The sequence below is a fragment of the Emydura macquarii genome, unplaced genomic scaffold, assembly GCF_026122565.2.
Source record: "Emydura macquarii macquarii isolate MOO-44397 ecotype Brisbane River unplaced genomic scaffold, CSIRO-AGI_Emac_v2 contig_431, whole genome shotgun sequence".
NCBI lineage: Eukaryota > Metazoa > Chordata > Testudines > Chelidae > Emydura > Emydura macquarii.
In genome coordinates this window covers 4,105,218-4,566,372 of record NW_027130568.1, presented here as the reverse complement: position 1 = coordinate 4,566,372, position 461,155 = coordinate 4,105,218, and the positions used below count along the sequence as shown (strand labels likewise).

Here is a 461,155-nt window from a genome sequence, read left to right as displayed (position 1 = left end):
GTGATGGGGCATGTGTCACCCCACACCAGCCCTGAAGGAGTTAAGGTGGTTCAGGTGGGGCCAGTTAACTTTATGGGCTGCACCTGGGGGAAGAGTCAGGCTTGACAAATAAGCACAAATTGAAAACAAAGCTCAGCTGGGTAGAAGCAGGCTATGTTTGTATAAAGCCAGAAAATTGAAAGCAGAATGGGGCTGCAGAGTGTCGGCAGTCACTCTCTGGGCACAGAGAGGTGGATATGCAGAAACCCTGGGATCCGATCCGATCCCATCCCTGATGGAAGGGGTTCAGCCAGAGGAGTTGGGGGGAAGAAGCCCAGGGAAAGAGCAGCAAAGGTTGACTGTGCAGCCCTTGGCTGCTGCGAATAGGGTCCCTGGTCTGGAACCTGGAATAGCAGGAGGGCCTGGGTTCCCCTATCAACCACTGGGAAGTGGCACAGACTGGCAATTGGCATGGAGGACTGCCTGGGCCAGTGTAGAGATGGTTGGTCTTTGATACCTCGGAAGGGGAAGACCAGATAGTGACCTGCTGGAGGGCTGAGCCACAAAGAGGAAGTGCTGTGAAGTCTGGGAGAAGGGACTACCACAGTGACAGAATGACCAATGGAAAGGGGCACCAAACCAAGCAAGAGCTAATCCTCAGACCCAGCCATGAGGAGACCTCCCCAGTGGGCCATGAAACCTTCTACATAAGTATAACACATCTAGTAAAATACCACTTTAAAATATTTTTAAATGTTAACAATGGCAACGAATTACACCACGGTACGGAAATATTATAGTTTTAGAGTGCTATAACAAACTTCTTATACCTATAAGTTACAAGCTTCTGAAAACATCCAATGTCATAAAAAAAATAAATTGTCCATACTGAACAAGCCTTAGTTAGCCAACTAAGATGACACAGTTGCCTCTGACAAAGTAAGTAATTAGTGTGTGTAACTAAACTCTTGTTGGCAAGGTCACATCACCTTCCATGATGAAAGCAGTAAATCTCTGCATTATACATATCGTGTGTGTGTGTGTGCGCACATACTAATGCTGCTTCCTATCAGTGTAGTGTCTGAGTCTATACCATGTAAAATTGATAGGAATAGCATAGTGGACTCTATGGATGTCTCTGGGTTTTCTCAGGGAGTAAAAACTGACTTTTTTTTATGTTTGGGATGGGGGGGGAGGGGTATTTTGTTCTGTGGGGTTTTTGTGTGTTTTCATGCATGATGGGGGTGTTAGGCTGCTAGAAGGAGGTGTCAATGATGTCATTCTAAGTCCCCTCTATGTCAGTGTTCACAGTTGGGTATTCCTGTGCCCATGGCAACTGGAGGCAGACCAGATCTTTGCTCTGAGCCTGGGCCCCTCAGGAAGACCTCCCCAGAAATCTCTGCCTCCAAGCGGCCCATGCGGCAGACCCCAGGTCTCCCACTGGAGCAGAGCTTGCAGAGGATTTCTAAAAGATTTTTAACTAAATGTGTCTGTTTCTTTGTTGCCTTAATTTTTTCTCCTCAAAATGACTAGACTAAAAAAAAAAAATCCTTTTGGTTTTCTGAGAAAGATTTGAAGGGCTGCAGACTCTTCTCCCTTCCTCCTCAGAAATGGCAGACAGATAGAGAAACTTTGCTCTAGTCAGGGTCAACACCGAGACAGTTAAGTTCCGTTCACTGAGACCAGGCCAGAATCAGTGTCATGGAACAGGAAGTAAGGTTTTTTTGTTTTGTTTCATTTAATAGTGCAAACCTATTGTAAGGATAATAGTAAATCTAGCATGTCCCCTAGACATGGGATTCCTATTCCCACAGCTTGTAAACCCAGCCGGAAAGTTTCACTGGAGTCTCCTGAATCTCTGGGAAGAGGACTCCCCATAGCAACCAGGAAGAAATTCCTGCTCCCAGCCATCATGCAACCAAAATCTGTGCTGAGATGGTTGAAAATACTACAAAGCCTCTTCCTACAAGCTGTTTCCCATGGGCAACCAGGTCTCAGTGATCAAGAAGGTGCCAGCTCCTGCAATCTCTGATACCAATGAGTCATTTGTTCAGCGTGGTCAGTTCCCACTCAAGCTGGCTCCAGCAACAGGGAGCATGGTGTAAAATGTCTCCGTTTCCCTGAGAGATGGACCTACCCCCCTCTCCTCCCAGGCTTCAGGAGTTCCAGAGAAGGTTATAAAGTGGCTACTATTTTCCTAAGGGAGACATGCAGGGTACGTGCCTGCAGACTGTCTTTACAATCTCCCTGATAATGCACTCTGCCCCTCATAGAGCCCATCCACCTTTCGCTCTGGTGTTTGACCCAGTGACTGGTGATGGATATTTCTCACAAGCAGCTCTTAAAGGGGCAGCACAAAGAAATAAGCCCTCTCTTGAGAGACCCCTCCCCTGTATTTCTCTGAAGAGAAGAAGAAATCTCTAAAGCTGAAGCTTAGGTTGAGATAACTTAGACGCTCCACTAAACTTCCCAAAATTACATGATCCATAACTTCACATGTTTGTTTTCAGAAAACAGTATGCCAGAAAAACCTCAACAACCTGTAATTCTTTCTCATCTAGTTTATGATAGTATGATTAAGTTGGAGCTCCCTGTCAAGACCTTCTTGAAGACTTTTTTGTTCTTATTACTCTGCCTAAAATTAAGCCTGCCGTGGTCTCCTCAATATAGGGGATAGTTACCTCAGCTGAAGGAATATTCTGCCAAAGGCAGAGACAGAAGATCATAATTCAGGCAAATCTTCAATACAGCAACTCAGCCCTAAGCGTGTTGAATATAATCAGATGAATATACTAGTGGGAAATACTGAAATACATCATTACTGCATTATTGTTCCAGAACTTCAGAATATGAAAATAAATATCCTGGACTTCTACTGAAGATATGCTCAGGGAGAGTGATCCAAAGAAAGCTTTAGTTTCTGCTACAAGAAGAAGCATTTTCAGTACAAAGAATTTTAACTTGTACACGGGTATTCACAAATGCCACATCATCCCTCCCTTCAAGTGAAAGGAATGCATGTCTTCACTTGCCTTGTTATGCTATGCAGAGCACATCAGCCATTGTTAAAAATCTTCAGAAATATGGCTTTGAGCAAGCAAGTAGACGGGCTAATTGCAGCCCCTCACAAAACCAGCATCTAAATTGTTACCCAAGACCACATTTATTTCAGAAGAGAGACGGAAGTAGCATGGTAACATAAGCTGGCTTTTTTTGCAATTCTGTGGTTGCAGTTTTGCTGAAAGCAATCTATTTTGCAGGTGCACAACAGCCATGCCACCAGGCGAAGGTTTACTACAGACCTTAACTATCCTTGCCATAGATGAATGCTCTGAAATTACAAAGTAGCAGGTGCCCTTATCCCGTACAAACACAAATTAGAGGGCAGAATAGAAACTTGTGAAATAGTATTGATTCTGGTGATGTGGCATCTACAAGCAAACAGGAGCATTATCTCATCAGATTTGAAACTTGTGGCTCATTTGCCAGCTTGAGTACAAACTTTTAAAACACCAAGAGCCTGGTTTTGAACACTGTGTGTAGTCCCATTGCAAGACAGAAGCCTACCTATGCTAGGGATTGATAAATTGACATTTTTGTGCACTATTATTGGATTTAATTCAATTAATAGTGGCTAGGTTGGGAGGCAGTTAGGCATAGAGGACACTCACGTTAATTTTTTTAATAAAAAAAACCATGTATATGCATAGTATGGTAGAGCTAGTTGGGAAGTGATTTTTTTTCCCCTGCAAAACATAACAATTTTTAAATTTTTGCTCCAGGAAAACCCTAAAATTATTGTCAAGACTGCTGCAAAAGGTTTGAGTTGACTAGCTCTTTATAATTTTTATATAGTTAACTTCCAAAGCTGAAAAATACTATAAATCTGGGGAGTTCTTCCTGAGTGGTCATCCTAAGCATAGGCTCAGAGCAAAGACCTGATCGGCTTGTAGTTGCCGTGGTGACAGGGAATACTTCCTGTTGTGAAGACTGAAGAAAAAGTCACAGGTAAGACAGAATTTCCCTTATTTGGTCTGGTGGACAGGTGGTCGTGAAGCATCTTTAAAGATGGTCAGACTCTGGTTTCACTTCATCTCCACTGCAAATTCAATCCGTGGCTGGATCTCCTCAGCTGTGAATGCTTTGTCCCTAGCTCTCACGTGCTTCATCCTAGACTTTGTCAACTATATTCTCAGAAGGGTGCAACTGTCTGCTATTTAAATTCAGTCTTTAATGTAACTGGATCTTGGTTGATTAATTGTTTTGAAGATTAAGACTAAGGTCTTAAATTGGCATCTGTAGCTGACGAGGAGTTAGTAGAGACTTGAGGCTTTGAGAGCCTGTGGTGCTCCTAGCAACCTAACCCATGGAGGAGACAGGCAGCTGAAGACCACGTATGGTCTTCATGTTCAGTTTCAGAGACAGTGAATGATGGAGGAAGGATTTAGCAAATCTCCCTATTTCCTTAACCAAAAATATGAAATATTTGTTACTTTGCTTTCTTTGTTCATAAAGCCAATACTCCTCCTTAAAGACACAGATGACTTTTAGATTGTAAACTGTCTGGGGCATAGAATGTCACTTACTGCATGTTTATACAATTCCTAGCACAATGAGACCATGAGATTGGCCTCTCGGCTCTACCTCAATGTAAACGTATAATAGACGTCCAACTTCTGACAATGGATCTCAAGCACCACTATTCGATCTCATTGGAGAAATGTCTGATGATGAGGAAACTCATTTTGCTACCCTCAGTACATAGCCCAAAGCTCCATTAAGAAGTCTCTGCCAATGCACATTTTATTATGTATGGATCCAAAGGGCACAATATGGGTAATTAGTGATCTATTTACAGAATTCATATTATCCAATGAGAGACATCCAGGATGCCTACTATCTCTGGCATTGTGCCCTCACAATGGGGCCCATTGCATAAATGCTGTTGGGAGAAAGGATATTGAAAAAGTGATGCTACAATATATAGATTTTAAAACAGTTCTTTTTGCAGGTTACTCCTGATGTATTCCAGCATCAGATATCATTCTTATGGCATGTTTTCCATTTGTAAAGTAATTGGAATTCTCCCTGTTTTAAAATGACACATCCAAACCCAAAATTCTCTTTTCCATATGGAAAATGCCCAAGGACAAGAGTTAACAGTTGTTCTTCCAATGGGTAAAATCCCGTGTTTTATACCTTTTGCGCGTAAGTGCCACTGCCTAGAATCTCTTTACAGATTAAACCATTGTAAATATATTAACGTTTCACAGGACTTCAGATGTTTCAAGCATTCAATTCTGAGGATATGTTTCCTATTCAACATTCTTTCTAATTCTATTCCTGAAGTTTTCAGAAGCACATTTAATTTCCTGTGGGGCAAGGGAAAAAAGGCAGAGAAGATCTTGTCTTGATCCCAGGGAGAAGTGAAGGATGGCTCTTTCAGACACTAAAATACACTATATTGCTACTCAAGTTAGAACCGTTACTTCCTGATGATAAATACTCTTTCAATATTGCTGATTAGAGGTGGTCAAGAAACTGTTTTTCCCATGAAAAAGTTTTGATGAAAATGAATGTTTTATTTTCATCTGAAAATACTTGGGTATTTTTTTAAAAAAACAAAATCCCCAAACATTCAAAGAAAAGTTTCAAAAAAATGAAGTTATCAGTTTCCAATGCCAAAATTACCTTTTCTGGTTTATGCTTTTTCAAAAGAAAAACTCCACAGGTTTCAACAAAAACAGACACATGCCATGAGAACATCCATGTCAACTAAAAACCTATTTTCTGTTGAAAATAATTCATCTGGAAAACTTTTGACCAGCTCTGCTACTAGGTAGAAATGGGAAATAACTTCTGCTTCCCTCTCTGGCAAGGAAATATGCTGCATTCTTACCTTGCTCTCAACTGGTGCACTACAGAATTCAAGCTTTTTATTTCAATTATGTTACAGATCTGGTCGAAAGATGTTTTTTTAAAAAGTGCTCAAAATAAAGGGGGTGGGTGCAGGAAAACAACTTTCAGCTCAGTCTTATGCTAAATAACCCAGGCTGCTTGTTTGCATTGAGTTAATATTCATGCTCTATTGAGTTCTTTAGCTGATTTGGAATCTCTTTTCCAATTTTAAAAAATTCCATAATCCTCTGAAATTTTCATTTCTGGGTCTATTCTTTTTACCGGAATGGTATTTCTGATGTTAATTTCAGTAAAGGATAAGAGGTAAGTTGAGAACAACCTGTAAGAGTTTTATTTATGTGACAAAAAATGTTATAGTCTTACTGATGTAAGCAAACCCACTCAGGCCCTTAGTAATTGTGTATAGATTGACCCTTTGGAAAATTTTCAGTCCTTCATCCTCTTTTGTTTTTGGGGAAAAAATAGGTCAAACACATGGTGACAAAGCTAAAGTTTTTTTAATATGTTGCACAAAAATATGTATCTATTGGTGAAGATGGAAAGCAAATGTTAGCGTGTTCTATAACGACAATATGTTCCTGTGATTTTATTCTTCCATTAGTTCACTTTAGATAGTTACATGCCAAAATGCCAAATTAACAGCTTCTATTAACCAGATAGATAACTTTAATACGTACAATGAGTTTCAGGGCAGTAGCCGTGTTAGTCTGTTTTTACCAAAATAGCGAGAGTCCTGTGGTACCTTAAAGACTAACACATTTATTTGGGCAAAGCTTTTGTGGGCAGAAACCCACTTCATCGGATGCATGATTCATGCAATATGTATCAAATCTGAAGATCTACTTTGAGTTGCTCCTACTGCTACTTCTGATACTGGCAGTCAGAAATCCATTTATAGACCTGATCGCTTCCTTCAAAGACATACTACCCTTCTTTGTATAGAAGGCAGTTGGCCAGATTTCATGGCTTTCCTAACTTCCCCTCTTACTTAATATAAAAGAGCCTAAGTCTTCTGCTTAGTTGGCCTAACATTCTACTAAAATGGCTGACAGACCAATATGAAAAAATCTATTGGCTGTCTCAGGTAAAAACGTGTGTGTAACTTAACCCTGTAACACATAGCATTTTCCACATAGAGAATTTTAAGTACTGGGGAGAGTTTCTAAGGAACAGCCCTTATCCCACAAAGCCTTCAATGATAAACACCAAACAAAATGGTTTCCTTTGTTACCAGCAAACCCAGGAAATGTATTTAATTATAATATTTTTTCTCTGCTTAAGGTAGGACCTATAATTTCAGCAGGCTGCCCCAGAATTAGTAGGGAAGATGTCTGCAGTCTGTGCACGCTCACTCTCTAAAATTAGGTGTGGCCCTTGGGCTACTGACAGATTGCCAGTGCAACCCTCATCAGGACAAGATTTGGGCTCTCTTGGGCTACCATCTTTGTACTAACTAGCAATGGAAGTTTTGAGGTTGCTGTTTCTATTCTGAAAATATTTCACTCCACATTCTTGTATTTTGTTTGCATCTATTTTCTTCCTTACATAGTCTTAAAATATCCATCTAAATAAATAAGGTAGTCTTAATTTAATAAGTGATTTTTTTTTAGCAGTTAACATAACATTAAATCTAGAGTAGTTCTTCCACTTGGCAGTATGTAAAATCAAGACAAAGTATGCTATAAAATATGTCCTTGAACAAATAGTCCATTTGAATCACTGCAAACCACCATCAAGATTTCTGTGCAAGTGTAATAAATAGCTCCATGGATAAATTGGCGCCAGATAAAGCATGGAAAATATTTGGTCTTCAGTTGTGATAAGTATCAAGGTTTCTTGCTCTGGATGTTGTTTTAGAAAGGGAGGTTGCAAATGCTCTCAGCTTTTTGAAAATAACAGTATAGTCTGCAACTTCTAGAGTAAAACTCCAAAAATGTAAGAAATAACGAAAGGTCTGTGTGTGTCACCCATGTTACTGCAAAACCACAGATCAGCAGTTAACCTGTCAGCTTCTTGAAAACCCTCAGTAGCAATAGCCCCTGCTAGCTTCTCATTTGCAATAAAATGATGTGAGTGCTGCTCATATCTGGGGGTGGGAGGGATATTTTACAATTAAAGGTAACTTTAAAAATATGGGGACGATACTCATTCTATTCAACAAAACAGCAAATAACACAGGAGAATCTTGGTCTGTGTGACTGAATGTAGATATATCAACAAGTATTGCAGGTCAGTTTTGTATTTACAGTTGATACTTATAAGTATGCTCAAAGGCCCCAGCCAGATCAAGAACCTGTTGTGCTGATCAACTGCTGTCCTTAAGAATTTTCAGTCTTAGGCCCCAAACTTGTGATCAGATTCACCCAGTCTGAATTGTGGGATCCTAGTGCAGGGTCAAGGTCCATGAAGACAAGTGATGTATAAGAATAGCCATACTGGTCAGACCAGTGGTCTATCTAGTCTATGCTGTCTTCTGACAGGGTCTGGTGCCAGATGCTTTAGAGGAAATGAACAGAACAGGACAACCATCGAATGATCTGTCCTCTGTCATCCAGTCTCAGCAGTCAGAGGTTTACACTCACCCAGGGAATGGGGTTGCATCCCTGGCCACCTTGGCGAATAGCCATTGATGGACCTATTCTGCATGAACTTCTTTAGTTCTTTTTTTGAACCCAGTAATACATTTGGCCTTCACAACATCCCTTGGCAATAAGTTCCGCAGAATGACTGTGTGTTGTATGAAGAAGTACTTCCTTATGTTTGCTTTAAACCTGTTGCCTATTAATTTCATTGGGTGACTCCTGGTTCATCTGTTATGTCAATAGATCCCTAACATTTTTTCTCCAACCATTCACGATTTGACAGACCTCTGTCATATCACTCTTTCGCCTTCCCCCCCATCTCTTTTTTATAAGCTGAACAGTCCCAGTCTTTTTAATTGCACCTCATATGGAAGTTGTTCCATAACCCTAATCATTTTTGTTGCCCTTCTCTGTACTTATTTCTGATTCTAATATATCCTTTTTGAGATGGGGTGACCATAACTGCATGCAGAATTCAGAGTGTGATTGGCCATGGATTTATATAGTGGCATTATGGTATTTTCTTTCCTATTATCTCTCCCGTTCCTAATTGTTCCTAACGTTCTGTTAGCTTTTTTGACTGCTGCTACACAATGAGCAGATCTTTTCAGTGAACTATCCACCAAGACTCCAAGTTCTCTGAGTGGTAACAGCTAATTTAGACCTCATCTATTTGTATGTATACTTGGGATTTTTTTTCCAATGTGCATTTTGTTTAATTTAATTTGCCATTTTGTTGCCAAATCACCTAGTTTTGTGAGATACCATTGTACCTCTTTGCAGTCAGCTTTGGACTTAATATCCTGAGTAAATTTGTATCATCTGGAGACTTTGCCACCTCACTGTTCATCCTTTTTTCCAGATCATTTTTGAATATATTGAACAGCACTGGTCCCAGTACAGTCCCTTGGGGGACCTTGGTATTTACCTCTCCCCACTGTATGAAGGATGGAGGGAGGGGAATGAAGTCAAATACTAAAGATGGTAAAACAAAATCCATAAACAATTGACAGAAAAGGCCTTTTCAACCAATGGAAAATTTTGAGAACTTTGTTTTTTGTCAAACTTTTGGGATTTTATTAAAAAACAAAATCTTCTTGGCCTTCAACAAAAATGAAAACATTTTGTTTATAAAAGTGTTTTGCATAAAGAAAAAAATAATTTCCTGACCAGCTCTCTCAAATATATATCTGTACTTTGTATTGTTAAAAAGAACTAATATGTGTGTCCCCTGTGCCCAACGCCCAACCTAACCACTATTGACTGGCTTGACTGAAATAATAATTTGTGCACAAGAAGTATTAATCCTGTAATACTTAGATTGCTATCCTGCAATGGGACCGTTCACATGTGTTGCTGATCTAAAGACCAGGGCCTCGGAGCTTTAAAAGTTTGTGCGCAGGCTGAAAAATGATCTGGAAGTGTGAGGGATTGATGACAGAATGCTCCTGCTTGCTTGTGGATACAGCATCAATAGAATCAATGTGACTCTGAAGTTTCCACCCTGCTTTTTAATCTGTAGTTTGCATAAATTCATAGTATCTGCTACTGTGTAACATCAGAGCATAAAGTCTGTGGCAAGGATAGTAAAGGTCTGTAGCAAATGTTTGTAGGCCCTGTGGTATGGCTGTTGTGCACCTGCAAAAGATATTGTTTTCAGCAAAACGGCAGCCACAGAATTGCAGAATAGTGCCCTGTCTATGGTATTATACCACAAATCTTTCAAGGGTCTGGCTCAGTTATAACAGAAATTATTGTTTTAAATTAGTTAAATGCTCCATAAAAACTTGGAAGATTTGAAATAAACTTACTTTAGGGCCTTTGTAATTTCATTTCTTAATATGCCAAGAAAACGTGTGTTTGCTTATATCGTACCACTTTAAAAAAACCTATATAATGACACAAAACTATACAGTATTCACATTCATTCCCCCCTTCCCCACCGAAATGACAAATCCTGCTGCTTCTCAGAAAATGTCTCACACAACTGGTGGGTTACTGTGGTCTGGTGTTATAAATCAGGCAACCTGCAAACTTCTCTGCAAAAGCCGAATTAATATGCAAGGACAAGTGGAGTTGCTCAGTATTAAGTCATTGGAGCATGGAAGGACTAGCCAGGAGTCCTTTCAGGACCAATGTTCTAGGATTTTAGTTAGTTAGTTTAGTGTGTTTGTGTATGTGTGAGTATGACAGTTACTGGGTCCAAAAGAACAATAATTTCAAGCAAGTGTTGCTTGTAAAAGGACATAGTCAACTTAAAAATCACACTTTTGTCTGAAGTCTATTATTACACATGACACCTATGTTTATTATAGAGGGAAAAGTTTTCTTTTTTCTGTTTATTTTGTCCATTTGATAGTCAATTTCATTGTTTCCCTTGTATAGTCAGTTTCTCCAGTTATTCATGGGGTCTTTCATGCAGCAACATGACAAAAAAAAATGTTTTTGTTGTGCCACAAAAACTGGCAGAGAGGCTCAGCTGTGAGTATAGTTTGAGAAATTACTCTGAACTAATTTTTTGGAAATCTGACTGTTTCTAATGGTAGAAATCCTGTAAATTGTGTGAACGAAAAATAAGCGACTGTGGATTTTTTATCCATTAGTATTCTATATTGTTCCTAGTTTGTATGCAATTGACATAGTTTTACATTGTGGTTTTTATCATTGCAATTAGTACACTGAGCACTATGCATCCATAACAAATAAAACAGCAACTGTTTCAGAGACCAATTCAAAGTCCATTGAAATAAATGGAAAGACCTCCATTGAAATCAATGGGCATTGGACCAGACCCTAACAGAATACATCACCACTGTACAGATGGTATTATTAATTAAGTGTAGGACGTACATAGGGAATTAAGGGGAAAATGTAATTACTCAGAACAGAGACCCCAGGAACACAGTTTTGTGCCCCTAATCCTATTCTAGTTCAGCAATGACTCAAAGAGAAGAATGTCACATACTGTACTGCCAAAATACACCTTACAGTTCCTTGGATTTTCCTTCCCTGTCTCCAGATAAATACTGATCATGCCAGTCCTGACTTAAATGCTAAGATCTGAGATCACAGCCTAAAGTGGAAATAGTAGGGCTGACAAAGAAGTTTGTGCACCTGTCTGAGGGTTTGAAATAGGGCTGCAGCCATCAGGAACTGAAGGTGGGTGGAAGGAGAGAAAGACTTAACAGAATAACGTTCATACAATGTGATTGTTGAGATTATCATGTTTACTTGTGGTAAATGTCTGAGATGCAAGTTCATACTAACAGTACTAGAAGGAACTTGGAAAGGAAATTATTTAAGGTGTTATAGTTTGGGTGAATTGTTTTGTTTGTATCGTTGATTTCCTTATCTTTATTTGTGTGTTTGCCCATGACCTGCTGTATTCCGTTGCTACATTCTGGAAAGTTTTTAGTTGAACCCATCACTAGGAATAATAATTGCATGGCACATGACAGTGATGTCATCCTGAGGACAGAGGTCTGACTGCTGGTTTAAACTAGCATTAAACAGTTCCCTGAAATGACCTATGCTCATTACGACTGGCATGACTGAGACAAAGCCCCCTTCTGAGTTAGGCATGAATGATTTCTTTGTGACAGATTAATTTACTGTAACTTGTCTACAGCTTCCCACACTTTACGGAAGTGCATTTAAAAGAAAAATTTTAGACCTGGTCTACATGCACATTTCATACCATTATACCAATTTCAGCAATAACAATTTTTTACCAGTATAAATTATACTGGAGCAAGCCCTAGTATAGACACTTTTATACTAATATAAAGGTGCCTTATATGAGCATAGCTTACTCCCCTTCCCATATGGGAATGAGCCGTAACTGATGGAAGCATCTTCATACCAATATACTTGCAACAATACTAATAGATTGTACTGCTTTAATTACATTGACATAAAGTGGTACAACTTTTGTGTGTAGATAACCCCTTAGTTTTTTCCACTGAGAATAAAAGGAATAGAAGTATGTCTTGTTAGGCTGTTTTGGTTTGGTTTTTTTCTGCTGCTTAAATGTCCTCTTTCCACCATCCTGCACAGTTACAGTAATGGCTTGTTGCTGGGTTTAGCCAGCACTTTGCTATCTTTTCTTCTGATTTCTAGAGAAATAACAATCTGATTTAGAGCGACAGATAATCAATTTGACCGAGTTGAGTGAAATGTTACATAGGCTAGAATGTTTAGTAGAGCTACACTCAGGTTCTAGCAATGATTTACTTTGTGTAGAGTTTACCCATCTGTAAAATTGGGCTAACTACCTGCCTCACAGTGGCATTATGAAGCTTAATTTGTTGGCTATGTGCTTTGAAATCCTCAGATAAAACATCTGATGTACATGCAGATTATTGCTGCTGCTCTATTGTGTAGTCAACGAATTTTACTGCTACTACATTTGGAAAAAGCTCAGTAGTTCATGAGTCAAAAAAGAAAATGTGTACTTGGGAGACTTTGGAGATACATTAGTTAACACAAGAAAATACTAATAGTAACACTATTTGATCAGTGTAAAAGGAATTTAATTAGGGATGATTTAGACACATCAATACATCAAACTTAACTTTTTTCAAACACAGTAGAAGGGACTGATGAAACCTGAAAAGTCAATGTTTCTCTCCTCAAAATTAGTTACTTTTCACATTGCTAAAATCATGCCCAAAAGATCCCCTTGTTCCATTTTAAACTGCTTGGGAGACTGACTGGCTTATACAAAGAATAGGTAATATGTGTCATGATATCTGTATCTGTGTTCACCTAAGTTACTGTTCACCAATTTGGTAAATTAATTCAATTCGCACATACTGCGAATCATTTTTAAATTGCTCCAGAAGCAGCAAAACTTCTAATTCAATGACAATTGGCCATGTGTGTTTCAGACATATATGAAAAGGCAATTGATGCAGTGGTTGGGAAAAAGTCTATAGCGCCTCACCCATATCTTATCAGTCACCATCTTATCAGTCACCATCAACCACCATGTGTAACATAAAAAGAGCCAACACAAAGGCCTCAGTAATGCTAGGAAACGGGAAGAAAAATTGTTATAACAATACCACTGTAGTTGCAGTGTATGTTGTTTTGTGTTTAGAGAAATATGCACATAATAAAACCTAAATGCTTGGCATCTAATTCTCTTGTTGCAAAATAAATTGAAATGGATGCAACCAGCAACACTAAGGGGTTAAAGAATAAATAGACTTCTGACTACAGCTAGCCCAATTCAGGTATTAACTTTGCACAAGCTAAGAAAAGTTGAGCCAAGCTAGAGTTTGGATGGTTTCAAAGAAAACCTCACTAGCTGCAGGAAGTAGGAGGGATGATTGGCTAAATGGATGATCTTCCCTTGTTTTTAGAATGAAACCAAAGGCCCAGCATTGTACTAGGGTTACTGTGCTGTTGGAGGTGTCATCTTTGGAATGAGACACCGAACCAAAATCCTGACCACTACTGGTCATTAAAGATACCATGACAGTTTGTTTGTAAGAGTTAAGAATGTTAGCTCATTTGGGCAATCAAGAGCAGCGGTTCTCAACTAGGAGTCTGTGGTCCCCTGGAGAGGGGGCTGTGAACTGGTTTCAGGGGGCTGTGAGGCCTCACAATGGGAGCCTGGCTCCTCCATGGGGCTGAAACCGGGAGCAGAGCCTCAGTGCTCTGCCCCCACATATCTAAAACCCCACCTCACCAGCCTGGAGCCCTGTGGCTGTAGCCCACCTGGTGGTTGAAGTCTGGAGCCCTGAGGCCTCTCCCCACCCTGAGACCTCCCCCACACACCTGGTGACTGAAGCCAGGAGCCCCAAGGTACTCCACCCCACATTAGGCCCTGGAGTTTTTATAGCATGCTGGGGTGGGGTGTAGGACTCTGAAAGAAAAAGTTTGAGAACCCTCATTCAAGAGGACTATTCACATGGGCAAAGTTACACCTGTGTATCAGTATTTCTAAGAACAGACCCTTTGTCATTTCACCTCGTTGGCTGTGTAGATCTTTTCACACAGGACAAATTAATAATGTCCAAAAATAGGAAAACATGATTGTAAAAGCAGAAATAATGACTTGGGGCTAGGTAGTAGGTCGGATACCTGAAACTTTTACCTCACTTTATAAAATTGACAATATATTTCAAAATTCCTGGTGTCCTTTTAAGGTAAAATAACTTTTTGATTATTGGCTCCAGTGTTCTGAAAATTTGCTTTGTGCTGAATCTTGGTACATGATTTTTGTCTCAGACAGAATTAAGGCAAATTTTGAAAATAAAAGGAGTAGTGAGGCTTTCTGGATGTATATCCGTACTAACAACTTAAATAGAAGAGTATTTGAAAAGCCATTCTTGAGCTTGTACAATATTTGACAGGCATTTACTTCCTCATGTGGACCATCTGTATTGTTTTTAAAAAGCTCTAAGAGGGCAAGCTTTTTGAGGAATATTTTAATGTAGTAAATAGGCCTATGAACTCACAATAATTGAATTTTTAAAAGTATGTCTTAATAGGCTGACTTGCAGTGCTTCTATAATGGCTGCTGTAATTAAGTCTGCAGACTATTAAGGGAGAACATCAGTGAATAGAAAATAGTTGCAGAATGAATGCTAGATAAATGCCAAGACAAAGCCATGGCATTTCTTTTCAAATCAGGAGATGTTAATCCAGTGATGGGGACTGATTCATCGCTGCTTTATTATATACGCCATTGATTTCTTTGGAGTCACACTAGCATGAAAAAGGAGGAAGATGATGGTGAATAAGGCATGAGTTTTTGGTACAATTACTTTTCTATTAAATCAAATGATGGCTGCAGATTCCTTCATTCTTTCTCTGAGTCAGTTTGTTTACAGCTGCCCATGGTACCATTCTTGAAAAGTTCCACTATTGTGATGCTTTGGCTTTGAGAGACCAGACTTCTGTACAAATGGCATCTTGTTCTGCCAGCTTTATTCTTTCTTTGGGAGGGGCTTGTGGAATCCTCTCTCCAGGACTCAAATGGACGCTTCCTGCATGGCAAGCTGGCTGTGAATGGAAGTGGAACCTGCTGCCAAGCACTGAAATTCCAGTTCTGTTTCAAACAGCAGTAAGTCAAAGCCTGCTATGGAACTTTGAGTGCATGGTATCAGGGTCCATACAGTGATTTAGTGCCTGGCAGGTTAGTGTGTTGTATGCGCCAGCTTGCTGTGCACTACGTCTTTGTATAGACAAGACTAGAGTAAGCTGGATGAGAATCTTTGCACAGGAAAGTAGAGGAGGAAATAGATCCCCCTTTTCAGGCTACAGTCTAATGTTTTTGGCTGTTCTATGGCCACTTAGGGATGACTGGAGAGGATCCATATAGCACTTTGGGAAGGTGCTTTTAGATACCATTGTGCTGGGTGTGGTGTAAGTAGGCAGCCCGCCAGAGACTCTACTAGTGGAAACAGGGACTGCTGCACTGGGGTGAGGAGGTAAAATGGACCCACCTGGAGCCATTCCTCCTCCAGCTACTTCCTTGGACTCAGGCAATGCTCCCCTCCCCTCACCATGTGGCCTGGGGGGAGAACTGCAGAGAACAGACAGACTCCAGCCATTAGGAGTAGCCAAAGCAGGGACCTTTGGACCACTGGACATGCCAGGCAAAACTGTTGAAATTTCTGACTTTCTCTTGCTTGTGCTGATTGCTCCCTCCCGCCTCAGCCTCCCCACTCCCCAAGTCTCTTCACTTCAAGCTTCATTTCACACCTGCCCTCTTTCCCTCCCCTTGTCCCCCTTTCAGCCCCTTCCCTTTTCTCTCTGTTTAGCTGATCCCCTCCCAACTAAACCCACCAAAGTAAATAAATAATCATGAAACTAACATGACATTTGCTGCCATCACATGGTTCATTCTGTTTGTGTGTTACACTCCCTCTCTCACCCTGTCTGTCTGTCTGTCTCTATTTAGAGACAATAGTGTCTCATGGTTTCCTCGTACTCCCCTGTCTGTCTCCATCTATTGTCTCTTGTCTTAGATTGTGAACTCTTTGGGGCAGAGACTGTCTTTTTCATCTGTGTGTGTACAATGCCGAGCACTACGGGGTGCTGGCCATGACTGGGTGCCTCTGTAATACAAATAAATAAGAACATGAATAAAATCCTTTGGATTTCCTCTACACTCCAGTTTATGGTCACACACAAACCCTTAGCGCAGCTAAGGGTGTGCCTGTACTGTGCAGAGCGGGTAGCTGCCTTCTAAAGGGGTGTCCGAATCATTCCTCACACTTTCTGTTCCAGGGCTATGCCACACCTACAGAGGTGGTGCAGGATTTTGTTGGGTTATTTTAGCTGGGTAGTTCATTTATGTTGGGTTTTTGCTGTGGTTTTGAAATGTATTCCTATTGGTGCATTTTAATTATTTGACATCACTTAGAGATCTGGCTGGGCGCCTTTTATAAAATTTGCAATTAAAAGAGTTCAAAAGGCGATTTATCTAAATACCCAGCTGTGATAGGGCCGTTTCCCACACTAGCTGTGAAAGGGTTAACTGGATCCAGAGAGCAATTAGTGCACCCACTTGCATTTGGACGGTGAGCCAGTCCCAGTTTAGTATTAACCCCAGCTGAGTGGAGCCTAAAGGAAGGACTTTAGGACAGTAGAAAAGGAGGGAGGAGGCCTGGGGAGAGAGTAGGCCTTGGGATTGTCTCCTGATAGGGGTGCTCTGGCAAAGGGCCAGGGGGCAGGAATGAACACACTGACCATCTGGGGAGAGGCAGATAGGTGCTGGAGCTCCAGGAAGAAAGTTCAGGGAGGCGTCGCTCTGCATAAGAGCAGGAAAAAAAACTCTGCAGGGTGAAAAGCCTGTAGAGGAGTGAGACCAAGAAGGGGCAAACCAAGGTAGGAACTAGTCCAGAGAGGCAGCAAGGAGCCTTAGGGAGCAGATCTTCGCTGCTCATTACAGAATCTCTGGACTGAATCCCAAAGCAGAGGAGTAGTCTTTGTTTCCCTACTGGTGACTGAGGAAGATGGCAGGAAAGCCCAGGGCTGTAAGGACTATTGAACCCAGAGTCAGACTGAAGACCTGGCATGAAATCATTGAATTATTATTCAGGGGCATGATAAGTGACCTGGCCCATGGGCCAAATCAGGAGAAAGAAGCAGGTTGCCACAGGTCTGTAGCGGCTACTGGCAGGAAATACCGGAGGAAGAGAGCCTGCTATATCATGCTCAGCTAGGTAGACGGTGCATTAGACATTGAGTCACTCTTCTACACCAGCCTTTTGAGCCAAGCCAGGTATCTGAAAATCTAAACACAGTTTTGTTTCTGCTTTACACGTTACTACCATGGTACACTGGAGTTAGTTCAGTAAGCCATTTTTGGATATGCATCAGACAGAATAGCTACTTTACTCAAAGATCATAGGAAGAATATATGAACTAAAAGAAAATTCTGTTATCAGGTTTTTAAATTGTCCCATATTCTTCTGCTTTTGCAACCTCTCAGCAGTTGGGGTACATAAAGAACTTGAAACAACAGTTTCCAAAAGACATCCTTTTCCTCCACACATCCTAGACGAGGGCATTCTGGTGTAGATGGTAGATAAGTCAGAGTTAGCATCAATGAGAAACATGTTAAGGCTGCTGAACCTTATGACCTCTCGCTGTGTGATGCTATGGCCTGACTCTGCTTGAAGCACTTTTAAAAAGCTATTGAGGGCTTAGGTCACACACATTAATTTGAAATATATGTAAGAAATACACTCCCTTGGAGATATGTCTAAATTGATAGAATCCTAATTCAGTCTGGCCTCATCCTTAATTTGTCCTAAGCAAAAAGGTATCCAACTTGAACAGCCCGTGCAGGAAGGATGTACATTCAGGCTACAGTTAAGAACATGAGAGAGCAATGACACAGTAAGCCTATGCCAACGATAGAGAAGCAGATGACACTCATTTGTTAAAGGTGACTTTAAATACTTCTTTAATGGCCATGCATTATTATGGAGAAATGACTGCTAAAGAACATACAGTAGAATCAGGAAAAAAAAAAGTGTGGGGAGAAGGAAACAGAGGAAAAAATGGCCATGTGTAAAAAGCTTTGTCTTGGGAGGAGAGAGGCTTTTAGTACTAATTCTGATACAGATTTTCTATGGGACCTTCAAATCTTTCTACATCATTTTTTCCTTTAGTAAAATGAAGATAACACCTTGCTCACAAGGTATGGTAAGCATTATCGTTCATAAAAAAATAACAAAAATAAGAACTGAATGGGGGAAAGAAGCTAAATTAAGAACACCTATATAAAACCAGCTGTTGAAACGACATCAATAAGTGAAACTGTGGCAGACTCAAATGTTACATAACAGCTGTCTTGGTGAGGTCATTTTTTGCTATAAATGTTCTTCAAATACTTCCTCCACTGTAAAATGCCAGTTATTCTCAGGTAGATCTACATAGGTGTCCACCATAGATATAATAGGCCTTACAACAGTCACCCACATCACACAATTACTTCCTGTTCTAAATGTAGAGGAAAACTACACTATTTCAGATATCCCTATATGGCAAATGCTAACTTTGTAATGGTGACCATTGTCTGATTAAAATGGACTTAGATGAACCATGGCTAGTGAAATCCTATACCCGAGTCTCTAAGTTATCACTTAAAATATTTAGTCTCTTTAAATATTTAATTTTCTGAGTCTTTTTCTGATTATCTTCTTATGATTAATTATTTCTCTGAGTTCCTTCAATTTGTCTTTGGGAAATACGATAAAGGAGAGGCCAAGACAATTTCCATTTTTACTTTAAGCTAATGCAAGGTTACCCTCAATTTCTTTTCACAGCGCCTATTCTTCCCATTTCATAACCCTAAATAAAAACAAGCTCTGCCCAAATTTCACGGTTAATTGCATCATGGGCATAATTTTTCTTGCTATGAAACTGGCATACAAAAATCACTGGGATAATGGCTTTTAAAAAACCAAAATGAACAGCCTTCATTCTATAGCAAAGTAGTCAGTAATGCTAGCTCTGTATGACTGCTTTGTTCAATATAGTTTTAATGCTTTCTGCAGTGGTGCTTCTACCACATCCATGGCTGAGATTATTCCACAGACTGCTAAATCTCACTGTTAGGAAATTCATCCTGCTAAATTTTCCCTTTGTTCAGCCACAAGCAATTAATCATAGTTAGTCCATTTTAGAAAACCCATAAAATGAGCTTCCTGCATCTCAACATTTCAGTGACATCTGTGCACACATTGCTTTGTATCCTTCTGTCACCAACAATCTGTAATTTCCTGACACATTTGAGTACCCAAGTGATACTGGGAATCAGCATTTGCAGTTAATGTTGCCTAGCACCAGAAATGTAAAAATAAAATGTGTTATCTGTCTTTCTAAGAGTTATCACTAATGGCCTTTTCTCGAGCATGAGCATATGGTTTAAGAAAATCTCGCCACACTCAGCTGATTTGACACGACTTTATTAAACTGATTTTTGTTCCCCATGGTTTGTTGAAATGCTAAAGAACTCCTGTGCAATGGATCATTAAGTTGTCAGTATTGTAACTACAGTGTATTAATTCCATCAGTTGCTCTGAACTGCGTTTATAGAAAGCCATGGATACATAATACCCTTGCCAATAGTGAATGTTCATGTTTTTTGATGTAAGGGAAACTGTACAGTGTGTTTTCATTTTAAATTATATTATTTTTATAGTGTTGACTCTCAAATAAATTATTTTGATTAAATGTATAGGACTAACTTGAAGATGTAAAGTGCTCTCTAGATTTCATTCTCCCTCCTTCCCTGGTTATAGGCAAGGTCAAATTGGATTCCATTTCTTCCTCTTTGAGTCATCCTTCCCACTATTCCGCTAAAATATTATTGTATTTAATGCATAACTTTCTACCCTCTCTCTTTAGAGTAATATATGGCATTAACATATCCTTTCCTTCGAGGTTAATGAATACACACTAAAGATTTTTATCCATTATGCTAGTGAGTCAGGCATGCTTGCTAGATTAATCCAATATTTTTAGGCTTTATTGATTCAGTTGGATTAGATGTGGGAAAGGAAAAAAGCAAATTAAATTATTGTGTCTTTAGCCTTCTGCAGCAGTGAGACATCCTGCTTAAAAAAAAAATGTAGAATGGTAGACCATACGAGAAGCAATTTCCCTGGTGGGGAGGTTATTTACAGCAGGAAACCTATCATTCATAAGGAAATAGATGCATTTATTTGTTCTTAATTGACCCACTGTTTCTACTTCACTGAGCCTACCTTACTTGGAAAGTTCAGGTAAACCCAGGGAAAATGAAAAATGATTTTTTTTCCCTCGCTTTTTTATTTAAGACAACACAATTAAAACATTTATTTGTAGTGAATATTACTGTCCCTTTTCACACCGTGGTTAGTCATATTTCAGGACCTTAGAGATGTTCCAGCTGGAAGTAGAAATTGACAGAGTCTGATATTTTCTTTGATACAATTTTATTTATTTACAAGGAATGTACAAAGTCCTGCCTCTCCAAATGCAGGAGAAACCAAGAACAAAAAAAAAATCAGAGGTTTTTTTGCATACAGTCCCCAAGCTTCTTTAGCCAGCTGGCCCAGAAGCACTCTATCTCCCTTTTTACAAGGTCACACTGTGCTCACAGACTACAGCATGGGTTTCTTGGTTTTTTTTGCTTCAGTCCTTATCTGTTCTTGGTTTCTGTGTGTTCTTTCACCTTCCCTGCCCCACTTCCCTGATCGCAATACCCAGTGGAACTCCCCTGCCCACTTGGTGCTAGTTTCTGGTCTGGCTGTCTTAAGCCTTGTTTTAGGTGTGACCCCCTTAGGTTTTAGAGACAGTTATCTTAAATGAATGGCATGCAATCACAGAAGTGTAGAACTGGATGGGACCTCAGTAGGTTATCTAAGCCAGTCCCCTGCACTCAAGGCAGGACTATGTAATAACTACCATTCCTGACATGTCTATCTGACCTTTTCTTAAAAACTCCAGGGATAGAGATTCCACAAACTCCCTAGGCAATATGTTCCAGTGCTTAATTACTCTGACAGTTAGGAATATTTCTTAACATCCAACTTTAACCTCCCTTGCTTCTTGTCCTATCTGCAGACGTTAACAAGAACAATTTTCTCCCGCCTCCTTGTAACAACTTTTTATGTACTTGAAAACTGTTATCAGGCCCCCCCTCAGTCTTCTCTTCTCGAGGCTAAACAAATCCAATTATTTCTATCTTTCTTCATACGTCATGTTTTCTAGATCTTTAATCATTTTTGTTGCTCTCCTCTGGACTTTCTCCAGTTTGTCCACATCTTTCCTGAAATGTGGCACCCAGAACTAGACACAATACTCCAGCTGTGAGGCCTTATCAGCATGGAGTAGAGCAAAAGAATTACTTCTCCTGTCTTGCTTACAGTACTCCTGCTAATACATCCCAGAATAATGTTTTTTTGGCAAGTGTTATGCTGTTGACTCTGATTTAGTTTGTGATCGATTATAACACCTAGATCCCTTTCTGCAGCAGTCTTTCCTGGGCAGTCATTTCCCATTTGGTATGTGTGCAATTGGATTGTTCCTTTCTAAGTGCAGTACTTTGCATTTCTCCTTCCTTATTGAATTTCATCCTATTTACTTCAGTCTGTTTCTCCAGTTTGTCCACATCATTTTGAAGTTTTAATCCTAAACTCCAAAGCACTTGCAATCTCTCCCAGCTTGGCATCATCCACAAACTTTATAAGTTTGTGTTCACACAGTAGTTTCAATGAAGTTTTATCTCAACACAGAACAAGGTTTCACCCATCTCAGATCAATATTCTAGGGCCAATTCTGTTTTTGTTGAGTCCTATGTACAAATAAGCCCGAAAGCTAAAGATCTTAACATGTGGATCTGACTGTCTATAAACAGCCGTACAATTCTTCGCACTTACATAGCAAATGCCAAAACAGGGGCTTATTACAGACATTTATGTGACATGCTTCAAAATAACTCTGTGCATTAGGTGTTCTGTATTTTGCAGGCTGGGAAACAGATGCACATGGAGATAAAGTGACTTGCCCAAGATCACACAGGAAGTGAGTCAGAGCCAAAAATATAACCCAGGTCATATGACTTTCCAATGTGTGCATTCACTGCAAGACCCTACTTCCTCCTCTTAAAAAAAACAAATTACCAAGTACATTTAATGTTGGAGGTATGGTCGTGGGGTAAAAGCTTTAAAATAATATATCCATAACTCTGGCTACTTTGGGGAAAATTTCATAATTTTTTTGCACCAGCAAAGAGAAAACTCTAGAAAATGCTGAGTAACCGATGCAGCTTATTAACAGAAACGTATTTCTTTTTAGCCTGTTATATTAGAATGAAAGTACAGGACAGGTTTGTTTATTGTGCAGTTCAAAAAAACCCACTGCTTTATTTTTCCATGCATAATGTGCCCGTTGAAAACCTCTGAGAACACTTATTATTAAAACACCACCACAGGTTGGGCAACTGATGTTAGATAATACAACAAAAAACTCCATTTCCAAATCCTTTCTCCTCCTTCATGCTCCTAAAGAAAAAAAAAAGCTTGAGATTTATGTGCATACTTAACTTAAAGCATGTGAATACTCCCACTGACTCTAAAGTAAGCAAGTACATAAATCAATGCAGGATTGAGGACCTAAATTAATGGGGTTTTTTAAAATGAACACTTCAATGTTTACAAACTTAGACTCTGAATAAACATGAGAAGCAAATTCCAGAGATGATGGCCCAGTACTGAGAATGACCAGTATCCAGGTTTGTTTACTTAAGCTTAATTCATAGCATTAATGTAGTTCACATAGGGCTAGATTCTGATATCTATATTGAATTTTGGGTAGCACTTTTCCTGTGAATGCTTGCACCATAGTCAGTGGGACTATTTCATGGAGTAAGGTATTGGAATCTGGCCACAAATGAAGTGTCATTTTATCAGCAAGTGTTGAAAGAGTGGTTCTACATATTTCAGACATATTTTTTCCACACCCTTGTCACATGCCCCCTGCTAAGGATGAGAGTTTGTGTGTACACATTTTACTAATTCGTATCTCCAGTTCACTCAGAAATTATTTAGCTTGATGCAGGAGTTACTTGGGTGAAATTCTGTGGCCTGTGCAATGCAGGAAGGCAGACACACTCTAGATGATGATGATCCTTTCTGGGTTTAAAATGTGTGAATCTATAATATTATGAAGAGAATGAGGGACAGAATAGAACTCTGAAGCATTGCACACTGGACAGCCCTTGCGTTACCTGAGCAACCCAAAGCTACTCTTTGGATTGTCTTAGAAAAGAGTGAAACCAACCAAGCACATGTGGTCAATCTCTGCAAAGGTCTGAAGACCTGTCAGCAATACCTTGAGATAAGTGATATCAAAGGCAGCTAGAAGAATCAGCATGGATCCATCAGCCTTTTGCATGGAGAGATCAGCAACCAACAAGACTAGTGCAAGTCTAATGCCTTGTCCAGGAAAAATAAGACTGAGAGGTGTCAAGAAAATATGAAGATTCTACCTATTATCAGAATTGCTTCACTATAATCTGCAGAGGTTGAATATTTTCTCTAGTCATCTTTTCCCCCTGACTGAGAAGTGCACCTCTTTCAGATAACTTATGGCTGACTCTCCAACTCCCAGTTGCTCTTCTTGACCCCCATGTCAGCTTATTTCCAGGTGTTTCTCTGCAGAGGCAGGGTCCCAGCATGGGAAGGCAGAAGGGAAGTCAGACATTAGAGACTGGGGAGAAGGAGGCTGCCCACCTGTACTTGACAACCAGCTATCAATGGTAGTGGCTTTAACTACCTAGTTTGCAAAAAAGCTCTAATGAGTGAGGGCTGGGTGGATGTCTTGGGGATACAGGGAGACAGAGATAGGCACTAGAATCATGGAGATGAAAAAAAGAGAGAGAGTCCTTGCTTCATTTAAACATATTCCTATTTGATTTTGCCAAAACTATTTTTATTTTATGAGTAAAATTTGGAGCATGAACTATCTGCCAGAAACCATATCAACCTTCAGGTTATGGGGGATATCTTGCTTTGATTTTTGTGTAATTCTCATCACTGAGTTTGATCTATGTGCATTTACTTAATGCAGAAAATATCTGCTATTTTCCTTTAGGACAAATCTATCCTTTTATATGTTATCTGACATTTGAGGTCTTCTGTTCCCAGAGAACAAATATCTAACACTTACAAAAGTCCAGTCTTCCAAAGGTGTGGAAACTGTTTCCCCCCCCTGTGATAAAGATAAAATTTATATATGAAGAATCTATATCCTTCTAATGAGCGGAAAAACAGCATACACTAAGGTAAGATATAGTTTCCTGATTCAGGTCCTCATTATTTCACTTTAATTTTATTTTTTAGTGTCTATACTATAATAAGACTCTGTATAACCCAGCAACTGCAATATATACCTTGCAAATCAACATTTTGTAAGTGTTATGCAATATGTTTCAAAACAGAATAATTTTTAACACATGTAAATAGAAAACTCCTAGTGATATTATTTAAAAATATCCTTTCTATAGAATTTGTAAGCCAGTTTATCCATTCTACAGAAATTGACAACATTTTCTATTAAAGTCTCCAAGTTTTAGAGCACATCTTTGTTTTCCTGAGGGGTGAGAAACTGGAAGGATTTCTCTAGGAGAGCATAAAGATTGAAATAAGTTTTTAGCAGCTGGGTTGTAATATATACTAAATATTAGGTGAAGTGAGGCTCCTGAAGCTATCTGTTTAATTGTATTTCTAAAATGCGCTGTAAAGTGCCTAGAGCAAAGGATGGAAGTTCCTTTTTCATGGAACGAGTGTATAAATTGAAGGTAAATAATTTCTATTGCAACCTATTAGTCCTAGCCTCACTATTGTCTGTAAAATTCTCTTAATGGTTGATGTGAAACCACCTGTTTACAATTGATTTTTGAGACTAGTTAAATTAATCTGCTCATTTTAGTTTTCAATAGTTCGTGTTACGAAAATGCAATATTTGTGAGTGAGCAAAATCCCTCTAAGTAAAGGATATGGTTCTTGAGCTTTTTGCCATCATTCTCCCCTTTGATAAAAGCAAATGAGCTCCATCCTCACCTTCCCTTGTGTCAGTGACATTATTAATATAGACCAACTGTTAATGGAATATTACAATAGAAAAGTATTCTTTTTACAATAGTGACACTTTTTCCATGAGGGTCTGTCTTTGTCGGCTTTTGAGGTGTTGTTCAATACCACTATAACAGAAAGTCTACATCTTCTAGGCATTTGCCATCTACCCATGCTATACCAGTATTTGTGTTGCTAATACTTCATTATCCAATCTTCGGCAATGCCAAACAGCAGAGATAGAGTGTAGCCCTGTTTTTCACAAGTGTCCATGTTGAATCACTCTGTTTTTGTTAACTCTTATAGCATACTCCGCCGCTCTGAGCATAACTTTGATGATGTTTGTGACTAGCTAGAATTCCATAAGACTAAAACACATTCCACAATATATGCCTATGCAGGCTGTCAAACACATTTTGAAAATCAATTAAATTGATAAGGGGGCCTGACATCCTAGACATTATTCTGTGATTGTCCTTAGTGAAAATATCTGATCTACACAGGCTCTCTTGGGCCTGAATCCAACTTGTTCTTCTCTAAGCTTAGCATGCACTGCTTCTTTCATCTTGTGTAGTACACACTACAGAAGACTCTCCCTACAAAAAGTATTAGTGGGACTTCTTTGCAGTTGTTACAGTCAGTAAGATCACCCTTTTGGGTTTTCTGACAATTTTTCCATGTTTCCACTGGTCAGGAGGGGTCTCTTTTTTCCCAGAATTCACTAACCTCTGCTGGTTTAATAGGGTGGTAGTGTTGTCAAGTACTTTTAGCATTTTTGCTGTGATTTGATCATCTTCTGATACTTTGTTGCTTTTTAGCTTCTTGACTGCACACTGTATGTTTAATATCTCTATTGAACCAATGTTGATATCAAGTTGACCAGGCTTGCGTGTTTCATTTAACTCTGGTGCCGAGGTAGGGCTGAGTGTTGAAATCATCTTAGACTGCCCATCTGTTGTTCTTCATTTTCCTATCTTTACTTTTTATTGGCTCATTTTCTGTTTTGAAGTTTCCACACAGGGTGTTAGTCCCTTAGTAAATGACAATGATTTCCCATCATAGCTTTTCACTGCTTTGTCTGCTTTCTTGTACTCCTCCTTTGCTTTTTGTGATATTTCATTGGTCTTAGCATTCAGGAGTTTTCCTTTTGGTGCTTTTCTTTCTTCAATAAGACACCATGTCTCTTGGTTTATCCAGTTGTCACTCATATTTATGTTGATATCCAACTTCATCTGCTTCATCTTGAATCATGTTGTCTCTGAGCATTGACTGGACCACAAAAAAAAAAAAAAAAAAAAAAAAAAAAGGGTCAATGTCTCACCCTCTTCCGCTTCTGGCAGTGCCTCAGATCAGCGAAGAGATCTGAGAAACCACCAACTAGCTGCTCATATCCAACCCTTCCTTCTAATCTAGTGTAGATCTTTGGGGCATATATTCTGGGTGCCAACACGCAGAACTTTCACGTGAAGCAGTCAAGTGGAACCAACCAGTGTGAGGAAACAAGGTCACTCAAGAGAAACCTTAAGAACCTTCAGAAGGGAGGGCCGAAAAGTCAATTTAAGAACATAACAGTCACACTGGTTCAGACCAATGGTCCATCTAGCCCAGTATAAGGGTTAATCTTGTCTGCTGATAGTGGCCAATGGTAGGTGCTTGAGAAGGAATGCACAGAAAAGGTAATTGTCAAGTGTTCCATCCCCTGTCATCCACTCCCAACTTCTAAAAGTCAGAGGCAAGGGACACTCAGGGCATGAGGTTGCATCCCTGACCATCTTGGATAATAGCCATTGATGGACCAATCTAATTCTTTTTTGAACCCTGTTATAGTTTTGACATTCACAGCATCCCCTGGCAATGAGTTCCAGAGGTTGACTGACTTGTGTGTGAAGAAATACTTCGTTTGTTTTAAACCTGACTACTAGCATAGTGCATAGGCAATTAAAGAATTTCTTCTCTTCGTGTTTGTTGGTGTTTTGATTAATTTTGTTCTTATTGATTTTGTTTTATGTGGTTTCTCATTTATTCTCCCTTTTCACCCTCCTCTTTTGTTCTTGTTTAATGCCTCCAGATTAGTCTAGCCAGCCTGTTCCCTAGAAGATTGTTCCCCTTTATTGACATGGAGGTCGTCCAAACTGTGCCGCCCCTTCTCCCCATGGAAGGTGGACCAATGTTCCATAAAACTAAAGCCTTATATCTTACACTACTTACCTAGCCAGTGTTTAATTCCAGAATCTTTTGCTTTCTGTCTTCCTTCACTCTCAAGATAGGAAAGATCTCCAGAAAGATCATCTGGACATTCTTCTTCTTCAGCACCCTTTTGAATTCCCTGAAGTTGTCTATAATCTGTGAAGCAATGTCATTAGTGCCTATATACACCATCATCAGTGGATTCTTGCCCACCAACTTCAGAAGCCTATCCAGTCTTGCAGTCAAATCTCATGCCTTAGCTCCAGGAAGACAACACACCATCCCATTGTCTGCCAGTCCCTTGCAGAATGTTCTTTCCATTCTTCTGAGTATCAAGTCCCCAGCAAGGATAGTTTGTCTTCCTTGGATGACTGGATCTCTTCATGGGCACCTTTGATTATCCTGCAATTTGGGCTATACAGCCATCCACAGCATGTCCCATACAGGTCTCCATTCTATTTGACCAGCTGCATCTTCAGAGATATCTTCTGCAGTTTCCACACTGAGGACATAACAGTTGGGTACTTATAGCTGTATGGAATTACTCCTAGGGATCTTCTCTCTGTTGGTCACAGCCTGCCCATCCTTCATCTATCTCCAGACATGTAGAAAGCCATCTGGCCCTCTTGCCTCCAAACCTCCTCTCTCGTTTTCACACTCTAGTTGCTTGGTGGCCAGTTCCTTTTTTTTTAGTTTTTTGTAATCTGGGGTGGTGAAGCTCCCGGAGTCTGGTTGTCCAAGAATGCCTTAACCTCTCTGGTGCTCCATGGTGTCTGTACTTGTCCTTCCAGACATAAATCTTTTCTTCTAGCACAGCCACCAGGTTGCATTTCATACAGAGGAAATCCCTTGTGGCTTCTAGAAGGAAAGAAAACATTGCAGATCTGTTGTTCATCACAACCACTGTTCTATTGCTGGACATCACAGCATTAAGTGTAGAACCATTCCTAGAACAAAAGCTCCTGTTTGCTATTCCTGTTCACTTGGTCATGAGTCCACCTGACAACTGACTTTGACTGTTTACCTCACTGCTTACCACTGCTTACTGCAAAGAACTACTCACCAAGTTCGTCTACCTCCAAACACAAGATCCACAGCCATGCTCTCTAACTCCCATTTGCCACTCTAGTTTGCTGTTATGGTCAAGATTGTGTCCTTTTTGGCAAGTTGGAAATAAATTAGACTTTGGCATAAGAAGGATAATTTTTAATGCCAATAGAACAAATCGCAACCCAGCTTCCCAATTCTATTTAGGTTCTTACATCACACCCTCACTGTGGAATCTGAATGTGATGAGGCCACTTGCTAGCCTGTAGTATTAAAGTCAAGTCCCAATCTTTAAATGAGATACAGAATGGGCATTTCAAATAAACAGGTATTGCCCTTTCTCTGCTTTTCCAAAGATTATTGAGTAGAAAACAGGTCTTGAATCACAGTGGCTTCCCCCATCTATTGACCCATTCTGTGACTGGTGCACTTACTCTAGAAGGTAGTCTGTGGCATTGCTTTCCAGTTTAAACAACTGTAGAATGAAACAATGCAACCATGGACATTCAGTTTTCTTTCTTTCTATACAATAGGAATTTTATTAGCCTGCACAGATGAAAACTAAGAATCCCTACATCACCCAGTCAGCATCATAATCATCTATATTTTTAAAGTTCTGTTGGGGTTGGGAAGCTTCTGTTCCAATAAATTTTGACAGACATTTAGTGCATCTGATGTGAACAGCTGAACTATCCTGTGAACCTGTTTGCCTATAGATGGGGCTATTTTTATATGTGAAAGTAAAAGCACATTGAGACATGTGAAAGAGACATTTCAAAAGTAAAGACTTCAGGGATAGCATCAGTTGATTAGGAAATAGCATATTATATCAGAAGTCTGAATAAAGCTGTATCACATACTAATCTACTCTAGCGGTTCTCAGAGATGGACTATCTTGCTTGCCTCATTGTTGTACTCCAGTTATTTGAAAGTAAGATTGCTTTCTTTTTCTTTAACAAAATATGCTCTCTTTTTTCTTTCATGACAGATATATATAATCAGAATTCACCATCATTTCTGTGTGGCTTAAATAGTTTTTCTGGATGCCTTAAAAATCAAGTTATAAATAATCACACCCATAAAGATTTTGCTGGGCTTGTTCTTGTGCAGCCAGACTTTTCAGTCTAAATTATTTTGCTTTATCTTAGAATGTTAGTTAGCTAGTTGTAGTTTCAAAGTTTAATATAATCAACGCTAAGGCTCTGTATATGTATGTGTTTCAGCCACAGCGGAAGAAAGATTTGTGGATGCAACTGTAAAACTCACCAGTAATATGAATCTGGAATGCATACATCCAAAGACAGCCAATATAACCCAGATGTCCTGGGTTAAGAGAAATGCAACTGGCAAAGAAACAATTGCTGTCTTCCACCCATTGTACGGTGTGCATATTGAAAACAAATATAAAGACAGAGTTCACTTTGTAAATGCTTTCTCAAAAGACAAGACCCTAAACTTCATCAAGACCTTTGAAACAGACCTGGGCCTTTATGTCTGCTCTATAACTTTCCTGGATGGAATTTGGGAAAAGGTGATACAGGTTATCAAATCGGGTAAGTGATACCTTTGCTGTTTTATAAATTGCTGGTAAACATAAAATGCAAATGTATGCAAACTTAGGAAAGATCTTGGTTTTCCTTTTAGTAGCAGAATTTGGCGGATGATTCAGTTACTCTACTATGTGGAAATGGAGTCATTTGGAGATTGCTGATACTGTTTCAGAAAATAATTACATTGCCAGGAGCTGAAGTTAGGGGTAAATGGAACATATTGCTAAGAAAAGCTGAATTCTTGAGGGAAGACATCACAGCACTGATACAAATTTATTTAATTGCCATGACAAGGTTTTAGCATTGACTGGGTTTTAGAGAATACTGCTCATTGCAACAATCAGTGAGCCATTTCCATTGGAAAACAATATCTCATGGCATTGCAACCTCATTACATGTATGAAATTAGCCCTTGCCACCACTGTAGATTCTATTGTACTGTTCTGGTACACGCTTTTTGTTCAACACTACCTGACCATCAGTCCCTCTGGCCCCGACTTGGATTCATTCCTCTAGAAGCTCTTCAGAAACAGAATGACAGAGTAATTCGCCATTTAGGAGGGAAGAAACTACAAAAGGGAGGATGTTAGGAAAGGGTAAAGAGCAAACCAAAAACTCTTCTCCCCAAACGGCTGTTGTTTAAAGTTGGAGAGAGGAGGAAGTCATGGCCATGTTAATGAATGTCTGTACAGGAGAAAGAAGGGGCATGTGTAGCTTCACCTGTCCCTGTGGTCGCTGACTATTCTTGCTGTTGCTTTCTCTCCTTTCCCCTATGGGAGAGGAAAACTGGATGATCTTTTCTCTCTCACTGTCCCTGGTGGTGGGAGCAACAAGGCAGTTGTTTCTTTGGCCTTTCTGCCAAGACTACCAGCAGTGAGGCCAATTATGATGTGGATATCTATCTGCTAGGGACTGGATTACAACCATGAATTCATTTGGTGCTGGCTACTGAACAGCCTTCAGAAGATCATACGTTTTGGTCACTACTCAGCCTGGCCTACATTTGAACTGCTGATCAGTTAAAGACTGTATCCTATTTCAGGCACTGATAAAATTTGATTCTGTTCATATCTCCATTTTTTTTTTTATAATTCCCTTTCAGGAAATGATGAACTGAAAGGAGAATTTAACCTCTAACAGTTGAAAGCCTAGCAGTTGCTGATGGGACACATCCTTTTTTAATTCAATCTTTCCTTTCCTGCACTTTGTCCTCTACCCTTCATTTATTTCAGTATCATTATAAATCCTGGTTTAAACTGCACTTGTAGTCAGAGTTGGCTGTATAGAAATTATATTTTGGGGTTCCATATTCTCCCATGGTGAATATTCTTCTGTATTAATCCCAGGTGAAATATGAGAGAAGATTTTTCTGACTGCCAGTCTCAGCCTGGGATCTAAAATCCAATCTGCGTTCTCTCTGCCTCTTGCCTTTCCTCCAGAAATGAAGATTTTGCAATTGGGTTTAATTGGGTTTTATTGAGATGGAATCCAGGTCATTCTACCCTCGCTATCTTAGCTCCATCAACAGTAAAAATTTCTCTTTGTCAGCATAGTGACCATATGTGGGGAATGAGAAGATGCTGTTTTTACATAGTTACTTTCCTGACTAAAGCAACACTTTTAAAACCTGCTCATTCTGTTTCTTTCAGCCCTGCCCCAAAAGCTGTTTTAGCTAGAGAAGAAACTCTGGGATGGAAGTGACTGTACCTGTTATGTAGCCATCAGTCATTCTACCAGTTGAGGGGAGCATTTTTTTCCTGAAGCAGCTATGGGGATTGTGTTAGTAGTTTGCCTACAGCAGCTCAGGCTTCATTAGCTATACCTCAGACATGTGACAGGCAGTCACTGATAAATCCAGGGTGGAGTTCCATACCTCCCCTCACCAATGGTTTCCTTCAGTGACATCCCTGATTAGCTGCTCTCTTGTTCAAATGTCTCTTGTTAGATTTGGGGTCTTTGCTGTACTTTTAAAAAGATTGAAATGCAAAGTTAACAGGTTCAGGAGGGAAAGAAAACTCTTCCCTGCTTGAAGGATAAGAGGGAAGATTGCCCAAGGCCTCAGGGCAGAAAGGCACCAAATGCTCATTTGAGCCTTTGAAAATCTTCCCTATAGCCACAGAATTTTTAATATGGTTCATATCACTTCGCTCAGAGATTATTTCTGAAGGTTAAAACAAACAAGTAGGTCTCCTAAAAATAGTACATTTTAGAATTTTAAAAGTGGTTTTAAATAATGTCTGATTGATACATTTGACTTTGCAAATCCCACGTTTTAATTAATTGAAACACAGGAGGTTTAAAGAGAATTGTAATGGAAACCTCAGAGCAGTGAAGGAAAGTTTGTGGTCTCTACTCTTTCCTTTGGTGAAATGTGAATATGAAAATATGAGTGATGACACCAGGAAACACCTGAACATTTTGTTTATTGACTTTCTGCTATACTATCTGTAGAGTTTAGGAAGTGGTTTTTACATGCCATCTATCCTAGTGTTTCATTTATCAAGTTGTGAAATACAGGTATGTAAACCTGATCCTACCACATTAGTTAGCAGTGCCTACTTACAGATAGACCAATGGGCCAGTGGCTAATATCTGTATTTAGTTCTTGCATCCCACACAGTCTGACCCAACATCTCTAAGAAATTAAAAACCAAAACCAAAACCGGAGGTCTAGCTGAGACTAGCTTGACTTACATCCTGATGGACTAAAGTGTAGTATTTTGGCACACAAGAGTAAAAGTCTCTTCCTTGTAACTTTTCAATTGTCTCCAAGCATGGGTCCAGCTGGCACTGCTTAAAATGGCTAACGTGCCCTAAAACAAGAACAAGCGCCACGTGAGTCCAGGAGGGTTTTCAGTTTGTGATGGTGAGGCATGGAATTAATGAATTTGGGAGACCCTTCACTTTATATAGCACAGTGTCCAGGACCTGACTTGGAAAGAAAATAGTGGAGCTTTTGGTTAAGGGGTGACTTCTTACAGTCTGCAAGTACTTACACGGGAAACAAATATTTGACAATGGGCTCTTCAGTTTAATAGAGACAAGTATAACATGATCCAATGGCAGGAAGTTGAAGTTAGTCAAATTCAGATTGCAATTCAGGTTTAAATTTTTGAGAGTGATTAACCATTGGAACAATTTACCAAGGCTCATTACTAGATGATCACACCTCTCTGGCTTTGGAATCTATGAATAGGTCCAGCTACTTAAGCTTCCAATACATTGTGCAGATGTTCAAAACATGATCAGAGGTGCCTTCACTTGGCTCCTTAGGCTTGGCTCTCCCTCAGTGGTATTCAAATATACACCCCTGGATAGTGCCAGATTAAAGCACAGGCAAAAATCATGGTGTGCCTAAGAGACTGGCCACACAAGCTGTGTGATGATGTCAGAATCTAAGTTTTCATTTGAAAAAAAATTGGTTTCTGGGCTTTGGGTTGCGAAAAGAAGTTTGAAAACTTGAACAGATACAGTGACATCTGCCTGAGTCTGTAGACAGGGTCCAGCAGAAGGAGGACCAGCAGTCGTTAGTCAGAGAGAGAGCCACCTGGTCTCACACCAGGTTAGGCCCTGACTGCTTTGGCAGAAGGGAAGGGTGCATGGACAGTCAGTGGGGAGTCCTGACTGGCTATGTGGAATCACCCCCTTAGGAAGGCTCAGATGTCCCAATAGTTTCCACTTCATAGCCAAGAGAGTTTAAAACTTACTCTAAAACTAAAACAAAAACAAACATGGCTATCTCAAGAGAAAAAGGACAAGGTTGATGACCCTTTGTGACACCTCCGAGTTAGGCTAGATTTGGTCAGAGCTCATTCTTGACAGTGATGTCCCATAATATCTTAAAAGTTAGAAGTGGAAGAGACCTATAGGTCATTTGCTCCATTCCTCTGACATTTCAGGATTGTTCCCAGCTCTGTATTTTTCAGTGCCTTGGACAGTCTAATTTAAAATTCCTCAAGAAACAAGGCTGCCATTTCATTCCAGTTTCCCTTGGGAAATTAGTCCCCATTGTAATATCCCCTTTGCATATTTCATCACACTATAAAGCCCAGTTAAAATTGCAGTCGCTGTCATAGGTATCTATCTAAAAATGAAATGAGGTTCTGTATGCTCAGTGTTAGGGAATTTCCCCACCCTGACTTTAGCACTTAAAAAAATTCTTCAGATATTCTTTTAAAACTGCCAAGAGAGTGAGAATAAATTTCACGTAGAAATAACTTTTTTCATTTATAAAATTGAGCCCTGGGAACAAACAATCATATGAATTATTTGTTTCCCTAAAGGTGTATATAAACATGATCATTATATCCATTGGTCTAAATGAAATGAACTGCCTTACCATTGCAGATGATGCCTTATAACTTTACTCTGCTATTTGCATTAAGCACTTAACTAAAAATAGGACATTAAAAAGATGTCTATCACAGTCACATCACAGAACATTTGTCAATTTTTGTGTAGTTCTACTAACACTAATCAGTACAGTAGTAAGTGACTGTAAGTGACATTCTGCTTCTTTTAAGTCCGAGGCAAAGCTCCTATTGATTTCCATGGAACCAGGATTTCACCATATGCATATACAGTCCTGGAGTTAATGAAAGCAGCATGATTTGGCAATTAGATCACTGAAATATAATTCAGGAGACCTAAATTTTATTCCCAGCTCTGCCGCTGACCAACTGGATATGATCTTGGGCAAGTCACTTCCCCTCTCTTTCAGTTTCACAACTCTGTGTTTCAGTTTTTCCTGACTTTTAATATGGAGGTATTCACACTTGCCTTCTTTTCTAAAGTGTTTTGAGATCTATGGATGAAAAGTGCTATATGGGTGCTAAGTATTATTATAATTCCACTTGCCTTGCTTTGTGTCCTGCAGGGTAAATTCCATTAGTAAGTAATGGAGTACCTATAGAAAAACATCTGTTATTAAGGCAGTATTCTTTTATACATAAATCTGGTCAAAATATCTGAGAAGGGTCATTTTAGAAATTTAGCAGACATTTGAGACTGGTGTTTGTTTTTTTTTTGTTTTGTTTTTTTTTGAGTGACAGTGGTTTTATAAGTTAAGATTATTAAAATTTGTACTTTACTGGCTTTTAATACACTTTACTTTCCCAAAAGGGCTGGTTTCTTTATTCAGTGGGCAATTTTGAAGCTATTTAATACATTATCTGCAGACTTTATGAACCCTACTTCTATTTGTTGGCAATGGCAGATCTGGGTTTTTGCAATACGTTACATCTTTATGAAATACAGTGAATTGAATGATATCTAATGTTTTACCCAAAGAAAATATTTGACATTTTTGTTTCTCTTGCATAGTCAGGTGTATTTTCAATCATTTTGTTAGGCATCCTCTACACACAAAACTGCATAGATTAAACTAAAGGCGTGGGTTTTTTTATACTAATTTTATTTAAACTAGTATAACTTTGTGTATGTGTACTCTTTGATCAGTGTAATCCTTGCTTATATCAATTTAACTTGCAGTCTAGCTAAACTATATAGCTAATTTTAAACCAATACAAGGATGTCCACACAGGTCTTTTAACTAGTTTATCTAAATCAGATTTGAAACTTATATTAAACTGGCACAACTTCTATGTATAGATAAGCCCTAAGTGTCTTGAATCATTCTTTATGGGGGAAAAAATATCAAAACTACTCCATTCAGGCAATTCTCAGTCACCATAGGGCATCATGTAATTTCCAGATTAGTAGGATTGAAAGAAGAGTGTTCCCCTGAAGCTGTAGACATAATTAGAATCACACATAGCTTAAGTTATATTTGAATATTGTGAAAAACTGTTAGTGAAACACTAGCTCAGGGCTAACCTAACAGTAATGGATATGGATTCCTTTCCTTGCCATTATCTCTACCATTGTTGGTGGAGCTGTGAATGTTTTTATAAAATATTTTTCTGTTGGAAAATGCTGATTCATTGGAACTGAAACTTTTCATGGAAAAATATCAATCCTCCCCAAAATTTTAATATATCATCAGGAAGGTTTTTCAGGTCCAGGATTGGAAGGTATGGGAATGGGCTGAGGAGGGAATGAGAGAGATAGAGAGAGAGAGACCTGTCCTAAAATAGCCAGTTAGCATTAGGGCACTTACCTGGAATGTGATGGCAATGTTGTTTTAGACTTAATTTTAGTAAGTGGTGAGGACATTATGGAAGAGCTGGTTGTAGAAAATAACCTTGAGTCACCAATGTGATATAGTTGTGAAAAAGGCAAGTGTGAGGCAAGGTATTTCTGGTAATACCTTTGTACAAAGCACTGGTAAGCCTCATCTGGAACACTGTGTATGGTTCTGATCACCCATGTTCAAGAAAGATGAATTCAAATGGGAACAGAGAAGGGCTACTGGAATGATCAGTGCAATAGAGTGCCGGTTTTACAAGGGGAGACTAAAAGAGCTTCGCTTGTTTATAGTTTGGCAAAAAACAAAGGCTGAGAAGGGGATATTATTGCTCTCTGTACATATATTGGGGATGGAGGTAAAGGACAATCTCAAAGACAATATTTTCACAATGACAAATGCATATAAACTGGCCATGAGTACCTTCAGGCTGGAAATTAGAAGGTCACTAACCATGAGAGGAGAGAGGTTCTGGAACTGCGTCCCAATAAGGTTAGTGAGGGTAAACAGCCTAGATAGTTTTAAGATGGAGCGTAATAAATTTTATGACTGGGATGACATAACGGGGTTGTTTATGATAGCAGGAGACTGAACTCAATGACCCAGGAAGCCCCGTCCAGGTCTGTGTGCCTATGGATGTGGACGACTCGGGTTCACGTCCCTGCTCTACCTGATTTGGAGTGAAAACAAATATCAAAGGCTTATTTTTTTGTGTGTGAATCCTTGTTTTTCCAGTCAGCCCTATCTGGTACTCTGTAGAGGCCTCGAGTCCGATTGTCCGCTGTCTTGCATCTTGGATAGTACTTTAACACCAGACCAAAGAGAGTACAAGTGGGGTAAATTGCTACCGTTCTGATTTGGTATCATTTTACATCCACTTTGCACTGGTATAAATGATTATGCAAGATTCAAGGCAGGATCCTAGAGGTTTGTCACCGGGTAAATATGACAACAAGTGGCTAATTTATTGATTGTCCCTATTCACTTTAGTTGTATTTGCTGAAATACATATGCACCAAATAAATATAACTAGAGGTAGTTTTAGTGTAAACATCAAGTATGTTGTTTAGATATGTGAGTAGAGCATCTCTAAATGGACAAAATAGTGAACACCTAGCCTATTACTGCAGAGATCCTGATAGTACATTGGCTTTATTTGATTTGATTATACAGGGTATTGTGAACACTAGAGTTTTCAAAAGAAAATGTTTGCCAGCTCTGTGTCATTTTTGTGATAGAGTGTCTTGCTGTGATCTGAGTGTATAACAAGCAATTTAGAGAAGTTCTTTAATGGCTTTTTTAGTAGTATTCCTATCTTGTGTGAACCACAACCACTTCCTACAACCTTTAAAAACCACAGAGAAAGCTCCCTTTGCAATTGGATTAAGATGCCAAAAATGAGCTGAACATGGCGAGATATTGTTTTGGACTTTCTGCACTGTACAGCTTTGCATTCTGTTCATGTTTGGAAGGTTTTCTTTATGAACATAATGGCTAGAAATTTAGATTCTGCAGATGCTGCTGAATTTCATTGGGAGAATGCACTTTGACTGCAGTCAGGGCTATGACTCATTGCTGGACTTTCTGAAGTCAATAGTTGTGCTGGTAAGGGTTATGAAATCTGGGAGATCTGCACTTGTAAAATGTAACTCAAGATGTCAGACTGATTTTTGTAAAATATTGTTAAATACATAAAAAAGCTTAACAAAATCCTCATCCAAAATGCATCATTTAGCTAAAGTTTAGGTTGTAAACACCTACCAGTACCCAAAGGAAAGAAAACCTTAGATCATTTATTCTGTTGGGTTTTTTTTTTAATTTAAAGTCAGGAAATTCTAAGACAAAGATAAACTAAAAAAAAAATCAATAAAATCAAGCATCTGAAATTATGGAAAATAGACAGTTAAGATACCACAAACAATCATTTGTGTGTCACTATACCTTTGCCCACCCACCACTCAAAATGATGAGATAATCCTGCCTACACTTTATATCTTCCATTTGAAGTATGAGGCACCTACTCCCACTCTGTCACCTGGAACACAACATACTAGTGTTCACACGAAACAACTCTTACATTTGCACTGCCTACACAACTGCAGACTGTCCTCTAATTCATCCTTTCTTGAGAAACAGCAACACCAACATCTTGCTTCTTGTGCTACACATACACACAAAGACCTGTCCAATGTCTCATTGCTTTTCTCATACAGTTGCCATCCTGGACATGTTACAGTTGTTGAATCCTCTACATCTAATCTACCCTTCTACACCTAAACTTTTTATATTATATTTATATAATTATATAATATAATATTATTATAAGTATGGTATCTAAAAGAGCACAAAACCCCAGAACAAAAAATATTTTTTCTCTCTCTAATCCTTCAGGTAAAAAAAACATGTATTTGTGTGCTTTATTATTTATTTTAAGGGTATTTATTTTTGTGGGAGGAATGGGTTCTATCATCTGATCTGAGTGACAGCTGGCTTCAGTTTAGCCTGATCACTCCTGGCAGCCTAATACCGAGAATGTTCTATTCCCGGTGTTGCATCATCCCTGTGAAGAGCAAGGTGTTCTCTGAGGTACTGCTTAAACAGGTTCCAGTGCAACAAGTTTTTGGTAGATTAGGACCATGACTTTTTAAATTCTTTTCAGAAGAGTCCTGGGATCCTCTGGCATTCAGAAAGCAAAGGTGCATGATGCTTATGTCAGACTTGTTTGCTAACAATGTGAGTTCAGCCCTTTTGTAGCGATTGACTCTAAACTCAGGTCAGAGTAAGTTAGAATAGTTCTGCCTGGAGATGATGAAAACAGGAATGACTGTGGCACAGCCTCCTGGCCAAGACAGAGTGAAAAAAAGAGTAGCTATTCATTGGCATGGTGGCAGCTGCCAGAATGTCCTCGGGGGTCAGGCTCACTACAGGTGCAGACACCTGGCTTGCCTTTTGTCATGTGCTTTGCTCTTTACACAGCAAACCTGATAAGACAGGACTATATGGGCATAGTGGAAATCAAGGAACCATATTTACTGAATATAAGCAATATTTGGTGCCTCGCTACCTATACACACGGCTGCTCTGGTTGGATTCTTACGGCTTCTAAAACATAGAAAACAGGGTTAACATCATTGGAGGTATAGCATTCTATTCCTACATACTACACTTTTCATCCATGTATATCTGTAAGAAGGTTGGCCGTCCCTCCCCGTCAGTCTTGGAGGGAGACCACACCTCCTCACTACCCTGCCTCGGCAGGGTCAGTCTCAGCTCGGGGCGGGGGAACAGTCTCTGAGCTGTAACTAGTTCAAAAAGGCCCTGGGCGGGGCAGCAAACAATCTAGCTCCCCAGACGTGGCTGCAAACAGTTCAAAGGCCCCCAGGTGGGGCAGCAATCAGTTCAAAGGCCCCCAGGGTGGTCAGGGAAGGGGGAGGGGGACGCATCATTTCCAATTATGTTAAATATTTTTTGTAATGGCAGCTGAAATCAAGATGTCTGCATTTATTCCTCTTTGTGTATGAATCCTACTGTTATTTTCTGGAGCTCTTGAATACTGTGGTTTGCACAATTCACTATTGTGCAGTGAGGGAGGCTACCTTCATATCCAGGCTTTTTATTTTCACTTCCAATTTGGAAATCACTGTGCTGGAGTCTTTCCTGAAAAGCTCTGTGGCACTCAGAATGGGACATCTTTTTCTAATTATGAGGACAACATTGCAAACTTTTTATTAGAAGGATCAGAGTGGGAACAATGTCCCAGATGCTTGTGCCCAGCTGGAAAGAAAATGTCCTACTATAAATGATGGAAATAGGCAATCACTTTAGAAAACATATGAAAGGGCAAGATTGCAAATATGACAATATCTTGGTAGATTCCTTAATTAGATCAGTTCTTCACTCTAGCTGTAATAGTTGTGCATCTACTATGGAAGATGGTAGATGATATTTTCACTTTTTTAAATGAAAATGTAAAGTGTAAGGTATAGTGTTGGAGAACTTTACATGATCATACACATAGTATAGGGAAATTGCCATTCGGAAATGTGAAGGTTTTCAGCCCTGAGGTTGTCCGTCTCTAGGTAGACAAGAAATGACAATTGCAACTGGAGAAAGGAGTGGCAAGATTGCCTAGGTGATAAAAAGTCAGATAGTTCCACTTTTTAAAACTGATTTTTTTTAAAAATAACTCAATATTTATTAATGAGGAGCAAAGCACATGTTCTCATTAGAAGATAGGTTGAAAGAAGGGGAATTTGACAACATTTATGATGAAATGCTCAAGCTGCTATATATATTGGCAAGGAAATTTCAATACTTTCCTTATTTGTTTTATTTTTTAAAAACATGTTAGGATAGGAAGAAAATGAAAGTAATATCCAAATATTTATTTTATCAAAAATAACCAAGTTAATGCAATATTAAGTATTTAAGTACACAAAAGTCTGTAAATAATCAATTTAAGGTCCACAACCATCTTTACTCTATTCTTCCTGTGTCTGTATAATAATAGGGTCTCTTATTACAAGGTTGTATACTGCTGGTGACTGTTGCATATTATTGGGCAACTAGTATAATATGAAGAAATAGCACTTTTCATAAAGTCATAGATGTAAAGACCAGAAAGGATCATCTAGTCTGACTTTAAGTATCATGCTGATCATGAAGACTTCCCTGAATTTATTCCTGTTTGAACCATATGTCTTTTAGAAAACACATCCACTCTTGATTATCTCAGCAAGTTGTTCCAAAGGCTAATTACCCTCATTGTTAAAATTTTGCACCTTATAGTCTGAATTTGTCTAGCTTCAGCTTCCAGCCATTGGGTTTTGTTATACCCTTGCCCACTAGATTAAAGAGCTCTCTCTCATCATATTTATATTCCCCATTAATGTACTTATATGGACTCTGAACACATCATTCCATGATCTCCTTTTTGATAAGATATATAAATTAAGCTGCTTGAGTTTTTGATTATATGGCATATTTTCCAATCTTTAGTCATTCTTGTGGCTTTTCTCTGAACTGTCTCCAGTTTTCAGCATCCTTGTTGACGTATGTACACCAGGACTGGACGCAATAATTCCAGTAGTGGTTGCAACAGTGTCAAATATATAGGCAATATAATTGCTTTACTCCTGCTTGATATTCCTATGTTTATACAACCAAGGATCACATGAATCCTTTGGCTATATCTTTGAAGTAGGGGCTCAAGTTGAGCTGATTTTGACCATGACCCCCTTTTCAGAGTCACTGCTTCCCAGGATAGAGTCCCTAGCCTATAAGTTGGGCCTGCATTCTTTGTTCCTAGATATATGCCTTTGCATTTTCATATTAAAATGCATATTGTTTGCTTGTGGTCAGTTTACCAAGCAATTCAGATTGCTCTGTATCAGTTACCTGTTCTCTTCATTACTTACCACTACCCCAGTCTGTGTGCCACATTTAAACTTTATCAGTGATGATTGTATTTTCTTTTAGGTCTTTGAGACACATGTTAAATAGCTGAGGGCCGAGAAATGATCCTTCCAGGACACCTCTAGAAATGCATCCCTTGATTGTCCATTTACAATTACATTTTGAGATTTATCATTAGCCAATTTTTAATCTACTGAATATGATTTTGTATTATTTTGTTTACTTCACTCTCCCCAAATGTATGTTAATGATACCAAGCACATGCAGATGCTTGAGAAATGGACCTTGGGACAGTTTCTGCAGTGAACACAGATAATATGGGATCCAATTCTTCAGTCCTTACTATCAGTGGGAATTGAGTGCACTTAACACCTTGAACAGCTCCTTTTACAGTTTCCTAATTTCCAACCTCTTTCAGCATGAAATGTCTCCAAACAAGACATGGATACCTATTCTCATTTAGGAATTACATAATACAAAAATCAATGTTAAAAACCAAACTGTTCTTGGACATGCTGAATGCCAAGAACATTGAAAATTGTTCTAAAGAAGAGGAACGTTTTTCTTGCCAGGTTTATTTATAAACAGCTAATTATTTCACTCCAAAAATTACATCTGGGCTAAGAAATTTAAAAGAAGTTATTTTTAAAAATCCTTTTTGTTGAAGAAATTTGTGCAGTTGAGAAGCCAGTTTCTTGAGCTGTGACAGTATCTAAATTAGTTCATTTGGGGAGTTACTGACCTTTCACAGGACAGTCAAATATTTAGGTTGTTCTCAGTGGGTGGTATGACGTGGTCTGGGATTTTTTGAGGGGCATAGGTGTTGTGGTTGGAAGAATTTCAGTTTATTAACTGGTATACTGTCTGTAATCTAACTGATGAATATAGATTTAGAAATTTAGAGAGTTGAGGGTTTTTTAGAACATGTGCGGAGAGGTCACAACAGGCAAGTTTTTATTAATCTGGAAAAGAAAAATGTATGTGACTGAAAATAGACTTTTAGGAAGAAAGTTGCATCTCAATCTTAACTTGAGTGTTCCTATAACTTTGTTGTGATTGAAGATTTATTGAAAAATATGGGAAAGTGGGTAACACATTAAAAATAAACGTGAAAATATCTTCGTATCCTGCATTATGGAGGTGCTATATATAATATAGTGTGTGAATGTGTGTATATATGTAATGTGTTACCTTTCAATATTTTAAAATGACCAGAGGTCTTCAAACATCCTTCTGCTCTAAGAAAATTTAATTAGTGTTAACACATGGTATTAGTATGTAAACAGTGATACTTCTTTGAATAGATTGTTCCTCTTAAATGTAATTGTATCAATTATAAACAGTTTTTTGCTTTCCTTTTAACAGATGCTTTTGAGGTACTTGGAACACCAACCATTCATGTTATTACTGAACCAGGGGAAAATGTGACCTTTAAATGTCCTTACAATGTTGGAGGCTCGGTGCAGCAAGTGTTATGGGAAAGGATTAAAGCAGATCGGATGGATACTATAGTCCTGTGTAACTTGTCAGAAGGGAAATCCTATGGATCAGATTACCAGAGGCATGCAATGATAGAATGCGCTACTGCGGAGAGCAACATTCTTGTCATTCAAAATGTTACAGCTTCTGACTCTGGAATTTACCGCTGTCGTTACAGTGAAGCTACTGGTGGAAAGAAAACCCATGTGATGAGTTTGACTGTCACTAGTGGTAAGTGGAGAAGTGAAGTGGTAGACAGTTTCATAGATGGGAACTTTGTGATATGTTAATGTTTTTACTTATATATATTTACCTATATACCTACATATAAATATTGCTAAATAAGTTTCTTACATCACTTTCAAGCTAGCAATATGTCACAAAGAGTGGAAAGTGGTGGTTATTGTGGCTTCCACAACGCTGGGCTGACTTTGAGCCTGGCTGGTCTCTCAGTGTTACTTTACAGCTGTCTCAGGAGATCCAGAGACTGTGTGGGAGGGTGAGAGGATAGTTTGGAACAGGGGAGAGTAGTGAGGAAGAGCTGCCTAAGGTTGGAAAGGAGAGGCTCCAGCTTCATTGAAACTGCACCCTGGGAATTCCCCTAGGTTTATGCCCTAGAGTGCACTACAGTGGGTTCCAGAAGCATGATGCACTCGGGGTTGTAAATATCTGGGATGCTCCCAGAGTGTAGTTTGTCTGGAACTGCAGCATATCAAAAATGACTGCCACAATATGCTTATTAGAGACTTGGTTTACATATATATGTTTTGCATATGAATAGAGTGTTCATACCATCACTATTTTAAACTTCCAGTGTATGCTTGCTGAAGACTACTCATTATCCTAGGAGTGGTCTAAGCACACAGAGCTGATACCCCTACATTGCCCTAATGTGACCTAGCCCTGTCAGGATGAAAAGATAGTTTGGTCACCCTAGCTTCAATACTAATTGTGCTGTTGTTATGGGAATATGGACATGATCACACCTAGTAAACAAGATAGACTATAAAAATAATGTCTTCTAGACCATTGAAGAATTGTTGTGTGATATCAGCCAGGCCTGGCTTTTCACTGGCAATCTGATGGGAAATGCTCCATATTCCATTATCAATGCCCAGGGCCATCCAGTCCACAAAGTGCTTTGCATCACAAAAGGCCTACGCATTGGGATCTCGCTGTCTTGTCTCAGAACTATATAATACAGATGACACGTGCACAGCAAAAATTCAAAATAGGAATTCCTTTGTTTTAAGGACTACTCAATTTTCATAGTCTTTTCATGCTCAGAAAATCCACTATCCACTGAATTTACAGCCAGGAGAGAACACAGTGCCAAGTGTTAACTATGATGTACATGAGATTAAAGACAGTACATGTGGGAATATGGAAACATTTTGTACTGATGGGTTGTAACAGCCTCTTTCTTCCTAGCAGGAAATTTAGCCATTGTGAAAAATGTGACATTCTCCTGGGTATATGTGGACCAACTCACTTTTTATTGCATTTTCCATTCCTCATGATACCTCAGAGCGCCTTTGATGGTCCATTCTAAATAATCATGCTGCAGTTTTGATTTCTACTTTAAATATTCTTTGAAAGAGCGAAGACTCATTTTAGGTTGTTTAGAGTGTGTTTTGAAAGTATAACTCCTCTTGTGCCTTCTAAATTCCAGCTGCTCCAAGTACAAGCCCTCCTGGACTCTGTGGGCACATTTGGGGTGACTAGCCCATGCTAACAGCTGCAGTATGCTACTATTTTTAGTGTGCTAGTTCAATGAGCACTAACATGAGTATGTCTACCTGAGCTGGGAATCCCACCTCTCCCAGCTCAAAGTGTTAGACATAGCCTAGTTTACAATGAAGATGTTTTTTGTAACTGGCAATACAGCAAGCTTATCCTTCAATTTGTGAGCCAAGCTAGGTGCTTTATGGCTTGCACATCCCCAATAGTAAAGATTTTGTAACTGACAATTAGTTGTTAAATCTTTTCTGATGCCTGAGCTAGAACAAAATAAATCCAGCTTATTTTCCTATAGCTGTGTTAATGCTGCAGTGTACAAAAGGAGTAAAATTAGAGAAACAGCTAGGACTGTGGATATACACCTAGATCTGCTGAATTAAACAGTTGTCATTTTAGCTAATCACTTTAGTCACAAAAAGCACATTGTAAGAGGTTTTCATGCCACAAATCCTTCTGTCCTTCTCCTTTGGTTATCAGGTTATTTGTAGACACTTTGGAAGATTGGATAATGTTGATTTGGGGCTTAAGTATTTATGCATAGAGTTAATTATCAAATCATCACTTGAACAATACTGTCCGGATAAGAATACCTTTAAAACACAGGGCAAAGTATTTGTATCAGTGAACTAGTTTAGGTCTCACTTTGGGTATTTCTCCATTGCAGCTGGGAGCGTGCTCCCAATGAGTAAACAGAAACGCTCTAGGTCTACTTGAACTAGTGTGCTAAAGGGAGCAATGTAGCTGCAGATAGTATGGGCGGCCTGCACTACCCCTGGCTACGCTGTTCTTTTTAGTACGTTCGCTCTTGTGTATACGTCCACCTGCACTGGGAAGTCCACTCCCAGCTGCACTGCAATGGAGACTAACCCTTAAGAAGGTGGCTACTCTCTTGAAAGAGAGAGCCACTCCCCCAAACTGTTTCCATTTGCCTGGCTCCCATTTTTGGAGTATTTATTAAACTGAATAATATTGCACCATGAAATTGTAGCATGTGTATTGTATCATATCTTCTCCTGGAAACTCGGTTTAACCACAGCAACACATACAAGTTTCAGTGATGGTTGATCTCACGAAGACGTAAAACCGCTTGTATTTTTTTTTTTGGTATTATTTTTCAAAGCGTGAAATCTAAAAGTTCAAATTGGGTGCAGTTGACAGCAGCAATGTGCCATGGAATCTCTGCCTCTACCATTCAAAAGGACTGTAGGACATTTGTTAGGATATGAATCTATTGTAGGGTACAGGAAATGTAGGATGCTCATGTTAAATATCTTATTTTAACTCTAGATGGCTCACAAGGCATCTTTAAATTGGAAAAGTTGCTGCCAGTTTTTTGTTTTCTATAATTGTTAGAGTGTTTTAATTTCACAAATCTTTGAACTCATTATGTCTAATTACAACTTAAGGTATTTGCAGTCGATGTCATTGCAGCACTAAATAATTTTAAACTAATGAATTAAATCTCTCGGTCTCCTATAAATCATATTGCCACAATGTCTTGCTAAAGATGATCATGTCGTGAAATTAGATACTGGCAATAGTTATCCTTTTAATACCTCCATTAATATGAACTTGCTTTTAATAAGACCTGCAGTTAATGTCATTCGCCTGTCACTGACTGTGGCCTAAACATCTAAATTCTATGTAACAACTCTGCATCCAGCTAAAAGGTACTTTCCATCTGAGCACAAATAAATGTCCAGTCACTGACTAGCCTGTCTGTGTCTTATTCCCTTTGTAAAAAGAAAATTCTGTTAGTAAAAAAAAGACAAACAATGCAATTTATACAACATGACACGTGAATTTACTGAAATTAGTTCTGGAATCTCCTTTGAATCTCTAACCTTTAATTACACTTTGGCATTTATCAAATTACTCTGCATGATCTAAAAATACTTAAATGCTGTCAAGACTCCGGCGGGCTCAGGTTGCTGGGCCAGTAAGAGGAGAAAATCAGGGAGGCAATGGGTTGGATCAGGGCCCGTGAGCACAGCCTGTCCTTCCCATGTTGTCCATACCCTATAGGAAACACCTCCCTTCCCCTGCCTGCTCACCCTGTGTTGCTGCTAGATCCTGCCCTCTGCCTCACTCTGGAAGCAATGGGGTGGGGAGGAAGGGAGGTGCAATCACTATAGCAACAATAGCTCAGGTACAGGATAAAAATCAACCTGCAGCCAAGAGTGGCTGCTGGGGAATGTTAGATGGGTGGGAAACAGGAGGCAAGTCCTTCAATCAGCGGGGGCCTTCTTGTTACTCTTCTGGTATTGGGTGGGGAGGTGCTAGTAGTAGGAGTTCACCTTCTGCAGCAGGCTGTGTGAGGGAGGGAGGGAGGGAGTGGGAGGCAAGGCTATTGTAGAAAGAGAAGAGTGAAGAGATATGAACTGAGTGGAATTAGTTCCTCTCCCTCACCTTAGAATCCTAGATGAATGGGTGTGTCTGTAGGACTTTTAGGAGCTAACAAAACCCCTTTCCCTAATCATGAGTATGCATATAGTGCTTTTTTTCCCCTCTCTCTCTCTCATTTGCACACTAAGCTGTTCCAGCTGTGTGTTAGCATATTGTATGTACCTCCAGCAAGGCATATAACAGGTTACAACAAGCTCCTTATAGTGCAATTCTCTCATTTAGTCACAATCCATTGCAACTGTCTAGCCTATCAGTGTTTCCTTCTCAAAACAACAGTCAGCGTGCTGAGGGTTGAAAGACTTCACCCATAAAATTTCCTGAATCCCATGAAGAAAATGTCAATGCAACAAAACTGTTTTTTTGTCCAACACTTAAGGGAAACGGGCCTGGCCTTTACAACAGATGTAATAGTCTCCCATCAGCTAAGTGACTTTCATGAGAAGACAGGAGTTAGAGACAAGTGACAAGTCTGACTTGTAGACATTGTTTGTGACATCTTGAAAGGTCATTAGTTACAGTAGGGTTTGGTATATTTACAAAAACAAAAGCAGCAAGGGGGCATAATTCACTTCATCTGAGAAAAGGCAAAAGGGCTTCTAGGCATTATTTTTGCTTCTAATGCAAAATCTATAGGTTTGTCTTATCCAAATTTAGCCAATAAGCTGGTAATTACCATGTTCAAACTCTCATAAATCAGAGATGAGACCAACCGGATAACACTGGAGCCAAAACTCCAAGTTTTTGAGGGGAGTTTTCTGATTTGAATTCCCCTTACAGAGATGGGATTCAGTTCAGAAGTGTAGAGATTGATCCAGATCTACCCTTTCCTGAACGGTGAGGGGATTTGTATTTGATGTTCTGGTGCAAATAATATTAAAATGCTCTATTTTAGCTAAGCACCTAATATGTAAACATGTTTGATCTTCTCTCTTAAAGGGCAATCTTTTATTTGTTTGTTTCTGTAATTGCCTGTGTATATTTAGACAATCCTTATGATGTAAAGACTGATTAATGCTGTATAATACCTTGGAAGGAATACACCATTTCTTCTTCTCTTTTGTCATTATAAGAATGTGACAACCAAACTCAGGCTCAAAACACAAGCCAGGGGCTTTTATATGTGCTTACAATATGAAAATCTCCAGCTCTTATAGTCAGTCAGAATGCTGTAATGTCCCGTGTCTCTTCAGCAATATAAACATTTGAGTTTTCTTTCTTTCCTGTAGAATAATATTGAAATTAAAGCATGGGGTCTTTGTGTGGCTAGTATTTGCTCTGCAGTTTCCTGAGTGCACATTAGCATTAAAGAGAAGTTAATGAACAAGTTACACCCTCTATCCATGGTAGCCATTAACCACTGTCAACTTATTTTGTCCTCCTCCAAATCTCTCCTAAGGATTCATCTCTGCTATGATGCCCACAGAACACAGCCCTCTGGTAATGGTTAAGCAGGTGGCAAATTGTTATTACTGCTACTGATTGGCTTGTGTCAGGGCATTTAGCTAGTCCCTGGTTAAACACACTCATATTATTGCTACCTTCCCCATCATCTGCCTGCTTGTCTGTTTCTTGTCTGTTTGTCTCTTACTTTGTGTCTGTAGGGTGCCTAGGACAAGTAGGACCTACCCTGGTTTAGTCATCTAGGGTCAGTAATGCAAATAATAAATTCTAATGACAAAATGATGTATGGCAAGGGTTCTCAAGCTCGTCAGTAACATGGGCCAGACCTTAACAGAGAGTTTCTCTCATTATCCACTCTCCTGCCATTTTCAATTACTTAATGCCTCTGTGGCAATTACAGCAATTGCGTACATGGAAAAAAATATTAGGAAAGCTCTTCAGCTGTCTTTTAATGCATTGTAACAGATGGAAACAAGGAGGAGAGACAACACTATGTGATCAACCATGGTTTCCTGGATCACTGTTTGAGAACAGATGTTATATAGTAGAATAGAACAGTCAGTATATGAAAAGTTCCCATTTTTGACAAACAAGGCATTTACCTTTCTCACCCCATGTCCTCTTTAGTGTTCATTACTTTCATTTCTGTATCACATCAGAATTTGATGACAGTAACCTTGTTCATTTACTTTGTGCTAGAGCCTACTCTTTATGTGCACCAAGGTAAAAGAAGTAGAAGAAATGTGGCAAACAGCTAGCTCCTCCCTAGCAGGTCTCACACTTCAACCCCTTGTAGCGGGCCAGCAAGTCCCCAGTAACCCTGTCTCCCCTTGGTGGTACCTTGCTCCAGCTTCCTTCTGCTGGCTGGGGTCAGGGGTTTTCTCCTGCTGTAGCGGCAGAGAGGCACTGTCTCCTGGCCAGGGGGGTTTCCCCTCCAGCCTTCTGACAGCTTCCTCCTCCTGTGCTTCTTCCCCCTCCATTTAGGGAAGACAGGGTTTAAGTACACCTGGAGTAGCCCTTCATTGGTCCAGGTGTCTCTAATTGCCCTGCAATCATCTCTCCCCTGCTTGCAGGAGAAAGGGTTTTTGGCTTTCTAGGGCTCACACTCTGGCCCTGGTATGCCCTTTTGAGGCCCCCTGGCCTCATTTTATCACAGAAAGTATAAGGGAGCATTTTCTTCCTATGCAAATAGCTCTCACCACTCAGGTGGGCTGGGTGGTATGCCTCTTAGCACACTGACTGGAACATTGTGGATCCTGGCGTCTGATGTGTAGGAGGTGAGACTAGCTGGCTAATGTATATGCTGCTATTAATAGCTAGTGTTATTTGGGTGTGTATCTAGCTCCTGCTCATAGAAGCAGGAAGTCATGCGCTGTGGTGGGCTGCACAAAAGCTGCTTAGAAGTTTTGTGGTTTAACATTTTTTTTCCTCCTCCTGCTAATCAAAATCAGTATCAAGGAGAGAGAAAATCTTCTCAATATAACTATTGTGTGTTGTAAACAGTACCGAAGAGGGATGGTTGTAGGCCTGAAGTACTGGACTGAGATTCAAGATATTTAGGTTCTGTTCCTGGCTCTGCCACAGAATTTTTGGGTGGCCTTGGGCAAGTCACTTCCGTTTTCCCATCTTTAAAATGGGGATAATCGCTTCTTGTCCATCAGAAGTGTTGTGAAAATATATTGATTAATATTTGTGCTGCTCAGATGAAGGCAACTATATAAATAGATTGTGTTCAGAGCAGTCCCAGCATTGGAGGAGTACAAATGTGTCTTAAAGACATCTTTGTCCCCTCTAGTTGGCCATTCTGAGTGCTCCTTGGCTACTTTTGGGGATGGTCCAGTAATTTTTTTTGAGAAACAAAATCCAAACATTTCAAGGCAAGCAAAGTCTAATGTAATTTGACTTGTTTAAATGCTTCCCACCTTGGTTATGGGTCTCAGAAAGTGTCTTTGTTTAACTAGTATAACAGATGAATAGGTTCTCCAAAGTTTCTTCAAACAAAAGCCTCAGGATATGGAATTTGTCATAGGTTAAGAGGACACGTTGTGGAAATGCTTGTTAAAACAGTTTCCCCTATAGTTAGCATAGGAAATAACTGGTATGATTGCGTAGTAGTATCTGTTGGCAAACACTGACAATGTAATGGTCACTATCACAACATTTTGGGACTCTGAAGAGATGACAAACCTATTGGTTATTTTGAGTCATGAGGCCCAGGGGCTGAGCATTCAGAGATTGTTGGACTGCTTGCTTAGGATAATCTCTGTAGAATAAAATCATAGGCCATCTCTGGTTCTGCAATAACTTTCACATGACTGGCATGCAATATTTTTATTGTTTCTACCTCAAGAGATCTTGTCCGTGTTATCAGACTCTGATTTCCTCAATGAGGTAAAAAATGAGGCGTGTGATGCATGATTTAGTCCCTATCTCTGTATTGTGCTCTCTCATCTTTTGTTATATCAACGTAAACTCTGCTGAGAGCCCCAGTTTAGGGAAGCAAAGGTAACAGTGAAGAGTTGTTCTTGAGGCTTGAGGGGAGGGATGGAGGACCTGTCTCATTTTCCCCTTTAGTTTTTACTGAATATGTTTTTATCCATTAACTGTTCATTTGAACCTTAGTGGGGCACCAAGAATTCCTGCTTCTTCAAACTATTGATTATCTTTATTATCATTATCTTCTAGCAACTTTGGATCATCACTGGAATATTTTGCTCATTGCTGGAGGGGCTGCTGCTTCATTATTACTACTGGTAACCATACTGATCATCAGCATCACAGTTGTTCATCGTAGAAAGTAAGTAGAGTAACGAATCCATTTCCTTAACTACACTAAGTAGCTCTAAAAGTCTCAAGGACCTCATATTAGATAGTCTCCAGTTGATATAACTGTTAATTTTCTAACATCCTCTCATCGACTCATAGACTTTAAGGTCAGAAGGGACCATTATGATCATCTAGTCTGACCTTCTGCACAATGCAGGCCACGGAATCTCATCCACCCACTCCTGTAATAGACCCCTAACCTATGACTGAGTTATTGAAGTTCTCAAGGTACAGAAAATTCACCAGCAAGTGACCTATGCCCCACACTGCAGAGGAAGATGAAACCCACCCCCAGGGTCTCCACCAATCTGTCTTGGGGGAAATTCCTTCTCAACCCTAAATATGGCAAACAGCTAAACCCTGAGCATGTGGGCAAAACTCATCAGCCAAACACCCAGAAAGAATTCTCTGTAGTAACTCGGAACCCACCCTCATCTAACATCCCATCACAGACCATTGGGCATATTTACTGATAATAGTCAAAGATCGGTTCATTTCCAAATTAGGCTGTCCCATCATACCATCCCCTCCATAAATTTATCAAGCTCAGTCTTGAAGTCAGCTAGGTTTTTTGCTCCCACTGTTCCCCTTGGAAGGCTGTTCCAGAATTTCACTCCTCTGATGGTTAGAAACTTTTGTCTAATTTCAAATCTAAACTTCCTCATGGCCAGTTTATATCCATTAGTTCTTAAGTCCTCTTTAGAACTGGTTTTAAAAAATGGGGTGTGGAAATGTATCAATTCCTTAAAATTCACCCCTTTGATTTAAAATCTGAAATGTCAAAACTTGGAAAATAATGATGCTATAACTGGCTGAAAAAAAATGTGACTGTTTCAAGATTCTTTTTTTCAATTTTTAATTTCAAATTTTGAAAAATTTCAGCAAGTTCTAATCTTCATGCTTCTTTGAAATGTTTATATGGCATAAACCACAACTGGCACACTCTGTGATTACATGTTAAGGGATTAGGTTCTGAATTTGTCATTCCGCATGTGAATGGCCACACCAAATTTACTGTATCACCTATTGAACGACTAAAAGAGGTTACACCTAGATTTTATGTTTTTGGTTTTTGTTGAAGTGGCAAAAACAACAGCAACAACAAAATAATACCCACCCCCTCCAAAAAAAGCATTTTTAGAAAAAAGGTGGTTTTAGCTAATTGACAAATATGTCTTTACATTCACCTGAAAAGTAGTGAGTTGTTTTTTTAATGCATTTATCATTTGTTATGCTCCAACTTTGTGCTCCACCTTATATGAGACAAAGTCAGTCTCTGCCCCAATGAGATTATAGTCTATGAATCAGATACATAAATACCAAACTGTCCAGAGGAGAGACTGTTTGGAGTTGTTCTTTCTTTCGGTTTGAGTAAGAAGGTTAAACCAGCCCCCCCATTATCTCTCTGATTTCTAGTTCTACCTGGGAAGCAAAATCCCAAGATTTTTAGATGGCCTTTTTTGGGTATTATTTTTGTACTAATATTTTAACGGGTCTGTGGTGTTAGAATTACTCTGCTAACCTATTTAAATGTGTGTTCCACTGTAACATTCCTGATGCATGTGTGTCACCAGAAGGAAGAGGAGGAGGATCATGATGGCTGTATCAAAAGCCCTGTACTCTACTCAGATCCGGGTAAGACTGGCCAAAGAATTACTTGTTTTTTGCAGGAATTTTTCAATGTCTTTCTTTTTTGAGAAATTTAAATATGATCACATGAAAACAGTACTTTCTGCAGTTCATGATTTAAATTATACTCTTACCACTGGTGCATTTTTTCACCATCTCCCTGAAATATGCTTAAATTTGTAAAAGACAGCATGGCCTAGTGGTCTGAGCCCTGATCCAGGCACCAAGCATTCCTGAGTTCTAATTCTTCCTATTGGCCAGTCATGCATCCACCATTTTCAAGTCAGTGGGAACCGCAGGTGCTCAGCAATTCTCAAAATCAGGCCTTGTATTTAGTGTTCTAAATATGGATCTATGGGCTTGACCTTGAGCTCCCAAGTTTGAAAATTTGATTTTAATACTTTTTCTGATTTTTTCTCCCTTGAATAAAAATGGATTGCTAGCTTAAGAAGAATGTTGCAAGGGTTAGTTAATATTTGTTGAGGACATTGACAGTGTTAAACATCAAAGTGCTAACTATTTTGGTAGTAATCATTCTGTGATATAAGATGGTCAATATGGTCACAAAGAATTTACCTTTGGGCTTGAAAGGTATTTATCTTTGGGCTTTACCCATCATTCCTCCATATGCTGCATGAACGTTCAATTTTGGAAACTAAAGATAACATTGGTTCATTCTATCATTTTATACCTCTTGCGTTTGTCTTAAAAGTAATACCTACACATAGTGCATATATATGCAGGACTTCTGCTGTGGGAGAAGTGTAACAGGAGCACTTAGGTGCTATGTTTGGGGGTGAGATGAGATGTGAGTTGTTCAGCTGGGACCACAGAGATCATGCTACTGATTTGAGAACAGATTTTTCTGTTTGATTATTGATTAAAGTTTTTTTTTTATTACCCTTTATTTTCAAATCTTAATATCTATAAAGAAGAAAAGTTAGTTGTTTTCCAAACTCTCTAGTATTTGCGAAGTTGATCTATGATTTGTTTTTTTGCTTTTGGTTCATAAGCATATGTAACAATAAGGAAAAAGCTCTTTTTAATTTACTAGGAGTTGTGATGCTTGGTATAGAGATAATGTTTTTCTCATTGGTTCCCCTAAGCTTCTATATGTAAAATAGAAGCAAAAATGTTACCATGTGTGTGATACAAATAGCCTGACTACACAATATCTTGTTGTTCATTTATTCTAATTTTGTAGGAAAGATACACAGTTTTCAGAGGTTTCCCTCATTGTGTTCTTTGGGGGTGGGACCCAAACTAATACGTAAGACTTTTTAGAAATGTATTTTCCTTATAGTAATATAATACATTTATATATAATAATAATAATGATAATATAATCTTTATAGAGCCCTAAGGGTGCTAAGGTGAGGGATTGGGTGCCAACTTAATTCTGCTCCTGCCTTTCCTCTCCTTCCTTCTTCATTGACCTCAGTCCTGACTCCTGAGGCCACCTTTGCCATCTTCTTCCCTGAGTACTCTGTAACCTTTCTCAATGGGTATGGTAGTCTCTGACTTCTCCTCCCAGTCACCAGTTTGTACATGGAGCTACTCCAAGTTGCATGGTAGAGATTTCTTTAAACCCCATCTGCACGCCTAGTCTTGGCTGCATCCCTTCTATATAATATTGACTAGAAGAAGGGTGAAGCAGGTTGTAATGGGAATACAAGCCTCAGGGAAACCACTGCACTCAGAAATCCTCCCTTCTTCTGTGACAATGAGCCCTAATGGGCCCTGTCCCCTGTGCTGATCTGTAGGAACTACCTAGTTCATAAAGCAATTAATGCACGAGGAAACGCTAGTGTTCTAAGATTGGAGGAACTTTGCAGTTGTTTTCACCTGTCATCTACTGTATCCCATTTGAAATTATTCAAAAAGTATTTCTCAAATACGTCTCACAGACTAGTTTCGCCTGCTACTTAATCCTGTAATGGAGGGTTAATAACCCTGTGTTTGTGACGAAAAAGTTTGAAGTTTTTTGGTTTGTTTTTTGTCTTGGATATGAGTGAGCCTTAGCAACTCCATCTGCTCATTTCTTTTTACCACTTACCACTTTAAATACTCTGAGCCAGATCCTCAGCTGGGTGTAAATCTGTGGAGCTCCATTGAAGTTGGTGGGCCTATACTGATTTACACTGCATAAGAGGGGATTTTGGAGAGGAGTCTCAAGTGTGGTGTAGAAAGAATGGCTGAAAGTACATTTGGCAGCTAGAAATGACCGAATGAAGGTGATTTGCATTGGAGAAGGGCAGGCATGTATGTTGGGATGGCTTGCCAGATAGAAGGGGAGAATAAAACATGCTTCTCCTTACATCTCTTTGTTCATTGCTATCCTTCATCCCTTCCATTTTAAGCTTGCTCTCCAGTCCTCCAACCCTTCTTCCACTCCATTTCTCAAGTCATGGTGTAGCAGGTGAGGAGGTGGAACCACCACAAGAGCACCCTGTCAGTCTCCATCTTGTTTCAAAATTATGTGATCAGTCAGAACCACTTTGCAATCAGGATAATCTGTAGCTGGGCATCCTATTTAGCTGCTTCCATCTGAATGATTTCTTAGCTTATACACAAAGAGCAGTTCCACCTGTCTTTTAATCAATTCTGTTTAGTTTAATAATAATAAAAATACTGATGTCACTATCTTTGTTGCCTGCTAGACACCAAAAGAGTTTAAGATTAATAGCAACTCACAGGAGTATGGTGAACATAAATATTTAAATTATTGTGAGGTACTCATATATTACAATAATGAAGGCCATATAAGTACATAAGATAGCGTCTGAGAACATACTTTGAACTATAGATGCAGCTCTTTTCTCAGAGATCTACAGGAAAATTAAGAGGAGCCATTCTCAGGGGGAAATAACCTGCCTATTACCTTAAGAAAACAGAGCCTTTAAGGTTGAACTGATTTGAATAGAAGCTGACATCCAAAATGTGGCATTTTTGATGTTTATAATAGACCAGTCAAATATTTGTGAATTATTTTCCAGTTCTGCTTGCCTATGCACTTCCAGAGAGGACTGGGCTAAAATACCGTAAGATAAGTTGTGTTCCTTGCTTGAATGGGAACAAGATTAATTGCCTTTTATTGCTATATGGGATCAGAGTACTTCGCATGGACAAATAAAAAATATATATGCTGCTCAGAATCTACACATAGAAACACAACATACTGGAGATCTTGAGAGAAATCCTGGCATGAAATTTCCAGGCCTGTTTGGTAGACCTATGGGGGCTCCTCCAAACTTTTGTATTAATTTATGTTTTAAGGAATATATTTGAATATTTCCCCCAAAATAAATGTGTGTCTGAAAATTTTAATGATGAGAAAATTTACTAAAACTTCTTAAAGTTCTAATGTTTTGAGAAAACTGCAGAACTTTTTGAAATGTTCAGAATATTAAAAATACCAATTTGTTTCTGCTTTCCCCTACTATCTCTGTTCTTTCCAAATGTAACTTCACTAGTGCATTATCTTCTAGTGCTGTGCGTGAACTCTGGGCTCAGTGCTATTTACATGCTCATCTCAGCCTCAAGTCAAAAGTACTAAACAGCTTCTCTTCATTTTTCTGACATTCCTATCACTATTATACTGAAGGCATCCAAAGCCCAAAGATTAACTAAAGTGTCCCTTTCTACTGACCCACTGATTTGCAGTTCACTGGTGACATATTTTTAAAATTGCTTTATATTCTTCTAGCCCTCTAACAGTTATGGAAGATCCAACTTTCGTGGCACACCAAACATCAGAAGAGAAGTGTCAGCATCTGAGCAGAAGGATGAGATTTATGTCAACTACAGAGATGTCTCACGCAAACCTAAGAGGAGAACATGAGTTTCCTTCTTTTGTCTGAATGAAGTAACCAAAGTACAAGTACAGACCAAATGTCTTAGACTTTATTCTCTTTGTATCAGCTTGACCTCTATATTTTTAGTCTCATCAGCTAAGTGACTTTGATTTATCAGTGCAGGAAGAGATTATTTGTTTGTCTATAATTTACATCTTCCAAGACTCTAACTACATTTTAAGCAATCCATTTTGTCAGGGAGGAAAGAAATAAATTGTGGGGCCCAATTCAAGCCCATGTCAGTGGAGTTGCATCTGCTTATACCAAGTCTGAATTTGTTTCTGAAAGTTTATATGAACGAGTGAGTAAGGCAGTGAGACAATGTGTTCTTTTCTGTCTAGATCCAGGTATTTAACATCTCCAGTGGCACTCACATTCAAAGCTTTATAGAGTGGTAGCAGAATGAAACTATTTTTGCCTATTAGTGACATAATACCTGCAGTGAAGTGCAATTCAGCTGATGAGATCAAATACGTCAGGCTTTCTGCTGCCTAGAATAAGAAGGGTTCACAGGAGCTTACCCTCCCTCCATCTGCATGGCCACACAAGATGTTCAAGCAGTCACTCAGGTCCTCATGGTTTGAGGAGAGTCTGGCCTTGAGGTACATCAGGTGAAAACAAACCACAAAGACTCAGTCACTGGCAGGTTATATTTAATAATAATTTATTATCAGGTTTGGTTGCACCAAAAAAAAAAAAAAATAAATAAAATAAAATAAATGAGAACAAGGAGGATACATGAATAAATGAGGCAAAGCAGAAGAGAAGCATGATTAAGAACACTTACAAAATGATACGTATACATACACATACATATATGTGTACATATTCTGCAGGAACCTACAGGAGAAAACGCACAAAAATAGAAAGAAAGAAAACCAGAAGGCAGACCTGAGCATTAGGGTCTACGCATCCTGTTGGCCCTTTAGACGAGTGCTTTTAGTGGAATGTCTCTAGGAGTGTGCAGGACAGTCACTTTAACATGAGAGAGGAATCCAGGTAAGTGAGTGCTATCATGGAGACTAATAGTCGCATATGACTGCATACTATAATGCCTCAACATACGGTATACTGTATGTCAGGCTGATTAGTTATTTCTGCTTGGCCTGGTACTCCCTTTCTCTTTTAACATTAGTGAAAGTGTTCTTGAACTTCAATATTTCTAGAAAGAGGGAAAAAAGCGATATCATTTTTCCTAAACATTAGTTACAGTCCCACTTAGTCTGGCTGGTTAAGAGCATTGACAGGAGCCTGAAAACTAAAAGCACATTTTACTTAACCTCCAACAGATGACTGTTTTCATGTGAATGAGAAAACAGTGATCCAGATTTTTCTGTTCATTATGTGGAGATGGGTGTTCCAAGCTACTGGAGAGATCACAGCATTGTGCAGTTTCCCTACTCGTCAGCTAAACTGAAGAAGTGCTGTAAGACTAAAAAAATCATTCAAAACCTTGCACTGAAGAGTTTCACCGTTCACCATTTTGAACACCGTTAGAAAAACATCTCTCTTTTTTTTGGATCTGTGTACTCTGTAACAAATACCTATACACATTACAATGGGTGCTTTTTTCCCTCATCTACTGAAGGATTTAGGAAATGATAGCACATGAACCATGACATTGATGAGAATACACAGAAATGTATTATTAATCAGTTGGGGTTTGTTTGTTTGTTTTTTACCTGAGTTATCAAATGTCTTACCAGATCATTGTAAATTGTGCACAGTATTAAAAGGAGAACCCTGTATCCGTGGGCCTTTTCCCTAATCTAGATCTGGTGATCCCATTTATATTCAAATGCCAAGCAGCTAATATAATTAATTCCATTAGATTTAAGTTTCCTAATCAGAGCTCTCGATGTTTCCAGATACATAAACCACAAAGTTGGTCATGCCCACCTATTTTTTAGAGGCAGAGTCTTTACTTGTAGTGCATCCATACTAGTTTATATACACTAGAGAGTTGTTTCTACTGAGGGTGAAAAGAGGGTTTGGTTTTGTTTGAGGCTTAAATAGTTATTGTTTCAATCTAATTTGGTTTGTTTCTGGTAAGTGTCCTTGATGTTTCCTTGACATAGTATCTGAGGTCACTATAACATTTCTGTGTATATTTTTCCAAAATTGTATATTTTCCAGGTTTAAAAATCTATACTGTACATCTTGGCATTTTATTGAATCTATTTTAATTCAGATTCCATAGATGTTTTGCTTCGATGAAGACAGTACACGGGGAAAATTGTGTCAACACATTCACACGTAGCATAATAAAAGTAATATATTACTCCTTTCTGATAAACAGACCAAGCAAGAGCTTAATTTTGTACTTTGTAATTATCATAAAGCCATCTCAGTGAACAGCAGCTGAACCCATGATGAAACCATTTAAAAAAAAAATGAAGTAACCTTGTTAATGTCCCAAAAGGGCAGCAAACTCAGTAAGTTACAAACATGTCTTACAACTCAAGAGCCTGGCTTTGAGATATATGCACACATTGTCATTAATAAATCAACATTGCCAATGGATAGTTTCTTTTCTAAGTATAGGGGAAAATGTGGATACCACTGTGGGGCAACTTTGGCCTGTGCTGATATTTTTTAATGACGATCACTCTAGGTGACGCTTCCAAGCACGGCAGCAGAGGAATGGTCTTTTAAACCTCTTAAATGTATAATGCGTGTTGATGGAGGGACTGTCTATGTCAAAATTTGCATTGTTTTAAATGAGTGTTCTGGGTACCCAAGATGAAGTCAGACAGTTCATAGGATGCTAGTTATGAGTTAGATGTTCAAATTCAGAATTTCACATACGAATGATAAAAAGGCCAAATTACATCCTTCACAAATGTAAGAAATGCAGTTCCTTTTGCAGGTGCTTATTTCCTCCAGAGCAAAATTACCCAACTGAACTTTGCAATCTTTTTTGAACAGTAAAATAGCAATGATGAAAATAATGATTGAAATATGTGTGAGTGCTCTCTACCGCTTGCCCATACAATGTCATACAAAGATAACAATAAGCCCCAAACAGCAGCCAGATTATGGCATTTACTGAAGGCTGTAATGGCATTACCTATTTAAAACCAAACAAACAAAGCTAGGATCCAAAACATTACTTAAATGAAGCTTACAGGATAAAGCATATTTTCATTAAACAAAAGAGATGTTTAATTAGTTAATCTTTAATTAAGGGAAATGGCCCTCATAGCCAGAAACTGGACATGTACTGATGTAAGCTTTTAAGACAGGGAAAAGATGGCTTTACTTCAGTGACACATTACATGTGCTGTGGATGATGGTATGCATGCATGTTGTGTGTAAAGAGAAAGAGCCATTTAAATGCTTGGTTTATGCTTAAAAGAAAAATCATGTGATTTATGGTATTGTCAAAGCTTTTAATCTTAGACATGCATCTCTTGAAAAACTGAATCCTCCAATGTAAATTAATATCTGAAAATGGCCTATTCTGGCAGTACTTCACTATGTCGAGGCAGACATCTTCCTGCTTCATGAACAATAGAAAGAGGCTCAAACTCCCTCTGTAAGGTGCTTTGGGTATATAGCAGGGAGTTGGAATGCGATATTGCAATATTTCCTTTAGCTTTCTTTATTCTTAAAAAAGAGCTTATGTATTTTAAAGACAATAAATATTCTGTATCCTTCCAAGGCCTCCATCATAACTTCCCACTTTCTGTTTCTCTTGGCTATGCCTTTCTCTCCATCCCAGAAGAGCACATATAATCTGCTAATCATGGGAGGTCTGAAGCAATGTCTGGAGGGGTTGTTGAGGAGAGGAGGGAACTCGTGTGTGTGTGTGTTGGGTTGTGATTTCAAAACTCAGGCAGGGAACCTTGGATTTGGGGAAAGATCTGGGATGAGCTGTGAAAAGAAAGTGTTTCAAATAACTGATCCTAGGGTGAATATTATTTGTAGTCTTTCTGGAAACCAAGGGCCTGATTTTTTCTCTATCTACTCTACACCCCGAAGCTCCATTTTACTCACTGGGCTAAGCTATTGTCATGTAGCGATGCTCCACTGAAGTCCAATGAGTGAAACTGATAGACACCAGCCCAGCTATCATCTAGTTACTCCTAAATTACACAGGCGTAAGCGAGAGGAAACTGAGCCTCTAAATGCCTCCACTAAATTCAGTCGAGTTGTATTTGCTTATACCAGAGTTGCAATTAGTTGTAAATGCTTTGTTTCTCCAGTTAAATCTGTTTGCTCCTGTCTTTAATGATCATCAGGTAGCAAGATGACTCTCTCCATTTCTGAGAAATTTTATTTTAAAACGATTATCTTATTCTGAAATTAACACCACTTAGCTATTGACAATTATTAAATTTTAGAAATATGTATGCTTCATTTTACGTGTTTTATGTCTAATTGGTCACCAACCCGAATAGTTCAGGTTCCCACCCTAAGCCCTGGTCTTAGAATTATTTAGGTGATGAGTAAAATTTTCAGAAACGCCTAAATGACTAAGGCTACTAAATCCTGTTTTTCAAAAGTGGCTTAGGCATTTAAAAGCATAAATACCACTGACTTGCTATGAAACTGAAGTGTCTAAGGACCAGATTTACTAAGCTATCTAGGCACCCACAGGTTAGGCACCTAGTGGGATTTTCAAAAGCACCAAAGCAGTACATGCCTAGCTCCCATTAGAATCAGTAGGTGATAGATGCCTAATGAGCTTTGATCCTTTTGAAAATGCCATGAGTTGCTGACCTGTGCTTTTAGGCACCTAAATACCATTGAAAATCTGGCCGTTACGTACTTCTGAAAATGGAACATGGGCTCCTAAATCCCTCGGGTGCTTTTGAAAATGTTACCTGGTGTCTTAATCAGTACTCAGAAGAAAGCAGCTCAGGCATCTATCTCCCTCAAGCCGAGATATATCTGGAAAAATTTAGATAGCTCATCAACACTGAAAAATATGGCCCATGGGGTAAGTAAAACCTGCCACACTTTGCTGAAACACATGGCCCATGGCTGTTTGATGACTTCCTAATTTTGAAGGCTCTGAACAAAATGTTGTATTGAATATTTCTAAAATCTAATAACCATCCTCCGGGCTCACAGAACTGAGTTGAATTCTATTATAGAGTGAATGATGTAGTTACCATGGCACCCTGACTTCTGCTAGCAATGTGTCTAATACAAAGATGCATTCTGAACACAGTAACTTTTCCATCATGTGGGATACGCCAACAAACAAACAAAAACAGCTTTACCTTAATTAACAAGATAAGTTTACGCTAATATCAGTGGCATAATATTCCCTTATTCATTGGCTTGGCAGAATTCAATTTTTATTTTTTATAATTTTTTATACATAATAGCAGTATTTATTTTTAAGTGCTTTTATTTTTAATCAATTTAAATTTTCATTCTTGTATTAAATGATGGGGGTTGGGGGCACCATCACATGTCAAAGTATACAAAACATTTATCCTTAAATCAAAATCTAAGAAGTTCTCAAAAAGCACTGGTTGTACTGTGCCTAGCTATAAATTTTGCTATCAGCAATGGAAATATTTTTGGTCAGTGTGTGTGTATGGTGAAATCAACTTTTATGGACATTTACCAATTAAAAAATAATTCTTTCTAGCCTATCTATACTTTATATAGGAAATAAATGGAACACTAGAAATACTGAGGTAAGTTATCTAAGGCAATTGGCCAAGTCGTAGCAGGCACCCACATACCATAACTCACCTCAAGCCTGACACACTCATTGTCCCAACTCACTGTTGTCATAATTTAATTTGTATCTAAAAAGTTGTCCATGTAAGATTGATATCTAAACCCGTAACATGCTGGTCATTAATATTATTGCATGATTTATGTATGGGTGGTGTATTATAGATGTGTGCTGGAAATATGGTCTTAAAATGTGTTTGGCCAGCAGTGCATAAGCCCAGCCTGGCCTAGACAAAGGACTGTTGTTTCGTTGCCACTGTAAATTGAGCAAGGTGAGGACAGAAACAATAGAAGTACATTTACCTATAAAGTAAATGCAGGTGAAGGAAATGACCACTTAACAATCACAAAGGGAGATGGATGCTGAATCCACAGGAAACCTTCCTGGCTCCTAAAACTGAAGCAATGGACTTTGACAAATATAGCCAGAAACAGAAAGCCACTTTGGCATCCATCACCTGTGAGACACAAGAGGCCAGAGCTCTTGAAATCTTGCTCCTTCAACCAAGGGGGACTGAAGGCTCTGGGAACTTATAAGTGAGAAACCTGCTTAGACAAAGATTGTAATTTGCTAACGTCAAGTGTTAGTCACTAGAAAGCATGTTTTGTTTGTAACATTTCATATCTATTTCACTCGTACTTGAAATCATCTAAAATTTAATAAACTAATGCTTGTTTTATTACAAAACCATCTCAGTGCTGTTATGTTAAAGCGAAGTGTGGGTTCTCTCCAGCTAACCAAACAGGGTGATGTGTGCTCTGTCTCTTTTAGGAGGCAGTAAGAGCGTCGAGTGAGAGGGACTGAACACTGGAGAAAGACATTTCTGGGGAACTCAGGAACTGGGGTTTATTGATTGCCAATCCGAACCTTGCCCTGCAGATAACAGAGTTCTGAAGAGTTTGCTGGCAAGCTGCTGTGCTGGGATGCTGACAAATAGCTTAGCAGCACCAAAGCTCACTCTTGCTGAGGCAGCGCAGTAACACAGTGCTTCACAGCAAGACATGACAAGTTGACATAGTGTCCGCTTTTCCCAGAAAAAAGCAAGCTTCCAAGTGATTTTAAAACATTTTAAACATTTGTCAATATTTTATTTAATTAGACTGTTACAGCAACTCCTCTGATAAAAACCTTAAATAATTTATAATATTAAATAACCTAAGTTAAGTGTATGCAGTGGTATTGCAGCCATGTTGGTCCCAGAATATAAGCAAGACAAGGTCAGTGAGGTAATATCTTTTACCAAAAGCTTGTGTGTGTCACCAACAGAAGGTGGTCCAATAAACAATATTACCTCACCCACTTTGTGTGGCTAATGATTTAAGTGATCAGTAGCATATTAGCCATGCTAAGTTACAGTCAAAGTACATTTTGCCACATTTTTCTTGTATTTGTTAATGACTAGTGTATATATCAGTTCTGCTTAAGTGTACACTATGCCAACACAATTTTTTTTTCACAACTAAAAGAAGGTATTCAAGAAAATAAATATTTTAAGGGTTATACTATATTCTGCAGAAGATGTAAAAACCTCCATAATTGTGCACTAATATATCATATAGCAAATTTCTCACTGGACTCCTTCTGGGTATCATTTTATGGCCAGAAGCATGAGAACTGAGAGTCCTTGTGTTTTCTTTCTTATAACTGCAGACACTGTCCTTATTCATATCAATGTTTAATCCTTTGCTGAAATGTTCCAAGTTGTTTGCTTCAATAAAATCTTGCAGCAGTGCATTGCACCAGTTGAACACTCTATACATGAGTTTCTTTCATCTAGATTAAATACTGCATTTTAATTGGAGCCCTGATGTTTTTATTTACCCTTTTCCACAATACAAAAACATCTGACTGATCCTCTCCGTACCAATTATTGCTCCATAGGAACTTGAGCCTATGACTTGAGGGGCCAATCTCAGCTGCCATTGAAGCCAGTGGAAGTTGAGTGCTTTGGTGAGGGCTGGGTGCCTTCAGTTTCCACCGGCTTCAATAGGAGCTGAGGGTGCCTGGCCCCTTGCAGGATCCAGTCCTAGATCAGAATCTCCTAAAGAATACTAATCCTTTTAAATCTCACTTTGTTTTGACTCCTCACCCCATTCCATGCTTGTAATCTTTTTTGTTGCCCTTCCCTGAGGGCTCTCTTTTTACTATGCCATTTTGGATATGACAGGACCAGAGGTAAATGCAGGATTGAAGGTGAGGGCATACCATTTGTTACTATGTCATTATACTATTTTTCTGTATTCCCTGTTTTTCTTACTACAGTCTAAAAAAGTGCAATGCAACTATTACAAAAAGCACCTCCAGAACATAGATGCTTGCTGGCATCCTCTGCCCTCTAAGGAAGCTCAAAATACTTTCATATTAATGTCACAAGGATAGCTTTATTTTGTACCATGTTCTGTTCTTGCTACAAGAGCAGTCATGACAAGAGATGTGTAACTGCCATCTTTGTTCTCATTATTGATGTACAATTGTCAAGAGACTGGATTAATTGTATGCAGTTTTTCTATGCCTGCTGCAGTCTTTGTTAGAATATAAAAATATATATTGAGAACAAGAATACATCCTACATTAACAATGCGGGATAACTTTGCTCAGAACTAAAATTGTTACATGGAAAAATCCTCTGTGAAATGTATCAATTCCCCTGACAATCGTAAGATTATAACAAAAGAAAGATGCAAATCTATTCATTTTCATGACACTTCCTACACATAAAGATAAGGGGGAAATGGTGAAAACGTAACTCTTCTTAGTGCTGTTCAGAATGAAGTGTGAGATTTTGAAAAGGGTTTGAACTCCTTCTCTTAAGGAGAAAAACCTTTTTTCAGTTACACTTTGTAATCCCCCATTAAGATCAAATGAACTGTAACTTTTGTAACTCAAGACAAAAGTTGTCCAATAGGGTCAAAGATAAAAGGAAAAATTGTGCTTCATCTATAACAATGTTGTTCTCTTCTTTATTTTTAAATTACTGTTTTTATTTAAAATGTCTAAACTCTTTTCAATTAATTTAACATTTTCATTAGATCTTCTCTAAAAATCTACCAAATATAGGGAACGAACTGCAGAAAAAGCTAAAGATAGATGTCTTATGACAAAACTTCCACTGACATCTATGGAGCCAGGATTTCACCCTCGAAGCATAAAGGTAGATTCCCAAACCCATATTTAGGCACCTAAACAAGTGGTTTCATTTTAAAATTACTGAGTACCATTGCCTCCCATTGACTCCATTGTCTTGTGAGTGTCTTGCCTTGTACACAAACTCATTTTAATGTTACAGCAGGACATTCAATATACAGCCATGGAATATTCAACTACCATTCTTCTTCCTCTGGGCTTCTTAGTATTCATTTTATTTCCTCACTCACGTTTCAACTATCAGACACCTTTCTTCATAAAGTCAAGAAGAACTATGCTTGATTTCAGGAGCTCGCCTTTACCTCCAGAAAGCTTATATACTGCATCAAATCTTAACCAGTTCACTTGTAAAAGCTGTGTTGATGCAATAATGTATAGCACAGCTACCTTCCACTTGTAAAATATAGGCTGACTCCTTAGACTTTTGGGTGGGGGAGAATGTGAGAAGCTAGTATTTGTTTGTTGTGCTGTAAGTTGTTATAGAAAGAAAGTGTCACTAAATAGGTTGATGTACTAAAAGGAGCCATTCATTTCTGGAGGAGTGCTGCCTCCCTCTAATCTTTAATCAAACAATGTCTTTTTGTGCTACCCCATCCCCTATTCTATTCTTCTTCTTATCTTGTGTAAAGGCCATTTCCCCACCAAGCAATTATCTCTGAAAATGTGGAAAAGTTAAAAACGGATATAGAGACAAACAGTAACCATTTCCTTCACTAATCTTCGGAAGAAATAGTTGCATTTGAACAATCTTGGTTTTTACTCCAGTCCAAAGTGTAGCAACTATGAGATTTGATCATGGAAACAAAGCCTTCAGGTTGCTAGTAAAAATCTAGCCTAGATTGCTGGTGGCCAAGCTCCAAGCTCCTATATGACGTTGGCCCAGAGTTTCAGTGATTTTCTAATACAAAGATAATGTCACCAGCATTCTTGGCACTAATTAGCACCTTTGTTAGTAGTTATAATGGAGGCCTAGGACTGAATGAGCATGATGTCTGACCTCTACTATACACAGGTGACCACTACAGTTCAATGTTGAGATTGAGTACTACCCCTGCTACATCTAGTCAGCAGATAAAGGACTTTACAAAGGCAATCAATTCAGCACGTTTCACAAGCAATTACATTTCACTTAAAAAAAATCCAAGTCTGGCTACAGTTTACCAAACTGATAACTAAACAGGATATTTGTGAGCTGTTAATATTGTAAGCCATAGTAGTGAAATTATTGCTATAGAGTACTTTCAGATGTTTAATCCCAACACCACCCATAAAATGGGATATGCTTAATAGGGAGGAACTCCTGCAAAGCATAGATAAAACAGTATGGTTTTTGTTTTACTTTTGTTTTACAATTCCTTTTTATTTGTATGGGGTCAAATGAAAGATTTTGCCACAAACGTCATGTTAGACCTTTGCTAGAATGAAACAGAAAGTTTTCCTAACAAATTTGATTTCTGCATTTATTTTACCAACAAATTTTACCATAAGCTTTTTCCTGTTGCCTTACCTCCCCCACCACTCACAGGCATAATTTTAGAAGACAGCATGCAGACGGGGAACTGCGATCAAAACAGAAAAAAGCCCAAACATTTATACAATTTTTCTACAAACAAGATTCAAAATTCCAGATTTCAAGGTATTTATTTATCTTTGAACGTGGGCAGGCACAACTGATTCATAGTGGTGTACTCAGAGCCAAATAAAAGCAAAAACTATCATCATGTATTTACTTCAAAACTGGGTGGGAACTGACAACTCTGAGGAAACTACGCTACTTTAGAAGCATATTTCATTATTTATCACTGGTCTCCACTTCGTTTTCCCTTATCTGCACTAAGTGAATTTTATAACTTAGAAACATTAGCATGTGGCAATCTAGAATGTTAATAGTTAAGATGTTCTAGTAATTAGGTGCAGCTAGGCCGTGCATCATTTGTATATAATGACTAATGTATACCCTGGGTATCTACTTTAGAAAGGTTTAAATCACAGCTAATTAGATATATTCATGTTACGAGAACTAAAGTAAAAATGACAGACTTCAGTTACATATAAGCTTGTAGCATGCTATTTATTAGAATTTCATGTTCATTAATTGCACGTGAATACCACTGAAGACATTTTGTTGGCCTCTTGCTCTACACAGCCCAGTAGCTGAAATTAGAGTTCATTTACCTTGCTTCGGGAGTGGATTTTTATCCGTGCATTTTGCACAAGAATGGAGCTGAGACTTGAATAAGGATCCTTTTGGTCCTGAAGCCTCTTATGGACCCTGATGGTCTCTAGACAGCAGCTCAACTACATGCCAAAAAGGTGTCTCCTTTTGGCAGAATCCCACTAGGAGTTGTATAAAGCTTGTTTCAGTGGGTAGCCACTCATTTCATAGAGCAGGCATATGTCAGGAGCCACAGTAATTCTATGAAGGGTGTGTTTGTGATATGGTGATCAGCGAGCACCAGTCATTACCGGTTATTGTAGGAAAAATGACACACCCAAACCTCTTTAGTGGTATCACCTGCAGTTCTGGGGTGACACACATAGCCAGTCTACTCATCTGTTTTTGAAAATCCCGTGTCTGTTTTTCTCTTAATGATTCTTTGCAGGACATTGCAAATGCTGCTTTGTCTGTCTCTAGCTTCCTTTAAGATTTAGTTCACTGCCTGAAAAATCAGGTTTCCTAAAGGTTTAAATTAAGTTAATTTTGGACCTAGTTTCCATCCTTTCTCTTTTATTTTAGTTTTGCACCTGAAGGTGCAAGGAGTGGTTCAAGAGTTTATAAAAGTATGGGTGGTTTGGAAATTATTCCTGCACTGTTCTTCCAGTGTTATGGAAGTGAAAGCAGTTAGGAAGATTCTTATAAGGGGCTACTTTTTTTTTTTTTTTTTTTTTTTGCGCCGGGGAGGGGGAAGGGGGACAGGGTATAGCATCTGCACTTACAATGGTTAGGGTAAAATAACACAAATTATCATACAGATTATCATACATCACCAGCTGGGGTCAGAAAGCAATTTCGTCCATAGAACACTATCACGTATTATGGAAATTTTATGCTTTCATCAGAAGCATCTGCTGTTGGCCACCCTCAGCAGTATGATTCTGAAATATATAGACTTGTGGACTGTATGACAATTCGAATGTGTTCATTTTCATTGTTCACCCTGCCATCTCCCTGGTTTTGGGACCATGAAGTATGTATAAATAGGAAGTGACCACTGTTGACATCACTGAGGAACACAGGGAATGAGAATCTGAATCTGAGGTCATAAAACATACCAGAACATTTAGATCAAGAAATATGAAGGAAAGTTACATACACTGTCTCTTACACATCTTTCTCTTTGTGGGCAAGCTGTAGCCTTTGCAGTTACAAAGAAGTAAAAATATTAGGCCAGATCTTCACGTGATGTAACTCTGACATAGCTCCTTTGAACAATGGACTGACATCCAATTATACCAGCTGAGTATCTAGTCCTTTGTATCAAAATTCGCATGTAACTTCTGCAAATCGGAATATTTTCCTACAAGCAAAATGTCAACTGCACATGAAGTTTTATTGATGGGTGTCATATCATGGGTGCAGTTTGCTGACAGTGTGGGATAGTGTATTTCCATGGTGGTGTTAGCCCACTGGCATATGCTATAGTGGGAGCTTTTCTATTTGTGAATGTGGTGGGGGGAGAGGTCCAATGAAGAATGAGAAAAGAGAGACAAAGAAAGAGAAGACAACTTTGATAGAATGAATCCGTTGCATTCTGTAACAAACAGATCACAAACCTTTTCATTCAGCAGCTGTTCACTGAGGTGTATAACCTTGCAGCCTGTTAGCCTGTAAAATGTTTGGAGGAAAGCCAAACATACTGTATCAATAAATGTTTAGCCAAAGCAGACATGTCTTTTGTATCTTTTTCTAAAAAAAAGCAACAGCATTTTTTCCAGTTAAATTACAATAGGTAAAACTGTTCATGTAATTGGAAAAAGAATCTACTGTTCCTTTCCTTGTTACACTTCCTCTGCCAGTCTTGACAACTAATGACAAGAATTCTTCTGGTAATTGTGGCAATCGATTCCAAAAAGAGAATGGACTGCACAGTCTGCTCACACAATACACAGCAAGCAGATTTTTCTTCCCCCAATTTCAAGAATTTCAGAGCATCACATGCTGCACATAAATAATTGATGACCCTTATGAAAAATTAAATATTCAGGACAGCTCAAACTCATTCCCCAGACCTATACTTGTGCTTTCCACATTATCCTTAACTGATTTGAAATAAACGTAGCAGGTGTTTTTTAAATGCCTTTCAAACCTGGAAAGGCCTAATTTAGAATTTCTCCATGTCTTTCCAAAGGTAAGTGATTAATTGATCCATAACCATACACAAAATACAAGGTGGCTGAAACAAAAATCTAGGAAAGAAACTGAGAAAACCAAAGTAACGATGACCAGAAGGGCAAGAATAGAGCTAGGCTGCTAGACACTAGCAGAGAATCTAGTTCATAAAGCAGAATAGGAGATTGACGTCTGAGAATTCAGCCCAGATTTGTTTGGTGGAAGAATAGTTTTCCCTCGCTTTTTAAAGATATACATGTCATTGACATTGACATTGACACTTGACATTGCTATTTAGATATTTTGCAGGTGAGAAGACTTTTTAGGGCTCTAAGAGCTGGATTCTGTCTTTCAGATATTTATGTACAGCTCTGAATGGCATTCATGGGCAGAATCTGGCCTAAGCAATTTAAAACGAGAGTTATACTAGGTAATAATCTTACTTTTAATGCACCAAATTTTATTTCCCAAGATGTTACTAAACATTCTCTTGCTACCCCCAATGTATATGTTTATTTAAACATGGTAGCTATGGGAGCCTGATTAAAAAGATATTCACACCTTTTCGTAACTGCAACTTTGCTTATTTCTAAGGATAACATCTATACAGTTTAACATACAACACTTTCCCAGTACCAACTGGAACCAGTGGGCAGTCACTAAGATAGAAAAAAGGTGGGCACTGTCATCGGGAATGGAGATGGGCAAACTTGACCAGGGTGTTGCGTGACAAGTCTAATGTTGAGTGTGTCATCAGGTTCCAGCCCCAGAACAGGCGGTGTCCTGTGATGCAGAAACCGCCGCTTCACACTAACAGGATTTCATTGGATTCAATCACTTTCTTACAACTGGAAATCTTGTTGGTTGGTTGTTTTTACATATGAACCAAAGCAAATAAATAAATAAAAGACTTAGCCTGTGCCTCAGGGAAGTTGCATTGCAGTTTTTAATCTTCACGGTGACCAGACTGGAGCTGGTCAGCTTCAGTTTTCATTATAATTTGTCTTTCGTGGATTCTGAGGGCGCAAGTGACTTCCAGACCCTTCTGGCAGGTTCCAGGCTAGATTGTCTCTCTGGTCATCTGTTCTGTGTGTGTCATTGGATGAGGCTGGAGCTGTAGCTGAATCCATAGCTGCTAGACAGTGACAGGGACTGCTGGTGCTCCTGGCCCTGCTCTGAGGTGTAGCTGGGAAACGTCTGTGCACGAGACACCTTTGTTGAACTGAGACGGTGACCTGGAAAGGAGGCAGAGAACAGTGTATTATAAATCAACTTACTGCGCTTCAAAACCAACTGAGCTGATAATTGCCTCTGAATCAATGTAATTTAAAGAGGTAGGTTCTCCAATACATTTTTTGGTGTGGCCCCTTTATTTTCAGACTAGTAAGCCTCTGAGACAGGGGTGGGGAACCTCCGGCCCGCGGGCCGGATCCGGCCCGCGAAAGAATTTGATCCAGCCCGCAGGCGGGCGGGCGGGAAGTGCGCGCCGCCGAAACCCTGCCGCCGTCTGCTCATTTTCGGCGGCGGCGGGAGCTCAGAGGTGGTTACTGGGCCACGGCACCCCGCGGACACTGTAAAACCGCGCCGCCGAAAAGACGGAAACGGCGGCGGCATTTCGGCGGCGGGGGGTGGAGTCGGCGGCGGCGCGGTTCCGTGGGGGGTCGGGCAGTTCCCGCCGCCGAAACCCTGCCGCCGTTTGCGCCTTTTCGGCGGCGGCGGGGGGAATTCGGCGGCGGAATCGGCGACATGGCCCGCGAATGGAGGTAGCAATATCAAAATGGCCCTTGGCAGGGAAAAGGTTCCCCACCCCTGCTCTAAGATATTAGTCACAGCTCTTTCTGAACTGGCAAATCCTCTATAAAAACAAGTGCATCAGTCCCATACTATATTTGGGCCCTTCTGGCCAAAGAACATTCTTTCATACATAGAAAAGAAAGAACGAAGCAAGGTTGTAGCTGCATTTTTTGTTCTCTTCCTTTATTTCCTCCATGGATCAAGTTCACAAACAGTGATTCATATTAATTCATTTTTACTCCCTTGTTCTTGGGCTTTTCAGCAAGCATCGCGTCCAACTGCCCCCACAACCCACATGATTTGATCCTGCACTGTTTTTGGTGTTTGCATACATAATGATTACTTGTGTGAGTAATTTCAGGAGCAGGCTGTTATGGGACCGATTGACAATAAAAGGGACATCCTTGCTTTTCCCACATTAAATGACTTTTTGTTTTATTCACTAACAAACAATAAAACATATGCCATTTGTCACACTGACAATTAACACTGTCAGGCTCTGAAGTGCTCTTCTAGGAAAAAGGATACATAAGTCTCCTAGTTCATTTGGAAGCTGTAGAGAGCTTTTACCAAAACAGAATTCAATCAGCTAAATCCTTCAGTGGATGTTGAATTATTCGCTATTGCTAAGTATCATCCACACCCACCTTCCCTTTTATGCACTATGCTCCCCCCTGACCTTTTTTATCCCCTTTATTTCCTTCTCTCACTTCCAAATTGTTCCTTCTTTCATGCTGCCCCTTGTGCTTGGAACCGTCACTCTCCCACTTCTTGTCCGCCTTCTTTCTTACTTACAATCTCTCCTTAACATCCATCTCTTCCATAAATTCTTCCTCACCACAAATTCTTATGTCCTCTCCCTTAAACTGCTGTTTATACATCTTAGGTGTATAGTGTCTTCATTGTGTTAGACTGTAAACTCTTCAGAGCAGGAGTCAGGTCTTAGTCTATATTTTGTGGAATATCATGAACTTTTATGATGCTTTATAAATGCTCAGTGATAATTAACTGAGTTAATAATTAAGAACTAATGGCCACCCTTCCTCACACAAGTAAACCCATTGGTTTCAATGGGACTACGCGCATACTCCATGCAAAGGTTGCCATGAGCATAGTCTGTTTGCATGCTAAAGTTACATGTAGAAGACATGAAGGTTGGATAGAAACCAGCATTGTGCATTTGTACTTCAGAATTAATCTGGCGTGGAACATGCTCCATGTGTTAGAACACTGCCCTGTGCATTAGCATACCTAAATTCTCAGCTATGCTATTTATTTGCAGTGTGACCTTCCCCTAATTACTCTGAGTTATGGGAAACTTTGTCCAAAGTCACATAGCAAGCCTGTGACAGAATAGGGAACAGAACTCAGATTAACTGGTTCCCTATTCTATAGTTTTAGCTACCTCCGATGGAAAGGTTTGAGACATAATTAATGATCTACCATTGATAAAACTCTTAGAAACTTAGAATAAAGAATAATTAGTGTGAATTATCATCAATCTTTTTCACCTTCGGAATCCACATTCAAGACTGGAACTGAAGTGAGATTGGAAAATGCTTATTATAATGTAATTAGTAGATTTAGTATATATGAGAAGGTAAAAGAATAATTCCCTTAGTCAAAGCCAAAATTAAAACTTTGTATGGAATGAAAGAAAACTATTTAACAAGTGAACAGCTTGATGGTCTCACACTGAAGAATCCAAGATAACTAGCAGTTTTCTAGAATGACTGAAGCCTGAATTAGTAAAGCTGGGATAGAAATTTGCAGCTGATCAGGAATTGAGACACATCTGCAAAACTTTGCCATAATGGCTGTCTTTTGAAAAGTCTGGCTATGGCCACTGCTATAAGTCTATTGCTTCATTAAAAAGTACAGGTTACCAAACGGCAAGGAAATGAGCAACAATATCAAGAGAGAGGAAACAAACAAAACAACCAATCAATCCAGCAACACTAGAGACAATAGAACTACAGCCTGCTTTCCCAGCGGCAACTTAATGATCACAAAATCCCTTTTATAGCATGCACAGCAGACTGCATTCAGTCTGTATAGCTTTAATCACTGGGTTAAATTAACATTAGCTATCAAAATCCTGACTGAGATGCCAAGTCTAAATGTCTTTCTGCTTCAAGGAGTCTTTGCATTAAACTGCATTAAAATGTAAGCTGGCAGTGAGGTCTGAACAGCAAGGTAAATCTATTGAAAATGCACAAACAGACTTAGATATTGTGGCGGCTGATAACAGTCAATTCTGAAAAGCTTTACTCATACAAGAGATTCAGTTGCTTACAGAGCTTTATATTTATCTGGGTTTTGCATCATAATAATCTGTTCTTTTTTAACTTAACCCAAACCTATCTCTGGAGCTGTCACATGCTCTTATGGTTTTTTTTCAAAGCTGACAGTGTCCTTTTTGAAGATGTAAAGGCTTGTCCTGTACTCACTTGGAAGCTGGCATAATACAGTCTGTAATGGCGCCTACTGGACTCAATGCAGAAGTTTTATTGGGTCTGCAAAACTATTTTATGTATTATGTTCGTGAGCAACACAGAGAGAGGAATAAAGCTAATTAAAAAATATTCAACGTGTCACTTGTTCTTTTCCATTCTTTGCAATGAATTTTGCTATTTGCAATAGTAGGCTCTCAGAAAAAAGACTAGATGGTACACAAGGAAATTCATCCAAATGGGAATGATTATTTTTTGCAGTCTTATACAGCATATTTTGAAATGTATGTGAGCATGTACCTAAAAACCAGACCTAGCCCCCTTTTTGCATTCTCTTTAATGGTCCTATTGTACCTTTGTTCATATGTTTTGGTCTCTGACCTTCCTTTGTATAAACCATGCAAAAGGAAAAGAATAGTCCTGCAGCTCGCCAGGAGTTAGCAGCAACTGGTCTTTCTTTTTCACAGAAAAGAACTGAAGCCTGTTTTCTCCCATCTGTTTACTCTGTGGACTTCACATGGATATTCCAAATCCATTCGGATGTTTCCTCACCAGTTTCGCTGAAAAATTCCTATCTCACTGGAATTCCATGAACAGGTTGGCGATTAATTCTGCATAAGAGTAAAATTCACTTTCGTAGGATTAGCAAAACAGCTTGTGGCAGTCCATACATTGTGTGAGAGACATTTCAGTCTGATAAATGATTTTAAAGTTTAAGAATTTTTTTAAATGATATTTAACTGCCATTTGTAAAACTTAATATGCGTTAAATGACAAATCTTGCACATCCCCTCCACAATGTGTTAAGTTCTATTGCAGTGGAAATAATGTGATTCCACTTCTACACAAGCCCTCTTCTACCCTTCCAAAACTTATGCATTGCATATTCCAGACTTAGCAGTGTCCCTGGTGCTTTCGGATGAGCAGAAGTTGGGCCGGGAAGAAAGAAGCACCTTACAGAGATTCTCTGGTTGTTCCTGTGCAGGGCACTAGGGCCATATGAAGCCTATTCCAGGCTTTTAAGATGGATTTAAGGCTGTGGAGCTGGTCTTGTCCTACTACGTCACCTAAAGGGAAAGACTCCTACCCCCCTCTACCTTTCATAGACTTCTCTAGTGCTGAGCCAGGTGACTGGGCAGAGAAATTAGATTTAGACAAAAATATTCTGTAAATACTAATCTTTTGGGCCACGTTCTGCACTTTGCATCACATAAGGAAATCTACAGGAGGAAAAGGTTTCCCTCATGGAGGACCTGTGCTTCTGGATTTGCTCTGGAACCCACTCTCCCTGCTTCTAGTTCCATTCTAGCCATGTTGCCAGAGCCTCCTTGGTTCACCTTTTTGTTAGGCCCCTTTTCCAGGGGAGAGAGGACTATAGTGCACAGAGGCTCCACTCAAACATGAATACAGACTGCAGCTACATTCACTTTTCAGTGGATTCCCCACCAAGCAGGGGGTGAGGTAGGGCAAGACAGGAGAACAATGCACACAGTGCATGTATCTTCCCAACCCATCACCTTCTGTCACATGACCCAGCAAAGGGCTATCCAGCTGGGGGATTGTTTTTGCAGAAGTGCCTCTTCCACCACTGCTAGATTTTGAATGGTAGAGGGAAATCCATGTGCAAATAATTCAAGAAACACAACTGAGGCCTCAGTCACTCTTTCATAGAGCAATAGAATCCCAAACTACCCTGTGGTAAAGTTTAAACCGACAAAGAAAAAGCACCACCAGTCAGTCAAAGAGCAGTCAAATGATACAGACAAGCCTGCTTATGTATAAATGGAGGATGCTGAATCCTGATGTAAGAGGAACAAGTAGTTTTGAGTGAAATCAAGCTCAGTCTACACTAGGAAACTGAACTATAACTGACAAGTTGTCAGGAATGGTTCCTCTTGACTCTGTGCTGAAAACAGTTCAACTGCTAGAGCAGACGGGACAAAAATAATTTCCCACACCATTGGAGAAGACATGATTAAGGTTCTATAAAGAGGTACCCATTGCTGACAAATGTCAGCACTAGGTCAATTCCCTAGTGTAGGTGAAGCCTTCGTGCTCCTGGTCTCCACACATGAACTGTTATTGATCATGAACATCCTATTCTAAACATATAAGTTCCTTTATCAGGGATATATATAGCTCTATGAACCATATCCCTGTACACTAGTAGGAAATATGTTCTGAGTCCTGAATGGGCTCAGCTCTCCCCCTCTCTTGAGAGAGCTAGCTGATCCAGTACCCTGCAAGTCACCTTAAACAGATCACATCTCCTGTTTAACAAGTCAAAGCAGAAAACAGTGTGGATGACGGGCCAAACAGCAAATGTGAGTAACTGGTACTCACTGAGGGCATCACTTGATAGACTCTGAACTCAAGGACCCATCTTTATCCTGATTGATGAATTAAAAAAAATAGCACCCTGCTTAACAGTCAATAATAATGGGAAAAAATAGTTAAAGATGGTTTAGTCTATAATTTTATAAATCTAAACTCCATCAAGGATAAGCAGAACAGGAAAGGCATGAAATGGGGTAAATGGAAATAAGTGAGCAGAGTGATTTGTGATAAGAAAGTGCCTTTCAAATTGAAAAGTAAGTTCTATAAAGTGGTAATTAAGCCTGCGCTTTTGTATGACTTACCACTGGGCACTGAGGAAGAGACAGGCACCTCTCTTGAATAAAATAGAAATGAAAAAGTTTAGATGGATGTTTGGAGTTACAGGGATGGGCCATGTTTGGAACAAAGAAAGTAGAGGAAGTCTGAAAGTGGAGCTAGTTATAGAAAAGCTTGATGGAAAACAGGCTTAGATAATCTGGATAAGAGAATAGAAGATCAGAAGAGCATATAGAAACATGGGTGTTAAAAAGCAGGAGATAAGAGAAGGGTTGGAAGATCCAAAACTAGATGGATGGATGTTATTTATACAATGGATTTGTTTATCTGTGGAGTTTGAGGAACTGCTTCAAGACAGACTGCAGAGGAGAAGAAAGACTTAAAGAGCAGACTCCATATAGATGGGATTAAGACAAAAGGAAAAACTCCATCAGAGATGATTTGGCCGTAGCTGTGAGACTGGCCAATAGTCTTTGAGCTTTCAATGACTCAAACAACCTTTATACAATAGAAAACAAAGACTACACACTGTATGTATGCTGGTTACTTAAAGAAGCCTCAGACATTTTTAACACAAGACTATAATTATGGAGACTCCTGTAGTAATTTAATAGTTAAGACTGTATCCAGCTGTTCAGTTAAAGCAGGATCTAAATAAATTCAGTAAGCATGGACACACAAATATGTATCATAACTCAGAACTGGCGCTAGCAGGTGACCAGAATTACCATTCCATGAAAAATTCCAACATTTCTATTGGTTTTTGTTCTGAATCACAATGAAAAAACAAAATTTTGAAATTTCTCCCATAACAGAAATTCCCCCAAAATTAATTTGACCATTTAATCTTTTACCTTCTATACCATTTAAATATTTCATATTGAGTTTGATTCATTTCCTTTTTACTTTAATATGTATTACACATACATAATATTAATATAACATAAAAGTCAAAATGCAATTAATCATGTTTCAACATTGTCCAAATGAAACATTTAGACTTTTTCCTATCAAAAATTTTGTCAAAATCCACACTTGCTGCTAAAAACTTCAATTTCAATTAAGCTACATTTTTTGATGAAAACCTGTTCCATTGAAAACAAAAATGACCAACTCTACTTAAAAACAAAATTATACTACCTGCTCTAATAAAAAATAAATACTATTATAGAGAGTTACAAGTAAGTACATTTTAGTGGTTTAAGAAGTTGAAGGAGATAAATAGAGCTTCTTTTGAAATGTTAGGTTCATATCTATCATTTCTTTCGATATCTGTGACTTACAACTGTATCATTTCCTAGTGAGGTATCCATCCCTCCAAAGAATGATTAAAATAGATTCATCTAGTGCAGAGGTTTACAGCTGTATGCATCAAAACGCTAACATTTTAAGTTTTCATATATTTGTTCTTTTGCTCCAACTGAACTCTAGAGCAGAGCAAGAGGCACCTTCCCAGCCATGTTTCTCAAATGATGCACAGAAAAATATATGTATCAACTGACCCTCATTGTCAGTGATGTCAACCATTTTGGCCCCAAACAATTATTTTCCTCACAAATTTGGTGTCCCTTCCATTTTATTGTTGAAAATTATCAGAAACGAAGAATTTTGAAATTGAATATATAGAGTTATTTACAGAAAATAAATGAAATCCAAAGTGTTTTAAGCTTCCTTTATGAATAATATTTGCATATACCACATTCTGACTAACTGCCACACACTGAGTCCCACATTGGCAGGTTAAGAGATTATATAGGTAAACTCTGTCTACTGCATATTTCAGCAGCTCTGTACTTTCAGGGCTCTTTTCTTATATATTTTACCATGTGCACAAGACTGACACAGTTCTGCTAAAGTCAGCAGCAGAATTGTTCCACAAACCACTTGATCCATCCACATCAGGGAAGTTTGTGAGAGACTTATCAAAAGTATAATACTTTTCTGTTTTAGGACAGGAAATAATGTTACTCACATCACTTCTCATCTTCCCCCCTGGTTCATGATCACAGGATGCAATGAAGCTTTAGTCCATAACTAATAAGCATACATGATTCATAAAGATAACTTTAATGTCAGTTGGCAAAGCAGGCCAAAATTAGATTTCTCCTAATCTTAATTGGGTTGGGACAGAAGCAGTTTGCTGCAGTGTCATACGTCATGACATGGTTCTTACACGTTACACTCTTTTAGAGGAAAAACAAAAAAAGCCAGCAACAGCTGTTTCCTAATGATAGATCTGATGGCTAGACAGATAGATAATCACAGCTGCTTCAACGAGGTTAGAAGTGCATACAGTGGTCTGAGTTTAAACGGAAAATAAAAGTGATCTCAACATCTCAATTTATAGCCCTGCCTCCTTTAAGCAATAACTTCCTAAATTTTTACTGACTGTGTTGATAAGCAATGCACTTGAGTTACTTTAGCTCTACGTAAAGACATTTTTGTTTGCAACTTTCCTTAGGTTTTATTTTTTTAAATGAGTGATAAAAGGAAGTCCCTATCCTCGTGCTCTTGCCCATCCCCTGTACTCCAGCTCCACAACCTATGACTCCTAAAAAAGGTCCCTTCTCTAGAGGTCTCATCCACACATGACTGCCTGTGACTCCTTCCTTACCTCCTTCTCCTTTTCAGGTCCCTCATCCCCTGAAGTTTTCTTCTTATCCTCTGGCCCCTTGCATCATCCACTCCATGTCCCCTCAATACCTCCCTTTTATGTTCCTTGCTTCCAATTAGGGAAACCAGATGTCCTGATTTATAAGGACAGTCTCAATATTCAGGCCTTTGTTTCAGGGTTTTGTTTCATTATCCCCCACCCCTGTCCTAATTTTTCACACTTGCTATCTGGTCACCCTACTTCCAATTCCATTTTTAAATATTTAAAAATTGGCTAGAGGCACACAACTAGCGGCTAGGTTGCAGTCCCTTAAACATACTGTGTGGTTCATGACAGGGACTAGAGCTGCTTGTGTATTGGGATAGCATCAAACAAAATAGTGGCCCATGTGACCCGTCCGTGCCTAGGATAGCCACCTGAAAATGCCAAGGTCAGAGCAGGCTGCAAAAGGAGAGCAGATTCTCCCAGCACTGCTGGGTGACACTAAAGTCAGACTTCCCAACCAGCCACAAACAGTGCTTCTGATTCCCCACACTGGTTATCAAGAAGCCAAAACAAAATATACACAGACCCCTTTACTGCATTTCAGTCTCCGGCTCCCAATCAGCCACTAGGTCTAGTAAAGAGATCAGTTATTTAAAACTCTATGCTCTTTACCAAAAAAAGGTTTCTCCTGACCCCAAAGGGTCAGCTACATCACCAGATCAATATAAGTTTGGATCTTACCCAAAATACCACCAGCCAATCCTTTAGTAACTAAAACTAAAGGTTTATTATAAAAGGAAAGAAACAAACTATAAGATAAATGTTAAAGGATTTAAGCAATCAGACAAATACAATTGATTAGAAAGTCCATATATATCAGGTTTCTAATAGAATTGTGGAGTTTGCAGGCTTGTATAGTCCCTCTGGTGTACATCTAGTACCTGGCTGGGTCTCAGTCCTTTGTTTCACAGCTTCAGTTCAGTTGTAGATGAGTTGATCCAGAGGTAGGCTGAAGACCGAAGACAAATGGATGGGGTGCAGCTGCCTTTTATGTCCTTTGGCCTTTGCCATGCTGCTTGTGGACATTTACAGGAATAAGATGGAGTCCAGGGTCACATGATTGACTGGTGACTCATCAGGTATATCCCTGCCTTCTCCCCCTGGGCCCCTTGTACCTGTGAATTTCCTTAAAGGGCCATTAAGCAGGCTAGTGCTGCAGCCATCCTGTCTGGGGTGTCGCCCAGAAACACAGTACAATATGAAATACAGATAAAAACATATCCATAACTTCCATTGCACACACAACACATGAACATAAACATTATCATCTTACTTAGCACATTATAGCCTTTCTAAGGGTACCTGACATGGCATATCTCACTTGAATTACTATGATTCTGATGTATTGATGTTAAAAATATGATAAATGCCCGCCCACCCCCCAATCCAGCCAGCGTGACAGTCCAGTCCTGATCAGGGCCTCTAAGTGCTGCCATAATAGAAATAATAAAAGAGGATAATTACCGGTGGGACTGGTAGCACTGCCTATGATAAAGGTTAATTGATACTTCTCCATCTCAGTTCCCAGTACGTAAAATGGGGGCTACCACCACTCATTTCAAAGGAAGGTGTTGGAAAACAAATTCATTAATGTTTGTGAAGCACCTTAGGATAAGCACCAGAGAAAAGCCTATGAGAAAATTCATAATTCTGTCTTCAGGGCAAGGTTTGAATAAATGCAATAAATGAGGGCCAAAGATTGATTAATGAGGAAAAAACAAACTACTGAATAGCTGCTTATTAAATGAACACCACCTATCCACAAAGGCCAGGGTCCTATGGAAAAATAACATGTGCTCATGTCGTTAAATCATATCATATGCATATACAAAAGGGGTTCAACTTAAGGTTGCCCAGACAACCTTAAATCTGGTATTTCCTAATTCTGAAGTGCTTGATTTCGCAAGTTTAATAATGTTCTTTTTAATGCAATAAAAATAGCCATAGATGTCTAACTACCAAACTATGTGCTTTATGATGCAAACGAAAATTGTAACATTTGCATGCACAAGTGCTGATGAGCACAGAGTTTCAGGTATTAAAGCCAGTTAATTATTTTTATTATTAATATTTATATTTTACATTGTCATGCTCAGGAATAAAGCTCCGTGGTGGTAGGCGCTACAGAAAAATATGGCTGTTGAAAACTAAGTGCATCAGCTTGTGCATGCTCAAAACTAGAAACGTGTATCAACCAAAGCACAATACAATAAAGCCTACTTTTCTTGAGAAATTCATTGTCAAGTTCTCACACGCTAAATAGAGCAGTTCAGAAAGCAATGGCATCGTGACAGCCAATGGGGAATTTATGTGCATAGTGTTGCAGGGAAGTTGGAAACACAGTAAGTTAATGGATGCTTGAAGAATAAGGTGTGTGTCAGAGCATGGGAGGGGAGAGACAGCTGTTGCTTTTTATTTTCACACATAATTCTCATAACGCTGTAAAAGTGGACCTTTGGCCAGAAAAGTTCACAAAACTGGTAACAGCTTTTAACCTAGATTTATATTCTCTAAAGACATTTTCCATTATCAGTGAAAGCTCCTTCTATTTATTTCAGGTAAGGCCCATAGATTGTGATAATGTTGTTGTTTTGATGAGGAGTGTGTCTCCAGAGGTGCTTCAAGCTGTATATTTTTGGCAGCATCATTGTAAAGAATTATGACAAAAACAAAAAGGCACGGTAGCCACAGTCTTAATTTCCACTGGGCAAAATGAAACACTAAATTGTTATTGCTGCTGATTTTAGAGCTCCTTTTAGAGCTTTTGTTAAGAAGAAATAAAGAATCCTCTTTTCTTAATCTGAATACAGAAGATGGTCCACAAACACACTTACAGCAACTCCAAGTCACCTTAAATGGCTATTATTGTATCAGTTCATTCCAAAGGACGCTTTCATTTGGAGCAGAAAATAAAGAATTGTGCTCACACTACTTAGCTGACATTGGTTAAAATTCTGCCTACAGCTCAATATTGAACATACAATATCTTTTATTAAACTGTTGATGAGAAACCACGTTTATCTTTTCTATCGATCATTGAATAGGAAAACTAAAACAAAGTTTCATAATAGGGTAAACTGTTAAAAAGTAAATCAGTTATTTTGCTGTAAGGAGTATGTTTATGTTCATGTATTCTCTCATGTGTTCTTTAAAAGCTCACCTCTGGGTTTGATCCAAAATGAAGTTAATACGAGTCTCCATTAAGTTCAATGGGCATTAGAATGGACCGTGCAGTAATAAGCATAATAAATGTCTATTTATTTTAATGGGAATGGAAAGCATTCTCCACTTTATAGGATTGGGCCATTATTTTTTTATCTTAAGAGTTAATGGATTTGTCATCAGTTCTCCCCCCAAAAGGGAAAAGATTTAATATGCTCTGGCAGAGAGGATTGCATGATCCACCTTTGACAGCTAGTTCAGGATGAAAAAAACTACAAAAGGACCAGTAGACACTGATGTCTTGGCCAACTCTTGATATAGAATTTCTCATCATTCAGGCAGGCACGGGACCAATTTTATCAGTGTTGAGATTATAAGCACATTCAAGAGACTTTGCTTTCTATATCTCATGAAAATAAGAAACCTAAAAAGAGAGGGTTACTCACCTTGTACAGTAACTGAGGTTCTTTGAGATGTGTCCCCCTGTGGGTGCTCCACTTTTTGTTGTTGTGTTCCTCGTCCTTGATCTGAGATCTTTATAACAGTACTTGTCTGGGTCGCACATGTCATGCACAGTTCCTGTCTCATGGAGCCATTGGTATGTGCTCTGGCGCATGCACTACCTGACTCCCTCAGTTTCTTCTCTACTGTAGAGTCCTGTGCTAGAACTCCGGAGTAGAGGGGAGGAGGGTGGATAGTGGAGCACCCACAGGGGGACACATCTCAAAGAACCTCAGTTACTGCACAAGGTGAGTTACCTTCTCTTCTTCAAGTGATGTCTCTGTGGGTGCTCCATTTTAGGTGACTACAGAGCAATGCCCCCCATTTGCTGGAGGGACTTTGGTGTTAGTTGTTTGGAAAGATGAAAGTACTGTTAGTCCTAGTGCAGCATCCCTAGTAAATGCATGTTCAATTGCATAATGCCTGTGAAAGTATGTAGTGAGGCCCATGCATATGTCCGTGATAGGAACATTATTAAGGAATGCTACAGAAGTGGATATTGCTCTTGTTGAGTGTGCTCTAGTTCCTGAGGGAGTTTGTAAGTTTTTCTGTTTATAGCATAGTTGGATGCATGCTGTTATCCATTTGGATAACCTTTTACTAGTTTTGGCTTTGCCTTTTGTGCGTTCCACCACCGAAACAAAAAGCTTATCTGATTTTCCAAATGTATTTGTTCTCTCTAAGTAGAATGCTATTGTCCGTCTAACATCCAGAGTGTGGAGTGCTGCTTTCTGTGCATTAGTATGCAGTTTTGGATAAAAGGGAGGTAAATGAATAGGTTGGTTAATATGGAAGTCTGACACTATTTTTGTAAGAACTTTGGGTGAGATCTAAGAGTGATCTTATCTTTATGAAATATCGTGTATGTGGGTGGGCCATGAGTGCGCTAATCTCCCCTACACGCCAGGCTGATGTGATGGCTACTAAGAATGATACTTTCATAGACATATGGAGAAGTGAACATGTTGCTAAGTGTTCAAATGGCATCCTAGTAATGGCCTTCAGTACTAGGTTTAGGTCCCATGGTGTTGTGGGGACACGTATGACTGGGAATACTATTTGTAGTGCTGCCAGGAATCGTTTTACTGAATATCATTGTGTGATTAATTTTGTTGTGGAAGACCTAATTGCTGCTAGATGAACCTTTAAGGAGCTAATTGATAGGCCTGAATTTTTTAGTTCTAGGATATATTCTAGGATAACTGGAATGGATGAGGATGCCACCACCATTTGTCTATCTCTGCACCAGGAGTCAAATCTGTGCCACTTGTGAAGGTAAATTTTCCTAATTGGTTTTCTACTATTTAGTAGTATCTGTTTAATCTGTTCCAAGCATTCTAACTCATTTAAGCAGAAGCAGTTAGGAACCATGCCGTTAGATGTAGCTTCTGTATCTCGGGGTGATAAATCCGACCACCACCCTGGGACAGGAGACTGTATCTTAGAGGAAGCATGATTGGTTTGTATGTTGATATATTTAGCAGGTCTGAGAACCATGTCTGTCTGGGCCAAGCTGGTGGTGTTATTATCACAGTCACCTTGTCTACCCTGATTTTGTGGATGGTCTTGGGATGTGTGAGAATGTGTACAGGAGCTCCTTGAGTAGAAAAGCATCGCCCATCTAGTCTGGTCCCAGTCCTGCCCTCGAGCAGAAACGACTGCATTTGCGGTTTTGTTTTGTGGTAAAAAGGTTGACAGATGGATGGACCCACTGACGAAAAATGTTTTTCAGGAATTTTTTTGTTCAGCTCCCAATCGTGAGTCCAGCTAATGTGTCTGTTGAGGCTGTCTGCAGTAGTGTTCTGGCTCCCAGGTAGGTATGCCACCGATATGCAGATGATGTGCTCTATGCACCACTTCCATAGTTTTATTGATTCGCTGTATAGGGAATGGGATCTTGCTCCTCCCTGACGGTTGATATAAAACATGCACACTATGCTGTCTGCCATTATCTTTATTGACCTATCTCTTATGAACTGCATAAAATGATGGCAGGCATTGCGCATTGCCCTGAGCTCTAATATGTTTATGTGCATATTGGTTTTGATTTTTGACCATCTCCCCTGTATTGTATGGTTGTGCAGATGTGCTCCCCACTCTAGGAATGACGCATCTGTGGTAATCATGATTGATGGTTGAGGCTGTGAGAATTGGATTCCTGTCATCATATTGTTCTCGTGTCCACCAGTAGGGAATCTTTTACCTTGTTTGGCATCATCAACGCTTTGTTTAGACTGCATCTGAGTGGTCTGTAGACCGAAGCAAACTATCCCTGAAGGCATTGCATATGTAGTCAGGCATACTGGACCACAACGTCCCAGGAGCTGAAAGGCAATGCATGCTGTTACTGTTGGACTGTTTCTTACTAGCAATACTTGGTCTGTAATAGTTTTGAATCTGGACAGTGGTAATGATGCCCAGGCTATTATTGAGTTCAGGTCTGCTCCTATGAACTCCAACTGATATGATGGGTTGAAAGTGGACTCTTCTTTGTTTATCTTGAGTCCTAGTTTTTGGAACAGTGTTATGGTTTATCCTGTAGCTTGTCTGGCTAGGGTTTGACTGGGTGCCTTTATTAGACAGTCATCTAGGTATGGGAAGATTGTGATTCCCTGTCTCCTCAGATGTGCCACAATGACTGCGAGCACTTTGGAGAAGACCTTTGGTGCCATAGAGAGACCAAATGGCAGCACCTTATATTGGTAATGGGTGCCAGACCCGGTAAATCTTAGGAAACATCTGTGTGTAGGGTGTATAGGGATATGGAAATGAGTATCTTGAAGATCGAGGGCTCAGAACCAGTTCCCTCTCTGTAGTGCCAGTATTATGGTGGATAATGTTACCATCTTGAATTTTTGTCACCTCACGAATTTGTTTATTGCCCTCAGATCTACTATGGGTTCCATCCTCTGTTCTTTTTCTGTAGTACAAAGTAATGGGAATAGAACTCCTTCCATCTATGTTGCAATGGTACATGCTCTATTGCTCCTAGTTGTAGGACATGATCTATTTCTTGATGGAATATTTGCATGTGAAATGGGTCCCTGAAGAGGGACGGGGAAAGGTTTTGTGTAGGTGAAATGGATGTGAATGGGATGGTGTATCCCAACTCGATTTCTAACATCCATTTGTCTGATGCTATTGATGTCCAATTCTGATGAAATTTTCAGAGACAGAATTCGAAGTGTGTGGTCAATGATGGTGGCACTGTTTGATGAGTCAGATCTCTCAGATTCTCAACCAAATTCTCAAAACTGTTGTTTTGACGATGTTTGAGAGGTTGAAGGTGCTTGTAGAGCTTATCTGCGTCTTTGTGTTCTTTGTTTCCCTCTTTGTGGTTCGTATTGCCTATACTGGGAATGGAAAGGATATCTGCAGGAATATGGTTGAAATCTGTGTTCTTTTCTCTTTGTTGCAGGCATGTAAATGCGGAGGGTTCATAGCATCGCTCATGAATCCTAAATAGAATGAAATACCTCATTTGTCTTTTCTGCAAACAGCTGGACCTTGTCGAATAGGAGGTCTTCTATTTTTGTTTGTAATTCCCTGGGAAGGCCCACTGAGTGTAACCACGATGCCCTGCATATAATGATGGCTGTGGCTGTTGTTCTGGCTGCAGTATCGGCTACATCTAATGAGGCCTGTAGCGATGTTCTAGCTATAAGTTGTCCTTCGTTGATGAATGACTTGAACTGTTCTCTCTTGCTCTCCGGGACATCACTGATAAACTCCAATATCTTCTCATAGATATTATAATCATAGTTGGAGAGAAGTGCTGCATAATTGGATACCCTCATTAGTAAGGTGGATGATGAATAAACCTTTCTGCCTAATACATCTAATCTCTTCCAATCTTTGTCCTGTGGTGTTGATCTGTAATTTGTCTGTTTACCCCTCTGGTTTACAGCATCGATACCAAGGGAATTTGGGGGTGGATAAGTAAAGAGGAATTCCATTCCCTTGGCAGGGATATAGTACTTTCTGTTGTTTCTTTTATTGATAGGTGGGATGGTGGCTGGTGTTTGCCATATGGTGTTAGCTGGCTCCATCAGTGCTTCGTCCATTGGAAGCACATGCTTTGATGATGTTGCAGTATGAAGTATCCTCAGCAATTTATGATGTGATTCCCTAACCTCTTCCAGGGGAATTTCTAGATTTTCTGCCACTCTCTTGAAGAGGTCACAGAATTGCTTGGATTCCTCTACAGATGTGGGATTACTGCTTCATCCAGGAAGGATGGGGAGTTGTGTTTGGGAGGAGAGGTTTCTTGTTCCCCACTCATATCCCCTATCTATGCGTCTTCTGCAGCTCGTGCTTAGGTGGATAGGGGTGAACATCTAGAAGATCTTGCCCTGCTTGTATGAGGATTGGGTGGTCTATTGTATGCCTTGGAATAGCCTGACCACACATCCCAGTTATGCCATTGCATGTTATATGGCATAGGAGGTCTGAACGATGGCAGACTGTATCAGGGAAATGTCTTGATTGCCCTGCGAGGCGCGTATCCAGGTGCCTCTGATGATGGTCTGGTGGGGGAGGAGTGCTCTGACGTAAACTGAGCTTCCTCTATGTCACTATCTTCTCCAGTGAAAGAGCATACTGGTGAGAAATGCTTTACCGTGAGCAAAATGAAATGGGGAGTCTTGCATACAACTGTAGGTGACTGAGGAGACAATGCTACTATAGTCTCTGTTTGCTGACAGTGGTGTTGCTTGTCCTTTTCTTTCAAGGATGGTGCTGTGTCTCGCATCGGCACTGTATTGGTGGTTGGCGCCAACAATGGTATCTTGGCAATTGCTGGTGCTGTCAGTAATTCTGGTGCAACGTGTGTGTTGTGACCTTTACTGGCATCATGAGCTTTTTGGATGCCAGACTCAGCGCCGGGGCATCTGGCAGTGCCATGGCTGGTGCTGTTGACTGTTGGTCCAACGACCTCTGCACCATATCCTTTTTTGGTGCCATGCCGAAGGAGGACCATTTTTCTTTGTCTCTTGACTCCGCACCTGGACTTTTTGAGTACTTGGGTATTACAACCCATGTTGTACCTAAGGAACCCATCACCTGCTTGGTTCTATGTGAGGGGGCTGTTGACAGCCTTTTGGGTGAACACCTTTTCTTTGGTGTAGTTGCAGTTGGAAATGTGAGGCTTTCTTTCTGGGAGTGTGTTCCTTTCCTGAAGCTGCGTTGTCTGGTCTCAGGATCAGAGGAAGGTCTGAGGGACTTCTCCATTAATATGAGTTTCAACATCAGGTCCCTATCTCCGCTGGCCCTGACCTTAAGGTTTTTACGAGTGTACTTCTGTGGCACATGTGTTTCTCCCAGGTAGTGTACACATTGTGAGTTATCCATCCGACACTGGGATGGCATCTCTACATGAGGCGCACCTTTTAAAACCTGGTGAACCTGGCATGCCCTATATTTCTAATCTATTCTATCCTATCTACTCAGGGAAAGAGGGAAGAAAATCAACAGGTCTTTTGTTGGGAGGAAAGTAGGTAGGATAACTACTGATTAAACTAAGGTAATTCTGACTAAACTAAACTATTTTTTAATCTATTCTTGGTAGGATGAGTGAAAAACTGTAGCTGCTGAGATTGTTCCATCTTGGACTGTGGATGGTTGAGAAGGAACTGAGGGGATTGGGCATGGCCCAGACAAGTACTGCTGTAAAGATCTCCATTCAAGGACATGGGATGTGACAACACCTAAAGTGGAGCACCCACAGGGACATCACTCAAAGAAGAACAGCCATTTATAGCCTTCCAACAAGGATTCTGGCTTTTTAACTGTCCAGAGAGGATATTAACCACAAGCAAGAATCATGTAGAATACAGCAGACATGAACAGTGACCATGGGCTGATTTTAATATACATCAAGATGTGATTATTTCATTTCCCCCCTTGCTGCAAAGGATAGCCAACACGTATGTCAGAAGGTAGGTCACTGATTTTAGCCATCTGCTTCAAAACAGTGTTTTTAAATTCTTGCTCTATCACTGCATTTAAACAATATTCTATCCTTCACATTTTCCCTGATCAAGGAATGATCCTTCCCCCAAAAGAAGTAGGTCTGATCCCAACTGAAGTTAAAGCAAACTCTGACAAAAATAAAATAGGCATATAACAAATCAACAGTAAGGAAAGAGAACCATTAAAAAAATCAGTGTACTATTGGAATGACCTGGAAAACAGGGAAGGACATAAGAGTAATAAAACAAGAAACAAAAGCAAAGGCGATGGCTGACTGCACTGCTTTCGCTACTCAACTATAGCAAGAAATCATTATACGAATCAATTTATTGTTGATTTCACACTAAACAGATTTATAAGACAATTTTCTTTTACATTCTGGAAAATTACCTCTACCAAAGTACTTTCAAACAGGTAGCTTATATCTTGATTTACTGGTCTGTAGTCTTTTACTGGTCATTTTCCCGTCTCTCAAAATGTAATATATAGTAATTTTCAATGCTTAACTAAATAGGCCATTGAAAGAACTGTATCAATTGTCACATTTTTTTAAAGCATATACATGGATTTCTGCTCTTCATTTCATTCCAAAGTACACTTTAACAGAATTACAAAGCAGAGATAACTTACATAGTTTTGAGGATATATAAGAGTCTACTGGTAAATATTTACTGAATTTTAAATCACTTTGACATATGCCCCTTGGAATTGCTATCCCAGAAAACACTTTGTATGTGATAAAGGCCTGTATGCAATGCACTGACACTACAGATGGTAAAGTGACATAGTGATGTGTTTAATATTACAGGGCCTTAAAAAAAATACAGAGACAAAAAGTGACATTCTTTGAAAATATAAAGATAGATATAAAGATGGAAAGTAGAGCATCTCTTGAAAATAGAAAGTTAATAAAAACTGATTGTTTACAGATGTTAAAGCTTTTTATCTGTTATACATTGCTGATCTTTCCTGGCATAACAGTGTTTGTATAATAAATACTCTACTCTATGTACAGGATTTATAACTTACTGTAAGAAATTGTTCCAAGAAAAACTTGCCACACAAAGTCTGAGGCCAGGGAGAAAATTTGGTGCAGACAATTGGAGAGAATATGATTTTCATCAAGTTTTTGTATAACTGAAATATGGGTTTGATTTACAAAAATAAAAATTGGCAACCAAGTAACGTAGTTTACACACTTTTGATACCGGGGACGCTGGGGACAGTGACACGTAGGCCTTGCCCACTCTACATACATTACCTATGGCTGACTAGTAGTGTAGACAAGGCTATACACACACATTACTGTGAGGCCTATAAAACAGAAAGCAGTCTCTGAAACTATCTGGCTCTCTCAAGCTCTGCAGGCCTCCCTGACTATACAACAGCAGCAGAAGTTGTTTTCTGTTCTGTGCATACACCCTTTGCCTTGGAGGTGTTTATCCAACAACTGCACCTTTCAAGTATACACCTGCTTTAGGACAAAGTTATGGCCCAACTGTGTGTGACTCCCATAAAAACCAATAGAAATTTTGATCCTTCGGCTCTTGTCACAAATTATTCCAGTGAGGGGAAGACTGTAGCATCAGTACTTGTGGTATATGACATAGTTTTATGGGAGAATTTTGGCTCTCCTAGAATCAGTCTGGCAAATTATCAATGATGATGGATCAATTTACTATCAGATAAAGCACAAGATGGGGGTACTAGTTGGTGTCTGCTATAAACCATCAAATCACAGTAGGGAACACGATGACCATTTTCTTATGCATCTATCTACAATGTGTAGGAAACAAAGCTGTTTGATCATGGAGGATTTCCATTTGAGTGACATATGCATGGAGATCTCATGCTCCCAGTAATAAAACTGAAATGGAATTTCTAAACCTAATAAATGACAATTTCTTAACTCAAAAATTTTTGCAGGGGAATTCTATATTAGATCTTGTCCTAACAGATAGATAGAAACTGATCACAGAACTAAAAATTAATGGTAGCTTAGGTACAAGTGCTCAGGACTTGATCACATTTATAATGTGCAAGCAGAATAAAATTAAGACCAGTAACATATATATTTGGTGCTTTAATAAGGCCAATTTCAATAAGGGTGAAAACAATTATGACACAGATCTTCTGGGAGGAAGAATTTAATCAGAAAAATGAGAACGATAATCATTTAAGAACACTTTATTAGATGCTCCAAAAGCCACAATCCCACAATCGAGGAAGAAAGGTGTGCTGGCTAAAAAAACTGACCTAGTTTAGAGATGATGTGAAGGGAGCTGTAAAAAAAAAAAAAATTATATATATAACAAATAGAAGAAAGGGGAAGTTCATAGTCATTAATATAAATGAGAAATTAAGAATTGTAGAAAATTGATATGGGAATCCAAGGGACACAAAGAGAAATCTACGGTGAGCAGAGCTAAGGACAATAAGGAGTTTTAAAAAAATATTAGGAACAAAAAGAATCCTGACAATGGTATTGATCCATTACTAGATAGAAATGGCAGAATTGTCTAGAATAATGCAGAAAAGGCAGAAGTGTGAAATAGAATATTTCTGTTCTATACTTGGGGAAAAAATAGATGGTATATTCTCGTCATATGGTGATAACACTCTTTCCCTTCCACTAGCATCTCTGCAGGATGTTAAACAGTAGTTACTGAAGTCTGACATTTTAAAAGAGTCTTAAAAGAGCTAGTGTTGCAGCTCACTGGATGGTTGCTGATTGTCAATAAGGTTTGGACACTGGGAAAATTACAGAAGACAAGAAGAAAGCTAAAGTGGTGCCAATTTTTAAAAAGGGTAAACAGGATGACCCAGGTAATTATAGGCCTGTGAGCTCACATCGATCCCAGGTAAGATAATGGAGAGGCTGATACAGGATTTGATTAATAAAGAACTAAAGGAGAGTCATGTAATTAATGCAAGTCAACGTAGGTTTATGGAAAATAGATCATGTCAAACTAACTTGATATCTTTTTTGGATGAGATTACAAGTTTGGTTGATAAAGGTAACACTTTTGACATAATATACTTAAACTTCTGAAAGGTGTTTGCCTCAGTACAGCATAACATTTTGATTAAAAAACTAGAATGATGTTAAATCAACTTGGCACATATTAAATGGATTAAAAACTTGCTAAAAGATAGGTCTTAAAATGTAACTGCAAACAGGAAATCATCACTGAGTATTTCCAGTAGGGTCCTGCAGGAATTGGTTCTTGATCCTATGCTATTTAACTTTTTTATCAATGACCTAGAAGAAAACATAAAATCATCACTGACAAAGTTTGCAGATGACATAAAAATGGAGGGAGTGGTAAATAATGAAGAGGACAGGTCACTGATTCAGAGTTATCTGGATCACTTGATAAACTGGATTCAAGCCAAAAATGTGTGTTTTAATACAGCTAAATGTTTTTCCTTAGGAATAAAGAAAGTAGGCCATACTTACAGGATGGGGAAATCTATCCTGGGAAGCAGTGACTTTAAAGATTTGAGGGTCATGGTGGATAATCAGTTGAACATGAACATCCAGTATGACCTTGTGGCCAAAAGAGCCAATGTGATCCTGGGTTCATAAAAAAAGGAATTCCAAGTAGGAGCAGAGATCTGTATTTGGCACTTGTGCAACCACTGTTGGAATACTACGTCAAGTCTGGTACTCATAATTCAAGAAGGATGTTGAGAAATTGGAGAAGGGTCAGAGAAGTGCATAAGAATGATTAAAGGATCAGAAAACATGCCATAGTGATAGGCTCATGGAGCTCAATCAGCTTAACAAAGAGAAGATTAAGGGGTGACTTGACTACAGTCTATATGTACCTGCAGGGGAACAAATATTTAATAATGGACTCTTTAATTTAGTGGAGCAAGGAATAATACTATTCCATGGCTGGAAGATCAAGATACACAAATTCAGACTGGATATAAGGTGTACATTTTTAATGGTGAGATTATTAATCATTGGAACAAGTTACCAAGGATTGTGGTGGATTACTGACAATTTTTAAATCAAGATTGAATGTTTTTCTAAAAGATAGGAATTAGGAATTATTTTGTGGAAATTCTGTTGCCTGTGATATACAGGAGGCCTGACTGGATGATCATAATGGTTCCTTCTGGCCTTAGAATCTATGAGTCTAATATTCACCACCAATAAACTCAATTTTAAAATTAAGTGATAGCAGTAGCTACAGTCAGGCATGGAGTCCATTTCTCAATAGAAATACCTTTACAAGAGCACCTCATCCTGGACTGAGCAATCCCCCCTGATACATAGCTGTGCTAAATTGTGCCACAGTAGCTGTGTGTTTGTATACATTGATTCTACAACAACACTTAGCTGTCCTCAAAATACTTAATCCTAAATGTCTGGAATTCTACTGGAATTTTTGATGAGATTGGACAAAATTAATAGTTTAGAAACGTGTTGCAGTATGAAGTTAAATCTGCATGGAATCTAATTCCTGAATGAGCTTGTCATTCAAACAATGATGTGATAATCCCATCATACTGCAGTTTCTGCTGTACAGTTCTTATGTCTATTTTTATGGTAGTTTTTGTATCACTGATATCACATTTTGAGGGATCATCGATATCACATAATGAGGGAGCTAAGCACAAAGATATTGATAAAAAGAAATGAGCTCTACTGCGGCAGACTACATAAAAGTAGTCACAGTATGTATTTGTTTGGGAACTTAATTGTTTTCCAGGAAGTAGGTGCAGGCAGGTAACATTTTGCTGATAATTGCATTTGAATAGACAAAGCATTATAAATGGGAAACAAATGTATGCCTATGTAACATTGCAATACTTTTGCATCATTTGGCTCTTTTCCTCCCATCATTACTCTCCCTTTTGATTCATTTTTTTCTTTAAAATATCTTTTCCCCTGGAGTCCCCATCTCTCTCTCTCTCTCTCATTACTGCCCATCCTTCCCCTTTTTCCCCAATACTGACTTGGTCCTGCAAAATGTTGATCATGTTTGCCCTGGTCCAGCAAAGCACATGCCTAACTTCAGTACAGCTTCTCACGTGGTTAAAGTTAAATATATGCTTAGGTGCTTTGTTGAACTAGGACTAGGGTACTCAACAGCTCGTGGGATTGAATCCTAGGGGGTTGAATTTGAAAGGTAATGAGCAGCACCTCTTCTGAGGATCATCATCTTCAGTTTAAGTTCATGAGAGCTGAAGATGCTCAGCACCTCTCAGAACCAGGCCATTCCCCCACTGCCAGCACTTTGGGGATGGGTTCCTGGAGCACAGGAATATTCTGTCTAGAATCCGAATGGCTTCTTCATTTGTTTTTTTATATAAAAACCCTAGAGTATTATATAAGAATTGTCTGAAATACAAAGAGTGTTATGTTGTATCAGGGACAGTCACTTTAGTATTGAACTACTTATTTTTCCCCATAAGGGACAGAATACCTGCTAGAGTCATAATACTTCCTTGAAAAGTGTTGTCCTGAGCAGACACGCAACACTCTATGCAAAAAACACCTGTTCTTTCTGTTCATATATCACACTACACTATTTGTTTGCTTCGCTAGGACACAGCCAGAAAAGTATCTCAGATTCCACTATGGTAAGTGTGGTATAAATAAGGGGGGGAAAACCTAGACAAATAGGGAGAGGAAATTTATTAATAAATCCCATTCCCAGGACAGTATTAACATCACTGATGGACCAGTGAAATGCCAAGGAAAGGGGTGTGACCTAAACAACTTATGTCAAAAGGATTTAGGCGTCTAAATCCGGGTTGGAGGTAGGTGCTTATCTCCATTCAGGATTCACAACTGTGAACCTTCTCCTGCAGTTAGGCAACTAAGCCCTTTCTTCCAAAAAAACTGGAGGACAGAAGATGCCTCCGCTTATAACCATTAGCCCAGTACTTAGAGCACTCAACCAGGATGTGGGATAAACAGATTCGGATCCCACCTCTGACTGATTTGGAACAGGGTTTTAAACCCACATCTTTGGATGGTGCTTTAAACATTGGGCTCTGGAATATCTGATGGGGGACGATTGTCTGTTGAATCTGTTCCACTTCATATAAATTATTAAACAGTCATTGGAACAGTGAGTTGGGTTAATCAATGGGATACAGAGTCATTTTTATGCTATCTCTGGCCTAATGTCTAATTATTTATACAAAGTGGAAAAATTTCAACAGGCCAGCTTGAAAGAAAGTCACTGCAGAATATGCCCCAGTCCAGTGATTAGGACTCTTTTCAGAGAAGTAGCAGATTTGGGTTCAAATTCCTGCTCGGAATCAGAGAGGGGGGATTTGAACCTAGGTTTTCCAAATCCCAGATGAGTACCCTAGCTACTGGGCTAAAGATTATTGGGGATCTGGAACCCTTCACCTCCTCCTGTTGTGTTTTGTGTAAGGCCCGCTCTGCTGGGCAGCCTCTCAGCATGCCTACTCAGGCCCCACAGGTGAGATGGTGGAGGGAAACGCGTAGTTTGAGGATGCCACCGGGATAGGCAGCAGGACGTGGCAGCTGTGCATATGCTCACTGAAAGATTTGTATGGAACCACAGATGCTTAGGAACTTTAGGTGCCTTCAGAGGTAGGTGGCAGTTGAGCCAGGGTTTGAGTATTTACATTTTGGATTAAGGTGATCAAAATGGCAGATAGATGCTTAAATCCCACTGCAGATTTAGCCCAGAGTTTTCTATTGCAATTACTGCCAGATAAAGGTTTGCAATATTTGAAACAATGTCCTTTTCACCTGCTAAGTCAGACCTTGCTGTCTTTTATACTCCATATATCATCCTGCTGGCATTTCCTGCAATCAGAATGTCAGAGAAGGTGGTAACTTGTACATACATTTCCTTCTTAATGGTATATTTAAAACAATATTTGTTTCAATGTTATCAGGTTTGCATTGCGCTTTATTAATGGGAAGCTTTCCGAAGTGTGTGTAAAATACCTCTTTAATTTTTTTCTTTGAATTCTTATCGATGGGTGACAATGATAACTCAATTTCAGCAGTGTAATTTTTTATACAGCTCTTTCCTTCCCCCTCATAGTGATAATGTTACTAATTCATGTTGATTTTTTAATGCAACATCTCAAAAATTTGCCCGTTTCTCTCTGCCAAAACCCTGTCCAGGTCCTAATGATTAATTGCAACTTTAGGCACTTCAACCTTTTCATGTGGCCTTACGGATGCTGCCTCACTCTGTCCCCAGTATTGTTGCTACAGAAATAATCACTGTTCTAACTATGCTTAAGTTTTCTTCAGATACTTCTACTTACTTGCTCAGACCACCTAGATTATCTTTAATATCTTTGCCCTGCCACAACCTAGCTTCTGCCTACCTCTCTTCCATCTTTCTGCTACCCTCCGCATTATGCATGGGGAGAGGAAAGGTTCTAGGCAGTGACAGAGAGAGAGGTGGATTAACTATAGGGACAAATACTGTTGTTACTGTTGTAACTTTAGGAACAAATTTCCAGTTTTCTAATAAACTTCTTGTTCAGAGTTAGAAGAAAGCTGCTCTCTCTTTGTTTCTCTATCATGTCACATGACACATGCCCTCCTCCCATGCTCATGTCCAGGTTTTCTTCCAGATATGTCATCCTTTCTCTAACCTAAGCTATCACTACAATCTGAAAAATAAACCACTTCTCCTTGAAGAAGCTCATAAATCTTCTTCTGGGCAACAATTCCACTCCTGCCAAGGTATTAACTAATTTCACTCTTTGAAAAGATATGCCAAAAATAAACAAAGCCAAAATATCCATATGCATTTAAAAAAAAAAGGGGGGGGCGGGGGGTGGCGGGAGAAGAGCTATCAACATACAGGGCTAAATTCACCATGCAGCTGTATGACTTTTCATTGCTCCCCTTCCTTCTCTTTGGTTTTGTATACTATCAATTTAAATTGTAAATTTTTTGGGAAAGTAAGCTTGTATTCTTGCCTATGATGTGCCTACTGTTTTGCTGGCACTAAAATTAATAACGTGAAATAAAATAAAATAATAATAATAATTAATAATGAAATTGCTTCATACAGAGACCTAAAACCCCAGTTTCCTTTAGGGAACTCCTGAAGCACCTCTCAGTTTCTCCTTTAATAAACCATTATGGAGGAAATGATCTGTGGCTTGGCCTTCCAAATGTTGCACCATTTTAAAAAACTGATTTAGTTAAGCTAGTACAAACTCCTGTGTGGACACTCTTAAATCGATTTAGCTTGCATTGATATATCTTAAGTTAACAATGTATTGACTTAGAGTAAATCCATATAAACCAAGTTTAAATTGAATTAAGAATGTTCACATACAGAGTTTTGAACCTGTTGAACTAAAATGATTGAAAAACACACCTTTGATTAAATGAGTGCAATTCTGTTTATAATCTGGGGCATAGATCAGGAATCTAGAATTTCCAGATGGAAAATATATATAGGTTATGGATATTAAGAATGACCACAATTCATGACAACAAATTTTGGAAGGGACATTAAGCCTTGTGCTTTCAGTGTTTACGTCAATCTCTAACTGCTGGAAACCACGATCAGATCTATGAGAAAGGAGATTATTCTATATCTGTTACTGCAGGTATTTATACTGTCATCTGAAGCATCTGGTACTAGTCATTGTCAAGGACAAGATACTGCACTAGATGGACTTTGGATCTGATGCAAGCAGTTCCTCTGTTTCTTCCTAAAGCTCTGCTATTCGGAGGCCATTGGATGGAGTGGTCACACTGGAAAGGTTTTGATAAATTTAGTTTAATAGCCTTGAATTGGCTCTTCCCTTTCAAAAACAATTTTAAGGGTGGAAGGAGATTTTCAAAGGCACATAGAACATTTAGGTGCCAACTCCCATTGAAAGTAGGAAACTTTTTTGAAAATACCAGCCTCTCTCTCTATAGTACACATGTTCAGGACTAGAACAGGTGTCTTGGTTACCTACTTACTCAAAAGCAATTTTCTTCTAATTTTACAGCAATACTGAGTGTAGTCGTACAGTATAAAAAATAAGGCATTTCCCCCATCCCCCAAAAATTATTTTCTTGTATGATTTATTATTGTGGGATATCAAAGTTTATTCATTTAGGTTAGTTAAGTTTAATAAGAATGAAGTAGTTGCCTAAAATTTCCAAAAAGCACTAAGGGAAACTAATTCACTTTTCAGAACTCTATAAATAGTTTGTTTTAGCTGCAAAAGTCCTTAATTACCACTAGGAAATCAAAAATAATGGACAGATTTATTGAGGGTTGTAAATTATGTTTTTTTTCTTTTCCCCGAAGGGACTTCTGCTGTGAACTAACTGTCTCATTTTCACCAGATGCCTGTAAAGCTGGATGAAACCAGATGATGGTAGGAGACCCTTAGAAACATCTCTTGTGAGAAAAAGAGAGAAGAAAAGCTTAAATTAAAATACCTCTCCTTTCGCCCCCGCCACAAACTACCTACATATCTGTTCTGGAATGTTAATCCCAGCCCTGTAAACATCTCTCTTATGTTTACCAGTCTCCTGCCACTCCTGTTTCTCTGCTCATTCAGTCCCTTTCTTTGTTAGCATTGCCTTTGTGACCAGTACTGTCACAGAAAATACAATAATTCTGCAGCAGCCATCCTTCCATAGCTCTATTTAATCCCAGGTGGCTGGAGCTGCATCCTTATGCAAAACATTATAGTCTGGCAAATCAAATGAACAATCTGCTAAACACACTGGCAGGCTGATCTCTGAAACTGTCTTCTCAAAGGGTAAATTAGTTTTGTCCTTTCACCATGCCTGTTAGTTATGTATTCCTAGCAAGAGCTACATAATTACCAAAAAATATAGTGTGAATCTTTCACACAGCCCAGGTGACTTTCCAGGAAAACAACAAGGGATAGTATTTAGAGTGAGCCAGACGCACAAGATAGTTATCCCACATACGAACATTTGGGAAAAGGACAGCATTAAGTTCATTTTTACTGCTTACAAATTAAAGGGATCAATCTTTCCATTGTGGAAATGAATGAACATTTTGCTATTGGCTTTGATAGGAAAAGGAAAGGAACCCTACAAAGACTGTCCTTTAATATTACTGCAATATCAGATGTGTTTTGTGTACAGATAGAAGATGACAAAGTGGGCAAGAGAATTTGTGAGGATGACTGAAGGCTAATTAAAAAAGATGAGTGTTAAGGAGAAAGTCAGAAGGGAGCAAGAGGGAAGCTTGAAAAAAAGAGATGGAGACAGGAGTGGGAGAAAGAGAGCAAGGTTACAGTGAGACAAGAGGAATTGGCAAAGTATAACAAAATTTAGAAATATTTGGAGACAGATTTGTATGCTTCAGTAGTGTAAAGGGAATGCCGCTGTCCTTGACATGCCACTTCCCATCCTTAGCCCCACTTCACATTTTGGGGATGGAAGGGGAATGGCCAGACCACTCTGTGCTCCAGCTACTCTTGGAGCAAACCAATGGCAGCAATAGAGCAGATGGGGAAGTTAGATGAGCCCCATGAGCACTGGTTTCCAGAGCATTCCAGAAGCAGAGATATATAAAAGAGGGAATAGAGAAAGCCCTTGCCCTTATGCAGCTACCATGAACTCCATTCTGTGCTGCATCTCCTGGGAGGCAGAGCATAGAATCTGACCTTTAGACTTTTGTCTGAAACTAGAATCTGTTGTTGTGTAGGTGTTCACAATACATGAGACAATATTCTTAAGTTACAGCACCACTTCTTCATAAATATTACAAACACAGAGGGAATTTTCAAAGCACAAGCAAACTTTGGGTTCATTGGTACAGCTGAAGAGGAAGAAAATAAACTTCAGAATTTAAGTGACTTCTCAGATAGATGAAACTGGGAGTATAGTTATAGAGAGCTGGAGATCAACTGTGATTTAAAAGGACACTACAGTCCAATTTTAGCTCAGATGACTTTGAAATTTTAGCTCAGATGACTCTGTAGCTGATGGAAAAAAGGTGACCAAACACTTCTACAAAAATGGCAGCCTGCAATTATGCAGTACACAGGTTATTGGCTAGATTTTTGTACACAAAAGACAAACCAAATTTAACTTATCTGCTGTTTTAAGAGCACAATGAAAATTGTGAAATGAAAAAAAATAGTAGCAAAATAATTCCCTAAAGTAAAGATGAACAAAAAACTTTACCCACTGCTTTTAATTTGTCTTCTTAAAGTGGCATTCCCTTGTAAATAAGACTATTTAAAAAAATAAGACAGCAATTATGATGGCTTCTCTTTACTATTATTTAAAAGTCAAATGGTGTTGAGGATGAAGCTGTTTTGAGAGGTTCTGGTGTGATAATTGGGCCTATAAATTTACCCTAATTGTGAGTTGAACTGTAAAAAGTGAAGTTCATAAGATCTCACAATAACCTATAACAACAAATAAAGGTATGAAAGGGAGACAGACTGAATTAGTCTAATCAAAAAAGCCTAACAATATAACTTAAGGAATGTGTTGGTTAATAAGAAAAGTATAGAACCAGAAATCAGGGAACCAAAACTGATGTGTCTGAAACTCGGTGGACAAAATAATGGGGGGATGGGCTATTCTGCCCACAACTCCCTTTTGGAGTTCTTAAAGAAAGTGACGTTGGGAGAAAAACTGGCTCCTGAAGCGAGCTTCACCATCATGGCTGCCACCCCAACCATCTCCTGGGACCCCAGGCCTTCATCATCTTGATCATGAGAGATGTCCTGACTAGGCACCCTCCATCGGCTAAATCCCAAATACCACCTAAGGTGAAATGAGATTGGACTTTAACAAAAACAGCACTAGCCCATCTCAACTAACTTCTTTTCTTTTCCTCAAAAGAACAGTTATTACCATCTTTGATACCATCTCTTGAGTGTCAAAGGGTTTTTTTTCCTTTCTAAAAATTCTCCTCACCTAAAGGCAAATGAAACAAGGGATGTTGTTAATATGAAAGTCTTATTTAATATTTTACATTTCAAATGCTCTAACCACTTTCCCTTGTTTTCTGTATCTTTAATAAAAGGTTAAAAGGATTTTGAATGATGTGTTTGCCATGGTGCTGAGCAGGCTGAGATCTCTGTATACCAAATCCGAAGCCTTGTTCAACACTGATTAATGTTGGACAGTGACTAGGTTATGCTAATACCTTTAACTCTTTGTATCCATATATTCCATCTTACTACAACAGTTTTTTATTGAGTGTGCCTCAGGCGGGAACAGCTGAAGTTTGAGATAATTCTGATAGAATGGGCATGCTATTAATGACAAAATAACAATGATTTATACCACTGAAAGAACAACATCTAGAATTTATTGTGTTGTAGCTCACACCAATGATGACTGAATCATCCTTATTACTCAGGACACTGATTCTGCATGCTAAAAATCACCATATGTGTACCCCCTGACTGCAGCTTACCGTCAAACTAGTCCCTTTTATATAGTCTTCAATTTACCGACATTTCTTGACTTCTGAATCATGAGACCATTGTAAATACTCAGTAAGGATGATTTTGTTTTTACTATAATAGGTTCTGTTTTATTTAGTGAATGTAAGCATGGGGCTGTGGGTAATATTTTGAAGAAGGCTATGCGTTGTTCCCTCCATCTATTTTGACAGATCTTTAGTTGAATGAAACCTGGGAGTAGGAGCTTTGGAAACTGCAATTACATCCCTGGTAGACTCTGACATTTTGGGTGATGTCAATCCAATCCAATTTTGGCACAGATGACTTTGAAAATATTGTATCTGATGAAAAAGGTGATCAAATGCTTCTACATTAAGGCAAAATAACAGACTGCAAATAAGTAGCACACAATTTGTTGGCTTCAGGTATTCATCACAAAAGGCACACCAAACTTAAATGAACATGTCTACCATTTCAAGAGCATGCTGAGGACAATCACAGGATTGAATGGGACTCTCTGTGGACCTAAGGGGTTTGTCCTCACAGTTCTCTTTCATGGACTGGAGTCTTGGTTGATAGCCAGAAATTGAATTTCAAAAACATTTTGTGATGTAGGTGACATTCAGGATTACTGGGAGTGGCACTGTGAGAGTGTGCTTCTCTTAGGGTGACCAACTTTTCAAAAGGCAAAAGTGGGAAACATGCAGGTGTCCCATCCCCTCTGTGGCTCCTCCCCTGCTCCTCCTCTTCCCATGAGGTCCCATTCCCTGGCCAGGCCAGAAGCTGGTCTGTGGTAAGAACATCCCAGGGAGCCCCAGCCACTGTGGGGAGCTCAGGACCCTCCACCTGCCCTGGGCGGAGGCCTGGGGGCCCGAGAGCAGCCCCTGGCTTGTATCTTCCCCACTTGGAGGGATGAGAAGGAGCAAGGGATGGGACCTTATGGAAAAGGGGGGGCTAAGGCCCACCTCACCCCCCCACCAGGAAGAGGCTGGTGCTGCCCCTGAGCCTCGGTGGGTGTGGAGTAGTCTGCAGTGAATCTGGGACAAATGCTGTCCCGGAGTCATTCCACTTGGGACTGGGACTTGAATTCTGCATTTCAGGAATGTCCTGCCTGATCAGGATAGGTGGTCAACTTAGCTTCACCGCTGCAAAAGTATTTCCCAGAAAACACTTGCAAAACTCTGTAGTGGCAGTGTGTGACTTAGGCAGCTATACAAAGAAAACACATTTCTGAAGAAGGAAGTGGTTGGTCAGTCACATAGGTAATGGTCAACAGATAAAGAAGACAGTCATCGTGCACATTCAAACCACACTATTAGCACTAAACAGTTTTTGTGATAGTTAAACTAAGAAGAAGTAACAGCAAGGAGCATGCTGAGACAAGAACAGTGGTTCTGGCTTTTGCCAGCCAGGGATTTTTTGTTTTGCCTTAAAAATGAATTTTCTCTTCAAAAACAGTAGGGATGTGTCACAGTGTGCCATGTTTCACTCTTTTCCTTCCCCCAGATGGCAGAGAATTCTAATTTACTTATTTAGAAAAACCCACAAAACAATCTCACTTCTTCCACACATGCTCTTCAGCACAATATGTGACATACATAAGAGAGAGTTGCAAGCAGCTATTGTGTTTAAGCAGCAGTGATTCTGCATGAGACAGGGAGCTCCATTCTATTATTTTTATTTTGCAAAAGATGAGAATAACAATAAAAGACAAGTACTGTTCCTTTAGCTACACACACGGCAAACACAATAGCTCCTCCTTTCCTCGAAATGCAGTGCAATCTTAGGAGCATTTGGCTCTCATCATTCTGCCCTGATGGAGAATCTCTCTTTTCACATGGCTTTTCATCAGATCTGCCTTTATAGTTCTTTTAATAACACTGCCTTTTGCCTAACAGGAATCTAAGTTCTCCTGCAAATTATGAAATTGGTGAGCAGGAATTCAGCTCTGATATGGCACAGGGACAGGTGAGAGAAAACAAGGAGGCTTGTGCCTACCTTAGCCTGACCTGGGGTCCCACAAGATTGTCCTACTAGGAGATTGGGGGAATGTGATTTCCAAAATTTTGATCATCCTGGCAGAAACATTTATAAATGCTAAGGTATTATTATTAGATGTGGTCATAGCAATGCAGAGGGGCTCCTTCCTTGCTCCCTGATCATCAGTAGGATAGTAAGAAGCAGACGCTGGCTATGCTTTGCCCCGCCATGAGGAAGGGGAGCCCCGGGGGTCTCAGTATTCCAAGGAGTAAGCACAATTCTGCTATGCGACCTGCCACCTCTCTTGTTCTCTGCCTTTCCCCCAGCTGCTGCTACTGAGGCTTAGTACACACTTACCGGGAAATTCGGTGGCAGTTGATGGGAATTATGCAAGCTACACAGAGTAGCTTGTGTAACTCCCGTCGACTTCCTAGCTTCCCTTTAGTGTGCCGCCTCCACTGTGCTGTGCCTTTTGAGGAGGTGGTTTAATTGAATCAACTTCCGGATCGATTGAGCGGGTCTTCAGTGCCGCTCAACCGATCCAGATAGATTGATCTGACGGTGGCGAATTTGCCGCTATCAATGTGTACATACCCTGAGTGTGTCTTTTCATTTGTATAGCAATCGTTGTCTTTAAATTAAATAACAATAAGGGCTACACTTGCTGCACTGCTGTAGTGCTTAGTGAAGAGGCTACCTACGTTGATGGGAGAGATTCTCCTATCGGCGTAGGTATTCCACCTCTCAGAGGCAGTAACTATGTTGACAGGAGAAGGCCTCCCAATGACATAGTGTTCTCTACACCAGGAGTTCATTGGTATAAATATGTTGCTCAGGGGTGTGGATTTTCCATAAGTTTGTAGTGTAGAGCACGGTTAAGTATATGTATGTGAAAGGGATGTGTGTGATGTGGAGGACAGCATTGATGATTGCAAGTAAAGTGTTTGGAATATTTGTTAATAATGATGTTTATTTGGAATCTGGCCCCTTTATTGGCTATCAGATTTTGATTTCTGCCCGTGTATTCAGTGCTTACAGTTATTTGTGGAATAGTTTTGACAATCATTTCCAGCTTGTTGATGATTTGTGAATTGTTTACACTGGTATTATTATTTATCATATTCCTGATTCAGCAAAGTATTTAAACATGCAATATCTTTAATCATATGAATAATCCCATTCCTTTCTGGCATAGTATTTAATCATATGCTTAACCTTAAGCAAGTGCTTAAGCCCCATTGACTTCAACAGCAAAAAAAGGTCATAGTTTGTGCTTTGCTGAATCAAAGCCAATCTGGTTTGCGCAACTGGTTATCTAACAAATAGGGCACTTTTCTGCTTCCTGATTGCATGAGTTTTATAAGAGATCAATAATAAATGACAAAGAATGAACAACATACTTTCATTTTGAATTTTGGATCAATAATCATTCATGACAAAATTCACGAATCTTGGAATTTGTGCACGTTTTCACAAACAACCAGAGATCATCCAAACATTGATGAATAAAGAACTCAGCACTTGTATTAGGGAGTGTTTTTTCTTTTATGATTTAACCAACTCTATTTTTGAACTGTATTAACAGTGGCCAACCTATCACATTAGGAATTTTCCATTAAAAGTTGAGTGCTATTGTTAATTAATGAATAATTTACCATTTAGTATTCAAACCCTTTCTGGTATATTTTGGCTTTGTTTTATATCGCTTTTGTTTCCTTAGTATTTTTTTCCTGAACATTTTTGTAAGGTTAGTTTTATTTCATAGTTCAAACATCCAAATAATTTGTGAGGAAGCTTGACTCTTCTGGCATTGCATGTCCCTAAAATGGAGTCCCCTACATTTAGCAGAGAAGTCAGCGAAAGAGGGATGTTTTATAATGTATATACTAAATATTTTTGAGGAAAATGAAGAGAGTTATATAAAAGCATAGTAAGCTGTGACACACTGTTAACCATTTTATTATATGCTATATGTCTTGCTGAGCCTCTCTGGCAGTTTTCCTACTTGTATAGATCCTAAATAAATCCAAATTCTTTCCTGGTGTTTTGTGATTTTATTTCGGCTGGAGCATTGTTGTTACTTTAAACATTTTAATATCTTATCTCCATTCATCACAGCTGGTGCCATGTCACACGGCTTAGAAAAATGTCTCAGGGTCTCATGCCAATCTAGTTACCTGCTGAAAACTGTGAATTTAAATGAACTATCTTGCAGTGCTGGTGTATGCCTCACTGGAGTTTGTTTCATACACCAATGAGTTGCATCATTTGGAAAGAAACACCTGGATGAGAATGACCTAGTCAAATTAAAATAAAAGGTATTAAGTTCAAGCAATTTTGAATAGATTTTTATGCATTTTAACTATTACAGGGCAGATCTTCAGATGGTGTAAATTGTCATAGCTATACTGATGTCAGTGGAGCTATAACAATTTATACCAGTGGAGGATTTGCCCCTTATTTCTGTGTTCAGATCTCTAATGAAGAGGCCTAACTTTTCTTCCTAGCATTAATTCTTTTAAAAACATAATGGTATCACAGAGTGTGAGTAGCCTAAGGTTGACTCATCACTCTGTGCACTTTGTAAGTGTCCCCACATGGGCAAAATTGACAAGATAATTGATTAAGCACCAAGTGATTAACCAATTAAAAAGGTGATTCAGCTCCTCAGCTCAGGACAGTTAAAAGACAGACAGGAAGAGATAGGATGGGAGTGGAGGAAGGAAGAGGAAGGGTTAGAAAAGTCTGGGATGTCAGAGAAGCAAGCTCTCTTTCTTTTCACCCTCTCTCAGGGGTGAAGGTAAAAGCTGGCGGGGGAAGCACCTGTATAGCACATTGTAAATAAAGCATAAATGTTGAACTATGCAAGAGAGTGGTAGGACTGCTGGCAGCAAGGAATGCAGGGTGAGGGAATCGTACTCTGTGACAAATGGGCTCTTTACATTTCCAATTCTGCTTTGCTTTTTAGCAAATTGAATTTTATTGCTAAATACTTAGCCAAAATCCATGTGCTGGCTGAAATTCTGTTTACTAGGTTAAGTGTCTATAGTTCATCAAGAACACAAACAGGTTTGCTGCAGTAGAATACCACTGATGCACACCTGCAAAATCTGCTCTCTAGCATGTTTCAGATATCTATCAAGCTTTTTCCATTTGCCCTACTTTCCCAAAAGCCACTAACTTGCTGTTGTGATGCTTAACCCTGCCGCTAAATTCATGAGCTAAAATTCATGGTTTAAGTTGATTACACTTTTATATCCACTTCCTGGTTTGTTTAAACTTAAACTGGACCATTCAGACAAAGTCTGTAGCTTACAAAGGACAACTGGAGCCAATCTTACACTTCTTCCACTGTTAATTATTGGAGAAATTCTGACTTTTTTGCCCCTTGCTATTTATAAATTATATTAAAATGGAGAATTTAAGTACTGAGCCAGCCACAATTGCCACTACCATTAGGTTTCTGACATTTACAAACACTCCCTCACACCGAAGGCCTGATTTTGGTCTCACACCAGTTTTTTGGCACTGTAACCTCACATCATTGAGTTACTTCCAAACTGTACTTGAGTAAATGGATACTGACCTTTGAAGGGAAAACTAGTTCAAAAGCAACTGATACAAAAAATACATTCCACAGCAGTGACATTGATTGTTTGCAATCAGAACCTCATTTACCAAAAGCATATTGGCTGTTTTGCTGCAGTCATACATGACTCACCTCTAAGTGTACTCAAATCACTGGTACAGAGCAGCATGACAGTGAAGTGTAGCGGCAAACTCTGCTTAATCCAATAATTGGGACTCTGGCCACAACTTCACAAAGCAGCCAGTTTTCCTTACACTGTCCACTGCTCAGATAATTGGTCTGACATTTCATTTCTCTCTTCTCTGAGAGACACACTCAGGCAGAAAACCCATTCTTCTAGAATATGCCTCCGGCCCGCAGTAACAGGGCGATTATGGTTCTTGCTTCAGTGGCTGGCACCTTTTCCAGTACAATCAAGGGCTACTTTCCACTGCTTATTGCTTTAAGGAGAAATAAAGCATGAATAAAACACAGTGTTGCTTCCCCAATGCATAAATATTGTCAGGTAACTGAATGCAGGTAAAAGCAGCTCCTCAATATGTCATTTAATTAGGTGTGAGGTCCATGCTATTGCTCCTTTTGCAAAATCTGACATCTAAAAATATTGTTTGCAAGTTATATGCCACCAGCATTAAATCATTTCAGATAACAGACTGCTGGCACCAATAGATTAACATAGAGCTTGCAAGTTTCAAAATGCAGTTGCATTGTCTCCCCCCACTCTCTTTCCCTATCTCCTCCTTTCTTTTGGACCCAGGAATAGGACATCTTAAAACCACAACACAGTTCAGTTACAAATAATGCTTAATAACTAGAGCCTTTTAAATTTATAATCTTTCTTTCCATTTACCAGAAATCTGGTCTTTGAGAATCTTTTCAAGGGACCATAGGATTTCTGTTAGAAGTTAAGGTATCGATTGTGGCATATTAGCAAATACCATTCTGATCTTATAAAGAGTTGTGTCACAAAAATATTTGTGTTATATGAGACTGGAATATTACTTTTGTTGCAATACAGATTGGCTCAGACAGAGCAATAAAGCAGGTGACTCAACGACAGCAAAAAACTAACCTTTTCTATCACTGCTAACATCATATAGCCTCCATCAACTGAAGCATCACAACCTCATTATGAAAGTCTGGTAATAACCTGACCGATTTTACAGTCAAGAAATCATAACTGCAATATAATGCAATGCAATAATGAGAAACTGCTAAAGATTATTAACTTTGTGGCAGAGCCATTACAGTTATTTTTCTGGACAAATAACATCCGAAAAAAACAACAGCCTCAAGAGACTGTGATCATGGTTTCCTGCTATAAGTTAATATACATTCTAAGCTGCAAAGAAAAGTTATAATCACCAGGGGGCAATCTAGCACTGCCAGGTATGTTCATGGCAAAGGTCCATTCGATACATATTTGCACACACACGTGTGTCAGTTACAGTGATATTTTTCAAGCTTATAAATACAACAAATATGACAACTCAGTTATTTGAAAGTTTAACAACTTTTGCATCTCAAAATCAAAGGGGAACCCTATGGAAAGTGTTTTGTTAGGTGTGGGTGGTGTGGGTATGGTTTTTTTCTTTTTTTAAATGTTTAAAGACTTTATTTTCTGTATTGTTTTGCTGATATCTCTTAGGACAGATGGTCTAAAAAAGACATCCTTCCATTTAGGCTTCTGCTGAACTGAATTTATCAGATAGTGAACAATCAAGACATACGCCAGTTGGGTCTGAGCTGCAATTCGTCAAACTACAGAGGTGAAAGTCTTTTCAACACTGAGGACATTACTGGCACCCTACCGGATGAAAGAATGAGTTTCCTGCAGTTTTACAGCAGTCTCCCAAAGAAGGACAGCAATATCTGAGCTTCTTGCTTGGAAAAACTATGGTGAATAGTAGATTTTGAAAGACCATTGTCTTGGAGCTTAAAGAGACAGCCAGCCAATTTCAGAGTGAAATTGAGTGCCTGACTCAGATTTATGAACTAATTTTACAAAACCTGTACTTACGTAAGTAAACCCATTGAAAATAGCAAGGGTTTAAAGATCAGGTCCTAAAGAGTCTTTTCTAATTTCAGATATAATAACTGATACACAAATCCCACCTATTGTTACATTTCAAAAGGAACTTGTATGGCAATATGTGTATGTGCAGAAGGGCAGTATGTGAATTTTTAAAGCAAGCAGTGATGCATCCTTTCAGAGGTAACATTTAGAATAAAGCCCCAAGGAGTCTATTACAGCTCTAAGAGTTGAGACCAGGGCTGGGAAGGGGTTAGGAAGAGGAAGAATCATCTGAACAGGGGCCCCTGGCAACATTAATCTGCTCAATGGCAGGGCAGATATACAGCTTTATGGGAGCTGGTTAGGTGATGGATACAAATATGGCAGTTGCTAGATTTGTTTTAGAGGTGCAGCCTGTGACTGTAGGACATAATGGCCTACTGTAATGTAGACGTTGAGTATTCACTTTAACGTGCCATATTTGTGGTAAGTTTATGTTAATGGGATTTAATAAGTAGCCTTTGAAGCTGCTTGTCTTTGAGCTTTGATAGAGCAAAATAACCTTTCACACAGTTCTCCAGTTTCTCAGACAGTATGACAGTTCTATAGTTTTTTAAAGTTAGAGGACAATGGGTCATGTGTTATGACCAGGAAAGTGGCTAGGTCCTAATGGTCAAGAAGCCATTCAATATCCCTGGCAGTTGATCCAGATAAGGAGAGTTGAAACAATTTTGATGGAATCATCATCTCCTGTTATTTTCCTACTACTGCTTTATAAGGAAAAACACAGACTTGTGGATGTGACAACCAACCAGTCCCCTAGGAAGAAGGGACCCAAGAGTTGACGAAAGGTCAGACTTGCCTCACTCAATCAGGGTTGAAAAATGTGGTTGGGATATGAAACTTGTGTTCCCCTGATTCAATCAGAAGATGACCAGGGAAGTCTTGTGGGATGATGCCAACCAGAGTTTCAACCTTAAACAGCCAGGTAAATGATGAAGAAGTGTGCTCCTCCCAAAGTCACCACCACAACGAGACAGCTGATAGATGCTACAAGGTAGCATATAAGTGTTTTTTATATTTGTAAAAATGCCTGCTCTGAACCTGTGAACTCAGATGGGAAAAGTGGCTCCCCTCCCCTTGCTCATCCCGGAAGACTATCAAAGTGAAGTTGGCCATCTTAGGACAAACGATTTGTTAATTGCCCCTCTACCCTGGGAGAAGTATTCATACATTTGAATGCTGGAACAGAGAAATAAAAATAGCTAACCAAGATTTTTCATCTCTTTGCTGTTTGGACTCTCACAAGGGCTAGATCTAAGTAACAAAAAGCAGAGATCCCTAGGGTCAACTTGGATTAAACCCTAAACAGACATTCATTAATAATAGATTATTACATTTGTCAGCATACTAAACACCCTCCTGAGCGACATAAGTTTTGACGGCATAAGTGCTTTTGTAGCCATTTTATGTTGATGGCATCTAGATGAGCGGCGGCTCTCTCACGGACATAGTGCTGTCTACACAAGCGCTTGTGCCGGCAAAATTTATGTAGTTCAGGGCTGTGTTTTTTTTCACACTGCTGAACGCCAAAAGTTTTGCCGGCATAAATGCTAATGTAGATAAGGCCTAGTAACTCATTCAATCATTGGTATTATATTGATTTTGTGATTTATTATGCTAACAATGATTTGACCAATTGTTGTTAACTGGTTAACTAACAGACCTTAAAAACCTCTAGGGATGGAGATTCCATCAGCTCTCTCGGTAACCCATTCCAGTGCTTCACCACCCTCCTATTGAAATAGTTTTTCCTAATATCTAACCTAGACCTCCACCACTGCAACTTGAGACCGTTGCTCCTTGTTCTGTCATCTACTACCACTGAGAACAGCCTAGCTCCATCCTCCCTGGAACCCCCTTTCAGGTAATTGAAGGCTCCTATCAAATACCCCCCTCATTCTTCTCTTCTGCAGACTAAATAAGACCAGTTCCTTAGCCTCTTCTCATAAGTCATGTGCCCCAGCCCCCTAATCATTTTTGTTGCCCTCTGCTAGACACTCTCCAATTTTTCCCCATCCTTTCTGTAGTGGGAGGGCCCAAAACTGGACACAGTACTCCAGATGGGACCTCATCAGTGCAGAAGAGAGGGGAATAATCACTTCCCTCGATCTGATGGCAACACTCCTACTAATGCAGCCCAAAATGCCATTAGCCTTCTTGGTAACAAGGGCATACCATTGACTCATATCCAGTTCTTGTCCACTGTAACCCCCAATACCTGGTCTGCAGAACTGTTATAATCCCCAGTCTGTAACAGTGCTTGGGATTCTTCTGTCCTAAGTGCAGGACTCTGAACTTGTCCTTGGTGAACTCATCAGATTTCTTTTGGCCCAATCCTCCAATTTGTCCCGGTCACTCTGTATCCTATTCCTACCCTCCAACATACCTACCACTCCACCCAGCTTAGTGTCATCTGGAAACTTGCTGAGGGTGCAATCCACCCCAGCATCTAGATCATTAATGAAGATGTTGAACAAAACCAGCCTCAGGACTGACAGACTTCCGGGGCACTCCGCTTGATACCAGATGCCAACTAGACATTGAGCCATTCATCGCTATCCAATAAGCTTGATGATCTAGTCATCTTTCTATCCACCTTATAGTCCATTCATCCAATCCATACTTCTTCAACTTACTGGCAAGAATAACTGACTGTGATACCATTAAAAGAAGTCTCTCTCTGACTTCAAATCTAATTGATGGCTGAATTTTGCACCTTCTTCATGCTCATGCTCCAAAAAGTCATTTACTTAACAAGATGAACAGTCAAGAACTACTGAACTTTGATAGACATCTAAAGAACCATGCTCAAATAGTCTCAGGATTGAGTGTTATTGGAAATGATAGGTTTAAGTTCTCTATGCTGTTAGTCACTGATTCAGTATAGCGTGGAGTTTTACAGAACTAAGGGCTTGAATGTAATTAAATGATGTCTTCCAGTCTAAAATCACTTTTATATTTCTGGTGTAGTTAAATGTATTGGGTCCAATCTACACAAAATGAGATAAGAGATGTATTTTATGTTGTATGGCTATTTTAAAAAAACATTTATTATCATAATACAGATGAAGCAGGCCAGTCACTTTGAGACCAATTGTTGAGGTCCCACTTAAGTCACTGGTTCCTCAAGTCCTTCATTGGATCCAATTCCAATTCTATAAATCACAATTTCTCTTACTTTTAGAGCTAGGCAACAGTTATTTTTGCCTATACCTGGCCTGGAAAAGCATCTTTTAGGTCACTGGAAATATGGTGCCATATCTCACATTAGTTTTAAAGAAACAAGATAAAAATGTAATCAGGAATGGGGTATACAACATTATATTGTGGCAAATCATTTTTCTAATTAAATTATTTTCAGAAGGATCATTAAGGATCTGGAAACTCTCTAACAAAGTATACATGTGAATCAATTTACTCACCACTGACATGTAGTCATCTGCAGAATGCAACAAGGCAGCTGTTTAACAGTGCATAATAACATTACACAATAATTAAGGGCAGAAAGAAGAATATAATACCTAGCCACGGGATCAAGTATCATTAGTTTGGTTTTGGCATAAATTCAGTTCATTTAGATTCATGGCCTGTAGAGTTTAGATTATTTTATACTTTCCAAGTTTCCCCTTTACTTGTGACATGATAAAGCAAAAATAATAGTGCCTTATTATTAATTATTATTATTATTATTAGCTATTATTAGCTATTATTCTAGAATCAAGGAGCAGAGGAAGAGGAAGTTAAGTTAAATCGGAAGTCACAAACCTCATATTTAACATTACTAAGGAAAATGTTTTATAGGAACAGGCAAAAAAAAAAAAAAAAAAAAGTGCGCTCCCAGCATTGACAAAATGCAGATGGGCCTCTATGGTAAGTCAGTTCAAAGCACTGCCCACCTTCATGTAAAAATATGTGGCCAATCATTTCCCATCAGTGGGAAAAAGGCACTTTTTCTGGATCTGATATCCAACATGGTCTTAAACTAAAGCAGAACTTAAAAATTCCATGACACTTTTCACAAGAGCTGAGTTGTTAATATTAGTGTCCTAACACAATTCTAGTGTGGCTATTTATATTCTGTCCAGCAGTCAATTAGATAGATGTATAAAGATGGGCCAAATCTCACATTTGTATGCATTGTTAGTTTGGGAGTCTTTTACCTACATATTCTTTAGCACAGTTCTGCTTTATCTCTGACAGTTGACATGAGTGCTTTTAAGAAGTATTATGATTGCAATTTACCCCTTTTGATTACAAAATGGCACACTGCCTCTGTGCCAAATTTACAAATGATCAATTAGAGCCTCATTTGGCATCTTTTTAACTGCTGCCTGTTAAATGCATTGTTTTGATAGATCACAGTTAGACATTACTTTGATGTTAGAACCTGCACTTACTCATTAGCCATTAATTGACTGGGAACACTGGAAAAAACAACCATTTGTATCATGAAAGTGATCTTTCATGCAAAGATTTCTGAGAGAAGCTTATTGGTCTGAGATGGTCTACACTGGTGTTGGCCAAAGTATGAGAAAAACGGATCTTGCAGAACACATTTATGGAATAAATTGATTTATCGTGTACTTTTTACTGCCTTCCCTGCCCTCTGTCCAATATCCTGAAATCCTAAACTACTGTGAGATTTTACAAAACCATCCCTACTGGAGAAACACTTCTTTCTTATCCACACAAATAAGAAATTTCCCCCCACCCTTCCCTGTTACTCAGGCCTAAGGCTTAGGATGGCCAAGTTTCAGTCCTGAGCCAGTAGCAGCTTCTCTCTGCGTATAGACTGATTGTAAACTCTTCAGGGCAAGGAACACATTTTCTCGCATTTCTGTACAGCATTACATGCAGAATTGAGGCATAAAAATATAATAATGAATGTATCCCAAAATATTCTTTAATGTGATCCATGGTTGCCTGATGTTCTATGATACTATAAGGCCCTTGGAGACTACAAGTCCCAGCAGCATGCGCCACATCTCGATCCACAGAGACAGGTACTTAGCTAATCTGCTCCTTTTTATAGAAATTACATATGTCTCTTGGGATCCTGGAAAGTTGGCAATGTGGCTATCACTTGGGTAAAATTTGGTTGCCTCTGCTCTAAGCAGTTGTTTCAGCCATTTCACAAGTATAATAAGATTATATCATCAAGCCAAATATTATCAGCACATTTACTCAATGTTTATAACCAAAACCTCAGACATCTTGATGTTGAGTTATGATTTTATAATACTTATGGGTATATTATATCATCTCATTGCAATTTTACTATTTTCAGGATGACAGAATTTCCCATAAAGTGAAATAATGCACCAATTTCTTAAATAGATGTTCAATATGTGAAGAAAAAACACACTTGATTTGGAAAAAAAACCTAAGCATTAAAACCATTATTGGCAGCATCTGAACATTAGTATTTCGGGTTCACTCACCCTTTTTTCTGAGCCTTTCATCCCTGTAGTTTATATTACTCTGATAAAGTAGCTGAATGTGCTGTGGAAAAGATCTTTACCAGCATCCAAAACCTATTATTGTTCCATGCCTCTACATTTGATTGCAGCACACATTCATGCTTTTCAGCCTATGTAGTGATAGAATTATTATTCTATTTATTATAGTTATCCTGAGAGGGGATAATCACAGTATGACACAGGATAATATATCTCAAAAACTGATGATGATATATTCTAAAATTCAGTTCAAATGTCTTTTTCATTATTGTTAGTTACTTTTAATTTTTAACTTATTATAGAAAGAAGCTTCTTTTCTATGCAAAGTTAAAGGTTATTAGCACAGGTGAAAATGAAAACAATTAGAAAAAATACTCAGGACAAAACTGATTAATAAATACTTTGGTGTTCTTCGTGCACTGAAATCTCTGAACAAAAACTAATCTTTTCTGAAATGATCAGTAATGAGGTAATTTGGTCTCAGACTCCATTAGTTATTCTTGTTTGATGTTAGCGTGAGTCCTTGGCATGTTACATGTACTCTTGAAAAGAGCAAAGCTGTTCTCATAACAAAGGACTACTAACAAAAGACCAAACACTGATCCAAAAATTGGCCCAGGATTATTGCTGCTAACAGAAATCCAGTGATAAAGAACATATATCAACATGAACATAATCAAGGAGTTGAATAAATAAAGTTAAAAGATATTACTAACAGTGTTTTGTCTCCCTCTTTTAAGCAAATAGGAAAAGAAAATGATGAAAATGTAGTTCTTGCCAAACATAATGTGGGAAGTTAGTTACTATATGTATGCCTTGTGGGAAAATAACATTATAAAACAGATCAATGTAACATAGGAGACAACCAGTTTTGCATGTATTAAGCTACCTTGGAAAGAGTTAAAATGTCTTTATAGTTTATGAAAGTCATTATATTTGTAAAAAAATACCAAAGGTAAGTTGCCCAATTGTCTGCTATCAGTACAATGAGCTGTTTTATAGATGAAAGATTAAAATATACTTTAGAAATGGAGCTTATTAATTTCTTAGCCTTTCTATAAATATTATTGATGACTGTTTAATTCTTGGGTTGTGTTTCCAGATCATGCTTTTCAAAAGGATATAACAAGCCAATATTATCCTTGGAGAGCTACTTATATCTATAGTGCACATAAGATCAGGGACTCACAATTAAGAATATTTACAAATAAAATTTTAACTCAAAATTATTGGCCCAAATCCATTGCTGGTCATTGATGTTTAAGACCTGTTACTAGCAGATGGCTGTTTGATGGCCTCTGTGAAAAATTCAATTCTTATTGGATATCTGTCCACATTATAAAAAACAAAACAAAGCATCACAAATGGCATCCTTGAATTTGTTTTTGCATAGATGCCAAGAACTGAATGGACACGACGACTAAACTACTCTCAAACCTTGAGGTACTCTCTTCATGTTACAAACTGGGAAAAACACCTATATTCTTAATCTCCTCCAAGAATTACATAATCTTATTCAGAATACCTTTTTTGATGTCAGATTGAGAGGCCTATAATTATGTAGGTCATTCCATTTACCCTTATTAAAAACTGGCACAACATTAGATTCCTTTAGTTCCTTTGGAACTTACCTAAGTGCACCAAAATTTATTGAAAATCAGTATTAAAGGTCCTCCTCCAGCTCTTTTAAACTTCTTAGATACAAGTTATCTGGACCTGTCTGACTTTAGTAGCTTCTGTGTAACATCCCCCAGAGATACTAGTGGAATGGAAAGTGTGTTATCATACCATATGAGGAGACTATATCATATTTCCCCCCTAATTACAGAACAGAAATATTTACTAAAGCACTAAGTATATATATTACTGGTCTGGTTTTGCTTCTGCTTGCTCATTACAGATGTGATCAAATTATGTTCACTTGAACCTAACCAACCATTAACTTTTAATTCTGTGATCAGTTCTTCATCTGTTAAGACAAGGTCTAATAAAGAATTCTCCAGTATTGGCTGCAACACATAATTAGGAAGTTATCCTCTATAATGTTTAGAAATTCCAAATATGTTTTAGTACTGGCAGCAGGAGACCTGCTGCATATGGCATTCAAATTGAAGTCTCCCAGGATCATGCAGTTTTTTTCCTACCATTATGGTAAGGTGTGTGAGGAGTTGGTCATCCTGTTCCCTAGTGTGATCTGGTGCAGGCACCAACTAATACCCCACCTTGTGCTTTATCTGTTAGGACACTGATCCATATTAATTCAGGATCATTTTCTTCTGAGTTATTAGCAATTTTTGACCCAGAGCACCACTCCCCATCCCATTTTGACCACTTAATCCTTCTTAAATATAACCACTGATTATACTTCTTGATATTATACTATATACACTGATTATAACTTCTTGATTATAACCACTGATTTTAACATTCCAGTTGTGTGAATCATCCCACTTGGTTTCAGTAATATCAACTAGATAAAATTTATACTCATAAATGAGCAATTCTAATTCCTCTTGCTTGTTATCCAGGCTCCTAGCATTGATGTACAGGCAATTCAAGAATTTCTTCTCCATGTCCTCTGGTTCTTTGATTAATTTTATTCTCAACATCTTGATTTTGTTCTGAGTGCACCTATCTTCCTCCTTTTTACCCTCTTCTTTTGCTGTTAGTTTAATCCCATCTTGACTACTCTAGCCAGACTGTTCCTGAAGAGATTGGTTCCCCTTCTACTAAGGCAGAGGCCATCCAAACTATACAGCCTCTCTCCCCATAAAAGTTGGACCAATGATCCACAAAACCCAAACCCTACACCATTTAACTGTCTAGTGATTCACTTCCAGAATCTTCTGCCTTCTGTCATCCTTAGATCATGGTACAGGAAGAATCTCAGGGAAGATTACTTGAACATTCTTCTTCTTCAGCATGCTTCCAAGTTCCCTGAAGTCATCTAATATCTGTGCCCATAACGTAGCAACATTAGTGCCAATATGAACCATCACCATCACATCCTTTTTCATCAGTTTCAGAAACCTATCCAATCTTAGGATGATGGATCATGTTTTGGCTCTGGGAAGGCAGCACACCAGCCTGCTGTCCACCTGTCCCTTGCAGAATGTTCATTTGATTCATCTGAATACTGAATATCCAACAAGGATTGTCTGTTTTCCTTGGATGGTTGGAGAACTCTTTGCAGGCAAGCTTGATTTTCTTACAGGTTGGGCTGAGATGCTATCCACATGTCTGTACTGTATATCCCTCCATTCTTTTGGACCTGCTGGAGCCTGAGAGGTAGGTTCAATAGTTTCCAGCTCCATTCTTCCTTGAATGTGGTGTACTGATGTTTCCCAAACCTGGCTGTCTAGAAGCTCCCCAGCTTCTCTGATTCTCAGTAGTGTCTCAACTTGCCTCTCCAATTCAAGATGATTTTCCTCCAACACAGCAACCAACTTGCATAGGAAATCCCTTCTGGCCTCAGGCAGGAGAGAGAACATGGCATATCCATTGCAGATCACCACCACTGTTCCATCGCTGGCCATCTTGACACCAAATACAATGTTGAGCCTGGAAGGAAAGCCTCTCACACTCCCTCCAGAACTCTCCTGCTAGCTGCTTCTGTTTGCAGCTCTCAAGTTCACCCAAGCAAGTGACTTTTTATACCAAGTCTTCCCTGCTTAGCTCAGCTCAGCTCAGCTCCACCCCTCATCACCAGAGAGTGATTAACCACTGACGGACTTCAAACAGCTGGGCTGATTGAAGCTCCAAGGGTTAATTTCAGTTATTTCTATCATAAAATGTTATATTTTTTTGTCATACAAAGCTTTTGCTTTCATCTTTTGGATTGTTGTAAATACATTTAGTATTTTCAAAGGTTTTAGAAAACTCTTTATTATATTAAATAATCTAAATAATCTATCTTCTATAGGTCATACAGATGACATTTTGTGTAGATCTGCTACAATAATATCAGAGTTTGAAATTTTTCAGCATCAGTTACTATCAGAGGCACGCACAAGGGGGGCTAGCAGGGACACAGGCTCCCCCATCAATCATTGGGGGCACAGAACTCCTCCTCAGGGCTATGGGGGCAAGACTGGTGGGAAGAGAGTGCTCTGGCCCCGGGGCTGCAGGGTGTCACAGGAGAGAGTGAGCTCCTGCCGGGATCGGGGCCGGGGCAGGAAAGGGTGGGGGTTACAGAACATGCCCCTCCAAAAAGGGGTCACATTTAAATTTTTGCGCATGCCTCTGGTTACTACAAAGCAAGCCTGGGAGACAATTTATTGATCCATTGAGATCAATAGTCGAAGAGAGGTGAGATTAATTCATTTCCTTCTTGCTTCTAAAATACGGCACTAAAGGCCAGAACTAAACATCTTTTTCCTATTAGCCACGTAAATAATTTCATTAAGGGCTCAAAAGAAGCTTGAATTCTGCAAACGGGTCACTGGTGTGTATGGAAGCAATACTGATACGTTTTTAAAAAGCAAATAATCTTTACAAGATAAAGGTCTTCTGAAAAGAACTGAGAGCTGTCAAGCTTTTCAATTATTGCCATTTTGTGAGGGTTTGACTCCCTAGCCTTTTGGTACCCCTGCTGCAGCTGGATTTTCACATGGCACTGCAGTGTCCCATTCATAGCCCTTTTCTGCCATTAAACAAGAAATTTAACCATATGTAATTGAAGTTCCTCTGGCTGGAACAGAGCTGGGACTACACAGCCTCTTCTCCACAAATGATGATCAGATACAGAAACTCCAGTGTGCTCCATGGTCAGCTGGGAAGATGTGATGTGAGCTCTCCAGGCTGACCAAGCAGAAAATGGAATTAAAAAAATTCCCAGGACTTTAAAGGAGGAGGGGCGGATGGCTTCAGGGCAGCAGAGTTCAAACAGATGGACAGAGGGGTCAGGATGGGCATTGTGGGGCACTTTGGAGGCCATTTACCATGACAGAACCAAGTGTGGTTTCTACACTGATGCTTTGTTGCTAAAAGTTTGGCGCAAAAAGCTCCACACCTCTCCTTGAGGTGGTTTTATTTTGTCACAAAATCAGGGGAGTTGGGTCGGTGGGGGAGGAACTGCAGCATGTACACCATCCCTGTTTTGGTGCAAAAAGCTGACTTTGGTCAACAAGTCTCTAGTGTAGACCAAGCCATAGGGACAGACACTTAGCTGTTGTGAGTCATCATAGCTACATTAACTTTGCTAAATATATACAACAGCTGGGGATCTAGTACATAGGGTTTGGTTTTACAAATTACATTTCAAACACTCACTGAAAAATACTTAATGTTTACTACCAGTCTTGATAAATAATGCAACCTGAAGTCTTGGTTATAGTATCACTAAGCAGAGCACCTTCCAGCTGATCAGCTCAGTTCTCATAAACAGCCTGAGATAGTAAACAATTGCATCTCAAGTCTGTACTGTTTGCTTGTTATAACAATGCACTTAGGGCAAAAAATGGCAGTAACTAAGAAGTTTTATAACTGGTTCTTATTCCATACATCAAAGGGAGCACAAGCAAACTACCATGGCAACTTTTAAAACAAGGACCTGTTACTCCTAAGGTTTGTATTAATTTCCATGCACTGAGTACTCTTTCTGTAAAAAGAAAGCAGATAAATACACATTTTCAAATAAGTATTCAGATGAAGACACACAACCGCTGAGCTTACATTGAATAACAATTATTCAACAGAATGGACTTTTTTCCCTGCCATCTCTCTATATTCTTGATCACAATGACACTCAGAACAAATCTTACTCGCAAGACTAGGATGGTTGCACTGTTTACCTTCCTAATGGCAAAGTCCTGTCAAAGGTACTTATATTTCAAATATTATCAGTTAAAAGGTGCCAAATTATAGTTCTCTTTCACTGTGGGCACTCAGATCGGGAAACTTGCTTATAATCATTGTGACTGAAGTTGTTCATTGCCACTAGGAATCGGACTCATGACACAATGGGGCAAGAAATGCGGCCTTTGCAGCTTCATGAAACACTGCACTAAGTATGTAACAAATACTTTGGAAGTGACAGAATTTTTCAGCTCTTTGCAATGCCAAATTATCAGTTTTGTTTCAAAGCACAGAATGACACACATCCCAAGCAAAACAGAAACCTATCTGCAAGGTAAAGGAAATGTTACAGATATTAGACTATTTAATGAGGATTAAATGAGAAATAATTATTTGGGGGTTTAAATAAACAAACAGTATGTATGGAAGCATATAGAATATAGTATACAAATAATAAGAACTGAAATATGACCAACCATGTTTATGATAAGGTGCACATGTTTCTGATGTGTTCTGTGAAATATGAATCTTTTTAGCATGAATGAACACAGAGGGCCAGACAGTGGAATAACACCAATTAGAACAGCTCAGGATCTGGCCCTCATTTGATCATGCCACATTACTGAGAAAAGTCACATTTAATGCTCACCATGAAGCGTCAGTAAAGGGGCACTTACGGTCAGTGAAAAATGAAAACTGATTGGGAGACTGAATCAGGTATTGGGAAGATTTTAAAATTGTATATACTATGCAACAGATCAGGTCTGACACCTGTAAAGTTTTGTTGGAGATGTCAGAATTATGTAAGTAATGTTATCAACATGCTTTGGGATTGTAAAGTCAGCAAGAATATTCTGAAAAGGTGATGGGGAGTTGTTAAGACTTTACAGCTAATCCTACTGTATTTTAAGTCAGTGGCTCTCAACCTTTCCAAACTACTGTATGCCTTTCCAGAGCCTGATTTGTCTTGAGTACCCCCCCCCAAGTTTTACCTCACTTAAAAATCTACTTGCTTACAAAATCAGACATAAAAAGACAAAAATGTCACAGCACATTATTACTGCAAAATTCCTTACTTTACCATTTTTACCATATAATTATAAAATAAATCAATTGGAATATAAATATTGTACATACATTTCAGTGTATAGTATATATAGCAGTATGAAAAAGTCATTTTCTGTATGAAATTGTAGTTTGTCCTGACTTCTGTAGTGCTTTTTTCATGTAGCTTGTTGTAAAACTGGGCAAATATCTAGATGAGTTGATGCGCCTACTGGAAGACCTCTGAGTACCCCCAGGGATGTGCATACCCCTGATTGAGAACCACTGAATTAAATGATACTTTTGATCAGAAGAACTTTTAACTGAGGAAGGCAATCTGGATGCGAGTTGGATTAAGATGGCAGACAAAATAACTAAGAATCTGAAAATACAGTGCACCACCAAGTGAAGCAGAATGCCTGGTGGCTAGCCTTACTCATGGTATTTCTTGAAAGAGCTATTTTGAAAATATAGAATAGGGGAGAGTTAAGCTATGTCTGCACTTGGAGTTGGAGGTTGATTCCCAGCATGCATAGATATGCTCATTCTATCAAGCCAGCACACTGAAAAAGTAGTGTAATACCAGTAGCACAGCGAGAGGTAATAGGCAAAGTAGGCTAGCCATCCGAAGTATAAACCTGCCCAGACCCCTTGGTTATGTACTCAGGGTGGCTAGCCCACGCTGCCACTCACTGCCGCCCATGCTACCATGGCTATGCTATTATTTTTAGTGCCCTGGCTTGATAATAGCAGGAGTATGTTTACTTAAACTGGGAATCACATCCCCAGTGCAAGGGCAGACATAGTCTTAGTATACATGAAAACTATTTTTGAGTTACATCAATGAATTTGGAACAAATACATGAAAATATGTAATACTGTTTTTGTCAAAATGATTGTTATGCAGTGAAGGTTTATTCCTAACATGCACATCCCACCTTCAATTCACATTTTATTTTGTTCTGCATTATATGATTTGATTTTGTTTTTTGTGGGGGCTTACAGAATGAGATAATAATGGGTTGGAAAGTATCTGGGGGATGACTAATAAATATCTCTTATTTGTTGTTAACAACCTTGCAAAAACTCAATGTTGAGAAAAGAGCTGAAACAATCAAACATGTCATTCTTGAAAACACTTTTTGGTTTTGGAGGAAGAAAACAAGCACATGCACACTCATTTATATACTGAAAAAATATTATGCACTTATTTTCAATAAAATTCTACTAAAGAAAAGATACCATTTGCCTCTCTAAAAGCCATGGATTCACGCAGTCATGTCAAGTAACTGCCAATCCATATTCACTGTGTGTCTATTCCTACCTGGTTGTCTAAGGACAGCATGATGCTGCTAGGTGAGAGACTCAATGACATTTGTGGATTTCACCACTTGCCCCTTGTGTCTCTGAAAGCTGGGAATGCTGTGTGAATGGTTAGAAGGTGAGTCATATTTCACCTTTAGTAGTGACATCTGTTTACTCTTCTAGGGTCAGCACAGACATCATCCAAAGCAAGCTCTGTCTATCACTTCTGAATGGAAAAAAATATAGCAGCAGGTCAATGTGCAGGGAGGTACAAGCATTAGAGATCTCACTGCCTAAAGCTGTTTCCAGGGAGATAAGGGGATCATCAGTCCCCAACTGCCTAAGACTGAATACTGCATTACTGATAGTGAAATGGCATGGACCCCACTCTGTGGGTATTAACCTAGACTGCAACAATGTGGGTTTGGGGCAATTTCATGCTGGGTAATGATATGGGAAAAGGGCTGTTTCCATGTGACTGTGATGGTATTCTCTGAGTTCTTTGCCTCCACTGCAGCTGCAATATTAAACATCATTCCCCTTCACTTAAGGGTTCTGTCACCCAAAACAGTCAAGAGAATACATACTTATTAGGGAAAAGGCACCTACATCTGTATATAAAAATCATACAAAGAGACGCATACATATCAAAATAAAGATCAACTTCCATCAACAAAGGCTCTGAACCAGGTGTTTCATTGAACACATGATCAAAAGCGCCAAATATTATTAATATTGAAAAAATATATGAACATGATATACCATAAAATGGACAGATTCTCTGCTTGTGTATATCTGCATAAATCCCTTTAAATCAAATGAGCGATGTCAATTTGTATCAGCTGGAGATCTGGCTCTTTCTGTATGAACAACAACACTTTTCTCTCTTATCTGGTTGAGAGAGAAACTCTCATATCTTTTGTGGTTCTAATCATTTAATAAGCAAGATGAGCAAGCAACCTACAGGTATGACAGTGCCGCCATTTAAATGCCATGAGCATTTTTCTCCTCTCACAACAGTATTAACTGGTGTAATTACATTCAAGTCAATGGAGTTACTTCTGATTTCATCAGTGTAACGAAGAGGAGAATCATGCCATAGAGAATGACTGCTTAAATACTATTTCTATTTAAGATTTTAATATACTGTAACCACCATTGCAAAAATTATGGCCCAGATCTTCAGCTTTGCATGAGGATCACTGCGTGATGTGGGTACTTGGCATATAAAAAAAGGTGACTTTAAGCCACCTTTACATTATCCTGGTCCTGGGATATCTATGTGTGAGTCCAATCCTCCTGCATAAATTAGAGGAGCCTGAGGGCTAACAGACACAAAGGTCACCCAGGGATCACTGGGGCACAGAGAATCTCCAGACACATCCCCTTTTCTCTAGAAAATATTCCCTGCAGGGGGGAAAGTGGTGTGCAAAGCATTATGTTGTCTCTGAGTCACTAGAGAATCCTGCTGTACTGGGAGAGGTACGTCCTGTGGTTGTGCTTTAGAGTCCCTGGGCATCAGTGGTGAAGTGCAAAGCAGCTACATTATAATTGAGACTCGCACATAGGTATACAGTGCACCCTCAGTGCTTATCCTCACTAAAAGATATTAGGTAACTTCAGGTTTTCTTCAACAATATATGGTTAAAGAAAAACAAAGATCCTCAGAAACAGATGCATGAGCAAGCAGAACAATAGATTGACACTTAGACCAAAATGCACATACTTGATCAAATAAATGTGTTTCTATTAAGGCATGAAAAGGATGAAAAGCTGCTGATCTACTTCACAGAATTAAATACCTAATCTGATGAATGGAGAGTAATGAGACCGTTGACAAGACCGAATGAAATATATTTCCATTTCCTAACCCAAAACAGGTCATCTTACCCATGGTAAAATGGCTGTAACATCAAAAGCTTGGTAATGATAGGACTGTCATCTCACAAATAAAAGTCCTGCAAAACTGCTGAGACACTTATGAAGAACATAATGGCAGTAATGGAGAAAACAAGCGGTCAAAGCCTGTCAGTAATCATCCAATCAAACGCACATTGCATGTACACTAATTATGATGAGAGCATGCTTTTTCAAATTAAAGTTCATGCTTTGGCATTTATGTAAACAGGCTTTGAATTTCGTTTTCAGCACCCACATTGTTAATGATCATTCTCAGAGGCTGAGATCTGGGTAGATGATGAGCAGAAATAGAAAAGCATATTGTACCTGCATCCCTGGTTTGATATCATCAGTCCGTGACCAAGAAACCAGGAAATCTGACGACTCTCCCATAAGACATCCTAATACAGCACACAGAAATCTTATTGAAAAACAAGCATCATTTGTTTTTATTAAAAAATGTAGGCACATTTATGGAAACAGGGCTGCCATTCTGTCACATGTACGTATGTGTTCAGGAAGAAAATATTGCATTATTTTGATCTATTTCAATACACATGCAGAAAAGTAGCAAAATGAGGCAAATATATAGATATGCTTGACAGTGTTTTCTTTAATTTCCATGGAAGGTCATCATAACTATTCATGGAAACATTAGAACTTCTCTTACATTAGCATAAGGTAATGTAAAATTTGTAGGGTAAAATTGGTGATATCATTAAATTAATGTAATACAAGCACAATGAGCAATGTGAGCATGGAGGATATCATTATTTTCTTAAGAAACCACAACCAGCCACAGAAAAAGTATATAAAAACACACTAATTACAGATGTGGTAAAAAAATCAGCTCTGATTAATCAGTCCTGGTTTCTTGATCGATTTGGATTGGTTATAGGGTGGTCAGTCGTGAGCTGGCTATGCACCTGCACAGAGGAATAAAGAGGCCCCTCACTCAGCTGTACAGCTATCTGCCCTGCCAAACCCTGCAGAGAGTGGAAGGAAAGCAGACAGTGGCATACTGCTTCTTCGTCTATCTGCATGGGGAGTGGACAGTCAGAAGCAGGCAGTGAGTGGAGCCTGGGCTCCACCCCACAAATGCAATAGTGGAAGTACACTGGTCTAGTAAAAGAGCTGATACAGATTAATTCCCCCAGCAAGGGAAAACCTGGCACCCAACTGTGACTCTTCGAATCACAGTCTAGTTCCTACCCCTGCTCCTGGGGCAATGTAACTATGCACGGTCCCTTACGTGGGCTGGATTGAAAGGTGGAAATCCGGCCCACTGTTAGTAAAACGACCGTATTTGATGAGACAATAGACTTTTCCTGTGAACATATCCATCCTTGCTATGTTACTTATCATATGCACTACTTGACAAAATATCATCAAAATGCAATCTCCAATTTCCACCGTACTCGAGAGAGATAGACAAAAGCATTTAAAAATCAAACTCAAATGATTAAAAAACCAACTCAACCCAACCCATACCATACCAAAAACAGTAAAAACATTTCCAATTTCACCAACTTCTCCAGCCTGAGTCCTTCGCTTCCTTCAATCAGCAGTTTCTTTCTCTACAGAGCATCCAACTCAAAAAAGCTTGTCCCACCAAAAGTCACTAAGTTCAATTCAAGATGTCTTAAGCTGCACAAAATTGTTGCTTATTAACTATAATAAATGGTTCTTAAATCTACACTTCAGGAATGATGCTTTCCTTTGTATGGACATACTTTAGTATGTTGCCTATATTAGGAAAGCAGAACATTTTAGTTAAAGCTGGGCAAATAATGGATTTTTCTAAACAAATTCTGATGGGGTTCCCCAAGGTGCCATCTGAAAACTGAGTGAGCCCATGCCCTTTTCACTCTCCAGCCTGGGCTGTCCCTCACAATGCCTTGCTAATGACAAGCAGCAAGCCCCTCCAGGCACTGTTATCACCGAGCCCAAGGGCATGCAGAGCACAACAAGCAGCTAGATCACATGAATATTAACCTGGGGTTGCCTCTCACTCTGTGATGCTGTCAGAAAGCTACATTTACACAGCCATTTACAGGCAGAGACACACCCAACTGAGTTATATGAGTGCCTTGCTTAGCCACTCATGAACCAACAATAGAGAGGCAACAGCCAATCACCATAGTTCGTAAGAACTGCACCAAAAGGAGTCTATCCCCAAAATTATATTAATAAGTCTGCTCCCCCCTCATTGTGGGGAAGACATGCAACAGCTTATGTTACTGAGCTAAGATTTCTAGACACTCCATTTCGAGATCACGTTAAACAAGTTTATTAACTATAGGAAAATAGATTTTAAGTGATTATAAGCTGCAAATATAAAGAGATTAAAAGAAGTTACCAAATGAAATAAACATAAGATCGCAGTCTAAGTTCTATACACTACCAATATTTGAATTAGCAATGTCTCACCCTTGTTAGCTGGTACAAGCAGTTTCTTAAATGCAGGCTGGGCTACCTTTCCTGCCTGGGACTCCCCCTCTCCCCTTTCAAAGTCCTTTTGTCTTCCAGATGATCCTTCAGGTGTTGACTTGGGGAGAGAGAGAAGCCAAGCGATGATGTCATAATCTATTTCAATTTACTAGAACAGTCCATGCATGTGACGTGGCGGGTGCTTCCCATTGGTCAAGCAACCCCATTGCGAACGTGCATCCTACAGTGAAGCCTTGCAGTAAGCAAACCCTGGTTGTGGAATCTATTCTTGAATAGGTGAGAGAGAGCCATTAATGCTGTCTGGCCACCCCATTGTTGTGCCTGAAAGGCTGTTTGTGGGAGTTTCCCACCATGTAATATGTTCTAGTAGCATTTACACCAATATTTTATAACTTCACATACTTTGGGATCACATACAATCCAACAGGATATTAACGTTTAGCAGATCAAGACTTTTAGAATAATACCAAATAAGGCATACTTTCTACAGAACACATCATAATTATATGACATTGGTGAATATGTTGATTTTGGGGGTGTTGTTTTCAGACACAGAGTGTCACAGAAATGTTTCAGGTCAGTTCAACAAACCAAAATTAAATGTTTTCATCTGTGAAAATCAAAATATTTTGGTTTGATTGAAAATGTTGAAATGAAACATTTTGTCATTTCTGAATTGAAATATTTTGGAACTTTTTGTTCTGTAAAAAAAATTGATACTTCAATCTTTTCGTTTAGGACAAAACATGTTGAAACCCTGAAATTTCCTGCTGGATGAAAATTCTGATTTTCACTCCACTCCACTCATGACAGTAGAGGTCATAGACATGCAACATTATTTATGCAAAAAAATAGTAATAGCGATAAAACAAACAAACAAAAAATCCATAGTGTCCTCATTTCAAAATTCCAGCTATCTGATGCTCTTTTAAAAAAATAACTAAAAAGTTGAAGTGATTTTCTGCTCATGTTGCCTTCCTTCTCTCCCCCTCAAATGAAGTAGTCATGCCAGAACAGGAGGAAAAACACATTTCATAGGGAAATAAAGTAATTAAAAATTATGTTCAGAGTTATACTTTTCAGGAGTTTGTACAAACTACTACAGGCTTGTCTTCATTGCAACAGTTAGCTAGAGTTTCAAGCACCATTTACTCAAGACAGAGATTTTCATATGTGGGCAGGAGTTAAATTAGGGGAACATACAATTGTATCTTGAACTAACAATGTAGAGAAGATAAACCCTCAGAGCAGCCAATATCACAAAATGTCATTAAAACAGCCATCGTTCACTCAGTAGACGCAAAGTCGAAAAAGGTTCAAAGATATATGTAGCCCACATTAAAGAAATTATTTAAAAATCCATCAGATGCTTGATTTTTGAAGCAGCCATTCAATATGGAACCATTTTTGATGCACTTCTTTTTTATACATTCAAAATGCCCTGAGAAACTGCTAACAACAGTTACAGCTTAAGGGGCAGATTCGCAAGCAGTCTCTCACTCCACAAGTAGTTTCACTAAGGTGGCATTCATTGTGAGAAAGATTATTGCAATCAAGCCTTAAATGAACACAGAACATTTGACATCCTGATTACCTTTTAAATATCTTGCACCTTTCTCCCTTGTTTTACATTGTCCACAACTTTAGGAACCTCGGACCTCATTCATAACCATTCAGAATGAATGAAAACATGACCCTCTCAGAGCTTGTCAATGTTGTTTCTTAATTAGCAAGAGCGGTCATTGTTGAACAAAATGAGGTCTTCCTTCCCCCTTACCAGTCTCTGCTGGACTTAAGAATGAGAAACTTCAGGTCTCCCACATGACATTTAATTTTTCACTCAGGAAAAATCTACTGAAAGACTTAATTTTAGGGTACATACATCATTATACACCTTCATGGCAAGTATTTTCAGGTGAAACTGATTTCAGATGGAACTGTGCTGCAAGGGTTGGATCAAGATCTGAACTTCCTTAAAGTTCTGGGGTTTTGTCTCAGGCCCAAATCTAAAACTACTTTAGAAGTTCTTTCCCCGCCCCAAGTATAAGGCTAGATTGTGCTTGAGGCACCTTCTGGCACGCTGGAGGGATTGGATAACAGCCAGACTCCCCAATAAGAAATAATTGAGTCGTAATTATTCCTAGAAGATCCCAGGTAACACATATGACACAGCAGCTATATATCCTTCAAGAAGGTCCAATGTACTCTCTCCCTCCATGTCCAGCCAACCCAATTAGGCTGGAATAAGGATGGACACATGACTCTACCATCCCACTGTCCCACCCTATCAACTTCAGGCATTAGGCACCCTCAGGAGTAAAGGAGGGCGCAGGCATGGCATACCTGAATTGATAGTCCTCTATCAATGTTTGTGCTTTTGTGTCTTCATTTTTTTTTAATTAACATTCTGCAAGTATCTATTCTTATTTACACAAAAGATAGAAGATAAGAAAGAGAAACAATGCATACACACATTTGCTATGCTATTCTTATACAAGTTCTCCAACTCCACAGGTGAGAGTTACCCCTAATTAATGTTGCAAAAACACTTTCAGCCTTTATTTTTTATTTGTTCTAAATCTTTATTGTAAATATTGCAATAATATACATGTACACAATGCTTTCTCTTTGTATTTAATAGCAAATTTGAATACAACGGGACTACCATACCCATATAATAATGGCATCTGGATACAACACTACGTAGTATGATAAGTCTAAATTATTATTTTATTGCCATTGTTTCTAGTTTCTTATGGGTGCAATCATCTAAATGAAAAAAAGTGTAATAAAATCTCAAATCACAGGTGTAGATTAAAACATCACCTTCAGTTCTTTTAACGTGTTTAAAGGGAGAACAGAGGTTTAAGGTAACCAAGAGAAGAAATAGAAATGTGATAGCATTACACTGTGAAAGCCAGGAAGTGAGGTGTGTCATAGCTGTGCTACAAACTTCTGAATCCATAACAATGGAGAATCACTCTACAAATAATCGTATGTGATATACTCTCATAGGATATTCCACAGATACTTATGGTACCCACATATAAAGATAAGGGCCAGAATAGCAGACCTAGCATTTTTTATACAGTACCATAAACATATGGCAAAAATCAAATAAAACAAAATAAGGGAAGATACTGAAATTACCAAGGGCAAAGGTTGCAGAATCACTTCAACATAGAAAACTATTGTTTCCTTATGTCAGAATCAGGGAGTTATTGGATAGTTGGGACTGATAATTTCATGGAGTAAAGAGGCTTAGAGAAATCAGGGATTTTGGTATCTAAAGCAAAAGGGAATGTTGAAGGTGTTCAGCTACCATGGTGATGAGGGCCATATAAAATAGAGAAGAAAGTAATGGGAATTATTTTTCAAAAAAACTGATTTTAAAATTCAATGGACAATGGAAAACTGTAAGGATTTGGAGACTACAACCTGGGACCGCTGATGTTCCTACAGAGCCACCAGGAGGCCATGCAGAGGCACAGCTAGGGAGCACTGTGGAGAGTAGGCGCCACCATCCAAGAGACCCAGAGCGATAGTACCCTATGGCCCTCTCATTGGCCAAGCGCCCTTTTTAATCCCAAGGGTTTCCCCAGGAAGTCATCTAGGCAACCACATAGACTTTGGCCTGCTGCAATGCCAGACTTTGCTTGATCTCCTGATCTCTAGTCTCTGATCCCAGCCTGATTCTCACCCTGATTCTTGCTAACAGGACCCAGCTCTTCTGATTCCTCTAGCTCCTGCTTGGTGACTACTATCACTGCTGTGCAGAACTCAGTCCAGCTATGACCGCTAGGCAAGACTCTCTATGCCCCAGTCCCTGACAAAAACAAAAAACTTACAGTAAGTCATGGGCCACAACCACTGTATGTGGAGATTTAAATGCCAAAAATATATTTTAATTCTTCCTATATACACATTTTCGTGAAATGGCTTTAGAAAAACTAATGAAAAATACACAAAACTAACAATGGAGTCGTTTACATAGATTTTCAAAACTCTCAAAAATAGGGGCAAAGACATTGCAAAAAGTCAAGGAACCCACACACTATAATTTAATAATATTTTGAATAATGTGGATCTTCTGTCTACTACTATACATAAATGGTGTCCCATTTCTAGTATCCTTTATTTAGACTTCAGGCTTTATGAGGCTGTAGTTTACTGATCTGCAAGTCCCCATTATAGAATCAGCCACAAAAAAAAAAAAAATGGCAAGGTGTCTCAGCCAGCTGTTGGCAGACACTTAGTGAAACACAACTGAATGTTCCAATGTATTTAACAGATCTACTGTAACATTTTTTATCAATTGCATTGTTCAGGCACCAAAAGTAGATGGAAAAAAGAATTTTGCACTTAGTTGCCATGAGTATGAACAAACAATGGAAATGTCAAAATGATGAATGTCCTACAATTCTTTTTACATACTTTAATTTGCAGAAAGCTACAGAAGCACAAAGGAAATGCCCACAGGATTTGTCTAAAGGAGGGCTAAGCAGGATAATTCAAACAGCTCTAAAATGTTTAGGTACTTGAATATTCTCTGCATATTTGTAATGATTTGCCAAGTAGCATTCCTTCTACGTTGTAAAGTCTGGGAATTTGTGTAGCTGGGGGAAATCGTGTGTGTGACATTATCACTTTCTTAGCATTAAAACTTTTAACCTCCATGGATTTAAGTGGCAGTACTAACAGCTTTGTTAGTAACTCATAAGTGCTTTGCAGTATATTGAAAGAGGAGTGGAGTGCTCACTAGCTCAGGAAATAGAGAGCTATAGGAGAGCTCTGCTTACCCAAGCCAAAGATAGGAGGGGGAGCTCTCTGCTGTTTTGATCGGAGGAAGTGGGTCCATGGTCCCTCTGCTCCCTTATACCTTAACCATTGGGGTGAAATCACAGGACCATCAATTTCAATGGCAAGATTCCCACTGACTTCAAATGGATCCAGGATTTTATCCTTGCTGTTTTGGTTTTATGTTGACACGCACTCATCAGCTAAGCAATTACTATGCTTAGATTCTTCCATATTTACTAATACTGGGTAGCATCTTACTCTGTAAAGGGTCCCACTGAATTCAAGGGCAGGCCTAGATTCAAGAATCTAGGCCTCAACAAACAAGTTTAGATGATATTTATTTTGGGTTTAAAAACAAATCCAAAGCAAAAACACTCTTGTGAGAAAGTTTTAATAAAGCTGAATCAAAATTTTCTTTGGTGCCCCCTTTTATTTAATGTAACTAAAAAAAAGAGGTTTTTTCTTCTCAAAATGAAAATATGTAGGGCTTTACTGCACAATGCTCATGCTGTGAGCATTTACTCCTGCAAGCAGTCTCCCTGAAGTCAGTGGAACTACGTGTGTGAGTAAGTGTTCACTAACATGAGTGATGGTTGCACTAACGAGCTCTGAATAAGAACCAGAACCTTAGACCTAGTTACAACAAGAGACCCAAGTTTGGTATGTAAGACTTAATCTGGGTTTTCTTGGAGTAACATTAGCCTTTAATTACATTTTCTGTATTTAATTTCCTAAGAGATTTCAATGATAGTAAAACAGAGTGGAGAATGAGAGAGAAAAAAAAAAAAAGCTAATACAAGTTTCCAGACCAAAATTTTATTTTGGCTTTAATTAAAAATAGCCAAATTAATTGTATATAAAATTTGCAACATCTATAATTTAAAAAAAGAAAATTGACTTCCAAGCAAGAAATATAATACTAAATTTCAGCTTAGTGCAAACTTCAGCCAAACTGTTGACAAACTATATGGTTTAAAAAGGATATATGACATTTATAAAGTTATAATAGACATCTGGGCTCTCAGTTATGTTCTGCTATTAAAAAAAGTGCAGAGCTTGTTGCTCAGGCTTTGCAAAACAGGTGTGAGCAATGGCAGAATAATAGCAAAGAACATATTTTGAGGCTGGACATACTATGCTATCACACCTATACTTATTTTTATTCAGGTATAAACCAATTAGCTTGCCCTTTGCTTTAGAGGCAACTCGATCAAATGCTCTGTGTACTTGGAAAACAAACTTGGTGAAAATGCACAATACTCAAAACCAGAGAAAGCATACTGTCTTGGACAAATAATTATCTGTTGATAAAATCCCCAAGTCCCCCAGAAGTAGATTTCAATTCTAGTTCAGGCTACTTGCAATCTGAGTTAGAGCTCATATATACTCTACAGATAAGACTTCCAATTGTCACCTTTTAAAGCAAATATCTAGCATATTCGTGAAAAACAGATGGAGGAAAACCCCCAGGCTTACCATTAAATATTTGTGTAACACCTGCAGATTGGAGAAAACATTTTTGTGCCCAATGGTTAGCAGACCAAATGAAGTGAGAAAAATACAAATTAATTCCTAGAAGACTTCTTTTGGCCAATAATTTATTTTGCTTAAAATTATTTTGTTTCTCTGCCCGCAGAAAATAAATGCCAAAGAGACTTGTTCTTTACCCAACTATTATTGATCAGACAATACCCTAGATTAAGAAAATTCAGGATCGTCATTTAATAGAAAATCAACTGTTTAGCCCCATAGGGAATGTCTGCAATACAGAGATAACAGTCTTCAACCTGTTAGCATCAATGGTCACACCTTGTGCTGCTGCTAATAGGAGAATGTCTGCTGAGAAATCCTGGCTAACATTAGTGTTAAACTGTGACATTCTGGGGTTCAGCCAGGCCCATAAAGGGGTTCAGTCACAGGACTTGTAACCCTGTAACCCTTGTAACCCTGGGAGTCTTGTGGCTGTACAGCTTTGGTCAAGAGCTCTGACCCCAACAGCCTGCCAGCAGCCCACAAGCCTCGAATTCTCCCCAAAATCATCCTGCTGCAGGGACCAGTCCCTCTCTCTGGACCCTCACAGAGGAAGTGTGAAGTTCACTGTTAGTTTTCAAGAAGCACACACTTCACTGAATTTACACAGCACTAATGATTTATAATGAAAGCAAAATAAGTTTATTTACCAAAGAGCAAGGATGAAATGATACCAAGTAAAAGAGATAAAAGTGGAGATGTTTACAAGCAAATAAAAGTGAGAACATGCTGCTGTGTATTTTGCTAGGTTGTTGTAGCAACAGAGCATAGCTTGTTGCCATAGCAATAGAATTAGACTATTAGGGGATAGCTCAGCCAGTCCTGAATGGTTTTAGTGTTAGTTCAACAAAGACTTTTCATGGGTTTCTCTGTGTTCTGTGCTGATTTCTCTCTGACTACAAGTACTTTCCAAGAATTAAAGACAACAAAAGTGGTGATGGTGGATGGGATCAACCTGTACTGCACCGGCAAAGAAGTCAATGTAAGAAAAAAACCTTTTTGCTGTTTTGGGGGCTGGGCTGTTTACACTGACTGTTCAAACTGAAAACTAAAATAAGGCTGTGCTTTGTTCTGAGGGAAGTGAAGCAGACAGACTGGGAACAGGGAAGAAACAAAAGCAATGCTAATGAATAGAAATCACCAGCAATTGTGTGTGAATGACCCCAACACACATGAATAAAACACACTAAAAGACAAGAGAAAGAAAATAAAATAAAAAAGAGGAGTAGCAATGGTTACACTTACAGGGCCCCGGGGACCTTTTGATGAGACTCTAAAGAATTGGAATTCATATACAGAGCATTTTCAGCTTTTTGTTATTGCAAATGAAATTACAGATGCAAAGAAGGTGCCCATTTTCTTAAGTGTTGTAGGAGCGAAAACCTATACTTTATTGCACAGCTTAGTGCACCCTGATAAGCCAGAGACAAAATCTTACAGGGACATTGTGAAAATCCTGGAGGCACATTTTTCTCCAAAACCACTGGTAATTGCAGAGAGATTTAGGTTCCACTAAAGGAATCAAGAAGAAGGTGAAACAATTGTGCAATTTGTAGCAGCTCTGAAGAAGCTTGCTGAGCACTCTGAATTTAATGATGTGTTAAATGACATCCTACGTGATAGGTTAGTGTGTGGTCTGCACAAGTGAAGCAATACAGAAGCGCCTATTGACAGAGGCCCAGCTCACCTGGCAGAAGGCCATTGAAATTGCAATCTCTATGGAGCTGGCCTCAAAGGAAGCCCAACAGCTCAATGAATTGACCAGAGTGCATAAGGTATCACAAGAAACTACCCACAAGACAGTGGGGAGCCAGGAATGTTACCGGTGTGGAAAGCCGGGTCACCATTTATCGGAATGCTGGTGTAAAGACCTAGTGGCAAAAAGGAATATGGCAAAAAGGGAACATTGAGCGTGCCTGCAAACAAAATAAAGAAGAGTCAAACAGAACAGGCAAACGAGAGAAAAAGAAGCCTGCTATCTGGCAGACCAAAAAGGAAAATCTGCACACGGTAGAGCAGACTCAGGATGATCAAAGTGACACCCAGTCATAAGAAGAAGTGCCACTCCATGTTTTGTCCAAGGCAGTAGGCTCACACGAATACTGGGTAACCCCACTGTTGGAAGGTAAACCTGTACACACGAAACTGGACACCGGCATAGTAGTTTCACTGGTCTAAGACACTGTGTATAAGGAGAAGCTAAAGCATCTCCCGCTTAAACTGACAAAAACTGTTCTGAAGACGTACACCGGAGAAGCTGTACTCAGTGTTAGGCACTACTAATTGTGAAGGTGGAGCTCAATGGACAGACCACTAAATTACCACTGTTTGTGGTGGAAAGCAATTACCCAGCCTTAACATCAATTTTTGGACCACGCACAGGCTTCATTGACTGCTAGTTGTATGCAATGATGGGCATTGTTGCTTTCTGCACACACATGAGATCAGATATTGGAAATCCACTCTGCACTGCAATGCAGATGGTCTCTCAAGGCTGCCTTTACCAGTTAAATATAAAAATATTGTCCAGAAAGAAATCTACTTTGAACAGGTACAAAACACACCCATCACTACTACTCAAGTAACGAAGGCAACTCACGTTGACCCAGTACTATCCCAGGTTACTGACCTAGTGATGCATGGAACATCTCTATGGGACTCATCCGACCTTCTTCCCTACATGTCCAGGAGGATGGAGTTATCAGTCCATTCTGGTTGCTTGTTGTGGGGGATGTGCCTCATTATTCCACCACCACTGAGATCACAGATGTTAGAACAGCTACATTCAGGTCACTGTGGAACAGTGCGCATGAAAGAGATTGAATGAAGCTACTTTTGGTGGCCTGACCTGGACAGTGCCATTGAAGAGAAGGCAAGAGCTTGTACTTCACGTCACAGTGTGAGGAACACGCCTCAGTTGGCACCCCTACACTATGGGACTGGCCTGAAAACCTGTGGCAGCATATTCATGTTGATTTTGCTGGCCCATTTGAAGGAAGCATGTTCCTGGTTGTTGTAGATGCCCATTCTAAATGGCCAGAAGTCTCTGTAATGCCGTCCACTACTGCTGAAAGTACTATTCAGAAACTGCGTGAAAACTTTAGTCGTTTCGGTCTGCCAGAACAACTTGTGAGCGACAACGGACCACAGTTTGTCTCTACGGAGTTTGAAAATGAGATATGTCACATCCATTGGTGGATTAGCTGAAAGGTTTGTGCAGACCATAAAACAAGCTTTAAGATCTGCCAGGGGACAGTCATCCATTCTAAAGAATCTGGACACCTTCTTACTATCCTACTGAAAAACACCTCATGCTATGACCAAAGCGTTCCCAGCCTTTCTAATGATGGAACGACAGCTGTGCACTTGCTTTGATCTGCTGAAACCCGCCAAAGCATGCGAAGCTGTGTAACATCAGCAGGAAAACCAAGTCATCAGACGTGCACACGGAGCAAAAGACTGAATCTTTAGTCCTGGACAGCCTGTCCTAGTTCCGAACTATGCTTCTGGAGCTAAATGGGTCCCTGCTACAGTCATCACCCACACAGGACCCGTTTCCTACACTGTCCAGACTGCAGATGATCTCACCTGGCGGTGGCATGTAGATCAGTTGTTGCCAGGTCATACATGCACACATCTCCAGTTGAACTGCCTGACCTCACCATTACAGGTGAGATATCACTAAGTCAAGAGCCACCCCTTCCTGACTCCCCTCCTCCATCCACCTCTGCAGCAGATATAGTCTCCTCCCCTATTCGAGCAGACACAACATCCTCACCTGTTCAAGCTACAAGTCCTGAGGACATTGTTAGACTCGCACCAATAACACGTTCCAGTGCAAGAACACCAGAAGTCCGCCGTAATCCACCTAGAGAGAGAAAGCCTCCTCAATGGCTAGATCTTTAGTTATGGCAAACCCACATTACGGGGCAGAATAATCCCCAGGGTTTAGCCGGGAAATGAGGCAGTCTACCTTCATTCTCTAGTTTAGTGATTGTTCTGTTAAATGGGCATTTTCATTAAGGGGGGAGGAATATGTTGTGTATTTTGTGTCTTGCCTTATTGCCTAGGTTGCCATAGAAACAGATCTTAGCTTGTTTCCATAGCAATAGAGTTAGACTATTAGGGGACAGTTCAGCCAGTCCTGGCTGGCTTTAGTGTAGTTCAATAAAGACTTTTCATGGGTTTGCATCTCTCTGCTGATTTCTCTCTGAATACAAGTACTTTCCAATGATTTAACATAACATATGCAACTAGAAGTCTAAAACTTAATCCAGCAAGACTTTGTTCAAGACTGTTTTTCTCAATCCCAATGTCCTTTTTACTGGCCAGGACCCATCACAGAGATCAGATTACTTAGTTTCTTTATGTCCTATGGTTAAGGATAAAGATGGAGTCAAGTTATTAGCTTTCATATGGTACCTCACAAGGCATATTTTATATAAATATTATTGCAGAAGTATGTAGGGTGTGACTACAGGGGTTTCTAGGGTCACACGTACATACATTAATGCAAACCCTCCTTACGTCTCCTGAAAATTCCTTGTTTATCTACTTCTCCAGACATGACAGGAGATTTGATAGAAGTGATAGTAATCAGCACAAGTTTAAAAAAAAAAATCCCAAAACATTCATATTTACAGAGCTGAATCCTATCAGCTAGCTCTATCTGTATTTTTAAATAATTTCTCTTGAGTAGTTTATCTGATAGACCAATAATAAAGGAACTAAATGTAATAAACAAGCAAACAAAAAGCACCCTGCAGTAAGCCTACTTATTTATTATATTCACATGTTTAAAGCACCAAACAAAAAGGCATCTAGGCACCAAATACCTACTTAGACACTGAAGTATAATTTTCTCAAGCTAGAGTTCCATCTTGTCATCCCTTTTATTAAAAGTGGCCACCGGGGGTTAGTGAGAAGGCATGGACTGCAGTGTCATCAATATATCCTTGACACACAGCTTTCTTTCTCCATCTCATCAGTACCTGCCCAAACAGTCAATTGCATTACTTGGTGAATGGGTGGAGCTAGGTATATGGAAAAAGGCTAGAGGATAGATCCCAAACCAGCGAAGACCAATGTGATGTTGGCTGCTTGGAGGAAGCAAGCAGAAGAGTTGTCAGGGATAATATCTGCCCCTCAAATGGAAGAAGCATATTTGCCATGGGCTGCTTGAATTCACAACTTGGGAGGCTGGTTAGACTTTCTAGTTTCCACCTAAATATTAGTAGTAGCAACAGCCAACTGAAAAATCAGTATTCCCCGCATTCCAACTACAAAGGCTGCAAGTTGGGCATATTTAGTTCCATGAGTGAAGCAGTTAAAACCTGTCCTTCTGCTGTGCTATCAGCTCTTGCTTTTGTTGGACCTTACGATTTCGATAGAAATTAATAGCACTACCTATTTATGGAACATGTATAAGTGAATCTGAGTCTCACAACTGTACATATTCCAAATCAGCATAGGGTGAGAAAGAGTGAAGTGGTTTTTTTTCTTCTTTTGCTGTTTATTTCAATTGTGTTAGGTGAAAATGTTTGTAAACATGCAATGTTATGTCTATATTTTAATGGAAGGTGTGATCTGGATTATTAACATTCTAACTTTAGAAACAGCCACTATAATTTGTAAGGCAATGGATATTGATTGGGATCTTTTATTTATATTTGTGCCTCATAATATAGAGTTGTTCCTCCTGAGCATACGTTGACCCTAAGGCTAACATTCTTATTGAATTCTTACAAGCTAGAATGTTTGAGGACCTTTGCATTTATATTTTACAGGCTGGTCTTGTTTCCAGAATTCTTTAAAACAAAATTATGAAGAAAAGAAAGTTTCTGTCTGAGGTAGAGCAAAGGGAATGGAAACTTAGAGAGGATTGAAACTCAGAATTTCAATTTTGTGGGAAATATCAACATTTTAAAACTTGTTTTTGTTCCATTATATACTAAGCCTCATATACTCATCTTACTACAGATAGACAAGTGAAAATCTTGCCCTATTTTCTAGTATTTGTGTCATAGTTTAGTGGAAGAATACATACATCTACAATTTTCCAGAAAGTAGGATTTCTGCTGTTTTAAAGAAACATTTATTGGTATACCATATTTTAAAATCTTTTCTCATGTGAAGCCAGTTGTTATGCATATTATTATAATATTCAATATACTTAGCGTTATTTCCCGTATTTTTCTTACATTGTCCCTATACTAGGGAAATCAGCTGTTTCAGAAGCACAAGATATGGCATGACATTTCATCTATTTTCTCACTGTCATAAATACAAGGCACATGCCAAAAATAGCTACTAATGTAAAAGCTTTTTTTCCCCAAAAACATAACTGAAGGGACATAAGAAGAGCTGTAATATCTGAATATATATACATTTTATTTCTACTTATTACTATACTAATATAAGTAAATATCTACAATATGATGAAGGCCATCCAAGCAAAACATTATTAATATCTTTTTCATAGTCAACTCCATGATATCTTTTGGTTAGCATAATGATATGATTGTTAAGATGGCCAGGAAACAGATTAAAAAGAACACTCAAAAACATACTGGCTGTTAAACACCCTTCTGTTATCTGTCACAATTAATTTTGTTTTGTTTTTCAGGATTTGCACAGAATTATCCTGTCATGTGAAAAACACTGTAAATACAAAATACCTGCCTTTGTTACCTCTATGTAGGAACCTCTATATTTGCATGTGTTTGCAGGACACCTAAAACATCTTTGTTATCTATAAACTTTTAGCTATGAAGTCTTGGGATATTTTCTAAACCATGACTGAGTCACTAATGCAAAACTCACAAGCTGCATCAACTGCCTGATTAGAAAGTCATTCTGGTTTATTTGCCCTTCTATGGTAAGACTGGGGAAGAGAAGAATGTTTTACCCTGTTAAAGATGCTTACATTATGGGTTCAATTCAGGACTTAGAAACATATGTTTCAGTATACAGATGTTTTTTTCTTCTGCAATCTTTGCAGGAGCTTTCCATCTGCTGAGCTTAATTTATATGATGATTTAAAAAACAAAACAAAACAGCCCAGGTCATTCATCCATGCACTACACTGCACCAGTTTTCATGAAGAAGTGTAAAATATTTTCTTGGGCAAGATACTCCAGCTACCCTACAATTTCTAACCTCTAGCTCTGGCTATAAATTGATAGTGCACATCTCTCTTAATTAATAAGCAAGGCAAAATAGTTAAACCCCTGGTCAAATTACACAAAAGGATAGATAGCATGTAGCTTTGGGTTTTATTTTTAGTTTGAATGAAAACATTCTTATTTTTGTTAACTTTTAAAATGCATAAAGAGCCTGCATCATGGATGGCGCGAATCACTTGCAGTTCCAGTTAACTTAAAGAGAAGTTACTCATTGTCTGCGTTAATCATCATTATTAATCATTTTTGTTATTGTAGCACTTGGAAATGCCAAACAAAATCAAGTTCTAGATGTTGTTCAAACACATATAGAGATTGTAGGCTCTTTGAGGAGGATCTATCTAAATATACGAGACAAAAGGCAGGAGAGGAGCCAGAGGCATAAAGAGATGAAGTGACTTGCCTCAGGTTTCACACAGCAGATCATTGGCAGAGCTGCGACTAGAACTCAGGTCTCTTCAGACCCAGTGGAGTGTCCTATCCACTAAAACACACTGCCTTTCTCATTACATCTCAGAATCAGGCCCTTAGGTAATCAAATTAAAGGCAGACCATTTATCTAAATATAAGCACATTGACCAAAAATCACTGATATTCTACAGGATTTTATTTTAGCTTTGAAACTTATTCTGTAGTTTTATGGAGATTTAATCAGACACCCTGAAGCTAGTCTCCAGAATACATAGGAACATACGAATGGACATATTGTGTCAGACCAATGATGCATCTAGCCCACTAGCCTGTCTTCAGACAGTGGCCAGTGCCAGAGGCTTCAGAGAGAATGAGCAGGACAGGGCAATTATTGAGTGATCCATCCCCTGTCATCCAGTCCCAGTTTCTGGCAGTTAGAGGTTTAGGGACACCCAGAGCATGGGACTGCATCCCTGACCATGTTGGCTAATAGCCATCGATGGACCTATCCTCCATGAATTTATCTAATCCACTTTTGAACCCAGTTACACTATTGGCCTTCACAACATCCCCTGGCAATGAGTTCCACAGTTTGAATGTGCATTGTGTGAAGTACATCCTTAGTTTTGTTTCCAAACCTGTTGCTTATTAATTTTATTGGGTGACCCCTGGTTCTTGTGTTATGTGAAGAGGTCACTTTTTCCACATCATTCATGATTTTACAGACCTCTATCATTTGCCTCCTCAGTCATCTCTTTTCTAAAATAAACAGCCCCAGTCTTTTTAATGCAAGATGGAAGTTGTTCTATATCCCTAATCATTTTTATTGCCCTTCTCTGTACTTTTTTCCAGTTCTGATATATCTTTTCTCATATGGGTTGACCAGAACTGCATGCAGTATTCAAGGTGTTTATATAGGTTTATATAGTGCTATTATGTTTTCTGTTTTGTTATCTATCAATGGTTCCTAACATTCTGTTAGCATTTTTGACTGCCAGTACACACTGAGCAGATGTTTTCAGATAACTATCCACAACTCCAAGATCTCTTTCTTGAGTGCTAACAGCTAATTTAGATCTCATCGTTTTGTATGTATAATTGGGATTATGTTTCCCAATGTGCACTACTTTGCATTTACCAACAATGAACTTCATCTGCCATTTTGTTGACAAGTCACCCAATTTTGTGAAATCCTTATGTAACTCTTTTCACTCAGCCTTGGACTTAACTATCGTGAGTAATTTTATATTACCTGCAAACTTTGCCACCTCACTGTTTACCCTGTTTTCCAGGTCATTTATAAATATGTTGAACAGCACTGGTTCCAGTACAGATCTCTATTCTGTAAACCACCTATTCTGAAAACTAACCATTTATTCCTACCTTTTGTTTCCTGTCTTTTAACCAGTTATTGATGCATGAGAGGACCTTTCCTCTTATTCCAGGATTGCCTACTTTGCTTAAAAGCCTTTATGAGGGACACTGTCAAAGTCTTTCTGGAGGTCTAAGTACACTATATCCACTGGATCACTCTTCTCCACGTTTGTTGACACCCTCAAAGTATTCTGATAGATTGGTGAGGCATGATTTACAATAGCTGTGTTGACTCTTCCCCAACATATCATGTGCTTCTATGTATCTGAAAATATTCTTCTTTAGTATAGTTTCTACCAATTTTCCTGGTACTGAAGTTAGGCTTACCAGCCTGCAATTACCAGGATCCCTCTGGAGCTTTGTTTAAAGATTAGCCTCCCTCCAGTCATCTGGTACAGAGGCTGATTGAAGCAATCAGTTACATACCACAGTTAGTAGTTCCTTCAGAACTCTTGGATGAATACCATGTGGTCCTCCTCATACTCTATCCTTTTAGGAAAAGAAGATGCAATACAAAAGCTCTGTGCAGAACATACCATGAAACAGATCCTCATATTTGCCATTCTTTAGGTACTGATAGGTCATATAGTACAGTGTTTTATTCAAATTCGTGTGCCCAATTGACTGGTTGGTGTGTGGTGATTCTGGAAGTAATTTTCACCATTGGCTTATGAAATAACAAAAAAAAGAAGTCATCGTAATTCTCAAGCGTTCCTCTAGTGTTGGTGACCACTGATAAATTGAAATGAAGGGAAAACAGCCAATGCAAATAAAAAGCAATTTGCATGAATTCTGATCAACGTGAGGGAAGCTAATGAACATGCCATTTTATTTTTAAAGCTACTTGCCTTGTAAACTGTAGATTTCTCCAACACTGTTCTGTCGTGTGATGTGATGCCAGTATGCGCTACGGGGAAGTGAGATTGACTTGGATAACGTCATTGGTTCAGTCAGACTGGTCTGGAGCTAAAAGACAAAGCAAACATAAGTGGCAAATCATACCAACCCATTTGCCATGTACCTTTCAATATTTTAAAAATGGAAAAGAGCCAACTTTAGACTGTATATTTTACTGAATCATCACAGTTTGTATGTTATGATTTACATTCTATTAAGTGCATCAACACTAGAGATGGATTGTTGGTATTCAGAAAAAAGAATCATCGGTGTTATTAAATAATGGGGCTTACTAGGGAATTTTTCCCCCTGCTTCTGCTGCTACTTTCCTGTAGCTGTTGTTGGTGTGATCATCCTCGTAATGTCTTGGTCTAATTTCAGTTGTTGGGTTTAGTGTGCAGCTGGCTTCATTGCGTTGGTGGCCTGTGATATACAGGAGCTCAGACTAGATGATCTGGTAATCCCTTCTGGCCTTAAACTCTATGATTGTATGCTTTTGTCATTTTCCTTCCTAGGTACTATAGAGAGTAAGTACTAATGCAAAATGCCATTTTTTTGTTCATTGGCTGAGCTGTGATGTTATCATCAGAAGTACCTTCTTCTGCAGGCAGTAGTTCAGGGGAAGATTTACAGTTGTTTTGTTAGGGAGTACCAACATTTACTGCTATGTAGTAGTCATTCTGATTCCAAATCTCTCTATCTGAAACTACTTTAGCAATTCCTTTCTTGGGGACTGTAATCAAAACTGGTCATACTTACGGTAGCTAATCCCTTTTCTTCCGCAACATCTTCCTCCACCCTAAATATCTAATTTATTTCCCTATAAGATCATTCTAACTTACTTAAAGATTCCAGTCAAGAACTTGAGAACTTAAAGTTAGTAAAAGTTTACAAGGTCTTACCTGGAAATTAACACAGCAGTAAATGATCTGAAAATTACTCTTTGTTTGTACAGTGCCTAGCACAATAAGGCCCTAATCCTGACTAGGACAACTAGGCACTACTATAAATTAAGTGATATATAACAACAAAAGCCTTAAAATACACCCTAATATGCAATAGAAAATGTGTTACCCACCCATACAGAAACCAAATTCTAGTCTGAATGCAACATGCCAAATTCTTTATTGATTCATTTCAAGTGGTACCCAATTCCAATCAATAGAATCATCTTTGAATCTGTCCCATTTTCCCAGAGATACACCCATAGATTTAACTAAAAGTGGCTTTCTAAAGAGACATTATTTTTGAACAGAGGTGAGCAATGGACATTTTGAGCCACAGATCAGATAAATGTTACACAAATTCATTGAAACCTTAAGATTAAAAAAATTCCCCTAAATGCAAAAAAAGTAAGAACCACTATGGTACACAATAGTACAGTTCTGAGAGCAACAGTAGGGCATCATCTTCTCAGGATCTCTAATTTAATAAGTAAAACAGCTTCTGATATTAAGTGTTAGGCAGGACAATGTATCACCAATATTCATATTTCCATAGTATGAAACAAGCCACGTATCTTTTGAGATGGCTAATACCAAAAAGAGAATGCAATTAATATTTTACCCTCAATATGTTACCCTCAAGGAAAGAGCATTTTAAAATACATCATCAGTTTTTCATTTAAGGCTTATGCTTAAAATATAAACATGGATCTTTAATTGGTGACAGTAATGCCAATTAATAACATTAATGAGTCCATAAAGCTAATCTTACTAATTGGCATTCTCTCATTAACTACAATCTTGAATTCCCCTTATCTTTTTTTATTTTAAACAGAACATTCTTGGCCTAATACAAGAGTTACTCAATGACAGAGTGGATGTTTTAGACACTCATTTGCACAATATTATTGCAATGTAAAAAAACCTGGGAGAAGCTATTAACTGATTAATTTACTTTATTGTTACTTTAAAGAATCTTGTTATGTACCAGATTAGAGGTATATCCAATGGAACAATTTGGAACTAGTTTGTGAAGAAAAAAATATATATACCTATATATATTATTTATATGTAATCACTTCTGTGCTCATTGGTACTGCTGTTTTCTCCATAATGACTACTGTTTGAGCCATGATTAAGATTACAGAAATCTATAGCTGGGGACCTATTTCTCTCAACTGCAAGTGAATCTTCATAAGGCAAAATAATGTTTAAGGAGGACCCAGGAGTCAAATTTTTCAGGAGAGAAGGCACAGTACAACTAATTAACTGTACAAACACTCACCTCAGAATAAGACTACTCAGGCTTCTGGAACAGTTCACACTGGGCATGATCAGAGACTTAACACTCATACCAGCATAGTCACTCCAGCACTAGTGATTTCATACCTATTTTTACATGTAACTCTCTTTCGACAGACTCTTCCAATCTTCATTTTGCTTTGAGTGTCATACAATACCATACAATCTAGTCCTTTCAATTACATTACAAAAATGAAAAAATAAACAGTTTAACAGTCAATATTTTCAGTTAGTTTATTATTGGCAAATCTCCTGTGCTTCTTATTGCCTTCATCTGTAATTGCTGAGTATGCCCATCTTGTACAAAAGAAAAAATAAAATACATTCCTGTATTTGATTTCTGAATGGAACTTCATTCAGAACAAATAAAGAAGGAAGAGTGAACCTAATAATGTCAGTGGAAGAGCAATACAGTTGCACAAACAAGGAAGTTAACATCAGAATACGCCCAAATTTTCTGTCTGGATAACTGGATGTATGCAAAGAAAAGCTAGAAATTAGGGCTTACAAATGGGACAGAGATTTGAACAGAAGCTTTATGTAGAAAGACAAACAAATAACATGTTTTTCTCTTTTTTATTCCTTCTTCCTCTCACGATTGATTCCTTCAAATTCCTAAACTGATGTAATCAATCCCTGTACCCCTACATTGACATAGTTACACTAGTGCAATATTTTTTAAATGTAGCCAAGGTCTAAGTTTCCTTTAAGAATATTGTAGTTGTCCAGTGTCTACTAAGCCTATTTGCCTACCTACAGATGTAAATGAACACTTCTGAATATGTACCCGCTGTAATGGGTTGCTGCAAGAGCTTTGTTTCTAGCAACAGTATAATGGGCTTGATTCTCCTCTTCTTTTCAACGGTCCAGCACCATTGACTTTCCATCACTGGCAGAGCAGAATCAGGTCTACTGTTTTCAGTGATGTTAAAGCCTACACGGTCCATAATAGAAGAAACAGTATAGAAGCACTGAAGACATTGGCTCTGGAAAAGAAACTAGCTTTAATCTTAAACAACTAGTTATATGTCCCTATTAAAGGAAGATATGACCAGTAACAGAAGCAATGGGATAATCACAGAAGTATTATGTTTCCATTTAACATGAAAAATATGAATGATTTCGCTATAAAGATTTCTCAGGTACATAGTCCAGACCTTCTTGCCCCATGATCTGAGGAAAGAAATGCTTATTGTGATTAGAGTACCAGGGAAGCATAAATACATAAAACAAAGATCAGAATGATTCATATTTCTTAGATTAAAAGCATCAAAAAATATCAATGACACATTCTGAAAGCCTTTTCTTAAAATGGCATGGAGTAGTCCATTGGTCTCATTTTCTCCAGATATCTGACACTTCCCTTGATCTTGGACCTTTGGGGTTGTGGACACAGTCCTTAATTCTTGGTTATCCATAACAAATAAATCTAAAGTAATATCAATTCCATCTACTACCAGTGATTTCTTTAAAATTTCTAAGGGATTGTGATGGATTGAAATAAAAACTCTTCTAACTGTAGGACTTCTTCAAAAATGTTAATAGTGTACTTTTATGAAATGAGACATCATAGCTAAATTTACCACTGGTGCCCATGGGAGAACTCCATTGACTTTGGTGGTGGTGCTGCTCCCTCTGATGCCAGAAATGAATTTGGTTCTAAGAATGCAACCTATTAAACATGTTCTGACTCTGAGGTTTGCTGTATAGCATGTGATTCTCTCATTTGCCTCCTATTTTTCTAAAAAAAAAGTTAAAGCTTTGAAGATACTTAAGAATAAAGTCTTCTGTTCATTCAAGAGCATGTAGGCATGAGCAGCAGCACTAAGCAGAGTGTCCCATCCTGATAGTTCTTGGGGTGACTGCAAAGTTGGCCAGTGAGGAAAGGTTTTTTTTGTGTGTGTTTTGGACACTGGTCCACAAGGAGTTGGACTGAGGCCACTGACTGATCTCACATTCTCACCAGACCTGCTTTGGTTAATCAAGTGTCAACAGATTCATAGTGAGTTCAAAAAAAAAAAAAAAAAAAAGGCCCAAAAAACCAACTTCAGTGAACCAAAAAATCTTGCAAATATATATTAAAATAGTTAGTGATAGCCTTAGCGCACATTTCCACTATATATATACACACACACACACACACACACACACACACACACACACACACCAGAATGAGAAGTTTATAGAGAAAATTATCTCTTTACTCTAGCAAGAAGAAAAGGGTGATTCCAAAAAAGGATTAGCACTGAGTGAACAGGACACCAAGACATAACAACATTTGTCAAATTAATCTTACCAGTGGAGGTGTGTGAGGCCCAATAGCTATTTTAATTCAGACAGACAGAGGAAGTTTTCAACAGGCCCAGCAGCAGAATATTTTTTCTTAGTTAAAGCGGATTTAGATTTCCCTCTCTCTAGCCCTAAGGGTACTTTTGTTCTGTGAAGAACTTGGAGGAGAAGCGGAGAGGGAGGCGGGGAGAATTCTTGTACAATGTGGCAGCAAAGCACAGATTTACTTCACTGGCATGCACAATATATAATAATAATACATAATATAATAAATTAATAAACTACTCCCAGATAAAAGAGAGAGCACTCCTAGCATAATCCCATTATAGCATACTATTAATACCCTCTTCCAATTCACATACCAAAAGAATTTTAACAAGATACATAAAATTAGTGTAGTGCCACTATGCGGGTCAGAAAGATTATAAAACTGGACTGCCTTGAAACCAGAACAATTCATTCTAAACTAGGGCTTGTGGAACATACAATATCTTTGAGGAAGGAGCTTATGAGTAATAAACTAGACCATAACATTTATCAACATGAATATAAGCAATAGGCAAGACTAGATTTAGATCGTGAGCATTTGATTTTTTTTTTTTTTTAAATGTTAAAATTTTGTGAAGAAAATCAAAGATAATGGCTTCCCATTGTACAGAATATAGCCTCTCCTGATAAAGAAAAACACAGATTTCGGTTTATCAATCTGTAACATTTTTTTTCTTATTAAAGAGAAAATCTGAAGCAGTGACAAGCAGCTCCCACTGTCATCAGGCAGAGGTATTTATGGATGATCTGTAGGTGGTCAGCATCCATCAAGGTTTACTGAGTATGAAGATAATCACATAGTTGCTAGGCTGAATTATCACTGCTTTATGCCTGTTATTTCACTCTTTCCAACCACTGAGTAAAGCACACTGACCCCAGACCAGTTGAGCGCACAGGGTGCGGTCCTCAGGCCAAAGGGGAAAATCAATGGAAGTGGAAAAAATACAGTGCATGGCTCTGTATCTGCTCCTCTCGGCACTGCAAATATGCTCTTACAACTAGGGGCAAAGCAGCAGGTAGCTCTTTGAAAGTTTCCAGGCTTCCACCATTCCTGCTTCTGCAGTGGCCTCTGATACAGTCAACTGCAGGAGTAGCTCACATGTACAATATAGGGCTTAGGCTCGTAGGCCCAAACATCTCTGCTCTTACAGCTCATGCTACTAGTGAGATTAACGGAAGATAAAAGGTGTATGATGACACCAACCAAACAGGTACTACATATATATTACTTAATACTACATAAAGAAAAAATAAAAATGAGCAAAATAAAAGTAGGCCTAATCTTGCATGTAATGAAGTCAATAGCCAAACTTCCATTGATTATTTGGGGAGAGGGAATGTGCACAAAATATTTACCCATTGCCATCACCTATCTCTCGTATCACTGATTTTCAATGTCCCTACAATATCTATTCTGGTATAAACTCTTAACAAATCAGAAACATATCCTGCTTTGCAATTCCAGGATAGATGCCTATTATTCTCTGGCTGCGGACAATATTGTGTATGAATACTGTAATAAAGCACTGTTGAATAATCAGTTGGAACATGAGTCAATGGCTGGGGATTGACTATTAATTTTTATCTCCTTAGCTATACTATAAATAAAGGATTAGGGCCTCTCACTCACTCTCTGGCAGGATATTTAACTAGCAGTTTTTCAGTGAGAGTTGCCCAGAATAGATCATATCAATAACTGAAACATGAGGGACTAATGTAATGAATAACAGTTTGATTGTACAGAATAGAAATATTTTATGTTAATAAAGTATATATATCCACTCATATATATCCACTCATCTCTTCTCACACTCAGCTTGTCTTTCTTTGCTCCAGTTGAAACCAATGGGAATTATGCTAATCATTGCAATGACAGAGGATTGTACCCTTATATTTTACTGAGACTTGAACCACTGTAAAATATGCTTTGTGTGTGTGCAAAACACACTTAATAAAAACACAAATACTGAATACCTGGCTCCAGAGTGGGCAGGACCTAGGGCATTACAGCTCTTGATAGTAAAGAAGCTTTCCAACGAATGAAGTCAGTGCCCATGGCTACTTACAGAACAAACAAATGCAAAATGCACCCTGCTGTGAAACACTACTATGTCACTAGTATGTGGAAGTAATGTAATATGTAATAATAAGTAATATGTAGAAGTAAATGTCACTAATATGTGGAAGTAACTGATATAGTAAACACATTTGTATGACAGAATTCACTAATATTAGCTGGAGAGCACTAATCAATACAAAGACAGCATTAACAGATATTCTGTTGAGGTGGAGATTAAAAATTGTTAACCTCAGAGATATATATTGAGAGTGAGACTGTCCTCTCTGCCTCCATGAGCACAGGGAAACCCTAAACTAATGGATATGGCTGTTGGATGGGAGGGGGAAATGTCAGCTCTGTGGCACTGCCTCACTGTTTTTGGGACCCTGCATATGCCTTGCTGATGAACCTCTACTGAACTGCAATTATCCAGGATTTTGTGGTAGGGCTGAGTGGACATGGCAAACAGTTGTTTCTAAGCAGCAGCATCCTGTGCAGAGTCTAAGGGCTTGTTCACACTTACCCGGAAATTCAGCGGCAGTCGACGGGAGTTACGCAAACTACGCAGAGTAGTTTGCGTAACTCCCGTTGACTGCTTCTGCGCGCTGTTCACATTGCGCTGAGCCAACGGGAAAAGCGTTCCCGTCGGCTCAACGCTACACTAGTTGAGGAGGTGGAGTTATTAAGTCGACTCCCTCATCGATTGAGCAGGTCTCACTGACTGCTCAATCGATCATGAAAGATCAATCTGGCGGCGGCGATTTTGCCGCTGCCAGTGTAAACATAGCCTAAGGGGTTTGCAAGTTGATGTTCAAAGTACCTTCCATGGATGCTGCTAAACAAAGATTAAGGGTAGCATGGCTATTTCAAAAGGGGAGGTGGGGAAGGGCAGAGCAGTTTGAAGGGGCTAATCTTTCTGTCTCTACAGGTCAAGGGTTTCCCTTCCGCACAAATACTCCAGCTCCACAGGGCCAGTAGACTGCAGCCACAACATGGGATTATTGCTCAGCTCCTCTGCCTTCATTTGGTTGGCTTCTCTGAAAGTGGAGGTAATCCATATCTGATTGAGCAGAAACATTAGTGGAACTTATTGTACCCTGTTGGAATGCGTATCTGTACATGGGCAATCTTATTAACAGTATTCCAAATTTCAGAATTGTCATCCTCTGAAGCAGTCAACAAGAATTGGGTACTAACCCTGTATAGTAACTGTGGTTCTTTGAGATGCGTTCCCCTCTGGGTGCTGCACTCTAGGTGCACTTGCACCCTCTGCATCTTTGATCAGAGATTTCTCATAGAAGTGTCCATTTGGCCTGCGCGTGCATGTTACTCAGTCTCATGCTCTGTGCTGTTATTACATAGCACTGAGTGGGCAAACAGCCTTCAGTTCCTTCTCTAACATGAAGCTCCATAGCAGAGAACTCCAAAGCAGAGGAGAAGGAAGGCAGGTACTAGAGCACCTGTAGGGGGACACATTTGAAGAAAACAGGGTTACTTACCAATAACTGTTGTTCTTCGAGATGTGTTGCTCATGTCCATTCCAATATAGGTGAGTGCATGCCACCGTGCACTGGTTCCCAGAACTTTTTGCCCCTTAGCAGACCCCAGAGGGTCGGCTTAGGCATCCCCTGGAGTGCCGCGCTCATGCTGCGGTATATGAGGCACCGCCGACCCTGCGGGCCCTCAGTCTCTTCTTTCTACCGACTCCGACAGTGGGGATGGAGGGTGGGTGTGGAATGGATATGAGCAAAGCATCTCGAAGAACGACAGTTACTAGTAAGTTACTAGTAAGTTACTATATTGCTCATATCCATTCCAATATAGCTGATTAAATAGCCATACCTGAAGGTGGGTAGGAGTCATCGACGAGCTGCTCTCATCAGTACAGCCCTGCCGAACCCCGTGTCCTCTCTCGCCTGCTGCACGATGGTGTAGTGGGACGTAAAGGTGTGAACCGACAACCAGGTAGCTGCTTTGCAGATGTCCTGCAGGGGCACTCATTCCAGGAAGACCGCCAACGAGGCCTGGGCTCTGGTTGAGTGCGCTGAAACGGCTCCTGGAAGCGGTACCTTTGCCTGCTCGTAGCAGCACCTGATGCAGACGGTGATCCAGCCGGAGATGCGCTGGGTGCAGACAGGTGAGCCTTTCATCCGGTCTGCCACCGCCACAAACAGCTGTCAACTTTCGGAATGGCCGCATCTGCTCGATGTAATAGGCCAGGGCTCGTCTCACGTCCAGCGAGTGCCATCTCCGCTCCTCCTCCAACCCGTGCAGTTTTGGAAAGAACATGGGGAGGAAGATATCCTGGTTATAATGGAACTGGGACACCACCTTAGGCAGGAGGGCCGGGTGGGGTCTCAGCCGCTCCTTGTCTTTATAAAAGACGGTGTAGGGGGGCTCCAAGGTTAAAGCTCTTATCTCGGAGACCCTCCTAGCCGATGTAATGGTCACCAGGAAGGCTACCTTCCACAAGAGGACGAGCAGCAGACATGTAGCCATGGGCTCAAAGGGGGGTCCTGTCAGCAGGACCAGGTTCAAGTCCCAGGGAGGCACCAGATCACGGACCTGCGGGTATAGCCTCTCCACCACATTAAAGAATCCGACTGACATGGGGTGGGAAAACAATGACCTCCCTTCCATCGGCTGGTGGAAGGCTGAGATGACTGCCAGGTGCACCTTCGGGGAGGCCAGCACTAAACCCTGGAGCTTCAGGTGGAGCAGGTACTTCAGGATTGCCTGTATAGGCGAGAAGCTTGGTGGGATGTCCCGGGACTCCGCCCAACAGGTAAACTGCTTCCATTTGGCCTGGTACACCACCTGAGTGGAGGGTTTTCTGCTGACCAGCAGAACCTGTTGGACCTGCGCCGAGCAGGCTCTCTCTCCCTTTGTCAGCCACAGAGTCTCCATGCTGTCAGGTGGAGGGAGTCCAGGTCCAGATGCAGCAGGCGACCCTGGTCCTGGGAGAGCAAGTCGTAACGCCTCAGGAGCAGCATTGGCAGGGCGATGGACAGGTCCAGCAACATGCTGAACCAGTGCTGTCTTGGCCAGGCTGGGACAATCAATATCACATCCGTTTTGTCCCTCTTGATCTTCAAGAGGACTTTGGGCAGCAGTGGAATGGGGGGAAACGCATACATCAATGTCCCCGTCCAGTCTATGAGGAACACGTCAGAGATGGAGCCCGTCTCGCGACTCCAGAGTGAACAGAACCTCGGGCACTTCCTGTTCAGGACGATGTGAACAGGTCCATTTGGGGAACACCCCACATGTGGAAGATAAAACTTATCACCTTCGGGTGTAGCGACCAGTCATGTCGGGGTGGAAATGACTTGCTGAGGCGGTCCGCCTCGTTCCTGACCCTCAGGAGGTGAGAGGCAGAAGTCGTGCCTCACTGCAAAGTCCCAAAGTCGAATGGCCTCCTGGCAAAGGGCCAAGGAGCGCGCTTCCCCCTGCCTGTTCATATAGAACATGGCTGCTGTGTTGTCTGTGAGGACCTGCACCATCCTGCCCCTCAGGAATCTGAGGAACATCTTGCAGGCCAGGCAGACTGCTCTGAGCTCCCGGACATTGATATGGAGGCTCCTCTCATCCTGCGACCAGAGTCCCTGGGTGCTCAGGTCGCTGCTGATGTGGGCCCCCACCCCACATCTGAAGCATCCATAATGAGGGTGACCGATGGGGTCAAGACTCGGAACGGAACCCCCCTCAGTACTTTTTCGGGAGTCCTCCACCAGTTCAGGGAGGTCAGGACCTGTGGAGGAACCGTGACCACACTGTTCAAGGAGTGCCTGGCTGTTGCATATACCTAGGCTAACCACGCCTGGAGAGGCCAGAGCTTGAGGCGAGCCAACCTCACCACATATGTACAGGCCATCATGTGTCCCAACCGCTGCAGGCAGTACCTGGCTGTCGTTGTGGGAGACCTGTGGAGATGGTCGATAATGGCAGCCATTGCCTCGAAGTGAGGCTGTAGGAGGAAGGCTCTGGCCTGAGTGGCGTCCAGGTGGCCCCGATAAAATCTATGCGCTGCACCAGGAAGAGAGTGGACTTCTGCTCATAGATGAGCAGCCCCAGTCTGGTGCATGTCGCGCAGATGAGCGCCAGGCTGTTCCTCACGTGGGCCCTGGATCTGCACCGAATCAGCCAGTCGTCCAAATAGGGGAAGATCTGGACCCCTCTGCGGCGTAGGTGGGCCACCACCATTGCCATACATTTTGTGAAGACCCTCGGGACAGACAAGAGGCCAAAGGGTAGAGCCGAAAAATTGGTAGTGGCAGCCAGCTACCATAAACCGGAGGAAGAGCCTGTGTCTGGGAAGGATGGAAATATGAAAATACGCATCCTTTAGGTCGAGGGTGGCGTACCAGTCTCCTGGATCCAGTGCGGGAATGATGGAGGCTAGGGAAACCATACGGAACCTGAGACGTCTGATGAACTTGTTCAGACGGCGAAGATCTAATATGGGTCTCAGACCCCCCTTTGCCTTGGAGATGAGGAAATACCTGGAGTAGAAACCTCTCCCTATTTCCTGAGGAGGACTGATTCCACAGCCCCGAGGAGGAGGAGGGAATTCACCTCCTGCAAAAGGAGTTGCTTGTGAGAGGGGTCCCTGAAGAGGGACGGGGTAGGGAGGGAGCCCGGGGGGAAGGCCATAAACTGAAGGGCATAGCCCCTGTGAACTACGCTGAGGACCCAGCGGTCTGATGTAATCCTTTGCCACTCAGCATAGTAGGGCCTGAGCCTTTCTGCAAACAGAAGGGACGGATCTAGGAGAAGGGTATTGGTGCCACCCGCGGGTGCACCATCAAAACTGGCGCTTGTTGTTGGGCCCCTTGGCTGGACCCTGTTGGGAGGCCGCAGATGACCCTGATCGGTTGTGGCAGCCAAAGCCCCTGTTTCTGTTACGGCCCCTCCAGGGCTGAGAGGACTTGGGCGACGGCCTAGAGGGCGGCTGGATCTGGCGCTGGGGCTATGGCTGAGACTGGTGCCTTGAGGCCTGCGGGGTGTACAGGCCCAACGATCTGAGTGTGGCCCTAGAGTCTTTCAGGGCATGCAGATTCTCGTCAGTCTTATCTGGAAAGAGGCCTGCCCCATCAAAGGGCAGGACCTGGATAGACTGCTGCACTCCTTGGGATAACCCAGAAGACTGCAGCCACGAACACCTCCGCATGGCAATAGCCGAGGCCATGGCTCTGCTGGCGGTGTCCGCGGCGTTGCTGGCAGTCTGCAGAGCCGCCCCTGCCACTGCGGTGCCCTCCTCTAGGACCGTTGCAAAGTCCGTCGCCTGGTCCTGGGACAGCCCCTCTGCGAACCTGCGCATGGAGGTCCAGAGGTTGAGGTTATAGTGGCCGAGGAGCGCTTGATGGTTTGCGATCCTCAACTGCAGGGCCCCAGTGGAGTAGACATTGCAGCCGAACAGGTTTAGTTTTTTATTGTCTTTAGTTTTGGGTGTGTTGCCCGAGCCACCTTATCTGTCCCATTGGTTGGCCACATCCACCACTAGGGTCCCAGGGGCTGGGTGGGTGTACAGGAACTCAAACCCCTCCGATGGAACATAGTACTTTTTCTCGGCACCCTTGGAGGTGGGAGCAACCGAGGAAGGGGTTTGCCAGAGAGCCTTGGCCAGCTTCAGGACTCTCTCATGCACCGGCAGGGCCACTCGGGACGGCCCTGCTGACCCAGCTACCCCAAAGAGGGGGTCCTCCTCCTCGGAGAGCTCCTTTAGTTCTATATTGAGGTTGCTGGCCACCCTCTTAAGAGCTCCTGGTGCACTTTAAAATCTGGGAGGGATGCCCTGTCGTCCCTGTTGGTCGCCTCGTCAGGGGAGGAGGACAGTGGGAGGGGTCCAGTGGAGGGACCCTCCACAGGGTCCAATTCCTCCTCCAAGGAATGGCCCTTAGCTGGCTGGCTAGGTGGGAGGGTGCCGGTTCAGCCACTGACGATTGGACAGACAGTACCTTGTCCCATCTGCGCCCCCCATGGTCCCCAGTATGGCCACTGCCACGGCCCTTGTGGCCACCCCAGTGCTGGCATTGGTGCTGGCTGGGGCGTGTCTGGGTGGTGTCTGAGCAGTGCCGGCGGGCTCTGTGGCTCCTGCCTACCTTTATTGAGGACCTGCTCTATGATGATGCTGACGAAGATGAGGAGTGCTGGTGCCATCGCGCATGGTGCTGACGGGGAGGCGTGCGGCTCGATGAGCTGGAGTACAATCTCTGTCTCGGTGCCGAGGTCTTGCGGCGGCGCTTCCCCTTTGGGGACTGGGAGCGGTGCCAACCATGCCTCCTCGGTGCCGAGTCCAACTCCGAAGAGCATGAGCGGTGGCGCGGTGCCGTAGTCTGTGCCACTGGTGCCGAGTCCTTTGGCACCGGGATCCGTGCCGGACTATGGTCCGGGGATTGAGACTGGTGCTGTGCATGTCTCCTCGATGCCGATGTCGGTGCCGATTCCTCCGGCACTGGGATCCGTGCCGGACTGCGGTCCGGGGATCGAGACCGGTGCAGTGGTGACGAGGGAGCTGCGCACCTTGCATGAGGTGGAACTGTAGCGGCATCACCTCAAGCGCAAAACCTCCGGTGTCCTGGACTGTCCTCGGTGCCGCGGTGTGGAGGAGCAAAACGACCCGGAGTCGGAGCTGCGAGGGGAGCCGGCACGCTCTACTCTCTCTGACCGTCTGGGGGGAGACTTGGACTGCGGTCTTGACCACCCACCGGAGGCACGCAGCATGGGTTTATCCCAAGATGCCGGTCCCTGCACCCTCGGCTGAGGGCGGATGGAGGCGTGGGCATGGCCATGAGGGCGCGTGCCGCGTGGAACGCCTCCAGCGTCGATGGCCCTTGCAGGGGCGCTCCCCCACCCTGAGGAGTCGGGGGAGGCTCCCTGCGTGGAGATGCAGGTGCCGGAGTAAACTCAATGGCCCGTGGCTGGTGCATCTCCTGACTCCCCCCAGGCTGCGCAGGTGGTGTGGGGGAGTCCTGGCGCTCGGTGCCCTGGCACTTCTTCTTCTTCGGCACCAGTGACTGGCGACGGGTCTACTCCGGTGCCGGTGGAGCGCTCTGCACCAACTCCATCAGGATAGTCTTCAAGCACGCGTCCCGTTCTTTCTGGGTCCGCGGCTTGAAGGCTTTGCAGATCCTGCACTTGTCCTTCCTGCGCTGCTCTCCCAGACAACAGAGACAGCAATCAGGAGGGTCACTCACCAGGAAGGACTTGCCGCAAGTGGCACAGGACTTAAAACCAGTTGAGCCAGGCATGGCCCAACCCTAAGCCCCTAAGGGCTTCTTATCTAATCTAATGCTAACTAACTATACTTAACTCTAATTAATCAACTACAAATAACGAGAAAAGTTCAAAATGGGGAATGCTACTTGTGAAGGCAAGAGGCAAGACGTTCCAGTAACCGTCACGGGCGGAAAGAAGGAACTGAGGGCCCACAGGGTCGGGGGTGCCTCATATACCGCAGCATGAGCGCGGCACTCCAGGGGGCACCTAAGCCAATCCTACGGGGCTTGCTAACGGGAAAAAAGTTCCGGAACCAGTGCACGGTGGTGCGCACTCACCTATATTGGAATGGATATGAGCAATCACTCAAAGTAGAACCACAATTACTGGACCATTTCTTCTTCGAGTAACCATTTCTTCTTCGAGTTGCATCCCTATGGGTGCTCCACTCTAGGTGACTATCATGCAGTTCCCTTTAAGGAGAAGGAGGTTTTGGAGTTGAGTCTACTATTGAAGAAAGTATAGCTGAGTCAAACACAGCATCAGAAGCCAAGTTCTGAATTACTGCATAGTGCCCAGCAAAGGTAAGTATACAAGTTCAAGTTGCAGCTTTACATATTTCAATTATGGGCAGTGGCGTACTGTGGGTCTCTGGCACCTGGGGGCCAAAGCTTGCATTTGCGCACTCTCACCCAAAACCTCACACCGCTCCCCTGTGCAGGGCAGGAGGGGTCTTTGGCTCCACCAGATGGCGCCGCCCCCCAGCTGCCCTAGGGAAGGGGGGGTCTGTACATGCGGAGGGACACGCTGCTTTCCTTCTCCTGCACCCCGGCACTTTCTGGCATTCATGGCAGTGGCTTCCCCGGCTCTGAGTGTGTTCCACCACCGCCCCCTCGCATTTACCCACTGGTGCCCACCTCTCCCGATCTAGCTCCGCAGCCAAATCAGATCTGGCTCTTCCTACTGGACGGGATGGCCTCACCTCCTGGCTAGGGAGTAGCGAGGGGGGTGGGGAGGTCCTCCTCCTGGTCACCCACAGCTCCCCACCCGCCCCTGGGCGTCATCCAGTTGCCCCTCAGAGCCTCCTGTGCCTCCTATGCATCTCTCGTCTGAAGGGCCTGACCAACACATCCCCTAGGGCAACGCCCGGGGATAATGGCCTCCTCCCCACCCTCGTCAGTCCACCATTGATTATGGGAACATTTTTAAGAAAGGCTGTTGAGGTGGAAATAGATCTCGTAGAGTGAATTCATACATCCGAGGGTGCTTGGAGATTACAAGATTGGTAGCAACAACTAAAGCAGTCGGATATCCACTTGGACAGTGTTTGTTTAGAGATTGCAGACTCTTGATTTCTCTGCAATTGAGACAAAAAATTGGGATGTCTTTCTGAAATATTTAGTCCTGTCAAGGTAGAAGGCCAGGCTCCCCTGACATCAAATGTGTGTAACAAATCCTTCTCTTTGTCCAGGTGAGGTGTAGGTTGGAAGAGAAGAGGTGAATGGGGTTAGTTAATATGGAACTGGGAAGATATTTTTGGTAAATCTTGTGCTATGGTTGTAATGTCACTTAGTCCTGAAAAATATTGTGAAAGGGCAGTAATGCCATAAGAGCCCCTTTTCCCCAACTCATTGAGTCAATGTAATGGCTACCAGAAATGCTGTTTTCATCAACAAATGGAGGAGTGAGCAGGTAGCCATCAGTTCAAATGGAGATCTTGTATGATGTTGAAGAACTAGACTGGGGTCCAAAACTAGAGTAGGATATTCCACTGGCAGAAAGAGATTTCTGAGCTCCCTGAGGAACCTCATCATCAATGGGTGGGCGAATATGGAGAATGGAAAGCCACGATGGCTGCCAGGAGGACTCTAATGAAATTCAGCGATGTCCCTGAGTTTTCAGTTCTAGATGGTAGTCCAGTATGTCTAACAGTGATGAGATTGTCAGTGGAATGTGTTTGAGCTCACACAAACAAGAAAATCTTGTCCATTTTTGTAAGTAAGTATAACGCATAGATTGTTTTCTGCCGTGTAAAAGTCCTATTTTTTACTTCTTCTGAACAATTGTTTCTAACCCTGTGAACCATCAACCAGCCATACTTTGAGGTGAAGAACTCCGAGATTGGGTGAAGGATCTTCTCACATTCCTGGGAGAGAAGAAGAGGAGTTACCTGGAGACTGATTGGTGAATTAACAGCCAGCTGAATCAGGTAAGGAAACCCTGTTTGTCTGGGCCAGGTCAGTACTATTAGAATAACTTTGGCTTTGTTCTCCTTGATTTTGAGTAGGACTTTGGATATTAGATGAGTCAGGGGGAATGTGTACAGTAAACCCAATGACCATGGAAGGTGAAAGGAATCTCCCAAGGATCAGTGACCTAGCCACCTCTGGAGCAGAACTTGGCACATTTCTTGTTTACTGTCATGGTGAACAAGTCTATTTGAGTAGTGTGCCATTGTCAGAATATGTATTGAAGTATGATGGGATCTATGTTCCACTCAGGGTCTTGAGAGAAGTGCCTGCTGAGTGTGTCCGCAGACACATTCTAAACTCCTGGGAGGTAAGCTGCTGTGATGATGCTCTGATTCCAAAGTTTGACAGCCCCAGCACAGGGGGAGAAGGAAATCTTGCCCTTCCTTGCTGGTTGACATAAAACATGCATGACATACTGTTTGTCATGACTTTCATGTGTTTGTCCCTGATTAGTGGTGGAAATTGGAGACAGGCTTATCTGATTGCCCTGAGTTCCAGGAGATTGACATGCAGACTGGTTTCCTGAGGCATCCACCTGCTCTGGGTTGTGTGGGTGGCTAGATGAGTTCCCCATCCCAACAGGAGATAGGCTCTTGCTTCTACTGAATCGAGATGGGCTCCTATGAATTCTAACTTTTGCTTAGAGGTCAAGGTGGATTTTTAAATGTTCAGTTGCAAGCCCAATTTGAGAAAGAGATCTATGGCTTTTCAGGTTGCCCATGAAAGTTAGGCCCAGGGAGTGACTTTTCAAAAACTAACCATCTAGATAAGGGAACACCAGAATTCCTTTTCTGTGGAGGTATGCCACTACTGCTTACATGACTTTTGAAAAGATACTTGGGACAGATGATAAGCCAAAAAGGAGCACTCTGTACTGAAAATGGACCTGATCAACTGTAAAACATAGGAATCTTTTGTGGGATAGTGTAGCAAAGCACTGTGGCCTTCCTCGGAGCCTGGGCCCGAGGAAGGGTCGCTCTGCCCCCACTGGACAGAACCAGGCCTTGCAGGCCCAGCCACCCGGAAGCAGGGGTGTGGAGCCAGGTCCAGGGGAGGAAGTATAAAAGGCAGGCCCAGCAGCTCAGTAGTGGGGAAGCTGCTGCCGGAGGCAGACATGTCTTCCCAGAGGCTGCGGCCTAGGCCCAACCTAGGCCCTGCGGCTGTTTGGTGCAGCCACCCCGCTGAACGGAGCCTCCCAAGCCTGCCCAAATTGCCGGGCCCAAGCGACTGGAGGGGGCCCCTGGACCGAAGCGACTGGGTAGGGCCACAAGGCCTAAATGACTGGAGAGGGCCTCAGGATCCTAGTGACAGGGTAGGGTTGCTGGACCCTAATAGCTGGGAACAGCTATCTGAGCCCACTGGGTGGGAGAAACCCCCTGAGGCCAGCCCTGACTTGGAGGAGCTACCTGATGTGGAGGACTCACCAGCATGGCCAGAACCATGTGGACCGGAGGAACCCCTGGGGCCCTGTGACCTGGAGGAGCTACCTTCTGCAGACGACCCAGAGGAATTTCCAGACCTGCCACCAGTCGATGGTGAGGGACTTGACGGAAGCCCACTCATCACCCTCCCCCCCCCCCAGTGACCCAGAGGGAGCTACGTGGCTGCAGGTACCGGGGGATTGGGTGGGAGGAGGTGGCCTAGGGACAGCCAACTTGCAAATGGCTGAGTCAGAGGCAAAACCCCCATCAGCCGAGGGCCATAGACTGCTTGCCTGCTCTGCCCTACATGAGAGCCAGGGGGCTATAGATTGCCGGAAGAGCCCACTCCACCTAGGGGCCAGGGCTGCGGAGTCATAAACGAGGAGCTTATTGCCCTCAGCAAAGGCGCTGTGGCCTTCCTCGGAGCCTGGGCCCGAGGAAGGTTGTGCCGCTGCGGGCTGGACCATGCCACCAGCCTACAGATGGGTGGATCGCTATATGGAAATATGCATCCTGAAAGCTGAGAACCAACCTTTTTGATCCAGTGACAGATTTATTGCTGCAAGTATCACCATTTTGAATTTTTGTGTCTTCGCTAACATGGTGAGTAGTCTTAAATCTAGGGTATTTCTCACAACCACTGCCCTTTTTTGGAACCAGGAAATACCTGGAATAGAACCCCTTCCCCTTTTTTCTGCATGGAAACTGGTTCTATAGCATCCAAAAATAGAAGAGAGTCTATTTCCTGTCACAGCTGATACTTGTGGAAGGGGTTCCTGAAGATAGATGGGGAAGGGAGGTTGACAGGCAGAAGAGAAGTGAAGTGGATGGAGTACCCTATGGAGATGACCTCCAAACCTGTCTTGTCCGTAGTGATGGATTCCCAAGCCTGCCAGAAGTGGCAAGGGTAGGTGCTGAAGGGAGGAAGGCAGGTGAAAGGAGATGGCAGCTCAGAATCTTGACCTCCCTGTCAAAATTGGTGCTTTGAGGTGGAGGGTTGTGAGGTCAAGTGTTGGGAGGTGAATAGTTTTCTTCTCTGGTAACTCCATCACTTGCATTTAGCTTCATGTGATCTTTGCAAACTTGAGAATTGGGCAGAGTGGGATCTCTGTGCTGTCTGGGACCTACTAAACTTTCTCTTTTGAATAGGCATATAGATCCCCAGAGAACATAAAGTGCCCTGAGTCTTTTAACGTGTGCAGGGAATACTGTCAGTGAACAGCTTAGTTACATCAAAAGGAAGATCTCTGACTGTATTCAGGTCCTCCTTTGGAAATCCTGAGAGCTGAAGCCATCAAGTCCTCCTCAACTACCATGGTAGAAATTGAATGAGCTGCAGTATCAGCAGCACCAAGAGAGGCATGCAAAGATGTTCTGGCAAGCAGTTGGCTTTCTGTAGTAATTGCTTGGAATTGTTTTCTGTGTTCTGCTGGTAGATGTTCAATAAAGGAATTCAATTTGGTATAGTTTGTGTGGTTGTACTTCTCCATTAATGCTTGGTAGATGGCACTTCTGCATTGTAAAGTAGCTGATCAATATGATTTTCTGTTGAACAGGTCAAGGGATTTATGATCTCTATCACAGTGCATAGATTTAGTGTGGTGCTGCTTTTTACGTTCATTAACTACCTCAACCATCAAGGAGAGGGATGAAGAAATAAGAATTCTGAATCCATCTTGCATGTGGGTGGAATTGAGGCCAGGATGTGCCAGATAATATTTTCAGGATCCAGGAGTGCCTAGTTAACAGGCAGGACAATGCAGGCAAATAAAGCTGTTTGGAGGATGTCAAGCAGTTTATGATATGGTTCTTTAACCTGCTCAAGAGGGAATTTGCTAAGAATCCAAGACCCTCTTGATAAGGTCCTGAAACTGTTTAAAACTGTCAGCCAGAGATGGTGGAAGTGGCATGACCTCTTCATCTGGGAATGAAGAGAGATATTGACTGGTGGAGAGATCTGTTCATCAGCCCTAGCTTCCTGTTCCTCAAAGGTTTCTTCCTGAGGTTCCGGTATCCTGGAAGGGAAGGGGGAGAAAGGTTCTTTATTTTTGTGACAGGTGGTGCTCAAGGACCTAGAGAATTGGTGATATGTCACCCAGGGGACCCAGTATGGCCAATGGGGTGATACTTATGGCATGGATGGTGGCATCCATGGGTGCTCATACCAGCAACATGGTGGTTGTGGACATCTCTCATGAGTGAGATCAATTTCCTTAGAGACCTCTGGAAAAGAGCCTCTATAGGGCTGAAGTGGAGAGCCATTGACAGATAATTGAGAGACCAAGGCAAGTTCTGCTTCAGAATCCTCCTCTTCCAAGTTATTCTAAAGTGGTGGAGCAGTAGAAGAAATCTGAGATACCCATCCAGTACCAACAGTTGTATCTGGGGATCTGGAGGTCCTCAGTACTGAGAATATATCAGAGATGAGCAATAGTGAGTCAGGAGTCTCAGACACAGCCAGGTCTCAGAGAAAATGAAACTCTTGTAGTACCAAGATTGCTGTCCGTACTGTGTCCAGGGCTTGAGCTTTAGTAATGGTAGCTGAGAGAGTTGACAGTACCGTGAGTCTCAAACGCTCCTAGTGGAGTCCAGACGGTGCCTGAATGATCCTTTTCAGCACTGAGTATGAAGAGGTAGAACTCTTCTTCCTGTCTCACTCCCTTATTGGTACCAATGGTCTATCAGAGCCTAACATTTTGGCGTCTCTAGGCTTAACGGAGCCCTCAGTACCTAAGGAACCAGTAGTCTCATGGGTACCATGTTGGAGACCGATGGGAGTTGAAATGGATGGATTCACCAGCAATGTCCATTTCTTTGAGATAGGTTCCTTACCTGGGGAACTTGGGGTATGGTCTCTGGAAATTCTCTTGAGGAATGCAGCTCGGAGATGACACAAGTAGCTGACTTACTCGGAGACTGGTGTACTGGGGTGGGGGTCCTCTGACCTGAGTCAGAGGCTGGGAACAGCGAGCTCTCCTTCATGAGGAGTCAGCGTTTGATTTCCCTGTTTTTTCTGGTTCTAGATTTTAATGCCAGACAAAAGTTGCAGTTCTGGAAAATATGAGATTCCCCCAGGCAGTGAATGCACCAGGAGTGTCCATCGCTCACTGGGATTGCCTCCAGCATGACAGGCAACATTTGAAACCAGGAGAATGGGCATGCCCTCCCAGTAAAGTAAAAGCTCCCAGGAGGGAAGAAACTATGTAAAAACTATATATTAAAAGGTGGTTTTTTAAAAAACCCTGCAGCTAAAATTACTACTAAATAATAGCTACTACTAACAATAAATATAAAAACTGACTACTAAAGGAGCTAAGGGGACACAGTTGAGGTAAAACTCAACATGGACAACTGGTAAGACTCCATCTCAGGCTGAGGTAGTTGAGAAGGAACTAAAGGTGGTTTGCTTACACAGTTCTACATAACAGCAGCACAAAACATGAGACTGAGTACCACACGTGTGAGCCAAATGGACACAGCTATGAGATATCTCCAGTAAAGGTGTATGTAGATGGTTCACCTAGAGTGGAGCACCCATATGGACACTACTCGAAGAAGAATACAAATTTACTGACTCATATCATGACTCCTTTTAGCCATTTTTGACACAAACTTTTTCTGATGAAGGAACAATTTTTATTTTAAGACTTAGCATTTAAGTGGTAGATTTTTATCTTATTAATTTTATTTTACACCTACACTAGAGAAGTCTGTCAAACTGCCCTTACTCACACTGTTCAGTGTGAGAAGAGGAAAATGAAGAAACTGCTTTAATGCATCTCTGAGCTGAAAAGCAGCATAAAGCTATTACAGTAAATTTAAAAAATCACAGTGTGGGCTAAGGGTCAAATCAAACCCATATATTAATAGTACCTAATTATGCTTAGCATTTATGTAGAGCTGGGCAAACAGTGAGAAAAGTTAATAACATTTCACCATCTTCTAAATAAAATTTAGCTTCAGTCTTGTTCATGTCTCTTTTTATTTAGTTTTTACTAACTTCTGTGTGAGCAAAGTTTGTACAAATAATGAAAAAGGGAATGTTGGGTCTGTAGTTGAGATTCTTTATGAAACCAAAGAAAATTTGTTTTGGGACTTTACATCAAAATACTAAAGTCTAGAGTGTAAATTAACAGCTGGTATATACAGTCACACTCACAGTGGTCTCAACAAACACATATACCAGCTTTGAAATTGGCCCCAGGTTCCAGGTAAATTGATTTGCAATGTTAGAGCACCTTGGAAAACAAACTGGTGCTTTGGAAATATAGAATTAAATGTTTCCTCCCTGCCTTGCAGGCACTCAAATATAACAGTGATGGGAGCCATACAAGACCCTAGATAGTAGAGCTGGTCAGGAATTTTCTGTCAAAACGTTTTTTTAAAGGAAAATGCAGTTTCCAGAAAATTAAAATTTTATTTTGCCAACTTCTTTCAATTTTCCATCAAGAAAATCAAAATTAAATATTTTGTTTCAGGTCACATCCTTGAGAATACACATATAGCTCTTGCTCATTTTCCTGTCCTACCACTAACGTCCTGCAATATTTTCTTATCCTTTAACACTTATTTTTAAAATATATTCATTTGGTACTTCCAGTGCTGTTTCTGATAATCAGTGATTACCCTCAGATTAGACAGTTCATTAGGCTAAGTTTGCATTTTCTTAGCTTCAGTTTGTTCTCTTCTTCTGCCAAACATTCAGTTTTGTGCCATATGCCATCTCTGCATCTTTCAGAGTTTTCTGTACAAATCTTTTGGCTTTCCTGGAGCCTAGTGATGCAATTTTATAGATGTAAACTTGTATTCCATTCCATTTCACAGAGCTCTATGGGATATGCAGTCTGTGTCATGAATTTAAGAATGGTAGATGTGTGAGCCACATAAGATCTTGTATGTTTGGATCTGCAAAGTACTGTACATACTGCTCATGGATGCCATTTTGGACTTCAATGAAGAACAAGTACACCAGCCTATGGAGCTGCTTTTGAAGCTCTTACAACTTCATTTTCACTTGGAAAATGTGTATTTGATCTCCAATATTATCTAAATGGTATTTGAGATCAAATAGACTTTTTCTAAGAGGAAGGGGGAAAACCACTTCTTAAAGTTTCAAAAGCAGCTCTGGCAGATTTTATCTTAAGACAGAGAGAATCCAAAATCTGATCACTAATGACTGCTTCTTCCATAAATTAAGTCAGTAATGGTCAGCTATGCTTGTTTATTTAAAGGAGGCACGTGCGAGTCACTATGGATAAATGGGTGCATAAAAAAAATCACATTTTTTATTTTAAAAATCTGCTGTAATACACTCTATACAAATGTTAAACAGATGGATCATGTTGGGAGTCTGAATGCAGACTCTTACCACCTCACAGTGTTGCATCCAGCTAACTATTCCTGCATTGTTGTGCTGAATGGATGTCAGGGTGCTTGGTACTGAATATTGATCTGGACCCCAAAACATGATTTTTCTATAGGATTTCTGAAGCAGTGTGCTGGAATCTAAGACAGAGTCTAAAGTTGAAGCAGACTATTTCAGAACACCCCTCATTGTCACAAAATCTGTGATTGCAAGCCCTTATGGCTAACTGCCAAACAATGGAGCAACCATCGCAAGGGTGGGGCTTGCTGGGGGAAAAAAAAAAGTAAGAGACAAAAGGAAGACGTCACAAGTAGACCCTGTAACAAAAGCCATTAAGCAATATTGTAATTAGGCTCAGGCAGCACACATAGGCAGGGTAGAGCTTTGAGAAAGGGGAGGTTTTTTTTCTGAGAGGGGAACAGACTGGAGGACACACTTTGATAGGGAAATGGTGACTGACCAGACTGGACCCCAAGAGCTCTGGGGGTTCCTAAAATAATACAAATAGGGCCTCTTGTCTCTCTGTAACTCAAGAGGGAAGCCCATCTAACTTAGCTTGTAGGGAAGCATAAGATTAGATGAGACTAAACATTCAAGTAGACTGTTGATTGCTTAAAATCATGTTCTCTAAAGTTTTGTTCCATGTGCTACATAAACCTACTTGTTTTATGAAGGCTATTCATCACTGTATAGTGCTGGTCACAAGCTCCTGAAGAGAAGAGGAAACCAGTCAGACCTGCCTGTTATGAAACAATTGGCATAGATGGTGTGTTGTACCTATGTCCCGATAAAAGTGAGAGAACTGCAAAATTCCATCGAGACAGGGAAGGGTACAAGACCTAACACCTGAGCAGGTACTCTCAGAAAGATCAGAGAGGGGACCAAGGTACAAACAGCTCCATAACCGTGACAAGGAGTTCATGGCTGTATCAAACAACTTTATGGACATTTAATTTCTAAAAATGGACCTTAATTTTATGTGTACAGAAGCTCCTGGCTACTCAGGAATTTTCATGAAAGGTCAAGAATGCAGCTACCTACATTTTTGTTAAAATAAAATGTCATGAATAATTCATAAAAATATTGTTAGTGTCTGACCCCAATATTCAATTATACACACAGTCCTGCTGGCCTCAATGTTTCTGATATTTTTAGAAAGCCCAGTTTTATATCTATATCTTACAAAGATATTTGAATAATAAAAAGATAAAATATTCAAACATTGTCATTATGAAGCACAAAGCTTCCTCAATGTTTCATTAGTGCCTTTGATAAAGAAGTATTTGCTTAGTTTTACTATTATTTCCTAAACATTAGAAATCTTTTGAAATATACCTTTGGTATTAATTACACGAACACATACATTTTGTGTATAGCTAGCTAGCTATATATATATGTGTGTGCACACACATGTGCAATTAATCCATAGATATATTTCAAGTGATAATGTTTAGAAAATAGTAAAAGTCACGGAGCCTTCTACTCCTCCTCCTCCCATTCTCCACCTACCAGACTGGGCTGGAGAGCTCATGGCTTCTGCCCCAAGCCTGCTGGGGCTTGGGGCTTCAGCCCAGTGGCAAGGTGGTGGCACTAGGCGCTTCTGCCCTTTGAGGAGGGAGGTCTTGGGGCTCAGGCTTTTGCCCTGCGGGAGGCACCTGCCAACGACTGGGGCTTCAGCAGGAGTGGAGCTGAAGCCCTGGCAGGTATGCCCAGTGGGGCAGAAGCCCTGAGCCCCAAAACTCCACTGCAGGGTTGAAGCGCAGGTCATTGCAAGTCAGGAGCGCCTTGGCTCTCCAACTTAAGAAGATTGTTGTATGCGGCTCAGAGGGTCAGTAAACTTGGCTACCCCGATAAATAATCTCCCATATAGTCCTATAAACAGAGAGGATGCATTTGATTCTTTTTTCATATGCACTTTATGCATATTTAATTAGGGATGGGTATGTGACTTTTGAGTGGTTGTTTACTAAATCTTAACATTGTAGTAATGATAGGAGTTTGCATGGAATATGTTTATATGGGCCAGATCTTCAGATGGTTTAAATCTGCCTAGACCTATTGAAGTCACTACAACTATTCCAATTTACATCAGCTGAGGATCTGGCCCACATATAATTATATTCTACGCAAAATCCTATTGTTCCTGCAGTGCTAAGGTTTAGTAAACAGCCTCTTAAAAGTCACACACACCCTAGTTAAAGATGCATAAAGTACACATGAAAAAGACAGACTCAAATGCACCTTTTGTGTGTGGACAGCTCAAAATTGAGATCACTGTCCAACTGTCTGCGGACAATGGAAGCTAGTGGAAAACCAATGCAATCTTTTGCTTTATTATCCCAATGTGCATAACTGCAATTTGTAAAACATGTAAATAAATGGATAGACAGACACGTGTTTTCATAAATTGTTTTAATTCATACAATGGTACAAATATATGCATCAGCCCAATGAATCCCATCAATTGGCAACAATTACATATTGGACAAAGCATGGCTTTCCTTCCTGTAAATGTTCCTATATTCATTATAATCAGGATTGGAATATGTTGACCTACATTTCTCTATCTAGTTCATTTAATTTTGCATTAATAAGGCAGTTCTTTCCCACACGCGCTTCCTGTCCAGATTTGTTTGGTGTGGTTTAGATTGTACCCATGTCCTGTAATTTTGAATAGCCTTTTGAAATCCATTGTTACCATTTAATAAAAAAATCCTTGCAGAGCCACCCCCACCCAGCTCAGTTTCAGCATCACAAAACAAAGGAAATGAAACTGCATCTGTTACCATGGAAATCTGCACTTCTAGCAGGTTTTTTTTCCCTTATGCGATATAAAATGTACATAGGTGAGATCTGAGCAATGTATAGAGAACGTTATAGAAATGACATCCTTGAAAACACAGTACAGATTTTATGGTGGGTGTACAAATTCTATTTCCCAATCTACAGTAACTTCAGTTTTTAACTATTGCTCCATACCTCAGTGAAACCGCTAAGTAGAATGGAGAAATCACAACTTTAAAACTAAAAACCATCAAGAACTCATATTTCCTTATCAATGAGATTCCAAATTGCAAAACACATTACAGATTTTTACATTCAATAGCTCAGCCAATTACACCTCCATATTATTCAAGCTCTTAGTAAAAACAGATGCAGACAAAGAGTAGGCTAACTACCAAAGTGACCTGAAAGGGCAAGCCATGTGGAGAGCTTTGGGGTTTCCTGAGGGAATCCAAGGATTGGGGATTGGTTTCAGGCTGCGTTGGAGTCACTAAGCCAGAAATAGTAGTTGTATGTGACTCCCAAAGGAAGTAGAGGCAGAGAGGCCGCCTCTCCTTGGGCACAGTACTGGTAAGAGAGAGCCTCATTTAGAGATTTCTGAGCAAGGAAATAGTCCGCATGCTGTACATTTGTGACGTTACTCAGAGACACAGGACTTTATGTGGATTTTTGTGAATAAACAAGTTTACACCAAGAATATACTGTATCATCAGCTTTCATCCAAATGGGAACCACCTCACAGGGCCCAAACTTTGGTTTCAATCACGTGGCTGTTATGGAAACTTGGACTATCCTTGCAGATTCAAATTTTCTTTAAAAATCTCCTTGTTCTCTGATTATTATTACACACTAGTCATTGATAGGGAAGGTTCCTATGAGTCAGAACTACATCTCGGTTCCCCTCAATCTGCTGTAAAGAGCGGCTTAATGCATGAAGAGAGGAGAGTTTTTCTGAGGGGGTGGTAGAGAGGAAGAGGGGGCGAGAGAGTCATACATAGCTCTTCAGAAGACTTTGTGAGAAAATGTGTATAAGCCATAAATTTCCCCCAAACTTGCAATTCTTCCAAATGTTAATACTTTTATGAATAAGGAGTTGACCGAGATGCAGGACTCCATTATTTGGCAGCGGTTTATTCCCAGCAGTGCCACTGATTTGCTTTATGACCTTGGGTAAGTTGTACACAGCCAGATTTGGCCTTAATCTCTCTCTGCTTCAGTTTACTCATTAATATAATTACTACAATAATACCTATTACATTAGAGTGTTGTGTGTCTTTTACCTGTTATTATTATTGCTAATAACAACTACTCTGTTGGGGAGTTTGGAATGTTGTACAAGAGAAATGTTTCTTAGAGCCTTATATTGAGAGTTTTATATAAGAGTAAAGCCCTTCTGGCTCAAATCTGCAAGGTGTTGGACACTCTGGCTCATGAGTAGCCCCACCGATGTCAGTGTGACTGCTCGTGTGTAAGAGCTGGATCAGCTGCAGAGTCCTCAGCACTAGGCAGGATAGAGCCCTGGGATCTTACAGTGATAGGCATTATAGAAAACTCTTAGGAAGATGTGTTCATGAAATTGAAGAAAAAAAAGTTCCTGAAAACAGTTTTGTTTGTTGATTTTAACATTTTGTTGCAGTGAGTACTACTCAGGCACTGACACAGTGCTCATGCCTAAGAATCAAAACTACTAAAAAACAAAAACAAATGAACAAAAAGAAAAAAAACAAGACTAATCCGTTTTTTAAATTGTTTGGGTGTGCATAAAGTGAACTAAGAATTTTTCATAAGAATGGCCATACTGGGTCTTCCAACAGTGGCCAATTCCAGATACTTCAGAGGGAATGAACAGAACAAGGTAATTATTGAATGATCCATCCCCTGGCATCCACTCCCAGTTTTTGGCAGTTCGAGCCCAGGGGGACACAGAGTATGGGATTGTATCCCTCGCTATCTTGGCTAATAGCCATTGATGGACTTATCTAATTTTTTTTAACCCAATTGTACATTTGGTCCTCACAACATCCCCTGGCAATGAATTCCAGAAGTTGACTGTGCATTATCATTTTCTTTCCCAAATATATTAATGTCTGTTCAAAGTTTAGACTGCGGGTGGGCTGGAGGTAGCCAAACAGGATTCAGTCAGGCATGCTCCAGACATCTAATAATTACAGCAAACATTCCTAACTTAACATTCATATCACCTGGGACTCCTAGAGAACAGGTCTATAACCACACAAATATTTTTTGCCCATATTAAATTCTATGCCTTTTCATTGATTTGTCTCATTTTCTAATAATAAGAGTTTTAACCTGAATCAGTCCCTTTAAATACTTCCTTAGCTCTGCAAATGCACACAATGTTTTACAAAGAATAAGATTAGAGTAAAATTTTCAAATGCCCTTAAGTGACTTTGGAGTCTAAGTCCCATTTTCAAAAGTGAATTAGGCACATCGGACCCTAAGTCTCATTGACAATTAATAGGACTTAAGCTCATAAATCACTTAGCGGCAGATTTTTTGTAAGTATTTAGTTGCCTACAGATGCAGATATGTGCCTAGTGGGATTTTCAAAAGTACCTACTTACCTAACTCCCACTACAGTCAGCTTCTTTAGGCACCTAACGACCTTAAAAATATCTCTGTAAGCATTTTACAAAATTTTATCCTAGATACCTGTCCCAAAATGTTCTCAATGCAACAGAAACAAAATATTTTTTTAAAGTAACAGGGTTACAATTGAGATGTAGAGGATGAGGAGATCAATGTTTGAAGGTTTGATGGATGAGGTTTAGGATGGATTTGAAGCAGAGATTTTTGGCAGATATGAGGAGGTATTCTTCCAATCATAAAAGACAGTTCAAAGATGAGACTGGGCAAAAAAGATGAAAAAAGTAACGAGGAAGAAGTTTAATCAATTTCTGTTTGCAAAGCACTTTGGATATAAAATATTTCAGTGGTAGGGTTGCCAACTTTCTAATTGCTGAAATCCAAACACCCCTGCCCTGCTTCTTCCCCGTGAGTCCCTGCCCCTGCCCTACTTCTTTCCCCCATGCCCCACTCCCACTCACTCCTCTTCTCCCTCCCTCCATTGCCCACTCTCCATCCCCGCACCCATTGCTTACTCCCCGCTTCCCCGGGACTCACCTGATTCCTGCAGATCCAGTCTGGGAGGAGCTGACAAGGTCAGTCCCCCAAGCAAGGGGCCAAGGTGGGGAGGGTTCAGTCCCTGTAGTGAGGGGCCAGGGCAATAGGGGCATGGCCACAGGAGGAGCAGGGGTGAGGTTGGGAGGAGGGAGCAGATGTGGGGGCAGAATTGATTGGGGGTTATGGGGTAGAACTGATTGCTGAGCAGGGGGCTGGACAGATGTGTGTGTGCACGGGGGTAAAAACTCTTGCAGTGGGGGCCAAAATCACCTCAATAAATTTGAGAGTGTTGGCAATCTAATTGTCTCTCTCACGCACATGCGTGGTGGGCAGTGGAGTACAGAAATCAAAAGATAGGCCAAAAAATACAATATAATCTTTAAAAAATCTAAACCACCATAATTTTGGGCCAATCTCATGATTTTTGTGGGGACTGACTCATGGTTTTATAACCTTTGGGATTGACAATACTGCTTATTCCCCTTTCCACTTGGGAAGAAGCTATACATGTTTACTTGCATAACTCTGTTCACCCTAAGCATATTGTACTGCTTATGCTTATGCGTATTGTACTGGTATAGTGAAAGAGTACAATTTGTGTGTGTCGACAGTTCCTAACAGAGGGCTTGAACACAGATAAAAACAACAAATAGTTAATTAAATTAAACCCAGTTCCAGGACCTTTCAGAGTTATGGTGATACAGAAACAATTAGTAGCATTTGTGAAAATAACTATGAATATTCATGAAAATAAAGCAAATATTATAGTTAATATAATATAATATAATATAATTTTGTGTACAAGAATAATATAATTAGAGATGCGTGTGTCTCTTAGCTCAAATTATAATGCCTCGATCCTGAAGTTATGTATGTACCATGAGTGGTAAAGGTTTTCAGGATCCAAGTCTTAAGTAGCATAACTAATTACTGGAATTTTCCTTTAATGTTCCATAATTGAATTTATAATCCATAAAAACAGAAGAAACTAATAAATCCAAACAGCAACCAAAATGCCATCATAAATCCACAATCATTCTCTAGATCTGAAATGTTGGTTCTCTCACTCTGTTACAAATGGATAGAAAATATGTTTGTTTTTTAACCTGCTTCTGAAATTATAGAAGGTAGAGAGGAAATTAAGGGCATTATGAGTGATTTTTAAGTAATTCTTCCATCTGGAGTTAACAGAGGATAGGCAATTCAGTTGATTTGGATTGTTCTTTAATTTTTTGTAATGCAGGCATACTTAATGCATTTCTGGAAAAGAACAGTAATGTAAGCAAATGGATGGGTAGGCTTGGAAGAATTAGATTTTTATCAGTAAATGTTCAAAAATGTTGATTTCATAGCACATACACAACTGATGAAAAATATTTCTATTAATAAAAATTTACAGATAGCCAAAGTAAGAAAAATGTGGATTGAAATCTTACTGGAGTTTGAGTTAAAGGATATTGTATATTTGTTTTGTATTGTAACTTTGCATCTTTTTACATGTGATGTTGACAATTTGTGTTTTAATGGTTATAAAACTTTAACTTTTTGAATCTTAGCATATACTGTAATTAAATAATGACTGTATGTCCTTCTCCTTGTATGACTGTCCCCAATTTCCCACAACTGCGAAAATTTAAATTGATAAAATAAAAAATGCTTAAGAATAAACACTGATAATAGCTATTCAAATTAAGAAAAAATAAAAAGTGAATTCTGCCAAGTCTATGGAAGGTTTACAAAACTATACCCATTTGGAGATGATGCGTGTGTGTGTGTCTATAATTGGAGTGTGTTGGTGTGTGCATTTGTGTAAGTTTAAGTGGAAGGCTTGTGCATGCAGTGTATCTGTGGGGAGTATGTAATTTGTGTACGTTTGTGAAGAGTACAAGTGTGTGCATGTCAGTTTTTGTGTGTATGTTTGGAATCTGGGGAATGGGTACATCTCTATGTGTGTGTGTATTGGCGTGATGTCTGTGGCATGTGTGTTTGAGCAAGGAATCCCCAGCGGGCAATTAAATGTTAAGGATCCCTGTGTGCTTACTGGCAGAGATTTCATATTCACACCTTCTTGCAGGAAGAAAGTTGCTGAGCCTTGGAACTGGAGGACAGAGCGAGGGAATGAGACAGACCCAGGGAGGGAGAAAGGAAGCAATTAATTCAAGGGCTGGGAAACTAGGCTGCAAACAGGGAGGTCCTGCCACACAATTTCTGAGCCTGCTGCTAAGGGCAGGGGAGGGGATTCCCTGTGGGGCAGCAGGGCTTGCTGCATGGGCCCCCAGGGTAGCAAGACAGGGCTGTGCTGGGAGTGGCGCTAGCAGTGGCGTCAGCTCCATGGGGGGAGCAAGCAGAACTGGGTACGCTCTGCACCTGCCTCCTCTGGCTGCTGTGATCTGTTTGCGGGGGCAGCAATGCCTGCTCAGCAGCCCAGGATTGCTCCTGTTGCAGCGGCCGAGCGGCTCGGTGCCTCTATGGGTCAGGCAGCTGCAGTTCCAGCCATTACCACTGCAAAAGCAACAGCTGGGTGGGAGAAAGCGAAACTCGGAGGGTTCCTCTGCCCCAGCTGCTGCACAGGCTGGACCCTCAGTGACCACCTCCAGCTGCAATCACCCTGCCCCGGACATGGTGGCTGTCTTCCCCCAGCACCATCGGCCTTGTTATCCTCTTCTCCCTGCTCCACAACCTCAGGGGTAAATTGGCTTTTGTCTCATCCTGCCATATTAGCAGGAACTGTGTCTGTCAAAAACTGGACACCTGGCAACCCTACTCAGATGGGTAGGGTCTGATGCTCCCCTGTGGTGGCTCCCATCTGAACTGGATACCAGACAACACTGTTTGTCTTCCCCTTGATATGCATGTGCACCTCCCATTATCACCAACAGGAGATGCACATTCATTGAGGGACACTGATTGGCTTCAAAGTCTTCAACACATACAGAATTTTCCTGTCTTCTAAAGAGGAGACTGATAAAGAAGGTGTGCTCTATCTCACAGAACCTTTTAAGGTTTTGCCCTAGGCAGCTGAGAAGTGCGCGAGGTTTTCTAAATTTCAGATTTTCCACTACTTAGGAAATATCTAAATATATGTGGTTAGCACACAAATGTTAGCAGAATCTCATCCCTTATTACAATTGTCATATTTTGGGACAACTGTCTGGGAAATGATTTAAAGATGAAGGACCAGCAGGCAAATTAAATGGAGAGAGTAGGGTGGCATGGAAGAAGGGCAAATAAGGAGCCCAATGTGGAATTTGTGTGGAGGAAGAGTGAGAACTGAGGGTTAATAAAAACAAATACAAATAACTGATCTTAGAGTTGTCCATAGATTCCTTGCTGTCTCTTTTTCCTTCTATTTCTTTATCCCTGTCTCTTCTCCTCTCCAGCATCTCATTTTCATCCTCATATTCTTTCTTTTCTGCTCCATTATACCTTTCCTTCCTTTGTATTATTTCTCTTCAACTCTTCCTATCTCCTTCACTTTTCCAGAAGACTTTACCTATTACCACATCTCTTTTCCTCCCCTTTTTCTTGTGGCATTTCTCTCTCCATCCTCCTCCCTTCTTCATTCACCCTCCTATGACATTCTGACATGAAATGCAGACCAGTGAGGGGCTGTGTCACCACCTGCCCTGCAACCTGGGGTGCCTTACAACGCTTTGCTTCTGTGGCTCCCAACCTGGGTGCCTTGCAAACATCATGCAGGTCACACCCTGAGTGTCTGTGTATAGCTGAAGCCTTCCAGCACACCCTGGCTTCCACCAGCCTTGGTTACTACTTGCAGGGTGACCCCAACACACTCCCCGTCCCAGATTTTCCCCTAAAAATGTGTGTTCTGCACTGTCCAGCCCTCTCCTGGAAATCCAGATATTGGAGGTCCATTGCCCCTGTAAGGGGTCAATGTAGAACTGTTTGTTACTTTAAAGGGAGTTACTCAAACAGTTCAGTTTAAACACAACCCTGGATTAGTTTTGATTAAAGAATAAAACAAGTATATTTAACTACAAAGAGAAAGATTTTAAGTGAGTAAAAGTACAAGGCATTAAAGTCAGAAATGGTTATGAGAGAAATAAAGATAAAATGCTTTTTAGTGCTAAAATTTAACAAACAAGACTTGGTTCATGATAAAATTCTTACCAAATATTCCCAGCAACAGGGCTGACCAAATTCTCAGGTCAAAACCCCTCCCAAAAGTCCAAAGGTCTGGTTTCCTCTATCTTTTTAGGTGGAAAAAAAAAAAGAAAAAGATGGATATGGAGAGAAAGAATACCTGAGTTGTTTTTGCTCCTCACTTGTATCTTCCAGTTACCCTTTGAAATGCATTTTCCTGAGGGTTACCCCTAGTTAAAGTTCATTCCCATTATGAGGCTGGAGTCATGGAGCCTTGTGGTGAAAGATTCCATGCTGTTGTTTGCTAAAATGTAGATTGATCTATTCCTGCCCTCTTTTTACCAAAGAATGGCCACTTGACAGATGATTGCCCCTCAAATTTGATGACTCCTGGCTAGAGGTGTCAGCTTGTTCTTTGTCTTTAGAAACAGGTTTATCCACTTCCCAGACTTGTCTGGTAACCACTTTTCAATCATAATTTCAGTATGTTCATAACTTTACATATGTTTCTACATACATTTCACCATATTATTGACCAGTGAGTTACCAGTTTTAAATTATATCTCATGAGGCATATATTTCACAAAAATTATTACAATAATGTATAGGGTGTGAATATAGCGGTACATTTGGTCACAGCCTCCCAATTTTTTCTTCTCTATTTTTCTCTCTCTCTTCTTGCGTCCTCATATTTCTTTGTTCCTTCTTTATTTTCGTCTCCCATTCCCTCTTATATTCCCTGCCACTTGCCACCCTGTACAGCTGGTCCATCCACTTACACTCAATAATATATAAATTCTACTCACATATAAGCATTCATGTATTTGTTCCCCCTTCTACACATAAAACACACACATTCCAAAAAACTGACCCCACAATACAAAATCCATGTATCAATTCTCCCATTGCAAATAACATAATTCCTCCAACTACTCTACTACAGCATGCATACAACAGTACATACCTTCTCCCACCAAAATACATACAATCTATAGGCTTGCTCTTTCATTCACAATACACAGCCAGCACCTACCAAGAAATGTCATCTGATTTTGTAGGGGGAGATTCTGATTAACCAGTAAAAGGGCCAGGGACAACCTGATAGTATAATATTGACTATCATATGTGTTGCTAACAGCAGCCGAAATCGGTAGGCCTTTCTGCAGGCCTGAGCAACTTTAGCATTACTAAGCCAGGAGGGAAAGGAGCCTCTTGCTCAACCTTTGCCTGACCCTGTGCCCCTCCTTTATTCTCTGGTGGGCGTGCTGGGATCTGTGTTTCAGGAAAAGACCAAGAAGCTTATTTATGCATGCCCTTTCGGAGATGTTTGTCTGGATCTCAAGATATACAGATTCTGCAGGAACACATCTAGTTAATTAGTACTCTGGCGACTTTTGGTCTAGCTTTTGAAATTGTTGGCTCAACAAGTGTTTTTCTTTTTTGACGTGTTATTGTTTACTAACAAGGATAAATTGGGGAGGGGTGGGGGAAAGGTTTGGACTCTTTGGGATCTTGGACACAGCTTCAGGATCCTCCAACGACAGCTGGAAGATCAGGACAGTCGCTGTTTCCACTCGAAAACTGCCCCAAACTTTGGTAATTATTGACGGTTGGGGGGTGTTTTACTAACCTGTTGCAGACGTGTGTAAGTGCTTGAGACTAAGTAAAGTATAGCTTTAAAATAAGAGCACTCTGGTGTTATACTGTTTCTACCAGTCCATCCATCAGCTGGATGGCCATGTCTACATTTGATGTATTTCCTGACATCACCTCACACAGAGTAAAGTTACCAAGAGCTTTGGGTTGGCAGAACCCTGGGTAAGAATTTCAGCTTCAACTTGGTGAGCTGCTGCTCCACATCTCATTCCCTGACCTGCCACTCAGGTGGAGCTAAGGAGCATGCTGAGGACTGTGCTATTTCCTGGAATGTTGCCAACATTGTGTCCTGTTGCTGTCTGCCAGATGCTGACAATGGAGAATCCAAAACTTTGTTAGCAGTTTCCAACAGAAAGCCCTTGCAAGCCTTTGTTACATATGAAAGTGAAGACACACATACATATAAAACTGAAGATACTTTTTTTAACTGATGGAATTCCAGAAACAGAATGCAAAGCCTCCTGTTAATTACACGGATATGGCGTGCATATGATTTGCCGGTCCTTAGATGCCAAATTATCATTGGACAGTTGCTAGGTTACAAGAAATAGCATAGTTATTTTCAAGAATATATTTTTAAAGTGAATTTACTATTCAAGAAGGCATTGAGTTAACAACTCTGAGAATCCAACTGGTAGATGCACAAATCCCCTACTGTCTTCTCAAGTGGTTGATGTTGGAGCTGCTACTGAACTAGTATTCTCAAATACAAATTATTTTCTTACCTTTTAGTCTAGTAGAGAGCAATGCAAAAGCTGGTAAAATTCCCAAAGATTATGTGATGGGGTGTGCTCTCCACACTCACTCTGAAGGGGTTAATGTAGGCCAGATGGGCCAATTAACCTATTAAGCTGCAAATGGGGGATATTTTGGCTGAGAAGAAAGCCTTAATTAAGGGAAGCTCTCCTATGCAGGAACAGGCAGGGCTTCTATAAAATCATGAAACTGATAGCAGAAGGGGGGCTGCAGGATGGAGAGCTGCAGCCACAAGGGAGAGAAAGGGATTTGGGCCAAAGATGAAGAGTTTCTGTAGTAGGCCCAGGAGTTATGCATTTAGCTAGAAGGGTAGAGAATGTGAGTTTGGGATAGACGAGGTAAGAAACACTCCAGGAGAGTGGCAGGAAGGTTCGTGGTAGTACAGACATTAGATGCTGGAGACAGGGCCCCTGGACTGGATCCCAGTGTAGGGGGTGGGCCTGGGTTTCCCCACCAGCCACAGAATGAGTGGCATAGTCTGGGCTGTGAACTTGAAGACTGCCTGGGACTGTTCATTCTAGTCACTGAGGGAGTGGCTCAGCCAGAGCAGTAGGTTTAAGGACTGCTTGGGATGGTGATGTGGAAGATCTTGATAGTACCCCAGAAGAGGAGGACTATTGTGACTTGGCCGGAGAACTAAGATACAAAGATGAGGCGCTGAGCAACAGAGGATCCACAGAGTAAGTTAATGAACTAGATACCATAAGAAGAGGGTGTCAGGCTGGCAGAACTAATCCCCAGATGTAGTCAGAATGAGACACTCCAGCAATGAGTAGAGGTCCCCATGACAGAATGTCACAGAAAAAAAATTATTATAGGCCAACAGGACTTCTGAATCAAATAATTGACACTGATGGGAACTGGGGTTACAATACTTAAATCTAAAATTAAGGAGTGTGCAGACTGAGACTGAGGAAAAAAACAGCATTATACTTTTTTCCCCTTGATAATACCTACAGCTGGCAGGGACCTGTCAGGAGGTGGAATCTCATCACAGATTATGAAATTGCATACTACCAGCTGTACAGTGGGTGGTTATATCAGACAGGAGAGACAGGTTCACTTTTGCAAAAGTCCACTGGAGTTGAACTGGACAATTTCCTCATGAGATAATAATGTAAAAATGCTAAACTCCATCTCAACTTTAATCTGCAGCTCTCAAAGAGTTTTAGAAACAATAACCCAATGAGCTTCATGACATCCCTGAGGATCGGATAAAGAGATACATGGGGAATCACTGAACAACCCATCACTGGAATGCAGGCACCTACATGTAGACTAACAGAGTCATAGTTTCCAAGACTAGATGGGACCATTGTGATCAGCTAGTATGACCTGCTGTATAACACAGGACATGATTATAATAAGAATTATAGAGTATATCTTTTAGAAAAACAAATTATCATCATCATGATGAGCTGAGATACACTAGCTAATTCTAAAAGTGCACAGCAACAATACATAACAGTTTAGTACAGGAAGTGAAGAAGAGTACTGTATCCGATTGAAACTGCAGGAAGAATTTGGAAGCACTTAGATTTTTGTCCAGGTCATCAGAGTCAACACCCCCACTCTTACACAAAGTGAAATAGAACCATTAATGACCACAAGTGTTAGGACCTTGGTTCTTCATTGCATCTGAAAAATGGTAGCACAACATCTGCTAAAATTATGGTGTGGCATCAACATTTGAGTAGTGTTCCATGACTTCCTTCTTCAGCATGTGTACTATTCTCCTTGCTTCAAAGACATTGTTTAATTTAAAGAATTTATATTACTTTGAGATAGAAGAAGATTCATAGATTCCAAGGCCAGAAGGGACCACTGTGATCATCTAGTCTGACCTCCTCCATCACATGGTCACAGAACTTCCCCAAAACAATTCTTGGAGCATAACTTTTAGAAACGTAGCTAGGACAAGAGTGATAGAGAGCCTTATGGTCAGTAAGTTGTAAGAGGTTCATGTTTTGTAAAATGTCTCATATCAGAAGAAGAAAAAGTCACCCTCTGAATTTTCAGCACTTTCTCATTCCTGCTGTCCACAGTGCTAGTGAATCTCCTTCCTATAATTTCTATACACTTACTATATTTTATCTTGTTACACAAATACATACAGTTCTCTGTTTTCCAAGTACTTTGGCTCTAGTGTTACTGGCATATGACTAACATTAGCTGTTTTTCATTATTCAAACCTTATTTTAAAACTTTTAAATTACAATTCTTTTGAGAAGATATAAATGGAGTTTTACTGCTACCTCTTGAAAGAAGCAATTTTTAGGGCCATTAAAGTACACGTCTCTTTCCTCAAACCATCATAAGAGAGTCATTAACTCACAAACAGAACAATAAAACTGACCCTACACATTCAAAAAGATCAAAGTGCATTGCAATCCACAAGCCCCCATTCTACACATTCGAACATAATGAGACTGGTCGCGCATGCCTTTACACTGGTATAAATCAGGAGTATTTCCAAAGAAGTCAGTGGTGTTACACCAGTGTAAAGCTGGGGTAGGTCTGAGGAGAATCAGGCCCAACACTCCCTCTTCAAAGACGGGGGGAAATTTTATTGTGGTGTGGAGATTAGACACATAAGGATCTTTAGGAATAACTACATTCACATGATTTGATAGTCTCTGAGGTTTTTTTAATAATTACCACTAGAACTGGCAATAGTTGACATCCTCATTGATAGTAAAAAGAGAGAGGCAAAGAACTCGGTGGGCACAGAGAGTGAACTATTCTCTCATCCCTAGAAGCCAGGTCTACACTTAAAACTTTTGCCGACATAGTAATGCTGCTTAGGGTGTGATTTTTTTTTTTTTAAACAACATTTTCATACTGGCCAAAGCCTTAGGATAGATGCACTTATACTAGCAAAAAAGTGCATGTGTCAGTACAGCTTATTCTGTTTGGGCAACTGGTATAAGCTAGACCACCAAAAGCACCCTTTTGCCAGTATACATTGCATCTATACTAGGAGGGTTTGCCAGTATTGCTCTATCTGTGTAGCATAATGGTGAAACGTGCACTACTGCTGTTGCTTTTCTTTTGATAAATAAAGGATTTCAGTTAATCTGTCAACTTTTACAAGCACCATATTTATCAAAAATAGATAGCAAAAGACAAATATTAAAACAAAAAGTACCCTGGAAGCCAATGACATCTTTTCACCTTGCCCAAATAACTACACTTGAACATTATTAATGAAAAAACCAAAGATAGAGATAACCTAACATAGACAGTACAGTGGCACCAAGAAGCCATTAATAGAAACTGGTAATTATTTTATTTAATTTAAATGTTATTAAACACAATATTTTAAATCTTTCTGGAAACGTTTGGAGGGGATTTTGGCCATGAAACAAGTGTATGAGACCATGACTACATGCATCTACTGGCCATTCTTTTCCAGGGTGGTGATGGAAGGGTACATGAGACACAAGAGCTACTGCAGTCCTGTTGCTGCAGTGAGTGCCATGGACAAGCTGTGCTGCCATTTCATGCGTTTTGGAGGCTATTGGGAAGGATTCATTTTTTCTTCCCACCCACTGCAACCCACAAAACTCTCCAGCAGAGAGCACTGTTAAGTGTTACTGTTTAGCAGTAGGTTCCTTAGCACAGAAATTAGTTTATTGCTTATTATACTGAGATAAAATAAGGCTTTTTGTTTACACAGTTCCCCATGCGTTGAGTAAACTTTGCTGCTAGCTATTAGCAATACCCTGATTTGACAAACCTCTTGCAGCAAGAACAAGTTTTGCCTTTTCTTTATTGACAAAATTTGGTATTTTATGACTGTTAAAAGAACTCAGTTTGCTTTTTAGTTCTCATAATGGGGTATATAATCTATATACTTCATCAGGGTTGCTATGGTTAAAGCCTCACAGTCATTTCCTTTATAAACCCCATTCATCTTTTACAGTATTGGATTATAACAATTTTAATCTGGAGGAATTTAAACATAGCATTAGAGCATTAAGTATTAAAAATGCTGTAATGTTCATGATGGAGCATACAAAAAATTCAAAGCTAGTCCCTTCTTTTATTCAATTTACTGAGACTAGAAGGAAGGAGTAAGTATGGAATTACCCTTACATCTTTAATTTCCTGCCTTTTTCCTGGTTTATATATTAATTTTATATATATTATATATATTTAATGTATATATTATTTAACTTCATATTTTGTGTTGTTTCCTTCACTTTTAGATTTATGAAAAAACCTTGGTAATACTATATTAATTGTGCACAGTTCAAGGTAAAAAGAGACAGAAAAAAAAAGAAGAAAAGTTAAGTATTAAAGGCGATGGCACAAGATCAAAAGGGAAGCTTTAAGGAAGCTTTTAAAACACATTTGTGGCCTCTAAATCCTAGATTTAAAATATATTTTTGTTTGCTTTCTTGCATTATAAATTCACAACTAGTCTTTTAAGAAAAAATGGGACAGCTAGAAAAATGATAGGATTATGATATTGGAGATGCAATGCCATGCAGTCTGACTAAAGGGAAAACTATTTTTGTTAAAGATTCAGTGTTCCTTCAGTTACAGGTTTCCATATATATGAGACCTCCAGTAAGTGCTCCAGTAAAACCAGGTAACACTGGACTTACTATGTATTTATATACATCAAGAAACTTTCAGGCCTCTTTTATAAATCACAAAGCTGTAAAACAGCTCACCAGCCTATTTTTCTCCTTTGGAAGTCACCATAAAGTTTGCATCCCAGAGACACACGTATAATAAGACATTGGATGGATGATAAGTCACTTTTATTTCTCAGTCTGCTCTAAGAGTTTAATGCTATGCACCATATGGTCAGAAGCACCATAACTGATGTTTTTAAAACAGTCATCTAATGGCAGAGCCAAAACAATTTCAGTAAGCGGTAAAGGAGGAGCTGAGGAGCAGGTGGAAAGTCCTGAAAGACAAGTCCCATAAAGCAAAAATAAACAAACAGAACAAGCAAACTGCAGTAATTCTCTGTACTCTGACTGGAACCTGCAAAAAACCAGTATAATTACAGGGTTCAATTCCTACTACATACAAGCTCCATTGCACTTTGGGGGGGTGGCCATTAAGCAGCCAGTTATAAGTCCTTGATTTCAGCCCCAGCCAGTGGCGTACCGAGAGGGGGAGGGAGGAGCCATGACCCTGGGTGCCAGCCAGGAGGGGGGTGCCGGCCAGGCCCTCCTCCTCAGAGCCACCCCCCCCTCACTGTCGCAGGCGGCCGGGGCCACTGGGCTTTGACATCCCTGGTGGCCACGCCAACCCCAGCTTAGGCCTGCTGGTGGCTGAGGGTTCCTGCTGCGGGGGGAGCAAGTGTCCTCCTGGCCCCTCTGCCCCCTCGCTGGATGCAGCAACAGGGGTGCCATTTAGGTGGGGGAGGGGCTTTTATCTCACCCTCATTTTTAAAAGAGCAGGGAGCAGTGTAGCTTGCTTGTCTCCTCTTCCCCTCCCTTCACTCAGGGGCAGGACTGGGAGCAATGACCTTGCTTGCTCCTCCCCCCCCCCCAGCCTAATCTTTGCTCAGCCAATAAGAATGAAGCATATGGCAGAGCCAATAGCAGGGGTGGGAGCCTCTGCATCACTTTTTCAATCATGAAACAAACACGCTCAGCTGGTGGAAGCAAGGCAAGCTCTCAGCAGCAGGCTCTGTGCTTAGCCTGAAGATGCTGCAGATTTCACCATGATCTGCCCCTCACCTTCACACTGACATGTTAAAAAGGCCGGAGCAAGCTCCTTGTGACACCAATAGACACAGCACAACAGCAGCAGCCCCAGGCACGTTCAGGTGATAATTATCCATACAAACAGCCCAGCTGTAGAAGTTTCAGGCTGCAAGAGCAGCACTGAAGAATGACCACCTGGAATCTTTCCCTGCCATGAAGAAATAAGTAAATGCTGTCACACCACAGATATTGTTTAAATTACACTTAAAACTTTCCCATTTTTTCCAGTGCCCTAATTTTTTAGTGAATGGCAGTACCCCAGTGTGGCCATTTATTCTGCCATTTAATCCCACTTGTGAGAATCTTTCCTTTGCCTACCATGAGCTTTGGTTGGGTCAGGTTACCAGGTGAGTCCACATAGGCTGTTACACACAAATGCTGTGAATGCCTTCATTTTACCAAATCTCCCCAGGGTTGCACTTTTCTAGGACCTTTTTCCCAGAATACCTTCTGAGGAGTTGCTTGTCCTTTGTATGTGCAGATACAAGCTACTGCTGCCCTCAAGCAGCCATTTTGTAGCTATGTGTCTGCTGTGCAACTGGTGAGTAACCTTAGCTCCTCTTGTACTTACTTTTTAATATTTCTGAGGGTGGTAGAGTCTCACAAACTTGAGTACTTCAGTGAATTTCAGTGAAGTTTGATGTTTACTCTCTCAAATCCTTACAGCTACAAACTAGAAACCTCCTTCCAACTTAATCCTTTGTATTGATCATAATTATTTGTATAAAACCTTCAGTGCATATAAAACCAAGCCAGTCTGAACAGTTTGCAAGATTTGGCTGCCAAAATTTGTTCATTATAGATCCATGTGGCTAACACCCATCATTTAATTACATGCTAGATAGTGATTTTTTTGAGATTTTTAAAAAGTTTGGGATGTCAGCTACTTTTGAGTCATCATGAATTTATTCCCCTCCTTCATTTGTTTATTAATGAACATACTTTCTCTCTAATACTACTTTCCACCCTTGACAAATTTTTAAATGTTCATCTTAACCCCTGTAGTTTAGCATCAGCTCATTTATGTTAGTGGTGAAAGATCAAGTTACAACACATAATCTGAAAATTTATTTCATAATGGATTAGAAAAAGCTCTCCAAAATAATCACATCCAAGAATAATCTAGAGATCATGCAGCTATCGTGCTGGCCTAGGATATAATGAAAATCACTTCAAGCCAGGCAATGGATGCTGCACCCTCAGTACCCTTAGTTCCAGCACCTAAGACTTATTTTTTAAAAAAAAACAAAGTTATAAACCAGAGACTACAAAAAAGATTCTAAAACCTTTTAAAAAGGCTACATATCTGACTGAAAATAGTTCTTAGACCAAGATTCCTGTGCAGTATTTGCAATTCAAACATTGGAGCACTTACTAGGACACTAAAAGTGAAATGAATTAAAAGATATAGAATTGATATTTTTTCATTATCTACACTTAGAGAAATGCAGAAAGTAAAGCACATAAGTAGTTACCAACTACATTACATTCTTTTAATTCTTTCATTTGTAATGGCCTAAATCAGTGTTGTCATTACCATCTGCCTAGTCAGATTTGAGACTGGGAATAAATATTTTGCTTTATTATCTCCTTATTGTTCTAAATTTACAAATAAACTTAAAATATGGCTTTAATTGGTGTTTATTTTTTCTTTATGTAGGAATTAAGTACAGTGCTCCTGTCAGCTAAATTTCTAATTTATTACGTGCAAAAAAACCTAGAGTTTTCAGGTGCCTAAGTAGCTCCTGGTGTCATAATTAAAGTTGCTTCCCCCTCCCCATCAAAATCTAAAATGTCATTCCTGGCAATGACACCAGGGAGCCATAGGGACCCCGGTCACGCAGGACTGCCGGGCAGCACGGAGGCATCTGCCCCTGTCACTCCCACTCCCAGCCACACCTCCCACCCCCAGAGTGGGGGGGCGGGAACGGGGAAGAGTGGGAAATGGGTCCGCAGACACACACTCCCCCTCGCGGGGCACTGCCACTGCTGCTGCCACCAACCGGGGAGAGGGGATGCAAATCAGGCATTGGTCCCTGGGAGCTGGAGACCCATGGTATGTGGCCCAGCATCAGTTACAGCAGATTATGAAGTGCTCTAAATTATGTTACTGATCTAACAATCCCAATTTTTTTTTTTTTCTGTTTTGTGACCATCTGTGATGGCGTATTCTCCACACTATCCCTGAGAGAGCTGAATTAGATCAGGTGGGCCCAATCAGGCAATTAAGCAGCAAAATGAGGGAGATTTAGGCTATTCAGAGAGCCTTGATTACAAAAAGCTCACCTGTGAGGGAACAGGCTGAGAAAGGGGGGGAAGCAGAAGGAAACCTATAGCCTCTCTCCCTGTAGTAAGGGAGAAAAAAGGTGAGAAAGGCCCCAGAGAGGTATCTGATTAGGAGGACTGGATAAACACAGCAGGAAATAGTCCGTGGGCTAGAGCAGCAAGGTAGGTGTTGTTACAGACTTTAACCACTTACTATAGGGCCCTGGACTGGAACCCAGAGTAGAGGGTGGGCCTGAATTCCCCTACCAACCACTGCAGAGTGGTACTGCTTTGGACAATGAAGTAGAAGACTACCTGGGTCATGGCAGGAGTCACGGGGTCAGGGAGGCTGGCAGACTTGAGCAATGCCTGATGCTGCTTGAGCAGAAAGACTTTAAAGGACTCCTCCTCTCCCCTGAAAGGGAATGACAATGTAACCTTGTCAGAGGGCTGAATCATGAAGCAGCCATGCTCGGACTCTATGAGTGGGAGGAGAACTGCAGACGGTAGATGAGAAAGAAAGGGGTGCTGAACTGAGCAGAGCTAATCCCCAGAACTGCCCAAAAGGGGTGTCACTCAGCAGTGAGTAGAAAGCCCTCTGACACCATCTCTAATATTCAATCACTTTTGAAAAAAAGCTGCTTTATTATTTACCCAATAGAATTATGATATTTTGTAGAGTGGTGAGTGTTTTGGGCAACAGGAACATAACTAAACACTGTTCCATTTCCTGTATTGCCTTTTTTGGGTTGGACCTTCTTGTCTCCAACTTCATTTTAACCTTGATTCTGAACTCTCGTCTTCCCATCTTTGCTATGTCGGTAAGTCGTCTTGTCTCCAGTTCCACAATATTTTCTATACATTTCCATGCCCTAAATCTTTATCCAGTGGCTTCCCCAGGTCTCTGATCTCCATATTCCAGTGTGTGCAGTGTGCTGCTGCATGCTTTGTCACACATACAGGACTATGTCACCACCAACCCAAAACTGCAAGAGCTAGTTGAAAATTACTTTCCCTTTCTTTTTCTTTTTTTCCAGACACTCTTTGAATTTGCTTGATTCAGCTGAGTGATAATCCTCTCTCTCCCCTCGGATTTTTTCATGCAGCCTAAGTGATCACCCTCTCTCCCCCTCTCCCCCCTGTGATTTCTTTATTTTGTATATTATCATCCTTAAAAAAAAAAAATCAAAGTTGTTGGGGGGGAGGAGAGGCGGGTTGTTGGTTTTTTAAACACACAGTTATGGCATAACGAGCTGGATCTGTCATCAGAACCCCTCACTCAGGCTATGTCTACACTGACGGCAGCAAAGTCGCTGCCGTCAGATTGACTTATCTGAATCAACTGAGCAGTCATTGAAGACCCTCACAGTCGATCAGGAAGTCGACGCTGTTAATCCACCCCCGCAAGTGGTGTAGCTCTGTGTCGACGGGAATGCAGTTCCCATCGGCGCAGTGCTGTGAAGATGGCACGCAGAAGAGAAGCACAGCAGTCAACAGGAGCTACGCAAGTTTTCTGCGTAGTTTGCGTAACTCCCGTCGACTGCCGCCGAATCGCTGGGGTAAGTGTAGATCAAGCCTCATTCTGTTCCTTATCACCAATGGAAGTCTTTAAAATACTGGAGGAAGGACCTTACCCGTGCCTTTTGCTCCATCTCCATCATTAGTCTTTCATGTTGCTCAGCTATTGCCAGTGTTGCAGAATGGACTTTCTGATAGATCATCTCTCCTTCCCTCGTCTGAAAGGTGAACAGCCCTTCTCCTGTGTCACACATCCTGGGATAAGATTTAGGGAGAGGGTGGAATGAAAAATAAAAAGGTGAGTACTTGTTTTATAACTGTAAAATATTCATGTGCTCACCCTGCTGCTAGAAATGCCTTCTCAGTTTTCGTAGCTAAATTTGAGGCATTTTGAACCTCTGCTTGGTTACTTCTACCAGTAAAGAAAGACACATGTGCAGAACTTTCTGAATGCAGCTGTTAGATTCAGTGTTAGTCATCCAATCAAAATCATCTGAACAGAATGAGAAGAGTATTTATAATAAAAGAAGAAACCTGTACTAATGCAGTCAATTATTTATGGCATTTTTTCAGATGTCTGTACTGGTGACTAGGCAATTAAATTTAATTTCCTTAACCACTTCATTACTGCCAAATGTACAAGGTACATCATGCTTCCAGTGTGCTGATATTTTAACAGAACATTGGCACTTAAAAATGCCATTGTGGTCTATCACTGGAAAAAGGCTGTATTGGGAGCCTGTATAAAGGGATTAAGAGATAATATTCATATTGTTAAAGTACATTTGCACTAGGCAGCTTCTGCAACTAGTCTGATGATTACAAAAGCCATTTGGTATGAATATATTCCACACTATGAACATTGGTTGTATTATACAATAATATTAAAATAATGTAAAACACAATATGCATAAAAATAATATTTTCTTTCTTTGTGACGGTAAGTGCCATGCTTTCTCTCTCTCAGGAGTTTCTGATATGGGGGAAGAAAAGATAGACAAGATGTATTATTGAGCTGAGAAAGATTTTTAAATGTTAATAAATATTCAAGGGCAGATTGTTGAAGTGAATATTGGTTCAAGAGAAGAACTATGTCAAGGAGAGACTTAGGGCCCCAGTTTCCAAAATGACTTGCAATTTTGCCCCTGCTATCTTGCATGTGCCCCCATTTAACTACATTTACACATATAAATAGAATTTGCATTGGTAATTTGAGTAGTTAGCCTACTAGGTGGTTTGGGAATGCAAAAATCAGCACATAAAGAATTGTATTTGCAAATTTAGTGGCTGAGTTCAGAGCTGTTTGTTAATTTGGCCTAGTATTAACAATAAAGAGTTTTGGTATCATTTGTGTTAGAAAAATATTAGATTATCAGGGCTATTAGTATAGATTATCAGGGCTTTAAAAAGTTCCTACAGTTTTATTGATTTATTTTTCTTACAAATATCTTAAAAGTTATTTTTACATAAATTAAAAAATTCTAATTCTACATAATGAGCTTATTTATCCTGCTTTAATAAATCCCCCTCCAAGACGAGGCATATACATTACGGATGGTCATAAAAACAGAGTGTAACTTTCATATAATTTTTATCCTTTTTTGTCAACATTTTGACAAAATTCCTTGAAATTTTGAAAATTTTTGACCAGCTTTAATATTCGCAAAATCTCCTCCAATCCTTAACCTTATTTCTGTACTGGACTGTTGTATTTAATATTTATAATAAGGCTTAAACTGTTCAGTTGGCCCCATTGATGACATCAAGACTGATCTTTACATAAAACATCAGGTGATCATCAAGCATAATTCAACAGTTTCTTGTGGAAGGTGCAATCAATCTCCAAAAATTGTTTCAAGAGATGGGGTGGAAAATCAAACAAAATAGAAAAGGTGCTGGTTGGAGGAAGGATTTTTGGTGCAAATATTTGCTAACAGTAAATAGAGATGTGCAGTTGAAAGGAAAAAAGAAAATATTCACATCCTTTAGAAAGTCCAGATTCACAATAATGTAGTGTATTTATCACCACTTCCAAAGCAAAAACCCACCAAATGAGATCAATCCATGTAGACGAGGAGCAGTAGAGGGTTACTAGCAAGCTTGGCATTAATTCAATGGGCCAATTTGAAGGTAAAAATAAAAAGATGTGTATTAAATTCATCCGGAGACTAAGGTCTTTCTGTAAACATTGAAAATATTTTATGTATTTAGCCATAAGTCTCCAAGGAGCTTCTGGTAGAAATTAAATGTCTCAGGGGGTTTGAGACATTATAGCAACAGCATTTTGGTTCCCTTAGGGCATCATATAGCTGGCATTCAGCTTCTGTGTAAAGAGATCTTAATAAAATTCAAACAGCGTGAAATGGAAAGTTTGGAAAAATGATGAGTTTCACAAATTGAAACAAAACATGATTTCTTTGTTGGTTTCATAGGAGGAAAAAAATCAAAGGGATCACAACAGGAAAACAATGAAGATGGTTTGATTAAGATTCAAAAGTTAAGCTGCTTATTTTAACAAAGCAAAGCATAATCAAAAGCCAGAGCAGATACAATCAAAATCTATATTTTTACTATTAAACTAAAAAACAGGAAACAATGAAGATGGCCCAGGTGGCTGTATGGCAGCTCTCCATACTGGTGAAGCCTAGCGTAGAGGTTATGTCTTCCAGGTGGAACCAGAAAGTGTAGTGTGTTATGTTATGCCAACATCAGGAAGCTATTTATGGCAGCCTTCCAATAAATGTACTATTTCCCTGGCTAAGGATTCACTATGCACACAGCTGCTCAAAAGGGGGAAGAGAGGAATTACGAACCTTATACTCTAAGGTACTGAGCAGGCTTAACTCCCTTTGAAGTCAATGGGAGTTGAAGGCAATCAGCACTAGAGCTGGTCCAAACTTTTTTTCTGTTGAAAAATGCCATTGCATTGAAACCAAAAGAAATCTCACAGTGCAAGGACTTGAATCTGTGTCTCCCACATGACAAATCATCCTCCTAACCATTGGCTTATTGTTTACAGCAGTGTTTCTCAAATAGTGTTCCGCGGAACTCTGGGTTCCGCGGGCTGAGTTGAAGGGTTCCGCGAAAAAGCGGAACCACGCCGCCAAAATCAACACAAATTGTGCGCCGCCAAACAACTGGCAGCGCGCCACGGTAGAGCTCTGAGCGCGCCGCGGAACAGCTGATGGCACCGCCGAAAAGCCGTGATTGCGCCGCCGAACATCTGATTGCGCCGCCGAAAACTGCTTACAGAGCGCGCCACCGAAACCAGCCTGCACCGCGCCGCCAAAGAGGGAAAGATTTCCTGGACTTGTTGACGGAGGGTATTGCATGGCTGCTCAAGGGTGCCGCGGCAAAATATAATTGAGAAACACTGGTCTACAGGGTCTCTGTGTTGCTCATTTTTTCACAAAATGTTTTGAAAGGTCTTGGTTTTGTTATACATGAGAACAAAAACAAATGTCAAATATTTGTGCAAAATGGAATGGTTTCCCAGCCAGTCCTACTCAGCACCATGCAGGGCTGAACCCTATAAAAGGAAAATGGTCTCTGGAAAGACTCTGTGGGACAAAGCCGCCTTGTTTATGTGTGGGCTTAATACTGAATCTTTCACAAGGAGATGAGTCAATTCCATGGATAGTATGGAGCAGAGTTGTCTTGCTCAGCTGTCTGGAATATTCTGATACAGAAAGGCAACCCTAATTATTTTTATTGTTTCCTTCAGATGGCAGGTGGTTAGACTAGAAATAAGAGTCCAAGAACAATGAAATGTATGCTGGCATACGATGGGCTAGATTCACCCCAGCTGGCATGGGGAGATGCAAACCGAACCAGAGAAACCTGCTACAGCTTGGGGGTTGGAGGGAGGAGGAAGGACAGGTGTTTTTCCCACTGTTAGTTTACCCCAGGAACTATGCTGGGAAAGAGCAGCTTTACTTTGTGCCTAGGGCTCCATAGTAACCCTGCCAGAAAAGACGACCCAGCAGATGTTGAATCAGCACATCTCTAACTGCTTTGCTTACACTCACACAACAGCCAGCAATGACCAGGATACAATGCCCTTCACAGCCCTTATTATCTGCCATTGTTCTGTCCTCCACTCCCCGTTGCACTGGTCCACTACAGCCTCACTACTTTTTAGACTTCCAGGCCTCTACAACGAAACTTCCTCCTCCCCATCAGAAACTGTGCAGCTTGGTTTGCGCTGGCAAAAGACATCACAATTGGAGATGAACTGAGCACTACATTACACGTTGAATTTAGGAAAAGCAAAGATTCTTGCATATTCAGGTCCTGGGGTTACAGAGTAATGAGTTTGCTAATTTCTTACTTGTTTATTCAGAAAAATAAGAAATAACCCAATGAAAAAGAAGCTAAACTAATTTGATGAATCAAGGGATTAGATCAAGGGAAAATTTGAAGGTCTGCAGACAAATCATTTTAACAACTAATTTCTCTCTAAATCTACAGTGAATGCTTGCAGACTTTCCAGTGATAAGACAGATAATGAACTCCAAACCAGACAAACAATTATATTCTTCTGTCGTAAAAACCCAGTGGTATTCTGTACAGTATTTAAAATTTAATGTATTATTATAATAGGTGCTGAAATTCTTAAGAATACATCTTTTGTGCACAGCAGTTCTAGGCAATTTACAGTTTTGTTCAATTAACAGTTGAATCTTTATTTTGTCATGTAGTTACACTGGCATTTTGTTCCTTTGCAGATTTGTGTCAGGAGATAGATACTACAATCATAAAACACATTATGGTGGGTATGAACATTGCATATTTCTTCTGTGCATACATATAAAAACTAGGAGAAAGAGGAAGAATATAAGAATGTCCATACTAGGTTAGACCAATGGTCCATCTACCCCAATATCCTGTCCTCTGATAATGGCCAATGCAAATCACTTCAGAGGGAACGAATAGAACAGGACAACTATTGATTCATCCAGGTCAAGCAATGGGCAGTAAGGGGTAGAGGTTAAAGCCAGAACTGGACAAAAATTTTTGAATGAAAACATTTTTCATTGAAAAAGAGCCTTTCAGAATTGACACACAGACTTTAAGGCCTCCTGCACATTGCAGGGCACAGAACCTCACCCACCCACTCCTGTAAAGACTTAAAGTTACAGAGAATCCATCGTTTACACTAGCTTAAACCTGCAAGGAACCCATGCCCCATGCTGCAGAGGAAGACACTTTTCACCCAAAATGGCTGACATCATTATCATTTTTCCTTTTCTGCAAAATGTTTATAATTTTTTGTTTAAATTTGGTTAATGAAAAATGTTGATAACCATTTTGGGAAAAAAGGTCAATTTCAGTGAATCCAATAAATCTAAAACAACTTCAAAAACTAACATTTTTCATGATTTTTGAATTGTTGATTGGCTTTAGTTGGAGCATAGAACTAAGATTGGACTTCTTTTCCTGCATCTGCCATAGATTTGCTCTGAAACCATGAACAAATCACTCTGGCCTAAATTATCACAAGTGTTTTCAGATATTGGGTCCCTCAATTTATTTATTGGAAAAGGAGGGGATATAAGTGTAAGTTATTTGTATTATTAAAAATGGTACAAATGGATGAATAGAGTGAGAAACATTGATCTGAAGACTCATGGTATGATTTCATTTAGCATAATACAATATGAAGCAATGACTGAAGCTATGTATGAGGACATCAGATTTTTTTTTATAGTTCTTTATTCTCTAGAGAATAATGGGTTTTTTACTTTTTCATACTATAGTATGAGTAAGACAGGAGCTACAGGAAATACCTGGGCTATTAGCATGTAGTCCTGTTCATTGACTCTGTTAGATCAATTGTTGATAAAACTGTGGCACAGTAAACACCATTTTAAAGCTAATTTTCCAGAACAGTAGCAAATGTTTCTATTAGTCCAGCAAATGAAAACAAAATTTGCATCTGCTTTCATATTTCATATTTGCAGCCATGCATCATACTAAACTGGGGATTCATTATGCAGTACTGTAGTTGCAGATGCCCACTATTATCTACAAAATACCTTACTTACTACTTTGGGCCTGATTCAAAACCTGTTGAAGTCAGTGGGAAGATTTCCATTGGTTTCAGATCAGACCCTGTTAGGGCGCGCAAGACTTTGTAACGCGAAATCAGTATAGTTTGACAAGAGCAAGGCCCTAAAAGCAATGCTAAGCCAGAAAAGCAAGAGTTAAGACCTCTCAGGAGCAAAACCCAGACGCTGCCCTCTGCCCGACCTTAGGCCAGAGGAGGAAGTGCCTTGGGGTCTGGAGCATCCTGAGACGGCCACAGACATTTGCTAATGCTTGATAAGCTAAAAGGTTCCTATTTTAATAATAATAAAGGAGAAGTAAGACTATGACTGAGTTCTCTTTGAAGTAAACAACTAACGTCACCTTATTCCAGAAGGTCCCTAGCTAACTACCAATAAACTAATAGCAACTAAGTGTTAAGGCCCAATCCCTACTGGGATTGAGATATACGTCATGTATTACTGGGTAAGGTTTGCTGCAAGTTGAGGGGGGAAAAGGGTATATCAATCCCCCGAGAGCCTTCCCAAGCGGAGACTCCCCGAGACTCCGTGGAAGCCACAGCGGATGCCTCGGCCAGGATGGTTCCCGTACGTCACCCGCTTATCAGAACGAAGTATGGGTCTCCCTCGTTCTTGGTGATAAGCATCCCTGCACACGCTTAAATAAGGCTAGCTTCTTACATCGATGGGCCCCCAGGAGTATATTGCTGTAGGTATCCTTTTGGCAGGTCTCTTCCTTGCTTAAGGTTCACTTCTTTGTTCACTAACTGCAGCTGCTGCTGTGGTTGCTCAGCTTATGTGCTACTTTATATCCTTGTGGTTAATTGTACTTTCATTGTACTTTTCATCTTAAGGCTTGTGCCGGAGCTGCAGTTCCTGTATGGTACAGGACTCCCGGTCCTGTCTGTCTTTCTTATGCTATCTCAGGTAATAAATAAGCACTTTTGACATCCTTTGCCAGTGTGCTCCATTCTGCCACCGAGATAAAAATACCGAACACTACAGACCCTTAAGAAAGAAGGGGGAGTTAACATTCCACAAAGTAGCAACCCTAGAAGGCGTCATCTTGAAATGTTATCACAGCATTAGTTCACCAATTAGCCTTAGCTGTAAAGTCAATACTAGAAGTGACAGTTGCATGGATAAGAAAGACATCTAAGATGACAGCACAGAATAGATTGGAAGTAGATCAACTATGAAAATTATCCTGACTTACTCATATGTTCCAAGATACCTGCTTTAGTCTGACTCTGTTTGTATCATTTCTAAAATTAACCTTTTTTTTTTTGTAGAGATGCAAACATCAAACCTTCAACCAGACACTGTAGGACTACTGTTGAGAAAGCTAATGATAATATAAATAAAGCCTGGACTTGATTGCTGCCATTGACAAATGGCACTTCTCTCCTAAAGACAGCTTGACTCTTTCAAGTCACGGTTGAGATATTTTTATAAAGTTTAAAGACATCCAACACAATATTCAGCCAGTGTACTAAAATACTAGAGTTTGACGTCCCCTGAATGTTTTTAAACATATCTATAAATAAGATCATAATAAGAAAGGCACAAAACAAAAGCAAGCAAAGCAGATTATAGGTATTACTTTTTATTTACTTGTGAGTGCTCCGTGCCTCTGAATATCTGCATGAGGGTCTTAACAAACACTACATTAAGCAATGGAAATCAATGACAAGAATGGACTGTATTTATAGATTGTTGTCATTTAATTTTCTTTTTTAATGGGCTGGCTGGGAGGGATTTCTGTGGCATTAAGAAGTGTGTGTGTGTGTTCTTAAATTCTGAACCCTACAGTTGCTTCACACAAGTAAATACAAAACAGGAAATGTGATGGGTAAGAAAATGATCCAGTATCTATTTAAGTTAATGGTAAATCTCCCATTGATTTTAGCGGTGCACGATCAGGCATTAAATGAGTAACGAGAAGTATATCATATTGAATTGCCAAATGAGTTAAACAGATATGTAGGCAATTATTACAATGCAGACTAGGACTACCTAGAGACTCTTAGGGTGGGATTTTGAACATATTCAGTGTTGGCCTAACTCTGCTTCCACTGAAGTCAATGACAAGATGCTTGGCACTTTGGAAAAAGCAGATGCCTATATAGGGTACATCTTTTAAAAAGCACCAAGTGGTACAGGAGCTGAGTCCCATTTTCAAAAGTGGCTTAGGAATTTGTGAACTTAGGAGCCTAACTTTAGGCCATCATTTTAGAAAAAGTGGTCTTAAGTCGTTGTGGCACAATAAGTTTCTATTCATTAATTTCTATACTTTACTTTTTTGTGCATGATATAGGTTTTGATATCAAGTTTATTAAATAATTTTAATATCTTTTTTAAAGGGATCTTTCTTCCCTATCCCTGTATAACTATAAATCATAAGACAGCAAATTAAGAGCTAGATTGAGTTCTGCCCTTACATGCCCAAACAAGGACATCAAACAAGGAATAAGAATTCCCCTTGCACAATCTGCAAACTTCTCAAGTATCATTGAAACAGCTGGCACTAGTCTTTGTTAAGGATAGTGCACTGCACTAGGGTGCCACTACCAGTATGGCAACTGTTATGTTTCTATTTCCAAGAGGCATGGTTGGCTTCTATATCTAACCAGTCTAATATAATGTGGTTTTTATCTTTTCCAAGGCAAGATGTGTAAGCCAAGATTTTTCAAAAGTGACTAGAGAATTTTGGTATGTTGGTGTTTGAATGTTCAACTTGGAACACCCTAAAAGGGTTCAATTTTCAGTGGGGTGATCCTTAGTTTAAGAAAGGGTGGAGCACCACACCAACATTCAGTCGCCTTTAAGGTGTGTCAGGTTGAGCACCCAAAAAACAAAGCATTCAGAATCACTACTCGCTTTTGAATCGTTCAGTCTATCTTAAAATAAAGGGTTACATTTATAATTAGGTAGATTTACTCCTCCATATTAATTTAATTTAATTAAAGAAATACAAATGCTTAGTATGTCATTTCACTAATAGGAGGTGTGATTAAAAACATATATATTTTAAAAATACGCAATTAGTAAAAAGTGAGCCCTTGAACAGTCTTTTCTTATGGGCTATGGTTGGATCTTCCATGTTGAAACACCCTACAACTGGATTGAGAACCCATGGACAAAAGGACTAAAGACTCATGTTGTTCTGGTCTCCTCCCTGTGAAGATGAGTCATGCAAGTGGACTCCTCCCATCTGCTAAGATTGCAGCTCCAAGCACATGGCAGGCGGGGGATAAAAATCCCAAACCAAAGGAACTAAAGACCTGTCTGCTGTTTGGACTGTGATAGAGGCAAGGTGGGTTGTTTTTGTTTTTTTTTACCGCTACCAGAGTATTTTTTATTTCAATATATTAAACATATATTAATCAGAAAAAGTCACATGGGAAATCCAGAAAAATACACAAATATAAATGTTGATTTTTTGTTTTACGTACAAGTTTATATACAGGAAAAGGCCAAAATGGGAGAGAAAGCTCTCCCAGGCACAGAAAGCCACGTGGTTGTCAGCTGATAGAACAACAAAATACACATCTCCCTCCCACTCTTCTCAGCGCCCCTTCTCTTCCCTCACTGCCTCTGCAGGTCTCTCCTCCGTATTTACAAGGTTGAAACTCCATTTACAGCTTGTAAAGAGCTCCCCAGCTGCTTAGCTTGGGCTAGCCCTAAAGGATGAATAGAGGTTGCTGATTATAGGAACCTATATTACCCTATAAAACCTAAGACTATAACTCATTCATTTGCTTTAGCCTTGTAACTAGCTCTGCAGTTTCCTTTCCCTATTTAATAAATCTTCATATAGTTTACTATAGGATTGGCTACAAGGATGTCTTTGGTGTGAGATCTAAAGTGCAACTGACCTTGGATAAGTGGCTGGTCTTTTGGAATTAGGAGTAACCTGAATATTTGCTGTGATTCCTGGTGTAAGGGACCATCTATCACAGATACATGCTGACCTGGGTGGCAAGACAGACTGGAATACCAAATGGGGACTCTCTGTAACTCTGTGGTAAGGGTGTTAAAGTGTCTGAGGAGTTTGCACTTGGTGCAGCTGGTTGGTGAAATCTAAGTTTAGAACTCACAACCAATTAGGGGGTTTGTGCCCTGGTTTTTAACAGCCTGCCCTAAGGTCGGTACTCACCATTGATACTCACCACAAGGTTTTTGTGTCATCATTGGGAGCTTCACAACAGATAAGCTTTTTGTGGAAGGGATTGCTTTATATTTAAAGTGCCATGCATACCTATGATACTATATAAACAACATATAAGAACAACTAATAATTCTGGTACTATAAAACTGTGACAATAAGTGCAGTGACAGTTGCTGCAACAATAGGAAAAACAGATGAAGATATAAGAAAATATAAGATGCAGAGTATTGAGCTAGAGGGAGGAAATTTAAAAGGGATACGGTGCGGTGGGTGAGTCAGTAGAAAAAGGTTACACTACATAAATGTCCTGAATCTAGAAAAGGTCAACAACTGAAGAGGTGATAAAAATCAACAGGAAGTGAGTGGGAAATATTGTTAATACAAGTGCAGACTTTTGACAGTAAACAGTGGATTGGAGAAGCCCAAAAGGTGAGAAAAGGTCAGCAAAAGCAGAAGAAAGGTCCTGTAAATCATTGAAAGTCTGAGAAACAAAGAATAACAATGTGAAGAGCAAAGAGTGTATAAAGGGCAACATATAGAACAGGCAGAAGTTCATAATGACTCTGTCATTTAGCCAAGAAAATTGGTGGGAATCCAAATGAATAATAAGCTTGGTTTCCATATTTTGTGGTCAGCAGTTTTGAGTCCTAATCTGCATATCTAACAGAGATATCATGGCAATTATAAACTGAAAAACAATGGACCAAATTCTTTCCTGGTTGAGTTCCACTTATTTCATAGTCTATCAACTCTATAATCTAAATTCCCTATAGATCTATCGGTGTCTTCCATTTCTAGTTGTTTTGTAGAGTTAAGAGTTGATATACATGGCATCTGCCTGCTCACCAGCATAAAAATTAGTTATTTACTGCAAAGAACATTATGTGCAAAACATATTATTTTTCTTGTTGCATATGGTGACTTCATGCATTTTAAACGTGCATTTCCCCTATTAGCTTTATTCCCTGGCTGCCTCAGGCAGTTGTAAAGTGCCTATCACCTTGGTTAGGATTATTTATATGAAAGTAGCACTCACAGGCTCTGGCCAAAACTAGCATCTAATAGTGCTACGCAGAATACAAACTACAGTAAGAGACAGTGCACCTCCTTTACAGTCCAAATACACAAGACACAAGGGCAGGAGAAAGGAGTTAATATTATTTCCATTTACAGATGGGGAATGGAGCCCGAGAGAGATTAAATGTCCAGGGTCACACAGGACATGGACCCGTATTTCCTAGTCCACTAGAATAGTGAAACTTCATATATTGCCATTTTGGATTCCCTCTTCTGAGATGTAAAACTCTCACAGCTTGTTGTAAGTGGCTGTGAAGACTTGCTCCAAAAATATCTGGGATTCTGTTGCCCCAAAAAGATCTAACAATCCTCTGTTCTGTCCTGCAGAACCATAACTGTTTCCAAGTGACAGCACTATCTTTTCAAGTTGTTTCATTTATATGTAATGTAGTGGATCTTTGAGCCCATGTGTGACCAATTGAATGGACCGATGAACACCCAAAGTGTAGTATTTGTGACAGAATTATGCTAAACTAACAATTTCCCCTTCTAGATTACAGTATTTTGTTTTACAAAAACAATTTTCTAAAGTATAGTGACAGATTTATGTTTCCATCTAAACCAACCAGTAGTTTAAGGAGAAGAACAAAAGTGTTTCATTTTTTATTTTTATGTTTTTAACCTGCTCATAAAATTTATTTTTCTACTTGTTTCAATGGCAGGGAGAATTTTTTGCACAGTTCTAGCATTAATGGTGTCTCTGGAGATTCATTTTTCTCCTCAGTGCCTGTGCTCCCTTTCCTCTGTACTAGCATTCCCCACATTTCGTGCACTGAAGCATGCAGATCACACTGATGGAACTGCAGGAATAATATCCCATGTCTGTATTTTGCACATTTCCCCCTTTCTGTATAATGGAAGTACAGTATGCAGACTATTTTGCATCTGAACTGTATTACTGACTACACACTATGGCCACAGTTTTGCAGCTGACTCAAAGAATGCAGGCCCCTGCCTTCCCATGTAACCCACTGCAGGATTGGAGCTACAGTATGTAACTGTAAGGTTTGCACTGAGATGTTCTTCAAGGTCTGGTACCTTAAAGAACCAGGATTCTTTGTCAGGGACTAGAACTGAATCAGATTGGTTTGGTTCAGACAATACAAAAAAAATCTATCCTCTTTTCTTTCACTAAATAAATTGGTCTTTTGTGTTCAGTTCAGTTCTTTTTCTTTTCCTTAGCAAATCAGAATAAATCTTAACTCTTTGCACTGAAAAGTCAAGGAACAGGTCCTCAGTACATGGTGCTGGGCATGGTATAAAAAAATTGGATAGAAGGAAAAATAGAGCACTGACCAAATGTAGTTGCCATCTGACAGCTATTAAGTAGCCAATTTGAAGTGATATTCTTAGTTCAGTTCCAAGGCGGCAAGTGTTCACACTACAAAAACCGCCACCTTGGCCATCACCATGGCCATCAAGTTTGTTGCTACTCATTCCTGAAAAGTGAATGAGTACAAAGACTGAACTATCCTCAGTCCTGGTAGAGATGGGAAAACTGAATATAATGGTGCATAAACTCTGGAGAGTATCTGTGGTATACTCTCCTAGACACCAGTGAAGTTAGCTACTGGGAAAAGGGTATTTGAGTGACATTTGTATTCAGGAGTTCAATGATTACAACCCTCAAATATGAACGCATCTACATCTGAATAGTCACCCATGACTAGCTAAAGATAATCCCTCTAAAACATGACTGAAGCACTATTATGGGAAAGCTTGCACTGCTGCTGTGTGTACTATCTATCATCTACAGACACACAGAGGAATGAAGTCTTCTGGGTTGGCAATCAATACTAGCATCTTTCACCAGTATTAAATTCACTTAAAATACATTAATATACACATGAATAATATATACATGATATAGTATTATTGGATTTTTGACTTCTCAGGATTTCTTTAAGAAGCCTTATTAAACTCACTAATATGACATCAATTTTCTACACATTCTTAAATACAGAAGGCATTCACATTTTTGAAGGTGTTAGCAGTGGAGCACACATGAAAATGTTGTAAAATTAGTCATTCTCCTGATTTGTGAAACCCTGGTCTGATCAATAATGATGAAATATAGGTTAGCACCCTCTTTGTCTTGAAATAATGCCTATTCTTAAGAGCAAAAGAAAGACTGAAGACAACAGTTCATAGTTTATGTAGTAATATTATAATTTTACCAGAGAACCACTGTAGCATGTCATGGTACATAATGCAACAGTAACTGCAAACCACTAACATACAAGCTAACTGGGGAAAAATGAGATCACAGAGATTACTTATGGTGCTTTATTTTTTTTATGGTTATCTTTTCATTCAACAGGACTCAGATATTAACACTATCTCACTTCTGAACCAGAGAGTTGCAGGTGTTGAGTCCTGGAATCGACAGTGCCATCCTATTAGAAGGTGCTATTTCTCATTGAGAAAAAAAGCATTCCATAACAACACTCAGTCTCACTCACCCTCTTAACTAGCAGGAACACACAACTTGTATTAATTGCACACTAACACAGTTGATTTTGCTAACCACTCAATGTTAGACATAAAACACAAAATAAACCCATTACTTTACTGCTTTAAAACCCCATAATAATACAGGATACCTGTGTCAGTAAAACAGCACCACCCTACATGAAAAACAAGAAAACCTAGGAACTCATTTAGACAAAGTTCTTTTTTCTTTCCCATTTCATCTTTATAATCTTTCCTGAGTCCTGGCTTTATTGCTAGAATTGGGATATTCTCAGCAGAAGCCCATTCCTTATAAAAATTGTTTCCACTGGTTATTTGCCACAGATTGGCGATCTGTTCAAAGTACACCTGTATATATAATCTGTCTGATGGGTGAGATGAGGGCTTTGCAATAATGAGGTACATGCCAGTAAACAAATATGGGTTAGTAAAGCAAAGACTATGTAACCAAACCTGTACAGGTCACTGTGTTTATTTAACTGTATTTTTAAGTAACATGAGGTGCTCACATGCTATGACACTGGCCACTATTGCTTGTAAATTATGCTTTATGTTTTCTGAGCAATCAGTCATGAATAAAGCCCAGCTGTTTAAAAGCTATTGCACAAAAGACATCTTGGCATTTACGCATTCACACAAGCAGAATTAAGCATGGAACATAGGAAAATGTCTACGAGGAGCTTTATCTTATAATGCTTCAGTGACTTTCTAGCGCAGACATAAGTGCTGAGGGAGCACTTTATTCACTATGAGTGACATACAATATGCACTTGTGATATCACCAACTTTTTTATATGTGTACCATAAATAAATGTATGAAAATAGATACTTCAATAAAAATATATATAATAATGCCTCCATTGCTTATTTAAAAAAATACTTCCAAAGGATGGAACTAATATAATTAGAATTTTTGATGGATGAATATGTCAAGACATTGGTGATGAAAATGCTTAATGCTGTTAAAGAACAGACCTGAATTTAAAACTTTCTATTGTATAGATGAATGAGCAAGTGAATGAGTTGCAGCTGATTACACTGTACAAAACATTACTTCCCCACATAACTGAAAATTGTATGCCTTCTGATGTTGGATCTTCCTGTTTTAAAAGTACTCACACAGAAAGGTGCAGGGGAACATTGAAAGAAGCTCCACTCGGTACTCTGTATGGGATTTGGTTTCCAGGTTTGGCTGCTTCAAAAACAAGGTGTAGTTTTTGCCATGACAGTTCCAGGATATTAGAGAGACAAGGTGGGTGAGGTAATATCTTTTAATGGACCCACTTCTGTTGGAGAGAGAAACGAGCTTTGAAGTTGTGTGTGGTTTGAAAACTTGTCTGTCTCACCAACAGAAGCTGTCCAAAAAAGACGTTACCTTACTCACCTGGTCTCTCAGAAACAAGAGGAATTTTCAAAGCAGAACATAGCCAGTGCTTGTTCTCTCAAATACATCCTAAGTACTTGTTACTTAAAGCGGGGGGGTCTCAAAACTTTTCTGCTGGGATCCCCTTTGAAAATATTTCAGTCTGTGATGTGTGCCCCCCCCCAAAGTGACAATCCCCCCATGCCATGTCATCCTTACTTCTGCACTGCTGCTGGGGGCAGCTCTGCCTTCACAGCAGAGCACCCGGCCAGCAGCCACTGCTTTCCGGCCACCCAGCTCTGAAGGGCTCAGACTGTCAGCCCTGCGCATGTCTGACAGCCAGAACCCTGGCATGCGTGGGAGCTGACTGCTCATGACCCCCTCCCTAATAACTTTGTGACCCCCTAAGGGGTCACAATCCCCAGTTTGAGAATCCTTGGCTGGGCACTCAAGCCTCAGCTGTCCATGCAAGAGACTTTCAAAACTATCATGCTGCAGAGGCACTGCTGTCCTTCCTGTGTCACTGTCTCCTCCCATTCCTGTCCTGTTCTTTCTATCTACCGTGTCTCCACCATTACCACCACCACCTGCTTTTCCTGCTCAGATTTCCTCTTTCCAGCTCTAATGGTGTCTTTCTGGCCACTCTCTACTTATCCTTAACTCCTCTCCCCATGGGCTGCTCCACTTTCTAGCCCTTAATTTTGTTCTGAATCCACCTGGCTGATTATCTCCCTACTAGCTCCCTGATGAACTTTTCCCAGTCTTCAACAACAATCATCTCACACCCCATCAACTTCACCTCTTTGGTTGGCTTCACAGCTGCCTCTCAGATTGCTGCTGCTCTTCATTGCAATGCCTGTCTTTTCACCCCAACCCTCAGCTTTAGAGTATCCACACAACTGCTATTACCATGGCTTGAGGTAGTTCTGGCTCCCTTCTGCCAATTCCTTTCCCTGCAGTGCACTGTTTACTAGGCAATGCTTCTGATCCCAGTTAAGTAAGACATCAGAAATGGTTCTTTGGTTACACTCCCATGGAGGGCAAACGTCCCCAAGACCAGTTTTACAGGGAACTTCAGTGTTTCCTCCAAACTGTCTCTATACAGACACAGTTCACTGACCTTTACCGCCATTCTCTCTTTCCCTCAAACACCATATAATCATCCTGGTCATGGAGGTACTAGGATTTCTTGCATACTGATAGAGTTTTGCATTAAGCAGTGCTAATTTGAACCTCTCTTATTTTTATAATCTACATCCATATTTGGTTGTGAGCTTTAAATCATCACAACACATGATCCAGACAGAAAAAATATATCCTATCACTCACCCACACTGCTACTTTGAGAAAGCATCTCAGAGCTCATTTATCACTTAAAAGGATGAGAATTTGGTCAGCTTGGATACAGTAACTAAAAAAGAAAAGGCAACATTTTTTTTTCTACGGCAAAATGCTCAAATCATGATTTGCTGGTTTAAGCAAGCCCTGTTATTGAGATCTTATTTGACTCAGACTGCTGACAAGATAACTGACTGAGGCATATCTCACTGAGTTACAGCATCATCATAAGTTTTTTCCAAAAAGTCAAAACACACACACACAACCCAAATGTCATTTGGAATCTTTGAGACTGAAGTATTCCATTAGACATGGCCTTCCTTCCCCCACCCCCACCCTTCTTTCTAATAAGCCCAAGACATTTTAGAAAATATGATGTGACAATTCTCCATTCACAGTAATAATAAACCGCATACCGCCCTAGTATTACTCAGAATCAGAATTATTAATAGTGCAATAATAGTAATAACTTACTCTGCTAGCCAGGGAGTCCTATTAGCAGGGATACAGTAGCTTCCTCTGATAGGACCTAAGGGACAAAACTTCCTTTGGTGTCCAATAAATAAGCAACAGATAAAGGAACCAAGAACCACATGAAACATACATCAAGGTTTATCTCATGCTGTTCCACCTGCCATTTCCAGTTGTGCTATGAGCGTCATATAAAATTTGGCACACATTTCCAGATTTTCCTATCTGTTAGGTTTTTGATACTTTATTACCTAGTTAAAGCTGCAGATGAGAAGACACTCAGACACATGCAAAGACTTGCAGAAGCACTGGTACTCTGGCCTCATTTTCAGTGACTATCTTTGTTTTCACCTGAGCAGAATAATCATTTTATCTGAAACATATTCATTTATTTATTTTCCTCTTTCCTCTAAGTGTCATGTTTTGAACATAATTGGTACCTATAACATGCATATACAACTACTGCAGACAAACACAACGATTTCATTCACAAATGGCCAGTTCAACATTTAACTGGTCACTGGTATGTAATTTGCATGTGAATTTACTGTAAATGCTTGCTCAATCAGAGAGCAAATTATGCACTAATTTGCACACGGACAATTCTGAAAACTTGGTCTTTCACTAGTAGCACACATTTCTCACTTTTAACCGACATCTGTTAGTAAATATACTTAAAATTCCAGAAAAACTCAAGGTTCTATTTTCTATAGTATATGGACAGCATTCAACTTAAGTGTGGTGCCATAAAAATGGGTTTGTAGGGGGAAGAGACGTTTTTCGGGTAATGGGAGATATTAGAGAAATACAAACTTTGGCTACAACTATACTGTTTAGTTTACAAATCTCATCCCTTCCAAAGAATAAACAATCATAAAAAAATATTCCAAATTAACAGCACTGTTGTCAATGGGAGTTGTGGGCATTGAGCATGTGAAAATCCAACTTCTGTATTGAGGCTATGTCTCCACTATGAGCTAGGCAATAATGAGACCCTCAATGGACTGCATAGAATTACTGGTGCTTCTCCTTTGGATGAAAATCTCTGCTTGGGATAGGACTTTTGTTTTCAATTTTAATAAATTATTTTTATTGATTTTTAAAGAGTTATTTGTTGCACTGTGCTTTCGTTTTTTCTTTGCTTGTTTGTGTTATTTGGGCAGATGGTGTTGTCAATGATGTGATTGTCACTCTGACAGTGGGAAAGCTTCTATGGCTATGTGTCTCCAGAGTTATTCAAAATCTCCACATGGCAGACTAAATGTTGTGATTGAGCACCAGCTGAGGCATTAAAGAGTTAAGGTATGGCTTTGGAATAATAGCAAAAACCTAAAATGATTTTAAATGGATAAACTGCAGTCTGTTTCCTCTCCACTCTTACTTATTCATGCTACTGAAATTTTTAGTCACATTCAGAGGCAGGAACATTAATGCAAAGATTTGTGATTGTACCAGAGCAATGGGTACGAAAAGGGAGAGATAGAGAGAAAAGTGAATACTGCACCTTCTGAGCTCAAAACATGGATAATCAATTCAGCTCATTTGAAAGGAGGAAATCAAGAGTGGTGCCAAAAGATTGTAAGGCAAGTCTCATTCTGGTTGTGATAGGTGAGCTTGTTAGAAAGACAGGAGCTAAAGCATTTGCACTAAAGTGAAGGTGACTGCCTTATCACCAGGAACATAATGTTCTCTCCAAAAATGGCTGGGGTGGTCAATATTACCATTTGCTATCCTCTATGACTTGTAAAGGTCAGTTACCTTTAACTTACCATCTTTTAAGAAAGTATGTGTGGAAAGTGAAGAAGTAGAAAGAAAGAGTAGAAGATTTTTTAGGTAAAGATTACAAGTTTTTGTTTTTTGAAGGGGCATTGTTTGCTCAGTTACTTTGGCATGGATTTTTAAAGCCCTTTTCCTTTGGAGCATGGCCATTTGATTTGAGCATCACATATTACATATAGCAATAGATTTTCCCATTTCTTAAAATATATAGATGTTACATTTCATTCATCTGAGAAACCACAGGACAAGAGAGCATGTTGTACATATCTCTTCAGATCCATAGCTAAGTGGACAGCTTAGCAATGCAAGATTTTTAGAGAAAAGTCAGACATTTTAAGATATCTGAAATATTGGTAGGCTATATGGTGTCCCATATACTTTAAGTGCAGCTGCACCAGAATCTGGGAGTGCTTATTAGTCATCTTCTCTAATGATTAGAGGAACCTAATGTAGCTTTTTGCATATGACCTAATGTGACCGCACTGCATGTTCTCTCTGTCCAGTTGGACAGGTATGGTGGGTTGCTGTTTTCTGACTGTTGGCATGATTTGAATAGAGTGTACATGTTCCACTAAAATACATCAAGCAAAATCCTTCAAAACTATAGCCTAACATGAGAGAAAGTAGAAAAATGTGGGTGCAGATATATTAGATCCCACCACTTTAGAGTCTTTCTGTATTTTTGCTGTATTCTACAATATTCTGTCTTCTAAGTTTGTTAAAAACTGATATTTAGATTTTTTTCCCCATTGTAAAGGTACAGCCATCACATCAGAAAGGTTTCTCAAGTTTGCAAGTGTAGGAACTCCCCACCCCAGTTCATTATAAGAACCTTAATTCTGAATGAGAAAATTGTCATCTAAGAAGAGACATCATCTACTCAGGCAGTAAATTCTGCTCTGTAAGTGATTTCTGAAAGTCCTTTATGGAATGAAACACGAGAGGCTGATAAAAAATGGGGACGTGAACACTAAATAGAGAGACAGTGAGCTGCAAGCTGCACAGATGAAGACAGATACCATGATGGGCACCTTATCAAAACATATATATAGAGAAAAGAGGAGACACATAGGCAAATCTTCAATTTCAGTGATTCACCACTGAATAAGGACAGTTTCCCCTGCATGCCTTACTACTCTAATGTTGGTTTGCAATCACCTAAATGGCACAGAAACGTCTGTTTGCAAGCACATAAGTTGGTGAGTTCAAGTTTAGTGGCTCATTTGGAAGTGTGAGCCATGGTTTGTCTGTCATTTATAGAAGTGGGTTACATTTACATTATTGTGCTGTGGAGATTCCTCCACCAGATGTCCCAGCCGTAGCTTCTCTTTCTGTTTGACCACTGAGTTGAAAATAATGTGGTGTGACTGTTTGCACTGACATGAGTTTGAAAAAGCTGTCTTAAAGTTTTCAGTCAGCATACATTCTGAATAATGATTAATGTTCCAGCCTTTATTCACCTCAGGGTTTTGGGGTAATCAGGCTGGCAAATAACCAAAACAAATAGTGTGATGCATTTGAAGTTGCCTGTGATAATTTATTAATGTTATGTGTTGACAGTTACTAGATGCACATATTGAATGAATTCAATAGGAGGATTGTCAGGAAATGCACGCAGAAAGAGGAAGGTTGTCAGCAAAAAGTTGAATGGCAATGAAAGAGCCATTCACTTTGATGCCCGGGCTTACCCCCCTTATGAGTCTGCCAGACATGTTTCACCATTAGGGACTCGGTCCCTGTGGGAGGCAGAGAATTAAAGGGTTTTTACAGCGCCGCTGTAGCACTTAGTGAAGATGCTACCTATACCGACTGGAGAGCTTCTCCTGTCAGCATAGGTACTCCAACTCCTCGTGAGGTGGTAGCTATATCGACGGGAGAAGCCCACCCTTTATCATAGCACTGTTCACTCCAGGAGTTAGGTTGATATAGCTGTGTCACTTGGGTGTGGATTTTCCACACCCCTGAACAATGTAGTTATACTGACATAAGTTTCTAATGTAGACCAGGGCAAAGAGACTCAGTAGGATTTAAAGAGAGACATGGCCTCATGGCTAACAGAGATAGGTTTTTAAGTCTGAGAACCCAGAGCCTACCATACAAGGAATCTGGGGCAAGTTAGACCTCCTGAGGTCCTCATCAGAACAATGGTTAGACTCTCAGTGAAATAGCCATGGGTGTAGACCTTTCATTGTTTTAAAATCCTTTTACTCATGCTATGCGCTGCTCCTATGGTTAAATAAAGATTATTTTTAGTTTAAGAAGGCTGGTTTGGGTCACTGTGGTCCACTGGTCACATACGTCCAAAGGGAAGAACTCTAATACAACAATTTTATAATGCCCAACAAGTCTGAAGTATTAGAAAAGGTAGTTTTGCTTTGTTTTTCTAGCTACTTTGCTTGGAACAAAGTTTTCTGGGACCATTTATTTTTAAAATATGTCTGTCCTCTAAGTGGAAAAAGGAACAATACATTGAATGATCCCTTGGCAGGTATGATCTGGAGGGGAGTGCTACAATTCATCTAAACAAAGGTAAAACATCAGAGATAATCTGGAGGAAAGATGATGCTTTGGTGGATTTGCTGAAGAAAAGCAGAGATACCCGGAGTCAAAGAATCTATTCAGTTGTGGGTACAGAAAGGTGGGATACATGTTCTGTAGAGAATCTGTTTCTTTCGTATTCTCCCTCCTTTCATCTAACAGCATATAGTATTCAGCACGCACTGTTCACCACAAACAATGAACAAAGGAGATGCTACAAATCACTAACATCTGGCATTGGTTAGGCTGTTAGCCAACTGTGACTATGGAGACTGCTGTGACTACTAATTTATGCAAACATTCCTATGTCTACTGTTACCCTATTTTACCATCCCATCTGTCTCCTACTCGTCCATTTATTAACCTGTCACATATTTTCTAAATCTTAAATGGTGAGTTCCTTGGGGCAGGGACTGTCTTTGTATTACTGGCTTATACAATGCCTAGATTCTGTTTTGGCCCTTTACATGCTACTGCAACACTCCCATGGATAGTGAAGGACACCAAAAATATGACGGACTGGTGTGTGTGTGTTTGTGGATATGAAACAGTTGGATGCCTCAAAGTTCTGTATATTAATTAATATACCTCCCATAACATACATAAATAAAACATCTATTACTATAGATCTTCCACCAAAATTGCCATATTGGATCAGACTGATTGTCCATTCAATCTGATATCCTGTCTCTGACAGTGACCAGTAGCAGATGCTTCAGGGGAAGATTAAAGAAACCCCGTTAGTGGAGAGCTGACTATGTGTACATTGCACAGTAAGCCTGGGTCTGTAGAATCTGGGCTTCCAGATTCAGTGTTTCAGCTCGCATTTGAGTGTCCACATTGCATTGTAAACCCAGGCCTCACAACTGTGCTGGCATGTCTATACTGCATTATGGAGACCCGAGTCAGATGTTCTGCTTCTGGGGGCATATCCCATTGTATCTCAGAGATACTAGTGCCCTAACCAGCTGTAGCCACTGTATAGCTTGGTTCATAGCAGATTGTGGGACTTTTCTGTCCATCCTGCAGGACTTGAGCAGAAGCATTTCCAGTGGTTTGAGCCCACCAACACATCCAGTCAAGCCATTTAGGATCTGCATACTTCCACCATGCTCCCAGCAACCAGAGCATCAACATGGATCCTGACGTGGTGGAAGAACTTCTGCTCATGCTGTCAATTCTATTTAGGGAATCAAGCAGAGCATCTATGACATTTTGGCAGTGGTATCCAACCTGCCAAAGACATCTCTCAGAGAAGGACATTGGCATACCGTGGCTGCAATCCCCCAGTGCTGCTCGTGCCTCTTGCCATAGCTGCATATTCCCCATAAGTAGACTGATGCTTCTGGAGTAGTGCCACAAGTACAGGTTGGTCGGATCACATCATCATGTGGAACTGGGATGACCAGCAGTGGCTCCAGAACTTTCCCAGGAAGAAGCAGATATTCCTGGAGGTTTGTGATCAGTTTGCCCTGACCCTTCAGCATCAGGATACATGCATGAGGGAGGCCATGCAGATCGCATCTGGAAGCTGGCTACTCCGGATTGCTATAGGTTGGTTCCCAACCAGTTTGGAATTGGTAAGTCCACTGTGGGGTTTTTTGCAATGGAGGTTTGTAAGGCAATTAGGACTGTGATGTACCCAAAGGTGATGGGCATTACATTTCCTGAAATAATTGCTGGGTTTGAGACAACAGGCTTTCCAAACTGTACCAGGAACATAGATGGACTCGTGTGCCCTCCGCAAAGAGCATGTGAGTACATAAACTGCAAAGGATACTACTCCATTTTTATGTAAGCTCTAGTTGATCACAGAGGCAGATTCATGGACACTAATGTGGGATACACTGGCAAGATGCATGATGCCAAGGTTTTCTGGAGATTGAAATTCTACCTTCATGGGCAAGCTGGGACATTATTCCCACTGAATGATGTTGTACAAGTGAAGTCACTGTCCCCACTGTTATTATAGGAACCCCTCTTGCCTGCTTTTGACATGGCTTATAAAACCATACCCTGATTTCAGAGGACCTGGAAAAAGAAGGTTCCGCTACATATTCGTGATGGTTGCATGTGCATTCGGCAGATTGAAACCCCATTGCTGCTGCCTTCAAACCTCTTTGGGTGCCAGTCTTGTCAATGTTGTCTGCATTACTCAGGGATGCTTTGTGCACCCACATAAGGGATTTACATGGTCCCAGGCATGAGGTGGAATGAAATGATATTTGTATTTTTGCTGTTTCTCAGTGTGGGATAGCTCTGGGAGAATTTTTAATAAATTTGTATTGTGTATTTTGTAAACACTGTAATGTATCACTACACAGAGTGTGCTGCTCATTGTATTGAAATGTCTAGAGCTTTTTTATGCATATAGGTGAATCTGATGACATTTATTGCATTTTTAAAAAAAATTACTGTGACTAGCCACATACTTGAACTCACAGCTTATGGAGTGATGATGCTCCATTTCATTATGTATAATAAAAATTGCTAATAAAGACTTGTGTGTAAATCCAATATTTAATTGTACACATGTATTTAAACACAAATAGTAATGCAAAAACCAGACATGCAGATCAGCTGACATCCAAGCGTACCACACTCTCACAAAACACAGTACAAAAAAAGTTAAACTTGCACATTTCCACGAGTGGCCAACTATTTCTGGGTGTCCTTTGTCCGTTCTCCTTGCTCTTTCTAGAATTTTGCTTGTGCGGGCTATGACTGGACCAGAGTGGAGGAAAGCACAGGGAGCATTTGACCCATGCATGTATTAGTTTTTATGGCCTGTGACACGGTCCTGCCAACCCCTAAATTGTCCAAAGGCTGCAGGACATGATACATGATAATGTGGCTGGAACAGGGAGTGAAGATAGCAGTGGAGCTGGTGCTGGAGCCTGCAGTCTGGTGGCCATGAGTCCGAGTAACCACCCAAACAGCTCCTTATGCTGCATTCTGTCCTCCTCCCTCAACTTGTGGTCATGTTGCAAGCCTCTTCTGTGCAGCCTCTCTTTCTCTCTTTCCAAATTTCTTGCCTTATCCTTCTGGTTTTCAGTCTGGTTCTTCTAGTACTCAACCTGCTGATTGGTTTTATTGAGAATCTCTCCCATCAACTCATCTTGAACTCTCATTCTCTTGGCACGTAATTGGAAAATATGCTCCCCCGGGCTCCTGGTACCGTGTGTTTGACCTGTAGAGGTGGAAAGGCCTTGAAAGGAAAATGAAAGAGCACATTATTGTTGGACCGCAACGAAAAAATTACATTTTCTACTCTTCTAAGGGGGCAGTTTTACCTTCAAAGTCAAAAGATGACAAATAAAGCCTATAGATAAATGTAATTCACACAAAAAACACTGGCCATTTCAGAGAGCTTATGAAGCAGCACTGAAAACCAACAAACTTCCTGATAAAATTCAGTTACAATGACTTATAAATCCCCACCATTTTTCCCAGGAGGTGGAGGGTGTATAGGTATGTGAGGGATTTTGCCATATGGTATGGTTTTACAGTCCTTTAAAGCAAGGCAAGCTCTGGAGGATGTTGATATTCTGGAGGTCGTTGAAGAGGCAGCATGAATTTCTGGTCCAGACCAGCAGAGGACAGCCATCCATTTATGCTAAGGAGATTTTAGGGCATCTGGTGACTGGCCAGTACATGTCTGAATGGAGGAGCCTCCTGAGGTACAGAGAATAACTAGTCCCTGACCTGGAATGTCACTGACCATCTGGAGTTCCTTTTCTGTGGGAATTTCATTTTCAACACCAGCCACTAAGAGAGGAAAATTCATGCTAAAATTAAGATGCTGATGGAGTCATATTAGAACCTCCTTTCAAGCACTCTGTATCCATGGACAGCCCCAACTGACTGCCAGAAAATGGGACCAGAATACAAACAGGCAGCCACCCTTCGCTATAGTTTAGACTCATTTTTCAGCAATCTTTGGACCAAATACCAACATTAGTTTTGTTCGGACTCATTGTAGCCAGCTTTTTTTGGACTCAGTTTACCAGAGGTCCAGGGCAGCATGAGTGTGGCCAGTGTATAAGGTGTGCTGTATCATAGGGACGGGTATGTGAAGCTCATAATTATAGCCCCCAAACCCATAATTATAACAATCAGCAAGTAGCTAGTAAAAATATCATGATAACTGCTTGTTTAACTGTTTTTCCTGAGTTTAAGGTGTCCATTTTGAATCCCACATTGTGTTGGGGAGAAAAAAGAGGCACTAGGTAAAAGATATGGGTTACACCCTGAATGAAAGCACAAAAGCATAAAATCAGTTTATATTGGTGACTGAATAGGGCCATAAGCCAGAAATCCCTCCCATCCATATGTTAATAACAAACTTACCAGGCTCCAGTCCTGATGGTGCTTTCTCTTCTGCCAGTTCCACAGCAGACTATTCCCCAGGGGCCACCAACATACAGATCCTCTGAATACAGACCCAGGATGTGCTGCAGCTGCTCCGACAGCATAGCCTCCTCAGTAACCAGCACCAGGGTCATTTCCTGACCTTCATCTGTTGGCTGGCTTTCCTTTAGCAGTGCCTGTGACTGGGGGTTATAAAAGAGTCCTGTCCCTGGTAAGTAGATTGTCATGCACCACTGTGGGCTCAGTGCTTGCTGAAGCACCCAGCACCTGGTCAAATTCGTCATAAAAGAGATAGGAAGTTCCCAGAGATGTCACTTCGTGGTAGTCTGTCTTGAGCCACTTGATTCGTTGTCTGCATCAATTACCAGTCTGGTCAATCCCCAAAGCCATCAGCCACTTGAATATAGTTTTGTAGACATTTCTTGTGCTTTTGCTGAAGTCAAACATCTTGCTTGCTTGCACCACAGGTTAAACAAAATCCAGCTAAGTTCCTCTGACCAGCCAGCAGCATGCTTGATGAAGAACTTCTTAGAGCCGGCCATAGCTCAGGCACCAGGGTTAACTCTGTTTCCAGCTGAGCACTCCATGTGGAAATAAAGTATTAAATGCTGAGTAGCTGTAATGGAACTATGGCATTGGTTCTGGCTCCTGAGAATTGAACAGGAAGCTTTGGTATTGAAGGACTGGGAAACAAAGGCCCAAAGGATTGAGAGAGAGCATTGGCAGACTCTCCAGACCCGAGTCTGGCAACCTGGACTTGAGCTGCATCCACTTGCAATATGCCTGGGTTTGGACCTGCAACGTAGCAGGAATCGGGCTCAGACTCATATTCATGGCCAGGTCTGTGGGCCTCAGGACGTCCTGGACCTAATCAGTGATTTGTGTGTAGCCTTTATATTATTGATGGGTTGATATTACCAATGGCATCTTAAACCATAGAAACCTGGGTCAAAGCTTTGGGCTCCCCAAAGGCTACAGCATGAGAATAGCAAAGTGAGAACAACCATTACAAATGTCATTTGGTTTGTAGACTCTAGGAGTACATGAGGAAAAACAGCAGGGACCAAAACAGCATTAAAAAGTTTATCAAGCTTCCTTTTATTAAAAACCTAACTACATAGGCAATCAATACCACAGTTACAGATATACATAAATGATGATGAGCAATAGCATACGATATCCAGCATCAATGCTCTCATACTCACATTCCCATGGGTACCATCCAGATGGGTGGCTCTCTCAATAGATATTCACCTGTGGAGGGTCTCCTGATGGATCCTTCCTCCCAGTTTTTGCTGGGGGGGGGGCCTTTTATGCAGATTTACCCTCGTGCCCATAACCCTTATGCATATGGATGAAATTTCCAATTCCTTTTTCCTTATTGAGAGTTCCACACCCCATAAAATTTAGGGTTCTCTATTTTCAAAGGCCACCCTCTTTGTTCCCCTTATTTTTATTAGCATTTACATCAACAATTCCCATGGCAACCTGCAGTAGCTACAGAATTTTCTGTGATGTTACAGTCCGGTGTCTTGAGGGCTAGACAGGTACATTATGGCACATTTTCCCAAATATCACCCTTTGGCACATTCTTTACAGTAATCTTGTAACTTTATTGGTTCAGGGTGATTCCTTGGTCACCTAGTTATGTCATCCCTTCTTTAGGCATAAGGTCTAATATGGCTAAGCTAAAATCACACAGGCCTCAGCTGGTAGGGCATGTATTTCAGCCTTACTTCGCTTATATACCAAATACATACACCTCACTCATAAATGTTTTTCAGCCTTATACCTTTTAATACTCTCTTACTTATTTCTATACCTACACCTACAGCTGTTCTTCACACACTGATTACATATGACTTAACCATAACAATAGATAACACAATTAAATGATTACACAAAGTAATTGGCTATATGTGTGGATGGAAAGGGGGCTTGGGCTTAAACCAAAGTCAAAGCCTGGGTTCACTACGCAGTGTAGACATACCATATAGGATAACCTGACCATAGTGGTCTTCCTAAATCCCCAGAAGTTACTGATAAGTTTAGGCCTGAAGCAAAAGTGTTTTTAAACTGGGAAGAGAAATGACTCCAAAAAGAAGGGCAGCAAAACTTACAAATATGGGAGGTTAATACATAAAAAAAGAAACTAATGGAAAATGTTTTCCAAGAATGTGATATAGCATGTGCCCAAAAATCAGCATGTGCATGTACGAATGGGCATTTATACACATAAACCAGGTAACTCTGATCTTAAATAACAACTTGCAAATGAAATGATCCAATAGGCATTTGCAAGAGTAGAGTTTTGTTAGTGTAACCACTGTGCTATTCTTTGAAAAATTTGCCAGAAGAGAGACAACTTAAGGGAAACATGTCAAAATAATCTAAAAGAAGGAAGAGAATTATTCTTGGTCTTCAAAAATGACAGGGTAAGGAGGAGCAAGCAATGACATGTAGTCAAGGAAAGCAAAGGCTTAGGCTACACACTAGCTAATTGTTGCTAGCAGTAGGAGCAATTAGACATCAGTTTTGACTACCAAGGAAATTGGTTGAGGCATTATTCCTGCAGATGGTAAAAAACAGGTTACAGAAAATGTTAGTGGAAATCATGCAGTGAGTAGTCCTCAAAACTTCATGGAGATGTCTATGGGAAGACTGAGATTGTATGACCCAAATGTTTTTTTCTATCCCATCTCTTCTATATGTTATGACTCATAAAGCCACAGAATTTAAAGCCACCAGATCATCTATTCTAGTCTGACCTCCTGTATATCACAGGCCACTAAACACCACTTATCCTACACCAACCCCAACAACCAGAATTAGACCGAAGTATTACAGCCCTCAAGAAACTAATCTATTGCGTGACACAGACAGAGAACAGGAGGGACTGAGGCGCACCAGTGTCAAGGCAAGGGCAGAGAATTGATTAAATGAGATGTACAAAGATGATCCTAGCAAGTGACCCGGGCCCCACATTGAAGAGGAAGAGGAATCCTCTCCAAGGTCACTGCTAATCTGACTCGGGGGAAAATACCTTCCCAATCCCCAATATGTTGATCAGTTGGTAGACCTTCAGCATATGAGCAAGACCCATTAGCTGAGCACCTGAGAGAATTCTCAGTACCACCTCAGAGCACCGGCCCACTGGTGTTCCATTCTCAGTTGTCACCACCTCTGATTCTTCAGAGGAACGAGAAGAATGAATACAGCAGGGAGGAAAACACATTTTTCCCAACTCCTACAGGTGACTGGCTGAACCCCTGGAGCATGAGATTTTATGAACATAAGACATGAACCAGAAGGAACCCCCCAGGATGTCCAGCCCAGCCCCTGCACCACAGCAGGCAACCCCATCATACAACCCCACTAAAAACTTTATCAGGCTCTAAGATAAACTAGTTAGGTTGCTTGCTCCCACAACTACTATTGGGCAGCTGTTCCAGAACCTCACTGCTCTGATGGTCAGAAACCTTCTTGTAAATTCCAGCATATGTGTATTCTGTGGCAGTTTATACCCAAACACAAGGCAGTTATTAATAGGTGATTACTGTTTTTATATGTTGTTTTTGGAGAAAGGGTTAAAGTCTGTTTATGAAGCATAATTAAGTCAAAGAGATGAACAGGATGGAGCTTTTTCTAGGTTAGATTAGTTGACAGAAACTCCAACCACACAAGTCTTGCACCTGGATATTGAGTGACAACATTCTTAGCCAATGAAATTAAATATAGAAACATTACATAATCAGAATACACTCACCGATGGGACATACCCTTAGGCAGGGCACTCCTACCAAAGACTAAGAGATAATTAATCCTCTCTTTGCTGTCAAACTGCATCTTTTTTTAATTGCAAAAAAATGCCATTTTTGTTCCTACCATCATTGTAGAATTTTATAATTACATGTTTACTGACAAAATCTAAAGGAAAATATGTAACATTTCTTATTAACTCTTTCCTCCCCAAACTTTTTATTTTTAAGCTCTTAAAAGAATATTGTTAAAACCTGAAAATATTGTTTTAAGAAAGTGGGAGAACAGACCTGAGCTGAATTTGAACCATTGTAAACAAAGTCCAAATTAGTGGCTTTAAACCACTTGACCAAAATGATTCTCACTTGAGATATTTTAAAAAAATATCCCATCACCACATGGAAAAAGAAATTGGGGTGTTTCCCCATCCTCACTGTAAGGGTTACTTATCTGTGACATCGCACTGAAACTGCAAAACTTGCCTGTAAAAGAATAACAGACAAATGAAAGATATCTGTCAGATGTACTGCCTGAAGCAAACACTGAACTTTCTGCTTCACATAACCCTTGCATCTGTGTATCTTCTATTGAGAAAATTAATACATCAACCTTGGGTCAAATAGAAAGAGAAATTTCAAAGAAATGTGGTTCAGCACTTATTCCGAACTCAGCACTCTTCATGGTTCAGTAAGCCTTGAACTTGAAATTTTCTCAGCTGTGGAAATGGATTGCAGGCCTGAAGAGTGTTTGAGAAAAACACACTTAAATGCAATTTTTATTCAGACAAAAAGAAGTGAAAGAACAGTTTTGTGTGGTTTTATTGGGTCTTTATGTCTGGGTAGCATGGATATACTTGGACACACATGGATATCTTTCAGATAATGACATCTGCTACTCTACGAAGTGGTACTTGACTTATCTTGATTCTCACTAAGTGCACCTGCTCAGTAGTTAGGCCTCTTCTTCCCTTCACTTGACCAGGGATGTATCTCCTACTCTTACTCCTATGATTCTCCTACTCTCAGACCATGACTTGGGGCTACAGTACCCTGTGTACTAACTGCAATTTGTCTTCAGATCCCACTGAGTTTGGCACCTAAAAGTCTTTCCTTTGATAGCTTGTGACCAGTGGTTAATATAGGCGACCAAACAGCTTTCTTAGAACAAGTATTGTTTAGTCTTAACAGTAGGAACAAGGCAATGCATAAAAGAAAAGGCTTTTAATACCGTAACAGTCTACATGTATATCTATCTAACCTAAGTCTTACCAGCTGCATGGAAGCTTAGGAAAGGCCTAACTTCTTCAGACTCCCCCAGGTCGATGGCTGTCTGTGTCAATTTGTTTCCCTGAAAACAGTTCCCTGTCAGAATGCTTATTTAGAGATCTAAAGTGACTTTTAACTGTTTAATGATCTTTTAACTCCCTGCCCTGGCAAAATAAATCTTGTAGCTTAGGGTGGAGTCTAGAAATGGCATCTTCACAGCTAATAGCTCGGTATTGTTTCTTAACCTCCGAATCTATTTATCAGGAGATGTTTTATCTGGTCCTATTGTGCTATCTTCCTGCTTGCTTTCTAACCACCCCGCTATTAACTAAACCATTCCATTCATACAGTGACTTAACCCCCTATAGGCACACAGTAAACATTCACATACTCAGTATTGCCATATGGTATTCATAAATTAATATAGATCAGACTCATTTCCTTGTGGATCTGGATTTCAAAAATGTTATGCTATTGTCCATGAAGTAAGTGGCTGGATAGGCTTAATTCTAATTTACTATTTCTAAACTATGTAAAGTGCATGCAGAATGCACAGAACAATATAAACAATCTATCCTGCACTAAATCAGACATTTTATAATACATTAAAAAATATGGCAATCAGCCAAGTTTTAGTAACAGATGCTGTAAAATTCTGTCATTTGATCTGCAATCCAGTAATTTGCAGTGGGTCTCCCACTAGTGAAAGTTAGCAAGGGTCTACTGTACTTCACACTTAGTGTAGTGGCATACACAGAGATTATACTAGCTCATATTCAATGTGCCAATAATCAATGGAAAAGCAACATGAACTCAGTGTGAAAATCTTCTCTTTTCATATAGATATAATAATTACTGAGTTAATAAAACAACTGAACATTTTAAATTTAGATTCCCAAATATTTATTTCATTTAGATGAAACAATATTATATGTTTATAAAAAAAGATAATGACTGAAGTCGTGATTTTACTACCCTTACTTACAGGTAGTCATATTTTACTTCATTCCAGTGGGATTACTTGTGAAGCAAAGTACCATTGTAAGCGTGGTTGGGTGGGGGGAAAAAAGCACTTAATAGTAATACAAATTAATCATGTTCACATCATCTACACAGCTGCTAAACCTCAAATCAAATATTTTTAACAATGTATTTGTAAGTATTTCCTGTAAAGCAGCTGTCTACACTTAATGTGTACTTTGAAGCCTCAGATGAAGAACTGCGAACATCCTTTTAAAGCACAGCTCAGGTGCTTCACTTTTAATAAGAGACCATACATCAGGATTTTGCTGCATTAGGAGATGAGCAGATCAAAGGACCAGGCAATAATCATGTTCAGAGAGATGCTGGAGGGAGAACCATAGAGTAAAGCCAAGAATAGCTTTTTTTAAAAGTTCATCAGTGTTGCATTTCATAGTCTTATGATATTAAAGATACCGCTTCTTCTGTAGTCATATATTTTACCTCCATATGTTCTGTGCCAGTGCAAATCTACATACAAACATTTCCAAAACAGATAAATATATTAAGAACTCCCAAAGAACCAAGGGAAGGATCAGATCAAAGAAAATGAAGTGTAACAGATAAAGATAGATCTAACTCACAGTACCAGAACAAAGGAAAGGAATCTACTTTTCATCAGGCTGGAAGCACTACAAATTATAAGAAGGGGTGAAAATACTAATATAGCACGAGTTATAATCTGGTTTATAGACACATCATGTATTGAAAATACTAGAGTTATAATGGGATGTCCTGGTGGTAATGGAGTTATTGCTTTTTTATTTGGATGTATATATTCATTGTAGGGATGTAATTACTGACTAGCTAGGAACACAGTAAGAACTGGCCAGTAAACAATTCTGTTTCATGAAAAGCATTGAGATTTAAAATTATTTTTGTTCTGATATGGAACAAAAGTAAGACCTTTAGAAAATCATTTTTGTCATGAAAAGACTGACCAACTGCAGAGTAGCCCATAGCTCAGTGTTTAAGGCATTCGCTTGGGATGTGGAAGACTCAGATTCAATTCCCAGTTCCAAATTAGCCAGAGCAAATACTATAATCTGGGTTTCCCATCTCCCAGGTGAGTGCCCAGAAACAGTGGAAAATTAGCTGTTCTAGAGCAGGTTTTCCTCTCTCTCAAATTCCATCCAGGACCCAAGTAACTTTTCCGACAAAATTTTCATCGAAAATAATATGTTTTAGCAAAACATTTCAGTTTCAATGAAACAACATTTTTTCAATAGAAAATGTCATCAAAATGTTTCTCTCATTACAGGACTTATCTCTTATTTAAAGGCCCAAGTGAACTCTCATTGAGGTCAATAAGGAGTCTTTCCAGTTACTTTAATTAGAGCCATATCAGACTTTAAGGGAGAGATTTCATTTACTCACTGACACAATGCATGAAACATAGATTAGGCTGCATTGTGTAATGCCAGATACACAAAGTTATGCTGTATGGTTAACCTCAGCCCAGTTAATGTAGACTGTTTTGCCCTTTGACAGGTTTTCTTTTTATTAAATAACTATTTTAATTGACAAAAAAGAAGTCTGTTGAAGATGCTATAGTGCTACAAGCATTAAATAACTATAGACATTTATCCTGTGTTTTCAGATTTTTCTCACCCTTTCAGTCTGTTTTAATCTTACAATATAATTGTTTTAAAATCTGCCATCAGTTAAGTGGTTTCTGTAACCAATCTCACCCAAGAATGCACTTGCTACTCTGTCCATTAGCTTGCAGTAGAAAAGTTTCTCTATAAACCTACATCTGAATTAGTTCACACTGATTGATCTATTGAAAGTATAACCGAATCACTGATCAGCCATTGCAGATTTTCCATCAGTTTTGTTGGAATAATCCTATTAAGTTTCTTAAAGGCAAAGATGTTAAGGAAATGAAGTAGCACTCTAAAAAACCTCTGTGGAAATCAATCCTAATGCACAAAGCTATAAGGATGTGAGTATCATAAAAAAGAAATTGTAAAATAAACTCAGGGCTTGTCTACATGGTGTGGCAAAGTGTATTAGAAAGGTCTGATTTATAAAGCGCTCGAATGTGTTGCGCTCTAACTGCTCTGTGTAGACCCTGCTGGCGCACTCTAAAAGGCTCCTATGTTCGTGTTAAAAAACAGGACTACTTTAATTCACATTAGGTACCTTTTAGAGCATGCCTGCAGGGACTACATTGGACAGTTAGAGCACAACACAGAGTGTTTTATAAATCATATTCTTCTAATGCACTTTGCTGCACCATGCTGCACTACATGCTGTAGGATCCAGGATGTATTTGAACTATGTATATTTACAGCCAGCCAATGCAGCATTGTTAATACTGTTAGTATTATTTAACATGAATATAGATCACATTTAAGGGTACTTCATAAAAATTATTAAGAGACAATGTTATTGTCCCAAAGAGTATATCATGGATGACTACAATCCTGCAACTGTCTCTGCACAGTGCGGGGCCATGCCTGCCTAGAGCCAATGGTAGGACTGGGGACCAAATTAGAAAAATATAGAGCATTAAGATACAAGACGAAGTAACGGGTAGGCAAAGAAGGGATAATATGGGATAATAACCTCCTAGAGTGAGCAGGTGAGAGCAGGAAACCCAAAAAAGCAACAAGGAAAGAAAAGTGGGCAGGTGCAATGGTTAAAAGGGGCAGCAACAGGTAAGGAGGTGCAAACAAAGTGGGCCAGGAATGGAAATGATAATGAGTATTTAGAACTCTATTGTCCCACTCCAGTTACATGAATACACTAGGAGGACATCATTAATTTCTTAACAAATGTTGAAAAGTATGACATTTATTGTCCAATGTTGTTTTTTTTTTCATGTTACAGGAAGAAGAAACCTTGACATTCACCAGATTTTAATTTTTCAGCATCATGCACACACATATCCTGCTAGCTTTCATGAGTGTAGCCACACCTCTAATACTCAAATCTGATAACACAGTCACCATTATCTGAAACACCACCTCAGCAATGATACAAATGGAAAGAAGCTGGACACAAACAGAAGGGTGGCATTTATACTTTTTCAGTGCTTTTAAATGTTGAGCATGATAAAATCCTTTGAATATTAGGCATTTTGAAAAATAACACAAAAAGGGAGATAGCATGTGCAGTACATTTACTCTTTCTTGTTCACTCAAGAAAAATGGAATAGCCTAACTTAGAGGATCTGCCTTTCAAGAATCATTCTCACTCGCCACATCAGTGTATCCTCCCTCCAACAGCAAAATGTTATCTTCAAAATCTAGAGGTAGGCAGGTAATTGTTAGTAAGTATCAGCCAGAGTTTCCATGGTAACAATATTTCCCCCAGTAACTGAACAATGGAGTAATATGCATTTTCTTTCCAGTTGCCACATTTCCTTAGCTCTTACCTTCCAGACTCAAATGTGAACCATGTTGAGTCACGTCCATATCTCCTCAAAGAACTCAGAGGCCACATGACCAGCTTGACCTTGGCATTATGGATATCCCAGAGATAGATGTTTTCATGTGTGATCTGCATTGTACATTCCCCATAGATATCTAAATTTGGTGTAGGCATAAGATACACGTTGAATCGCTCTAGGAAGGAAAAAGCAAATCAAGAAGGAAATCTGGTGAAAAAGAGAGTTAATTTGAAAAATTAATATAATACCAATTTGCCTGGCTACAGAAATTTCAGAAATAGAGAGTCAGATCCTCTGCTGATGTAAGTGAAGGCAATGAAGCTATAGCCATTTACATCAGTGGAGGATCTGGTTCCAGACATTTTACATACAGTACTTCTAGAAACACGGCTCACTGAGACCTTATCATCATTAATGACCTTCAAAGATATATTGAAGTACTTTAACCTTGTCAGAGGTCACTGCCCTCAGTAATAAGTGTGAAACTCCTGACCTTCCAATTTAGGAGGGTATCTCTACCTAACTTTTTACTACAGGGAGAGTCACACTGACCTAACAACTTTGGATCCTTTACAATATAGGGTATCAAATTTTCAAGGCATAGAACAATAGGTATACTGGCAAAAACATCAGAGCAACTGTTGCACATACAAAAAACTGTTTTTGTGTATGAAGACCCACAACTGGTTCTGCATATCTGTAAACTGCACAAAAAAGTCGGTTAGATGGACTTTTTTTTTTTGTGCGCTCAGATATCCATTTGCCAAGTGAGGCACAATTCATAAACATGCATTTTTGACTACCCCCCGTTACATAACCATTGTAAAATTTAGTTCTGTACAGTATATTGTGAAGGGTCTTCCAAAATTGTTACTAGGTGTGCTGTCACTCCATAGTACAGATTTTTTTAATAAAGTAGGAAGAAGGTCAAAGAGAAGACAACACTTTTTTAAAGTATCTGAATAGTGTAGCGGAGTAGTCAAGAAAAGCAACAAAAAGCTTTGAAAAATTAAATGATATAAAACGTCATTTACTCACATGGATGAAACAGCCCATGAGGATGGGGATTTTAAATCAAATTGTAGTTTACTCTCAAGTATATTACACACACACAAATACACACACGTAAATAAACAACAGAAAAATGGTCAAATCTGAGGCTGCAAATAATTCTTAAGGATCTCAAGGCACAATGGCATGATCCAGGGCAGAATATCAGCCTCAATTTGTAGATTTGTCTCTAAATTTCCTTGCATTTGTGGGACTAGGTCACTTGCACTTTTGTGTTACTGCTTTTAAGGGTGATAAAGACTGCTGCAGATTGCATCACATCAGGACATCTCATGGGAGATGTGGACAAATCCTCTCTAAATGGAAAAAGAGGCAAACACCTGTAGGTGACTGCGGTCACCAGTCACAAACAATGGAGCACATCCTATCTGAGTGTCACCTTCATTTATTTGCTGGGAGCCTGAAGGACATTCACTGTTGTGGCAATGTGCTGGCTATCAAATCAAGATATACATTTTTAATTGTTGCTATCTACCCAAGCCATATGAAAGAAGAAGAAGAAGAAGAGTGATAAAAAGACCAAAGCTATGAATAAAATAACAATTCAAGACAGGGCATTAGGAATGCTCATTCTATAAATGATCTGTTGGAAACTTACCCATCTGTATAAGGGTCAATTAGGAAAAGTGCCTTCAAAAATTAATAAAGGAACAATGATTTGATGCAGTAAGTGTGTAAGCAACAGACCAGACTGCATTTTCAATGTTTGTTTTATACACTTTTTTATAGACCAGTGGAGGAAGAAGTTGTAAATGAGCAGCCAAGTTAATACAAAATAAGCTAGAAGTGTAGGGGCAGAAACAAACAAAAGTTTGGTTAAGGAATTAATGTGATCAAGAAACAATCACATGTACAGTAAAATTTGCAGCCTTGCATGGCTATAAGAAAACTTGTCATCCCCAACATTATTCTGTCTCAGTCAATTTAATTTTGACCCATTAGTGCCTCCCCAGTTGATTCACTCAATTTCCTGGCCATCCAACCTCTTCTCTTAAGTTCCATTTCTCATTAATCATACTAATGGGTGTTAGCCCTGTAAATGGTATTTTATGACTGAAATCCCATGTGTGAAACTACAAATGTTTAGTGAAAGTTCTTTAACAGATAGCACAAATAGCTTAGCAGGTGCAGTTAAAATCCCTATAAAGAACTTCCCTTACTGGTCACAGAGATTTCTTTAGTAGAGGTCTAATCCAATGCCATGGAAGTAAATGAAAAAACTTCCACTTATACCAGTTGGCATTGGATAAAGCCCTTAGACACCGACTACTGAGTGAAGAATCTGGAGAACATCATAGTGGCTGACTTACTCTTTGTATTAAAAATCCAGATCAAGAAATCAAGATCACATTGTTCAGTACTTAGATACCACAGTGATGGGCACCACTATGCAAAACCCTAAAATAGAGGGGGAATTGGAAAGTATGAGAGTGAGATAACAGAAGTGATTGACAGATAGATGGAATAGTATGGGCCTGTTCCCGCCAGTGTGACCTCGCATGCACAATGTGTAAGAGATCATTCTGCAAGGAGGATGCCATTTTGAAGAATGCACTGCTCCATACACCTCCTCCTCCAGTGTGACATTGCACATTACAAGTGTGTGAAGTCACACTGGCGGGGTGGAGCATCATGCTCTTCAAAATGGCATCCTCCATTCATAATACAAAATAAAACCACATTTGGTTTTATCTCTGTAGCGGAGAGGGGACAAACCATAGAAAAAGAGAACTGGATGAATGGCCTACTTATTCCATGCCCTAGCATCCTCCTCCCTCTTTCAATTGAACTGAAATGAAAGGTCCAGATAACCTGTGATTGTCTGGCCCACCCCAAGCACACAAGGAGCCCCTAACAGGACTACCTACTGAACAAGGGATGTACATTCCCTGAAACTCTGCCCCTTTCTTGTATAGCGGAATCCCCTGGCTTCCATGGTCACAATGGCACCAGCACCAGTGGAGAAAGGTTTGTCACTTTGTGCAGGTTTTAATTTTCAGGGATAATTTCATGCACTATGCTATTATTTAGGAAGGGTCTGAGGACAGAAAAATAAAAGAAGCCAGTTCGTTTAGTTTCCACTGTAGAATATACAAAACCAACTTTGAATTCATGGAGAAAAGCTCAGCATGATTTAAAAGGTACCAAAACGATCACAGCAAGAAACCTAACTTCTTGGAATTGTTTGAGGACGGTATTGCACGAGGGCATTCAGAAGACATGATATACTCCAATTGTCAGGAGACATTTGTCTACTCTGCATTCAAGGTCAACGTCTAAGGTGAGGTGTCATGGATTCAGAGGAAATGTGTTTCATTAAATTGAACATCAGCTGCAAGGCAACCAAGTGGAACCATAGGAACTTGTTCAGGCTGGCAATAACAGAAGTTATTCCTACGTGCACTGAATGAGCAAATGTTTGTTTTACAGATTTTCTGTTTTGTTTGTAACTAAAAATACAATTTTGAAACTAAAATTTATGAAAGTGTGCAGACAATAGGAAATTGTGGGGGAAAGTGAATGCTGAGGAATAATGCAAGGAACTAAAAATTAGGGTCACATCGGCTGGAGAAGGTTTTCAAGTCTCTCTATGAAGTCAAGGAAAAGTTTGGCTTTCAGAGGCAAACCCTGATCCCAATTGCATGGTTAGGGTTTAGGAAATCAAGGCTCAACCCCCAACTCTGCCTCAGATTCCCTGAATGACCTTGGGCAAGTTACTCACTCTCTCTCTGTCTCAGTCTCTAGCTATCTGTAAATTTGGGGATCATAATACTTGCTGAAATTGGGAGGATAAATTCATTAATGTTTATGAAGTTCTCTGATAATACAGTGATGGGGGCCATGCAAATAGACAGAAAGTGTGATTCCACTAAACAAGACAAGACAGTCTGAGGGACGAGTTTGAGGGTGCAATCTTCTGAGTGGCATGGAGTTCAGCTTCACAATTGCCCTCTAGACATTAGAATCAGGTGTGGGGAGAGCCTGGGTGTGGTGGAGTCTGGGTCAGAGAATCTGCTGTGTTACAGACCCTTCTATCACAGAGGGCATGAAGCCAGGCTGCATTCCAAACTGCAACTTTCCATGGAACAGAGCAACACAGAGTCAGGTACTTGAGTTATGTGACTCAGTCCAGGATGTAGGCCTTGGAGTACAGAAGTCCTTTATCTTGACACAGGAGCATTGGCAAATTTCCTTAGACACCCCCATCAATCTCGCTATCATTGCTGAGAGAGGTGATGTTTCTACAGTGACAGAAAAATGCCCTCCCATGAGTTCTGCATTTTGTACCTTTTTACAGGGAGCAACACCACTACAAAATCCCACGCACTAAATGACTGATCATGCCATTCTTTTTGAGCTGCCTGGCTTTTAGTGAGGTTTTTCTGCATTATTTGCATCATGGATTTTAACACCTCCTTGAGCCTCTGCACATATGCATTCACCAGTTCCCTCCCTCCCCTGCTTCAGTGCCACACCCTCAGGAGTTTCTAATGAGATCCAGGAGACCTTTGACCTTTCTCCTATTGAGGATGTCAAATAGAGCAAAATCCATGGACTCTTGTGGCATCTCCCAGTAAGCAAACAACAGACGTGATAACATGACATCCCAGTCACTTGCCTTCTTGGTTACAGACATTTTTTAGTGTAGATTTTAGGGTTCAGTTGAATCTCACAACTACTCCATTTGTTGCTGGATAGGATGCGGCAGGTTTCAGTTATTTTTTTCATGTTTGATCTGAGTCATGAGTTATGACGTATTTCTTTATCTCATTTTGAATATTGGGCTAATAGAAATTTTTCTTTAGCCTTTTGTATGTCCTCTCCATTTTCAAGTGACCAACAAAAGGGCAATCATGGGCTAATGGCATTAATGCCATATGATGCTTTGTGGACATGATCAATTATTTGAAGACTTCCCCAGGACTTCTATTTTTCCCCAACTGGGGCCTCACTATAAATCCTTCCCTCTTCTGTAAAGAGCCCCTTCCTTGTCTCTTTCTCTGGGGCATTACTGAGGGTGGCCTCCCTTATGCTCTTTCAGGATGTGTCTGTATTTTGTTCAGCAGCAAACTCCATTTGGCTTTTGCTTGAACTGAGAGTTATCTCAGGCAAGGGGGAGGCAGCAACTCCCCTAACTTGGAGACACATCATTACTTTCTGGTGACAAGGGTGCAGAGGACTCCTCTATCCTCTTAGCTGTCTCTTCCTCCTCACAGCTTTCCTCTGGGGACTTACAGACATATTCCCTTTTGCTATGGGTCATAATATTAACAGCTCTGAGGAGTCTATTACATCATTTTCCACTGATACATCAGCCAGTAAATTCTTAAGAACCCCAATTTTCAAAGTACCTCTTAAACCTTCCCACTCCTAATTCAGTGTGGACAAACGGCTTCATCATACTAAATTGCCCCAAGACAAGGAGTTTTACCTTCTCTTCTGGGAGCATATCAACCTCCTTAACCACATCTCTTCTGACTGGAAAGATCTGGGCACCAATGTCTCTCCACCTCTGGCACACTTTATCATTTACGTTGGCCTCTCTAATAAATTCTTTGTCTACCTCCAAGAGGTCAGACCTGACAACATTAACTAGAACCCCCTGTGCCACCACTAAAGTCTCCGACTGAAGAGTAGATGCATTAACCTGGGTGGGTTCTGGGTACTGTATTTGGACTCTCCATAACTACGTCACTGTTTCTTGGATCCCTTGAACACATACGAAGTACTTTCTTGGGCTGCCCCCTTGGGCAGAGGTCCAATAATTAGTGTTACCAGGAACAGACTGGTACTGAGGTGATGTGTGCTTAGTCCCCTCCCATCCCTTGTTTTTCCCAGAAACACAGTGGGGAACACCTTTTATGGCTTTTGACCTTCTTTTTGGTACCCATGCTCTATGAATGGTCTCACTTCCAGGTGTAAGTCAGATGCCTCTTCCACATTTGCTAGGGACTTTTCGCACACCACTGTCCTCACCTCATCAGAGCAGACATCAAAGAACTGCTTACGAGCAAATAAATCTACCAACTTGTCGTAAGTTTCTGCCCCTTTACTTTTTATCCATTTTCTCAAATAATCCCCCATTTTATGAACATAAATCCTGTAACTTATTTTATCAACTTTTTTGAGATTTCAATATGCTTCTGGAGTAATTTTTTAATACAGACCCTTTAAACAGATCATACAATATAAAACATTTACATCCATATCATTAAACATTTGTAAGGTTTTACAGTCAGTTTGGGAATTAAGACAGTCATTCTCTGATCATCAGGGATTTAGTGTATCTTGCATATCCTTTCAAAGGTAGTCAAATATTATTTGATGCAATCCATCTCCCTGTAACTCAGACATAGTCTGACCCAGATGGGTGATCCTTGGGGAGGAGTACTGGTGGACTGAGAGTTCTGTCCTTGTATTTCCATCTTTTTAAGCTTGCACTGCCTTTCCATCTCTATTTCTTGGGCTTCTGTTTTCCACCTTCACTCCTCTGCTTCCAGCTCTTTTTCTTGAACTAGTATTTCCCTTTCCTGAGCCCTTTCCTTTGCTTCCTGATTTTTGGCTCTGTTAGCTAGTTCCAGCTTTTGGTCCTCTCCAACACTTCCAGCTTTTGAATCACTATCTTGGCCACCTATAAGTGCAAGATTGACCTGATGGGATCTGTGCTATGCTGGTTTCCTAACCTGCACCCCCATTGGCCTCTGGCACAATGGGCTAATTGGTTCTCCCTGATGCTTGTCATATTCCATGAGTAAAGACTTCATCCCCTCTCCCATTTCTCTTAGTTTCTAAGCCACACTCTACACAAAGTTTTTTCCATCTGCAATTAGGTATGTTTAGTATATGTCTCTGGCTTACTTATCCTGTCCTCTCTTTTGTTGTTTTTCCCCTATCCAAAATAAACAAACAGAAAATAACAAACCATAACTTTTTTATGTTTCTGATTGTCTCACTTTTGAAACTCTCAAAAAAAATCTATATTATCTAGTATATCAGTGCCTGGAGTATGACTTTTAGCTAGCCAGTAAATGGGGTGAAGATTATGACAACTTTGATGCTTCCCAGTGGTACCTAGGGATACAAGGCACCTCGCTACCTTCTGCTCTTAGTGTGTAGAAGCCTTGTCTATGCCTGCCAGGGGTCAGCTTCCCAGCTCCACCGGCCCTGGGCAACACATGCATTCCTCTTTAGGTCTACACAGGCCCCACTGTCTCCTCACAGGTTAGCAATAGGTATATTGTAACTTTTGGGCTTTCTGAGTGTCCCCCTGGAGTCTCCATCCCCTATTCTACTGGCCATTTACAGTATTCACAGATTTCCTGTTTCCAAAGAAACTGTACATCTCAGCTTACCAGTTCCACCTCAGATCACTGCTCCACTTAATACATAGCACTTAGCTATACTTGTAGTGAGAATGTACATTTATTTAACAAAAAATAGAGGTTCAAGTAATAGCAAGTAGTAGTTTTGGACACAAATGATGACATATAAAATAAAATCATAACATATTCTAAAACCTAGTTAATTAACTAGATGCTCTCATGTCTCATAGAGCAATGCTCACTCAAAGTCCTTCCAGTGTTTTACAGCCAGACGTGGCTGTGATCCTCCTTTCATGAGACAAGTATGCTGCTCAACTTGCCTCCCAGGTGAAGGAACTGTGTGTTCCCTTGTACTCCCAGATATACCCAGCAATCCTTTTTCTTTAGACATAAATGAGGCAAGCCCGGCTGTTTGTGAAATCCCAAGAGAGGAAATTCACAGGATGAAACAATCTCTTCTTTTGTCCGTGGCTCAGCATGCAAATAGGCCTCCATTGTGAAGCATGCAACACACATATGGTCAGACAGGAAGATAAGCATCTGTTATTTCCTGCCTGAAAGGAACCTCCTAGTGACCTGCCTCTACTCCAAGACCTTAGGGGCATAATTTTCAGTATAGATACATAACTCCTTAAATATTATCTATCCATACATTTCATAATTATTCTGATTACCAGTGGGCTACTGGCTCTCAGTAGAGATGTCACATACTACCCTTTGGTGAACTATTATGCATATATCTGACCCAGGGGATTCTTGTAATATCTTATGCAACCCCTGTGTCCTCTGCCATTTGATGCCAAGAGTTCCCTGAGTCACAGCGCCCTAGTCACAGAGCTATAGGGTATTGCGTTGTGGGGCTTCCTCAGTCTCATCTGTTGATATATCCACTGTGGATATATAATTAAATATTCATTGGAACAGGGGGACTGTGTCTCCCACCTTCCAGGTGAGTGGTCTAGCTACCCAGCTACAGAGTCCAATGGTTCTTTCATTATTTATCCACAGTAGAACAGTTTCAACATTGGGCCAAAGAGAGAGAGAGAGAAAGAGAATGCAAGCATGAGAGTGACCCTGTTTCCTCCTGGTTATAGAACTCACCTGCAAGGTGGAAGATACAGGATCCAGTCTCTCTGCTCCAATTCATTTTTAAATTATAAATCCAGAGGAACAGCTTGAACAGGAGAGACTGAGAGAGCATCACATCAGAAGCCCAGTGGTTAGGGCACTGACCTGAGAAGTGACAGATCCCTGTTCAAACTCCTTTTCCCCCTCAGGGAGAGGGAGGACTTGGCTCAAGTCCAGGTGAATACCCTAACCACTTGGCTCAAAGTTGAGGGAACTCCTCCTCTCCCCTTCCCCGGCTTCTTGCAAAAATGGCATAGATGCTTAACACCAAGAGAGGGTTTGCAGCTAAGAATCCCAAGCAGAGGGAGGCACCTTCCTGCAGCTCAGACTTAGATGCCTATCTCTGAAAGAGGGGTGGGCCCTAGCACATATCCCTCATCTTGGCACCTTCTATGGGCCAGCTTAGGCAAGGAGCCACCTAGCATGCTGGCTTTTGAGAGTCCCACTCCAGGAGCTTCTCTCTCCCTACTCATTGTATAGAGAGTCTAGGTGCCAAATTAAGTCTTTTGTGAATCCCAGTGATTTTCTAGACACCTAAAAGTTAAAAGTGGTGATACTCAGCGTCACCACACTTAAGTTTCTTTGTGAATCTAGCTCTTAGTCTTCATCTTGAAAGTAGCGGTCCTCAAACTACAGTCCTGGGGCTACTAACTTTACTTGGATCATTTCCAGGTGGGTCAACAAAGGTCTTTCACTCATAGCATCTTCAAGTAGTAACATTTCTTGTTTATAGCCCAAGGCCAGGAGTCTTTTTAGGGAAAGCCACGACCACAGCTTGATAAAAAGAAATGCAAATTGAATGATAGTTTCACTTGTATGAATCAGTGTAACTTCTGTGGAGCTACCCAATATACACCAACAGAGGAACTGGCCCTTAAATATTGTTTTTACCTCTTTAATAGCAATTATTCTATTTTACATCATTTACAAAATAATTTGTAGAAAGATTAACTTCCTAAATATCAAAGTTATTGTAAATTAATTAATTTCACTTATAAATCAGCAAGGCAGCAAAGAAGTTGTAAATCTGATCATAAGAAAGATAATATGGTTAGGACTCAGAATCCCTATACACCATTTACTTTGATTACAGACAATACATATTGAATTCAAGGTTTTTAAAATTTTAAATAAATGTCTTATTTGAATAATACTAACCATAAATTTGTATTTTATCTTTTTCAAATTTCAAAGAATAAACAATGGTTTAAGGATGACAGAAAACAAATAAAATATGTGCAAAATTTTGTCACACAGTGAATCACATAGATTAATTCAATGGACCTAAGACATTTTCTGAAAATGAATCAGATGAGTGTAATTGATTTATATAATTTTTTGTATGCTTTGACTAAGTTTGTAATTTCAATGTATATAAAAAGGAATGACTAAAGCTGTTCTGGGAATTCAAGACCTTTGTTGAACCAGTTATATTTTACATTTGGGCAGTTAATGAGTTTGCTGCAACTGAGATGCTATGGTATCCTCCAAATAAAAAACACTTATAAAAAGAAAGACAACACAATAGCTAACAAAATATCTTTACTAAAGAAATCAATTATGAGGTATTAGTCAATGATAATATGGAAAGAGTGAAAAGGAATGAAAATCTAATTCTCTCTCACACACCCCCACACACACACACCCCCACACACACACACACCCACCCCCCCCCCTCCCCAAGCAAAAGCCCTATTAAACTTTTGCATTAAAATCTGGATATACTTGCCCAGTCACTTATATCAATTTTACACTGCCGTAACTCCATTTAAATCAATGGAAATGTCTGGTTAAAACTAAATAACACAGTTAAGAATCTGGCCCACAAATGGGCATATTTCAAACATGCCACTTATCTTGATATCTCTGTATAAACTGAGCACTTTTGAAAATCTGGCCCTGTGAGTCTGATCAAAGGTCAACTAAAGTTGGTGGGAGTCTTTCCATAGACTTCACTGGGCTTTACAACAGACTCAACATTCTGTCTTAAACATGTGGAACCAGAAACGAATAAAATAACTACTGAAAAAAAAGGATAATATAAGATATATAGGGCCAAATCCTTATTCATGCCATGCTCCTACTGAAAGAAGTAAGACAAGCAGGAGTGAGCTCATTATGTATGGATTCCCAATTAAGCTGCATAAAGGACTTTTAGTTTTTGATGTCTATTCCCCTGATAATCAGGTACAACACTTTGAGATTTTGCTTTTGGTTGTGTTTTTGCCTTCATATTTAGCATTTTGCACCTTTGATAGATAGAATGTCTTTCTGGCCCGCTTCTTCCTTCTGACTCTTCGCAGGGGGTTAGACTAGCTGATCCTTGCAGTCCCTTCTAACACTATAACTCTATTGGTCTAATCTTGTAATTTTCTGAGCACTTTTAATATCTATCAAAATGGTGGTTGAAGGCATTCAACACCTGGTAGGATCTGACCCTATATTATCTTATTTCATGTTTGATTTGTACCACTTTAAAAATATTTTAATTTAATTGATGTCTTTGCCTGTGAGTTTTTCACCACCTTACATATAACTGATCTATTCCATGATTGTCATTAAAAAGTCAACATAGACCACATTATTTGCGATATCACCATTCTCTCTTATTTAAAATATAAAAGCATAGTATAACATATCAGTTATTGGTAAGGGGTAGCTATTGGTAAAGTGTGATTTTTTAACAGCAATCACAGTATCATCCATTCTCAATCACTATTACCTCTGTTTCCCAGTCCTTCACTAAGCAGTCCTGTGTTGGATATAACTTCACTAACAACCTCAAAGACCTGGACTCTGTCCTTATTTTCTCCTGGGAGAAAAATCCTATTCCACTACACAAGAATATGATTTGCCCTCCTTTAAAGAAGTGTATATTGGTCTTTTTGGAAAAACAAACAGAAAGAGACAGCAAATATTGCTCCAGAATTTTCCCAGTGGTAAAGTAAATGTACAATTAGGTTTGTCAACAGACAACAGCTTCGTTTTTATTAAGGAGATTGAGAACATAGTGCTAAAAACTAAAACAGTGAAACATTTTGTTTTATCTGGCCAGAAGAACCTAACTCTTCAGGCAAACACAAGAACTCACCTAAACAAATTAAAATAGTGGCACTTTGTCTATTATTAAGGTTCGTTCAACAGATTCAATGTGCAGTTGTATAGAAATGAGTTGAGGCCTCACACTAGGCCCCTTATTTCCTGTGTCAGCAGTCCATTAATCCTAGGAGGAATGGGTGTAGTAGGGAACAGTGTACCATACTCTCAAGAGATCTTTCACTTGTGTCTAAGGGTAAGTGGAAATTATCAGGATCCAGATGCAACAGAGTCCAGCCTCTCTTTATTAGCATTATTATTATTTATTTGTGATAGTGCCTAAAGGCTCCAGCCCCACTGTGGTAAGCACTATACAAACATGCCAAAAAGACGGTCTGTGGCCCCAAGAGTTTCTAATGTAAATAAGAGAAGTGCAATCTAACTAGAAGACAGGTTGCTGAAGTTCAAGGGGTTGGGGAACTGCAGTAATCCAAGGAGGCTTTTGGAGAGGGGAAAAAGGTAAGAGGAGAGGCAGAGTAAGGGAGGCTTTATCTCAGTTTCCTATACATTTTATTCAACTCAGCCATGAATTATGAGTCTAGGATATAAAGAAAACATCTAAAAGCCACTTAAAGCATTACAATTAAGGATTAACATGAGTAATAATACCTCTTACGAGTAATAGAGATAGAATCCAAAGAGGTGACTTCATACTATTAACGATGTGTACTGCACAGCAGTAGCTTAAAACTCTTCTTTTTTTCCCTGCCTAGTGGCAGGTCTTTTCCAGCCAGAGGTCCCATTAAAAGCACGGACTACCTCCACATCCTTGCTTAACTCTTATCACCAGGGAATAACTGTGGTGGTGAAGTGGATGGGGGATGAAAGGGAACCTCCGTCCATCCCTCTAGTACTACCTATATTACATTGGCAATCATTACAACAATCTAAAATGTTTAACCTTTTCTACTTTCCTTCATGCGCTGGCTGTTTACCACCTACAGCAGTTGATTTTCAAAATATGAACAAAAAAGCCAAAGAGAAAATGTGAACATGTATTTTTCACAACAAGCCACAGATCTAATAAAACCAGTAAGTAGAAAAAAAATGGTTGGGGTGTAACAAATAAGGATTGTATAGCAATGAAAAGAATTATAAAATGGTTTTGTATCTTGTTAGCAGCCATCAAACATGCAAAATCATAAAAAAGCCAATCTGTTTAAACCACTAGGCTAACACAGATTTCAGCCACAAGCAAGCAACATTAATAATTTAGTTAAAAGATCTGAGTAGAGCTGGGTGAAATTTTTTGACCAAAACTATTTTTTGGTAAAAAATGCATGCTCTACAATACCAAAACAGTTTATGAATGTGTGTTATTTTGCCAAATTGTTTCAATTAAAAAAAAAATACTCAAAGAAATAAAGTGCTTTATTTCAATCTTTTTATTTTAAATGACTTCTAATTAAAAACATCTACTTTTATTTAAAAAATAAAAACTAAATAATTCTCTAAATTAAAACAAAAAACTATTCTGAAATTAAAAAAAAAAAAAAAAGAATTGCCAGCAAACTGAAAAACCCAGGACCCTATTGTTATATTGCTGACACCCTGAATATAAATTCTTCCAGTCAAAAAGCATGCTGCAAGACGTTTCTTTTTGTTTATGTCACAAAACCCCAAGTATCCTCCCTCCTAAAATCTGTTGCTCATCTCAGGGGACCCACAGAGTCCCCTGGTAGCAAGTATGAAAAAGGGGTTGTGGGGTAATAGGCACCTATATAAGAAAAACCCTGAATATCAGGAGTGTCCCTATAAAATTGGGATAGCTGGTCACCCTAGACCCACATGAGTGTGGAGTGGGAGGGTAAATGGGCATGTACATGTCAAACAAGGAGAAGCTGATGAACTTGTCCATATTGTATATATTGCCAAATATTTTCAAAATCCCCCAAATCACTAGGTGTAAAAATTAAAGTGACACCCAACATGTCTCAATTACAAGAGGTCACATAGTCCTAAGGCTTACACGAGTAGTGTAACAACTCACTACAAAACTTGAAAACTAGAACCTCCCATTTGCTATTCTGCCAGACCCAAGAGCTAAAGCAAGGGGAAATGGGAATTCCATTATCCCCTCCTTAGCTTGGATGGGCTATGATCTCCACACCTCCCCCACCTCTTTGGCTCATGTGGCAAGAACTCTCCCTCCCATTTCAATCTACATTAACAACTGTCATACCAATTTATGGCATACAAATGTTCTCAGCATAGAATTCATAACCTCCAGAGAAAAGGTGTGTAGCATGGAAACATAAGGGGAGATGCAGAACATAACATATTAAGAATGTTGTGATGGAAAAACAAAATTAATTATGGAAGTTAACGGTTATTAAGTTAGTGCTTCTTTGAGTAGCAGTAATTATCTATCAGTAGAGTCTGCACCTAGCTTTGGCAAACACTTCAGCAGAGGTTTATGGATGTGGGGCCATTTGCAAATGACAGTGAAGTAGGGCTGCCTCTAGCAGTACTGTCTTGTGAGGATATACAAATATTAACTTTGTGATGTTATGTCACCATGATGCAATTATTTTAGCTTACAAAATATCAATAGTAATTTAGCACCCAAAGTCTAATTAAACTGAAAATTCAGTCATAACCTTAACAAGAGAGAAGAGACAACAAGTTCAGCCATATCCAATCCTTCCTGAGAGAATAGCCCTAGAAAAATTCAAAAAGTGGTACATGCTAGTAGTAAGAACTGGAAACTAGGAGTAGAGACTTTGGGGTTCAGTTCCTTGCTCTGCTGCTAGGATTCAGGTGCATCTTCACCTGTGTTTCTATCTGTCCCTGCATAAATATTAACCAGACTAAGAGGGATGCTGTGATGATGTATTAATGCTTATAAAGTACTTTGAGATTCTGGGTTGAAAGGTATTATGAGATGTTAAGTACAGTTACATAACACCTATATAATTAATTGCCATTTTCACAGTGAGGAAGAATCTTGAAATTTGTTACACACTATTGCTCTTTACGGGCTGCAAATTTAAACTTTGACCTTTCAGTTTCAGGTGACCCAAACCTCATCAGTCTTTTTATTGATTTCAAGTGCCCTTCGGGCTACAATCTTTGAATGTGAGCCCTTATGAGGTAGAATCTTGCAAATGGGTAGAACTCGTTATTTTGTACCACTGATTAATGAAAAATAAATGTAAAAATAGATATTTCTATCACAGAGCACCAACCTATTTCCTCAGAAACTCCATAAAACTGTCATGTTGAGAATGAGGCCTCCAAGTTTGGAGTAACCAAGGTAATCTGAAGTCCACAGTTCTATTCAATTTATTTTAGCTAAAAAAATCCAAAAACTGTTGAAGACAACTGAGTGCACCTACAAGTTCTTACAGTGGCAGCTATGTCAACCAGAAAGGTAGACTGATGCCAGTAATAATATAATCTGATTTCCTTTCTACATCCTACCAGGATTTTAAGAAAATAATCACTTGCTTTGCATTATACAACTAACTAGGATAGCAACTTTGAACTTTAAAGATGCTAATTTAAATGTAGAATTCTACATGGAGGCATATGTATCAAAATTGCACTGTCTGAGATACTGTAACTAATGATTCAGCACAGACTGTTCTTGAAACATTGATTTCATTCAGCCCCTTTTGCTTTAAGAGGTACCACTAATCATACCCCCTTGTGGTCTTATCCATGTGATTCACAGCAAGACCCTGTGCCTTCCAGCTAATTGTATTTGTTTCATTCCATTTATTTACAACAGGACAATAAAGATGCTAATTATTTTATTATGTGCCAATTTTTAATAGTCAGTAGCAACTCAATTAACTGTTATCTTACAGCAACTGCATCAAGGCCAGTTCAGACAGTGCTACTCAACCTGGATCTTCAGGGGACCCTATGTCATGAGAGCCCCACTCTATCAGGTACAAGATGAGAAATCTCATTGTGATACTTGCTGCTTATGACACAAAGCTTCAGGACACTGACTCAGAGCTCTCTGATGAGATCTTGAGTCCTCTAGGAAATAAAAATGTTTCTCCCTTTATTGCAGCCCATTTGAGCATATCACAGGTTTATTCTTCTTCCTCTTTGAGGAAACTTCCACCTATGGTTCCCAACCTATGGTTCCACCTATGGTTCCCAACCTATGGTCCACCTATGGTTCAAACACATACACACTTGTTTCCACAATATAAGAACCTATATACATATGCCAGATGATAGAAAATATGTCAGGATGAGATTGTTGTTTTTTTTTTCTTGAATATATTCCTGATCACCCTCACCTCCCCACCTGGCCGTCAACCCACCCTCCTGTACTTAATATAGTGGTCTAAGGCAGTTGTGAAGGTGAACCATATTACATGTTAAATCTTGCATCTTGCCGTGAGTGACCCAAACAAACAGCTTAACAAAGGCCTCAGACTTATTTGAACTGGACCTGAAGAACATTCTTTCCTAGAACTAGCAGGATGACAAATGTCTCCATGTTTCATGTTACTGGATTCAAATGCATTTCGGACACTACCACAAGTTAAAAAATAAAATAATATTGAAAAAATGCTTGTCCTTCCATAATTTAATGACGTAATTTTGTTTGCAAAGAAAAGATAATGGTACTGGTACTATTTTATAGCTATCTAAGCTTCTTTGTGTTACTTTGTTAAAAGACATGGACTTCATTCCATGGAGTAAGAATGACTGATAAAGAAGTGCTGTGATTTTGGGATGGAATAAATGAACATATTCTCTGTTCTCACCACATTCATTAACCGGTGTTAAAAGACTGTATATCAGAAGATTTTGTTTAGTGCTTGCGGATTTCAACCACCAACATCCAATACTCTCCTGTGCATTTGTCTGTTCTATCTACACCTGCCTACAAAAGGAGATTAGAGACTTTCTTCTCAACTGACCATCCCCCACCATTATATTTATTATTTGTATTTGGTAGGCCTTAGCACCATCGTACTAGGCACTGTATGAACATACAACAAAAAGATGGTTCCTGACCCAAAGGGGTAACTTTTTCAAATGTTCATCAATTTCTTCTAAGGATTGTTTTAGAATGGCTGCTGTTTTCTCTCTCTGTAGAAGCTGGTGTTTCTGGAGCCAAAGAAGTTATGATTTTAATTTCCCATGTCAAATGTGACCATAGTCTGTCTGTCATATTTGTCATGGACTTGCTACTACAGTTAGTCAGAATTTTCTCCCTCCCTGCATCTGTTCAATTTTTCTTTATTAATCCAACACATACTGTGATATGCTAAAATAGAGCAAAACTATGAATTATTAGGCAAGATATTCTAGGAGATATGAAGAAAACACCCACAACAAATATAGAATGTTGTTAACCTACTAAGAAGAGCTAACACAGAAATATTTGGAATGGTCAGATTAGATGGTTACCTACCATTTTGCTCCCTCTGGACTCCAGCAGCAAGCAAATCAGGTTCCCCAAGGCTTATATCGTTGAGCCGAGTTCCTAGACACTCCATGCAAAGATGTTTGCACCACTCTTCTGCCTCCAGTTCTGAAAATAACCATAAATAAACAAAGACATCAGTGGAATTCATGAAGTAATTTACTCAAAAGAAGGTACAACATGAAATAAGTATTTGATCAACGGGCTAGTTTTATGACTGAGTTAGGATTAATAACTTCTGTTTCAAAACCAGCGAAAAACAAACAACCAAAAAATCCCAGACACACTGTTTTGCCTTGATTTATGAACCTTTTAAAACAAAAAAAGAAAGAAATCTGAACATTGTTCCTGAATTGATTAGAGATAGGTGAAAATTGTAAAGAGCTCATTTTGGTAAAAAATCAACTTGCATACCCACAACAGCTTCAAACTTTTCCCATTTGCAAAAGTGTGTGTGTGTGTGTGTGTGTGTGTGTGTGTGTGCGCGCGCACGTTCATGCGCATGTGTAGGCTATCCAGGAAGCATCTTTCAGCAAGTCCTGCTTGATGGAAATAATTTAATTTAAAAAATTATTTTTATGTAATTTCATCTGAAAAGAAAGATTATTGTTGCTTTAAATCCATCTTGATTATTAAGATTATCTGGGCTGCTTATCGCTAGATATCAGTATGAAGGAAACTAAGAGAATGGAACAAACTCAACTCTAGAACTCATTTCCTCATTAGTCTCACAAAGTCCAAGTTTACTGACTTTTATAGCATCACACAAGGCCTGTCATTTTTCCTGAGGAAATTTATTTTGTTGTTTAAATTTACATTTTCCTACAGTACTGAACTGTTACAGCACCCAAAGGTTCAATGGGTTCATCCTATAAATGTAAGTAAATAAGACACACGTGTGAGGTGATGGTAAATACATGTAAAGCCATTCTCCTTCTCGTACAAACATCAGAGAGAAAAATAAGTGTCCAAAAATCAATATTGTGTTCATGAATCCAGCCTCATGTCACTATAGTTAAAGGAGGACTTTTATGGAAAACCTTTGAAAGCGGTGAGTAGGTTCTTAAGCCACATGTCTCATAAGACCAAAGTCACAGCAGGTGGAAAAAACACAACCCTACTGAAAGAAACATTCAGGTTTCTTGTGAATGCCCCCTGTAGATCTTTATCAACAAGAAATTTCTAGACTCTGAAGGTATGGATCCAGATCTAAAATTTCCAAATTGCAGAGGGGAAGGTAGGGTAGTTTGGGGCCCATCTCTAGCTGCAACCCACTATGGTAATCGGATTCAGTCCATTCCTTGATTGTAGCTATTACTACAAATTGTTATGCCTCACTGGTGATTAACTTCAACTGTACCCCCACAAAATCAGGACAAAAGCAAGGAAAAGCAAGTCATGCAGAAAATCCCATTCAGAAGAAATATATTTTAATCATATGAGAAACTATGTAGAAAATCAAATCAACATAATGGCATGGGCAGTCAACAGAGAACCAACAGAGTCACTGAACTCTGAACATTTACTGTCTATGCTGAAAATATACTTTTAATAGTTGAAATTTGGAACCTTTTTGGAAAGTATAAAATATATGGAAATATATGAATCATGAACTTACAGCCAAACATTTGAAGAATATATTATACTTACATAAATCTCAGGCAAAAACATATTTTATTGATATAGGTAAACTGTTGCCACTAATTAATAAGATATTTTATACAACCAAGTAAAGAAAATACTGAAATTATGATTACATCAGGCTGTAGTCACATTGTAATTGTATAACCCATTTTTACGTGTTACAAAAAATAACAATTTAATACCATATACATTTATTTTTCAATTATGGAAATGCTGTTCAGTCCAACAACGGAGTCTTCTGCAACATAGTTTCTCAACCTGTGGTACACGTAACCCTGGGGGTTCGCGCGACACAGGCAGGGGGTACCCACCGAAAAACAGAGTGAAGGGGAGGAGGAAGGTGGGAGCCTGGTGGCAGCCTCCTGCGTCTCTCAAGCTGGGCTCGCAGCCACCTGCACACCAGCTCCGAGCCAAGGGACAGCCTCCAGTGCCCCAGCTTGAAGATGGGCAGCAACTGCCTGCCCACATCACTGGGTCCCTCCTCTGCTCCAGCTCGGATTGGGTGGCAGTCGCCCATCTCCTAGGCTAGCAGCCAGGTGGCAGCCGCCTGCAACTTGCCCAGATGGCAGCTCCCCTCCCTGGCTCAAAGCCCAGTGCCCAGAAAACTTGTCAATTTCACTGCTCTAGCTGAACAGTGAAATTGACAACTGACAGCCCCAGATTTTACCAGTTACCCTCTTTTCCTGTCTCTCTCTCTTGCCCTCCTTCCCTGTCTCTCTCTCACCCCTTCCTCCTCTCAAATCTATGGCAAAAAATTTGGTGCAGCGCTTTATATTTCCCAGCATTGGCATGCTGCTCAAAGCCTCCTAGCTTTGGCCGACATCACCTCTAGCCCAGGTACATACTTGAGTTGTGCACCCCTGGTATAAAGGTGGTAACCCTATCTCCACTAGATCTAACATCTGTCATATCACGGCTTTATATACTCAGCCCTTCTTCCAACATATGGCTCACATTAGTCTGTAAATATAAAATCCCGTGGAAAATTGAGTGTTGGGGTACTTATTAAATTTTTCAGAAGTTAGGGGGTACTTGCTACTTAAAAGGTTGAGAAACATTGTTCTACAAGACTGGGGTTCTGTATGCACACTTTCAGAAGCACAAATTATTGTCTATTGAGGTACTGATGAAAGTCAGAGTGTATAGGTGAAGCATGGGGATGTTTCAAGTTTATACTTTCCTGTTAATACTTTTTAGATGCACGGGATTATCTAGGTGGAGCTTTCCCCCTTGACACACACCCTGAGATACCTTAAATGGCTACACACCCTTTGAATCTATTACCACATCCCCCCTTATAACAAAAGGATGTAATAAGGGGATTTATAGAAGATTTCTTTCGCGCATCTGCGGAACACCAAACTTGTGCAATTTGGATTAGAACACTTTGAGTTTCTGAGTAATTGACACCAAATATGTAATTTATGACATTGTAAACAGTGCTCATCTTTAAGAATCAACAAGTTGCCATGCCACACCCACTGAAGTACCACAATTTTTTTCTTCTTCCAAGTACAGGGAAATTCTGAAGTATCTGACCTATTACAGTGGGTCCAATCCTGATTCCATGGAAATCTGTGGTAAAAATACTCATTTATTTCAAGTGGAATCTAGATCATATTCTATATGGTAACTGTTGATAAAGGTTGACTTTTTAGTGGCAACCACTGTATGTCACTGTAGAATTTAGCTTATTTTATACCTTTATGCCATATGTTGTAAGGCATATTTTGAGCAGCCATAAATACTCTCAAAATACTCACATTTTCATTTCCTCAAATATTCAAGTATTCTGCTCTGCTATGTAAATATCAAAAGGTGAGATCAAATGTAAAGAAACAGGTGGCCCCAATTTTACACTGCTTCTTGCAAGAGAAATGTAACTAGCAGCAGCCTGCAGTCTGTTCTTCTGAAAATACAATCTTGTTAGTTGCAAGATTTTTAGATAGTTTTTTCCAGATGTTTTCCCTGAGCTTGCAGATCAGTGGCTGTAGGACTATGCCATTTCTGCTCTAGCTCACAGTACAGTAGCTGCTGCAGACACAAGATTTATTTCTCTGTATCCTGATTCACAAGAACTCAGTGCCATGTCTCAGGAATCCAGTATCCCAGGTTAAATTGAAAATGCATATTATACAGCCCTATAGGCAATGCCTATCCCCCACTCTTCTATGAAACTGTCTGTTGTATGGGGATAAAAGAGCCTTTTCCTTGTATGTAATATGAGTTTGGTTTACTTCTTTGTGCTTTCCCTAATGCCTGCCTATGTCTAGATACAGAGACCTAAAATGGCTGGATCTTTAACTTGGAACCATAGAAAGTTAGTTCTGCTATCATTGCTCTCCCTGAACTGTTTGTAATAATTCCAAAACCCATTTGGATTTTCTCATTCAGAATAAGTCTGAAACAGAATTGGATCATACAAGTTTTTTTTGGAGAAGAAAGAAGGAAGCTGAAGAAACACACATACCAAATTTACCTTTTAAAAAAATACACCCAGCCCTAATAAGGAATCTCTGTGTGCGGGGGAAGAGGGGAGACAAAGAATCCCCATATGACTACTTTTTTTCATTGAACTGAGCCACACAAAATGAATTCACAAGCCTGATCTCATATTTCACTAGTGGCTAGCAGTACACCCTGCAAGAGCCAAATTTCTTTTCATAACTGGTAATTTTTTTAAAATAAATCTGTCCCAGACCTCATAAGTTTTGAAGAGTTGATCAAAAATTTTATTTAATGAATATTTTTAAATAAATTATCTAACAGAGTGTTTCCATTACTTAAAGATATCCATGTTAGTTAGAGAAAGCAGTACAGACAGAGAGAGCAGTGTGGCAGCTTAGGTCAAAATAAGTGAATTAAAGATACTGTGCTGCTTCAGACTTTTGATTTTTTTTCTGCAGTGCTTTAAATACACTGTTGGGTAAAAGATCCTTAATAAATAAGTAATGAAATAAACACATTATTGTAAATTAATGCTAGTGAGAAAGATGAAAATGCAATGATTTCCTTCAAATAATAAATAGGAGTGCACTGAAGGAAGAACCATATTTTAGGAAGAAAAAAGAGAAATTAGACCATACGTTGACTGAAACTTGATGCTTTGGAATTATCCCTGAGTACATGGTGACTAAGACGACTGGTTGTAATTAGCATATTAGTCCTAATATTAGATTTATATTTCATAAATATTAGAAAGTAGATTGTTGTTGACATTAAAAAGTTTGTTTTTAAAGAGATTTCATAAAATTGTTCCATCAATTCAGATTTAAAGCATCCATCCACTTTTCCTCTATAAATGCTTAAAGATATAGCAAGGGCAGATCTATAACATTCCTATGTGGGGGGCGGGGGGAAATCACAGCAATTGCATTTACAAATAACCAGTCATGTGTCTAAGTAGTCATTTGAGCGTACAATGGCATGCATTACCCTGGCAAATCCGTGTTCAGTTTTGAAAGTCTGTACGAAAGTGTCAACTTAATCAATATGCTTATTCCTATTATACTGTGTATCATACCACCATTAAACTAGAAATCTCAAGAGATAGTGAAATTAACAAGGCAGGAAAATTGTAATACAAGCAAAAGACTTGTCACATTAATGCTACGTCTCATTAAAGTATTTCCCAAAATATACGATATTGTATTAATGTACAGTTTTTCCTTAATGCATTATGCTTCATTCATTTGTATTAGAAATGAGGAGCATATAAAAGGCTGGAATATTGCTATTATGTCATATGCTATATCATGCTGTTTGTATTGATCTCCACCAAATAGTCATTACTAGCCCTACACTTTGATGGAGATTGTTCTATTCATCAAAGAACTATCTGAACTCTTTACATTCTATCACTTAGCTTACATTATATCATCATAGTATACAATGTATACAGCATAATACCAAATGGTAAATACTTTGCTAGTCCAATATATTATTAATTAATTTCATAACTATATAAAATATCAGCCATTTCCAGAATACAGCTTTTAAAGCTGCATTAAACACTAGATTAGGCAACACCAAGAAATAAATTCTGATGATAATGTGAAAAATGTTCACATTAAATTGAATGTTAAGAAATGCCATATAGAATTGGGGCAAAATCCTTCAATAAATCTCTCGGAAGTCACAGTGGGTGAGAAAAAATAGAACCTTAGCCAAACCATATCTTGACAATCTAAGCTTCATTCAAAAGAAGGGCTAAGGTTCAGGGCAGTTTTTTGTCCAAAAAAAGACAAAACAACCACACACACATTGGTGAATGCATGGGAACATGAGCAGAAATTGTACATTTTATAGAAAGTGGTTTTGTCTGTCCTGTTCGACATACGTTGTATAGTTAAATTGCACCAATCTCTTTATTTTCACTAGTTAAAGGATAAATTCCACCATTCTTACCCACACTGAATAGCTCCACTGAAATGAATGGTGATACTCATGGAGTATTGTGCTACTTAATGTCAGCAAGGGTGGCAGAATTGTGTCTTTAAGGCTAGATATCCTGATACCATTACTCATCTAGGGTAGTACTTTAGTCAGAAAATAGTCCCATCCATTTTATTGGGACTATTTGAGGAATAGGTATTGTGCAATATGAGTAACAGTGGCAAATATGGCCCCAATGTTATCAGCAAAAAAGAAATACAATTGTTTGGTATGAATGTGGCACTTTTAGTGTTTCCTCCTTTACACTAAAAAAAGAAAAGCTGTCTGGAAATAGGCAGAAACATATTTTTATAGTGAATATAGTTTGTTGTTCAGCTACCAGGACTTGCCAAAGAAATTAGGCAATTTCCCAGTAACATCAATCTATCCCCCGTTCTGCAATTATTAAATGAAAAGAAAACAGTGCAAAAGTAAAATAACTGCACGCAGCTTGTATAAAATATGCTTCATGGGAATAATATAAACAATGTCAGTCACATCTCCAAACAGGGTCCTTTCAGCAATGATACACAACAGCTACTACTTATGATATGTGGTCAGTCATAACATTTATTTGGCTCAAAAATGTCTTTAATTTGTTTCAGATTTAATTTTCCCTGAGAAGGATTTTGTTTCTCTTGGAAGATTGAAGAGTCATCTCTTAAACGAATAGGAGAATTAAGTACCTTCTGTACAAGTCTTAACTGTTTACTTTCATCTGCCATAAGAGTTTCAAGTCACCTACAAATGAGAATTCATATTCATACAAACACAAAAGGCTAAAATGGAGTCTGGGGCTTATTTAATCCTCAATAACATTTCAAAAAATAAGTCTTGTTCTTCACTTATGGACAAGTGTTATTGCTGAGGGTCAGAATACTGATAGACAAGATAGATTGCTACAGCAATTTTCTCCTTCTATCTATACAGAAGCAAACGCTGATGTGGAGAGATTGATGTATTTTTAAGAGCATCTATGTACACCATCACCACCACCACATATGTAGTGGGGATATCTATGCAACAACTGCACAACTATATAATAAAGTACACTTATCATATACCTTTGATAGCCTATCTATTTTGTTAGGATTTGATACTGCTGCTCATCACCATAGTACGTGAGTACCTTCCATGTAAATCAGTAGAAATAGCAAAGTACCTAATGGACTTCAAGGAGTCTCTGGCATTTTTCCCTTTTTGGGATAAATATTTTGCCCATGGTAGGGGCTTTTGCTTTGATCTTTTTTGATAGACTTTATTATTTCCCTGCCTACCCCTTCTCCCACTTATTTTGTTTAATTGACAGGGATTTATTGGGTAAGAGGGGTGTCGGTGTTGTGAGTGTCATTCTTACAAAGGCGCTGGAAAGCCTCACTAGCACTCTGTCACAATTGCCATTTAAAATTTTTTAAAAAATCTACAAGACAAGTATTTCTCTTTTTGCTTCCCTTACCCCCAAAATGTTACATTTGCCCAAAATTACGCTGGAATGAGACTTAAGGATGGGCAATGATTAGTGCTGAATGACATCCCATTAAAGCTAAAAATGGGAGCTTTGTGGTTAGCTTCAGGAACCATTTTCCAATTACGTAAGATACTTGCAGTGTACTGTACTAGAGTCAGCAGTATACCATCCTATCTTAATACAGTGACACATTGTGTGTGATTTTGACAAGAATAAATTAAGTTTTAATCATATAAAATTTTGCATTCATGTAGGTCTAGTATTAGCTAAAGAATGTACTTTGTGTGTCTTCTGTTACTCTTCTATTTGACTGTTTTATCATGTTGGTACTTGTAGTTCTCAATATGTCTATTGCAAAATAATACAGAACTTTTAAATTTCCCCAGATGATAGACTATAGACTATGTAACCTAATGAATTAATGTCTGCTTACACTGCACAAATACACTGATCAAATCCTAAGGGATTCTTTTTTTTTATTTTTAGAAATTCTTCATATATATTCTCATCTTAAATTAATCATGTATCTTTTATTCTCAGTGTGAAATGGATCATTGCATTTTCTATACTAAAATTATCTTTTTCATCCAAAAATATTCTGGATTTAATGAAAATATTTACACTTTTTGTTGAAGCAAGCAAAACATAATATGCAGCATTCTTTTCTTCTTCTTTTCCTTTTTTAATGAAATTGTTCTTTGTATATAGATCCGATAGTTTTAGATTTGTGGTTTTCAAAGTGAATCACATAATCTTAAACGTGACCACCCATCTCCACCAGTACTGAGAGGTTTTTTGTTTTTTTTTAAGATGAGGACATTCCTAGGTAATGTAAACCTCTAAAACTGAGGGTGAAATCCTGAACCTATTCAAGTCAATAGAAATCTTGTCATTGTCTTCAATAAAGCTAAGATTTGCTGCAGAGGCCATGACTCAGCAAATCACACACTTTGCTGAATAAGTGCCTGAGTGTTAAAAAGTGAACCTCAATCCAATTATGTGGCACTCTCCACCAAGAAAGCAAAACTTCAGAATGAGTCTGGATGACTGGAGATTGATGGAATTTATCACAAAGGGTGAAAAGGTTTAAAAATTCAATAGTGTTGTACTGAATTACAACTCAGACCCTTGTTAAATTGGAAACTCGCTATCAAAAGATTGTTTTGATTACAAGCCTTTCTCCCTTATTTAGGGGAATGTAGAACTTCCAAAAATATGAGGAACATTTAGTTGTAAGGGTGTTTTTCAAGCATATTTAAAAACTGTGCATAAAGCAGGAATAGGGAATTTAGTTGGGAAAGAAAGGTCACTCAACTTGTAGTAACTGGAGTTCTTCAAGATGTGTTGTCCCTATGCGTAGTGCACTTCACATTGTGCATGAGCTTCATGCTTCCAGGTGCAAATAATTTTTCCTTGCAGTGTCTGCTCGGTCTACACATTCACTCCCACTCTCCTTATAGTCCACAAGAAAAATACACAGGGGGCTGTCAGATGGCCACCATTTCAGTTTCTTCTTACCGCTAGGTTCCACAATGGGATCTGAGGCAATGGGGATGGAGGGTGAATAGTGGATTACATCTAGAAACAACACATCTAGAAGAAATCCAGTTACTACAAGGTGAGTAACTTTTCCTCCTTCAAGTGCTTGTTCCGATGCGTAGTGCACTTCAGGCAATTCACAAGTTGTGTCCCTCTTGAGGTGTTGTGTGCCTGTGCCACTACAGAATGCAGGACTGCCCTGCCCAGGCAGGCATCTGAGGCAGCTGCTTGCACCAGTGCATGATGTCTTGTGAAGGTGTGCACAGAGATCCAGCCTGCTGCTCTGCATGTGTCAGTTGTAGGGATGTCCTTGAGGGAGACTATTAAGGCTGCCAGTGGCTCTTGTTGAGCGTGTTCTCACACTGCCTTCAAGAGGGACTTGGTTCAGCTCGTAGCAGACTGTGACCCAAGATTCACTTTGACATCCTCTGGGCGGAAACAGCCTCTCCCTTCATCCTCTCCACAAACAAGACAGAGTCTAGGAGACCTCTTCAGATAGGCTGGGATGGTGAGTCCTCCCCTCGTCTTGTGGCAAGAGGTCTCGAAGCAGGAGAATGCAGTCAGGAGGCTGAGCTGATGGGTCCATTAACATGGGGTACCAGAACTGATGACCCCAATCTAGCACTATAAGAATGACGCCTTGTCCTGCCTGACCTTCCTTAATATCTTTGGTAACAGAGGGATCAGGGAAAATGTGTACCTCAGAGTCCCTAATCAACCTATGAGGAAATTATCACCCTGAAAGCTAGTGCTGAAATCCATCACAAGCAGAACGCCTTACACATTTTGTTCACAACCCAAGGCAAACAAGCCTGTGGTCAGGTGACTCCACTGGTGAAATAATTCCCACAGGGTCAAGCCATGAAGCTCACATTTGTGCTCTCTGGAGACGTGTCTGCTGAGGGAACCTGCCAGAATAGTCTGAACCCCTGGCCAATGGATGGCAGTCAGGGCAACTTGCAGAGGCATGCACGTGTCCCAATGCGAGGGAGTGATCTCTGCACACAGTTGCAAGGAACATGCCCCTCCCTGCTTGTTGATGTAATCAATTTCCATCACGTTACCTGGTAACACTGGGACTGAGCAGCCGCCAATGCAAGGCAAAAAAACTCACAGGCCAGCTGGACTGCTGTCCACTCCAAAATATGAATGCGGAGCATTGACTCCTGAGGGGACCACATTGCTTGGGCCACCTAACCCCTCCATGTGGGCTCTCCAAACTATCAGGAATGTGTCTGTGGTCATAGTCCTCATTAGATATTGGGGATTGAACAGGACCCCCATGCACACCTTTCCCTTGTCCTCCCACAAGCTAAGGGAGCCCAGGACACTTCAGGGAACCAAAACTAGCAAGCCGTGCAGCAGTTTGGCAGCCCCCTTTATTAAAGGGGTGGTGGTGAGCACAAGGAGAGCAGGGACACGTGTGGACTGAGTGGATGCTGCTAGGGGAAATTCTCCAGTCCTGGGTGCATCCAACGCATGTGCAACCTAAAGTGTACTACACATAGGGACAAGCACTCAAAGAAGAGGACTGAACTGAAATGCAGGAGTCAAGGGTGAGGGCTACAATGAAAGACAATATCCATGTGCCAGATTGTGAGCCCTTTAAACTGGTGAGAAGGGCTTACTTGTGAACTGCCTTATGAATGCACACAGTGGAATAAAAGGCTGCCAAATACCTCCTTATTCCCACTTGTGGACTATCTGCACTGATGACCTGTGCCTGGAGGCTAGAGCAGCCACCAGGGTCTCTACCTCTTCTTTCACATAGGTGGACAAACAGGAAAGCAGGCATAATACTAGCCAATGCAACTGAGCTAGTGCTGAGTATGCTGCACCAGGTATTTCTCCTGGAGCAAGAGAAAAACTGGGTCCCTAGTCACAACTGTGTCCCTAGTTTGCTCCTGGAGTAATGCAATTATGCACTCTCTCTTCCACAGGGCTCATGGTAACACGCAATATAGCCCAGAAGTAGTCCACTGAAGTCATATAAGCAACTGCTCTCCAATATGAGTAAAGGATTAACAATCTGGCCCTAAATAGTCTCTTTTCTTGTTGCTCATTTGGATTCTAGACTGAATTGTGACTATAAGACTTAAGACAAGACTTGAACAAAAGGGGTGAGAGTCTGGAATAAAAACAGTTTTCTGCTAATGAAATGCAAGTCTATATTCTTCCATCTCTTCACAGCACAGGAAACAACGTTCTGAAGTTAGTACGTTCAGCAAACCTAATACCCTGAAATGTGTTTTAATTTAACAAAAACAAGTGGTGAGAAAATTGAACACTGCCATTTATGAAACATGGAGACATTTGGCTGCACTGAGTCTCAGCATACACTTGACAGATGAGTGGAAGGACATTAAATACGTTGTTTGTAATGCTTTTGTTTGCTCGCTGTATTAATACTCTCAAATAGGAATATGGCTCTCTTAACGCTTTTCTTCCTTCTGCTTGTCAACCATGGCCTAGTTCTGTCTTCAGGGGAAAAATAAGAAACAAAAGGAAAAAAACCCTGTAATACAAAATCACCTCTTGATTTTGAAATATGTGAGGGTAACTCAAGTTTTATTGACTTATTCATAAGATATATATTGGACATCTAGGTTTTCTTTGGCTCATGGCATTAGAAAGCTGCAGGAATAGCAGCTCCTAGCTTACTGAAGGTGAGTAAGCAGCGGGGTTCTCTTCTTTTTCGGAGTCAGATAAGGGCTTGTACACACATCTTTTTTTCTCATTCTCAAAATTAATCTTGAAACATCCCTTGGCATAGAATCTTTGGAATCTATGAATAAAGATAAACCAAGTGGTTTAATTTCTACTTGTTGAAAGAAGATCTCATTAAATAGCTGCTGCAGATGCAGTAGGGGTCTATGTGGTCCCCATAAAACTGACCAAGGAGCTGTTTCAAAGATTTGTATTTGAAAAGCATTTGCACACTGCTTGCCTATGTCACTCACTGTTCTGAGTTTGATGTGGATGTAAAAACAATAGTATCTTAAAACCTGGCTACTATTTAGTCCCTAACAAATCATAACCCCTTAATTGATTTAAGACATCTGCATAATGCCATGCATATATATTTCTGAACTACTTTCATTACTTGCACATGCAATTTCCCTGGAGGATTAAAGTCCTAATCTAACTGAGAGGTAGGAGGAAGTCACATCTGCTTAAGATATTGCTTAGACTGTTTATAATTTATTCATTTAAAATATTCCCTATGCAGTCAATATGTTGTTAATAATAAATTATTTGATATTGTCTCATACCCCAAAGACAAATATGTACATATTTATAAATATTTAATATTTATATTTTAATATTTATATATAGAAATAAATATTTGTGTGCATGTGCATGCAAGTGTGCTCGCCTAGCTTTATAAATTTATTCCCACACAAAAAAATAACCATCCAAATGTTTTTCTGTACACACACACCAACCTGCTCAAAACCCATGCCAAAATTGAGGATAACAGCTAAGAGAAGTAGAAAGCATGCTACCCAACCGTTGGGAGAGGGGAAATTTTGGCCATCAGAATTGAAGCAAGCCCTTGCTCTTCTATGAAATGGTCAGACTAGACGGTCATAATGGTATCTTCTGGCTTTCGAATCTGTGGACTATTTAGTACCATGAAAAATAGACAACATTGAGGCTTGTAAAAAATTTCCTCCACAACTTTTTCCTGTGGAAAATTAGATTTTCAACTAAATGAAAATTTTTACAGAAAGTGTCTACTTAACTTGAAAATGTTCAATTTTTTAGAAGAAAAGTTAATCAGACAAAAATAAAAAAGTTTGGCTTTTTTGGATGTAAACTAAAAAAGTTTTTTTTTTTTCCCAGCAAAAACTATCAAAATGTTCTGTCGAAGAAAAGAAACCCATTTTTCAATCAGCTCCAGATAGCACCTTAATTTTTCAGATTTATCTGACATCTCTTCACCTCCTCTGCTCCCCAATGGTACAATCTGTAGTCACCTTATTCAAATAAATATTCCAACTGAAAATATAGGACTACTTATCTGAGTAGTTGGTCACAGTCTGAACCACAGCAGAAGGATGAAGAGCTGAGTTGATCCTACCAGGATTTGAACCTTCCACTTAGACAAAAAAAGCACTGGGGTATCAGTCGCAGGAATCTTCCTTCCAAACATATTGAGAACAAAACTGCTCCAATACTATTTAGTAAAACAATGAATTTCAGAAATTCTCAGACCTTCTGCTTCACAAGAAGTGAAGACTTGTTCCATGCTCCACTGCCCTTAAAAGATTTTGTTTCATAGACTTCATTAATCAACAGTAATTGAGCAAAAGCTTTCCAAGGTTTACTCTTTATTTCTGTGCCACCTACAATCTATCTTTGTCCTTCAACAGCTTCTTAAGGAGCCTGTTATAAAAGGGGGGAAAAGTGGCTTGCAGTTGACTACAGACTGTCAAAAAAGAAATATATAATCAAATTTTTGTGGCCTATTGACATGGATGGTTGGTCTAATGATGAGCTCTTCGTTTTCTATCTCCTTGCTAACCAAGCTATTCTTTTAATCTTCAGTAAGAGGCTCAAATTGCTCTCCATTCTCCCTTCTCTCTTCACAAATACAACGCTGATGGCTCTGATTTAGCAATTAACGACTGATAAATTAAAATACTTATTTGACATCTATCCACTCAATTCAGACCTAGCTTAGGGCTCTTTATTGTATTAAACACAACACTTCTGCTGCATATATCTTCTGAGAGCTTCATCCCAACTTCTTTCAGTCATATCATTGTTGAACAGTGCTGCTTGGTATAAGAGAGGCAGACTCTACAATATCTAGATCCTCGCCCATTATAGACCATTTGAACAATGAATCAACTGGAGCTTCCAGGTGGCACTCACTTCCAGCCCCAGCCAGACCGCATTGATGAAATCCTACATGGATGTAATGAAAACTTGAATTATTTTGTTAGGTCCTCATCTGAGAGGATTAGTGCCAATGAAATTTTCATTCCAAAATCTTCCAGAGCTAGAACTATGGAATAAAACTACAGCCCCACAGCTGGAATTATCATCAATGTCTGAATTTATAAAATAGCAAATGTCCTTAATTTCATTTCAGGATTTTAATCAATCAGCTAAAGTCACTGGTGATAATATTAATTTCTCATAACATTTATTCTTAAATAAAACTAGAAACTACCTATATTTAGGTAATTTAAAAATAAATCAAATCCTTGAACAAAGAACTCAAGAGTGAAGGGTGCTCAAAACCTCTGGAAATCAGACCCTACTACTACATAAAATGGTTAGCTAAGTAAACTAATAAAGTGAGTATCAGACAGAGACTAATGGGGCCTTATTAATATATCATGAGAAATAAAGGCTATGGGCCTGTTCCCACTCATGTTGAACTCAAACGGTGAGGGAGAAAAGACTCAAATTCTACATGATTTCCACAGTTACCCAACAAGCTCCAGGAAATATAAAAATTCCATCTAATGAATTCACAATTCACTGGTGTACGAACAGTCTGGGTTTCAATGCCATACAGAATATTTTGTGCCATATACTGAAAATTATGCACACAATTTATTCCCGAATTTATGTTCACAAATACTTGACATGTAAACAGCAATCTCATGTGTACACACACATATAGTTATATGTGCACACTCAAAAGGGTTGATTTGCAGTCATACATTGTCCATGTACAAACTAAACACACAGAGTTGGGGGAGGGGAGAAAGAAGAGATGCTACTTCTGCTCAACAGAGGTCCCCAGCCTGCCTCCCAGCTACCAAACCCACAGTAACTTGAACACCTGCTCTCAGATAATGAAATCTGCTCCACTTATCAGTCTGGCAATAGCATCAACAATAGTTATGCAAAGTAAAATAATAAATTTGGCAGCAGACTGAAATTTCTGCGGTATCAAGTAATATATTATGGGGAAATATTAAAAGACAGATTTTTACTCAATTAAATTTTGTTATTTACCAGCTCTGTTTTTGAACATTCCCCACACACTGTTCATTGTCACAGGGAACCTGATACTCCACTACCCTGTACTTTGTTCTATTAATTACACCTGTGCAAACCGAAGGTAAAATGTTACCATTCCAAACCAGTAGCATTTCACACCCAATTTAATGGTCAGGAAATTCTAGTATTCCCATTGATTTTAGCACGGGCAAGCTGCAGGAACGTGATCTAGCCAAGGAAATTAGTTCTGGGTACCACTGGTTGGAGACTGGAATGTCTGCTCTGTGTAAAATTCTGAAATTGAAAAAAAAAAAATTCTTTTGAATTGGAATAACCCCGCCCCCAAATTTCCCTCCATATGAAAATTTAAAAAAAAGGTAGATTCAGAACCATCAAAACATTTTGTTTTGACTTGTATATTAAAAGAATAACACATATATTTAGCACCATATATAAATATTTAAAATATAATATAAAAGTCAAAACAAAATTAATTGAAATGATAATGTCAAAATAAAATATTTTTATCTTATCAAAACAAAACATTTTTATATTATCTAAACATAATGCGAAAGTTGAAAGGTTTTATTTTGGCTTTTTCCCGGTGCAAATTCGTCAAAATTCATCAAAATAGACACATTCTCACTAAACATTTTGATTTTGACAAACTGATGGAAACCGTTCTGTCAAAAATTTTCCAACTAGCTCTTGCCACAAGAAAGGGCCTTGTGCAGAAGAATTTCTTACCAAAACTAAACAGAAAAATTAGGTGAACATAGTCTTTAGTTGCTGGAAGAGGACATGACTATAAAATGCTAGTCTAAACTGAAATAAAAAACTAAATATGTATATACAGTTTTGAAAGCATTCAGACTGTTGCATAAAGCTGGGACTATTGTATAGATAACCTAATGGAAAACAACTTTTTATTAAGTGAATAATTTCACTTATACTATTTTCTGCGGTATTTAAAAAGAGGATTGGAAGAAGAGCAGTCAGGCAGCAGAGGCTGTTGCTAAAAAAATGTAGTTTTAACAGCTGCTGTTGATGATGAAATAAAAAATAAAGCCCCTTCTTCTCACATGCCAAGCAAATAATCTCATGACCCTTGAGTACAATCATGATAGCGGCAATAGTTCTTTCCTTGATACATAGAATTTTTAGCACAGGATGTGGTCTCTCGACAGGATGGCCAGCCAGCTGTTCTCATTTGACCTGATTAAGACATTTCTTATAGGGATCAGGAATATAGCCACATTTGGGAAAAAGGGGATGCCACTGAATGTTCTTTTATCCTCTGAAAAACCAAAAATCTACTAATCTCATTTGACAGAAGGTAATAGATTAGAATATTAAGTACATCAACATGAATTTAATAAAGAGAAAGATAATATAAAAAAACGAGAGTCCTGTGGCACCTTAAAGACTAACAAGTGTATTTGGGCATAAGCTCAATTAACCTCGTTAACACTTGCCCTCCTCACTGTGATGTAACTCACCCATCCTTGCATGTGTATATATACCTACCAAACTGAAGTTTCCACTTCATGCATCCGACGAAGTGGGTTTCTACCCATGAAAGCTTATACCCAAATAAATTTGTTAGTCTTTAAGGTGCCACAGAACTCTTGTTGTTTTCCTAAAAACAGACTAACACGGCTACAACTCTGGAACTCATAATATAAAAAGTAATCTATATGAGAATAAGTACATTTAATTTTGTGTTTAAAGTAATGGAAGTGGAAAACTATGGACACACACACACAGAGAGAGAGAGAGAGAGACCCCTCCATTGACCATCTGGAGCAAAATCTTTAAATTAACCATATTGTATGACTAACTGACTGACCCTATTCATTCTAAGTCCCATGTTTTCAGGGACCATTCATTAATAAATTTGTAAAATTTGTACACTCCTTACCTTGCATGCACAAAGTCCAGTGTTAAAGTAGATTGACAAGGAGGAGAGAACTCTCACTGCACCAACAAGAGTGGAATTTTGTGGGAGCATTGCTTACCAAGCCAGGGAGTAGAAGGGGTACTGCATACCCACCCATTCCCCCTTAATTTAGTCCCCAATGAAGCACCCAGATTTGTGTTTACAAACCACGTACTAGTATGTAAAGAGGGAAATGTGTGTGCACGCAATAACACAATTGCTTTAAGCAAACACAGGATTTTGCACAGACAAACACAAATTTTATTTTCCTTAAATGGAAGTCTGTCGAAAATATCAGACTATGGAATTATGCACTAAACATTTGTAGCAGAGCATTTATCCTCCAATATTTAAAATGGAACTCATCTGTAAACTGATTGATTGTTTTTCCACACTCTGAATCAAATAGATGATGATGATGAGGCCAAAAATGCAGATGGATCTAACAAACATGCAAAATTAGAATGACTAAAACCTCCACACTGTATAGCTCATTACCTCTGTTCTCTTGACAAAACGTTCAAAGAAACTCAGTTGGTGAAGCAGATTGGCCTGACCACATGCAGAAATATGCACCAATCTTTTTAACCTCTTGCTAAAAGTGGTTGGGTTTTTCATAGCTAAATGCGAATACATTTGTATTTGTGCCGTAGGAAATAATAATAAAGAAATCAAGCTTTTTTTTTGTCCTGTCCTTATAAGGGCATCTATTATAGCTGCACTTATGTATATATCTGAATTTCAACTATGAACCTAATTTTCTCAACAGCAATATAAACCTGAGAAAAGCTCTAGAGAACAAGTACTCAGCAGAAGTTTGGAGAGCCAGTACACATACTACTGGAGCTGTCGGATTATTAGAGGATCTACAAAGTTAGTCAGTGTGTGTACTGTAGAATCATAGTTAACTATCCTTATTAAATAATTTGTGTTTTTGTAGGTAACCAGATTTCTTTCCCAGTGTAAATCACCTTCATTGAAAGAAAACTAGTGCTCAGCACTCATTGAGCACAATATTACAAAGTTTGGCTTGATGGACATACCAAAAAAAAGTACACACAGAGAGAGAAAATCTACTTCTATCCAGGACAGCAGATAAACAAAGGTACTATACAAGATTATTTAATAACATGTGGACATTACTTATTTGTATGTTAGAGCTAACCTGTATCAACAGTAAGCGGGGGGGGAGGGTATTGCCAGTTAGATATCCTAGAAGTATTGCCTCTTGAAGCACAGGGACATCCCGGACGCTGTACCACGCTGAGAAGATGCAGTACAACTCCTTTCCTGCCATTATTTTTATGCTGCCCCATCCCTCTTATTTTTATGTGAGGAGAATGTAACTGGGAGGAAAGGCTCCTTGCACACCAACCATCACACTGATGCAGGACTGGGCACAATCAGGCCTTTAATGTTTAGAATGTAAAATAGAAGCTACATAGTTAGTTTGCCCTACTGACTGTAATGGTCTGTAAATGAATGTTCATAGGAGCTCAATTAACACTAATATGTCTTTGTTTCCAATATAGTTTTAATTACCTAGAGGTTTTACTATTAACATACTCAAATGTTCTCTCAATTTACATTTATTAGTCACATCCATCTTACACACTCAGTACAAATTCTCTAAATAGGCTATTCTAATTGCTGGGTCCTACAAAAATTATCCACAGCACAGTAGAGAAACCATTTGTAATCTCTGCTTCTCTTTTTATCTATAGAACATAAATTTAATTACAGGATATATTTTTTTAACTTGAAATAAACATTGTGCTAGTCAACTGAAAACTGTAAAAAAGGATAGAACTGAGGAACACACCTTTATTTGGTCAAAGAACTGGGAATCATTGAGATGTTGCTGTCAGAACTGTTAAAATTATATGCTTAAAGGATCAAGGTCTCTCTTCCTTTTGGAATTGTTGAAATTTTTGGATTTACAGCCAAGTTTGTTTCATTCTGTCTGAGCTGCTGTAATTATCAGTTTACAGTAGGGATGTAAAAGGTGAACCGTTTAAACGGTAGTCAGCTGTTTAAACGTTTTAAACAACCGATTACCATTTAAACTGGGGGGCAGAGAGGAGCGGCAGCCGGGCAGCTCTCACTGGTGGGGAAGTGCAGAACCCAGTGCGTGCGGGGTAGCTGCAACTAGGCTTGGCTCCCAGAGAGCGGGGGAGGTGCAGACCCCGGAACTGGGGGGACGAGCCACAGCTGGGCTCAGCTCCCTGTGCGGAAGCAGGGAGGCCCGGAACTTAGCGTAGGTGGGGAGGGGTGGCGAGCTGCAGCTGGGCTTGGCGAGTGGCAGAGAGAGGGGAAGCCAGCGGGGGGGGGGGGGGGAAGGGGGAGCAGCCGTAGCTGTGCTGGGCTTGGCTTGGCTCGGCTCAGCTCCCCACGAGTGAGAGCTGCCAAGCACACTTTCCCCCCTGCTTTTAACCGTTTAAACCTTTTATTTTTAGATTTTAAATTAAACTAATTTTTACATCCCTAGTTTACAGCTGTCTTCCTTATTATTTTCCTCAGTTTTAGGTTGTTTTCAGCTACGTCTTCTGTACTTTAGTGATGAATAGCTGTTCACAGGAAACCCAGTCTCTACAGTACTTTTAATGAGACGATAAATTAGAACTGCTATAAAGTTTCCTACTGAAAAACACAAGACACAACATTCTTCTCTGACAAGTTTTCATTCCAAACTAGTATCGTCCTCTCTAGGCATATCACTAGATATTACATGATATAGGAACGCTCCAGGCTCCAGGTAAGTGTGCATAACCAGTATACATTATTTTCTACGCCCATATAAACATATTAGTCCGTTTAAAATACTTTCATTCAATGACAGATGCAAACTTTCAGAAAGTTTTTAAATGGTTAATCTACTCATGATAAATCTATTAAATGATTAATCTATTCTCATATACTGCACACTACGTAAGTAGTCAAATGCATCTGAGACTGAATACTGACAGAAAATGAAAAATAGACCTGGTGTTTCAGGTTAGGTGCAGTAAATTACCATGTTATTCATTTAAATCTCTCAAGGCTCAGCCAGCCATACATCATCTGTCAATCCCCAAATTCCATCTATAAATTAACATCAAGGTTTTTTGTGCTGTTTCTAAATGTACACTATTCTCAAGGGAGGCCAGGAGCTGCAGAAGTCACATGGTTTTACAATATGAGACATATTTTCACAAACCCTGAAAGAACTAACCTATACTCCAATAAGAGGAATAGAGACCCTCATGGCTCAGCTGATGTCTGGTTTTCCAAGTTCCCTTCCATTGCTATCATACCACATGTGTTGTCTTGCCTGGTTACATGATGTCATTTTCTGGTGTCCTGAATCTAGGAGAACTAGCAAATGTGTTTCAGCCCAGAAATGAGGTATGTTCTCAGACAGATATAGGCAGAGTTATGTATTTCTATCAGCCTGTTATTATTAGGCATGTTTGTATGGAAACATTTTTTAAGATTCTATCTGTGCCTGATACTTATTCTTCAACTGAAGCCTTAATAGTGAGTTTGTGACATTATAGTGGACTTTGGATGAGTGATAAGCAGAGTAAATAAATGAATTTAAAAACAAAAATGCAGTTTTAATATTGATATACTCCATAACAAAAAAAATGAGAAAAGATATAAAATAAGCGATATCCAATATAAGCAGAATTATCTCAAAATACATTGTTTTCTAAGATTGCCTTGTGGTGTCAACAAATCCTGCTCCAAATACTTGCTTTATGAGGCTCTTGGCAACAGATATATCAGTAAATTCCTTTTGCCTTTATTACATAAGTAAATGGTGATACTTATGTGAGTAAGGGGAGAAAGATTTGATCCCCATTCCCAAGGAATAAATGTGGACAAGACCCTCAGTTTGTCTGTCAACTCTGTCCTTCACTTCATTGCACCAAAAAATAAAAAAATCAAATAAAAATCAGTGGTCTTCGTAACAGTGCGTCTTAATATATCACATGCTTTTCTACAAGCTTCTAAGGGACAGATGCTCAGCTGGTGTAAATTGCCATAAGCTAATTGACTTTAATAGGCCTAAGACAATTTATATCAATTGAGGATCTGCTCCTAAGTGTATTGTTCCAGAGAACTACATACTGTAAATAAAATGTTTATTATTATTATTACACACAAAAGACAAAACTATGTCAAAAGCAATTTGCAAGCTGAAAAAGCCCTCCAAAATTCAGAAATGCCAAATTAGAGTTACTCATACAACTTTAATTGAATACCCTTGAATGTATACATTAAGATAGTTTTGCCAAGCATCACTCAAGAAGTCTATGTCAAGGACAAGACCCTGATCACTTGGGTCCCAGTCCAGTGCTTTAAACACAAGAGAATATTCTCTCTTTTCCTGTAGCACTCCATCTCATTCATTGCTCTTCCCATGCACTGAATTATGCAGAAGTCCTACAGAAATAATAGCATGTGGTCATGTAATTAAAGACTGCAACAATGCATAACACAAGAGGTGTGAATTAAGGTTGAATGGGCAGTTTTAATGCAGGCATTTCCTCACATATTCCAGGTGACAGAACCTCACCCATGCACTGCCATAACCTCTGGCTGAGTTACTGAAGTCTTCAAATCATGATTTAAAGACCTCAATTTACAGAGATCCACCATACACACTAGTTTACACTCCACTAGTAACCTCCCTCCAGCCTGAAAGTTCACCTCTCTGTAGGACCCGTTGTAATCTCCCTTTTAACCAGTTCCTTATCCACTTTTCAATTCCCATTTAACTAATAATTTCCCACGTGAAATTGTATCAAATGCCTTACTGAAACCTAAGTGGAAGGAAAGAGATGAGGTTGGTCTGGCATGATCTACCTTTTGTAAAACCATGTTGTATTTTATCCCAGCTAACATTTGCCTTTATGTCCTTAAATATTTTGTCTTTCAAAATTTGTTCTATGACCTTGCATCCAATTGATGTTAAACTAACATTCCTGTAGTTTCCTGAATCACATTATTTCCTCTTTCTTAAAAACAGGTGCTTTATTAGTAATTCTCCAATCATATGGTACGACCCCCCGAGTTTACAAATTCATTAAAAATCCTTGCCATTTGGCTTGCAATTTAATGTGCCAGTTCCTTTAATATTCTTGGATGGAGATTATCCAGGCCTGCCCATTTAATCCCATTAATTTGTTTGAGTTTGACTTCCATTTTAGATGTGGTAATTTCTACTTCCATATCCTCATTTCCATTAGTCACCCTGATGCTACCTTGAGTTCCTCATTATCCTTATTAAAAACTGAGGCAAAGTATTGTTTAGGTGTTGAGCAATGATTAGATTATCTTTAATTTCTACTCCATCCTCAGTGTTTAGCAGTCCCACTTCTTCTTTCCTTGTTTTCTTTTTATTTATATGGCTATAGAACCTTTTAATGTTGATTTTAATTTCCTTTGCAAGGTGCAACTCTGCTTGGATTTGGAAGTTCTCACTTTTTCCCTACACTTTGAGATAGCTTTCCTTGCTGATCCGTCCTATCTTCCATTCCTGGTAGGCCTTCTGCTTTCTCTGAATCAGTTGTCTGAGATGCTTGCTCATCCAGCTTGGTCTGCAACCCCTACCTATTAATTTTTTCCCCTTGCTTGGTATGCAGGCTTCAGATAGAGTCACCATAGCAGAAACTATCTTAGCCCCTGCGTCATATCAGCCCCCAACATCCTCCCAGTTATTGGAATTTGCTGCCTCATTATTATTTGAGGATGTTGGAACACATAATTCTAGCCCAATTTTAGAAGGCAAAATTTGTTTCCCTTAGATTAAAGCTTTGTTGTTACATCAGATCTGAGGCCCAGTCTCACTAGAGCCAAACAAGCAGCTCCCTGTGAACAGACAGGAGTCCACTAAATATATAAATTGCCTATAGGTTTTTGCAATGAGACCTACTAAAGGAAGAAAGCTTTATTTGAACCCAAAATGTTCTGAATTTCAGGGTCTATATATCCACATAAACTAATCCTAACAAAACTTAAAATGTGCAAACCCACATAGAACCAAATTTACACGTCTATTAATACCCTAAGATTAGCTAGAGAGAGTGTAATTTAACAGTGTGATATCTTCATTAAAGACTTTCCCCTCCAAACCCAGTAATGTTTTCTACACTCCTTCCTTTTGTTGTCAATGTGCATTAGACAAGTATAACAATACAGTTTAAGCACAGTCACTGATAGAAATAAAGAGAAAAACATCAAACTATGACAGAAAAATCAAGAGAAAAAAGCCACAGTATGTTTTCTAGTTTTTGAAAGCCAGAGCAAGGGATTATGTATTAATTAATTAATTAAGATATGTATTAATGACTGCTTCTTGGAGCAGCTAGTCCTGGAACCCACAAGAGAGATGCAATTCTTGAATTAGTTCTAAGTGTCTCAGAGAATCTGGTCCAAGAGGTGAATATAGCTGAACTGCTCTAGAATAGCAACTATAATGTAATTAAAGTTAACATTCTTGCAGGGATCAAACAAAACACACCATGGTACTATCTAACTTCAAAAAAGGGAACAGCACAAACATGAGGAAGGTAGTTCAACCAAAATTAAAAGGTCACAAGAATGAAATGCCTGCATGCTTCATGGGAACTTGGTAAAAACACCATAATAGAGGCTCAAACTAAAGGCATACCCCAAATGAAAAGAATAAAAACCAGTTAGAGGATGGAAAAATAAAGCCACTGTGGTAAACAACAGAGTAAAAAAGGCAGTTAGAGATAAAAAAAGACATACTTTAAAAATTGGAAGTCAAATTCTACTGAGGAAAACAGAAAGGAACATAAACTCTGGCTAGTCAAGTATAATCAGGCAGACCAAAAAGAATTTGAAGAGCAACTAGCAAAAGATACACAAACTAACAGCAATATATATATATATATATATATATAATTTTAAGTACATCAGAAGCAGGAAGCCTGCAAAACAATTAGTGGGGCTATTGAACAATCAAGGTGCTAAAGGAGCACTCAAGGAAGACAAGGCTGTTGCACAGAAGCTAAATGAATTCTTTGCATCGGTCTTCACTATGGAGGATGTGAGGGAGATTTCTATAGCCAACCAATTCAATACAGCCAGCCGCCAAATCTGAAGTACTGTCCCAGATTAAGGTGTCAATAGAGGTGGATTTGGAACAAATTGATAAATTAAACAGTAATAAGTCACCGGGAACAGATGGTATTCACTGTAGAGTTCTGAAGGAACTATTAACTGTGGTATGTAACTTATTGCTTAAATCAGCCTCTGTACCAGATGACTAATGTAATGCCTATCTTTTAAAAAGGCTCCAGAGGTGATTTTGGCATTTACAGGCCAGTAATCCTAACTTCAGTACCAGGAAAATTAGTAGAAACTATAGTAAAGAACAGAATTATAAAACATGTAGATGAACATAGTATGTTGGGGAAGAGTCAACATGGCTTTTGTAAAGGGAAATCATGCCTCTTCAGAATTCTTTGAGGGGGTCAAAAGCAGGTGGGCAAGGACAATCCAGTGGATATAATGTACTTGGACTTGGTCCCTCACCAAACACTCTTATGCAAAGGAAGCAGTCATGGGATACGAAGGAAGTCCTCTCATGGATCAGTAACTGGTTAAAAGGTAAGAAACAAACAAAGGGTAGGAATAAATGGTCAGTTTTCAGAATGGAGAGAAGTAAATAATGGGGTCCTCCGAGGATCTGTAGTGGAACCAAATCCATAAATGACTTGAAAAAAGAGGCATACAGTGAGTTGACAAAATTTGCAAATGATACAAAATTACTCAAAATAGCGGAGTCCAAAGCTGACTGCTACGAGTTACAAAAGGATCTCAGAGGACTGGGTCACTGTGCAACAAAATGGCAGATGAAATTCAGTGTTGATAACTGCAAAGTAATGCACTTTGGAGAACATAATCCCAACTATATATAGAGAATGATGGGGTCTGGAACATTTTCATAACAGCAGAATTCATTTTGTGTCCTTTTGTCCTCTTCAGACAAAACACAGAATGAATGCTTCTACAATAGTGAGAGTGGGCTGTTTGGACTATTTAGAGACTGACCATTTCACAGCAATTTGATGGAAACATCTACTCTTATTTATGCAAATACAAATGTTTCTCTTCCTAGCCACCAGTGCCATTTTAACTAACAAGTGTTGATTAGCAATGTAACATGGCACTTAGTTAACCAGGTCAATGAAATCATTCACAAATTGGAGCATCTGCATATTCGGATTTTCATACAAGGTAGGAGCAGGGATATCGTTAAGAACAAATTCTTGCCTAACAGCCACATCATTCTTTATCTTAACTGAAGAACTCCATTAAAGAGCTATCCTTGTCTTCAGTCTTATAAAAGCTGCTGTATTCACCTTTAAAAGAGCTCTGCATAATTTTCTAGATGCTAGCTTAAACAAACAAACAAACAAACAAAACAAACCAGCAATATTCTCTTATAATGACAAGGCCAGGTGGAACAACTAAGCAATTCACATGAAGAATATGAAAAAATCTTCCTTTTTACACTGAGAAGTTAAGGGAACAATTTGGAACAAATTATTAATAATATTTAATAAAACTGATGAGGTATTTCCTTATGCTCTGGAGGTATCAGCTAAATTTCATAACTATAGGAAAAAGGGATGGGAAAAGAGTTGACTTTTGATCATTATGTGTGCCCAAACAATAGATGAACGAATACCTTTTCCTGGAACACTGAATGGTGCCGCAAAAGACCATAAATACAGCAATTCCAACACAATATCAGAACCATTCACCTTTGATTATTGAGTCCAGTTTTCACTAAAGCCCATATTGCAGCAGGTATGCACACAAAGTCCTGATAGAACTAGTTGAGGGGAGAAACAGGATGTCTCCCCAGGATAAATCCGTAGCATACAAAGGCTGTCAATGTTTATTGATTCTCACCTACCCACTATTGGGAAGCATGATCTTTTCAAAAAGAAGAGAGCATAAAAAGATGCTCTTAATGGGGACCTGCTGCTTTGTCAGACAAAAGGGTCAGACATTAGGATGTGCTTTCTGGATACACACAAACCCAGAATTTTTTCTTTTCTGTAGATCAGACTGAGATAGCCTACCTGATTATCTTTTATGAAAAGTAACTCAAGATATGATCAGACAATCATTTATATTTGTTTTTATCTTTTTCCTCTGTCTATTTTCAAACAAAATTTACCTGCAAGAATTTGTTTGTAAGTTTGGAAAGTCCATGAAGTTCCAGCTCTGAAGTGAAAAAAATACAGTTAACCTCACCCAGCGTGCTCTATTCTGTTTCAGTCCAAGGCCAAAGATGAATGGACCCTTTTTCCAGTGGAGGCTGATGCAAGAAGCAAAAGAGGACCAAGGGAGTGGCTGATAAACTAAGAAATGGAGCTGTGTGGAAGACAGAAGTTCCATTTCACAAAGGATTTTTTGAGATTTTTGAAATTTCTCTCCATTCTGAATCAGAGGGAAAAAAACTGAAAATTTTGAAATTCTACAGGAAGAAAAATTTGGGGAAAAAAATCAATCATTTTAGGTTGTACAAAATGTTTATTTTAGCAAAATCAAAACATTTCAGTTTAATTTTGACTTTTTAAGTCTTGTGTTATAATACAAAAAAAAAAATCAAAATGAAAAGTTGCTTCAGAACAACAACAAATCAAAACGTTTGGTTCCAAAAATGTTATTTTTACATGAGAGAGACAAGTGGGTGAGATAATATCTTTTATTGGACCAACTTCTGTTGGTGACAGAGACAAGCTTTCAAGCCATGCAGAGCTCTTCTCCAGGTCTCGGAAAGGTGCTCAGAATGTCACAAATAAATACAAGATGAAACAGATTGTTTAGCTTAGGTAGTTAACACATATTTCAAGGGACCATTCAAGATAACCTTCCACTCATAGGGAGGAAAGGAAAAGGGGGGAAATGTCAGAACTTTTTGTCCCTAAAAAACAAAATTCCAAAAAAACCTGAACTGATTTTACAAAGTATTTTTATGTTGAATGTATTAGCTATTCCAACCAGCTCTCTGATCAACTCTTCTAAGAAAGAAACAGAGGTGATGTGTTATTATTTTGCTTTTCTTTATACTAAATTTAGAGTTGACAAACATATAAATAGTATTTCAAAACATTTAAAAAGTGAGCCAATTGAATTTTGAGGCTGAAGGAGTTTGTTGGTTCTTTCCAAAATGGGAATATTTTCAACCAAAACTTTATCCCATCCCACCCCACCCATCAAATTGGGAAAAAGTGGAATTTGAAGTTAGGAACAAGTTCTACATTCCAACTTGATCTAAATAATTTTCTTAAAGTTATTTCCCTTTTTTTCTACTGGAAGTGGTGAGATTCTCAGGTATACCATACCAACACATAGACCACTTATTCTTGCATGGAAGCTATATGTATTCTGTTAAACACAGAAACTATTTTAAAAGAACATTAAGGTTGCCAAGTGAAGCACTCAATAGCTAAGAAATGCCAATGCTATAAGATATCGGTCCTATGAAAAAAATAGCATGTGATCATTTAATTAAATACTGGAACATAATGCACATGCACAAAGTGGATGAAATAAAGTTGCACAGGCAACCTTAATTCTGGCATTCCTAACTTCTGAATGCTTCACCTTGTAATCTCAATAATACTCTTTTAGTGTCTTGTCTCTGTGTGTGTGTTTGCATGTAATTTTCTAGGGCTTTTTATGAAAGCAAACTGCACAAACGGATATTCCATCATGTGGCATTACTTTGACACCCACATGGGTCATAAGCACAGTTGGAACATTTAGATTCATTTAGACCTCTGCCACTAGAGTTAATGCAGTAACTGACAAAAGTAGAAGATGCTCACAGAAGTCTGGCTGTTGACTTTGCATTTGATACTGGGAGCTTCCCTCCTTCATGCTGCCTGGGACTCAGTAGGGGGAGAACTGAAAGCACAGGAAAGTGTGTCTCCCTACTCTCAGTTCCTATCGCCAGCACCACAGCAGTCAGGAGCAGCAACTGTGGCAATAGTTCTGCTCAGCTCCTGCAGCCCTAGAATTCAGCGTGCTAACTATAGACAGAAACTTCAAAGAATTTATCTGCCAAACTCTAACAAGTGTCTACTGAACTTGTGCAAACAGGTTTTCAGAGGTTCATAACTTGGCCAGTTTTGGGTGTTTTTTCACAGGAAAGTACAACTTCTCAACAAAACAGTTGTCGGAGTCTTTCCCCCCTGCCTCAGTTTCCCCCCCCGCCCCATTTTTGGTGAAACTCTCCAGCAAATTTCAGTCTGATGTAGACACCCAACATGGAAAATTTCAGCTTGAATAGTTAAAATCATATTATATTAGAGTTATATATAACTCTAAACATTATTTTATAATGGGAAGTGTCAGGAAACCTTAATTCAGACAACATTACCAGCACTGCCCATAATAAAGAGCATTAAACACAGTGCTTCTTACACTTTATATTCAGAATTCCATCATTCAAATCTTTATTTTTCTTCATTTATAAAAGAAAACACAATTTTGAAAATTTTCTACAACAGCTGTTCTACTAGTTTTAAAATACTACACTAAGCCCTGGTCTACACTTACCTGGAGATTCAGCAGCAGTTGACAGGAGTTATGCAAACTATGCAGAGCAGCATGCATAACTCCTGTGGACTGCTGTGCTTCTGTTCTGTGCACCATCTTTACTGCACTGCGCTGACGGGAACGCAGTTCCCGTCGATGCAGAGCTACGCTACTTGAGGGGGTGGTTTTACTCAGTCAACTTCCTGATCGATTCAGTGGGTCTACACTGACTGCTCAATCTATCCAGAAAGATCAATCTGTCGGCAGCAACTTTGCCGCCGTCGGTATAGACATACCCTTAGTAAGCACTAAAAATACAGTAAAAATGAAGCCATTTGGAGAAGTTTGGTGCAGCAGTCTTAAGAACTGATTCATCCAACACATTTCTTGTTTTACTGAACACATTAATAACACCAGGATGATCCTTCTAGTCACTTTTATCTTTTATATGACTTTCATAGGAAGAATTATGTAAATCTTTCTCAAAAGACTTAATAAAGGTGTCACCTATGCCCTCTTAGAGATTTTTATCTTCAGAATTGAATTATCTTTTGTAGCTTCAGACATTAAACATGATAATAATATTGTATTATGAAGTACTGGTAAAAAAAAAAAAAATTAAGTTCCCTTCCCCCTTTCCTCCCCCCAATTTGAAATTTCCATGTCAGTCCACATGCCTGTAGATTTTAGACCCATTTTGTATTGGCATGGTTCTTCGACCACATATATTTATAGAGCAATATAAATGATACATAACTGACTTGACAATGTAGTTAATAAAGTGGCTCAGAAAACTCCTAATTGCCACTATTTTCCCACTTTGCTTCCCACACAGCCATAGCATAAGAATTTTAAAAACCTTTACGCTGCACCCAACAAGGTTCAGCATGAGACTTCCACCACCGACACTCTAGCCATCTTCCCTCTAGCTTCATTTGTCACCAAGGCATTCATAAAAATCTCAGACAAACCACTTGGTTTGGGTGATAGACAGTTTGATGAATCTGGAGTGAGTGAAAGTGCTCTTTTTTCCATGTCAGGGTGGTCATTTCATATCATTTTCAGTTTTTGTGTTTCCTACAGTATCACACAGTCTCTTGAACCAGGTCAAATTAGAATATTCCATTTTCCTCAGAGGGGCTGATGCTCCTCCAGATTTGCTTAGTGATTTGCATTAATCACTCCCCAGTGAATTTAGTTCCCGCAGGAAACTATTAAATCTTCTTGTAGCCCATGCAGATACATACAACACTTATAAAGTCGATACAATGGTCTCTGAATAGTCCTTGATTCTATAACTCAGTTCACAGCTTGACGGTCCCCGGTAGTTCAATTCATGCTTACCTGACTTTTCCTCAGTCATTGAATGACTTGTCTTGTTTCAAGAAACAAAATATCACCTTCATACCCAACAGATAACAAGATAAGATGAGGGGAAATTGAGTCCCTCTTCCCCATAAAAACAAACCATTAGTTCCCAGTTCTTCACAGGCTGAGGGTATGCTTCCTAGCTGCAGAAGAAAATCAAAAAGCCAAGTTCCTGAGGAACTGATTTTTATACTGCTGAGATTTAATGTAATTGTATTTAATGTAGGATTATGTTAGGGTGCTTAGAGCCTAGGATAGGTGTCTTTTTTTTTTTTAAGTTCTAAAATAAATAAATAAAACTGGTGGACTCATTGACACGTCATCTATCCACCCTTGCTGGTGATGTCCCTGGACTGGACCCTAGAAAGCCACTGCATTTTTTTTTTTAAATCTCAAAACTCACTTCTCTGTCAGGTTCTCTCTCTGACTTCGACTAGCCTTAACACATGTGAATGGAGTTAAACACATGGATAAGTGTTTGCATGACTGGGGCCTAAATGTGCATATGCAATGATATATCATTGTTGTAACCCTCATTTTGCAATCTCCCTTCCCCTTTTTTATTGTTATCCTTGGTGGTGTTACATCTAATTTAGATTGTCTGCTCTTACAGATTGTCATTTTATATTTATATTGTCTTACATGCATCTATGGTACTGTATATTATTGTTTAATAATAATTAAGGAAATGCATAGCTTTAAACAATCTAGTACATCACTAAACAAATGTGCTATCAATTAATAATAAATGTGTAACTTTAAAGAGTTAAATAACTTTTTAAAAAGTGTAATGCACCAATGGATAGTCACATACTTGTGTGGTTTTAAAATAAGGAAACTATTGTACTTTAAAAATAGAAAGCATTTGGTGTTTCATTAATGATAGGTGATTTTATGAACTAGGACACCCAGATCCATTCAGAACTTTACTTATTCATCATGCAGGGTAACTGTTCAAGACACAAACTGCTTGAAGTTCAGCTTTAAAGTGTATTGAGATTTTAGCTGTTTTTTGCCTCTCTCTTTGCAGTGACAACATTATTACCCTTCCCCGCCCAGCAAATGCCTACAGCAACACTTGGCAAAAACCAGAATCCATATCACTGCTTGCCTTACAATGTCCCATAGGTATTGTTTACTTGTTCTACAAGCTTAGCTGAAAACCACAAGAGTCTCTGAACCATCTGGGGACAAAACCCAGACAAAGACAAATAATGAACGAAGACCCAAAATCTCTGTAAACAACAACAAAATCAAAACTTCATTATTGCTTACTAAAAAAAAAAATAAAAATAAAAATAAAATTACAACATATTCCCTTTAATATAAAGCTTCCTATTTATTTCTGTATCATAATCCATTTTAGCCATTGTTTCATATGCAGCTCGATTTCCTGAAGCTGGAGATGTGGTAGTAATTGCTTACCTGACTCACAGGCAAATGTCTTTGATGTCTCATCATGAAAAATAATTGCCACTGCATGTTTCTTTGTCTCTCTAGGCAGTCTGGTTATATTTTTGATGTTGTGAAGCTCAGTTACCTTGAAATTAAGAAAAACATATTTTAGACCAATGTATAAATAAAAACACTCACCCCAGATGTTAAGTTTTCACTACAATCACCACATTGTCTGATGGCCATCTGAACTCATTTTCTTGTAGCTGAGAAACAATATACAAGTGTTTCAAGTCAACAGCTGCAGAATTGTCTACACAATTTATGTTCTGTCGAAAATGGTATGGTCTTATTTTTTCTTTCATGTTCTGAGAATATGTGTGAAAGACTATTCAACCTATTCTTTCTCATCTAGACTGGCTTTGCACTCTCTCCCTAATACAATAAACTTGTGTGAATGTAGAATGGCAAATCTGTTGTAGAATCTGTGGCAAATATGTTGCTGTAGAAGAAATAGTAGTATCTTGTTAGCCAAGGGAAGCCGCAAATTCATTGTACCAATTAACACTGTACACCTTCATACTGACACCGTGTCATTTAGCTTTAAAGTGGAATTGATAGCTCTGGTGCTGTCCTTGTCAGAACTAGAAAGTCATGATTCTAACTTTAATTGTATTGATCTAAAAATTGAGGACCAGGAAGAATTTAGCAAAAAGGAATCAGCAATAATATAATAAATTAATTATATAAACAATGCAATATATTTCCCCCATCTTTCAAGGTACATAGATAACTCCAATTAGCACTAAATGGGAGAAAAATATTAGCACTAGTAGTACTGCCTACTAAGATTGACTGACACATCCCATTATAAGGCCTCGGTTTTAATTCTTCATAACTTTGTGAAACCTCAACTGTATGGGCTGAAATTTGCCAGGCCAGATTTCTCTCCCATGTTAAATTGTTCTGAAAAATTTCAGCCAACACAGTTCAGCCATTAATAAAAAAGATGCTAGGTGAAAAAAATACATTGTTTTGCCCATGATAAAAAATTCTGGAGACCTTTTCTATAGACAGCTCTAGCACTTCCATTTAAGGACTAAAAATTTGGCAGGGGTGTGGCCTCTATATCAAGAATGGGACTTTTGCTGTCCCCATGAAAATCTACCCAAATTTGGTGAAGTTACAAGCATTTGGAAAAATCCCTATTTGCACATGCTCAGTAGATACTTCAGAGATTTTAGCAGCTAAAATCTAAGAAATTTCCATTTCATCAGATGGATCTGATGAGGAACAGGCAAAGAACTAAGACTGGCTAGACAGAAAGACTGGAACAAGGATATTAGGGGAACACTGAGATTGGATGAGGAGCCCAGGAAGGGAGATTAGGACTGTGAGCCATTGAGGATGGGAAATATATGCAGAGAAAGTCAAATCAAATGAGGAGCCAGGGATGGGGGCAGGACTGGGGATGATGGGGCAAGGAGAATGGGATTGGAACAAGATGACAAGGATAGGAAAGAAATAAGACTGAGACAAAGACAGGTTGGAGGGAAAGGTGCACAAGGGTCCGTCCCCACTAGAACACATTCTCTTACACTGCCTGCAATGGAATACCAGATTACTTAAATCTCAGCAAACCTGAGCTGTCAGCAAATTTCTGTCAAAACTCACTGGCAAAGTGTCTCATCATTCTCTCTAGTACATGTCCACAGAAAGGATGACAACCTACTACTGCTATCAGTTACTCTATTAGATCAAGTGGCATAGTTTTGTGTGGTTGATTTAAAGGTTTCAGCCCCGTCAATATGATGCCACATGATGGAATTTTTTTTTCCTGTTTTGCTCTTATAAAAACCTGAGAAGTTGAACACAAAATAACTATGTTAAAAGAACATTACTGAGGCAAATCCTCATAGAGTAGATACACTTATGCTGACAAAAAGGTTCTTTTGCTGATATAGCTTGCACTGGTTCCCCAAATAAAATAAGCCGTACTGACTAAAAAAAATCTCTATTTTTGTTGGTATTCCATTGTGTCTACTCTAGGGTTTTTGCCACTACAGTAATGCTGTTAAATAAACAAAACAAAACCCAACTGACATTACTATACTGGCAAAAGTTTCTTATGTAGACCTAGCCTAACGTTGCAAAGTAAGCACTCAAAAGTTAGAAAATGCAGAATTAAGGTTACCTGTGCAATCTTAATCCAGCCCCCCTTGTGAATATGCATTATGATATACTCTTTAACTACATGATCACATATGATTTATTCCACGAGACCCCTGCCTCATGGTGCAGGATGGACAGTGCTCATTGCTGTTGCAACACAGTACCTGATATGTCCACCTCTCGCCCCCACCTAACCACCTGGTGCATCAGCAAAACCTCGACCTGACCTTATTAGGCCATTTCCTCGCCCTTATTAGGCCATTTCCTGAAACTGACCAGGTGACTGAGAGCAGCTGCCTCATCACCCAGCCAAAGGTTTGTCCTGGTTCAAATATCTCCCCTCCAATCCGGAGCAACCTTGGCTACCTGAAGCCCCTAGTATAAAACCGGGGCACGCCCCAGGCGCTGGTTGAGAGAGCTCACCGTCCGCCAGACTCATCATCTGGCCTGTCCCTATCTCTCCCGCTCCCGACTGACTCCGAGCGCGTATCGAATCGTACAAGCCGTCTTTCTGTGTTTCTGCTGTTCAGCAAGCTTCTGGGTGTCATGTTGCAGCTCTTTCTGATGCTGGTAAGACGTTAACCCTTTCTCTCCTCTCTCCCTTTTAGCTTTCGTTTAAAACTTGCTCTAAAAGTAATAGCCGTACCCCCTCCCCCCCATCTAGTTTTTATATTCCTGTTGTTTTAATAAATCCTTAATTTCCAACTGACTCATTATTGTCTCTCGGGGATCATTAACCTGTCGGGTCAATTGCATGAACATCTATTCAATATTTTGTTTCATCTTCGTTGTTCAACATGTGGCCCTAGACCTTACGTACTGCACACTATTCCAAACCTGCTCTGAAGACACAATTATTAATTTCCTCATGGTTATTTTTTTATGGTGCTCATCACCATAGTATCTGAGTACCTCACAAACAATGTATTTAATATTCACAATACCGCCTCCCCCAAAGTCCCATGGTATTATTCCCATTTTACAAATGGGAGTTGAGCTGAGAGATTGTGGTCAAAAGTATCCACTAATTTGGGGTGCTCAGTTTGAGATGAGGATGCAGATAAGTGGCTAGTGAGGTTTTTCAAAGGGGCCTAACTGCCACTGATTTAAGATTCAATGTTCAGAATCTAAATACAGAAGAAACAGTAAAACATGAAAGAAATACAGACAACCCTAGTTAAATGGAAAAAAAGCATATGAAGTAGAGGATGTTGGATGTACCTGTACAAATGGTGGGGAGAACAATGTTCAGAAAAACCCAGTACAATACCCTCTAAATTAACAGCAGAAGGTTTCTCCTTCTGGAGCAGGAGGAAAGGAAATATTAGATAATAATCTTCAAAAGCTTTGAATGGCGACAAGATGTCATTAACTGTATCAAGAACTCTTTAAACAACTCTTCAGACAGAGATATAAGGTATTCTAGATAGTGATATTTTCCTTTATCACTTGAGGATTAAAGATTACCAAAATGATCCTGCAGTAAATAGCTCCTGAACTGCCACTGAAAACAAAACAGATAAAAATACTCCAGTTTGGGCACCAAAACTACATAAGAACAGTAACTCAAATTTTGTTCAGATGCTGCTATCAACAAGATTGTGGAGGCATATTTAGCCATCCACACAGAAGCAAAAGATTTTACCAGTCCCTCATGCTAATCAGTATATTAAATTACATCATGCAATAATTAATTGTATTAAAGTACATCAGCAGTATTTTTTTTGATTGAAAAATCAGGGTCAATCACACACAGAGTAGCATTCAACATTGCCAGTTGGAAGGAAGCAGGGGCTGAGTGCTTCTGTTTGATTTACTGGGAAGAAATGCACAGCTTTGATTTGTGGGGAAGTCAAAATATGCACCCTGAAAGCAGGGCAACCCATAATACCTGTTTGCTTTATTCACAGACTAAAGATATCAAAACTTCAGTGAGACAGCAGTCATGAGTAAAATGAAAACATTTAATCCTTAAATGGGAGACCATTTTCTGCCACATTATTTTTATCCTTTTCTATGTGCTAGGATCAGCACTGAGTCATCATGTCTCTCCAGATCTCCAGTAGGTGGGCCAAACAGAGCTGTGAAATTCACACTTTTTGTTTCATGGGATTTTGATTCCTAAAATTTTGTGTGTGTCCCCCCACACTCTTTATTCACTTTTATTCATTATTTTGGTGGTTGGTGTGGCAGATTAATTGTTTGTTAAATAATGCTTAATTTCATATAGAAAATAGGTTTATTTTTGCCATAAAATCCATGCAATTTTCCATGGAAATGGGCCCATTTTCAATTCCGTAAGAAAATATTTTGAGTTGCTTTGCAATTAATTACAAACATTTCTGTTATTAAAAACCTGTCAAGGTTTGGATCCTGTTTTCAGGATTTTTCCTGCTCTTTAAAAATAGAATTCTAATACTGAATTTTTTAAACGGCTACTTCTCTTGTCTCTAAAGGGACACTGCCAACTTGAAATCAATCCATTTTCCAAAAATGGAGTTACAATTTCTTTCAGGTAGTCCCACCTGCTCCTGAACCATCCTGACAACATTTGAAGTTTTCAAGTCACTTGCTTTCTTTTTTAAAAGCATTTTTTACCCATTGTTGTATGAGAAGCCCACACAAACATTAGGAGAAACTGACCAAAAGGCTACATAAGTGAAACTAACTACAGAGAAATAGCAAGAGTCCTGTGGCACCTTAAAGACTAACAAATTTATTTTGGCATAAGCTTTCATGGGCAGAAACCTACTTCGTCGGATGCAACAGAGAAATAGTAAGCGTGACTATACACAAAGCACTGCCAAGTACAGAAAATTAACAAAACTGGAAAAAAAAAGTCAAGATGTTTGCTTTCTTCAATCTTTTACTTATAGCAATCTCAGCTGAAACTGCAAAAACCCACCACCTTATAAAAGAAAAGAATCCAGTTTTCACATCATTTTGCTTCTGGCACTTTAGTAACTAACTCCCTCTGTTCATAATGGGCCAAGTCCTCAGCCCTGCTACAGCAATGCAAAGAGGGATAGAAAACGGTCTTAAAAAGCCAGTTAAGGATTATTCTTGCTTAGGGGAATCCCTGATTGGCAGAAAGCTAGCATTACTAGATCTACATCAACTGTTCCTGGCAGCCACAACTTACACTGAGGACTAGATAGGTTCATGACTGCTCCCAGCATCAATATGTGGAAAACGATTTATGCCTCTGCACTCAAGTGTGTGAACTGCAAGATCTTAAGTATCTGGCCCTTTGTTTTCAAAACATTTGAAACCAGTGTGAAGAGGTTCTACTTCTAACAGCCTTGCTAGCAGAATAGAACAGTTCATTGAAAATAATGCTGCTGTTCACAGTAAAATGATTCTATTCCAGAAACAAATGGTTGACAAGCTACTTTGGCCTGGTATACATTACATAGTTTTGTCAACATAAGCTGCCATTCATCAACAAGGCTGTGCACATGTCCACACTTAAATTTGTCTCCCCCCACTGTAAGTGGCTCATTACACTGATATAGGCCCGCCAACAGGAATTCTGGGTCCCAGGGTAGAACTGTCCCACCCCGTCCCTTCTGCCCACGAACCCACACACAGTCCACCCCAGGCCCTGCCCCCCCCCCCCCCCCACATTGGTCCACTCGGTGCTATCTCTCCCTCCTCTCCCCATCATTTGGTCCCCCTCCTCTCTTCCACACTCCTCCTTCCCCCAGGCAGTGAGCGACAGCTGGAAGGGATGAATGGGGAGGGGAGGGAGGAGGGATCTGGCATCAAGGGCAACTACACAGCCCCTACTATTTCACCCCAAGGGACATTATAGACAATCACAGGTTCACATACACTGACCTGTGAAAGTTATGGTAGGTGTAGCTGAAATGAACATCAATGTTCTTTGCCTTTCATAAGTTCTGGTCTCTTAATTTATTAAGTTTTGTTCAATTTAAATAGTCCTTTTACACATGTAAGGGTCTTACCTACACTTTCAACAGAATGGATGGTAGCACAATCATTTAAAAAAAAAAACCTTAGGAAATCAGTTTCCCTCTTTTCCCATTACAGCTAAAATAGAACAAAGCAAGACAGAACTTTGAAGGGTGGGGAGGAGGAAATGAAACTAAAATTATCTTTCCCAGTGTGAAAGCTTACAAATGCATTTCTTGCCTACTCTTCTCCTTTGATTCTTCCCAACAGGCCAAACTGATCCTTTCACACTAAATTGTGATTGTGTAATGTCTAATTTTTTATTATTATTATTAATCCTCAAACTTGGTGTTTCTCTTTTCTCCCTAGATTTGTTTATCCAGCTCTGTGCGTTTTTATTTCATGTAGTACTCCACATGGTAGTTTATGTGGTACATGTTATTGAGTCATAGCATATAATCCCCACCCCAGCACATCCTATTCTCCATCAACAATACCACCTTTATCTGTTCATCAGTCAACCTCCCAGGCATGACTTCCACACCAACTCTTATACCCTCCCTGTACTGATCTCCAAAGCCATTTGTTTCCTTCAAATCCCTCTTTCAAGATTCATATCTGGCATGACACCTATATATCAGACCATCAGTTATAACTAGGTTAAGGAAAAGATGGATATAGGTGAGACACAGTCTAACGATAAAAATATATATATAAGTGGATCAAAAGAGGCTGGCACAAAGGAGCCTTCAAGCCATTTTATGGATACATGCTGGCCATATAATTCCTACTGGCATAAAGGTTATTATTAGGGGTGTGGCCATAACAACAAAAATCAGGGCCCTTGCATTCAGATGTGACTTAGAGCTGCTCTAAGGTACATCAGGGCTTGAAATGGTCATATAAGGACACAAAGGTGGCTCAGCTATAATCATCTTCCTCCTCCCACATCTGAGTTACACTGAATGGAGTTCGGGTGCCCTTGAGGCTTTGTCTCAAAATATATAATAACATGTAATCTTCTCCCCCCTCCTCCACCTTCTGTAGATCACTTGCCTTCTTAGATTATAAGTGTGATGTGCTTGTACAACATCTCGCACAATAGGACCTCAATTCTAACTGGAGCTTCTGCGTGTTCCCACAGAGAGAACTTTAAATAATTAAATGAATAATCATTCATAGTCACTGTGTAAATGCTGTTTAACCACCATCAGATGGAACAATCATTAAAAAGGCAGCCAGTATTGTGTGTTATGGTTTTATTTTAAAAAGAAGTTGCTATCAATTACATTTCCAATGAAAATTTAGAGAAAATATGGAAAACAGCAAGCTGATGCTAGAATCAGAGGAAGGAAAATCAAATGGTATGTTGGAAAAAAGAGGGGGGGAAAACATGATCACAAGAAGAACAAAGAGGCAGATTTTTCACTTGGGGAAAAAAAAACTAGTAATTTCCCCACAAGTTGTTCAATGTGTTAGGGATGAAGGGTAAGGTTTGTCCCTTTCGCCCCAGCCCCTAAGCCTGACCCTGTGAACGTTGCAGGACCTACTGGAGCAAAGGGCTATATATAAGAGAGAAGCTTTCAAGCTACACAAAGCTCTTCTTCTTCAGGTATCTCAAAAGCTTGTCTCTTTCACCAACAGAAGTTTGTCCAATAAACAATATCACCTCACCCATCTGTTCTCTCTAATACCCTGGGACCAACATGGCTACAACAACACTGCAAAAATGTACGTGGGGATGGAAAAAAAGAGTAATGGAGACTGATTAAAGGTTACAGCTGAGAGGTGGTGCTGATGGAGAAGATCCAAAGAATTTCTTTTTACATCAGATTCTAATTTAAAACAATCTAGACATGGCTGAACTTTTTTCAAAATTGCGATGAAAGTTTTCATTGAAATTTTCTTACAGAAAAAAAGTTTTCATGTGAGTTTTTGTTAATTTTATTTTCCTTTTTTCAGCCAGTTGTAGTCAAATCCTCTGGCTAGCGCATAGCCACATACTTTGTTTGTACATTGAGAAGGCCAGCAGGGGCTGGAGGGGAGACACACAGAATCCTACAGAGCAGTAGCTGCTTCCTCCTGGCAGATGGTTTTGGCTTATGGCCTCACCAACTACATCCCCTCCCACCGCCTGTCTTGGTCCATCCTCCAAAACTCCTTCTGTGCTGTGGTGAGAAGCTCCACAACACACAGGAACGGAGACAATGTGCCAGGGGCTCCTAATATTCTGCTCACATTGTGCAGAATGAAATTGAACCAGTTTCAACTCACTGCCAGGAATTCTGTAGCCCTTTCTTAGGCTGTAGGATTTGGCTCCAACAACATTTATGTCACAGGGGAAGAGTAAAAAATTACAGTAAAGCTCAAATATTATCACAAAAATTAAATGTTGTGCTAGGCCAACCGAGGTATTAGCACACAAATTAATCATGTAGTCTATGGTAGAACTCCCATTAATTTCAATGGGGGAAAGCAGAGGCCTAATGTGGTAAATGCTAAATCTGTTTCTAACAAAGCATGCCTTGCATTCAATGTCACAATATTTTAATTATTGTTACACACCCAAAAAATTGCTGACTTTTGTACGAATTAACATGACTGCAGATTTTTCTATTAAGCCATTATCTATTTCACAATAATACAATATAGCCCTCATTTCTGCAGCACTGACCAGTCTCTATTATGTCTAGTGCTCTTTCTGGATCCAAAATCTTGTTCTTTTTCAAGCCAGTTCTCTGATGTAATGTCTCACCCTGTTGTCCAAGAACCAGTTTCAGATGGTCTATAGAGCTACCTCTGTTACAGGGACTAAACATCTGACGTCTTGAAACTTTTGGTAGCACAACTGAGCTTTCTTTTAGGGTTCCAAAGGCTTTCTGGACTAACTAACTAACTCCCTTCCTCCAACAAAAAAATACTCCAAAAGAAGAAGCACCTTAAACAGCCACTCCATGTCTTCATTGGATCTATCTTTAGTATGAATTCAATTGTGATCATATTTACAATTGACATTGAAATTGGAGGGCTAATAAACCCACAACACAGAACCAAACTGCAGAATGATTTGAGCTTCACCATTCATCCCTTTTAATCGACTACAAAAATTTGAAAAAAAAATCCACATACAAAAACAAGAATTAACAACATACATTCTTAATTTCATCATTCAGTTGTATTGTTTTTGGTTACACCTGCTTTGTTTGTATATCTGTAATTGTAACTTTTTCTGATGGGCGATATACAGGTAAATAGATGGATCAATACACTGATAGTTTTCATATCTGTCTGTGAAGCATAGAACATATTGTTAGCACTGTATTAATAATCATAATTAATGATAGAGCAGTGGGAGCTGCAGGCAACAAGAAGAGATTTGGCTATAATAAATGTGAAATCCTACATACCAGGAGAGGCAGTGAATTGTACAGGTACAAAATGGGATGACTAACTAATAGCTGAACCAATCACACTGAAATTAATTCATTTTAATTTTGCCTATTTAATACTCTACTAAACTTACTTTCTTATTCAACCACATTATACTCCATAGCTGGTGGATGAAAAGCGTGGATTTGAGATTTACAGGGGACCGGGGGAAGGCCCACATTAAGACATGTCTGAATATATGCCTTGCAAAGCTACAAGAGAGAGCAGCTGCACTATTCATTTATGCAAATAAATCTTGCCTGTGTATATAACTCACATCCAGGAACATGATCCTAAAATGATATATTTAACCAGCTCACTACTTCACAATGCAGACCTACCATTACAATCAGAAAATAAATCCTAAACAATAAAACAAAAACAGGTAATGAAGACGTGTAAAAACAATAAATATAGAATTATAGAAATGTAGGGCTGACGTGACCTTGAGAAGTCATCAAGTCCAGCTCCCTGCATTTAGACAGGATCAAGTAAACCTAGATCATCTGTGACGGTAGTAGACTAGGTCCACAGGCTCCCTGCTAGATGCCTCCCAGCCCTGTCTCACCTCACCCCAGAAAAGAGCAGAGGAGAAGTCCTCCAGGAAGTCTAGAGTGGCTGCAAGGGAGCAGCCAACCAGAGGAGTTGCTGCAGCTGCCAATCAAGGGACAGAAAGGCCATATAAAGCAAGCAGCAGAGGCAAAGTGCTCAGTTGCTTCTTGGAGCTCCAAGAGGGAGGACCAGGTTCCTAGATGGCTAAAACAGCAGCAGAACTGTGGACAGCTCACTGCAGACAGACCTGAGCCCAGGGAAGGCTGCCGAAGACTAGGTGCCTAGCTGACTAGAAGAGAGGCAGGACCCATGGACAGGTCAGTGTGGGCAGGCTGAGCCCAGAGCACTGAGCCCAGAACCTAGACAGATCAGGTGAGGTACTGTGATAGTCCCTGCTGATCTGGTTGCAGACTGAGCCCAGGGAGGGCTGCTGAAAGGACACCAACTGAGGATACTGAAATGGGCCCCTGTTGGGTTGTTGAAGAAGGCAGTGCCTCAAAGAAAAATGCCTTAAGGCTACGGCCCCATACCAGGACCACGAAAAGAAGTAGAGACTGTATATCCCAGAAGGGGGGACAATGTGTGTGACTTGGCCAGAGGGCTGAGTCACTGAAGACCTGCTGAGAGAACCATTAGTCGGGGGAGGAGGGGGGGCGGTTTATGGGGTTTCCACAGCCTCCTTTGGAAGACTATAGTTACAAAGAAAGATTTTCCTAATATCTAACTTAAATCTCCCTTGCTGATGTTTAAACTCATTACTTTTTTTCCTACCTTCAATGGCCATTGAGAACAATTCATCACAGTCCTCTCTAACTGTTCTTAATGTGTTTGAAGACTATTGTTGACTCATTCAATTTGAGATCCACTAACTCTCAGATCCTTTTCAGCAGTACATTACTTAGCCACTTATTCCTAATTTTGTAGTTGTGCATGTGATATTTACTTCCTAAGTGAACTAATTTGCACTTGTCTATAATGAATTCCATCTTGTCAATTTCAGACCAATTCTCCAAGTTGTCAAGATCATTCTGAACTCTAATCCTGTCCTCCAAAGTGCTTGTTTGGTGTCATCCACAGATTTTATAGGCACTTTCTCCACTCCGCTATCCAAGTCATTCATGAAAATATCGAAGAGTACCGAATTTTGGACTGACCCCCTGCAAGATCCTACTAGATACACACTTCCAGTTTGACAATGAACCACTGATGACTACTCTGTGTATGGTCTTTCAACCAGTTGTGCACCCACCTTATAGTAATTTCATCTAGACCACTTTTCCCTAATATCAGAAGAAATTGAAAAACACCAAATATTTTATTCTTAGGCATGTCCTGTTTGGATAATTCTAAAAACATGCCTCATATCTGGAAATGGGACAGGGAATTTTCTTGAGATTCCATCTACCTCACACTATTTCCACTGCACAGATTCCTGGAAATTGCCTGGGCAGAAGAAAAGGTCTGAATTTACATGAATGGATTTCTATTTTCTAGCATGCCACTAGCTTCCTGTCACCACATTTTTATTAAGAACAATAGAAGTAGAGGAAAAGGACTGCAAAATGTAACAGTTCATCCTTTTCTTTCTGAATAATGGCCCACACGCTATCATCTGCTGTGCAATGCCAAGCACATGACGTGAGGAAGGGAAAACCAATGGAATGACAAGGGGCAGCATTCTTACTTGGGCCCTGAACACTACAGAAGTCCCTTACTCCAGAAGGGGAAAAACTACAGGAAATGGAAGGAGCAACTGCAAGATGTACAGTGATCCTCTATGGCTTCAGTAGGTTTCCAAACAGAAAACTGCATAGTATTGAGTCAGCAGTAGCTCCCATTGCATGACTGAACTTTATTGACACCAAGGGGAGATTGTGCTGGAGTTTCACATATGGGTTGCATAGCTCTAAAAGAAGCCATGAGGTCACTGAGATGCAAGGAGACCTGAGAAAACGCAGAAAAAGTCTGGGTTTATAGGCAGATGCTCCATCCATTATGTGTGTCCCATCTGAGACTATCTCAGGATATCTGTGGGTTTAGGGAGCTGAACTCAACCAATATGGAACAGCAAAAGCTGCCCCCCTAACCAGAGCAATTAGGATGAAATGCAGTTTCTTAGCTTCAGTGCAGCTTTTTATGCATAAGGGCACAACATGTGGCTAACTGGAAATACAAAAGGGTGAAAAGCAAACTTGAACAAAAAAAAAATCTGAACAAAAACTGTTTCAGAGGGGAAGGGACAAAACTGAATGGCGAACAAGAAAACAGATAAGACAACACAGAATTAGAAGAGGAAGATAGAAGAAAGTATCAACAGAGTAACTATGAAGGAAGGAGAAAGACCAGAATACTGGAATGAGAGAAAATGTAAATCAAGACCAGAGCCTATTGACTGAGCTCACAGTTCTTGCCATGCCTGCAGGTGGATTTCCCCCAGGAGAATGCAGGTAGTGATGGCAGTAATGACGTTCTCCAGGAGTTCTGCCAGGGAAACACACAATGACCTCCACCGTTACTCCCCAGGGCATGCTTCCGGCCAATACCACTTGCCCTGAGCGGCTTTCAGTCCCAATATAGGAGGTCTCCATCCTGTGATGCTCATGTAACAGGAGAGTGAATAAAGCCTAATGAATGGAAAAGACGGATGAGAGAGAGACTAGCCCCACAGTAAGTGAGAAAGAATGAACAAAGAAAAAGTAGACAAGGTACAGCAAAAATAGATAACTACAAGAAAATCAAAATTTGACAGGAGAAAATATGCATAGCTCAGAAAATGAACATTCTATTTTTTTAATTTTAAATTTAGATTTAAAAAAAAAAAAAACCCAAACATGTAGAAGATCAAAATTCAGCAGTTATTTTTGAGAATGCAATCTCTACTATTCTAAATTTTGAACTGAGTAAAAAAAATGAAAATCTTTTATTTATTATTAGGATTTAAATAATGAAAAAACTGGAAACTGTATTTATCATCTGAACCCTAACATTGCTTAACCTCACCTTTAACAGAGCATCATATTATGAAATTGACTCCCAGTAAGTTCACCCTGTTGCAGCCTTTCATCATATGATGCAAACCTGTCCAGCTACCATAAAACTGCAAACAAATCATTCCAGAATTCTTGTGTCTTGTTTCTATGAAATCTAAATAACTTGGGGAAAAACTCATTTGATGAGGGTTTGCTATATATTTTTCAACATATATTAAGTGTTTCACAGACTCTACAAGTCAGGACTACTGAATCTCCTTGATCATGGCAAATTATGCATGTAGACTGGCATTCATTAGGTAATAAGGCAGAGCTTTCATCACATAACATTATTTCACTATATCTCTTGAAGTACACTGCTGTAATGCTTCCAGAATTGAACAACTGCTGCGTAATCCATAAAATCAGACAGCCCACTGGTGTTACAATGCTCCTGGCCAATCATCTGCAGTTGTAAAATGGAGTTTAAAATCTCATTGTTGTGTCTCTCATTTTAATAATCAATTATTATTTTTATAGCTACTGAAAAAGAATTGCCTTTATACTTCAAACAATACTTTGTATCATGCAGACAAAGATTAAAAAACCCTACCCCCATCCCATATATTTTCCAAACTGCACCATTCATTTTGATTCACAAATTGAATATAATAAAATAATAATCTTGGTGCATGACTAAATATTAATGCCTCAGGAAGAACTGAGAGTTTGGAAGTGTTTTAGATAAGCCATAATTTGGTTAAAAGAATCCTGCAATTTAGAATCCAAATTTAGGTTTGAAAAATAAAGTAGTTTTGGGGAGGTGGTGAGGAGGGAGTTTGAAACAAAACCAAATATGAATAGAAAAAGTATATCTTTTTTTTCAAATTTCAATAAAGATGGTTCTTAAAACTAAGTCCCTTCATGTGAGAGGAACTCAAACGCAACAGCATTGTGCTTTTGTCTGAGAAATAGAAATGGAGAGCTGATCAGTTTAGTGTAATCATCCAAGCATACAGTAACACACGACTTGAACTGCATAAATGGTGAAGAGTAAATTAGACTGTTATTGCACTTTTAATAATCTATTTAGATTACTACAGTATAACAATACTGGTAGAGTATGCAAGTCAGTTTCCATCTACCATAATGCTCTCCAATAGTCGACTTGGGTCCAAACTTTTCATAATTGATCTAAACCAAAAGGTGACTTTTTCCCCTGAAAGATTTATGGAATTTCTGTTTGAATAAAATCAAAAGCAAATATACTTTACCAACCTTTATATGTTGCACAGTTAGCTAAAAACGACACTATTTTCAGAACTTTAGTTCTGTCGCTAACAGGTCTTTATTAAGTTTGAAGTTACTTTAGAATAAAGTGTAACTAAAAATTAACTCGTATGTATAGCAGAAGATTTTTGTTAGGTTTTAACAACATAAGTCTTTGGAATTATTAAACAGCTGAATTCTGCACTTTAAAATGATGTAAATCCAGAAGCAGAGTTTCCTTCAGTAGAGGTAGGTGCTGAGCTCTGCACAGAGGAACTTCTGAAATCCAGCAGTGGTCAAAGCGTTAGTCTGATTTACACCATTTTAAATCAGATGAGAATTTGCCCCCATGATTTTTAAAGTTTTTGATCTGACAAATTAAAATTAGATACACTTATGTATATTGTGTTGCACAGGCATGGCCATATCATTAGCTCGGCTTTAACGAATCCCTGCAAAATTCAGGTGTACAAAATTCAGGGCATAATTTGCATCCACAATGTAAGTCTCAGCGTGGGTCAAGATGCTCCACATGGGTGGATTACTGAACCTGCATGTAGTCCCAACTGACTTAAAAAAGATGCTGCCTACGTGGAGCTCATTGAAGAATCGGGGTCTAGCACTGAAGTGTCTCCTCACACAAGAGATTTTGGCCCTGATTCAGCAAAACACTTAAGCATGTGTTTAAGTACAAATAGTCCCATGCATTTAAAATAAATCATGCACATAAATCTTTGAAAGATTGGTGGCCGTATAAAATATATTGTAATATATACAAAGTTACCATATTAAGGCTAACATTTGCGAAGCACCTAACGGCTTCTCTAGAGGAACACTTGGTCGGTGGCAAGCTTGGGGTGTAAATCTATCCCACATTAGCCTGCTGCACATTAAGTGTCCTTGTGAACCCTTGCTGCCACACACAAAGTTTTGTAGTGAAATTTAATCCCCCTCTTTGAAAGGGGAGTAGATTAAAGCACACTACAGAACATTTAGTGTGCAGCAGCAGGGTGCACACAGACATTCAGTGCACAGCAGGCTGATGCAAGACAGATTTATTCCCCAGCCTGCAGCAAATGAAGCATTCTTGTAGATAAACCCTAAGCAGTGTGGAGATTTTGGCTATTTCTACTCTGCACCACAGTGCAGACCACATTAATGCGAACTAGGTACCTTTTAGTTCACACCAACAGTGTCCACACATGCCAGTTAGAGTGCAATACTTTGGTGTGCTCTGCAATTCACACCTTGCAATGTAGTGTAGGCAAGTTCTAAGTTCTATTGTCAAAAGTGACCTAGGCACTTAGGGCCAGGTCTACACTACACGGCAGGGAGATGGATTAGCTACGCTGATAAGAGCAGCTCTCCCATTGGCATAGCAGCGTTTTCACTAAAGGGCTACTGCGGTGCAGCTGCACCACTGTAGCGTTGTACATGAAGACATGTCCTAAGAATCTTTTACACTACATGTAAAGGCAACCAATATATGCATTTACAATCATTACAGTTGCTAAGTACAAGAAATTAATGATATTACATTACTTGTGGTATTCCCTATTCTATATTCGAAAGCTACAATAGTCAATTGGCTAAAAGTTATAAAGATTTCTATGCCAAGCATTTTACATTAATAATATAGGAAGTAGCACAAAGAAGTTAAAAATATTATGCCTCTTAGAATTCTGTACTAAATTTGTTTAGGAGTTGTCTGAGGAAGAAATTCTGCATTAGAGACGCAAAAGATACTAGGATGTGGAGTCACAGAGAAAGAAAGCACATGGTAGGTTGAGGCAAGTGAATGAAAGACTCTGGAATTAAAGTACACCCGTTTGTTTGGGATATTTGCATTTTTTTTTAATGTGACATTTCTAGTATTTATTCTTCTGAAACTTCTTTTCATTGTTTCTATTGCATCTGCTTTCAAAATTAAATGTAATTTATTAGCTGATTATATGAAAATTCTTTTAGCTTAATTGTCATTGGGGATAAATTTGTTTAGAATATCTGTTATGACAATTATCTACAGCTACATTTTTAATCCTAATGCATTTTTAATAGTGTTCTTCATCAGCCAGTGATTTGAATTTCAAATTTCCTTCTATGGAGAAGTAAAAATTACAGACAGGATTTGTATAGCAATATTTATAATAAATTGTTCTTTTTTTATTTACTCTAGAATGGCTCTCTTGCAATAAACATACCAAATAGTCGAGTTAGCCTTTTAATATCCATAAGGCTTGTTATATTTAGTCTCTCTTTATTACCAGAGTTAGAGTGACAATAAACCTAAATGTCTTCCCCAGCATCGTATTCAACCTTGATGAATTTGGATGTGATGTTTGTACCTGTTTGGTATTAAGGACATTCCTTGTTCGCATTCCCATTTGAGAACCCTAAACCTATGATCATTGTATGATTCTCCTAACAAAACACAATATAGCTTTAAAGGGAGCCATTCCAATTAATAATCATAAATGTTTAAAAAACAAAATTCCCTCACAAGTGGCACTGATAGTATGTTAGATGGTTAAGTTTTAAATAGTTCAATTTTTTTTTTCCTATTGTGCTGTTCATTTCTCCTACTTGGATAATAACGGAGTAACCAATTCCTTTAATTTTTTATACATGGGGAAAAAAACCTCTGATAAAAGAATGTTATGGTTGAAAAATCAAGCATGCAAAAACTAGGAAATACTAGAATTAAGGTTACCTGTGAAAGCTTTATTCACCCCTTGTCCATATGCATTATGGTTCAGTCTTTACTACTTGATCATATTGTATTTTTTTTTCTATAGGACCCCTGCCTCATTCAGTGCTCATGATGGACAGTGCTGAGTGAATGAGCAGCTATTCAACATTTATGCTCATTGTTTAATGTGTGGTCCATACCTTTACTGCACACTATTGAAACCCTACCCTAAAGATTGAATTATTAATTTCTTCATGGGCTTTTCTATGGTGCTCATCAATATAGTATCTGAATGCTTCACAGTCAATCAATCAATCTTCATAATGCATTTCTGTGTGGTGAAGGGTTCTATTATCCCCATTTTATAGATAAGGAGCAGAGACAAAGAGATTGAGATCAGAATTTGTTCATTAACTTGCATGCTTGATTTGAGACATCTAGGACCTGATTTTTCAGCATATTTACCACTAGATAGTATTTTATATGTTCAAAGCAAAGCTCCCATTGACTTCAATTGCAGCTCGAAGTGCTCCACACACTGGCAAATCGGATCCCAGGGTCCCAAGTCAGGCCCTCAGAAAACAAAGCACACACAATGAGCAACACCTGGGAAAAGTTCAAGTTAAAGGTGGCTTGATAGGAACTTTGTGGCAGGCAGGGATAAAATCAGATTCTCCAAGGCAGTATTTAACTTATTTAACTGCCTTAACCATGAGACCATCTGCTCTCTTCATGCAATAATCCCGTTTCATTCACTACACACCCTCCAAATTATGCAAAAAAAAAAAAGAAAAAGAAAAAGATTAAGAAATTCCTCTGACTATACAAAAATTGGATGCAGTAGTTTGACCACATAGGCCACCTGATTTGTTATTGTTGAGACCTAATTCATGAGACAATTTTGCTTTTTTTATATAAATTCTTTACCTAACTGTACTATCTACCTTACAATTCATTCAAAACAAAATTCCCAGTCCTTCATACAATTCCAACAAGTAGTCACTAGGACTACACATGCATAACCATTTGCAACATTGGGGCCCAAATTTTTAAGAGCTCAGTCAACTCCCCACTCTTCAGGCAGCATGTTAGAATGGTGCTGTCTCCATCACACTGTAAAGGGGAGAAGTAACAATTGTATTGCTTTAATGCACTCTTTGTTGAAGGGGATTTCATTGTATTAATTTATATTCTCCCTCTGATGTACTGAAACTCTATTAACAGCTTTTATTACTGCACAGTTCCAATTATATTTTGTAATTTGCTTTTTGGTGCACAGAACGCCTGTTTTGAACAATTACATTATTCAAATAACTGTATATTTAAAAGGGGGCCGATAATTACTGCAAATTTTACGGTTTGGTGTGCAGAACACTCAGTATATTAAGTTATTTTGCTAACGATTACTCATTTAAATGAGGTTCACTTTAGTCAGTTATCACTTCCAGGGCAGCTATCTCCTGACTAATATATATTTTCATCTTCCCACAACCTCCAAATAAACTTGCTACAACATGCAATACCTCATCTCACATAATAACTACAGCACTTTCAAAACACAGGACTAAAGTGTGTGTGTGTGGGGGGGGGGGGGAGAGAGAAGCAGGTAATATTTTCAACAGTGCTTAACATCCATTTTTAATAACCATGTAGGCCCAGATTTTTAAAGGCAGTTAGGCATTGCAATGCTCAGCATTGCAACATCTACATGTCATTTTCAAAAATAATTTTGGCACTTAAGCCAGATTTTTAAAAGTATTAAGGTGCCAAATCCCCACTGTAAATGAGAGTCAGGTGCTTAAGTACATTTGAGAATCTGCCTTTTAAACTCCTAAATCAATTAGGTGTTGCAGCATTTACCATTGCAATATCGAAATACCTGTAAAAATCTGGGCCTAAGTCACTATGGAAAATAGTCAAATCCCAGTGAGGAAAATAGAACGGCACAAACTCTGGAAAGTCAGCTGCGAAAAATATAAAAAAAACTTTATTAAAGTCTTAGAATTTGGGAAAGAATTTCAAGAGCAAATACCTCAGGACACAAAACAGCTTTTTTTTTTTTTTTTTAAACATATATCAGAAGCACGAACCCTGCCAAACAATCAGTGGGTACCAGGTAATAGAGGTGCTAAAGGAACACTCAAGGAAGACAAAGCTATTGCTGACAAGCTAAATTAATTCTTTGTATTGGTCTTCACTATAGAGGATATGGGGAAGATCCCCATACCCAAACCATTCTTTTCAGGTGATAAATCTGAATAACTGTCCCAGAATGAGATGTCATTAGAGGATAAATTGGAACAAATTGATAAATTAAACAGTAATAAGTCACCAGGACCAGATGGTATTCACCTAAGAGTTCAGAAGGAACTCAGATATGAAATTGCAGAACTACTAACTGTTGTATGTAACCTATCATTTAAATCAGAGAAAATACCATAATGCCACGATATAAACCCATGGTATGAATAGTTTGAATAGTTTGAACCCACTTTGAATAGTTCTGGTTGTCCCATCTCAAAAAAGATACATTAGGATTAGAAAAGGTGCACAGGAGATCAGCTTCTACATGAGGAGTGACTAAAAGACTGGAACTTTTGAACTAGGAAAAGAGACAACTGAGGGGGGAAATGATAGAGGTATGTTAAATCATGAACGGTATGGAGAAAGTGAATAAGGAAGTGTTATTTACCCCTTCATATAAAAAAATAAACAAACTAGGGGTCATCCAATGAAATTAATCAGCAGCAGATTTAAAACAAACATAACATTTTTCACATGATGCAGTTAACCTGTGGAACTCATTTCCAGGGAATGTTATGAAAGCCAAAAGCATAACTGGATTAAAAAAGAATTAGATAAATTCAGGGAAGATAGGTCCATCAATGACTGATGGTCAGGGACGTAATCCCATGCTCTGGTGTTCATAAACCTTCAACTGCCAGAAGCTGGGATTGGATGACAGGGAATGGGAATCATTCAAAATTGTCCTGTTCTGTTCATTCCCTCTGAAGCATCTGGCACTAGCCACTGTCAGAAGACAGGATACTGGGCTAGACGAAGCACTGATCTGACCCAGTATGGCCATTCTTATGTTCCGAGGCATTTTTGAAAACTTTGTCCGAGAATTGAAGATTTCACTACCTTGGGAAACCTAAGAGGGACATGAAAGCCACAGATGCATTTTAGTAAGTCTATCAACCTAAGAATGCAAAGATTTATAAAAGTAATTATCATACATATTTGTTTAGGGATTTCAACAAAACAATCAACATATTTTCAAAAATATATTTAAAGAATTATCTTTCTATATTTGTGATGCTATTCTTAATGGTGTATCAGCATTACTGATGCTGTAATAATGTACCAGCATTACTGTAATAAATCACTCTCTTGATATTGTCCAAAATAATTATTTTGGAGATGAAACTTTATGAAATTCAGTCAAGATTTTCAAAAGTGACTAGTAATTTTGGGTGCCTGAATTTTGAATGCAGAAATTGAGACAACTTAAAGGGACCTAATCTTTGGAGGGCAGATATTTAGCTCTTTTTGAAAATCCACATTGACAGGTATAGTGAAAGCTGAAGTTGACCAGAAGGTATAATAAAAGTTCATATATCAATATATCAGTTTACAGGATGGTCACTGTAACAAAACCAAACAAGTTAAGAATTTGATGGATCCAGAGGTTTTGAATAAGGTAAGAAAACGCATGAGCACTATTAATTAAAATGGTTGAGGAAAGCATGTCTGGACTTCAAAACGAAAAAGAATGTTCAGGTTTGGATATAAGCCAAAGTTTTTAGGCAAGTCTGACTCAATATAGAAGATGCAAAACCCAGAATTTCCAGTCATTGTTTTGGTGAATGTATGTTTAAGCAACTTCCCTTTGGAATTGCAATCAAGCATTGTTATTAATATTAATAATAGTCAACATTAATAATAATAATAATAATGTCCCAAACTTTTGAGGTTTTAGATGAGGCATATATCATTGACTGGCATCAAACTTAAGCAACAACATAATAAGAGACTGAAATATTCTGCAATATGCCAGTAAAAAGAAACTTGACTTGAATATGAATAAATTCCAGATTGGATGTATGGGATCAGTTATTTGGGAAGCATGTTTAGGGAGAAAAGACTGTGGACTTTGAAAAGATAGAGGTAATTGCACAAATAGAAAGATCCTTAAAAATGGATGCCTAAAATTCATCAGCATATTACTATATCTCAAAAACAAACAAAAAAACCACTCAATTTTCACAAGTAAATGTTCAAATTACAATGCCATTTGAGGACAGTACAGATTGGCAAGGGATGATTGGAATAAAAATGCCTTAGGGAATTTAAATGCATCAGGGAACCACCTATTCTGAAATACTTTGATATTAACAAAGAGCTTCAAATCTTAATCAGTGCAAGATCACCTGAACTGGGGACTGTTGTTCTCCAAGATAATTGTCCGGTGGAGAATAGTTCCTAAGCACTGATTTGAACACAACAGAAGTGCTCTCAGATTTAAAAAAAATGCTGACAATGTTGTGCATTCTCGGGAGCTGTTTCATGAATATGCTAATAGGAAGAAATCAGCTGAGGTAAGACATGCCGTAAACCATTAGAAACCATATTAAAGAAACTACTGTTCCAAGTACCACCTAAAATTCAGAAAGTGATCAAGAAATTGCAAAACCCTCCTTAACTGTGAAACACAGGCCTGGGAAGGAGCTCTTTATGTGGTATGCTTGAAAGAGCAACTATAAATAGTGACAGCAAGGGATCGCAGGAAAAAGATACTGAAGTAAATACAATCAAGTGCTGCCTGTTTTGAAAGAAAGTTTGGTAAGACTAGCTAATAAAATATTAAAATGACCTGACCTTACAGGAAATTGAGAGATTAATTCTAGACAGGTGACAAACAGGAAAAACCACCACCACCGCCACTACCGCCAGTTATCACCACGCACAAAAGTATATTGAGACTCGCGATGCAATTTCTGCCCATGATAGGTTTCTGTGCAAAGGACATTGTGTCATAATACAATACAGCATGAGGTCAGAAATGCTAAGCACAATAAACAATGCACGTATGGGTACTGAGAAATATAAGAACAGACTCTGAAATGTCGCATTCTGGCAAGTAGTGAATGCTGCCATCAAAGATAAGGTATCCATGGGTGAAATATGCACTCAATAAAGGAAACAGAATGCAAAATAACCTCTGATATTACATGATACTCCCAATTACCCTTGGTTTGCAGATCTATTTGAATTAAATGAGAAAGATTACCTTTGAATAGAGGACCACTGCTATTTTTTCTTGAAGCTGAGTAGTTGTACAACATGTTAAATAGTAACATCACAACATGTTGCATTTCATAATTTGTTCCCTCTGGGTTTCTAGATGAGTTAATCACAAATATTGACATTAAATTTGTGAGATTCACTTTATCCTTTTTGTATATACATCAGTTCAACTATCAGTTCAAGCACATTACATCAAGCCCTTACTATACAATCAAAATGAGTTAGTAGAAGAAGTTTATCCAAATAGCAAAAATTCAAAAGGATCCATATTTAGCATTGTTATAATGTTACAGCCCAATTCACAATACTTTATTAAAATCTCCAGTGTAGAGACAGAAAGAAAAAAAATCTGATGGTTAACATCTACATTCTTAAACCAAAAACAATCCTGAATTAGTTAGAAAAGAATTATATGCCAGGAAATTAGAACATAAGAAATACCAAAACAAGAATATAGCACCTAACAAATGGGATCCTGATCCAATAAGGACTTCTAAACACTACAGTAATGCAAATAATAAATAAGAATACTAACTAAACAGTTATCGCAACTGCAGAGAGAACGATAAATTCCAACAGAAAATGACTGGTAATCTGTAAAAGTTATATCTGTACCAGTCACACCAAGATCACACATCAAAACCATTGTTGGGGTCAATCTGACAGAATGAACAGAAGATGTCTAAACAAATCCAGAGAAGATACTGTCAAGGAGGACATCTTGAGGACATCCAGAAAACTGTTGACAATGGATGTGTGTTAATAGTAGTAATACATGCCCACGAAATCACTGAAAAACACAAGGAGCAGCAAATACATGCCCGAGGTGGTAGATCCATCTCAGCAACCAAACCGGGTACTACAGAAGGAAGAGTTTTTAGAATAAGAATGATCATGTGATCAGAAAGTTCATAGATAGGAGTTACTTGTAAATGCTCAATCAGAGACAAAATAATCCTCACATATGTCAGGGGATTATGTTCATGAACCTTGATATCCATCCTAGACATCTCTATTTTCTTAGTTGTCTACATCAATCTGTGGTTGCTGGTTTTGATTGATAGTATGCTTTTTGAAAATCAACTGCAAGTAAAGCAGTTTTAAAAAATGCAAGGTATAAGGGTAGTCACTGAAGTAGACAGATGTCTCTACCTCCACCCCATGACACAGGTATAAATATTTTGTAAACCTACCATATGACATGTGACTGGGGAAAAGAAATAAAGACTGATCTCTCATTAGCAATGTTGTGTTGGTATCTTTTGCAAACATTGGATTTGGTCCTTCATCTACCACAATCCTTGTATATTCTCCAGGTACCCTGACTCAATTACGTAACTATAGAATATATTGTTTCTTTAGTATTCCTATGAGGATGATAACATGAAATATTACACTTAAAAATCCTATGAATTTACAATAGTCATTTACGGCCAGATTGGGAACGACCTGCAGACTGATACAAGGCAGTAAGGTGGTGCTCCTCTGTGCTAGCACGCCATGCCATCTTTTCCAGTGCACAGGGGATAGCAGGCTTTTCAAAGGTACTATAGGAACATTTTTGAGGATCAGGTCCTCTGTCACTCCTTTGCACAAGTAGGTGGAAGGAGTGGATGGGGTCTGGTTAGAGCCTTGGTTCTGCTCCTCTTCAATATGCACAGAGACAGAATTACACCAATGTATAGGGGAGCATGTGCTCCAGATATTTTGCCAGATATGGATCAGTGCATAGCCCCTTACTCTGGGCCTGATTGATATGACATGATCTAGCCCAAAGTAAAGCACAATGAAAGCATGGCAAAGACCTCATCCTTCAAATACTAAAACACAGGATAATTAGGATGGTGATTGTACTGTAATCTCAGAAGTCTTGTTCTTGAAAGGTTTCTGTCTTGATAAGAATTTGACATGATTTTTGTGTTTATTCTAAAGCCAGAAGCTATGTGAGTTTGACATAACACAAAAGGAATTAGCTGATTTCAGCAAACAATCCTTGTTAAACAGATAGTACAGCACTTGATTTTTTTTTTTGGAGTATTTATGTTATATTAGACGACAAAACAACTTGCATACTTATTTAAGACCTAAAGAAAGGCTCTGTGTACATGGGTTCCAGGGTCGTATAATTTTTGGTGGTGCCCTGGCCAGGGCACTGGGCCCATGTCACATGGGAGAGGGGCAGGGGGAAAGAGCGGGACTGGGAGGAGGGAGGGCTGCCACACGGCACTGTTTGGGACCAGGAGCGGCTCCTGGACAGAGTGCTGGGCCCACGTGGGAGAGAAGCGGGGGAAGGGGCAGGGCTGGGAGGGGGAAGCGGCCACCGCCATGTCACACAGCTTGGGACTGGGCCAGTGTCAGAGCGGCTCCTGGCAGCTGCTGAGTATGTCGGGGGGGAGTGAGGGGGAGAGGGAGGCAGAATGGCCGGGCCGCCCTGGGCGCTGGGGGTCACTGCACTCCGCACCTTCACGGCTGGGCCCCCCAGCACCACAGAAATATTGGTGGAACTGAGCCCACCATCCTCGATGTTGGTGGAGCCTGAGCACCATGGGCCCATATAACTCAACACCTATGTCTCTGTAGCTCGAAAGCTTGTCTCTCTCACCAACAGAAGTTGGTCCAATAAATGATATTATTTAGTCATACTTATTTAAAAGAGCAAGTATATCATGCACTTCTGCTTAAAGATATTATTGGAATCAAATACCATCTGAAGTTTGTTTCCAAGCAAAAATTTTGTACTAAGAAAACAGGAAGATTGGCTAAATGATGCTACCACAACAGGAAACTCGAACGTCAAAAACTGAAGCCAACAGAAGCAATATGACTTCATTCAATAAATGTAATATTTACTGTTACTGTCAGCAGAGTCTTGTCTCTAAGGTCTACCCTGCTACTAAATGCCATTATTGCTATTTATAACAAGAATATCACCAGACAACATAAAACTGTCAGACCTCCATGCATTGCCTTCTGGAAATGGGGAGAAAGAGGGAATTTATAGTCATTGATTAATTAACGGACTCATATATTATATGAATACCACAGTAAAAGCATTTCTTTTTAAAATGATGCCTGCCTGTGTTCACATTTATGAATATTTCTTTAGGTTGAATACAAGATGAAAGAAGGACTGGAGGATATAATTGGATTAATAAGGCCATCCTTTTGAGTCCACATGGTTTCAGAAAATAAAGTTCTTCAGAGAGTTCCCTAAGAGGCATATGTTCATTTGGCTAAGTGTTATACTTTTGAACTTGACTGGCAGCCACTGCTCAAGAGGAGACATCCACTGGAAAAGCAGAGGTACTACATGTCTAGATAAGTTGCTTCTCAAACCTAAGTGACAGTGGCAAAAACCATTTGGGGGAAACTCAGTAATGTTGCTTAGCTGGGTGTTTGGTTCCTTCATGTCTGAATCCAAACAGTTCACCTCAAGCTGCCAATTTTTGTCCTGTTTCCACCCAAAACATATAAATCTCTCCCTGGAATTCAGGAGGAGGAAGAAATTTCACTTGAAACTAGGCCCATATTTCTTTGAACCAAGCTTGGGTTGAGTAATGAAACTCTTAAGCAGGTAAGTTTTACCTAGCTTTCGGTTTGGGGCAGGTCAGAAAATCTGCATACTATTGTTTATGGGAAATGAAGCACTTGGAATGAGATTTTGTGCTGTGCCTTCAGGAGGACCCCCGCATAACTCAAACATTCCTTGGTGCTGCAGTGCTGCTCAGACTGTCCTTGCAACAGCCCCACCCCTATACACCTTTCCTACACCAGCTCAAGCCTCGACATGTCCCCTACTTCAGTACCTGTGAAGTGGTGCTCACAGAACAGCCTTACAGCTTGTCTTCCACGGTACCTGCACTGGGGAATCTTTTCCTAGTCTAGTACAGGGCTTCATGGGTTCCTTTACACCACTCTAGCACTCTTTCTTGGCATAAAAGGGGCTGGAGCCGGGGGAGGATCTTATCTCTGATATACATGACAGGACTACTGGGTTCTGGCCACATTTTTTTAAAACTAGGTTTGTAAAAAATATTATAATTTAAAAAACCCCAAAACATAAAAATATACCTATTAGTCTTTGGGCACCAGATCTCTTTCTGCCAACACAGTGAGCGTGCATATGGACGGATGTAAAGTTTCAACATGAAACTCATTTTCATTCATTATATAAAAACGTAACTTTGAACTAATAAAATGTCAAAGTATTACAAAGGATTAAGTGCCTCTATGAGCAAAGGAGAAAGGAAGGGATCGAGTTGCTCCACTCAACTACCTGCCATTGAACTCTTCTTATTGAGCTGCTGGTGCCTCCTGGAAAGCTTTCTGAAATGTTGTTGTGAATGAAAAGTAAACTCTTTAACTCCTAATTGCTTGTGGTATGTAATGATTTCATGACACTTTTTATAAAGTGGGGCTGTCACCCTGGTGACCTGATTAAATTTTTCCTTAGATAATTATATTTCGCATACCTAAAATTCCACCAGTCATGGAAACAGGACGAGGTATTATTCTCCATATTCTGTCCTACAGGACTATACTCTTTTGGTGCACTGTTAAATAGTTGCCATATTAGATAATTGTTTCTTCTATAAAATATATACCTGACAAATTAGCTTGAAAAGTGCTTTTTGGAGCCTTCGGGTAAAAAGGTACCATCTAAATATTAGTCATCATCAGCTTTTTGGGTTTTTTTTTAAATCCTATCCTCTTTTCTTCATCAATAAAGACATTTGCAAATAAAAGAGATTTTTGCTTCTGAAGAGTTTGTCTACTCCTACTCCTTCTTTTCCTATTTGGAGATGTAATTTTATTATGCCATCACAACTGTTTTCTGTGCAAGTCATTTTTGATATCAGTTGTAAGCCATTTGATGGGAATAAATGGAATATAAAGTACATAAAGGAAGATAGAGGAATTATGTCAGTGTGATAAAATGAACAGTGGGCATAATTGTCTCTGATTAATGATGGGCTAGCAATGTAGTCATTTTTAGACATAAAAAACTACAATGTTATTTAAAGAGAATTTAAATAGGAAATAATTGCAGCCCAGAAAGAAGGGTAGGTGTATGCTCCAATTCAAACTGGCCCACTTGCATTTTAGAGAGGAGGAGGACTATTTTTCCTTGGTAGGTACTTGGTACATCTAAGAATGAGAATACTAGAGCATTGACTTGCACTGGGCAGGGGCACTGTGCAAATTCCTTACACAGTTCTGATCCTATGTTATACCAGTGTTAGGCCTCCCATTAACAGAGACTTCCTCTAATGCCAAATTAGGTGGTGGTGGTGGAAGACACTGTATCTACCAGGAAAAAGTATGTGACCCATCTGACCTGTTTCTCTTGTGACAGGTGCCAAAAGGTGGACCCAGTTCATCAGAATTGAAATGTGAATTATTCCTCTTATGATAGAAAGCACAAGACTGAGATCTCAGGAGATCTGGATTTTACTCCTGAGTCCTTTACAGTCTCACTGTGCAACCTTCAGTAAGCCACCTTTGTGCTTCAGTTTGAATAACTGTGAGATAATGTCTAACTTACAGAGATGTTGTGAGGTTAAATCCAGGCTAAATATTCCAAATGTTTGTTCTGCCCTTTGAGATCCCTGGATGGAAGATGGTTATAGAAATGCAAAGCATTATGTCATTTTATTATTAAATCACTGCTGCACCACATGGTAAGTTAATGACAGTATCTGAAGTGAAAGGAAGGGAAAGCCCATTCTCAAACATCTCCGGTTCCACCACAGAACTGATTGTGGCAAATAGAGAGCAGTAAGGATCTCATTCAATTAAGACGGTCAATTCAGTAGTAATGCTGATTTTTACGCCCCCCAAAAAATCCCCACTGTGACCTAGCCTGTAAACCTTGAAATCTTCTATGAAAATGATGTTTAATATTCCAACAGTATTGAACTCACTAGAATTGCAACTGGTATATTTAGCATCTTCTGAAATTGGTTTGATGTTTAATTTATAATTAATTGTTAAATATTTGATATAAACACTCTTGTACAAAACTTTAGTAAACTCAGTCTCATACTTTCAAGGCAAATAGTAATGTAAAGATCAGATGCTTATATCAAAGAGAATAAACTTCTCTTGCTTATCTGGACAGAAACAAAGGCCTGTTCGTTCACCATGGACATCAATAGAAATTTTACCATTGACTTCAGTGATCTCAGGATCATACCCTTCAGCTTGGTCATACTATCATCTTTCAGAGTTTACATATCAGAAACACCTTATGCCAAAATAGATGAGCACTTGTGGGAGCAGAGTCTACTCAAGCATGACCTACCTTATGAAAATTTCTGAAATAGGCCGCTTTTTCATCTGGAAATTTTTCTAGCCTTCTGGGTCCTTTACTAGAAGCCTTCTTGAAAACCAACCAGCATCGTCTGAAAATCTGCAAGCAAAATGAAGAAACTCCATTATCCTCTTTCTTATATAAGCTTTTTAACATTAGAGTCTTAAATTATATGGTTCAGGTGATCCATGGGAAGAAATTCTAATAAAACAGCCCTCTATTTAAAGACGTTAAGAGTAGCCATACTATATCAACTGGATCTCCCTTTTCCATATGCTTGTTGACTCCCCTCAAAGAATTCCAATAGATTAGCAAGGCATGATTTCCCTTTACCAAAACCATTTTGACTCTTCCCAACATATTGTGTTCATCTCTGTGTCTGATAATTCTGATCTTTACTATAGTTTCTACCAATTTGCTTGGCACTGAAATTAAGCTTATTGGCCTGTAATTGCTAGGATCACCTCTGGAGCCTTTTTCCCTTTTTAAAAAAATTGACATTGCATTAGCTACCCTGCAGTCATTTGGAACAGAGACTGATTTAAGCAATACATTACATACCACAGTTAGTAGTTCTGTAATTTCACATTTGAGTTTCTTCAGAACTCTTGGGTGAATACCATCCGGTCCTGGTGACTTATTGCTGCTTAATTTATCAATTTGTTCCAATTTTTCCTCTATTAATACTTCAATCTGGGAGAGTTATTCAGATTTGTCACCTAAAAAGAGTGGCTCAGGTGTGGGGCTCTCTCCCATATCCATCAGTGAAGACTGATGCAAATAATTCATTTCACTTCTCTGCAACAGCTTTGTTTTCCTTGAGTGCTCCTTTAGTCCCTCAATTATTCAGTAGCCCAACTGACTGTTTGGCTGAGTTCCTGCTTCTGATGTAGGTAAAATCAATTGCTGTTAGAATTTGAAGAGCAAGTAGCTAAGGACACAGAAACTTTCTTAGCCAGTGTTACTATACTGTTACACTTAATTTAACTAGTATTTGACTTCCAATTTTGCTACTAACTGACTCTTTTACTGTGCTGCTTAGCCATGATAGCATGTTTTGGGTCCTCAGTTTCATTTTTTGTTTTGTCTTTTATTTGGGCCTCTATTGTGGTATTTATAAATACTGAAATGCCTGAAAACTGCATGGACACTGTTGTGACTGTTCCTTTTAATTTCTGTTTAACAAGCTTCCACATTTTTGTGTAGTTCCACTTTTTGAAGTTAAATGTTACTGTGGTGGGTTTCTTTGGTATTTAAATTTAATTACATTCTGGTCATTGTTACTGAGCGGCTCCACTATTTTCACCTCGTGGACAGCTCCTGCCTTCTATCTAGGATTAAATCGAGAATTGTCTGTCCACTCATGGGTTCCAGGACAAGCTGCTCCAAGAAGCAGTGGTTTGATGTTTCTAGAAATTTTTTCTCTGCATCCCTTCATGAGGTGACATACACCCAGTCAACAAAAATATAGTTGAAATTACAAATTATTGCTGAGTTTTCTGCTTGAGTATTTCACAATCACCATCACCATCCTGGTTAGGTGGTCGGTAGTTTATTCCTCCTGCTATACTTTTTACTGTTCAAGCACTGAATTTCTACCCCTAGAGATTCTATGGTACCAGTTTGATTCATTTAAGATTTTTACTTTATTTGACTCTATGCTTTATTTCCCATATAGTGTCACTCCACCACAAGTGCAACTTACTCTGTCATTTCTATATATTTTGTACCCTGGCATTACTGCACCCCACTGATTATTCTCAATCCACCAAGTTCCGTGGATTGACTATTGACATTTTTGACTATTTTATATATGAAGCCGTAACAATTCTTCAGGCATTCCACTGTGCTAGTTTGACCTCAGTCAATTTGAATCTATTTAAAAAAAAAAAAACGTCTCAGTTTACAGAACACCTCAACAAGAACACCAAAGCCAAACTTCCCTCCATCTCTATTTTTAGTTATAACTGTAGTACTGCTGAGGATTCTGACAAATCCTATCAGTGCTGTAGATGGACAACATATTGGAAGCAGTGTATTACTGAAAATAAAATAGGATGGAGAAATGTCTTACGCATGGAATCCTATAGGTGCACATCTCTACTGTGACTAGGAGACTCTGAGTCTGATCCTGCTAGGGTCTGAGCACTGTAATCAATGGGAGTGGAGGATGCTCATTACCTCTCAAGAGGACCTTAGTACATGACAGGATTGGACCCTTTCTGTATCTTCATTTAAAGTATAAATGAGAGAGTCCTATTTGGTTAAACACATATGCATGTCCATTTAAATACAAGGCAGGTATAAAAGCCACCTCTGTGGGGTGAGCATAGGTCAGGCTTGCTGTCCAAAACCCCTTCCCCAATGGGCCAGGATTAAGGCTGCAGTGCCAGGGTGGTCGGCACCTTCTCAGCAGTTTAGTGTATCTATCAAATCAGAAGGCTACATCCACCCAGCCCTGTTTTAAATAAATCTGAGGTGAAATCCTGGCTCCACTGAAGTCAATAGCAAAACTGCTGTTAACTTCAACATAACCAAGACTTAACCCCCAGTATTTAGAAGTTTATATACAAATCCTTGATATCTATGGGTAAAATGCTACGTAGGTGCTAAGTAGTTTTAGTAAAAGTCTTTATTACAGTATTTTGGTATTTCTGTTTCCAGCCAAAACGATGTAGAACAATAACGCAACTTCTGAACTTCAAAAAAACTTCAGACTGGGTTATGAATGAAGGTCCAAATCAATTATTTTTTTCTATTCTAGTTAAGAGGCAAACATATAATGCAAAAATCAAAAACATAATATTGCCAAGGACTTGTCTTTTAATTATTTTGTTAGCTTTTCAATATACTTCCATTGTTATTATGATTACTTATTTCTATTACCAACCAAGATCAGGATCTCAAGTTGCTGGACACTGAGCATGCACATAGTAAAATACAGTCCTTGCCCCTATGAGCTGACAATTTTAAGGTGTGTTTTCATTGAAACAATCAGGAAAATTAATACAAATTAACTAAAGGTGTGAATTTAAAGTGGATTAGTTAAACCCCTGTGGCCTTGGTTTAGTTAATTCACTTCCAAAGTGAATTACACTAAACTGAATTATGGCCACTTTAATTCTAAATGAGAGTGTCCACACAGGGGTTAAAATGCAGTTTAACTAATCCACTTTAAATTCACACCTAGTTAATTTGGATTAATTTTCTTAAGTGTCCGCCTCCCCCCTGTGGCCCTCCCCCCCCCTCCACAAACCCTGTTTACGACAAGATGTAACAAGTGAGTAAATAAGAGAAAGGGTGGGGAGAACAGGATAAGAGCTATATGTTTATGTATTTTGCCACTGACTGGCTGTGTGAACAATTTCTTGGTAGAGTATATTTTTCAATTTTTAAAAAACATTTTCCACCCATACTCTCTAGAGCTTCATTCAGTTTCATAATTATATTTTAGTTCCCTCAATCTATAGCAACCAACTGAGAATATTTGAACTGAATTAGCCCTTTACTAATGGCCAAGTTTTGCAGGTCTTGGGATGCAGGTAAAGCAATGAGGAAACAGGAAAAAAGAAAAAGCTAAGTACTCATTTGTCCAACAAGACCCCTGAGTATTTATATACTTTCATATATATATATATATATATATATATATATATATATATATATATATATATATATATATATATATAGAGAGAGAGAGAGAGAGAGAGAGAGAGAGAGAGAGAGACACACACACACACACACACACAGTGTGTGTGTGTTTATACATCTTACAAATTTATATTTTCTATCATGGGCAGCAGTGACTCAGAAAAAGATGTGGGGATCATGGTGCAAAGCTGAGGCCAAAAGGGCTAATATGATGTATAAACAGGAGAATATCAAGAAGTAGGGAGGCTATTTTTATTAACTCTGTATTTGGCACTGGTGCAACTGCTGTTGGATGGATCTAAGGGTAAATTTTGCCCTGAATGCAGACACATCAGGCATGGATTGTGTTTGCTGTATAAGCAATCGTAAAAGCTCTTCAAAATGATCTCAGGATAGGAATCAAGTTTAAATTAATATACTATAGTAAAATAATGGCAATGGAATACAGTCAATATCTCCCATAAATGCTGGGCAAGCAGTAAATCAAATGTTCTCTTTTAAGAACCTCTAATTGCACTACAGTGTCAGTTTGTGTTTAGTTATGAAAACATTAAGGCAAAAGAAGAGATTACTATCTCTTCAAGAGTTGATCTGCAAGTACACTTTTTACCACAAGACAAGAGATGTTGCTGGTTCTTCTGTTTGGGTTTGGCAAGTGACAACTGCACTTCTGAAAATGGGAATGCTGTCTAACCTGTGAGGAAAGCACGGTACCATTGTGATGTCATTTCTTTATGTACCCACTTAGGCAGTACTTCTTGAAATGATGCTAAAGCAGTGGAACTGCTATTTCACTGAGACTGTAACATCACCTCTGCAAGTTCCATCTCCTGGTAATAATGTTACAACGTGACAAATCTCCAAGTATGCAAGTTAAAGTGAATACACAGAGGTAAAGAGTATTTTTTCCCCTTCACATCACTAAATGCAACAATGCTGTTCTTTCTTATGCTCTTTGCTATCATGTTTGCTCACTAGATGACTGCCTAATTTCCAGTGGTTTAAATTTCTGGTTTAGCAAAAACTTACTTGTTATATATTGCTCCTTTAGAGATGAGAGTCTCATCAATCCTGTGGGATCTTATGGGGACCTGAGTCTTCTCAGGTTCTGCCTGTATGCTTTTTCAATCCATCTCACCTCTTTTGAGGTCAGTCTTTTCTTCTAGGGTCTTTACATCCTGTAGTGGTAAAATGGGCAATTGTTTCCTCCACTTTAGGTTTGGGGTGAGACTTCCTATTTTAATGGTCTATCCTTAAAGATTAATGGGATCAGTGCCCTGACAAATGGGTCTGAAGGAGAATGCTGTTCAACCTACAGACCACTACACCATCTGTTCAATATTTTCAATACAGTGGACTTTGAACACACACAATCAGTTTTGTCCTTCCTGGATACTTTACAGGTGATTTCAAACTGAAGCAGATGAAACAAGAAAGATGACAGCTACAGCAGTGGCACTAGACTGTGCTGTCTTGTGCCGACTGACAAAGTATTTTTTCCTGTGTCTTATGCCATGGATATGTGGGATAGGATCCAAAGTGTCAGCTAGATCCTACACAGTAGAAATGTTCCAGATGGTTAATCTGGCTGGTCTCCACTTAAATAAGAAGTCAAATTTTCCCTCACTGTGAGGAATTTCCATTACTGTGTAGACAAAAATCACCCGTAGCTAGTCCAAGCTGTCTGCTGCTGTGGTGAAAGAGCAGGGTTTCATGGTAATAACTATTAAGTCGTCTTTGCTTGAATTTCAGCTGGTGTCACTTGCTGAGTATATGTAGGTGGTGTGGAAGCTTTGTGCTACGACTTGCAAGCTGCATTGGGGAAGTTCAGCAGAGAGGCTTTGGGCCCCCGTTAAGGAAGACTGCCAATACTTTTATTCAAATGGGATGAATGCCAATTATGCTTAAGAGAGACAAGGTGGATGAGATATCATCTTGTATTGGACCAACTTCTGCTGGTGAAAGAGATAAGCTTTCGAGCTACATGTATCTCTTCTTCACGTCAGGGAAAGGTATTCAGTGTCACAGCTGACTAGAAGGTGGAATACATCCTTTAGCATAGGTAGTTAACACATATTCTAAGGGACCATTCAAGGTGAAGTCACTTCTGCAGTCATAGGACAAAAAAGGGGAATTAGTGGGTTACAGATTGTTATAAGAAGCCATAAATCCAGTGTCTTTATTAACACCATGACTTTTAGTGTCTAGCAAAGTTATGAATTTAAGCTCCCAGGCTTGTCTTTTGAAGGTGTTGTGCAGATTTCCTTTGAGGATGAGGACAGAGAGGTCAGATATGGAGTGATTGTTTTGTGAAAAGTGCTTACCCACAGGTTTTTGTCTTATAATTTTTTATGTGATTTGTATTCATTTGAGAGAATAGGGATTGTCCAGTTTCACCAAAACACTGCAAACAATTGTTTTAAGGAAACCCTCATTAAGCCTCTGCATGAGGTTAACTCTTGTGATGATTTGAAAACATTCACTGGATCAGACTTCAGAAGCCAGAGTAAGTGGTACTTTACACGGAGTTCTCCCGTAACTGTAGTAAATCCACCTCCCAGAAAGGTGGTAGTTAAACTGATAAAATAATTTTTCCATCAATCTAGAATTGTCTACATGGGGAGTTAGGTAGGTTTACCAACATCTCTCCTGGGTGTAGACTTTTCACATCTCTAAGCGATGTAGCTGGGTCAATCTAATTTTCTAGTGTAGACCAGCCTTTATGTTCTTTTGACTTCCTATTTTTTCATGTGTAGTTTAAGGAGTTGATTTTGACCTAGAAAGTCCTAAATGGTTTGAAAGCTGGACACCAGAGTGATCTCCTCAATTTATGTGACACCTTAACATCTGTGATCAGTGGAAACTAGTAGTTCTCATGTTTAAAAGGGAGACAGCTGGTGACAGGATATTCATGTGAGGGACCTTGACTGTGGAAATTATTCCACCTTGATCTGCCATTGCCTGAATATGTTAACCATCAGGAACATTTGTTGACATTTGCTTTTGCTCTTTTGCAGCTATCGTAAGCTGATTTTTAGTTGCTTGACTATAGTTACTCCATTTTTGCAGCTTCTTTGTTTATAAGGCAAAGCCGTTCCACTCGGTGCACAAATCATAAAAAGTTCTTAAAAATGCAGAAGAAAATAAGCCTCGGCTGAATTCAGCAAGCTATGCAACCTTAATAAATAACTTGTAGTTAGCTGCAAAACATCTGTAAAAGTATTTTATAAATAATATATGCCAAATAATATAGACCAATAGTTATAAAAAAAATAAGTTTGTGCCCTTATAAAAAAAATATGCAAAGTTTTGTCATAAATGTTTAAGTAGCAATAAAGTATAAAACTGTCTGTAATCCTTTGTTCAAAGTCTTTTTCCACTGTCCACTTGTAAGCTTAAAAATTGACCTTCTGCAAAATAAACTCTTTTAAAAACTGTCCAGCCTAAAATCCTGTGCGAGTCTCTTAGCAGTGCAGAGTAACAAACCACACTTAAAATCTTTTTCCAACAATTTGGCGACTGCGGCAGGACACCTTGCTTGCCAACCCCGAGTTCCTGTGCCAGCCAACGCCTCAGCCGGCACTGGGTGAGGTCACCCTAAAGGGTTTTGGACAAAGATGGAACTCGGTGGAAGACTGTAAAGCGTCGAGACCCTTTGAGTCTCACAGTCTCCAGGAATTCCAGGTACCTCTATGTTTTGTGTTTGTTGTCTGTTTCTTTGTACTTGACAGGCTTTTCTCTTGGGAGATTCCAAAAAGGGCACCCTAGCATCGTCCTTGACGATGGCCATGCATTAAGTTTGAGGGCTCATTAATGCAAAAGTCCAGAGTGGCACAAGTTTTTTTTCGTGCATGGAATCTCCCTACCCTTTCTTTGGTCTGTACCTTTAATTTTGCTTGTGGTAAAATTCCTCCGGAGGTGGGTTGAAGATATATATGCATATCCCCAATTGTTCTGTGCACACGGTGTCCACAGGGTGTGCTTGGAAAAAATACGTGCTGGTTTAAGTACTAAAATAAGGGCTCAGATCAGATTCTCTGACCTGTTCTTTAAAGAACAAAACCGAGTGCTGTGTTAACAGAAAGGGGAAGAGAGATTGGAAGAATGCAAATGCTGGATGAGGGTGTTTAATTCATAGGCTATTTTTATGGGAGGAGCAGTCTTGATGCAGCATGTCTTTATATTTTGAAGTTTTATACTTTCTGGACCAGGTTCTAAGAAAACTCATTCAGAGCTGGAGTAAACAGGTACAATTCTGTAGACTTCAATAGAGTTTCCTCCATTTCCATCAGAAGAGTTCTTCAGAGGATTCATGGCTTTGAATCCCAAACAGAGGAAAGCATCTCCTTCCAGCATAGACATAGGCACCTAAGTCACTTTGAAGGGAATAGCTTAGATCCCATCCCTCTTCTTGGCATTTCTTATTCGTTACCATAGGTGACTCCCTGCTCAGTGTGATTGCTTGTGTGAATCCCATTAAATGCTAACTCTCCCCATGTATTATATAGGGAGCTTGGGCACCTAACTCTGTGATGTTTGAAATACCCTTTTTGGATCTAGCTCCCATGCCCAGGGAAAATGCCTTAATTATTCTATATTGTAGGTAAACACAGACAAACTCAAATCGCTGCACTAACATGCTCTATGTTTAACAGCGTATTATAGGTTTTCCCTGTGGAAATTCCAGAGGGGTTAGCAGCTTGACACAAAATAAAGCATATGACACTCTCTTCCTCCTCCTATTTAGTATCATAATTACAAGGGCCATCATAGTCTGTCCAATGCAAATCTCAAATTATCGGCACTGAAGCAGAGAAATGTTCATGGTTCTTCCTATGTGACAGCAGTGTATTTTTAAATAGTGCTGTTTTCTTCTCAGATTCATTTGATTCTCATACTGACATTCAAATCTGAGCAAAGTATCCCACAGTTAGGTTCCCTCATCACTTCATGATGTGCAGATGTACAAAGCACACTGGTGCTAAGCAAAGAATTATTTCTACCAGCCTCGCAAATACTGTGCAGTATTTCTCTGGATGAGTAAGTACTACTCAATATGTATAAAGTAGCAGAATCAGGTGTCAAGAGAATAGTTTCTATTAGCGAAGAGGGAAACAGAATAGTTCATCTAATAGCAACAGAAATTGATTAAGATATTTTAAAATATTTGGAACAAAATAACTTTATTCCCCAACATAATATTTTTTTTAAAACTTTGCAGAAAGAAGCACCACCCTTTTGTACTCCTATAACTGTCTTTCTGATTATCTACAGCTGTTCCTTAAAATTTCTTTACATAATAAGAAAGATACATTAAGCACCATTAACTGAGCAGAGAAGGGATTGAGAACTGCTCTATCGCCTCCCCTCTGTTCCATACAGCACCTTCGTAGCTTGTTTTACTGCTCTCTTGATACTTATTTTATGTTTATTCTGGGTTGTTGACTTGAATAATACATGCAAGTGTTTGTCTGGCCAGTGACTGAACCAATCTTCTTCATGTTGATGTAAGCGCTGTGGTTTCATCAATAGCAAGGTTATACATGAAGTCAAATTTACTAATAAGGAGATGTTAGGGGAAAAACAACAGCACAACTTTATCCCCTATTCAAATTCATGTAGTAGATACATTTTCTGGAAGGTAGAAGATGGAAAAAAATACTTAGTCTGCTAAAAATACATGACAATAGCAAGCTATACATGAGAACTATGTGGGTCTTGCAGATATACACTTCTTTTTCACTTTTTTTGAAGTTCCTAGGTGCTTCTGCACTCATTTACAAGGCTACTGAGCCAGGAATAACTTGGGGCCCAGGCAACAATCTGAATTAATGTCAGTTCATATCCTCAGCAATAACTAATAATGAACATTTCTTTGAAAGTGTCTTTACAAACACACAACACATTTTTACAGGCATCCATTCATTGACATAACTCTCTGAGCAAGTATCTACTATGTAAGAGAGAATACTCCCACAAAATCACCTCTCATATATTACTTTATTTCAAGGAGATGACTGAAAAGTTTTTCAACTCTCTGCTTTGCTAATAAGTTTACACATTGAGAATCCTTTTTCACAACACTTAATATCAGAGAGATACATTTCTCTGATGTTTTAAAAAAAAAGAGAAATCTAGCTGATTGTTATTCTCATCAGCCTTAGGGAACCTGGAGAACCTCTAACTGACTGTCATCTGGCTGGAGAAGCAGCCATCTTTCTACAGAAGTAGTGACTCAAGTTCTTATCTTCTTACAGAAACTGTAGCTGAACAGAAATAGTCACAGAAGCATCACTGATGGAATTTTTTGCTAAATGAATCCATCAAATGTATCCCCGTAATGCACCAATATAACAACATTCTGACTCACATTTACATTTAATCATTTCTGGAAAAGGTTAACTGCTATTCCCTCCCTCAGGTTCCATGGGGCATATCTCTGTTCAGATATTTAAAATGTTCATACAAGACCTATAGAGGTTCCATTAAAAGCACTAACAGTGAAGAAGTTCACAATTTAGGAAAATAGTGGTGGGGAGCCTACACTTTAAAAAAAAAAAAAAAAAGAAAGAAAAAAGGTGGACTACTGGGCGACACAAAACCTGTAGAAAACTAAAAACAGAATCCTGACTCAAATTAAACTCAAGTTTATGATGCTCTCAACTGCATCATACTAAAATATAGGAAGCAAAAATACAGAGAGGAGAGGGAAAGGCAGGTTGAGTTAGCCTTTCCTACGTGTGTAGTGTTATTTTGTCAGGTCCTCAGCTGACTTCAACAGAGCTATGCTGATTTACATTAGCTGAGGGCCTAACACTTGCTTTAAGAAGTGTTATTTAAGGGAAACTAAAAGCAGCTCTTAACCATGAATACTCTAAGGATAACAAATAAATGAATCACTCATACCTCTGGGGAAAAGCAAATCACCAAGGCTCTAAGCCACATAATTCCCAGTGAAGTCAATGGGAGTCTTTCCATCAAGTTAATTGAAGCCTGAAGAGGGAGTCAGGAAATTTCCCCCGTCCTCTGTTGACAGTAGGCCAACAATAATACTGAATATAAGGAACAAAACAATCCATAGGGTTCCCAATACATCCTGTTTACTGGGTATCTGTTAGAGAATAAGCTCTCTGAAGCAGGAAGTGGTTTCTATCTTGCACAGCACTGAGTTCACTTGTCAGCTCTTAACAAATCCAGCTAATCATAATATTTCATAACTAGTAATAGATCATGGCACAATTGATCAGATGCAATTTGGGTTCTTTTCTTTTCCTATATAACTTTGAAAATTCCTGCATAGGTCATTGCCAGAGGCAGAATACTATGGCAAATTCTAGGTGAGACTTGCCCAAAAGAAACTATTTACAAAAGCAAACTAGCATGTGGAAAGAGATTGTAATGGATTCCTAGAAGATAGAAGAGAAATGACAGAAAATTCCCTGCTACTTTTCCTCCAAGGAAAACAGAACTTTACTGCAAACATCTAGAAAGGGATTGTCTTTTCAGGGCTGAAAGGACAATGTGGGCAATCAGACTACAGTTGTACTAGTGACCCTAAGAAATAAATAAAGGAAATTGTTACCTATGTTGATAGTTTACAAAGCTTGAGGTTTAGTTGATTTTTTTTCCATTTGGAAGTTGTCAAGGTTGGCTAACTCTCTCAGCATCTCAGTCCAAAGAAACAATGTTATGTTTACAGAATGTTCTGTTTTATCGCCCACTTGCATTCTTAAGGAATGTAAAGTTGTACTTGCATTACTATATCTAGAAACTACCGACTAAGATTTATACCTGCCAGGAATGAATTAAAACATTATACTTTGAAATGCAGAAAACAAGACACATTTAAAAAAAAAAAAAAATCAAGAACAAATCTCTCACTAGCATTTAAATGAAAAGCTTGTCTCATGAAAGTTTAATTCTCCTCTTGAAGCCCAGTGTAAAATAAATAGTCTTTTACTTCTACCAGAAGAATTGGACAAAACAGACTATCTGTGTGCACATATACACAGAAAGAGGTATTTTGTATTTGCTGTAAGTTCTGTGTCACTCCAAGTAATTTATTAATAACTACGTGCTATAGTTAATTATGCAGTATAGCAATGAGTTGTGCAGCACTACACTTTTTGCAGATGTTGACTTAATAACCTACTTCCTTTTTACATAACTTTTTTTACTACACAATTTTTAGATTTTTTTAAAAATTAATGTTGCTATTAAATGCGTGTTAGATCATCTGTATATCATATGGCTTTTTGTAGTGACCATCATCATGTTATCTAAGCACTGTGGATCTATACATGGAGCGGTCCCTTAGGACAGGAGATGGGCCAGTTGCCTCTGCAGCACTGCATCTCTCTTTTTCCCAAGCCTTTTTGATGCCTTTCAGCAGAGCTAGGGATCTAAGAGTGGAGATATGGAAGGGGGAAGGATGGCAGTGGAATCATCTGAAGAATCTAGGGTCCCCATAGGAGTCCTCGCCTTATTGTGAAATCACCCTTTAAGAGAGGGAAGAATTTTAGAGGCTGTTGACAGTCTGATTCTACCCAAATTATGGCATTAACAGGGCAACAAGAGAAGCTACATGGCACGAGGAGGTATTGGATTCGCCTGGTCTTCAGTATTAGTTCTGGAGCTTCTTCCACAGCATTGCAGGTTTGGGGTGAGGAGGAATTCACACCACAATGTGCATGCATAGAGAAGAATTTAAAAGGAAACCTTTGAGAATTTCTAGCCACTAGGTGGGTAAAAAACCCACATGGGGACACAATTTGCCCCTGTGTTATCAGTGGCAGATTAGTTACATAGTATGACAATTTTAAATGTTTAGTTTAAATAAAATAATATTACGATGGTAACCTATCCTTTGATTCCTCAGGTATTTAAATCTAGGGTCACTTTCATGTTCTTTAGCAAAGAGTCGACCTTAGGATTTTGAGGGGGTTTATTATTATTTTCTAAAGCTGCTGTCCAAATCCATTGATAAACTGAGGAGATGAGAGCTACTCTGCCAGCGGTTTTGCCATGCCTTATGGCAATAAAAAAAAAATAGGCATTTTTTGTGCATTTACATATAGAAAGCAGTATTGACAGCAAAGTTACTATACAATATTATGAGCACACCAAAATTTCCATTCCATTTCTTTCTCCAAAATGTGCTGAGGTATGGCTGTTATGGTGGGTTTTTTTTAAATTTATCTAAAAATAAGTTTTTTAAAATTGAAATTTATCTAAAAATAAGTATTCTTTCCCATGAACACAGATGTTCTTCTGTGCCAGCTACATGGCATACCTAGTGATCCATATGAAATACCATCACTGAGAGTGACTGGCTTATTTCTATATATGTTCACTTTGCCTTTTCAGGCAAATTCAAGAAAATATCATGCTTTACATAGCGTGTCTTTCCCTCCTCACTCTCACCCTTTTAAAGTAATATTTTTAGTCTGGGAACATGTAATACTGCATTGAAAGAAAAAAGAAAAGAAAAAATGAAAATGTATGAGGTCTTCCACTTGAATGGCCTACTGGGATAACTCTTGTCTGTCTTAACTCTTGGTTTTATTTCTTGACTCTCATTTCTACAGTTACAGTATAAGAACATACGAATGGGCATACTTGGTCAGACCAGTGATACATCTAGCCCAGAAACTGCCTTCTGACAATGGCCAGTGCCAGATGCTTCAGAGGCAGTCAACAGAACAGGGCAAGTTATCAAGAGATCCATCCCCTGTCATTCAATCCCAGTTTCTAGCAATGAGAGGTTTAAAGACACCCCTCCTCCCAAGCATGGGGCTGACCATCCTGACCAATAGCCACCAAAGGACCTATCCTCCATGAACTTATCTAATTCTTTTTAAAAAACAGTTATACCTTTGGCCTTCACAACATCCTCTGGCAATATGCTCCACAGCTTGACTGTGCATTGTGTGAAGAAGTATTTCCTTTTGTTTGTTTTAACCTGCTGCCTATTAATGTCATTGGGTGACTCCACTACTTTTTATAAAGCAAAAGAGTACAATTTCTGTAAAGTGTGTTTTATTACCAGTCATGCAGCCGACCTAATGGAGTAATAATGAGGTAACGAGGGTGGGAATATAGCTGTACCAGGTGATGACAATTTAGTACTCAAGTCGCATTCCATCTGGGAAGCTGCAGTTTCATGTGTCACTAGACAATCTGTAGTCAAAGAGACTACTAGAATTGCATCAGAATACAGTCCAAAAGGGGGAGAGCATAAGAGATTGTGGTGTGAGACTGCACCCAAAAACATTCCAGAAGATATGCTTCTCTTTCAGCTAACAGCTTAGTATAATAGCAGAAAGGTTACAGGCCCAATTCTTTGCTGCCTTGCACTTTGTGTAGTTATATATACCTGCATAAAGTGGGTGTTAAACACTACTAAATCAGTATTGTAGCATTTTGCTCAGGTGTAAGTGACTGTACATGGGGCAGGATAATGGAAAATCAGTCCCTATCTCTGTAGGTCTTTTTCTTGAAGTGTGTGTGTGGGGGAAGGGAGGGCCAGAAATAAAAACCCGAGGTACTGAATGAGTAATGGGGAAAGGTTGTTCATTTTAATTTAAGGAACAATTAACTCTGAAATGAGCTTAATAGAAAAAGGACTGAACAGCTGCCTATTGAAACACCAAAAAGATGATTACATGTTTTTAATGTACAAATGTTCTTGCATTGATATGTACACTCAAAATAAACAGAGAGATAATTTAGTCACACTGAAATATTCTAAAACATTCCCTTTTGGTAGATTTTGTTCTTGAGCTTCCTGCCTCTAATGTTGCTGTTTGCTTAATTTCATCATTCCAAGTAGGGAATAAATTCCATAATTCAGAGTGACAAAGAAGTGGAGATATCACTTAGACATGATCCTTTTTCAGTGTCACAGTTCAAGTCCCAAACCTTCTGGTGACTCTGGTTTGGTTTAGTGATTTTCCAGACTGTAAATGTGCTGGCATTTACAATTGGGAACAGAAAGAAATATAGAAACATCTGGTGCAGTCAGACTGTTTCATCTCAGATTAGATCAGTCCTCACAGGCTTGATTGTAGTCGGTGAAAATTAGTATGGAGTTAAAGAGACGATTAGGGACAATTCAGCCAGCTATCCTATAATTGCTGTTGTACGTGAATCTGGAATGTTTATAATGTACTATAATTTATGGAGCTGCAGTTGCAGGCTGTATTTGTAATTCATAAAAAAATTTATTTCATTATTAGAGAGTTCTCAGAAATCAGAGTGTTCCATTACCCATAATTTTCCAGCTATTCTGATAGTAAACAAACTCCTGAACCACTGAGTATAATCGAACGGTATAGCCCTGGGATATAAAGCCCAAAAGAGTGTTTAGATCAAACAATGAGAATTAGCTTCAGTTTCAGCCGTAGCTGGTATTTTAATTCCTCCCCTGACACACACGTGTGTTTTTTATTTATTTATTTATATTATAAGAGAGAGAGAGAGAGAGAGAGAGAGAGAGAGAGAGAGAGAGAGAGAGAGAGAGAGAGAGCTGAAATTTAGAAAGATTTGTACATGGTAGTCTTCAGAGAAGTGATATGCACTTTTATTAATCCCTAGACACCTTAAGATCACAACTCAACACAACACTTTGCTTTGAGTTGTCAATGGGGCTGCCTAAAGGAAAAGATTCACAAACAATGCAAACACCTGTATTGCACTCACATGTCACAGCTGGTGATGGGTGTGACAAAATGCTGTTTTGTCAAAATTAACTTTTCTTGGGAAAGGGCCGGTTTCCTGACTCAGACACTTTTTTTCCCCCCAAAAAAATTGTCAGTCTGAGTTCAACATTTTTGAAATAGTCAAAATTGAGATAAAAACAATTTGACGGACCTGAACTGGGTTTTTTTTGTTTGTTTGTTTCAGATTTTTGTTTCATGAAAAATTTCAAAATTTTGAATTTACATCCCAGTTCGGGACAGGAAAATTTTTTTGAATCTCAAAAATTTCAAGCGATGGGAAAACACTTACACATACATGTGCTGCAAACTAGCCAAGAGGAGGAAAAAGCCAGAGCTTCCAATATTCAGAAAGTACATTTTTCATTATGCCCATGAAACTGTTTGGTTTCTGAGAGTAAGACATTTCATTAGGGCTTAAATTCTACACACACAGGCTGATTATGAACAACAAGTATACTAGATAAGCAAGAACCAGAATTTGCATCCTAAGTCACCTAACTCATATGGCAGCCTGTCCTGGGATGCCCTCCAGAGGCAGGCTGTGGCATAAAAGATGTGCATGCCTCAGTTTCCCCCTTTTCCACTCACGAAAGAAACACAGATGTCAGTGTCTGATACAAAGCCTGCCTCTGGGCCTAATTTATTCACATATACCAATGCAGTAATGCTCCAAATGTCTTGTAATGAACGCCAATCTCCACAGTAAGCATGTAAAGGTACAGCGGGTTTTTCTATTCCCTTCCGAGACACCCACCTGAAAGTCTACAGCAGCACTTTGTTTCAGTTCCCTTTGTCCCTTTCCCAAGCTCCACTCTCCAGGCCTCCTTATCTGACAGTGGCCAGTCTTCCCACAGCCCTTCATTCCGGTTTTTGTCCAGAGGACTTCCCCTCCCACAGCATCCCGCTCCTTCAGGCTTCCTTGTCTGGAAGTCCTACCACTGTTCAGGGGGATCTATCCTCCTGCAACAACCCTCTTGCATCCCAGGTTGGCTTCTAATGACCAAGCTGGATCTTCCCACTGCCTCAGATTTCCACTCATCTAGGCTTCTCAGTTTCGGTCAGTTCAGCTTCTTCTCTCGGGCAAATCTCGGCTGCTCCTTCCTGACTCTCTTACACTCTGATTTACCAGGTCTCTGATTCACCTAGTCTCCTTCCCTCCAGGGCCCAAGTGCTTTCTTACTAGGTGTCAACTGACCAGTTGCAGGTGCACTGGCCTCTTCCCTCTTAAAAGGCCAGTGTTACCTTATGACACTGCCAATGAAACCAGTGGAACACCTTGCAGAGCAAGGTATCATTCTATGACAGTTAAGGATACAGAATGTGGCACTACATTTGAACAGTACAGGCTTATTTCTCCAAATAAAAAGTATTTTTACATGAATCGAGAATAAAAAGTACATACATCTAACATTTACTTATTCTTTTTTCACTCTAGCTGGCTGCAAGTTATAACATTATCAAGAATTTTTAATTGTCCAAAAGAGTGATTTTGTGTACTGTAATGATTCTTCAAGAGAAAAATTGTAGTTTCTCAATGTTTAATACATTTAGTCTGCTTATTAAAGCAATGGGAATCCTACCTTCTTTGAATTAAAATTTTGACTCTACCATACTTTTTTTAAGGCATGTTCTCTGACCAGGTAAATGTTGTTCACCACATGCACACACACACACACACACACGAGTTTAATACTATAAAAAAAAAGAAAAAAAAAGAAAACAATTACTTGTTTGTGTTTTCAGAATTCAAAATTCTGACCTTCACACAGCCTCAAATATCACATTTATATTGAAAGATGGTAGCTATCTACTCAAATCCTAAGTATTATTGTTGTGGGAGCACAGGGCTTTGTCAAAATACATATTAAAAAAGTCAAACCCATGCAACTGAATACCTTAAAGCAAATCAGAGATTTTAAATGGAATAATAATAATAGCCACCTGTTTTAAACTACTGAAGGACAAAATCTCAATCATTTTTACAGCCCTAATTTGGAGGGTTACAGACAAATTGAGTTTTGGGAGCAATAAACTTATTCTTTATGTTTTCAAGAGGTAGCAGTAATGTTCTTTACATATCTATCCTTAGTTCTATCTGCTGTATCACACTGTATCTATCAAGAAGCAGCTTCACTAGCCTCACCATGCAGTTGTTTTGACTAACAAAATGGCCCTTTAAATTTAGAATATGTTCACACCTATAAAAATGTAAACTGATTATGGAAACTGGAGTACCTTTATATGAGCAGAGGCTATTTTATTTCCAATGTCATCCCAGTCTGTTAACTGTAAAATAGAGGTCAGTCTTTTTTCCAATATACTGTAAGTTCAAAATATTTTGCATATATAAAATTCTGCAGGAGAAGCACTAGATCGGGGTGGGGAAATAATTTGGTCCAGCCCGCGGTGGGCCGCATAAGGCCCGTGAAATCATTTGGTCTGGCCCTGGCGGCGGGGGGAATTCGGCGGCGGCGCGGTTTCACGGCGGTGGCGGGGTGCCGTGTGGGGGGCCAGTGCCCACCGCCGAAACCCTGCCACCGTTTGCTCCTTTTCTCCCCCGCCGCCAGGGCCACCATCAGGCCTTTCACAGAAAAAAGGTTCCGCACCCCTGCACTAGATGCTTAAATGGGTATGGTAACTAATGACCACATAATCCATGGTCCCTTACTATTAAATAACTGGTCATTGTTACATACATATGTACATATATGTTCATGTACAACTTCTACAGATATATACACACACATTTGTTTTTTCTATATACACATAGGAAAAAAAAACTACTTTTAAAAATGCCACTATTTTAAATTAAAGGGGGGCAAAATACATAGAACAGAATATCCATTTTGCAAATTGCATTTCCAGCATCAGTGTGGCTGAATAAAACTAGTGTACAAGTCAAACAAATCAGTAACACTTTGAGATATGGACTAGCAACTCTATTGTCACACCAATATTGCAACCACCATCGGCTATTCTTGTCACTATGCCCTCAGCCTCAAACCTATTTCCCTCGCTTTAGGGGCCCAAAACTATGGTTTAAACTATGGTTTACATGTCTCCTCTACCAGCTCTCTGCTTTGGAGTCTGCTACATCTGTTGTTGCCTTTAGGAGAAGTACTGAAAAAGGAGTCAGACTGCAACAATAGTAGAGCAATGGGAGGTTCTTACTAGAAGCAACTGACCAGAGAATGTGCCTGTCAGTTGCCTCTATTCCCATAGCACCTGGCTTTTTGCATCACTTCAGCTTCTAGCTGCAGAGAAGTGGGATGGAATTTTATCTCCTACTGAGCAACCAGAGATTCACAAGAGCTCAGGGCCTGTTCACAGTCCTTCAGTTATTCATTACTTTGAAGATGGGTGGAAAATCTGTATCAAGGTGTAAGTATTAATATTGTCCTTGCTTCCTATGAAGATTAATTGGGCTTAATATCTGCCTTGTGCTCCATAGCTGAACTATATTGAAGCTGGTTTTTCAAAGGACCACTCTTGAGTGCTTAGGCAAAAGAGGTATTTTCAAAGGCAAATACATGTAGTGCTCCCATTCTGAAAATTTACTTCCAGTAATACATGTTCAAACGGAACATGGACACACACGGACGGACACGGACACGGACACCACACACACTTTCAACTACTTCATTCTTTACTTCTGAATGGTTTGCTTTCTGCCACTGTTCGGCTCCCCATTACAAGATATCACAGCTACCTAAATTAGCTGCAGACACGCCATCAATCTTCTCCTAGCATCTGTCAATCCTGAACAGAACACACACACCACCAGCTCCAGATGAGAGAGAAAAGCCTTTAACAACTCTAACATACAGTGATCTGTAGTAATCCCTACGACATTCACCTAGGTTGCTGAAACATTGCTAGGGTCTGCATTGGACAATTCACTTTGTGGTGCCATAAGTAATTAGATAGATTTGGGGTGGAGGGGTGTGTGTGTACATGCACGTGTTGAACAGGGCCCAGAGAGCCCAGCAACCACTGGAATTTTCCTATTGCTCAGAGTTTTGTTGACAGCCCTCTTCTCCTCCATGCCCCATGGACTATTGGCATATGGAATCTGTGCACATGAAGATGAACTGCAAATGAGGGAGATTTTCAAACAAACTTTGAAAGGGACTATTAAGAGCTCCTTGAAAATAGCTGCATACCAAAGTCATTTTCACAGCCCAACCCCCACTTTTTCATTCTAACCTCCCACCTTCCCCAAGCAATGCTACATTTTAAAATTTCTATCTTTTCAGCTATTAACTGACTGAGTACACAGATACACACGTATATTTAGTAGAGCACTCTCTCATACCAGTGACCAGAACAGCAGCAGATTCTAGGTCAGACACTGGCCAAAGAGTAAATGGTTGACATACCCAGGGGAGGAAGTGGAAATCAAATTTTGTTAATACAGAGAGAGATGCCCTTATTAAAGAACTTTCAGACAAGGCTGTTGGCTGAGCTGAAGCAAGGGACCAATTGTGGACTAGCTATCCTTGACCACAGCATTATCAACTCCTTGTTCCTTGAAGGAAGCGTGCTCTCTACTGTAGTCATTGGCAAAACTGCCATTGATGACAATGTGCACATGATTTGGTTTTGGAATTTCTAATTAAGGATCATATTGGAAAAACTGTAAATGTGAAATTTCTCAAGGTGAGTATAATTTTTTTAAATCCTTGTGAATAGGTATCTGATTTTGTTTCAGTATGCGGTCATGTATGATGCAACAATCAGTAGAGTTGTATCATAAATAGATAAGCCTCTTTTTGTTAAGCAATCTTTCCTTGTGAAAGGTCATTTCACTATATATCATATATTTATACACACACACACACACACACACACACACACACACACACACCATACTATAGTTACACAGCAAAATATACAGATTGTGCAGTACATCTGCCTAGTAGGATTAATAAAATAATTACTGTAGTTTTAGGAATTACTACTTTAAGTAAGAATGTAATATGAATTATAGAGGCAAGAAAGAGAAATTTGACAGAAGTCACAGTATGATGTAAATACAGAGATTCTGCCAGAGTGTGGATTAAGAAGTTTACTGTAGTCCTTTATATTAAATCACTGAGATAAAGTGAACTGAGATTTATGAACAATGCTTTATGCATAATTGGAAAGGGATTCCTCTTAGACTTCAGGTCTCATTTGATGTCAAGTCTACTGACAGGGGCAGGTAGAGATAAGAGAAAGAGGCTTTGGCCTACAGGGGATCATTACATTTCATAACAAGCTCACTTCTTTATCACTGTCTTTATAGTGTAATAATATATCACATCAGCTTTTGATTTGTCTGCTTGAGTTTCTTTATTTATAAAGAAGCAGTTGACTGGCTCACAACAGGCACATATGAAAAGGTTACATAAAAGATACATATTTTATCGCAAAAAAAGGATTATCAATCAAGTCACGGCGCACGGGCGGAAAAGAAAGAGAAATATAATCCTAAAGGGATTTTCAGATAGAAATTTCATCTCAATATAAAAATTAGAATAAAGGTTTCTTTTTTTTAGGGGGCGGGGGAAAAAAGGTTCAAATCTCTAACTTGAAATACTGCAAGCTATTGAATCATCTTTTATTTCTAAGCATAAGAGTCCAGAGGCTTTAGGTTTAGAATGATTCAAAGTTTAAGTGAGGCATTGGCACAGGAAAGTACATATTTAACAGACATCTTCTAATAAAGTCTATTCAGGATTTTGAACAGGTGACAAGTAGCTAGTACAAAGGCAGAGTGTAGTAGGTAAAACTTACCTGCGGCACACTAATCAAAATATATTTTTCTCTTTATACTACTACAAGCACCTTAGAAGACTAAACTGTGTTGTGCAGTGTATATACACACCCACGCACTATATGTGTACACACACACAAAGTTAAAGTGTACAGTAATGACTACTGTAAGTTCACCCTCACTCTGAATGGTCCAATATATGCCTAAAACTAAAACTTAAAAAAAATCTTAGAGGAGATTTAAGAGCCCACTATGCCTGTCCACATGACAACAGCATCTGAGAAGGAAACAGGAGCAAGGGTTGGCCAGGCAGCAGGAAACAGCAAGAATGCTAAATAACTAGGGGGTGGGGGGAATGACCAGAGGCCCCTTCAGCTAGCTGAGAGCTAGAGAGGGCAAGATCAAATACCACTCACTTCCCAAAGAACTGGTGTAATTGTGGGGAGGAAGTGGACACACAGGAGAGAGGTCTCTCCTTGGGGATGTCTGCAGATGAGGCGAAAAAAGAGCAAGGCCATCCCCCCAAAAAAGAAATGGGCAGGGAGCCGGAAACAAACTTTGCACCTAAAAATAATAAGAGCCATGGGCTGAGTGGGATTGGTGAATACATTCTACGTAGTTCTCATCTTCTACTTGCAGGTAGTAGGGACTAGAGAACCCTGGACCAAAAAAATGCTTCCTGATGAAAACTTGGTTGAAATTGATATGTCTCCATGAAATGTTTCAGCTTTAACAAGACATCAATTTCAATAAAATTTCATTTAATTGAAAGTGTTTAAACCACCTCTAATTTAAACAAACAAAAACCAAACAAACCCCACATTTTCCGATATATTTTGGAAATGTTTCACTTGCTGTGTGGAAGGCTCCCACTAAGAACAGGACAAGCTGGCTCATTATACAGGGAAACTCTAAAACTGATTAGACAAAGTGTTGTGCACAGAATATACAAATGGAACAATAATAGAATTTATGGACAAACTCCTCTACCAGTCATAATAGCATGAATCACCTCGCCTTCCATAATTTCCTTGTAGCAACTACCAGAACTGCTTTGATAAAATAATACATTTCAGATGACAAAATTTGATATCTTCCATTGTTGTATGTAAGTATTGGTCCCGGATATTAGAGACATAAGGTGAGTGAGGTGATATCTTTTATTGGACCAACTTCTGTTGGTGAAAGACAAGCTTTCAAGCTTACACAGAGTTCTTCTTCAGGCAATAGCAATGCGCTGTGGACTGGACAATGGTCTGAGAATCTGTGAGTTGTACTAATCTTTGATCTTACTTTTAATCACACTAAATAAAAAAAAGAGTTCAATGTGATGTTAAAGCGAGGGCACTTAACATGGTTTTTGCTTTTTATAAAGAGAAAACAGGGAACTGAATCTGTACCTGAGAATGGTGAACAGTTACTGTTTTTTCAACAACAGCCAGGTGCGATTCAAAAATCTCCTAGTGACCCATTATCCACAGTTCATTAAGACACAGTATAACCTAACTCCTTGGGAGCGTTTACAGTCTATAATGTCAGTGCACCTTCAGGAGCTTTAATCTTCACATTATCAGAACTGCAGTCTGTAATTGCTCCTTCAGAGATGTTATGGTCAATCATGTAAAATGGGCGTTTGTGTATTTAAAACAAACATGGATTGTTTTTCTGTTTTTGTTTTTTAAACTGTCCCCTACCTTGCATCCTCATGTACAATAAAATGCTTTATGAGAAGTAGTTACAGCATCTGTGAATCAGCCTCATTAGTATGGTAGATGAAAAATATAAATAAATAAAAATGTTCTCTTCAAGAAGTTATTCTAAGGCGCTTGACAGCACAAAAGTTACAGATGCTTACTCTGTACATCAAAATCCTTTTTTTGAGTCTCAGGCTCAAAATTGTTTTTAATGTAGAAGTTAATTTTTATTCCATAAAATAGCTCTTGGATTTTTTTAAAATACATTTTATTAGCACCTCTGATATCCGACTGCTGAATAGGATGTCTGTCATTTGTGGGATAGGGAAGGGATTAAACAAATTTGAGATGGTGGCTGGCAGTGTCCTGAAGTTACATAATGATACAAGAATATAAATTAAGGGCAAACTGAAACCTTTGACCAATTAGCTCTTTGGGCTATGTAGCTTATGTATTTATAAAGTAGATTTTTACTTTAATTGTTTGTTGTGCCTTTTCTTACACTAGGTGCATTGCATATATATATATATATATATATATATATATATATATATATCCTCCTCACAAAAATCAGAAAATTGTTGGGGCTGTTTGTTTGTTACAGCTTAAGATACAGCAGACCAAGTTCTTTTCTTCATTTACACACATGCAATGTCACTGAAGTAATATCACAAAGAAAAACACACATTTGCCCTGCTGAGCTAAATTTAAATATTTATGAATATTAACGAGTAAACCTAGATACTCAGCGCTGAGGCTTTGTGTAAAATGAACTGTTTGAATGAAGCGGGAGATGATTTCTTGAATTAGAAGCATACTGATGTGATTGAATGTTGGCAGAGTTCTCAGCAGTGAGTTTGAGCTAGTGCAATATGACAATCTGCCATCATGGCTGTACGTGGTGATAATACCATCTGCACACAAGTAGGACATTCTCTTGTATCACACCAAAAAGAACTGGAATTAAAAAGAAATCACCTAGCCCTGAAAACCAAGCTGTACATGCAATGAACATTTAATGCAAACTGCTAAAAGCTACATTATCTTTCTCTTGCAACTGCTTTGGAGCGGGAGTTAACTGACTCTTATCCTATTACCATATGGTTTCAGTTGAGAAGCCCATCTATCAATCCTAACATGAAAGTAATCTCACCACCTCTGGGTCCCTGGAGGCAGAAGCAGGACTGTCAATCAAGGGCACCTGGCTGCAAGGTGCCCAGGCAGCTCTCCAGAAGATTTTGCTTCTAAAGCTGCAGGAAGCAGGAACACTGCTCTACTTTTCCTGACAGAACTTTACTTCCCTCCTCTTGCTCCCCTTCTCCTTTTAGTACAGCCTTCCTTCCAGCAATGGATGATCTTATATATATAATGATTTGGAAGGGACAGAAAAGGAGGAGGATGCTTTCCTCTAAGAAAAGTTGCCACGTTTAGATTTCACCTTATTTATAAAGAAATAAATATGAAAAAAGCAAAGATGAAATGAATGTTGTCAATTAAAAAGTTTCAGAGACTCCAATTCTATCTGCCTAAGCTTGTATACCACACACCTCACTGCAGTTTCTCAAATGACCATAAAGTTAAACCATAGCTTATCTGTGGACTGTGATTCAGCCGAGAGATTATTGTTCTAATAAGGTGCTGCTTCTATAGCTAAGAGATATACTGCTGCTTTGCTCACCCTTCTACAAATGTATGCATGATTTCTCACATCACAGGGCATGATCATACACGAACTTCATGGAGTTGTCCACCTCATCAAGCAAATCACAGATGTCAGGCTAAGAATAAGGTTTGAATGAAAGTGGAATTCAAAATGTTGGTCACTAGGATTTCTATTGTTTTGACAGCGTAAGTAAATAGTGAAAACAATGGCCTTTGGGGCAGGGGCCACATTGTTGGAGGCCCAGTACAATTTGAGTTGCTTGACCACTGTCCGAAAGGCCTAGCATAACTTCAGTTGCTTGCTTGGCTATTCTGACCCCCCATAGCATGACATCTTCCAGTTGACAGAGATGAATAGGACTACTGAGTAACCTTGCAGATGTCTCAGTTTCTGTATATCACAGCACATATCAAGACAAAATACACAACAAGTATGCTTGCAGCTGCACATAGATAACGGTGATGGGAACAAGAAGTTATCCTTGAACGTCTGGGGGTACACTTTCATTGCCCAGGGGCATACTTTTACATCACCCCTCCTATCACCAGATGTTATTTTGACGACCCCAGTTATCATGATGAGAATGGAATGTAGTTAAGGGTGAAAACCCAGTGTAGGTAATTAGCATATAGGATGATAAGTAGAGAGGTAATTAGGTGAAAGCTGTTTATGGAAGGGTATAAGAAGTCACTACTTAGACAAAGGGGGGTACTCCATCAACACCTGACTCTGCGGGAGGTGCTGCCGGTTGGACCAGAGGCCACTGACTTCCTGGAGGGGCCCCTGAAGAAAGCTGTTCCTGTATACAGCCTTCTGAGTGACTGCTTAGGTCTCCAGGCTTATATTGTAGTTAATTTTAGGTTTTGTATTCAACTAGTATATCTATAGAAAAGTTTGCATATTAAACCTTATTGATCTGCAAATCGGGCGTACCGTGTCTCACTGGTATTCACACTGATCACTAAGTGTCTAGTATCAACACACACCTTTAATGCCTATGTAAAGTGTCATGCACGCCTCTAGCACTATACAGATATTGAACAATGAACCATACATTTACTCTCAAATGTATATTTTAAATTAGTTTCCAACCTATCTAGATCAGTGTCTCTCAATCTTTCCAGACTACTATACCCCTTTCAGGAGTCTGATTTCGTTTGTGTACTCCCAAGTTTCACCTCACTTAAAAACTACTTGCTTACAAAATCAGACATAAAAATACAAATGTCATAGCACACTATTACTAAAAAATAGCTCACTTTCTCATTTCTATCATATAATTATAAAATAAAATATTGTACATACATTTCAGTGTATAATATATAAAGCAACATAAACAAGTCATTCTCTGTAGGAAATTTTAGTTTGTAATGACTTTGCTAGGGATTTTTATGTAGCCTGTTGTAAAACTATGCAAATATCTAGATGACTTGATGTTCCCCCTAGATGAGCTCTGTGTACCCCCAAGGGTACACATACCCGTGGTTAAGAACCACTGATCTAGATATCTATATGGTCAGGGTATCTGAACTGCTATGATTCAGTGAAAATGGATAGTTAACCTGCCTCAACAGAATTTTCCTCTTGTTTTGCCAAAAAATCCACTTCCTGTTTATTTTCTGTAGCTGGTCACCAAGGATGGGATAAGATGCAAACTTCGGCTCTGCACATACCAAGATATGGACAATCAATCTCAATTCCCTTATTCTTCCTATAAATAATTATGTATGCTGCTGCAGATCATAAATGAACACCACAGTTGCTCTAAGGTATTGCAGTCTTGTAGGATCCACCAAAGATGACAAGAGTGTGATTTTGATAAACATTCCTACACTTCATTACTCCTGTGAGGTTCTCCAAGTGAGACACAGCAGCAGTCAAAAATAAATGAAGACCAAGTTTCCTTACTTTGAATATAAGCAGCATAGGCACTGAAAGACAGATAAGTATAAAAAGACAACCTGCTTGCTTGATGTTGAAGTAGAACTGAGAAATAAAACAGTATTCTATTTCTGATTTGGTCTCACTACAGAATTATTATTCAGGTATGTGAACTAATTAAAATTATGCTCCAATAAAAAAAAAAAAAAAAACAACCAAAAAAACCCCAAAAAAACTCCCAGATGGTCAAAGCCAGAATACAAGGGAAATTTGAAATCAATCCAGCAGAACTAGCAATTTAAGGCTCAGTGCTCTGAAATTCAGGGTTTCAATGGTCTTGTTTGTGAGCTTGTTATGCATAGGAGTTGCAATTCTGGGCCTAATCATGGGCTACATACCAGCTGCACTTAGTGCAGGTTAGAGGGATGTGGGGAAATGGAGGATCATATGGGCACAAGGGTGCTCTTGAAGACACAGTTATGTACCCATAATTCTGAGAGATACTACCTGTCTGACTACCAGGACAGTACCCAGAAAGACAACCCTAGCAATGATCTACTGTAAACCAGCTGCTAGGAATTGCCAAAGCACAGGAACTCACAGCCACACCTTTGATGGTATGGACACAGAGGAGGGTGATGCAGGAGTATTTATAGCAGACTTACAACGCCAGAAAATTAATCTAAATGGGGAAACCTCCTCTGTTTCAATCCACAAGATCCAGGGCAAAGCAGGTGCAGCACAACCAGGAGCCTCAACTTTTTTTTTTTTTTTTTTTTTTTTTTTAATTACTCTCTCTCTCTCTCCATTGTACAGTTAGTAGTGTTGCCCCTCAATATGCCATCTCACAGAAAATCCTTTTTCCTAGTTTCCAGTGAATGAATAATTAAAGAAGAACTTTTCTACTAGAGAAAACTTGCTGATAAATTAAAAATTTTAAAGTGACTGAAAGAAGTTGTAGATGGTTTGCTCAGTTTATCTGTTAACCACTGAAGATACTTGAGTTTAGAGTACATCTGATTGGAACACAATTCAGTTTTGTGGGAACTGTGGCAAGATGTCAGTTTTCAGATTGAAAGAGAGGTGTGAGTCCATGCCTCTGTCTCTCCTTCTCCCCCTACACACACCCTCCATTAGTGTAGGACTTGGCCTGGGATGTGGAAGACCCAGGTTCAAGTCCCTGCTCCTCCTGAGTCAGAGATGAGATTTTCTGTCCCAGACTTGAACCTGGATGTCTCGCATCCCAGGCAGTACTCTAACCACTGGCTATAGTCAGTCAGCCTCTCTCTCAAAAAAACCATTCCCGATACAGATTTTGTCAAAATCAATGTCTCCAGTTTAAATGAAACACCGTATTTTGATCATTTTGTAAGTTGATCATTTTGTGAGTCATTTCAGTTTAGAGTTTATTCTCTCCACTCATGTGGTCCTTTTTAATCCTGCAGTGAAGTCTCAGTGCTGACCTTGTGATATCACAATAATTTCCATAGCAACACATCAATTTCCCATGCATGAGTATGACTCCACTGGAGAAGCAAGCAGGCAGAGAGGTTAAGCTGGGAGGGAGAAAGCATTTTGCAAACATTTTTACAAATAGAGGGCTAGATTCAGTATCACTGTAATTGGGATCAGACTAATCAATTAAGATATAAGGAAAAACAAATTTAAAAGTTAGACACAAAAGTTTGTTTTTATGGAAGTGATGTCTTTCATTAAATTTGCTCCAACATGGAAGTTCTTTGCTGTGATGTCTATTTGAAATAAGCCAGTTAATGATTTTTTAATTTAAGTTTTGCCTGAAGTATTGTATCCCTCTCCCCACCAATCATCTGCCACTTATCAATTTCTTTGGGGGCAGGGATTTTGTCTTCTTTGAGGCCTTTGGGCACCACGGTAATATAAATATTAGAATAATAATACTTTACACCAGAAATACGCCCATATTTATAGCTCCATCTGTGCTGAGGACACTCACTGTTTAGCTCTCAAGAACACACATCTCATTAAATTGTTCTGAAAGTGAAGAAAACACAAGAAAAGTTCTTGGAGGCTACAACAGAGCTGCTCCATGGCTGCTACTGCAGTCTCAGATGCGCTAATCTGCTCTTCCTCTCTGAGGGTCAGGATTAGGACTACCCATAGTACATGAAAAGTTAAGCTTAAATTTTTGGAAGACTGGTGCCTCCTTGGGCAAATAACTTGGGATCAGAGTCTGCATCTCCCTCTGTTTTGTACAGCACTAATTATAGTGATAGTGTTTAGATAAGTATTCCAGCTGATTCTCAGGCTACTTTATAGAGTGGTGTCACATAACAGAAAAAAACATCCATCTCCTGGCTTTAAAAAAAATTGTTGAGAGCATAATTATTTGCTTCCTGTCTCATCATTATACATTAATAACTTTATGTAGAAAAATGCTCACTGTGCATCTCTAGGCATCTTAGGTTGTATCCCTTATAAGGATATTGTGACAGAAGTGACATCTAAAATTTTCAGCTTTTAATTATGCACCTCTCTTCTCTTTGCCAAAAGAATCCCACTTCTGATAAGATTGCAAACATACATGAAAGAGAGAGCATGCGCAATAGAACACCTTAATTTTCTGTCAAGGAGCTCTTAAAGCTAACAGCAAAACCATTAAAATGGGAAAATATTGCCTATTTCATCTCTAAAACCAAGTCATTCGATCAGCATATGGCTAGTACAGAATTTTAGTTCTCAGTGTTCTGTCTGTACAAGCAGCAGAAACAGGAAAACTCAGCACAAAGAAAAACAAACAAAACAAAAAATAAGCAAACACTATGCACATTTAAGAGAGGCACATTTTGGCAGAAAGCCTCACTTCTCAGGCCAACTTACAGAGAGGAAGGACCAATATTTATCTGAGCTTGGTCTAGAAAGAAGAGTCTGCTGCCAGACCCCAGAAGGCTCACTCTAGCCAAGGGGAACCAAAATAAAATGGAGGAAAACAAATCATTTTCATTTATAGTATCTCTGATATGAATTCTATTCTGTACATATGAAAGGCAGGAAAAGATCAAAGGATATCTACTTTAAAGAAATTCTTGGATAACATGAAAAAACAACCAGAGTCCTGCATCTGACCAAGTGGATTGCAGCCCACGAAAGCTTATGCCCGCAGGAATTTGTGAGTCTTTAAGGTGCTACAGGACTCTCATTGTTTTGCTGTATACAGCTAACATGGCTGCCCCTCTTGGATAACATGAGAAATTTAGAAATGGAGCAAGAAGGTACGACTCTGTTTATCATGGAGTTGTACCTGTTACAACCCTATACATTTAGTCAAATCATTTCTCCACTACTTAAGTGATTGCTCTCTAGAGTAAGAAAAATAAATACATATGGAAAATAAAGGTAAAAAATGGAAAATATTTCAGATCAGTTTACAAATCAATAAAATCAATAGAGCTCACAGCACTTTACACAAAGGAGGACAGTATCATTATTTCCATTTTACAGATGAAAAAATGGAGGTACAAGGAAGGGAAGTGACTTGCCCAAGGCCAACCAGCAAGCCAGTGACTGAGACAGCAATAAAACCCAGGTCTTCTGAGTCTGAATCCCATGTTCTATCCACTAAGCAACATTGCCTAGCATGCATACATGCTATATGGGAAGACCAATAACTAGAGCTGACCAGCGGATGTCAATTCAATTTCACAACAATTTTGAGGTTTCAAAATTTGTTTTAATTCCTTATTGAAACAAAAACAAAACTTTTAAACAAAAAAACAAAAAAAAAAAACCAGATTGTGTCAAAATGTCCGTTTTCCACTTGATTGTGGTCTGTCTCATGAGACATGACCAGATAGTCCTGCACCTTCTGGATAAGAACTTCGGCTCTGATGAACATTTGCTTGAAACATTTTTGGCAAAACAATTTCACCACATTACGTGAAATGTTAAAACAGCATAATGTAACTAAATTCCATTTCACCAAAAATGTTCCAAGCAGCTATACTAATAACGTACCCTTTATCAGTAACCTTACGTTATGAGAGAACTGGACTTGACATAACGACAGACATTTTATGTACTCAGCCACCATAGACTGGAAGTGGCGACAAAATGTATTCAGGAACAATTTGGCCTTTTTCTTAGCCAGACAAAACAAAAGAAGCTGCAGAGTTGCTAACAAGGATACATAAGGTGACAGATTCATGAGAATGGAAGGGAATGTGGATAGCTGACCTTGGATCCGGGTGTCTATAATCGTAAGTTTCTTGCTGGGAGATGCTTTGCTGATAAGTAGAAATTATGAGTGCCTTGCTGTTGCTAGGGAAATTGTCCTACGAGTTATGTGCTTTGTTTTGAGTAACCTATAAAAGATATTAGTTAGTGTGTATGTATTTGGGAGATAGGTCAGAGAGGATTTCAACAAGCCAGGAGACTGATATCCAATTTCCCACTGGCTAGACGGAAGACTGGCCACTGGAAACCTGCTGCTGACCACTTGATATCATCTCAGGCTTTGGGTAACTATATCTGGGATATTCAAGACTATTGCTATTTTAAATGTGTGCTTGAGACGCAATAAAATAAAAAATTTTGAGTGAAAGCATTCTTGTGTGTACCAGTCATTTATCAGATTGAGGGAGCTGTGTCCCCACTGATGTCCTCACAAAAGAAAGACTGGTTACAACAGTTTCTGGTTCAGAAAACCTTGGGTAACACAACAAGGAAGAGGGTTTCACTGGAATACAGGATTGTATAAATTAGATCCTTGAACTACTGCCAGTAGAACACTTCATAGAAAATGTTCATTTACTGATTCTATGACAAAATAGAGCTATTATTATTTCTATTTTGTTCTTTCACACATTTCACATAAGCTTCACAAAGAAGGTAGGTGAATTGTGGGGAAATTGATAAGGACACAGATTGTGATCTTTCAAGTTACTCCGTGTGCCTATGCAGAGCCCTATTGATTTGAATGACAGAAATACGTTGACTTTCAGTGTGGCTTCATGCAGACAGAAGTCTGTCCTCACTGAGTATCCTACAGAACAGCATCTCAGTCACCGCAACTAATTTTAATAGTCTTCTGCTGTTGCTTTATTTAACTGGTGTGCTTTTTCTGACAGCTCATATCCCATATAAGAGGTATTCTGCTGTAACTGAGCTCAACATAACAATCCTGGTGCAAAAATAAAGTAAAGTAAATCAGGGTTCTTAATGGCAGAGAAGATTTATGCTCGGTTTTAAATTGAGGATTAAAAAAAACGCTCTAAAGTTATTCTCTATGCACAGAATGTTTAATAAATCTGCCCATTAAAGTAGCTAACAATAGGACTAGCACAGCCTGTATATAGCAAATGTCAGCATCTGTTAGTATCAAAGAAGGATCTGAAAAAACACTGTACCGTCTAGCAGCTTTTACCTAGACTAGTAATTAATTCATACATTTCAGATAACATTGCATTCAGATTTCACTTGTGTCGCTGAACATTACACTTTTTAAATACCAAGTAGACTGATGTGTTTTTGAGCTACTTGCCCAATGTGGCATAACTCCACCTAAAACATTAGAGATTACGATCAGATGTAGAAATATTCATATTTAACTATAACGGTTATATTTTGTGTCTCATTCCAGCTGTTTTGGATTGAGAGGCTATAAACTGGCAGGCTAATTCACTGACCCTGTACCAAAGAACACACTGCAGCCACAGGTTTTCAGTCCCAGTCTCTTCAGTTTTATTTCTTCCAAATAACACAAGTTCAACATATCCATCATGTTCCTTCCCTCCACCTAATATCTTTGGCAGAGTCTCATCTACTCTGCAGCATTGCACTCCTCAGGCCATCTCTCTGGGAGTCAAGACAAACCTCTCTGCTCTCTTCTTCCTAGTCTGCTCCCTGCTGTATTACACTCCACAGAGCACCTACCTGGGAGTCTCATGTAAATTAGGTTCTTTCCCCTGACCTAGGGACTCCTATAAGCACTCCAGTTCTCCCCAGCTTTCCTAATCTGCAGAGCTACTGCTGTCTTTTATGAGAAAGAGGAGATCTTGGATGGCATCTGATTAGTCACAGGTGAACTTAAGTCTGATTCCCCTTAAAGTACCAGCCGCCCAATAACACAGTGCACCTTCATGAAAGGGGAAAATGCCTTTGCATTGTTACATCAGCTTCAGTGATGGGAAAGATAGTCCAACACCCAGGATAATAGTGTTAAAAAATAAAAAAGGGGGGGGGGGAGTAGAACTCAAGAGAAGGGGAGTGGAGAGGTTGCATCATACAGAGCCAAGTTTTGATACTTTTGCTCATACTGAGTAGTACCTTACTCCATGAGTAGTTCCATTGATTTCAGTGGAGACCACTTGTGATGTAAGGTGCTGCTCATGATGATTAACAGCATTGTAATCTGTCCCTAAATGACACTCTTAACCCATGGATCAGAATAGAAAAAACAAAAAACAAAAAAAAAAAAAGGGGGGGGGGGGTTACTTCCTATTCCTAGGCAGACTGTGTTTGATAAGGGCAATATTTTTAGTTTCAGCCCAGGACAATACAAAGTGTTAATCAATCACTGCTTAAATTGCATCAGAACACTTTCGCATCTCACTGTATTTAATTGACATGAAGTTAACCAGTAGACAAAGCAGCTCTATTTCAGAATCTGTCCTAAATCCAAATAAAATATTACCCTTAAAGTTCATACCCTATGAGTCATTTGTTTCTAATCTTGTAAGGAGGGCGCTTGTGTTTGAGTTACTGAGATGGCTCTGCCTGAGCAAATCTAGATGTGAGTCAGGAATGTATTGACTAACAGTCAGCGTTTTACTAGCAAAAATGAGAAAGATAAAAAATATAAAGCCTGATTGTGCCCCTAATGTAGTCAATGAAAATGTTACCCTTATTTTCAATGGGAGTAGGATCAAGCCACCAACGTTTGACCTACCAACAATGAAAAGTCCACACACATTACTGAAGTGGTACCACATACCAATATGAGAAATTCAATTAAGTACCACAGATCAGATACCCTAAGTGAGAATCCATAGGAGCCATAGTAGCAGCATAGCTAATTCTGTGCCATGTGCTCATACCCCTCATCCTCCCACTTTAGGAGTCTATGGTGAGGGAGGGAATGTGGCCAAAAAGTTACAATACCTATGATCCCTGGCTGGCATAACTGCCCCTTGAGGCCTATTAGGAAATAGCACAAGTTGAAGCAGCCTTGAGACTGCACTAAATTGTTCTGGGAGTCAAACTAAACCCTGGCAGGCCCATGGAACAGTGGAGGGAAATAAAGGTATCATAAAGCCACCATAGCTATCTATGGCCAGGACCAGAGATCAATAATCATATATACTATGTTGGTTAAAGCAATTTTTGCATAAAACAAATTCTGCTTTATAAGATGGAGTTTTCTCTCTTTAACTTAAGATTTTTTTGTATGATATTATTAATCATTCAGTCATTCAAACAAGCATATTCCACATAGAAATCAAACTGAATATAGCAAGAGGAGAAAGATGTGCAGATCACAAACTTAAAAACTAAGACTTATTTTTGTTTCTTATCTTTTTAACAATATTGTGTATGTTCTTTTTAGGATGACCTAATCATTGGTTCACTTACAGCATGTGAGTAAAAATAGTGACTTGCATCTCTGAGGGAACAGCAGCATGATTCTATCACTTGATAATGCAATTGTAATGTTTAATCTGAATGGTAAAAACAATATGAGTAACCCAAGAATAATACTATTAGCAGGATATTTTTGGCTCTCTTATTATGCTAAAGAGAATAAGCGTCTTTAAAGGTCAATATGTAGAATTATATTACATCTATTTGTTTACAGAGAACACAGAGAGAGAACCTGTGTTGTTAGTGACTATCAAATGAATATTTTTATTAATAGCAATTATTATGTCTACATTAATATTTGTTTCTGGGCAGCTCAGAAATGAGTTTGAGGTGATTTGATTACTACACATGCAACAGAAATTACATGGACTCATTTAAATCCCTGCACAAAACCTACATGCTCAGCATGGATTATGATGCACCTATGTGAATCTATTTGTAAAAAAGCTACGCCATCTAATATTAAAGCCAATGACATCTGCCACACACACAAAAACCCCCCACTGGTGGTACCGTAAGAAGCAAATACTTCTTCCCCATCTCTGCCTCCCCCCCTCCCACCACAGGGTAACCAGATGTCCCAACTATATAGGAACAGTCCTGACATTTGGGGCTTTGTCTTATATAGGCACCTATTACCCATCACCCCGTCCCGATTTTTCACACTTGCTATCTGGTCAGCCTATGTCACCACCCCTCCATGCTGATAAATTTTTTGAAGTGGAAAAATTGGGACACTATGGTCAGAAGTGTGATGTGGAAAGCCTGGCTATGGGATAAGGAGGTTTGTAGGGAAATGGAAGAAAAATTAGTGCTCTCTTCCCTCTCTGATTGTCTGCCCCTTTCAGAATGGAAAATTAGGACACTTTACAATATGGGGGAGGGGGGAGAGGGGCTAGTATTTATCCCTCTGTGATCCTTTTACTGGTACCTCCTAATCCCAACCTCTGCTCTGTGAATATACCCCTCACATTTCCCTCTTCTTTTTCCTCTCACACCAGTCCACCAATTGATCCACACCCTCATTCAACAATTGACTCCATACTGACTGCATCCAGTCCTATAGCTCATCACATCCCTCTCCCAGGTCAGACCCTCCTCAGCACTCTCCAACCCAACTCCCAGTGACTCAGACATACACACACTCCACTATCACCCCAGTTTGAGAAACCCTGGGCTGCTTCCTTTTCCCGTCTAACACTTCCATAGTCCACAATCCTCTCCTGTCTCACACCACCAATCTCACAACACCCCCTTCCCCACACAGAGAATGTAATGAAATATTGAAGGTCCATTTATTTACATAAGAACTAGCACATCATAACATGCAGGACATGACACATTATCATTACCGAACAACATCTTTAATTGGTTTTGGTAGGAATACAGAGTCTCTGAACTCTTCCTTTCCCATCTCACCCTAACAGTGCTTGTACAAATCATCCTTTTATTTGTTTACTTTAATATAAACACCACTCACACTAACATTTCTTAGGAAAGAATGTTGATAAAGTGTGACACCACAAAATGAGAGGGAGGCATTAGATCCCCCTCAGCTAGATTTCAACACAGAGGATTAATACAAATGGCTATACTAAAGTGCCATTCCTCTTTCAGTGCCTACCAATGTGTTCATTTTTTCACCTACAGTAATCCGTATATAAACTGAGATTCCTGGAGGCTGTGTTCCAAGTGCATTCTTAGCTTCTTCTATATACTTGAAGAAAAACGTTGCAAAAAGTACTCTAGAAAATGGGCTTCCTCCACTGTGGTTGCTTGGCAGCAGATGGGGAAGGAAATAGAGCTTCTTTGTGTGGCACATACTGCTGCCACCTTCCTAAATCATAGTGATGGGGAAGTTCAAGCTGATGGATATGCTTCACTGCAGATCCACTAGCTATGCTGCCACTCATCACCTGCCCTGCTCCCCATGTCTCCCTCCATAGCTGTGCAAAATGATCCTCTGTCAAGCACAGCTCTATGGTGCATAAGAAGTGCAGACACTCTTCTCAGATTGCTTGAATCCTACACCTATAGTGTGCAGCAGAACTGCACCTGTTCCACTGTCTGTTGCACTTTCTGTATCTGCCAAGTGGATGAGATGGGATTTTCCCCATACTTAATTACTACCTTTCACAGACCTCTTGTTGCTGCAGATCTTGCTCTTATTTCTTACTCCAGATAAGCAACTCTGACATTTAAACCATATTCTTAAACAGCAGTAAATATCTTCACACATTAGCTTCCTGCTATATTAATCTAAAATACCATCTTTATTTTTTCTCCAAAATTATATTGTCTGAAGCACTGTAATTAAAAACAGATAGTCATACTCATACTAATGTGTAATGCAGTGAGATATTTGCACAATCTATTAATCTCCTTAAAAAAAAAAAAGTCTGTCATAGCCTAAGCAGTACAGTCCCTATACCCAACAGCTGTGATGACCTATAAAGCATAAGAACCTGGGAAAGAGACCTAGATTGTATTATGAGAGCAAGATAATAACTTTATGCAAAATGATTCACACTGTTCATTATTGTAAAGAGCAAAATCATTAAAAGTACAGCATAAGGCTCTGTAATTATAATCTAAACCATTTCCCTTGTTAAAAATACATTTTAATTACTTTAAGTGAAAACAAATCATTATAACTTCCCTTGAAATGGGAACTAATAAATAGATTAGTAAAATCCTACCGTCGGTGCATTAAATCATGTTTATTTATTCAGTTCAGAGAGGAACGTGTAGAAGATATGTCTTTATGAAGAGATACAATTAGGGAGACTGGATGGCTCAGGGGATTAGCTATGGGATATTGATTTTTCCATAACAAGTTTGCTACTGTGAATCTAGCTCAGCTTGGTGTTGACTGAAACTCATTACCATCTGGTGCCTCTTCAGTGTCCTACATAAAATGAAGTGGTTGTCTCAGTCCAATTGCTGGTATACAGGTGTCCAATATTATAGCAACTGGCATTAATTAGCACACTTTTTTTGCAGAATCAATAAAAAGGCAGAAGACTGAAAGTGTGTGGAAACAGCCACCATCTCATTCCAAGGGGTGATCCCCTCACCTCCAGGGATGGGCCACATTGGTTAAATACAATGAGGGCAGCTGCTGTTTCTTCCTCCTTTCTATAAAGGGTATATCTGCACTGCACTATTAACATGGTCTCTTTCCTAGGATTGAATCTTAATCCCCTATTGTCCAGATGCCAAAACTTCTGAACTGGATTGGAAAGTGGGGTAGCTAACCCAGTGGGGGATATGGGTTACAACCCAGGCTGTTTTAACTCAGGTTGGAACCCATCCACTTTGTAGTGAGGATGAAACTTGAGAGCTGATGGTCTTCTAATGTCCATCTCAGAACTCCCCCCAAAGTACAGACAAGATCTCCCATAACAGATACCACTGACCGGAAGATAATCCTAGAGCACCTCAGCACAAAGAACCATGGGATATATCCCCAAACACACAGGTGAGAACAGAAATAGTGAGGACACAGTAATTTGGGGAGGGCTTTGCAGTGGGGACACCCACATTTAGACTAAGTGTTCAAACCTGGCTGCTAATCACCTGAGCTAACTGTGCAGTGTAGACACAGCCTTGCATTAATGAATGTAAATTTGTAGTGGTTCCGCCCTGTCAGGTTTGAAGGGAGGTCACTGTGGGTCACTGTGGCAGGGAACCATAGCAGTCAGTCACCAACCTCTCACTCTGACCCTCTAGGTGAGCACAATAACACACAGTCCATAGCTACAATCTCTTGGCTGGGCAGAGGGCAATTAACAGTCTACAGGTGCTGGCCCTCTGGACAGGGCAGGGCAGCCCAGTAAGCATTCTATAGCTTCAGCCTTCTGGCTGGAGCAAACAACAATTACAGTCCAGAGCACTACCCCTGTGGGAGCACCTACCCCTGGTGCTGGACACCGGGTGGGCAGGGCAGTAAGCTAAGAAGCTACCAATAATATGTAAGCTGTTCCCATGCTAAGTGTGTGAAATTATATAATAGCCAATCAGCAATTGTGTGACCACTGTATGCTTAAAAAGGTATATAAGCTGGAGAACAAGATGGAATAAACGATTCTGCTTGCAATCATATTGGTTGTTGTGCTTTATCTCCATCAGCAGTGGAATCTAATTGGCAAGGGCAGGGCAAAAAAAAAACATGGCATAAGCCTTCTGGCCAAGGGGGAGAGGGCTGCCACCCAAGGCGTGGGGTTGGCAGCAGGAGATAGGATGACCCAGGCCTACCCTCCTCACTGAGTGGCTTTTGGACTGCACAACTGGACCAATGTCTGGTTTCCCTCAGCTACTTCCTACCACAGGCAGGTGTAGGGTTCTGTAGTGTAAGGGTTCTTCATCTCCTCAGGGTACACAGTTGATGGCAGTTCTGGAGCTCCTCTCCATGGGCAGTGTCCCCTGGGGGCAGGGTGCTGCACAGTGAAGTTTCGGCTCCGGAGTTCTACAGCAGGCTGGAAACATCCAGCTCCCGCCTAATTGAGCTAAAGACCCTGACTTTTATACTTCCTGTCCTGCCCCTGCACTTCCAGCATGGGTGAGGGAATCTAATGGTTCCTCCGTGTCAGGTTCGGAGGGAGGCCACAGCAAAGACAAGCAATTACAGTGTAAATATAATACAGTTAATGCACCTGGATTCTAAAAATATACATATATTCAATGTGAAAGAAAAACGGTAATACAAAATTAAATAATGCCGTTAACCTTCTAGTTACGTCACTTATGTTAAATTGGTTATCAGTAATTACAGTCACTATATTATAAAATGTAACTGTTTTCCTTACTCTAAAAGAAAAATCATCCAGCCACAAAGTCCTAATTTTGCTCTGTATAGGAAAAATATAACAATCAATTTCCATAAAGATTCTGTCTGTTTGTTTTTGTCATTTGGAAAGATTTTATTTTCATTCTAGACAATGCACATGGTAGTTCACATCAAAGACTTACACATTCCAGGTGAAATGAAAGATTTTGTTTCAATTTTCCCGAAGGAAATAGAAAATTTAAATTTTGGAGAAACTGCGTTTTCTGTCCAAAAAAAAAAAAAAAAAAAAAAAAAAAATCACTGTGTTGAAAAATTCCCAGGCAGTTCTAGTTGTAATAGATGTGACGTTAATATAACTAGGAATGAGCTAATCTGTTTCAGCCCCACCCCAACAAAGACCAAAACAAAACAGCCTGAACCTTCTTCTAAAATCTGAACTAAACTATTCCCAAAGCTTTTTAGTAAAGTTTGATCATTTTAAAAATGTATTATGAAATGTTAAGTAACAAAAACAGATTTACTGAAGTACTTTAAGGAAAGTAAAGCCCTTGGGCCTCGTTCTGCTCTTATGCACATCAACGGGAACAACAACAACAAAAAGACCTAACTATTCCCAGCCCAGTGACAATTAGGATAGACTGAAAATAACTCAGCAAGGAATCTTACTCTCAGATTTTCAGTCTATAGAGATTCAGAGAAGCATCCAAGTTTTGAGTGCTTTTCCTTCAAGAGGAAGGATGGTTGTTTGGCTAAAGCACGGAAGTGGAAGTCTACCAGGTCCATCCAGGCTGATGAGAGACAGCCATTAGGGCTTCATCTCTTAAAAGGCACAGCATACAATCTCACCTACTGCTTCCTGAAATGTATGGATTTTACAGGTCAAAGACTCTAAGTTTAATTCTGTGCTAATTCATACTCAATCAATGAGATTACACAGGGTGTAAATTAGTAGCACTATATTTGCCCCTTTATCTTGTGTATGTCATTAAAGACATACCAATAATATGCACATGTAGGCAGTAGAGTACCACAAAACAGCTGTTTATTTGTTGAATGAGAAGTCAGATTTATTCTTCTCTTTGGAGTTTTGCTCCAGTTGAAACAATATGTTAACTTTTTTATATAAAGACAACGATTACAGTACATCACTGAACTTCATTTTAGTGACAACTGAAAAACTCCAGAAACAAACAAACAAACAGTGGGGGAAAAAACCCACCATGACAAATGAGCAACCAAACAGTGGCAGATACGATGAGCAGGATATCTAATTAGTTACATAGAACAGTAAAGCTGACAACCTGCTCACTTTAACAATCTGATTTACTCTAAAACCATGATTGCTGCATGTTTTACAAGGCACCTCTACAACAGAAATGTTATCTCATCAAGAACACCCAAGCTCTCTCTAAAGGTATACATCTATGTTGCTTCTTCCATGTGTCTTCTTCATTCCCCTCCAAATAATACCAGCTTAATACAAGCAATCAGCCCAGTTGAGAATATTGACAGTTTGGATAACATATATATATATATAAAAATAAAATCAGTATTGTTTGCCCCCTTCATTTCAGATAACAGGATGTATGTGTAAAGGTCTCTGTCAACATATGCATCATTCAGTGTCCACAAAACTAACTCTCCATTCTTACAAGGCAAGGACCAGATCCAATAATGTTACTTATGTGAGTAGGCCTTAATTAACTTCAACATGACTATCTGTGATTGTCAGACCTACCCACAAAAATATTGCAGTATCAAAATTGCTTCCTTTTTAGCTGAAGTCCCTCATAACTGAAATCAGGCTTCAACATTCCGTGAGGCATATGCATGGGGTGAAATTCCACTGTGCAGAGTAAGACCCATTTAAGTCCCATGTTGAGGGGATTAAGTAAGATATAAATGTTGCATAGATCTTGTGCAGCCCTTCTAACTAGGGTTCAATATTACTCATAGACTGAAGAACCGTATGTATTTGTGTGATATTGCTTATATCCATCTAGCTGTGTTCTTCTGAAGAAGTTTAGCTGTATCTTTGTAAAAAATAGAATCAAAATAGTCAAAGGAAAAAAAAGCAAACCAAGAAAAAAATAAATAAAACTAAACATACACTTGTATTTACCATTACATACAAACTGTGTGTAACTGGGGGAAAAAAAGATTTAATTGCAGAATATTTTATTTTAAACTGGATACCATAAGGGAGGTTTAATAACATATTTTCTTACAGTTTAATCAGTATAACTACCAATGTTAAATTACAGTATTATAATTAACATCGAGAACATTTGTGATTAAGTAGGAATGAATTATTTACAACTTGGCAAACATTCAAATTTTAGCAAGAAAACCTTCTTGAAAACTAAGTATGATCAGAAGTAAAACATGGAGAAATATATCAAAAGGACTTGAAACTAATGTAACAACTTTAAGCAATATACTTGACACAGCATAAAGTACAATTCATTTAAAAAATGTGGACAATACATATGCTTTTGTGACACAGCTCCCTTAATTTAAATCTACAAAAAACCATGAAGGACAAAAGTAACGATTGTAATTTTAGATGTAAGTCGCAAGTAAGTCAAAGTGAAACTGAAGTATTTTTTCAGCTAACCAGACCCCTATTTGGGATAATTTCAGTGACTGAGTGCAATTCCACTGAAGTCAATGGAGTTAGACAATGGCAACTTTTTGCTTGAGGATTTTTTGCTAGTCAATTATATTGATTTAAAAAAAGAAAAAAGACGACTTGATGAATGATGAAGACTTTTTTAAAATCAAGGCTAATATTTCTCCTATAAAAATACATTGCTGCATGGTAATGTTTAGGGAGTTCTGAGTACCAGGCAAGGCTATTCTGATCTGTAAGGAAAATGTTTGTGAGTCAACACAAATTGGTTGGAATAGGTGCCTCAGCTTTCTTTTGAATCAATGGAAAATGGCTTGGGCAAAGCAGGTTTCAAACTGAAAAATTACCTTCTACTTTCAAAGAGGCCGCTTGCTTGCAGTTTGCTTTGTGATTAAATGGCACAGGCACCATGATAATGGTGCAGTCTATCAAAGTCTTCTAGCTGGTTGTTTACACTCTGTGAGACTGCATGAATGAGGGTGATTTTTTTAAGTTTTGATTAAGTCTTTGCCTGCTGTGCCTCCATACACACACAAGGCCAATTATTTCGAAGGTACACCTTTTTTAATGTTTTATTGTCTTTGAAGACCATACTGCTGACACTTATACTTCAGAGGCAGAACACTACGAAGAAAGACACTCCAATCTGATTTGACTGATGTCTATTATCATGCCCTGTTTATGCAAAAAACGTGTTCTAACGTCTCACCATCATCATTTTAATTTAACTGTCAATTACACTTTTGTAAAGAAAATTATTTTGTTAAATGAGATGATTTTTAAAAAAAATAATAGCCAAACCGTTTCCAAAATAGGTACATTCTAGTGGTTTAACTTCCCTTCTCTAATTTCTCACTTCATATTATGGAAAAATTCTCTCTCTTTCTTTTACAGGAAGAATAGGGAGATTAATAAAGAAAAAACAACAGAGAGAAAGGAGAATAATATGGATGGAAGGAGGGTAGAGAGATGGAGACTTCATTCTACTTTTCTCCACCCCATCCATATCTTCTCCTTCTACATTTATTCGGTTTCCTCCAGTTGTACTGTGGGCCTCTCAATTTTATTTCTTTCAAAGAGTGACCCTGGAAACCTTATTTCTGTGAGTAGTCCCACTGGCTTAAAAGTAACTTGTTTCCATAGTTGCAGAACCAAAGCCCTAGTCAGTAATTCTCATTTGATATAAAAAGCTTACTCCTAAATTTAAGTTAAGCAGAGACAGGGAGATAGACATTGTAAAAATCAATATAACTGCTACAGAATAAAAACCAGAATATTTCAGCTGAAAAAGGTTATTTGGAAATGTCACCACGGTATATCATGAGAACTGTAGTTTGGGTGCCTCACATCTTGACACCCCCCCAATTCTCCTCTATAGGCTGGTTTCTATGGACTAGATTTTCCATGATGAACCATGTCCAAGGACTCCCATGGTATGCAGCGATGATACAAGATGAAAGAATGTGGCAAATCAGTGAAACTGTAGTCCAGGCAGGTAGCCCAGCCAACAGAGGAAAATGGAGCATGAGGCACCTCAAACTCCAGTGAGGCACCACAGTGACATTTGCAAATCAAAATTTTCTGTTTTAAACTGAAAGTCTGACTGAATATTTTCAGCTTTCAATTTTTCACTGAAAAGTCAACATTTTCCTTGTGGAAAAAAAATTTATATATTCTAACCAGCTCAACTTAATATTCTGAAGGACCCACCTCCAAAAGAGGGTATTTGCTCAGATCCATAAAATCTCCAAAGTGGTATTTTGCACTTTTATTTTAAATTGCATTCATCTTAAAGAATTTCTGCCTTACATAGGTTTAAAAGTAAAAGGGTGCAAGGGTTCCCATGTAAATTACAAAGAGGAAATCAAACAAGTTGTGTGTTAGGAGAAACCAAATACTAAAAATAGTTGAATATGTTGTCAATTGAAAACACATACTGAAATTTGTAGTTGATCTTCCAGAAGGATTTTTAGGGTCAAGCACAAATGCAAGCCATGTCACCTTGGACAGTTTTCTGTGAAAAATAATGTCTTTGCTTCTTAATTTACCAATTATGTAAAACCTTTAAAACCATCCAGACGTGCATAACCAGATTTGCTACTGAATTCTTTTTCTTATTGCCTTCACTGGAATTATGCTTATGTTATTCATTGGTGTCTCATTAAAAAAGGGAAAACAGAAAAACAGAAAAAATCTTTGGGTGATGAAAGCATAAAATTATCAGTACATATGGGGAAGTGTATTTTCTGATCAAGCTCTTATTATTACTCAAAAACCTATTTTGCTCAAACTTTTTCTTGGAGATTCATTTTGGGGCTGAGACAAGAATGGAAAATTTCAGTCCAAAAGGAAATGCTTTTTTTTATGGTTTAAGCAACTTAAAAGGGAAATTAGAATGCAGGTTCCACCACAAAGATTATTACAGCACTGTCATTACTATGCCTATGTCAAGAACAATTTCACCCACCAGTAAAATGCAGTGACACTTGTGATGAAATACAGTGACTAGCACATGCAAATATTGCATAACTAATTAGTTCAGAAAGCACCTTACCCAAGTGAAAACACAGGGGAAAACTGAGCTAGGCTTAACTGGAATTAGGCCAATACATTGTCACATTTTGGGGTTCAACCCAGGCCAGTGAGAAGTTGGGTGACCACTTGCCCTGTAACCCTGGATCACTGTCTCATCTCTCTGCTTCAGCAAGGGTGAGTAATGAAATGGCTCACACTTCTGAGTATTCCCACCAATGTCTTATATACCTATTCTTGTTGAAAATTCTAAACAATCCTTAAGGACAAAAGCAGTCATAACCTCAGGTTTTATATTTCATTAAAAAGACAAGACAAGACAGAAAGACAAGACGACAGAAAGAAAAGGAAAGAAGGGAAGAAAGAACCTTCTGCAGCATAACTCCCACTAACAAAATGACTGAGCTTTGTGTTGGTGCTGACGCAGAACCATCAACATCAGCACTTTAGTTTTTTTCTTTGGATATCTGACAAGACTTAAGATCAAAGTCCAAGGATGTCTGAGGACAGAATTTGGCCCTGTTTTATTCCAGAAATTACAGAGTTTGGAAGTATACCTTTAATAGAAAATAAGTCACTTTCCTGTGTAAAATTGCCAAAGCTTATAATTTGTTATCTAGGGCATTGTTAGGGCCATGGTGCAAACGGCAATGATGATCGAGTAACATTTTTGCATTTTCTTATTTTATAGAGAGATATATAAAATTATACACATGTCAATACTGCTACAAGACAGCTCCACTGACAGCTATTCAACCCACTGGAGGACAGGCATTACCACCAAATCACCTCCTGGAGTTCCACCAAGGGGACCACCAGCCAGAAGCCCTATAACAGTGACTCTCAGAAAGAAGACGAATCCGCATACCCCTCATCTAGTCTGGCATTGCTCCTTCTTGGGCTGATCCCAGTGAGTGTTGGGTGTGCCTTCTAGCGATTTCTGCCACGTGTCCCCACACACGCAGGAGCGCATATGGAGACACACTCACGCACACTTTACTTCATAAACATTAAGAGTCTGATTTTCAGAGATGCTGAGTATCCAAAAGGAAAACTGAAGTCAGTAGTTGCAGTGGATGTTCAGCACTTCTGCATAATAGGATCCTAGTTAACTAGTTGGCACATGCTCTGTTCTGCAGTCTGACTGTTATTCTCATTTAACATATGGAGAAACTGAGGCTCATGAAATATTATATTTCACAGCAAAACCCTGCAATGATGGTGATGATTTTGATCTGATTATACCTTAGCACATGACCTGCCATCATAATGTTGTGATGACTGAGTTTGTGATGTGGCTGGTACAAAACTCAGAAGCTGGCATTCCTAACATGCCTTCCCAAATGCCATCAATGTAACTTCTTGCCCATTGTATTCACTTTCTAGTGGCCATCAGCAGTGGACGTCCCATGATGTAGGATTGCAGTTAGAATGACTCCATGTATCTGTTGCCTGAGGTCTGGTAGTAGCGAGGCAGAGATCAAGCACATAGATTTTGTGACATCCCTAAATTCCCCACCTGACTGGGGAAATGAGAGATGTGCAAATTAATTAACATATAGCCTTTCCCCCCACCTTAGCATTTTTCCTATAACACCACCTTTCCTTTTACTCACAATCCTCATATTACATGGTATGCCTTCTATTTAAACAGGTGCCCCAATCTGACAGCCAGTGAAGCACTTTTTCATCACTTATCTGAAATGAAAATTTATACTACATTGTGATTTTCCTTTGTGATGCCTTGGAGATGCATAATGTGATTAAAGATTCTATTCTAAAAGATCATCTGACTCAGACATCACGTTTCAGAGTTTCCTAGTTCTTTGAGACTATTCTTGCCACTTTTTTTTGGTATAATATGCTGTTTTATATACACACAGACAAAAACTTTTTCCAGTATTGTGGAAACATAATGGCACTCTACATACTGGTTGTTACCATTGAGCTAAGCAATTTAGTTTTGTAAATAAGGAAAGCTTTTATAAAAGCTGTTAAATTGGAAAGGGCAAATTTGCAGTGTGATATTTTTAATATCATTGACTTTGAGGCCTGATCCTGCAATCTTTATTCATGTGAGTGATTCTTTCTCATGTAAACAGTCTCATTAGTACTCACATGATGGAGATTTTATTACTAATATTATTTGTATTGCAGGAGCTCCTAGTGTCTCCATTCAGAGATCAGGGCCCATTTTGCTTGGCCCTTGTAAGCGTTTCGGGTTCCGTGGGAGGCCACAGTGGCTTCCTACACAGGGGAATAGCTCGCGCTGGGCGAGAGATTAGTCAGGCAACTCGCCCTCAGGCAGGGCGAGTGAGCAAGGAGTCTATCGCTCCAACCCCTAGGCAGGATGAGCAGGCAGATCGCTCAGGCCCTCAGGCAGGGCGAGCGAACCAGGAGTCTATCGCTCCAACCCCTAGGCCGGGTGAGCAGGCAGATCGCTCAGGCCCTCAGACAGGGCGAGCGAACAAGGAGTCTATGTTCTAACCCTTAGGCAGGGTCAGCAAAGGAGGCAATGGCTTCAGGCGGGGTCAGGAGAGCAATTCTCCTGGGGTGGCTAGGGAAAAGGGGAAGGGGAGGGGAACGCAGGCCCACCCGTCTCCACTGCGTCCCAGCCCAGGGCCCTAGCAGTGGCAGAAGCGGCTGCCACTGGGCCGGCGGGGCTCCTGCCGCAACACACCGGCAATACGGCGGCTTCAGCCACAGGCCGTGGCTGTCCCTGGGCTACTTCCTCCCCACTGGCCCTAGTACCTGGTGCCTCCGTGTCCCAAGGATAATCCACCTGGTGTAGCGTTGCTAGTCCCTACTCGTCGACAGGGGGCAAGGCAGGAAACTCCTATTCAGGGGGCAGCTCGTCCAGGTCGTTGCAGGAGGGGAGCGGGTCGGCCTCGGGCAGCTCCTCCAAGTCCTGCCCCGCTGCAGGGGGGGGCTCGGCGGCCGGCAGCTCCTCCAAATCCGGCCCGTCTTCCGGGGGCGCCCGCCACTCGGGCTGCTCTGGGGTCTCAGCCCAGTATGGCGGTCCCAGAGCACGGCCCCGGGCTCGGGGTCGGGATAACTCGGCCCAGTCGTCCTGGCCGGGTTGCCGTGTCCAGCTCCTTGAGGGCCCTATCCAATCCGTGGGGCCGGGGTTCGTCAGCGGCAGCTAGGCTCCGGCCTAGGCCTCTGCTGGCGGGGCAGCACGTCTGCCTCTGCCGGCAGTCTGGGCCCTACTGAGCTCAGGGGCCAGGCTTTTATATTTCCCTTCCTGTTGGGGCTCCGCCCCGGGGCTGCCAATTGGCCTGGCCGGGTGGCCCTATCACAGCCCGGATCCCCTGTTGCCGGGCAGACTCTGGGGCAGGGTGTGAGTTGGGCCAATCAGAACTCTCGGACCCTTCCCCAGGCTCTGGCTCCGTGGGAGGCCACAGTGGCTTCCTACAGCCCTATACAAAAACACAACAAAAGAAGTGGTTCTCCTGTCCCAAATTGTCAGTCATGTGATTAAAGATTCGCAGTACTGGGTCTTATATCGGGTTTCCAAATTATATTTTGAATAGAACACTTATTTTGGGTGTGAACAATTAAATTCCAGATAAAAGACAAAACATACTGGGAAAACTTTTAAATATATCTAACTCAGAAATGAAATTTGTGCATCTATCTGATGTTTTTTGTTCTGTCTTTTTAACTACCTTTACTCTTGTGTTTCCATTCCTCACACTCAGCTTCTCCTCTTATTTGATCAAGAAATATTGCTAGCTGGGAAACCAAAACAATTTTTCATTTTTTCATTAACTTTTCCCTTTTTTTCCTTTTTCTCACTGAAATGTTGTTGCTTCAGCAGAAGATTCCCAACAAGCTCTCAAGCTGTATTTATGACAGCACAGTAATTTCCACAGTAACTGAGTAGATTGTCAAATACAGAATTATGACCTCACTGCAGGATTAGCCTATGAGGGGGACAAGCCTTATTAGAAGATATATAACTTCAACAACAGCAAAAAAGGAAGGTAGAGAAATACTGAATAAGTATATTTCCTTTGCATGGCACTGGTCCCATTTATGTCCTTAATTTTGCTTAACAAAAGTAAAAATCTACAATTTTCCCTACTCTCACCCTCCAGAAAACTCTACTAGCCCATGGTATTACAAATGAGTTAAAAGTCGTCATTCTTCATCCTAATGGTCTCTTATTTATACCTTTAAATATTGGCAAGTAACAGTTTATTGTGAGGTTTTGCCTAGAATGGAGAAACAATGCTGGCATTGTTGGGTGCATATAGATAGATTAGCTAGAGCAGAATAGAATTTCTAGCAAATTATACAGTTTTAAACCTGTATGACTAAATAAACCAAATTGTGGAGATACATTGGCAGGTACAGGCCTACAATAATGTTTCCAACAAGAGAATGTATTTCTCTTTGTTACTTAAGCATCATTGAATGATTACGCATCTTTGAAATTGTCTATTCCTATTTCCCTTCTTCCAAATTTGGAATATTAGCATTATTTTGACATAATTATTAATTAAAAGCTTTAATTAAATGAGTTTTTATGCAGTGATAATAAAGTTACAGGGGTAAAAATCTACAGCAAACACATTTGTAACAGGAATTAAAATCCACCTGCCAGGCTGCTGCTTTTTAAAGTTCCCAGCTGGCATTGCTGAAAACAAATGCACTTAGGGGGAATGCTGTTTTTCAAGGCAAATGGTTTCTGTTCTGCAGTGTGTAAGTTTTGTTTATATTAATTGTGTTATGCTTGCAGAAGAATAGCTCTTCAGCCAGACCTCCCCAGTGAAATAATCATCATTACTTCCAGTTTACAGATGTTCCTTATTATTGTTGTACCTAATAATGAAAATCAGCATTTCTACATAACGTTAATATAATTAAAATCCCACAACATGCAGATCATTCCAATTATCAGAAGCAACCCAAGGGCCTGTTCTTAAAATTTTATAGATGAAAGGAAGTTAAGTCCTGATCCTGCAAGGAAGCATCTCCTCTGAGAGCATTATGGGTACTCAGCACTTTGTAGAATAGGCTTTTGCAGCTTTCCTGCACATATATATACAAATTGTAAAGAGCTACAGTTGGTTCCAAATCCACTCCTAGCCCCCATTTTGACTCCATCTTTCATGAGGCACTATGGTCTCCCCACACGGGAGAGGAGAGGGGAGGACATTCCTCCCTGGACATGGCACATAGATGTAAGAAACAGTCTGATTGAGCAGCCCAGCCTATAGAGGAGAAGGGGACTGTGAGGCACCCATACTATAACTCCCATGAGGGAAAGTGTCAGCATTTTGAAATCAAAATATTTTATTTTGGAGGCAAACTATTATAGTTTTAATTGAAAATATTTTGGGATTTTAGCTGAAATAGTATTATTTGGAAAAGCAAAATTCTGCAGTAAGCATCTATTCTGCTAAAAAGGTCATCTAGTGAAAAATCCATTTATATATATATATATATATATATATATATATATATAAAAGTTTTCACAGAAAAATTTTAACCGGCCCTGTAAACAGCCCTTTTTAGACATTGTACCATCCTATGGACAAGTTACTCTATTCAATTTATTTTAGAAAGTATTGTCCTGGTTATTTTATTTTCTTTGTTATAGGACAGCAAAAAGATACCATAGAACAGAATTGTATTGTCACTGAAATGAAATGGATTTACATCAGCCTAACCAAAATCAGAATCTGGCTTGGGATGGTGGGGATGATTTTGTGAAAGACCAATTCTAGGATTCAAAGATCATGCGTCAGGCCCCAAAAGTCACCAGATTGGCTGAAAAATCATGAGATTTTAGAAACGACGGTTGGGTTCTTTTATTTGCTTTCTGGGCTTAAGGTTCACATTTTCAAGCTTTTTTTCACAACCATGATGGCTAGAAAATTTTTTTTTTCCTTTAAATGAAAGCTGGGATCTCATGAAATCATGAGACACCAAGAGTTTGATCTTTAAGAAAAACAGCATATCACAAAAGTTGTTATAAAAATTATGAAAACCAGTAACATCAGAAAGAACATGCAGCTTCAGAAATTATGTTATTGATTAAGGTGAAAAAGGGTCTGCATCTCCTCTCACAGTAGTGTAACTAAAGAATAATTTCATTAAAGTTAGCGAGTTATAGCTGTGTAACAATGGACTGATTCCATTATTCTTAACTGCATATTTATGAAATAAGTAAAAAGCTTCCATTTTCTTAGACAGAGAAATGAAAAGTCTCTGAAAAGTCTTAGAAAAGTCAAGAGATGGACTCACACATCATAAAACAAAACTATACCTAGAATAGGCTTAGAACTTGGTTATTTTGAGTCTTAGGTCTTGCGTGATCCAATAGAATACAGAGCCCTTTATACTATATTATCATCTCCACATTACAGATGGTAAGAGGGAGGACTTGCCTCAGTGTGCACAGAGGTCTAGTGAATCAGACATGTCTAGGAGTCAAAAGTCTTGGGATCGAATCCTGGTTCTGACACTGACTTGCTATGTGACCTCTGTGAAAGTCATTTAATCCCTCTGGTGTGCAATTTCCCCATTTGCAGTCTGTCACAACCCAGTCTTCCTTTCCCACTGCTGATGCACAAAGAATGCTAGATTGGGCTCGAGGATGCTGTATCTCAGTTTTTAAACCCATTGTTCCTAGCTGCTCAGATACTACGGTGGGGAGTCTGGTAGAAATGCCTAGATAGACTCATATTCTCATCTTTCCTTTCTAGGTTCTTTTTCTGCATTTTATATATAGAATTATGTTGCTAAAATCTCTCACGGGATAACTTAGTACTAGCTACTGTTAGCAAGCATCACTTACAGCTGTTAGTAAAATAAATAAATAAACAAACAAGCTATGCTAACAAAGACAATGGACTTGAACAAAATCTCAGCCTGGAATTCTACAGGATACTAACAACTAAAAAAATAATGCACTCTGTACACAGAGAAAGGCACAAAGAAAGGACCCTCAAGAAATTTGGCAAAGTTAGATGAAAATGGGTCAGATCTATCCTTTTTGTCACTCCACTGACTTCAGTAGTGGAATAACATCAGGCATCAGTTTGTCTCAGCATACTGTGTGGTGCAAAAAGGAGGCTAATCACTACAATGTCAAAAGCAAACAGAGAAGCTTCTGGCAAGACAGCTATGTTGGCCACATGATCCATACACAGATATGATCTGTACTTATGCAGGAAAGGAGGTCAGGATAGCACAGTAGCCAAGTCTTAGCCAGGGTTGGAGTGGGGACACACCCATCAACCCTACTGGCCCCATAGAAAGGGGCCAGGAAAAGCAATAGACTCAAGCTATATTCATAGTCTGTTCCCACCGCGACATCACTGGTATAGTTCCTGGGGCAACTTCTGGCTGAGGGAGTCCTGAGTGCACAGTTCCAATCACAGTTCCCAGGGAATGGGATGGGCTTTTGGGGATACAGAGCCAGGTCAGAGGTATAAGTTCAGGGGATCTATGAGGCATGGGGGATGGTTTTTCAGGTCATGTCACAGGGGAAAGAGTGGAGAAGAGTAAAGAGTGCAAACACCATACCACAACAGAAGAACCCAGAAGAAATGTCCTCCAGAAAAACCTAACGGAAATGTACTGTACTTAGTCTCCTCCTGCAGGTTTTCCCACAGAAGGGAGTAATTTGGTCTTGTGCTAGTGCTGAAGAAACTATTTGACTCTTATAAGCCAATCCCATTTACCAGGCATTCACCAATCTGTTTACCAGCATTCAGAGTTTAACAAACACTGAGGAGATCACAGCATATAAAAAGTTTGAAACCTTATTTTTTAAAATATTGCTCCTGGCATAAACATGCTATTTAAGATGTTAAATTATTCACAGTTGACTATTTGGATTACAGGTTATTTATTATATGTGCCAACACTTGGAAGTCATAAAAATTGGTATATTTGTGTGGAAGAGAAGGAACATTCCTCTAAAAATGAATAAAATGCAATAGATTTGTAGAAGGAAAAAGCAAAAAGACTGAGAATATTGTAAATTTTTGTACTTAAAATACAGACTGCTGGCAATAGTGTATTAGGGTATCACCCTCTTTGAAAAGAATATGGTAGATCACATTGCCACAGCCTCTTCCTTTTATTTCACCTCTGAATGTCATCAATTTGAACACTGACAACTTTACATATTTGGAGGTTTACAGGTTTTGGAGCTCTGAATTTGCACTATTTATCTGTTTGTTATTCTACATACAGGTCCCTGAGGGAATGTTAATGGAAGTCAATGGGAATTTTGCTATTAATTTAATTTAGAGAAACACTAGGTTTACAAAAAAAATACAACAGTAGCTATTATATAGAGTAAAGCTAAAATTCCATTATCACACCACAAAACCTTAAGGATTTTGAATGAACACATTAATGAAAATTCCACACCCACAAATTGAGAAGTAGGTGAAAATCTCTTGGTCTTTACCAACTCTTTCAAGAGAGTTATTTAACAAACAAACACACACACATAGATAGTTTCTCTGAGCACATTACTAACAATTTTTATAGAACCAATGAGGCCAAATTCTGTCCTTGGTTGAATGCAAAGAATAGAATTGTAGTCAAAATAATCCAAGTAATGAGAAAGATCTAAAGAGAGAAAATTATACAACTGTATTCACTGAAGTCAAGAATGTTTTGACCAGAATTACCCCAGAATTACTTCTTAAAATTTATTTTGTGGGTTTTGGCTGCTTCTAACATTATCTATCTTTGAAATCCAAAAGGGAAGTGTAAGTGACAATGAACAAGACTATTTGACTTGCTCTATTTAATTAATCTTACTGATTTTCATAGTTTATACAACAGAAAGAATAAAGAGGGAAAGTATTACATTATCAGAGCTGCTTCTACGAATTAATGACATTTTCTAAACACCTAAGAAAACATAAGATCCATTATTTATAATATATTATAAACACAAAATACACACTTTTTATTTTGTATTAGATCATTTCACTACTATTCATTTCCTATTAATATTTACAGGCTCTTTGCTCAATCCTGTGCCCACATACGGAAGGGAAGCTTGTGCCTCTGGAGTGCCTCTTACTCCATTGTACTGCTCTTTATCTCCACAAAATCCCATCTATGGGGACTTTAATACAGCTAGGGGATATAATAATTTGTGTTGCCTCTATTTCATGTTATAGCACATTTCTTTAGAGAAGCAACCCTAGCAGGAGCAGCCCTGGAAGCACAGAGGATCCATGTTTCCAGAGCCTGGCAGAAGCTGGTGGTGCTGAGCAACATAACTGAGGCCAGGGACATCTGTACAGATTTCAGGAAAACCTTAGCTTAAGGGGCTGAACTCCCAGCTCCTTCCATGGAAGGAGCATTACAGTCTCTCCCACTGAACAGAAGCACTTAGAGGAAACTTAGAGAACTGAAATTCAGAGTGTTTCGTTTCTTCTGTGTGGTTGACTCCTGCCCAAAGGAAAATGGAACTATGACAAACTTTTACATACTGTAGCTCTGTTATTTTGTTTCAGGGACCCCTATGTATTTATTTAGTTTAGAGAATGTAGTACTAAGAGGTGCCACATCTCAAGCATTAGGTCCAAAGAACAGATGTATCATATAGACAATGGCAATTTCAGCAACTCCAAGAACTTCAAGAAAATTGATTTTTTTAAAAAATTCTGTCATAGAATAAGAATTGGAAATAACAAACTATCAATTTTATGACAGTACTTCCCATCTTCTGTTAATTTTGAATATCTTCTTCATTCCCCATTGATGCTAATATGAGTCTAGAATTTGATATTGTTCTCATATAATATTAAGAGCAGGGAAACCATATATAGTTTGTTTCACTGATTCTTGTATGCACTTCAGAAACATTAGAGGCCAGACTGAAGTGAATGGAGCTACTCGTGTGAATAACTGATCGCCAATGTGAGCAAGGCTGTCACAATCTGACTTCCAAAATGGTGGTACCAGAGAAAAGAACCAGACAACCAGACAGGTTCATGTATTCAGCAGCATGACCAGAGAGGATGAATTGTAAATGAGGCATGAATTTCGTAATAGGAATGTGCATGAAAGAATTTAGCTCCATTTCAAATGCAGAACATGATTTGCTTCTTGTTCCCTTCAGGAGCCACCACAAAGTGAAAGACAGTATGACAGAGCGGCATTTCTACCAAGTAGGAATATTTCATTTCAGGCATACAGTCTCCTCATCAGCTATAAAGAAAGACATAGTCTGATTGACTTAATTGATCAGTAATGCTCCTTTTATGTAGTATATTTTAGTATGTATTCCTCTGGATTAAAACGGTCTCTCTGAGGAAAATGCGTTGCATCCTTCAAGCACACACATTTTCAAGCTCTAAGTCATCTATAAGCAATCTATTTACAGAAAAAAAGATAAAAAGTGTGAGGTTTTTCCATAGAAACCTGGCAGATTTGATAATACTGTGACTGCTGAAGGAAGATTACAAAACCTAATAAAAATCCTCACTCTAGTTTCATAGCAGGTGTTAATAATATGCAGTATTTACTATACCAAGACCTTCATGTTTTTGCCTTCTGCATACAAATAAATTTGTCATTCAGCCCATTCTGTTTACTTGCTTATTCTCCAGAGTCCTCATATGGCTGGTCACCACCATAAATTGTTGACATTTGTCAGCAGTCTTGTGAATAGAATGACTGTATTCTTTAACGGGTCCATACCACTCATGTGCTATCTATGTGACAGTTTGATGGGTAACTAACATAGTGTTTTTTAGATCTCTCATCCATAGATGCGTGCCTGACAGAATGATTGAATAAGGCTTCGGCATGTCTTCCAGGAAAGGAAAAGACACAAAGCACTAGAGACCTGACAAAACAGAAACCTCCTCTTAGTTTATAAGTTTTATACATGCCAAATAAAAGTTCTGGAGAACACTAAAGCTGTGCAAACATGACTTCAGAGCCACTCGAGCATGAGCTTTCAACAACCAGCAAAATTATGTGGTCAAGTGTGCAGTAGTTTCTCTGTTTTTTGGGGGCAGGGATGAACGGGTATGTTATTCACTCTAATGCAAGAAAAGTTTGTAGGCTTTTTATTTTTTACTTGCATTCATGAAATATCACACAAACCTTATATGGCTCCTCGCTGCAGCATGCAGCTTTTTTTTTCTGAATAGCATTACCACAGCCCTGCATTGAAATTTTAACTCTCCAGGTACCTCCCATACATAACTATAGCAGCTATTCTATGCAGGCAGAGAAGGTAAAGGGTCCAGCATTATCAGAGATACCTGTCTTGCTGCACTCCGATATGGAACTATGTATAGTGGAGAGAAAAAAGAAGTCTTTAAAGCTGTATAGGGCCATGGCTTTTCTTTTTGGGGAAAGAGAAGAAATAATTGCAAAATACATTTATGCAATATTAAGCATGCAAATGTAATACACAGAAGGGACTTTAAAAGCTAAGGTTCTCACAACTTTTACCAGGCAAAGTGGACAGACATAGCAGTATTTATTATGTTAGTCTATTAAATATATACTGTATCTTCATAAATGCAGGCCTAATTTGGAAGATGGCTTCAGCCTGGCCTCCAGTTTTACAATTTGCAGCAGAGGAAAATAGTGCAGTATCTCAGATACCTCAGCATGGCAAGTGAGACTGACTATATGTTGACCTTTTAACAGTGAAGACTGTAGTTGATGTAGTGCAGCCAAATGCAGCATTCCCTTGGGAAATGTCAGCTTTACACAAAGCTGTCTCTTTAGAGAAATGTTCTCCCTCGCTTCCCATGAAGCCCCACATTGGTGTTCTATGTGGGATGAGGAGAAGCCAGAGAGGGTGTGTATTAATTTCCAATGCATCTCCCACTGTTTTTAAAGGGGAGTCCCAGGGACTGCCCCTAGCTGCAGAAACTCTGGCAGTACTCCTTGACAGCAACATTGATAGTAATGGGGGTGGGAAGTTGCTGGGACCATAAGGGTTGGTGAAAAGGAAAAGGGCCTCCACATACAGTTGTCCCTCACTACTTGCTGATTGCTGAGGCTCATGAGTGGGCCCAGCAGCCAGTTCCAATAGAGGATGGGAAGGAAAACCACCTCTCCATTGGATCAATAAGAAATCTCTTCAAAGAGTATCTGACAGAGTTTTCTCCTGCGGATGAGAAGGGGCAATTGGGCTAGTGTTATTGCATACTATAGTGAGTAACTGTTGGTAAATGCTGGTTTTTAAAAGATGATTAATATGTGAGAAATCATGCGTAAGCTAAGTACTGTGGAAAGGACTAATGGGAAACACTTTGCATACTCAAAATTTCAGTTAAACCAGGTAGTCCAGAGTAGGTGGAATTCCGGTGGCTCAAAGTCTAGATTGTGTTGTAGGAAATAATGCCACCAATAGCCAACTGATTAGTGAAGGCTATTGTCATTGGGCAACTAATGGGACTATTAGAATCTTGTGACCAGTTTGCCCCCTCAAACTTCTTTCAAATACTGTTATCTGGAGACACCAAGAGTTTGCTTGCAATGTTTTAGTGCTTCTCGTTATTGTTAAAGAGCAGCAAGCAACAATTCCCTCACGTCAGGCATGTGGAACCAGACCACTGCCACCCTTTCTTTTGTGATGCAGTGAGCTGTCAGATTCAGAAAAGATTTCAGAAGAACATCACTGAGGGCTTCCAAAACCAGGCAACAAAGAGCACCATGCCTAATGCCTTTCTAGGCATCCTCACTAAATGGCAGATTGCCAGTGCTAGCCCCTATGTGGTTCCCTGAGATAATGCTGTGAAAGTATTTCTTGCTTCTAAAGTGAAAGATGGGGTGTCTTGTCTACACCTTGCAACTTTTGTATTGATGCCTTATTAAAATAGGCCTCAAAGAAAGACTTGTTCATGATTGGTTGGAAGTTGGTCAACTATTTTGAATAATTCTTCTGGTGTTGTTACCAAATTAAACAGGCTACAAGCAAAAAGGGGCTTCTTTGTAAGCCAGCTCTCTCAGGAGATAGTAACTTGATGAGATGCTGTATAGTATATGGTGGAGAGCAAGCAGGCTCTGATCATTTTCTGCTTGGAGAAGGTGAAAGTGGAGGCATTGACTCAGGCCCAGCAGAACCTGGCAGAGACTGACATTCACATTCGCTCATCCTTTGAGGAGTTAACAAGTGAGAAGTTCCAGAGACACTTCCTTATCTGTCACACTGTCAGCTGTCAGGGCTCTGACGGTCCTCTCTCTTCATGGAAATGGCATCAGGGCCATGGAAAAGAAAATGCTCACTTCTGTATTTGAGCAATGAAATGAAATTCTTTTAAGGAAAGGTCTTGATGTAGCATGAGAGCTGGATCGTTAATTCTTACCTCTTCAGATTTGCCCCTCAGCAGGACAATGCCGGAGCCAACACATGTACTGTCTGAAGAATATCAGAAAATAAGGGCAAAAATAACTATAAATGCTGCAGAGATTAGATTGTACTGTAGCATTCTACTCATGCATAGAAAACAGAACCACACTATTCCATTCATTGGGAAGCCAGGAATCTCCCCTTTCCCATAGAATAAAAGTCTAGTTTCTGCCCTGCAGGGTCACAAAATAACAGAATTCAAAGTCATGGCCTCTTTATGTATAGAAAAGCTGTCACTGGCCCACAACTCAGTCCTGTCCACCCGGGGTCTTGGAAGGAGTAATTTGGGATAGGAAATTCCACATTTTGGGGAGAAGTTCTATGCCAGATTACTGAAAGAAATGTACAGCTCTCTGAAGCTGCGCAAGTGTTTGAAGTGTTAAAATAAATTCTAAGGAGATGGTTCTGCAATTTATCACGTCACTGCAATTTATCGAATGGCTATCACTGCCACATAAGTGGTGTGGGTATTCCAGTATATCTGTATCTATAGATAGATAATCAGTACATACACACATTTTTCACATATAAAATTGTCAGAGGAAATTCAGCATGCATGCTCACACGCACCCCACCTACCTGTCCACCCACACACCTGTGCAGCAACTAGAAATGGCATTAAAAGGACAGTGACATCACATCAGCAGTAGAAGAACTACTGATTTTCCCCCCTCAATTTTTAGTGGGTGTCAATCAAAATGACCTAAACATTTTAGCATTTCATGACTCCAGAGCTCCTTATCAACTTCTTGAGTCAGAAAGAATGCAATGATAAGCCTATGTAGAGATTTTAATTCAACAGTAACATTTTTTTCCCAACCTCCATGGCAGCAAACTGTTCCCACTCACTCCATCACTCAAGAAAAGACTCTAAATTTGTTAAATCATATACGTCGTATGACTGAGAGGAATAATCTTGCAAGCTATGAAGTTCTTCCTTTAACCTGTAACTACATTTTGGCACATGCATCCCTGAATATCCATCAGTCAAACATATTCCCATTGATATTCAGACGTCTTGCCAAACAGGGTTATTTATGCCATTCAGCAAATTTATTATTTGGTTCATCCATCCCTATGACACAGTAGATACATTAATACAGCATGATTCTTTTTTTCTTTAAGTCTATCCGAGGTTAAGTAATTTGTGGCTGTTGTGGGAGAAAGATACTGCAGGTTTTGACAAGTGGGACTCTCCACTTTATTTCCAATCAAGCTTCGAATCAGCAAAGCTTCCTACAGTAAAGACAAGTTGTCTACCCTAACAGGGAAGGTAAGAGTGAATCCATCCTAGTGGTGGCAGATAGGAGAAACACTTGTTCCTCAAGAGAAAATGACTGATGTTGAATAATTACCCATAATGGTCAAGACAAAAGATTCATCAGGTAAGTGTGGCCCGTGTAAAACATATCGTAAATGCCACCCAATTCAAAAAAGTCACTGCAGATTCTGAAAACGATGTATACACAGTCATTTATGCCTTATTTTGAGGATATTTTAAGGATAACTTTGGTTTCATATTCAGTACCCTCCATAATATAACATGAGTGTGTACCTACATATTACATGGACACACACATATTAACAGTAGTGTATTCAGCTTCTTGCATTTATGAAAACCAGTTTTCCTTCAAACAACTAAAAGATTCCAGATTTTAGAGTCAAATTCAATAAGACAAGACATGACTGATATATATGAATATAAAACATGTGTTTTATTATACCAGACAGAAGAGTTTCCTTTCGGAGTAAGAGAGGATTTAAATAGCCTGTTGCCCGTTTTTGTGTGTTAAACTCAAGACAACAAAGATTATTTAAATGAATGTCCATTAACTCTTTCAACAATCATGGAGTTAGTAATATTGCTAGCAAAGATGCCAGCTTTTTTTTCCTCTCTTGGGTAATTAGAAACTCAGGATGGATTTTTTCCAGACGTGCTGGCAGTACGCATCATGCTCTGTCTCCTCCTCTTAAGAATTTTTCACATTTCAGTAAGCTTCATGGAAAAAACAGTGTGCTTCATATGGTTTAGAAATGGCAAAAATTAAAGCCTATAAGTAATATGGATCATTATTTTAAGAATTATTTTGAGAATTAAGAAGTTGACATGAATTACCAGTTTAGCTTCTATAAAGCAACTCCTACACATACATAGTTTCTATATGCTGAAGTAATGGCATGTTATTTTCTTTGTGCACAAAGTCAAATCTATGGGGATGAAATGTTCTTTTCAAGCCAAATCTAGGGATCCAGAGTCCAGTGGGCGGGTGTCTCCATGGGGACTAGAGGAACTGAAAGATCCTCTCTCAGAGTGGAGTGCCACTCCACTGAGACTGCTTCAGCCCACTGGCTGAAGAAACTGTCTGTGGCCCTAACATACCCCCAATAAAGGAGATGGGGACTGTATGATCCATGCAGCAACCACTATTTTGTAAGACTGCTGTTTTCTCAGCCCTTGTATACGCTATGCAGTGTATATGCAGTTTTACATGGGTAGGTACATTTAACTAGTACAGACTATTATTGTTTAGTATTTGTATTTTTGTAGTGCTTAGGAACTCTAGTGGATCAGAACTCCATTATGCTAGCTGCTACACAAACACAGAACAAAAAAAATGAGAGTCCTGTAGCACTTTAAAGACTAACAAATTTAATTTCTGCAGGAATAAGCTTTCGTGGGCTGCAACCCACTTTGTCAGATGCAAGAAACAGAAATCAGATAGGGGGTATATATATACATCCAAGGGTAAGGAACAACAATGGGGAGGGTAGGTGTTAGCAAAGTCCATTCAGTTAAGAGTAGATGAGGCCTATTCACAACCATTGATTAGAAGGTGAGAATGTGTGCACAGTGACAATTAGAACAAAAAGACAGTCTAAGTATAAAGGTGTGTCTACATTTAAAGCATTGCTGTAGCACTTCAATGAAGACATTACCTACATCGATGGGAGGGATTCTTCTGTCAACATAGGAAATCCACCTCCCCGAGAGGCAATAGCTAGGCTGATGGGAGAATTCTCCCGTCAACCTAGCACTGTCTACACCAGGGGTTAAGCCGGTTTAACTGCATCACTCAGGTGGGGATTTTTCAGTCCCCTGAGTGACAGTTATACTGACTTAATTTCCAGTGTAGACCAGGCCTAAGATAAGAGACAACAGATGAATACAGATAGATGAGGGAGTACAATGAAAGAATGAGACAAAATTGGTCAGCATGATAAGCAGTGGTCTCAGCGTCCATTAGCCTAACCGTGGTTGAAGGATTTGAAAGAGGGTAATGAGGTAGCTTTGCAGATGTTTATGGGGAGCCTCTCCCAAACATGTGGGGCAGCATGGCAGGAAATACAAAGACGCTTGTTTGAAAAATGTAACAAGTTGGCAATGGAAGCCAACATCATGGCTTTATCAGAGGCAGGAGGCAACCTTTTGATGGGTGGCACAAAACCTGTGCATCACTTAGTCTATATACCAAAGGGCTGTTCTGAGAGCTTTTGTGCCAGCCTGCTGTACAGGGGTGAATTTCACCCATGTTGCAGACCGTCCTAAATCACCATCCCCGAAACCAGGTGCTCCTTCAAGCAGTAAAGGTGTATTAGTTCCATGGCCATGTAGATAAATGAAATTGAATTCGCCCACAGTGATCAGCAAAGATGCACAACTGTTCAGTAGATATTTTCAAGATGACCTAACTTGTCTTCTTTGTTCTATTCTAGCACTTACCATTATCAGGTTGAACAATATTAAACCTTCACATGATCTTCTAGTCTCAGTATTGAACAGTAAATCAATTAGCACTGAATTCTACAAAGTTATTGATCATAACCTTTCAACTCGGAAGTAAAGAATAATTAAAAATGCATTACAAGCAACACACAGAATTCCAAACTAAGTGAAACTCTTTGAAGAAAGCAAAACAACAAAAAGTTTTAAGTTGCTGTATTATAGGCAAAACTTCCCACTATACTCAATGGAGTGTTTGTTTAGGCAAATATTTAAACAGTAGACATGCAAATACACAGGAAAGATGCAAAGTCTAAGAAATGTCTTTCTACAGCAAAAACACATGAAAATTACACATGTTCTCTTCTGTGGGCAAGAAGTAAGAAATTCTTTCAAGAACTACCAGAGATGACATCTCAACTGCCTGATTCTAGGCACCCAAATCTGAAAATTGAAGGTATTGATTTTTTTCTGCTTTATGTAACCTTCTTTCATCTGCAAAGTTTGCGAACAGTATTTATTTCCTGATAAAATTGGTGGTTTAATCTTAAAGGGCCTAATGAATCATGCAAAAGGTTTTTTTATGAGGGAAACAGTGGTAAATTGGCACAAAATCTACTGGTATGTTGTTCAGCATTTACAGTGGTCATCGTGCATCTAGCCAAACCAGATCAATAAAGCAGCTGCAATTCTAAATTATACTGAAGTCTACCTTGATAGGGCTTTACTTTGTCTCTCTCTCTCTCCAGTTTTATAAGACTATATTATTGCAGGGCAATAGCCCTGCTATGGTTGAGGTGAAGACCAGGTTTCAGCGTAAAAGCTCAAATCTCCTAAATGCTAGGAAGTTTATACAATTTCTGTGATTGCATTCAAATTCTGGTGTGCCTTGCCGGGGCACAGGGTGCTGTTAGTGGTGCAAATTTGGGTCAATTTGAGAAGGGGTTCCAGAGACACTGCTCCCAAAAAAACCAATACAAGATAGCATTTCTTAAAATTGAGCAATTCTGACCACCTTTTTTTGCCTTCAGAGTCAGTCAGAGATAAAACCAGGGCTCAGATCATCGCCCAGGGTGTCCAATGCTCATGGGTTACCGCAGCAGAATACACGGCACCCATCAGCCATTTAGGGAAAAATCGAATTTCAACTTGTTTTGAAAAAGATTTTGTTTTTCTAGTTTAGAGCATCTCACACTAAATGACGTGCTGACATTCCACTGAGTGTGTGCATAGAGAGGAGGGTTAGCCTTCAAAATTTCACTCCAGATGGATAACTCCTGGGGATCAGCAGCAGGCCTTTGCACGTGAGCCACTGTCAGTTTGAGTCCTACCATGGGCAAGAATTTAGAAAAGTTTGTAAAGCATATTGCTAAATCTGTCTCTGTCAGCAGAGAAGGGGGCAGAGAGAATTAATGAAAGTGTATATGCATGTGCGTGGGTGAATATATGTATATATTAAATAGATATCTAAAGGGTTGCTGGCAATTGGCAAGGGAGGGGCATTTTAGTGGTGGTGGAGTGTGGTTAATAGGTGAGAAAGGGTCTGGGGACTGCATTGAGAGGCAGGGGATAAATAGGGATTGTGGCAGAGAAGGTAAGAGGGGAGACATGAGAGTGAGTGGCGGGGGGGGGGAGGGAGGTGTTGGGGCTGTCAGCCTCAAATTCTCCTTTTTTTGTGAGTGTGCCAGTATCAAGGATGTCTGAGCCTATCTCCCTACACCTATATGTGAGCCAGGAGCTGATGGCTGGGTGCCCCACTCAGGAGGAGGGGTATGAAATCTTCTCCCTGCCCTCCCCCCCATATGAGCTGGGATGCTGGGACATGCAGGGCCCCCCCAGTGCGTGCGCCAGAATCTGGGAGACTCCTTCCCATCTATGGGAATCGGACCTCCGTCTCTGTCTCCCCTGGTGGGATCCAGGTTCTAGATGAGGATCTGAGCATCTCTTCCTATCCCCACATGTAAACTGGGATTTGGGGAAGCCCTGCTCCTCTGGGTGGGGAACTTAAAGACAGGCATACTCAAGGTGGCGCATGCACCAAGGACACACCACTGAGACTGGCCTGAGGAGCTGAGAATGGGTACACTTCACACATAACAGAAACTTTCCAGCCCTGGGGAGGAGGTGATGGGAACACATGAATGGAGAGTTCACATCTCAGAGCTGTATTAATTTCCACTGGGTATTCATTTTCATCTGAAAACATCTCACTGAGATTAATTGATCACTTAACTTCCTGGGCAGAAATCTGAGAATGAACTGCAAACATTTGGGAAAAATCTGCCTCTGTCAAGGTGATGGTGGGGTGTTGTGTTGTTTTTGTTATGAAATGTAATTTGAGTACAGCAGAATATCTAGAAGGTGCTGAAATATTTTTTTTAAAAGAAAATAAGCAAACGCATATGAATGTTCACTGGGAGAGGTGATCGGGGACGCAAGAGTAGGAGGTAATAGGGGAAGAAGGTCTTCAGTCTGCAGCAAGGGATAGGGGTATGATGGGGATAAATAAAGATAGGTGGAAGGGAAGAGGGTTTGGCGCTCAGGTAAGAAGCGGGGGTAGAAACTAGAGGGAGTGGGAGCAGAGAAGACAAGGAGGGGTTGCAGAGGAGGTTTAGGGGTGGAAGGACATGTCAGCTCTGAATTCTCCCCTTCTATGTATGTGCTGGGATCTGGGGGAGCCCTACCATTCTGCAGGGGTCTGGGTCCCACTCCCTGCCCTCCAAGTGAGCTGGGATCTGGGGTTGGGGGAAATGAAGGTAACACAAATTTAAACATCTGAAATCCAGAAAATGAAAAGTTAAAATACAGGAAGGCCCGCCTCCCCCGCCCCATTGGGTTGAAGGGGATTGTCCACAGTGTGGGTAGAAGGGGCCCAATTTGGAGGAGGGGCAGACTGGGTAGACCTGGGGTATGGCTGGGGAGAGCATGCTGAAGCAGAGGCAGGAGTCCCAACTGGAAGTGGGAATTAGGAGTGAGGGCTCATTGTGCAGCTCGGACTACATAACCAAAATAGCATGCAGCCTTCCAATAAGCTGCTGTCTGTGATATGTAGGAACACAAGGTAGGAGACAGCATTGAGAAACTGTGCGCTAGCAGCTTCTACAGTGACAGCTAATGGCTTAATAGGCTAGGAAGGGGAGGTAGAACTGGAAATGTGGGGAGGGCACTACATATTGTGGGGAATGGTAGGGCAGGACCGAGCAACGGAGAAGAAGAGAGAGACACCAGTCCTCTTTCACCATGCTTAAAGTCTGCCTCCTTGCTGAACTCCCGTCCCCCTGGCTGCAGCAGGGAAACCACACGTCCTGTGCTCTCTACCTGGATCCCTAGGTAGTGGCTCCCTTCTGCAGTCAGGGACAGGAGATCAGTGCTCCCCTCCCTCTGGGTCCCGCAGAGACCCCAGTGCCTAGGGACTCAGTTGGAGCACTTTGCCGCGCTCCCTGCTACAACCAGCAGGAGAGGAGCGCTGATCTCTCATCCCCTTGGCTGCAGCAAGCAGCCTGAATCAATTTTGTAGCCCCGTGGCAACGTGCTCCACCTGGGTCTTTAGGCAGCAGCGCCCTTTTGAAGCCAGCAGGAGGGGAGTGGCGGACCTCACCGGCCACTTTTGGCCCCCGGGCCACAGGTTGGGAACCATTGATCTCCCTGAGAGGTATTTGTTTAACCTGCTCTCAAAAATCTCCAATGACAGAGATTCCACAGGCAATTTATTCCAATGCCTAATTACCATGCCAGTTAGAAAGTTTTCCCTAATGTCCCACCTAAATTGCCCTTACTGCAATTTAAGCCCATTGCTTCTTGTGCTATCATCAGAGGTTAAAAGAGAACAATTTTTCTCCCTCCTTGTAACAACCTTTTATGTACTTGAAAACTGTTATCTTGTCCCCTCTCAGTCTTCTCTTCTCCAGACTAAACAAACCCAATTTTTTCAACCTTTCTTTATTATCATGTTTTCTAGAACTTTAATCATTTTTGCTGCTCTTCTCTGCACTTTTCCTAATTTGTCTACATCTTTCCTAAAATGTCACACCCAGAACTGGACACAATACTCCAGGTGATGCCTAATCGGCATGAAGTAGAACAGAAAAATTACTTCTTGTGTCTTGCTTACAATACTCTTGCTAATATATCCCAGAATGATGTTCACTTTTTTCCCTAGTGTTACGCTGTTGACTCACATTTAGTTTGTGATCCCCAGATCCCTTTCCACAGTACTCCTTCCAAGGCAATCATTTTGTATGTGTTCACCTGATTGCTCCTTCCTAAATGGAGTACTTTGTATTTGTCCTTATTGAATTTCATCCTATTTACTTCAGACCATTTCTCCAGTTTGTCCAGATTATTTTTAATTTTAATCCAATCCTCTAAAGCCCTGGTAACCCCTCCCAACTTGGTATCATTTGCAAACTTTATAAGTGTGCTCTCAATGCCATTATCTAAATCATTGATAAAAATATTGAACAGCACCTGACCCAGAACCGATCCCTGTGGAGTCCCATTCAATAAGCCCTTCCAGCTTGACTGTGAACCACTAATAACTACTCTCTGGGAACGGTTTTCCAACCAGTTATGCACTCACCTTATAGTAGTTCCATCAAGGTTGTATTTCTCTAGTTTATTTTTGAGAAGGTCATGCAAAACAGTGTTAAAAGCCTTACTAAAGTCAAGATGTAGTATATCTACTGCTTCCCTCCTGCCCACAACGTTTGTTACCCTGTCAAAGAAAGCTATTACACTCATTTGACATTATTTTTCTTAATAAATCTATGCTGACTCTTACTTATCTTATTATCTTCTAGGTGTCTACAAAGTGATTGCTTAATTATTTGCTCTATTATCTTTCTGGGTACTGAAGTTAAACTGACTGGCCTGCAATCCTCCACATTGTCCTTATTCCCCTTTTTATAGACTGGCACTATATTTGCCCTTTTCCAGTCCTCTGGAATCTCTCCCGTCTTCCATGACTTTTCAAAGATAATTACTAATGGCTCAGATATCTCTTCAGTCAGCTCATTGACTATCCTAGGATGTATTTCATCAGACCCTGCTGACTTGAAGACATCCAATTTGTCTAAGTAATTTTTAACTTGTTCTTTCCCTATTTTAGCTTCTGATCCTACCTCATTTTCACTAGCATTCATTAAGTTCGATGTCCAATTGCAACTAAAATTTTTGGTGAAAACTGGAACAAAAAAGTATTAGTACTTCTGCCATTTCCACATTTTCTGTTTTTGTTTTCCCCATCTCATTGGTAAGAGGGTAATGGGCCTACCCTGTCCTTGGCCTTCCTTTTGTTTCTAATGTATTTGTAGAATGTTTTCTTATTTCTCTATGTCTCTAGCTAATTTAATCTTGTTTTATGCCTTGGCCTTTCTAATTTTGTCCCTGCATACTTGTGTTATTTGTTTATATTCACCCTTCGTAATTTATGCAATAGGATAGTTTGCTTTTGTGCTCTTATTAATGCAGATACTTCCCAGAGGCTATTGCCATCTCCAGAGGGCAAGAATAAATGTTGATGTTTACCTTAACTCTGTACTTCCTGGTTTTTCAGAAGATTCAGTTTTGCTGAACTCAGCTTTCTAGAAGGGCTTGACCTATCACCAGGCACCTTTAACATTTCATTTACAAAGTTTTTTGCTATTTAATTATAAGACTCCGTAGGAACCTGGCAACTCTTATTAGACTCTTTCAATCTATATTGTTATATATCTAAAGGAAGAGTAAGATTGGATTGAGAGCTCCTTATACTGTACCTTGAAGTCTTTAAATCATTATCTGAGGACTTCAATAACTCAGTCTTAGGTTAGGGGTCTATTACAGGAGTGGGTGGATGAAGTTCTGTGGCCTGTGCTGTGGAGAAGATCAGACTAAATTATCATAATGATCCCTTCTGACCTTATAGTCTATGAGTCTATACTCTGCCCTCCACAATGGACAATTGTTTTATCTTTTTTCCCCAAGAGCTCCCTATAAATATTTTCTAAATATTATTTCTTGAATGAAATACCTGCAAAATAACAGTCATGATTAAGAAATTTTTAATAATCTTAAATCTGGAAGCTACTTTGTCATGACACTGCAAAATTGATTCAAAACACCATAGGTCTTAAAGGGATCCCATCAATTTGAAAAAAATCACTTCTGCCTGAAAGTATTGTTCCAGTTATAATATGAAAGTGCCTTTTTTTCTTTTGGTGTAGCAACCGAGGGAGGACAACAGTGCAAAAACCCCACCCCCATGACCGCCTCTAGGGATGAATCACTACTGGAGCTTAGTGGGCTCTGTAGATACAGCAGGTACAAATTGTACCTCTGCATCATTTGGATGAATCTAGCCCAGGTAATTAGTCACACCTATTTCTATTGAGAATGAAGGCAAATCACTAATCATTCAGGTTCAGATTTTCAAAGCAGTGCAGGGAATTCAGGAATACATCTTTTGTTCTGGAAATCTCAGCCTCCACTACACGTGAAGTAAAATTCTCACTGAGTCAGGAATGAAAGAGACAGGGCCCAAGCATATTTTTTTCGGACCCAGTACAAACTTGTAACATGGGCCCTCACCTACACACATATCACAATCCCTCATCCCATACATACAGTCTCATGAGCCATGAACATTTTTTTCCTCATGGTAATGGGGGTTGCAGCCTGGGCCAGGCCTCTAGGGCCTCCAGGCCCCAGTAAAGTGTACCCTTTTTCCCCCCATGTGGGGGTCCTGGAAAGAGAACATTAGACAGCACCCAATCACATGAGGACAGCTGTTATGTACACCAAGCTTACCTACAATGTTTAGTATTCTTCATTACTCTATAGCATATATGTCCTTTAATCTCAAATAGTTCTAGCACTTTGTATTCTTCATCTTTCTCATTGTGCACAAAGTAATAATATTGACATTAGAGAGAGAAGGTCGGTCATTTATTGCACCATCTAATGTGGGTTTGAAAGACAAGCTAAAAGGTCTCACCCAGACCTGAAGGAGAGCTCAGTGTAGCTTGAAAGCTTGTCTCTCTCATCAACAGAAGTTGGTCCAGTAAAAGATACTACCTCACCTACCTCGTCTCTCTAATATCCCAGGACCAACACAGCTACAACACTGCAAACAATATTGACATTAGGCATGGCTGACAAAATAAACTGGCCAAGGTAGAAACTCGGTAAAGCAATTGCTGACAAACATCCATTTTAAGCACGTAATACTGAAGATGTTGTTAAAGCTCTTTCAATACAATACAATACAATACAATACAATACAATACAACACAAATGCAGTTATAATAAACCGTTCCAAATGCTCTGGCCTTTACAGCTAAAACTAAATAATAATACTGTGAGGAAATGTACTAAAGCCACAGAGACTTTATTTTCAATTAGTTGTTACAGTTTGACTCATTGGGTTTCATAATAAATAGTTTAAGACTCATCATATTTCCAAAGCTCTTCCCATTTCCCAGGCACTTTATACTAAAAGTGCTATGAATCAGAGATTTGTAGCATCATTCAACTGCAGAAGCAAGTTTTACTAGGCTTCCCTCCAAAAGTTTACCTTGGTTATATAAAGAAATTAATTACATTGAGGATTTCTTACATCAGCAATACTCTTCTTGCATTTTTTTGGCAGTTCCAATTTAATTTTGAAACATTTTATTTTACTCATATTTTATTAATCTTGACAGAGCAGCCAGTGAGTCCACCAAATTAACTCAAAGCCAGATTAGGAAGACTATCATTGCTTCTGAAAGATAAAAGCTCTGCCAATAAGAGACTGTTTGTCACATATCCACAGTCCTTTATAATCAAAATATACTGCATTCAAAATGTGTGAAAAGTAAAGTATGTGCATGGGGGAGGAAAAAAAAATCTATTTACAGACGATAATTCACTACTTCTTGCATAGTTCTCCACTACTAATTATTCACAAAAAAGTTATGGATAAGGGGACATCATTCATATTTGATATTCTTTCAAAGGTAATTACAGCAGTATTTGGTGTGAAATACAGAGTTGTATTTATGTAAGTGCAGGAGCATTTGAATCAGATTCAAATGTTGGACCGGAGGGAGGAAAAGGAGTAGATTGGGACAAGGAGTCTGGTGAGCCTGTGCCTGCTAGAGGGGAAGACTCGGACTGGACAAAAAGACTGGGACTGGGAAGAAGGAAAGTAATGACCAGGAGAGAGAAGGGAATGAGAAGCCTGAGCAGCGGAGACTGGGACTGGGTAGGCAAGGAGAATGGGACTGGGACAAGAATCCAGGGATGGGGAACAGACAGTACTGGGACAGGGCAGAAGGAATCAAGCTTGGAGGGAATGAACAGAAAAAAAGTCTCTACCCACTAGAGAACTCTCCCCCAGAGCTGGAAGAAAACATAAGATTCCTGAGTATTACCATTCTTCTGCTGTCAGCTAATACCTGTGAAACCCACTGACAAAATGTTTGACATCCTCCCCCAACCCTCTCCCCAGTGCTGCTGCGCAAAGACGATGACAATCCTATTATTGCTATCAGTTACTCCACTAGCTCAAGTGGCAGCTGTCTGTACTGTAGATCTAAAAATTCCAAATGAATGATGCAACTGGTTCTCAATATAATGGAATTTGTTTGTTTCTTTCCGTTTGCTTTTAAAAACCTAGGAAATCACACACACACACACAGAGAATGTTAAAAGAACATTATTAAGGTTATAATGTCAAGCACTCAAAAGTTAGGAAATGCCAGAATTAAGGTTCCCAGGGAACCTTAATTTGATCTCCTTGTGCGTATGCATTATAATATTTTCTTTAATTAGTGTTCTGTCTGTTCTCCCCAGGTCCTCACAAGCTTGACCCCTTCTCCCTCATCCCCTCCAACATGTCTCTTTCCCATTTCTGGCTCCTCATCCCAGTCTCATTCCCCTTGCCTACCCAGTCCCAGTCTTCAGTTCTCACACATCTCATCACAGTCCCAGTCTCCTTGCCCAGCCAGTCCTACTCTTCCACTCCAGGCTCCTTCTCTCATTCCCAATCTCCCCCTCACCCCTGTTTCTTTTCTGCCACTTCCAGTCTCATTGACCTGTCAGTCTCAGTCTCCCCACCTCAACCTCTTGTCCCTAGTCTCCATGCCCACCCCACCCTTGAGGCTCCTCATCTGATTTGTCTCTGCATCTCCTCCTGCACCTCCCAGGTCTCGTCTCCCTCCTTAGTCTCCTTCTCTGGCTATATGTCTACACTAGAGACGTTATAGTGGTAGAGCTGTACCGATTCAGCTGCACCCCTATAAGATCCTTCATTTAGCCGCTCTATGCCGGTGGAAGAAAGGTCTCCCATTGACATAATTAAACCACCCTCAAAAAGCAGTAGTATCTGTCAGTGGGAAAAGCTCTCCCACTGACAGTGCTGTGCACACTACCGCTTATGCCAGCAACACTTACGTCACTCAGGGGGACATTCTTTTCATACCTGAGAGAGACAAGTTTTGCCGACATAAGTAGCAATGTAGATAGGGCCTCAGTCTCCTCATCCCTCACACAAATGTACCTCCTGCCAAATTTCATGTCCCTGTTCCAAATCATGCGGACACTAGAGCTTCGCAAAAAAATAAAGTCACCGGAATTTTTTTTTGGTTTAATATGGCTAAACAACATATGTTTTTTTAGCTTCATTTTCTGAAATGGCTGAAACCTAAAAACAGTCTGAGGAAGACACCTGGCATGGTGTCAACTCAAATGGTTAAAGCCTGGCAAAGTTATGAGCCACTGAAAACCAGGACTTGTAATGGGAAGTATGATAATAAGGTGGTGCTATTAGCCTCCCCTATAACGTACCTACAGCTCTGTGTGTGTGACTGTGAACTAGTATTTCTTTCTCTACAATATTTACCTTAATATTTTGGACCAAATGTAAGTGGTAAATGTTTCTTTTCAAAGTGCGCCCCCCATCATTGACTACAATGAAAGCTTGTTCTCAGTAAAAATTGAGCAAGAACTTGAGGATTTGCCCTAAAATATTTCTTTTACTAAATAAACTACGTAAATAAACAGTGTAGTTTCGACCAACCAGACCAAATCTTGTAATAGCTTTTTAACTCTCTAATTCCATAATCACTGCCCATATAAATGCTGATACTATGTAGCATTCTGTAAAAGGATCTTTCATTTAGCCGCTCTATGCCGGTGGAAGAAAGGTTTGGTTTCTTTCCTTTTAAAGAAAGCTTTTTCTGCAGCTACAGTTCACTTAAAAATAAAATGGAATTAATATTTACAATTGCCCTTTTACACAGATTTAATGTCTATCTCATGCAATCTCTCATGCATTTCTTGATAAGACTTTGATTAAACTAAAAAATGTATGTTTATATTGGAAGGCAAAAGAAGTGTTCAAGAAATTATAATAAATTGAAATAAGTATAAATGCTCAAACTACATAATGGACTAAACTTCTTTTCTTGTGCAGGGGAGAAAACAGCCTAGTTATATTATTTTAAACCCTAGAATACTGGATTTTCTCCATTGCTTGGTCAATTTTTTTTTAAAATGTCCCTGGCTCAGTTATTCACAACAAACACATGTAAGTACAGCAGATGGTAGATGGTCAAATGTTGGTCTATACTCTTTTGATAACACCAAGTAAATCTAGCCTAAGTTTAGAAAAGAAGGTTTCAGAAAATAATGAACTGTGCAACAGTTTCTGAATTTGTAATACCCATCTTTCTGATGTAACTAACACACATTATGTCATTTTCTGGGGGCTATCTGGCTTCTCTAAATAAAAAGGTTCCACTTCTTTTCATTTTAGAAATCAGTACATCTGTACTTATACATTATAGTGATTAAATAATGTCAGTTTGCAGAATTTCTGATTTCTCATCCTGTGCAAGGTCTAAAAGTTGTCCAAATTATATGAAAGTGAATTAGTAACTAATTATTTGCAATAAATTTCACAATCAATTCAAACACAAAGATCAATTATTATAGCAAAGGAGGTTATTATTTTCCTTTGGAATTAATTTTCTTGCCACTAATTTTATCATCATTTAATTTCCTGAGTATCTATGAGAAATACCTACCCACACAAATGGAAGACCTTATACTAATACACTTTTGAGTTGGACTAGTGTGAAACTCTTTTCAAAGAACAACTTCAAATCTCGGGTCATTTTTCTTTATCACCCAAAGAGACACATGGAGTTGAAGAAAACTTCTCACTAAAGAACAATACTCTTATGAATAAGCCTCTCCACACTGGTGAGCTTAATCAAAGCCTCATGCAGTCTCAAAAAATATCCAATTGCCCATTTTTCTTGTGACAACGAATAAGCCAGTACAGTTCAAGAAAGCTACCACCATAAGGAAATTCAAAAGGCGCTAAACATTAGAGTTACAAGACCTGCTGAAATCCTAAAAGGAGAAAGAAAAGAGAAAAAGACAGTGGTCCCTGCCCCTCCCCCCTTTTTTTTTACTTGAATTTTTTTGCAGGCATTATTAAAATCATTTACAAGTATTACTGAAGCTTCATAAAGCTGCAAGGTATGTTTTTAAAGATACATGCAACAAATTTTCAAAATTGGCCACTAATTCTGAGTGCCTCCATTTTTGGGTACCCAAATCAAAAAACGTTGGGCTTAATTATGTTAAATTGCTGAGTTACCCATGAGGCACGCAATTGCATTGTCCCTGAGAAGAACTGTTGAGGGCAGCCAAGGTCTTTAAGGCAGTGGAGATCATCTAGATATTCTGAGCTACCAAAGACTTTAAACACAAGGAACGAGACATTAAACTTAACCCAGTGTGCATTAAGGAGCCTGTAGAGTGAGTAGCGTTCAGGGGTGATGCTCTCTATAACCCCTGTGGCTTAGGAGGAAAGATGCTGCATTCTGAACCCACTGTATATTTTTCAAGGCTATTACATGCAAGACTAGGTATATTGTATTGCAATAACCCATCCGGGAAGTAAAGGCATGTACGACTGAGGCTAGGTCACCTTTAACTAAGTTGCATCAAAGTTTCCTAGTTTAGCCATAGATTGTGGTTTCTGTGGTGGATGTGATGTGGGAGTTCAGCATCTGTTAGTAGTCTAAAGGGACACAAAAAAGTACTGTTTTGCTGAATGTGTTTGGACAGCACCTAGCACATTATGGACATTTAAGGAATTCAAAGAATAAGACGACTGCATGGTGGTGGCACTATGACTTCTCCTTTTCATAAAAGGTTGGGGTTCTCTCTGTCCTGTGCAGGGGTGGTTCTGGTTTTACAGTGTCTCCAACTACACCCATTTTGCAATGGGGGCCAAAAATGACTCTAAGTTTGAATACAGCATGTAGAGCTGGTTGCTGTTTTTGAAAAGGAAGATAGGCAATTAGCACAGTGACTTGGCTAGCATCCCATCTTCCACTAAAATAGTATAATTCCTCAGGCATGAATGTCTAAAGATTTGAAGCTCACATGGTTTGGATAAGCATCTAAAGTTTGGATACTTATCTAAACCTCTTTGGTATGAAAATCAGACTGGAAGTCTCTTGATTAAGCTTTCTTGCAAGACTACTTCCAGGTTTTAGTCAAACCAGGAATAATTCAAGAACTTCCTTGTTCTGCCCATGACCAAAGTGAAAATGAACAGGCAAAACCAACTAAGCAAAAACAACAGGATGTTGGGTTGGTTTTTTTGTTGTTTGTTTGTTTTTAAGAGTTAAGCAAGTTTTTCCTACTCTCAAAAAGGTTTGGGTTTAATTCAGTTTGAATTTTGGACAAAGTGGAGAATCAGGGCTCTGACATAAGACAAAATAAGTGCTCTTTGCCCAAATCTGTATTTAAATTATTACTAAGCACACTATTTATGTCACTCTTCCATGCTTATTGTAGTCACTGCACTACCAGTATCCATTTAATCATATAGTAAAGCAACTGGGGATACTTTGGGTATGATAAATTCTATATGAAATTATATTCCACTCTCAGTAGTGTCTGTAGCATGACAAATCACAGTCTTCACAAACCTTATGATATTTGACTCCCCAGGCATCACATATACCTGCAGCTGCATCATTCATTAGATGAATCAACTGGCTATATTTCAAACAGCTGAAGAGATAAACCAAACACAGAGGTAACTAATACCTAAATCCTTTCTGATAGCCAACTTTAAACAGAAGAAATAGGCTGTAGAGACCTGAGGCCTCATTATTCCCCAGTATTTACTGTGCTGACCAGACCTCCATGAGCCTCTTCACATCTCATGTGAAGTTGTGGGGGTCGGGGAGGGGAGATATCTGTCTCCCTGGCACCATATCTCCTTCTTTCCCACACTCTGTGGAAAGCCCCTAAGGTGTTTGAGGGTCCTCAAAACTTGAGAGCGCACAGGAGGGGAAGATATGACTAAAATAGAGAATGCACGCTCTTTCCTGTCCCCAAGCACTATGGAAAAGCTAGTAATAAGTAAACCTAGCCAGTGGCTGCACTGATTTATTTACATCCAATTCCTGTTCTTTAAGAAGAATTTCAGGCTCATTACCAACTGGGGGAAGACTTTGCGGTGCAGATCAAGTTAGAACTGGCTTGAGAGTAGAGGGAGAAGGGACCCCAAACCAGCATGGAGGCAGAACCTCTGTCCATTCTGCAATGCGGCGAGGAGAAAGACTCATCCTCTCCAATAAAGAAAATATGGGGACAAATCACAGAAAGATCTTTGTAAATCTCTTCTCTCTGTGCCTCAGTAGGAAGGTGATGACTGGCCAATGAATTGGAAATATTCCTATCTGGTCATTGGATATCACTGTTGCGGCATAGGATTTCAGCAGCAACTGTTACCCAACTGTTAATAAGGTGGCTCAGAGAAATATGTCCTGAACTGTTTATAGTTTCAGGTGTTTACCTTATATTTCCAGAGCATCTCAATTTTCAAAGATCTAGAAATAACACAATTTCACCCAGCAATATCATTAAAAACATTTTACAGAGAAAAAGGTTAAACAGCCTACCTAGTTGTAGACAGACTACCACCCTCCACCACTGTATAAGCACAACACCCATATAGTCTATCCTAATTAATACACAGAATACCATTTGGGATCAATGTAAGTTCTGTAGAAAGGTCAAGAAAAGAACATGATCCAAAATGTGGATCAGGTTTCCAACTTTATGCCGATAAAGTTGTCATAGAAAGAAAAAATTGAAGTCAAGCTGAGAAATGTGACATTTTTATTTCACATAAGGATATAAAACACCTCTGGCCCACATAAATGTAGACACATAGCTCCATTTCTAGGGCACAATCTTTGGGATCCATTATTTTTAAAATTCAAAGTATGTTATAAAGAGGACAGTAATGCTGAAATTTAGTAAATATTTTAGGAATGTGTACTTTATATAACATCCTGCCTTAAGGAGATATTCAGGGTGATAATTAGAGCTGGTTGAAAAAATTGACAAAAACTTTTTCCTCTCAAAACTGAAATATTTTGTGGAAATATTTTAGTTTAAATTACAATTTCTCAGGTTCAGAATGGACAAGTGAGTGGGAGATATCCACCACAGAATAGCCAATAGCTGAGTACTCTCTTGAACGTGTCTCCCCCACATCCCAAGTCCTTGATCTGAAGCAGGCAGAGCAGGAACTTTAACTGGATCTCCCATCATCCCAGGTGAGTGCCCTAACCATTGGGCTATTGGCTACACTGGGATGCATCTGTGTCATGGTTTTTCATGAAAAAAGGCACGTCTAATTTTTGTTCTGCATTACAATGAAAACATAAAACTTCAATTTTTTTGATGAAATAGAATTGTTGTTTTCTGGCCCATCCTAGTGATAAGCCATTTCACCATATCTGACTGCTTTCCATCCACAGCAGAACCAATCAAGCTCAAAGCACTGCAGAGAATAATCTTCTTATTTCTAAAAAAGATTTCTAAAAAACATTTTGGAAGACTTCTTAGGCTGCATGGATCTGTTCTCCTACCACCAGTCAACAGATAGCTCACCTTCATTCCATGAGTTTAGTTAATTCACGCAACAGAAAGTACCAGACATTGTGAATGAGACTTGACCCAAGACTTGTGAAACTGACCCCATTCTTCCTGGTTGGTAATAAGAGAGTCACAAGCAACCTATGCCTCTTTTGATGGAAAAAATCTAATGCTTCACTCAAAGAAGGAATCTTCTTTCCTCCTTCAGATATTCAAAAAGTTCAGACAACAATGAAGTTATCCACCCTGGATGGATGGGACCTGGCTAAGTATTGTGGTAACCTTCCATTTCTCTGGAAGCTCACAGAGAAGCTAGCTAAAAGCTGCTTTCAGACTCATCTAGTTCAAGCTAATATCCTAGACATGGCATAATCTGGAATCAGGGTCATGGAACAGGAACAGTATTAATGGTGTTAACAGAGGAGCTCTTTCTCTCAATAGATGGAGGGCAGACATTCATTCTCATACTCCTGGACTGCTCTCCAATATTTAACACAGCCAGTCATGAGATACTGCTGTCCCATCTGACAAAAGTGGGAGGGTCTAGGGAAATGTACTAAAATGATTTTGGGCCCTTTCTGGATGGACTTATCCAAAGAGTGTAGTGATGGGAAACCGCATCTCTGCCAGCAAACCCTTCAGTTGCAAAGTACCACAAGGATCAACTATCTTCCTGATTTTATTCAACATCTACATGCAGGCTCTAGGAAAACTGATGAGAATCAAAGACTTAAGTGCCAACAATATGCAGATGATGAAAGCCCTATTTATCCATCACAACATACAGCTACACCACTGTCAACAGATAGACCAATACTTGGCAGAGGCCAGCTGATGAATGAAGAACAGCTGGTTGAAGCTGTATTTGAGTAAAATGGTGGTTAGGGTAAGTGGCAGAAGAAAACACTTTGAGGAGTTCTGAAACATTGTGGTTTCTTTTAGCTGAAGATACACATCCACAATTGGTCAATTCAGTCCACAGTTTGACTGCTTTGGAATTCCTCATTGATGTTAAACTCTCACATAGCAATGACTAAGTAACACTTCTGTCATTTAAGGCTGGCTAGGAGACAGCATCTCATCCGGGCAGATGATAACCTGGCCTCAATAATTTATATCTTCACCGGCTGATCTACAACAATGCAATATACATGGACAGGAAACCATGAGCCCTCAGGAAACTACAACTTGTACAGAAAAGAAACAGCCCATCTCCTCAGCAACACGGGCCACTGTAAGCACATCAGATCTGTTCTCTACTTGTTACATTGGCTCCCTGTAGAATACCATGTCAAATTCAACATCTCTGTCCTCATCCACAAAGTGCTCAATGGTTTGGATCCAGGATGTGACATATCATGAGTAAGATCCAGACTAATAAGTAGTTGTGTTCCCCTGCCCTCTAACCTGCTTTTTCACTGCTTCGCTTCTTACTGCTTCGCTTCGCTTGGTCTTCTGACAAACAGCTTCCAGGATGTAAGTCACTCCCACCTATGTCTGTGTGAGTTGCAGCCTGCCAGACTCATATTGGCTTTTTATTTGCAGGGTAAACCGAACACACTCCCAGTCCCAGATTTTCCTCCAGTAATATATATTCTGTACTGCCCAGTCTTTTTCTGGGCAATACAAGCTTATATAAAGTTTGTCATTTAAGCAATAAAAATGATACGTACACTCTTGCTGTCCCAAATGACTCTCCCAAACACTTCAATTCAAACACACTGGATTAGATAAAACAATAAAACAAGTTTATAAACTACAAAGAGATAGATTTTAAGTGAACACAAGTAATGAGGTACATAAATCAGAACTGGTTACAAGACAAATACCTAATTTAACCAACTCAGGTAAATTCAAAGCAAAGTGTTATTCTCTACATTTCAGCAGCTTTACTGGCTGAACTTCTTTCAGTCAGAACCCTTCCCCCAATCCAACACTGCTTCTTTTGTTCTTCAGGTGTTGTGAAGGCCATAGGCAGAAAGAAAGAGAGGGATCATTTGGGGTGTCTGCCCCTCCTTTTTATAGTCCTCTCCCTCCTTTAAGAAACATCTCCAGCTGGGAACATGGCAGCAGGCACACTGTGTGGATGGGAACCCCATGCTGTTTCTTTGCTAAGATGTAGGTTTTTCACCCATGTCCCTCTTCCTGCCAATGAATAGCCTCTTAGCAGGTGATGGCCCATTGGACTGTGTTTATATCTGGCTGAGGTGTCAACTTGCCCTTTGTCTCTGAGGAAATGGTTTGGATATTCCTTAGACTTGGAACACATTTTAGTAAAGTCATACAGTAGAATCTTATGAATTTACATACAACATTGCCACATATATTTTACCAGCACATATATATACCACATATATTTTACCATATTTATCAGAATATGATGAGTTTTCAAATGATACCTAATGAGGTGTACTTTGTACAAACATTATTACAATAGTGTTCAAGGGGGGGAATACAATCAGTCACACAGGATACCTAAAATATCACCTAAAGCTGCGGAATGAGGATCATGGCCAAAAAGTTCCATTCCACAGAGACGATGGAGCTGTCTAATATAAGGGTAAAAATTACCTGAAACAGTGTTTTTTCAAAGGGTGGTCTTAAAGACTGGAACGAACTCCTTCAGGATCTATGAACTAACTCAAACCTCACCACTTACTGTTCCAAGTGCAAAGCATGCTTCTTCACACTTGTTTTCAAAAATATATAAACACAAAGCACAACAAAAATTATAGAAAAATAATGCTAGTCACATCGTTTTATGCATTTTTGGAAGATGTTCAGATATCACAATGATATAAAAACTTGAACAAAACAGATTACTATTCAATGTGTGTAGTGGTGGTAGAACATAAGCCTCATTTATATAACCCTAACCTGTGTTGGTGAACATTTACTCATGTGAGTAATCTCATTGACTTCAATGGAACTACTCATGTAAGTAAGTGCTCACCAACAAAAGCATATCATAATTTGGCCACAAAGCAATTGGTAAATTTTTAAGAGTGGCTGCCTACCAAAATGTAAAAATAGTTTTTAAACAAAGGCAATCTAGATTTCATAAAGAACATAGAAAGAATACTTCCCTTCGCCACCCCCATATGCAAGCATGAGCTTGTCAAATTTAATTACATTTATTTTTAATACAACCAAACCAAAGCATAGCTAGTAGCAAAGCCACAATATTTGCTCCTTTTGGAACCCAAAGTTAATTATAGAACTGATCTCCAAATAATCCCTTGTCAAGGTTGGCATATTCTCTATAAATCTTTCACATCAAAAGGACCTGTTTGCTAAACTGTGATCTACAGTCCTTTGGTATGCAAACCTAAACACAATAGTATACAATTAACGGTGAAGAAACATGTACAGCACAGGGGAAAAAAGCTATGACAGTTAATCAGAGGGAAAAAAATGCATTTGGAAATGAAGTTTGACACAAACATCATATTTATGCATTTGTTGACTCTCTCGGGAGCATATAGTGGTCTGTTTTAAATTTAATTGAGAGCCAAAGTGGGTAAGTTAATATCTTTTATTGGACCAACTTCTGTTGGTGAGAGAAACAAGAGGTACGTCAGCATGGAGCAAATAATTATCAAAAGTTGTTCATTTACTAATACACTCCAATACTCTTAATCCTTCAGCAACTAAGTTAATTGGTTGTTACAGGTTGTACACTGAAATATTAAATGTATTCAGATGGGCTGTGTTAAATACACAACATTTAATAATTTAAATGTTAAGATAATACTTTGGGAAAGTCTATTCCCCCCAGCTAAACATAGTAAGATTATGTCTTTCTTACGGTTCGACATTTTGTTTATGATCTACTGATTGTGTATACTCATTGTGAGGCTATTATGTGAATACTTGACCAAAATGTAATTTAAAAGGCTGAAACAGCATGTGCAAGAACAGCATACATTTTCAATAGAATATATGAAATCTGTTATCTTGCCAATATTTGTGAATTCTCTCAAGTGAAGTCACACTTCATAATGCAGAATATTTATGCCAAATATTTGTAAGCTTCCATGTCATGTCAAACAGTCCCTTGCAGGGTATATAGGCCATTCAGATGAATACCAATTTTCTATAATTTACATATAAAGGGGACACTTGAGAGGATTTTCTTCGTAAATTATATAAAACCCAAGGGTTAATGGGACATAAAATATTTCTGCATAGGATTTCTTATTCCTCACTCACCAGTCTACTTACTTTCATATCTGAACACTGTTGCCCCCTCTCTTATGCATATCTGTGTACACACAAAATAGAGTTGGCTACCAAATACTTGGTGGACATTTTTACATTCAAAGAATGGTACACAGTCATTTTGAAAAATGACTCTATTCTATAAAACTATAGTTTCCTTAATTATGCTTTTCAAGCAATTTCATTTTTTAGCCTTCCTGGTGCTTGACTTGTCATTTTCTCATACTACACACTGTATTATGATAGACATCTTTTGAGAAGTAGCGTGACACAACTGTTAAAGTCTGACACTACCGCAGTGTAATTTGAAATATATTAGTTCTGCAAAAATCTACATAGTGAAGGAAAAATGAGTTTTATAAATGAAGTTACATTTGAGGCCCTGATTCAGCAAGATATTTATATATGTGAATAGTCCCACTGAAGTTGAATAGACATTCAGATCCAAGGGAGAAGTCAATAATTCCTTTGCATTTATGTTCTATTAAAACATAGTTTAATAAATGCCTGATCTTATAAGCATTTATGTGCATCAGTGGAACTACTCACAAAGTAAAGGTCAGAACATACATAAGTATGTTTACAGGATTGTGAGGTATTAAATGAATCTAAGAAAGAAGATCATTAGAAAACTTCCTTTCTTTTTAAAAGATAAATTCAATGGGATCTCAGCAGAATTCAGTCTGTACAGGATAGTGCAGATTCCCTCCACATTGTCTTAACAAAGAACATAGGACCTCCTGGGTCATAAAGTCCAGTCTCCTGCAACAGGAGTCAACCACAACATGCAGTCTCTTTCATAAATATATCAAAAGCCCCACCTTGAGTGATCTTCATTAAAAACTGATTTCCTGTGAATGCTAAATATCAATCCTAAAAGATAACACATCTGAGATAGGTTTTAAAACCAAGTTTAAAAGATCACTGATGTATCAGCTCATAACAAAGGCTGTGTATGGAGTTTCACGCACATCTATCTTTTGAGAATCTGCCAAATTTCTCAAATCAGCATAAAAAGAGAAGTTGCCACATACACAAAACACATGTGAAGCTTTTTGGGGATAGGGAGATTAAACTGTACAGTAAATCCTCCTATAAGAAAACACACATTTAAATAAAATATCCAAGAAGGCATCACCACATTGCCCCAGTGCTGTCTGGAGCTTTTCAGGCTCCATGTGAGCCTTTGCATCTCCTCCACAAAACCAGGATGTCATTCTCCACCGTTCCTACCCTATATCCATGCAGGAGAATCCATGTAGGTCCAGAGTGTCCCAGGTCTGTAGGCTCTGGTAGCTGCTCAGGAGTGAATTTACTATAGTCCCCATTAGCTATAGAGTGGAGGTTTTCAGCAAACTTTATTTACATATTGGAAGATTTTGTTGTTGTGAGTGAAACTTGTGTGATTTGGGGTCTGTCTCTCATGTAGTCTTGTTTTTCAGAGGGGTAGGCAGGCAATGATTATTAGAAAGGCAGTTTTTCAAGATAAAAACTGCCTTTTCCTTCAGATTTGAATTATACTTGGACATAAATTATATTAGATCTAATACTGTTCCCCCCAGAAATGTATGGGTGATTAGCTGGGAAGCATAAAATCTGATAGCTTGAGGAGTATTCATAATTGGAAGCAAATACAGCGATAAAGATTTGGGCTACGTATTTAATTACTTTTCCAATTGTGTAAAATGCAATTACCCCATGATCACAATGAACTCTCTTTTCTCCTTCTTTCATCTTTAAATTTTCATCTGGCTTCTAAGCTAAAGAGCAAGAATATCTACTCCAAATACCACGAGCATTATGAAAGCCGAAGCATAGTTGAGTTTTTTGAAGGAGGTTTAACACAAATTTGTTTCAGAAACCATGTCTGAAGTGAGTTCCATTCATCCTTCCTGAATAGGAGCTCATGCAGAGACTCCACTGGCAAGCATGTTATATTGCTGAAGGTCAACAAGATCTAATGTCTGACTAGTATTGAGAAACAAGCAAAACCGTCATTTGTAAACTGTCATGGCCAAATGACAGCAAATATGTCAAATGGAAATAACAGATAACGATGCAGGAAAGAGAAAAGATAACTTCAGAAAAACGGGAAAGGTGCAGTCCTTTCATATACCTCTATTACCAATGTACTTGAGTAACCTACATCTCTATTCTCACCTAATTCATTTGTCTTTCTCAAACAATACTTTTACCAGTCTCCCAGTATTTTAGAGGTCTTTATTAAATTCATTTAAAATAACGGGTCAAATATTTTAAGTGAGAAAAGTTAACCTAAAATCAGTAGTTACTATACCATATGTTGTATTATATTTGCATAATATTTCACTGAAATACCCTTAAAATTAAAGGCAATTTTGACTTTTACTTTAAAATTTGATCATATAAACTGCATAATAACCATGTTATCATAGAAGATGGTGTTGAGCACTGCACTGCTCTATACAATATATTATTCCCACATGTATGCAGCACTGATCATGAAATATCTTGGAGTTTATCTACACTGCCCCGCAGTTCAGATTACAGGAATGTGAATAGCAGTATGCTGTTATTCTGTAACTCCCCCATACAGACTCTACAGGCATGAATTGATAGGCTTCTAATTTGTATTGATATAATCCAGAGGATTAGGAATTTTTTAGTTTGCACCTGCAGCACCCACATAGGGGAGTTACAGCACAGCTTTTTGGTGTGCTCTACTATTTACAGCCCCATAGTCTGAAACAGGCGGCATTGTAGACAAGCTCTTGGTAAATCAACTACTTGTGCACAGATTTCTATGCAAAGAGGGAAGGAATGGGAGGTCTATGTATTTAGAAAGAATGTTAGTAAATGTATTATAGCAACAACCCTCCCCGCAAAAAATTACCAGAAAAACCATAGGACATCTTCTATTGAATAAATAATACAAAATGTCAAACACAAAAGTGAATGCTGTCAGCTGTTGATTAAATATTTCCAAATATGCCTAATGTGAAAGTTTATATTAGACATATGTTTGTGTTTTTTATTTCCCTGTCTGTAAAATGGGGATGATGATACTTACCTTTCTTTGTAAAGCATTTTGAGATCTACTGATGGAAAGCACTATATAAGAGGTGGGTATTATTATTATACAAGTATTTAAAGTTATATATGATTGTGACAAAGCTGTTCCTTTACTTCGGTGGGTCCAGTGCTTTCTTCTAAAAGTAGGTCAGGGAATTGCTTCACCCTTTAGTGTCCTTCCACCCTCTAGTGGTGGGGGAGGGTAATACAGCCTCTCTAAGATGGCCGTTCCCTGCTGGCTCCCAATCCTGTCTCTGGTTCTCACAGGCCCTTGCCTCTTCGCTGGGACTCTTGCCCTTCCAGGGAATGACCATGGGAGGGGAGGGGGACCCAGGCCCATCCTCGACTCCGGGCCCCAGCCCAGGGACTCTACAAGTAGCAGCCTCACACTGTGGCTTCAGGAAAGCCGTTAGCTTCCCTGGGTTACTTCTCCATGCCCCTTGACTTAATGTCCACACCCTGCTCGGACAGGGGCCCTTCCTGGCCTCCTTTCCAGAGGAGGCTCTTGATCTCTGTTAGCCCCACTAGGCATGGTACTGCCGAACCAAATGTCCAGTTCTATCTTCCCCTTCTGGCAGGGTCTTTTCCCTCAGGCCTCCAGGCCTGGGAAAGATCCTTTGCCCTCTGGGCAGGGTTTTTCCCACCCCCAGTCTTTGTACCTGCAGGGTTCTCTCCTGCCAGCCTTCTGCTCCTTCTCCTAAACACTCCTGGCTCTTGACAGCATCTTGCCTGCTCACACTCTCTGGTAGCTCGCCTCACTCTCACCACTCCAGCCACACCTTTTCTCTGGACGGGAGGCTTTTAACTAGTCCTCGGAGGAGTCTTGATTGACTCCAGGTGTGTTAATTAACCTGGAGTAATCCCTGCTCAGCTACCAGGGGAAAAGGGACTTGTTGAGCCTGGGGCTGATATATTGGCCTTCTAGCATTTTCCAGTAGCCATCTAGTCTGACCTTGCCACAATGATACATAAGAAATACATGATATCACCATATAGGACACAGGTTTCGGTTCCATACAATTGGAATGGCTGCATTACTCACAGGTACCAAAACCATAAGAGATTATGATGGTAATCCCAACTAATTGTCAATACAACCTTTCTACTATCAATTATGTCACTTTAATTTATGTTGCTCAATGGTGTGAATAAACAGGCCTCCCGCCAAGTAATATAAGTTACACCAACATAAATGCCAAAGTGGACAGTGCTATGTCAGCAGGAGAGCTTCTCCTGCTGACATAGCTACCACCACTCATTGGAAGTGGATTAATTATGTCGATGGGAGAGCTCTTTCCCATCAGCTTTAAAGAGGCTACTCTCAGGATCTTATAGTGGCGCAGCTGCATCAGTGCAGCTGTGCCTCTGTAAACTCTGTAGTGTAGACATGGTCTAATACACCATCATGTATTCTGCATATGCCACACATAGGTTACAGAAAAACTCTTTTTGAAATGATCCTAAAAGTCTTTAAAATTGCACTGGCATTATTTCCTGTCTCCATGCATCTGTAAAACCAGGAGCGTTGATTACAATGCCCATTTATGAGCTCAATGTTATATCAATGTAGTATCAGTTACAATGCTCTATCTGAGCTCAATCCAAATCCCACTGAACTCAATGGGAGTTTTTCCATTGGTTTACTGGACCTAGACCTGGCTCCGTAGGTACAAGTACCACAATATCCCTTGAAAATTGATGTAGTTTAATGTAGAGGGTAACATTTTCAAAAACACCTAAGTATCTACGCCTGATTGGCTTTCCAAATTCAATGAAAGTCAATGGGATTTAGATGCCTAAACCACTGAGGTGCTTTTGAAAATGTTGCTTATAACTAAATAAATGAATAACAATCAGCACATTTTCAAGAATTTTGTCAGAAGGCTATAATTTTTAAAATACCATTTTGCTAGCAATAACCAGTTAGGGGATGAGAAACAGATGAATAGGAATTGAAGCTTTGCAAGTGTGTGGGCATACTGAACAATGTATACTTAGACCATACTTCTTGCCTGAAAAGGCTAAACTGCAGTCTAATCTAAAAGAGAAAAAATGAGATACAGAAAAGGATTATACATAAGCCTTTTAGAAATGTATGACAGACTGCCTGCAATACAGTGTTAATGATGGCTAAAGACATACTAGAGCAAAATTCAGCCCATAGGCAAAGGCCAACCCAATGCCTATGTGTCACTTAAATCCCACTGATGGTTAAAGTAGGATTTAAATGGTACATAGGCATTCTTTACAGGGATAAATTTCACCCCCAGTAGAAAGTGCTCCCAAAGTAAAAATATAATCAAATAGAATTGCAGATAACACTAGCTCTTTCCCCACACAATCCCCTGATTTATAAGTGAAACTATAGGACTTGGTTACCCAAAAACATGAGAAGAAGTGAATAATGCATTCATAATTTCCAAGACAAAGGGGAAAACTGACACCAATCTAATAAGAGATAACATAATCAGCCACCACTACATGGAACTGGATAATAAAAGAGGCAAAAATCAACATGTAAGCTGTAATCCTTAACCCAAAGATAAAACAAAGCTCTCTGCACTTCACAAATATCCAAGGTAAATGATCCCCTACATCTTTATTTCAAAAGTAATGAAACAGGGAGAAAAAAATTGAAAAGCAAATTTCCTCTCAATAATAAACAGCATCATTATCTATGTACATAATGTTCTGCAATCAATCACACTGCTTGTCCTGTTAACAGCTACAAGCAATTGACATGAGTGGCTTTACATTTTACATACTATATACTAGGCCTTAAAATAAAAGTAAAATAACCTTTTTGAGTGATTGTTTTAGGATGAACTTAGTGCTGTCGAAATGAGCTGGAGCAACAACCTTGACAACCAGAGCCCAACCTTGAGCTACAGAAAGGTATATCATGCTACTTATTATAATGAAAACTTCCCAAACCATCCTGCCAATGTCTCACAGTACTGGCCCAGAGGCATCACTTTTAGGGAAAATAATTCAGAATCTATATTTATTCAGACTTGGCCTCTGCTCTTAAAGCCAGAAAGGACACCAGTTAGAACCCCTACTAATGATTTTTGTGATTTATATTTAAGGCCAGACCTAAAGGCCCCGGAAAACAGACTGAAACTACAAGCTCCTTTCAAATACTACTGAGCACAGGGTGGGGGAGAAAGTGTATTAACGATTTTATTTTTCATTGAAATTTCATTTTCATTTGAATCAATAATTAAGCTAGACAGACATATAGCTATCAAAAACACAGTAATTCTGTATTAAGGTGTGGTTTGTAATTATTTCCTTCTTGTTTTATTTTATGGTAAAATGTCTTCAATTATGTGAGTTCCATTATCATGCTGTAGGATTCATTTAACTGTACCATAATTTTAAATTCAGATTTCCTCTAGAAGACTATATACAATTTGTTTCTCTTCTTCGAAACATGACACTAATCATCATGGGTCTAATATCTCCCTGTAATCCATGCAACACAGATCTGACCTCTCTTATGGAATGCCAGCACCATAGCTTTGCTCTCTCATACCAGAACCCTACACAGAGTGGAGACGGAGCCAAAGTAAGGCTATCTATTCATCATTGCTCCACTACACCTGTGAGCAATCTGCCACAGACATTATTTCCTTTGTGTGGGGCTCCTTCTGCAGCTGAAGATCCCTTTAAGAAGACCATGACGGCATGGCTCAAATGGAGATGAATTATCCTGGAGCTGGAGGAGGGCAAAGAGCACCAGAGCTGGCACAGAAACCTGGTTTATTTGAACATAGCCCTGGCAGTTCCTGTAAATTCTCTGGGAGATGTGGGGTTTGAAGGCAGAAATGCTGCCTGTACTTCAAGAGTGCCAACTCCAACCCTAATGGAACCATTTTGGGGAAAATCCGCGAGAAGATCCTCTCCTCCTTCTTCCATGTTTTTTCTGTGGAGATGGAGAGCCAGACCTCTAAATTTGAAAGTACTAAAGAATGCCTCCAACACTTTAAATTATAAGAATTAGTATTTATATTTGTATCAGTGTCCATAATGATTTTATCAACTTTTCTAAAGTATGTTATATATTATATAGTTACTGTTTAAATTTATTTAAAACAGTAACTTGTACTGAACAGAGTATGTACTTTGCTTTTTATTACTTTGATGAATTAAAATGAGAGGTGGCTATGTTGCCTGCAGTCATAGCACAATTTGCTGTTATCTTGTCAGATCTCATAAACTAAAGCAGGATTGAGTCTGGGTATACATGAACAGGAGGGGATCTCAAAGGAAACTTCAGGTGCATCCATAAAAAGGTATTTTAGTGATAGTAAATGTCATTCTTCCCTCTGAGTCACTGGTCAACCGATATCCAAAAAAGATGTAAAGGAGCAAATGTTGCTGATGGAGTCAATAATGAAATATAATACTGAGGTCCTAACTTTTCAGGCTAATGAAAAGGCCCAGTAATAATAGCATTAATCCCAGTGTCTTGCTCCATTTCTAGGTTGGGTCATTACATCTCTAATTATATTCCTCACTTCAAAACCTTCCTGGTTAGATTCAATTGGTAACGTTATTGTTCACTTCCTACCTTTAAATAATGAATTAGCTGTGCTGGTGTAGACTAGCCAATAAAGCTGGAAATTCTCTGTCAGAATGATTTTCTTACTGAAAATTCAGTTTCCGAAAAACCGAAATTTTCCATAGGAAAATGATGAAAATTTTCAATTTGCTATTGGAAAGTCATTCCCAGCTTTGTAGCTCCCCAGCTCAAAGCAGACTGTCTGGAAAGCTGCTGCTCCCCAACTTCAGGGCATCCCGCCAGGCAAACTGTCCCAGAGCTGGAGCTCCCAGGGACTCCCATGCTCCTGTCTTCCCACCTGGCGGGCTTCCGGGGCTCAGGGAATCTCAGGAAGCCCAGGAAACATTTCAAAAAGGTAGAAACAAAGTTGAAACTTTTTCTAAACAAAATTTCAGAATTCCCATTCCATACGAAAATTTGAAATTCCAATTTTTTGTTCCACTTTGGAACCCACTTCCCCTCCTCCCCATTTTGGAATTTCTCACAGAACAGGAATTTCAGTTTCCAGCCAGCTCTGCTGTGGAATGTGTTTCACTCAACAATGAAATACAGCCACCTATTGAGTGGATCAGCCATCCTAACTAACTATATATATGAACCTTCAGGATAAAGAAGATGAGATGTACATATAAGTTATTGTATTTTTAAAATTTAAATATATAATGCACTCAGTAAACATGTACTTGTGTTCCCTTCCAGTAACTGGTCCACACAAAAGATAAGGTTCTATTGCTGCTGCTGCTACCATCAAATGGAGTGACTCAAGTAGTAGAACCTTGTGCTTTGGTACTGAGGAGCTTGGTGTCTATTTCTTGGTCCCTGGTGTGGAAGACAGTTACAAATGCATGTACTGACAGAAGAAGTGTTTTCCAATGGTTAGAGCAAAAGGCTGTGTGTATATCTCTCTCTTTCACCAAGACTGTGTTGAATACCCAGTTATATCACAGATATAATATGTGACCTTGGTCAAGCCAACAATCTCTTTTGGTATGCTTTGCTCATCTGTAAAATGAAAATGATATGTACCTACCAGCATTGTTGTGAGGCCTAATTAATATTTTTTTTAAAAACAGAGATCCTCAGATGAAAAGCACTGTAAAATGCAAAGTAGTAGTATTGCTATAAATCCAAATGCATTTGCATTAGATAAATTAAAGGAGCTGGTTCTAACATCAGGATTCATGTAATATAAACATACCAAATTCTTGGTGATTGGTCCAGGCCCTCGGTTAAACAGTCTGACGTAAGTTACTTGCCCTTTTGGCACTTACACCCTCATAAATATAGTCCTGATGAATGTTTGTGATTTGCAACACATTTATATTTGGATAGTTTTATAAATGAAGAGAAGCAAAGGGACCAAAACCTCATTCATCAGTAGGTATTAAATTTATGATATTATAATAATTTCCATAGCAACATGTTATCGTAACATAAACACAGACATCATGAAATTATGAGGTCTTAGTTAGGACTGAATAAAAACAGCAGTTAGGAAGTAGAAATGTTAATAAAAAGTAACAGAACATGGTTCAAACTTGCTAAAATGATGGAACATTATTTAAAACATCTGAAACCATTTCTGGACAAGCTCTTAAAGAAGATTTCCACTTGGATAAATGCCACTAAATGTCACTAAATGCATGGTTTTTACTTTCATACAACCTGTTATGTAAATATTTAAGGGTGATGTCTAAATCACTGACAGAAATTACTTCAGTGTTATTTGCGCCTGTGACATTTATTTCTCCATATGAAACATAGTCCTTCATTTTTGAAAAAATATTTAAGTTATGCTGCAAACTAAATGTTATGTTTAGATAAAACTATTTGATCAAACTGAGGAAAACTGCCTGTGGTTTTGTCATACATTTTCCAGTTCATCTTAATATCTACTAAAATTTCAGACACTTCAAACATAAACCTAATATTAGCAAACCAAAAGACTAGTTTAAAAAACAAACTCAGTACCCATTACCAAGTAGATAAGCAATAATAAAATAGTAATAATAATAATGCTCAAACAAAAAACAAAAAAAGCAGTGGCTCCAATTTCACACACCACTCTAGGCATCTCAGCCGACTACGGTGACATTCAGGTTAATTCAATACTTTCAAGGTGTCCTCTACCTCACTTATGTAACAGGACGCTGAGAGTCCTGTAGAAAGTCCCAAAATTCAGCAGGCTAGGATACTGAACCAAGATAAAATAAAATCATACAAATTGAGGCAGGTCACCAACAAATATTACTGACATACTTACTATTTATATCCCTAAAAAAAGAAAGGCTTGAATTTACAAATTGAGTTTATAATTAGTTTACATAAATGTGTGTTCTTACAAATGGTATCATCATCCTCCCTTCTTCATTTATGTCCACCTGTTGTATCATGTCTTATTTTATATTGTAAACTCTGAAGAGTGGGGTTTTCTTACTCTATGTGTTTGTAAAAAGCCCAGCACAGTGGGGCTCTGAGTTGATTGGGGCCCATCTGTTTCATATAATACATATAAATAATAATAAAATGGATGGCCTCATTACTTTTAAAATGGTAACAATCAGTCTCAAGTTCAAAAACAGAAGCAGACCTGAAACATAGAAGTGGGTTCACTGATATATTCTCTCAGCGTTGCTAAGTAGAGCATACTTATTTGGAAATACCATATCAGTGAATTGAATATAGAGTCTGATCTCTTTCCTCACAAGATCTACTTTAGCCTATGATCAGTTGAAGAGACATTTTAGTCATGTTCATTTCTGATAGGCTTTGTAACAGGATTAACCTAAACTGAAAAAGGTCACATATCCCTAAAAGAAGCAGGCAGGCTTCAGAGAATCTTTCTGATTAAACAGCATGAGGAAATTTGTATCCATTTCTTTTCCTCTTATTATGATCACCACCACTGCTATAGGATCTCATGTGGGAATGTGAAAATACATTTTTTTTTTGTGGGTATCTGTGGTAGTCTTACCACATCATACCAAACCCTGAAAAACATTTTCAGTATCACAATTTAACTTCTTTGGAAAACAGATACTCCTGGCTACAGTGAATTGGACAAATTAAAGTTTATCTTGCAAATGAAAGACAGTTGATGTATCCTAGACAGTGGAAGGTTCTAAATTATGTATTTAAAAGCCAGCCTGGATTGCTTGAAAACTATATTCCCCTCTCCTTCAAATATGGGAGAGTACATTGCCTGATCAGATCACTGACATGTATCTTATGAGGCATTCAGGGATTTGGCAGCCCTATCTCAGTTCTCTGGTAAAATCAGATGAACAAGACAGAAACACTGCATAACAAAATACCCTTTAACCTATGAAAAGGCACGCATGGCTATGAAACAGAAGATGATGAATTCTAGGCTCACATTCACTGCTCTTAATACTTCTGCAGTTTGCAATTCTTATTACTTAACAAGGAGTTACATCCCTACCTTGGAACAGAACCCAGCTTTTTTAATAAGTCAGAGCCAAGCTCCATTCTTCGAGTCATAATGCCTTCCCAAACAAATATTCTAAATCTGTGAGTTTGGCTATGCCATCAGCTGGCCAACTGGCCATCAAGAATATAAAACAGCTTGCAACTCAATGTGAAGATTTAACATTAGTTCTTAGGTTTATACCCAGGCCATCAGAGACTAGAAGCGCTCTCTGGAAGTAACATACTCAGTGCTGCCACTCTAGGGCCCACCGAATGCCCACTCCAATGTCCTTTGAAATCCATGGGGAATTTTCCAGTATGCCTTGGATTGGGTCAATACACGATGAGTAAGTTGCCATGTTCTCTAGAGACACTCATTTAGGCCCTAATTTGTAAGGTACTTAAGCAAATGTATAATTTTAAGAACATGAATAATCAATTAAACTATTTGTGGAGTAAATTATAATTCAACAGTCAAGTTCCTTTCCATTTTTCTCCCCCTCCCCTCCCCCCTTTTTTTTTTTACACTTTTCATTGTTCTCTCTAAACAATATTTCAACATAATATAGATATTAAAATGGTGTTCATAAAATGAGGCCTATATTTATATTTTATAATGTCAGTGGACTTCTTCCCTGTCACCCCTCATGTCAATATATAAAATACTTTATTTTTACTAAATTTGCTTCATGCTTGTTTTCGGTGGTTGCCCAAAAATAATTGCTGATCTCTCCCTTAATTTTGTAGTGGGAAAAAAATAGACTGGATGATATTTCAGAAAAATGTTCATTGCATTTTGCCTTTTGTTTTATTACTCAAGGTTTCAGGGCTTCCTCAATCTTCTAAACCGTATTTGCTATTTACAAGCAACTCAGCCATGTGCATTCCAATTACAGCTTTTCAAATTCTTTCCTTCGGTATTCAGTGTGAACTACTGTAACTGATCATAAAGAAAATGGAAAAATGAGGGTCATCAGCTTTTGTAGATGATAGGATTTTTAATAATCAGTTTGAAAATGAAAATTCTACAGGTAGAAAGGCACATTAAGAAATATTTTCTTGGACAGTCACATAACATTGATTAACGTAGCCATGCAATAACTAAAGCAAATTGCTGCAGTTGCCTTTAGACAGGGTTTTTAAAGTGTAATATATTAATGTAGGCAAGGAAATATTGTTCAATTATTTTTAGTTCATCATATGGATGCCTCTTCAATTGCTTATTTAATTGAGTCCTTAAAGCTGGGGGTAGCGTTTATGGTAAGTCAGGTCCACAAGCTAAAACCCGATTCAGTGCATCTCTTGGCAGCCTCCAACCAGCCTGAACCCAAGCGTCTACATCGCAGTTAATCTGCCTTTTAGCCCAAGACTCCTGAGCCAGAGTTTGCTGGCATGGGCAAGCCACAGGTATCTAATTGCAGTGTAGAAATACCCATGGAGACCTTTTCACAGGTTAGAGATGCCTGTCTTTGGGCAGAATGGCCAGGGAGGCTAGATTGCACAAAAACTATCTGCCTTTACCCAGGATGAATCCCTAATGGCACCGTCCCTTAATGGCAAGGAGTGAGGAAGGATGGGAGCAATTTGAAATAATCACAGTCAGAGATGGGTTGAGTCACTTAATTTTAAATATCTTATAAATTTATTAGCTTTTTTTTATTTACCTCTAAAGTTTTGTGACATGCTATATACCTTGCTGTTTATGCAATCAGCTGCATTTATTGGGTGTCTCAACGTGCAACCACCAAAGAATGTAAACTCAGACATTCTCTGATTCCCCCTCCACTATCCACTTCCCTACCTCCCCACGCACACTTTAGTTTAGGTGCAGTAGTTTTAGAGTTAATAAAAACCATGCAGTTCTCACTGAAATTATCCTTACTCAGATAGTCCCATCACATTAAATTCAATGAGCTATTCGTGTGAATAAAGGTTGCAAATGCGGATTTTTAGTTCATTATTCAATTGGACTGATATGTCTGTTTCTTTCCTATAACACAGTGCTTTAAGAGATGGAATCAGATACCATATTCTACCCAATTAGTGGAGTCTTTCCAATATTACTACATGGTCCAATTGAGAAAGGAGCTGTGCTCCCTCAACTATCATTGCTTTTACATGAGAATTGAGGGAGCTCATCACTTTCTAGGCAAAACACAGGCACATATCACCTCCCAAAACAAAGGCAAATGTGGGCAGACTATTTAGTGGGCAGACAGATTAGTGCATCTGTGAGAGACAAAGCAAAAAGACCAGAGAAGCTGAGAGAAGAGGCAGAAAGGAATCACCAGATACAGCAATAGAAGCACTGGGAACATGGCCCTGAGAAAAAGCTAATAGAGAGCTTTTGGGCCATGTACTGTCTGCCTGATGGCTTGGAGCTATGAGCAAAGAAACTGTTTCCTGTCATTTGCTTTCTCCTATGTTCAAGGAAACAGGACTTTGTACATTCCTTCTAAATACGCCAAAGATACCTGACTCCATGATCAATTTCTCCTGCCAATGGTAACAACCAGCTGGGCCCCGAACTCTACCTAACTGCTCAGGTAAAAAAAAGGGTAACAATACGTTAAAAAACTATAAACCTCTATTTGGAACACATGTCAATTGCCAAAAGTAATGTTTTTGCACCTTTAGTTCTACTACCTAAAGCATGAGTAAAATTAAACCCACAACCAAGCTGAGAATCTGATGACTATGTCCATAGGATACAAGAATTGCCATCATTCTTTTGCTGAAGTATACATGGCTGGTATGAAAGGAAAGCTATTCCTGTTATGATGAACAACATCAAATTGCCTCCATTATACAGTGGCAACTGAATAGAAAATAAACCAATGAAGTGATGGATGAATCACTATAATCACTTAAAGAGGATAATACATGTAGTAGTAATGACACAATAAAAAATAAAATTTTCATTTTCTTGAAAACAATTCAATAAAATAGTCTCTTACATAGTACAGCACTTTTTAGAAGTGCAAAACTGATGTCTTTATTTAATAATTCATCCCAAAACTAGGTAACAATTGCTCAGTGCTCTTAGCCCAACACAATTTTCCCTTACAATTTATGATAATCTACTAACACTAGTCCATAGCTCCTACAGAGAAAGGAGCAGAGTTATTTAAATGATTTCAGGAATATAGTGTTTTCTTTTAAAAAAAATCCTTTTCCTTATATTTTTAGTGAATATTCTTCTTTTTGGGGTTGTAAGGCTTAGTAGTCTACATATGGTATACAACATTTTAGGTCATCTCAGATCTTGTCTTTCAAACCTGTCCTAGACTGCTAGAGACAAAGTTATTTTCTCAGTCCCATATGAAATGAATTTTCTGGTTTCATTCCATTTATTAGGGAACGAGTTGCCATATCACAAATACCATCATAAATAGCACGGCTGTACCAGCAGAGGCACTGAGGAATGAATGTACATGAAGACTGAACTACCCTCTGACAAAAAAGACTTATAAGAAGGCTCTTTGGCATGACAGTGGAGAAGCTAGCTTTGTTGCAGTGTGTATTGTACCTATGTTGTGAATAATAAATAGAGGACATCAGTCTCCAGGGTTATCATTCTGACACATTTTGCCAGTGTTAAAATTAATTTACTACTCAATAAAGAAAAAAAAAACAATTTAGTATTACAAAAAAATGGTATTTCATAAACAAATAATGCTAATATGACTAAACTGCACCTTCCCATTGCTAGCAGAGGGAATGTTTGATTAGACTGGAAAAAGAATTGCTATACCCTCTGTGATACTGGCAGGCCAGGAGCCAGCTCTTGCCAAGGCTGCAGGCATTAGTTAAGACAAATTCATAGCTGGAGACCAGACTAGTCCACCTGTATGTTAATTTTGCTCAAAATAGGTATTAGTCGTATAAGAATATAGTGCTTAGGCTATATGAAATGCTTGTAAATTGCTGCATGCATTAATCTAACTTGTAATGTTTGTATTCCATGCTATAAGGAAATATTAAAGTTTTCCTTTATAACTTTGAAAATGTTTGGTCTAAACTTGTGAACTCAGATGGGAAAAGTGTTTCCCCTCTACCAGTCCAGAAGAACTATCAAATCAGATTGGCCATCAAGGAACATAGCAATAGAAAGAATTGGTGAATGGCCCTATCGAACCATGGAAATGCTACGTGCAAGGAATCTTGCCCTATGGACTTTGAGGCTGAATGAAGGAAATACAATAAAGACACAAGAACCTTTTTCATCTCTTTGCTGTTTGAACTTTTACAAGGCCAGAGACACTCAACAGAAGCCAGAGATCCCCAGAGGGTACCCATTGGTCTGCCCTGAAAGACATTTTGAACTGACAGATCACTACAATCCTGTCACTCTTAGTATTTAGATTGCAACTCATTTGTGTGTATATGTTCACTTGCTTTAACCTATAAATGATTCATTTCTTTTTCCTAGTTAATAAACCTTTAGCTAATTTATTACAAGATTAGCTACAGGTGTTGTCTTTGGTGTAAGATCTAAGGCAGCGGTTCTCAAACTTCATTGTACTGCAACCCCCTTCTGACAAAAAAAATTACAACATGACCCCAGTATCCTGAGTTAGTGTTAATATTTTAAACAAAAAATGCATTGCAATCAGGGCTGGTGTTAGGGGTTGGTAAGCAGGGCAATTGCTAGGGGCCCCACGCAACAGGGCGCTCCATAGAGCTAAGTTGTTCAGGTTTTGGCTTCAGCACTGCATGGCTCTGTCTTCGGTTTTCTGCCCTAGGCCACAGAGAGTCTAACACTGGCCCTACCACTATACTCGCTAGAGCCCAGGGCAGAAAGCCAAAACCCGAGCCTTGCCGTGAGAGACTGAAGCCCAAGCAACATAGCTTCACCGGGCCCCCCGTGGCATGGGGCCACGGGCAATTGCACTGCTTGCTAACGTGGGCCTTGCCAAGTGACCCCATTAAAATGAGCTCACAACCAACTTTGGGGTCACAACCCACAGTTTGAGAATCACTGATCTAAGGTACAAACTGATCCGAGGTAAGTGACTGGTCTCTTGGGGCTGAAAGCAACCTGAATATTTTGTGATTTTTGTTGTAAGTGACCATTTAGCACTAAGTCCAACTTGCCTGGGTGCCAACATAGACTGGAGAGTCTATGGGGAACTCTCTGTGACTCCCTGGTAAGACTGTTACAGTGATCCAGGAGTTCACAATTGTCACAGGCTTAGTGAAATCTAATTATAGAACACATATACAAGACCCAGGAGATATTGTGACTTTTAAAGGCATCTCTCCAACTGCATCTGTTGGGGTAATATACCTTTTTTCCCTCTCAGGACAACTAAGCCTCAGCAAAGGTTTAATTAAGTTCAATACGGTTATCAAAGTGCGGATCATCATAAAATGAAATGAAAAATATAAACTGAGTCAGTATTACATGTGTCAAAATGTTTGCGTGAGTAGCTGAAAAGAACAGCTTCAAAATGTCATCTATTTTATAAATGGATAATCTATATTTCAATATGTTCTCTCTTTCTGTTATTGAAACAAATACACTTTGGTCATTTACTAAGCAGATAATGACCAGATGATGCAGTTTAGAGGATTAGGCATCATCTGGTTGTGAAAAGCCAATACTACATGTATTATTGCTCTGATTAACTTAATTTTATTGTTTTAAATCCCACAAACAGAAGGACAATTTCAGTTTTCATCCAAAGCAACAAAATTCACAGGAAATGTAAATCATAGCAAACTACCAAAATTCCAGGATCATCTCTGGAGGAAGAGCCATCCCTTTGGTTACATCATTATTTTGTTCATGTAAATCTTAATCTGTATTGTGGTTTTTTTTTTTTTGTTTTTTTTTAAATAAAAGAAAAAGAAAGAAAAAGAAGCAGCGGCAGCATTTGAGAGCTGAGAGTGCCCAGTGGTAAGACCACCCAGAAAAGGGCCTACTTTTGATGGTGCCAATGGACTAAAACTACAGGCCTCATCCAACGTCCAAAGAAATTAATGACAAGATGTTCACCAATTTAACTGAAAACTGGATCAGGTCCCATGCAAGCAAACTGAGGGGGCATGTGGGGTGAATGGGGGGGGGGGGAAATAACTTCTCCTCAAATGCCTAAGAGGTTCAGGTTCATGGTAAGCGTTTCTCCTCCTTTTAACTATTTAAATTCCTGTTCTGTTGATTTTGTTACGGCCACAAATAATCTTTGAACATCATTATATCCAAAAGCGTTAAAGTGAAGTAGAGAAATATTCACTCTGGGTGACTCCAGTGTTTCATTCTATTCTGAGTGACAGCAGTAGGGAATTGAAAAGGGTAGATACCTCGAAGAATCCCATTTTAATCTGGCATCTGTTTTTCTGTCAATCTGATGTCTGCTTTTGACAGTGTTTCTTTTGGTATTTCGTAGTCATTTAGCCTGGCTATTTAGTTCAGAATGGGGAGAGCAGAAAAGACCACACACTATACTACATCTGCTGGAATGGAGGCAGGAATCAGCACCTGAACCTTCTCAAGGAAAACAAGGAAGTGTGAACTGCATTTGAAAAACTGTTAATGCACAGGTCACCTCAAGGAGAAATGCTGGCCTTTAAAGAAAAAGTGCCTTTATTAATATATTTTGTATGTCCATAAATATTATCAGTAGCACAATGCACTATCTTGGCACGGATAATCAAAATACCCTGTTTCTTGTCTTTACAATGGAGGGACGTGGGTCCCAATGGAAAACTCTAACACAAACAGGTATTGAAAATGCTTAGTGCCCATTTGTATTAGACACTTTAAAAATTTCTAATGGACTCAAATTAGGTTTCTACATATTGGCATGAGATAAGTTAGTTTGTTATCCAAAACTGTCAAACCAGTTTGAAGTTCATACCTAGCACTAGTAAATATATTCTAAAAACAGCAACTTCTCTGGGTTGTAGATATGCTTGTTCTGTCTAACCGGTGCTTCTTTTATAAGTTAATATCATTTCCACAAAAGTTACTTGCATGATATACTTGAGAGAGAGAGAGAGAGAGCGCGCGCGAATATCTTCAAGCTTATATTTGATTATGTGTATACCAAAAATAATGCTTTACTAAGCATCCTGGTAGTCTGATCTGTACACTATTAATACACTTTCTAAATTTAAATCAAGCAAGCAAGCACCGCCCCCACCTTACAAATTCTTTGATGGTTGAAACCCTTGCAATGTTAGGTTTGGTGTCATGTTTGCTGGAAGTAAAAAGAGCAATATAGTTTAATATTCACAGTCCAAGCCCCAAACGGACTTATTCTCATTTTCACGAAGGTCCATTAACACTGCTAGAGCATGTAGAGAGAATCACCCCAACATATTTACATATACTAATAGTGAATGTTATTTTTCAGGTTAGTTTATGCAGGCAAGAGAGTCTACCACCAAGAGCCTCTTTGGACAATACTTTTGCCTTTGGTTAAACAATTGTTTAAGCATTTTATTCACAAAATCTTACTATAACAGCTTTAAAAAACTCCTGAAAGCAAAAGACAGGTCAACAATCAAACTAACAGTCAAGGTCCCCTGCTGTTTATCATGAGCATGAAGTTCTGATAAATAACATGTGCATTTTGGTGGAAGGCTGTCTACAAACTAACTTGTAAGTAGCTAGCTGAAAAGAAATCACTGATCAAGGAAATGAGAAAAAGGCAACATTGTTAGTCGTCCCTTGTAGTTCAAAGAACTTAAAACACATGATGATTCTTAATGGCTTGGTTTCTTTGGCACAGAGCTAGAATAATTGTGCAAGGCCCCAAGAGATCCATGATTCCCAATGCTTAAAAGCTTTTAATCTGGATTTGTTGAATTGTGCACAGATTTGACGGTTTCATAATCTTCAAGCAGGAGGATTAATCAGTTAATACCTAGCATAAAATGCTCTACAAAAATAAAAAAACCCAGCCATAGCAATACATGGAGAGTTTTAATCAAAATAGAGATAGAACAAGTTTAGTAGGAGCAGGGGTTTTCTATCATGTAAGATAATTTACTGAATAAATACAATTTTAAATACCCATGACATTAGGAACTGCTAATAGTAAAACAACTATGCGTAGCAATAATTTAATCAAAACATTCTTGAAAAGCTGATGCTTCAAAAGCTAAATATGTAAATATCCCTCACTGTTACTCCCCCAAAGGGATATACAAAAATAAGTGTCATGAGAAATAGCCATTTTGAATGCTTCACTAAGAATATAGCATTCAAAAACAAAACTAGTGTACAGTCAGCATGCAAGTCATGTATGTACGCTATTACGGCCCTTGCTGTGCTATTCCATGAAATAAGGAGTAAATCATAGCCACAACCTCACCATCCAGGGCCAGATTCTACCTTTACTCACACTGAGTAGTACTTTACTGATTAAACAGCCCCACTGAAATTGAACTACTTGTATAATAAACTACTAAATGTAAGCAATGGTGACAATCTGACCCTTCCACAGCATACATCATCCACATAGCATGTGATATAGATTAAGACACATTCCCAACCCCAAAGAGTTTACAATCTAAACTAAACAAAACAAGATATTGAACAATTGTTCATGCAGAATAGTGAGCACTGGATTGCTGCATTCACACCGCTGCCCTGATGACCGTGCACAGCTCCACTTGGAGACTGTGCTTCAGGGAGACAACCTGTGCTGCAGCTGCACCTCATGCACAAGGGGTAATGCAATCTGCTTCCACTGGTGCCCAACCTTATTACACAGGAGGGCCATAAAAACCTACACACAATCTTGTGTGGGCCAAACAGATTCTACTTATTTTAGTAAGATTTAAAGTCACCTGTATTAATTTATATTTTAAATTCAGCTCGTTTCACATGTATTTAGATAGATTGTTTCTATGTACACTGTTGTCTATTTACATATTTGTGTAAACTAAAATAATGTAAACATGGCGAAAAAATGAAGATGAATTGGCCATTAGTATATTGTGTTGAAGCAGGCCACGGGCTTTACGAAATGCTCGGGTGGGCCATGTAGTTTGCTAGCAATGTTCCATAGGGTAATGCAGATCAGAACACTGCTTCTTCTGTGCCCCATTTCAAACTGCTGATCCCTAAACAGGGTAAGGAATAAGCAATCTTTGCAAGCCCCAGAATATAAGTAGTGCAGGGAGTGCTATAGTGAGTGGCCCTGACACAACTGTACAAGGTAGAGAAAACATCTTTCTCATTCTCACTCTCTATGTAGCTACCCAAAAGCCATGCACAAACCAACCCTGAGAAAACAACAAATATCCATCTGACTTTCATAGTCTGGAGAGGGACATAATCTATATGATGTTGAATCCAAAATATATTTTACTTTAAGATAAAATTCAACCTCTGCCCATTTCCTTGGAGAGAAGTTTTCTAATAACTATGACTGCCAGCTTATTATTCTATAGAAATGTGGTTAGGACAGACATTTCTGAAAAAGTGAGATGGAAAGGAAAGAGAAATACTATGGGCCTGACCTTGAGAGATTTGAGTGTTAATCATTTCCCACTGATCCGTGAGACTGGAAAATAATTCTTACAGTTGACAGAGTCTCCAGGTTTCTTTAGCATTTCTTTTGTGAAAAAAGCATTTGAAGCAGCATTGGTTTCCATCTAATCAAAAGGAACATTAAGTTATGATGGCAGTAGATCTTTCCATATTTTACTGTCCACAATAGGGAATTCAACTGGATCAGGATCTCTTTGTGACTCCAGTTATTTTGCAGTTAATTTAATTGCATTTGCAAAGACTGGCTCTTCCACATAATTTTGGACTGATTTATCTAAAATTAATGTTGGGAGGCCCACAAGAAAAGTTTCCAATTCTTGCAGAATCTGATTTATATACATATATTTATGAACCTATCAGCAATACCTTTGACCTTCATAACTAAACCTAATATTAAACTAATTTTATTTCTTGTTTTATGAATTTGAGAGAGTTAGCTAGAAAATGTGTAGGTATACAAGATCCTGCCTCAGACATGGGGGGCAAGGCAGAACAGACTAGATGAATTCTTGGAGATCCCTTCCACCCTACATTTCTATTGTTCTATGGGCTGCATAATTTGATTAAGAATAGTAGTAGTTAGATTTAAAACATAATAGCAAGGCCCCATGCTGGAGGACAGCTGTGTTACAGTATATTGAAATTTTACAAAACCAGGGTTTTAAGATAGTTCATATGTCCAATTCTGATGTACTTTTCAAGATCAATAACCCAGGAATAAAAAAAAAATCCATTCAGATTCATGGATTGCAAGGCCAGAAGGTACCATTGTGATAATCTAATCTGGCCTCATATATAACACAGGCCATAGAACATCCCCAAAATGATTCCTAGAGCATATTTTTTTGAAAAAGCATCCAATCTCGATCCAATTCTTCCTTTCATGACTTCCCATACTATACTGAGAGGGAAAACTGAGCACATATTTCTAAGAAAAACCTAATCGAATTTTGTTTTTAACTTAGAGCAATAGATATGATCCTGTAATAGAACTGTGTTTAATTGCCATCTCCTCTCCTCAATACCCAAGTCTCATTTTAATTCTCTTCAAGCTGAATATGGGCATAATGTGACACAACAGTATTCCCTATGGAGACATTAAATATGAACTCAAGTATAGATTAGGGTATTACACAGAACTCAGTAAGTAAATGTTATGAAAGTTTTAGAAAAATGAGATATAATTCTCTAATCAGCAATTTTAAAGATCTTATGATATTTTCAAAGATCTTAATGTGAGATGGATCTTATAGTTCAGCATAGAATTAAACAAAATCAGATTAAAGTCCCCTCCACTAACAAATGGAGCACTGGCACATGAAGTAATAGTATTTGACATGTTAATAAAGGTGGAGTCAGTAGAAGTGGGTGAACAGACATTAAGCTTTGTTCTTAAGCCACGTCTACACTTGAGTGAGGGATGTGATTCCCAGTTTGCGTAAACATACTCACACTAATTCCCATCGAGCTAAACGTGCTAAAATAGTAGTATAATTATGGTAACATTGGCAGTGGTAAGCAGTGGGATGTGCGAGCTGCTCAAAGTACATATCCAGGGGGGTCCAGGAAGGTTTGTGCAATCACTAGCTGCTACCCGTGCTACTGTGGCTACACTACTATTTTTAGTGTACTAGATCAATAAGGGCTAGTACAAGTATTTCTACACGAACTGGAAATCACACCCCAGGCTCCAGACATAACCTTAGTTTTAAATTTCCACTTACACCAACCTCCTATCTGTAAAAGAATGTAAAAGAATGACCAAGGTACTTCTGTCAAAGTAGTTTCTTTTTTCTCTTCATACTTTTGTTCTAGAAACATTTTAAAAACCACTGTAAAGAGCTGACATTTGGAAAAGAGGTAGAGGAATAAACAGAATTAATAGTTGGAGTATGTTTAAATGTCCCACAATTCGCTGCTGCACTTGGAAACAAATACAAACCACAACCTAGTTATAAAAAGATCTGCATAAATTGTAGCACAGAACTATGTAATCTCAGTTACAATGGCTGCAAAATGTATTTCCCCAATGCCCCAGACTTGTATTTTCACACAGGAATGAACATATATACCCTCTATCCAGTCATAAAACAGGGCTTCTCATGAATAAAGGAAAAATCAGATATACTGACTGCAGTATATTCACACTAACTCCCCACATATTAACAAAAAGTTCTAAACATAATGGATTAAATCAGGTTTCTTAGCCCTCTACCACAGAGGGCACAGACTCTGCAGAATGAGACTGACAAAAGGCTGTGCTATGCACAGCTGCCTGCTGCCTGCAGGCTGAGTGAGTAGCATCGAAGACTCAGTATTCAGAGGTAAACAAGGGACTATATGGAGGAAACAGGGAGCAGGCTGAAAAATTCTGTCTGGAGCGTGGTAGGCTGGGAAGAAAAGTATGTATTGAAAGGTAAAACCTTGTTGGACATGAGCCTCATTTAGTCTTAATCCATCATCTGAGAACAAGTGTGTAATATGTCATAGTTTTCAAATGTGGGTGCTTAAAATATAAACTCCTAAACTCAAATCTAAATCATCAATACTGTTTACATTTTACAGCACTTTACATACTCAAAGAAATAAGTGGCCTCATTTTTAGTTGCTGAGCCCTTCTGAATATCAGGCAACTTTGATTTAATTACCTAAATATGGATTTTGGTGCTTTACTTCAAAGTTGCTTGCCTATAAACTTTGGTCAATATCTCTCATAAATGTTTTTCTCTGCTGTGCTCCATATTCTATTTTACATCCCATTTGCTTTCTCCCAACACATATTAATATTGTTACAATACTTCAAAGTTAATGTAATAACCATGAATGAAATGCTAGAGAAATTGCTTATCCAGTAACATGTACTGTCAAGAAATAGGCACAAGCTTCAAATTCTTTATTTGGATTTCCAATGCCCTAAAGTTCAGCAAATTCAGATCTAGGGTTTTGGCTCAATCTATTCTTGAAATACAAGCCATTGGCAAAATTTGGATCCAGATTTTTAACACTCCTAAGGTTTCAGGGGATTGAAGCTGAAGTTTTGCTCTAGGCCCATCTCTATTATAATCTATAAAATAAACCATCCACTAGAGTTGTAGCACTGTGAAAGTCAACGTTTTTATCACCATATACCATGGGAATGTTTAACCACTAAGTCCTATATTTGGAGGCTCTCCTACTACCACATAAACTAATAAAGACATTTCTATAGTAATGTGGAAATATTACAATGAGGAAAATGTTGACTCTTTTTTAGTGTAACTGCTCTATGTACATGATCTCAACCCTACGGACATTATAAAACATGAAAAGGGGCTAGAATATTTGATATAATTAAGAAAAAATTCCATAGTCTCCTAAGAATATTTTTTTCTTCTGAGTGAATTTTAATTGCATATTTCCTAGTGTGAAGATGTATGGGCAATTAATTATAGTTAAAAGGACTCTGCAGATTTGAGGTAGCAAATCTACATTCCCAAAGTTTGACTGGCAGAAGCCATGGAATGAAAGGTTTCATTTCATGACTGAATGCACCCCATATCTTACTTTATTAAGTGGTAGTAAACTAATTTAGCGATGGGGGTCAAGGCAGCTTCTGTTAAGTATATTGGCCAAAATGTGTGTGGTTAAAGTCAGGGACCTAAAATCATACAGAGACACCTAAATCAGTGGCTTGATTTTCAGAGGTCCTGAGCAGCCATAGCTCCCTATGTTTATCAAGGAAACATGTATAGTGTTATACGTTGTCTAATGCTGCCTTTAAAGAAAAGTTCCAGTTCTTTTTGTTGACTTTGTGGCCAGTGTTAACCTTGCAGAGGTGGTCAGGAACAGCTAATTCTGTGTAAATAGCATTTTAGTATTATGGGGTGCTGCCTTTACATGAGACTGCTGTTTCTTTGGGTATCTAGGATTAAGTCAACTAATTTCACATGAAAATACATCATCTAAATTAAGTTGACCAATTAGGTACCTCATATATACTTTTGTATTCCTCTTACCCCACCACCGCCAAGAAATGTTGGGTCTAATTTGAGTGAATCACTTAATGAAAATATTACAATCAATTCAAGTCCAGATGTGTACCAGTTATTTTTACAGCAATTACCATTTTTTAGGCTTTACATTTACACAACAACTTGGTGATATTTATTCTGCACTCGTTCATTCATCTATGCTAAAGAGGAAATTTAACAGAACAGAACTGTTGTAGTCAGGTTAGATACATGAAAGCAGTTTCTGTGTACACCCAAAAATAAACAAACTGATGTGGTAAATTATTTTAGATTGGTTATTGAACAGATTGGAGAAAAAAACCTTATGAAAAGGTTAGAAAAATAAGATAATATGGCTATGTCATGGTTCATGGGTTTTTTTGCGTTGTTGTTTCTTCTCACCCTCCATAAACCTGTAGATTTTCTATAAAGACAGAGAGAAAGGCATTAAAGATCTAGTACAAACCTCCTAATTATATTGCAGATGTAATTGTTATAACTGGTCACTCTTAAAGATAAAGGACACAACAGATAGAGACCTGAGATTTGGGCTGCCAAACCTAGTACACAAATGTACTATAAAATGATGGAAAACTTATTCCTAAAATTATTGTGTTGCCCTTATTAAAAATAAAAGGACCCCCCCACCCCGAAACACTAAAGGAAAGTGCTCCTATTATTCAAAGATATAGGGCCTAATTATGCTCCCTGCTACAAAGCTACAGTATTTGCATAACCATTAAGCTGGTGGCCTGTGCACTGCTTACACAGTAAAATATCAGCATCAGACAAATGCATCTCCACTTCCAGTACAGTCCTGCAGAATCCAGGATGTATCCTCAATGTTGCCTCCACTGCACATTTCACAACAGATATTCTACAGCCTGTACCAGCATGCAGGTTCAATGGAGAAGGTAAAAGGGGATATTAAACATGAAATGACACTGGGGTCATACGAACTGACCTCTCTCTCCCTGGATAATGGACAGCACTGAACAAAAGAGACACCATCACTACTACCACTTGACTGACCGCTCCTTTGGATGACCCACCAGTTACACTAATGGATTTATGGGTGCTGTAATGGCAGGGTAGACAGAGATTACAACACAGAATTCCCTAGTTTGATCTTCACACCCTGCCCAATGTTTCCTGAGCTCCACATTATCATCTGGCATGCGAGATTTTCGTTGTGGCTTGCTAATAACTCAGCACAGTGACACCAAACTGGCACTGTGCAAACCTTTTGTAGCACAACGGGTCTTTGTCAGCTCCCTTTGTAAGGAATTCAAATGTCTGTCAGAAATTAACAGGAAGGGGGGATTTGACCATCTCCGCCTCTCAACCATGTCACCTAAAATTCTTTAGAATCAGAGCATGCTGCTTTCCCAGCATTATGCTACTACATCTGCAGAAATACCAACTGCTACTCCTATGCATAGCACTAAGAAGTGCCCTTCTTCTATGCATTCAGGAAGATCACCAAAGGAAGACCTGAGTTTTCTACCAAAAGATGCAACATTATATTAACATTATACATAAAATTAAAGACACTCTTTGTCATTATTTTACTACCTTCCTGACAATGTGTTAAGATATGTATGCACTAAAGTGAGCCTAGGTCCTCTACCTTGTAATTTCAGTGACCATTAGATCACAATGTGTTGCCATGGAAAGGACTATGAGATCGTAAATAAAAGTATTCCTAGATCTCAAACTGACCTGCATAATTTATAAGCTAAAAAATAAAGCACCAGCAAATGTTTCAAACTATAGGCATATTTCAACAATAGAAATTCCTTTAACAGTTAACTGAATTGGTAATATGATATGTCATTACTATCCAGAAGAGAATTAAGGAGGGATTGGTTAATTCAGAGGTCGATCACCTTTAAGATGATGAATCTAATGCAGCCCAAGTTCATAGACTCACAGACTTAAAGGTCAGAAGTGACCATTATGTTCATCTAGTCTGACCTCCTGCACAATTCAGAACACAGAACTCACCTACCCACTCTTGTAATAGACCTCTAACCTATGACTGAGTTACTGAAGTCCTCAAATCATGGTTTAAAGACTTCACGGTACAGAGAATCCAACTGAGAATCCACCAGCAAGTGACCCAGGCCCCATGCTGCAGACGAAGGCAAAAAAACCCCAAGGTCTCTGCCAATCTGTCCTGGGGGAAAATTCCCTCCCAACTCCAAATATGGCAGTCAGCTAAATCCTGAGCACATGGGCAAGACTCACCAGCCAGACACCTGGAAAGAATTCTCTGTAGTAACTCAGAACCCACCCCATCTAAAATCCCATCATATGCCATTGGGCATATTTACCACTAGTAGTCAAAGATCAGTTAATTGCCAAATTAGGCTGTCCCATCATACCATCCCCTCCATAAATGTATCAAGCTCAGTCTTGAAGCCAGCTGGGTTTTTTGCCCCCACTGCTCCCCTTGGAAGGCTGTTCCAGAACTTCACTCCTCTAATGGTTAGAAGGCTTTGTCTAATTTCAATTCTCAACTTCCTGATGGCCATTTTATATCCATTCGTTCTTCTGTTAACATTGGTGCTGAACTTAAATAGTTTCTCTCCCTCCCTGGTATTTGTCTGATGTATTTATAGAGATCCATCATATCTCCCCTCAGCCCTCTTTTGGTTAGGCTAAACAAGCCAAGCTCTGTGAGTTTCCTCTCACAAGACAGATTTTCCATTCCTCAGATCATTCTACTAGTCCTTCCCTGCATCTGTTCCAGTTTTTATTCATTTTCATGTCAAGTTAAAAGAGAGCAAAATGTTTTCATCTGTATGTGAGGACCCTCTGATACTATATTAGTAGTACCAGTATTTATTTGTATTACAATAGAACCTAGAATCTCACATTAAGATCACAGCTTCATTGTATGAGGCCCTGTACAAACACATAGTGAGAGAGAGTTCCTGCCCCAAACAGCTTACAATCTAAATAATATGGCTTAGTGGTACCCATGTGCAGTGAGTTTTTGTGGTTTTAGTCCAGTTCCCAGTGAGCAAAATGTCCACATTGTTTATTTTTAAAACACTTGTTGGCAGTCCTTGCAGAAAGACCAAGACCTGGAAGGACCCTAGAGACTAAACTACCAGTACATTCTCACCACACAGAGGTGGTCTGTCTAGACAAGCTTTCGGGTAAACTGCAGATGCCAGTGGGAGAAAATGCTGAATTGCCATTATCTATGTTACTCATGTTTTGAATATAAATTAAAAAAACTTCAATCTTCAAGTTGTCAGTTTCAATTTATCTACATGTACATACAGGTTGTGTCTACTCTATTAGCTAGGGGTGTGCTTCCCCTCCTCATGTACACATACCCGTGCTAGCTCTCAACATGCTAGCATGAGTACAAATAGTAGGGTAGCCGTGGTAGTATGGGTAACGTCTCAGCTGCGCCTCTGCTGCCGCTACTACTACCCATGCTACACTGCTATTTATATTTTTCCTAGCTTCATGAGAGCTAGCGCAAGTATGTGTTCATGAGCAGTGCAATCACACCCCTAATTTCTACTGTAAACGTAGCCACTACACCCATTGTGAGGTAACCAACTACCATACCTAAATAGTAATAGTCCAACTTTTAAAGACATATTGCTAATATATTAAATTAATACTCACAATATAATTCATATCTATCAAATTCTAAATTTCAATAAAGTTCCCATTGGCAATACTGGTTTAGTTAAAGGGATACTTTTAATAGAGTTGAGCCTTCTGCTTTAAAAATCCATCCTAGTGTCTATTTCATTCTCTTGTGTATCCTGGTCAACAGGGTTTGTTGCTGTCTTAATGGCTGTGGTCCTGATCCTACAGGCCCTCTGTGTACATAACACCCTTTGAAGTTCTACACACAGAGGATTTACAGTATTTTGTGACAAACAAAGATTTTTATACTACTATGCCATCTTCATAGCACTTAACATTAGAAATTCGAAGAGGCTTAGCACCTAGTTACTTCAGTGAAATACCTCAAGTAGATAGAGTCCCCAGTGGGTTGGCTGTGACACCTTCCCAAGCAGAGATACATTTATGTCTCCAAGAGTTCTTCGCAGCGATTAAACTGTATTTGACAATTCATCAAAAAGGTGCTTTCATGGAATGTCATTTACTCACCTCCTCTATATCATTGCTCTCCTCCTCTCTCTCTCTCAAAGGATTCATGGCATCTAGGTGTCAAGTTATTATAGGAGATATCTTGGCAGCTTAGGAGGAAATATATCTATCTGAAATATTAACCAATCTCCTAGATGTGGCTGCTGAAGTAATCATGCTATCGATGGGGGGCATTCTAATCTCCATTATTCCCATACACATTTTCTCTCTCTTTATTTTCTGTTACAAGAAATTGTGATTTTGGAGTCAATTGTGATTACAAATATTGTCATGATGCAATTAAAATTACATTAATTATTTAATTAGAAATTAAATTATATGAAATGCTTTCAATACATAAATGTTGTTTTGCATTTCATTCAGATTTCAAAAGTATAAGGCCTAGAGGGAATTTTTTTTTTTAAAGTATAATGCACAGTGAATTAGGCATGCAACAATTATTATTGTTAATGGGAAACAGTCGCCTACTTCTCTATATGCTTTGGGATCATACATTCATTTTAATCAGTCCACTTGTGAAGTCTGAGGTACGTTTGAATATCCACGCATAGTACTTTATGTTATAGACTGACACGACACAACATGAAAAAAAAAAATCTTGGCCTTTGTATTTGTAAGTCCATGCCTAAAGTAGGGCTTCTACACCCACATAAAAAAACCTCCACAAATACTGCAAAATAGCTTTCTCTCTGTTACACAATTTCCTGCTAGCCTGATCTCAGTTATGTATCTAGTGCATATGCGTGGATATGAAAGTTTTAAAAAAATACACATGTATTGCACTGCATAACTAGTGCAGCCAGAGCTTTTCAGGAGCATTTCAACATGAGCTATGGGTTCTTCATGTGATGCGTCCATTTAAAGGTTTGAGTACTCCCCTATCCGCAGCAAAAAGCATTTTGTCTTAGTTTCAGTTTTGCTGCCTGAACAACAAAGCAAGCTCAGCAGCCAAGCTGAGTGTTTATTAGCTTGTGTCTGTGACTATTATCCCCTTCTCCGTTGGGTCCAAATATAACATGTAGCAGAATCAGACTTTAACCCTTTCAGTTTGCCCTACTTTGACCTTGATAAACAATTCCGTCTGGTAGCTCTCTGTAGCCCTCTCCCTTCAAGCTCTATTTTATTCCTTGCCTCCCCTGCTAGCAGCCATTGTGTCTGTCTCCCTCTAGTGTAGATGTTTCTTACCTAAGAGACAGAATGTCTAGGGTGAAAGGTGTCCTGTAAGCAAACCACTTTACACAGAGGCTACAGAGCTGCAAGGGAACACCACAATTTCCCAGGCTCTAGGAAGAGATAAGAAGGTGATTGTTGCCAACAATGAGTATGGGTGTAGCTACAGGTCCACCAACCCATCAAGTAGGTGACCTCTCCATTAAGAGGTAAAAGGATGGCTGCCAGGAAAGGAGGTAGAATCTCAAGCCATTTCCCAGATCTCCAATGGGGAAGGCATTAGCCAAAAGCTGAATGCGAGCAATGAGTTGCCTTTCATCGACCTCCAAATAAAATGATCGTGCAGCTGCTAGGGGGGGCCTTTTAAATGCACAATCCTGGTGACCCTGAACTTAAAATTAAAGCACTGGACACGTGGGCAAATGATTTCAACAGAGAAGTGGGTGAGGTAGAGAACATAAGGTAAATGGTCATCATGATGAGAGAAGCTAAGTTTGTGGAGCAAATTGCAACAGAATGGTAATCTTCAGATATTCAAATGCTTGAACTGAAACAAACTGCTGACAACAACACTGGCACAGCAGATGCAGAATACAAAAAAATTTCAGTAGCCTTGTGATATGTAGTTGCTTATTTCCTATTATTTACAGCATATGGCTGTTGAAAATTCTTGAACTATACAGCAAAGTCCCAAAACCAAAAACTGAAAATAAAACATGATTCCATTTCCCTCACCCTTAACTCTCTAAATCTAGTCTGCCCCCATACAAGAACATTTAAGGAGCTGGCGTTCCACACTCTTGATTTATCTTCCTTGAAAAATATTGAAAAAATGAATAATGATGCTATTATTCCTCTTGCAATGTTTTCAACCCCAACAAATCAAGTCTTTGAAAGGTTCACAATTTAGCTTTTATAACAAAAATTACAAGTCGTTAGCCAGTGCAGACGCAAGCAAATTAAATTGGAAGGCAGGCGTGGACAAAAGTTTAAAACTTAAACTGCTGCATTCCCATCCATCAACACTTCTGCCCCAAGTAGTCCATGCAGCTCATCCACTATCAAAAACACCTTTGTACATGAATCTGATATTGTATACCAAAATGTTCTATCAATCGGAAATCTTGTTCATATAGTCATAGAGGATGACATTTTAGACTGAAAAAATTCTACTACTCTACAATGACATCGCTACTGAGAATAAAAGCAGCATTTGGGTATTGTGGGGCTATAATTCTGCTTATAAATTCCTATCATAAGCCAGAATAGCAATGTACAAGAAGATCATGTGGTCACCAGAAAACACAAATTGTATTTGTAGCCCCATAATGCTAACATTTGCTTGATTTTTATTTTAAGAAATATGTATTCCACATAGTAGTCTGCTATGCCTGGAGACCCCTTACCTACTGCTGTAAGTAATGAAATATCTCAGGTTCCCTATATCTCTTAACCACTTACTGTGCTGCCCCAGCATTCAGCCTTAATTTCTATGGGGATATTCCAGATCACAAGGTAGTATCACTTAGAGGAAATAAAATTCTTAGAATGCTGGCTTTTCTTTTGCTGCCATTGGTAATATGCACTACAATGCTACATAATATTTTGTTGGAGTGCTGGTGTCAGCAACCAATTCATGACAGGGCAAATGTAATAGTTTAGAAAGAGCCCACAGCTAAACCCTACTCTTCTGATCACCAATGCCACTTCCTGAAGGATGCAGGGGCCTCCCAACCAAGTCTTGAGAAGACCTGACACTGTGAAACTTGAGAAAGTGAATAAGAGCATAACAGTAGGTGATACAAATTCAGAAAGAGCTGAAAAGGATACTTGGCAGCTTGAAACTCATCATTACCTTCGGATATTAAAGAAGTATATTGGCATTGTACTATCACTATTGTAATATCAATAAATAAATATCCACTGGCAGTCAGGAAAAAAGCCTGGGGACTGACAACCCAAAAAATCTGTGTGTGTATAATATTGCATAATGGTTCTTTCTCCTCATTCCGAGATGCTGGAAGACTATTTTGTGCCCTAATGTTGATGATTACTGATTAGCTCAGCCTTTAGAACTGAAAATTAGTCTCAGCAATTTCAGAAGAAGAAAAATAATAAAGACAATCACATCCTAGAGAAACTGCAAATAAGCTTTAAAAATGTGAAAGATTATATTTTAGCAGATCTAATCCTTTTCTAGTTACTATTTGAAATATGTATGACAAATGTAACTAATAAGCATTTTTCTACCTACAGCTATACTACTGCGTCAAAAATATATACTGCAATTTGTTCATTAAAAGAAATGAAGTATCTCAGTTTCATTACAAGTAGGAATCAATAATGTAATTTGCATTCTCAGACTTTGATTATTCCACACCTCCTGCTTCCCCTCTAAGATTTACACAGCATGCCAATATATACTGTAGCAACAGCAATATTCACTTTTTTCTATATATGGGGAGCTGGTTGCACTAGGAGTTTTAATTGGATAAAAAATGTAAGATCAGGCTCTTAATTATATTTCACGAGTTTTGAACAAAAACATGTTGATTGATATCTGAATTGTAAAATTACCAAGATTTTATTGATCCCATACAAATATCAGAATTAATATATACCTTGGTAAACAATTTAAAGTTCTAATTTTTTGTTTTGCTTTTTTCTATAATCAAAGCTGTGCCTTAAAGTTTTCACTGCATTCAACAGCTATTATTTTAATAATTACTTATTTGAAAAACAATGAAAAGGTTTAGGAAAACAAATTGTAACTTGTTACACTAATTCGCAATCTGGACAGAATATGGACCTGTGCTGGTTGGTGTAAACCAGGAGTTCCATGGGCAGAGAAAGGCAGCCACACCGATTTACACCAAGGGACAATAAATGCCTATTTTCTTTTGTGCTTTTAAGAACCAAAGATATGATTCTGCTGCTTGATCAACTCAGTTTAAATGACCATTCTTCCAAGCAGCTCTTTCTTAAGAGATCACCACTTCTCTTTTGATATATTGAATTATATTAGTACTGGTTAAAATAGAAGAGAAAAAGAAATCTCAGAGAAAAGGAAGAAATGGAATAGTAAATGAGGTATACATTCATGATTGCAAAGTGCAATGTATCGTGCACTGTAGTTACTGCATGTGATGATCATTTCACAATGTTTTATATAAATGTAAAATGTATGTGTTCTTAAATCACCTTGTAGGAGATTAAAATACAAAACTAAAACCTTAATGCTGTATTTATACACAGTCAAAATAAAATTGGCAGGAAATGCAAAAGTTAATGCTCTTACAATAAGGTTAACTTGACCACACGTTTTCTCTTTCTTTTTTACTTACTAAACTTATTGCTTAATATTTTTCTGTTTGTTCTACACCTTAGGGAAGTGAAAGGTGTAGGGAGAGATGTGATTGAGTGTGTAAATCCCACATTGCTGATGAAGGAATTAAAGACCTGCTTGGCCAAGGCTGGCCCTGCTCCCTTCCAGCTCTGTCAGTCATGTCATAGTTGGAATAAGGGCCTAAAAATAGGAAGTTCTAGGCAATTGCTAAACAGCTCTGGGAGAGAACTGACAGTGGCTCTCCCAAAAGATTCTTGGAAATATTTAGGGGCGCTACCCTCAGGAAAGCCATTCATCGATCTCCCTCATGAATACAAGCAGACAACAGACTCTGGTTCAGAGGTCAGCCATTAGACTGTTGGTACCGCTACCCTCTACCCCTTTCGGGGTTAGGGAATCTGAGACTATATTAAAGGGACTAGGCGAGTGGGAGCTGGGGGCCCCACCCTCTTTGAACACAGTCAGACAGTTTGATTCAATTTATTACTACAGAGTCTCTTGCTTGGTATGCCCTATGAAATTTTGAGCATCCAGAGTAGGAGACGCCCATCTGCAGCCCTAGAACTAGGAGAGGAGGGGAAAGTGCATAACTTTGTTGTTGCTATTGTTTGGCTTCTGTATTATCAGCACAACAGCAGATCTGCTTACATTTGGGTGACTGTATTTTGGCAACAGAAAAAATAGTAATACTTTGTTCATACTGAAGCATAGAAATAGCAGAATATGAGAGTTACAGAAAGACCCTAAAATTTTGGTTTCTGTAATTTTTATATACCCTTTATTCTTTTCCTTTCTGCAACCTTAAGGCAAGTTTTTGGGATGCATTTTATGGTTTGTGTTTCAGTAAGACTGATAGGATTCAGGCTTCTTTGACGTTTTCTGTGAATAACAGAATGAGATAATAGCTTTGTTGCCATATATCTGGAAGAGATGAACACTACATCCTCTCTGGTTGACCAGCTTAGTTCATTGTTGTTTTGGTTGTGCTGGGGCAATTCTGGGTGGGTACCTGTGAGCTGGAGCCATCTCTCTCTCATGATTAGTAAAAGCAAGGAGAGAGATACGGTGTCCACCGTTGAATGAGATTTAGAATGCATCCTTCATTTTAGGGTCCTGATCTTGTTGTGGATGTTCTTGCTGTCACTCTATTTCTAACCTTGCTTTGTGAGTCAGGATTACTGGTAAGATACCAAAAGGGGCAATATCTGAAGTCCTCAGATGTTCTTGAGAACTTTCAGCCTTTATCCAAACAAATATGGTATGGAGACTGCACTGGCTTTATTAGTTGATGATGACCTCTACTGATGGACAAAGGTTGAATATCCATGCTAATTATTCTATGTCTTTTGATGCCATTAACCATAAGGTGGTATTGACCCTAGTTGCCCTAGTTGGGATGGAAGGGGACCAGACCTGAAGAATTCCATGCTCTTAGAAAGATAGCAGAAGGTAAGAATGAGTATTTGCTTATGCATCCTTGTGGTATAAAATACTACAGGGATTTGTGATACTGATGGAGAAGACAGTAATATAGTCCATGATGTGGTACTAACAGTGTGCAAATGCCACACATCTGCATTTCTTACTCATCAAGCAAGGAGAAGGCTAAGGTGGGTAATCAATGTCCAAGACTGAGTGGGTTTGCACAACCTTCGCAACTGAGGTCCAATACTTCTGAATGCCTGACTCCCTTCTGGACTCCCAGGGAGCTGAGGTGGCTAGATGTGCTTTCCTCCCCTCCTTTTCCCTTCCTCCCCCATTTCTGGCTTGCACAAAAATAGAAACTATTTCTCTCTGACGTAGGTCTTTTATTTCTTTCAATTTGCAACATCCAAATCATCTATCCCATGAGGCTCTTGACATGTATTTGTGATCTTTATATTGGATTACTGAAATGCATTCTACATGGGATACCCCAGACACTTATTTTCTTAGTTATCCTACCTAAGTGTGGGACCAGGAGTGTATGACACTTATCACTCCAAAGATTGTCTGCTTTCCTATTTACTTCCAGGTGCAATTAAATGTATTGGTGCTGATCTTTAAAACACTATAATGCCTGCATCCTAGCTACTTAAAACACTGCTTTTTCTAATAAATTATTACACCTACTGATGTGTGTTCAATCACAACTTTCAGGCTTATACTTAGTGCTAGAGACAGACTTTTCAGGAGAAAGGTCTCAACTCCGATGGAAGGGGATGCAGTGTCTACATTGACACTGCCTCGCCATGGCTATGCCAACAAAAGCCCTACACCTCTTATTGAGGTGGTTTTATTTTGTCAATAAAACAGGGCAGTTTTGTTGGTGGGGGAAGTGATAGCTGTACGTACACCAGCACTGTTTTGCCGACAAAAGCTGACTTTTGTCAACAAAAATCTCTAGTGTAGACCAGGTCTCAACTTGGAGAAGAAAAGACTGAGTGGAGACCTAACAGTTTTCAAGTACATAAAAGGTTGTTACAAGGAGGAGGGAGAACAATTGTTCTTGTTAACCTCTGAGGATAAAACAAGAAGCAGTTAGCTTAAATTTCAGCAAGGGCGGTTTAGGTTGGATAGTAGGAAAAACTTCCTGACCATCAGGGTAGTTAAGCACTGGAATAAATTGCCTAGGAAGGTGGTGGAGTCTCCATCATTGGAGATTTTTTAAGACAAACACCTATCAGGAATGGTCCAGATAATACTTAGTCCTGCCTTGAGGGCTGAGGACTGAACTAGAAGACCGCCCCAGGTCCCTTCCAGTCCTACGACTTTATGATTCTACTGTCTAAGAAGACTTCAGTGGTTAGTGTGTTCGTTAATTTTGAGGAAAAATAATTATTAGGTAATGTAAATTTAAAAAGGGATGGAAAAATCTGAGCATATTCAGTAGGAATGTGCTAAGATTTTTAACCTAATATATCTCCATCCCCTTTGTGACATTTTAATGGATGTTCTGTTTGACCAAGGCCAATAGCCTGCTGCCTCAAACTGCTTTTCGGATATTTTACATTAGAGTTTGGATCTTGTTTTGTTTGCTTGTTTTTAAAAACAAAACAAAACAAAATTTAGCCATCACACTTTCTCTGGTACTTGTTCCTCCATTAAAAAAAACAAACAAACAAAAGCCCAAACAAAAAACACAAAACCAGTTGAACAATGTCATCTAAAACTAGCCCTTCTATACTCTAAAGATCAGCAGATTTTGGCTCTATGTGAAACCATAGGGAAAGTGAGTAGAAAAGCAATCAGAACACCCCCCTCCTGAGCCGGGACATGGGCAAGTTCCCAGCAGTGAGCTAGGATGCGGGTAGCTGGAGCCTGGCTTCCAGCTGCAAGCCGGGACCGGGCAAGCCACGGGCTGTTGCAAGTGCTGGTGGCTGGTTCCCGGTCCCGACTGGAACTGGCAGCCATGTCAAATTCATGGCTCAGCTGTGTAATTGACATGGCTACCCTGGAGGGGGAACAGGTGGAGAAGCTCCCTGACTTCTTGCCCTGCTCTCAGACAGGACCTGGAACCAGCTGCCTCAGCTTGCAGCAGCCTGGGCTTCTCACCCCGCTCCCAGCTGAGAAGCTGGGGCTGATGGTTCCTAGTCCCGGCTGGGAGCCAGGACCAGAGGTCAGGGAGCTTCTCCACCTGCTCCCCACCCTGGAAGCCATGTCAATTACATGGCTGGGCCATGAAACTCACATGGCTGCCTTTCTAGCAGAGAGTGGGGAATGGCTTCCCCCAGCTCCCAGCAGGGAAAGGGGAGGAGAGAAATCCCCAGTGACTTCCCATGGCTCCCCACTAGGACCAGAGAGTGGGGGACATCAGCCCACAGGGAGCCTCGGAGCTGAGAGCCTGGGCTTTCAGCTCCCCCTACATTGCCCCTTAAGTCAGTGGAAGCGCTCCTGGTGAGGATGCACTCTGCCGACCCAAGGAGAGCAGTGTGGATATCAGCCACCTCTGTAATTATAGCAGTGGCTGTAAATAAAAATTTTTTTTAGTGTAGACAAGGCCTAAACAAACCGAGGTTTTTTTAATCTTCCTTCATAGGTCATGTTTTCGAGACCTTTAGTCATTTTTGTTGCTCTTCTCTGGACTTTCTCCAATTTGTCCACATCTTTCCTGAAATGCAGTGCCCAGAACTGTACACAATACTCCAGCTGAGGCCTAATCAGCGTGGAGTAGAGAGGAAGAATTACTTCTTGTCTCTTGCTTACAACACTTTTGCCAATGCATCCCAGAATGATGTTTGCTTTTGTTGCAGTGTTACATTGTTGACTCATATTTAGCTTGTGATTCACTGTGACTCCCACATCCCTTTCCACAGTACTCCTTCCTAGGCAGTCATTTCACATTGTGTATGTGCACAACTGATTGTTCCTTCCTAAGTGGAGGACTTTGAATTTGTCCTTACTGAATTTCAGTCTATTTACTTCAGATCAAGATGCCAATTTTTAGGTTACAGTTTTGAGTTATCTGAATAGAAGAGGCAGGAGCGGTCCAAATGTTTTTTACAGTGGGGAAACTGTACTTTTTTTTTTTTTTGCACTCACAGCTCTAAAATAGCCAAAGAGAGTTTGCTCAAACCTTTCAAAAAAATTCACTTTTTGAACAGATATCAAACATGGAAAACTGAAATGCAAAAGGTAAATATTTCAGAAAATTATGAGCCTCTGGAAACAGGAGATTACATGGAAGCTTATGAAATTTTTGCTACATGGCATAAGTAGAAGAACTGAAAATGTATGAATTAACATTCTTTACTAAAATACCCTGAGGTTTCCTTCATTTCACCCTTCCCACACCCTCAATATTTTCAACCACCCATCCTCACTTAACATACACTTTCTGTATTTCTAGTCTCGAGGTAACACATTAGAATCATGGCGGGTCTAACCATAGGGATATGAGGGAGTTCTACTGAATGGAGGACATTCTTCATTGAACCAGAAGAGTCACAGTTAAATAATATCACAAGATGACCAATTGCCTTAGCTGCTCAAAGCATTTAAATTTTTAGGGCCAGATTGCCCACTTTTATGCAAAAACTCCACAGAACGAGGCTTGAAAGAGACAGACAAATGTCTTCCGTCCCACCCCACCATTTTCTTTCCAACAGATTATTCCATCAAAGAGATAGAGTTTGCAACACTCTGTCACAGAACATCCCCAAAGTGGTCTCATCTAACAGAGTGTGCAGATCCCTCGGGCTCCGCTTGGAGGCCAGTTTCATTTACAAAAGAGGCCTTGTATCCGCCCATTAGCTCCAGGGTTCCCTAGTCTGCTCCAGGCTCCTCTGGCAGTATGACTCTGCTGGAGTTCCCTCAAAGCACACTGCTCCTGCAACCCTCACCATCCCAAAGGAGGTGCCATGGTATAGAGAAAAGTGCCACACCAAAGCAAATAGAGTCTCAGGCTCCATTAACTTTTGTACGCATTTCTTGTAGACTTCGTGGGGTGGGATAATAGACTTCTCTTGGATCTGTGCTCATAATGCCCAAGCCTGCTCCCTTCCCAGCCACTTACCACCAGTGCCACAGAGGGCTCTGGTCCCGTGATACTTCTGGTGTATATATTACAGGCAATATATAGAAACCCCAGTGGAGAGTAAAGGTTGCACAAATGTTTCAGTCTGATTTCCCAGATTCTTATAACTTCCTCAAACTTTATTTCTTGAAATTTTACACATTTGTTCTTAGATTAGTAGTATTAATCTTCTGAAAGTTTAAAAGAAAAAAACAATTCAGCTGTGTTCTGCTGTGACCTTACCTCCATGCTGACTTTCCACGACAGAATTCCTGCAGCCAACCTAATGCAGGGTGGAACACAGCTTGGAAATACTAGCATGTTAGACTTTCCATCTGGTCCCAGAAATCAAGACTAACCAACATCATCAGCAATTTTTAAAGAAAATTTGGATGTTTTTCTGAGAGAGATGCTCTAGAAATTATTTTGGGGAAGTTCTATGACCTGGGCTATATAGGAGGTCAGACTAGATGATCACAATGGTCCCTTCTGGCCATGGAAGCTATGGAATCTATGCACAACTACAGAATACATAGGTAAAAGCAGAAATCCACCAGTGGCCACTGGGTCCCATTATAAATTTGAGTTATCATCTAATGCAATATTGGAAGCATCTCAGAATTCTACTAGAATTAGAACCCATTTCATTTGAACACACAACATCTAATCTAAGACTGGTCTGGGACAGAGACTCAACACACACTGCAGACTATTAATTCAAATGGAATAAAGTTAAAAAAAAAAAAAAAGTTATTGGATTTCTATGGTTAACATGGATTCTGACTGTCCAAGTAGATATCTTGCATGCAGAATGACATCCTTTACTAGATCAAATTTCCCCTGCCGCAAAGAGTAATAATAATTTGTAACCTAACTTTGACAAATATACATGATCCCTTGTCTTCTAAAGGGTAACAAATGCAGAGTTAAGCCTTTGCTACTAGTCCTCTTTGTTTTTATATACATGTTCAGTTATACAGATTAATATAAATCTCAATAACAGTGTAACAATAGCTACTGTGTGGCTTACGAAATTGTGTACAATAAATTTCAGAAAAACAAAAAAGAAGCTGGTTTGAACCAAGTACACACAAAAACACTCAAAATACCAGGTCAAGCCTTTTTCTGGGAACATACTGAAAGAGCACAGAGCTGGAATTCATTGTAGTGTCCACTTATTTCACTTATCTAGTCTCTAAGGCTCTTCCTTATATTAAATCTGTGTAATAAAGTCTGCAATTAAGACAAGAGGGTCAGAGATGACTGACATTTATTAATAATTCTTGCAAAATATTATGTGCAGTGGCCAAGATGGCACTGTGCTTTTCATTAATTTTTCTTTTTAGCTTTTAGCACATCTAGAAAGCTATAATAAAAAAAATCACTATATTTTAGTTGCAAATGCTAATACAACTATTTTCAAATTACAATTCAAGTCTGAAACAGTAGTTTACAGTGGCATCTTAAAAAGCAGAAGCAAACTATTTGAAAAATTAAACAAGGGGAGAAAGCATAGTCCAAGACTTAAGCTTTGTTTTAAAATTGAATAGAACAGTAATCTTCCCAACTTTATTTGGCACTAGCGTCTGTCATTTTCAGAACACCTGAAATGAAAACAGGCTTAATAAATAATCTCAAAGCAGATATTAGTAAGATAAAAGTACTGATGTCAACAATCTCAGGCAGTTGGACACGATGGCTCTTTCTTCTCTTTTATACTCAAATCAATCCTAGACCTCCTGACACAATGTAGATCTAATAGCTGCATTTGTCCCTCTCCAGGCTAAAAGCTTTTTGATAATTAAGAGCTATGGGAATCAATGATGTAACTATCACTTCAAATATAGATTTATTTCAGAAGTGATTGAATAACTTGATATTCAAATGCTTTTTCTTGGTCTTCTGCTCAAAAAAAGTAATTTCATTAGCCTAAAACGTGGAATTCGTCAATGCTGCACTCTGCAATATATTACCCAAGTTGTCACCAGTTGTATTACAGAGATGTCTGCCACGTGCCCTCACACTTTTGGTGTAAATGATCGTTTCTCTCCAGTTATCAAATTTTAACTTGCATTAAGCATTATAAGTAAACATGGCAGTACTGGAAAATCAGCAATTATGGCCTGGATAGCTTTACCCAATCAGAGGTCTGGTGTGCCAAGAGAGACTGTGGAGATAGTAAAAACAACAAGAATCCTGTAGCACTTTAAAGACTAACAAATTTAATTTCTGAAGGCATAAGCTTTCGTGGGCCACAACCCACTTCGTCAGATGCAAGAAACAGAAATGAGATGGGGTATATATACATTCAAGGGTAAGGAACAACAATGGGGAGGGTAGGTGTTAGCAAAGTCTATTCAGTTAGAGTAGATGAGGCCTATTCACAACCATTGATGAGAAGGTGAAAATGTGTGAACAGTGACAATTACTTCTTGTAATGAGATAACCATTCCAAGTCCCTATTCAGACCCAGTTTGATTGTGTCAAGTTTGCATATGAGTTCCAGCTCTGCAGTTTCTCGCTGAAGTCTGTTTTTGAAGTTTTTTTGTAGAAGTATAGCAACTTTCAAGTCAGCTACAGAGTGTCCTGGGAAATTGAAGTGCTCTCCTACTGGTTTATAGATGTTACTATTTTTTATGTCTGATATGTGTCCATTTATTCTTCTGCTTACTGACAGTCCGGCTTGGCCAATGTACATGGAAGAGGGGCATTGCTGGCAGATGATGGCATATATTACATTAATAGATGTGCAGGTGAATGAACTCTTTATGGTGTGGCTGATGTGGTTAGGACCTGTGATTGTGTCACTAGAGTCGATGTGCGAGCAGAGCTGGAAACAGGGTTTGTTGCAGGGATAGGTTCCTGGGTTAGTGTTCTTGTTGTATGGTGTACGGTTGCTGGTGAGTATTTGCTTCAGGTTGGGGGGCTGTCTGTAAGCAAGGATAGGTCTGCCTCCCACGGCTTGAATGAGTGAGGGATCATCTGCTAGGATAGGTTGTAGATTCTTAATGATGTGTTGGAGAGATTTTAGCTGGGGGCTGTAGGTGATGGCCAGTGGTGTTCTGTTGTTTTCTTTGTGGGGTCTATCCTGTAGGTGACTTCTTGGTAGCCATGTGGCTCTGTCAATTTGTTTCTTCACCTCTCCAGGTGGGTATGGTAGTTTTAAGAATGTTTTATGTAGATTCTGTAGGTGTTTGTCTCTGTCTGAGGGATCAGAGCAAATTTGGTTGTATCTTAGGGCTTGGCTGTAGACAATGGATCATGTAACATATCCAGGGTGCAAGCTGGAGGCATGAAGATACGTACTGAGGTCAGCTGGTTTTCAGTATAGGGTGGTATTAATGTGACCATCCTTTAATTTTATTGTAGTGTCCAGGAAGTGGATTTCTTGTGTGGACTAGTCCAGGCTGAGGTAGATGGTGGGGTGGAAATTATTGAAATCCCGGTGGAATTCTTCGAGGGACTCTTCCTTGTGGGTCCAGTGATGAAAATGTCATCAATGTAGCGTAGGTAAAGGAGAGGTGCTTGGGGACAAGTTTTGAGGAAGTGGTGTTCTAGGTCAGCCATAAAGATGTTGGCATACTGTGGGGCCATGCAGGTGCCCATGGCTGTGCCACTCACTTGAAGGTATAGATTGCCTCCAAATCTGAAGTAGTTGTGGGTCAGGACAAAGGCACAAAGTTCAGCTACCAGGTGTTTCATATCATCATCATCATGGAAAATGTTCCTGATAACTTGTAGTCCATCTTTGTGTGGAATGTTGGTGTAGAGAGCTTTTAAATTCATAGTGTCTAGGATGGTGTTTTCTGGGCGATCACCGATGGATTGTAGTTTAATCAGGAAGTTAGTAGTATCACAAAGACAGATAGGAGTGCTGGCGGCATAGGGCCCAAGGAGAGAGTCCACATAGCCTGACAGTCCTGCTATGAGAGTGCCGATGCCTGAGATGATGGGGCGTCCAGGATTCCCAGGTTTGTGGATCTTGGGTAGCAGATAGAATAATCCTGGTCGGGGCTCAGGGGGTGTGTCTGTGTAGATTTGTTCCTGTGTTTCTTTAGGAAGTTTCTTAAGTAGATGTAGTTTCTTTTGGTATTCCTCAGTGGGATCCAACAGTAGTGGCTTGTAGAATGTGGTGTTGGAGAGTTGTCTGGCAGTCTCCTATTCGTAATCCGACCTATTCATGATCAATATGGCACCTCCTTTGTCTGCCTCTTTGATTATAATGTCAGAGTTGTTACTGAGGCTGTGGATGGCATTGCGTTATGCATGCCTGAGGTTACAGGGCAAGCAATGTTGCTTGTCTACAATCTGAGCTTGTGCACGTTGGCGGAAACACTCTATGTAAAAGTCTAGTCTGTTGTTTCACCTGTCAGGAGGAATCCATGCAGAATTCTTCTTCTTGTAGCGTTGGTAGGAAGGTATCTGTGTGTTAGTGTGTTGTTCAGTGGTGTGGTGGAAATATTCCTTGAGTCGGAGACGGCGAAAGTAGGATTCCAGGTCACCGCAGAATTGTATCGTGTGTGGGGGTGGGGGGACAGAAAGAGTCCCCGAGATAAAACGGACTCTTCTGCTGGATTAAGTGTATAGCTGGATAGATTTACAATATTGTTGGATGAGTCAAGGGTATCACAGTTGTGGTCTCTTGTGGCATGTAGGAGTTTAGAGTCCTTTTTCCTCTATAGAGAAGCAAAGTGAGTGTTGTAAATGGCCCATCTTGTTGCCATACTTCTACAAAAAAACTTCAAAAACAGACTTCAGTGAGAAACTGAAGAGCTGGAACTCATATGCAAATTTGACACAATCAAACTGGGTCTGAATAGGGACTTGGAATGGTTATCTCATTACAAGAAGTAATTGTCTCTGTTCACACATTCTCACCTTCTCATCAATGGTTGTGAATAGGCCTCATCTACTCTAACTGAATGGACTTTGCTAACACCTACCCTCCCCATTGTTGTTCCTTACCCTTGGATGTATATATATATATATATATATATATATATATATATATATATATATACACACACACACATCCCCTAACTCATTTCTATTTCTTGCATCTGACGAAGTGGGTTGCAGCCCATTCTGCTCCTTGAGGCCTATAATGAAATTTGTTATAATATTTTACGCTTACAAAGAAGCCAGAATAATTATTAGCAGAATTGGCATTAATTACATCTATCAAGATAGACTAATTACAACATTAAAATTAATTGATATACTAAAATTAATTTTGATTAAATATTTTACATTGATTTTAAAGAAAGAAACCAACAATATGCATATGTAAAAATATTAATATATTTTATTAATTTTAATTGCTGTAACGAGGGCCAGATTAAGGCACAGGGATTGTAGGCCTGTGCCTACAGCACCAGCTCCTGAGGTCATATTATTACACCAGAATCTCAGAGTTTACTTAGGGCATGTCTACACTACAAAGTTAAGTCGATTTAATTTTAATCAACATCCAGGCACTGCAGTAATTAAATCAGTCAGGCGTGTGTCGCTCATTAGGTCGGTGGAGTGTATCCACCCTAGCTGCGCTTGCATCAATGCACAGTGCAGTGCACTATTGGTAGCTATCCCACAGTGCAATTAGCTGCAGGGGGGTTTGGGAAGGGCTTGCAAAGAGAAGGGCTCACAAGACCAAAGCATTGTCACAGGGGGAAATGGGAACATGGCTTTGGTCTCCCATGACAGAGCCCCCACCGGGGGGAAAGGGTATACTTTATAGGGGCCTGAAAAAATGATATTTGGGTCCTGTCCCATGATGCAGTTTCCTTGCTCTCTACCATGATCAGCTGGGCTGGTGAGCTCTCCATGCTGATCAAACAGGAAATGGGAATTAAAAATTTCTCAGGGCTTTAACAGGAGAGGGACTGTTTCCTGGGTACCTGGCTACTGTGCAGCTGAGTTGAAAACAATCTCCAGTGTGGTCACAGGGAAGCATTGTGGGATAGCTCCTGGAGGCCAATTCAGTTGACTTACACAATGCTGCGTCCACACTGCCTCGCTGTCAACCTATCAACATCGATTTAAGTACTACGCTTCTCAGAGGTGGAGTAATTAAGTCAACATTACAGGGCAGTTAGTTTGGCGGAAGGGACCTGGTAGTGTGGACGCATACATTATTAGGTAGACTTAAGGCGGCTTCCATTGACCTGAGTTTTTAGTGTAGACCAGTCCTTAAAGTAGTAGTAAGTCTCTAACCTCTATGGTCATGCAGAAAAGTGTAAAAACATAAACCCAGCTTAACCAATGTAGCAATGACACCTGAGTCGACCGAGTAAAAGAAAAAAAACAAACCCACACCACCACACTGAAAAATCATTAACTGCCTCATTCAGTTTATTGTTAGTGGGGTGTTAATTCAATGAACCCACTGTTCTGGGGACCCCACCAATACCACCCTAGCTAAGGGCTCTGTGTGGGGCAGGAGGAGATGACACCCCAGCAGATACACTCTCCCCCCGCTGCTCCTGATGTGGGGGGGGGGGCAGGGAGGGGAACATACTGGTGCCCTAGAAGCCCCCTGCCATTCTTAGTGTTGGAGGGTGCGGGGAAGTGAGGCCATGGCATGGAGTCCTAACCCTGCAAATAGTTATACTTAAATGAAACTATTCTTATGAAGTGCAGATCAGACTCTTAAATTGTAAACTCTTTGGAGCAGAGGCCTATCAGTTATATTTGTCAATAAAGCACCATGCTCACTTAAGTCACTGAACAAATATTGCTGATAATTCAACATTAAAGATCTCTCATCAATCAGCTATAGTACAGTCAACTTAATCCAATTTGGCCATTTCACTCATGGCCATTCAATTACAAGAGGTGGGTATGCAGACTCGAAGAACTGTTTTGTTTGGATAGCACTGTAAAGTTGTGGTCTGGATTCCCAGGGGTAACGCACAAACTGCATAATCCTAGGCGTAATAGCAATGAAGGCTGTACAAACAACACAAATGTGTTCATTCATCAGATTTGTGAGGCAATACACAAAACCGTTCTACCATGGGTTTAGCTTATCTGTGCAGTGGCATTGGCTTCAAAAAGATGTTTCAAAGCATCCCTTCACCAAAGATGTAATTAGGATGAGCAACTGTTAAAAAATTAAAAGGAAGGATAAATACAGCCATGGCATAAATATGCATTTAAAACATATTCAGAAACACTTAATTTGTATCTTTTTCTTCGGTTTAAAAAGATGTTTTTAAAATTTTAAATATCCTTAATATGTTTAAAAAAACAAACAGACCTTCCATAAACCAAAGATACCGCACTGACTTTACACCTCTAACTTCTGTCAACACTTTTCACCATAAATGTTCCAAAATTCATCCATCAAGAAAAGAAGGCATTTTAACTTTTATTTTTGACTGTTTATCCTATACCTTTCGTGGAGAAATCCAACTCTATCCAGCGATGCAAAGCATAACTGAAATGTACTGAGAAAAATCCCAGTGCTGTGGTTTATTTGCTTGCCTTTTTTAAAAACGAGTTTGTAGTGTCGGCAATTCACTGTCAAAAAGAAAATCTGCCATATATCACTTTGGATACTAACATAACAAATCACATTCTTTGGAGGGGATCTAAAATAAATTGGCTAAATAACTAGAGTTTTCAAAATAAATTTTATTGAAATTGTGCTAATATTTGTCTTCAACTAAGTAATAGTATTTTCTAAAATTTAGCCAACAGTCGATTACTTAGGGCTTGAAACCAAAGCTAGATACATTTTGCTGTGCAGTCTGCTTCTGGAGACAAGGGAGTGTTTAAAAAGGGATTAACTCTGACATAACAGTTAAAGATGCTCTGCTAGTAAATGAGGAATATAGACACCTCATTTCAAAGAGAACATAAATTTGGAACTGTAGGAAGAATAAAAGCTTCCTTCCATCCCACATTCCTCCCCTCAGTTAAAAGAGAAAAATCTGGCTGAATTAGTAAACTAAGAAGTCAAAGACTTCATGAAGTTACAGTACTTGTAGCATTTAGAAGCCTGACCCTAAATTTTAAATGAATTTTTTCAGGTTAACAATTTTGAGAGCTATAATAGTTTGTAATTTATGTAACTCTTACCTCTTCAGTAAGAGAATTATATATCTAGCTTTTCCAGTGATTTGATATCAGTATTTAAAAGTATCTTTTACACTTCATCATTTTCACAATAGTGTATTTATACTTCATTTGGTAAATAATGAACATATACTATTTTTAAAGTTTGTTTGGTTTTTCTTTGTCAAGTTAGTCCAATACATAACACATTAAAAAAAATATCTCCAGGGAAAGAGTACTTTACACATATGTGTATAGCACCAGCTTTTTTCTACTATTGTGCCTGAAGCTAAGCATCTAAATAGGGATTTATTTAGGTGCTTAAGTATGGATTTAGAAATACAGCTTTAGGCACTCAAGTATGAAAATTTGGCCATATATTAATATTCAAATTATTTGGGCTCCTGAAGACTTTCCCAATGCCTTTGCTTCAAATAAACGCTATCTTTAAATTTAAAGAGAAACATTTCTCTGGCACCTTTTTTTCTTTCCCCAGAAATGTGGAATTCCCTGCCCCCTGTTTAAATTACACTGGTTCTAGGCCCAAGATGGGTAATAGTCAGTCCTAATCAAGTTTAAGGTTTCTAGTGATGTATCAAACCTAGAAACAGGTGTCCCAGTTTTCTAACATGACTACAACACTTGATTCTAGCCTTCTATCACATATGTAGTACAATCTTTTTTTCCTATTTTAAAAATGTTTTCTTCGTAATGTTACTTTGTGAACACAGTATAACAGAAGAAAATGATTAGTTGACTATATATGGGAAACTGAAAATGACTATACACAAAGTGTTGCCAAACACACACACACACACACACACACACACACACAAAAAGCCCTCTAAAAATACATTTTTTTTTTCCATTTACTAATCTTTTCCCATTATATCTTAGGTTCTACTTGTAACAATAAGAGAATTTAATGTCACTAAAATATAACCTACCATATAAATGTTTCCTACATTCTCTCCCAAAATAATCAGATCTTCAGTATTGCATTATGTACAAATGCAATTTTTAAAAGTGCAATTTCTTGCAAACCATCTGGACTAGAAACACTTGCTATATCCAGTTGGAGAGTTGGAAATCCCCTACATTGCAATGGTATGTAAAGGTACATAAATATATTAAAAATATGTATATATATTTGTAAACGTCTCCCCACACCCTTTCTATGTCACCTGTCGTCTTAGAACTTGATCCTGGAAGACTTACATATGTACATTCCCATTGAGTTTCATGGGACTACTCCCATGAGAAACTTTTTTGAAGGATCTGACCCTTAGATTTAAGGTCCTGGGGCCAGTGACTGTGTCCATATGTTGGTAAAACAATGAGCACAATGGGGCACCAAGCCTGGTCGGAGATTCTGGACACTATTGCAATATAAATATGCAATTAAAATATAAAAAGAAAACATACACTCATTTCTAGCCTATGCCAGTTAGGAGATACTTACAATCAGCAATCAACAATCATAGCACCCTGATTTAGATATTTTTTTAAACCTCTAACAGTTTATTACATCTCCAAATGCACAGGTGGAAAAGGAAAATTGATTCATTAAATGAAAGTTACCTGGATTTACTGGTGGTGGAATAAGAAAAAATGTTACTAATGACATCTTTTAAACCCTCTAAAAAATTCAATATAATTGTAAGCTATATTATATGGAAATGTTATGCTGGGTTATAAATGTTTTATTGAAACTTTTTTAGGGTGTCCTCCACAGCTATAGTTTTGATACTCATGAGGAACGTGGTCATCCCAACCTCCTGCCACTAAAACCGGTCAACTACCACCTACATATAGGAAATACACACTTGTATTTTTACACATATCATACACAAAAATCCATAAAAAGCTTGCTCTTAGGTTGAAAATCCTTATACATACTGAAGGATTCTATGTAATGATGGGCCAAATTCATCCCTGTTGGTCAACCCCAGGGATATAGTTGGCCCAATGGCATTGTACTTTTAATTTATTTATTAAAGTTCCAATAAAAGCCTCCAATTATATATATTAAGAACAGGCCTTTACTCTTTGTACTGACTTCCATAATGTAGTAGAGAGAGCTCAGTCCTGAAATCTCCAGGTGCTAGTTTTCCTATCAGACAGTCAATTCTTTATCTTCATGTAAATCTTTGAGGGACTGAGAGGGAGACAGAGGCCACGGAGAAAGGAAATCAGAAAGATCCAAGAGGAACCAGTTCATTACATCTTTAAACATGCACTTCACTAGCTTATAGTCGAGAACAGACTGAATTATTTATTCCTGATTTTTATTCTTGCAACAAATACCATCCCCAATAGGATGATAGGGTTCCAGATCATCCCTGGATAAGAAATCACAGATCCATATGTTTGTCCAGGAAACAAGACTTCTGGCAAAGACTGAAATATGACACCAATAGCTTGAGTGCCAACATCTGAAAAATGGGCTGCAATTCTAAGAGCATTTTAGAATTAATTTGATCCTTGAGTTCTCTCAGGAACCAAACACTCAATAGTGCTATAATTATGTCAAATACAATACCTATTTTAAAACTCATATTTAAAATCTATAAAATAACTCCATATTTTATAACCAACTGTCTTTTCAGCTTTGAAAATCCAAGTTCAATACAGCTAATTACTTTAAGCATAGCGATCCTTGTTTTCCTTGAAGAAACAGTTAAAAATATCTCCAATGTCTTTCCTTGCTCCGAAGTCTCCAAGTAATCATCAAGACTTTTCATTTACAAGATTATATCAAATATACACATTAACTCTTCTTACAGAGAAACTATGGGGAAAACATGTTTAACTTAAACAAAGTATTTACTTTTCTTTTGTGCACTGTGTATTTGTGTAAGATGCTGGACTGACAGTTATGCACAAAACAGGCACAGTATGAAGACCAGCAATATAAATTCTCTCACGCTGCCTGCCAATTTACTCAGGCCTTATATGAGATCCCTCTACGGGTTACAGAGCAGCTTGTTCTGCACAATGGTTTTTCCATGTAGCTTTTCTTCTGACTCCACCAAAACATTTCAGCATGACTCCTATTCTCAGAAGATCCCAGATATAGTAGCTCTGCTGGTTCAGCTGAAGTACTTCATTGGTATATGGCTATCCAAGCAACAGTGAAGTTGCAACTACATCCCTCTGTTTACATGATGCTAAGAACCACCTCATCTCTAATACATCCTCTATATATGCATTCTTTGAAGAGAACCCAAGACTTCTGAAGACTTCTAGATATAACCTATTTGGACTTTGTGATCTAGATAGGGTCCCTGGATCACATTCCAGCCTCCAGCCCTACACTATAACCAGCATCTTACTTTTGATAACTCTGCTGTATTTTAGAAATTGTAGTCTTTCCTTTTAAGAATCCAGCATAAAAAATTACATTTCCCTTTTTCTGCAATAAATTTAGAATGTTTCAGTCAACTTTCTAGAATTATTTTTCCTTCTTATACACTTTTTAATATTTCACACAGTTAAGCTTATGAACAAAAACCCTCTGAGATTTTGTTCCAATACATCTAATTAGAACATAGAATCTTTAACTCCTCTTTTTGTGAAGTGTGTGAATCTGAGGACCACCAACTAACTCTAGCTCAACTTTTCCATTTATAAGGGCTTATTTTTGCCAAGAAACATTTTTGACTGTGCAGAGCTTCCTTGTACTGAATGGAATTGATCTCTCAACTTGTTCATGACCAAAAGGTGATGTTAAAGCAACCTACCCAGAATAAGAAACTCTTATTAAAATGCTTCTCAAACACCAGATTTAGTTAATCATTATATTACTAAAAGAATGGTAGTTATGGAGTGGATATTTGCAGGAAGATTTAAAAAATTAAAGCTTTTCCCCACCCCAATAAACTGTACCTAGCTGTTGGATGCAGTATCACCGTGGGCTGCAATTACATCAGAACTCACAATATAAACAGAATCGGAGCTGGTCAGCACTTGGAAAAAAACACTGTGCAGAAAGTGTTTGTGGGGGATTCATTAAGTAGTACTCTACCCTCTGAGTCAATATTAAACTTAAATCTCAAAACAGAATAATGTCCTTTTGGATAACAGAGGTTCATACACTGACTTCAAAGCACATTGGAGGAGCCCCTTTTTAATTATATGTAAAACAAGGTCCTGACCATAATGGTCACTAAAGGTATCTTAGTGCTTTTCTCACGAGGATATGTGTTGTCAATAGCAATCTGGTCAATTCTAATTTGGCTACCTACATCTGCTTAAATGTCTCATGAAATTTCAATTGCATATGTTATTCCTCTTCACTTTCCATCACTAAATCATGCTGCATAACAGGTGGCTGCATTTCCGTGGGGAATGAAATCATTCCTATATCTAGATCTTGCAAGAGGATCTACCCAGGCTCAACCCTGCACCCACGTGGAACCCCATTGAAGTCAATGAGGTGACAGTGATATCTGCTTCCTTTCTAAGTTGCTTGGAGATCTATGGATGAAAAGCCCTATGTAAGAGCTAAGGTATTATTATTGACATGCATAAAGTTATGCAGGTGCTTGCAACTTTGCAGAATCAGGGCCTTAGTCAGTAAAGTGCTTGGGGAAGAAAGACACTATATAAAATGAATTGTTATAATATTTTCAGACAGTAAATCTTTAAAGCCTACCTATGGCATCAGTAATGTAAGTACAGATCCTCTGTAAGGAGAGAAGATGACAGAAGATACACATCAGTGCATCTCCCCATCAAATGAGGCTGTTGTATCATGTTTGACAGTATTTTAGTGGAATGTTTTTAAGAGTTTTCATGATCGTTGACTGAAGATTAAAATAATTCTGCTTTTAATGTTTTTCTAAAGTCAGATGATTCAGAACATTAAATTTTGTACTGAAATTGTAAACAGGAAACAACTGTAATGAGAACTAGTGTAGCCCATACTTCACTTACTTGATGACTATCTGAGAGATCTGTATATAAGGTGATGATTTAATCAGAGCTGAAATACATTAACAATTTCTGAAAGAAAGTATTTAACTGCTTAAAACAGAAATTAAACCAAATTTTACAAATATTATAACCACAAAACTGGAGCATTTTTAAGAATGATCATTCCATGAAAAATGTTTTACAAGATAGTTTTACAATTTAAAGTATTACTGAATTTTGCCACATGCAACATTAAAATAGATTCACCACCCTCTTTTTTATGTTTTTTTTAACAGTTCACTATTATTTGTATTACAATAGTACCTAGTGACCCCAACCATGATCTGTACTGATCAGATACCGTACATACATATAATAATAGACAGTTCCTGCTGTGAAAATCTTACAATCTAAATAGACAAGATAGTCAAAAGATGGGAGAAAGGAAGTGTTATCCTCATTTTACAGCAAGGGAACTGAAGCACTGAGGGCCTGATTCTCATTTACACTAAGGCCACTTTTAAAACATTTTGGCAGTATAGAGGCCTAAAAGTGGATCTAAATGTAACTTACACACTGTATAGAGATGAAAGTGACTTGCCAAGATCACACATGAAACTTATGGCAAAGCCCAGGAATTGAAGCCAGATCTCCTGAGTATAGTCTAATATTTTATCCACATAGCCATCTTGCCATTAGAACAAGATTCTTAATTCGTTATTAGCAATAATAATAAAAAAATCCTTCAAATCCTCAATACAGTTTAAAATAAAAGAACTATAGCAGCTAAGAATTTCTACAGTCAGTAAGACTTTAAAAAAAAAATGAACACGCTAGTTTTCTTCTCGTCACAGTTGTGAGAAGTTATTGCAGTTGCTGTAAGCTGAAATCAGTTTCTTTCCTGAAGAGTGAACATTTTTTTTTCTGTTCAAAGACAAGAAGCAGCAGTGCATGTTAACAAAGGCTAATAATTTTACAAAGGATATGTTTGAAACCAAAATTCCTGACTTAGGAATTTTCTCTAGTTTTCTGTTTGTTGTGTTTCTGTCCACATAAGTCTTTATAGATCTTTCTGTATTATTATACGTACAATCTCAGTAACTTCAAGGGTAACAGTACCTTTCAGTACCACGTGTCTATGATAAAAGTAATCAGAGGTAAAATAGCCTTGTCCTCAATGTCTGAACTTCCAAACATTTCACCCAAAAAATCTTTAGACAGCCAGTAAATATATTATGTTAAATTCAGAGTCCAAACCACAATTCCAATAGAACACAACACTGACAATATAATATTTGGCCTTATGTAAATCTGCAGAAATTAGTATGGTCGTTATGGGCACATTATGTGAGAGTTGAGGGAACCCAGCATTTTGCAGGACTAGTTTTTTGGTTTGGTTTGGTTTGAATGTTCTCAAGAACATAATGGTCTTTCAGTATTCGGATATGGAAAATCTCTCCCTCAAGCAGACTTTCCCATGCAGTAGCATTTCAAAAGGTTCAATTGCAGGGACAGAAATAATAATTCTGTTTTTACTAAACAATAGTTGCTTTCCTTGGCAAAAGCAACTTATTTGAAAGCACCTTGCCAATATCTAATCACCACCAATAATATACTTCAACAATTTAAGTTAAAATGGAATGGAATTTTCTCCATCAAGTTCCAAGGATATTGTATTTAAAAAAAAAAAAAAACTTTCTAGCCACTGTCATAGTAGTTGAGATATGATAACACAACCATCACTAACTGTCCTTAATTAGAAAGTAGAAAATTTCCGGGCTGGTGGTAGGACATTTTTTTTTTAAAACACATTTCAACCGCACAACCCGTTTTCCAGTTGCACTGAGAGTGCAAATTTGTTTGCCTCTTAGACATGACACAAGGCTGTTTATTCATCCAGGAGTAGTGGAGTTATATCTTTAAATATGTCTCTGGTTATCTTGAAGAGATGTTGTCTTTGAATTTATACTTCCTAATGTATAATATTACGTCAGGAGGATGTCTTTTTTAGAGCTAACTATTGGTTGTATGTTAAGAACATTTTGATTAAATGTTCCAACAAGCTTAGGTAAGGTGAACACGATTTTTTTAAATTTAAATAGAAATGAATTTATTTCTATTTCTCAACACTAGACTAATACAAGCCTGATCAGCCTATAAGTAAGCTTGGCAGAATGTATATATAATTGACAAATAATGTCTGTATATTTTAAGCCGCTTTTTAGCTTTATCAATTTCAGTTTTCACAGTTTCATGAAATTATGAGGGTCAGACAATTAATTACAGTACTGGCGAGATTCAATAAGTTAAAGCTTTATAAGCCATTAAAACAAATTATCAACATCACATGTCAAAATATACAGAGTAAATCTACTTATGGTCAATAAATCAAACCTGTTTTTAGTGTTTATTCCCTAGTTCAATTGTAATAAGCCTAACCCAAAAGTCTTAATCACTGGATTTTGCCTCTGATAAATTACTCTGCCTACCTTTAAATCTAGATCTTTATCAATGAAATTTTTTTGTTACTGGTTTGTATACGTATGATCAAATTAACTTTTACCGATTAAAATCTAATCCTTTCAAGTCTACCAATAAGACATGTAAATTCTAACTAAACTTTTTATTATGCTTATACATTTTAATTAGTGATGAATCATTGAAAGGGTCAATTTAATACAATTTATTATTTTACGGTTTACAGAGAATTGACTATGTCACTCTGTATTTTAACATGACACTCCTGGAACATTTCAGATTATTATCTGTAAGAAATTTTATATGGCAGATAAGCACCAACAGCCAGATCCTACAAACCTTTATTCATGCAAATAGGTTTCACTCAGATGAGCACCAGGTGTGCACTATTGGCCCATTACATATAAACGTCCCCATACAACACTTTAATAATGTGCTCTTTAATTATTTCTGAATTTTCAGAGACCAAAGCAAACACAGCCAAACTATATATTTTATCTGGAAGTACAAGTTTGCAGTGGATTAAACGTTAACTTAAACCAGGCACAGTTACAGCACTGGATGGTAGAGCTGCATGATATGCTGCAGAGATTGACATGGTATATTTAAAAATGTTTAGACTGCAGTGTAAGGGAAAATACTGTAATTTTGTTTCAGAAACATGTTTCAATTCAGAAAGTGGCCAGTAATTTAAATCAATATCAGTAAATTGCCACAAACTGGAGTGTTATTTACATCAAATATCTAAAATATTTGACATAGCTTGCTATGTCTGCTTACAAATATATTAACTAAATCCTGACATGAGGAATGTTTGAATTAGTAGATGTTTTGTCAAATTCAAAATATATAAACTTTACAGTGTATGACATTCACAGAAGCATTACTTGTCTTTAAAAAAAGGAAAGCATCTTACTCTGTGCTTTTTAGAATTTTCTAGGTTTGTTTATATATATATATAAACTAAAGCGCAACCAATGTGAGCAAAAATTTGTTGTTGCCAGGCAACCCACAAAAAACATTGTGAAGGCACAGGTGACAACCTGTACAAATGAATTAAAACATAAGAATTTCTTGAAAGGTAAGAAGCAACTCACTATTTGAACACCTAACTGACATGCACAATTACTATTTTATTTTTCAATCATAAACAAGCAGGGCATGATCCTGCCACAATTACTCATAAGAAGGACTATTCATGGGAGTACAGGTTGCAGGGTTTTTTATAACAAGAAATTCAGATTGCATGCAGTTTACTAATTTTCCTCTTCGGACCTGACCCAAAGACCCCTGAAGTCAATGGGATTATTTAAACTGAATTCAATGGGCTGTGAATCAGGCCCTTAATGCTCATAATAGGACAAAAACAACAGACCATTAATTAATGGCTCAGTAGGGCCATTGACTTAGAGTGAAGGCATATTAGCTGTTAAAATCAAACAAAAATGTATTGCCTTATCACTGGCATGATGAAGGGCTCAATTCCACAAACACTTATTCTTGCAAGTAATCTTTATACAGATGAGTAATCCTTTTGAAATCAATGGTATTACACCTGAGAGTAAATGCTTTAGTATCCATAACCTGCAATAATATGGAGCCAATGTACATAATCTTCAGGAGAAAAACTGCCAGTTGAGGCCAAGCACAAAGTATTTAACATGAATGTAAATGGTGTGTTTAAACAAACACAGACAACACCATTTGGAAAAACTGAGTTATTTATTTTTATTTACTGTGGATTCTAAGCCTTTTTTCTAGATTTTTGCACCAGAGAAATATCCAGTCAATAAATCACATATTTATAGTTCAAAACTACTGTGGGTATGCATAATGAGCTGATTGGAAATCCATGTATCTTCCATTTAATTTTACAAATTCACTCACACAGCACTGGCACACAAAAGAATGGGTTAGGTTCAAGCATAATTAACTCATTAAGGGAATGAATCATTTGCACTTAGTTTCTTCATGACAAAAAGAGAATAATTATCAGCATTCAAAAATTATACTGTCAGGATTGTACAGTACATGTTACTAGATGCTTTAATAGATTATAGTCAAATTCTTTTAATGCCACATCTCAGACTGTCTTGACGTGGTGTAACAATAACAGAAGTTCCTTCAGACAGAATTACTTAGACTTCTGAATGCTGAGGGTCTGAAGATTTGCAAATATTAAATAAAGCGCATTATAAACAGGAATTGCATTTAAAAGGCCCATCTGAATTGTTTTCATGCACTGAAACAAGCCAGAGTTTAGTTCACAAATGACGATGACATCATAGTCATCATCTTGAATTCCTTCAAAGACCTTGAGCCAATGTAACAGCAAATATAAGGTAAACCATGGAAAGAAAATATTCAAGTCACCCTATTCCACCTAATATAAAGTTGCTACTTTTGTTCAGGATAAGTTACTGCAATCTAGCCAGGTGAAAGACCATCAATTATGCCCATTATATCCATTATAACTCCTCCAGTTAAACAGGGCTTTTGTTCTCAATCAATACAAGCTAAAGCATTGCATATTTTCTTGACTTATTCTTAGCCAGAGTTTTATTTAAATATTAACATTTTGCAAGGTATTTACTGCAATTGTTCAAGAGAAACTCAAGACTTCAGCTTAGTTCATGTTCACCATAATGCTAACTCTGTCTTCAATCAATCAGCAGGGAAAGCACTGTGCTCATCTTTAGAAAAGTTACCTGTAATGATTTACTACCATGGTTAAAAATAGTTTGCTATATGATAAAACTTTTAATTAACTGACTAACAGCAACCTGTTATTTATTACTCACTCAAGGCTGACTGGCAGGTACAATTTTCTCTTTGGATAACAGCATTAGAGTACACAATGAACCACTCAGCAAATAATTCTGCTCACTATGTGGAAACACATAAACAACAGGAATTATTCACAAACTCAATGAAAATTTCCATTGCATAGAATTATTTTGTAATGTGGGCAAAGTGCGCAATAAATACATAAAAATTGTGACCAAAGAGGTTATGGCCATCAAACATCTTGACAGATGAAAGAAACAAAAGAGGTTGAAATGGATCAAAACAAAACTGCAGAAGTGATACAATAATCCTTTTAATTAGACTATTTAATGTGACATCAAATTGTTTTCCTTCTTAGAAACAGCCCTTCAACAATGCATGAAATCTTTGCAACTCAGGATATTAGAAGACAACAAAAGGATTCCTGTCTCTTACAAGGAAGTTGCAGCCTGTGAGCATAGCTAGTGTGGTGTAAAATTGTGTCATATGAATTTTAATGTAACACAAATATGAAAGATTCAAAAAGAACAAAGGCAGCATAGTTTTATTCCAAACTACAAAAATGACCTATTATGATCTGAACAGCATACCACATTACAATTAAAGTTATTTCAAAAGAGGGTCAGACAGGTCAAATGTAATGGCTGCAGAATGAGGTATTTCCTTTATGCAATATTAGAGAAATGCAAAATATCAAACACTGTGGTAATGTTAGTGAGTCGAAAAGTCACACATGTTTAGGCCACTGGGAATACAGATCTTTAAAAAATGCTTTAATTATCCTCACTGACTACAGATTCCAAATTTCTGGGAATTAAGATATTTGTAAAAGATTTAAATTATTATGTATATGTTTCGGATATTTTCATGCACAGATTTTAATATACCATATTTCAAGTTGCTGGGCACCCTAAAATTCTGTGTGCGCCTTTTTAAAAAAAAACATTTTAAAATCAACAAAAGGAACTCGTCTTGGTGGTTAAACTGGTGGGGTAACTTTCTTGCATATCCTGCTGCTTCAATAACAGCTGCAATTATATTCCCAGTGGTGGCAGTTGACTGATTTTGACAAAAACAGAATTGCAAGTAAGGTCTCTCTGTGTGGTGATATTATTGTCTCTGATTCTGGATCAAAAGGAGCTATTTTTACCAGCTGTGTAAAGAAATGGTGTATACAATGAGGTCAATTTGAAAATTGCTGGGTGATAGAAAAGTACACACAAGCCCATTAAGACATAAGCTTAGTGTTTGACTGGTGCGTGGTTGGGGGGAAGATAACAAAATAAAGATGATCAGTACATCACGTAGGTCCACTGTGAAACAAAAAATCATTAACAATTCTGGAAATAAATGACAAAACATTGTTTACATCAGGACTTGGGCCCTTTCTTTGACCTGAAATAATCATTTTGGTGTGAAATCATTAACCTTGTTGATTGTAAGGAATAATAATTTTCCTAGTTTCCCTGAAAAAGAATAGAATGTTCTTGTAAAATAATCACAACTTAAAATGAATGCTGCTATAGAGAACATTAAAGGAAGATTGAACTTTCCTATACCAAATTCTAAATTCAAATGTATTCCTATGTAGGGATTAGCCAAAAAGACTAAAATGACTACATGACATTAAGAATTAAAGCAAAATATACTTTTATTAAAACAGTGATACATATACCATATTGTATAATAAAGCACTCATCAAGAGATATATTTTTCTTCTAAGAATTGTGAAATTTATGAAGTATGGTAATAAGGTGACAGAGGGCTTGGGTTTTCAGAAACTACAGAATTCTACCAAAATTTCATTTCAAACCTAAAATTAACTTGTTATGCAAATATGAATTACACTTTCTCCACTTCTACTGTAGCACTGTTTCAGCCAACTGAACATCTAATTGTCACTCCACAGGTTGCATTAGATCACAATATCTTTAGTTTGGTTTCCAGCCAGGGCTCACGCAGTCACAAAACAAGACTTAATACAGCAAAAGCACTGGAAGAACCTCTGTAATGGGTTGGCCACCTCCTAGAGGAGAGGGTAGCAGTAGTTTTATAGCCCAGGTTTTGCATTAAAAATGGCATTAGCCACCAGAGCTCTTATCTACTTTTACAGACCACAGAAAAACGTTCTTAGAATTTAGACCATTATAATAGAAAATTTAAATTTTGGGGGAATTAAATATTTTAAGAAATATCATAATGAGATAAAATGCTCTTCACATATTTCAGAATTATCTAGACGACGAGTTCCAACATCCTCTATTTCATTATTTGTTTTCTTGGGTGATGAGAAAACTCACATTATTACATTCACTAAAGAGGATTTAGTCACCTACAGGAAGACAGGCTTTAGTATACTTCATAAAGGTTTAACTGTAAAATACTACAGTCAGACTCCCTCGTTCATCTGGAAATATACTTTTACATAAAGAAAGAAACTTGAATCTTTAATGTTTCACTTTGTGAATAAAATTTGCATTCATTTAGCAAATCCAGGCAGGATGGAATCTGATTAGCTATGGACCACAGCTTCTCTTATGAATTTCTATATTAGTTTTTACCCCGTAATATCCATTTGTACATTATATGTGATATGTTTACTCTCATCAGCATCCCTACTTTCCACATATAAGCTTATACTACCATCTACCTGAGGTTGTGCAGTCTGAACTCTCAACCTCTATATCTTGTCAACAGGAGACAATTTTCCAGAGAGGCTACAGAGAGTGTCTATTCTGCCTTCTGCAGCACAACAGCCAAGCCAACAGTCCTACCTACCATGAATAATGCATAGTTCCAAAAAGCACACTGACGTTATTGGACACAAATCAGATTTACATCTCAAAGAACCATGATGAGATTACTGTCTTCATATATGTCACTTGTGGAAGTTTACATTAATCTTGTGTGATGCCTGCTAATAATATGCAGACACTTTATGTTTATTGCATATACTCTTTGTTTAATTTGTTATCTGACATATACTGCCAGTTATTTTCGAATGTAAGTCAACAGGACAGTTCTGCCTCCAATTAGGAGCACTAACGTGCTGTGATACTACCTGCATTCAGTCTGTCCATTGCTTTGGATCGGATCCCCATACTAATATTAGGAACTCAGGGAAATCGAAGCTAAGGGCTGACAGACGCCACTAAGGTTCGGCGATCACTTCCTGGCACAAACGAATGTGTGTTCGACCCTGAAATTCATGATGTCATCTGGGGGAAGATTGGAGCAACACAGTCAAATAGCAATAGGCTTCTCGCTCGCTGGACTTAAAATCACTTCCCTAACATTTCCCATCTGAAGGCTACAGGAGTCGACTGTACTTGGGATTCCAACTAAACTCTGCTTGTGTCCTTTTGGAATGACTATCCCTGTCAAGACAGCACAGTGCTCCAAAGGTCAATTTATGATTATTCCCATTGTTCTGTACACCGCGTCTGCAAGCTGAGCATAGCGTCTGGGGGAAGAGATCAATAATAGCTCTACGATAAACTCCCAGCTACTTGTAGAACTGCAGATTTCACATGGCCTCTCCCTTATCTTGTTCTGGGGGCAGGGGGAACGAGACAGTAGAGGAACGCGGCTCGTTCTTTCAAGAAAAAGCCGATTCAGATGACAGCTGGGGCCTGAGACTGCACTGTCCTCCCTGCCCTCCGCTGTGGGTCTGTCCGCCTAATGCAGTCCCGGCTCAGCAGCTGCCCAGGCGACACACCGCTTGCTTGGTTTAAATTCCTACCGCTTTCCTGGCTAAACCGCCCATTACGCGGGCGGCTCTACTACAGTGTCATTGCTAAGCACCTAAATGGGATTCTGATCTGAGTCACTGGGGTGTGAATTCGAAATGAAGTCAGTGGAGAAGTCAACTTCATTCTTCATTACACTCAGGCAGCAGACATCCGAATTTGCCCCTTCTCAACCCGTTTCCTGCACCTCGTTCTCAGGAGGAGCTTTCCTTCAGCAGCAAACAAGCACCGGTGCCACCAATTAAACACCAAGCCTGCCCCCTTTCCCCTTTACTCCAAACACCTGCCAGTCTCTACACACACGTGGGGGAATTGAAAGAACTCCTGGATCGGGGGCTAATTACACCGTTTCCTGTAAACTGGCAAATTACTTCTCCCTGAACAACTTCCTAATAAAATCCTAAAATCTCCTCTGGCTCATGCAGTCAAACACAAGTCAATTAATCCCGATTTCTGCTCGGGTTCACTGGGGCTTTTCAATGCGCACTGCTGCAGCACCCGCAAAAGGAGGAGGAGGAGGAGGAGGGGAAAAGGCGAAGTTCTGGAGCTTTTAGAAGTGTCCGAAGTTGGGGAAGTTCTGTCCCTTTCTGTTTGTCCGAGTCGCTGTCTCTCTGTCCTTCAGTGCAAACTCTTAGGGACAGGCACATTAAGCAGTCCCTATTTAGTGTACACTCTTGAAAGTGACTCTGACTACCAGCCTTTAGGCACCATTTCGGCCAGTTTTTCCTACCTCACTTACATATATAGTAGCACGTACTGCCGGCCATCATCAACCTGTGTGTCTGTCAGTCTGTCCATTCCCCTTCCGTCCAAGCGCTCTGCCCATTGAGATGTGACTCTCCTCGCCCAAGACTGTCCTACACTCCCTCCCCCCGGATCAGTCACTGTGCACTTCTCCTCCAGCCCCGTGCCGTAATTCTTCGCTGCCCCCTCGCTTCGTTTAGCAAGGTGCTGTGGATCCATTCAAAATCTCGGGGGGTTTCCATCATTTCCTCCGATTGGAGCCATCCCTCCGCCAAAAGAGAAGGGCGATCGCTCTGCCCAAAGTTTGCAGAGACTGCCCCCCCGTTGAAAGCTTCGGCTTCAACCAGGGGGTGGATGGGGGAAGAGACGCCCAAAGGGAAATTTCCGCACCAGCTTGAGATACAGCTACCGGCAAATGGGAGGCTCCCATCAAATTTTAAACCCCATCACCTCTATTCTCCAAACAAGGCAAGTATCAAGGAAAACAAGAGAAACAATGCCTTCACTGGGGGGGGAATCATCTGTAAGGTGCAGCGCTGCCAGCTCAACCCCCTCCTCCCACGTAAGCCAAGGGAAAGCAAACTCCAGGCAGCGGCAGCAGCAGCAGGTCCCTGCTCCGCCTCCCCAGTATGCCCAGCACCGCCACTCTCTGTGCAGAGCTGGGAGCAAGCCCCGCTCGCCCACCCGGCAGCATGCTGCCTGCCACCCACCCGCTGCAAAAAAAAGGGAGCCACCCACGCCTCCTTGAGTCCCCCCCCCCCAAAAAAAAAGTGGCGGCGAAAGGCGCGCAGAGCAGAGAAGGGGCAAAGCAAGCAAGTGGCTCACCCCCAGCTTCCGACTGCGGATTTTCACATAGCCCTGCTTGACGATGTCGTTGAAGTTGGAGGCCATGGCCAGCGCTGCCCGCTTCCTCCGCTCGGAGCCCGGGGGCCTCCTCCTCTTCCTCCTCCGGGGTGCCTCTGGCCGCCGGCTCCCGGGGAGCCGCTGGCATCCAGGCAGCAGCAGTAGCCGGGCTGCTCCCAGCTCCCGCCGCCCGGCTGCAGCCCGCTCCTCCCGCTGGGCGCTGCGCTCAGTCTGGGAGCAGCGGCGAGGAGGAGCCCGAGTGGCTCGGTTCCAGCAGCCGGGAGAGGGAGAGAAAAGGGAAGAGGCAGAGACCCGCTCCTCGCTCTTCCGCCCGCTGTCGGCTCTCCCCCTCCCCTCTTGCTGTCGCCGCCACCCGCACGGAAGCCGCCCGCATCCCTCGGTGGTAGCTCCACAGCTGCCTGGACCGCACCACCCGCCTGCGCGGCGAGGGGAAAGGAGGGTGGGCGCCGGCTCCGGGCCGGCTCCTCACACCTCAGCAGCCAGGGGAGGCGGGGAAAGCACCATCTGCCGGTCCCACCTCCAAGCTGTCTTCCCCGCACCTCCGCCGGGCACGCTCCGCCTCTGCTGCTGCCCGCCCTCCCTGGAGAAGATGCTCGGGGAGTGTGTGCCCGTCTCCGCTCCCCCAGCCCTTTTGTGACCCCGAGGGAATGGCACGGATTTCCTGACGCCGCTAGTGGAGGGAAGAGGAGAGCAGGGGGCTACCTCTTAAAAGGTATTGAAGAAAATAATCCATGCCCTTCCCTCTGGCTCATTTAGATAGACCAGTGGTTCTCAACTAGGGGTACCCTGAGATCTTCCAGGGGCATCAACTCATCTAGATATTTGCCTAATTTTACAACAGGCTACTTAAAAAAAGCACTAGTGAAGTCAGCACAAACTAAAATTTCATACAATGACTTGTTTTTATTGTTCTGTATGCTATATACTGAAATGTAAGTACACTGTTTATATTCCAATCGATTTATCTTATAATTATATGGTAAAAATGAGAAAGTAAGCAAATTTTCAGTAATAGTGGGCTGTGACACTTTTGTATTTCTATGTCAGATTTTGTAAGTGAGTTGTTTTTAAGTGAGGTGAAACTTGGGGAAACGCAAGACAAATCAGACTCCTGAAAGTGGTACAGGAGTCTGGAAAGGTTGAGAGCATTGAAACTGTGGAAGGCTGGGGCCATAACTCATGTATGTTTGTGCAGTGCTTAGCACAATAAGTGCAACTGTCATGTGAATAAATAACAATAAGGGTCAATTTTGACACTGTTTCCTTCAGCTACTTAAGGATCTGTACAATACCAGGACACATGTGCATACTCTGGTAAGTAAAAGTTCCTGCATGGGTTTGTGTGGACATAGTTATGACAATTTACATGCACAAAAAAAGTGTTGGGGTGTATTTGTGATAGGACCAGATCCTGCAAATACTGACAGGCAAGAGAAACTTTACTCAGCTATCACTCTCTTTGGCTGAGACTTTCCAATCCACCTAGGGGATTTAGCCACACCACCACCCACTGAAATGAAACAGAGCTGGATAGCCTGTATGGCTAAAATGGTTTGAAAAGCTCAAACATTTAGTTCAAAGTGACTCAGGTGAGTGTTTGTGGATCATACCCATATTGGGCTAAAAGTACAGATATGAGTGATCTACACATGCATAAAGAAAGGCTGGACTTAGCTCCATTGGAAAAGTTGACTCAAGGACTTTTTGTTTTGTTTTTTTAAGTCATTCAGGAATGCCCATTGATTCCCATTGTCAAACACTCTGGAGCATTGCATCAATAAAATAAACATTTTAAACAAGCAACAAAACATAAAATACAAGTTTATTAGAGCTTGAGAAATGGAACTCCACACACATAGGTAATATACCCTCAGCTGTGATAAGCATGTCTTTAATTATAATGCTCCTCGAGGCAGATCTAGCAAAGAATGATTTATGCAATAATGCTAGATTATGTTTTGAAGACACCAGGAAAAGCAAGTTTGATTGATTTACTTATGATTGTTTTAGGTATGTGCAAATCCAGGATGGACAGGTGACTCATAAAGCACCAGATAGCAAAGCTACATATGTAAAAGACACTCATCATTAGCAGATTGTAAAAATGGGGTGGGGGTTTTAGAACATTTTATGTGAAAGAAGTTAGAGGTTTATGATACGTTTAATGAAAGTTTCATGACTTTTTTTACTAAAAAATTGCTATTCTCAGTTAAATTTCACCATTGACCCCTGAAGCTTTCTTCATGAAGAATTTGCAGCATACTATGTATCTATATTGCAAATTTAAAGTGTGCTTTTAAGGTGAGATCACAAGTACACTTTTCTATAATTGCCTTTTTCTATTTTAAATTATTTTCAGATTAAACAGTCTCAGTAAAAAAGAGTTAATGTACAGGATATTAAAATTATAATATATTTGTCATATGGACTGTTGTAGCATCCTGGCTATTTATAATGAAATGACAAAGAGATGATATAACTTTGTTCTCCTCCTCTAGACAAAAAGATATTTCTTCCTAATTTTGAATTTAGGGTTATTCCATATCAGAATCTTCCATGACTCAAGAAAAAATGGGATTTTTTTATTGACAGAAGTCTTTTCAAGATGCCTTAGGACCCATTAAACAAAGGGTTTGACCAAAATGAGACTAGCAGCAGTTTAAATTACAGAAAAGATCTACTGGTGTTTGAAATAGCAATATACAAAATGCATAAAATAACTTTTAACACAGCAGCAGGGTACACTTGGCCCCTTAGTGCTCCGCAGGCTAAAGCGCTGTATATTTACATTGAAGCTTGCTGCACACTAAGTATCTGTGTAGACAGGTCCTTAGAAAGTCCAATTAAGCCGTCAAGAGAATGGTCTGCTAGAAGAACAATATTCTTTGCCAGAGCTGCTTCAAAACATACCAATTCCATCAGACTCCAAAGCATAAATAAACCAGGTCCTTTGTCCCTAGGTAAAAGGTGAGCACTATTAGGGATGGTAAATCCCTGACACATTTAGTGCAGTTGGGACCAAATCCAAATTTTTTTCAGACAGAAAACAGGTATTGCCACTTGCCTTTGTCAAAAGCCTGGTCATCTCAGCAGACTCTCTCATCTCTGGCATAAAATGAATGATTTTCCTGGTATTGTACATTTCATATCTGCCATTATAAATCCCATATGAACTCATGAATGACTAAGGAATATCATGGTTACATCCAGTAGTTAACTCAGCTTGAAACAGGATGGAGACCTCTCACTATGTGAGCTAGAAAGGAGAGGGAACTCTCCATCTGCTTTTAGTAGAGCAGGGAAGTTGTGTCCTTCTCTTCCCCCTTTTCTGGTTAACTTTAGAATAGAGCTATGAGTACAAGTTTAGCAGGTAACTGGAAGTTGACATTGAATAGGAACACTGAATGATTGTCTCCAAAAACACCTTCAGGTTCTTCAGCATTCTCAAATTAAAACAAACAATAAACTTCTGTATGATAGTGCTAAGGTTGAAAATATATTTCACTTAAAGATAATACTAATGGGTCTAAATAGCTATTTTAAAAAGCTAATGTTTTGAAAGCTGTTGCATTTACATTTAGGTTTAACAGTTGCCTAGTTGCTGTATCCCCTTGCCTGCCATTCTGCGCAAAGTACCAACTGCCATGAAATGTAAGCCTGCTGTTGAGAGTGTGAAATATAACAATATTGTCTTCTGTGTGCACCACACTTAAAAACTACAGCCATTTTTTCCCACCCAAATTCACATTCATGTGTATTACTGACTCACTAGACTATACTGCAAAGCCTGTATTTTCCCCCAAAGTATACGGTAGACAGAATAGGCCTCTAATTTGTACCCCTAAGAGATTGTTTCTGACTTGTATCAGAAAGTTAAGTAGGTATTCAGTGGAGTCCTCTGATTTATACAGGATGATGAATGGCAGAGGGAAGGTTGACTTTGGACTGTTTGTGGTGATTAAAATGTGAGATGTAATCTCTGGCTTTTATCAGGAGGGTGGAGTAGTGAGGGGTCAGATCTGTCCTCTTTGTGGTTTTGCAGATCAAAAGCTACTTGTGTCTTTTGCTCTTTGTACAACAATAACAATGTGAAGAAACCACATGGAGAAATCTCAATAACTGTCTTTAACTATACACAAACATGCAAAGCCTAACCATAAACATACGGTTGCTCTGAATGGTTTCTGGCAGCTTCTAAAACATAGAAAACTGCGATCACCATGAGAAGACTCACAAACTATTCAGAGGGATACTATCTTATTCCTTATACCACTATATAGAGAATTTTGGTGGGAACATAAAGTTCTGTGTCCCCATCCATGGAAAAGCAGTGAGTAAGAAGGGATAAAAATGACTTCAGCAACAGTGGGAGAGAGATGGAATTCAGATTTGTGTTGGACTCTTAAGTGCAAGTTTTCTGAGGTTCAAACTTTTAAATTTTTTGAAGTTAACTGTGATAGGACAATAAAAATAAAACATGAGCTTCATCTTCAATTCTCTCAGGATGTTTTACATATTTCCTTGTTTGTTTGTTTTTAATATAAGATGCAGCGAATTATTAATGTACTTACTACCTGATCCAAGTCTGCCATGTTTTTACTGTTTTTATGTGAATTTAAACAGGTTATGCATTGTCAAAACAGTGAAAACCATCATCTCCCAGGGTGTTATATGGAAAACAAAGAGTAACTGTCAGATAGTAAATTCCATATGTATTCTATTTTTTTTTTAAGTAAAAGTTACTACAAAACTCTTCTGTTTTGCAGAGCTTGCAGTCCTCATAAGCAATGCATTTAAACACATAACTAGCGTTCTAGTGCATTTTGCATACACAGTCATAACACTTATGCTTTCACTCTTTTAAAATGTGGTTCTCAAAAGTCTCCCATTGATCTGTCATTAATGCAAGAGGAGCTTGTAACTTCCATGAAGCCAATATTTCATCACTGTATTTCTCACCATTCACCAAGGCCTTATCTACACAACAAAACTTTGTAGCAATTTTCCAGGAACTGTAAGCACAAGTGTAGAATGAACTCTAGTGTTTTCATCATCATTCCATGACAACCTGCTTTCATGATATTGTGCTGTAGAACACCTGAACTCAATCTACACTGTTGTTTCACCATTGCTAATAGTGGTGCATCTGCACTTGTGCTAAAAAAACAACTACAAAATTTTGCAGGGTAGACATACTCCATGTGTACCACCACAGCTTGTACCTTTCATGAGTCTTATATTTTTTTCCAAGCAGGGATTTGCAGGGGTTATAACTTTCATGAGCACTTCAGAAGTTACACAGTCTGGCAGCACAGAGCTATGTTGTGGTTTCACCACAGGTCCTGAATAAAGGGCATGATGTAGTGTCCTTGCCCAAGCAGCTGATGATGGAATCCATCATGTGAGTCTCTGAAAGTCACACTGTGGCCTCTGACTTCCCCAGATTTACAGCTCGTGCAAATTGCTTCTGCTCTGTGCTGACTCAGATACTCTGTCTGGCATGGTGGGGGTGCAGCAGGAGACGGGAGTGAAAGCTCCACCCACTCCTCACACCTGCCCATCCACTTCCTACACACCTGCATGAGAGGGGCTATACCAGTCCCATAAAAGCTGCTCTATCCCACTTCCCTACCTTCATTATGTGACATGAAATATAGGTAGCCTAGGCAGGGGGGTTACCCTTATGTCAGAGCATAATTCAAGTCATAAATGTACCTCTAGCTAGCTAGTAGACATCGGAACTTTTTCTACCCTTCACAAAGAAGCTCACAAAATGTGTAATCCCAACTGGAGACCTTCACAGAGGGGTCAACATTAATAATTTTGACCTTCAATAACATTTTATTTGTAGATTAAATTTTATCAGCTATCCAATTAAATTTGGTCCTATAAGATAGTTCTCACTAATGTCTAATACATAAGATCAAGCTGAATGTTTTTATTACTTGCCAGTTTTGAGTTGTAATTAGACAAAACATAGATAGAACAATTTTATACAACTGAACAAACAAATTTTTCTAAACCCAGTAAATCAAAAAAAGCTCTTTCAAATTAGTTCAAATTTTCCAAAAACATTCTTCTCCAATACGAAATGAAGCACAAGAAGTTTCAGACCAAAAGAAGGACTGTGTTTTGCCTGGGGATTTTTAGATGTACACAAGTTAGTAGGGGATACGAAACAGTCTTGTAATGGAAACTTTTTGCTCTTTTCATGTCCCTAAATACAGAACTGCTACTATAAATCTCTGCTGTGGAATGTGTGTATATATAATCTGTGGTCCATGGGAATAGCTGTTTTGTGAATGCTTTATAAAAATCATCCAGAAATCCATCAACACCTGGTGAACTATTTGACTGCATTTCTTTTATGGCATCCTCAATTTAGTTGTACAGATCTGGGCACCTAATTCATTCTTTTGATCCAAAGACAGGGATTTGAAAATATTGTTTTCCATGAAACTATCAGTTTTGATCACTAAATGCATTTTCAGAAGATTAAAAAGATTTGGTAGAAATTCCTGAATTGATCATTTTCGACTGTCAGATAACATTTTACTTGCCTATCATCCTTCATTACAGGGATGCTAGTATTCTCTCTTTCTGCCTGAATCTTGTTCACACTCAGCTTCTTAGCTTCCCCCTTTATAATATGGCTGTTTTAATTAAGTAGGAATGTTATTCATCTGTTCAGAGATGACATAACTATATTTGATGTGTGATTTGCAATACATTGATTGATCTAGGCAAGGAAAACTTTTTCTTTTCTTTTCCCTCCATCAGTCTGAAATCTACATGTCAAGACCCACTCATTTTTTTCAAATCAGTTTTTTTTTTCCTGGGAGGTGTGGCAATCAGCATCCAGACACCCTGGGGTGGAATAACAGGGCATGAACCCCAAAGAAGAATAAATGGTGGTATAAAAAGATATTATCCTATAAAAATATGTCAAGTTAGGTCTTTTATAAAAGCTTATAATGTTCTAAACTTAATAATCATCATGAAATATGTATGTAGACTTTGGTTATGAATTTATGTATTTGTGTAAATAGAAAAGTGTGTTCATAATTTTGGTGCTGTCAAACAGGGAGGAGCTGCCTCCCCAGTCAGACAAGTCTAGCTCTAAGCACCTAACGTACAATCCTGGAACAGACAAATGAGAGGCCATTAGAGTCAATGGGAAGACACTGAGGCACGCCAGCTAGTATTTCCCCATCCTGAATAAACTTGAGTCACCATGGCAGCAGAAAAAAAAATCCTTTTAAAAAGGAGGCATGGAACTGAGGTCTTCATTGGCATGTGCTGTCCTTGAAATGCGGGATCCCCCCTATGACAGGGAGGATGCTGGGAAACAGTTCAAAGGCAATAGTTAACTTTGTATCAGAAAAGGGATTTTTATCTAAACTAAAGGTATAAAGCCTGATGTTGTGGCTTAATGTTTATCTTCTGTATAATTTGACAAGTTTGCTTCCCTTGCTATTTCATCTTTGAAGCTGGGATTTTTCTGTTAAACGAGCCTTTTGATTTTTTTTTTTTTACCCAGAGTAGGTCTCTGTATGGAGTGTATGTGCCAAAGCAAACTAGTATCTGGGGGTCTCGTTTCATGCCTTTGGAGGTGATGAACCAGAGGGGGAAAATAGTCAGAGTGCCAAGTAGTTAAGAATTCAGGGAGACTGAGGACTAGTTATGGTGTATAGTTGAATACCCATAAGTCCTGTGTCACAGAATACCCAAAGCCACCCACCCAAGCATTCATCAGGTTGTGGAGCATTCCTTATTAGGACAGGAAAACTAAAGAGCGTCCTCCCCACACATGCTCATTTTCCACATTTGCCATTGAGGTGGCTGCCTTTGCCTAACTATTGGTAGTACTGCTGCCCTTTCACAAGTCAAACAAAACAAAACAAACAAGGGTTAATCTAGGGAGAGGCTGGTAGAAGCAGTCAGATGAGAGGAGGCTGTGAAAACCCTGGGGGAGGTACATTCAGGTTTTTTATTTTAGAGCTACTTGATGATGAGAAAAGTATACATGCCATTCAGCATTCCTCAACTGATATGAAAACAAAAAATAATGAGAAAGTTTCAGTAAGGAACACACATATAAACACATGAGAAACAGAATAAAAGCTGAAGGGTGTGAAAAAATATGGAACATAGCGCTGTATCATCAAAACAGTAAACTTTTCATAATTAAGTGAAGCATTTATATTTGTCTGGTTTTCTGAAATAATATTTTGTTCTTATTCTTGAAAGGGAAGCCAGGCCATATAAAAATCTCCAGGGTCCATATTTTTTAATTACTGGTGACTGTTTTCATGAGAAACATCCTTCAGACCAGGCAGTATTATATCACAATTCTTTCTTGTTTCAGCACTGAGCTATACTGATTGAAGACTCCCACTAATTTAGTGGTCTTTGGATCAGGGCTCTAAGGAACAGCTAGCTGTAATCAGGAGATATGAAGCAAGCCTGGAGTTCTTTAGCACATAGATCCCTTTTGCAAGAAAGCCTAAAAGAACCACCAATGACTATTAGGGCAATTTGGTGACAGAAAAGTCCTCTGTCTTCTAAAACAAAAAGAAAAATCTTCAGATTAGTTGCACAGAAAATGAAATCAAGAACAAAAGAAATGACTACTGGATACTATTAACCTGAATAATCTGCACTGATTTGCATGTTACGTTGTCATTTACAGTTGTGTAAAGCAGGTGAAAGACTATCAAATCCAAATTCCACATTCATTTAAAGTGGGGGTAGCATTTTATACCCACTTTGTATTCATGTTGCACAGGTCTAAATGACTACAGAGCTTGGAAGGGAGTGGAGACGCATGCCCACTATATTAACCAACATATATTAGAATATGGCCCTATATATAATTGTTTTTTAATATAATTTTGGAGGGTGGTTTTTATTTATTGCTTTTTCACTTGTCTTGCTTTTTACATTTGCTTTTATCTACTTTATTTTATTTTCCATGATACTTTATTTTTCTGAGCAATTTTTTGCTGTGGATGATTAATTTAAAGCAATTTATGCATTTAAATGAAACATATGCATCATCATATCATCCATACTCATGGCTCATTAGTGCTCAGACATACAACAGGAGGTGAAAATGTGTGTTTCAGTCCCAGAAAAGTTACAAAGCCCTGCAGTACACCATTATATCTCTATCTATTATGTCAGTGCAGCTGGAAGCCTATTCTGCTCTCATCAGGGTGTACGCATGCCTTTCATTTTTGAGTGGATCTGATGAACAAGTTGCAAGATGATTTTCCTATTTAGTTCCCATAAAATGTGCAGTAACTCATCTATGTCTGATGAGGAGGGGTCTAGAGAAGTTTTAGTTACACCCTTAGGTAATAGGAACTTTTCCCCAGGCATGATAATAAGTAACATATATTTTACTAAGGTACTTTTGTCAGAGTAAAACAGGATCTCCTTTAAACTAATAAATAGACGTGCACATTTTATCTCAGCTCCTATATATACCTTTAAAAAACCCAAAGCAATAAACAAAATATCCTCTAATTTACCAAGGCCTACGGCACAGGCTTCTACAACTAGAGATGGGCAAAATTTCAGCCTGCAAATTTAGGTTCGGTGACATTGAAATGATTTGTGGATTTGTGTCTGTTTCATTTTATTGTTCATGTAAAACAACCAAAAAAACAAAAAAGCAAAAACAAAAAATCCAAAAAGATAAAAAGTTTTGTTTTGACATTTTTGAGATAGAGCATTTCAATTTTTGGGTTCAAAATGACTTTTTGTTTTGAGATCTCCTTTAATTTTTTTTAAATTAAAAAACATAAAAGATACTCAAAATCAAAACTAAATGTTTCATTTGGCCCAAAACAATTTTTTTTAAAACTTTTTGATTTGCTAAAAAAATTTATAAAAATTGTTTTCGGTCCAGCCTTTACAGTGGGGTTAAAGTCAACCAAACTACAGCGCTCAGGGTGCAAACATTTTTCACGCCCCTCAGCAACGTCAATCTAAGTTTTAATTGTACACCAGCCCCAGTCTCAGTCACACAGACAGAGGTGTCTGCCAGCATAGCCCTGTAGCATAGAGACGGCACAGATTGACAGAAGAAATTCTTCTGCTGACATAGTAATACCTCCTCCTTGAAAAACATTAGCAAAGTCAACAGAAGCCCTCTTCTGGCAGCTTAGTTGTGTCTACACTGAGGGTTCTGCTGGCATAGCTATATCACCTACAGGTATGAATTTTCCACTCTCCTACCTGACATAGCTATGCCAGGACAACTTTGTAGTGTAGACCTGGCCAGTGGGTTGTAGTAGGTGAAGGTGATGACAGGAGACAAGGGTTGTTATGGTCTTGATCACAGTTTCCCAGCTCAAATCCTACAGGGAACTGCCACCTGTCTCATTCCAGATCCTTGGCTGTTGCTCCTTCGTAAGTCCCCTTAAGCAGCTCTCTCGCTGGTACAGAGCTCCACTTCCTACAATGGAGAATACCCAGAGAACAGCTACTACACACAGCCCCTCGATCTCTGCTAAGAGGAAAGTTGCCCCTTTTATAGCCAGCCTGTAGTCACATGACCCCTCTAAGGACTAGAGTTCCTCCCCTGGGAAGACCAAGACCTAGTAACAAGCATGCAAGTCTGGCTGAGCCTTCAAAATCCCAATATGATTTGCTACAATTCCTTCCCCACCCCAACCCACACAGCACCTCTCGGCCTCAAGCCCTGAAGATATAAAGCACTATGTATTATGATGAAAAATCACTTTCTTTTCATTGTAAAATATGTATTGAGTGTCTAGATACATTTCAAGCACTTCAGTGTCCTCTCAAAGGCATGCGTCTCTAAAAAGTAGAACAGCAGCTGATTACAGGATAAGCAGGACGCTATTACTGTTAATTTTTAAAAGAGACACAATAGATTGGCTTTGATTAGGCATAATTTTCAAGGTCAACACATTATTAATAATCCCTTAAATTCTGAGGAAGATGCATGCCATGCATTATCTTTCTAGTTACAGCACTGAGACACAACAGGATGTGTTTTACTAGATCATTAACACATGCCTCTAGTGCTCTGTTAGGTTCAAGGCTGTTGTCCCAAGAAGTACATTAATCTCTAAGTAATCAGCCCTTGGAGCTCTCTTAATGTTAAAAAAAAACAAAAAACCCAGATCTTTTATTATGACATTTTGTTTAATTTTTTGGAAATATTTCTATCCTGTTTTCTTATATATACACTTTTAAAATGAAACAGACTTTGTAGTGGGAGAGCAAAAGGTACCTAAAACCACAAGTAATACATATGTTTTTATAAACTTTAGAATTTAAAACATCATTTTTTTAACCCTAAGTTTATTGAACCTGTCCTTTTTCACCTGCTGCAGGGAACTATTCTCTTTTTATAGCCCAGGCCCCACTGTGGCTTTTAAAAAAAAAATTTCAAGCAGCTAAGCTATTTTATATTTCAAATTTTGTTAAAATAAAAACAGCTTCTGGGATTCATAGTGAACTCTTTACCAAAGGATTCTCAAGGTCAGTGACAAACAAGGGATTTCTACCCTGTTCCAAGAAGCAATGGTGACAGCAGAAATTTTATCACAATTGAAGCCACCTTAGCAAGCCTTTGGAGTCATTGGTGTATTCACCTATTGGTATTCACAATGACAACCTTGTATTTTAGTTCCATATTGACAATCATGAAACCTCAGAAGACTTGGGATTGCAGAGTAATTGCATCATAAGAAGCAGCATGAGTTTGCCTAAAATGGTGATCAAATGAAATGTTAAAATATAAATGCTCCCTTCTCCCTAACTGTTCCAGTTTTGTGAACACAGACTTCTCCAAAACAGTGTGGGATACTTTAAGGAAAAAAAATTTCTTCTGAGTAAATAAGACTTAATATAATCAATGCTTCCCTTAGTTTCAGTATCCTCTAGGGGCTCATACCAAGGTGTTAATAGACAACAAAACAATGCTAGCTTATGCAACAAAATAGGTTAGGGTCACATATGCTTGGATAACTGCTCCTCTCTATAAAATTCTGAAATCTGATTTGCAAAAAAGCTTTTCTTCCTTGCATTGGGCAAAAATAAGCTTTTTTCAGGAAAAAATAATTTCAGATGAATTTTTTTCTATACCAGTTTATTCCAGATTCAGCCTTTCACTGATGATCCTTGCACACTGAGGTTTTTAGATCCTGTTTGAAATCCTTAATCTGTGAATATGTTGGCTGTTTGCAGCATTGTTGTAGCGGTGTTGGTCCCAGGAAATTAGATACAAGGTGCATGAGGTAATATCTTTTATTGGCCCAACTTCTGTTGGTAAAAGACAAGCTGTTGATCTTACAGGGAGCTCTTCTTCAGCTCTGGGAAAGGTACTCCATATTTCACAGCATATATTTCCATTCCTCAAAGGAAACCTGCACAAAACCTTCAAACCATGATCCTGGGAGCTTAAATTCATAACTTTGCTAGACATTAAAAATCTTAGGCTGAAGTAAGGTGCCTTGTCTTGACCTAGTTGTGCATGTGTATACACTTGAGCAGCTTGTACAGGGGATGCAGGAGAAGGGGTGAGAGATCAACAGCAGTACCATGTGAAAGCGAAGGAACTGCAGCAGACATCAGATGGCCAACGAGACCAATAGTCAATTCCATGCTAAGCCACAGACCTGCTGCTTTTACAAAGCATTGCATGCCATGCTTGGAGTAGACCCACCACCCCTATCATGCTGGCTGGATTGGGAGGAGGGGCATTTGTGTATTGTTTGACATCTGTATGACAATCATAATAATTCATGTGAGATATGCCATGTCAGGTACTATTAGAAAGGTTATAATGTGCTAAGTAAGATGAGGATGTTTATGTTCATGTGTTATATGTGTAATGGAAATTATAGATATGTTTGATACATCGGTATTTCAAATTGTGCTGTATTTGGGTCACACCCCAGACAGGATGGCTGCAGTAATAGCCTATTTAATGGCCCATTAAGAAATTCACAGGTACAAAGGGCCGAGGGGGAGAAGCCAGGGATATACCTGATGAGTCACCAAGACTTACTCATGTGACTCTGGACTCCATTTTGGTTCCTGCAAAATTCCACAAGCAGCATGGCACAGACCAAAGGACATAAAAGGCAGCTGCCCTGGATCCATTTTATCTTCAATCACCAGTCTTTAGTCTGTCTTTCAGTCATCACCTACCTCTGGATCAACTCATCTACTGAAGCTGTGAAACAAAGGACTGAGACCCATCCAGATACTGGATGTATACCAGAGGGACTATACAAGCCTGCAAACACCACAGTTCTTCAAGAAACCTGATGCATATGGACTTTGAAATCATTTGTATGTATCTGATTGCTTTAAGCCTTTAACATTTTTCTTATGGTTTGTTTCTTTCTTTTTATAATAAACCTTTAGTTTAGTTACTAAAGGATTGGCTGGCAGCGTGGCATTTTGGATAAGATCTAAACTTATATTGATCTGGTACTGTGGCTGACCCTTTGGGGTCAGGAGAATCTTTTTGGTAAAGAGCATAGAGTTAAATAACTGGTCTCTTTACTGGACCTAGTGGCTGATTGGGAGCTGGAGACTGAAATGCAGTAAAGGGGGCTGTGTAGATCTTTATTTTTGCTTCTTGATAACCAGTGTGGGGAATCAGAAGCACTGTTTGTGGCTGGTTGGGAAGTTTGACTTCAGTGTCACCCACCAGTGTTGGGAGAATCTGCTCTCCTTTTGCAGCCTGCCCTGACCTTGGTATTTTCAGGTGGCTACCCTACGCATGAAAGGCTCACAACCCCCACCACCCCACACACCACCATGGATACCTCCAGGGATCCAGAGACACAGACCCCTGCAGTGAACTGCAAGGATGAGGAGGATGGGGGACATACGACCAGGAATGTGTGTTCAGCTATGCTGCAACTGTTTGATGGGGCACTGCAGTCCAGTCAGTCCAAGCAGTCAAGTACAGGCAAGCCCAATGCAGTGGAAAAAACCTCAGGTAAGCACGTACATGTATTTGCCATTACAGCAGTGCTCAAATGCTGTCCCCAATTCAGCAGGACACAGTTATCTTTTCAATAGTTTATTTATACTAGAAGAGGAAGTGGTACAACAAAGATAGATATCTGCTTTTCATTTCCCCGTACAGTTGGGCAGCAGTATAGCTACATCACTGAAGCATTTTAAGTGTAAACATACCCTGAGCACCTTTTCCACATGTGAAGATATGCTTGAAAGCTTGTCTCTTTTCACCAACAGAAGCTGGTCCAATAAAAGATATCACCTCACCCATCTGGTCTCTCTAATATGTTTGCTGAAAAATTTAAGGAAAATTGTTGATGCTAGTAACCCTTGTACACATCTTATACCTGATCCTGTGAGATGTGTGCCTCCTGTGAGATGATAAACAATTTCAGGGTCCTGTTCTCCATGTGTACACTGAAATCAGTAGACTTTAGGTAGCTTGGTACCTTGTGGGATCAGACCTATAATGGGAATTTCAATAGAGAAGTACACTATAAATATTGCATGTGTGATATGCTAGATCTTCTAATTAAAACAGTTCAATTGTCAACAAAGGTCCAGGTAAGGTCAAAGTGTTAAACTGACAAGCAAGCATTTAGGATGGTTATCACCTGAATTAAATAAAGAAAGGGAATATCTCAATTGTGGCATTAACACTTTAATACTAGCCATTTGAACCCACAAACTGAGGGCTTGTCTACATTTAAAATGCTGCAGTGATGCAGCTGCACATGTACAAGCTAAATATGGGTAACTTGTTTGTATCAGTGTATAAAAGAGTACGGTATTAGTGCTCTATACGTGCTACAGGTACACTCAATACATGTATGCCCATAACAATGGACTCGGCTCAGTGAGTGACAGGGCTTTCCGCTCCCACCTCAGCTGGACAAAGGCATTCCCTCTTCGACCCCTCTTGGACATGTTGGTTTGATCAAAACATCTCTATCCAATCATCCTGACCTTATCCTTAGGAGAGGTCAGTGTGTCCCTGTATCCTTTTCAGACAGTGTTTACACCATAACCTTTTATGAGGGTATTCTGGTACTATCCTTTTGGAATGTGTTTATGTGAATACTTAGTGCTTAGGAGTGCTTGTATTTTTGCAATGTGAGCCCTGTTCTTGTGAAGTTCATATATCAGATTGTGAACCTGCAAGTAGGCATCTACTTTATCACAGAGCCTGACTTTAGTTGAGGCCTTCGGCCTTACACCAGACTTCATGTCCCAGGTGCTCTCTCTTTCTACTGCAGGCATGTTTGTCTTTCAACTTCTGTGTTGTACTGCTAGGACAGAAATGCTCCCTTATTCCAGTCCAGATAATGGATTTATTTCTGCAACAGGTGAGATGTATTTCCTGTATAATCACACCACAAAAAACTGCTATTTGTGAAGGGTGTCATATAAATCAATAATAATTTTTTTCTAAGAATGTGAGACTCCTGAATGAGACCCTCATTAGCTAGAGAGAGCTTAGGTTTCAGTTTAGTAGATTTTTTTTTTTTTTTTTTTTAAAGTTGATTCTAGCTGGTTTTCCTGGTCTCTAATGGAACCTTATTGAGGTATTTTTTTAAAAAAAAGTGAAGAATTCCTTCTGATATAATTTTTTTTTAAACTTCAGCTATAACTCCTCTTTATATTGAATTTGGACAGGAAGTTGATCCTTCATTTTAGGCAGTATTTTTTATTCCACAGGAAATTATTGTAATGAAAATACTCTGTCTTATCTGATATCACTGCTTGTATCTGGGTCAAAAATCAAAATAAAAGACTAACGGTGGTTTTATATTCAGCTAGTGAGATGGTGCTGTAGCTGTCGTGCATGGCCCAGCAATGGTTTGGTGAGCCCTTCCTGGTAGTCTGCAAAATGAACCTTTCCCCGCTCCCTCAGAGCTAAGTAGAAAGGGATCAGGATGGTGAGGCTTGATATAGGTTCTTACTCTTATAAAGTGGTCCTCCAGATGAAAAATTTAAGACCCACTGAGCAATCAAAACCACACATACAGATACAAGTAGAACATTTGAAACTTGTTAAGATGAGTGTCCGTAAGGATTCATATTTCAAAATAGTAAATCATTATTTTATCAAACATTGCAGGTGCTTTCTTTGCCCATTTGTTCTTAGTAATTGAGCTATCTGCCTCTCAGTGGAAGTGTTGGTGTTTGACTGGCTATTCCAAACAGATAACACAAAAAATGTATGACAAATAAACCCATGCACGTTGTTATATACATTTGCAATGGCATTCGTTCATGGAGAGTATTGCCTACTGGTCAGGGTTTATGCCTTTCAAACTGCAGAGCAGTGTTTGATAGGAGAGTCTGGGCCCTCCCACTCCGATGGTCTCTGGCCCATGGCCCTGTGAGGGCTATCAGCTATGGGCTCCTTAGGCCTGCCCTCCTTGGGCCACTTCTTATCACCTGACAATCGTTCAAAGTTCACCAGCAGTGGTGAGGAGATGAAAAGGGGGTCGGCTCACTACTTGGCACTTCCTTGTGGCAGTTCATGGCATGGTAACTCTCTCAAAATGATAGCTACTTCCTTCTCTGACTTGGCCCTCTGCCAGGTACATTCCTAGTCTCTCCCCTGCCTCAGTAGTCCATAAACAAAACACGGGAAATTAACACAAGCCAACTGAGTCCATATGTGGAGTGGGGGATGCTTCCTTCTCAGGGTGTATCTGCAGAAGTCCTCCCTTCCCTAAGGGAGGGACCGTTGGACAACTATTATAGGAAGAGATCCTGCCCTTCCTTTGGAGCTGCAAGTTACAGGTCTGTTCTCTTCCGTGTTCTGCTCCCTTTTATCTCCTCCTCCAGTCTGTGCATCAGGGTGGGACTGGATGAGCCCAGAGCAGCTCCTTAACCTCTTGTTGCCAAGTGTAGGGTTTGTATACCCTATCACAACATTTTATTGAAGAAAACAATAAAACTTTACATTTCTTTCCCATTCATGTACCAAAAACGGTGTCATCTCTTTGCATTAAACATTGCTAGAAGTACAACAATGAATCTGTTGCCCTATGCTGGTAGCTTATTCTGTGTTCTTCATGGGCATTAGTCATGAAAGCATAAATCTCTTATCTAAATTCAATTCAACAACTGTAACTGAGCTGTGAGGTTCTGAATCTCAATCTTTCCTGTGTTGTCAGATATTGCTTGGGCACGAACAAAGTATCTCTCCTGGTCTGCTCTTGGCATGTCTTCCATGTTGTTAAGTCCTATACGTTTTCCTTCTGTGATCAGCGTTCAATTGATGAATTATTCTGTTTGACCCCTTTGAGATGTTTCTCCTCTTGCCCAATGCCACAACTTCCATGGCAGGCACTCAGTCTTCATTCTTAACATATGTCCCAAATATTTCCTCCTCCTTTTCTGGATAATTTCAGAGATAAGAGGTTGTTCATCTCTGTGACAAATCTTAGCATTTGTTATAAATTAATTCCATTCAGTGAATAGTATTTCTAAGGCATTTTCTTTCAAAGACATTTACACGTCTGTCTTGTATCTTTGGTGGATTTCCCCCTTTCACGTGCATATATTAAAACGGAAATAAATTTGAGTTGAAGATTAGTTGCTTCAGCTGTGGATTTTTAATGACCAAATCTTGTTGAAACCAGTAAATGCAGCTGCTGCCTTGCCAGGTTGTGACATTATCTCCTTTTAGTCATCTCCAATGGCTTGCACATTTCTGTCAAGATAAGTAAATTGACTTACTTCTTGTATTCTTTTGCCACCTAATGTAGTACTTGAGTTGGGAGTTGCTGGGATTCTCATTAGATTTGCTGTTTCACAACTGATTGTTAAGCCTGTCTGTTTTGGGATGCTGGACAGGCTTTTGGTCTTCGCTTCAACATTGTTTCAATTCAATTCAATTGTGTCAATTAAAAGAGCTATGTCGTCAGCAAGATCTAGATCTAGCATACTGTTGCTGAGCCATGCAATGCCTGTGTTATATCCATCTATACTTTGTCTCATAATGAATTAGATAGCAATGCCAAACAAGAGAGGTGAGAGAATGCA

The 461,155-nt window shown here is 39.3% G+C and overlaps 2 protein-coding genes and 1 long non-coding RNA gene across 5 annotated transcripts; 2 read left to right on the top strand and 1 right to left on the bottom strand.

Annotated features, from left to right (window-relative positions):
* Positions 1 to 3,528: 3,528 nt before the first annotated feature.
* On the top strand, positions 3,529 to 58,549 carry CD226 (CD226 molecule). Of its 2 annotated transcripts, XM_067537489.1 has the most exons (7): positions 3,530 to 3,987; positions 24,588 to 24,777; positions 30,025 to 30,354; positions 43,277 to 43,621; positions 51,623 to 51,734; positions 53,338 to 53,398; positions 57,099 to 58,549. In XM_067537489.1, the coding sequence occupies exons 3-7, from the start codon at positions 30,075 to 30,077 to the stop codon at positions 57,231 to 57,233; spliced, it is 933 nt and encodes a 310-aa protein (XP_067393590.1). In that variant the 5' UTR covers positions 3,530 to 3,987; positions 24,588 to 24,777; positions 30,025 to 30,074; the 3' UTR covers positions 57,234 to 58,549. The 2 variants fall into 2 exon arrangements, with proteins under 2 accessions (XP_067393591.1, XP_067393590.1); XM_067537490.1 differs by lacking the exon at positions 24,588 to 24,777 and having other exon boundaries at positions 3,529 to 3,987.
* A 12,284-nt stretch (positions 58,550 to 70,833) lies between these two features.
* Positions 70,834 to 443,239, bottom strand: DOK6 (docking protein 6). 2 transcript variants are annotated; one of them, XM_067537434.1, is made up of 9 exons: positions 443,075 to 443,239; positions 300,623 to 300,730; positions 272,044 to 272,158; positions 240,677 to 240,796; positions 223,658 to 223,847; positions 188,721 to 188,859; positions 143,699 to 143,816; positions 125,431 to 125,504; positions 70,834 to 71,656 (listed from the first exon to the last, which is right to left on the bottom strand). In XM_067537434.1, the coding sequence occupies exons 1-9, from the start codon at positions 443,138 to 443,140 to the stop codon at positions 71,405 to 71,407; spliced, it is 1,182 nt and encodes a 393-aa protein (XP_067393535.1). In that variant the 5' UTR covers positions 443,141 to 443,239; the 3' UTR covers positions 70,834 to 71,404. The 2 variants fall into 2 exon arrangements, with proteins under 2 accessions (XP_067393535.1, XP_067393534.1); XM_067537433.1 differs by lacking the exon at positions 125,431 to 125,504.
* LOC137146242 (uncharacterized) lies at positions 193,330 to 196,162 on the top strand. The gene is made up of 3 exons (XR_010917863.1): positions 193,330 to 193,375; positions 195,506 to 195,578; positions 195,944 to 196,162. It is a non-coding gene; the product is annotated as an uncharacterized lncRNA (long non-coding RNA).
* Positions 443,240 to 461,155: the final 17,916 nt, after the last annotated feature.

Coding starts and splice junctions, on each gene's coding strand:
- CD226 (XM_067537490.1), top strand. CDS start 30,075: ATGAATCTGGAATGCATACATCCAAAGACAGCCAATATAACCCAGATG. Junction 30,355..43,276: donor GATACAGGTTATCAAATCGG/GTAAGTGATACC, acceptor TCCTTTTAACAG/ATGCTTTTGAGGTACTTGGA. Junction 53,399..57,098: donor TGTACTCTACTCAGATCCGG/GTAAGACTGGCC, acceptor ATATTCTTCTAG/CCCTCTAACAGTTATGGAAG.
- DOK6 (XM_067537434.1), bottom strand. CDS start 443,140: ATGGCCTCCAACTTCAACGACATCGTCAAGCAGGGCTATGTGAAAATC. Junction 300,731..443,074: donor TCCGCAGTCGGAAGCTGGGG/GTGAGCCACTTG, acceptor TTTTGCTTGCAG/ATTTTCAGACGATGCTGGTT. Junction 71,657..125,430: donor ATATCAAACCAGGGATGCAG/GTACAATATGCT, acceptor CCTCCTTTCCAG/GTCACCGTCTCAGTTCAACA.